At 38.7% G+C, this 461,622-nt stretch overlaps 5 protein-coding genes across 7 annotated transcripts; 2 read left to right on the top strand and 3 right to left on the bottom strand.

Annotated features, from left to right (window-relative positions):
- Positions 1 to 4,532: 4,532 nt before the first annotated feature.
- LOC132817496 (interferon-inducible double-stranded RNA-dependent protein kinase activator A homolog A-like) lies at positions 4,533 to 27,649 on the bottom strand. The gene is made up of 8 exons (XM_060827956.1): positions 27,513 to 27,649; positions 22,758 to 22,927; positions 16,620 to 16,722; positions 16,344 to 16,419; positions 14,847 to 14,964; positions 9,277 to 9,398; positions 7,320 to 7,512; positions 4,533 to 6,725 (listed from the first exon to the last, which is right to left on the bottom strand). The coding sequence occupies exons 1-8, from the start codon at positions 27,563 to 27,565 to the stop codon at positions 6,568 to 6,570; spliced, it is 993 nt and encodes a 330-aa protein (XP_060683939.1). The 5' UTR covers positions 27,566 to 27,649; the 3' UTR covers positions 4,533 to 6,567.
- Positions 27,650 to 40,357: 12,708 nt separating this feature from the next.
- pjvk (pejvakin) lies at positions 40,358 to 56,069 on the top strand. Of its 2 annotated transcripts, XM_060827957.1 has the most exons (6): positions 40,358 to 40,568; positions 42,085 to 42,280; positions 44,189 to 44,330; positions 50,464 to 50,581; positions 52,115 to 52,243; positions 55,768 to 56,069. In XM_060827957.1, exons 1-6 carry the CDS (start codon positions 40,358 to 40,360, stop codon positions 56,067 to 56,069), a joined length of 1,098 nt encoding a protein of 365 aa, XP_060683940.1. The 2 variants fall into 2 exon arrangements, with proteins under 2 accessions (XP_060683940.1, XP_060683941.1); XM_060827958.1 differs by lacking the exon at positions 52,115 to 52,243.
- A 4,187-nt stretch (positions 56,070 to 60,256) lies between these two features.
- fkbp7 (FKBP prolyl isomerase 7) lies at positions 60,257 to 73,855 on the bottom strand. Its single transcript, XM_060827960.1, has 4 exons — positions 73,541 to 73,855; positions 65,637 to 65,788; positions 62,308 to 62,435; positions 60,257 to 60,648 (listed from the first exon to the last, which is right to left on the bottom strand). The coding sequence occupies exons 1-4, from the start codon at positions 73,738 to 73,740 to the stop codon at positions 60,487 to 60,489; spliced, it is 642 nt and encodes a 213-aa protein (XP_060683943.1). The 5' UTR covers positions 73,741 to 73,855; the 3' UTR covers positions 60,257 to 60,486.
- A 169-nt stretch (positions 73,856 to 74,024) lies between these two features.
- On the top strand, positions 74,025 to 86,933 carry plekha3 (pleckstrin homology domain containing, family A (phosphoinositide binding specific) member 3). 2 transcript variants are annotated; one of them, XM_060827331.1, is made up of 8 exons: positions 74,025 to 74,331; positions 75,633 to 75,749; positions 76,059 to 76,214; positions 76,705 to 76,838; positions 79,304 to 79,474; positions 79,649 to 79,692; positions 81,187 to 81,314; positions 84,865 to 86,933. In XM_060827331.1, exons 1-8 carry the CDS (start codon positions 74,292 to 74,294, stop codon positions 85,002 to 85,004), a joined length of 930 nt encoding a protein of 309 aa, XP_060683314.1. In that variant the 5' UTR covers positions 74,025 to 74,291; the 3' UTR covers positions 85,005 to 86,933. The 2 variants fall into 2 exon arrangements, with proteins under 2 accessions (XP_060683314.1, XP_060683315.1); XM_060827332.1 differs by having other exon boundaries at positions 81,190 to 81,314.
- An 11,264-nt stretch (positions 86,934 to 98,197) lies between these two features.
- Positions 98,198 to 448,808, bottom strand: LOC132817615 (titin-like). The gene is made up of 280 exons (XM_060828118.1): positions 448,652 to 448,808; positions 447,145 to 447,248; positions 446,464 to 446,667; positions 441,826 to 442,113; positions 441,639 to 441,727; positions 441,330 to 441,547; positions 435,673 to 436,525; positions 435,183 to 435,341; positions 434,212 to 434,502; positions 433,948 to 434,058; positions 430,828 to 431,104; positions 430,143 to 430,198; positions 429,777 to 430,035; positions 429,579 to 429,677; positions 429,174 to 429,360; positions 428,184 to 428,326; positions 425,860 to 426,056; positions 420,861 to 421,091; positions 420,416 to 420,660; positions 420,085 to 420,281; positions 419,822 to 419,986; positions 417,847 to 418,015; positions 416,057 to 417,750; positions 415,683 to 415,964; positions 413,558 to 413,824; positions 413,118 to 413,390; positions 412,735 to 412,998; positions 412,378 to 412,638; positions 410,471 to 410,731; positions 408,506 to 408,769; positions 407,701 to 407,961; positions 407,302 to 407,562; positions 406,879 to 407,139; positions 406,637 to 406,778; positions 406,359 to 406,527; positions 405,984 to 406,215; positions 402,507 to 402,791; positions 401,944 to 402,069; positions 386,818 to 387,006; positions 383,070 to 383,126; positions 363,412 to 367,170; positions 362,163 to 362,441; positions 360,534 to 361,097; positions 356,360 to 356,641; positions 355,974 to 356,252; positions 355,563 to 355,841; positions 355,176 to 355,454; positions 354,787 to 355,074; positions 353,716 to 353,994; positions 353,214 to 353,495; positions 352,803 to 353,081; positions 352,390 to 352,668; positions 350,226 to 350,504; positions 349,829 to 350,116; positions 349,306 to 349,584; positions 342,944 to 343,225; positions 342,581 to 342,859; positions 342,136 to 342,414; positions 341,717 to 341,995; positions 340,935 to 341,222; positions 339,455 to 339,733; positions 337,942 to 338,223; positions 335,624 to 335,902; positions 335,169 to 335,447; positions 333,614 to 333,892; positions 333,198 to 333,485; positions 332,681 to 332,959; positions 331,748 to 332,029; positions 331,351 to 331,629; positions 330,894 to 331,172; positions 330,485 to 330,763; positions 329,861 to 330,148; positions 329,452 to 329,730; positions 328,891 to 329,172; positions 327,571 to 327,849; positions 327,011 to 327,289; positions 325,929 to 326,207; positions 325,521 to 325,808; positions 324,986 to 325,264; positions 324,036 to 324,317; positions 323,641 to 323,919; positions 323,200 to 323,478; positions 322,780 to 323,058; positions 322,366 to 322,653; positions 321,167 to 321,448; positions 320,795 to 321,073; positions 320,412 to 320,690; positions 320,003 to 320,281; positions 319,615 to 319,902; positions 314,495 to 314,773; positions 314,127 to 314,405; positions 313,729 to 314,007; positions 301,840 to 302,127; positions 301,377 to 301,664; positions 300,663 to 300,953; positions 299,581 to 299,868; positions 298,091 to 298,180; positions 295,723 to 296,005; positions 295,194 to 295,380; positions 294,977 to 295,063; positions 294,608 to 294,875; positions 294,257 to 294,517; positions 293,952 to 294,161; positions 292,249 to 292,326; positions 292,123 to 292,149; positions 291,331 to 291,354; positions 287,299 to 287,373; positions 286,940 to 287,005; positions 285,861 to 285,956; positions 284,802 to 284,876; positions 282,788 to 282,862; positions 281,462 to 281,524; positions 278,972 to 279,079; positions 278,611 to 278,694; positions 276,435 to 276,518; positions 271,928 to 272,011; positions 270,227 to 270,310; positions 268,504 to 268,587; positions 267,765 to 267,845; positions 265,269 to 265,352; positions 263,534 to 263,617; positions 262,106 to 262,189; positions 261,175 to 261,255; positions 260,672 to 260,746; positions 260,128 to 260,211; positions 255,871 to 255,942; positions 253,202 to 253,273; positions 251,837 to 251,908; positions 250,335 to 250,400; positions 249,918 to 249,983; positions 248,308 to 248,373; positions 244,075 to 244,140; positions 240,806 to 240,874; positions 236,817 to 236,882; positions 235,305 to 235,370; positions 233,793 to 233,858; positions 230,841 to 230,912; positions 229,771 to 229,854; positions 225,743 to 225,826; positions 224,956 to 225,405; positions 223,208 to 223,282; positions 220,521 to 222,800; positions 219,845 to 219,898; positions 218,471 to 218,869; positions 217,554 to 217,823; positions 217,187 to 217,462; positions 216,507 to 216,643; positions 216,271 to 216,397; positions 215,879 to 216,145; positions 215,135 to 215,401; positions 213,189 to 213,452; positions 212,950 to 213,089; positions 212,612 to 212,738; positions 212,138 to 212,404; positions 211,770 to 212,036; positions 211,388 to 211,654; positions 211,070 to 211,209; positions 210,840 to 210,966; positions 209,776 to 209,918; positions 208,687 to 208,810; positions 208,314 to 208,580; positions 208,095 to 208,192; positions 203,151 to 203,319; positions 202,788 to 203,054; positions 202,434 to 202,700; positions 201,481 to 201,759; positions 200,978 to 201,386; positions 200,754 to 200,878; positions 200,399 to 200,665; positions 200,001 to 200,288; positions 199,591 to 199,890; positions 199,188 to 199,490; positions 198,910 to 199,097; positions 197,861 to 197,975; positions 197,461 to 197,745; positions 197,039 to 197,190; positions 195,945 to 196,092; positions 194,768 to 194,945; positions 194,567 to 194,688; positions 193,829 to 194,116; positions 193,448 to 193,744; positions 193,149 to 193,335; positions 187,981 to 188,096; positions 187,473 to 187,772; positions 187,060 to 187,359; positions 186,854 to 186,959; positions 186,557 to 186,753; positions 186,153 to 186,458; positions 185,769 to 186,047; positions 185,365 to 185,664; positions 184,958 to 185,260; positions 184,412 to 184,786; positions 181,218 to 181,520; positions 180,719 to 181,018; positions 180,318 to 180,614; positions 179,943 to 180,227; positions 179,553 to 179,846; positions 179,168 to 179,467; positions 178,724 to 179,032; positions 178,416 to 178,606; positions 177,882 to 178,311; positions 177,300 to 177,608; positions 177,064 to 177,212; positions 176,181 to 176,213; positions 175,937 to 176,066; positions 175,547 to 175,846; positions 175,126 to 175,443; positions 174,732 to 175,028; positions 174,306 to 174,605; positions 173,635 to 173,949; positions 173,137 to 173,285; positions 170,359 to 170,509; positions 169,986 to 170,267; positions 169,598 to 169,900; positions 169,191 to 169,493; positions 168,828 to 169,109; positions 168,439 to 168,738; positions 167,831 to 168,133; positions 167,418 to 167,726; positions 167,021 to 167,302; positions 166,621 to 166,920; positions 166,227 to 166,520; positions 163,152 to 166,118; positions 162,725 to 163,045; positions 162,322 to 162,606; positions 157,159 to 157,458; positions 156,704 to 157,006; positions 155,236 to 155,511; positions 153,995 to 154,294; positions 153,601 to 153,903; positions 153,168 to 153,467; positions 152,760 to 153,047; positions 152,224 to 152,520; positions 151,824 to 152,126; positions 151,422 to 151,727; positions 150,238 to 150,525; positions 149,829 to 150,119; positions 149,450 to 149,737; positions 146,245 to 146,832; positions 146,048 to 146,152; positions 145,766 to 145,963; positions 145,375 to 145,671; positions 144,692 to 145,279; positions 144,299 to 144,601; positions 127,063 to 144,168; positions 126,258 to 126,554; positions 125,519 to 126,106; positions 125,105 to 125,407; positions 124,686 to 124,982; positions 124,301 to 124,588; positions 123,907 to 124,206; positions 123,516 to 123,818; positions 123,107 to 123,412; positions 121,242 to 123,008; positions 120,841 to 121,134; positions 120,449 to 120,736; positions 120,023 to 120,322; positions 117,822 to 119,888; positions 117,410 to 117,712; positions 116,993 to 117,298; positions 116,599 to 116,889; positions 116,189 to 116,488; positions 115,776 to 116,081; positions 115,379 to 115,684; positions 114,848 to 115,129; positions 114,147 to 114,740; positions 113,706 to 113,993; positions 113,237 to 113,536; positions 111,522 to 111,824; positions 110,703 to 111,005; positions 109,253 to 109,837; positions 108,836 to 109,141; positions 108,413 to 108,712; positions 107,748 to 108,323; positions 107,356 to 107,661; positions 106,676 to 107,269; positions 100,506 to 106,345; positions 100,256 to 100,409; positions 99,645 to 99,914; positions 98,198 to 99,526 (listed from the first exon to the last, which is right to left on the bottom strand). Exons 2-280 carry the CDS (start codon positions 447,233 to 447,235, stop codon positions 99,228 to 99,230), a joined length of 102,933 nt encoding a protein of 34,310 aa, XP_060684101.1. The 5' UTR covers positions 447,236 to 447,248; positions 448,652 to 448,808; the 3' UTR covers positions 98,198 to 99,227.
- Positions 448,809 to 461,622: the final 12,814 nt, after the last annotated feature.

Raw genomic sequence — 461,622 nt, forward strand, 5'->3', positions numbered from 1 at the left:
CTGTCTGTATGGAGTTTGCACATTCTCCCTGCGTCTGCATAGGTTTCTTCACACAGCCCAAAGATGTGCAGTTTAGGTGGACTGACCTTGCTAAATTGTCCAGTGTCCAGGGATGTGCAGGCTAGGTGGATTAGCCATGGGAAATGTAGGGTTACAGTATCAGGATAGGGGTGTGTCTCTGGATGGGATGCTGTTTGGAAGGACTTGATGAACAATCTAGTGATTCTACAATTTACCAGTAAGGTTTATATACTGATGTGAAATGTTTCACATACTTTATCAGTCTTACAGGTACAAATAAAATGTTATGCTAACAAGCAAGATTTTTAACACCATAGACCAGTGCATTCCAAACTTTTCCCACTGTGGCCCATTTCAAGTCTTAAACTGCTGTTCATGGAGGGGTCACAGCAGGATTGGGTCAGCCATTGCTGTCGCAAATCATGACCCCAAAATACTGTAAGTACCTTTAGACGTGTATGATATAATGCAACAGCAACCTGTTCTGAGGAAGGGTCACCAAATCAGAAATGTTAACTCTGATTTCTCTCCACAGATACTGCCAGGTTTGTTTTTGTTTCTGCTTTCCAGCATCCACAGTTCTGTTTTTAAACAGAAATGTGTTATTGGAACTTAATGATAACGGAAATTGAAAAAGGGAAGATATAGAAAGCAGCCAAGCCATTCCCTGTTAGTTTACTCATTAGAAAACAATTAATTGAATTAACAGTGCACCACTGAATGCACAGATTGTTCAAAATAGTAGTATTTAAATTTTAGGACAATTATACTCAAGCTGAATGTATTCTTCCAACCACAAGCATTTTCATTTTGTTTAAATGGGTTCTGATTTTTATTTATTTGTTTGTGGTTTGGCCATTATCGAGTTAAATTCTCAATCCCCATCATACTGGAGTCTAAATGCCTTCAGTCAATCATAGCAAGCTGTAACATGTATCAAAATATGTAAAATAGACATTTTATAGCTCAGCTGCCCACAAAACAAGTTTTCTATTGCATTACGTAAAAAATTTATGAACATGGGCCTATCAATTTTAAAATGCACCAAAATTGCACAAGATGATACTTTTGTATTTGACTCAGTAATGAACAATACATTTAATCTAAATATGGCAGGATAATACAAATTCATACTGTAAGCATATGTTTAGATTCTAGAAAAAAACACTATTCCTGAAGAAAAATGTTGACAAAAGGAATAAAGATTGGTGCAAACACAAGCACTTTCAGTTAATGTATTAGATTGTATATCTAAACTGGTTAAGTGCAATTTATTGCAATTCAATAAGTAATGCTCCTAGCTTTATTTTACAGCCATTTGGAAGAGATACCTTGGTCTCAAAAGTTTCATGATTAGTTAATTCTACACTATTTTGTACTTTACCATTTTTTCCCACTTAGCAACAATTAATAATTGAAACCATTCGTTATTTTTAAAACAAAGTTAGAATGAGGCATTTAGACAATTTTGTGTGCGCTCAGTTTTTGGCTCTTTGATTCTTTACCATTTTAAAAGAATGCTGAATGAATGGAAGTCTTAATTCTTTGTAGTTTAGTTATGCATGTGTAATTGTTACCATATTCATTTAATTAAAAAACACTGAAAATCACACTTTACTGATGTGAACAGCTGGGTTCAGAGATTGATAACTAAAAAGAATCAGAAAACCTTGAAGTGCATTTGAAGAAAAATACTGGTTAAAATTTCTAAAGTTTCCTGTCACAAAACAAGAAAGACATTGCACTAAACGTTAATTGTTTACTTTATCATATCTGTATATATTTCAGTAGATCATGTAGATGTATTAAGATAAATGCATCTTGTCGTAAGTAGATGTGTAATTAAAAATGTAAATATGAGGTTTTACTGATATACTTCCATAGTAAGACTTTTTAATATTCTGAAAACTAGCATTAAACAGTAAGGTAAATTGATTATTAATATTACTGTTGTGTTGAAATTATCCAACATTCTCAGTGTTTAATTGTACCATCTGTTAAGCTTTTTTAATATGTTGCCATTAAAATTATTTAAATCATTAATCTGTCAAAAGATTGTATCAGTTGTAAACATTTAACACATTAATTACTCTAGCAGATCCATTGTTTCTGTTTCTTTCGTGACTATTAATATCTTTGATCAGTACTTCTACTCGAGTGCCTTAAGGTCCAAATTGCTGAAAAATTAAATCTATTCAAACAGTATCCTTAGGCCAAAATTAGAGAGATCAATTTACTGTATTGAATTTTAAGAATTGCTGTTTTCTTATTTAGAAACTATTTTTCATTAAGTAGATTTTCTAAAGATCTCATTTCAAAAGGCAAAATCCCCTTTTAACTTGAAGTAGTCTTTGCCACAAAACAGCTGCGTAACAATGTCTGAAAGAATGCATTTCCTTGAGAAGAAAACTGCAATTCACTAGATTTGGCTATCTGTATAAGGAGATGGATGCCTAAGGTGATCACTGCATATCCATACTTCTGTATACTAATGTGGTGTATTTAGATTTTCCACACACACTTATTCCATCTTTCCCATTATTCAATCAATTTGTGTTCTCCCTCATTGAGAGTTGAAAAACATCTTTCGTACTGAAGCACTGGGCTTTGCAGAACAAAGTAACTGCTTTGTACCTGTATTATATATTTCAACAGGTGTCTACTTTTCTGTATTTTCAGGCTGTGCCTGACTTAAATAGATAATAGATTTTAATATATGTTTGTTTAGAGAGAAAGCCACTGCAGTGTATGTTGCAATGTAAATTAAGTCGCATGTGCAAGTTTAAATTAGCCTGCCAATGAATGTTACAAATGCCTTACCAAAAGGTCTGTAGTGTCATGGAAGACTGAATGAACTGACTGATGCTAAACCTGGCAGTGATGCTTCAATAGGTTACTGAAGTGCATTTTCCAAAAGGGTCCTGAAGAAGTGCAATTGTTAATTAATGCGTATACATACCGATTCTGTACACTGCTGCTATCTGTGCTTGTTCTAATAAAACTGTATGGCACCACTGGATTGCTTTTACTTAAAAAGGTAAATTTTTACTTCATCTAACCAAAAAGGTTTTTTAAAAAGTATATCAGTTCCTGTAACCATATCTCTTAAAAAGTTCTTAAATTTTGCATGCGCTAAGGCCAGAACAAATTTGATCCTTCAAGATGAAATCATATGATTTAGGCTTGCTTAGGTCGTTGTCCCTTCAGGTTCTTTTTGAATCATAAGTTAGTTTCTTCATTGACATGAGTAATAGTATATATACTAAGTTAATTATTTAATGAAATACAATTATAAAGGTACTTCCAATTCTGAATTTAATATTCTCCATTCCCAATTATTAACAATCAACCTGCATGTAAATGTATTCTATTCATTGGTTTCTGGTGCTATAACTAGTAAAAGCAACTCAATTTTATTATATAAAACAAACATTTGCCAAGATTAGCTCTCCAAAACTAGGTTGTCATAGCTAAAATTCCAGTTTTTAAATCATCTGATTTCCATTTTCAATTATATTCTAACTTCTAATCTGTGACTCCTGACCCACAGCAATGTGGGTTGACTTTTAACTGCCTCCTGGACAATTAGAAATGGACAAGAAGTGCTGCCGAGCCACTGATGCCCTCATTCTATGAATGAATTTTGAAAAATTCTAAACCATTATAACAAGGCTCAAATGATGCGGAGAAAACTCTGTATTAATGTGCAAGCTTTAAATTTGTATCAGTATCTATTATCTGCTACATGGAATAAACATTGTAATATTACAATGTTAAAGCTTTATTTGACATCAGAGTTGTCAAACTGATATTAAACTTCCAATCTCATTGTACAGTAAATGATTGAAATTTTGAAGTGCTTATAGATTTTTTTTACTACTTCAGTGCATATGATGTAAAATCCAGTGAAAGCAAAAAGATAATTGTCTATTTACTCTTTAGCTCTCCTTTCCATAAATTACAAATCTGCAAGCCAACAGGTTATGCAGAGTTTTTATATGAAAGGCAATGTAAATTTTCCGATACATGTATGAAATAAACCTCTAAATCTACTTACTATACTTTGCTATTTAACTATACCAAGTAAATAATAAACAATTTCAATATACTCAACATCAATACATTATAATATCTTGTATAAATTGATGGCCATATTGCCTCATCCCAGGCTAAGTTATAAAGTCCACTTACATATGGTCAAGATGTTAAAATGTTTAAGAATAATTTCAAGTGATCTGCAACATATCAGTACATTTGGAAACATTCAATAGTGGTGATGTTTGCGATTATTTGTTATTGGTAATGCCTTTCTACCAGTTCACACCAAATTGCACTATGCAAGTTTAGCATGCAACAAGGGAACTGCTTAGGGTTCAAAAATCAAGTCAGGTCCTGCAAGGAATTTAGCAACTTGCCTATACAATAAGGCAGACAGTACGTTTTTTTTTTAACCTACTGATAGACACTGGCCAAATGTTTGGACTGTGGTTTACAAGTAAAATGAAGACAGGTTTTTACACAATACCTTTATTCAGCTCTTCAGTTTTCCTAGAAAGTTAAACCACTTGATCACACAGCTAAGAATTACTGAAATATAAGTTACAGAAAAAAATAAATGCCACATTTAAATCAGATGATGGAAGGCTTGAAACACAAGATTTATGCTGGAGACAAATTTCCTGAGGCTACCAAACAAACTCTCGAACTAATCAGATATAAAATTATGTAAGTGATTCATTTTTCAGGAAGTCTACAGATGGATTTATGTAAAACTTTATTGGTAAAGAATAACTATTTACAAAACATGCTTGCAAGCACACAGTCTAAAGTCAATCACTGGTGATTGGTTTTCCAGGGATGTTAAAAGGGATTATTTTGCTTGCACACAAACTATCATAAGTGAATATGGATTCTGTGCAAGAGGAATTAAGAGCATCCAAATGCTTTCTAGAGCATAGAGACCACAGCGGTTTGCTTTTTATCATACGTATAGTCTGGTTAATAAAACTTGATAGCCAGTATTACTTTTAATAAATAACAAGGGATATTCCAATTGCTGCTTGGTTCCCCAATTATACAGTGATTTATGATATCAAGCTATTGGTAGAATTGTACAAATGCATTTATTGATTGCCAATGTTAAAACTTGAGAAGTTCCCTTAAAAACCATCTAATGGAAAACTCAATATAAATTAATTTGGTATACTCAACATTAGCATACACTACTCAGCTTATGCAACTATGAAAAATGTGCTTTTATATTCCTATTTCTAAAAAAGTATGTTGATTTTTGTTTGAAAATGGTTTGCATAAGTAGCAGAAAGTACCAGTTTATAATGAAAATTTACATATGAATAATGTCACTGTGATGATACTATGGCTTTAAGAGGTGTATCTGTCCTTTATTTTAAAATTAAGAAAGGTTGAGACAAAGGTATTGAGCACTCTGCTCACTGCCAATGAAGTAAAAAGCTCGTGAAATCTTGAGGTTTTTTTTAATAAAAGTTGGAACAATAGAAACAGCCTGAATGCACTGGGGTTCTCTTGCTGCTGCTAGACTTGCATTTGAGACCATCTATTTTACTGAATTTGTCTTTGCCACGGGTGTGTTTATGGGATATTATTATACTGGAACAGTTAATTAGCAGTTTATATAGTTAAGCCAATTTTAAAATTTTATCTATTTTAACTGTAGCATGAAAATAAAGTGTGTTTTGTCTAGAGTAGTTGGACCAATCGAATTGCATCTAGAACATAATGTCTTACTTTTTCTGATTTTAAAGGTAAGTGTAAGGGTCTAGGCTATCTTCGCAATATATTTAAGGGGGTTTGGTCTGATCCATAACAGTCTCCTTCTATAACACTTGTTAAATCGTAAATTCATTCTTTATCAACACAGTGTTTGACAAAATTACTTTGGTAAATGATCAAACTGAGGAAGCTGATATTCAAAATGTCATTCAGAAATATGACAATAAACTTACAAGCTAGATTATGAAGTGTACAGAAATTTGCCTGATCCCACTGTCCGTTCCAATCTGAACCACAGCAAAGAAAACAGGCAGCTGCAGAATTAAGAGGTGGATATGTTTAAAACTATTTTTAAACTAGTGCTTTTTTTTAGCTTTGAGTCAATAAAATCCTGCTGAATGTTTCAATGTTATTTCGAATTATTTGATATCATTCATCTTCAAGCATTTCACTGAACAAATTTGACAGCTAGATTTGCTGGATCATTTTATTTTATAGAAAGTAAATTCTAGAAAAACCTCAATTTATCACATGGGGATAAAATGGTCAAAATCCATTCTTAATATATCGCTTGTCAGGGACTAATTTTTTTTTAAAAATCACACTTTTCAGGTTTTTCTGAAAATCAGGTTTTTCAGACTTAACAGTAAGGAAACACTCAGGGCAAATGATTGTGTACATGCACATACATCCTATTCTTTAAAATGCAGCTTAAAAGGCTGTGTTTCAATCAAATAATTTAAAAAAATAATTATTTTTTTTTAATAGTGCCACCTGGGTTAAACTTGAACCTGTTTAATTTCTTCCAGCAATAATCTTCAAATACTGCAGTGCATTGTGGGCAGCATCATTGTGAGCGTTACCACGAGAAATTCCCGTTCCATGGCATACAGTAACTGGCCGAGTTGAGAGTTCAGCCAAACATTGATACTGCCCATTCACAGTCAGCTCATCTGTAACAAAGAAAATGTAACAGTTTTTTTTATTGCTCCTCTAAGTTAGATACAGGCTAAACAATAACAATTGTTTGCATTTGCAGAAACACGTCCTCACTTTAATCATTCATGAGCTGTATCTTTGAAACATATTCTCTCTCAAAATCATTATCATAAGTAAGAGGCCCAGGTAAAATGAATACTTTTCACCATTGGTACAGATACACGGCATTAAAAAGATATCATCTGCAGTGCCAAGACAAAAACTCAAATGGAGATGCTTCTAGTAAACACCTTTGAACATCTAGCCCATTTCAAAAATTGAATTGGATAGAAAAGTAGAATGGAATTATATGAGCTTAATTGCATAAAAAGTGAACATATGATATAGATTAGTTATTGTTGGGAAGAAATGCAAGATTTCAACAACATGACAGCATTAGGTTTAGTGCTGTATTACTGTTTTTACTGAATATAACAAGTATAAATTAAGTAGACTATTACTTTTTGAATATTACTAGTTTACCCAGTATTCTGACTGGGTATTCTATTTAAATAGCTAATTTTTATTTCTCAAGGCTGACTAATTTACATTGTTATATATGTATATACCTATATCCAGGTAAGAGATATCAAATCCTTGCTCATCCATCACTTCTCCCAACATCTGAGTGTAATCAGTGTTGGGAATGCTGAGTGGACTCTTTTTCAGTTGGTTAATTTTTTCTCCAGATGAATTCCTTAGCAGGTCGCAGCTAATTACTGGTATCTTTCCCCTTGGACCATTCCATTCATCTCCAGGTATCTGAAGCACATACAATATTAAATTTGAGGTTTACATTTAATAGAATCAACTGATCTCACTTTACTGTACAAAATTAAGGTAACATACAGAAACAAACCTACTTAATTTTTTGAAACTAATATTTTTGGGACTTTTTAAAAAGTAGGTTTTCTAACTTTGAGGGTTTCAGGTATCCAACTATGTTTAAAAGGTATACTTGCTGCTTGACCTATTTTGGATTCCCAAACAGCCCATGAATCAAGATTGCAATTCCATTTACAGTTAATATTTCATGTTCCACTGGTTTCTATTGTCTGAATTGGAGTGTGTTATTGTAGGAAAAATGATTTAAAATTACTTGATTCACAGATAAGTGTCACATAACTGAAGACAAGAGGGTAGGAGAAGTGGAATGTGTAGATTGCAATCAAATCACTTAACATTAGACAAGCTATAGTGAAGTGCAGAATAGGAAAAAAGAGAATCATACTAAGCACACAAAGGGACATCATAATTGGAATATGTGCAAATGCTAGGAACCACCAGAATCTAGTGAAGGGCTAGAGAGGTTGGGGGAAATCCCTCTGCAACATAAAGAGAATAGGGACCCTAGTGGTACAGTAGACGTAAAAGGAATCATTTAAATTGAGGACAAGATGAATGCCTTGGCCACTTAGGGCGAGGTGCTGTCAGAAACAAATGCCACTGATGAGGAATGCACACCAGAGGCTCCAATAACAGGACAAAGGAACCCAGCACTGAGTAATAACACACTGGGTTACAATCCACTAATCAGTGGTGTGCAATATATACTGTCTTTATGATGCATAAGAAACCTACATAACCAATGAGACAGGAAGATGCATAAATGTGATTCAAATTATGGTTGGGGAAGTAGTATCTTGGAGTGCCACTTTCCTTGTGTACACGCCAATCAACATGTTGCCTTTAAACCAATTGCCACTTTTGAAGTACCATTTTAGAATATGTCAGAGAACCTGAAAGGTTTGGAAACCTATTCCTAGCACTGCTTTCACATTGTTGGCTGATATCTAAATTCCATTCATTTCTATGCCTGTCAGTGGTTTATCAAAACCAAAGTGATCGATACTAAATTTTTAGGTGACTTTTGAGAATCCATGCTATACATGCAAATGGACCACAATGACAGATGGGCCCTGTGATATATTTTGAGATTGGATATTTTGTAAATTAAGTAATCATCTGTGGTTCTATATGGATTCTGTTTACCCTTCTTGCTGACAGTATCCATATGACTCAGCCAGAACTCTCAGCTATTGTTGTCCCTTTATTAGCTGGTGTTCTCGATTGTCAAGATCCCCCCAATATTATGTCACAACTCAAAGGAACATGCTCATAAATTTCATTCCAATCTCCATTTTAATTTTACTAAACACAGTAATATTCTGGGAAAAGCAAAGCTGTCCAAAGGACTACACTGCAGATGCACCTCAGATTATCAAAAAAATGTAGCTGTCTGGTTTTAATCTGTTAGAAGCAAAGCAGGATTTGAACAACTTGTAGAAGCACCAGCAGCAATCAGTTATCTGAAAGCAGGACTAGAAGTGAACAATAACAGTGAAGAACTGCTAAACTGAATGCAGATAATTTATTTTAATCTTTCTAATTTCAATGGTAACAATGACAAAAACGTGTACTTCCAAATCCCAAATAATTTTGGAGATGGAAATCTGCTGCAATTTTGTCCAGGTGCAAATCTTTTATTGCATACCTCAAACTTGCCTGTTTTGAATGTACTCTTACCAATGAAACATCATCATTATTGTATTCGCCTTCCTGTTTCCAGCCTGCAGGAAAACTCTGTAGTTTGGTAATCATCTTTTCTGCAGCATTGCGTTTTGCCAATTTTTTTGAAGTACCACAACCTGTATATAAGAAGTAAAAGTTCATTGTTCACTGCCCATTTTGTGCTCAAGTATATTTAATAATTTTAGTTTATAACTTCCAATTTTGATACAGCATTGCAATTTTTAAAAAAAATCTGCAAGAGAAGTAATTGTTTTGCCTAACAAAAACGTGCATTTATATACTACCTTTAAAGTTTTCCTTCTGGAGTCTAGAACTCAATGTCGCAACTGTTTCTGGGTCCTGACCCCATTCTCATAGCCACAACTTGTAATCTCTGTGGCAGTGGGTTGAGTGGACATTAGCATCATTAGTGCAGAACAGAGGAAGGACTCAAAGCGCAACCTCCTTTAAAGTGACTGTGGTGATCATTAACATGGCTGCTGTTCAAAAAATGCATGCAAGACAATACAGCTGCTTGGTTCTCCAATGCTAACCCTTGAAATCTTCTTGGAGTTTGAGGGAGGGTCTGCTTTTTGCAGAATGGAAGGCAGCCACCAAGCCAAAGAACACTACAGCATCTACGACAGCAGGACCTGGGTCGAGTGCTGTAATTGAATGACTATGACAATGCAAGTGCATTAAGAGACTGAAGACAGTTTCTGGGTGTTCAACTTCCAGCAGAGAAACCAGCTGAGATGCCTGAAGGTGCATGCTGCTTCTGAATGAAAGGAATGTCTACATAGTGCTTACTGATTCCTCAAATAGGCTCATAGCCACAGTGCTGCTGCACACATGTCCACATTGTTTCATGTATCAAGCTGCTAAGCATTGGAAAAACACACCAGCAATGCCTCCATATAGCTTAAAAGAGCGTACAGTGCCAGAGAGAGGGTTCTGACGAGAAGAAAAGGGTCTCATTTCCACATTAACACTGCCATAAAGACAGCCATGGAAGTCACCACAGGAGGTCTCATAGGAGCAAGTCAGCAAAAATGAGATAGGGCCTAAATAATAAAGGCAAAAGGGGAGTGTACTTCTCCCAAATGATCACTTTTTAAAGCTTTATGATCTGACAACTTGCCGAAGATTTAACTGCATTAGGATACTTCAAGCATTTCAGGATGTACTATTACAGTCTATGATGTTCCTAGCATCTTCTACAGATTCTGACAGAGGATAAACCAATAATGCAAAACGAGCACATCCTCCACTCGCACAAAGAGGAGACAATGGCATAGTAATATTGTCACCAAACTAGTAATCTAGAGACCCAGGTTAATGCTCTGAGACATGGGTTCACATCTTAAACAACAGATGGGGAACTTCAATTCATAAACATGAATCAATAGCTAGTCTGATAATGAAACCATCTGGTTCCTTACTTTCAAACTAAACCATACTACTTGGTATTGTCCAGGACACTGGAAACAACAGCAGCACTCAAAGCCTTTGCAGAGTCCTCCTTTCCAACAAAGTTGGCAGAGGGTGTCCTACAGATGATATCAATGTTTGACAAATCTAATTAGGGATGATTCCGTGACATTAATTATTCCTGCGCACATCTTGTCCCTGGATAAATCCATCAGAGGTAATGGTCTATTATCATGGAATTAGCCAGAAACCTTAACATTGACTCTGGCTACACGAAGTCTCATGGCATCAACTCAAACATGGGTAAGGAAACCTGCTGCTGATTATGATCTACCACCATCTCTCAGTTGATGAATCCATTCTCTTCCACATTGAACACCCATAAGCAGAAGTATCCCATTCCTAAACAACACAGCTGGCAGACTGGACCTGCAACAGGTTGTGAAGGAAATACATACTGGACCTCACCCGTACCAATCTACCTGCAGCAGATACTTCTGTCCATTGGAGTAACCATTGTACAGCCATTATGAAGCTGAAATTTCCTAACCCAGCCAATCGTATATCATTACCACTCTGTAGAATGGGATAGATGCGAGATCCAGCAACATAAGACTGGGTGCCCAAGTAGAGTTATGGGCCATCAGTAGCCGAATGTTTTTCGATTACAATCTGTAGCATATCCCCACTCTACCATTACCATTAAGTCAGAGATGGTAACTGGTTCAATGCAGCATGTAGGAGGGCATGCTAGGAATAGCATCAGACATAACTAAAAATGAGGAAGCTTCAATAGAGGAAGTACTTGCACATCAAGCAGTATAAGCAACTTGCAATACATACTCTAAGCAATCTCACAACCATCAGATCAGATTTAAGATCTGCATTTTTTTTAAACAAGAGGAATTGAGCATAACAATGTTATGCTTCAATTACGTGGGGAAATTAGCAAGACCACATCTCAAGTACAATATAGAGTTTGATCTCCTTATTAAAAAAGGGAAGTAAATTCTTTGGAGACAGTTCAGAGGTGGTAGTGGACTGATATCTGAAATGAGTGGTTTGGACAGACTGGGCTTATTTCTCCTGGAATTCAGAAGAGTGATGGGTAATTTACTTGCAACATACAAGATCCTGATGATCCTGACAACGGATGCATCTTAAGGAGAAGTCCAGAAATGTTTAAGAAAAAAATATATTAGGACAGAGATGAGATTAAAACACTTAGGTACTATATCTCAAAGGGCAGCAGAGCAGAGTCATTGAATATTTTAAGGCAGTGGCAAATTGATTCTCTTGCCTCACAGGAATCAAAGTTTATTTGGAGCAGGTTGGAATGTGAAATTCAGCCATGATTTTATTTAATGGAAAAGCAGGCTTGAGGGTCTACTTTTGCTGTTAATTCATACATCCACATGTCCTACCATACATATCCAGTCATGAACAGTGGTGGACAACTAAACTCGATGGAGGGGGCAGCAGCTCCTCAAATATCCCTACGTCAGTATAAAGATGTCCCGCATATCAATGATAAAGACAAAGCTGAAGTACTCCCATCCAACTTAGATTCGATTTGTGATCAATACACCTCAGCCTCCTACAGAGCACCTCAACATCACAGATGACAACCCTCAGCTAATTTGATCCACTCAGCAAGACATCAAGAAATGCTGAAAACACTGAATACTGCAACCGTTACGTGCATTGACAACATTCCAACAATAGTACAGGGGAACCTCAATTATTCAGCATTCAATTATCCTGCAAGAGCACAAGGTCCCAATGCTTGGCTAAACTACATTATCAGATTATCCGGAATTCGATTAACCGAACAAAATATGCCTCATCACGCCTTCGGATAATTATGGTTCCTCTGTACTGAACACCCGTGCTCCAGAACTAGCTATGCCTCTAGCAAAGTTCTTAAGGACAGTTACGACGCTGTCATCTAATCAACAATATGGAAAATTATCCAGGTATATTCTGTGCTCAAAAAAGAACAATTCATACCCAGCCAACTGTCCAACCAGTCTTTTCTCAATCATTAGCAAAATGACATTTGACAGCTACTGGAAAGGTATAGTGAGCAGTGTTGCCAGATGTGAGGCTGTCCCTACAAGGGTACAAATCTCAGTGACCATTCTAGATAGGCAAAGTCACCCACCGTTCCTATTATCCAATATTGAAAAGTTGCTCTGTTTATTGGCAATATAGCCTGTGCTGAGAATATAGCCTTCTTAGACTTCCTGTCCCTCATCCATTTCTTCTGCTGCTTAGGATATTGATCCTCATTGCCATTTGACACAAAACTGGAGTATTGTACTTCCGTTACCAGCTGCTACCTTAATTCCCCTCAGCTACGCTCTGGACCTCTCATCCCCCTCATGATGCTCACAACAACCTCCGCTACCACAGTGCATACAGCCTAGTATCTCCTCTAAATACCCAACTGCACCCATGTAACAGTTGAGCAATCCTCTTGGTAGTGTTCCCTTTTTATGGGCCCCTCTAACTTCGTGGCAATGACAAAGATTGGATCAGTTGTGCTGTCACCTCCACACATCTGATCTGTCCCCCACCAAAACACTAAAATGGCCCTTAACAAACTGACAATGAGTTCAATGAAACGATTAATTAGTCTCGTTCTGAAATAGACATGTCAAAAAACCTGCCTTCTCCAATCACAAGGATAATCATTGGCAGTAAGAATGGCGATGTAAACTGGTATAGCAGTGGCAGCACTGAATCTAGTGCCTTTTCTCCCACCTACAAAGTTTACTCAATTAAAAGAAATGAACACCAAAGCAGAGAATAGCAAATGTAACCAGAAAAAAAAAGAATCAGAAGTCAATTTTAGGTTGGAAGAAGCATGAGGGGGACGTCTTGAAGGTTACAAGTTGTGTGCACTACTTCCGCCCTCTGGTTTTCTGAGATTCTTCAACTTGGCTGGTCTTGGTATGAGATTTTACAATGGCGCTAAACTGCCATTATCCCCCAAATATCTCTTAACCACTCATGCTTTGGCCCTTTCTAATCCCAAGGCCTCTTCGAACAAGACCTCAACCAAGCTGTTCAGAACTAGGTTTATTCATACATTATGTGATCAAGAGAGTTCCCCATCAGCCCACATTCTATGCAGAAAGCCTTGCTGCAAGTTACAAGGCCATTGGTATGTTAGGCATTTCCCCAGCAAGATCATTTGATAAGATTAGAAAGACTGAAAATTTGTGTATTGGCTCAGTGCTGTCACTACAGTTGACAACTATAATTTAAACCAGCCATTCTGAATGGGGACATTTGAAGGGGACCACAGACAGAAAACAGAAAGAGGAGCCCCACGGGTTTATGGATCTATTGCCTTTCCCTCAACATATTTGGTTGACAGCAGATTCTGCAAGATAGTTTCCTTGACAAAATCCAGGAACAGAATTGATATTGCAATAAGAGGTGACCTCCAACTCTGACTATCTAATTTGAAGCCCGATATCATGAAACTTGCAGAAAAGGACCAAACTCCAGGATCGCATTAGGCCTGAGAGATGTTTAATTTCATACAGTCTTTTTTTTAAAGTTTTGTCCAGTATGTCAGAATGTTTGAATGTTCTTGGTGTTCAATAATAAATGATTTTCTGTCTACCTGTTCATGTTGTATCCCTGTTTGAAAAAGGGGGCCCTGGAACCTGAGAAAACGGTTGAGAATCACTGATTTAACCAATGGGTTTACAAAGAGAAATTGCAATGGAGGTTACTTAATAGAACTAACTGACATCAAGGATATGTGAAATCACTGTACTCAGAATTACACTATTTCAAGGTGAATCAAGATAAAGTGGTCAGGAAAGTGCTCTGCATGCTCATATCATGATTCTCTTTCTGAACTGTAGAGACGCTTGCACACAGATTGCAGAAGTTAAGAAGGCAGCTCCTCACCTTAAAGGTAACAAATGCTGATCCAACACCAACACCCATGTCCCAGGAAGTAAAATAGTAAATGAAAATATACCAAAGAAATTTGATGTAGGATTGTATCTGTACCCTTTGATTAATTCATGCATGATTTTAATAACTCTTAAAAACATATTAAACTACAAATACTACCCCATTTAGAACTATGACAAAGTCTCAACTTGGACCCTAATACTTATGATTCTTACCTGTTTCAACAAATTTTTCTACTGTGCAAATCATTGTAAATTCTTTTTTGTGAGCAGGACCGGATTCTTCAGCAACAGTGTAATCTGGAAGTCTCCATCCTTTACGCACAACCAATTCCTAGTAAATAACGTTAGCAGCTTTACTGTACAATTCTCAGAAACCTAACAAAGCTGCTAGTATAATGAGCTACTGGAGATATAAAATATAAACATTTAAGAAATAGGGAGAGGGAATCATTCAAACCTTCAAGCCTGTACCACCATGGCTCATCTCAATTCCACTTTCCCTCATTATCACCATATCCCTCAATTGTTTTAGTTTCCAAAAATCTGTTAACATCTGCCTCAAATATGTTCAATGACAGAAGATCCTAAAAGCTTACTAAGCATAAAGTTCCAAAACCTTTGAGTAAAGAAATTTCTGTCTTAAATGACTGATCCTTTATTCCAATATTGATCTCTAGTGCTTGTACCCCAGGTCAGTGGAAGATCCTTCTGGCATCTATCTTCTCAAATCTTAAGTATTTTCTGTTTCAGTGATATTTCTTCTCATTCCTTCTAAAATTCAGGAACTATACCTCCAGTCTATTGAATCTTTCTTCAGGATAATCCTCTCATTCCAGGAATTAAGTTTGTTGCATTTCTTCCATGCACAAAAGGTAATTACAGCAAGACTCCTTCAGTCTTGTGTGCTAATTTTTCTCTGTGGAGGTGGTGAGAAGTTAGAGTCAGAAAAATTCCTAACCTGTCAGACCCATTTCTTTTTTAAAAAGGGCACCTGCCCAGAATACTTTTGTTCTGGGGAGATCAGAATGGGATATAGTTGGGCCTTCTGTTTCAGGAGACATATCAGAGGTGCACAATTGCTGAGATGGGCTGCTTAGACATGCTGCTGTTCCCTGGGACTTTGGGCCAGTTGTATTAAAAGGTTATTAGATCCCCTAGCCTGAATATCAGATACCCTTCCTGATGTTTTCTCATAACCCCCATACAAAGTTTCATATGCTTCCTTATTGTTCCCTCTAGTGGCATTGAACCTTTAAAACTCAGCTGGCAAAAAAAAATTCTATTTCTCAGACAATAGCACCTGTTAAATTTGTAAAAACAATGATTGTGAATCAATGCACTGTAACAGCTGGTGTTTTTGAAGAGAGTTGGTGAATTTCTTTTCAATTAAAAGATTCTAGACATTTAAATCAATCCAAATCATTACACACACAGGTTTATTCAGTTGTGAGTGCAAAAAGGGCTTTTCTCCCATTGAAAAAGCACTCTAATGCGTATACAATATCAGCATAATGGTCAACCTATCACTATTATTGGAAGTTTAGTCTCTGCTATCTATATGAAAATTAAAGTCACCTCTGATCACTGATTCATTCTTTGCTGACACTAAAACTGCTATAATAAATCCAAGTGAAAAATGTCAATACAAACAAACAATTACAACTAGAACTGCAGAGAAAAATGAAAGATAGAGGACTATCCTCATCTCACCTGAAGTGTACCAATAGGGTTGGGAGGATTGTGTGGCTGCTTTGAGGTAATGGGTTCAGATTTTGGCAAAGATTGGCTGAAAAGAGAGCAACTGATATATGTATTTCATACAACATCCAGTCCAACAATAAAGCAATTTTTTTCTCAAACATTTTGATCACTTATACAGTTAATAGCAAGAACACTTACAAAAAAACTCTGTACCATCAGGGGTTATGTAGCAAACCTATGTAAGTCAAACATCAGACCATTTATGAAACACAGCTGCCTTCTCACCTTATTCCATCGCATTCAGGGTCTTCCAGAATTCCTCCATTCAGAATATTGAGTACAGCTGCTGCTGCTTTGTGTTTTGCAGCCTTCTTGCTTTGACCTTGGCCTATAACAGAAGGACCAATTATCTATTTGGAATGGAACCATTTGATTACAGCTTAAAAAATATTGATACAACATATTAGAATTACTCACTAACATAAAGCTACATTCATCTATTCTGAATGCAACAAAAGAAAGCAGATGAAGTCAGGACCTTGCATAAAAATGTGTGCAGCATAAACCAATCTGCATTTAACACATAATACATATACACACATGACTGTGGACCACCCAGAAAAGTGGGTATTAATATTAGAAGTCACTGTTTAATTTGTTGTATAATTGGTTAAATCAGACACCTACATTGCTTCGTCACCAGGTTTGCACAAGTGTCTTGCAAGGGTAGTCACATTTCAATTTCTCTCTTTTGGGAGGGGTCACTGAGAAAGATTTGAGAATGATAAGGTTCCCCATAAAAGCAACTTGAAGCAAGTGAGGACTGCAGATGTGGAAAGTCAAAATCAATAAAATGTGGAGCTGGAAATAGTACAGCAGGAGAAAGTGAGGCCTGCAGATGCTGGAGATCAGAGCTGAAAATGTGTGGCTGGAAAAGCGCAGCAGGTCAGGCAGCATCAAAGGAACAGGAGATTCGACGATTCGGGCATTCCTGAAGAAGGGCTTATGCCCGAAACGTCGGATCTCCTGTTCCTTGGATGCTGCCTGACCTGCTGCACTTTTCCAGCAACACATTTTCTGCAATAGTACAGCAGGTCAAGCAGCATCTGAGGAGCAGGAGAGTCAACATTTCGGGCAGGATCCTTCATCAGCTCCACATTTTACCGACTCTTCCCATAAAAGTAAATGTGAATTTCAAAATAAATTTCCAAAGCAATAAATAGATTATTTAAAATGACTATAATAAAAATGACCATTAAAAAGTGATGAGGTGGCTATTTTACTTTGTTTTTTTTCACCTAATAAGCAGAACTGGAGAGAAACAGACTATGATCCAAGCTCTGGTCATCAGGGAACCCATTAGGTCGGGTTTAATTAACAGTGAAATTGGTTCATTTATGGTGGGTTACATTCTGAGTTGGTCTTGGCGGAAATTATGTAGGAATTGGTTGGGGCAAGAAAACAGGTGCGTGAAAACAGCTATGTCTCCAACTCAGTCCCACTCCCCCATTCCCAGCCAGCACCTCCTGTCACTCACTCAACCAGTCATAATCCATTCCAGTATAGATACAGTACTGACATCTATCTGGCATTGTGGATAATTACATGTCAGTGCAAACTACAACAGCAGGACAAATCCAACCAATCCAATTACAGCCCCAATCTACCCTCGATCTCAGCAGTGTTGGAAGGATGGAAATCCTCACAAGCAGCAAATAGATTGATCATGGATATCAATTTTAGTTCTGTCACAGCCACTCAGCTCCTGTCCATATTACAGCTATGGCATATACAAGAGCTGAACTCCACAGATGAGGTCAGAGTTACTGCATCCCTTACAATGGGATCAGTGCATATCACAGGGCAACATTCTCTGCTTGTAGGAATCATACCTGGCACATAGGAGGATGGCTGCTGACGGATGCAGGTCATCTCAGCTCCAGGACATCTCTACAGAACTGCCTTCGGGTAGTGTCCTAGGCCACTATCCAGAGCTACTTCATCAATGACCTTCCCTTAACACAAGATCAGAAGTGGGGATATTCATTGATGACTGTACAACGTTCAGCACCATTCATAACTCCTTAGATATTGATGCAGTCCAGGTCCAAGTGCAATAAGACCTGGATAATATCCAGGATTGGGCTGAAAAGTGGTAAGTAACATTCATGCCACACCAATGCTCTGCAATTACTATCTCCAACAGGAGACAAATCTTCACCACCCAGTGGCATTCAATAGTCTTACATGACTGAATTCCCCTACTATCAACATCCGAGAGGTTACCATTGACCAGCAATTCAACTGGACCGACAACATGTCTAGTGGCTACAAGTGCAGGTCAGAGGCTAGGAACACTACAGCAAGTAACTCACCTTCTGACTCTCCAAAGTCTGTCCACTATCTACAAGAGAGAAATAAGGATTGTAATGGAATACTCTCCACTTGCCCAGATAGGTACAGCTCCAACAACACTCAAAGCTTGACACCATCCAGGACAAAGCAACCCACTTGATTAACACCACATCTACAAACATTCATCTTGCTACTACTGACACTCAGTAGCAAAAAGACTACAGAAATTCACCAAAGATCCTTAGCCAGCATCTTCCATCTAGAAAGACAAGGACAGCAGATATGTAGGGACACCACCACCTGTAAGATTCCCTCCAAACCACTCACCACCCTGACTTGCAAATATCACCATTCCTTCACCGTCACTGTGTCAAAATTCTGGAATTCACATTATGGGTCCACCTACGGCACACATGGAGATGGCAGTAGTTTTGGACGGCAATTTACTATCACCTTTTCAAGGGAATTAGGGATGGACACTGAATGTTGACTAGTCAGTGACGCCCACATTCCACAAAAGAGTAAAAAGAACTGTATGAAGTGTGGCATCAAGGAGCCCTAGGGAACAAACTCTTTTGTTTAGTGATATTGGAGCACAAGGGAATATCATATGGCTGTTGGAGGTCAATTATCTCAGCTCTGCCAAATGTCCAGTTCTAACATCTACCACCTCTCAAACCAGACTGACATACATCTCCCTTCTATCCCACCAACTCAAACACCCCTTTCATCTTGGCCTGGCTTCCAATGCCTGACCAACACAGGACTCCCAGACCATTCCCAAAGTCAAACCCCCATCCACTGCAACCAAAACTCCCCTTTTCCACCAACCACATTTCTGATATCCATATCCCCGTGTCCACCTGCGCTGATGCCCTCCCTTCCACCAACCCAATCTGCACATCACCGACACACCCTGCTGTCAATAGTGCTCCAGTCCCATACCCTCCATGCTCCCTGCTCAGCTCCCTGTCCCAGTGTCCATGTTTTCTGCTTGACTCCCACCCATGCCTTCTGACTAGCACACAGCCTCTTCCTCCGCCTTTTCCCACTCCAAGTATCTCAGACTCTCCCTCCTGCAGGACTCTCCCATACGACTGTCACTCACCCCCTCCTCCCTACAAACTGCCCCACCTCTCCCCTTCTACCTGAGTCCCACGCACCCTTCTCCCCACCCATCTGACTCCCACGTAGCTCCCCCTTGCAAAACTCCCATGCATCCAACTCCCACATACATCCTCCTTCCTCAATGCCCTCTCCCATTTCCCACTCGACCCTTGCCCAAACGAACACATCCCCTTCCGCTCACTCAAATCCAATGTACCCCTATCTTTCTGCCCCACTTCTCATGTGATTCCCATGACCTCTCCCAACTCTCAAATTCCCTGTCTCCCACTTGCCCCCCCCTCCCCTGCTTAGGGTCCACACTGTCTCCCGCACAAGCCCCCCCCCAACACAGCTAAACCTTAGTGCCCGTCTCCAAGCTCATCTTCCTTCTTGCCCATTTCCTGTGCATACCCCATCCCTCATCCAAACCCCACACAAGCCCTGCCCAACACTTGAGCTGCACACACCCCTCTCACTCTCCTGATTCCTACACCATGTTTCACTATACTGTTCTTCACACCAAGGAGTTCCTTGCACCTCACTCACCCAAGTTCCTAATTGTCGACCATTTATTCCCAACTGCCACCTATCTGACCACCTCCCCAACTCCAGGGAATAGCAGCAGGAAAACAATGTAATTGACGCCATAAACTCCACCTAGGCAGCTATGGAAACTAGAAACAAGAGTAAGCCATTTAGCCCTGTGAGGCAACTCTATTGTTCAGTCTGATCACAACTAATCCTCTATCTCAAATCCATATTGCCACATTCTCCCCATACCCTTTGATGCCATTAACATCCATCTCTTTCTTGAATATATTCAATGTTTTTTTTGGGGGGGGGGGGGTATCCACACTTTTTTTATGGTAGAGAATTCCACAGATTCACTAACCTTTGATGAAAATACGTTTCCTCACCTCAGTCCTAAAAGGCCTACTCCATGATCCCTCCACAACCAATGAAAATATCCTCACTGCAACAATGGATTTAGAATTGGGGGTTGGGTACAGATCATAGGTCTATAGATACGTGAGAATTCTGCCTTCTATTGTCCTCAATAAAGTGAATGACGTCATTTTTCCACTTTATATTATATCTGACATGCTCTTACTCATTCACTTATTGTCTCAAAGCCTACTTTCCCCCATAATTTTGTACTGTCAGTAAACATGGATACACTAAATTCACTCCCCTCACCTACGTCATTGATATGAATTATGAATAACTGAGCCCAAGCACAAACCCTGTGATATTCCTGCTAGTTACAGCTTGCAAAACTGAAAATGATTCACTTATTCATATGCTGTTGAGGTTCATTAGCCAATTCTCAATTGATGCTAAAAACAACTCCAAGACTGCAACACATTATAATGTGTCAGGCACACCACTGAATACTTTTCTGATCATCCAAATGTGTTGGACCCACCTTATCCACCTTTTCTTTGCAACCAAGAACAACTTTCAACAGATCTGTCAAATGGGACATCCCTTTCATAAATCTGACAGCATCCTACTACAATGTGTCCAGTGATTGTTTGGCAGTACTATGGGAAGCAGTGGTTTGGAAATAATGTGAAATAGTGGATCCAGAACAATGTGGCCACTTCCCCAGCTGATGTCAAACCCTAAAGAAATGCTGCTTAATAAAACGTAAAGTCACCATAGTCCCAGAGGCCGCTCTCTGAAAGAGATGACTGATAATAAGTTTAATCAGACGGTCACCATGTCTTAGATGAACTTGAGGGGACGGGACTTTCATGCTAAATCGAACTTGCACTGTTCGCATAACTCTGTGACGTAAAGCAGCTGCCCAATTATCTGACCCAGTCATCCAGGACAGAGTAGACGTTGGGAAGATGTTTCCATAGGCTGGAGGGATGAGGACCTGGGAGCACATTCATAACACAAAAGGAAGACCCTTTCGAGCAGAGATTAGGAGAAACGTCTTCAGCCAGAGAGTGGTGAATCTGTGGAATGCATTGCTACAGAAGGCTGTGGAAGCCAGGTCATTTAGTATATTTAAAAATATTGAGTATATTTAAAAAAAAAGATAGATAAGCTCTTGATTGCCAAGAAGATCAAAGGTTATGGGGAGAAAGTTAGAAAATGGGTTTGAAAAACCTATCAGCCATGATTGAGAAGATTCAATGGGCTAAGTGGCCTAATTTCTGCTCTAATGTCTTATGGAGCTAGATGTTGCTTAGATGCTGCTCAGTGTTACTAACTTTTCTTCCTTCCCACTCACCACCTCCGCCTCCTCCTCCTCCTCCCCCCCCCACCTTAAAACCAGTCAAGTCAGAAAACACAGTGACTAGGAAAGGGCTTTTAAGCTAGTTAAAGTATTTCTTTTAAATCAGGGGGTACTTTTGCAATGACATGTTATGCAATCTGTTTCACACTGCTAAATTTGGTTGCTTAATTTATAATGGTATATACAGTAAGAGATTCCACAACAAATAAAAGGGAAAATGCACTGATCAATTCAACAGGGTTGTGTCTTATTGCATCTGATAGTTTAAGACAGTTCAACCAACTGATGGTATTCCTCGATGTTCAAGTACTGAAATATCCCCCATCACATAGAGATGGATGTCAAGAGAACCAGAGAGAGGAGAGATCACATAGGAAGTATCAGCCAAACAAGTGAATCGGATTATATTTTTAAAAATGAAAGCATTTAGAAAGGTATACAACTATGAATAAAAAATGACAACAAGCAACTATTAAACTCACTTGAAGTGAGTTCTACGAGACAAGACAAGAAATTAAATAAACTTAGTTTATACAAGATGTGCATGTGATGCAACTTAGGTCTGCAAGTAAAAGACCACATTATTGTGGAATATCTTTGCAACAAATATCTATGTAGCTTTCAGAATCCGAAGCAATATCTGAGGAAAATTACAGCTTTAAAATACAGAAGGGAGCCATGGGTGGGCATAGCAATAGGATCTGACAAACCTGTGCAGCTCACTTCACCCACTGTTGCTCTGAAGATAAAATTTGGCAGGTGAGATTGACCCTCAGATTTCACAAGTTCATATTGGAGGGATTGACCACTCTTTGTGCAATATTCCTGCAGTTGGCTGATAGGAGTCTTCCCAGGACGTGCAGCAATCACTTGATCCAAACTAGGCATTGAAATACACAGAATTGAAAGATAGAGAAGTATTACCAAAATAAAAGTTATCTCAATCGTAGTGAATTTAAGAATTACTTAAGCACACTTGGTAACTGTTTAAAATTGGTCTCTAAAATATACTAATTAAATTTCCATGAACTCTCACTGTTCTAGAACACAAACAAACCCTCAAACTACGAGACAAAGAAGTGAAGACTGACTTTTTCAAAAAACAAATCTCACCATTTTTCAACAGAGGTGGCCAGTAACACAAAGAAGAAAATAAAATTAAAAAGGGAAAGAGTAGTAAGGTCAAGCCATTGTTCGTAAATAAGATTACATTAAATATATACTTTTGTACAACATATTAATTTAGCAGCTATGGTTGGCTGGGAGCAGCAACTAAACCACCACTGCACTGACAATATCTCTTTCCTGGATTAGTGGTGCTGGAAGAGCACAGCAGTTCAGGCAGCATCTGAGGAGCAGATCTGCTCCTCAGAATCTGGTTTCCAGCATCTGCAGTCATTGTTTATACCTAATATCTCTTTCCTGTGCAGTTTTGGGGATTGAAACTGGGATGCCTATCAACAGAATGCCTGGACACTCCTCATACGCTTAAATCCCAACCTATGCTGAAGTTTCAAATTTCAATAGTGCCACACTTTTCATTGCATGGCTTGGACATCTAGGAGGTACAGTTTCAAGTTACAGACAATGTAAAAACTGGCTGTGTGCCTGATGGTCCGGAAGAGAATATAGACCGCAGGAAGTTCTTAATGGACAGGTCAGGTGGACGGAAAAATGGCAAATGGAATTCAATCCTGAGAAGCGTTGCAATACACTTGGGAGGGTTAAACATCACAACTCTCAGGTACCAGGCTGAAAATCAACCCCTATTATTCCTGGAGTCATCGCAAAAGTTAAAGACTTTAGATGTAAGTACACAAAAATCCCCAATTCAAATCCAAGTTGACAGAAAGTACAGATTGGATTTCTGTACTTTTTATTTATTAGAATTACTATTTATTTCAAATAATTAAACAGTGACTGCAGGTAAACAGTTATAAACCATCAGAATATCACTAATTAAAACAATAATCTCATCAACTACCCTTGTACACAGACAGGCAACAGAAATATAGACAGAGTACAAACACATGGAAAAGGGAAATGAAATTGGAAAGACAGTTTAGTAGTTTGCATCTACAAGGTCTGTTGAGCTGGTTCTTGCTAATCCAAATGTTTTTTCCTGGCTTTCCTTTTGCAAACTAATTTGCAAGAGGAACATGTAGCTGGTTCACTTGTAAAAGTTCTCTGATTTATCAATTAAAAGTCACAATTTCCAGCAAATGCTGAAGAAAAGTTTAACTGGTTTCCTTTGGGTTTAAAGTGAGTTGTGATTGCTGAAAAGAGACCATTTCTGAGCTGGAGGAGATCAAATCCCCTCTCTGTAACTCCATCATAATAATGGCAAATATTCCACAAGCCTTCTCAACCATCTATCTACCTCCCAGTCCTGCTGCCTTTAAGGATCTACAGACATGCACATCACAGTCCTCCTAATCGTCTGTACCACAGAGGTCGTAGCATTCAGCACATTCTCCTTACATTCTTAGTGCTCCTAAAATGCATCACCTCAAATGTTTCAGGATTCAATTCCATTTGTCACTGTTCAGCTTATCTGATCAGCCCTTCCAGATCAACCTGCAGTCTAAGCTCTCCTCCTATTTGCCACACAACTAATTTGTTATTGCAGACTTATTAATAACATTATGCTCATGCAGATCAATAATGTACTCTACATACAGCAAAGGACCCAGCACCAAACCCTTTTCAATCACAAAAACTTCCTTCAACCATCACTTTCTGCTTCCTGCCATGAAGCCAGTTTTAGATCCAATTTACCAAATTGCCCTGGATACCATGGGTAAGCTTCTAAACCAGACTGTCATGTAAGAGCTTCTCAGGGGCTTTACTGAAGTCCACGTAGATTACATAAAGTGCACTACTCTCACCTCCACATCTAGTCACCTGCTCAAAAAATTCAATTACATGTGTTAGACTATGTATTTTCTTTGATTAATCAATACCTCTCCACGTCGAGATGTTTTTCTAATAATTCCATACCACTGACATTAGGCTTGGTGGCCTGCAGCTTGGTTTATCCCTACCAGCCATCTTGAATAATGGTACCATGTTAGCCATCCTCCACTCCGCTGGCCAATGAGGATTTGAAAATTAATGTCAGAGTCCCTTCAATCTCCTCCATTACCTTTCAAAGGAGTCCAGGTTACATCTCACCTGGACTTGGAGATGTATCCCTTTCAAGCCCACTAAAACCTGCTCCCTCTCAATGATAATGATGTGGGCGGCACGGTGGCACAGTGGTTAGCACTGCTGCCTCACAGCGCCTGAGACCCGGGTTCAATTCCCGACTCAGGCGACTGACTGTGTGGAGTTTGCACGTTCTCCCCGTGTCTGCGTGGGTTTCCTCCAGGTACTCTGGTTTCCTCCCACAGTCCAAAGATGTGCGGGTTAGGTGAATTGGCCATGCTAAATTGCCCGTAGTGTTAGGTAAGGGGTAAATGTAGGGGTATGGGTGGGTTGCACTTCGGCGGGTCGGTGTGGACTTGTTGGGCCGAAGGGCCTGCTTCCACACTGTAAGTAATCTAATCATAATCTGTTCAAGTATATCACAATACTCCTCCCAATTTCTATACCGACATCATCTTTCTCTATAATGAATAAATACAAAGTACTATTTAAAACTTCATCTATGTCTTCCAGCTCACCACACCTCTTTGGTCCCCAATGTGTCCTTTCCTTGGTTATTGGCTGATCTTTAAAATACAAAATGCCTTTGGATTTTCCTTAATGTTTATTCATGCCCTCTGTTTACTTGCCCGATTCATTTTTGAAGTAGCTCTGCACCTTCTATGATCTTTAGGGCATGCACTGATATGGGCCCTCTGTATATCTGCCATAAGACCTTAAGATGCAGAAAGATAAGTAAGCCATTCAGTCCCTCAATATCCAAGATTCTCTGGACTCAGTGATTCCAGTTTTTACCTTTGCAGATATGTTTGGTATGCATTCTCACTACTCCTCTTTTGAATGGCTCCTACTGCTCTGATGTGCAAGTGGCTGCTCACATCCCACTTTGGACAGATCTAGTCTTGATTAAAATTGATCCTCCCCCAGATCAGAACCTTATTTCCTAACCATCCTTGACCCTTAAGTATTACCAAACAATGGTAATCATCACTGAAATGTTCCCCACTAACACATCCATCATTTTCCTGCTTCATTCCCTAAAGTCAGGTCAGGAGTAGCACTTGCAGCATTGTGTCTGCTGGCTTAAAAAGCCCTCCAGGGCACATTTTAAGAATTTCAACTGTTCAAGCCTTACACACGATCCCAGCTAATCTTGCAGAAGGGCTTATGCCCGAAACGTCGAATTTCCTATTCTTTGGATGCTGCCTAACCTGCTGTGCTTTAACCAGCAACACATTTTCAACATCCTCTATGATTACTCTAGTGTTTATTACACATCGGAGATTCACCTCCATACCTGTCTTTCTATCCCTCATTACTGTGCTTGGTAGGCACGTTGGATGCTGCCTGAACTGCTGTGCTCTTCCAGCACCACTGATCCAGGATCTATAATATACCACCCATTTTGTTTTTAAATTCTACCCATATGGAATCAATTGAGTAACTTTTGTGCAACAATTGACTCCTTGACCAACAGTGCACACTACCTTTCTATCATAACTCAAATTCCTGCACCCCACATTACTGAGGCGCCAGTCCTGTCCCTCCCTCAACCGTGTCTCTTTGAGAGCAGAATGCTATTACATGCCCCATGAATCAAACAGCACCCTCAACCCATCTCCCTCAGCCGCAGGACCCATGCATTAACGATTAATGCCGTCCAGACGCTCCATACGCCCTTGCGCCTTGGCCATATTTGGAAGCCCTTTCCTGATGAAGGGCTCTTGCCCGAAACGTCCATTTTCCTGGTTCTCTGGTGCTGCCTGACCTGCTGTGCTTTTCCAGCACCACACTCTCGATCCATATTGGGAAGCAACCAAAGCAAAAGCTTCGCGCTGCAGCGATATCAGAGACCAGTAAGGAGTGTGTGTGTGGGGGGGTGTGTGGGAGGGGGTGGGGGTGGGTGTGTGTGGGTGGGGTGGGGTGGGGGTGTGTGTGGGTGGGGTGGGGTGGGGGTGTGTGTGGGTGGGGTGTGGGGGGCAGGGGTGTGGGTGTGTGTGTGGGGGGGGTGGGTGTGGGTGTGGGTGTGGGGTGGGGTGAGGTGGGTGGGGTGGGTGTGTGTGTAGGGGGGGTGGGGGAGTGGTGGTTGGGGGGTGGTGGGGTGGGGGTGGGGGATGCTTCCTGATTGTGGGTTTGAGGTGTGCAGGTTGAAGGCGGGCCAGGTACTGAGTGGGCGTGTGCCCACACACTGCAGTGATAAACAGGTGAGGACAGCACACGGCTCCCTGCTCCTCATCCTCCGCCGCCAACCCGACTCACGCGGATGATAGGCCATGCACACCCCGCCGCTGCCGCCTCTCGCTCGCTCGCTCACTCACCTGGTGCATCCAGAGCTCCTTTTGGACGCGGCTGTAAACCTTTCCTCGGACATGCCGGTCCCGGCGGAGTAGGATTGTAGCCGCGCGGAAAAGGTGCTCTGGAGTCAAACCTCCGCTCCCGGTCCACACGCAAACTACTTCCGGCGGAAGGCAGCCGGTAGCCGCTGCGCACGTCGGGAATTGTAGTCTTTGAACGCAAAGGCCTGGGGTCTCTACGACGTTATCGATCGTCATCACTCGTACAGTCCGCTTGGCGTCACAATGTCCTAGAGAACTCAGCCAGCACGTGGTCCAGGAACCCAGGTTTACAGCACTGCCCAGTTGTGACTGTAAGACTTTGCAGAAACCTTAACTGGACAAATGGACAGCAAGAAGAAGAGAAAATCCCTGGAAAAATCATAAATTGCACTTAGCACACAGCACAGCGCATAGACAGGCCCTTTGGCTCAAACTGGAGCATGCAGACCAAAATGTCCACACTAACCCCGTTTGCCTGCACTTGGCCTATATTCTTCTAATCCTTGCCTCTCAACGTATTTGTCCAAATGCCTTTCAAATGTTAATGTACCCGCCTCAATCACTTCCACTGTCAGCTCATTCCATATGTGTTCCACCCTCTCTGTAAAAACGTTGCCCCTCAGGTTCCATTTTCTTCTTTCAACTTTAACCTTAAACTGATGCTCTCTAATAGTTGATTTCTAAAGCCTGGCATTCACCCCCCGCCCCCATCCATACCTCATGATCTTACACACCTCTGTAAGGAGCCTCCCTCAGTCTTTTACATTCTAAAGAAAAAAGAGCTAGCTTGTTCTACCCTCCCTCTTACTCAGACCATTGAGTCCTGGCAAAATACTTGTAAATTTCTTAAGCACTCTTTCCAGTTTAATAACATATTTCCTATAACAAGGTGACCAACACTGAACACAATATTCCAAGTGCGGCGTCATCAATATTCTGTATAATGCAACATAACTTCCCAACTTCTCTATTCAATGCCTTGACTGATAAAGGCCAGTGCGTCAAACACCTTCATTACCCTGTCTACCTGTCACTCTACTTTCAGAGAACCGTGAACCTGAACTCCAAGTTCCCTTTGTTCCACTACACTCCTTAAGGCCCTACCATTCACCATGAAACTCCTACCTTGATTTGACTTTACAAAACCTCATATGTATCAATGTTAAACTCCATTTGCCATTTCTTGGCCCACTTCATCAGCTGATTAAGGCCCTGCTGCAATTTCTGACAACCTTCCTCACTGTCCACAATGCCACTGATGTTAGTGTTATCAGCAAACGTACTAATCATTCCTTGACATTCTCATCCAAGATGTGGAGATGTGGGTGTTGAACTGAGGTGGACAAAGTTAAAACTCACACGACACAAGGACGACAACAGACTTATTTGGAAGCACAAACTTTCGTAGCGCTGTTCCTTCATCAGATAGCTAGTGGGATAAGTTCATAGGACTCAGAATTTACAGTAAAAGGTCAAAGTCTCATACAACTGATGCAATGTATTGAACAAACCTAGAATGCTGTTAAGTCTTTAATCACTCAGAATGTGGTTGCAGGTTTCAATTCACTATTATGTAAATCCCAGAATTACACAAACATAATCACTTTGGTCCTTGAGGGGTCCGATTCTAACTTTAGTTATTCGTTTTCCTTTAATATAGATTAGATTACTTACAGTGTGGAAACAGGCCCTTCGGCCCAACAAGTCCACACCGACCCGCCGAAGCGAAACCCACCCATACCCCTACATTTACCCCTTACCTAACACTATGGACAATTTAGCATCGCCAATTCACCTGACCCGCACATCTTTGGACTGTGGGAGGAAACCGGAGCACCTGGAGGAAACCCACGCAGACACGGGGAGAACATGCAAACTCCACACAGTCAGTCGCCTGAGTCGGGAATTGAACCCGGGTCTCAGGCGCTGTGAGACAGCAGTGCTAACCACTGTGCCACCGTGCCGCCCACAATATACTTAAAGTGCCTCTTAGGATTCACCCTAATCTTCTCAGCCAAGGCTATCTCATGACCCCTGTTTGCACTCCTGATTTCCTTCTTCGGTAAACTCCTGTATTCATTGTACACCTCTAGGGATTCCCCTGATCCCAGCTGCCTGTATCTGAGTCATGTTTCCTGTTTTCTGGTCAAAACCTCAATATCTCTTGTCATCCAGGGTTCTCTATTCCTGCTTATCTTGCCCTTCTTCCTCACAGGAGCATATAAACCTTGAATTCTAGCTATCTCACTTTTAAAAGCCTCCCACTTGCCAGCGATCCCGTTGTCTGCAAATCAACCTCTGCAAGCTCTGGTCTAATTCCATTAAAATTCACTTTGCCTCAGTTTAGAACTTGAATCTGTGGACCAGATTTGTCCACCTCCGTAACTATTTTAAAATTAATAGAACTATGGTCATTGGTCGCAAAGTGCTCCCCCACTGTCACCGTCGTCACCTGTCAAGCCCTATTTCTCATTTATCTGCCCTTACATAAGGAGCAGATCACATTGAGTGGTGGAGCATGCTTTTAGCAGCGAAAAGCTGACTTTATGTTCGGGTAATGCAGGAAGATGGAACTAAGGCAGGGTATCAGCCACGACTCTATTGAGAGCGAGCTCAAATGGCCAATGACCCATTTCTGCTCCTTAGATTATTTTTCACAACCTTAGAAATGTTTGCAGTATCCTTTGTGGTCCAGTGGTTTTGATTCGGCCTTCACTGCTGCAGCCTGGGTATGCTTCCCATTCAGATAATGACAGTTTATTGATAGTGGCTGCTTGGTTTCATTTTCATTTTCAATTTTTTTGTCTTGGAACTTGTGATGCTAAATTCATTTCAGTTTGAGGACTGTTGCCATTATTTTGTGTAGTTAGCATGCTTTTAATCATGCACTGCTGTTCTTCCTAGTTTCCTTAAAAAAACACATTTAAACTGAGTTCTTGGGTCTTTTCTGACCCCATGATCCACCTCCTAGCAGGTCTGCACCTAATGTGAAACCTTTCTGAGTGAGAGAAGCCATGACTACTTCCTCATCAGTTCTCTGAGACCCAAACTGTATATTGAAGATCAGCTAGTTGCCTTTGTGCAAATTGCCTGCTCATCTTTGGACATGGAGGGATAGAGTAAGATGCTGCTGCTTCCTCCACCTGTTCTTTGCCAGACAAGGGCGGGGTTACATTTGGCCCGGTATATGTAGCTTTCTCACCTTTATTTTATTTCCTCTGACCAGCTCATGTATTAAACAACATAGAATCATAGAAACACTATAGTATGGAAGCAGGCCATTTGGCCCAACAAGTCCACACCGACCCTCTGAAGAGCATCCCACCCTTTGCGTGTAAACCTCCATTTCCCATGGTTAATCAACCTAGCCTGCAGATATGACAAACTCAATTTCATTAATTAAACATAAACTCTGGAGTAAAACTGTTTTGCTTTTCCCATCTTAAAGGTAAACCAATATAATTACATAGTTTGTTTTATGAGCATTGACAGGCTGTTTAATTTTGAGCGAGTCAGAACTTTATAAAACTATATCTGAAAATGCTGAAAAAAATTCAAATCCTTCCTATTAGCATTCCTGCATTCTCTCTCAACAGTCAGCAGGTCACGTGTCACAGTCTTAACATTTCTGGTGTGCAGTGCAGTGAATGCAACGGGTTTCTCAGGGAAAATTCTGTTTTGATCTAGAGTCCTGCAGGCAAATTCTTTCTAAAACTGAATATGTCATTTTGTGAGCTAGACAAAGGCTAATAGAAAACACCAGGTTTCTATTAGTAGATTTCAGCCACAGGTAAACAACCATAAACTATCAATGTATAATTCTACCAGTAGATTAGATTGCAAATGTGTTGCTGGTCAAAGCACAGCAGGCCAGGCAGCATCTCAGGAATAGAGAATTCGACGTTTCGAGCATAAGCCCTTCATCAGGAATAAGAGAGAGTAGCCAAGCAGGCTAAGATAAAAGGTAGGGAGGAGGGACTAGGGGGAGGGGCGATGGAGGTGGGATAGGTGGAAGGAGGTCAAGGTGAGGGTGATAGGCCGGAGTGGGGTGGGGGCGGAGAGGTCAGGAAGAGGATTGCAGGTTAGGAGGGCGGTGCTGAGTTGAGGGAACCGACTGAGACAAGGTGGGGGGAGGGGAAATGAGGAAACTGGAGAAATCTGAATTCATACCTTGTGGTTGGAGGGTTCCCAGGCGGAAGATGAGGCGCTCCTCCTCCAGCCGTCGTGTTGTTATGTTCTGCCGGTGGAGGAGTCCAAGGACCTGCATGTCCTCGGTGGAGTGGGAGGGAGAGTTAAAGTGTTGAGCCACAGGGTGATTGGGTTGGTTGGTTCGGGCGGCCCGGAGGTGTTCTCTGAAGCGTTCCGCAAGTAAGCGGCCTGTCTCACCAATATAGAGGAGGCCACATCGGGTGCAGCGGATGCAATAGATGATGCGTGTGGAGGTACAGGTGAACTTGTGGCGGATATGGAAGGATCCCTTGGGGCCTTGGAGAGAAGTAAGGGGGGAGGTGTGGGCGCAAGTTTTACATTTCCTGCGGTTGCAGGGGAAGGTGCCGGGAGTGGAGGTTGGGTTGGTGGGGTGTGTGGATCTGACGAGGGAGTCACGAAGGGAGTGGTCCTTGCGGAACGCTGATAGGGGAGGGGAGGGAAATATATCCTTGGTGGTGGGGTCCGTTTGGAGGTGGCGGAAATGGCGGCGGATGATACGTTGTATGGGGAGGTTGGTGGGGTGGTAGGTGAGAACCAGTGGGGTTCTGTCTTGGTGGAGGTTGGAGGAGCGGGGCTCAAGGGCGGAGGAGCGGGAAGTGGAGGAGATGCGGTGGAGGGCATCGTCGATCACGTCTGGGGGGAATCTGCGGTCCTTGAAGAAGGAGGCCATCTGGGCTGTGCGGTGTTGGAATTGGTCCTCCTGGGAGCAGATGCGGCGGAGACGAAGGAATTGGGAATATGGGATGGCGTTTTTACAGGGGGCAGGGTGGGAGGAGGTGTAGTCCAGGTAGCTGTGGGAGTCAGTCGGTTTATAATAGATGTCTGTGTTGAGTCGGTCGCCCGAGATAGAGATGGAAAGGTCTAGGAAGGGGAGGGAGGAGTCTGAGACAGTCCAGGTGAATTTCAGGTCGGGATGGAAGGTGTTAGTAAAGTTGATGAACTGTTCAACCTCCTCGTGGGAGCACGAGGCAGCGCCGATACAGTCATCGATGTAGCGGAGATTCCCCCCAGACGTGATCGACGATGCCCTCCACCGCATCTCCTCCACTTCCCGCTCCTCCGCCCTTGAGCCCCGCTCCTCCAACCTGGACTACACCTCCTCCCACCCTGCCCCCTGTAAAAACGCCATCCCATATTCCCAATTCCTTCGTCTCCGCCGCATCTGCTCCCAGGAGGACCAATTCCAACACCGCACAGCCCAGATGGCCTCCTTCTTCAAGGACCGCAGATTCCCCCCAGACGTGATCGACGATGCCCTCCACCACATCTCCTCCACTTCCCGCTCCTCCGCCCTTGAGCCCCGCTCCTCCAACCTCCACCAAGACAGAACCCCACTGGTTCTCACCTACCACCCCACCAACCTCCGCATACAACGTATCATCCGCCGCCATTTCCGCCACCTCCAAACGGACCCCACCACCAAGGATATATTTCCCTCCCCTCCCCTATCAGCGTTCCGCAAGGACCACTCCCTTCGTGACTCCCTCGTCAGATCCACACACCCCACCAACCCAACCTCCACTCCCAGCACCTTCCCCTGCAACCGCAGGAAATGTAAAACTTGCGCCCACACCTCCCCCCTTACTTCTCTCCAAGGCCCCAAGGGATCCTTCCATATCCGCCACAAGTTCACCTGTACCTCCACACGCATCATCTATTGCATCCGCTGCACCCGATGTGGCCTCCTCTATATTGGTGAGACAGGCCGCTTACTTGCGGAACGCTTCAGAGAACACCTCCGGGCCGCCCGAACCAACCAACCCAATCACCCCGTGGCTCAACACTTTAACTCTCCCTCCCACTCCACCGAGGACATGCAGGTCCTTGGACTCCTCCACCGGCAGAACATAACAACACGACGGCTGGAGGAGGAGCGCCTCATCTTCCGCCTGGGAACCCTCCAACCACAAGGTATGAATTCAGATTTCTCCAGTTTCCTCATTTCCCCTCCCCCCACCTTGTCTCAGTCGGTTCCCTCAACTCAGCACCGCTCTCCTAACCTGCAATCCTCTTCCTGACCTCTCCGCCCCCACCCCACTCCGGCCTATCACCCTCACCTTGACCTCCTTCCACCTATCCCACCTTCATCGCCCCTCCCCCTAGTCCCTCCTCCCTACCTTTTATCTTAGCCTGCTTGGCTACTCTCTCTTATTCCTGATGAAGGGCTTATGCTCGAAACGTCGAATTCTCTATTCCTGAGATGCTGCCTGGCCTGCTGTGCTTTGACCAGTAACACATTTGCAGCTGTGATCTCCAGCATCTGCAGACCTCATTTTTTACAGTAGATTAGATTACCTACAGTGTGGAAACAGGTCCTTTGGCCCAACAAGTCCACATCAATCCGCTGAAGTGTAACCCACCTCCCTCTGACTAATGCACCTAACACTATGGGCAATTTAGCATGACCAATTCACCTGACCATCTTTGGACTGTGGGAGGAAACCCACACAGACATGTGGAGAATGTGCAAACTCCACACAGACAGATGCCCAAGGCTGGAATTGAACCTGACCCTGGTGGTGCGAGGCTGCAGTGCTAACCATTGTGCCACCCATTCTATCTTCAGAGTCTCTTCTTTGCAGGAAACACAGGCAATTAGTATACTGACTGCAACATTTTTTAGTTACTAATTAAAGACCAGAGCTTAAAGCAACTGGTGAGTGAAAATTAGCAGGCTTTCTTCGAAGTTTAGGTTTACTATCTGCCCTTACAACAGTCCAAAGCCTTCAGCAAGTATCATTCACATCCACAAGCTGACCAGCTACTCAGGAGCCAATCATATAGTGGTCAGGTAACCCTCTTCGCTGTCCACTACACCACCAATTTTGGTGTCATCTGCAAACTTACTAACTGTATCTCTTATGCTCGCAGCCAAATCATTTATGTAAATGACAAAAACTTCATAGGTCAGTTCAAATGTAAATCAAGTATTTTTTAAACGCAAGGAGTACTTATGCCTCTACCACACTTTCAGACAGTTGGATGAAATTATTACTCCTCTACATACCTCTAATCCTTCTCCCAATTATTTTTAAAATAGTATCCCTGACTAAAGCATCTGAGTTCAAATCTGCTGCACATTGCAAAAGGATACATTTCAGACTTGGAAGCTGACTGCTGGACAGGACACTGGTTAGTGGAACTGTGTCTAAAGATCCATTCAAAACATCATTACAAACATTTGCTCAGCATGGTGAAAACTAGGTGTTAAACCTCTCTGGAACTCAACCCTCAGATTTACTGCACAACTTGATACTATTTGATAGTTTAATCTTTCTTCCTCAAAAGACACAGAAGATGAATGAACATAGCTCCATGATCAGATCGACAAGGTTGTCGCATACTTACCGGGATACTGCAGACAAAATTTAGATGAGGCTTATGTAAACAACTCTCATCTAAAACAGAAACAACTTTCATTGCATGTCTTCTAGCAGTTTCACAGTGACTCAAAGACTGATGTAATATCACAGCTGGCACCAGACTTATGCCATGAAGCACCAGGCATAAATGTTGATTGCACTTGTCTCAAGGCTTTAGAAAATCTCTCATACCATGGTAGAGTACTCTCCATATGTAATATTACTGACGAGGATTCCAATACATACCTCCAGAGATCAAGTTCTTCCTCTGGCTGGCTCCATGATCATGTCTGAGCATAGCATGGCACTAAGCTGATAGCTAAAATCAACTCCAGCAGACCATTGTCCTTTTCACCCTGCTGCATGATGTGGAATCTTGGATTAGTGAAAGATGCCACAGCATATCCCTCGAACACTTGTATTAAAGATACACAAGATCAATGACAAGAATTTGGTGGCAAAACAAAATAACAAGAAGGAAGAAGGGTTAAACCTGAAAAGTTGACTTCTTCACCTTCTGATGCTGCCTGGCTTTCTGTGTTCTTCTGCTTCCCGCTTGTCTACTGTGGATTCCAGCATCTGCAGGATTTTTTTTGTCTCATATCAAAATAACACACAACAAGGCCCTTAATTGTGCTGGGTTGAACAAGGAGGCCCCCTTTCAGAAAACCTAAGGTGAGCAAATCATCTCAAATGATGCAAAGAACGATACAGTCTTTAAGAAAAGCTCTACAAAAATCTGTAGACTATATCTTTTGGCACAACGTTACTGCCAACCAGTCCATATGGAGGCAAGCAGCAATATTTAGTTTAGCATGTTTCAAGGATAAAAATCACACAACACCAGGTTATAGTCCAACAGGTTTAATTGGAAGTACACTAGCTTTCGAAGCAACGCCTGATGAAGGAGCGTCACTCCGAAAGCTCGTGTGCTTCCAATTAAACCTGTTGGACTATAACCTGGTGTTGTGTGAGTTTTAACTTTGTACACCCCAGTCCAACACCAGCATCTTCAAATCATGTTTCAAGGACACAGGGTGGTACATGGAATTAGCTGCCTGAGGAAGTGGTGGAAGCTGGTACAATTGCAACATTTAAAAGGCATCTGGATGGGTTTATGAATAGGAATGGTTTGGTGGGATATAGGCTGGATGCTGGCAGATGGGACTAGATTGGGTTGGGATATCTAGTCGGCATGGACGGGTTGGACCGAAGGGTCTGTTTCCATGCTGTACATCTCTATGACTCTACAAATCTACAGTACTGTCTATAGCAGTGATGCCGAAACCTTTGAAGAAAAGAATCTTGAACACGGTTCACTGGCATTTAGAAAAATGTGTACTATGTAATGAAAATCTGTGTGGATTTTGAAAAGCAAACCATCCATGACTGACAGCCCATTAGATGAAATAACAGGCTTTTGATGAAGATAGTGGGCTTAATGATTTGAAAAGGAGCTCTCTACTTAATATGTACCACATACTAAATGTGTTGGCACCATTAAAGTATTGTTGATCAACCTGTTCAGAGTTGCTACCACACATCTCTGGCGTAGATGGGACTTGAACCCAGATCTCCCAGTCCAGGGACAGGGACACTATCACTGCACCACAAGATGGCCTAAAATATGCATCACTACAATTTTAAACGGCTTTTTATTGTGAAAGACCTTTGGAGACATATATGGAAACATTTTAAACATCAGGGCAATTTGAAAATGCTGTTAAATGGCATATGGAATCCTTAGCTTTGCTAATAGGGAACTAGATGAGTAAAATAAGGAAGCTTCACAAAGCACCATTTTGACCTTAATGGGCATGTTGATTTTAATTCTGGGCTCCATGCTATTGGCTGGACGGAGGATTCAGAAGGGATTTACTGATGTTACTCCAATTAATGAAGTCAGTTATTTGCCAAAACTGGACCTGGGATAGTGTTCAAAGTTATGAGTCAAGAGTCAATAGAATCAAGAGTAGCTTTATTTGTCATTTCTACCATATACAACTGATACAGTAAAAACGAGACAGCGTTCCACCAGAACTAATGTGCTACATGGACAGCACAAACTACACGATCGTGTACAGGGCAACATAAAGTGTATAAGAGGTGCAAAACAGCACAGTAATTCCTGACACATCCAGATAATAGGCACAGTGGTGTACAAATTACAGTGTAATAAAAGAATGATAATTAATAGACATTGTTCTAGCAGCAATTTGAAGTTGTGTCAAGAATTTCAGATGGAATAGAGTCCAATTGTACAGTGTTATGGAGCCTGATGACTTGGGGGAAGAAACTGTTGCACAGACTGGTCATGAGAGACCGAATGTTCTGATATCTTCTACCAGATGGCAGGAGGGAGAAGAGTTTGAGTGAGGGGTGTGTGGGGGCTTCCACAATGCTGTTAGCCTTTTGGATGCAGAGTGTGGTGTAAATGTCTGTAATGGAGGGGAGAGAGACCCCGATGATCTTCTCAGCTGTCCTCACTATCCGTTGTAGGGTCTTATGTTCCGAGATGGTGCAATGCCTGAACAAGGCATTGATGCAGTAGCTTAGATTACTGTCAATTAACCCTCTGTAGAATATGATGAGGATGGGAGTGGGAGGTGGGCTTGTTTAGATAGAATAAACAGAGAAAAATATGTTTCCTGTGATGGAACCACAGATGAATCAAGGGCATACAAATTTCAGATGGACAATAAAATACTCAGCTAGTGGAACTCCTGTACCCACCCTACTGGATGCTGCACCTCTTATTGTGTGGAAGAATGTGTGCAGCCCTCATCCAGTGCCTGTCAGCACTGAGCCTTCTCCGAACTAAGGAACTGTTCTGTTCCTTACATTCGCAACTCAGGCCATTTCTAGCAAGAGTGATAGGTATGCGTTTCATCATAGTGCTAAGAAGGTGAAGGCAGATAGAGGATAAGCCAATGTGACAGCAAGCGTAGGAGTGACAGCAAACCACTACAATGGCAAAGAAGCTCCAGCTCAGGAAGGCGTCACAGCTGCAGGGCCACTCATGGACACATGACAGCCAGAGATTTTTGTCCTCAAAGCCAATTCCTCATGAGGAGTGAGGCACAGTGTCTGTGCAGGCTCTGTGTTTTGCTTGGATGCTGAGATTGAATTGTGTCAGCTGGAGTGGGGACAATGTTCTCTTGGTGAATGTCATGGTGGCAGCTACAATGAACTTCTATGTACCTGTCACCTTCCAGGGAACCACTGGGAACCTGTGTGGAAATCTCGCAGTTATCCAAATGTATCAGATCAGTGATTAATGCCACTTGTCCAACATCATCCTGGTTCATTTCCCCATGACAAAGTCAGTGCTGCAGTCTGGGCAGTGAGCTTCAGCAACATGGCTGGCTACCCCCAGGTACAGGGCACTATCAGCTGAAAGAGCCATATCATAATACAGCAGAGTTCATCAATAGGACAGGTCTCCATTCCATTAACATGATCATTGTTACCACTTCCTGGAGACGTGTGTCCACTACCCTGCAGATAGAACAGAATAGAATAGAAATGTGCTGTCAAGTGTACTTTTACGTGAAAAAGACAGTGAAAAGCTTTATAAGCCGTGCCACCGCAGTGCCTGTACTAATGACAGAAGTCATACATAATAATAAAAATAAATAAAATTAACTCAAAGCTCATCACAGCTCAGTTAACAGTTCCTGGGCTTGCCAAAAGCCAGTTGGGAGCGATGGAAAACCCTGAAGACACAGCTAAAATGAAACCGCCACAGCGGGCTGCAGAAGCCACCTCATCGCTGGGTCAGGGAAGCCTCGTGGTCCTCATTCGATGCTCCTCCAGATGCTGCCACCAATGCGCCATCCATTCCTTTCGCCGATGGTCCCACTCCTTCAGGTGCCCAGGCCTAGCTGTAAATCTCAATTGTCAGCCCCACCTGTACGTCTGGAACGGGGGACTAAGCCCACGGTCTGCTCCTTTCTCAAGAGGATACCCCAGGTGGATCCATGTCCAGCTTGTCTTGGTGTTGCTTCAGCTGCTGCTGGTGGCCTCCTCCTTCATCCGCCATTCTCTAGACTCTAAAGAAAAGAAAACCCAGAAAAAAGAAAAGGAAAGAAAAAGTGCAGAAGTAAAAACAAGAAAAGAAGAGAAAGAAAGCCAACAGGAGTGGTCGAGCTAGGAGTGTACGAGCCCCAGGCTCAGCTGTCACAACTTCTATGGCCTGGAGCACTCTCATGTATCTGCTGCACTTGAGGGTCCAAAAGCATTACAAGGCTTTTTACTGGAGTTTGGAGATACCCACTGTGATCATGGCTCATGAAGCCTTTGTTAAATCCCCTGATTGATGCAATCCATGATTCGATCCCGGCCACGGTGGAGCAGGAGATGGGGCTCCTGATGATGTGGTTCTGCTATTTGGATCAGTTTTGATGAAGAGACCCTGCAATATGGTTCCAGCACGGTATACTGTACCATCGTAGTGTGCTGTGCTTCACACAACTGAAGGTTCAAAATCATTTAAACCTTATTGCAATTCATTTTTTTAAAATTATAGAATATTATGATGAAATTCCAGAGTCTCAAATCCCTGGAAGCTGATATTCTGGCAGCAGTTCAATCCTCAGTTATAGTCAAAAAATTCATCAGTCCTACTTTTGTTTGGCTCCCCATACTTTGTTGTTTGAGCTACATTTTTAAAAATCTCTATGTATTTCCAAATAAAAGTTTCAGAAACCTTGAATAACTTCTTTAGATCAAAGTTTCCAATTCAAAATCCAGGCACTTATTACTTTATTGCAACCATAATGCCAGAAGCTGAAACAAAATATATTTCATTCTGAATTCTAAAGATGTTCCCACACTTTATTAATTCATAAAATAGATTGTATTACTTGTGAATTAAAGATATCCTGTTATATCAGCAATTATCCAGTTAATCACATAAATCTATGCATAATTGAAGTCGCAGTTTTTTTTGGTTTGCTATTTCTGTTGAAATCCTCATTAGATAATTGGAATAAACTTGTGACTGCAAGAGATATTGTCACAAACACCCATATCATGTTAACTGCTTGTTCATTATTCATTAACCTGAGCCCAAGAGAAGAATACTAAAATTTACACACCAGGAGAGGTTTCACTGAAATGGCTGACAACAATTTCAAAGTGATTATAGTTTCAAATATTTTTGATTCCTGGCAATAACTGATTTCAGAATTTCAGAATCTAATCTTTAGTGTGAAATAACTGTAGCAAACCAGATAAGGGTTTTGCTAGTAAAAAATGTTTGCTGCTGCTACAAAGAACTTTGTGAAGCAGGTTGGAGATACAGGCCGACTAAAACCTGTTCCTGGTCTGAGTGAGGCTGACAGATATCAACCACTCAGTCTAGTGACAAAAAGGAAGAAATCGTTCTTTTGGAAAAAGAAGAAATACAGCTCTACACCGTTCACTCTGAAGGACATTCTTGTTGGAGAAAAGGAGGTTTCTGCAGGTAACAAACTTACGTAATGCATGCAAGTTCTAAATGCTTTTTAGGAAACTATATCATCACAACAAAGTGACCTTATGACCAATTAAACTGCTCAAACTCTACTCACAATCCTAACTAAATTTGTGACTTTGCATTATATTTACAAGATTGGTGTGAGGATATTACTCAGAGGGGAAATGACTGTAGTTGTTGGAGGTTAATTATCTTGGAAAGAAGGCAGGAGTTCTTCAGGGTAGTGTTCATTTTCAACTGCTTCATTAATGTTCTTTCCTCCAATATAAGTTGGAAATGAGAATGTTAATTGATGATTGCATATTATTCAGTCCCATTCACAGCTCCTCAGGTATTCAAGTAATCCATGCTTACATGCAGGAAGAATTTAACAACGTTCAATTTGGGCTGATACACTTATCACTTAATTGTCAGCAATAACCATCTCTAACAAGAGACAACCTAACTGTCTTCAACTAATTTCCATTCACCAAGCCTGAGATCCAAGGCTAGAACCATGTTGAGGTGACAGGGGTCTCAGCTACTGGCTGCAGGAGCCCAAAGTGACCCCTACCAGAAGGGATACTGTGCCTTGTGACGCTCTGGCACTCGACAGATTGATGATGGGCTTTCACGGAGATCAAAAACCCTAAAGATGGAAATTGCACCCACTGAAAGCTGCCATCCAATCAGAGGCTGGTTACTTATTGAACGACATCACCACTGGGCCATTAAGGACTGCTTCCACTCAGATGAGGCCTGGGATCATCGCTGCATCCTAACTCATGGGTGAATGATGCCATTCATTGGGCTGGTGTTGCCAGGGAGAAAGTTGGCAGCAAAAGAGTTGTCTTTCAGTGGGTCCCACCCTCATCTCCTTTTTTGAATAAGGGAATCTTCACTCCAGGAGCCTACAAGCATTCACACACAGCTATGGCTGTGCTTAATCCTACATGGCAAGTAATTGGTTCATATGAGCAGCAGCGGGTTGAGTCCCTTTGTTGGGCATTCTTGGCTAAGGACCTCAATTGTGGAGGAACAAGAAGGCCACCCTACCACATAGTTAATCAGTTTGGGTGGGGACCCTACCTCCCACCAACCCTTCCATCTTCCCACCTTATTAAATGAGCCATCCACTAAACCTATCATAGAAGAGGATGGAACATTCCAATCTACATATCTAGCCCCACATGATGTTTGATTCTCTGTTAAAATTACTAAATTAGGTGTACTGTACTATATCTTGAATTTTTAAAAAATCAGAAAATTCTGTAGGTCTGGCAAAGAGAGTCAATGTTCAATTCAGCAATATTCATAAATTGCTATAAAATGTTTTAGCACATTTAAGTATTGTTAATTTAACAGGAGTTATCAGTAATTGAATTCCGAGTTTCATATACTGAGTTGTCGGTAAATTAAAACTTATAAGTGCTCAACTAAATGTGAGTTTCTGTTCTATATATACATATATATGTATACCAGTAAAGATAACAAAAGTAATCAGGCATTGTTTCCCATTTACTAGGTGTCTCTTCATATCAGCTTCTCAATTATGAAGATAAGTCAGATGTTTCCCTGAACGGGAAACTTGGAAATCATATAATTCATGACGTTGGGTTTAACATTGACGGATCAGATTCTGTGGCAGTGAAAGCTTCATTTGGAATTGTGACAAAACATGAGGTAGAGGTTCCAATACTTCTTAGGGAGATCATTAACAGGTAATTCTGCCATTTTCTATTATATTTTATTGATGCCATATGGAAGGTAGTTAATTGCCAAAGCATCATTAAGAAAGCTTAACTGAACACAAATTATAGTAATAATTAAGACAATTATAAACATTGTTGGGGCTTTCCAAATGACATAGGAGCAGAACACAGCCAATCAACTCTTCAAATCAGCTCAGTCATTCAATGGGATCATGGCTGATTTGACCATCTTCAACTGAACTTTCCTCATAACCTTCAATACACTTAACAATTAAAAATATACATCTCTTTTCATAACTAAGACACTTAATGATATAGCCTCAACAGCCCTCCGTGATAAAGAATTTCACAGATTCATTACCCTCTAACAGAAAAAAGGTCTCTTTATCTATGTTTAAATAGTAAGCCCTTAATGAGAACATGCCCTTTAGTCCTAAACTCTCTCTCTTAGAGAAACAAACTCTCAGCACCTGCCCTGTAAAATCCCCTAAGAATCTGAGATATTTTAATAAAGACAACTCTCATTCTTCTACATTCCAGTGTGTACAGGCCCAAACTACACAACCTTTCCTCGTAAGAAAATCCCTCCATGTCTCGTATCAAACCTAATACACCTTCTCTGGACTGCCTCCCATGCAGCATATCTGTCCTTAGATAAGTTTTCCTTTTCGTAAATCTCACTTTGTCCTTGTGTAATCCCTATGGTATTATCTAAGTATCCTATTGCCACATGTTTTATAATAGTATCCAACATTTTTTCCTTTATCTTATTCACATGGTGGTGTTGCTGGCTGGCCAGCACGTATTGTCTATCCCTAGTTACCCTTGGTGAGCTGCTTTCTTGAACCACAACAGTCCACGTATTGTAGGTAGACCTACCCTGCCCTTCAGGAAATGGAACCTCAAGATTTTGGCCTAGTGGTGGTGAAGGAACAGTGATATATTTCCAAATCGGAACAGTGAGTCACTTGAAAGGGAACTTGCAGGTGGTAGTGTTCCTGTCTATTTGCTGTTCTTGTCCTTCTAGGTAGAAGAGCTCATGGATTTGGAAGGTGTGGTCTGGGGATCTTTGGTGAATTTCTGCAGTGTGTCTTCTAGATAGTATACACTGCTGCTACTGAACATTGGTGGTGGAGGAAGTGTATGTTTGTGGATGTGGTGCCAATTAAGCTAGCTGCTTTGACCTGGATAATATTAAGCTTCTTGAGTGTTGATGGAGCTGCGCCCATCCAGGCAAGTGGGGAGTATTCCATCATACTCCTGAATTGTACCTTGTAGACAAAGGACAGATTTTGGGGAGTCAGGAGGTGAGTTACTTGCCACAGTATTCCTAGTCTTTGACCTGCTCTTGTAGCTACTGTGCTCATATGATGAGTCCAGTTGAGTTTCTGGTCAATGGTAAACCCCAGGATATTGATTGTGGGAGATTCAATGATGGTAACACCATTGAATATCAATGGATATGGTTAGATTGTTTCTTACTAGAGATGGTCATTGCCTGGCATTTGTGTGATGCAAATATTACTTGCCACCTGTCAGCTCAACCTATCCTGCCACTGATGATAGACTAAATTAGTTATTCCTTAATTTTGTCCCCTCCCTCCAAGTTAATAGTGTGGTTACATTTATCATGTTCCAAAGCTCCTGGGACTGTAGAGAATTTTGGAAGAAAGGGAAGTGGGTAATTATTTGAAAAGAAAAATTATAGAAAAATTATAGAGTAGCATTGATCTTTTATGAATCATATTGTATTTCTTACATAAATTCAAGATTTGTGGTAAGGCTGAAGGCATGGAATGAAATCAAAGCCAACACAGGCATTCAGAGCAGTATGGCTTCATTGGTGCTGTGAAATTCAATAATTCTGGATTACTAGATCTTTCATGATTTATGAGTAACTTCTTGATATCTCTTTAGAAAAATTGATATGGAACACTGTCTTGTTCGTCAGATGAAAGAAGGTCGGCGAGCTGTATTGTGTGTTGTCATGGAAAGCATCCGCACAACACGGCAATGCTCACTTACTGTGCATGCAGGCATGAGAGGTAAAACGATGAGGGTAAGACTCCTTGTATTTATATGCCATTATAGTTAATGATATAGTTGGTACATAATTCAATTAATTGGTATTACTTCAATTTAAATAATTACTGTTTTATCTAATAATTTAAATTACATTTTGATTTTTAAGCTGTTTTTAATTGGTAGATGAAATGTGTAATAATGAAGAGTATATTTAAGTATCAAGTACTTTTATATGAGGCAGAGTATTCAATATGTAATGTCTTTGTGGGCGCTATTAATTTTTAAAGAGAAATTTGAACTTTTATTGATGAGCTGAAAGCTTACATGACAAGATTTCACACTTTAAGACTTATTCTGTAATAAACAAACTAAAAGTACCAATGACTGAACACTAATTTTGTAAGCTTTACTAGACCATTGGACCATAAGACAAAGGAGCAGAACTAGGCCACTCGGCCCATTAAATCTGCTCTGCCATTCAATCATGGCTGTTATGTTTCACAAACCCATTCTCCTGCATTCTTCCCTTAACCTTTGATTCTCTCACCAATCAAAAACCTCTGTTTAAGAAGAGAGTAAGGCCAACAATGGGAAATTACAGGTTGATTAGACTGACCTCAGTCATTGGTAAGATTTTGGAGTCCATTATGAAAGATGAGATTTCTGAATACTTGGAAGTGCATGGCAAAATAAGGCAAAGTCAGCATGGTTTCATCAAGTGGTGGTCATGCCTGACAAATCTGTTAGAATTTTTTGAGGAGGTAATGATCAGGTTAGAGCCAATATCTGTTATCTACCTGGACTTCCAGAAGGCCTTTGACAAGGTGCCACACAGGAAGCTGCTAAGTAAAATAAGGGTCCATGGTGTTACAGGCAAGATACAAACATGGATAGAAGATTGGCTATCTAGTAGAAAGCAGAGAGTGGGCTTAAAAGGGTTCTTTTCAGGTTGGCAGCCAGTGACTAGTGGTGTTCCACAAGGGTCAGTGTTGGGAGCACAATTTTACACTTTATACACTAATGATCCAGATGAAGAAACTGAGGACACTCTGGCTAAGTTTGCAGAGAATACAAAGATAAGTAGAGGGACAGGCAGCATTGAGAAGTTGGGAGGCTGCAGAAGGATTAAGACAGGTTAGGAGAGTGGACAAAGAAGTGGCAGATGGAATGCTGCATGGGAAAATATGAGGTCATGCACTTTGGTGGAAAGAATAGAGGCATGGACTATTTTCTACATTGGGAGAAAATTCAGAAATCTGAAGTGCAATGGGCCTTGGGAGTTCTGGTCCAGGTTTCTCTTCAGGCAACTTTGCAGGTTGAGTCAGTAGTTAGGAAGACAAATGTAATATTGGCATTTAGTTTGTGAGGACTAGAATATAAAAACAGGGATGTACTTCTGTGGATTTATAAAACTCTGGTCAGATCATATTTAGAGTATTGTGAGCAATTTTGGGCTTCATACACCAGGAAGATTGTACTGGTCCTGGAGTGGGTTCAGAGGAGGTTCAAGAGATTGATCCCAGGAATGAAAGGCTTAACATTTGAGGAATATTTCAGGACTCTAGGTCTTTACATGATGGAGTTTAGAAGGATGAGAAGGGATCTAATTGAAACTTATAGAACACTGAATAGTCTGGACAGAGTAGATGTTGGGAAGATGTTTCCATTGGTAGGAGAGACTAGGACCTGAGGGCACAGCCTTAGAATAAAGGGAAGATGCTTTAGAATAGAGATAAGGAGAAACTTCTGCCAGAGAATGGTGAATCTATGGAATTCATTGCCACAGAAAACTGTGGAGACTAGGTTATTGAGTTTATTTAAGATGGAGATAGATAGGTCCTTGATTGTCAAGGGGATCAAGGGTTACAGGGAGAAAGTGGGAGAATGGGGTTGAAAAACTTATCAGTCATGATTAAATGGTGGAGCAGACTTAATGGTCTGAATGGCCTAATTTCTGCTCCTATGTTTTATGGTCGTAGATTTACTTACTGACATGGCCACCACAGCCCTCTGAGGCAATAAGTTGCACAGACTAACCAGCATCTATCTGAAGAAAATCCCTGTCATCTCAGTTCTAATGGATCATCCCTTCCTTCTGAGGCTATGCCCTCAGGTCTTAGTCTATCCTATTAATGGAAACATCTCCATATCCAACCTCAGCAGTATGTAGGTTTCAATGAGATCTACCCTCATCCTTTAAACTCCACTGAGTATAAATCCTGAGTCCTCAACCACTCCTTATATGACAAGCACTTCATCCACAGGATCATTCTTATAAACATCCTCTGGACCACTTCCAATGCCTGCACATCCTTCCTTAGATATGTGGTCCAAAACTGCTCACAGTATTCCAAATACAGTCTGAGTGGAGCTTTATACAGCCTCATCGGTATATCTCTGCTCTTATATTCTAACCCCTTTGAACTGAATTGCATTTGCTTTCACAAATTTCAATTGAAACTGCATGTTAACCTTAACTCCTGAATTAGTATTCCCAAGTCCTTTTATGTTTCAGATTTCCGAAGCCTTTCCTCACTTATAAAATTATCTATGCTTTTATTCTTCCTACCAAAGTGCAAAATCTCATACTTTCATGGAATGGATTCCATTTGCCATTGCTTTGCCCACTTTCCGAGTGTGTTCAAATCCTTCTGAAGCCTCTCTGCTTCCTTAACACTATCTGTCCCTCACCTACCTTTGTATTGTCTGCAAACTTAACAATGCCTTCAGTTCCTTTAACAGATCATTAATGTTTAAAATGAATAATTGTGGTCCCATCACAGACCCCTGCTAACTCCACTAGACACTGACTGCCATCCTGAAAAAGACCCTTTTATCTCTGCTTTCTGCCAGTGAGCCAATCCATGCCAGTACCTTCCTCTTAACGTCATGACCTCTTTTCTTATTTAGCGTACTGTGCGGTATTTTGTCAAAGGCTTTCTGGAAATCCAGATAGATTACGTCTACTGTGAACTCCTTTGTCTAACTTGCTTGTTAAAACAAATTCTCTCTTTTACTTCTCTCAAAACCAGAAATAAAATAAAAATTTCACAGTATTATATTGTGTTGCTTTGGAAATAGATATTTAATTTTCAAAATGAACCTTAGCCCTAAGAGTTTACTTCTGTTCTTTTCCTTTTCCAACCTAATAATATTTAACGACAGCGCTGTTCATCATGATGAGATTTTTCCTAAATTTCCTCTCATTAGCTGGGCACAGCTTCTAATCTTGTTTAAAGCCTCTAGAGTTTGGAACTTAAAATCCAACTGCAAGTCCTAAAGACAATGTCTCAGACACTACAATTACCAACTTTGGTCTGTACCACTGACAGGACAAACCCATCAGAGGTGACAACATAGTATAGAGCCAGAAAGGAGTGGGAATCTTCAATATTGATTCCAGATCCCATGAAATATCATGGTATCGGGTCACATAGTCAAGAATACTGCTGATTACTGTTAGGTTCCCCATAGTTGGCTGGTCAGTCCTTCTCCATGAATAATAATTGGAAGAAACACATAGTGTGGCAAAGGCAAATAATGTACTTCAATCTGCATAAACAAATTTCAAAATCAGTTACCAAGAGTGACTCAACATACCACTAATGACTGAGTTGGACAAAGCCTGAAGAACAAAGCTTGAAGACTGTGCCAACAGCAGGTGATGGGGAAACCTATTTGGCCCTGTCCTCCCAATTCTACCTTTCAAAACACATTGATCCATAACAACAATGATTTTGATGGGAACAAAAAATGGCTGAAGGCACCTAATATTGCAAAGGTTATTGGCCTTGATAACATTACAGCAATATTACAGAAGAATTATGAATTAGTCATGCCTCTAGACAAGTTGTTCCAGAGCAGGTACAATACTGGTAACAATGCTTCAGTTTGGAAAATTGCACCAGGATATCTTGATTCAAAAGCCACAACAAATCCAACCAAACCAATTAGCATCCTTTGTGGAAACTAAATGCTACTTCACATTTCAGCAAGACTTCCAATATATTTTGTGACACTACTACTGTGCTACACAGACATAATTACCAACTCAAAACTGGGCATCCAGGAGATCATATGGACTACACAGCAACAGAATTGTATTTAGCTTCAATTTGTAATCTCATGGCCCAGCAAATCCTCACTGTACCATTACCATTAAGCGGATGATAAACCTTAGCTCAATGAAGAGAACAGGAGCAGCAGAAGACATACCAAAAAGGTGTCAACATGGTAAAGTCATAATATAGACTACTTGTGTTTCAAACATTGAAAGTAGCATGCGATAGAGCTAAGAGACCTCACAACCAAAGGATCTGATCAAAAATGTGCAGTTCTGCTACATCCAGCTCTGAATGGTAAGCAATTAAACAATTAACAGCTGGAGGAGACGATACAAATATGCCCATCCTCAATGACGGGGAGACCCGCACATCGGTGCAAAAGACAAGGACAAAGCATTTGCAAACACCTTAAGCCCAAAGTACCAAGTGGAGAAATCATCTTGGCCTCCTCCAGTGTACCCTAGCATCACAAGTGCCAGATTTTAGTTACTTTGGTTTTGATGGGATCAAAAAATGGCTGAAGGCACAAATATTGCAAAGGTATTGGCCTTGATAACATTACAGCAATATTACTGAAGAATTCTGAACTAGTCATGCCTCTAGACAAGTTGTTCCAGGACAGGTATGTTACTGGTAACAATACTTCAGTTTGGAAAATTGCACCAGTGTATCTTGATTCAAAAGCCAGAAGTAATCCAACCAAACCAATTAGCATCCTGTCAGTCTGCTTTCAATTATCAACAGTGATAGAGAGCATCATCAGTAGTGCTAACAAGCAGAGGTTACTCAGCAATAACCTGCTTTTGATACTCAGTTTGCATCCTGCAGGGCCTTTCAGCTCCTGATTTCATTGCAGCCTTGCTTCAAACATGGACAAAAGACCTGAATTCAAAATGTAATATTAGGTTGGCTGCATTTGACTGTGTGGCATCAAAGTGCTCATGCAAAACTGAAGTCAATGAGAATCAGTGGAAATCTCTCCACTACCTGGCACAAAGTAGGATGGATGTGGTTGTTGGGGATCAATTATTTTGGTCTCGGGAATCTGCAGGAGTTCCTCTGAGTATTGTCCTCAACCCAATCATTAGTCGTTTCATCGATGACTTTCATTCTGTCATAAAGTCAGAAGTGGTGATGTTCGCTGATGATTGCATAATATTCAGAACTTGAAGCAGTCTGTACCCCTATGCTGCGAGACCTGGACAACATCAAAGCTTAATTTGATAAATGACAATTAATATTCAAAGACTCACACAAGTGCCAGGTAACAATCATTTCCAACAGTAAATAATCTAGCCATCACCTCTTAAGATTTAATAACATATCCATTGCTGAATTCCCAGGGGGTTACCATTGACCAGAAATTGAACTAGACAAGCGATATAAATACTGGGGCTCTATGAGCAGTCTAGAGGTTAGAGTAACTTAGCCGCTGACTGCTAAGCTAGTCTACCATATCTAAGGTGCAAGTTAGGACTGTCATGGAATACTACCTACTTGCCTGGGTGAGAACCAGCAACACACATGAGGCTTGACACCATCTGAGACAAGAGAACCTGTTTATTTTCAGTCCAACGCCATTTTCGACATTTATTCCCTCCACCAATGACACACAGTCATAGCGATGTGTAACATCTGCATGATACATTGCAATAACCCATCAGGTTCCTTCAACAGAACCTTCCAAACTTATGACCTCTACCACCTAGAAGGAACAGGGAAACAGATACAGAAGAACATCACTGCCTGCAAGTTCTCCTTCAAGTCGCACACCATTCTGATTTGGAACTATATTGCTATCATTTCACTGCTGCTGGGCCATTATCCTGGAACTCCTTCCAAACAGAAGGGTAGCTGTACTGCTTAAGAAAGTGATTCACTGTCAACTTCTCTAGGACAATTAAGGAATGGCAAGAAATGCTAACCTAGCCAGTCTTGCTCATATCCCATGAAAGAATAACAATTGATGGGATAACTTTGCATGTCTAGTTTTGAAACTTTGTAAAAGAAAATTCAGATATTTCAGCCACCTTTTTATTATATCTTATTTAATATTGGTTTGTAAAAGTAGAAAACCAGTTTTGATTATGACACCCACTCTAGTTTCAGATTGATGATGGACGAAATCACAAAGGTTGTGACAAAGCCATTGTCATCCCAGCTCATACAACAATTGCGTTTAGTGTATTTGAACTCTATATCCATTTAGATGGGCATTTTGGTAAGTTACATATTGCATATTCCCTTAAAATTTCATTTTATGAATGCTGAATAACTCCTGAATATATTTTCAAATAATTTCTGTCGCCATTAATTATTAGCTTTCATTTACTTAGCTTAAGTATTTCAATATAGAAACACATTAGTTACTGACACTTGCACCCATAAAATATGAACTAAAAACATAATATTAAGAACTTTAAAAAAGTGATTTCCCATTCAAAATGACAAACATTTACATATGGTCATATGATTTAAGAGTAGAAGTAGGTTCTTCAGCCTTTTGAACCTGCTGCAACATTCATTAAGATCACAGCAAACCTCAAAATCCACTTTCCTGCTTATTCTTGATAACCTTTTTCTCAAATCATATCAGAACTCTGTCTAATTAAGAGGAAAAATATTCAAGGACTCACACAACTGCTAGGTAATGTCATTTCCAACAGTAGAGAATCTAACCATCACCTATTGAGATTTAATGACATTTCCATTGCTGAATTCCCCAGGGGTTACCATTGACCAGAAGTGGAACTAGACTAGCGATGTAAAAACTGAGGCTATAAGAGCAGGTCAGAGGTTGGAGCAACTTAGCCCCTGACTCCTAAGCTTGTCCACCATATCTAAGGTGCAAGTTAGAACTGTATTGGAATACTGCCCACTGCCTTTTGAAGAAGAAAATTCCAAAGATTTACTTCCCTCTGTGAAAAAATATTTCTCCTCATCTATGTTTTAAATGGATGACTCCTTTCTGAAAAGTCAAATTGAGATTTAAATTCCCCCAAGTGGAACCATCCTTTCCACATCCATGTTATTATGACCTATCAGGATCCTATGTTTTGAACAGATTTTTGCTCTTAGCCGGTCCAACCTGGAGTGGATACAAGCTTAGCATGTCCAAACTGTAATGGATACAAGCTTAGCCTGTCCAATCTTTCGTGAAAAGACAACGTATCCATTCTAGTTACTAGTTTAGGAGACCTTATCTTAATTGTTTGCAATACATTTATATCCTTCCTTAAATGAGGACAGCAATATTGTACACAGTCCCCCAGATATGGTCTTACCAAATGCACTACATAATTGAAGCATACCTTTCCTATCTTTGTATTAGTTTTCCTCACAAGAACTGATAATATTCTGTTCACTTTCCTAACCACTTTCTGTACCTGCATACTGAAACTTATGAGGGTCAAGCAAGAGGACACTTAGGTCCTTTTGCATCTCAGAGCTCATTTTTCTTTTGTATTCTTCCCAACAAAATGAACTTCATATTTTTCCACAATCTCCATATGCAGATCTTTGACCACACAGTTAACTATCTGTATGCTTGTTGTGTCTTCTTTTATCTTGCTGTGTTATCTATCTTTGTGTTATCAAGAAATTTACCAAGCATTTGTTTGTACTTTTTTAAAGTTATAAATTCTCAAAGTGTGGATTGCCATTTGGAAGCTTTGCAGGCTGATCAGTAGTAAGATTTTAAGTATTTGCAGATGAAGCAACACTCTTAATAAAAGCTATGTTCCTACTCTTTTAGAACTCTGTGTTACATCTGAATCAGAAGGTGGGTTTGAAAAAGAACAAATAACTGAGCAACTGGGAGGTTTAATGAGCCGATTCTCTGTGTGGAAATTGCGACGATGTCTGTCTGATTTCTTTTATGGCAGTCCGTTCAGATCAGGTACATCTTTCCTCATATACTGTAGAGTAATTGTGGTATGTTACACAAGGTAAAATAAAGAAGACAATACACAGAAGTCCTATATATATCTTGCACCTGTTGATGCAGAATATGCACAATACATCTTGTTGATGCTGATTATTATCATGTAATTATGTACTCTTAATTTAACATGATGAAAAGTTTGGGAATGTTTATAATTCACAAGTGAGCTGTCTTTAAAAAAATACAAGCAATAATGTAATTAAAAATGAAACTTTAAATATTACAGATGTCAGAAATCTAAAATCAGAACAGAAACAAAAATTAGCAGGTCGAGCAGTGCCTGTGGGGAAAGGAATAGGTTAACATTTCAGGTTGATATCTAAGCTTGTGGGAAACAAAAGCCTTAGCCTGGTTATTTGCACAAAACCATAATTTTGTATAATTACTGGTGTTATTAGTAAAGCAGTATTCATGCTGCTACATGAGTTTATAAGACCCTCACTGATGCTAGAATACATTTTTTAATAGGTTGTAGGTATCACTGACAAGGCCAGTGTATACAATGTTTTATCCTTTCAATATTATATATTGGTTCTATTCACAATTCCCATGATGAAAATATATAGCAGTAGCTGTTAGTATGGCCACCAGTTGTTAATTAGGATTTTATAATAAAGAGTTCTACATCATTCACTTTACTGAAAAGCATTTCCCACCAATGAAATCCCAGTGATCATATCACAGTTGAAGTAAATGTACATCTGCAATGTTCGTATTTATCAACAAGATTAACTACTATCTTCCAATTGCATCTTTAAGTTTGCTATCTGCATGTAAATGTTTCAGACCTCTTCAGTCCGACCAACAACATAGTAGATTCCACTGGTGCATGCTGATAACTACATTGGGCAGTGCTTGTAAGTGATAGTTTTAATCAAGCTGTTCTGAGATATATGGCACAGCTCTAGACCAACGTTCCCTCTAATTTTCTTTCTGGCTGTGTGAGCCTGTAAGATCTGTACCCAGTGGTAATTTCCATAACTAGAAGTCAATGCTGCAATCGACATGCCAATGCCAATTGCTGTGTGTAGAATCTTGAAGCAGCTGCTAGTGCAGTTTAGAAAGAACGTTGCTCTGTGCCAGGTGGGACTTGAACCTACACTGGCTGGCACAGCGGAATGGACACTACTGCTGCACCAGAGGAGCTCCAGAGCCTGTTAATTACAGTGGAACCTCGATTATCCGAATGAGATGGGCGGGCATTATTTTGTTCGGGTAATCAATTATTTGGTTAATCAATTAAATGCCTTTCCCCTGGGGCTTGGAATTTTTAAAGGCTGCTCCCTGTTCAGGAGACTGCAGCACACCGCGCGTGAGCCCCCGTGTCCAACACCGCCCCCACTCATCCTTCAATCCCATCCAACACCATCCCCACCCCCTCTCCAGGGCAGCCAGATTGGACACCAACAACAAGACTGCTGCTGCTACCACCTTTTGTGGGATAAGTCTCCAAATCTCGACACACACACACACGCACACTCACACACTCTGTGACAGGTTCCACCTCTGCCCTGTACAGGACAATGTTGGTTAGAATATCTGGGGAAGGTTGGGTTGTTTGGGTTTAGGGTACATCCCTCTGTAGAAATCCAGGGAAAGTGTGGGGAGAGAGAGAGGGCGGGAGGTCAGTCATTTGGAGAAGGTGCCTGCTTAATCACTGTAAACAAAAGATGCGATCACTGTTGGAAACACGTCTTTGATGTAATGTTTCTATCGGGACCTAGAGATCTCCTTCGGATTATTCAATTTTTGGATAATTGGTATTCGGATAAACGAGGTTCCTCTGTACTTAATGAAACAGTACATCTATAAAACTGTGTTTTGTTTGATTTGACTAATTATAGCCATGTTTAAATCCTTTCTGAATTTTCCATTTATCAAAAGGATGCCAAATTATACTTTTATTTAGAATTTATCATATATATGATTTACCATATATATTTGAACTTTGTGAAAGTATGCTACAAGATAGATCTAAAAAATATTGAGTGTAAGAGAGACTTTCTGGTGCCATTTTCCAGGTCAAACATGAGGTAAAAACATCTTCCCAAGACCAAACAATTTCAAAGATCCATCTACATTTATATTGGTATGGAAACAATTGATGCTTTCCCAGTGTATGCTACAAGGTGATGCAACATGCTATAAGGGGCCTGACACCAAAAATAGGGCTCATTTGCCCAAATTGAAGCATTGGGCTGTTTGTTCAGGATTTCTAGGTTTATGTGCAGCCTAATCATTGGCCTTAAAGGAACCATGAGAGATATTTATAGCAGTGTGGTGGCTCAGTGGTTAGCATTGCTGCCTCAGAACACCAGGGACCTGGGTTCCGTTCCATCCTCAGACGACTGTGTGAGTGGAGTTTGCACATTCTCCCCATGTTTCTGTGGGTTTCCTCCCACAGTCCAAAGATGTGCGATTTAGGTGGATTGGTCATGCTAAGTTGCCCCATAGTTCCAGGAATGTGCAAGTTAGGTGGATTAGCCATAGGAATTGTAGGATGAGGTTGGTGTGGCTTTGATGGGCTGAATGGCCTGCTTCTTAATGGTAGAGATTCTATGATGTAATAATAAGATACAGTTTAAAAAAAACAAGCTTAACTTAATACAAAGCTAGCAGGAGTATGGATGTCTTATCATGATTAGCTGCTGACCTCAGCTTAGACATCATTAAACTGTCCTTTCGTAACCGAGGGCTACTGTCAGGCTGATCTGCCAAGACAAGCAGTTGGCATTTACAGCTCAACAGCCTTCTTAAAATTTTCCTTAGTCTCTTTCTACCCCATTCTTCCTTGGAGTTAAAATCAAACTTTTATGGAGCTCTTCACAGATCATATTTTTTAATATAAATGCATCATTGATGTTAACTATTCTTGACCATACAATTAATGTTTTAAATTATTTTAAAAATACATAAACATGTGATTTTCAGCAGACCTTTTCTGCTATTTTAATGGTAAACCTGATGTGTTGTATTAATCACATTTTCATCACTGAGAGGCATATACTTGTGTGCTTACCAAGAACACTTAACTCTTTACATGTCATTTTTCCTGTACGTTTTTAAAAAAATTTGTGCATTTTTATCTTCGCAATAATGTTAACAACAATCATCAGCATGGATAGAGTCGTATTGAGAGGTGCTCAGAAGGAAGGAAGTAGCTGTGTTGCTGGAGTTGAACCTATCTGTTTTTGCTTCATCTCCCCTTAAGAGTACAATCAGCAGATGGAGTAGAAATTCATTGAGCTGATCAATACAAATTGCTGGCATAACTCTCTCCACAAACCTAAGGTTGTTCCTTAATAGAAAAAAATTACAAATGGCACATTAGTTTGCTATGCTGTTTTGTTATTACCAGCTGCTGTTTTCCAGTACTATCAGAAGGAAAATTTAACTACAGGCTTCTTGTGACAAATTTATGTTTGCAGTAAGTGCAAACTTTGTGTTATTCTATGTTTGACCAGATGAAAAGGTGTTGGATGATGTCAGAAATTCCACCCTTTATTTGGAGGATCTGATTGCTGACTATTATGAAAAGGCTACAAGCATGACTGACATTTCCACAAACTACCTCAGAGATAATGTACACACACGGGTCAATCTCCTCAATCATAATATCTCTAAAGGACCCTGTACTCTTTGTGGCATGGGAAGCTCCCGAAGAGAGACAGTATATGGATGCCTGGAGTGTTCATTCAATGGGCAGAAATATGTGAGACTGCATGTGGTACCATGCTTTGATCTGTGGCACAAAAGAATAAGATAAAATGCATTTTTATATGGTTTAGAGTCTAAGTAGTGACGGCACAAATTGTGTAGTATTTTTGACTTTTTTTAAGCGAACTTTTGTTTGGTTAAAAAAAATTAATCTCTTTGCAAATTTTTAGTTTTAAAATTGTAATACAATGCTGTGAAGCATTAATTTTTGAGTGTATCTGTTCATGAACATGCTTGTAAAATTATATCAATTCTTTGAACTTCAGACTTTGCAATTTAACCAGTGACAATATACATTTTAGAATCAATTTTGAATAATGTAAATTTTTGAAGTTCTACTTTGCTTTTAGTCTTTTTGTATCATGTTTGATAGTTCTCTTTCCTTATTTTAGTCATCATGCATGTAGGGATTTACGTAAAATCTTCATATTTTGTTTGGATGTCATTAATTGCAATTAATATGAGGAACTGACTTGATGTTTAAAACATTAATGATTCATTAAAGTATCAGATTGCAAACACACAAAGGTTTCTGAGTTGAAGTGTTATGTACCTAACATTTGAAGGGGCTGATTTTCCCTCCCAAAATTGAGCAATCCAACATTGGAAGGACCAAATTAGACATGTGTGGGATTGTTTTGCCTGGGTTGAGAAACATGCTGAGTCTTGACATGATACAGTTTGACATCTAAAATTAAATGGTTTTAACCAGTTACTGATATGGACAATTTATCTGTTAGCTTTAAAATAAAAGATCCACCACAGGTTTGCTTAATAAAAAAAACAAAATGATTGATTTAGTGTGAAATCAAGACTTCAGCAAAGCTAATTAACAGTTTGAAATATGATAGTATAAATATTAAACTTCTATATACCCCAACACATGCACACACACAATATGAAAGGAACAAGACACTACATTTCCATGCAGAAACACACTTTGAAAAGAAAACGTCTTTGGCCAATACAAGTTAGATCTTGAAGACAAATACAATATTCAGATGGTTGTCAGTTTGGCACTGATGCATATGGACAGTTCGCTAGACATGTACACTTAGCTGAGGGATTTTTGCACACAGTCATTTAGGAAATATTATGATAAACTTCCTCAATGTCTTCCAGGTATACTCTGGATTTTGTTTCAGAATCACGTGGGCTGAGCATGGGAAGCATTTTTTCTTCAGCAGGCTGGTCACCAACTCGAACTGCTTCCAAAACATTGTTCACACAGAAACTATGAGCTACATTTTTTCCAGAAATTGGCAATTCCAGACAGCTTCATGTAGGATTTCTCTCCAAACTCTATGGAAATTATTGCCCACAATTCTCCATAACTCACCTCCTTATGGGTGCACCACATCTCAATGGCAGTTTTTGGTTATTGCGCATTGATCAGTGGCAGAAGTAATTGAAACTTTCCAGACCTTCCAGGATTTCTGCTGCCGGTGACATAATTAATTCTCAGCTGTGCAGAAGGTCAATCACTGGCAGCCAGGGGCTGCCATTCACAGTACATGTAGGGGAAGGGAAACAAAACAGAACAAATGTTGAGGGCACATGGATAATTCTTTATTGGAAACAGAAGCTCACATTTGTAAAAATGTGAATACCTTACTTCATTACATGGCTGGTCAACTGTAATTATAATCACAGCTAAAAGAATAAAGTTACACAGACTCCTCATCCTTAGCAATTATACAATGTTAGAATCCTTAAGGAGTGTTACTATTCCTATAATGCCCAGTAATATAAGATCCTGTCATTGGGAGCATCACATATTGAAAGATTTTAAACAATTGAGGCAGATCTCAGTAAAACTTATAAAAAACCCTCACCCTATGCATTATTATAGATTACAAAACAAATCAGGATTGATAAGTTTTAGAAGTCTTTAAAGCAAACATTTAGCTGATGAATGAAATCCTGACAGTCCCATTTTGTGAGTACTTCCGATAACAAGGTCTCATCAAAGTCTGCCGTGAATTCCACTGTTTGTTTGTCTTTCTTTGACCTAACTCTAATTTCCAGAGATGCTTGTAATTTCAGTCAGTCAGCTGTAAAGTTCACTGCTAGTTTTTTTTTGAAGAACTCTGGAGCCTGTCAAACCTCCCACTTTGGCTCTTTCAAAACCCCTGAGTTCTGTCTTTCCTCCCATTTAAAGTACTTTTGTTGGTTTTCTTTTGAAAATTCCAAAAGCAAAGCAAAAACTTATAACAACAGTGATCACTACTGTAAGAAAGAGGGAACCAGCTCCAGCATTGAAAAACCTCAAAAGACAGCAACTCTTACAGCCATGATTCTCTCGCATTCCCCCACTTTGGAATTTCAATACATTGTGTGTTGCAAAAAACTCTAATCTATTTTTGGAAAGGTATTCCGTAAGTAATACGGTATTTCAGTAAGATATTCAGCAAGGTTCTACGTGATAGACACACATTCCTGATGAAGGGCTTTTGCCCGAAACCTCGATTCTCCTGCTCCTTATTTGTCTGACCTGCTGCTTTTCCAGTGCCACATTTTCTGACTCCAAATTCCAGCATCTGCAGAACTCACTTTCTCCTCATGGTAGACTGGTTAGCAAAGTAAGATCATATGGAATTTAGGGAGAACTAGCCATTTGGATTCAAAATTGGCTTGAAGATAGGAGACAGAGGGTGATTGTGGAGTTTGTTTTTTTCAGACTGGAGGCCTGTGGCCAGGAGTGTGCCATGAGGCTGGGAGCTGGATCCACTGCTTTTTGTCATTTATTTAAGTGATTATGTGAATCCAGGAGGGATGTAAATTCTCAGATGACATCAAAATTGGTGTTGTAGTGGACAGTAAAGGTTATTTCAAAAATACAACCAGATCTTTAGCAGATGGGCTGAGGAGTGGCAGATGGGGGTTTCATTTAGATAAATGTGAGGTGTCACATTTTGGTAATGCAAATCAGAGGAGCATTTATATACTTAAAAATAAGGTCCTGGGAGTGTTGCCAAACAAACAGCCCTTGAGGTACAAGTTCATAATTTCTTGATGGTGGAATCATAGGTAGATAGAGTAGTGAACAAGGCATTTGGTGCACTTACTTCGATTAGTCACTTCATTGAATAGAAGAGTTGGGATGTCGTTTTGCAGCAGTACAGACCATTTTTGGAATGGTGTCTTCAATTCTGGCCTCCCTCCTATAGGAAAGATGTTGTTACACTTGAAAGGGTGCAGAAAAGGTTAACAAGGACGTGGCCAGGGTTGGAGGGTTTGAGCTAAAGGTAGAGGCTGTTTTCCCTGAAGCATCATCATAGCAATTTATAAAATCATGAGGGGTGCAAATAGGTGAATAGCCAACTCAGCTAAAGTATTGTGTGCAATTCTGGAATCCACCTTTATAGGAGGGATGTGAATGCACTGGAAAGGTTGCAGAAATTTACCAAGGTGTTGCCATAACTGAAGAGTCTTAGTTATAATGAGAGATTGGCTAGATTGGGATGTTACCCTTAGAGCAGAGGAAATGCCAAGACATACAAGGCTACAAGTGATTGCTAGAAAGAGATTAGAATAGTTAGGCAATTGTTTTTGACCAGTGCAGACATGATGGGCCAAAGGACCTTTTTCTGTGCAGTAGACCTCTTTGACTTTATGACAGTATAAAAGGTTGATCTCTATGTTAAAAAAAGAGAGACCAACTTGTGTCCAAATCCTTTCCGATTCCAACAGAATTATCATTTCCTGAACCTGCTTATTTATGGATCCTCCATGAACCACCTTTATACAGTAGTATTGATGTCAATGACCTCTAGTGGTTTCCTCATCAGTGCAAACACTTATTATTATCCTCACCTGAACCGCCAGTTATGATCACCTGGCTGGGAAGTGTCCGCTCATTCCAGATGTGATTAGTCTTACAAGGGAGTTATTATTTAGAAAGGGTATACACTACGTCATTTAAACATAGTTCTCTTCAAACAGGTAAACTTGAAGGCTGTACTTATAGTATTGGACTTCAGAATCAATTCTATTTCTAATTACAATGAAGACAGAGAAAATGTTTTTTCTAGCTACCTGATTTACAGTGTCTCCTGAAAAAGGACTGACTGAACAGTGAGAAGAATGATTTTATTTTTACCAAGTTTCCTTAGCTCTTGCATCATTTACACATTACCTTGCTTCTTCTAATTTGGTGTATAACTTCAGTACTTTGAAGAATCAGTTAATTAATTGTCAATATCAAACCATGAGGCATAAAAGAAATTGCAAATGTTCATTTTAAAATATTTATTTGAATGGTCATAGTACAGTCCACAATTTCCTGAATACAAATTGGAGTGATTCCAGAATCTCTACTTCGGACTTAAAAATGACTTCAATACATCAAGAAAGAGACTCTGATAAACACAATGTTCTGAAGTAGCAAGAAAAGTTGTTTTAAAAAATAATTAGTGGAATTACTGCATTTTAGTTAGGTACATGCAAGTCTTGGTGCAGAAATGCTACAGTTCATCATGCTGAAGAACATTATACTCTCTGGCAGAAATGTAGCCATCTCCATCTTGATCATTCTTTAGGAAAATATCAGTGAGGACACGATCTTTGTGGGCAGAATCTTTGATCCTACTATCTCTCTTAAACTCGTCCTGCAAATATAACTTTAGCTGAAATAAACAAACAAGAATGAATCTTAAATCAGCTTAGAAGTAAGGCAATTAGAAATATTGTTTAAAAAAAGTTACTCAAATTGATCAAATGTTTCAAAGCAGGACTGAAGAGGGTTGATGCAGCTGCTATGTATAAGATTACGTATCACACAATAGTTTGGCAAAAATAAAATGCCTATGGGATTAAAAAGACAGTATTAGTGTGAATAAGGAGACCTTATAATGAGTATGGTCCATGCTTCCGAGTGAGAAGTTCTGTGTTTGAATCCCAATTTAGAACTAGATAATTAAGGAAGCTGCATTCACAAACCTAACCAAACAAGTTGAGTGCCAAACTGCACATCTTTTCCACTCAATGACAGGTGTCAAGAATTAGACAGTCCATAATCCAGACAACATGCATGCAAATTGTCACAGCAACTCTAACTCAAAAGAATTTAATCACACACAGCAGTGTGGATTAAGGAATAGAAAAAACAGCGAATAGTGGTGAATGATTGTTTTTCGGATGAGAAGAAAATATTAAATGGCATCCCTAAGAGTCCGACTTTGAATACTGCTCTTTTTGATATAAATTAATGACTATTTAGGATATAATTTCAAACTTTGTTCATGGATATGAAGTTTGGAAATGAGATGGTTAGTGACAGCCAACAAGAAGTCCCATGCTGGTAAGATCCACAGATGAAATTTAATACAGAGAAATGTGAAATGATAACATTTTGGGAGGAAGAATGAAACTTAACAGGATTATTTTAGAAGGAACAGTGAAACATAGGGACCTGGAATTGTATTTATACTAATCATTGAAGGTGAGAAATCTGTTAATAAAAATTTTATGGGATCAACTTTATCTTAGGAATTTTTTTTTGAACTATCTAGGTTTGTTTAATATATCACACCAGCTGCATGACACTATGATCTTGTGCTATAAATTCTGGGTCTTATGATCCTGTCCACTATCTACCTGATGAAGGAGTAGCACTCCGAAAGCTAGTTCTTCCAAGCTGTTGATTGTATGCTGGTGTTGTGTAATATTTAACTAAAAAAAAGCAAGTTATGCTAAACCTTTATAATACACTGTTTAGACTTCAGTTTGAATGCATATTCAATTCTTGGCACCACACTTTAGGAAGGATGTTTAAGCCTTTGGAGGTTGAAGAGATTTTCTGAACTTTCAGTGAGATTTAAATTTTAAACGATGGTTGGCAAAAGAACCAGAAGCTACTTAAAAACCTGTTAAAAAAAAGACACAACTAAAAGCTCTGAAATGTTTGTGAAAGTAGATTCAACAATAACATTCCAAAGAGAAATGAATAAGTACTTGGAAGGGAAAATATTTACAGAAACACAGGAAAGGTGGGAAGGCAGATGAACTCCAAAGAGTTGAAACAGGGATAACAGGCTGAATGATTTTAATTAGAAATGAGTTATGTTTATCAGTACCATAAATGGGACGTTATCAAATTTTGGTGTGCAGAAGCATGACAAAGCACTTACCTGCAGCTAGACCACACATTACCACCAATTTAGTTTCCCATGCATATTAGTTCAAAGGTAGTCATGAAAAAAGTCAATTTTCCTTTGAGGAAAAAACTTCAAAATCATTTCGGGTTTGGTATAATCAACTCTTCCAAAATAATTATTCTTGCATACCTCATCCCGGGAAAGTTTTTTATCACCATCCAAATCAATGATCCGAAAAGATTCCACACTTCGTGGTCCTCGTCTCACTGCATAAAGTTCGATTTCGAAAATCAAGATTGAATTCGGGGGTATCTTTTCTAAATAGAAAATCAAATATTATTTCTCTTTGATGCAAAGGTATGCTTGATTTACTTCCACGCTTCATTTCCCCACAAAGATTAAGATTTCTATTGATTTTTCCTTCATTAAAATAGGCAGGGCAATTTTTGCCTTTAATTTTCCAAGGTGAAATGGTATGATCTAATTCACCAACAAGTGTAAAATGCCTGATGCTTTGGATTTTCATTCTCAGATGTCACTGAATACAGGAACCCAACAGACAACAAGCAACCACACTGTTTGAGAAAATCATAGTGCTCAGGAATAGCAAAAGAATGTAACACCCAGGTGTTTAGTTAGAACTACATAAGGGTATAGAAATCAAGAATATTTCAGATTTTGATTTTCAGGTCCCTGTAGGATCTTCAACATATTGTTATGAAGTTGAAGGCATGTACTGTACATTTAACAGAGAGTGAATGCTGTTCTGAACTGAGCGATTACAAGCACCTGTGCATATGACTAGATGGCAGTCCCAGAATTTACTAATATAATTGAAAATATGTAACATTTGGCGGTGAAATGGATACCTGAAGTTTGGTTGCTGTTTTGACAACAATTTGAATTTAACCTGTTTAAATTATGCAACAGTTTCTATCAAAAGTACTTTTTCATGTGAAACATACTTGCAGTCAAAGAAGACGATGACCCAGGGAGATCAGCACCGGGAAAACTGAAGACAACGGAGAAAACAAAGACTGTATGATTTTGAGACTAAACTAATGTAAATTTAATATGTGTCTTATTGGAATAGCATATTGTTATAGAGTTGGAGTCAGAGTGTAAGCAGCTAAGAGAAAGGGGGGGGGGCTTACATTTGTGAATAGTTTTTTTTGTTTAATGTTCACTTGTAGGTTAAGAAAATGAGATGTTAATTTATTTTAATAGTTGATTTTATGAATTCTCTTTAACTCATTTTAACAGATTATGAGGGGAGGGAAGCTTTTCTGGGTATTTGGTTTAATTAACAGAAAAGGTTTGCCTCTGTGTCGTAACAATATTAATATGCAATCCTTCTGGGACTATCCTGCTCTGATATTTAAGGATGTGCACAGGACTGGATTATTGACCTGGCAATATTGTGATGGTAAAACTAATCGAAAGGAGATTTGTTACAATACCAATCCATAGTGTTGTAGGAAAATAAACCAAAAGCAGAGAAGCCTTTTCCACATAATTGCATCATCAGTAGGTCAGTAATCCAGTCCTGTGCACATCCTTAAATATCACAGCAGGATAGTCCCAGAAAGAATGCACATTAATATCCTGAAAATCCCACAGGACCTTGTAAAGATTGTACGCACTGTAAGGATTACCTTTTCAGAGATGCTGTTAAGTGCAGTAACCCAACAAACAACTATTTATGACTCAATGGGGAAAGAAATACACTATTTAGGGATGGCACATGAATTTGGGACAATACTCAGCTGTGACCAATTCTGGACTACCATTATGAATCCCAATTTTTCCATGCTATATCTGAGGTGGGCAGTGCAGAAGAAAGTGTGTGTTCTTGGGCCCTCTTGCAGCTAGTGGTAATTTCCCTATGCCAGGACCAGAAGGCCTGGGTTGAAGTCCCATCTGCTCCACAGGCATGTAATAACACCTCGAAACAGGTTAATAAAAAAATTCAATTTAAGGGGCTTGTTTGTGGTGCAGCGGTGGTAGGCCTCCCGATTCAGGGTAGGGGTATGTTCAAGTTCCAGATGTGTAGACTAACATTTTTAACAGGTTGATTAGAAAAATTGGTTAAACAGGAAAAAAAGAATCTCAATTTAATGACAGATATACAAACCTTGATCTTCGGGTACTAAGTGAGTAAATGATGTAGAAGGACACATGGAAATGCTCTAACAGTAAGATTTCCCACTTACCCTATCTTAATAGAATGTTTGATATGTCAATCTTTCAAGATCACAGCATGTACTGCAAAAGGGCAGACTTACCATTTCTAAATAAAAAGGAATGCCTATGTAAGTATAGGTTGTGGCTTAATCCACCAAAGGAAAATAAAACAAGATTAACTCTTTTTTTTCCTGCTTTTTATCATCAGTCTCCTTACATAATCTATTTTATTATCACATCTTTGTGCACCACTCATTTTTTGGAAACTTGCTTGTACCTACTATAGATTCAACTTTTTAATTCCATGTGCTATTATGCTTACATTAAAACCAATTCTACTGCTTTATCCATCATCTTGTAGTTTTTATTATCGGTGTTTAGCATGATGATTATGTTGGCAAGCTTTCATTCACTGACAATGGTGATGTGGTTGAAACGTACAAGCCTTGTCGTAAATCTTTATTAATTACTTGGAAGTATGTCAATTATTTTTATTAGTATTAGTAAAGTTAGTAACCTCTTTATCGTTGTTTAAAGTACCATGTAGAAATAAATACATGCATTCTATTCCAGCAATATTTGAGGCTCACCTTTTTCAGCATGCATTATTGCTCAAAAGATATCAATGGATTGTATGGATGGAAAAGCATCATCTTAGGAACTGCACAAAATTTTAAACAGTCAATAGTGAGGCATCACCAATTAGTCAAGGCAACATAGAAGTACAACTAAGTATTATATGTGAATGGTAGTAAATACGATCATTACAATTACTTATGCAGCAAATCCATGCCAAAAACACTCCAACATGCCTGAAGCCAAAAGTGTAGGAAGTATTATTGTACATTGCAAAAATTTCAACAGTATTAGTTTCCCATTTATTCAAAGATAACATTAAGAATTTTGGCCAAAATATTTCAGATTGTTAATTCATTAAGTCATCGTTGCTTCACAAATGAAATTCATAGTAATAACATTCATGCTGTTGCTATGTGTTACACATTCAATGTTATGATGTGGAGGTGCCAGTGTTGGACTGGGGTGGACAAAGTTAAAAGTCACAACACTAGGTTATAGTTCAACAGATTTATTTGGATGTATAAGCTTTCAGGTGGTTAGCTACCTGATGAAGGAGCAGTACTTCGAAAGCTAATACTTCCAAATAAACTTGTTGGAATATAACCTGGTGTTGTGTGATTTTTAACATTTAATATTGATCTACACTGCAAAATGGGAAGAATTATCATGCCATTTATATTACATTAATGAAAGTTTCAATAACAGAAATTGAGAGTGTAAAAAGGACAACTTGTGAAATTGCAGTTAGATATTACCTCTAGCAATTGCTCCAAATGCCAGGGAAGGTGGTATAGTTACTTTTCTTTTTTCCCCTTCACACATATCATCCATACCAATGTCTAATCCTTTTATTACTTGCCCAGCACCAAGTACAAACCACTTAGGATGGCCATCATTGCTTGTACGACTGCAGATATAAATGAAATGTTTTCTCAATTAGATACAGGTTCTAAATCTTTCAATAAATCCAAAGTAAAAAGTTACAATTTTTATGAAAACTGTTCAACAGGTAAGCTGAATCCCAAAACAAAATATGAAGTAAAATTAGGCCTTTATTTCCTCACAGAATAAAAATGTTGCTGGGTCAGGGTCCTGGAACTCCTTTCTTAATAGCACTGTGACTCTATCTACATTACTAAGCGCACATTTGTTCTAGAAGGCAGCTCACTACCACCTTCTCAAGGTCAATAAATGCACTCCCAGCCAGTGATGCCCACTTCCAGTCAATGAATAAAACTATATCCAAAGCACACTTCAAGCAAAACAGGACTATCAATAAAACATAGGTAGATACTTATGATTTATATTGATATTGCATCATGTAAGCATTGCATCAAGTACATTCGTTTTCTAAGCTCTGTTGTTAGTTAATATTTTGAGCGCTCTAATTAAATGTCAATAAAACTTTACAAAATAAATTCAGAAAACATTCTAAATTACTGCATGACAAAACATAGAAATGATCTGCAAATATCTCAAACAAAAACAAAAAGCTGGTAAAACTTAGCAGGTTGGCAGCATTTATAGAAAGAGAATAAGTTAACGTTTCAAGTCCAGTATGACTCCTTCTGAGCAAAGATATAGACGTATAGTGAGGTTTGTTTGTTGTTAGAAATTGAGGGGAATAAAATAACCAAGGAACACAAAAGGCAAAGGGAACAATAATGGATACAGCATTGGTCTAGAGTAAGCTTTATGGTGGAAAAGAGGACAGGTCTGATTGAAAGCAAGAACAGACTGACACTTGGCAAAAATAATTAAATTAGGAGGACAGAGTTCATAGTTTGAAGTTGAGTCCAGAAAGCTTTAGAGAGCCTAATCAGAGGATGAAGTGTTCTCAAGCTGAGTTGGGCTTCAATCAAATTTTACAGCAGGTCAAGAACAGAAATGTGAGAATGAGAGCAAGTATTGAACTAAAATGGCAAGTTAAAGGAAGATCAAGGTCATGCTTGCTCACTGAACAGAAGTTAACCAATTTGTTCAGTGTCTTATTGCAATTATAGGTTCTGCATGGTAAGCAGTGAATACAGTATATAAAATTGATAATACAAGGAACTCTGCAAGGGGCCTTGGGCGGTGAGGAAACAGAGGTAAACAAAAAGCTTCTGCGATTGGATGGGAAGATTTTGCAGGAAGGGGATGAGGTTTGGAGGTGATATTATTTTGATTTGTTTCATTATTGCCAAATGGGAAAATCTAGTTTATCCATTTTTTAACAATGATAAAAGCTCCTTATGTGAAAAGTGGTAACTGAACAACTCAAGCTAATGTATGTCAGGTGTCAATACAATGGAAATTAATTTTAACTCCTTTGTGAATGAACAATGGTATATATTAGGCTACAGCTAACTAGACGAGCTTAAAAATTTACTATACTTGAACGGTTTGATTTTGTTTAATAAATTTTGAAAAACATTTAGCAGATTAGTAATTTTATTTTGAAGTTCTCACTTACTGACTTGCTTAAATCATCACAAACCATTTTGCAACTGAGAAAATAGTATGTTAGAGTACACAGTCATTTATATTTCCTCTGAGCAATTTTGTTTTTCTTTTGGAGGATAAACCTTATTAAAAAGGTTACTGATACAATTAGATTTGTGACTAGCTGAGAATGTGTATAAGGTATGAGCAGGTAGGGAAAGAGTTAAGTTGAGTTTTGTGAAACAGAAGGTTCAGCTGAGCATGACTCAGATCAGATAAGAACTTGCAGTTAACAATGGGGTGCTGGAGGCAAGGGTAATGGGTTAACAAGGTGGAAAAGCATTCATTGTGTAAAGCCATTAAACAAGATGAAGAAGCATTCATTATGCAAAAATAATTAAACAAGGTGAAAACCATTCATTATGCAAAACCAGTTAAAAACATTCATTCATTGTGTAATAGCAGAAGGCCTAATCTTTACTATTGACACTTGCTGATTGTAACAAATCGCCCAATTGATATGTATGTTGCCTTATCTGGATGCTCCTCCCTGTAAAATGACTCTTATAATTCATTGAAAAATTGTTGTTTGAGAGAAGACTGAGAACTCATGTCTCTGTGCACATAGGCAATCATTCTCTCTCCCTCCATGACCCAGAATAAAGACGAAGGAGATAAAGTCATATTGTCTCTCTGAGCATTTTGCTTTGACTGATACGGGGATAGGGAAACGGGATGACAATATGGCCACATTTCAATCCAATCTAAGCAAGTGTTAGTTGCTTAACAGACTGAAATTCTAAACTGTTCACAGAAAGCTTCAGTTGCTCAGTATGTATGTAATGGAATATGCAAGTTTGTAATTAAAAGCAAACTCTGGAATGCAGAGTACACTAGTTACTTTCAAGGTGAATAAAAAAATTCTACTCAGTCCTAACAGGAATGAATGAACAACCTGACTGTGATTGCTGCACCTTAAGATATCTGGGCAATTAAAGGGGAAAAAAAAATCCACTGGCAATGCACTACAAGTCCATGAACAAATGGTTAACATTTGAGGTACATACACTTTTCTTAAAAACTGAGGAGTGACAATCTTTGTCAGAATAATCAAAAAGAAACAGAGGGAAGGCAGCCAACATATTTTGCACCTATAAAGTTAATGTAGTGGAAGACCCACAAAAGCAAGTACTTGTTAAATCATGAATATTGCCTGGCTTTACGTTAGTAATGACAGCACAAACGGTCAGCTTTCATCGTCAATACAAACAAAACTGACAGCTTATGTGATCTGAAGTTAAATGTAGAAATTTGAAAGTTGCTACCAGTGATTCCTGCTCTGCCAAAGAAATGTTTTCCTGAAGTTATACGGATGGAGGTATTTTGAAATCACCTGAACTTCAACTTGTACACTACTGGTCTCATTGGGAAAACACAATCTATTATGTTGTGTTGAATGAGTTGGAACTGGGTTTTTAAACAGGTCACCAAGTTCGTTATTACTGAACAAATTGTTTATACTTGAAAAACTAATTTTATATTTATGGAATATCTATTTAAGAAAACAGTCATGGCTCAAAGAAAAGATATATCCCGGAGAGAAAGAAGATTTCTAGGAAAAGGATAAGACCACAAATTAGGCTATTCAGCGCATCGGGCCTGCTCCACCATTCAAACATGGTTGATAGGTTTCTCAATCCCATTCTCCCACTTTCTCCCCCTAATCCTTGATTCCCTTGATACAAAAGAAGCTGTCTCTCTCAATCTTAAATATACTCAATGACCTGGTCTCCCCAGCCTTCTGTGGCAATGAATTCCATAGATTTACCACTCTCTGGCTGAAGAATTTTCTCCTTATCTCCATTCTAAAAGGTCTTCCCTTCACTCTAAAGCTGTGCCCTCAGGTTCAATTGAAACATTTTCCCAACATCTACTCTGTTCAGGCCATTCAGTTTTCTGTAAGTTCCACTTAGATACCTCATCTTTCTAAACTCCATCGAGTACAGACCCAGCATCCTCAAACGCTCCTCATATGTTAAGCCTTTCAGTCCTGGGATCATTTTTGTGAACTTCCTCTGAACCCACTCCAGAGCCAATACATCCTTCCTGAGATAAGGGGACAAAACTGCACACAATACTCCAAATATGGTCTGATCAGAGCTTTATAGAGTCTCGGAAGTACATCCCTGCTTTTATATTCAAGTCCTCTCAAAATAAATGCCATCATTGCATTTGCATTTCTAATGACTGATTCAACTTGCAAGTTTATCTTGACAGAATCCTGGACCAAAACTCCCAAGTCTCTTTGCACTTCAGACTTCTGCATTTTCTCCCCTTTGGAAGGCAAGGCTGACATTGCTGGAATCTGACATTGCCTCAGGCATTCATTGTAAACAGGATCTAGAATTTGAATTTTAAATGACCTTCAAAGAGCTGTCTCAATTTTCTACCTGCAAGATCTATGAATGGAAATGGCTTTTAACACAGTGCCCCCTCTTCCTTGCTGACAAATGAGTCAAGTCAATCATCTTGACATTGACTTTATAAATAGGGAAAAGTAAGAAAGATTGGCAACATCAATACACAATATAAACCTCTGGTGCAGCTGCACCTGGAGTATTACATACAGTTGCGGTCAATGCATTATTGGAAGGATGTGGAAGCTTTGAAAAGGGTTCAGAGGAGATTTACTAGGAAGTTGCCTGGGATGGAGGGAAGGCTGAGGGACTTGATGCTCTTTTCGTTAGAGAGAAAGTTGAGAGCTGACTTAATTAAGACATATAAGATAATTAGAGGGTTGGATAGTTTGGACAGTGAGAGTTTTTTTCCTTGGATGGTGATGGCTAGCATGAGGTAATATAGCTTCAGATTGAGGGGTGATAGATATAGGACAGATGTCAGAGGTAGTTTCTTTACTCAGAGTAGTAGAGGAATGGAACACACTGCCTGCAACAGTAGTGGACTCGCCAACCTTAAGGGCATTTAAGTGGTCATTGGATAGGCATACGGACAAGAATAAAATAGCGTAGGTTAGATGGACTTCAGATTGGGTTCACAGGTCGACGTAATATCGAGGGCCGAAGGGCCTTGACTGCACTGTATATTCTATTTAGAAAATAGTCCATGCCTCTATTCTCCCTACCAAAATGCGTGACCTCACACTTTCCAACGTTTTACTCTATACGCCACTTCTTTTTCTACTCTCCTAACCTGTCCAAATCCTTCTGCAGCCTCCCCTTTCCAAAGCTACCTGTCGCTGTACCTATCTTTGTATTGTCTGCAAACCTAGCCAGAATGCTCTCAGTTCCTTCATTACTGTGTAAAGTGAAAAATTGTGCTTCCAACATTGAGCCTTGCAGAACACCTCTGGTCACCATAAGCCAACTATGGTCAACCAGTGATGTTAGGGATTGCATTAAGTGAAAGCAAAATGATGTGGCAAAGATTAGTGATAAGACAGAAGATTGGAAACATTTTATAAACCAAAATATGACCCAAAAAAAAGGGAAAAGATAAACTTTGGATAATAAACATTCAAGTAATATCAAAATGAACAGCAAAAGTTTGTTGAATTATAAAAAAAGGATGAAAGACACCAAATTTCAGATAGGTGCCTCAGAGAACAAGGCTGTAGAAATAACAAAGGGAGGGCCAGGAAATGTTGGAACAGTTGAATAAGTATTGTGCATCAGTCTTCACAGTAGAAGACACTAATAGCATTCGAAGATTACTAAATAATTAGGGGTAAAAGGAGAAGAGGAATTAGATAAAATAATTACTGGAGAAAAGCGCTAAGGAAACTAAAGGGGCTAAAGAACAATAAATCTCCTAGGCCTGATGGCATGCCACCTAGGAAAGTAAACAACATAGCTACAGAGTTAATGGATGCACTGTTAATAACCTTCCAAGAATCCTCATATTCTAGAATCGTCCTGGGGGGGTTGGAAAACTATCAATGTAACAAAGAGACTAGAGTAGATTAGGATATCTGGACAGCATGGACGGATTGGACCAAAGGGTCTGTTTCCATGCTATACATCTCTAAAAGGAAAAGAAATGAAAAAACAAGTACTGTCAGGCCAGTTAGCTTACTATCTGTTGTTGGGAAAATGTTGTCATCTATTATCATGGATGCAGTAGCAAAGCTTTTAGAAATACATATTATTAAGCAGAGTCAACAAGAAATCACACCTCACAAATTGATTAAAATTCTTTGAGGTTTGAGTCGTATCATAAGAACACAAGTAGAAGCAGGCATAGGCAACTCTGGTCTTAATGTCTACTTGGCCATTTAACAAGATCATGGCTGATCTTACCTTAGCTTCAACTCCACCTTCCTATGCATTCGCCATACCCCTTCAGCACAATAATTAAAAATCTATCTCTTCCTTAAATTTACTCAACATCTCAGCAGCCATTGCACACTGGGATTCATGACCATTTTGAGAGAATTTCTCCTCATCTTTGTTTTAAACATGTTACACTTTATCCTAACTAAAAACAGAAATTGCTGGATATGTTCCACTGGTCTGGCAGCATCTGTGGAGCAAAATCAGAGTTACCTTCTCAGGTTGAGTAACCCTTCCTTCATGTTTCAGATCGAGCCATACAACCTGAAACATTGAGTCTGATTTTGCTCCACGGAGAGAATGGGCCCCTCAAAGATCAGCAGGGCAGCCTATGTATGGAGCCACAGAAAATGGGGGAGATACTAAATGAGTATTTTGTATCAGTGTTTACTGTGGAGAAGAACATGGAAGATATAGAATGTGGAGAAATAGATGGTGACATCTTGAAAAATGTTCATATGACAGAGGAGAAAGTGCTGGATGTCTTGAAACACATAAAATTGGATAAATCCCCATGACCTGATCAGGTGTGCCCTAGAACTCTATGGGAAGCTAGGGAAGTTATTGCTGGAACCCTTGCTGAGCTATTTGTATCATCAATAGTCACAGGTGACGTGTCAGAAGACTGGAAGTCAGCTAATGTGGTGCCACTACTTAAGAAAGATGGTAAGGAAAAGTCAAGGAACTATAGACAGGTGAACTTGACATTGCTGGTGGGCAAGTTGTTGGAGGGAATCCTGAGAGACAGGATTTACATTTATTTGGAAATGCAAAGGTTGATTAGGGATAGTCAACATGGCTTAGTGCGACAGAAATCATGTCTCACAAACTTGGAGCTTTTTGAAGATGTAATAATGAGGATTGATGAGGACAGAGTGGTAGACATGATTTATATGGATTTCAGTAAGGCATTCAACAGGGTTCCTCGTGAGAGACTGGTTGGCGAGGTCAGATCTCATGGAATACAGAGAGAACTAGCCATTTGGATACAGAGCTGGCTCGAATATAGAAGTCAGACAGTGGTGGAGGAGGATTGCTTTTCAGATTGGAGGCTTGTGACCAGTGGTGTGCCACAAGAATTGGTGCTAAGTCCACTACTTTTCTTTATTTATACAAATGATTTGGATGCGAACGTAGGAGCTATAGTTAGTAAGTTTGTAGATGACAGCAAAATTGGAGGTGTAGTGGACAGTGAAGGTTACCTCAGAGTACAATGGGATCTTGATCAGATGGATAATGAGCTGAGGAATTACAGATTAAGATTAATTTAGATAAATGTGAGGTGCTGCATTTTGGAAAAGTAAATCAGAACAGGTCATATAAACTTAGTGGTAAGGTCCTACATGAATAGGAAGGGTTTCGAGGGAGATGACCCAAATGCTGGCAAATGGGACTAGATTAGGTTAGGATACCCGGTTGGCATGGACGAGTTGGACCAAAGGATCGGTTTTCATGCTGTACATTTCTATCATTCTATAAGATGCTCCTAGACCTGCTGAGCTTACCTAGCAACATCTATTTGTTTCTGATTTACAGCATCCACAGTTCTTTCAGTTTTTACCTTTTATCTTAATCTCATTCTAGATTGGCCCACTAGAGGAAACATCCTGTCTGCCTGACTTTGTCAATCCCCTTAAACATCTCATTTACCTCAATTAGACCTTTTATTCGTCTAAACTTCAAACAGTATAGATCAAAACTGCACAAATCTAAAGGGGTTCCCCTCATCTCCGAATCAATCTAACAGTTTGCTTTAAAAAGTTCAGAAGGGAAGTTCGTAGCAAACTTACAAAATAAAATTAAACATGTATGACGAACTTGTTGGCATTTGCACACACTGTTAAACATGAGAAGCGCTGACAAAAACGTTCCGATATACAGCTCACCTGCAATAAATCTGCGTCCCGTCTTCTAAGTAACCATCATAATGAGCATTAAGAGCATCTCCACGTTTGCTCTTCACAGGGCAATTTTCTGGCCGGTACAGAACTTCTATCTTTACTTCTTCAGCTACTTTCGCGGAAATATGATTGAAGACAATAGTGCAAACCAGCGTGTAAAAGAGCAAAGTGCCATAACGGTACATATCGGACAGACACAAGTGGTGGAGTAACGGCCACAAACGAACCCAACACCAACAGCTCGAGCTCTGCTGCCACGTCTCCGTCTTCCCTGTAACCGGGACAACCACCTGCGAGGCTGCCCACCACTGAATCATTGGCCAACCCAACTGTCAATTAGCCTCTTCGCCCGTACCCATTCGTGATGCAATACCGTCCCACCCACTTCCGCGAGCCGCCCGTGGTTCTGCGGCTGCGCATTTTCCGATTGGTGCGATTTCCGAGGTCCGACCCTCCCACCCTACTTTCCCGTGCTGTTGGGGCGGACGCTTTCGATGCAGAGGTGGGAGGTCGGAGGTTAGAGGTTAAAGGAGATCTGCTTGCCCGTTCGAGATGGTGCCGAGCGAGGGGTTTATGTCTGAAGCCAGGGCTCTGGGCGAATCGAGGCCCGCGCAGTAATGAAAGCGAGAGCGCGGGCCGGGCTGGGCCACTCGGGGTTTTGTGCGGACGCGGCCTGAATGTGTGGACGTTCCGGGCGACCTGGTGCAGAAGTGACAGCGAATCGGAAGATGTGAAAATGGAAGGGACCCTGTACAAGTGGACCAATTACCTGACGGGTGAGCGGAGCCAGGCCCAGGGACTTGCCGCTGTCTCAGTGGAAAGAAGTTAGTTCACTGGTACAGGGCCTGGCTGGAAAGAGTCGTGAGGCAGTCCTGTTGGTGAATCTTGAGAAGGAGTCGGCTCAGAGACGATGGGCCGAACGGTTACTTTCTGCACCGTAACCGTTCGGTAGAAGTAGCTGTTCAGGGTTATCGAGGTCTCCTGCCACAATTCTGTGCCCATCGCCAAGTTTCCCCCGGACCACCGCTGCTGCACGTTTCCTCTGGGATCATTCGGATTCCGTTTAGAGTTTAATTGGCAACTGCGTGGACGCAGAGTATAATCACAGTCGTGGCATGGAGTATAGGAGCAAGGAGGCAATGTTGGAGTTGTACGGAGTGTTGGTTAGGTCACAGATGGAGTATGGTGTACAGTTGTGGTCACCTCACTACGGGAGGGATGTGATCGCAGTGAAGTGGGTACAGAGGAGGTTCACAAAGATGTTGCCTGGGATGGAAAAATTGGGCTATAAGGAGAGATTTGAATTCTTTAGAGCAGAGAAGGCTGAGGGGGTTAATGATTGAGTGCTTTAGGTTGAATAATATGGATAAGGTGAGTAGGGAGCAGCTGTTACCCTTGGTTGAGGGATCAGCCATGAAGGGCCGTACTTCTAGGGTAAGGAGAAGAAGGTTCAATTTGAGGAAAAAAAAAATTTCACTCTGAGGGTGATGGAAATCTGGAATGCACTACCCGGGAGGCCTCCTTTTCAAATGTACAAAATGAAGTGAGGTATATAGATCACGTTTCTATTTTAGGGTTCCAGTGCTAGCATCAAATACTCCTAGGTTATGAGGGTAACACATCTTGTTCTGAAGTAATTTTGTTTTTATTTTGCAAAGCAGTATTTACCCTAATTTAAATGCAAAAATGCATTTCCGTTTTTGAGTTTAATTGTGGAGAAACTATGTTTGGTCAACCCACATAGTTTGCATAAGTGTTTACATCTAGTAGAAAAATAGATATACTTAATCTTTCTCTAGATTTGAGCCTGGTCCCAGAGCAGCACTTAGTCCTTTATTAATACATGCTCCACTACTCTGGGATATACACCACATATGCATCAATGATATTTAATGTTTAAATTTTTCTTTTATTTGTGTTATACAGAATTGCAATCAAAGTCTCAACTATTGCATACCAGCTAAAAATATTTGAATAGGGTTAGTTCTAAAAGCATTAAAAGTTAATTAATTCCTGTCTTGTGAACTTTGGTCCTTCAAAATATTTGCCCTAATCAAGATTTTAAACACTCTCCTAGGTTGGCAACCTCGTTGGTTTGTCTTGGATAATGGCATACTTTCCTACTATGATTCTCAGGATGATGTTAACAAAGGAAGCAAAGGAAGTATCAAAATGGCTGTATGTGAAATTAAAGGTAGAGGAAAAAGCTATTTCCAAGTCAAAAAATCATAAATGAAAGATTTTTCATGTTCTTATTCATAAATTACTGCTTCAGTTTTGCTTTTGAAAATTAAGAGTGCGATATTCTAAACATTGGTTTCAAATATACTTGAAGATTGGCTCTTGGAAACAGATCAGTTATCAGATGATACTTTGCATGGAGTTTGCTTTGTTATTGAAATTACATTACTAACATTTTTGATTTAGATATTTATAGAAAATGTATACATATTTTGTTCTTGATACATCACTGGAACATTTCACATTTTTCTTTTTAAATCAGTACATTCAACAGATAGCACACGAATGGAATTAATTATTCCTGGAGAGCAGCATTTCTATGTGAAATCAGTCAATGCTGCTGAAAGGCAGAGATGGTTGGTGGCATTAGGAAGTTCAAAAGCATGTCTCACGGATACCAGGACTAAAAAGGAAAAAGGTAACATTAACTGTAGACAGGATTTGTAAATGACACAGAAAGCTTTCTGTTGTTCATGATTTGCATAACATTTTATCATGAAATCAGTTTAATTTTTCTGTTTCGTTTGCATTATTTCTTGTGTCCATTGTGTTGTGTTTTTTTTTTCAAAAGAAAAGCATAGCTAGATCTTAAAACCATTTGGAAATGTTTATGTACAATTGTTTCCTTAAGTCAAAAAGTTGTTGAGTGAAACTGTGTTATTAAAATGTTAATGAACATAATGACTATAACCTTTGTAAATACATGTTGAAAAATTAATTGCCCTCCAAATTGAACAAATGTAACTTTTTGCAAATTATGTTATTGAGGAGAAAAAAACTAAATGGAGGTATTGACCTTGGCAGTGCACTAATATTCCTTGTCAATCTATTCTATTTGCTCTTGCTGAACAAATTGATAACTTAATCTTTTGGCTTCTCTGTAAATTGTGTACTTCTGAATTATCTAGAAATCAGTGAAACCAATGAGTCTCTCAAAACGAAGATGTCAGAACTTCGGTTGTACTGTGACTTGTTGATGCAGCAAGTTCATACAATACAAGAGTCTGTCAAACAAGACCAGCCAAGTTTGTCCCCTCCTGAGGTATGATATGCCTGAGGTATACTGATATTAATTTTGCTTGTGTAGGTGTATAATCAGATTTCATGCCAGCCAAAATGTCCATCTATGCTAAACCCATTTCCCTGAAATTTTGGTCCATATCCTTCTCAACCTTTCCCTTCCATGTATTTGTCCAAATGCCTTTTAAATGTTGTTAACATACCTGCTTCCAACAACTTCTGCTGACAGCTTGTTCCATATACGTACCATCCTATGTTTTAAAAAAAAAGTTGCTTCTCTGGTTCCCTTTTATTCTGTCCTCTCTAACATTAAACTAATGCCTCCTAGTCCTTGGTTCCCCAACCCTGAGAAAAAGACTGAATGCATTCACCCTGTCAATGCCTCTCATGATCCATACACTTTGAAAAGATCATCCCTCAGTCTCCTACACTCGAAAGAAAAAAAAGTCCTAGTTTATCCAACCTCTCCCTATAATTCAGACCATTGAGGCTTGGCAACAGCCTTGTAAATTTCTTCTGCACTGTTTCCAGTTTAATAACATCCTTCCTGTAGTAAGATGACTAAAGCTGAACACAATACTCCAAGTGCAGCCTCAGCAATGTCCTATACAACTGCAAAATAACTTCCCAACTTCGATCCTCAATGCCCTAACTGATGAAGGCCAGTGTGCCAAAAAACTTCACTGCCCCATCTACCTATGACTCCACTGTCAGAACTATGTACCTGAATTCCAAGATCCCTCTGTTCCATTATACTCAGTAAGGCTCTACTATTAACCATGAAACTCCTACCTTGATTTGACTTTCCTAAATGCAAGACCTCGCACATCAATGTTAAACTCCATTTGCCAATTTCCCGACCCACCTCCGCAGCTGATCAAGGTCTTGCTGCAATTTTTGATAACCTCACTCACTGTCCACGATACTGCCTATTTTACCCGTCTGCAAAATTACCAATTCCTGATGAACGGCTTATGCCTGAAACGTCAGTTCTGCTCCTCAGATGTTGCCTGAACTGCTGTGCTTTTCCAGCACCACACACTTTGTACAAGACATGATTCGTGAGTTTCATTCTCATCCACATCATTGATATAGGTAACAAACAGTAATGGGCCCAGCACTGACCCCTGAGGCACACTGCTAGCCACAGGCCTTCAGTCCTCATCTTTTATCCAAAAACTAGCGTTTTTTAAATATATATGTGTTCATTGTAGGCATTGCTGGCTGGCCAGCATTTATTGCCTGTCCCTAGTTGTCCTTGAAAAGGTGGTGGTGAGTTGCCTTCTTGACCACTGCTGTCCACCTACTGTGGGTTGCCCCACAATGCCATTAGGAAGGGAATTCCAGGATTTTGACCCAGCGACAATAAAGGAATGATGATATATTTCCATCAGAATGGTGAGTGGCTTGAAGGGAAGCTTAAAGATGGTGGTGTTCCCATATATCAGTTGCCCTTCTCCTACTAGATGAAACTGGTCATGGGTTTGAAAGGTGCTGTTTGAGGATCTTTGGTGAAGTTCTGCAGTGCATTGTGTCGATAGTACACACTGCTGCTATTGAGAGTTGGTAGTAGAGGGAGTGGACATTAATGGATGTCACGCCAATTGTCTGAATGGTGCTAAGCCTCTTGTGTTGTTGGAGCTCAACCCATCTAGGCAACTGGGGAATATTCCATCACACTCCTGACTTGTGATGGCAAACAGGCTTTGGGGAGTTAAGAGGTGAATCACTCACTGCAGTATTCCTAGCCTCTCTATTAAACCCCAGGATGTCGATATTGGAGGATTCATGTTTATGCATCCTCTACCCATATCCCTACATCCAGCTATCAAATATAAAGTTGATAGTATGTGCCTGAACTGTTCCCTCTGGAAGTGTATTCTACTGCCACACAACTTCTCTCATCATCATACAAACAATAAATAGCACTCTGTTCTTTTTATGTTGCTATCAGATAAAAATGTTTGGCTAAATTTCTAATACAGCTTTGGGAAATAATGAGCAATTGCCCAACTTAGACCTCCAGAATGAAGAAAAGCTGTGTTTCTTTAAAGTAGTATAAAGAGGGTAAAGGGTTACCCTGTATTTTGGAACTTTTTAAAAGTTTGTGTGGAGTCTATGAATTGTGTAAAACAATGGTGCTTTTAGGTTCTTATGCAGTTTAGGATTGAGATAGCGGGTCTGTTAGCTCAGTTATTTGGATAGCTGATTTGCGATAATACAATATCAATTCCCACACTGGCTGAGCTTACCATGAAGAACTTTCCTTCTCTATCTTTCCCCCTGTCTTAAGGCACCGTGGTCCTCAAGTCAAACCACCAGTCATTCCTTTCTAATGCAAGGGCACCCCTCTCATACAATAGAACTGTGGTGACTTCTGGTATTTGGACAGTTCTGGATAAACAATGATCATTGATAAAGTGCAGCCTGAATTTAAAGCATGTTGTGAAATATGTATATTTAAGTAACACTTTGTTTTTGTTTCAGACCATGAATGAAGCTTCATCCTTGCTCAGTGCCACTTGCAATACCTTCATTTCAACTCTTGATGAGTGTATGAAGATAGCTAATGCCAAGTTTAAGCCAGAAATGTTCCAGTTTTCTCTCGCTGATCCACTTGTCTCTCCTGTATCACCATCACTTGTTCAGATGGTTCGGGTATGAGACTATAAAAACTAAAAAGAAAATACATATAATAATATATATTTGCATTTGTCTACTTTTTTTGGTAAAATGTTGTATTTTCGTGACTGGCTCTTAATGTAAATTGAGATATAATATCAGCTAATTTAGATGATAACTCACATTGTAATTTTCTTTTTGATGTTACAGATAAAACGATCCATTAGTCATCCTGGTACTATTCTTTATGATAGGTAAGGGAAAAGAATTTGGTTGTTGCAAATTATATTTGGCCACAGGTAATTGTGATAATTGATAAAAATGAGACCTTTGCAATGATATTTTTTAGCCCAGTATTCCTACCAGTATTACTTGTTCAATATGAGCATGTTGTTGTAGAATTTGCTGATAATTGGCATTTGCAGTAATGCTACTTTCTTAATTCCACAACATTAGGAATGTCCAACCTATGGCTCGTAGGCCACATATGGCCTGTTGGAGATTTCATGTGGCCTCCTGTCTGCTTTAATTTACAGGTCATCATAGTTTTTACAAGTAGTTGCGTCAGCAATTACACATCCTTTCTGTCCCATATAGGCTCACCTGCAGAACTTCAGCAGCTTATCAGCAGCAAACATGGGAGAGGACAAGTCTGTGCTTGGAGTAGCCTCCAGCAACCTGAGTCCTGTAGCCATGGTACTGAGTCTTTGGGCCAGCTCAAAGTAGGAGGCTTTCTACTTTGATTTCAAATCTGCAGAATTTCACATGCAGAAAAGAGTGGCAACTAGCATTAGGGATGGGGCCTCTCTCCTGGAGCATTCCCATTCCTAGCCACCACCTTGAAGCAAATTGTAGTGGATGGAGTTCTACCAACTCACCTTGCTCTTGTAGAAGGGGAAGTTCTTTGCAATATGGTAGATCGTGCTGAGAGTCAGTTGCTTGCTATTTGGATGGTGATGACAATTGGGGCCAAGCAAGAGTGCAGGCACCAGAGCAGCTTTAGCAGTTCCACTTGGCTGGTCAGGACTGAAAGCCGAAGTGGTGGCAGACAAGGCCTGCTATATATTCACGTAGAATGTCGTGGAGCTGCCGATATAGAGCTGCTGGAACGGGTTGGTGGCTCCCCAGTGGGTAGCAGCCTGGTAGTACCATTTAAAGATTCTTGCATTAGGTTGCCATCTCAGAGACATGTGGTGCTGCCTTAAGATAACTGGATGCACTTTCAACAGCTTTCTGAAGCAGATTTGCTCTTGTGTTGTTCATTTTCCTGAGGTTCTTTTTGGATAAGTGAATATTTGGAGTGCAAAGTCTCATGGATTATTTTCTGGAAGTAAGAGGGGACAGAATAAAACCGACAGTGAGAGAAAGGGTTTAGCAGTTTAGAAACAGGAGAACAAGAAGGAAAGGGGAAAGGGATAAGACTGTGGGAGAGAGGAAAAAATAAGTTGTAACAGGAGGAAATGTAGGATAAAAATCTGTTTCCTTCCGATTCCCATTTTCATGTGAAATCTGGCAAGGCCAACTTTTGAACTGTGACCAATGTAATGTCAGTGTAAGTTAAACTTAATTCCTTTTGCTTGCCTCCTTTTTCTAATGATCATGAATTGTGGCTGATTCCTTTCCTGTGTCTAGTTCTGCTTGTTACTCAAAAAGGCAATATTTGATATTATTAATAATCAATAATTATTTTATTGCTTTAGAATTTTTCTTTCACATTTTTTTGTGTTGAAATTCAATTTTGTCTTCAGTAGGAAACTGAACACAATTTACCAAAAAGAAGCAGTTATTGTGACACCACATGAGGAAGTACCCAAGACAATATCGGGATATTCAGGTGTTGAATCATATAGCGATAGCACTCTGGAATACACACAAAGTAAGCATGTAGTTCTTGCAATAAGCTATTAATGCTATTCCTAGAATAAAATTTGGAATTTTCACTTGCCAACTTAACTCTGGAAACATTTTATATTTCTAATCATTTAAACTGTAAATCTTGAAAAGCATGGTTATTTTGTTCACTGTTTTCAATGTGGAACAGCTCTATGGCAACTATGTGAAGTAGAGCATTATGGAATAAGAGCACTCGGTCACAAATGTCCTTTTTATGTTGAGTATTTTTAACTTTTTTCTTGAAACTAAAGTAAGTTCCACTAAGTGCAATTCATCTGTAAAAATCAGGGATGAATAATTGTTGCCATTTGGTTGATTTCAAACTTTTTCATCTCTGAATTCTGTCCTCTGTTTGACCTAGGGGTAGCAGTCACTCACCTATTCTCTGTAGAATTTGTCATCAATCTCATTGACTGTCTATCTGTGATGAGGGAAAGGACATTGGGTGCTATGGCTTTGGGACAGGGAGACAACCAAATGAGTGGGATAGAAGAGAACCTGAGGATGGTTGGCACTCTCAAGTGGTGGCAGAGTAGGACCCTTCTGAAACACCAGAAGGGAGTTGGGGAATTGCAGCTGCATAAAAAGCCCATAGGCTTTTTCACCAGTCATTAGTGGTAGGAAAGTAATGGAATTGTTACTAAAGGTGAGAAAAGAATAAACTCTAGGAAAAAAAAGTATAATAATGGAATTAATAAGAAAAAAATCTTGTTTGAGTGATTGTATTGATTTTTTTTGTGTAAGTAATGGAGAGAGTAGACAATGATAAAGGTGTAGATGTAATTTATCTGGATTTTCAAAGTGTTTTTGATCCAGTGTCTCATAATAAACTAATGAGTACAGTCTGGAGTTACTGTGGAAAAATGGATTGCTAGCTGGTATCAAGAGGGAAATCATACAGCGAGATTGGCAGGAGGTGGGAAGTGATCTTCAACAAGAATCAGTTTTGGGATCGTTGTGAAAAACAATGTATATTAATGATTTGGACTTTGGAATCAAGAACACAATATCTAATATTTCATATGCCAAATAAGGAGGTGAGCATAGTCAATACTGAAGAGGAGTGAAGCATGTTACAGGCTGGCATGTTTTCAATATGGGCAAATTGGCAAATTATTGAAAATGAAGCTCAACACATAAATATGAGGTAGTAGACCTAGAATAGAGTACAAGTCTAGATAGGGTACAGAGACAAAGGAATCTTGGAATACAACAATCTCTAATAGCTTCCACAAGTTGGCAAAGTGATTTAAAAACCTAGCCCATGGTCTCTTATTTCTAGACAAGGACAATGAAAGAGAATTAAAAATATGCAAGTTATGCTAAACATGCATTGAACCATGCTTAGACTACACTTGTCCAGAACTGCATGCAGTACTTTCTTTATATAATTGTAAGCAAGTAGAGGTAGCAAAGAGAGTGCTGAGAAGATAACCGTAAATGCACGGGTATACGTATCAGAAAAGGATTGACAGGCTGGGTTTTCCTTTTTAGGTTTTAAAAAAAACTGAGTGACTATGCAAAATGTTAAAATAATGAAAGATTTTGATAGAGCAGATACAAAGAGAATGTTTTCATTCAGGCAAAGGAGCATAACTAGAGGCCACACTGCAATCCAATTCAAAAGGAGTATCTTTAACCAAACAGAGAGAATGTGGAACTCACTACTATACCAGAGTGGTTGAAGCGAATAGTTTAGGTATATTTAAGGGGAAGGTAAAGAGGTATGTGAAAATTATTAGAATGGGGTTACAATGCTAGACTTAGGTGGAAAGTGGGAGGAGACTCCAATAAAGCATGAATGCTACCATGGACACATTGGGCCAAATTGACTTTTTTGTGCTGTGTATTCCATGTGATTCTAAATCATCAGCAAAATATCATATGGACAAAGCAGATGTCCTTTCACAATTTGAAGATACCATTAAATGTAGACTTATTTAAGCATTTGTAACTTTACTCTCGGATGCAAAAAGGAAAAGTAGTCAAAGGGATCAGAACTGCTGAGTTTCTCTGGCAATTTCTGTTTTTGTTTTTTTTCCGATCTCCAGTATTTGCTGTAACTTGTTTTAATTTCATGTTTAATTCACTACCACATCTTGTTCAGGTATACAGCTATTTAAAAGTCCTGCTCACCTTAGTAAGCCAAGAAGGAAGTCTGTCTATCTAACAATCCCTTTGTCTGCCTACCCTTTTTTCTCACTCTCACTCTTTCTGTATGTTGACTTTTTCTCCACCTACCTGCTCACTCCTCCCACAATCCTCCGCCCCCCACAATCACCACCAGTCAGTATGAATACTGTTTCTTCCTAGCTGCTTCTACTTCTTTAAAAAAAATCACTGGCCTTGAAACATTAACTGTATTTTTTCTGCATAGATGCTGCAAGACCTGCTGAGTTTCTCCAGCAATTTATACTTTTATGTACGACCCTTTTGGGATTCAATTGCCACTTTATGATACTAACTGAATGTAAAATAAAGCAATGATCTAAAAGTACAGAAGCCATTAGCCAGATTGTTGTTCAGAGCGTTCTGCTGTGGGTTTAAATTGCACCAATGATCGAAACTGTGTTACCAGTTATAAAGGTTGAACTCCGTTAAAACATTGGGTAATATGTGGAGAGAAAGTAGAGTTAATGTTTTGAGTCTAGTGACCCTCTTTCACAAGAGAGCTTGGAAAAGTTGGTATTTGTGCTGAAAGACCTAGAGCAGTTGTGTGTGGCATGGGAAAGGAATGAGTGGATAGCTGGAGATGGAGTCCAGAGACAATGGGATGGATGTACATGTGCTCAGGAGTAAAAACCTAATAGTTGGGAACATGTAGGTGAAAATGGGTTTATGTTCTACTTCCTGGTTAAGGCTCCATACACACCTTCCAGGTGAAGCAGCAATTTACTTGCACCTCTCTCAATCTAGTCCACTGTATCTGTTGCTCACAACATGGTCTCTTCTACACTGGGAAAATGAAATGCAGATTAGGAGATCGCTTTGTGGAACAATTTCATCTTGTTGGCAGAAATACCCCTGAGATTCCAATTCCCTGCCATTTCAACACACCACTGTGTTCCCTGACTAACACTTCCATCTCAGGCCTGCTACAGTGCTCCAACGAGAAGCTGGAAGGATAGCATCTCATTTTACACTTGTGATCCTGCAGGATTCAATATAGATTTGAATAATCTTCGATCCTGAATACATTCTTCCATTTCTTTACGCTTATGCACAGTCTTCAACAAAAAGAACACCTTTACCTAGCTACTGACAGTTCTGAAGAAGAGTCACCGACTGGACTCAATATGCTAACTCTGCTTAATCTTCACAGATGCTGCCAGATGTGCTGTTTCTCTCCAGCAATTGTTTTTGTTTCAGATGTCCAACATCTGCAGTTCTTTGTTTTATTTTGCTGAGTAAGCATGTCTGTGCTTTTAAAACTGTCTCTTCTCAGCTCTGTAAAAGGCAAACTGAAACATTATGGAGATGGAGTGTTTACACTGAACCAAGATTATAAATTTTATTTTTCAACCTTTTTACAGAGACTGCTCAGCTTTCTTGCAATTCCTTACCTACTGCAAATGGTGAATTCCCTCCAGTGGTCATTCCAGAAGAAAATATTGAGAACTCGAGGAATAAATTATCTGAGACAGAGAGTCCTTTTGTTGCACTTTTAAGTTGAAAACACGTGAATTAAGATGGATTGAAAAGGTGGTCACTCCGCTAATATTGCTATGCAGTTATTGCTGGCATTTATATATTCCAATAAGGTGAAGTGGTTCTAAAATTTCCCAGACTTTTTTCTGCACTTTATAATGCATAAAATCAGAAGCTTGACAAGCTTACCTAACCTTATTTCTTTTATATATTTTCAGCAGATGACAACTTTTTTTTTCTACACTATATTGTGTAATCAATTGTTGGTCTGATCCAGAATGTCTCCATACAGTGCATGGCGTCATTAAAAGTTAGTGTAACTTGGTTGGAAAAATACTTGGTTGGGCTGAACACAGCAGTGCTTTTCTGACTGTTGTCAGGACAGGTTTGATGCCAGGAATTAAATCCTTGGGGCTGTACATGTCCATTCTTTGCACCTGTTTGTCCAGAGGGAGTGTGTCTTCTGGAAGAATTGCTATTAAATGTGGATTTTTGTTTTGACCTTTTAGTTTAATTTTGTTGTTTGTACATTTTGAATAGAATCTTTGTTACATGCATCAGTGCTGTACACTGTCTTAGGATGAGGTTTGGATTGTGCTTCATCTTTTCTAGTAGCCGCCAATTAGTACTGGTTATACCAGAACTTGAATTCTTGTAGAAAGAGTTTCTGGAACATAAAGTTATAACTAATGTGTTCTGCACTATTACAAAATCTTTTGTAAAAGATACACAAGTAAATTCTTCCCAATTCAAAGTGTATGCAATTTAGCGGAGTCGATGAACATAGTGTATTTTGTATTCAATAAAAGTAGATAAATGAAAGACAGTGGAGATCCAGAGGCAAAATTTAACTAGCAACAGGGTAGATGTAATCTTTATTTTCAACTGAGGCAAATGGTAAAACTTCTATTTGAAATTGATGTAACTATGATAGCTTATTTATGAGATGGCAGGTAAGTGTTACTAATTGCTGGTCAAAAGGAGTTGTCATTCGTAATTACTTTCCTTGCTACTTTTCCTCCCTTGGCCAGTTATTTCCTGTCTGTTTGCAAAGGTTTAACTGGTTGTGCAATTAAAAGCTTTCAAAGTTCTTGCATTTCTGTCTCTGTCAAGTGGGAAGGACTTAAATATTTTTAGAGGTGCAAAATCTAGCTCTTGCCAAGATGCTGTCCAGACTAAGTGTGTTTCACTTAGAAGAAAAAATAGCTTAAGGGTGCTTTGACCAAATTTCTCCAAGAATGTTTTTTTCTAATTTTAGGATGCCAGTTCATTTACCAACCAATTAGCCAAAAAAAGGGAGTTTAAGAAACCTCTTTGTATATTACTTTGCTTTAAATCAGTTTTGTTTAACAGTGTAGTTTAATCTGGACACCAGTTTCTTCTATGAAAGGGAGACTGGGAGAGAGAAATTGCTTATTTTAGCAAACAGAAGGAAGCAAATAGTGTATATAATCTTTGTTCTGCCACATATTAAACAATGATTAAGATTGATAGCACTCCAAGCTTTTTTAAACTAACAGAATCCTCCTTGCTATAGGTTTAAATTATCAAAATATTTCAAAGTCTGATTTATCTGTTTTATCTGATGATTGACAACCAATTAGGATAATATAATCTTATGAGCAATATGTAAGAGAATTCAACTTCAAGCATGTTAGCACTATTTGAAAGTAATACGTGTATATCTTTGACTTGTAACTCATTGTGCAAAGTAAAGCACTTTAATCTTCCAAACCCTATTACAAAGTCCAAAAATGACCTAATTTTGGTTTATTAAGCAACTCCAGCTTTTAAAGGTTCAGAAAGTATTAAGTAAGTTAAAATGTTAGCATTTATAAGTACCCATAAATGATGGAGTTACTAGAACCAATTTGTCAGGTATGAATGTAAACTGTTAACCATGCCATTTTATTCTGTGTATGTTTTACATGAATATTAAATACTGTGAATATTATGAATTTGTATGGAAAATTCTATTGTTAAATGAACACAATTTTATATCAGTAGTACCTTTGCGAAGGCATCAATTTGGGTATTTATGCCTACATAAATGATTTTGCAGCTTCACCAATAATTAAGTGACTATATCCAATGAAAACAAATTGTCTAAGATTAAGATGCCTGGTTTGTTTTAACTGGTCTGCAGGAGCAATAGGAGGATAGTATGATTGAGCTTGATATCCTGGGGAAAAATTAATCAGTATTTCAACTATTAATTGCTATTGACCTTACCCCTCCTCTTAACATGTATATGTAGATGTGGATGAAGATGTAATTAAACTCACTCCTGATTTCTCTCTGCCATTTCCCAACCATGATTTTTACCCCATACTTTATGGTCCAATGGTCTGTTGACATGGGCTGTTTCAGCTCTCATGTAAATATCGCCACTTGGACTTGATTGGACCCAAAACATGTCTGTAAAAATATTTAACTTCCAAAAAAGAAGGGAAGCAAGTGGATGTTTAAAAAGATCTAACACTAAGTTTTATTAGTGGGATTTTTGAGAAAGAGGAATATTACCACATTTTTTTGAATCTTTATACTTCATTGTAAAATAGTTACTTTAGAATTTTAAAGTTCAGTACATTTGTTTTGGAGAATTAAAGATGAAGCAAACTCAAAAGGAAAGATGTGCATAATGCACTGTAGGGTGGACATTTTGAAGTATTTTAATCCTAATAACTAATGCTGAGCCATTAAGATCGCAACACGATTGATTAGAAATGTTAATGTGTATATTGTTAATTTTGCTTTCCATGAATGTAAAATAGCTTTGGAGGTGGAGAATAATTTTGCCATGTCAGTGTACCCATTTAGGATGTGCTAGTTCAGCATGGGACATAGGTTTTGTTGCAGACTACTATCTGTTATTTTCTAATGACACTTCATATAAAGAAATTAAACTTTTCTGAAAATACTTTCAATCAAGCTTGAAATTTCATTTGTACTGAGAAAATAATGAGGGAAAACATATTCCCTTCCGACAGGAGAACACAATCAAAGTTGTTCTGCTTTTCATTGCTAAGTAGAGGTGACTGAATATTATGGAATTCTGATGAACTGTTGTATGTACCTGCTGTTGTGACAATCAACTATTTAAATTAGGCCTTTACACTTTAATAGAACTTGAAGAGAGTTTATAGGAAGTATAGTGATATTAACTGCTATTCTAATAGTTTGAATAATATTTGAACTCTGAATGTTTATTTTAAACTGGGTGATGTAGGGGAGTGAAATGTTGGCATACTGATTTGCTAATCATTCGTTCCTATTGATAAGATTAGTTTTCAGGTTTATGTAATCTGAATAAATGCAATTCCCATTAACTAACAATTGTGAGCTAATTTGTGTAGCTGTATGAAATATTTTGTGAGCTTTGATAGTAACTGTTTTAAAAAAAAAGTTGGGTAATACAGAGATCAACTATTGCAGGAAAGGAAAGACCATTTTTGTCATAGTTTTCATCTTGTACTCATCAGGACAATTTGCCAGTACACCAATGTAAAGGGGAATGACATTTATATACTTTGTGAAAAGAACATGCTGATTGGTTGGCAAGTGAGCTCTTGTAGAGGCATTGCCATGGAGAATGTACCAATTAAATGGATATTGACTGTCATGTGTCAATCTTTGTTTAAATTTAACTGATCAAGGCATTGTACAGAAGAATGAACCAAAGAATGGCAGTCACACACTCTGTTTAGCTGAAGCAGGCATATTTTGTGTAAATTTCTTTCTATTTGCAAGTAACTGGACCATATATTAATACAAGTATCTTTCAGTACAGTAAGATGTACTACACTATGATCCCCTGACTGACCATCTTAACTTGCTTGTCAGTATAATGGTTAGCACAATCTGGATTATTTAGTAATTGTTATTTGCAGAATCTCATCTAATTTTGGGCAATGTGATTAAGAGTTTTACATGCATGGGCTTGTTGGATGCAGTTCGTAATGTCAGTCATCCTCTAACTAGTGCATTTTCTATAAGTGACGCCTGTTCCATTCAGTCTATCTGCCAACCAATCAGCATGTTAGCACATGGTTTAAAAAGAATCGTGTTCCCCTTTACATTGATATTACTATGAATTGTCTTGAGTGCAAAATGAAAATCTTCAAAACATCTTTTTTTTTCAGTGGCACTTTTTTAAAACTAAATATAAATAGCCAGTTTTCCTTAAAGTAGTTCTCCAGTATAGTCAAGAACATCTAAAAATGAGAATACTTATGTTGATATATTTTCTGCCTAAGCCATCAAAAGACAGCTTTTTCAAAACAAGTTAACACACATTGGTTATACATGGAATAAATTCCATTCATGACATATTTTATCCGCAATCTTCTGCATCTACATGTGACTTATAATTATTTTTGAGCAGTTTTCACAATTTTCCAATTATTCCTGAGCAGATTCTCACCAGTGCCATATCCCACTCAGCAAAGCCAGATTTGATTGTACATATTTTGCAGCATATGTTTCCAGCCTGTTTGTACTCAAGTTTTACATGAAATTATGAAACCTTGGATTGTATTTAACTACTTTGGAAAATACATCTTATGTGCATTTAAATTCCTTTAATTTCCATGCTGATATAAATGTTGGAATACTGGGAACATAATGCGTGAGATAAGATGGTCCTGAAAGTTTGTGATTTAGGAAATCAGTATTTTCAATTATACCAATAATATTTAGAACATAAAAGCTTAAAATGCAGAAGCTTTTTGATTTCTTTAAAATGAATTCTAAATTTGGAGAAAACAATGCCACAAAATTTAAGTATTACTCTTTAATACATTCCTGTTTTGACACAAGGACATTGATCAATGTTACAACATAATAAACCATTCACTCTTTGTTATAAGATATCAAAATATCCTACAACAAATTGCAAAATGGCTTTAAAATTGCCTTTCAAATTGAAAAATTATCATATTGGATGGATATCTTTAAATGCTGCAACTCAATTCAATGACCATCGCATATCTGTGCCAACTAGCTAATGATTTTAACTTTACAAGTGCTAGAATGCTCCCAAGTGTAGTTGTTAAAGGTAAAGCATCTACTGTAGGATTGTAGTTTATTTTTTTTAAAAGTCTGGATGTATGTTGTATTGTTAAATTGTAATTTAGATTTTTTTTGTAGCTCCAGTTTCTTTCTAAACAAAATCCCACAAGTTCTGTTTGTTCAACCAAGTGGACCAAAATATACATTAAGGTGTATTAACTTTTTTAATAACCAATTATATTTTCACTAGTTATGTGTATAGACACTGAGGAAATACTTTAACTGAAGTATCTTTGTATACTTTTAATGAAATTTTAATTATCCACAAAACTGAAAACACGATCTGTATTGTAAGAATAAAAGCTTGCTCTTGCCATTTGTCTACGATTTGTTACCTTCTTCCCTGTCTGAATACTCATTTATCAAACAAAAGGGCAGCATTCCTTCAATTCCAGATCTTACATTGGTGTGTAGAACAGAAACAAAGTTAAAAATCTCACCACACCGGCGTATAATCCATCTGGTTTATTTGAAAGTCCAAGCTTTTGGAGTGCTGCTCCTTCATCAGGTAGCTAGTGGGGCAGGTGCAAATGACAATTTATAAGTAAAAGAGCAAAGTGCCATACAACTGATGTGATGTACTAGACAAACCTAGATAGCTGTAAGTCTGTAATCACTGAGAATGGGGATGCAGGTTTTGATTGATTTAATATGTAATTCCCAGAATTTCACAGCTCCAACATGACAAGGTTTTGTCAATGGTAAAGAAAGATGACATCTCCGCTCAGAGAATACATTAAAGATGTGAGGTTAGTGACTCCAACCCAGAGTCAGACCTTTTATTTCCAAAGTAGAAATTTATAAAAAGTTGCATGGACTGACTGCTTACAAATTGTGTGCTTTTTTGAACAAAATACAATGCATTTGCAGATTTGTATTTGCAGCGGTGGGTGCGAGGGAGAGGGGAATGTGGGTGTGTGCGTGGGAGAGGGGAAATTACTTGTTTGTTGAGCAGTACAGTTACGACACAATGCCAAGCAGATGAGGCAACGGAACTACAACACCTACATGCACACCAAGAACAAGAAACTGGAGAAACATGGCATCACTGCCAGCAGTAGACAAGCCTCCCCTGGCACAGCTACAGGGAAATCCATTGTCAACTTAGCAAACCACACCCTTCAAGTGCATCTTGAAACCCATTGTACAGGGGCTCCCTAGCTTCTGTTGCAACACTACAAATTGCTTACAGAAACTCTACTCGCAGACCAGTTGAACCAGGAACATTGTTCGTCATAATGGATGTTTTGGCACTCTGCACCAGCGTCCACCACAACGATGGCATTGCTGCAACAGCCTCTGTACACAATATCAACTCAATATCAACAATGCCAATCTCCAGGCATCTGCAACTCATCTGCTTCATTCTTGACCACAATGTCTTCACCTTTGACAACAAATTCTCTATTGAGACACATGCATCAGCCATGGGGACCAGATTTGCAACCCAATGTGCCAATGGTTTCATGCACAAGTTCGAGCAAGACCTTGCTACACAGGATGTCCGACCAATGCTGTAAACCAGATATACATGTTGACAACATTTTCATCCCACCATCAGACATACCATGGATAACTCTTTAGAATTAGTCTTGTTTTTGGACACACATCTCCATCAAGGATAGGCACCTCACTACCTCATTCTGCCTCAAGGCTACGGATAACCTCACGATGCTGCAACCCTAAACATTTTAAAACAGCCATCCCCTACAGACAAGCCCTTTCATACACATGCAAGGCATGGTGTATTGGTGAGAAAATGCTGACATCATGACAACGGATGATTGGAACAATTGCCAGTTTTCTCCTAGTCAGGAACACTTCAGCGGTCAAGGACATTCGGCCTCTGATCTTTGGGTGAATGTCCTCCAAGGTGGACTTCGGGTTACGCAGCAGAGTAGCTGAGCAGAGGCTGATAGCCAATTTCAGTACCCGTGAGGATGGCCTCATCTGGGATCATGGGTTCATGTCACACTACAGGTTACTGCACTCCACTGTACACTCTCACACATAAGCACTCACGCAGTCACACAAACCTTCTCACACACACTCACGCATATACCTTCTCACAGGCATTTACTCTATCATACTCGCGTGTGTGCACACACACCCCTTCATTCCTTCTCCTTCACAGTCTCTAATAGGTACACACACACACTTTCTCTCTCCCTCACTCTTGCACCCACCAGCATGCATACACACACATATGTCTATGTGGTGAATATGCATTTGCAGATACTTTATGTTTTGTTCAAAAAGCACACAATCTGTAGGCAGTTAGTCAATGCTACCTGACGAGCAGTGCTGTAAAAGCTTGTACTTTCAAATAAACCTGTTAGTCTATAACTGAGTGTTGTGTGATTTTTAACTTTATTCACCCCAGTCCATCACCGACACCACCATGTAATGGAAACAAAGTACTGATATGCCTAATTTTCTGAGTTTGGAAGTGTCAGTACATGAATTTCAAACATGAGCTTCAACTTTGAGAATACAGTATGAATTTAATAACTAGAGATGTGATAATTTGTTAGCTGTGTAGGTTGAACGAAGACAGGTTTCAGAATCTATGTACACATCCTTTTTACTGCCTTGATATTGTGAACAAAAGAAAGAAGTTGGTGATAACTTCATCTCAAAGCTTTTTTTTTGTTCTCGATACCTGTTTGTGATTCTTGAATCAAGAAAATACTGTCTAATTCAGGATTAATTTAAAATAGTAATATAGTATGCTGTTCTCTAATTGAAGGCAATCACTTAGGTATGTCCAGAATATTCTAAAGCAAACATATTATGAAAAAATGAGTAAAATCCAAATACATTCTGATGCTATGATCCCGGTGCTTGTCAATTCAACAAATGCTTGCGAAAACATATCCATTGGAAAGGAAAACATTTAGATAGAAGAACTGTGCTACAAATCTAATTATGATAGTGAAGGGAGAGGAAGTGAGCAGGGCAATAAAATTGAAATGTATTTGTGTGCTGAATTTCTTTCTCTTTTTAGTAGATAAATCTCATCTGGCTGGCTGGGACTACTCTGCTGCCTCAATTCTTATCCCATATGTTTGTATCACTTGTTACCCTTCTCAGTTTCTGCATCATTACCTATGCTGCATTTCCAAGGATCCATCCCTTGCCTTTCTACTTCATCGACATGCTGCCTAATGGTGATACTGTCTGAAAACACAGAATCAGTTTTCACATCAATTCTAAAGGCTTTCAGCTCCACTTCACCAACACTCTTAGCAACTGTACTGTCTCTACTTCATGAGATTGTTTATTGGATCTAAGTTTCCATTACAAATTCTGTTCTGTCGCTATTAATTCAGTGGTTCTCCTTGGTAATTGTTTGAGTCTAAACCAGATTTTCAAATGTTTGGTACCACATTTGACAATAAATGAGTGTCTGCACAGCCAAAATGATTGTCTCTTTGTATTTCATTAATAGTTTCTGATTTCAACACTGCCTGAGCTCATCTGCTATTCAACCTGTTATCCATGCCTTTGTTGCCACTACACTATAATAAAGTGTAGTGCTGGATAACTGCCTATATGGTTCTTTAAACTTGCTCTACTGTCCATGTCCTGATTCATAATAAGGCCTGACCACATATCAGCTCTGCTGTCTGACCCACTCCTAGGTTCAGCAATGAAATGATTGTAATATGTTTATCCTTGGTTTTTAGTCCCTCCATGCATGTGCTATTCTCTATTGCTTTAAACTCCTCCACCTTCACAGGCCTTAATTCTGGTATTATTAGTTCCATGATTTTAATTACCCCACTAATGGTGGTCATACTTGCAACTGCTTAAACACTTGGTTCAAGAATTCTTCCCTTAAGTCTTGCTGACGAACAATGTTCCTGGTTCAACTGGTTAAATGTAGTCTTTAACAAATGTCTTAAAGGTGCAACCATTTTGATCCAAGCTTTTGACCATCTGCTCTGAAACTATGTGACAGTATTTGACATCAAGCTAAATAACTTCTCTTGGGTCATTTCAGAATGTTGAAAGTGCAAATACATCCAAATTGTTGATTTAAAAGCACTGAGCTATCAGCGATGCTGTCCTTTTGTTGCACTTTGTGCCGTCTGTAGCTTTTTTCCAACCACTTTCAGGTTGAGGAAGGAGCAAGCTTTTCATTAAGGTATATTTCATGAATTAGTCATAATGATATTGGTGACCATGGCCTGAATCTTAATGCATATCAATGTCCATAAGATGCAGAGTAATATTGATGTGTTAAATGAGTGGGCAAACATCTGACAGATAACATACAAAGTGGGAAAGTATGAAGTTCTTTCCTTTGGCAGGGAGCTAAAAATAACAGAGCATTGCTTAAAAGAAGAATGACTGTGAAATTCTGAGATACTGAGGTGGTCTTTGCAAAAGTCACTGCAGGTAGTTTGTAGATTGAATTGAATTGAATTAAATTGACCAGTTTTCTTTCGTGTGAATCCAAGGAAAGTAATGGGACCAAATGGACTACCAGGCCGTGCACTCAGAGCATGCGCAGATCAACTGGCAGAGGTCTTCTCGGGCATCTTCAACCTCTCCCCGCAGTAGGCCACTGTCCCTGCCTGTTTCAAGAGGGCCAACATCATCCCTGTGATGGCTCATGCAGCATGTCTCAATGACTACCGCCCAGTGGCCCTAACTTCAGTGGTCATGAAGTGCTTTGAAAGGCTGGTCATGGCATTAATCAACTCCAGCCTCCCCATTACACATGGCCTACTCCAGTTTGCCTAACGGACCAACAGATCCATGTCAGATGCCATACCACCTGCCCTTCACTCTTCCCTAGAACATCTTGACACCAAGAACAGCTACATAAGAATCCTAATCATTGACTACAGTTCAGCCTTCAACAATATTATCCCCTCGAGATTGATAACTAAACTTGGTGAACTCGGACTAAGCCACACTCTCTGCAACTGGATCTTCAGTTTCCTAACCAAAAGATCACAGTCAGTGAAGACTGGGGACATTCTTTCATTGTCGCTAATATTCAACCCTGGAGCCCCTGGGGTCTGTACTCAGCTCCTTGCTGTACTCACTGTATACCGATGACTGCATCGCCAAATACCAGACTAATGACATGTACAAGGTCGCTGATGACACCACCAAGTTGGTTGAATCTCAGATGGCGATGAAACAGACTACAGACGGGAGGGGGAAGACCTGGAAAAATGATGCACTGAGAACAATCTAGCTCTCAATGTTGGCAAAATCAAGGAACTCATTATTGACTTTCGATGGAAAGTGAAGCAAAGGTCTATATAAAAGTCCTGATGACTCATGTTGGACTTGTAATTTTATCTTTGTTTTTCTCTTCACAAACACTTCCAGAACTGTGAATTGTTCCAGCACTTCCTGATTTTATTAAAATGATATATAGACACTAGAAAAGTGAAAAAATTCAGACAATACAAGAAATGAGACGTATTACAAATTAGGAAAGATTGAACAGACTGGGGTTCATTTCCCTAAAAATGAGCAGGGTGAGGAGTGACCAGATAAAGATTGGGAAGATTATGAAAAAGCTTGATAGGCTTTTAAGTTAGAGCAGATCCTTCTGCTTGGGTCAAGACCAGAACTGGTGGCCAGACATTATTAATGACTATCTTATAGTTAAGGAATTCTGGGGAATCTTCACCTCAAAGAATTGTTGGAATGTGAAAAAAATAGCTATCACAAAAAGTAGTTGGGGGTGGGGGGAAGGACTTGTTTAGGGGAAGTTAGATAAATAGACTAGAGATGGAGGGTGAGAAGGTTACACTTGGGCTCTTTTTATCAAAGTTGCGAGCTCAACATTTCTGGGACAAGATTTCAATTAGAACTCCTTCTGAAATACAACGGCATACTTCCATTCTGACAGTTTTCACATAGTGCAGAACCCGGCCTCCTTTTTACAGGCATAAGCTGCTGATTTCTGAAATTTAAAGGTCCTCCCTGTCATGCTGGCAACTGCTGTCAAGTGATCAGAACGAGGTAACTGTGGGATGAGGGCAGGGTGACAGATGGTCAGGGTTCTGGGGTTAGGGTACCAGATGGGTAGGGAACATGTGCCAGATAGGGAGAGGACAAGATGCCAAGTCAGTAGGATGACAAGTGGGAGGGGGGGATAGGGTTCCAAGGGTGCAAGATGGGAAGGATAGATCAGGATGAGTGGGAGGATGGGGTGATGAGTATTGGATCTGTGGGCAGTTTCAGATCTGATGACAGGGTGGGTTTGGTCAGATCCAGTGGCAAGGGTAGTCGGATCTGGTGATTGTGGGTGGCATGTGCATGTCGGGTGACAGAGTAAGGGGCGGTTGGGCGCAGAATAATGTTGGAGGGAGAAAGGTGGTCAAGTCAGGGGCTGAGGGGTTTAAAGGGTGTTGTGGTGGTAGGTGTAGGATGGGTTGAATATTTAGTCACGAGTTAGACCCAGTATTTAATAGTCTAAATATTCATTTAAGTTCATCTGAATCCCTTTGAATTCTCTGATTTAAATGGACAGTTTCAAAGTGTTCCAGAGAGATTGCCGAGTGGAATTTTAAATTTTTCAGGAATCTCAATTCCTTAAGAATCTGGTACAATGGGGATGCCGCAAGGCTTGAAATTGCCTTTTGAGGGAGCGTTTTAAATCTCTACTACCTTTATTTAATGATGAAATACTCCCTTATCCCAATCTCTGAGAGTAATTTTATCTACCCTGTCAGATCATTTAATTATCTGAAACCCCTTAATTAGACAATTAGATCACCTTTTGCCTTTTAAACTGTTAGAATCCTTTGAATATATATCTATTCTATGAAATCTGTCCTCTTAACTGATCCCTTTTGGTCTGTGTATCATTTCAGTAAAAATGTATACACTGCAAACCACTATGCTTTTTTAAAGCTGTGTTCTAATTAAGCATGTGATATTACTTCCAAATCCTTGTATTTTAGACATTTGTGATAAAGGCTATCATTCCATCCACTTTATAAATTTTTTTTTCAAAAAGCTTTAAGTGATTTCAGAATACATACCCTTAGATTTCTGTGCTCTTCCACACTTCTTACCAGTTGGACAATATTCTATCTTGTCTTTTGTTATATTCAAACTGAGTGACTTCACGCTTCTGCACATCAAATTTCACCTGCCAGTTCTACCCACTCCTAAACATATCACTAGCCCTTTGCTCCCATTTATGTTACCCACTGTGCCACCTAACAATGCCAACAGCAGATTTGGCGGCATTGTTACTAAAATGTTAGTAATTGTATATAAATGGTGAAGCCCCAGTGTGTATCTTTGGAGAATCCATTAGTCATATCCTGCCAACTGAATTATTTCAACTCTGTCAGTAGGGATTGCCTTCAGTTCCATATGTTTCCATTTTTGCTGACAGTAGCTTGTTGGAACCCATTAAATGCATTCTGGAAGTGATATAACTACTTATACGTTTCCCAAATATTGCCACCTTAAACAAAATCTGACACATTGCCAAGCCAAGGAGGATGTGGGTTTGATCGAGAGACCAGAGGGGAGGGAGCACCTGTGAGATACCAAACATTTGGATGACAGAGCACCCAAGGTGGAAAGGAGTTCTTGAAGAAGATGTCCCCACCTTTTGAAACAATTTAAGGATGTGTGCATCGTTGCCTAGTCCAGTGTTTATTACTCATCCCTAATTGCCCAGAGGTCAGAAAAGAGTCAATCACATTGCAATGGGTCTGGCATACATTTGGGACAGACCTGGGATAACCAAAATTGAGGTTTGACAGGAAAAATACCTAAATTGACAATCTAAAAACTCAGTTATGGCAGGAGTGTGCAGACCATCCTGGGCTACATCTGATCATTGTCAAATTATAGAAAAATCAGATACAGACAAGGAGCAGTGGGAGTTTGTTCAGAGATATTTAAACTCCCCTCCCCCTGCCTGCAAATCTGCTAGCAGGGGACTGAAAAAACTCTGCCCTTTTTAAAAATACTTTTTAAGTTCATGTGAACAACATTATTTTGTGAATTCTCTTTTTATCCTGCTTTAAATTTGTGAAGTTACTAAATTTATTAAGTATTTTGTATGCTTTGTGTCTGTTATGTCTTCCATTGATTGAAGTCACAAACAAAAAAAAGAAAGAAAACATTTGTAGGTGCAGAAAGCATGCTTTATTTCACAATCAGAATTAAATTTTACTTTACTAATTCTCAAGGAGGCTCAATAAAATTAAATAAACACTACTTATTTCTCTAAATAAAGTTACTGCATAGGACATTAAAATGTTGGAGCACAAAGATGTTTTTGTCATCATAGTTACTTTCTGTTACTTATGCCCTTAATACAAATAACATGAAATAAAATTCTACAATTATCACACAAAGTCAGTGCACTCCATGGATAATCTGAACCTCCTTGAGTTAGCACTATTTCCACATAGAAGTAATTGGAACAGTTTGGTGAAGTGAGGGTATGGCCAGGTTGATGTTATTTTTCATTCAAACTATCCAAATAGTTACTATGTTGGAAATAGTGCACATTAAAGATGGTGATACAAAGTAATGGCCGCAAGTACTTTGTATTCATAGTTGACCATCTTGTCTTTAATAAAAGGTAATATGACATAGTCGGTTCATTGGCTAAAGTCTTGTGATGTTATTTGCAGGAGGGTATATGTAAATAGCACCACAGACGTCACCTTTTAATTCCATAAATTTGTATCGCACGTATCCAGGTACTGTGCATAGTATCATCTTTTGGGTTCAGGTTGTCTTCAGCAGGGAGCCTCTCTACCTGCTGAGGTATTCTTAGACATCAACATTTTGTTGAGGCACAAATTTTAGTTCCAAGTTGAACAAGGTAGTCGTCCTATTCAAACTTTCCCCTGCCAACAATCTGTTTCAAAAGTTCCATTAAAAATCTCATAAAACAAGAAGTACAAAACTTCCATAACCGTTTAGTTCGGCTATATACAGTATGTACATGTCACAGAAAATGGTTAAAAATTCCTAAATCCAAGTGCAATAATTTCATAATGCACAATCTACCATTTGTTCAGATATTGTCTAGTTTGGTATAAATGCACAATGTCATGTCAGATAAAAAAAATGTAAAATAATATATACAAGTCAGAAATTCAAGTTCATAACAGTTAAGGTATCTATTTTGAAGTTTAATCAATTATACGTTAGTGAATTCAAATCCTTAAATTGATCTAATTTTAATATTTACAGTGGCAGAATCTGATCCAAATTCATTTGTGAGTCTTAGAGTATAGCGTCCTGCATCATTTTCTTTGACATCTGTAATAATGAGTGTCGTTAGATCATCTGTTGTTTCAATGTGAAATCTGCCACCATCCTCATCATCAGAAAGAGGTTTTCCCCCACGTGACCATTTTACTTCAGGCATAGGATCACCAGAGAAAGCACAAGCCACTGTCAGAACCTTTCCCTTCTCAGTGGTGATATCTGATGGTAAAGCTTCAATTTTAGGAGAAGTTCCTGTAAGAAAAAAAAATACAGCAAACAAATTAGTATTTTTTTTCTAGCAAATTGTCATAGATAGAAGCACTTAATAGAATCAGACACTTTAAAATGTTTAATATTGACTTAATGTCACCTTTAGTAAAACCAGTTAGCATTTTGCCAGAACTTGTTTCCATTTGAGTCATACTGGAATGCTCCATAAAAGAACTAGAGCTCATTGATAGCTTTGATTCTTTGAAAGATGACATGCTACTCGAGGACATGCTGCCAAATTTAATTTCACTCATGCTGCTGATGGCCTCTTGTTGGGTCATTTGCATTGTCTTCGAAGAGAAATGTCCCTTCATGCTAGCAGAAGCACCAGTCCCCAGAAGTACCATTTTAGACGGTTCTTCAATTAGAGCTGTGGAGCAGAGCAAACACATATGATGCATAAATAGCCTCACTTTTGACATAACTGGCAAGTTAAATTCTCAAACAAATATCAAAAATGTCAATCCTCTACAGCATTTTACATGTTATTTGCAAGTTGGACAAATAAAGCATGAAAAGGTCTGCATCAATTTTGTACTGCAAAAGTACAAATTTATCAGAACATTATTTAATTAGTCACCAGACTGTCTTTATACATTGTACTGAAGCACGTTAAATTGGGATTTGATAAAATATTACTATAACTTAGCTGTACAGAAATGGAGATAGGCTAATAACAACAACATTAATACATTTCAGGCAATAGCATACCCAGTACAACTAAAGACGCTGTTGCAGAACATTGCCCATGGAAGTTCTTTGCCGTTACAGTGTACTTTCCACTGTCAGAAATTGCAGCACTCAGAATTTCTAGAGTGTACTTGTTTTTCAAACGACTCACTCTTAAATTTCTTGAAATTGCAATCTGAAATATGAAACAAATTCATTATATACCAAAATATATGCTAAAATAATTTGAATTGGAAAACCAGATAAATGAGGAGAAATCCTGAATACTTACAGGTTGGTTGTCTTTCATCCATTCAACCTCTGGAGAAGGATCTCCCGATATTTCACAAGTAAATGCCACATTTTGTCCTTCATTAACATTTTGGGACTTGGGCTGTGTAATGAATGCTGGAGCATTTGATTGTTTGTGCTTAACTGTTAAATCAAATTGACATTTAACTATTCCATGCTCTGTTTTCCCTTCACAGGTGATTGCACCTTCATCTCTGAAACTGATCTTCTTGATGGTTAAGGTGTGGTCATTTCCAGATACACCATATCGATAATCTTCTGAATTGAAAAGCTCCACACCATTTGAAACCCATTTCACATCAGAAACATTTGGTATGTTGGCTTTAAGTACGGCCTTTTGGCCTTCAATTGCAGTCATTTGTACCCTTGTAGCTGTAATTTCAGTGTATGCTGTCTTAAGTTCCTTTTTCACAATTTGTTCCTGAACTACCTCTGTTTTTCCATATGATTTAGCAGCTTTTTTCTGAGCAGCTGCTTTTGATTCTGTTATCTTAGCCACTTTGGCAACAGTGTTTCTGAATACTTGACCAGTGAAAGAAAAAGTGGTTTTGGATACACCACCTTCACCAGTGATTTCACAAGTGTATTCGCCTTCATCACTTGCATTAATTCCATGGATACTGAGATTATAGACTCCATTAGCAGCATATTCCAATTTGTAGTGACTATTCTCTCTTACTTTACGTCCATCTTTGAACCAAGTTAATTCTTTCACATTCAAAACTGTGCTTTCAACAGCACATGTGAGTTTTACTGTACCGTCTTCAGCAACTTCAGTTCTCAATTCTTGAGAAATCTTAGGTGGAGCGCTTGCAGGGATCTCTACTCGTTCTGCAGAAGGTGTTCTGAGAGTTGGAGGTGACTTAACTCTTGGCAAGGTGACTAGTTCTGGAGATTTGACCCTTTTGGGACGAGGTTCAGGAGTCTTTACCTTACCTGCTTCTTTTGCTCCAGCTTTTCGGATAGTCAGAGTAAACTGTGCTTCTTCTTTTCCTTCAGAATTTTCTACCACTATTTTGTAGCTTCCTTCATCAGAAGATTGAACTGATGAAATTGTAAAGGAAGATTTATCCAGTGTTGTCATGATAAATAAGTGTCGAGAGGATGTAATTGTTCTCCCAGCATGCATCCATGTTACAGTGGGTGTTGGCTCACCATCAAAGCTACAAGAAAATCTAACAGACTCTCCCTCTGTTACTGTGACTGACTGTGGTTTTGTTATTATTCTGGCAGCATGCATTCGCTTGGATGCATGAAGTGATGTTTCTTTTGAAGCATACATTTCAGAACTCATTGATTCTCTTACTTCTGACTCTTTTATTTTAGTTTCCCTCATCTCACTGACCTCTTCCATTTCACTTGATTTTTTGAATGTAGAAAATTGGTAAAAATCAGTCTTTGTTAGTTCCGGCACAATTAATTTTGGTTGTTCTTCATCTCTGCGGCGGGATACATAGGTAATGTAGTCACCTCCTGTAATGTCTAGTGTTGCATAATCAGAAGCCTCTCCTTTGTAATTAGAACTAACAACACGATAGGTTCCACTGTCTTCAGGCTGGCAATCCCGAATTTCCAATGTTAGTACACCATTCATATCAGTAAAACGATACTTATCGCTTTCTTGAATTTCCCTACCATTGTGGTACCATCTAATTTCAGCCCTTGGCTTGGATAGAACATTTAGAGTAAATCTGGTATTTTGACCACAAGGGATGCGATGAGAACGCATTCTCAAAGTTATCCGTGGACAATGGTCAAGGCTGAAAGGTTGTTGAGTAAGAACTTCGTACTTTCCTTCTGAAGTCTTCTTTGTCTTTAAAGCAGTTTTCATTGATTCATAGCGTGAAAAGATGTCAAATCTGGCACTCCTTTCAAAGCGTGAAAGTGAGCTCTCTCGAGATACTGGACTTGGGGAACGTGGACGTGTTCTCTCTGGTGTAGGAGATCGTCTCTCTGGGCCCTCACTTTCAAATTCTGCAGGGCGTGGCCGAGTTCTGATTAGTTCAGATACTGGTCGCATCAATTCAATATAAGATGGGGAAAGCGATCTTCTTCTTCTGAGAAACTTCGAGACAGATGGAGATTCTCTGCGAGTGTATTCCTTAACGTCGATGGCTTGTTCTTCTTCTTCTTCTTCTGATTTTGACACGAAAATTGCTCTTTCTCGTCGACTTTGCATTCTTACTTTTTCTTCATATTCCATACGCTCAAGCTCTTTTTGGTAGCCAGACAATTTCTGGACTGTAGCAATTGGTCGAAGCAGCTCTTCATCTTCTTTGTCTTCTATCATTCGTTGCTTTTGTTTCGGTGGTCTATAAACAGCTTTTTCATGGCGTTGCCGGAGATCTATATAACTCGGGCCAGCTTCAGATTTGGATGGTATATGATATCTTTGGTATTTTCTATATTTTTCCTCTTCCTTTACTGTAGCAAACTGTGTCTGTTGAAATTTTTGCTGAAGTGCTGACAACTCAAAACGTGGAGGGCTGCGGCTTGGGGGTGAAGCAGAAAATCCTAATTCAAGTTCCTCCTCGAGCCGTAATCTTTCCTCTTCTACTCTCTTCATTGAAAGGTACTCATCAACAGGACGGAGTAAGTCGTCATCTGACAAATCACAAAGAGACCTCCTTCTTGGTCTGTAGTACATTTCGTAGTCAGGAGATGGTGTGCGCCTTCGAGCTGGCCTAACTGTTTCAAGATCATCTTGTGATATTTTTGGTATGCGCCATTTAGGCTTATACTGATCAGTAAAACGTGGCAAAGGCATAACATAAAATTGCTCCCACCTCGAGAGACGGATTCGCTTTGGTCGTTTTGTTACAATTCTCTCTATGGGCCCAGGCATTTCATAATGGTCTCTCAATTTCCTATACCATTTCATATCAGACAATGGCACAAAATGTTTGATCTCTTGATCTTCTTCAATTGCACTTGGGGCATGTACACGACGTTCTGGAATATCGTAAGGCATGCGAAGCCGTTTTTCTTCCTTTACTTTTTCTACCTTTGCAATTTCATATTCACCTTTCACGTTCTTGGTGCTGACAGCTGGTTTGTACATTATTGCAGCTTCTCGCAGAGCTTCCTTTGCTACTGCTGTCAGTGGAACTGCTTCAACGTTTGCAAGAATTTCAGCCATCCTTATAGTCTTGCTGATTTGTTTCTCAGCATATTGCTGCCGTTCCTCCTCACTCTCATACTGACGCTTGACGTAGGTCATACGCTCAACTTTTAGATATGCCTGGCAGCTTGCAGATCCAGCACTGTTAGTAGCAGTGATTCTGTAAATGCCGGAGTCTTCTGGTAAAGTATCCCTAATGTGCAGAACATAGTAGTCCAAACCTTCATGGACAATTTCAACATTTGGACCTAGTGCCAAATCGTGTCCATCTTTCTCCCACTTCAGAGCAGGAGGTGGTATGCCAGATACCCTGCATTCAAAACGAACACTTTGGCCTTCCATGCACTCTGCATTTGCCAACAAGCGCTTAAACATTGGTCTTAAAGTAGTATCTGGTGCAGGTGGGTGAGGTAATACTGTTAATTTGGCTTTGCAGCTGTCTTCACCAAACTTATTGCGAGCTAGTACTGTGTATTCAGCATCATCATCAGTTGTTACATTGTGAATAATCAGTTGATAAAGACCTTTGTCAGATATAAACGTATATTTTCTGTCATCTTCACCAGGTTTGATCTTCTGTCCAGATTTCAACCATGTTACCCGTGGTTCAGGGTGAACTGTTATAGTAACACCAAATCTGACATCTTCACCAATATATGCAGAGCGCTTGTACAAAGGCAGAGTAAACTCTGGTGGCCTCTCAAGGAGCCTCATAGTATCAACTTTACGTTTTACTTTCTTCACCCTGCGCTCCATGTAGAATTTACGCATTTCTCTGACACCACTTACAAATAGTTCTGCGTAGGAGCTGTCTTCACCATAGTCATTTGCAACTTTGCATCTGTAGGTACCGTCATCTGTCTTGTTTATGTCTTTAACATACATTGTGGCCAAACCATTTTGGTATGTAATTTCATATTTGTCACTAGATTCCAGTTGCCTAACACCGAAATACCAAGTGACTTCAGTAGATTGATCATAATTTTCTATCCTGCAGGTATACCTAACATGGCCACCTTCTTCAGCAAAAGCATGCATAATCTGCCCAGCAATTGGACCAATATCGATTGGAGCTATCTTAACTTTTGCAACTGTAACTCCTCTTTGAACTCTTACAGCTCCACCGGAAGAAATTCGAGCAACTGACACAACAAAGTTCAATTCTTTCTTAACAAGGGTCTGATAGTATCTTCTGTGTCTCAAAGTCTTAATTACTTTGGTACTCATTTTCTCTGTCTTCTGTTTCAACCATGGATGTTCAAGAGCTTCAGCAGCTGTCATCCGAGCCCTCCTTTCTTTGACCAAAAGGCGATCAACGAAGTCTAGAGCTTCAGTGGTAACATCTTGGAAAGCTTCATCCTCAAAGCTGTATTCTGCTTGCGTAATCTTGTCAATAACCTGTTGGTTTGTTTCTGCGATAAATGGATTCAGACCACTAAGAAGTATATACACAAGCACACCCACTGACCACATGTCAGTAGCTGAACTGACCAAGTCATGTTGATGGAGTTCAGGGGCTGCATACTCTGCTGCGGTGAATTGGAGTCTAATATTATCACCAGGTATGAGTTGTCTGGCCTGCCCAAGTTCAACAATCCTAATAACAGAGCTCTTTCTTGTGATGTAGATTATATTATCTGGTCGGATATCAAAATGACCCACATTCTGACTATGTAGAAACTCAAGTGCTTCACAGATTTGGCGGGTATAGGTGATAATTTCTCTTTCATTCAGTTCAAATGTGGTTGTATTAATACGCTCAAAGATATCAAGACCAGAAATGAACTCAAAGACCATGACCAATTCTTCAAGGCTCTCAAATGATTCATATAACCAAAGGATATTCTGGTGCCTAGCAATGTTAAGAATTTCAATTTCTTTCTTCACCAGCACCTGATCAGCACCCTTTATTTTAACAAACTTTGCCATGTATGTTTTCTTACTCGTATTTTCAACACACCGATGGACAATACTGAAGTGTCCACGCCCCAGCTCTTCAGCAATTGTGAATCGACTGTGAAGTTCTTTAATAGTAGAATGGGTAGCTTTGCACTTGGTGATCTCTAGTGATTCGTCAACCTCTTCATCATAGTTCAGGACTCTCGTCTTATCTTCTTTAGTGACTATAGGTTCAGTTGGCTCTGATGGTCGACTCTGGCCAAACTTGTTCTCAGCGATCACACGAAATTGGTAGCTGGTCTTGCCAAAGAGATTCACAACAGTGTAGTGTGTATCACGTGACTGTGCAACACGAATCCACATCTCTGCTGTTGTTGCACATTTCTCAATAACATAGTTAATGACTCTGCTTCCACCATCATTGGCTGGAGGATTCCATGTTAAAACGACAGAATCACGTGTAATGTCACTGACTTGAAGTCCTCTTGGTGGGTCAGGCACATCAGCTACATCCAATTCAACTGTTTGTTGATCAATGCCAAATCTGTTCTTGGCACATACAACATAGAAACCAGCATCTTTTCTGTCAACTCCATTAGGGAACACAAGAGATGTAAATGATCTTGTGACTATTACTTGGTAGTGACCATTATTGTCAATAAGATCTTGACCCTTCTGCCATGTGATTACAGGATCAGGTCTGCCACTGAAAGGAATCTTAATGCTTACTATTTCACCACGGAGAGCGTGAACTGCACCCATGCCCTCCAGATGCTTGGGTAGGTGAATCTTGGCAGGAACTGGGAAAAAAAGGAAACGTCTCAGAAATGAATGTGAATACTGAAAGGCAATGATTTCATACAAAACAATGAACTTAACAGGGGCAAAGCTAGTCTGAGGAGCAAAATGGGCAAGAGTGAACCAACAGTCTGTATTATGCCCATCCGATTTTTTTGTTTCCATTGATTTCAATGAAGAGGTAAATCAATGGAAAAGATAATCAGTGGCTTGCAAAATGAGATGCTGATCCATTTGGACTAACCCAAGACAAATTGCATCCCACGTGTTTATAGAAATATACCTTCTCATTATTACACAGCATGTTTGAGTAATTATTATGTAATACATACCATCAACATCCAAAGAGACGGTTGATGAAATGGAACCTCCTTGATTGACTGCTCGAACTTGATAAACAGAGGCATCATCTCCTGTGGCATTAGTAATTACCAACTGGTGGTAACCTCCTTTGAATTCATGGATCCTTAATTTTTCACCATCAGGCTCAATTTCTTTCCCTTGTTTAAACCATTTCACAACAGGTTTGGGATGACCAGTAATCTTGCAAACAAAAGTGGCAGTGCCCTTATATTTCACACTCAAATTGCGAATTTCTTCTTTGAACTGTGGTGCAGTGATGGGTACATCACTCGTTGGAACAACAGGTTCAGATATTTCACTCCAGTCACTCTCACCACCAAGGTTTTCACACTTGACACGGAACTCATACTCCAAGCCCTCGATAAGACCTTTCACAGAGTAAACGGTTTCATGTATTTCATCAGTTGTTACAGCAATCCATTTATTCTGTTTCTTCTCTCGTTTTTCAAGGTAATAATTTCTGATCTTTGCTCCACCATCACTGGCAGGTGGTTTCCATGAAACCACACAAGAGTTCTTTGTGACTGCAGTTGCAACAGGCTTAGCTGGTATTCCAGGTTTCTCTGCAGGGTGGAATAAAGTCCATATATTACAATTCAAGACACAGGAAGAGAGTGGACATGAAACAACTTAATATGCAGATACTTACCATATGGACTCTTGATGATGACAACAGAGGAAACCTCTAATGGCTTGCTGATGCCAAACTGATTCTGTGCAGAAACACGGAAGTAGTAACCAGCACCATCAATGAGATTTACAATTCTACAAGATGTGCCAGCAATCGAGGATGATACGAGGTTCCATTTTTCACCTTCTTTGGCTTCACATTTTTCCACAATGTAGTTTGTAATCATGGCGCCTCCGTCATCAAGTGGTGGCTTCCAACTGATTGCTGCAGAATTCTTCAGCAAAGCATCAATTACAATTGGTCCTTCAGGCTTATCTGGTTTATCTATATGTAAATTTAGATGGTATTAGACATACTATTTAAGTGAAATTATCTCACAATAATTACGTTATAACTTTACAATACATTACCTTTGATCTCAACATTAAATGTTGCATCAACTGTTCCAAATGCATTGCTAAGTTGCACTTTGTATTTTCCACCATGATTCTTCCGTGTAACATTTCTCACTACAAGATGAGTATAGTGTTCTGTGTTTTCTATTGAAATTGCATCTGAATCTGTCAAGAGTTTGTTTCCATGGAACCAGCGAATAGCAGGCACAGGACGTCCAATGTATGCAACATGAATGCGAAGACTCGTACCAACGCCAATGTGATATTGCTCTTTTAATAGGAATGCAGGGTGGAAATGTGGAGTAGCTTCGAGCAATACTTTACCACTGATCTCAGTTTCTCCAGCATCATTAGTAGCCTTGCATGTATATAAGCCTTCGTCATCCTGATCATCCGTCATAATGGTAATGGAATGATTACGTCCATCTGAACTCATTTTGTATTTGCGGCTTTGTTGCAATTCTTTTCCAAAATGATACCATCTAATTTCAGGAAGTGGTCTACCAATGATCTGGCACGTCAGCTTAGCTGGTTCACCTAGCTTAGCAATTACTTCAGCAATTTCTTGTTTCACACATGGTTCTTCTCCAGCTGTTGGTGAAATAGAAGAAGCCATGAGTCGGAATCATTTCTAACAACACAAAAATAGATAATATTAAAATATGAATAAATGTACATACAAGTCAATTTCGTCTTGATAGCCATAATGGTTCTACGAGGTCTGCTAACACCAGTCTCATTCTCTGCAAAGACCCTGAATTCATATTCTGTGGCTTCCAGAAGACCACCCTGTGTAAACTGTCTGTCTTTTATTCGATCCTTGTTACATTTCTTCCATGCACTGTCACCAGACTGGCGATACTCAACCCAGTAACCAATAATTTCCTTGCCACCATCACATTCAGGACGTTCCCACTCTATAGTGATGCTATCCTTTGTGACAGAAACCACCTCAATCTCTCCGGGTTGGCTTGGTTTATCTGTGAAAAATAATTGTTCAAATTATATTAACTTTAATAATAAGATTGAACAATTGTGCTATAATTGAAATTTATAAACTACATATTCATGCAATGGATTTATATAGAATCAATTAAACATACCAAATGGATCCTTGCAAAGGACAGCGTCAGATGGTGGGCTTGGATCACTAAGACCTACGTCATTCTGTGCCATAATACGGAATTGATATTCAGCATCTGGGACAAGTCCAGTAACTGTATACATTGTTGTGGTAATATGGGTCTTGTTTTGCCGCACCCATTTATCTGTAGTAGACTCTTTGCGATCAATAAAATAGCCAGTGACACGTGATCCACCATCATCTCTAGGCCTTGACCAGGACAGGCTGACGGATGTTTTGGTGACATCTAGTATTTCTGGTGGATTGCTTGGAGGCTCTGGAGGATCTAGAATGGCAGTATTGAATTAGCTAATGTGTGAAAAATTAAGCACTTAAATTCAAGGGTAGGATAACATAACATTTACCTTAAGACTAAAACAAATATTGTTCTACTTACTTAGTGGTGTCTTTGGTACAACTGGCTCTTCTGATTTTAGAGTTTTGCTAATACCAAATTGGTTTTCAGCAGAGACACGGAAGTGGTATTCCACATTTTCCTTCAGGCCCTTAACAAATATGGAATTTTCCTTTACTCTGGAATCAACAGTGTACCAGGCTGTTTTGGGTACCTCACGTCTCTCAACAATGTACCCAATAATATCAGATCCACCATCATCGGCAGGAGGTCTCCAACTGACTCTCACAGAACGAGCTTGAATATCATCAAATTCAAGTGGTCCTTGTGGAGGATCAGGGTTTCCAATAACTTTCACCTTAATGTATGCTGTCTTTTTGCCACATTTGTTTTCAAGAATCAAGTCATATGTGCCTGAATCATCTCTATCTGCTTCCTTTATCACAAGTTCAGTTTCAGTGTCAGAAGTGGCAATCATTGCACGCATGCTAATATCACGGCCTTCCTTTGTCCATTTGCAGATGGGAATAGGTTTGCCTTTTATGGGCACTGTTAGCCTGATTACCCCACCTTGTCTTACAATCAGACCCTCAAGATATTGATGGTCAAGTTCATAATCAGGATATTCTGAAAAGAAAAGAAATCCAACTTTAATAGATAAAAATACAAATCATACATTGTGACTTCTTACAACTCAGTTTAACTATATCATAAATCAAGTCAGTTTAAAGCATGGTATTTCCAATTTAGGTGCCTTTCAGATATGACTTGTGCAGTGCTGCAGTAGTGCATACATGGCTGTAAACATACCGTTCCTCCCCCAACCTTTCCTTTGATCATTATGAGTTCACTTACTGATGATGGGAAATGACATTTGAAAGCATTTTTACTAATGTCCTTGAACATTTAAGATGTCTTCATTTAGTCATTTCAGCAATTGCATTCCCCGATTTCCCAATGTGGAAATACAAGTCATATCACAGCAAGTGGATCAGAGGATAGAAGTTCCCTTTCAGATTATTAGTTGGTAGTTTTGGACTGCTGACAACTCTGAATGTGCATTGCATAAATCAACAGACTTTACTGTTAATTATATTGGGATGGCATGGTGGCTCAGTGGTTAGCACTGCTGCCTCACAGCGCCAGGGACCTGGGTTCGATTCCTGCCTTGGGCAACTGTCTGTGTGGAGTTTGCAAATTCTCCCCATGTCTGCCCGGGTTTGCTCCTGTGTCCTTCCACAATCCAAAGATGTGCAGGTTAGGTGAATTGGCAATGCTAAATTGTCCGTAGTGTTTGGAGCGATAGTCAGGGGTAAATTTAGAGTAATGGGTCTGGGTTGGTGTGGACTTATTGGGCCGAAAGGCTTGTTGCCATGCTGAAGGGAATCTAATCGATATCAATTGATGGGTCAAAACAGAGCCTAAAATTTGACACAGCCAAATAACACAAAACCACCATGATATGAAACATAACAATTTCAGCATTTCTTACCCAGCATTTCAGTGACTTTAACAGTTCCTGGCACATCAGCAGGCTCACCAGGACCACCAGCATTAACAGCCATAACACGGAACCTGTATTCTGCTCCTTGTGGCATATGAGTCAGTGTGTATTCACAGATCTTTGTTGGAGTAGTGTTGCACTTAGTCCATTCATATTGATCAACCTTTTGCATCTCAATAAGGTACCCTGTGACCTTGGAACCTCCTTCATCTTCTGGTGGATTCCAAGCCACGGATACAGATGTTCTTGTTGTGTCTGAAACTCTTGGATTCTGTGGTTTGCCAGGTGGATCTGTGTAATATAACAAATAATCCATTTCTTATTGTAAATAGTATAACCAAATAAACTTATACAAAGTGCTAAACAATATAAAGTTGTGAGCCAGAAATGTTGGGGTTTGTTCTTTGGTTTATGCCACGTTAGTTGATTATAGTTAGGTTTGCAGTGGGGTGATACATTTAGCCTTATCAGCTTTGGAAAATTATTTTAAGCATTCAAAGAACTTTGAATAATTAAGTCAGTTTGCATATAGCCACTGCACTTTTCCATCTTTAACAACAAGGGAAATCAAAGCTATGAGAGTAAAATTATATATTGTGATTGATATAGAATATTCAGTAAAGAGTGCCTTACAATTTTTCTAATATTTAGAATTAATCATTAATACTTTCAAGTCTGGCAATACAGTGCCACAGTAAAGATCAGTATCATCTTTAAGTGTTTTTAAAACAAAACAAATTTCAGTTGTGGAAATAATTTCTAAAAATGAAAATCTGTTGGTTAAACTTTGACATTGTATCACGTTACCTATTGGGTCCATAGCAACTGCAGATTTGGAGGGTCTGCTTGGTTTACTTTCACCTCTTGCATTCACAGCTGTCACACGATGTTCATACTCCAGTCCTTCTATAAGACCAGTGGAACGGTATCTTGTCATAGTCACAAGTACTTTGTTAGTTCTCACCCATCGGTCAGCTTTTAGTTCTTTCCGTTCAATTATGTACCCATTGATCACTGAACCTCCATCTTCAATTGGTGGTTCCCAAGTAATTGTCATACCATCACGAGAGACATCAAATACGTGAGGAGTACCAGGGGGTTTAGGTACATCTATTGAGGAAAGAAGGATGAATGTATTTTATTTTATCTCACATAAAATCATTTTAGTGACCAATGTGGCAACGAAACTCAATGTTATTTTTTAGATGTACAGTGATTCAGATTTTCACGAATTCTATCAGTTCTTTTGAATCAGAAAAGAGTCCTTTTAACAGCGAAGAAACATTTCAGTTACACTAACTCATCATAATGTAAATCAAGGATCAATTTCTTCAAAAGTAAGAAATTCAATATAGAAACCAAGAGTGGCTTTCTTTTAAACAAAAACCAAAATGTATTGACATTGGTTTACAAGGCCCATTAATGGTATATTTAATCTAAAATGGACAACAGATTGTTACAAAATATCTGTTTCTGCATCTGGAATTGCTTTCCAGAAAAAAATTCTTAAAATCCTATTATCTCTACATATATTAATAGAATGATATAGCATATGATACAACATAGAATGATATAGCATATGATAAATTAGTCACATTCCCTCACTTCTCCTCTTAACACTTTTTTTGTTGCCTTTGTATATTTATGTAATTACATGTAAAGGTTACTATTACAGTAGCTTCTATCATTCTTTCAATACAGTATTCCAGATCGTAAATACAATTCATAATACAGGAAGAAACAGAATGATATTCTCATAGTGTTAGCTGTAATAATGTGGGAGGAGATTCACATGAAGCATAAATGGATCAGTTTGTCTAACAACCTATTTCTATATTATACGCTCTGTTCCATTGATGAGGTTTATAGGATTGCTAAGTTTTGGCACTGTACCTTTCAGGTAAAATAAGGGACTCATATGACCTATCCGGAAATCTGTTCGGCAACAAACTTGGGTAGTTTGATTGAGAGAGTAAAGAGAGCCCAAGACTAACTTACTGGGACAGAAAAAGCAATTGCAAGGTTGAGACAATGCTGAAGTGTTAGCAGTTGTGCTTTAAACTGGCTATTTATCTCCAAGGTAAAAGAGAGTTTCAAGAATAGCTAATCAGCATCTCTGGGATATAATGCCCATGTGATTCACGTTGCCATGGTAATAGATTTTGAAATACAGAAGAAATTACTGTGGTGAGCAGCAGCATGCAACAGAGGACACAAACATCACATTCACCTCAATTTTACCCCAAAATACATACAATCTTTAAAACGTGAAGATTTCAGAGCCTCCTGCAAGATCATGAGATGGACTTAATCTTGCATAGAAATTGTATCTCTCATATAAATTCGTGAGAGTTGGCGGGTCTGAATAGTTGTTTAGTTACAGAATCTAATTTCTGTTGTTGAAATCTAATATAATTAACACAATCAAGAGACGGCGATGTCATAGAATGGGATTAAAGATTAAATCATCTACAACTTAATATCATGATATCTTTAATTGATAATAAAATACTTTAACTTACTTATGGCACTCTTGCATTCCACAATGCTAGATTGCAAAAATGATCCAATACCAAAGCGGTTTGTGGCAGCCACACGGAACACATATTCACTGCCTTCATTTAAGTGAGTAAACTTGAATGTATTTCTAGTAACAGACTCAGAAATTGGAAGCCAGCCTGGGCGATGAGCATCACGTTGCTCTACCACGTAACCACTAATGGCAGCACCACCGTCTTTCTCTGGGGGATCCCAACTGATGGTGACAGTGGTGGCATCGATTGCATCAATTCGGATTGAGCCTGCAGGTTGTCCTGGTTTATCTGAAAGTAAATTAATACAGTTATCCAAGACTTGCAAAATGATTATAGTATTACAAACAGTACACTAGTATAGATGACAACCATCTACGACATGAAAAATGATCAAAGCACCAAACATTGGACACTAGCATAATTGTTTTTTAAAAGAGTGGTTGTGACCAATACTTACCTAGAATTATAACTTTGATGGTTTCAGTCACAGTTCCAGCAACATTCTTTGCCTCAAGCATGTAGTCTCCAGTATCATCTATGGTGGTTTCACGTATAGAAAGCTTTACTGCTTTGGCAAGTCTTTCTATTGTAGTGCGGTCAGTTTCCTTCAGTTTCATTCCCTCAAAATACCATGATACAGCAGGAGGTGGACGGCCACTAATTGGAATGGAAAGTTCAATTGGCCTGCCAGCACTTACAATAACTGTCTTTTGAGGTATGCCAGCCAAATCAATCTTTGGTACCACTGTAAGAAGAAAAATAAAATTAAAACTTTCCTTAGTAAAATAGTATTTTTAGTAAAATGGTTTTTAAATTCAAAATACATGATCACATATTAATGCTTGTTATTTTTAATTAGAAAATAGGCATGAAAAAATTATTTTAAACCCACACATACCTCTTTGGTCGTGTACAGTGACAGCAGTTACAAGCTCTCTTGGTTCACTGACACCCTTTTCATTCTGGGCGCTAACTCTGAACAGGTACTGTTCAGACTCATTGAGAGAGAGTATGGTATGTTCAAAAACTGTGTGTTTGAGAGTTGCGACTTTCATCCACCTTTCTGTGCCAGCTTTGCATGCTTCAATAACATAACCAGTCAGTCTGCTGCCTCCATCATGCAGTGGTTTTTCCCAGGCTAGTGTGACTGTAGATTTTGTGACATCAATTACATCCAATTTCTGTGGAACCGTAGGAACTTCCGAGACAAGCACTGCATCAGCAGTTTCACATGGCTCACCGATACCATACATATTTTCAGGCAAGACTCTGAAATAGTACATTGTTCCCTCAGTAAGTCCAGTTATTCTATAAATTGTTTTGCTGCATTTAACTGTCACAGTCTTGAATGCTCTCATTGCAGCTTCACGTCTCTCAATTATGTAATTGTTTACTGGTGCTCCACCGTCAATTGTTGGAACATCCCACGTGATAACGACAGAATCTCTGGAGACTTCCTTCACATTAACAGCAGCAGAGGGGCCAGGTGTATCTGAAAATAGAGCAGATATTTTATTTTGTAGTATTTTGTTTGTATACTTTAAAATGCCTAAGGTGACAACAGGAACAAATGATTTAAAGCATTACATTTCCACATACCATATACTTTGACAACTATGGTTGCTGATTTTTTGCCTGAGGGATTTTCAGCCTCAATAGTGTATTTTCCAGCATCATAGCGATTCACTTTGTCAACTACTAGCAGTGTGTAAGAATCTGTTGTATCAATAATACCCCGATGGCGTAGATCAACACCAGGTTTACTCCAGGTCACCATTGGAGTAGGTCTGCCATTTACTGAAACCATTAAGCGGAGAGAACCACCAGCTCTGACTGTAACAGTCTTTTTGAGATCATCTGCAAGCTCAAGATCTGGAATTTCTAGAAAAGTTAAACATAGAGTGGAAAAGAGTTGAAAAATAAAATCTTTCACAAATAAAACCTATGAAAATCTCACTGATTATATTTCTTAGGATTTTAGATATTTAAGTTTATTTCTTTATATTTACAGTTTAATGCTGATACATTTCCAGTACACACATGCATATTTTATTCCAACATTATAAATCCTCTTGGGGAAATGTAACAATTTGCAAAATCACATGAATTGTCTATATACATGCTACAAACCTATTCTTTCTTCTGGTTCAATTTCAGCAGATGATTCACTGAAATCACTCATTCCATTAATGTTGACAGAAGCAACTCTGAAACAGTACTTTCTGTTAATTGCAAGACCTGTAATGGTATATTCAGTATTTTTTATGTTGGCTGTAGAATGTGCTCTGTACCACTGTTCCATGCCTTCCTCTTTCATTTCAAGAACATAGCCGATGATATCAGAACCACCATCATACATGGGTTTCGTCCATGCGAGGCTAATGCTGTGTTTGGTTGAATCAACAACTCTTGGTATTGAAGGTGGGGCTGGAGTATCTGTATTGAATTTCAATAGACAAACTTGTAAATAATTGTATATTCTCAGTTATCAGGAACCTTACAATATTAATTTAAAATTAATGCTTACATGTTGGTTCTTTGCATAGAATGTAACTTGATGATCCACTTGGCTCACTGCTACCAGCTGCATTTACTGCTACAACACGGAACTGGTACTCACAAGTCTCCATTAGATTTGTAACTTTGAGCCTTGTATCATAGATAGTAAAATCTTTGTTTACTCGAGTCCAACGCACACTTCGTTTTTCACGTTTATCGACAAGATAGGTACTAATTTCAGCTCCGCCATCAGTCTCAGGTTTCAACCACTGGATAATAATATGCTCTTTTCCAACTGCAACAACTTCTGGTATACCGGGTGGTGATGGAATTGCTATTAACAAATTAAAGTGCAATAGATTTATTTAGTAACATATTAATTATGTTAATTTAATAATACTGTTTTCTAAATATAAAACAAATGTATCAAGAAGTACTCACTGAATGCATTTCTGGCTATGGCAGGTTCAGACTCCCGTGGTACACCAGGTCCATACTTATTAACAGCTCTTACTCTAAAAATGTATTCATTGTTCTTTATCAATCTTGTAACAACAGCAGAAAGGGTCTTGCACTCAGCTTCAACAATTACCCAGTTAAGTCTGCTCGTCTCACGCCTCTCAACAATATAGTGTGTAATTGCTGCTCCTCCATCTTCCAATGGCATATTCCATGACAAAGTGCATTTCTCTTCAGTTAATCTGCTAATGGTGAGTGGACCATCACATGGACCAGGTGAATCTAAACAGAATTCGAAACATAACATTAAGGCACAAAATAACCTGTAAACAACTTTTAATTTAAAGTGCATTTCCAAAGGTATTCATAATAGCGTGTTACAGGAAACCTACCAAGCACTTTAACATTTACAGACACAGTCTTAGTTCCACTTGGATTTTTCACAGTCAGTGTATATCTTCCAGTGTCATTTCTGTCACAGAACTTGATAATGGCAACAGCACGTTTGTTACTGTACTGAAGAGAGATCTTCTCACAGAGCTCCAGTTCTTTTTCTCCCTTTGACCAATAGACCTTAGGGTCAGGTTTCCCACCAATGAAAGCATCAAGCACCAAGTCTGACCCAGCTCTTATAGTTATCATGTCACCAAGTAGTCTGCTGTCTAGTTCAGCCTTGGGTGGTACTGTAAATACAAATTTAAAAAGAATTAAGGAATGACTTACTTTACTTCATAAGGAGATCTAAACCACTAATAAGTCTCTCACGTATTTCTAACTCCAGCATACCATATTCATCTTTGCAAGTGACAGGTCCTGTCGATTCAGATGGCATACTAATTACTCCAGTTGCATTCTTAGCTAAAACACGGAATTCATACACTTCGGCGTCACTAAGTCCTGAAATAGTGTAGAAGGTATCCGAGATAGAGGTGTAGTTGCACTTAAGCCAGCGACCATCTCCAGTTTCACTGTATGGTTTACGTTCCACAATGTATCCAACAATTTTACTTCCACCATCAGACACTGGTACAGTCCATTTTATTGAAACTGAGGATCTATTAACATCTGTTACTTCTGGTTGACCTGGAGGATCTTTATAAATTCAAACAAAAAAGGAAGTTAAATTTTAATTTGTAGCTGTTTTCAAGAGAGACAATAATAATTGCAAAACATATAATGTCTGATACTTATGTATGTACTTACCAACAGGATTCTGAGCCATTACTAATCTAGAAGCTTCACTAGCTTTGCTCAAGCCAGCAGCATTCATTGCATAACTTCTGAACTGGTACTCCAAACCTTCTACGAGAGTAGATACTTTGTAATGGCAATCGATGCATGGTATTTTGTTTTCTTTTACCCAGAGAATGCTGTTACGTTCTTTCTTTTCAATCCAGTATCCTGTAACTTTGCTGCCACCATCATGATATGGCTCTTCCCATCGAATAGACATTGCATTGGCAGATACAAAATACACTTCTGGCCTGGTTGGTGGACTTGGTGGAACTACGTTATATACAAAACAAAGACAATTTATAATCTTTTCAGTTTTCATTCTTTTGGCATACGTTTAAACGTATGCATTATAATTTAAGAGTTTACATATTTCACTTACCAAATGGATGCTCAGCAACCACAGGTAACGATTCCAATGGCTTGCTGACACCAAATCTGTTTTCTGAACAGACACGGAAGCTGTATTCCATATACTTTGTTAAGTGGGTAACTTTAATTTGAGTCCGTTTTACACTGGAATTGATGAGTTGCCATACAGTAGTACCAGACTCACGCTTTTCCACAATGTAGTTGGTGATTTCAGTGCCACCATCATCTTCGGGTTCTTTCCAAGACAGGACACACGACTCTGCCGAAACGGATGAGATGGCTATGGGACCAGTAACTGGGCCCGGCCTACCAATGACGTTAACAGTTACAGTAAAGGTCTTGACTCCTGCAGTGTTTTCAAGTGTTAAATAATATTTTCCAGAGTCACCTCTCAATGCATCCTTCGCTGTCAGTGTAGTTCTCTCTTTTGTTGTTTTGATACTAACTCTATCTGTTTCCTTAAGTCTCATCTCCTCCAGCTTCCACATAACCTTAGGAGCTGGACGTCCACTAATAGGCACATCGATAGTAAAGGTACCTCCTGTTTTGCAAGTAATCAATTGATTAGTGATTCCAGATAAATCTGCTTTAGGCTCTATCTGTGGTTCTTTAATAATAACAGAAGAAAATGCCTCTCTTGGTTCACTGTAGCCAGCATCATTCTTTGCTCTGACACGGAACTCATATTCTGTATTTTCAACCAGTCCATCAACTGTGAGAGTAAGATTTTTGGTATGACCATCTTCAACCCAATGATCTGAACCTTTCTGTTTCATCTCTACCAGATAACCGGTAATATTACTGCCACCATCATGCTCTGGTTTCAGCCAGGCCAAGACAGCAAAGGTTCTGCCTGTGTCGACAATATCGAGTCGCTTAGGTGGTGCTGGCTCTTCGGTAGCTACAATGGGTTCTGTCATTTCATATGGCTCACCAAGACCAAATTCATTTACTGCCATCACACGGAAGAAATATGGTACTCCTTCTGCAAGTTCTTGTGCCCTGAAGATCTGCCGAGTGCACTTTCCACTGATTTCTTGCCAGCTACGCCTACTGGCTTCACGTTTCTCCACAACGTAATGATGAATTCGTGAACCTCCATCATGAACAGGAGCATCCCACATTAATGTAATTGAACCTCTTGTAACTTCTTTGAAGGTAATTGGGCCCGGTGGACCAGGAGTGTCTTGCACCTTAACAGTGAAGGTAATGGATTTGCTGCCATTGCTGTTTTCCACAGTCAGGGTATATTTTCCAGCATCATACCTATTGCAATTCTCCACTGTTAACACGCTGCTTGTATCTGTTGTAATGGTGTCAACATGTACCCCAATCGAAGAATCTGCCTTTTTCCAAGTGGCAACAGGAACTGGTCTGCCTCGGAAGACAACATGCAACTGAATTGTACCACCGGCTTTAACAATATGGATTTGTTTGAAACTAGCATCAATATCAATTTCAGGTGAGGTTAACCTATCTGTAGCTTGTACTGGAGCAGCAACTTCACAACTCTCTCCTTTTCCTGCACCATTAACAGCACAGACACGGAATTTATATTCTTCACCAGGCTCCAGGTCAGTGACTATGTACTTGGTATTGACACATGCTTCTACGTTGACCTTACGCCAGTCTTCCAGACCAGCCTTGCACTTTTCGATTATATAGCCAATAATTTCCATGCCACCATCAAACACAGGCTGAGTCCATTCCAAACTAACAGATGTCTTTGTTGTATCTGTGACTCGAACAACTGTAGGTGCACTTGGTGGATTAACTGGCTCTCTGCATTTAATAAGTCTGGAAACAGCACTTGGGGGACCAACTCCAGCATTATTTTCAGCCATTACACGGAATTCATATTCATTCCCTTCTATAAGATTAGGTACTTTGAATCTGGTTTCAGTAATGGGTCTCTTGCTGGTAACTTTGACCCATCGCATACTCTTTTTCTCACGTCGTTCAAGGATGTAGTGGTTAATTTCATTTCCTCCATCTGATATTGGTCTTGACCATGTAAGGGTAATAGTTTCTCCTGTAACATTAGTTGGTTCTGGAGTACCAGGTTCATCAGGTACAGCTGTGAAACAAACATAAAAAGAAGTTCCTAAATTAGGATTGGTTTGACGAATTGTAACTAGTAAATGTTTCACAAAAAAAAAAGTAAAACAAAGTCTTAGCAGCTATAGATCATAAAGACTGAAATATACATACTGTATGGTATCTGTGCAATAACTGGCTCTGAATCTATTGGTCTTCCAGTACCAAACTTGTTGACAGCTGAGATACGGAACTGGTATTCGTTCCCCTTAATTAGTTTGGTGACAGTAAATGAGCAGGCTTCACAGGTATCACTGACCAATGCCCAGGCGAGTCGACTTGTTTCTCGTTTCTCAATAACATAGTGAGTAATGACAGCACAGCCATCATTTTCTGGGGGAATCCACCACAAAGTAAGTTTCTCACCAGTAACATTGCTAAATCGAATAGGTCCAATTGGTGGTCCAGGTGTATCTGAATAAAATCAGAATTGTTAGTGCCGAGCAAATAATTCTATGAGTATTAAAATATTCATCTCCTTAAGAGTAGTATGCAAACACATTGGAAAAAAGTAACTAGTTTATAAGTTCATTCAAATACCTTGAACTCTGATGTGAATATCAGCTGTCTTGGTGCCTGAAGCATTCTTGGCTTCTACAGTGTATATACCACGATGATCTCGACTGCTGTCTCTAACAAAGAGTGAACTAGATCCAATAACATTTGTGATATCTATCATCAATTTCTTGTCAATTTCCTTTCCATCTTTGTACCAGGTCACCTTTGGTATGGGACGACCTTTAATATGCACCTTGAGCCGAATGCTGTCACCAGCTTTTACAGTCAAGCCTTCAAAGTGCTCGGCACCAAATTCAATTGATGGCGGTACTGTGAAAGGAAGTTTTGAGTAATTACAAAATTAATACTTCAATGACATAACAATTATCTACAATGTCATATATTACACAAGTACTTTTTATTTTGGTACGTACTGCTTTCATCTCTTGTCATGATGTGTCCTGATGACTGAGATGGTGGGCTGACTGTTCCAACTGCATTCCTTGCAATAATGCGGAATTCATAACGGTCACCAGGGCTAAGACCCGATACTGTGTATTGGCATTCAGTAATATCAATAAAGTTGCACCGGAGCCAAGGTCCACCTCCTTGTCGTTTTTCAACACTATAGGCCACTATCTTGCTTCCACCATCACGTTGTGGTGGATCCCACTTAAGTGTTACAGTTTCCCTTGTCACATCGATATAGTCTGGGGTGCCAGGTGGATCTGGTAAAACATACAAATCGTCAATACTGGCTTTTATGCTCAGATAGAAGTAGAATAAAGCACAAGTATGACTTCAGTACAATACTTTTCAGGAATAAATTACTTACCAACTGGTGAGACAGCCAAAGTGTATTTACTTGCTTCACTCGCAGGGCTCAATCCAACATTGTTTTCAGAGTATACTCGGAACTGATAGTCCAGGCCCTCAATAAGTCCTGAAATTCTGTAATCTCTGCCAGAGATTGGCATTGTATTGACTTTTTGCCACAATATGCTGTTTCTTTCTTTCTTCTCAACATGATAACCTGTGACCTCGGAACCGCCATCATATACCGGTGCATCCCATGAGATTGTCATACCATCACAAGTAACATTGTATGCAACAGGTCTCCCAGGTGGACCAGGAATCCTGAATTGATGCTTTGCCAAAACAGCCATTGAGGTAAGAGGCTGACTCACTCCATATCTGTTTTCAGCACAAATTCTAAATTGATACTCTAAATCTTTAACCAGTTTGGTAACCTTAAATGTTTTTCTGGCCACACTAGAACAAATCAGTTTCCAACTGGTTTGTGTAGTTTCACGTTTTTCAATACTATAAGATGTTACTTCACTTCCTCCATCATCTTCAGGAGCATCCCATGATATTACAACACTTTCAGATTTGATTTCATCAAATCTAATTGGTCCTTTAGGCTTTGATGGAGGACCCAGTGTGATTATAGTAAAGTTGTATAACTTCCTGGAAATTGCATTATCAAGGATTAAGGTGTACTTCCCACCATTTTCTTTCTTGATGTTTTTAATACTTAAAATAGCTTTGTTTTCTATTTTCTTATACCGAATATGTTCACTTTCTTTCAATGGAATATTATCCTTCAGCCACTTGATAGTTGGTTGTGGTTTACCCTTGTATGGGAGTTCAACATGTACATTGTGTCCAATTCTGACACTGATCTGTCCTCCTAGTATGTCAGATAAATCTGCTTCAGGTGTAATGACATAATCTTTTACAGTGATAGGTCCAATAACAACACCATCACTCAGTCCTTTTTCATTTTTAGCAAAAACCTGGAATTCCATTTCTGCTAACTCCTTTAAATTGGTGATTTCAAATATGCAGGTCTTGCAAATTCCAGCATGTGACCATTCTTGTGCTTCTTTTAATTTCTTTTCAATTACATATTCAGAAATTAAACTACCTCCATCATAGTCAGGTTTGTTCCATTCTAGTGTAACAGAAGACTTTGTTGAGTCGTGCATTGCAAGATCTTTGATTGGTCCTGGTACTTCAGTGGCTTTCACTGCTTCTGATGTCTCACATGGTTCTCCCAATCCATTTTCATTCTCGGCCAATACTCGGAAAAAGAATGCATTCTTTTCTGACAAGTCAGTAATCTTAAAAGTTGTGCTGGAACATTTATTTGTGACATTGGACCAGGCTCTCTTTGTGGCATCTTTCTTTTCAATGACATAATTGGTAACTTCAGCCCCACCATTATTAAGAGGTGGCTCCCAAACTAATGTGACAGTGCTTCTGGTTACATGCTTAATATGCAATTTCTGACAAGGTCCAGGAGTATCAAGGACTTTCACAGTTATGAATGTTGATTTGGGTTGACCAACACCATTTTCAATAGTCAAAACATACTTGCCCGCATCGTCACGCCGGACCTCAGGAATATTGAGAACTGTAGATGATTCGGTATTGTGGATGACATATCTTTCTTCCATACTTATATTTTTCTCACCCTTTCTCCAGGTAACAGTTGGAGGAGGACGTCCTTTGAAAGGTATCAGAATTTGTACATCTTCACCTGATTTTGCTGTTATAGAAGTTTTGAGTACAACATCAAGATCGATCTCCGGCTCTTCTGCAGAAGATAAATGTTTAAATAAACACATATTAGGAAATATCCATGACATGTGCTGTAAAGATAGTTTCAATGAATTTGAAATATTGTACACTTACCAAGTATATCTTTAGCCTGTACAGGTTCTACCATTTCAATTGGTTCTCCATGTCCAGCAACATTTACAGCACTGACACGGAAGTAGTAGTCTACGCCATGTTTTAAATGCGATACAACATATTCTGTGGTTCTGACTTCACCCTTAGAAGTAACTACTGCCCATTGTTCTTCATCAGCTTCTCGCATTTCCACCATATAGCTTGTTATTGCACTTCCTCCATCATAGACAGGTTTAGTCCAGCCAAGAGTAATGGAAGATTTAGTACTGTCCACAATCTTCAGTTTAGTTGGTTGGCCAGGTTGGTCTGAAAATTAAATGAATATTTGAATATATGAATACATAAAACAATGTTGCCTGCTACATAAAGCTCACGTAATTTCAACAAATTTCGCATTACTTCTACGTACCAATTGGATCAGCAGCTTTATAGAAGTCAGAAGGATCAGAAAATGGGCCTGCTCCTGCTGCATTAAGAGCACACACACGGTACTGATAATCATTTCCTTCTGTAAGGCCAGCAACCTTTTGCCTGGTATCTCGGATAGATTCCTTCAAAACTTTAAACCATCTCAGACTCTTTTTCTCACGTTTTTCCAAAATATAGCCACGGATTTCGCTACCACCATCAATCGTGGGTCTCTTCCAATTGACTGTCATTGTCTCTTTTGTTATCATGGTGGCCTCTGGCCTGGATGGCTGCCCAGGTGTAACTATTGAAAAGAGAAGATTCAATGTTATGCTTTATGTATCAATTAAGAAGAGCATTCATGGGGCAAAAAAATAGTGTTGTTGTCTTACCAAATGCATTCTTAGCAATGACAGGATCAGATTCCAATGGATCACCGACACCATATTTATTGACACCCCGAACACGGAAGACATACTCATTGCCTTTAATGATGTTTCGCACCGTAATAATATTATGTTCCAATGTCTCTGAAATAAGAGACCATACAACTCGACTTGTCTCACGTTTTTCAACAATATAGTGGGTGACTGGTGCACCACCATCATCTGTTGGAGCAGACCACATAATTGTGATCTTCTCAGCTGTAACAGTTTTGAATTGGATAGGGCCAACTGGGGATCCAGGTTTGTCTGTAAAGCAGAAGACATATGTCAAGTAATTTGCAAAAAACATCCAGCTGAAGTAAAAACCTTCAACTAATCAGTTCTCAGTCCACCAACATACCAAGTATTAGTAGTCTGATTGTTGCTGATGCTGAGCCCATGGGATTTTTAAGCTTGATTTCATAGTTTCCACTGTTGATCCGAGTAGCATCCTTAATTATTACTGCTGTAGAGTCAGTTGTGCTTTCCAAAAAGACTTGAGAACTTGTCTCAAGTTCTTTATTATTTTTAAACCAGTCAATGGAAGGCACAGGTTTGCCAGAGATTCCAACCTTCAGCTTTACAGCTGAACCAGCCTTAAGTTTGACGACATCTGTATACTCCAATGGTAAGTCAACCTGAGGTGCGCCTACAAATCAAATAATTGACAGTGATATCATTAGACATGCTAACCACAAAGGAAAATCTTCAAATGTGGAGGTATTATTGTCAGAGGAAATAGTTACCAAAGGTATCATGGCATGTTACGGGTCCAACAATTTCGGATGGATTACTTATTGAACCAATTGCATTCTTTGCAAATACACGGAATTCATACTGTGCATCTTGAGTCAAACCTGAGACAGTAAACTGAGTCTCAATGACATTTGTAAAGCTGGCCTTTGTCCATCGCCCATTTGGCAAATCACGCCTTTCAACAATGTAGCCAGAGATCTTGCTTCCACCATCATAAGCTGGTTTTTTCCAACTGAGGCTTACAGAAGTCTTTGAAATATCTGTTACACGTAGATTTGTTGGAATTTCTGAGAAAACAAATTATGTTTAAATGTAATTATTTGGTCAAAAATGCAAATATTTGAGCAGTCTAACAATAAAACAATTCTATATTTGATCAAAATCAATGTCAACTTAATTTAATTCATACCACAAGGATCAATTGCAAGAACTTGATCAGAAGGATGACTGACTTTCCCAACACCTGCAGCATTTTCTGCATATATACGGAATTCATAGATAAGTCCAGCACTGATATTTGTGACCTTCAAGTGTGTTGAACGGACAATGGTCTTGTTAATTTTCTGCCATAAAATGCTGTTTCTGTCTTTCATTTCCACATGATAACCAATGACTTGGTTGCCACCATCAGAAACTGGCTCATTCCAGCACACTGTTATACTCTCTCGGGTGACATTAGTTACCCAAGGAGTTGATGGAGGTCCAGGTGTTGCTGTAAAATATCATAAATATACAGTTAACTGTTTGAATAGATAAAATGAACAATAATCATGATCTTCTGTGCTCTGCTCAATTTCATATTATTGCATAGTAAGTTACTCACTGTATGGCAATTTGACGACAACACATTTGGAGTCAATATGGTCACTGATTCCAAAGCGGTTCTCGGCTTTGATGCGGAATTGGTATTCCTCTCCAGTAGTCAGCTTCATAACTTTGATTGTACTTCTGGCTGCAGTAGCAGACACTTCTGACCAAGCAGCAGTACTTGTTTCTCTTTTCAGGACAATATAATTTGTTACCTGACTGCCACCATCATAAGCTGGTGGTTGCCATCTCAGGGTTACACTACTTTCAGTAACATCACTAATATTTACAGGACCCACTGGAGGTCCAGGCCTGTCAAGCACGACAATAATCACAAAGGATTTTGTTGTTCCACTGGAGTTGGCAGCAGTAATGTCATATCGACCTGCGTCACCTGCAACACTTTCTTTCAGGTTCACAATCATGCTTTCAGCAGTCATTTCAGTATTGAATCTCAGGGTTGACTTCACAGCTATGCCATCTTTGGACCAAGATACTTTTGGTTGTGGCTTTCCTGATATTGGGATTTCAAATTTCAAGTTGGATCCAGCTCTAACATACACAGTATTGTGTGGAAAGTTCTTCATGTTGATTTCAGGTGATTCTGAAAGTAAAAATATCAATTTTGGTTAATGGAATAAATTCTAAATACTATTAAATGAAGAAAGATACACAGATTTAAATTTCCAGTATACACTTAAATTATAATGGCTCATATTACAGAATGACATGACTGTAATATCAATAAAAATTACCAAGTTGTTCTTTAACTGTTACTGGTAGAAGCATTTCCTTTGGATCACTGAGACCAGCTTGGTTTTCAGCAGATACTCTGAAGTAGTACTCAACATTTTCTTTCAAACCATGTATAACATGTTGTGTGGTCTTCACAATGGCACATTTAATCCACTTTTGTTGACCTTTTTCAAGAGCTTCTATAACATAGTTTGTGATCCTACTGCCTCCGTCGTGTTCTGGTTTCGACCAAGCAAGTGAAACACTATTCTTGGTGACACCTGTAACTCCAAGTCGTTCAGGCATACTTGGCTTTTCTGAAAACAAAATAAAATTAAACGTTACTCTTTAGCCTGTCAGTGTCAGATGCATTTTCCCACTGCTTTCACGCAATGCCTCAACTGAGAACCTTACATCATACTTTACACAAAATGTTTTTCCTAATTTTTATTTTATATTTTGCTTCTTTGGTTTTCTTTGTAATTTTCTGAAACCATGAAACAATCTGAGAGCACAAACAGAAAAACAGAATACTTGTATTTTGGTCTCAGATGTTCCTGTAATACAATTCAAAACTGGTTGCCCAAATAAGTGCTTTCCCTCTTGTATTGCAGTGTCGAATCCCTAGCCTTGGACAAGGAGGCCTGGGTTGAAGTGCCATCTGTTCCAGACCATCTCTGATCAAATTAATTAGAAAATAAAATGCAAAGGATTTGTTGTATTAAAAGATGGGGTGAACATTAAGGTTATGCTACATGTTTAGGTGTTACAGTTCAATAACTAATTATGAAAAAGCTTAAGAAGTTGTAAGAAATGGATAATTACCTGTTATTTTAACACCATCCTTGCTCTCAACAGCTACACCAACACCAAACTCATTTTCACCTCGGACACGGAAATAGTAAATGGCACCTTCTTGTAAGTCGCTAAGTTTGTAGGTGAGACGTTGACAGTTGTTCGTTACTGTGACCCATGCCTTCTTACTAGCTTCACGCTTCTCTACGTGATAGTTCTTCACTGGAGCACCACCTTCATTTTCTGGGACATCCCAGGCCAGTGTTACAGATTCCTTAGTAACGTCTCTTATAATAATAGGGCCAGGAGGTCCAGGTGAATCCAGAACCTTGACAGCTAGTGTGAGTGTGGCAGTAGCCAAAATGTTCTGCAATGTTAAAGTATATTTGCCAGCATCATTTCTTGTTGCTTTTTCAATTGTTAGAGAGGTACTTGAATCAGTAGTATCAATACATCCTCTTACACGGAGGTCTACATCTGGTTTGCTCCACATAACATTGGGCACAGGCTTTCCTCTAAAAGTTACAGGCAATGTAAAGGAACTTCCAGCTTTGACAATTAAAGTTTTGCGCATTTCATTATCAATTTCAAATGCAGGTTCCTCTTCTCTTTCTATTGCAAACTGTGGGTCAGATATTTCACTTTGATCACTAACACCAACTTTGTTAATTGATCGTACACAGAAAACATACTCTGCTCCAGATGCAAGTCCGAGCACTGTATATTCTGTGCCTCTCAAATTCTGAATTGCTGTTGTCCATTCAGTGTCTTCAGCCTTCTTATATTCTATATTGTATCCAGTGATTGGTGCTCCACCATCGAACAGAGGCTTTGACCAGCTAACAGTAATACTTGTCTTTGTTGAATCAATAATTTTTGGTTTGGATGGAGGAGAAGGTTTGAAAACTGGATCTTCAGCACGGACAAAGGCTGATGGTTCACTTGGAGGACCTACACCAGCAGCATTTTCTGCATGTACCCGATATTCATAATCAGCACCTTCACGGAGCCCTGTTGCTTTTACTCTTAGATCGTACACAGGTTTCTTAGTAACTCGAACCCAACGTAAACCATTCTTTTCTCGTTTCTCAATTATGTACCCAGCAATTGGATTTCCACCGTCACTGTCAGGTCTTTCCCAGCAGATAGTCATAGAATCTTTTGTGACATTGGTTATTTCTAGAGATTTTGGTGCACTAGGAATTGTGAATGGATCAATAGCTTTGACAGGTTCACTCTCTAAAGCTTCACCAACTCCATACTTGTTCACTCCCATTACTCTGAAAACATACTCATTGCCTTTAAGCAGTTTAGTCACTTTACAAGATGTTGTTGGTAAGTTTTCTGTTACACAAGTCCAAGCAAGACGACTTGTTTCACGCTTTTCGACAATATAGTGATCAATTTCTGCTCCTCCAGTCTCTTGAGGAGGTCCCCATGACAATGAACACTTTTCTGCGGTACGGCCACTTATTTCCAATGGACCAGCAGGTGGGCCTGGTCTATCAAGTACCTTGCAGTTAATAGCTTGAGATCTTGTTCCTGCAACATTTTGTAATGTTATAACATATTGTCCTGAATCTCGTCTAACACAGTCCTTAATGGTAATTGCAGTGTTATTGTTGGTTGATTGGATTTCAACTCTAGCTTGACTTTCGAGCTCTTTGCCATCTTTTGTCCACGATATCACTGGAAGAGGGCGACCTGCAATATCTGCATCAACTTTGATAGTCTCACCTGCTTTGATAACAATCTCTCTAAATCTGACATCCATCATAATTCTTGGGGCTTCCATATCATCCTTAACAGTAATAGGTCCTGTTGATTCAGATGGTTCACTGAATAATCCTGCAGCATTCTTTGCAATAATATGGAACTCATAACGCTGATCTTCCGTTAGACCAGTAACATCAAAATAGGTTTCTTGGACATTAGTAAAATTACACTTAAGCCAGCGTCCATCAGGTAGTTCTCTAGATTCAATAATATAACCAGTTACTTTAGCACCGCCATCATATTCAGGCTTGGTCCATGATAATGAAACAGAGGTTCTAGTAATATATGTTACTTCAGGTTGTCCAGGAGGATCACATGGGTCCCTTGCTGCAGCAGGCTCAGAAACCTTACTGTGCCTACCAATACCAGCAATGTTCTCAGCATACACACGATATTCGTAAACCAGACCTTCTTCAAGGCCAGTTACTTTCATTTTTGTGTCAACTATAGGACCTCGATTCATCTTTGTCCATAAGATACTGCTTCTTTCTTTGCATTCAAGATGGTAGCCAATAATTTTGGAACCTCCATCAACAACTGGTTCATTCCATTTTACAATCATATAACTTTTGGTGGCGTGGGCAACAATAGGAGTTGCAGGAGGACCAGGTGGCTTAAATGGATACTCTGCAACAACAGCAGGGGATTCAATGTAGTGGCTCTTGCCATATCGATTTTCTGCATAGACACGGAACTGGTATTCGCATTTTGCTGTAAGGTGTATGACTTTAATTGATGTTCTTGCAACAGTAGCAGAAACTGTTTCCCATACAGTTGTTGTGGTATCTCTCTTTTCGACAATGTAGTTGTTAATTTGGCAGCCACCATCGTACTCTGGTGCATTCCATGATAGAGTTATAAAATCAGAACTGACTTCATCAATATGAATGGAATGAGGTGGTCCAGGTTTGTCAAGAACAATAACAGTAATTAAGAAAGTTTTTGATCCTATATTATTAGAAAATGTTACTTCATATTTTCCAACATCTTCCTTTATTGCTTCCTTGATGGTAAGCAATGTTGATGTTTTTGATGTCTGAACATTTATTCGTGTTGTCTGTTTCAAAGGCTCACCATTTTTCTTCCATGTCACAGTTGGTAAAGGTCTTCCTCTAAATGGTACATCAATCTTGAGGTCATCACCAGCCTTTACACTAAAACTGTTGAAAAGAAGCTCAGCAGATGGCTCTATTTCGATATCTTTTGCAACCACTGGTACTCCCAACTGTCTTATGTCACTCTTTCCTTTCTCATTCACAGCTATTACGCCAAAGGTGTATTCCTCACCTGAAGTTAGACCTTTCACTGTTGCCTCTAATGTTTTAACTTGGGCACATGAAATCCATTTTTCACTTCCTTTTGTCTGCATTTGAACAATGTAGGAAGTTATTTTACTACCTCCATCATGTTCAGGTTTCTCCCAGGTAAGCGTTGCACTATTGCGTGTTATATCTACCAATGTCACTTTACCAGGAGGTAAGGGTACTTCAGATGCTTTAGTGGGCTCAGTGGTCTCTGCTGGTAAGCCAATTCCATACTCATTAACTGCCATTACACGGAAGAAATATATACCACCTTCTTGAAGTGATTCAATTTTGAAGGTGTTTTTCGTACAATTGTTGGTAACAGCTGCGTAAGCCTTTCTTGTTGACTCACGTTTTTCAACAATGTAATTAGTGATCTTGGCTCCACCATCAATAAGAGGTGGCTCCCATGATACAGTCACTGAATCTTTCTTCACTTCTTTTACGTGCAAGTTCACAGGTGCACTTGGCGAATCAAGTACTCTGACATTAACAAAAGCAGATTTAGTACCACTGTTGTTTTCCAAAGTCAAATTATATTTGCCACTGTGGAATCTGTTGACGTTATCTATGACCAGCATGGTGTAAGAACTTGTAACTTCAATCTGGGCGCGCTCACTTAATGCTCCTTCAGCTTTTTCCCATTTTACTTCAGGCTCTGGTCTGCCTTTAATAGGAACAAATAGCCTCAAAGTACCACCAGCATGTACAGACACAATCTTTCTGAGATTAGCATCCAGTTCAATTTCTGGTGGCTCAAGTTTATCAACTGGAATTACTGTCCCAGAAACATTGGCAGGTTCTCCTACTCCTTCTGAATTAATGGCACAGATACGAATGTTATACTCAGTATTTTCCTTCAAGTTTTCTATTGTGAAATGTGTTACCTGCACACCCATGGGGGGCGTGCATGTGATCCAGTTGTCAGTGTTTGATTCTTTCACTTCTATAGCATATCCCTTAATTTTAGCTCCACCATCATAAATGGGTTTGCCCCAGGTAAGTGCTACTGTAGACCTTGTTGTGTCTACCACCTTTGGATTGCTAGGTGGCCCAGGAACGTATATTACATCATAAGCTTGATAGAAAATGGATGAATCACTTGGGTTACCTATACCAGCAGCATTTTCAGCAGACACACGGAATTCATAGAAATGACCTTCTGTTAAACCGGTAACTCTAAATCTTAAATCAGTCAACCTCTTTTTATTGCACCTGGTCCATCTGATTCCATCTTTGTCGCATTTCTCCAGTATATATCCTTCAATTTCAGTGCCACCATCATCATCAGGACGTCCCCATGTCACAACCATGGAATCTTTAGTAATAGCTGTAACCTCAGGTACTGTTGGTGCACTTGGTGTATGGAATGGGTTTTTAGCCACAACTGGGTCAGATTCCACTGGTTCACCAATTCCATATTTGTTTACTGCCATTACACGGAATATATACTCATTACCTGTTAGAAGTTTGGTTACTTTGTGACTAATAGCTTGCACATCAGATGCTACCTGTGTCCATGAAAGTCGTGATGTTTCTCTCTTTTCTATTATGTAATGAGAAATACTGGCACCACCATCCTGAGAAGGAGGATTCCAAGCCAAGTAGCACTTTTCTGCAGTTACACCAGAAACTGTCAAAACACCATCAGGAGGGCCAGGCCTATCCAGGACCTTAACAGTAATTGGAATAGATTTTGTTCCACCTACATTACTGAGCTTAAGCACATAGTGTCCTCCATCAATTCTTATACAATCCTTGACAGTTAAACTAGTTGTCTGAATGGTAGTTTTAGTTTCCATTCTGGCAACATTTGCTTCAATATCTTTGCCATCTTTTATCCATGTTACATCAGGTACTGGTTTACCATGGATGTCAGCCTCAAGTACAAAGCTGTCTCCTGCATTAACAACAATTACATCTTTGTATTTAGGATCCATGGAAGCTGATGGAGCTTCAATTTCATCTCTTGCTGTAATTGGTCCAGTGCTTTCAGATGGTTCACTGAAAGTACCAGCTGCATTTCTTGCAATTACTCTAAATTCGTATCTTGCATTTTCAGTTAATCCAGTAGCAGTAAATTCAGTGTCGATTACATTAGTAAAACTAGCTTTCATCCAGCGACCTTCAGGAAGTTCTTTCTTTTCTATCACGTATCCTGTAATTTTGCTACCACCATCATATTGAGGTTTTTTCCATTGTAGAGTAACATAATTTCTTGTGATAACAACAGCTTCAGGACGGCCAGGAGGATCACAAGGATCACGGGCTACGTAACATTCAGAAACCTTGCTAGTTTTACCAATGCCAACAATATTCTCTGCATAAACTCTGAACTCATACTCAATACCTTCTTCTAGATTATTACATTTGTAGTGGGTATCTTGAATTATTGTTTTGTTCAGTTTAGTCCACAAAATGCTATTTCTTTCTTTGCGTTCAAGATGATAACCTAAAATTCTACTTCCACCATCAATCACAGGCTCATTCCATTGCACATACATGGAATCCTTTGTAGCAGCTGTCACAAATGGAGTGCCTGGGGGCCCAGGTTGTTTGTATGGGTATTGTGCAATGACTGCTGAAGAATCTAAAGATGAACTCTTCCCATATCTATTTTCAGCAAAGATTTTGAATTGATATTCAGATCCTGTGGTAAGTTTAGTAACTTTAATAGTTGTCCTTGCTACAGTTGCAGACACCAGCTGCCAATCAGTGGTAGTTGTGTCGCGTTTCTGAACAATATAGTTGTTAATTTGACAGCCTCCAGTATATTCTGGTGGATTCCATGACATTACAACAAAATTAGCACTGACTTCATCAAATCGGACTGGTCCAACTGGAGGACCTGGCTTATCAAGCACAATGATGCCAATCTCTTCTGTTACCTTCCCAGCACTGTTTGTAGCACTTACAGAATACTTCCCATGGTCATCTCTTTGACTTTCTTTAATATGAATGACTGTTGCTGTTGCTGCATCTTCCACATTAATTCTTGTTGTCTGTTTTAGTGTCTGGCCATCTTTCATCCATATAATCTTAGGTTTGGGACAACCAATAAATGGAACTTCAACTTTAAGGCTCTCCCCAGCTTGGACACTGTACGTGTTGAACATGAGTTTGAAAGCAGGTGCAATACTTTGATCTTTAGCTATCACTGGTACAGCCAAAGCTCGAGGATCACTTTTTCCTTTCTCATTGAAAGCAATCACACGGAAGAGATACTCGTGTCCTGAACTGAGACCAGAAATTAGTGCATCACATGTTTTGGATTGGGTAATTACACCCCAATGCTCAGATCCTTTAGGTTGCATTTCCACCAAGTATCCCATAATTCTGCTACCTCCATCATGTTCAGGTTTCTCCCAAGTTAGAGACACACTCTTTTGGGTGACATCAACAAGGGTGATTTTTCCTGGTGCTAAAGGTGGCTCTGAAGCCTTTACAGCATCCACCGTCTCAACAGGTATACCAATACCGTATTCATTCTCTGCCATCACACGGAAGTAATAAATTGCTCCTTCAGTGAGATTCTCAACTTTGAAGCTGCACTTGTTACATTTAGCAGTTATATTAGCATACGCTTTTCTGGTTGATTCACGCTTATCGATGACGTAGTTTTTAACTTTTGCACCACCATCAATAAGAGGTGGCTCCCAGTGTAGTGTAACTGATTCTTTCCTTATATCCTTCACAGTTAAGTTTTGTGGAGCTCCAGGAGTGTCAAGAACTTTTACTGTAACAAATGCAGACTTCGTACCACTGCTATTCACCAAAGTCAAAATATACTTTCCAGCATCATTTCTGTCACAGTTGTCTATTGTTAGTTGAGTAAAGCTTAAACTCTTTTCTACTTGACACTTTTCAGTTAGTTCTCCTTCGTCCTTTGACCAGTTGATCTCAGGGGATGGTCTTCCTTTGAATGGTGTAAAGATTCTGGCAGTACAGCCAGCTCTAACTGTGATTCCTTTTCTTAAATCAGCTGAAAGTTCAATTTCAGGTGCTTCAAGTTTATCTTCTGGTTTAACTGTACCAGCTACTGTTGCTGGTTCACCAACTCCAACCTTGTTGATGGCACATACACGCATGTTATATTCCTGATTTTCAGTAAGTTTCCCAATTTCAAAGCGGGTGACCTGTAGACCAGTTTGTGGTGTGCATATTATCCAGTCTTCCTCATCTGCTTTACGAATTTCTACTATATATCCTTGAATGTCACAGCCACCATCATAAATTGGTTTTCCCCAAACAAGCACAACAGAATTTTTTGTAGTATCTACAACGTGTGGATTTGCTGGTGGCCCAGGTTTATAAACAGGATCACATGCTTTGTAGAAATTTGTTGGCTGACTTGGTTCACCAATTCCAGCCACATTTTCAGCTAATACCCTAAATTCATATTCATGCTCTTCTGTGAGTCCTGTGACTCTAAAGCGCAAATCTGTTACTCTGTGCTTGTTGCATTTCGTCCATCTGATGCCAGACCTGTCCCTCTTCTCTACAATGTAACCTGTAATTTCACTACCGCCATTGCTATCTGGTCTACTCCAGCAAACAGTCATTGAGTCTTTTGCAACATTGGCGATTTCCAAAGATTTTGGTGGACCAGGAGGTGTAAATGGACTCTTCATTAACACGGGTACAGACTCCAAGGGTTCCCCAACACCGAACTTGTTCACAGCCATTATACGGAAGATATACTCATTACCTTCTAAAAGTTTTGTAACTTTGTGCACAGTAGCTTGAACTTCTGGTGCCACAACTGTCCAAGCAAGGCGACTAGTTTCTCGTTTCTCAATAATATAGTGTAAGATCGCACTTCCACCATCATGTTCTGGTGGGTTCCAAGATAACGAACACTTCTCAGCAGTGACACCAGTAACTCGGATAGGGCCTAATGGAGGTCCTGGTCTGTCCAAGACTTTTACAGTAATAGGAACAGATTTTGTACCTGCAACATTAGAAGCCTGAAGAATGTACTGACCACCATCCACTCTAATTGCATCCTTAACGAGAAGTAAAGCTTTGAAATCTGTATTTTTAATCTCAAGCCTTGCTGATTCTTCAACTTCTTTGTCACCTTTGAACCACTGGATAATGGGTAGCGGTTTGCCATGAACATCAGCATCTAACTTGAATGTATCACCTGCATTCACCACTATTGTTTCTCTGTATTTTGGATCCATAGCTAGTCTGGGTGGTTCAACTTCATCCTTTGCAACAATTGGTCCAGTGCTGTCAGATGGTTTGCTAATTGTTCCTGCAGCATTCTTAGCAATAACCCGAAACTCATACCTTTCGTCTTCAGTGAGGCCAGTTACAGTGAACTGAGTCTCAATGACATTTGTAAAGCTTGCTTTCATCCAGCGACCCTCAGGTAAGTCACGCTTCTCCACTAAATATCCAGTTACGATACTGCCACCATCATACACAGGCTTTGTCCACTGAAGTGTTATTGAATTTCTGGTTATAATGATGGCTTCTGGACAACCTGGAGGATCACATGGATCTCGTGCAAAGTAGCATTCAGACACCTTGCTTGACTTTCCAATACCAACAATATTTTCAGCATACACTCTGAATTCATATTCAATGCCTTCTTCGAGTCCTGTAGTTTTAAACCTTGTGTCTGGAATAATGGTTCTGTTAACTTTTGTCCAAAGAATGCTGTTTCTTTCTTTGCGCTCAAGATGATATCCTAAGACTTTGCTTCCACCATCATTAATTGGTTCATGCCACTGCACGTCCATGCTGTCTTTAGTTACAGCCGCAACGAATGGTGTACCAGGTGGGCCAGGCTCTTTAAATGGATACTGGGCTATAATTGCCTGAGAATCCAAAGCAAAACTTCTACCATATCTGTTTTCAGCAAATATCCTAAATTGATATTCTGCTCCTGTTTTAAGTTTGGTTATCTTCAGACTTGTTCTTGCAACTGTAGCTGAAACAATTTCCCAGTTTACGGTAGTTGTATCTCTTTTCTCAACTACATAATTAGTTATTTGACAGCCACCAGTAAAGCTTGGCGGATCCCACGAAATTGTAATGCTTTCAGCACTAACTTCATCAAACCGTACAGGGCCTTTTGGTGGTCCTGGTTTATCAAGTGTTATTATTTCAATAGTTGCTGTCTTTTGTCCAACAGCATTTGCCACATTGATACTGTACAATCCGTGATCATCTCTCATTGATTCCTTGATGGTTAGGATTGTAGCACTGCCAGAATCAAACACATTAACTCGAGTTGTCTGCTTGAGTGGTTGACCATCCTTTGTCCAAGTAATAGTTGGTTTAGGACATCCAGCTATCGGGATCTCAATCTTTAAGTCCTGTCCTACCTGTACACTGTAACTACTAAATACTGGTTTGACATCTGGTTCAATCACAAGATCTTTAGCAATTACAGGTACTGCAAGGGTTCTTGGGTCACTCTTTCCTTTTTCATTCACTGCTATAACTCTGAACAGATACTCCTCTCCTTGGGTTAGGTTTTGGATTGTTGCCTCAAGTGTTTTTACATGTGCACATGCCAACCATTTTTCGCTACCTTTACTCTGCATTTCTACAATATACTGGATAATTTTGCTACCACCATCATGTTCTGGTTTCTCCCAGGTAAGGGACACAGACTTTCTTGTCACATCAACCAATGTTATTTTTCCTGGAGGCTGTGGTACCTCAGATACTTTAACTGGGTCAACAGTTTCTGCAGGTACTCCAATTCCATGCTCGTTTTCAGCAGTTACTCTAAAATAATAATTGCAACCTTCCTGGAGTTGTTCTATCTTAAAAGAGGTCTTGTGGCAGTTTGTGATAACAGCTGAGTAGGCTTTTCTTGTAGATTCACGTTTTTCTACAATGAAGTTCTTAATTTTAGCACCACCATCCAAGAGAGGATATTCCCAGGATAAGGTGACACTATCTTTAGTTACATCCCTTACTTTGAGATTAACTGGTGGGCCTGGTGTATCAAGGACTCTCACAGTAACAAATGCAGATTTTGTTCCGCTACTATTTTCCAGAGTTAACATATATTTGCCAGAGTCATTTCTGTTAACATTGTCAATTACAAGCAACGTGTAACTTTCAGAAATTTCAATCTGTGCATTGTCTCTTATTTCACCATCTGCCTTGGTCCATTTCACTTCTGGAGCAGGGCGCCCTCTGATAGGAACAAATAATCTCAAAGAACAACTTGCTCTGACATTAATAACCTTCCTCAAATCAGCATCAAGGTCAAGGTCTGGAGCTTCTAACTTATCTTCCAAAAGAACAGTACCAGGAAAGTCAGCATGTTCACCAACTCCAGCTTTATTGATAGCACAGACGCGGAACTTGTATTCATGCTTTTCCTGCAATTTAGCCACTTCATAGTGGGTCTGCTTAATGCCACTTGCTGCCGTGCACATTATCCATTCATCAGTGCTTATATCACACATCTCCACAAGGTATCCTTGAATTTCACATCCTCCATCATAAATGGGTTTACCCCATGAAAGGAAGACAGAAGATCTTGTAAAGTCAGTTACTTTAGGATTGTTGGGTGGTCCGGGTTTGTAGATGGGGTCAGATGCCATGTAGAAAGTGGAACATGGACTTGGTTCACTGATACCAGCAGCATTTTCAGCAGATACCCTAAATTCATAATTATGGTTTTCTATAAGTCCAGTTGTCCTGTAACGTAGTTCACTGACCAGCCGTTTGTTACACCTTGTCCATCTAATGCCCTCCTTGTCACGTTTTTCCAAAATGTAACCCTGAATTTCACTACCACCATCAGATGCAGGTCTTCCCCACACAACTACCATTGAATCCTTTGTGATCGCAGTAACCTCAGGTGTCTTTGGTGGATCCGGGCGCACAAATGGATTCTTTGCTAATACAGGATCTGATTCAAGTGGCTCACCTACACCATATTTGTTTACACCCATAACACGGAAGATGTATTCATTTCCTTCCAGAAGCTTGGTAACTTTGCAACTTGGAGTTTGCACATTAGCGTCAACTAAAGTCCAGACCAAACGACTAGTTTCTCTCCTTTCAACAATGTAATGTGACACATCACTACCGCCATCATGTTTTGGTGGCTTCCAGGTCAGCGTACATTTCTCAGCAGTTACTCCACTTACAACAATTGGTCCTTCAGGGGGTCCTGGTCTGTCTAGTACCTTCACATTAATAACAGCAGACTTTTCACCAGCTACATTCTTTACCAACAGGGTGTAGTGGCCACTATCTATACGAATAGATTCCTTGACAGTCAAAAGTGTATTAAAATCTGTATTTTTAATTTCAAGCCTAGCTGTATTTTCAAGTTCTTGGTCTCCTTTCATCCATTGGATTGTAGGTATTGGTTTTCCATAAACATCAGCTTCAATTTTGAATGTTTCAGCTGCATGTATGACAATACCCTCCTTATATTGTGGATCCATGCTAATTCGAGGTGGTTCTACTTCATCACGAACAGTAATTGGACCAGTGGATTCAGATGGTTCACTGAATACACCAGCTGCATTTCTAGCAATTACCCTGAACTCATATCGTTGGTCTTCAACTAAGCCAGTGACAGCAAACTGAGTGTCGATGACATTTGTAAAGCTGGCTTTCATCCAACGACCATCAGGAAGTTCTTTCTTTTCAACAATGTAGCCAGTGATTTTGCTGCCTCCGTCATATTCAGGTTTGGTCCATTGTAGTGTCACAGAATTTCTAGTGACAATTATAGCTTCAGGGCGACCTGGAGGATCACAAGGATCTCTAGCTGCGACACATTCAGACACTTTGCTTGGTTTGCCAATGCCAACAATGTTCTCAGCATAAACTCTGTATTCATATTCAATACCTTCTTCAAGATTTGTAGACTTTAATTTTGTATCAGAAATAATTGTCTTGTTCAGTTTCACCCATAAAATGCTATTTCTTTCTTTGCGTTCAAGATGGTAACCTAGAACCCTGCTTCCACCATCATTGACTGGTTCATTCCATTGCACCACCATGCTATCCTTTGTAATATTTGTTATGAAAGGAGTACCAGGTGGGCCAGGTGGCTTATAAGGATATTGTGCCACAACAGATTCAGAAGTCAAGTAACTGCTCTTTCCATACCTATTCTCAGCTGCAATTCTGAACTGATATTCAGTCCCAGTCTTTAAGCGAGCAGCTTTAATTGTTGTTCGGGCAACAGTAGCAGAAACAATCTGCCAGACAGTGGTTGAAGTGTCTCTTTTCTCAACGATATAATTGCTGATTTGACAACCGCCATCATATTCTGGTGGATTCCAGGATATAATGATACTATCTGCAGTAACCTCATCAATTTTAACTGGCCCAATTGGAGGCCCAGGCTTGTCCAAAACAACAATGCTCAGATTTTCAGACGCTTCCCCTGCTGCATTTGTAAGTTTTATGTTGTACTGACCCACATCGTCACGACAGGCCTCCTTGATCATCAGAACAGCTCTACTGTCTTTGGTCTCAGCATTTATCCTTGTTGTTTGTTTTAATGGCTGATTATCTTTCAACCAAGATATAGTTGGTTTTGGGCGTGCAATAAATGGTACATCAACTTTCAAGTCTTCTCCTGCTAGGACGCTGAATGTGGTAAATAGAAGCTTTAAAATAGGAGCAATTACCAGATCTTTTGCAACTACAGGAACCCCGAGCTGTCGGGGATCACTGACACCTTTCTCATTTTGTGCTGATACCCGGAATATATACTCTTCACCTTGTGTCAATCCTGTGATGGTAGCTTCAGTTATTTTCACTGTAGCACATGTTGTCCATTTATCACTGCCTTTAGTTTGCATTTCCACTATGTATCCTAAAATTCTACTGCCTCCGTCATGCTCTGGCTTCTCCCATGACAAAACTGCACTGTTTCTTGTCACATCGACAAGAGTCACTTTGCCTGGTGGTAGTGGTCTTTCTGATACTTTAATTGCATCAGGTGTCTCAACAGGAAGACCTATTCCATACTCATTTTCAGCCAGAACGCGGAAGTAATAGTTGCAACCTTCTTGCAAGTGGTCTATCTTCCAGGTTGTTTTATGACAGTTGGCAATCACTGTAGAGTATGCTTTTCTTGTTGATTCTCTTTTCTCCACAATGTAATTCTTAATTTTGGAGCCACCATCAATGAGTGGGGGTTCCCAAGTGATTGTAACTGATTCTTTAGAAACTTCCTTAACTTTAAGATTCTGTGGTGCTCCTGGGGTATCCAGCACTCTAACATTGACAAAAGCAGATTTGCTGCCCCCACTGTTCTCAACTGTTATGATATATTTACCACTGTCAAATCTATTCACATTTGGAATGATAAGGAGAGAGTATGAGCTTGTATTTTCAATTGAAGCTCTGTCCAAGGGTTCCCCATCTTCCCTTGCCCATTTAATCTCAGGTGTTGGTCTTCCTCTAATTGTGACAAATAATCTCAAAGTGCAACAAGCTCTTATGGATACCACTTTACGCAAGTCTGCATCAAGCTCTATTTCAGGAGGCAATAACCTTTCCTCAGCTTTAGCTGTTCCAGGAATTTGTGCAGGTTCTCCAATACCTTCGGAGTTGATAGCATATATACGAACTTTGTATTCTTGGTTTTCTTTCAGATTAGTGATTGTGAAAGATGTGGCCTGGAGTCCACTCTGTGGTGTTACAACTGTCCATTCATCCTCTTCTGGGAGGCTTGTTTCAACCATGTAACCCGTAATTTCTGAGCCGCCATCATAAATAGGTTTATTCCATGCAATAGTGATTGAAGATCTGCTAGTATCTAGCACTCTAGGGTTACCTGGTGGTCCAGGCTTGAACACAGTGTCCATTGCTTTGTAGTATGGACTAGAAGAACTGGGTTGGCTTACACCAGCAGCATTTTCAGCCATGATTCTGTATTCATATTCATGTCCTTCTGTGAGTTTTCCAACTTTGTATCGTAAGTCAGTGACTATTCTTTTGTTGCATTTAACCCAGCGCATTCCTGTCTTGTCACGCCTCTCAATAATGTAGTTAGTAATTTCACTTCCACCATCAGAATCAGGATGCTCCCAACAAACCACCATTGAATCTTTTGTAATAGCTGTAACTATGGGATTCTTAGGCGGGCTAGGTGGGACAAATGGATTGGCAGCAACAACAGGATCAGACTCTAACGGTTCCCCAACCCCATATTTATTTACTGCCATAACACGGAAAATATATTCATTCCCTTGCAGAAGTTTGGTTATCTTTAATTTGGTTAGTTGAACATCTGTGGCCACATTAGTCCATGCGAGTCTACTGGTTTCACGTTTTTCAACTACATAGTGGTCAATCTTTGCACCACCATCATCTGTTGGCGGCAACCATGATATCACACATTTTTCTGCTGTGACATCTGAAACTACGATTGGTGCTTCAGGAGGTCCAGGTCTATCCAAAATCTTTACGTTAAAAACATGCTTCGCTGTTCCTCCAGGATTGGTTGCAGTAAGCGTATATGCACCACCATCTCTTCTTATGCTGTCTTTGTGAATTAGAACAGTAGAGAAATCTGACATCTTTACTTCTACTTTTCCAGTTTCTTCAAGTTCATTTCCATCTTTTGTCCAGACCATGGTTGGTGGTGGTTGTCCTCTAACATCTGCTTCAAGTTTGAACGTTTCACCTGCTTTCAATAGTACAAGACTCTTGAATTTAGCATCAACCATTATTCTGGGTTCTTCAATGTCATCTCTGCATATGATTGCGTCAGTGGGTTCAGATGGTTTGCTTATTGAACCAGCAGCATTACGAGCTAATACACGGAACTCATACTTGTCACCTTCATTAAGACCACTGACAGTAAAGACAGTCTCCAGAACATTACTAAAGTTTGCCTTAAGCCAGCGGCCACTAGGTAGATCCCTCTTTTCCACCGTGTAACCAGTTATTTTGAAGCCTCCATCAAATTCTGGTTTTGTCCAGGTGAGTGTCACAGAATTTCTTGTAATGTTAAGTGGAACTGGTTTACCAGGTGGATCAATGGGATCCAATGCATACACTGGTTCTGACGGTTTGCTTGGCTTACCTTTGCCAGCCAGGTTTTCTGCGATCACACGGAATTCATATGCAATACCATCTGTGAGTCCGGTTGATTTAAATGTGGTGCCTACAACCAATGCCTTACTTACAGTTTGCCAAAGTATACTATTTCTTTCTTTTCTTTCAATGTGGTATCCAAAAATTGGACTTCCACCATCAGAAACAGGGTCATTCCAGGTGATTGTCATTGAATCCTTACTAACAGCAATAACTTGAGGAGTTCCAGGTGGTCCAGGCACCTTGAATGGGAATGCTGCAACAACAGCCTCTGAAGAAATTGCAGGGCCAACACCATACCTGTTCTGAGCTTTGACTCGGAACTGATATTCAGTTCCAGTTGTAAGGTGAGGTGCTTTAAACGTTGTACGTATTACAGTGGCGGCTAGCTCTACCCATGAAGTACTGTTGGTCTCACGCATTTCTACAATGTAATTGCTTATTGGCACTCCACCATCATTTTCAGGAGGCTCCCATGATAGCAATATGAAATCAGATGAAATTTCATCAAATTTAATTGGTCCTTTGGGGGGTCCTGGAATGTCATGAACTTGAACAGTGATGGTGTCACTAACTTCACCAACTATATTTTTAGCAGTCAGCGTGAACTTGCTACTGTCATTTCTTGTGCATTCATTGATGTTAAGTATAGTTGAATTTGCTGTACTCTCCACATTTATTCTCTGCGTCTGCTTCAAAGCTTGGCCATCTCTCTTCCAAGTGACTGTTGGTTTGGGTCGACCAAGGACAGGGATGTCAATTTTTATATTATCACCTGCCTTTGCAATCACAAGTTTTTGGTAAATGCCACGCAGGTCAAATTCTGGAAGCATAGTTTGTTCTTTCACAATAACCGGTCTGCTTTCTCGTGGATCACTCCTTCCAACAGCATTTACTGCCATTACTCGGAATGTATATTCTTCATTTTCACTAAGATTCTTTGCAACATAATCTAGTGTCTTTACAGTTGCCAAAGACATCCATTTTTCAGAATCTTTCTTCTGTGCCTCAAGTATATATCCTATAATTTTGCTACCACCATCATGTTCTGGTTTTGGCCAAGACAGGCTAACAGTGTGCTTTGTTATATCCATAATGTGTAGGCGTTCAGGAGGTGATGGGGCTTCAGATGCTCTTATAGGATCTGAAGTCTCAGCTGGTTCACCTATGCCGTATTCATTCTCAGCCATTACTCTGAAGTAGTACTCACATCCTTCTGACAAATTGACAACTCTGAGTGAACACTTCTGGCAATTGGTTGTGACAGTAGAGTATGCCTTCCGGGTTGATTCTCGTTTCTCTACAACATAATTGGTTATCCGTGAGCCGCCATCAATCATCGGCATATCCCATTGTATGGTAACACTGTCTTTTGTTACTTCTCTGGCTCTGAGATTGATAGGTGGTCCTGGTGAATCTAAAACCCTCACATTTACAAAACCACTCTTTTTTCCAGCAATATTTTCAAGACACATTGTGTATTTTCCAGCATCATATCGTGTGCAGTCTGGGATGAGCAAGAATGTGTATGAATCTGTGGTTTCTACAGTTGCTCGGCCTTTAACTGGGATGTCTCCTTTCAGCCATGTAACATCAGGCGTTGGACGTCCCTTGATTGGTACAAAGATTCGAATGGTTACTCCAGCTCTGACAACAAGAGTTCTTCTCAGTTCAGCATCCAACTCAAAATCAGGAGCGACTTCACGTTCCTTAATTTCAATAAGACCTTCTACTTGTGCAGGCTCACCAACACCTTCTGCATTGACTGCACTAATTCTGAAGTTGTATTTTTCTCCTGACTGAAGGTTAGCAACAACAAATTCAGTTATTCTGAGCGCAGTGCCTGTTGTGTCTTTTATCCAATTCTCATCGCCTTCTTTCTTATGTTCAACTATATAGCCAATAATGTCAAGGCCACCATCATAATGGGGTTTCCCCCAAGTCAAACTAGCTGTAGTTTTTGTTGTGTCAACCACTCTTGGGTTGGAAGGTGGTCCAGGTACATCTGTGTAAATTGAAAGAAAATAATGTAATGAAATTAGTATTAAGTACTGAAACATTAAGGATGTCTGTTGTCAAAGTATAATTTACATGTAACAAATATGAGAAAGGTGTTTTGTAACTTTAATACTTACATGCTACATCCTTTGTTAATACTGGTTGTGATGGTTCACTTGGAGGTCCAATGCCTGCCTTATTTTCTGCACTGACACGGAATTCATACTCAGTTCCTTCATTCAGTCCTGACACTTTGTGTCGGAGATCAGAAATCGGTTTCTTTGTTGCTCTAACCCATCTGAGACCTTTCCTTTCTTTACGTTCTAAAATGTATCCTGTTATTTCACTACCGCCATCAACAACTGGCCTCTTCCATCCAACAGTAATGGTATTTTTGGTAACATTAGTAATCTCAGGCTTTGAAGGTGGGCCAGGGGGACCTAAGGAAGAAATATCACAAATGAAGTTTGCTATTCTAATAAGGCAAAATTGGAAGTCACATAATGCTCAGTATGAAAACAAATATTTACCAAAACTGTCCACCATTTTAACTGGTTCTGACTGTACTGGATCACCAATGCCATATTGATTTACAGCTGAGACACGGAAGATATATTCATTTCCCTGTATAAGTTTGCTTGCAATAAATCTGCAGCTTGGAACATTTTCAGCAACTAAAGTCCAGAGAAGACGACTTGTTTCTCTCTTTTCAATTGTATAAGATTTGACTGGAGAACCTCCATCTTCAGCTGGAGGTAACCAATTTAATGTAGCCTTCTCAGATGAAACATTGCTTATTTCAATAGGTCCTGGGGGACCAGGAACATCTAACACTTTCACACGTACATGTTCTTCTTTGGTGCCAAATGGATTACTGGCCGTGATAGTATATTCTCCAGAATCTTTTCTTGTAGCATATTTAACATGCAGTGTTGACGAAGTTGGTGTTTTTTCAATTTGAACTATCTCAGAGACCTTGAAATCTTTACCACCCTTAGACCAAACTGATGTTGGTGGAGGTTTGCCAAGAATGCTAGTTGCAGTAATTACAATGGTATCACCAGCCTTTACTGTTAAGCCTTCTTTTACAGTAGGATCAATTACAATTGTTGGTGCCACTGTGAATATATAAGAGAGAAATTAATCAGTACCACGAGATGTCAATTTTTCAGTTTTGTTTTCATCATATGATTAAAAAAAGAAAATTACTTACCAAACTCATCTTGACAGATAATAGTTCCTGTGGTTTCAGATGGTGGACTAATTGCTCCTGCTGCGTTCTTTGCCCTAACACGGAATTCATATTTACAGCCCTCAGTAAGATCAGTAACAGTAAAGGCACACTCCTGAACATTTATATGATTTGCTTTCATCCATGTCTTTGAAGGTAGGTCACGTTTCTCAACAATGTAACCAATTAGTTTGTGACCACCATCATACTTTGGTTCAGTCCAGATTAGAGTTACACTTGTCCGGGTAACATTAATGACTTCAGGTTTACCAGGAGGATCTGAAAGGAAAGCAATGCAATGTCAGCCACTAATTGTAGCATTTATAAGATGTAATAAAAGAAAATGAAAAATGGTGCCAAGGATTTTACTTACCAATTGGATCTAATGTGGTAACAGGATGTGATGGTCCACTAGGTTTGCCTATACCAGCCAAGTTAACTGCCATGACTCTAAATTCATATTCGAGGCCTTCAGTCAAACCCGTTACTCTGAGATCTTTCATTTTCAGTGTGGCCTTATTTGCTCTTTTCCAAAGGAGGCTGTTTCTTTCTTTATATTCAACATGATAACCTGGTGCAAAAAGTAGTTTGAAATAAATGTTGTGTAATTATATAAATGTATTTGCCAGTTGAAAGGATAAATCAAACTGTATACCTGTAATTGGGGAGCCACCAGTTTTCTTTGGATCCTTCCAAATCAGGGAGACTGAATCGTGCCTGACTGCAACTATTTCTGGAGGCAAAGGAGCATCAGGCACATCTTGGAAGAGGGAGAAAGAGAGACATCAATTAGTCTAAAAGTGAGTGCAGCATTGCAATTAAAGTTCAGAGAAAAACTGTGAAGCTGCTTACCAAATGGATGCCTGGCAATGACAGGGTCAGACTTCAGACCTTCTCCCACTCCATATTTATTCTCAGCACTAACTCTAAACACATACTCGGTTCCTTCATGAAGCCTTGTAACTCTGAATGATGTTTTTTGCACAGCAGATGCACAAGTCATCCATTTATTGGTGACGTTATCGCGCTTTTCCAAAATATAATTCGTAATTTCGGCACCACCATCATCCTTAGGGGGCGCCCAGATTAATGTAATCGCATCTGCCGTTATTTCATCAAAACGGAAAGGTGCAGTTGGTATTCCAGGCTTTCCAACTACTTTCATGTATATTGCAGCTTCTTTAGTGCCAGCAACATTCTTCAAATTGATTGTGTATTTTCCAGCATCACTCTTTTGACAATCTCTCACTGCGAGTGTTGTATTAATTGCTGTGGATTCCACAGTTATTCTTCCACTTTCCTGAAGTAAATCTTCACCTTTCTTCCATGTTACTGTTGGTGCGGGTTTGCCACTGATTGGAATCTTTATATGGAAATTGCTTCCCTCCCTGGCAATGTATGTTAGGTCAGGGATGTCTCGTAAGTCGATGTTTGGTGGTACTGTTAATCCAAAAAGAGTGATTTAGTTTAATAAGTTCAGAGTTCAGTTTTGATAAGTATGCTTGAAACCATTCTTAAGTTTTTAAGTGCAGTGTCTTGTTATAGGTAACACCTTAAGAAACTATCCAATATAATTTAATGATTAAGTGAAAACAATTTACTGTAGGTGACGTATTGTGGCTAAGCAATTTCAAAGAGCTTATTATAATAAACAGTTTAATTCTCCCTACAAATTATGCATTTGACTTCTGACAGTATTGATAACATAAGACAAACATAATCCATTAAGACTTGGAATCCTATAATTGAAGGTGGAATTACAAGTCATCGTGCACCCTTGGAGGCAGCACAGTGGCTCAGTGGTTAGCACTGCTGCCTCATAGCGCCAGGGACACAGGTTCAATTCCCACCTTGGGTGACTGTCTGTATGGAGTTTGTACATTCTCCCCGTGTCTGCGTGGTTTTTCTCTGGTTTCCTCCCACAGTCCAAAGATATGCAGGTCAGGTGAATTGCCCATTGTGTTAGGTGCATTAGTCAGGGGGGGAATGGGTCTGGATGGGTTACTCTTTGGAAGGTCAGTGTGGACTTGTTGGGCTGAAGGGCCTGTTTCCACACTGTAAATAATCTAATCTAATCTATAAGAGAGGTAGGGCCAGGCCATTCAGCCACTTGACAATATTGTACCATTTGATTAGGTCTTAGCTGGTATGTACTTCAATGTCTGAAGAAGAAATCCTAGATAAGTTTCCTTTTGAGACAAAATAGTGATGTGGTAATTTGTTTCAGTTATAGTGCCTGACATATTCACTTACATAACACACCAACTAAAATTTAAAAGTAACTTAATAATTGTAAAGCATTTCAGAAGATGCTGAGGGCATGGTAATGTGTCAAAGAGTCTAAATGAGAAAAGCACAGCAGGTCAGGCAGCATCCGAGGAGCAGGAAAATTGACGTTTCGGGCAAAAGCCCTTCATCAGGAATACAGACAGGGAGCCTCCGGGTGGAAAGATAAATGGGAGGGGGTGGGGCTGGGAGAAGGTAGCCAAGAGTACAATAGATGGCTGGGGGTGGGCATGAAGGTGATAGGTCAGAGAGGAGGGTAGAGCGGATAGGTGGGAGGGAAGATAGGCAGGTAGGACAGGTCATGAGGGCAGCGCTGAGCTGGAAGGTTGGAACTGAGGTTAGATGGGGGAAGGGGAAATGAGAAAACTGGTGAAGTCCACATTGATGCCCTTGGGTTGAAGTGCTCCGAGGTGGAAGATGAGGCATTCTTCCTCCAGGCGTCGGGTGGTGAGGGTGTGGCGGTGCATGCCTTCGGCAGAGTGGGAGGGACAGTTGAAATATTGGGCCAAGGAGTGGTGGTGTTGATTGGTGCGGGTGTCCCAGAGATGTTCCCTAAAGCGCTCTACAAGAAGGCATCCGGTCTCCCCAATGTTAAGGAGACCACATCAGGAGCAACGGATAGAATAAATTGCATTGATGGATGTGCAGGTGAAACTTTGCTGGATGTGGAAGGCTCCTTTGGGGCCTTGGATGGAGGTGAGGGGGGAGGTGTGGGCACAGATTTTGCAATTCCTGCAGTGGCAGGGGAAGGTGCCACTATGGGAGGGTGGGTTGTTGGGGATAGGGTGGAAGGTGATGACGGTGATGGGGTGGGTGGGGGGGGGGTAGGAATCTGTCCTTGTTGCGGTTGGAGGGATGGTGTTTGAGGACGTGGATGAGATGCGTTGGAGGGCATCTTTAACCACGGGGGAAGAGAAATTGCGGTCATTAAAGAAGGAGGCCATCTGTTGTGTTCTGTGGTGGAAGTGGTCCTCCTGGGAGCAGATACAGCAGAGGCGGAGGTATTGGGAATATGGAATAGCATTTTTGCAGGAGGTAGGGTGGGAAGAGTGCAATCCAGGTAGCTGTGGGAGTCGGTGGGTTTGTAAAAAAATGCCATTGTCAAGTCGGTCGTCATTGATGGAGATAGATAGGTCCAGGAAGGGGAGGGAGGTGTCAGAGATGGTCCAGGTGAATTTAAGGTTGGGGTGGAATGTGTTGGTGAAGTTGATGAACTGCTCAACCTCCTCACGGGAGCATGAGGCGGCACCAATGCAGTCATCAGTGTAGCGGAGGAAGATGGACTGTTCTATGTAGCTGACAAACAGACAAGCATTGCTGGGGCCCATGTGGGTGCCCATGGCTATCCCTTTCATCTGGAGGAAGTGGGAGGATTCGAAGGAGAAATTGTTAAGGGTGAGGACCAGTTAAGCCAAATGAATGAGTGTGTTAGTGGAAGGGTACTGTTGGGGACATTGGGAGAGGAAGAAGCGGAAGGCTTGGAGGCAGATGGAGGTGTAGAGGGATTGGATGTCCATGATGAAGATGAGGTGTTGGTGGCCAGGGAAATGGATGTCTTGGAGGAGGTGGAAGGCGTGGGTGGTGTCTCGAATATATATGGGGAGTTCCTGGACAAGGGGGGATAGGACAGTATCAAGGTAGTTAATATCAAATATTAGTATTATATTTTCAACAATTCATATTTTGTGTTTGAACTTCTATTTATTACTGAATAAAATGTAAGTGCCAATATCATTTTATTAAAAATGGTTATTGTGAAAAAAATACTTACCGACTTGATCCTTTGCTACCAGTGTGATTTCACGTGGTACACTGTATCCAGCATCATTCTGTGCTATTACTCTGAAAGTGTATTCCTTTCCTTCTTCCAGTTCATTTGTTATAAATTGCAACTTCTTAGCTCTCATCAATTCTTTCCATCTGTCCTCCTGAACCATCATTTCAACAACGTAAGCAGTAATCCGGCTTCCTCCATCACTGATTGGTTTTTTCCATGTCAAAGTGCAAGAAGTTTTGGAGACAGCTGCAGCCTTCAAGTCTATCACAGGCCCAGGTTCCTCTGCATTATACAATACATAATTTTAGTGGAAACAATTAAGACAAACAGAATTTTGGTCTGCATTATACCATTAAAAGTAACCAGGACTTACCTGAAGCTCTCACAGCATCTTTTGTCTCACAAGGTTCACCAATGCCATACTCATTTTCAGCTAGAACTCGGAAGTAGTAATATTTACTTTCTTCCAGATTAATAATCCTGAAACTAGTCTTGGCACATTCAGTTGCTACTGTTGACCATGCCTTTCTTTCAGCATCTCGTTTCTCTACAATGTAATTTTTAACTGGACTGCCGCCATCCACCAGAGGAGGATCCCATGATATAACAGCAAAATCCTTTGCTGTTTCTTTAACAATAAGATTAACTGGAGGACCAGGAGTATCTAATTAAGAAATAAAAATAAAAAGTTAAATCACACTGAATAAAACAATTACAATAAAACTGCTTTACATGAATAAAATTTAACTTAATATGACAAGAAATAATTAGTCACAACATACCAAGAACTTTTACATTAAGTGTGTATGCTTTTGTTCCACTGCTATTTTGTAGAGTTAGAATGTACTTTCCAGCATCATATCGATTCACATTTTCACAGTACAACATAGTGTCATAATCCGAAGTTCTGATTTCAAGCCCTTGCCTTTCCTGGATGTTGGCATCTACTTTAGACCAGGTAATCTTTGGTGGAGGCCGACCCCTCACTGGCACATAGATTCTCATTGTGACACCAGCACGTAGAATAAGCACCTTCCTTAAATCAGCGTCAAGCTCTGCTTCAGGAGCAACTGTTCATGAAAAAAAATATAAATACATTTTCATTATTAAACTTTATACAAATATATCAAAATCACATTGTATGGCATAGAGTTGTTTCCATCAAACAGATCTTTTCAACTATCCAGAGAATATCTTCACTTCAATCTGTCTGTTCAATCAGATCCTAGATCCATGTCCCAGGAACTAATAATGTCCTAGGTCACCCCTTGGATCATTTGGTTCAGTTACAAAATTATCTTCTGTACAACTAGATACCTTTAAATGATTTTTCCATGCAATTAAGACAAAACATTTGCACAAAAATAATCAGAAATGACTCGTAAAATTTCCATCTAATTTTGTGGATGCTTGAATATTTCCTCATTTTTATTAAAAAAATTGATTTCTGTATTCACTTGCCCATTGAAAAAATTGCATCATTGTGCACCATGACTACCCAACCTAAGGAATTTTCCTAAAGACCAGTTGAAAAACATATGAACAATTACAATATGCCAAGATAGGCGTATCTGGTGCTAGTTCCAGCTGGAATACCAGACTCGGTGAAATATGATATATTTGATATATCTGAAATTTCCCTCTATTATTTTATCATAGGATTTAAAATATTTATTTTGAATATGATAGTACTTCCTTATAAATGATGGCAAGAACAAATTCAGAAAAATACTACGAAGGTAAAATACTACAGGCACTGGAAATCAGAAATAAAACCAGAACATTGTGGAAACACTCAGAAAGTCTGGCCGCATTTGTGGATGGAGAAATGGTGTTACCATAGCAGGCCAATGACATTTATCTGAAAGGTACCATCTATCTCTTCACAGATGTTGCCTGACCTACTGAGAAAAATTACGTTTCGCTACAGGACTTAATTTGCTTTACACAAGCAATGAAAACCTACTCAAAATGTCCTTGGCAGTATGTTTCTCCGGCACTTCACTTGGATCACTGTAGCCTATTTTGTTCATGGCGCTTATACGGAAGTTATATTCAGTGCCTTCAGATAATCCTGTAACAATATAGTGTGTATCACGCAGATTCTTTGGTATGTTGCATTTTATCCAGTGTTCTCCATCTGCACGCTTAACTTCAACTAGATATCCCAAGATTGGACTGCCACCATCATATGCTGGTTTAGTCCAAGATAAGCTGATTGTATTGCGAGTTGTATCAATAACTTTTGGGAAGGCAGGTGGTCCTGGAGGATCTGAGTAGAAATAAAATAATTTGCATGAAAATAGTTTAACAAATGTGAATGAATTGTGTCATTGATGTATATGTGTGTAATCACATATCTACTTACATAGAGGATCCAGGGCAAAAGCTGCCTTTGAGGCTTCACTGGGTTTGCCTGGTCCAGCTTTATTCAAGGCAATAACTCGATACTCATACTCAGTGCCTTCTTGAAGCCCTGTAGCTTTAATTGTTCTTTCCAAAACTGGTTTCCGGTTGACCTTTGACCAATTAACAGCCATTGCCTCACGTTTCTCCACTAAATATCCAGTCACAGGAGAGCCACCATCATCTGCTGGTGCTTTCCAGCTAACAGTCATGTGATCTTTGGTGATGTTACTTATTATTGGTGGATCACATGGCCCAGGCACATCTGCAAGTAATACGAATAATGTGCTAAATATTTTTTCATTATTCATCAACTAAAATCAAAAGTTAGCTACCAGAGGGAAAGAAGGTGTTTTACTTACTGTAAGGATTCTTAGCAACAACTGGATGGGTAATGATTGGGTCACCAACACCATATTTGTTTTCTGCACTGACACGGAACTGGTATTCATGTCCCTCTATCAGTTTTTCAATTCCGCACTGTGTAATCTGTAAATTAGCAGTAACTTGAGCCCAATTAGGACGACTTGTCTCACGCTTGTCGACAATATAGTTTGTAATCTCAGCACCTCCATCCTCAAGTGGAGGTTCCCACTTCAGAGTAACGCGATCCGAATAAATATTGTTAACTTTGATAGAAGCTGGTGGACCAGGTTTATCTGACAAATAAACAGAGCATAAGTGTGCGTGAGTATTTGAAAATGAATTACCTAAGGATGAAACTAGCAATTTGTTTTAAAATTTTGCTTTCCATCTTTTCATTTGGTTCTCAAAAATTACACTAATATTTTTTGAAGTTCTTAAAAATATAGCTGGATGTTCACATGCATTTTATTAAGCTAATTTCTAATAAGCAGCAGATTCACACATTCTATGAAACACTTGAAAATATTTTTACCTAATACTTTCAGTTTTATATTAGCTGATTTGGATCCACTTGAATTCTCTGCAACTATAGTGTACTCTCCAGTTTCTTTCCTTTGTACACTATACAATTCGAGCGTGCACAAGTTTCTTGATCTGGCAATTTTAATGCCTTCAGCAGGCAATACTACATTGCCATCTTTCTTCCATGTGATCTTTGGGAAGGGTTTTCCAAAGACATGTGCATCTAGACAAACATTAGATCCAGCCTTTACAGTGATCAGTGCCTTCATGGACACCCCCAGATCAATTCTTGGCGCAACTGTAAATTACACAAAGCATTTTAATATAAATGATATTTCTTAAATTATGTTTAATATTTGATGCCTGAAACATGAAAGTCAGGTAGTAAATAATGCAATGAAGTAAAGCTAATTCATACCTTGCTCTGCCACAATGGTCACTGGATCTGAAGGTTCAGAAGGTTTGCTGATATTAACTGCTGTCTTTGCAATGGCCCTGAATTGATATTGAGCACGTTCTTCAAGATTGGTAACAGTGAATTCTTCATTGGGTACATTTTGGCAACTAGTATTGCATCGTACCCATTTATCACCAGGTAATTTACAGGCTTCAACAAAGTAGCCAATTAGTTTGCTTCCACCATCATGTTTGGGTCTTGTCCAGATTAGAGAAACACTATTGTTCGTGATATCAATAGGTTCCGGTTTGCCAGGTGGATCTGTTATAAAATATAGGTACACATTTCTAAGTTTACACACAAAAATTAAATTAAATTTAAATTATTCCTAAATTTCTTGAAGTTAATTCTAAAAGAACATATTATATTTTAAAAAAACGTTTGGAACACTTACCAATTGGTGTCCTAGCTGTTACAAATTCAGTTGGTTTACTAGGCTTGCTAGATCCTGCTCTGTTCAGTGCACTGACTCTGAAAGTGTATTCCAGCCCTTCAATTAGTCCTGTACATGGGTACTCAGTGGCACGGATAGAAGTGTCATTTGCCTTTACCCAGAGAAGACTATTTCTCTCTTTACGTTCAATGATATATCCTGTGATAGGACTACCACCATCACTTTCTGGTCTGTCCCATGCTACAAATATGCAGTCCTTGTTCACCTTTGTGACGTGCGCATTTCTTGGTTCACTGGGAACATCTGTGATGAAAAACAAATCTATAGTCAGCTCTGAAACCAGACTTTGCATCTTAAGAAAAATGTGCAGCCCAAATATTTTGTAACAGCTTACCAAATTGGTATCTCGCAATCATTCTGTCAGAGGTGAGAGGTTCTGAAATACCAAATCTATTTTCTGCACGAACACGGAACATGTACTCTTGTCCAGGGATAAGCTTTCCAATTCTACAGTTTGTTTTTGTCACAGATGCCACAACGGTAACCCAGTCACCACGGCTTACGTCACATTTTTCTACTACGTAGTTTGTTATGTTGCTGCCACCATCTTCAAACGGAATGTGCCAATTAAGGTTGCATGAATCAGCATCAATTTCTGAAATATCAAACGGTGGTTGTGGTGGTCCAGGAATATCTGAAAAATATCAACCATCAGTAATTAAATAACAGGAGTTTACAATTGGAGCAGTGTGCCATTTGGCCCTTTGAGCCTGTTTCACCATTCATTAAGATCATGGTTAATCATTTGACTCAACAGCCTGTTCCTGCCTCTCCCTCAAACTATTTTTATCCCTTTAACCCCAAGTACTATATCCAACTTCTTCTTGAAGTGCTTTAGCCTTGACTGCTTTCTGCCGTAGCGAATTCTACAGACACACCATTCTTTGGTTGAAGATTTTTCTCATCTCAGTCCTAAATGGTTTACCCATATCCTTAGACTATGACAAAAATTTCTCTCCAAGGATGCTGCCAGACCTGCAATTTCTGCCTTTGTTTCTGATTTCTATCATCCAGAGTTGCTTTGGGTTTTTTTCTTCGACTATGATCCCTGATTCTAATCTGTCCCATCATTGGTAACATGTTGCATCTCCCCTGTCTAGACCTGTTAGATGTTTATAGTTTTCTATGAAATCCTCCCTCATTTGTCTGAAGTCCAGCAAATATAATCGTGACCAATTCAATCATTCATCACATGTCAGACCTTCCATTCCAAGAATTAGTCTGGTAAAACCTTCACTGCACTCCCTCTTTAATAAGAACATCCTTCCTCAGGCAAAGTGACACATAATGTTTCATGTATGTCCTCATGAAAACCTGTTCCTTTACATGAGTCCTTTCACTTTAAAGGCTCATGTGTAATTTGCCTTCCTTCCCACCTGCTGCCCCTGCATGTTCTTTTGTAGAGTCATTGAATCCCTAAAGTTTGGAAACCACAGCTTATGTCACATTTGGCCCATTGAGTCCACACTGACTCTCCAAAGACCATCCCACACAGACACTATTAATATAAAATTGTTTACACAGTTCCAGTTCTTTCAAATATATTCCCTTACACAAGGTAACGAATATACATACCCATTACCACAACTCGAATTTTCTGGGAGGCAACGCCAGAGCTATTTTCTGCAGTAAGTTTGTAGTAGCCACTATCTTTTCTGGTCACATCTTTAATGATGAGCACTGAAGTATCCTTTGTTTTATGCACAACCAGGCGACTAGATGGAATGACATCCTCATCACCTTTCATCCACATGCAAGTTGGTGTAGGCTTTCCAGATATGTGGGCTTCAATTCTAAGCTTCTTCCCAGCTTTGATAGATATTAGTTCAGGCATTATAATCTTTGGTGCAACTGCAAAAAAAAATGTTAATTTATTAAATGTGAAATGTCAATTTTTCAGGTATGTCATACTGAAAATGTGCAAAGTAGCTTCCAGTCTCCCAATAATTATCAGTAATTTGCAAAGTTCCCCAACAGTAGCATTTACTCAGGAAGTCAGGCCTATTATATCAGCATCTTAAATTGCTTAACAAGAAGCTATTTACACATTCTATTATTATCCCACTTTTAGTTCAGTTCCAATTGTAAACTTTTCTCCGTGGTAAAGGATTGAGGAATAATGGTACACTCCAGGATCTGAACAAGATCTAGGGCTTCACTCCAGTGGTGTATTAAGTATTGGATTGTTGGAGATGCCAATTTGATATCATAAGCTGTTAAATTGAGTCATGTTCAAAATATCATTGTATGATTCATTCATGCGGTTTATGAAACCTTGTTAGATGTAAAATGGCCATCATGCTTGTCTAAAACGTTGTGGCTGCTCAACATAAAAAATCATTTAGATGTACTTTTGAGAGATATGATAAAGCATTTCATAAAGGCAACTTATTTCTTTAAAAATACTGGAACCATGCTGCAGAAGTTGCAAGGGTTGCATTTCAACTACCATCATCCGCTAAACCCCTGTAAAGCAGGGAATGAATAATAGAGGTGTGGTTGGGACCTCACCTGTCCATGTGCCAACCAGAAATAACTTTCAGACTATATTGAATGGAAGTTCAGCTAAGACTTCAATTACAACGTCCAAAGAAAGTGACGCAGAATACATAGCATCTGCCAATTCCATTGACCTAGGTGTTAGGAAGCTTAAACAGTGAACTTTAAAGGGACTTTTGGAGTGTACCTCAAAAAGGTATACTCACAGCCCACAAAATTATTTGCTAGGCAATTCTTACACTCCCCCAGAATTTACATCAGAGTCTGAAAAGAAGCAATCTACCAAACCACATGTTGAGCAGCAGTTGGCATCACATTCTTTTATAACAATAGGTACCAACTGGTTACACATGCTTCAGTGGACTTTACATGAAAGGAAAGCAGAGAACTGCACATTAATGAGGCACAAATTTGAAAAGTGTTTGAGCTTCCTGACAGCCTTAATGAAATTGTGTCATACCTAACCTACAAGTATTTCTTGCCTTTTTGTCAAGTTGACTTTAATTTTGCCTTTTATACATGGAAAAAAAAATCATTTACTTACTGAGTTGTTCTTTAATTTCAAAAAGTCCTTCAGTTTCGCGGGGCAAGCTGGTCCCAACAATGTTTCTAGCTGAAACTCTGAATTTGTATTTAATTCCTTCCTTAAGGCCTGTTACAAGAATGGACAGTTCCTTGATTATAGAGTATTTTGTCCACTGTCTCTCAGTTTGACCTTCTACTTGATATTCTACAACATAACCATCAATTTTCGCTCCTCCATCCCTAAGAGGTGGCAACCAAGACAGGGAAGCACTATTCTTCGTTATATCAACGACATCCAATTTCCTGGGTGGATCAGGTTCACCTAAAAATGAAAATTGGAAATTGTTGCTTTGAGATTAATTGATATCAAAATAATAACCAGACAAAGTTAGTAATAACAAAAGGCCATTTGGCCACCCTAGTTACTTTTTTTTTAACCTTTAACAAGAAAAGTGCAAAACATTAACTACTCACTGATTGGATCTCTGGCCAGAATAGGTTTGGCAATGTCTTTGGGAACCCCAGGACCATATTGGTTGACAGCAGTTACTCTGAAATAATATTCTTTTCCGGGTTCTAAGCCAGTCACATTGAAACTCGTTTTCTTCAAGTCTTGTGTCACTGTGCCCCAGGTCTTTCTGTCTGCTTCTCGTTTCTCCACAATATAGTGAGTCACTTGGCTGCCACCATCATTTTCAGGTGGTGACCAAGACAAATGACATGATGTCTTTGTAACATCTGAAGCTTTAAAGTCTGAGACAGGCCCAGGTGTGTCTGAAAACAAAAGAAAAACAACTTTGAAAAAAATCAAGCTTTATCAAGGAATAGTATACAAAGAAGCTCGTCCTTCAGACTGTTAAGTCTCTGCCAGCTCAGCTAAAGAGTAAGCATCTAGTCTCATTGCCCTGCCCATTCCCCACATCACTGCTATTTGTTTCTTCTTTCTTTATCCAAACTCCTTTTGAAATCTAATATGGAATCTATTTCCACTACTCTATCACACAGTGAATTCCAAATCCTAAACATTCAATACATACAAATATTTTTCTCATTGCTTCTGTTTTTTTGCCAGTTACCTGAAATCTTGCACCCTCTGGCTCTCAAATATTCAGTCATTGTGAACTATTTCTCTTTATTTACTCAATATAAACCATTCATGATTTTAAATGCCTTGGCTGAAGTTCTTCTTAATCTTAATCAAGTAACTCTAGCTTCTCCAGTCCATGAGCCATAATAATAATCCCTAAGCTCTGGAACTATTTTAGTAACTTTCTTTCATAGCTCCTCCAAAGCCTTCATGTTTCCACCTAAAACGTAGCACCCAAAATTGGGCATGATACTCATGCTGGGGCCACATTAGTGTTCAATACAGCTTTTGGATAACTTCCTAGTTTTTGCATTCAGTACCTCTATATATAAAGCCCAGGATCACTTTATTAATCACTCCTGCCACTTCCAAAGATTTGTGCCCATCATTCCTGGATCTCTCTGCTCTTGTATCATCTTTAAAATTGTACCATTGGCTTTGATTTCAAAATGTAATACCCTACACCATTTTGTGTTGAATTGCACATGCCGTATGTCCTCCCAGTCTACAAGTCTACACATCCTCCTGAAGTCCACTGATAGCTTCTTCACTGTTGACTATGTTTCCAACTTTTAGATCATTTACAAATTTAAATTGTGCCCAGCACCCCAGAATGTAACTTGTGATAACAGCAGGTCCTTTTGGCAAACCTGAGACTTGTACCATATACTCCTGCCTGGTTCAAAAGACAGCTCTTAACCATAGTTCTATGTTTTTTATCACTGACACAACTTTGTAGCTGTGTTGCTTTTATAACTGCCTTTAGAGCCTACCATGTGATACATTACCAAGTTCTGGATTAGTGGTGCTGGAAAAACACAGCAGTTCAGGCAGCGTCTGAGGAGCAATAAAATCGACATTTCGGGCAAAAGCCCTCCATTCCTGATGAAGGGCTTTTGCCCGAAACGTCGATTTTACTGCTCCTCGGATGCTGCCTGAACTGCTGTGCTTTTCCAGCACCACTAATCCAGAATCTGGTTTCCAGCATCTGCAGTCATTGTTTTTAACATACATTACCAAGTGACTTGAAATTCTAAATAAACAAAATCAACTGAAGAGATAAAATGCACATTCTGTTAGGTCATCAAAAATTTCTATCAAATTAGACCTTAACAAATTTGTGCTGGCTTATTAGTCCATGTTTATCCACATGGTTACTAACACTCTCCCCATTTATTGTTTCAAAATGATTGCCTACTACTGACATTTAACTGGCTGGTCTACACGTAACAGATCTATCCCATTATTTTTGAATAAGGTTCAAATCCTCTGCCATCACTCCTGTAATAAGAGCCAGTGCCTCCAAAACTTCTGGCCTTATTTCAGTCAACATTCCAGGATGCATCTCATCTGTACTAGGTAACCTATCACTTTTATTCCTGTACCTCCTCTTTAGCTATTGTGATCACTCCTGTATTGCAACAAATGTCTCACTTACCATGTGTTTGTCAAAAAGTTTTCTTCTTGTTGAACCTCAGCCAAGCCTTCTGTTTTTACCATTAACTATTTTGGTACATTTTCTTTTATAATTGAGACCTGCATACCTATGATAACCCTCTACTATTAATAAAGCTTTGATGACCTTTGGATTTCCATTTAGGTTAGTTGCTAATTAAATCTCATACTGTTTTCTTTACCCATCCTATTTTCTTTTACACTTCACAATGCTTTTTGTAACCAGTCTGATTGTCCTTTTCATTTTCCTTGGGGGTGCTTTTGCTAACACTGTTGGGAAGGTCTAAACTAATGTGGCAGGGGTTTGGGAACCAAATGAGGTTAGAGGACAGTAAGAAAGTAGTAACTAAAGCCTGTAAGGAACTAGATAAAGAAGTCAGCGTGACAAAGGGGAAGAGGAGGCAGGGAGCAGATGATGAATGCAATGGGACTGGTGGTCTGAGGTACATTTATTTTAATGCAAAAAGTATACTAGGTAAGGAGGATGAACATAGGGCTTGGATTAGTACCTGGGAGCATGATGTTATTGCTGTCACTGAGATTTGTTTGGGAGAAGAGCATGATTGGCAACTAAACATCCCAGGATATCGATACTTCAGGTGGGATAGGGAGGTAAAAGGGGTGGAGGAGTTGCATTACTGGTCAAAGAAAATATCACAGCTGAGCTAAGGATGGCACTATGGAAGATTCGAGCAGTGAGGCAATGTGGGCAGAGCTCAGAAATAGGATGGGTGCTATAACAATGTTGGGGCTGTATTATAGGCCTCCCAACAGCGAACGTGAGGTAGAAGAACAAATATGTAAACAGGTCTTGGAACGATGTAGGAGCAACAGGGTGGTGGTAATAGGAGATTTTAATGTTCCCAACATTGACTGGGATTCAATTAGTGTTAGAGGTCTAGATGGAGCAAAATTTGTAAGGAACATCCAGGAGCGATTTCTAGATCAGTATGTAAATAGTCCGAAGGGGCCACTTTGAACCTGGTGTTGGTAAATGAGCCCGGCCAGGTGGTTGATGTTTCAATAGGAGATTACTTTGGGAATAGTGATCACAATTCCATAGGCTTTAGCATATTCATGGACAAAGATGAGAGTGGTCTTAAAGGAAGAGTGCTAAACTGGGGGAATAAAATGAGGACTGCAAATGCTGGAGATCAGAGCTGAAAAATGTGTTGCTGGAAAAGCGCAGAAGGTCAGGTAGCATCCAAGGAGCAGGAGAATCGATGTTTCGGGCATAAGCCCTTCTTTAGGAATGAGGAAGGTGTGCCAAACAGGTTATGATAAAAGGTAGGGAGGAGGGACTTGGGGGAGGGGCATTGGGAATGTGATAGGTGGAAGGAGGTTAAGTTGAGGGTGATAGGCCGGAGAGGAGGTGGGGGCGGAGAGGTCGGGAAGAAGATTGCAGGTCAAGAAGACGGTGCTGAGTCCAAGGGTTGGGACTGAGATAAGGTGGGGGGAGTGGAAATGAGGAAGCTGGAGAAATCTGCATTCATCTCTTATGGTTGGAGGGTGCCTAGGAGGAAGATGAGGCGCTCTTCCTCCAGGTGGCGTGTTGCCATGGTCTGGCGATGGAGGAGGCCAAGGACCTACATGTCCTTGGCGGAGTGGGAGGGGGAGTTAAAGTGTTCAGCCACGTGGGGTTGTTGGTTTGGTTGGCGCGGGAGTCCCAGAGGTGTTCTCTGAAACGTTTTGCAAGTAGGTGGCCTGTCTCCCCAATATAGAGGAGGCCGCATCGGGTGCAGTGGATGCAGTAAATGATGTGTGTGGAGGTGCAGGTGAATTTGTGACGGATATGGAAGGATCCCTTGGGGCCTTGGAGGGAAGTGAGAGGGGAGGTGTGGACGCAAGTTTTGCATTTCTTGCAGTTGCAGGGGAAGGTGCCGAGATGGAGGTTGGTTTGGTGGGGGGTGTGGACCTGACAAGGGAGTCGCGGAGGGAGTGGTCTTTCCGGAATGCTGATAGGGGAGGGGAGGGAAATGACGAAGGATGATACAATGTATCTGGAGGTTGGGGGAGTGGTAGGTGAGGACCAGTGGGGTTCTGTCCGGGTGGCGATTGGAGGGGCGGGGTTCAAGGGCGGAGGAGTGGGAAGTGGAGGAGATGCGGTGGAGAGCATCGTCAACCGCGTCTGAGGGGAAATTGCGGTCTGTAAAGAAGGAGGCCATCTGGGTTGTTCGGTATGGGAATTGGTCCTCCTGGGAGCAGATGCGGCGGAGGCGAAGGAATTGGGAATATGGATGGCATTTTTATAGGGGGCAGGGTGGGAGGAGGTGTAATCTAGGTAGCTGTGGGAATCGGTCGGTTTATAGTAAGTGTCCGTGTTGAGTTGGCTGCCCGAGATAGAAATGGAGAGGTCTAGGAAGGGGAGGGAGGAGTCTGAGATGGTCCAGGTAAATTTGAAGTCGGGGTGGAAGGTTTTAGTAAAGTAGATGAACACGGACATGGTAGAGGCAGGAACAATAGCATCATTGAAGACAGATACATGAATGGGCAGGGGACAAAGGGATACAGATCTTTAGAGAATAGGTGACAGATTTAGATAGAGGATCTGGATCGGCGCATGCTTGGAGGGCTGAGGGCCTATTCCTGTACTGCAATTTTCTTTGTTCTTCGTTCAAGTTGACATCTGCCAGAGCCCCCCTTTTTCATATTCAATTTATCCTCAAAATCCTTTATCAACCAAACAAGTTCAGCTTTTCCTGTCCTCCCTTTAAGCTAGTGGAATACGCATTGACTGAATCATCTTTTCTGTTCAGGCAGCTCATTACCCTCTGCCTGCCAGTTTGTTTCCAATTTAACCAAGCTTCAATTCGCAGAAGTCAAACTTCATTTCTTAAGTATTTTTATTTCACTTTACTCCTTGTCCTTCTCCATAATTATTTTGACATTATCATGTGATGATCACCATTGCTGAGATATTTCCTCACCGTGATATTTTCCACTTGTCCCATTTCATTTCCCGGAGCACGGGATGCAGCGATTACTCCATTCACATGGGATAGTAAACATTCTGAATAAGGAAACTTCCCCTGAGCATACTTAAGAAATTCCTCTCCAGTTCAGACCAAAAAACATCTAAAATGTATATTACTCACCCAGAACTTTAACGTTCACAAACACTGCCTTTTCGCCCGCTGCATTTACAAGTGTAAGTGAATATTTGCCAGAATCATCACGAGTACTATCAGGAATGACGAGAAAAGCCATTGTGTCGAGTAAGTCTACTTGACCCTTTCTGACAACATTGTCTATTCCCACTCTCTTCCAGGTGACTTTAGGTTCAGGACGTCCTCTGATGGTAGCAAACAACCTGATAGGACATCCTGCTCTGACAGTTACAGCTTTTCTTAGGCTTGCATCTAAATCAATCTCTGGTGGTTCTGAAAAATAAAAATCAATTGTGGATATGAAATCATGTCATAAAGAGATGATACTAGATTTAAACAAAATTGTTTAATTTATACCACAAGAAGGAAAACAGCAAAATGCAGGGCCTACCCAACACTTCCTTTGGTGATACTGCCTCCTTTAGTTGAGCAGGCCGACCAATTCCGATCTGGTTCTGTGCAGAAACCCTGAATTCATATTCTTCTTTCTCATTGAGGCCGATCATGGTGAACTGAGTAACAACAAGCTGGGCTGCAACATTACACCTCTTCCAGCCTTCTTCAGGTAATTTGCTGACACCTTTTGGTCTCATTTCAACAATATAACCAGTGATAGGGGAACCACCATCATACACCGGCTTTGACCAGCCAAGGGTCAAGGAGGTCTTTGTGCTATCGACCACCTTTAGACCAGTTGGAGGACCAGGAGGTTCTGTACACAGAGAAATAGGAAATGAATCAAGTAAAAGTTAAAGAGTGACAAGGAAGCAAACTATTGATGCTTAACAAAATGCACAAAAAGGTTATAAAATAAATACCCATTGGATCCTTTGCTATTGCTGGTTTCGATGGTGGACTTGGGTCTCCTAATCCAACTTCATTTTCGGCTTTGACACGGAACTGGTATTCATGGTCAGGAATCAGATTTGTAACCCTCATTCGTCTCTCTGGGATTGGACTCTTTGTAACTGCTACCCATCTTAAAGATTGTTTCTCTTTCTTTTCTAATATATATCCTGTGATTGATTTTCCCCCATCATCTTCTGGGGCATTCCACACAACAGTCATTTCTTCCTTTGCAACTTTAGTGATTTCTGGTGCATCGGGAGGACCAGGTCTATTAAACTGTGTCTTGGCTACAATTGGCTTTGTTTCTGTTGGTGGACCTGTACCTATTTTGTTTTCTGCACGAACTCTGAAGATATATTCGTTTCCTTCAATAAGACGAGTGACATTTGCATAATCGGTAATTATAGAAGAGGAATACATGGACCAGACCATTCTCTTACTTTCACACTTCTCCAGAACATAGTTTTGAATTTCACAACCACCATCATCTTCTGGTGGGTCCCAGCTGACTGTACACCTATCACTTGCAATGCCAGAGACCTTTAGATTTCTGACTTCACTTGGTATATCCAAAACGTTCACAGTAGCATATGCTGTAAAGCTACCAGCTGGATTAGTTGCAGTGATTACATATTTGCCACTGTTTTCACGTTTAGCTTTAGTTATAGTGAGTTTGGATGTATCAGCGGTTGTTTCTACCTTAGCTCGAGGTGATCTGTTAAGATCAACTGCATCTTTGTCCTTTATCCAAACAACTTCTGGTTGAGGTTTGCCTCTGAGACTTGCTTCAATTTTGATGGGTTCACCTGCTCTTACAGTGAGTACTCCAGCTAGCTTTAGATCCAAGACTGGCTTCTGCATTTCTTGTTTAACAATAACATAATCGGTCTTCACCCAGTTGCTTTCACCGCCTTCATTCTTAGTTTGGACTCTAAACTGATAGGTCTTGTTCTCAATACATCGGTCAGCCATGAAACTAGTATCTTTAATACTTCCTTTATGCATTCTTTCCCATTCATCCGAATCTTTTAATCTTCTTTCAACATGATATGACAGGTTAGGACTACCACCATCATAATCAGGTCTTCTCCATTTAAGCAGAACAAATGTCTTTCCTATATCAGCAACATGGAAATTTTCAGGTTCTCCAGGTCTTTCAACTGGATCTATAGCTAAGATTGGTGTTTTGGTTTCAATAGTTGGACCCAGTCCTACTTTGTTTTCTGCACACACACGGAATAAGTATTCATGATTTGTTGTAAGTGGAACTTTGACCACACGTTTAGTCAAATCAGATGAAATCACAGACCACCCTCTCTGGCTGGGGTGTCGGCTTTCTGCTATGTAGTTAGTAATTTCGGAGCCTCCATTATCATCTGGATTTTCAAAGGCAAGCATACAGGAATCTTTAGTGACATAGCTTACCTTGATATTCTTACAAGGGCCAGGTCTATCAAGAACATTCACAGTGACAGCAGCTTGGGCATGTCCACTACTATTTTTGGCGACAATATGATATTTACCATGGTCAGCTCTGGTTGACTCTCGAACCAACAGCTGTATAACAGGGTAGTCATTATTCATTATTATACGTTTGTCAGGAACAAGTACCCTGCCTTCCTTTGACCATGTAATTTCTGGATCTGGTCTGCCTTTAACACGGCCAGTTATGTTAATAGTTTGTCCCACACGAACCGTGACCAGCTCACGACAAGCAACATCCAGGTCTAGCTCTGGAGGATGAAGAATGTCCTTACAGATTACAGATTCTGGTAGTTCTCTTGGCTCACCTTCACCAACAATATTGGCTGCCTTTATACGGAATCGATATTCATTGCCCTCAATAAGACCAGGTACTCTGAAAGCACACTGCTCAATTAAGCTATCTTTGTTAATTCGATTCCATGTGGTTGTATTTGCTTTCTGACATTCTACAATATATCCTAAAATTGGACTGCCACCATCCTTGATGGGCTTGGTCCAAACTAAATCAACAGTTTCTCTTGTCTTATCTTTTAGTTTAGGATTGATCGGTGGTCCGGGTGGTCTAATGGGACGCTTTGCTGAGACAGGATCAGAGATTGGCGACGGTTTACTTAGACCAGCAATATTTTCTGCAAATATTCTGAATTCATATACATTTCCTTCAAAGAGTCCAACAGTTCTCAGTTTTAAATCTAGTATTGGTGTCTTATTCACTCGTATCCATTTACCAGTTGTTTCTCTGCGTTCCACAAGGTAACCGATGACTGGGCTACCACCATCGTACTTCGGTACACCCCAAGAAACTGTTACTGCGTTTTCTGTGATATCAGAAACAGCTGGCTTAGTAGGTGGACCTGGAACATCAAACATGTACTTGGCAACAGTTGGCATAGACTCCAGTGGTTCACCAATGCCAATTTTGTTTTCTGCACGAACACGCATAACATATTCACATCCTTTCTGAAGACGTGGAATCTTAACTTGGGTGCTTGTGCTTCCAGTGCTAACAACACCCCAGGTTTCTTTTTTAGATTCCCGTTTCTCAACAATGTAATTCATGACAGGACTTCCTCCATCATCCTTAGGTGGACGCCAAGAAATAATCATGTGCTGTGGTGTTACTTCGAGGATATTGATTGGACCAACTGGAGGACCGGGAACGTCCAGGACTGTTAAATGTAGACCCACTGTCTTGCTACCAGCTAGATTGGAAACAGTAAGTAAATATTCACCAGTATGTTTTCTGGTACAATCTTTAATAGTAAGGACTGTTGAATGGCTGTCAGTGACGATTTTGTAATTGCCTTCTGATTTAAGCTCAGTGTTGTCAGTGACCCACTTCGCCGAAGGAGGAGGAATACCTCGCATGAAAGCAGGAAGTACAACCGTGCTGCCAGCTTTCACAACAAGACCTTCAATCAACTTCACATCAATATCCACAGTTGGGGATACTATAAAATAAAAGCATACATGAACAAATGAGTATCATGAAAACATCAATGAAATTCAGATTGAAAGCAGTGCAACACAAAGCAAATGAGTCAATATAATTAACCAACCTAATTTCTCCTGGCATAGGATGGGCACTGTTGTGTCTGGACGACCAAGCCCAGCTGCATTTTGAGCTTTGACACGGAACTTGTATGTCTTTCCTTGTTCTAAACCAGTTACCACACATTCTGGTATGCTAACAGTTTTGAATTTAATCCAGTCTTTTGCTCCTTCTTCCTGGTATTCAACTAAAAATCCTGTGATTTCAGAGCCTCCATCACGATCTGGATAATTCCAAAGAAGAGACACTTCTGTCTTATCCACATCAACATGGTGCAAATTCTTTGGTGGGCCAGGGGGAGCTATAAAAATAAGAGAGCACAATAATTTAGGTGCTGTGGACGGGTGAAGAAGTTGAGTTTGAATAATTGAAATTATTAACTTTAGCAAATAGAATCTTACATATTGGGTCGATTGCCTTTATGGGTTTACTTGATTCAACAAAGCTACTTCTACCGTACTGATTTTCAGCAGCCACACGGAACAAATACTGTGTGCCTTCCATTAAGTACTTAGCCATAATGCTGTGCTTTTTGGTTGTAGATGAGACGGGGATCCATTTAGGAGCTGCAACATCTCGCTTCTCAATTATATAGTTTGAGATCACAGCACCGCCATTATCCTCTGGTTCCTTCCATGTCAGATAGCATGAATCTTTTCTAACCTCACTAATGTTCAAGTTACGAGGTGGACCCGGTTTATCTGAAAATAATTGGCAGATTTTTAATGTGGGGGAAAAAGGCATATAGATCAAGACTGAGTTAAGTGTACATATTGTTTCTTTCTGCTCTTGCTATTTTACCTAGTATTGCAACAGTACATGCAGCACTCTTGCTTCCAGCTTCATTTTCAGCCATGATTGAATAGCACCCACTATCACCTCGAACGGTATTACGGATTTCGAGCTTGCTGCCTACTGGAGTCACTTCAATATCAGCCTTTACCGGCACTTCCATGTCGTTCTTTTTCCATGTGACCTTTGGAAATGGCATTCCCTTTACAGCTGCACTGAGAGTTAAAGTAGTTCCTGCCTTTAGGTTTACACTTCGAGCCATATTGGCATCTACAAACAACTCCGGCGCCTCTGTAGAAGGAAGGAAAATCTTTTGACTGAACAGAATCAGTGACACAAAACAAGATTAATCGTAAAGCTCTTCAATGTGGAAAGACCCACATTGTATTTCTAAAAAAACACTCACCCAGTCTGTCTTTTACTTGCACTGGATCACGGACATAAGCTGGATCTGAGGCACCAGCTTGATTGACTGCAATTACCCGGAATTTGTATGTATCTCCATCAGTAAGACCCGTCACCTTGAAATGAGTGTCAGGGCAGGAATCTGGTGTGTGATTTGCTTTCTTCCATTCTTCCTCACCAATTTTCTGAAACTCCACTAAGTAACCTATTATCTTCCCTCTTCCATCATGGCGTGGAGGTAGCCAAGTTAAGTCAACAGTAGATTTAGTTTTGTCCACTGCTTCAGGATTAATCGGTGGACTTGGTTTGACTGGATAAAAACAGTTAAAAAGATGGCCATCATAAATCTGACAAGAACATTACAAAAGCAATTATTTGAAGGGGAAAAAAAATAAATGAGCACGTTTAATATACCAATTGGATCTTTTGCAAATATGGGTTTAGATGGCGGACTGGGATCACCAACTCCTATTTCATTTTCTGCTGAAACACGGAATTCATATTCACAGCCTTCGAGCAGGTCGGTTACTTTGTATTGAGTGTCTGGGTAAATTGGCTCCATGGATGCTCTGGCCCAGCGATTGGACATGGTTTCTTTCTTCTCCACAATATATCGAGTGATGGGCTTGCCACCATCACGTGGTCTATTCCAAACCACTACTGCAGAATCCTTAGTAACATTCTTTATAATTGGTTGATCTGGTGCTTCAGGAACCCCTTTAGAGAAATGATTTAAAAATGGGAAAAGGAAAAACAAATGAACATTTCTCCATCACATTTATTCGCTATTGAATAATATTACAAAGCTCTTAATCAAATAGGAGAACGTTCACCCTTGTTGTACATACACTTAATAATTAAATTATGTTTAATCCCAAAACTATAAAATGCATGTAATCAAGATTCTATCTTGTTTTAATTGAAAATGATTACGATAAAACGCTAGATTTTAAATTTGCTATTCTAAGTTTTGTTTTGTATTTTTCACAATTAATGCAAGAATTCTAAAGTTTGATACTTACTAAAACGATCTTTGGCTTTCATTTCATCTGAAAGCAATGGATCACTGATTCCGTACATGTTCTCAGCATAGATACGGATAATGTACTCTTTGCCTTCAATTAGTTTTGGAACCTTGCACGCTGTTTTAGTAACTGAAGAAGTAACAGGCATCCAAAGTTCTCGGTGTGTATCTCTTTTCTCAACAATATAATTAGTGATCACACTGCCTCCATCATCAAGTGGGGGTTTCCAAGAAATGGCCATGTGATCTCTGTGAACTTCATTGAACAAAACTGGGCCAACTGGAGGTTGTGGACGATCTGAAAGAAAACAACATGTTTGATTCCTGTTTGCTACTTCAACATTACCACACTTTAAACTAAAAAAAGCATGTGGATAACAAACTTACCGACAACAGTCACATGACAGATACCCTTGCGTACGCCTGTGCTGTTCTCCACCACCACACAATATTTTCCCGAGTCTTCACGAACACCTTTCATAATCGCCAAACTCAGTTTTGTTGGTGTAGTGTTTATCTTGAGGCGTTTAGTTTCTTCAACTGCCTCATCATCTTTAAGCCAAGAAACCTTTGGAGTGGGTTTCCCTTTATATTTTCCTGTCAGGTTGAAAGATTCACCCACGCGCACAATAAACTTTTCGCGGAAATCCAGGTCAATTGTCGGTGGTTCTAAAGATATAAATACATTGTTATTATCTTTCTGGAGAGGAGAAAAACATTTTTCTTAAAAGAATTTGAAGGCAGGCTTACCAAGTTGATCCTTGCATGTTATTGGTTTTGTGCAGAATGATGGTTTGCCTTGTCCAACTTCATTCACCGCACTGACACGGTATTCATAAGTATCACCTTCCCTTAACCCACTGTGTTTGAAAGTCCGATCTAACAATTTTTCTTTGGTAAGTCTGATGAACTTTTCTTTGCCAATAAGACGAGACTCAATAATGTACATTGTGATGTCCGATCCACCATCGTATTTAGGAGGATTCCATTTCAAGCTAACTGATTGCTTTGTGACTTCTGTAACTTCAAGATCTTCAGGGCGTTCAGGGACAGCTACAGGTCAGGAAAATGCATTGAATTTAATGTATTCAGTCATTACAATTGACTTATTTAATACTTAAAGACAGGGAAAATATATACACAGGAGGATCACTTACACATTGGTTCTTTAATTGTGATTTCTTGTGCTGTCTGCACCCATGGACCCATGCCAATGATATTTTCAGCTGCAATTCTAAAGGAATAAACATTTCCTTGAATTAGACCCTGAACGATAGCATTCTGCCTTGTAACTGTGTATGAAACAGGGGACCAGCCTCGACGTTCTGCTTCACGCTTTTCAATGATATAATTGGTAATAGCAGATCCACCATCGTCATCTGGAAGGAACCAAGTTAATTTGCACGAATCACTGGTTAGATTTTCACAGCGGAATGGTTCACCAACTGGCCCAGGAACATCTGTAATTAAAATAACAAATAATTTTATTCAAGTACTTAAGAAAACTATATTGCACTAATTGTAAAATGACAAAATAATATTTACCTAAAACATCAACAATAATTGTCTTTCTTCTTTCACCTCCTGCATTCTTCGCAATGAGATTGTACACACCTTGATGCTTTCTCTGACAATTTTTAATAACAAGAGCAGAACTAATAGCTGTAGTTTCAATTGTAGCTTCTGGTGGTGTTGGTTGATCATCTCTCTTCCATGTGATCTCTGGAGGTGGTTTACCTGACACATATGCCAAGATACGAATGACACCACCAGCATGTACCACAATTCTGTCTCTCACACTGGCATCCAAGTTAATGTCTGGAACAACTAGAATTACAAAAAAAATACATTTTTATTAGTTAAGTATTATTCCCAAAATAATATAAGAGAAATGTCACAGAAGTCTTCCCATTTTTACCTGTTCTATCCTTGACTTCAATGACATCAGTCACCTCTCCTGGTTGGCCAACTCCAGCAGCATTTACTGCTCTTACCCTAAATCTATAGAAACTTCCTTCCTTCAGTCCTGGTACAACAAACTTCATCCCTCGGACTTCTTTGTCTTTTACCTATGAAGACACAGCAGAAAGGACAGAAACATTAGTCAAATCTGAGCAAAAAGGATGGCAGCAAGAAAACTACTTAGTCAAATTGTTATCCCTTTGACATTGCCCTGGAATTGCTACCCTCATAGAATGGTGGAATAAGTCCCTAACTGCAATGCTGTCATGTACATTGCTAAGTGTTCTCATGGAAACGAAGTATGATACATTTCAAGTGGTACAACCTAATTTTTCTGTAATTACTCAGAGGCATGTGGTAGTGCTGGTGGTTGTCATGTTAATGATAATGGGTTAGTAAGGAATTGCTCATCAGGGATTGTTCAACTCCATAGGATAGTTTAGTTAAAACAATAAAACATATTATAAGCTACAAAGAGGCCATTACAGCAATGAACAAATCTTTGTTTGTGCAGCTTACAAGCCCAAAGTGATCACCTACCAGTCAGAGTCACACCATTGCATTAAAACAGCACATGGACTTCTTGAAGACTAAATACATGTACAACATGCCTTTTCCAAAAAGAACTACAACTGTTTACAATAATAAGCAAGCCTATGAATATCTATGAAATAATTGGCAATTTGTTGCTATGTCTTTATCTAGTGGTAGTGACTTGGCCTGGAGATGTTGTCAATTTTCATAATTATTAGTGTGATTGTCTACAGTTATTGTCTGTGTTGTCAATGGACTGCAGTTGCTGTTCCAGAATTTGTATATTGTGACATACAGCAATCAAGTTTTTGTTTAGCCATTGATTGATCTTGATCCTCAAGCTGTTGAAAGTGGTTCAAAACTTCTTGGCATTTTCCGTTTTGTTCCTTAAGAATAATTTTGATTTCTGGATTCTTCTAATTTAATCCAAGTTTTAGTCTTCTGTTGGTCCAATAAATTTTCTCCTCTATAAACAGCTCCAGCCATACCAGATCTACTTTTTCTTTTTGTTTGTTTTGAAGCCTGAACCTATTATATTTGATGCTTTGGTGTTTGTTTGGTTTCCTAGTCATTGTGTCAAATATTGAATTTATTCTTAGGACCTGTAAGCTTTATCAACTTGTGATGATCATTTTGTACTTATTTCTACACTTTGGGTAACTATTCAATGCTATTTACATTGAATTGGTCCATCAAATCTTTCTGGAAATTTTCCATGGGATGGAGGTGACTACTAACTCAACAATTCTGTTTGTTAGCTTCCAGTATGAAAACTTGTATTGGGGAACCCTTTCTCTGTATCCACTGACAAGTTAGTCAATGGATTTCATGTGATTATATCTAAATGGCACGAATCTAGTTAATAACTATGGAAGTTTAATCTAACTCTAAGTTATCTGTCAATGTGACCCATGTAATTTGAGATCTTTCAGCTTTTGGCTATTGGTCCTGATGTGTTAAGTTAAGCAAATCTTAATGACTTGCTTTTCTGTATCAGACACCCTGAACCTAGAAACTATAGTTCTGAATGCTGTTTAAAAATGTTAACTTTTGAAAGGAAGTCTACTGTACTCCCACCTAAAATAGAGTATTTTGTGCACATTTTGACAATCGTCTCTTGTTTACTATTATTCCAGCACAGACTCTGATCAATAGCCTTTCTCAATTGAGTTCAATAGGTCTCTCAATAGGGATTTGGCTGTTATGCAGAATGCTGTGTTTGCAACACTCTCCAGTGACGTAAAGAACAAACTCATCAAAGGCTGTGTCATATAATTAGCATGATTTCAGACTGTTGGCCATGTGTTCTACCCAGGTGAAAGTGAGGACTGCAGATGCTGGAGATTAGAGTCAAGAGTGTGGTGCTAGAAAAGCACAGCTGGTCAGGAAGCATCCGAGGAGCAGGAAGGTTGACATTTCGGGCAAAAGCCATTCATCAGGCATTCCTGATGAAGAGCTTTTGCTCGAAACGTCGATTTTCCTGCTCCTCGGATGTTGCCTGACCTGTAGTGCTTTTCCAGCACCACACTCATGTGCTCTACCTGTAGATTAGCTTGCTTGATGATTGTGCAAGCATTATAGCTCTCATCAATACAATGCTTTCCACTGCTGTTCACCATGTCAAGTTAATGGTAATTGATTAATAAACAATCACACATCAAGGATTGATGAAGTCAATGAATGCATTTACTTGAAACAGTCAAACATATTACAAGCTACGAAGAGGACAGTATTACAGCAACTGACTGATTTTTATGTGCGTGTGACTTGCAAGCCCAAAGCAGACTGATTGAAAGTTCAAGCTAGCGTATTAAATGCACACAGCAGATGGTGCCCACCATGTTACGCTTTTAAATGCAACATGCACATAAATATAGGAGGGTCTGAGAAAGTCATGTGACAAAGTGATGGGAGGTTAAAAAGGGTGGGGCACGTCTGCCTTTGCAGGTCTGAGTGTGGTCTGACTAATTGCAATTGTTTGCTTGCACCTCATTTTATGTCAAAGCGAGGAGCTATAATGAAATGGTACAGAACAATTTAATGACTTTGTCCATCAAAGTTTGCTATTCCAAGGCCAGAACTGCTACACTGGTCTTCAAATTTTCCCAGACAATTCCACAACAAACAAGCGCAGAGAATAGAAACGAGGAAATCGGCTTCTATATTATAATATATATTGATCCACTATTGATAACTTTACCTTCTCCCATTCTTCCTTTCCTTCCTCTTTAAATTCAACAAAATAACCAGTAATTCTGGATCCACCATCTTTCTTTGGTGGAGTCCATTCAAGATCTACAGTCGATTTTGTCCAATCTGTCACTTTAGGGAATGGAGGTCCAGGAGGAGCTGTTAAAACAAAATAATATTTAGGCCAAGCTATCAAAACCAGGCTGTTGAACTGGCTGCAATATAAAGCATGGGTGTTAAAACTGCAATCTTGCAGTCCACGAGTGAATGCAGTCATTATATTTCTGTTTGCTAACTTGATTGCATGCTGTTCCTGATATTTTACACTAGTAAAAATATATTGTCTGCAATACTGCACTGCATTACTCATGGGTAGCTAATAGTACGAGAAGTTAGAATAGTTGGTTCTCAGGAATGTGACAATTACAGCACTAGCATTTCAGGCAATATTTACAGACAACTGACATGTATAGAAGTTTGAGAACCACTACTGGAAATGAATACCAACCTATAGGATCTCTTGCTGTCACTGGGTCAGACGGCGGGCTGGGAGGTCCAACACCTGCTGCATTAATGGCAAACACACGGAATTGATAATCTGAGCCTTCAATGAGGCCAGTTACTTTATAGGATACTCCAAGTGGCATAATCCTAATTGGATCCCGATTTACTCTGTTCCATCTCTTCCCAGAGGTGTCCTTACGTTCTAACCAATAGCCAGTTACTGGAGAGCCACCATCATATTCTGGTTCTTCCCAGTTGACTACCATAGAATCATAGGTCACACTGCTTATAGTTGGTTTGTCACAAGCTCCAGGTACAGCTTTAAAAAAAATACATTTGATTGTTATTTTCCAAATCTACAACAATCAGTATATTCTGACAATAGTTTTGAGAGCATAAGTGGAAAAATCCAAAATATTCATTAACTCAAGCACAAAATTTAAATAATTTTCATTAATGAATGAGATAGCCTGTACAATAACTGGTACAAGTTTTAATTTAAGCAATTTTGTTAATCCATAAACAATCTTGCACTATGAAATAAGAATTTAGCACTTAGAAGAAACAATTTTGTTAGCTATTATTAAATATGTAGATTTGAACTGTATAGATGCATTTGCATGTCAAGAATGTTAGCATTTAGAATTTGTGTAGGAAATTTATTTTAGCACATACTAAACAGGTTTCTTGCTGTCTCTGGTTCACTGTCAAGAGGTTCACCAACACCATATTTGTTCTGAGCCATGATGCGGAATACATATTCATGTCCTTCCAGTAACTTGGGTACTGTGCAGACGCATTCTTTAACATCATTGTTAACCTGAATCCAAGTCCTTCTACTTGCTTCTTTCTTTTCAACAACATAGTTGGTGATCTTGGAGCCACCATCATCTTTAGGAGGTAGCCACGATAAAGTCATCTTTTCAGCACTTATTCCTTCAAACTTAATAGGACCAATTGGAGGACCAGGACGACCTAAGTATTAAATTAAGTCAAAATATTAATATTCTCAATGACACTTAGTACAGCAAATGCAAAGAATGCATGTCATTGGATTGTCAAAGCTAGAAATTAAAAGAGTCAAATTATACAAAAGATTACCCAGAACATTGAGTCTCATTTCTTTAGAATCAGTTCCAAAATTATTTGTTGCAGTGAGTGTGTAAAGACCAGTGTCCTTTCGAAGGGACTGATGAATTAATAGAGTGCAACCATCCTCTGACACAATTTTGTTGACATGTCGATCATATTCTACTTTATTTTTGTCCTCTGGTTTTTGGACAGATGCCTTGTACCACGTCAAGGTTGGGAATGGTGTGCCCTTGACTTTGGCTACAATGTTGATGTCTGTATTTTGTTCTGCCTCTAAAAATTCATTAAGTTCAATTTTAGGTGGACCTAGAGAAGGGAATATTGAGGATACTCCAGTTAGGTTCTGATTCGGTATTTTCAATTGTTAACTTGTGCATTATGATACAGTTCTGTTAGGACTTACATGTTTGATCTTTCACAGTAATAGGTCCAACGGAATTACATGGTTTACTGGCACCAGCTTCATTAACAGCTTTCACACGGAATTCATACTGCCCACCCTCAATGAGATCTTCTACTGTAAACTTGGTTTCTTCCACATCACGTCGATTGCATTGTTTCCAGCCTTCCTTCTTTTCTCCAGTAGGATCTAAGTAAAGACTTTCAATAATGTAGTGTGTTACTGGAGCGCCTCCATCTTTCTTTGGTGGCTTCCAAGTAAGTGAAACGGAATTCTTAGTCACTAAGCCAACTCTCAGTTTTGTTGGAGGCTCAGGAGGGTCTGAAATATCAAAAAGTTATTTGTAAACAAAAAGTATAATCACTAAAAAAAGCATAATCACTCTGAACTGGACAAGTGTATATTTTTCAAATTATTAACTTACGAATTGGATCTCGAGCCTTGGTCCTCTGGATTGTTTCTACTGGTGCACCAACACCAAATCGGTTTTCTGCCCGGACACGGAAGAAGTATTCCTGCCCTTCAACAAGATCTGGCACAAGAAACGATGTGCCTGCACAGGCAGCATTAGCTTTGACCCATGCCTTTCCTTCCACTGTCTTTTTCTCCACAACATAGCTCTTGATTCTATCTCCACCATCATTGTCTGGGGGCTTCCATGAAAGCCTACAAGTACTTCTTGTAATGTCACTTACTTTGAGATCTTTTGGTGGTCCTGGCATATCTGTAATACACAATTTAATAAATTTAATGAACACACTAAACCATTACAAACATTCTCCTTCAAATACATTCTAATAAAAGAATGACATACCAAGAACATTTACTCTGACATGTACTGTCTTTTGCCCAGCTTTGTTCTTTGCAGTAATACTGTAGCGACCAGAGTGGCTTCTATTACAGTTTGGAATAATCACAGCTGTCTTAGTTTCAGTACCTTCAACCTACAAAAAAGAAAAAGACGAATGAATAAACAACAAATACAATGCAAATTCAAGTTTTAAATTTCCAAACTTTCAAATATAATACTTCAAAAGAATTTTGGGCTACATTATTACCTGGGCATCAGCTGGGAGATTATGTACTTCATCCTAAACAAAACATTAAAATATCAAATGTTACTAAATCTGCTAAATCCTTCTTTTTTAGAAAAGACTATGATTATTGCTGAATGATTTGTTCCATGCTTATAAACTGGTTCAATTTAATTTCAATCTATTTTTGGTCTAAACCCAAATTTTAAAAAATTACTTCATGACATATGGGTGTCACTGGCTAGGCCAGCATTTATTACCCATCCTAATTGCCCTATAGGAACTGATAGTGAGCCACCTTCTTGGACAACTGCTAACCACTTGTTGTTGGTACATCCGCAGTAATGTTAAGAAGGGAGTCCTACGATTTTGACCTAGTGACGGTGAAGTCATGGGGATACAGCTCCAAGTCAAGGTAGTGAGCTGCCTAGAAGGAAATTTGCAGGTGTTGGTATTTCTATGTATATACTACCCTGGTCATTCTAGATGGCTTGAGTCACAGGTTTCAGAGATGCTGTTGAAGGAACCTTGTTGAGTTGATGCAGTGTATATTGTAGATGGTACACACTGTTACCATAGTGCATTGGTGAGTGGGAAAATCAATGTAGAAAGTGGTGGATGGGGTACTAATCAAGTGGACCATTTAGACCTGGTTGATGTTGAAATTTTTTGAGTGTTCTTGGAGCTGTATTCAGCTGAGCAATTGGAGACTATTCCAGCACATTCTTGATTTATGGCTTGTAGATGGCAGTTAGGATTTGGAAAATCAGGTGATGAGTTAATCCCACAGAATGCCCAGCCTCTGACCTGCTCGAGAAGCCATGGATATTCTGAATTTGGATGGCATCTAGAATTCCTGCCTTGGAGCTGTCAAGTCATAGCTACATACAATTAAAATATTTCATACCTTCAGCACTGTCTTAGCTTGTCCTTCAAATTCCCAATTAATCTTTGGAGTAGGACGCCCTGTGACAACAGCTGGAATTCTCAAAGGTGAGCCAGCAAGACAATTGAGGAGATCTTGTGCACCGAGCTCCAATGTTATAGTTGGTTCCTCTGCAAATTATGAAGAAAAATATGATAGCTTCAGCTTTCAAAAATTGTGTTCCAACATTCTTTCATTCTAAATTTAGAGGGACATACCTAGAATTTCTTTCATAATTATTTCTGAAGTTGGTAAACTTGGTTCAGATTCTCCTGCAGCATTAACAGCTTTAATGCGGAACCTGTACTTTTTCAGTGCCTGTAGGTTGGGCACCACATATTCACAGTTAGGAATCAGTTTATCTGGATCGGATGCTCTTGTCCAATCAGGTGAACCCTCTTCTTGCATTTCAACAATATAGCCTTGAATTGGGCTATGACCATCTTTTTCTGGGCGTTTCCATTTAAGCGATATTGTATTCTTAGTTTTGTCAGTGACTTCAGGACAGGATGGAGCACTCGGTGGATCTTCAGGGAAAAAAAGTCATTTTTACGTTAATCTACCCTATTTTCTCTAGTATATCTGAAAATGTTCTTTTGATATTTGTTTGCCATTAGTAGAAATATGAAACATCAAAAATATTTTACAATGTTGCAGAATTTATCTTGTCAAAGTTAGTTATAATATTATCATATTTTTCAATGTATATAGATTATTTTAGGATATTTATCGTAGAGTTTTAATCAGTGCTCTTTCTTTAATTGAAATGAATAATGCATATATCCAGAAATTAAACTTACATTTAGGATCACTTGCCAAAGCAGGGTCAGAAGGTTCACTAGGTGGTCCAACTCCAGCTGCATTTTCAGCCATGACTCTGAACTGATACTCAACACCTTCCAGCAAGCGATGAACATTGAAGTTTAGGCCCTTTACAGCTGGCTTTGTCACAGGAGCTCTGTTGACACGTGACCAATACACACCATCAATCTCTCTCTTTTCAATATAGTAACCAGTGATTGGAGAACCACCATTGTCCAACGGTGGTTCCCAAGATACAAGCATAGATGACCTTGTAACATCAGACACTTTTGGTTTACTTGGTGGTCCTGGGAGGCCAAATGGATCTTTGATTGTCACTTTATCAGACATACAGCCATCACTAATTCCATACTTGTTTTCTGCTCTAACTCTAAATTGATATTCTCCATCAGTCGTCAGTTTCCATACCTAAGCAGAAGAAAATTTAGTTACACAAATGAAATTCACTAAATGTATTAAGACAGATTATGAAAACATTGACTTAGTGAAATAATGTGAAAGAGAAACATTACGCCATATCGTCTTTCAATGATATAGTTTGTGATCTCCTCCCATTCAGATTTCTTCTTGCTTGCGTCACGCTTATCAACAATATAGTTAGTTATTTCACTGCCACCATTGTCCACAGGGGCATCCCAGGTTAGATAGCAGGATTCTGCTTTGATGTCAGAAACTTTAAGATTTCTTGGTGGTGAAGGCTTATCTAAAGTTAAAAATTAAAGTTCAACATCAATCAATATTTAAACAAAAACAGTCACTTTTTGAGAGTTTCTAATACAAGCTTCATAATATTGTCTCAAATTCTTTGTTGCTTTCTCACCTAGAACATTAACGTCCACAGATTGGGATGCTGTTCCAAGGCGGTTTGAGGCACTAACAGTGTAAGTATTTGTGTCCTGACGAACAGCAGCAGGAATACTGAACTTAGTGTTTCCAGTTGTTCTTGAAGTGACTTGAGTTTCTATCTTCTGTCGGTCAGTTGGTTTATCTATAACTGTTTCACCTTTACTCCATTCAATTTTGGGGAAAGGAAGGCCTTCCACCTCAGCTGGAATGTCAATTGGTTCACCAGCTTTCACAGCAATAATGCTTTTCTTAACTTTCAGCCGCAGTCTTACAATTGGACGCACTGTTAGGATAATAAACAGTTCAAACAAGAATAAAGACATTGTAAAATTATGGAAGTTTGGAAGAAAAACATATATTTTTAACTTGAAAAGGTAGAAGCACAAAACCAAAAAAAACACTAAATAAGTGCATGTACCTTCATCATCTTGCACTATTACATTAAGAGTAATTGATGGTTCACTTTCTCCAATTTCATTGGCAGCTCTGACACGGAAGTCATACATGTTTAGATCTTCTAGATCCTCAACCACAAAAGTTGTATCTGGACAGATCATTTGGTTAACTCTCTCAAACTTAGGCTGGTCGTGTTTTTTCTTTTCAACAAAGTATCCTAACACAGGGCGACCACCATCATTTCGTGGTGGTTTCCATGTAAGTGTGACTGTTGACTTTGTCCTTTCTGTGTATGTAAATTTCTCAGGCGACGTTGGCGGGCCTATAATGAAAATGCACTTTCAATACAAACATGTAACACACATGCACAGAGATTATTTAGTTCTTCTGTTCACTTCATATCTTACCTAAGGGATCAACTGCAGCTATAGGTCCAAGTGTATCAGCAGGACCACAGCCGTATTTATTTTTAGCACAAATACGGAACATATATTCCTGTCCTTCAAGAAGACCAGTGATGTCACACTTAGATTTTTCTGTCTCCATTGGTTGTCTCCAGGAATGCATTTTTGCATCCTTTCTCTCAATAACATAGCCAATGATATCGCTACCACCATCATCTATTGGTTCAGACCAGTTAAGTAATATCATCTTTCTTGTAACAACTACAGGTTTTAGATCCAGTATAGGTCCAGGCACATCTGGAAGAAAAATGATGTGAAGCATTAGATACAATCAATTTATAGAGGTAGGATAATAACCTATTTTCTACTTATTTAATTAATTATATGTCTTACCTACGACATCCACTCGAGTCCAAGCAGTTTTGCTGCCACTGCTATTTGTAGCAGTGACCAGGTATCTGCCAAAATCGCTTCTTTGTGCATTTTTAATGATTAATTCTGTGTTGGTACCAACTGTTTCAATAACAACCTGCTTTTCATCAAGTTTGCCTTCTTCCTTGGTCCATTTAATTTCTGGAGTTGGTCGACCTGTTACTATGGCAGGAAGTCTGAGTGGTTCTCCAGCTAGTTTTAGAACACCTCCTTTCACACTTTCATGAAACTCTACCGTTGGAGGCTCTAAAAACAAAAGATATGTTTTATATAAAACACAAAGATAAAATTCCAAAATACAAACAAATCATAAGGTATTTTCACAGTCTTCACTACCTCTTGGATCCATGACGGTTACAGCACTAGTAAGACCAGGAGCTCCTTCCCCTGCATTATTGACAGCACTCACGCGAATGATATAATCTGCATCTTCTCTAACCCCAAAGACTGTGTACTTGCGGTCTTTAACTAGTCTTTCTGTGCACCGTGACCATTCCTTTGATCCAACAAGTTGCTTGTCAACATGATAACCATTGATTTCACCACCACCATCATAGACAGGAGGGTCCCAGATTACTTCTATTGATGTTGCAGTTGTATCCAGGACACTAGGTATTGGTGGCCCAGGTGGCACTTAAAAAAGGAAAGGAATGCATTATTAATTGTGAAACAAACAAGATGTGCATTAAAAAAGTTCTGTTTTTTAGTTTGCCAGCTTTTGCTAAGCCAATACTTACAAACTGGATCCCGTGCTGTCTTGGGATCTGAAGGTGGACTGAATTTTCCAGGGCCAGCTGCATTTTCGGCACAGACTCTGAATAAATATGTTAATCCCTCCATGAGACCTTCAGCTTTTACTTCAAGAGCATTTAACAAGTTTTTATTGACACGAGTCCAATGCGTACTGTTAATTTCTCTTCTTTCAATCCAGTAGCCTAAAATAGGACTACCGTTATCTTTTGGTTCTTTCCATGTAACAACCATACTATTTCTAGAAACATCCACCACTTCAGGTTTATCAGGGGCCTCAGGAGGATCTAAATCAGGAAAGACAAGGATTAGTAAATTGCTGTACAAATACCAATAGCTTGATAACAATTATTATTGGCAATACAAGTTGAAAAGTATATTATATCAGCAAAATAATGTTCTTCAACAATGATTGTGACAAGTAAAACTTCAAAATAACTTTAAGCATTGTAATGATAAACTTGGGAAAGAAAAGTTAAAACTTACTAAATGGATCTTTGGCAGTAAACGGTTTTGAGACACAAAATGGGCCATGACCAAATTTATTTTCTGCTGCTACACGGAAAATATAATCTTTTTCTTCAATAAGTTTTGTTACATGATATTTGCAATGTCTAAGAGTTCCTGTTATGGAAATCCAGCTGAGTTCAGCTTTGGAATTATCTTTCTTCTCCAAGATATAGTTGAGAATCTCACTACCACCATCGTCCAAAGGAGGGTCCCATACGCATATGACAGAATTTTTTCTGGGTTCCTCAAACACAAAGTTGACTGGTGGACCAGGTATGTCTAGAATGCCACATAAAAAAAAACCCATAAATTATGGTTATAGCGACAACAGTAAGTGTTTGCATTTTGGCAATATCATATCAAAATACAACTATAGGCCAGATAGTTTGACTTCTGTCATGGTGATTCTTAACTGGTCCCTGGGCAAATTAGAGATGGGCAATGAATACTAGCCTAGCCAATGATGTCCATGTCCTGTGAATGAATAAAACAAAAGATGCCAGGATTAATCATTAAGGAGGCAATGGCACGGCACTTGAAAAAAAAATCAAGAAAAGCCAGCATGGTTCTCTAAAGGGAAATCCCAGTTAGTAAATCTATTGGAGTTCTCCGAAAGATAATGTGCTATGGATAATTGGGAACTTGCTGACTTTTGTAATTTTCTGGAATGCATTTTGACAAGGTACCACATAAAAGGTTATAGCTTAAAGTACATGGCATGGGGATAATGTATTAGCATGCTGACAAAAAAAAAGTATGGATAAATGTGTCTTGGCAGAATGGTTTTGTCCTGGGGCATCATAGAGTCACAGAGGTATAGAGATGTACAGTTCGGAAACCATTTGGTCCAACTCATTCATGCTGACCAGATATCCCAATCCAATCTAGTCCCACCTGTCAGCACCTGGCCCATACCCCTCCAAACCCTTCCTATTCATATACCCATCCAGATGCCTTTTAAATGTTACAATTGCACTAACCTCCACCACTTCCTCTGGCAGCTCATTCCATACATATACTACCCTCTGCGTGAAAATGTTGCCCCTTATGTCTCTTTTATATCTTTCCCTTCTAACCCTAAACTGCTGCCCTCTAGTTCAGGACTCCCCTACCCCAGGGAAAAAAAACTTTGTCTATTTATTCTATCCATGTCCCTCATGATTTAATAACCTCTGTAAGATCACCCCTCAGCCTCCGACACTCCAGGGAAAACAGCCCAACCTATTCAGCCTCTCCCTATAGATCAAATCCTCCACGCTGGCAACATCCTTGTAAATCTTTTCTGAACCCTTTCAAGTTTCACAACATCTTTCAATAGGAAGGAGACCAGAATTGCACGCAATATTCTAACAGTGGCTTAACCAATGTCCTGTACAGCCGTAACATGACCTCCCAACTCCTGTACTTAATACTCTGACCAATAAAGGAAAGAATACCAAATGCCTTCTTCACTATCCTATCTACCTGCGACTCTACTTTCAAGGAGCTATGAACCTGCACTCCAAGGTCTCTTTGTTCAGCAACACCCCTGAGGACCTTACCATTAAGTGTATAAGTCCAGCTAAGAGTTGCTTGCCCAAAATGCAGCACTTCGCAATTATCTAAATTAAACTCCATTTGCCACTTCTCAGCCTATTGGCCCATCTGATCAAGATCCCATTGTAAGCTGAGGTAACTGTCTTCACTGTCCACTACGCCTCCAATTTTGGTGTCATCTGCAAACTTACTAACTGTACCTCTTACGCTCACATCCAAATCATTTACAGAGGAACCTCGATTATCCGCATATCAATTATCCAAATATCAGATGATCCGAAGGGGATCTCAAGGTACCGATAGAAACATTATGTCAAAGAGCTGTTTGAACACTCATCGCATCTTTTGTTTACAGGTACAATGATTAAAAATGAACACAGCTCACTGAAATGCTGCCGAGAACACTCCTGGACAGTCCAGGCATCATATCCAAATGACTTACAACCCGCCCTCTCTCTCTCTCTCCCCACACTTTCCTTGGAGTTCTACATAGGGATGTATCCTATCACCACCCCCTTTCCCAGACAATCTCTCCAACTATTGCCTTTACAGGGCAAAGGTGGAATCTATCAAAAAAGTTGTGTGTGTGTGGGTGTGTGTACATGAGTGCGCAATATTTGGAGACTTATTGCACAAAGGCAGCAGCAGTCTTACTGTTGGTGTACAATTAACCAAATAATCAATTATTCGAACGAAATAATGCCCATCCATTTCTTTTGGATAATTGAGGTTCCTCGTATATAAATGATGAAAAGTAGCGGACCCAGCACCAATCCTTGTGGCACTCCACTGGTCACAGGCCTACAATCTGAAAAGCAACCCTCCTCCTTCCTGGGAGGAAACCAGAGTACCCGGAGGAAACCCATGCAGACACAGAGAGAATGTGCAAACTCCACACAGAAAGGAGGGAATCAAACCCAGGACCCTGGTGTGTGAGACAGCAGTGCTAACCACTGAGCCACCATGCTGACCCGATTATGACAGCAATTGAACAGGAATAAAAATGTTATGCATAGCTGTACAGGACATTGATGAGATCACACCTCGATTACTGGGGGATGATTCAGTCTCATTGTTTAAAATAGGATCTAAATGTAATGAAGGTCGAATATTGGAGATTTACGAAATCGATTCCTGGAATGAAGAGGTTGTTTAAAGAAGCTGGACAGACTGGCCTGTTTGCACTGGAGTTCAGAAGAGTGAGAGGTAAGTTGATAGAAGAATATAAGATTCTGAATAGTCTGAATAGCCTTTACAAGGAGAATACAGAAATGTTATTTTCTCTTTGGATCAGTAGAGAACTTGGGGACTGTTAAAAATTAGGAGCTGCCCTTTTAGGATAGTGATGAGGAGAATGCTTTTCTCTAAAAAGGGTGTGTAACCTTGGGACTCCACTTCAGAAGGCAGACGAAGAGGTATCATCAAGTATCTTTAAGGCAAAAGTAGATAGGTTTTTGCAAGGTAATGGAATCAAAAGTTATTGGGTTTGGGTGGGAATGTGGAATTTGGAAAGATAAGTAAATCATCTACAATGTTATTAAATGGTACAGTGAATTTGAGATCTTTCTGCTCCTTACTTGAATGTTTGTAAAATGATAGTATAACATTTATGAAAAATTTGTATAACATCATACCTAGGACATTAACGTCACAACTGGCACGGGCAACACCATGGTCATTTTCTACTTTGATGGTGAATTTTCCATAGTCTTTTCTGATGGAATCACGAACCATTATTTGGGACTCTCCTCTTCTGCTGTTATCAACAGTTAAACGTTCTGGTAAGCTGAGAGAAAATGGTTCCTCAACTTCAGCTTCCTTCTTTCTAGTTGGTATTATTTTCTGTACTCTCTTTTTGATTTCTTCAGGCCTAATTGTTTCATCATTTCGAAGCCATGTCACAGTTGGATAAGGCGATCCTGAAATATGGGCCAGAAGACTAATTTCATCACCTCTTCTGACATTTAATCCAAACTGAAGGTTTCCAACGAGGAAGACTTTTGGTGGATCTGTACAGAAAAGCAAAATAATTGTTAAAAAAAACTCTCATTGTTCAATTGCTCAGTCTTCAAATGACTACAGAATTCTTTCCTCAGCTGTTTGTTTATGAAATTGAAGCATTTAGGTTATTCCCCATTTAATGACTTTTCTGAACCTCACATGCAGAAAAAAGCACTCACCAATTGGGTCCACTGCTTTGATTCCTGGAGTTATTCTTGAAGGATCACTGATTCCAGCAATATTCTCAGCACGTGCACGGAACTGGTATTCCTTTCCTTCCGTAAGGTTTTTAACAGTGTAAGACAGAACAGGAACCAAGTACTCATTGCATCTCTCCCACTCCTCACTTCCTTTAGCTAATTTTTCTATGATATAGCCCATGATTTTGCAGCCACCATCATAAAGAGGAGGTTTCCATGTGAGTGTTACTGATTTTGAAGTTGGATCATTGGTCTCCAGGTCAATTGGTGGATCAGGGCGTTCTAATGAAAATTACATCCATAAATGAGTATTCAAAGTATTGCAATGATTGTAGGCTATAGAGATATATTTTGTTTAATGACGATTTTTCTCTGAGTGTACTTACGCTTTGGATCCTCTGCAATAACAGGGTTGCGAAGTTCAGTGTATTCACCACCACCAATTTTGTTCACAGCCTTTACTCGGAAATAGTATTCACAATTTGGAATAAGATCTTTTACTGGCCAGCTTAGTTTATTCTCACCAGACATTACTGGTGTATATGTTCTTCTGCCAGCCTCACGGCGTTGAAGAACGTAATGAAGAATTGGGCTGCCACCATCATACTCTGGAGGATCCCAAGTTATTTTGCAAGAACTCTTGGTGATATCATTTGCTCTTATATCCTTACATTTACCAGGCAATCCTTAATTAAAACAAAATGAAAATGTATTATGTTTGTCTAAAAGTAAGCTTCTCAGACAAGGAAATGAACAGTCATGTTTACTTCCATTTCACTTGAATATTTACCTATGACTTTAACGTTGATGGTGCCTGTTGTTGAACCAAGTTTGTTTTCCAAATTAATAGTATATACACCAGCGTCAGCATGAACACTGTTCGTAATCTCAAGGGATGCAAGGGTATAGGCACTCTTCATAGTCACCCTATCATCTGCTTTGAATTCTTTTCCATTCTTATACCATAAAATAATTGGTGTTGGTACAGCTCTAAAGGTTACAGGGATGTTCAATTTCTCACCCTCCACGACAGTTATATCTTGAGTTTGCACATCAATGCTTGGATTACCTACGGAAGGAATTTTTCAAAATTTTAATGCTAAATGTCATTTTATTTATTGAAGAACAATTTAAGCTTAAGAAAGCAACCATTTTAAAAGAAATCAGTTCTTACAGTCAGAATCCTTCGCCACAACATTTTCTGAAATTTCAGATGGATCACTTGCTCCAATGGCATTCACAGCCCTAACCCTGAAGACATATTCCTTGTCAGGGATGACACCTTCTACTGCTTTATACTTCAGGTCCTTGACTGGGCGAGAATTAATTCTCATCCATTTCTCTGTTCCTGGTTCACAAAGCTCAATATGATAGCCAATAATAGGGCTACCGCCATTTTTCTCTGGTGGTTTCCACTCAATAGATATATGATCTCTGCTTGCATCTGTCACATGTAGTTCAAGAGGAGGAGATGGAGGACCTGGATACAACAAAATTATATTAAATATTATCTGCAACTTGTTTTCAAAATTTAAAGTAATTCACGTGATACCGTTTTTAATTTCAGTTTCTACTCACTAGTTGGGTCCTCAATTGTAAGCAAATCAGTTGGTTCACTTGGATGGCCACAGCCAGCTTCATTCTCAGCACGAACTTGGAATTGTACTTCAGTGCCCTCGATTACATCAGTGACTCTAAAATTGCATTCTGGTCCTGGAGTCCTGCCAGCTTTAACCCAGCGAGTTCCTAATTTCTCTTTCTTTTCAATTACATACCTATACAAACATTGCATGGGATTCATTAGTGTACATTATAAAAAAAGAAACTGTGACTTGTTGAAAGTGTGCTGAACAATAAGAAAAAAACTAAAATGACCTCTGTATTGGTCGTCCACCATCATTTTTGGGAGCTTCCCATTTAAGTTCAACATGTCTCTTTGTTACATCCACAACTGTGAGAGCATAAGGTGGCCCAGGAGTTGCTGGAGAGAAATCAAAATATATATGTCAGATGTAAAGAACTCAAACAAGGAAATAATTATATAAAGGGAAAGAGAAATTCATAACCACCGAAAAACTTACTGAAGGTATCTTTTGCAAGTACTGAATCTTCCAATTCACAGTATTCACTCTGTCCAACTGCATTTTCAGCAGCAACCCTGAATACATACAGCGAACCTTCTGAAAGAGGTGTAACTGTGTACTTGATATCTTTTACTGTTGTGTCAACAGTTTGCCAGCCTTTTCGTCTTACATCCCTTTTTTCTACTATGTAGTTTGTTATTGGAGAGCCACCATCCTTTTCCGGAGGTGTCCATTTAAGATCAGCAGTATTTTTTGTGATGTTAACAACTTGTAACCAACGTGGAGGTGAAGGAGGATCTGTGTGGAAGTAAACAATTCTTGTATTTAAAGAAAAAATGAGTTTTTGCATTTTCCAAAGTTATCCAAAGTTGAAATGCAAAAAAAAGGCCTATAAATTGAGTAAAACTTACTTAATCTATCCTTGCACAGCACAGGATCACTGGGTTCACTGGGCTCGCTTTCACCAACTTTGTTAACAGCTCTAACACGGAATGAGTATTCTTGTTTCTCCATCAATCCTTTCAGGAAATATTCAGTGATAGGAATACCTTCAGCTACTCTAACCCAATCCTCTGTTCCACTCTTCAGCAGCTCAACAATATAAGACTCAATCTTTGCTCCTCCATCATGCTCTGGTTTCGTCCAATTCAGGAACGCTGAAGTCTTCATGACATCTTTAACATTAGGTTTTCCAGGAGGCCACGGTGGGTCTATAAATGAATGTACATGAAAATTATTGGTCAATGCTTAGGTAAACATGACATGGTCAATTCTATCATGCCTTGCATGTACTTAAAGAATATTGGAATCTTGCAGAGCAATTTCCAATATTTTCTGGTTGCATTCAAAATCTTAATGCCAAAATGTACTTTAATACATAAAAATATTATGAAACTTGAGTTGAAAATGTGCACTTACCGATTGGATCCTTCACCAGGATTGGATCTGTTTCTTTGCTCGGCTTGCCAGGACCAGCCAAGTTCTCTGCTAGAACACGGAACTTATACTTCTTCTTCGGAGTAAGTCCTTTGACCCTGTTGAAAGCAAAACATGAACACACACGTGTTAATTTGCATGCATTGTATTTATCTAATATTCTGCCGTCTGTAATGATCAGAATGACAAGATTGTTTTTGCTCAGGTGAATTGTTCAACTAGTTGTAGTTATCAAAAATTTTTTTCAAAAGTATTCTGATAGCCACAATTCAGATACATTTGTCACCCTTTTCAATCTTAACAAAACAAAACTAACACATGTTTAGCAAATAAGCAGAAAATCTCTCAAGTGCTTGCAGTTATATAGTGCCTCTGACATAGTAAAATCTCCCCAAAATGCAAATGTTTGACATTGTACTGGTAAAGGAGACATCTTGACAGGCATACTAAAATTAAATCAAGGACATAGATGTTAAAGATCATAGCCTTTCAAGACTACCAGGTATTTGAAAATACTTTACAGCCAACAAAGTACTTTTGAAACATGTTGACTGTTAATTGTTGTAAAAACCCAACTGGTTCACTCATGCTTTGGGGAAGAAATGTGCCATCCTTAAGTGGTCTAACCTACGTGTGACTCCAGATCCACAGTAATGTGGTTGATTATTAATTGGTGGCCTAGCCAGCGATGCCCACAATCCATGAACAAAGGAAGTCACACTTGTCTTTTCTTTTATTTACTTATGGGACACAGACGTTGTGGCTGGCTAGCATTTTTATTATTACCCGTCCCTAGCTGCCTTTGAACTGAGTGGCTTGCTAGGCCAGTTTAGAATGCTGTTATGAGTCAACCATATTGCTGTTGGTCCGGAGTCACGTGCAGGTCAGACCAGATAAGGATAGCAGATTTCCTTCCCTGAAGTGCATTAGTGAGTTAGATGGGTCTTTTTGACAATCGGATAATGGTTTTGTGGTCATCATTAGATTCTTAATTCCAGATTTTGATTTGATATTCAATCAAAATCTATGGAGGAGTCCACTGATGTGGAAATACCATAGAATTCAATGTCATTTTAAAAAAATCATTCACTAAACAAATATGGTGGCAGAACCAACCTACATTGCTTATCCCTAACTATACTTGAGAGGTGGTGATGAATTAGTTTCTTGAACAGACATGAATGAGTTGTAGGTTTGCTGACAGTGCCCATAGTCATCAGCATATATGTGGAAAGATGATGTTGTATTTTCACTGAGGGTTGCATGCCAATAAGAAAAAGAAGGGAGGGGCAACAATAGAGTATTGGGCAAATCCAGAGATAATGAAACAACAGGTTGATGAGAAGCCCACTGGTGATCACTTTCTGGCTGAAATAAAATGGATAAGACTGGAACCCAAGTTAGGGTAGATCCAGAAACACATATAACGGAGGGTATCCAGTGGAGGAGGATGGGTGGACTATTGTGCATAAATCTGCATAGAGATCAAGGAAGACAGATGAAGAGGGCAGGTGACCACATTCATAAAGAACAGCATTTGTATCTTTGATAAGGGCCACTCCAGATGCCATGGAGCAGAAAGGAAGGAGATAATAGTTTTCAAGATTAGATGCATCAAGAAAGGTTTTTAGATGAGAGGAGAGATAGCGCTGGATCTGAAGAGGGTTTGGGATGTTATCTGAGAAGAATGATTTGGAGGTGCTCTACAACCACCTTATGAAGGAGCATCGCTCCGAAAGCTGGTGATTCCAAATAAACATGTTCGACTATAACCTGGTGTTGTGTGATTTTTAAATCTGAGAAGAAGAAACTGTTCATAATTTCAATTAATGGTGGGACTGAGAAAGAGCAGTATTGGTTTGATTTTTAAATAATCAACTGTTGGAGACTCAGTATAGATTTTTACAATCGAAATGTGGAAGTACCATTCAATCTTCAGAGCCTAAATATCTAAATTTCCCCTAACAGACAGTGAGTTGCGATCAGTTTGGTTGGAACAGAATCAAGGGAGCTGGAGGTGGACAAGATTAGGTAGAAGAGCAGAGATGAGATACAATCTAAATAAAAATGTGGCTACAGGGCAGTCAGAAACCTTTGGGAAATTTTACTCAAAGGACAGGGGAAGAGACAAAAGTAGCTGAACAGATGGTCTTGATTTTTGTGACATTAATAACTCTGGATTCCTCACAGTTATGACAAGGAATGAGATTGGAAGAGACAAGCTAGAGTGATTTTATTATTTAAAAAATGCTGATAAGATAGTGAATAAAGCACAATTATCTTTGGATTCTTGAATCATTTTTGATTAGCATTTGTTTTAGTAATGGAAAACAAAGAACTTCATAATACTTCTACATAAACAACCAAAATTGAAAAGTGTTTTCTTTTCCAATCCATATTTTCTTCAGGTACTAAGATAGTTTCTTATTGCTCCTCAGCCAGATCTTTGACTTCATTTACTCCTCATTCAAGAGTCTACTTCTTGTCACTCTCCATAGCTCTTGCTAACAATCCCTGTTCCTTGGGCTAGCATTTATTCTCCAATCCAGGAGCAAGATTTTTCAGTTGATTTTGCTTTAAATATGCAATCCAATTGCACTATTCATTGGAGTTTGAGCAAGAAAGCATCATTAGCTTTTCAATCAAATCAGACCTGCTGGGAGGAGAATATGGACTAGAAGAGAGAAAGGCAGTTAATTAATTACATTCAATTTCAGCTTCCATCTGCACCAGGGGGTGCAGGAAGCTGCTGAATTCTGGCTCCTACCCTGGCATTGGTTGGGTTGTGGATTTGGTCAAGTGACACAGATAATTTATGGTCACGTAAGTTTGAAATTCAGATTACAGTATAACCTCGATTATCTGAATGACACAGGTGTGGACTATTTTGCTCGGATAATTGAATGTTCGGATAATTGAATGTTCAGTTAACTGATCAGATGGCCATGGGGAGCGGCCCCGGCATCGGAACCTTGAGATCTTGTCTGTAATCCGAAAATCGGATAATTGATGTTCGAATAACCGAGGTTATACTGTATAGCTAACACCTCGACACGGTCCTGTCCCCTTTAGTCCAAGAACTCCCCACCTACGTTCGGGACACCACCCACGCCCTCCACCTCCTCCAGGATTTTCGCTTCCCCGGTCCCCAACGCCTTATTTTCACTATGGACATCCAGTCCCTGTACACCTCCATCCCCCATCACGAAGGACTCAAAGCCCTCCGCTTCTTCCTTTCCCGCCGCACCAACTAGTACCCTTCCACTGACACCCTCCTTCGACTGACTGAACTGGTCCTCACCCTGAATAACTTCTCTTTTCAATCCTCCCACTTCCTCCAAACTAAAGGAGTTGCCATGGGCACCCGCATGGGCCCCAGCTATGCCTGCCTCTTCGTAGGATATGTGGAACAGTCCATCTTCCGCAACTACACTGGCACCACCCCCCACCTTTTCCTCCGCTACATCGATGACTGTATCGGCGCTGCCTCATGCTCCCACGAGGAGGTTGAACAGTTCATCAACTTTACTAACACCTTCCATCCCGACCTGAAATTCACCTGGACTGTCTCAGACTCCTCCCTCCCCTTCCTAGATCTTTCCATCTCTATCTCGGGCGACCGACTCAACACAGACATCTACTATAAACCGACTGACTCCCACAGCTACCTGGACTACACCTCCTCCCACCCTGCCCCCTGTAAAAACGCCATCCCATATTCCCAATTCCTTCGTCTCCGCCGCATCTGCTCCCAGGAGGACCAGTTCCAACACCGCACAGCCCAGATGGCCTCCTTCTTCAAGGACCACAGATTCCCCCCAGACGTGATCGACAATGCCCTCCACCGCATCTCCTCCACTTCCTGCTCCTCCGCCCTTGAGCCCCGCTCCTCCAACCGCCACCAAGACAGAACCCCACTGGTTCTCACCTACCACCCCACCAACCTCCGCATACAACGTATCATCCGCCGTCATTTCCGCCACCTCCAAATGGACCCCACCACCAAGGATATATTTCCCTCCCCTCCCCTATCAGCATTCCGCAAGGACCACTCCCTTCGTGACTCCCTCGTCAGATCCACACCCCCCACCAACCCAACCTCCACCCCCGGCACCTTCCCCTGCAACCGCAGGAAATGTAAAACTTGCGCCCACACCTCCACACTCACTTCCCTCCAAGGCCCCAAGGGATCCTTCCATATCCGCCACAAGTTCACCTGTACCTCCACACACATCATCTATTGCATCCGCTGCACCCGATGTGGCCTCCTCTATATTGGGGAGACAGGCCGCTTACTTGCGGAACGCTTCAGAGAACACCTCTGGGCCGCCCGGACCAACCAACCCAACCACCCTGTGGCTCAACACTTTAACTCTCCCTCCCACTCCACCGAGGACATGCAGGTCCTTGGACTCCTCCACCGGCAGAACATAACAACACGACGGCTGGAGGAGGAGCGCCTCATCTTCCGCCTGGGAACCCTCCAACCACAAGGTATGAATTCAGATTTCTCCAGTTTCCTCATTTCCCCTCCCCCCACCTTGTCTCAGTCGGTTCCCTCAACTCAGCACCGCCCTCCTAACCTGCAATCTCCTTGCTGACCTCTCCGCCCCCACCCCACTCCAGCCTATCACCCTCACCTTGACCTCCTTCCACCTATCCCACCTCCATCGCCCCTCCCCCAAGTCCCTCCTCCCTACCTTTTATCTTAGCCTGCTTGGCTACTCTCTCTCACATTCCTGATGAAGGGCTTATGCTCGAAACATCAAATTCCCTATTCCTGAGATGCTGCCTAACCTGCTGTGCTTTAACCAGCAACACATTTTCAGCTGTGATCTCCAGCATCTGCAGACCTCATTTTTTACTAGCTAACCTCTCAGCCCTGGTTTCCCTTGTGAGCTACCAGCTTCAAGATATGAATGGCACGGTATCGGTGTTCCCATTAATTTGGGGTCCATAAACAAACTGATGAGCTTAGAATATGAACTAATCGGAGAGAAGTTTTAGTTTTATACATTTTACCATGAACAATGCCATGGGAGATAAATCATTTCTAGTCAAATCATCAGCACAGACATCTCAGTTATCACAACATATTGCCGAACATTTCAAAATGTGGTTCACTTATAAATTGTCATTGTCATAAGTACCTGAAATTTGTGTCTTTAACAGGTATCTTGTTGCATCTAACCCACTTGTCAGTTTCTGGATCATATCTTTCAACATAATATCCAGTGATTGGGCTACCGCCATCTTCCTCTGGTTCAGCCCAAGTCAATGTCAATGAATCCTTAGTAATATCTGAGCCTTGCAGACGTGTTGGAGGACCAGGTGGATCTAATAAACAAGCATATTTCCAAGGGTTTTTAAAAAATCTAAATAGCATATTATGTAAAAATTAAGTCACAAATTTTAGAATTATGAAGTTAAAAATAATAGTCTTCCTTACCAAAAGCATATTTAGCAATAATTGGAGCATGCTGAGCTGGTTCTCCGATGCCATACATGTTTTCAGCACGAACTCTGAATGTATATTCTTTTAATGGTGTGAGGTGTGTTGCTTTGAATTTTGTTTCTTTGATAGTTGATGAAAGCTTGTTCCATATTTCACTAGTTCCTGCTTTACATTCCACGATATAATTTGTAATGTGTGAACCACCATCGTCTCTAGGTGGATTCCATGTCAAGACACAGCTCTCATTTGTAATATCAGTGATATCAAATGCAGCTGGTGGCCCAGGTTTGTCTGTAAATAAAATAAATAGCATGTGTTTGAGTGAATGTATTTATTGCAAGAATTGGATATGTTTAATAAAAGCATTTTAGCTACCTAGAATATTGACTTCAACAACAGCAGTGGCACGGCCGCTAGTGTTTACTGCCTCGATAATATAGGGACCACTGTCGCTCCTTGTGGTATTTGTGATTGTCACAGTGGAATGACCAGGTTTTGTCTCAATTGTTATCCTGTCATCAGGTTTCAGAACGTAATCAGCTTTTGTCCAAGTAATTCTAGGTTCAGGTTTGCCAGAGATAAAAGCTGGGAGCTCAACCTTTGTTCCGGCTTTCACAGTGATGCCAGCAAGCAGTTTAACATCAAGATGAATCTCTGGAGCCTCTGTTGAGAAAAGAAAAAAACATGTTAATAATTTAGTTCAAACATGATGCATTGCAAAGGGTAATTGCAGGTTTAACTCAGTACAACTTTGCTTTTATTGTGAAACCACATTTGTTCAATAGTTGATTGTAGAATCATGCATGAAAATTGTACAGCTGATTTGTGGCTCTTCCGAGTCCCCAGTTATTAAAATGAATTCATCAGCAAATTGGAATTGACAATAAGATTCTGTGAGGATGCATAATCCACTTGATTTAACAATGCAATTCAGCTCTCTTATTCTGTTTTCTTATAGACTAACTCAACTTGCAAAAGTGACAATGCTTAACATAATGTGCGTATTTGTGAATTAAATCTGATGACACAGCAGAATTGTAATCTATTAATAAAGCTTAACTCTAGCAAAAAAAATGTGTTCTGGAAAAATAATTTATAACAGCAATAATGTACCTTTTGGATCGATTGCTTGTATATCATCTGTGGGTTTACTTGGTTTGCTGGCACCTTGTCTGTTCAAGGCTTTAACACGGTAAGAATACCATTCCCCTTCATTGAGACCTTTCACTTCGAACCTATTCAACAAATAGCCAATTTTAGCATTTCTGATGTACTATTTATAGCAAATATTTGAAAAGGAGGTATGTAACAAACCTCAATTCATTAACTGGATCTCCACATGACTCCCACTTTTCAGCACCACGTTGGCACTTCTCTACTAAATATCCTTTAATTTTTGACCCTCCATCATATTTTGGTGGTTCCCATGTAAGGGTAATTCCTCTGGCAGATGGATTTCTCCATCTAACATTTTCTGGTGGATCTGGAACAGCTACAAAGTACACAATTACAAATTAACATTTTGAGTTCAAAAGTGTCAAAAAATAATTAAAGCGTACTCCTTCGGATATAAATCAATTTATAATTACTAGCAAAATAGATAACTCAATGCAAATTATATTCAATTTTCTGAATAATGATTTGGTGAAATATATAGAAGCTGGAAGATAAAGAGATAATCAGAGAACCCCTAAGTGTGGAAACAGGCCATTTGGCCCATCAAGTCCACACTGACTGTATGAAGAGCATCCCACCCAGAGGATATGGAAACTCCACACAATCAGTTACCCAAGGTTGGGATAAAACCCAGCTCCATGGTGCTGTGAGGCAGCAGTGCAAACCACTGAGCTACTGTGCTGTCCTAACGAAAGGATGGGATTGTCTTTCCAGTATCAGCGCTTTGGTGAGGAATGACTTTTGTTATATCCATCACCACCACGGCATCTCCAAACTAATTTCCTGAATGCAATTGTAGGTTCATGGTGGGAATACTGCCACACTTCAAGGGACAGTTTTAAGTACAGAAGCATTTTGAGGATCAGCCTACTGGCTTCCTGGTAGATGTCTGCAGAGACAGAGTTACAAACAAAGCAAGGGAAGGGATCCAAAATGATAAAATAAGGGCATGCTAGAAGTTCCACTCCAGCATTGAGGAACACAGGGGTCTCCCTGGTACCACCTCACAGAGACAGTACTGATTAAGATCAGAGGGAATTCAATTTAGGGATTACATATAGAGAATAGATAAAGTAATATTTTCAGTATAAATCACTTGATAGCTCTTACATGTAATTGTTTGTTGAATCATTCTCAGAGAGATCTTGACTTGTTCCTCTATTAATTTATTAATAATATATATATATTAGCTTGCACTGTAAAATATTTCAAGAGGACTTGTACTGCATGCATTTAAAATGAAACCAAATTGATCCATTTGACTCCGTTTCCAAACAAAGTATTTTAAGATTCAATACAAATGATGAATACTTACTTGCTGGTGCAGAAACATTCACAGGTTCATCAATATATGCAGGTTCTCCTGGGCCACATTTGTTACAGGCAACAACTTTAAACAGGTAGTCTTTTCCTTGGACGAGGTCTGGGACAGTAAATTCTAAATCTTGGATTTTGTCAATTACCTAAACAGCATAAAATATGATGAGTCATCAGAAACATAACAAACATTAATAGAAATATTGCTATCACTTCTGTTAAACACAGCCAAATCCCACTTTTTCCCTCTGTAGATGATGTACAATAGATTGAAGGGCCACTTTCACTTTCTGGGTAGCTTCATTTAACTACAGACCTAGTACTGATGCGTGGAGGGGTATTGGTATACAGCTTTAGAGAAGTTCCAGATCAATGATTCAATGAAGCACAAGAAAAACCTTTGGTCTTAATTGGTTTGAATTGGTTTGAATTGCTGACACCCCTTTAATTTCAGTGTGGAACACAAGCAGTCTCATCAAGCACCTTTCCATCAGATGGAGAGGAAATTGAAGCAAATGGGATGCTGATAGCCACCTCACTTCAAGATTGACCTGTTTGTAGGCTCAACACTAGCTGAATAAAGAACGTTGGAATGTCTTGATGAAACATAAGAGGACATTGGTCCAACAAGCATCTTTTATATTTTCTCTCTCTGCAATGCCGGGAAAAATTAGTATTTCTAAAGGGCTTTGAAGAGAATTTGACAGTGAAAAGAAACAAAACTGGACTAAAAAAGACAGAAAATTTTGCAATTGACTTTAAATAAAAATGCTTACATCTGCACTGAAATCTTATGGTGCAGAAATGTACTGACATGGGATTGACCTCAATATTGCAATGGATAAAGTTGATAGCAAAAATGGAGCTACCTGTGAACTGACATCTGAATAGATCTATTCTTGCTTGTTTCCATCAATATCTCAGTCTGTGGACTTTTGCCTTCCAATATTATTTTTTTCAGGAGACAGCAATTACTTAGTTTCCAGCCTAAATTCTTTTATTGAAAAAAGCTTACAATTGTTGAATCATTAGTTTGATACATATGCGTTCACCTCAAAGGTAAATTTGTGATTAGCACAATGTCTGACTTACTTTGGTCCAAGTCTTGCGATTAACTTCACGTTTTTCAATCAGATATCCAGTGATTGGGCTTCCACCATCATCATCTGGTAGCTCCCACATCAGATGTACTGAATTTCTACCAATTTCTGACACTTTAAAGTCATTTGGTGCACTTGGGCGCTCTGGAAAGTTATAACAACAAAGTATTAAATACCTTATGAGTTTATCTTTAATGCTCAAATCCTTGTTACTAACTTTTTTCTTTTCTCAGTCCACTTTGAGCTGTATCTCTGCTTCTCTTTTCTATTTTTGAAAACCTCCGCAAACTCATCTCGGATTATATTTGCAGTTACTTTGCTGAACTTAAATGTTAACGATTGTACTGTATGTGGAAACTACTGTAGAATCATCTTGAAATGATTATTGTGTTCTGAAAATATTCAGATACTTACGAATTACGTTTACATTAATTTCTCCCGTGACAGATGACACATCATTTTCCAGTGTCAATTTATACAATCCTTTATCGGGTCGCTCACTGGGAGAAATGACCAGTTGTGTATATGTTGCAGTTGTCTCCATCTTCACACGATCACTGCTTTCAAGACATTTATCGTTGACAGCCCATTTTGCAATGGGTACAGGATAGCCAGAGATAGGTACACGAATCTTCAGTGGTTCTGGAACAATGACTTCAAGCCCATCTTTGAATGCTCTCAAGTCCAAGGTAGGAGCCACTAAAATGGAAAATGTAACCAATCTTAAAATGTTACACAAATTGTCATAACTTAAAAAAGAAACTCAGTTTTGTAGTCTTTAATACATTCTTATTTAGAAAAGAAGATTCATTACCGTGAGGATCATCAGCTGTTAGTGGTCCAAGCGTATCAGCAGGATCAGAAACCCCTGCTGCATTCTCAGCAGATACCCTATAATAATATTTTACTCCTTTCTTCAGACCAGTAACCTGTAATGTCAAAAATTAAAATAGATGGAATATCAAAAAAGTACGAATATCTTAGAAGGTTTTTTTCCAGTCATCACAAGTATAAGGCCTTATATGTTGAAGACTTAAATGTATCTTGCAAAACTCAACTTTAAAACCTATTCTTGACTTTCTTCAACCTTCTCCATCATCTTTATAATTCCATTCACTCTTCAAAAGTTATCAGTATTCAACTTTTTCCCAATCTTGGCATCAAGTCACTTCCACTTGCAGTCTGATTCCCATCTTGTCTTCCTTAACATCCTGCATTACCAATAAAATTGTTGCATGTACTTTCAATACCTCAGGGCCTCAATTCTTCACCAGGCTACTGAAGTCCATGCTTGACAAACCTTCAGTTACTCAAAGTTCTCTGACCTACATCCATCGCAAATTCCCATCCCTAATTAAATGATTTCCTGAATCTGGCCTGAGTCTGGCCTAAATATCACTCTAGTTCTACATCATCTGGTTGTTTCAATATGGTTTTAGCAAATAGGGATGTGCAAAGGAAGTAAGCAATGATGTTGTTCACAACTGAAGATCAATTTATTTTTAAATTCCACCTGTAACTCTGCAAAATTAAACTAAGCAAGTGTTCTCCAGGTTATTTCTTATGTCTAGACATGTTAAAAGAAAGCTTGTTCTTGATTCCAAAACACCCATACGATCCATCAGTTAGGGCAATGCTATGTAGAATGTTGCAGTTACCTCGTGCTTTATAGATCAATGCACAAATGTGTGTCAGAAATCTAGGAAGAAGTGCTGCTGAGGGACCAGTATTCAGCACTTCTGACAGTCTTGATGATGGATTGTGGGTGAACTGTATTCTAAAATTCCACTGGACCAACAGTTACCTTTAGCCCTCAAGTGAATCAACACTGACATGTTTTTAGATTTTAAAAAAGCTAATAACCTTGAATGTTGTTTCAGGAACAAGTCTTATATTACAGGGAGTCCATTTATCTGAGTCTTCTTCACGTCGTTCAATGATGTAGCCCAGTACTGGACTTCCTCCATCTTTAAGAGGAGGTTCCCATTTCAACTGCACAGATTCCTTGGTTTGATTTGATGAGGTAAATTCAATGGGTGGACTTGGCTTGGCTGGAGAAGGAAAATCAGTTAGTAAATGCACTAATATAAAGACTGGAAAGAATTTCTTACAAAAACACATATCTTTGAAAAGAGACTAACATATTGGATCCATAATCTTCACAGGACGTGAAGCTGCGCTGGGTTTTCCTACACCTGCTTTGTTTTCTGCTCTGACACGGAATATATATTCTCTGTTTTCCACTACGTCATTCAGCTGAGCAGTGAGTTCATCAGCTTTGGTGGTCATAGCTGGTTCCCATTTGACAGAGGTTCTGTCACGGAATTCAATAACATAATTAGTGATTTCTGCTCCTCCATCATACTCTGGTGGTTCCCAAGTAATGGTGGCACCAAATTTGTTCACATCTTTCACTTGGACATTCAATGGTGCATCAGGTACATCTGATAGAAAAAACATTTTTTGTTATTTTGTGCACTGATCCACAGAAATAATTTGGAATTAATAATTTAAGCGAGTGAATGTATATGGTTAGGTACTTACTAAACTTGTTCTTAGCTTCAACAGGTGTGTCAGTTTCCACAGGTTCACCTGTACCTATTCTGTTCCTTGCACTGATGCGGAATAGATACTCTACTCCTTTTTGGAGACCAGTCACTGTAAATTCGGTATTGTCAGCATGATCAGTAACTAAAGTCCACGTTTTGCGCAATATGTCACGACGTTCTACAACATAGCCAAGGATTCTGCTGCCACCATCAGTCTCAGGTTCATCCCAAGCAAGACTGACCTCACCATCACTCGTATCTATTACTTTCAAATTCTGGACTGGGCCTGGTACATCTGTAAAATGACAAAAAAAATATTTTAGGAAATATATTTTAGAAGATATTTTATGAAAGCATTTTGTAGCATAATAACTATAGAATGTATGCATAACAAAGAATGCTTACCAATAACATCCAAATTTATAAATGCTTCACCCTTTCCATGTTTATTACGAATAATAATTTTGTATCTTCCTCTGTCAGTTCTCTTTGGATCAAAAAGTCTATAATTAGTGGTATCTGTAGTTGTGTGAATGTTCTGTTTGGGCAGGCTGACATAATCAGAAGTAGCACTGTCTTCCCTGAACCATTCAGCTTCACCTCGTGGGTAAGAATTATATGGAAGAGTCATTGTGAATGGTTTTCCAGCATCAATTACAAGGTTCAGATCTGTCACCTGGATTACTGGCACCGCTATAATGAGAAGATTGAAAGGTCAAATATATGTCAAATCTTTAAAGTGTAAACAGTGATAGAAAAGGAAATATTTCACAAGAATGCTCAAAGTGTTCAAACTAACATACCTGCAAGTTCCAGTTTGGCATTTGCATATTTATCTTTGGCAACAAATCTGTATTCACCCTGATCACGTGGTTTGATGTTGCAAACCTGCAACCGATGGACTTTTCCTTCACTCATCATTTGATGTTTATCACCCTGAACGATTATCATATTATTTCTCAGCCATTTGACTTCAACTTTATCTTTGTTTAATTCAGCTTCAAAAATAACATCTGATTCTGGAGCCTCAAAAATATCTAGTGGAGGTCTGATGATCTCAACTGGGATTTCTAGGAAGAGAAAAATAATAACTAACCTTGCATTTTCTGATTTTTAAAAATTGGTATGGTACACTTGTTTATCTAAATCAGTACTTGCCTTCAACAAAAAGTCTAGCCCTTGAACGTCTCTCTTCAACACCACAGGAATATTCACACTCATCTTCTGGTCGACATTCCATTATAATAAGTCTGTGAAAACTACCATCTTTTTCAAACTTATACCTGTCAATGTAACAAGATTATGAATGATGCATATGTTCTCTATGAAACTTTGATGAATGACAGCTTTTGTTGAAACAAAGAAAATAAACGGAAACATACTTTTTGGTTTCTCTGAGCTCTCTGCCATTCCTGTACCATTTCACTGCAGCCTTTTCTTTAGACAACTGGCATTCAAATGTGGCATCTTCAAACTCAATTACAGTCTGATCTTGAATATGCTGAACGAAATCTGTCGGTGCTTCTGTGATAAGAAGTTCTGCAACTGATTTGTCTTTTCCAGCAATTACAGTGTATTCACCTTCATCTTTGAATGCGCAGTTTCTAATGAGAAGAGAATGCTTTTTCTTGTCAATTTTGTATAGAAATTTCTTGTCCAATGTAATTTCTTCCCCATTTTTCATCCATTTTAGAGTGACATTTTCACGGTTCACTTTGCAGCAGAAGGTGACAGACTTCTTCTCCATTGTTTCACAATCTTCAAGAGGTTCAATGATTTTTAGCTCTTCCTCTGGTTAAATTAGATTAAAAAGAGGATAATGCTTATAGCACTTTACTTGCATTATGTTTGTATAGCTGTCAAAAATTCAAGAAAAAGTATTTACCTTCTACTTGTAACATTGCTGAACATTGTGCATGTTCGCCTCGATGATTTGTTAGTGCAATGGTGTACTTTCCTTGATCAACATTCTGCGAATCTCTGACTCTGAGAGTAAAAACTAAATCTTTCTGGAGCATAATATATTTTGGACTATCGAAGATAGTTTCTTCATTTTTAAACCACTTGGCTCTGGCACCTTCAGTGTTAACTTCACAATTAAATACAATTTCTTGTCCTTCTGTGGCTACTTGGTCTTTGATAGGAGTTATTATCCTAAGACGTTCTGAGAAAAAAAAACAAGTTTACTCAAAATATAAACTAACTTAGTTTCAGTAACTACTTTTGCATGTAGTTATCTACTTGTAAAAAGCAATTATTCCTCCAACATTAACATGAGGGAAGAGTCATACTAATAATTCAACTAATGTTGTTGGCATTATTCTAAACCATATTCTAGCCATCTAACTAATTGAACTAACCAATTCTTATCAGAAATGGTTACTTTTGCCTGTTTTGGACAAATGTCTAGGCAATCCAGCAAGAGACCTGGTGAAGCAATGTCAATCATATCAAACACTATAGTTTTGCAAGATGGTTAGATTGGATAATCATTTGGGCAGCAATAGTATGCAAGGGTATAGGAATAATATCAGGAGATTGGGACTAGGTTAAAGATCCAGTGCAGACATGATGGGCTGAATGGCCAACCTTTGTGTCATATGTGATATGACAGGAGTTAAAACATTCACTTATGTATAAGAGTTTTTTCTTCTTCTGTGATATTCATTGTTTTGGCCAGTTGAAACTTGCTTTTGTCTTGATAGGTGCAAGATGACTGGATTTGACAACTTGTCTCTCTTTTCAGCAAGATTCAATGTAATTTGATGGTGCAAATACAATTTACTGTCAATTTTCATGCTAGCTGTTATACACAAACAATTTATTTATATGACCTACCAATAACTGTCAGTTCTGCTGGTGCTTTTGAGTTACCAATCATGGCAGCATAAGTTCCTTCATCCTTTAGTATGGAGTCCATGATAATGAGCACTCGCTTTTTGCCATCAGATATGATTTGATATTTATCATCTGATTTAAGCTCTTTATCACCACTAAACCATTTCACTTCATAGGCTTCTTTTGATACTGAACAGGTAAACTCTGCTTTGTCTCCTTCTACTACCTCCAGATTTTGTGGTCTAGAAATAAACTCTGGTGCCAGCTCTGCAATAAAATTAATAAATTACAGTGGATAAAATTAAGGCTTGGTTGTAAAAATAAACCCATATCAGAACTGATTATGTTACATACCATGAACTTGAAGTTCACATGAAGTCCGAGCAGTTCGGAGTCTGCAGTTATATTCACCAGCATCATCCGGATTAGTGTTCTGAATTACTAAAATTCGCTTTTTGCCATCTGCAAGCTGTTCATATCGACCAACTTCAGGCAATTCGGTATCTCCCTTGTACCAAGTTACTTCGGCATTTGGTTTAGAAACTTCACAAATCAATTTAATATTGTTTGTTTCAGTAACTTCAGCATTCACAAGGTTCTTTGTAAAGAAAGCATCCTCTTCTGCAAAACCAAACATTGTATGAGTACAGATGTATAAATAACATCTAAAATGTATTTCTGAACATATTTCAATTCTGCATTGGTCTGACTGATTACCTAAAACTGTAAGCAATCCAGATGTTTTAGCTGTTCTTGCATCACATTCATATTCAGCTTCATCATCAAAGCTGCTCTTGTGAATGATGAGCATTCTCTCTGCTCCTTTAGCAACGATGTCATATTTTTTACCTTTTCTTACTTCGACACCATCTTTAAACCAGCGCACCTAAAATAAATGAAAACATATAATGTTTTGCTCAGAATCATTGTGTGAATCTTTTTATAGTACAATGTGTGAAGCAAGTTCAAAATACTAAAGATATTGTCTTCAAATTTACTTAGAAAGAAGTGTTACAAATCTGATAATGAAGGAATTGGAGTCTAGAAGCCAATATAGGTACCATAGCATTCTATGCTGAAAGTGACACTGGTGTAAAAAGCAATACCAATGTTCTTGGAATCTCCTAGATTCCAACAGCAACAGCAATTGTCATTGTAACTTTTAGTTAAGGTCAGATGACATATTTGCAGAGATGAATCAGATCAGGTCCTCATATTTCTAAGTGTATTTGGGAACTTTTTGTGGAACATAATGGGTGGCACGGTGGCACAGTGGTTAGCACTGCTGCCTCACAGCGCCAGGGACCTGGGTTCAATTCCCGCCTCAGGCGACTGACTGTGTGGAGTTTGCACATTCTCCCCGTGTCTGCGTGGGTTTCCTCCGGGTGCTCCGGTTTCCTCCCACAGTCCAAAGATGTGCGGGTCAGGTGAATTGGCCATGCTAAATTGCCCGTAGTGTTAGGTAAGGGGTATATGTAGGGGTATCGGTGGGTTGCGCTTCGGCGGGTCGGTGTGGACTTGTTGGGCCGAAGGGCCTGTTTCCACACTGTAAGTAATCTAATCTAATCTAATAATCATTGTTGATACCAAATTTGACAGCGCAAATTTGACAGCGCAAAGAACTCTCTTTTCTGTTTCATCATAAGTCATGGGAAGCCACACAGCAAAGAATCTGAATAACTTTTTGCAGTTATAGGGAAACTAGGTAAATACATGAGAATGTCAAGAATGGAAGGATCTGAGAAGGTAAATGACAATCAGATGAACCAAATAGAGTGGAAGGAGGTCTGCATAAATGATGAATACCTTGGACAGATTGAGAACATGGTTAATGGAATATACAATAACTTTGATTTTATCAATAGAACAAAACATACAAAAAGCAAGGGTGTATGGTTAAACTTGCATGAAACACTAATTTAATTTGAGCTAGAGTCCAGATCTGAACATCACGCTTTGGGAAGGATGAGAAGGCATTAGAGAGAGTGCAGAATCAATTCACGAAAATGGTTCCAGGGAGGAGGAACTGCAGCTATGCAAACAGATTCGAGAAGTCATGCTGCTTTCCTTGAAGAGGAGAAGGTTGAGAGGGGGTTTGACAGAAGTATTCAAAATTATTCAACAGAGGAGATAGAATAGACAAATCATTGGAGGAAAGATTGAAAACCAGAAGACACAGATTTAAGGTCACTGGCAAAAGAAGCAAGGAGGCATGAGGAAAAACGTATTCATGCAAGAAGTGCTTAAGATTTGGAATGCACTGTCTGATAGAAGTGACTGATAGCAAGGCACTCACGAATGAATTGGATTATTTTCTGGAATTGAAGAATGTACAGGACCATGGGAGGAAGGGATGTGGAACTAATCAGGTCATTCCTTCAAAGGAATTGTCCTATTAATAAAGTACAGGATGCGGTATGATTTATTAACCAGGCCCTCAATCTGTCCAGGCACCTTCGAGGAATTTTGCACAAATACACCTCTACTCTTGCACTTCCATTAAATTTGTACTGTATTTTACTTTGTCTCTCTCCATTCACCCTGCCAAGATGAATAATTTCATACCTTTTTGTTTGGAATTTCCTCTGCCATTTGCCCATCTGTTCCAAAAATCCTTGTATTTTTGAATTTGTACACCATCCTCACAACTTTCTATGTTTCATATTGACTGCAGATTTTGAAATTGTGTTGTACACACCAAGGTATTAGTAATTTATACCAAAGGAGGTGGTGCCCACTGATGGGCCGAATGTCCTCATTCTAACCAGTATAATTGTGTGATTCTGCTCGGAGCACAGATACTGTGATAGGACTGAATGGCCTGTTTCTATGCAGTAGATTCTATGTAATTAGAGGTACTATGTTGATTGTGAACCGTTTGGAAAGCCCTGAGGAAATTACAGGCCACTGTATAATTAAAAGTTAGGACGTGGGCAAGGTTGCATCCTCAGCTAGATTCTGTATTCCTTGTTACCCTCAGAGTTTATTCCAATAATGTTACACCTGTAAGAATACTATTTTTCGGTTGAGGGAAGGCCATAATTGAGATTCAGCAGGAGGTTTCCTTGCCCATTTTTGTCTATGTCATTCAGATCAGAGTCAATATTGATGACTCTTAATGCTGCTTAGTACTGAACATCACTGTGCCATCAGCTCTGATGGTCTATTCTGTTGGTGTGGATAGGGCAAATCTATGGAAGACAATGGAAGAGTTTTGGACATTGGCTGTAAGGCATAATTGTCTGAATATGCCTATATCAGGCTGTTACTTGACAGGCTGTGAAACAGCCCTCCTAATTAGGGAGGAGGATTAGCAAGGTGTACTTTGTAATTTCTGGTGCCAAAGTCAATGCCAAAGTTTAGGCTCCACTTTCTACTTTGGCACTGGGATCACTCAACTCTTGGGGAAATCCAGGGCCATAACTCTAGCCTCTGAGCAGTCCAGTAACATGACAGCTATGCTTCTGTTCCCATAGCCTTAGTCCTGGCTGGTCTTTTCTGTGATAACAATACATACCCAGGAATGGTGACAGAGTAGTCACTATGTGGACTGTAGCTTAGTGACATCTGATACAGTTTTTTGATGCAATCATTGATCCTCTTCCAACTTAGACATCAGTTTGCAGAGGTTGATAGAAATCTTTTTGGTTATGGTGGTTGGTTTGAATTGTCTGATCTCTGGCCTGACCTAATGACTGAATCCAGGTAAATATTTTTCATATTGCTCTCCTTGCTCTGTTTTCAGTGATTGTTTTACAACTGTAGAATTTGCAAGTTCAGAGTCAAAGTGTTTTACATGAGTAGAGTAGGGACTGGTAAGAATTTTACTGATTGTTTATTTTTATTTCTTTATAAATTAAATTAGAGGGAACACCCAATTTGACTGATGCAACCAAGTAAGTTTTAAAGAAATTTGAACATTGGTTTTTTTGGTTAAATACCTGAAACTTGTTTTCCAGGGAAGTTTCCACTTAATGAGTCATAATAACATTTCCAGGAGCATGTAGAATATTGTGTTCCAAAGTTGAATGAGTGTATGTTCATGCTAAAATAGAAGTGTTTTCTGAAAAGTTTGGACTGAATTTGAAATGCAGGCTCAGTTGCCTGAATAGAACAGCTAGGAGACAGGCTGTTCCAAAATAGATAGATGTGACAATTGGCTGTTAAATGGATACTTGAGTTTTGGTTGCTGTTTTGACAACAATTCAAATTTGAAAAACTAATTTAAATCATGACCTGGATAATAAAACCCAATTGAGTTTGAATTTATTGGTTTGACAACATCGGACCAATGAGAGGGTATAATGTTGGGAGGTATAAAAATCGTGAACATTTTGAAAATTGGTCGGAGCAACTGCCACTGAACAGCAGAGCAACTGCCATAGATCCGGCATGCTAACCGTCCATCTAACATCTTGTTCTCAAATTATAAGACACTCTATATGAAAAGGTACTATTTCCTGTAAAACTTACTTGCAGTAAAAAGACAGAAGACCAGGGAGATCAGCAAACAGAGATTGAAGACAGCAGAGAAGACAGATACTGCATGGACTTGAGATTAATGTTTAATAATTGTTTTATTGGAACAGCATGTTAATAGGATTGTGTTCAATTATGGAAAGGAGTATTCAGTTTGTTAATAGTTCTGTTAGGAAAATAAATTGTTATTTTTCTTTAAATAGTGGAAATTAGGAATTGTCTGTCACTCATTCACATTTTAAAAGATTATGAGGTGAGGCGAGCTTTTCTGGGTGTTTAGTTTTAATTGACAGAGAGGTTTGATCTCCGTGTTGTAACAGTTATGAGGCTGTAAACAGAAGAAGTCTAGAGCGGTGTTATTTAACAATTAATAAATAGTTTCCAGAATTGTGTCTTTGCTAGCATTGAGGAACAGGATTCACAATTTTTTGGCCTGGCCCAACACCAAAAAGCCAAATAGGGAAGACAGAATGCAACTGCAGCCTTGAGAATTCTGAAGTTGGGCCATTGGTTATGAATTTTAGAACCTTGTGCTACTCTTGAAAAATACCATGAGGCACATTTGAGTGTGAGTACCTCATGGTCATAGGAACACGATAATGATACCCTGCATTCATGGAGAAGACCTCAAAGTCTGTGGCTATTGTAAAGATAGTGAATCACAACATAACCTGCATACTAACTTTGGGAATACTGGGATTAATGCAGGAACATGGAATGGAGTGGGTAAAGATATCTCAGGCTAGGGAGCTCATTGATGACATTTAGCAGGGTTGTTTGGGCCGAGGACAGTCCTGGCCCTGTAGTGGGATCTTGAATGGATAATTTGGCGCTGATACTCTGCACATGGGCAGAAGAAATGAGAATTAGTGACCTCGTGTATTCATGCAGCCACACCCCTGAAAAAATTGAAATTTTGGAAACTGAGTAAATTTCAGACTTTAAAGTGAGGGAACTACCATCCACCAGAAAGTCTACAGGGAAGTTTACCATAAAGACCCATCAATTGCAATATTACAATGCATGTGAATTGAAAGTGAAAACATATGGATCTCACAGCAAGAAATGTAACATTATCTAATCCATCACTTTTCTTAAGTTAACATCATTGGGATTTAGTTATTAACATACAGGAAAATTAAAAAATAAAAATGAATATTACAATTTAAGCAGAAAGCAAACCTTTGCATTTTCACGTGAAACTTCACACACAAATTTGGCAATTTCCTTTTCTTTCACCTCAAGATCAGTCAGAGGCTTTATAAATTCAACACGAGGAGCTGTGAAAGAAACAAGATCTCACTGGTACAGAAATAGCAACAAATTTATCAGTAATGTGAGAGCAGAATGCTTTTGTTATGAACAGTTTACACCATTGATTTAAGTTCACTAATTACTTACGTTCCACTGTGAGGAAACAGGAAGTCTTGAAGTCTTTGGCATCACATGTATATGTTTTAGCATCTTCAGGTTTGCAATCATGGATAATAAGTTTTCTAACTCTTCCATCAACAATCATTTCATATTTCTTAGTTTTATGAATTTCTTTTCCATCCTTCAGCCATACAACTTTGGCATTCTCTCTGGACACCTCACATTCCAATACAGCAGTGGCTTCTTCTTCAACTGTCTGATCCTCCAGAGGCTTAGTGAACTCAACTGGTGGTTCTGCGTAAGATTTAAATTAAGATTTAATGCATCAATTGTAAAAACGTGGTCAAATATAGTTTTTTTAAAAAACCCTAATATTTAATTAGCATGGCACATCACGCACCTTTAACGATAAGTTTAGCAGATGTTGCAAAATCTTTAGCAGTGAGTTTGACGGCACCAGCCTCTTCTAATTGGACATTTCTGAGGGTGAAGGTGTGCACTCTGCCTTCAGAACGAGTAACAACCTGATCCAAAATAAGAGTTTTAGATCATTAGCAAATTTACTATGCAAATCATATTTAAAATAGTTACAACATAACTAGTTGAAACAACAATTACACTTGGATACTGATTACGCTTTCCTGCTTTCAACCAGTGGGAATATATCAAGAATTTGTAAATATACTACAATGTTTCAACTGTTTCAAAATATCAAGAAATTATATTACAATTCTGTGCATTCTTTAATTTTCTAAATTTCTCATGCTTTATTTGAATTAAAATTTATCTTTGCATTTTTTGCATAAAGTTTGGATAAATGAAAGCAGAATAAGTTTATTGTGTTTTTTTTAGTGATATTTGGTTTTACAAATTCAAGGTTTTGGCAAACACGCATTAATCATTCCATTACTGTATGGATTTTTGAAGCATAAAAACAAAAGTTGCTTAATATTCACAGAGCTCATGAATATTAGCCATGTTTTGCCAATTACAAAGGATGGCAGTCAATAATACTACCAGCTCAGTACCACAGATTGCATCGATTTTAATACATACTTATAAGTGGCTACTTTTCTTAAGGTACCATTAAAATGAATATTACAAGGTCAGATACTGGTGCCCTTGTCAATATTTCAATATTTCCTTGTTCTCATTTCAAACCTCCAGCAACTAAAACATCTTGTTATGCATTTTATCATTTTGTCTAATTCATGCTTTCCACACATAGTGAATATTATGGAGTATACATTATTTAACGCAGAGGTTTGTTTATTTGTAATACCCAATAGTTTAAATTTCATGAGTTAGTCAAAAGCTCATTATTTCTTGAAATAGCATAGATAATTCCCAAAATGGAATCGCAAACCACCAAAAACAATAATGAATAAAATCTCAGAGTAATTGTGCAAGTAAATCATATTAAAACTAAATTTAAATTCTGTGTGAATTTTATGAATTCTGAAACAACACAAAATACTTCTCAACATACTCTTTCACTGGGTTCAAGTAACTTGTCCTTCAAGAACCATTGGACTTCAATTCCTTCATATGATAGTTCACATTCAAAGGTAGCTGAATCTCCAGCAGTAACTGTCACATCCTTGAGAGGTCTAAGTAAACCGATCACTCGAGCTTTGAATACAAAAGAGATTGGTATGCCGTTAGTCTCAAGAAAGTTGCTTTTCAAATTTAAAGATGCATTTCAACATTCACAGGAGACTGTAACTATTTAACTATCCAGATGACCAAGGCTATCTAATAGGGCAAGAAGTGAATTTTAAACCTGTATTTGCATATTTTATTTACTGACAAGTAATATAGTAAACCTGGCCTATATTATTGAGATTGCTTGCAATACTTTTCCCTCTTGCTACTTAAGGAACAATGGGTCCAAAATTATTTTCAGATATGATTGGTTCCACATGGTTGCATCCCAATTCTATTCAGCCTTTCAGCATTTTCTAAAAATGTGGACATAGGGGCTTATTCAACATCCAAACATTAAACAGCAAACAATGTATCCCACTGTTTGATTACTAGGATGGTCAATAATTTTGGAGAACTTCATCAAAATGAAAAATATCATCATAGGATATTTAAAACATTCATGGAAAGATAAGTTTAAAAAGATTCATTCACAGGATGAGTGCCTCACTGGCTAGGCCAGCATTTATTGCCCATCCAGAGTCAACCACATTGTTGTGGGCCAGGAGTCTCATGTAGCCCAGACCAGGTAAAGATGGCAGTTTCCTTCCCTAAAGGACATTAGTGAACCAGACAGGTTTTTCTGACAATTGGCAATGTTTTCATGGTCATCATCACTCTTAATTCCAGATTTGTATTGAATTCAAATTCTATGATCTGCCTTGGTAGGATTTGAACCCACGTCCCAAAAACATTAATCGGGTCTCTGGTTTAACAGTCCAGCAATTACACCACTAGGCTACCACTTCCCTCTCTCCCGATAAAGTATTAATATTTCTTAAAGATTTTATAAGTGCACATTTCTTGACTATGAATATTCTTGATATGCAATATTAAGGAGCTATCTACCTTTGACTCTCAAATGAGCACTGGTTTTGGCATTAGCGGCCTGAAAGTCAACTTCACCAGCTTGATCCATGCGCACATTGTACAGTGAAAGAAAATGTTTTGTGCCTTCTTTTTTAATCTCCACATCCTAAATAGTTATGAAAACAAAAACATGTAAAGCTTTGAAGGAATGAAGATGGTGATAATGATGGAAAATAGAAAGAACAATTCTCTCTCATGTTAAAACTCACAGGAGATTCTTGTAAATTCTCCCCCTTCAGCTTCCAATTGCCATGTACATCATCTTCAGAAATTTCAGTATCAAAATGGGCACTTTCAGTTTCGGTGATTTCAACACTATACAGTGGACGTAGTATTTTAATATCACGTTCTGAAGCAAAATAATGTAAATTGTTACTGTCAAGGAACAACACATCATTATTATTTTTTTAAAAACAAAGGTATCTCAGTTAATAAAAATGCAAGTCTTGTTAAAACAATAAAAAAGGGACAGAGGTAATTGTGTATTGCTAAGTATTATAAATAAGATACCATCTAGTTACTCTTACCCTCAATATTTAGTTTGGCTGATGTGTTGTCAGTGCCGCAGTCACATGAATATTGTCCCTGATCACTCTTCAGCGCCCGTTTGAGGATCAAGATGCGTTTCTTTCCATCTGTTTTAATCTGAAGGTTCTTTGAAGGAATCAGCTCTTTTCCATCCTTAAACCATTTAACTGGAGCAGCAGATTTACTGACCTCACATTGGAAGATAACTTCATCTTTTTCTACAGCTGTATAATCCTGCAACTTGCTGATAAAATATGGATCACCCTCTAGGAAAGTCAGAAAGTAAAGGCAAATTAGAGAGGTCAAATAAGGAAAACAATGTTTCAGTTCAAAGTTTGGTAGCAAAAATAGTTCATGTGTTTCCATATATACTGTATTTACCGAGTACAGTGAGTTTGGCTTCTGAACTTTTATCCATAGCTTCAACTTTGATGAGGGAAGTATCATCAATGGTCACATCTTTGAAGACGATAGAATGGATTTTGCCTTCATCCGTCATAGTCACTAACCTACTCGGATGTTGACGTTGGTCATTTTTGTACCACACAACTGGTATGTTGTCATGAGACAGTTCAGTGACAAATTCTGCTGTTTCACGTTCTTTAACCGTCTGGTCTTCAGGAGGTTTGGTGAATTCAAGGCGTATGCCTATGAATAAAACATTTTTTTTCAAATTAAAGCTACATTAACAAGAGAACGATTTATCTACTAAGGAATTTATATCTTGCTGTTTTAATCCATTCACTTGCCTTGAATAATCAGTTTTCCACTTGTCCTCTTGTCCTCTGCTTCAAACATATATTTTGCCTCATCATCAAATGCAGCTTGTTTAACGAACAACGTATGTTTCGTTCCTTCCGCTAGCATTTCAAATTTATCACTAGGTTTAATCTCCTCAGTTCCTTTCAACCAACGGAATGTTTTGGGCTCTCTGGACACTTCACACTCAAACCTTGCTTCATCTTTCTCATATACTTTCACATCTTCAAGTGGTACAATGAAGTTGAGTGGAATTTCTGAAAGGGAGTGTAGGAAGTTAAGAGATTAGACTAATAACCAACGGGGACGAAAATATATACATTTTCAAATACATGTGTTACAGATGGAAATCACACACTTTGTTTACAGGGACAGAACTAAAATGCTAAATTACTAGCCTGGATTTAAATAATTATATCTTTAGACAAAGACTACAAATTCTTCTAAATGAATTATAAGAATACCTTTGACTTTCAGAGTGGCCATACAAGTAGCATTAGCAGCCTGGAATGAAATTTCTCCAGAATCATTTAGCTTGCAATTGTATAGAGTCAAAATGTGCTTCTTGCCATCCTCGATAATCTCACATTGCTGTCAATACAAAATAATTCGAAATACATTAATATGGAGTTCATTTGTATTAAACTAACTACAACCTTTCTTCTTGAAATTAAAATACAAGCTCTAAAGTTCGGCTGGACATTTATTTGAAGGCAGATTTTATCGTATTGTTTTATTACAATTCTGATGTAAAATTTGTTACTGCCAATGTAAAGGCAGGAGTGTTAAGAGAACAACTTACAGGTGAAGGTTGCAAAGCTTCACCCTTCAGCTTCCATTGAGGGTGCACATCATCTTCTGAAATTTCAACTTCAAATTGTGCTTTTTCACCTTCAAAGATTTCTACATTATGCAATGGACGCAGTATCTTGATGATACGAGCTGTAACCAGTATTAAAAATGTGTTTAGCGACACATCAAGAAAGATTGTCATGTTGTGATTTTTGAAAATCTAAGTATACTCATTGATAAAGTACATACCTTCAATATTCAAAACGGCTTTTGTCTTATCAGTTCCACAGTCACACTCAAATGTACCCTTGTCTTTATTGCTAACTTTTTTGATTGTCAAAATACGGCGTTTGTCAACAGCCTTAATTGAAACTGTCTTTGATGCTATGATTTCCTTGCCATCCTTCAGCCACTTTACTGGTACATCCTTGCTGACTTCACATTCCAGGGTGACTTCATCTTTCTCGACAGCAGTATAATCTTGCAGTTTCACGGTGAAATAAGGATCAGCCTCTGTGGATGAGAGATAAACAGCTGATGTTCTGCTGTGAGAAAGAGAATGTCTCTCACAAAATGATAATTTTACAACTATTCAAGAAATGAATCATCAGGAACACCTCATATCCTTGTGTTTGCTTTAGCTGTACAGTTATGTGAAAAATTGTACACAACAAAGGTCAGAATTCAGTTGTCCTGCTGCAGGCCCAGTGACTGGGGTGTGGAGGTGGGGGTCACTGCTGTTAGTAGCAGGAATAGCTGGCATGATGGAATGTAGTAGCTTGCCAAGAAAGTGATGGAGATGGTGGCATGATCAATTCCGTGGTGGGGGGTAGAAAGCCTCCTATCCTGCTATCAGATAATGAGAACAGAAGTGCAATGCCATCTTTAAATGGAAGTTAGATCTGCCTGTGTTGATTTCTACACAGCATCATCAGTTTTGCTAAAACAAAATGTAATTACAGTCCTGAATACAATCTAGGCTCAACAGTCTCTTCTTCAACAGTACCTCAAACTTAACCTGCCGCTGGAACCTCTTCTTTCATAAATGCATTTCAAATTTATTCTCCACATCTCAAATCTCATCAGCATGTTTCTCTTGATCAGTGACTGGTGTCAGGTAGAGAGCACACAGCTAGAACATGGCTCAGACAGACAAGAGAGGCTGTACAGTTCAGTAATGCCTCCCTGCAGCTTCTCCTCCAGGCTGCCAGGGAACGTAAGAAATCTTTTTCCTGTCAATATATCAGAAAACCCAGCCATCTGACTAAAGTCATCAAACTCAGAAAGGACAATGACAAGCCCGTGGATGGACAGGTAGGTGGCAAATGAGGTTCAATGAACAGAAGTGTGAGGTGATTCACTTTGGTGGGAAGAACTTTGAAAGACTATACAAAATAGTGAGCCCAATTCTAAATGGGATGCAGGAGCAGAGGGACCTGGATGTGAGTATGTACAGAGCATTCAATATTTCAGGACAGGTGGAGGGAGCAGTAAATAAATCAAGCAATGTTCTCAGCTTTATTAATAGGGGAATAGAGTACGGAGCAAGGAAGTGATGTTGAATTAGTACAACACTCTTGCTAGGCCTCTGGACAATTATGTACGCTTATGGGTGCTACATTGTAAGGAAGATGTAAATGCATGGAGAAAGTGAAGCGATTTACAAGAATGCTTTGAGGAATGAGGATTGACTGAAGAAGTTGGGACTGTTCTTCTTGGAGAGAAGAAGGCTGAAAGAAGATTTGATAGAGATTTTCAACATCATGAACAGGCTGGATAGAGTTGATACAGAACTATTTCCACTTGTCAAAGGAACAAGAACAAGGGAAAGTAGATGTAAAGTGTGGCGCAAAAGGAACAAGAATGATAATAGAAATAACTTTTTCATTCAGCTGGTAGTTAGGGTGTGGAATGCACTGTTTGGAATTGTGGTAAAAGTAGGTGCTAGTGAGGCATTCCAGAGGGCATTATATGATTATTCGATTAGAAATATTGTCAAGGGGCACTAGAGTAAGTAGGTGATCAGCACCAAGTAATGATATTTGTTTGAAGAGCTGGTGCAGCCATGATAGGCTGAATGGCTCCTGCTACACTATAAGAGTTCTGTGATTAAGCACTGTGATTATTTTCTGCGCAAAGTGTCTGTCTCATTGCAAAATGGAAATATAAATAATTTCTTTACTTAAAATTCTTACCGATGACATTCAGGAAACCCTTTGTGGATAGATTAGCAACATCTGCTCGTATTTGACATGTATCATCAAGAGTCGTCTCCTTAATTTCTAACATATGCTTCTTCCCATCAGTGGAGATCAGAACTGTTCTGCCTGGGTGAACTTTCTTTTCATTTCGGTACCAAGTTACTGGCAGATTTTCATGTGATAGCTCGAATTCAAAATGCGCCGTGTTACCCTCTTTGACTGTCTGGTCTTGTAGTGGTGTAATGAACTTCAATCTCATACCTGAAATACGAAATAGCAAATGTAGAAATTATTACTATTATTCAAAACCACCTATTTAATAATTCAATTGAAATCTACATGTGTTTTGAAAACTATGCAAACCATAATATAAATACAAGTTCTTCCTTTATTATGGTGTTATTAAGATGTTCAGTAACTCACTGACCTACACAATGAAGCCTGAGTTTAAGTGTAAGGCAAGTCCCATGACCCAAATCACACTCAGGGTTTAATTTAACTTACATGGCATATTCAGCAAGACAAAATTTACATCTTTAATTGGATACATATTTTCAGAAGAATAAATCCAAAATCAGTTATGGACAACACAAACAAAAACATCCCTCAAGTATTTGAATAGCAGTCACAAACACATGCCATGTCACATTACCAAACTATAAGCAAAGTGGAGGAATTGAATTAAATGAGACCCTACGAGATTTAACAATGAAGTGCATTTAAGAAAAAATGACTCACCAGTCACAGTCAGTTTTGCAGTTGACTTCTTGCCCACAATTTCAGCGGTGTAATCTCCCTCATCATCAAAGGCTGAGTTATTGATAACAAGAATGTGCTTCTTTCCATCAACAACTAAATCATATTTATCACCAGCCTTAAGAATGTCGGTACCTTTCGACCACAGAATTTTGGGAACCTCCTTGTTAAGCACACACTCAAATCGTGCTTGACGTTTTTCAGGAACCGTGACATCTTTCAGTGGTGTCGCAAAGTCAAGTTCGATTTCTGGAAAGAACATTAAACTTTAGTGAAAGCAAAATTAATTCCTAAAGCATTTTCTTTAAAATTCCTTATCCTCCTTCATCATAAAGAAAACGACTCTGAATATTTCTTTCAAGAATAAAAGTTACCTTTCACTCTCAGATAAGCAATAGATGTGGTATTCCGTGCCCTGAAAACAACTTCACCAGCTTGATCCAGTTTGACATCATGAAGGATCAAGAAACGTTTTGTGCCTTCTGCTTTCATTTCACACGTCTAAAAATGTTTTTAAAAAATCAGAATTTTAAATTTTTTTCACAAACAGCTTTACAATCTTGATTTTTCTTTTCTTGGCTAAAGATTTCAATTTTGAAGCAAAGCCTACCGGTGATGGGCGGAGGATCTCCCCCTTGAGCTTCCACTCAACTGGAACGTCCTGCGAGATCTCAGTTTCAAAGGTGGCTGTTTCTTTCTCATACACTTCAACGCTTTGTAGTTCTGAAAGTATGTCGATCTCACGTTCTACAGAGAGCACAAAATGTAATTTTCCCATTAGATGAGAATGACGACAGTACACTGTCAGAAGCAAACTTGAAAAATCAACACTGTGTTTCAAATACTTTAAAAAATTCAAAGTTTATAGAGAAAAGGTAGGAAATAGGATTTAGTGAAATTATTCAATGGTTCCCTTATATGATGTAAAACTGTTTAATTCTATAATGGAACAAATGAAAATCATTAGTCACAGCTGTCTATTTCATATTATTAAAAAAAACAAGAAACACTTTATTAAATTAGTGATTTGCCTGTGACATTACCCACATTCAGCATCTAGTTTAAAAACTGAATTGCGACTGATTGCTGCTACCATCCTTGACACCGTGTAGGAAAAGAATGAGAAATACTGACATTAAAATTTACAATGGTGACCAAACATTATGATATTAGGAATTATGATATGTGACTATCAAGTATGCACCCTACCGAAAATTATTAATAACATACAGATGATCAGTGTTGGAAGGACAAAGGAGAATATATTTCTACAAGAATTAGGAAACTTACCATCAACAGTCAGATTGGCTGTTGAAGCCTGCCCCTCAATCTCCACTGTGTATTCACCCATATCTTCTGGTGTTGCATTTTTCACAGTAAGAGTGAGAATTTTGCCAACTTTCTTAATTTCAGTTTTTTCATTGGGTTCCATGGGAATCTCCTCTTCCCCTTTGAACCACTTGATGTTTGGTGTGTCTTTTGCAATCTCACATTCGAAAACAGCAGTTTCTTTTTGTTTGACCCTCTGGTCCCGAACTGGTCTAACAAACCATTTCCTTACAATTTCTGCAATGGAAAAACATATATAATGGAAAAACTAGTCCTCAAATCCCTTCACTGTTGCCTCAATTATGCAAGAATGTGAATATATACTAACCTTGTACATTAACTTTACCCTCACATCTTATGTTAGCAGTCTCAACAGAATACACTCCAGCATCATCGAAGTCCGCACTGGTGATCGTAATGCTACGCTGCAACCCAATAACACTAATCGGGTACCTCTCAGAATCCTCTGGAAGAATTTCACCGTCCTTCTTCCAAATCACTGGTTTGTCTTTAGTCAGTTCACACGTCAAATATAGGGGCTGTCCTTTGAAGACGGTTACTTCCTCTTCCAATGTTTTAAAGAATGCCACCGGTAATTCTAAAATATTTTAGGGATAATATCAATGAACTCTCTGTAATAAGCGAAGTATTCATTTTATAAAAAAATGTTTAAAAGCTTTCCATTATATCTAGTATACTTTGTGTAATTGAGCTGAAAATGTGTTGCTGGAAAAGCGCAGTAGGTCAGGCAGCATCCAAGGAGCAGGAGAATCGACGTTTCGGGCAAAGGTCTTCTTCAGAATAATTTCTGAAGAAGGGCTCATGCCCAGAACATCGATTCTCCTGCTCCTTGGATGCTGCCTGACCTGCTGCGCTTTTCCAGCAATACATTTTCAGCTCTGATCTCCAGCATCTGCAGTCCTCATTTTCTCCTCCCTACTTTGTGTAATTACAGAGGAATCTCGATTACCTGAAGGATACGGGTGGGGAGTATTTCAATCCGTTAGTCGAATGCTGAATAATCCAATGCCAGATAAAATAGTTAGCCAAGAATTGGGACTTTGCGATTTTGTTCGGATAATCCGAAATTCAGTAATCGAATGCTGGATAATCGAGTTCCTCTGTATATGCATGACCATTTGAGCTTAACAATTAAATTCAACAGGATTGAACTATATTAATACATTATGCAAAGCTTGTTCTTGCTTTGTGCTGTGCAATATATCAAACAGCAATGCAAAATACCTTCGACAATTAGTTTTGCTGTAGATGTCTTTTCTTGTTTGCCGAGGCGACCTACACAGCTATATTCACCAGTATCTGAAAGCTGCACGTCAATGATATGCAACTTTCTATCTTTGCCATCAGCGGTAAACTTGTATTTAGGGCCTTCCCTCACAGTGCCTCCATCTTTCATCCAAGATGTTAATGCTGTAGATGGGGAGATCTGACATTCAAATACGGCAGATGACCCTATAGATTCAGCTTCTTCCAACACGATATCTTTAAGCTCTTTCACAAATTTCAGTGGGACTGCTTTGAGCTGGAACCCTGCAAAAGGTGGTTCTTCTGAGGGTGGCCTTCCTGCTCCTGGTTTAAGTGGTTTCCTGTCTCCGTCTCCAGGTGATGGTGTCTTTCTCGCTAAAATTTAGAGTTGAACACAAATACATTGGATTTTATTTGTTGCTTTTTTGTGCATGCTTCTGAAGATGGTTTGATGCGAATCAGACACTGAGATGCCAAGTGCCATTTTCATTTGGTAAAGAAATGATAGCGATGCAAGCAGAACAATGTAATTGACTAAGACCACCAAATGTTGTAAACTTGGTTTTAGTTCTTCGAGGTAAGTTGATGCATTGAAGCCCATCCTTTCATCATGCGATAATGTTTTCAGATGGTAAGGTTTACATGATATACAGCCACTATAACTGCAGCATAATATATTCACTATTCATCAAGGAGTATCAGTGTTTCATAATCACAGTCTTCAGGCAGCGTAAATAGTAACTATTCTGTGCAGTCCACCACACTGGGTTTTGCACACAGTAGAAAAATGCATGCACTAATGTGTTAGAAAGATGATCATGACACATTAACATTGCAAATGTTTCTTCCAGTTAGTTATTTACTCAATCTGCCAAAATCAGTCACAGCAAGTATTCATATGTAGTATACAAATTGATTACTTATGCTTGAGTAAAAAGGATTATACAAATGTCAGTGATTTCATTATAGAGCTGTAAGCTGTAAAGACAGAGCAGTTCTTGCAACATTAAGCAATGCAATATCAATCAAGAGTTTGCTGTCCAGTCTATGCAGCCATCAATCATTTCTCCAATTAGAAGATCATGCAAATGATATGTCAAATAAAATGCCAAAATAATGGAAATGTACCAAAGTATTTAATTGATTAATTCCATTAATGTATGAACAAAGTTTAAATAGCATCATCTTAACAGCAATATAATTCATTAATTAATCTAAATAGATGTGGTACATTGGAAAACTACTGCATGTGTTGGCATCTGAATGTTCACTACTGGTTGTGATACAAAGTGTATTTATGTGTGCAACCATGCATTTGTTCATAGTGGTTACTGTGTGGTTAATGTCCCCTCTCACCTCTCAGTATGCCTCTACCCTTGCCGGCTTCATCAGTTGGTGCCTTAGCATCTGTAGTGAGATAGTAACATAATTATCGGCATGTCATGACTATCCTTCCAAATTACTATATGTAAAAATGATTCTGTAATATCCTTAGAGTGGAAACAATGAGGCGAAGAAAGTGTATTGTATTTAAATGAAAAAAATTTATATATAAATTTCTATAACATAAACACAAAAAAAAATGGCAGTACTGCTTATTTAACATTTGAAACAAAGGCTTACTCATGCGGCCAGAGGAGATTTAAAATGAAAAAATATATTAGTTTCGAATGAAGAAGATGTGAAACTGAACAATTTGGAAGGTTTACTGAAGCATCTGCCTTTAATGGTGCACATGAAAAATGATTTTAATTAACCAAGAATTCTGTTAATAGCAAACAATGTAAATTAAGACATTTTCCCTTGGGAAGCATAGGACTACGTGGACCAAACACAAGCAACAAACATGAATTTTAGAGCAAACATTTTTCATAACTACAGTACATCATGCACATAAACACAAACCGCATTGCCAGGAGAAACAAAGGTGATGGACAAAGATGAACATATACAACAAAGAACACTGATCCATTTTTCAAAGCACAAGATATGAACAATCAGTTTGGTAGATGAGCAGCAGCCATCTCACCTCGTCGTTTGTAAGGCTTTGAAGGAGTCTCAACTATACCCTCAAGCTCTTCAGCATCTTCATGTTCCCAATCAACAGATGAGCCATACTCCTCCTCTTCTTCAGTTAGTTCCCAATCCCAGTCTTCCTTGTCCTGCAGTTCTTCTATTGATACATCTTCTGATTCTACTTCATAGTCCTCTTCTGCTGAGATGCTTTCAGAAGGAACTTTTGTCACTTGTACCATTTCATGTTCTTTCTCACCAACAGCTACAACCCCTTTGCTGGCTTTAAGGTGCGCAACATCTCGAGGTGTCAATACTTTCTTTACAGGTATTTTCTGAGGTTTCTCTTCCACTGCAACCTCTTTTGATGGGATCTTCTTTAACTGTACTTGATCCTTTTCTTCTGCTTCTGGCACCTTTCCCTTTCCAAATTTAAGATGTGCTGTCTCAGGTGTATCTCTGGGTGTCAATATTTTCTTTACAGGCAGTTTCTGTGGCTTTTCTTCTATAACAACTTCTTTTGAAGGAATCTTTGTCAGCTGTACACGATCCTTTTCTTCTTCAGATACAGGTACTTTCCCCTTTCCAATTTTAAGCTGTGTTGTGTCAGATACATCCCGAGGTGTCAATGCCTTCTTTACAGGTATTTTTTGTAGTTTTTCTTCCACTACTATTTCTTTTGATGGAATCTTCTTCACCTGTACTTGACCTTTTTCTTCTGATATTGGCACTTTCCCCTTTCCAACTTTAAGCTGTGTGGTATCAGATGTATCTCTAGGCGTCAATGCCTTCTTTACAGGTATTTTCTGTGGCTTTTCTTCCATTATGATTTCTTTTGAAGGAACTTTTTTCAGCTCTTTAATATCCTTTTGTTCTTCCAATACTGGCTCTTGTCTTTTTCTGATTTTAAGATGTGTTTCGTCAACTTTCTCTATCGGGATCACCAATGGCTTTTCAGGAACTTGCAATATCTTCTGCAATTCACTTTCATCAGGTAGAATTTCTTCAGATGGGTACTTTTCTAATTTCACTGGTTCTTGTTCTTGGGTGGCTAATACGTTTTCTTTATCAATTTTAGTTGGGGTAACTTGTAGCTTTTGCTTATAAACTGCCACATCCTTCTCAGGCACTTTGTGAATCTTCTGTGGTTCTTTTTCTACAAATTTCTCATAAGTCTTTTCCTGGTCTTTTGAGACTGGAACTTTCCCTTTAACAATTTTTAAAGGTGTCACATGAGGTTTTTCTTTAGGCGGCACTGTTTTCTTTTCATATATTTCCTTGGATACAGCAGTAGCCTCTTCTGCTATAACCTTTGGCAGTAATTTTGATACAGACTTTTCTGGAGTAGCTTCTCTGGGTACCTGCTCGATTGGATAAATTTCTATACTCTCAGGTGCTCCTTCTTCAGGAGGTGGTATAACCTTAGGCTTTTCATGAACTATTTTAGGAAGATGTTTGATTTCACCTTCCTGTTCCTTTGGGATTTTAATAGGTTTTTCCAATGGAAGGATTTTCTCTTTCTCCTTCTCTGTGCCAGGAGCTTCATCACGCTTTACAGTTATTTGTTCTCTGTGTGCTACCTCCACAGGAACTGGTTCTGTTATGGTTAGAGGAACAGTCTTTTCTTTATGTTTTTCAGTTTTAGGCGCTTCATCAACTTTTTCCAATATTATTTGCTTTTTCATTTCATCCTCATATGTGGGTAATTTCTTTGACATTATATGTTTTTCTTTCAATGCTTCTTCTTCTATGGAGACTGTATCACGCTTTCTCAGTAGTACCTTTTCTGCATCTTTCACTTGTTTGCGGATCTCAGGTTTCTTAAGTAGTACACCTGGCTCTTTATCCATTTCCTTGGATCGTACTTTACTAACCTTTTCTGTTCGCAACTTGTATATATCATCTTGTTCAGAAACTTTATCTGGTTTTTTTAAGGTTACACTTTCCCCACTACCTTTGTCTATTTTAGGAATTTCATCAACCAACTGTAATATTATTTCTCTTTCTGTTTCTTTCTCTTTTAATATTACTTCTGGTTTCTTGGGCAATTTATATTCTTCATCAGCTTCTGTTTCCTCAGGACCTGGCGTTGATTTTCTAAGTTTTACCTCTAAGACTTTCTCTTCTTTCAGGGAGGTATCAACCTTCATTAGTACAATACCCTTGTCTTCATCTTTCTCATCCTTGTAAACCTTACTAATTTTCTTCAGCACTGGAATTTCTATAGTATCTTCTACTTCCTTTCGAACTTTGACTGTAGTTTTTACTTTCAAAGATGGCTTGAGTTGTTCTGCAGCTATAAAGGTTTCACATTTAATTTAGCAACAAATAAAAAGACTTTTTTGTAATTCCCTAAAAGAACAGTTAACAAAACCAATGTCAAAATCTCCAAATTTACAGCAATGTTCACCAAATTAAAAGACACTGTAAAACGTATCCATAGACAGCAAAATTTACAAATATACACACTAACAAAGAGTATCACAAAAGACAAGATACATCAATTGTAACTTTTTTTATAGACTCAAGAGACAATTTGATACAACCAGTACACAACATTTAGAAACCTGTGGACATAAATTCTATACAATCTTAAGTTTTCTTTTAGTGTTAAATGTTAAGTTGTAAATCACCATATTTTACAGTTAAGTATTTTCACATTTACAATTATAAAGTAAGATCCAAACTTCTGATAAAATGTACCTTTCACAGGTTTCTTGACTGGTCCTGGTGCAGAAATGGGAACTGTAGTGACAGGTACTTCCTCCTCTTCAAACACTTTAAAAACAATGTCAAAACTTTTGTTAGTAATAGAGCCAAATCTCCAAATACATAATTACATGGAATGTTGTCCTTCACAACATGAAAAGTATCTTAAATTCTTAGGTATTTGTCCCATGATTCAGAAACTACCATACCTTATCAATTAGAATTCATCACCAGTTTAATTTGACCATGTTTCCTTTTCTGTTTCCACCTAATGCTGAATTTGCAAGATCACCCAGGTCATCAATTAGAGGGGAGAAAGAAATTGAAGTATTCTTTCCTGCAGCATTCAGGCATGCTTCCTAATTGGCCAATAGTTCAATAATCTTTATATAGAAATCTTAGAAGTGTGAAATTATTGAGAATGGATCTTGAGAATGGATGGTATATATCGAGATTGAACATGAGAATTACACATTTAAAACTGGAAAATTTGCTTACATTAAAATTACATGGCATGTTAAATATTATTAAAAACTAGAGCCTTGCAACAGTAATAATATTCAATAACTAGTTAGGTCAGGGTTGAGTTTCACTTTTCTTAGTTAAATTATATATGTGGCTAACATAGTTTCCTTTCATCAAAAATTCTCTTTCACGAATTAGAGTATACAAATGATACTCAGGGAACAAGGTTTTAAAAAGGGACAGATGAATAAAGGAACAAAATATATTCAAAAGCAAGCATATTCAATAAAGCAATGAAATAATGAATTGCAAGAAAGACAAACTGCAGATGAGAAGATGTGATGAAAATGACGGGTATTAAAATGTAGAATGCTTCATGGATTTGGCACCAGTGACACAAAACAATGAGTGACACTCATTTGTATACCTTCCTCTGGTTCCAAATCTTGTTTCACTGGAGCAGTGACTCCTATAGGTTCAATCTTCTCAACAAATGTAGTCACTTAAAAAAATATTTTGTCGAAATATTTAGTGTGATAATATGACCTAAATCACTGCCAACATTAATTACAATCAAATATATCAAAAGTAAAGGACAGTAAACACGATGTTTTAAATTTGTGAAATAAAGGTTTAAAAAAAAACATTCAAGCATTAATATTCACTATAATGGAATACAACTTGCACAGAACTATAAACTGTAAAGGTAATATAACAAGAAATGGTAGCCTATGAAAGGAGCCTAGAAAATTCTACCAGTGAATGTCCTATCAGGTAGAACAGAATTTGCAGGGTAGAAGTTTTTTTTGGTATATTTTGATTTGATATAGCATAATTACAGCTGATTAGTCTCCAGTCTTGGTTCCTGTAAATAAGCGCTTATTGCTCTACACTGCAATAAATAGGTCATGTCCCTAATGGGCCCTAGTAATGTTCACACAATATGACAAACATTAACTATTGCCTATGTGATTTTTTAACTAGCTAATTCTGCAAAGTTTAAGTTTAGTAAGGAATTTCTAAAAATGTTAGAATTCATAAGCTCTTACATTCTAGAATAAATGTGAAAGCATGCTGTAAATAGAAGACAAGAAACAATAATGTAACTGGAGACTATTTGAAATTTAGATGTCCACATTGGAGACATCAGTATATAACTAAACATAGGATTTCCCAAAGAAGGTATGAGAAAATCAAAATGCCATAAATATTTGCACTGGTTGGTGGGATACTGCAGTTGTTTTAGAATACTCTCTTCTATTAAATCAGGTCTATACCTTGCTCTGTAATAGTTCTCTCTTTTTTTGGACGTGTGATCTCAACGATATCTTCACGTAAAGTTTTCTCTTCAGCCTCAATGATTCGTTGAGGTGAAATAATTTTGTCAAATGGAGCAGTTTCCTCACGTAACGGCATTTCACTGATTTCAATACTTGGCTCATATAAAGTCACCTTGTCAGCTTCAACAATTTCTCGATGCAAAATCTGATCTGCCTCAACAACATCCTCAGGCAAAATGACATTGTCAGCTTCAAAAGTTTCTTCAGGCAAGACCATCTCATCGAACTCAATGCTTTCCTCATATAAAATTTCTTCATCACCCTCAGCAATTTCCTCTTCAAACTGAATCTTTTCTTCATGTAAAACCTCCTCAGAGTCAATAATTTCATCATATGAAATAGGCTTGTCAGTTTCAATAATTTCTTCATGTAAAGTCTTCTTGAAAGCTTCAGAGTTTGAAGAAAAGGTTTTTAGTATTTTAGTTAATGGTTTAGATTTGAAGAGTATAAGATGACATAAATGTTACTACAAAAGATAAAGTAACATCACTACAACACAGTTGTAAAAATAAAGATGTAAAACAAAAGTCAGACAAGATCATCACCAAACCAAATCATTTAAGACAATTAAAAAAACAAGAAAAAAAAAGGTGTAATGATAAAAATGACAACATGAAAATACAACTTATTACTTGTTATTGGATGAAGCTCATGAGACATTAAAGTTACTATTAGTGTTAACTGTGAGAAGACCACAAAAATGAAGGTACTACCACTTCTGTACCTTTTACTGGAGTAATCTCCTTGCTTTCTGCAAATGTGATTGGCACAACTTTTTCAGGCACACGTTTCTTGGCAACCTTAGGCACTTTAAAGACATTATTAAAAATTTTGTAAGTCACATTAAACTTATTTCTTGAAAAGCAAACATGGTCATTAATTTTTTTTAATAACACTGCAATTTCTATGCAGTAAAACTGAATGGAAGTTACAACACTGAAACAAACTGGGGTTTATGCTTCACCTTCTGTCCAGCCTATTTTATTGAATCCTATTTGCATATATTTCTCTACCTTTGTCCTTCAGGTACTTATCCTGCTGCCCCTTTAAAAATCCCCTTTTTTGTCTCAGCTGTTCTCGATGGTGGCAATTTCTGAAAGTGAAGTCACTTTTTTCTTGAGTTCCTTACGGGATTTAATAATGACCATGTCATACTTATGTCCTCTAAGTTTTGGCTGTTCCACAAGTGGAAACATCTCCATTGTACCTATTCCACTAATTCCCTTTATTGTTATAAAGCCTTGTTCTTTCTAGGGAAAATGTTCTGTCCTCTTCAATTTTTCCTGATAGCTACAACCTTTCTGAGCTGGCACCATCCCTTTTTTAACATTCTGCATTATTTTCGTAACTTGGAGACTAGAGTATAGGAGAATATAGTACTCCAAGGACATTTAACCATGATTCTAGGAAAGTTCACCTCTTGGTTAAAAAAAAAGTTTGTAAAGATTTAAGCTCATTTCTGTCTTGACACCATTGGCCATAATTTAAATTTCAGGTCCACATCTTCTGAATTACAAATTCTGCCCAATTCAACCTTCAACTAAATGGTGCACAAATCCCTACATACTCTTTTAGTGGTGTCTGCACTTGTTGGCTCCAAGGATATCTTTATGATCTCCCATTTTCCACCCCCTTTGGCTGTCAATTGCACACCACTATACTGTAAAATCCAGCTTTGACAAATTCTCTACTGAAGTTAAAATATAAGTGACTGAATAGCTTCAGATTTTTCTCTCACTTTGAACCATATGTGTGCCAAAACCTTGCATACATATAAGATTTCAGCCAAAAAAGGCTCTCACAAATGGAAGTAGATGAAGAGAACTCTGAGAAGTTTGAGCTCCCAACATGCTTGCGTTCAATGCTTTCGATAGACTCACCCTGCTTCTTTTTTTTTCAGCATCGTATCCTCCCCATTTAAGTAGCTGAATGCTCTAATTTATTTTGCCTCCCAAAAGCCTGCCAGAATCAGATACTACAGCCACCTAAATTCTAGTGTCTGGAATTCTCTCCATGCACCTCTTCTCTTATGTTTCTTCCTATTAAAAACCCCCTCAAATCTCATCACTTCAACCAGCATTTTGTTCGTTCCCTCCATTCTTCAGTAATTGATTCATTTATTATTTTCCAATTTGAAACGTGCTTTGGAGCATTTTAGATCTTAAAAGATGCCTTAAATGTACTTGTTGTTGTTAAAAATAACTCATTTCAGTTAATGCATAGTACAAACACTTACAAAGAGTCAAGAAACATTTTTAAACACAACACGTCAATAACATAATAACAGACAGGGCAAGACATAAGATACAAAATTATAAGTATGAAAGTCATTTAAGTAGAAGAGCCAGCATGACACTGGAACACAATAAGAATTAAAAGAACAGCAGTCCACAAAGGTAAAGCCTTTTTTTAAAATATACCTTTAAGAGAAGAAATGTTTGATTTTTCTTCATAAGAGATGTCCATAATTTCTTCATAAATGGAACTTTTCATAACGTCAGGGACTTGAACAATAACACACAGCTTTAGACTGTACAGAAGTTACTAGCATAAAACACCACAGATAAACAACATTGCCAGTAAGAACTAATACTTGATACACATAATGGAATTGAGTACAGTCGTTGATACTAACATAAAATATCATAGACAAACAACATTGACAGTTACAGCTAATATATGACAGATATAATGAACATGAAGATAGTTACAAATGTAACCAGCCAGTGATTTTTGCTTCTAGGCATTATTTACATATTGCTTCCCAGCCTCTAGGCTGAACCAGCTACCTGGTTGGTTGGCACAGGCAGGCATTTTCTGTGGCAGGAAGCTTCAGTGAAGACAGATCACAGCATTAGAACAAATTGGGAGGGGAGAGGGCATATAAGTTGAGAAAATGTCCAAGTTCAGGCCCAACACTTTCTTGAGAGATCTAAGAATGAGGAAATCTAGCTACAATGTTAGGTTGGAGAAGGTGGTTTGTTCTCTTTTATGGAATAAGGCTGAGGAAAGATCTGATGGTGGTGTATAAGATTATGAATGCCAGTTGTTCCCACTGACAGATTATACAAGCTTTGGGGGACATAGAGCTAAGGTTTTATGTCAGAAATGAAACTGGAATGCAAGGAAAAACTTGCTTATGCCAGGAGTGGTAATGACCCAGAACCCACTGCCTATGAGGTGGAGACAATGAATGATTTTAAAAGGGAATTGGATAGGGACTTAATTTTAAAAAAAAAGTTTAAAGATTTCTTGGGCAGAAAGAAAGTTTGGGTCGGTCTAGATTGTTCATCAGTGTGGATTCAATACAAGTGGCATGCTTCTGTGCTGTAATGACTCCAAGACTCGGAAACAGAACGAGTATATGACACAATAGCACGTTATTAAATTATATTATAGACATTGAAACAAAAGACATCAACATTACACAAAAAGAATTTTGGTGAACCAGCTGAGCACTGGTAATGTTCAGTAGAGAACTGAATGTTTGTACTTGCACTTTTTTTTTCAAACAGCAAAATGCTTGACTAGTTCTGTACCTTTTCTGTCCTTTTCTGGAGTGATTAAGACTGATCTTGAAACAGGGATGGGTGCTGGTGGAGCCCTCTTGTCAACTTGAAGCACTTCAAATATTGTTTTTAAAATAAATTAAGTATTCAATAAGAAAAGAACAACATAAGACACATAAACATAAGAGAGTAAACAAATAAACATGAAGCTGCATTGTTTTGTACTGGTTAAAATCTAGATGACATTAGGTACAATTGGAAGATTATTCAAACTGATTAAGTATTTTACTTTGAAAGATGCTATGACTACAAAAGGGATGTTTTACAATTTATATTAGAAATTCTGACAAGAAAAGTTGAATGATATAATTCATTACACATTTTCCCTTCACCTTTGTAACCTAGATTCAAACTGAAGCCAGATTGAATAAATGGAAAATTACTGTTGATATGACAGTCCTATACCAAATGATGTTGGATAATTTGAATCCAGTTCTTGTGGAGCATGAGCCCACAGCACAAAAATCTACTTGGTGACATAACATGAGCAATTTACCTTTGAGCGAACAAAGCAATTTTGAGAAATTTTAAGAACTAGTGTAGCACAGTTTTGTTTTGACTAAAGCTTGATGACTAATGTACATTATTTGTGGAATTTTAATAGGATAGTAGATACTAAGTATGGATGCTTGAAATCGGATCATTCCATTCCCTAGCACAAACATTCCTCCCCTTAATGAGCATCATCTACCTTTAGACTTGTCATAAAAAATAAACATGAGAATAAAATTATTATAATCTAAGAAAATAATTCTACATTTATTCTCATGTTCCACATAACAAATATTTTGTATTATTTATGATATTTTCCATCTAGATAATTTGAATGTAAATTTTAGTTGTATATTTTTAACAGGAAACATAACAAGACAAACTGATACTTTGAAAAGTAACAAAAAGACAATCACAATTCAATGTCATAACATATCAATGAACACTTCTATCACTAAACATGAAAGAAGGTAATAGAAACACCCATAAGTTAAAAATAAAGAAACTTTAAAGAAGTAAAAGAACATTTCTTCCAAGAAATGTCGATCTCAAACATAGGGAAGAAATTTAACTTTGGCGGGAGCAACAAAAGTGGACAGCTAATTATTATTACTCTGCCCAATGCATTCATATCCAGGTTGCGTCCCTGCCCTAGTTGCATTTTTCCCCATTGTTCTATTTCTCATTTTACCTTCTTCTGGTGCAGGCTCCTCAACTTTTCTTGGAACAGTAACTGCTTCAGCCTCAGCAACTGGCTTCATAGGAATCTCAGGCACTTTTAAAAACAATTTTTTAAAAAAAGTAGATAACAAAGAATACTTTTACAAGAAGAAATTTACATTGAACACATGCACGACATGGTTAATATACCAAATGCTGAATATTTTAGACATAAAAATGAGTGAGCATTAAAGAAGTTTAACATTGAACTTTCTTATGACCGAACAAATGCTTTAAAAGCTCCTTAATGACAGTTACATTCCATCTTCTCCCTGGTCTGGTGTTAAAATATTGCAAACTATTTGAGTGAGTTATAGCATAAATAATAATTATTTATGTTATAATAATGTGATATGTTCTTAGAAAGAATTAAATCAGTTCATTGTGTGCACTAAAATTGGTTGTCAAACAAAACTGCATGTATTCAATAATACAGCACCTTCGAGAGCTCAACTCACAATGAACTGAACTGCAATGAACATGTTTCAGCACACAATTCAAATAATATAAAGCCAGCAATGAGAGCTAATGATAGTATTGTCACAACACAAAAACAGACTTAGAAATATAGGGTATAAGAGTCTACCTACAATATGACACTTGATATGCTATAACAGCCAATGATCATTGCCCTATCTTATTAGAAATCACAAATGTCATGGAATTTCTATGGTACAGAAATTGGTCACTTGGTCCATATTGACTGTGTCAGCCAATAAATGAACAGTTCAGTCTAATCCCTCTTTAAAGACTTTGATCTGTAGCTCTGCAGGTTACAGCACTTTTGGTGCATATCCACCCACCGCTTCAATGAGTTGAGCTTCTGTTTCGTACCTTTTCAGGTGATGACGTTCAGCACCCAAACAACTTCTGATGGAAAAATAAGCTTACCTCATCTCAACTGTCCTACTAATTATTTTCAATTTATGCCCCATAGTCACTGATTTCTATACCAAGCTAAATAGGCCCCTTGTATCTACTGCATCCAGACTCCTCATACAAGTATTTCCAACATATGGAACAAGAAAAAGAAATGCAGACCTTTCTCAGGAGCCACCATCTCTTTCTTCGGTTTCAATGGTTCAGGAACTGGCTTCTTAGGAACTTCTGGCACTACAGAAACAGCATAATGTTAAGAAGCTTAACATACACTGATTTTATAATTAAAATATCCAAACAAGACACTAAAATCATACAAACATACATAACAGGGGAATTCAATCTGAAGTGACTTTGTCAATCCACATGTACACATACCAGGGGAGAAATTGGTTAATACAAAACAACGACATTTATTCAGCCGCATGGTACCCATTTGACTGAGTGAAGTCCTCTCGTTACCATTTGGGGACCTGTGCCAAAGTTAGGAGAGCTGACCCTTAGCTACTGCATTACACAGTCATTTTCACTGAACAAACCAAACAGCCAAAACCCTCGGCCGAAGCATTGCAACCTTTGGCTATATCCTGTCCCCTCAGCAGGGCAGATTTGGCAGTGACACAGTGATATAGAGTTGGGAAGGAACGGAGCTGGAACATTGACTCCAGTGTCTGTGAGTCCTCATAGAATCAGGCCTACCAAACACCACCTTCCACCTGTGGCCAATAAATCAATACTCCTGCATTTTTACTCTCGTGCAAGGGCAAACAGTGTATTCACTGAATAGGCCTGCTCTGAAGGACATCGCGACTGTTAACTGGACTTGTGTTGCAAGAGATTAGTACCATTCTGAAATGCAGCGATTCAATATAGATTTAGCAGCTGAAAACCCGGTATCCTTGAGGCAATATACACTGCCAATAGCAGCAATATTGTAATCATTTTGCAGTGCGCAATCTCATGACAGAGCACAGACTTCACTCTTGCATTGCCATGAAGCCAGGAAATCAATCCTGGTTCAATAAAGAACAACAAAAGGCAACCCAAAAACAGCACTAAGTCTTTCTAAAAGTGAGGTCTGAATACAGTAAAACTACAACACAGGATGACATGCGTGGCAAACAGTGGAGACAGTACACAGAGTTTAGCAATTCCACAACCAATAGACCAGGTCACAGCTCTGAAGTCTGACATGTTCAGCCAGGAATGATGGTGGAAAATGAAACAACTAGTGGAAATGGGACAGTTCATAAACATCCCCATCCTCAATAACGGCTGAGCCCAACACCTCAGCGCAAAAGATAATCCAGAACTCTTTGATACCATTTTCAGAAAAAGGTGTCATGTGGCCTATCCACCTGAATCTCTTGGTGAGATCCCAGCAGCACAGATGGCTGTCTTCAATCAAGTTGATTCATTCCATGTGCTAGGAAGAAACAGCTGAAGCCACTGGATACAGGGCCTTACAATATCCCGATTGGAGTCGTAAAGCCTTGTGGTCCATAACCAGCCATGACCCTATCCACGTTATTCCATTAAAGTGACAACATCGATGTGTACCTGATAATAGGAATGCAGGAGAAGGCCATTTGGCCTTTCAAATCTGTTCCACTATTGAATACGATTAGTGTTGTAGTTGTGGTCTCAGCTCAATTTTCCTGTCTACATAATCCTAGACAGCCCTGTCTCTCAAAACCTTTCAGACTCTAACTACTCTCCAATAGAAAACCTCTTGATCTCTGCCTTAAAAAGACGACTCTTTAATCTTAACATATGCCCTGCACTTATAGTCTTTCCCACAAAAGGAAAGGTTTTCTGGTATCCACCTTACCTAGTCCCTTCAAGATCTTGAACACTTCACGTAAAACACTACAATCTTCCAAACCCCAGTGGATTTCGGCCCAATCCATTCAACCATTCTTCACAAGTTAACTCCTTCATTCAAAGACTGAGTTGACTAAACCTCTAAGTAGCACAATCAATTGTACCTTTTTTCCCAAATAAAATGAATAAAGCTACATACAGTATTCCAAATATGGGCTTGCAGATGATCAATTTGGCTGTTGCAAAGTTGCCCTACCCTTGTATTCCATTTTTTCCCTGATCTTGATAGTAAGGTACCAGTTGACCAAGTATGATATCAAAGCACCCAAGCAGAATTGGAGTCAACAGGACATAGGATGAGTGTTCTTCCACTGGTTGGAATCATACCTAGCAGAAAGGAAGATGGTTGTTGTTGTTACAGATGAGTCATTTCAGTTGCAGGACATCTCTGTAGAAGTTCCTCAGGGCAGTGTCCTTGGCCCAACCATCTTCTGCTGCTTCATCAATGACCTTCTCTCCAGCGTAAGGTCAGAAGTCAGAATGTTCACAGATGACCGCACAATGCTCTGCATCAGTCACTACTCCTCATATATGGCACAATCCATATCCAAATGCAATATCCAGGCTTGGGTTGACAAGTGGCTGTAACATTTGCACCAGTGGCAAGCACCAAACAGTGATCATCCTGAACAGGACAGGATCTAACTATCACTTTTTCCTGTTCAATGGCATTACTATACCACACTATCAACAACCAGGCCACTTACAAAAGACCAGAAATTGAATTTGATTGGCCACATAAGTACTGTGAATTGAAGGGCAGGTCAGAAGCTAGGAATACTGCAGCAAGTAACTCACCTCCTGATTCCCCAAAGGCTGTCCATCATCTACAAGTTGCCGCACTGTGTGCCATCTAAAACAGACACTGTTCTAACTCACCAACCTTCCATCAAAAACATTTTCCAAACTGCAACCTCCACAATCATGAAGGACAAGTGCAGCAGATGCATCAAACATCATCATCTGCATGGTCCTCTCCAAGTCTCACACCATCCTGACTTGGAAATATACTGCAAGGCTAAAAACCTGACATGCCCTTTCTAACAGCACCGTGGCTACACCGAACCCCAAAAAATGCATCAGATTAAGAAGATAGCTTTTCATTAGCTTCACCAGGGTAATTAGAGACTGAAAATCAATGTTGGGCAGCCAGTATGCATAGATTCCAACTATTAGTTAAAAAAATGTTACCTGCTATTATTTCCATGATCTATAAAAAATTAAATATACCTTTTTCTGGAATCTCTTTCTTTGGTTTCAATGGTTCAGGAACTGGCTTCTTAGGAACTTCTGGCACTACAGAAACAGTATAATGTTAAGTTTAATATACAAGGATTTTATAATTAAGATATCAAAACAAGAAGTTAAAAATCACACAAACATACTGAACAGAGGAGTTCAATCCAAAGTGACTTTGTCAATTTGCATACCGGGGGAGAAATTGGTTAAAACAAAACAATGACAATGATAAAGCCGCACTGCACATGTTTGACCAAGTGAAGTCCTCTCATTCCCATCTGGGGACCTGTGCCAAAATGCTACCTTATCCTTACATTCCATTTTCCGCTGATGTTGATAGTAAGGTACCAGTTGACTGGCTATGATATCAAAGCACCCAAGCAAAATTGAGGTCAATTAGAGAGGATGAATGCTCTTCCACCAGTTTGAATCATACCTAGCAGAAAGGAGGATGGTTGTCATTGATGGAGGAGAAAGTGAGGACTGCAGATACTGGATATCAGAGCTGAAAATGTGTTGCTGGAAAAGCACAGCAGGTCGGGCAGCATCCAAGGAGCAGGAGAATCGACGTTTCGGGCATGAGCCCTTCTTCAGGAATCATTGATGGAGTTCAGTCACCTGTAAAGATGTTCCTTAGGGATGTGTCCTTAGTTTCACCACTTTAGCTGCTTCATCAATGACCTTCTCTCCAACATAAGGGCAGAAGTTTGATGTTTGCAGATGACTCTACAATGCTTTGCATCAATCACCACTCCTCATAAATGGCACAGTCCATATCCAAATGCAGCAAGACATAGACAATATCCAGGCTTGGGCTGACAAGTGGCTGCAACATTTGCACTAGGGGCCAGTGCCAAACAATGATCATTCTGAACAGGACAGATTCTAATGATCACTTTTTCCTGTTCAATGGCATTACCATCCTACACTATCAATAACCAGGCCACTTACAACAGACCAGAAATTGAACTGAACTGGCCACATAAGTACTGTGTCTACAAGAGCAGTTCAGAAACTAGGAATACTGCAGTGAGTAATTCACCTCCTGATGCCCCAAAGCCTGTCCCTCATCTACAAGGTTGAGAGTGTATTGCTGGAAAAGCACAGCAGGTCAGGCAGCATCCGAGGTGCAGGAAAATCGACATTTCGGATCAGAGCCCTTCATCAGGAATACTTCCCACTTGCCTGGATGGGTGAAGCTTCAAAAAACACTCAAGACATTTGGCAGCATCCAGCACACAGCAAACCACCTGATCCGCTACCCATCTGCCATCTTCAGCAAGTACTCCCTTCACCACTGACACACAGTTGCCACAGTGTATGCATTCTAAAAGGCATACTGCTATAACTCACCAACCGTCCATCAAGAACACTTTCCAAACTGCAACCTCTATGACCATGAAGGACAAGAGCAGCAGATACATCAAACATCACCACCTGCACGGTCCTGCTATTATTAGTTACTTGCTATTATTTCCATGATCTATAAAAAATTAAATGTACCTTTTTCTGGAACCTCTTTCTTTGGTTTCAATGGTTCAGGAACTGGCTTCTTAGGAACTTCTGGCACTACAGAAACAGTATAATGTTAAGTTTAATATACAAGGATTTTATAATTAAGATATCAAAACAAGAAGTTAAAAATCACACAAACATACTTAACAGAGGAGTTCAATCCAAAGTGACTTTGTCAATTTGCATACCGGGGGAGAAATTGGTTAAAACAAAACAATGACAATGATAAAGCCGCACTGCACATGTTTGACCGCGTGAAGTCCTCTCATTTCCATCTGGGGACCCCTGCCAAAATGCTACCTTATCCTTACATTCCATTTTCCGCTGATGTTGATAGTAAGGTACCAGTTGACTGGCTATGATATCAAAGCACCCAAGCAAAATTGAGGTCAATTAGAGAGGATGAATGCTCTTCCACCAGTTTGAATCATACCTAGCAGAAAGGAGGATGGTTGTCATTGATGGAGGAGAAAGTGAGGACTGCAGATACTGGATATCAGAGCTGAAAATGTGTTGCTGGAAAAGCACAGCAGGTCGGGCAGCATCCAAGGAGCAGGAGAATCGACGTTTCGGGCATGAGCCCTTCTTCAGGAATCATTGATGGAGTTCAGTCACCTGTAAAGATGTTCCTTAGGGATGTGTCCTTAGTTTCACCACTTTAGCTGCTTCATCAATGACCTTCTCTCCAACATAAGGGCAGAAGTTTGATGTTTGCAGATGACTCTACAATGCTTTGCATCAATCACCACTCCTCATAAATGGCACAGTCCATATCCAAATGCAGCAAGACATGGACAATATCCAGGCTTGGGCTGACAAGTGGCTGCAACATTTGCACTAGGGGCCAGTGCCAAACAATGATCATTCTGAACAGGACAGATTCTAATGATCACTTTTTCCTGTTCAATGGCATTACCATCCCACACTATCAATAACCAGGCCACTTACAACAGACCAGAAATTGAACTGAACTGGCCACATAAGTACTGTGTCTACAAGAGCAGTTCAGAAACTAGGAATACTGCAGTGAGTAATTCACCTCCTGATGCCCCAAAGCCTGTCCCTCATCTACAAGGTTGAGAGTGTATTGCTGGAAAAGCACAGCAGGTCAGGCAGCATCCGAGGTGCAGGAAAATCGACATTTCGGATCAGAGCCCTTCATCAGGAATACTTCCCACTTGCCTGGATGGGTGAAGCTTCAGAAAACACTCAAGACATTTGGCAGCATCCAGCACACAGCAAACCACCTGATCCGCTACCCATCTGCCATCTTCAGCAAGTACTCCCTTCACCACTGACACACAGTTGCCACAGTGTATCCATTCTAAAAGGCATACTGCTATAACTCACCAACCGTCCATCAAGAACACTTTCCAAACTGCAACCTCTATGACCGTGAAGGACAAGAGCAGCAGATACATCAAACATCACCACCTGCACGGTCCTGCTATTATTAGTTACTTGCTATTATTTCCATGATCTATAAAAAATTAAATGTACCTTTTTCTGGAACCTCTTTCTTTGGTTTCAATGGTTCAGGAACTGGCTTCTTAGGAACTTCTGGCACTACAGAAACAGCATAATTTTAAGTTTAATGTACAATGATTTTATAATTAAGATATCAAAATAAGAAGTTAAAATCTCACAAACATACTTAACAGAGGAATTCAATCCAGAGTGACTTTGTCAATTTGCATACCGGGGGAGAAATTGGTTAAAACAAAACACTGACAATGATAAAGCCGCACTGCACATGTTTGACCGCGTGAAGTCCTCTCATTCCCATCTGGGGACCTGTTCCAAATTTAGGAGAGCTGACCTTTAGTTACTGAATAAAACAGTCATTTTCACTGAAACAAACCATGCAGCCAAAGCCCGAGGCAAGAGCATCGCAATCTCTGGTTGTGTCCTGTCCCCTCAGCTGGACAGATTTGGAGAGACAGAGTGGGGAAAGGGCAATCCAAAGAGCTGAACATTGACTTCAGTGTCTCTGAGTTTCCTTATGGAATCCAGCCAAAGCTGGCTAAGGAAACACCCTATTCACTTCCACCTACCAAGCAACCACATCCACCAGCATCTGATAAATCAATAGTCCTGCATGTTCACACTCCTGTAAGAGCACATTGTGTATTCACTGAACAGGTCTCCTTTGAAGAACATCATGACTGCAACTGGGCTTGTGCTACAAGACAATTACTACTATGTTAACATGCATACATTCAATACAGATTTAGCAACTTAAAATTGGCCATCTTTGAGGCAATGTGCACTGTCAATAGCAGCAATATTGTAATCATCTGCAATGTGCAACCTCATGACAGACCACAGACGTCACTCCTGTATTACCATGAATCCTGGAGATCATCCTGGTTCAATGCAGAAGGCCAAACCAAAAACAGCACCAAACCTGCCTGAAAGTGAAGTCTCAACACAGTAAAACTACAACACAGGATGGAATGCATGGTAAACAGTGGAGACAGTGCATAGGGTTAAGCAATTCCACAACCAATAGATCAGGTTACAGCTCTGCAGTCTACACATTCAGCCAGCCATGATGGTGGAAAATGAAACAACCAGTGTAAAGGGTGACAATTCACGGACATCCTCGTCCTTAATAACGGCTGAGCCCAATACCTTCATGCAAGAAATAATTTTGAACTATTAATCTAATGAACCAACGCAATAGATAATCTTGAACTATTTGATACAATCTCCAGCATGTCATGTGCCTATCCACCTCAGCCTCTTGTTGAGTTCCCAGAAGCACAGACAGCCGTCTTCAGTCAAGTTGATTAATTCCATGTAATATGCAAAAAAAAAATCTGAAGCTACTGGATAGAGGGCCTTACAATATCCTCATTGGAGTCGTAAAGCCTCGCGATCCAAATCTAGCCATGACCATGTCCACGTTGTTCCATTATAGTGACAACATTGATTTCTACCTGATAGTAGGAATGCAGGAGACAGACATTTGGCCCTTAAAGTCTGCGCCACCATTCAGTATGATGATTGTTGTGGTTGTAGTCCAGCTCAATTTCCCTCACTACATAACCCATGACAGTCTTGTCTATCAAAAATTTTAAAACTTCTGAGGAAGAAAATGTCAGATTCTAACTACCATCTGAAAAGAAAAAAAACCTCTCAGTTTGTGTCCCAAAAGGAAGACACTTTATTCTCAAACTGTGCCCTACAATTATAGACTTCCCCACATGACGCAAGGCTTCCATCTTATGCAGTTCCATCAAAATCTTGTATGTTTCAATGAGAATGTCACATTTTACCAAACCCCAGTGGATTGAGGTCTAAGTCATTTAAACACTTGTCACAAGTGAAATCCTTCATTCAAAGAATGAGTTGAGTAAACCTTCTCCAAACAGCATCAGCAATCATCCCTTTTTTCAAATAATATGACCAAAACCGCTCACAGTACTCCAAATATGGCCTCACAAACGTTCACTTCAACTGCGGTAAAGTTGTCTTACTCTTATATTCCATTCTCCTTGAACTTTGCATTAACTATAGAATTACAAATGAGTATGTGATATCATCGCTGCACTCGATTAAGTGAGACATTAATGAACACGAGTCAAACTGAGATGATGGCAATCAGGGGCAAAGTCGCCACTGGTTGGAGTCATACTTGGCAGAAGGGAAGATGATTCTGGTTTTTGGGGATGGTAGGGATGGCAAAAACACTTAAGAAAATATGAAACAACATTAATTTAAAACATTAATATTTATGGGGAGATGGATGCATAATTTTAATATTCCTAGAGGAGAACTAATCCCAAGAGCCAGTCTCCAGGGGATTGGGATCAAATCTCATCATGGCTGCTGCTGGAATTTAAATTCAGCTGATGAAAATTTTGGAATTGAAAACTCTAATCTCAGTTAGGCCAGCCATGAAATTATCACTGCTTATTGTAAAAACTTATTTGGTTCACTAGAGCTGTTTTAGGAATGAAAATCTGCTGTCCCTACCTGGTTTGGCCCACACGTGACTTCAGACCAACAGCAATGTTGGTAATCCTTAAATGCCCTCTGAACTGTGCTAGTAAGCCACTCAATTCATGGGCAATCGGGGATAGGCAACAAACACTGGTCTTGTCAGCAACACACACATCCCAGGAAAGAACAAAACAATTAAACAGCAACAGTTCTACACTCAATCTACTCTTGATCATCAGTAAGATGATGGAAGGGATCTTTCACAGCGCTATCAAGCAGCATTTACTCAACAATTACCTGCTCAGTGACACTCATGTTGGGTTCTAGGCAGGCTCATCCAATTCCTGGTTTTATTACAGTCATTGTCCAAACATGCATGGAAGAGGCAAGGTGAACTGGGAGTGACTGACCTGGAGAGAAGTTACCAGTTGACCTAGCAAAACTGGAGTCAATAGAAATATGGATGAATGCTCTCCACCAATTGGATTCAGACCTACCACAAAGGAAGATGGTTGTCATTGGTAGGAGGTCAGTCAGTTCAGTCACAGGATATCTCTGTAGACGTTCCTCACGGCGCAGTCCTTGGCTCAACCATCTTCAACTGCTTCATCAACGACCTTCTCTCAACATATGGTCAGAACTTTGATGTTTACAGATGACTGTGCAATGCTTTGCATCAGTCATCATTCTTCATAAATGGCACAGTCCATATTCAAATGCAGCAAGACAGGGACAATATCCAGGCTTGGGCTGACAAGTGGTTGCAACATTTGCACCAGAGGCCAGTGCCAAACAATGATCATTCTGAACGGGATAGGTTCTAACTATCAATATTTCCTGTTCAATGGCATTACCATCCCACACTAACACTTACAAAAGACCAGATATTGAACTGAACTGGCCACATAAGTACTGTGTCTACAAGAGCGGGTCAGAAGCTAGGAATACTGCAGTAGTACCTCGTCTCCTGACTCCCCAAAGCCTGTCCCTCATCTACAAGGCACAAGATAGGATGGTATGACATTCCTCCCAATTGCCTGGCTGACTGTAGCTCCAAAAACACTCAAGAAGCTTGCCAGCATCCAGCACACAACAAACTGCTTGATCCGCTACCCATCCACCATCTTCAGCAAGCACTCCTTTCACCAGACACACAGTGGGCTATCTAAAAGATGTTCTGCTGTAACTCACCAACTTTCCATCAAAAACACTTTCCAAAGGACAAGCACAGCAGATGTATGGGAACATTACCACCCGCACATCTCTGTTCAAGTCACACGTGATCTTGACTCGGAAATAAAATACTGATCCGTCAAGGTCACTGGGTTTAAAACGTTACACTCCCTTTCTAACAGCACTATGGCTGTAATGACCGCCCTCAAGGAATGCATCGGATCAAGAAGATAGCTTTCTATCAGCTTCAGCAGGGCAATTCGGGACTAAAAATCAATACTGTGCCGACCAGTATGCATAGACTTCAACTATTAGCTAAAAGAAGGTACCTGCTATTATTTCCATGATGTATAAAAAATTAAATGTACCTTTTTCTGGAACTTCTTTCTTTGGTTTCAATGGTTCAGGAACCTCTGGTTTCTTGGGAACCTCTGGCACTATGGACACAGTATAATGTTAAGTTTAATATACAATGATTTTATAATTAAGATATCAAAACTAGAAGTGAAAATCACACAAACATACTTAACAGAGGAATTCAATCCAAAGTGACTTTGTCAATTTGCATACTGGGGAGAAACTGGTTAAAACAAAACAGCGACAATGATAAAGCCACATTGTCACCATTTGACCAAGTGAAGTCCTCTCATTCCCATCTGGGGACCTGTGCCAAACTTAGGACAGCTGTCCTTTATGAACTGCATAACACAATCATATTCACTGAAACAAATTATACAGCCAAAGCCCTAGGCAGAAGCATCACAATCTCTGGTTGTGTCCTGTCCCTTCAGAAGGATAGATTTGACAGAGACAGAGGGGTACAGAGTTGGGAGAGGGCAATCCAAAGAGCTGAACATTGACTTCAGTCCGTATGGAATCAAGTCAAAGCTAGTCAAGGAAATATCCTATTCACTCCCACATACCAAGCACCTACTTCCCCCAGCAGCCAATAAATCAATAGTCCTACACTTGCTCACTCTTGCAAGAGCACATTGTGTATTCACTGAACAGGCCTGCTCTGAAGAACATGGTGACTGCAACTGGGCTTGTGCTGCAAGGCATTTACCACTGTGTTAACATGCATACAATTCAATACAGATTTAGCAACTTAAAATTGGCCATCTTTGAGGAAATGTGCACTGTCAATAGCAGCAATATTGTAATCATCTGCAATGTGCAATCTCATGACAGAGCACAGACTTCACTCCTATATTACCATGAATTCAGGGGATTAATCCTGGTTCAAGGAAGAAGGGTAAGCCAGAAACAGCACCAGGTGTGAACACAATAAAATTACAACACAGGATGGCATGGCAAACAGTGGAGACAGTGCACAGAGTTAAGCAATGCCACAACCAATAGATCAGGTCACAGCTCTGCAGTCCTACACATTCCCTTCAAGATCTTGTATGTTTGAATGAGAACACGACATTCTTCCAAACCAAACTGGATTTATGGCCAAGCCATTCAACCATTCTTCACAAGTTAAGTCTTTCATTCAAAGAATGAGTTGAGTAAACCTTCTCCAAACAGCATCAGCAATCATTCCTTTTTTCAAATAAAATGACCAAATCCGCTCACAGTACTCCAAATATGGCCTCAAAAATGTTCACTTCGACTGCGGTAAAGTTGTCTGCTCTTATATTCCATTCTCCTTGAACTTTGCATTAACTACAGAATTACAAATGAGTGTGTGATATCATCGCAGCATTCGATTAAGTGAGACATTAACGAACACGAGTCAAATTGAGACGATGGCAATCAGGAGCAAAGTCTCCACTGGTTGGAGTCATACCTGGTAGAAGGGAAGATGATTGTTGTTGTTGGGGATGGCAGGAATGGCAAAAACACTTAACAAAATATGAAACAACATTAATTTAAAACATTAATATTTATGGGGAAATGGATGCATAATTTTAATATTCCCGCAAGAGAACTAATCCCGAGAGCCCGTTGCCAGGGGATTGGGATCAAATCTCATCATGGCTGCTGCTGGAATTTAAATTCAGCTGATGATAAATCTGGAATGGAAAGCTCTAGTCTCAGTAATGCTAGCTATGAAATTATCACTGCTTGCTGTAAAAACTCATTTAGTTCACTAGAGCTGTTTTAGGAAAGAAAATCTGCTGTCCCTACCTGGTTTGGCCCACACGTGACTTCAGACCAACAGCAATGTTGGTAATCCTTAAATGCCCTCTGAACTGTGCTAGTAAGCCACTCAATTCATGGGCAATTGGGGATAGGCAACAATTACTGGTCTTGTCAGCAACACTCACATCCCAGGAAAGAACAAAACAATTAAACAGCAACAGTTCTACACTCAATCTACTCTTAATCATCCTTCACAGCGCCATCAAGCATCATTTACTCAACAATTACCTGCTCACTAACACTCACGTTGGGTTCTAGGTAGGCTCATCCAATTCCTGATTTCATTACAGTCATTGTCCAAACATGCATGGAAGAGGCAAGGTGAACTGGGAGTGACTGACCTGGAGAGTAAGGTACTAGTTGACCGAGAAAAACTGGAGTCAATAAAAATAAGGATGAATGCTCTCCACCATTTGGGGTCAGACCTACCACAAAGGAAGATGGTTGTTGTTGATAGAGGTCAGTCAGTTCAGTCACAGGATATCTCTGTAGACGTTCCTCACGGCAGTGTCCTTGGCTCAACCATCTTCAGCTGCTTCATCAATGACCTTCTCTCCAACATACGGTCAGAAGTCTGATGTTTGCAGATGACTCTACAATGCTTTGCATCGGTCATTACTTCTCAGAAATGGCACAGTCCATATTCAAATGCAGCAAGACAGGGACAATATCCAGGCTTGGGCTGACAAGTGGCTGCAACATTTGCACTAGGGGCCAGTGCCAAACACTGATCATCCTAAATAGGACAGATTCTAATTATCACTTTTTCCTGTTCAATGGCATTACCATCCCACACTAACAACAACCAGGCCACCTACAACAGACCAGAAATTGAACTGAACTGGCCACATAAGTAATGTGTCTACAAGAGCAGGTCAGAAGCTAGGAATACTGCAGTGAGTAATTCACCTCCTGATTCCCCAAAGCCTGTCCCTCATCTACAAGGCACAAGTCAGGATGGTGATGATAATCCTCCCACTTGCCTGGCTGGCTGTAGCTCCAAAAACACCCAAGAAGCTTGCCAGCATCCAGCACACAACAAACTGCTTGATCCGCTACCCATCCATCATCTTCAGCAAGAACTCCCTTCACCACTGACACACAGTGGGCTATCTAAAAGAGTTTCTGCTGTAACTCACCAACCTTCCATCAAAAACACTTTCCAAAGGACAAGCGCAGCAGATGTATGGGAACATTACCACCCGTACGTCCCTGTTCAAGTCACATGTGATCCTGACTCAGAAATATACTGCTGCTCCTTCCAGGTCGCTGGGTTAAAACCTCACATTCCCTTTCTAACAGCACCATGGCTGTACTGACCCCGCAAAGAATGCATCAGATCAAGAAGATAGCTTGCCATCAGCTTCTCCAGGACAATTAGGGACTGAAAATCAATGCTGGGCCAGCCAGCATGCATTGATTCCAACTATTCGTTAAAAAAAAGTTACCTACTATTATTTTCATGATCTATAAAAATTAAATGTACCTTTTTCTGGAACCTCTTTCTTTGGTTTCAATGGTTCTGGAACTGGCTTCTTAGGAACTTCTGGCACTGCAGAGACAGTATAATTTTAAGTTTAATATACAATGATTTTATAATTAATATATCAAAACAAGAAGTTAAAATCACACAAGTATACTTAACAGAGGAGTTCAATCCAAAGTGACTTTGTCAATTTGCATACTGAGGGAGAAATTGATTAAAACAAAACAACGACAATGATAAAGCCACACTGCACATGTTTGAGCAAGTGAAGTCCTCTCATTCCCAGCTGGGTACCTGTTCCAAAATTAGGAGAGCTGACCTTTAGTTACTGTATAACACTGCCATATTCACTGAATCAAGCCAAACAGCCAAAGCCCTAGAACAGAGCATCGCAATCTTTGGTTGTGTCCTGTCCCCTCAGCAGGACAGGTTCAGCAGGAACAGTGGTACAGAGATGGGAAAGAGCAACCCAGTCTGCCTGAACATTGACTTCAGTGTCTCCTAGTTTTTATGCAATCAAGCCATAGCTGGCAAGGAAATGCCCTATTCTCTCCCACGTACTAAGCAACCATATTCCCCCAGCATCCGATAAATCAATAATCCTGCACTTTCACACTCCTGCAAGAGCACACTGTCTATTCACTGAGCAGGCCTTCTCTGAAGGATATCATTACTGCAACTGGGCTTGTGTTGCAAGGTATTTACCACCATGTTATCATGCATACATTCAATACAAATTTAGCAGCTTAAAACTGGCCGTCTTTGAGGCAAACTGCATTGTCAATAGCAGCAATATTGTAATCATCTGCAATATGCAACTTCATGACAGGGCGCAGACTTCATTCCTGTATTATCATGAAACCAGGGGATTAATCCTGTTTCAATGAAGAAGGGCAAGCCAGAAAAAGAACCAAACCTGCCTAAAATTGAGGTCTGAACACAGTAAAACTACAACACAGAAGGCATGCAGGGCAAACAGCAGAGACAGTGCACAGAGTTATGCAATTCAACAACCAATAGATCTAGTCCGAGCTCTACAATCCTACACATTCAGCCAGGAATGAAGGTGGAAAATGTTTTAAAGCTGCCGGTGTTGGACTGGGTGGAAGGAGCATTGCTCTGAAAGCTACTGCATCCAAATAAACCTGTTGGACAAGAACCTGGTATTGTGTGATTTTTAACAATGGAAAATAAAATAACCAGTGGAAGGGGGACAGGCGATGAAAATCTCCATCCTTAATAACAGCAGAGCCCAACACCTCAGCACAAAAGATCATCTTAAACTATTTGATACAATCTCCAGCAAGAAGTGTCATGTGCCCTATCCACCTCAGCCTCTTGTTGAGTTCCCAGAAGCACAGATGGCTGTCTTCAGTGAAGTTGATTTATTCCATGTAATATGCAAAAAAACAGCTGAAACCATTGGATACAGGGCCTTACAACATTCTGATTGGAGTCATAAAGCCTCGCGATTCAGATCTAGCCATGACCATGTCCACATTGTTCCATTATAGTGACAACATTGATGTCTACCTAATAAGAAGAATGCAGGAGAAGGCCATTCAGCACTTCAGGTCTGCGCCACCATTCAGTACGATGATTGTTGTGGTTGTGATCCCAGCTCAATTCCCTCACTACATTACCCATGACAGTCTTGTCTATCAAAAACTTTAAAACTTCTGAGGAAGAAAATTTCAGACTCTAACTGCCCTCCAAAAGGAAAAAACAACTCTCGGTTTCTGTCTTAAAAGGAAGACTCGTTATTCTCAAAATGCCCTGCAGCTATAGACTTCCCTACATGACGAAAGGCTTCCTGGTGTCCACCTTATGCAGTCCCTTCAAGATCTTGTATGTTTCAAAGAGGACATCACATTCTTCCAAACCCCAGTGGATTGAGGCCTAAGCCATTTAAACACTTGTCACAAGTGAAATCCTTCATTCAAAGAATGAGTTGAGTAAACCTTCTCCAAACAGCATCAGCAATCATGCCTTTTTTCAAATAAAATGACCAAAACTGCACACGGTACTCCAAATATGCCCTCACAAATGTTCACTTCGACTGCAGTAAAGTTATCCTACTCTTACATTCCATTCACCTTGAATTTGCATTTCCTATGGTAGTACAAATGAGTGTGTGAAATCATCGGAGCCATTGATAAAGTGAGACATTAACGAGCACGAGTCAAATTGAGTTGATGAGAATCAGGGGCAATGTCTCTACTGGTTGGAGTCATACTTACAAGAAAGGAAGATGATTGGTGTTTTGGAGATGGCAGTAATGGCAAAAACACTTAGCAAAATATGCAAAAACATTAATATAAAACAATAATATTTATGGGGAGATGGGAGCATAATTTTAATATTCCCGGAGGAGAACTAATTTCGAGAGCCAGTCTCCAGGGGAATGGGTTTAAATCTCATCATGGCTGCTGCTGGAATTTAAATTCAGCTGATGATAAATCTGGAATTGAAAGCTCGAATCTCAGTAATATGAAATTATCACTGATTGTTGTAAAAGCTCATTTCCGGTTTTAGGACAGGAAATCTGCTGACCCCACCTGGTTTGGCCCACACATGACTTTAGACACACAGCAATGTTGGTAATCTTTAACTGCCCTCTGAACAGTCCTAGTAAACCACTCAATTCATGGGCAATTAGGGATAGATAATAAATACTGGTCTGATCAGCAACACACACATCCCAGGAAAGAAAAAAACAATTTACAGCAACAGATCTACATTCAATTCTTGATCATCAGTAAGATGATGGAAGGGATCTTTCACAGCGCTATCAAGCAGCATTTACTCAACAATTACCTGCTCAGTGACACTCACGTTGGGTTCTAGGCAGGCTCATCCAATTCCTGATTTCATTACAGTCATTGTCCAAACATGCATGGAAGAGGCAAGGTGAACTGGGAGTGACTGACCTGGAGAGTAAGGTACTAGTTGACCGAGAAAAACTGGAGTCAATAGGAATAAGGATGAATGCTCTCCAGCATTTGGGGTCAGACCTACCACAAAGGAAGATGGTTGTCGTTGATAGAGGTCAGTCAGTTCAGTCACAGGATATCTCTGTAGACGTTCCTCACGGCAGTGTCCTTGGCTCAACCATCTTCAGCTGCTTCATCAATGACCTTCTCTCCAACATACGGTCAGAAGTCTGATGTTTGCAGATGACTCTACAATGCTTTGCATCGGTCATTACTTCTCAGAAATGGCACAGTCCATATTCAAATGCAGCAAGACAGGGACAATATCCAGGCTTGGGCTGACAAGTGGCTGCAACATTTGCACTAGGGGCCAGTGCCAGACAATGATCATTCTGAACGGGACAGATTCTAATTATCACTTTTTCCTGTTCAATGGCATTACCATCCCACACTATCACTTACAACAGGCCAGAAATTGAACTGAACTGGCCACATAAGTACTGCGTCTACAAGAGCAGGTCAGAAGCTAGGAATACTGCAGTGAATAACTCACCTCCTGACTCCCCAAAGCTTGTCCACCATCTACAAGGCACAAGTCAGGATGGTGATGAAATATGTCCCACTTGTCTGGTTGGCTGAAGCTCCAAAAACACTCAAGAAGCATCTAGCACACAGCAAACTGCTTGATCCGCTACCCATCCACCATCTTCAGCAAGCACTATCTTCACCACTGACACACATTTGCCACAGTGTGTATTATCTAAAAGACACATGCTGTAACTCACCAACCTTCTAACAAAACCTCTTTCCAAACTGCAACCTCTACGATCGTGAAGGACAAGGGCAGCAGATACATCAAACGTCACCATAGGCACATCCCTGTCCAAGTTCACACATGGTCCTGACTTGGAAATATACTACTGCTCCCTCAAGGTCACTGGGTTAAAAACTTCAAACGTTCCTGAAGAAAGGCTTATGCCCGAAACGTCGATGCTCCTGCTCCTCGGATGCTGCCTGGCCTGCTGTGTTTTTCCAGCATCACATTTTTCAGCTCTGATCTCCAGCATTTGCAGTCCTCACTTTCTCCCTAAAAACTTCACACTACTTTTCTAACAGCACCGTGGCTGTACCGAACCCCCAAGGAATGCATCAGATCAGGAAGACAGTGTTCCATTAGCTTCACCAGGCCAATTAGGGATTGAAAATCAATGCTGGGCCAGCCAGTATGCTTTGATTCTAATTATTAGTTAAAATAAGTTACTTACTATTATTTCTATGATGTATTAAACATTATATGTACCTTTTTCTGGAACCTCTTTCTTTGGTTTCAATGGTTCAGGAACTGGCTTCTTAGGAACTTCTGGCACTACAGAAACAGCATAATGTTAAGTTTAATATACAAGGATTTTATAATTAAGATATCAAAACAAGAAGTTAAAATCATACAAACGTACTTAACAGAGGAATTCAATCCTAAGTGACTATGTCAATTTGCATACTGGGGAGAAATTAATAAAAACAAACAGCAACAATGATAAAGGTGCATTCTGATTGTGTGCAGTCCTCTCATTCCATCTGGGAATTTGTGCCAAAGTTAGGAGCTCTGTCACTTAGCTACTGCACGGCACAGTCATATTCACTGAATCAAATCAAAGCCCTAGGCCGATGCATCATCATGTCTGGTGTGTCCTGTCCCCTCAACAGGACAGATTTGACACGGACACATTATTTTGAGGTGGGAAAGAGCAATCCAGGGAGCATGAACATTGACTTCAGTGTCTGTGAGTCCTTACGGAATCAAGCCAAAACTGGCCAAGGAAACAACCTATTCACTCCCACCTACCAAGTACCTGCTATCCGCAGCAGCCAATAAATCAACAGTCCTACACTTTCACACTCCTGCAAAAGCACACTGTGTGTTCACTGAACAGGCTTCACTGAACACTGAACTCTAAAGGAAATTGAGACTGCCAACTGGGCTTGTGTTGCATGGCATTAGCACTATGTTACAATGCATAGATTCAATTCAGATTTTGTAGCTGAAAACAGGGCATCCTTGAGGCAATGTGCACTGTCAATAGCAACAATATTGTAATCATCTGCAATGTGCAACCTCATGACAGAGCACCGACTTCATTCTTCTATTACCAGGAAGCCAGAGAATCAATCCTTGATTAAATGCAGAAGGCAACCCAGAAACAGCATCAAACCTACTTAAAAGTGAGGTCTGAACACAGTAAAACTACAACGTAAGAAGACATGCGTGACAAATGTGGAGACAGTGCACAGAGTTAATCCCACAACCAATAGATCAGGTCACAGCTCTGCACATTCAGCCAGGAATGATGGTATAAAATGAAAGAACCAGTCGAAGGAGGACAGGCCACAGACATCTCCATCCTCAATAATGCCAGAGCCCAACACTTCAGCACAAAAGATCATCCTAAACTACTTAACACAACCTCCAGCGAGAAATGTCATGTGGCCTATCCATCTCAGCCTCTTGAGATCCCAGCAGCACAGATGTCTGCCTTCAGTCAAGTTCATTTATTCCATGTGATAGGAAGCAACACCTGGATATGGGGCATACAAGATCCTGATTGGAGTCGTAAAGTCTTACGGTCCAGACCTAGCTATGACCTGTCCAACATGTACCTGATTATAGGAATGCAGGAGAAGGCCATTTGGCCTTTCAAATCTGTTCCACCATTGAATAAAATGATTGATGATTGTGATCTCAGCTCAATTTCCATGTCTATGTAAACCTCCATAACCCCTGACTGCCTTGTCTCTCAATAAATTTAAAACTTCTGAGGAAGAAAATTTCTGGCTCAAACGAAAGAAAAAAGCTCTTAATCTCTGCTTTAAAAGGAACAATTCTGTATTCTTAATCTAAAAAATTAAATGTACCTTTTTCTGGAACCTCTTTCTTTGGTTTCAAAGGCTCGGGAACTGGCTTCTTAGGAACCTCTGGAACTTTAAGAAACAGCATAGCATTAAGATGGTTATGACAATCTGCTTTATTGTTGAGATGTAAAGGCAACTACCTGACACAAACATACTTGGAAAGAAATTGAACCCAATGATATAACCTATCCAAATATACATATACTCAGGAAGAATCTAGTTAAAATGAAACTGGATAAATCATCAAGCATAAATCACCTAAAATACAAGAAACAATAAAGGCACGTTCACCTGACTACTAAGGTTCACTAGACTAATATACTAAGAGATATATTAAAGCATGGAATATATATAAAAGAAACTATATATGTTTAAACAGTATTATGGCATTTTCCAATATCTAAGAAAGCAAAATAACACCTTTTTCTGGAACCTCTTTCTTTGGTTTCGGCGGTTCAGGAACTGGTTTCTTAGGAACCTCTGGAACTTTTAACAAAAAACAGCATAATGTTAAAATGTTCTGGATGCAATGTTTCTATAATTCATGTATCAAATCTAAGCAACAGATACAACAGAGATGATGGCAGAAACATTCAACACAGGACAACACTATCTATTGTCATTTATACCTTCCAGGGAAGAAATTGATTAAAATAAAACTAGGCAGATTACCTGGCACTGATCTGAACATAAGAAACAATGAAGTCACATCTAGCTGAGTTGATGCTACAGATCTTTCTTCATGAACATTCGGAGAGTTATTCCAAGATTCAGAGTGCTGTCTCATGGACTGGTTAAGCCACAGTCTGACATAGTCATATAGACCAAATCATAACCAACAGCTAATGTCCCCAACTCCTGCAACACTATCAAGGATACGTCTTATCCCACCGGCAGGATAGACACAGTAGTTTTGGGATTGGAATGACACTAGGAGCACACAACATTGACTTCAGATGCCGGAAACCTCCTGTGAATTAACACTCACTGCCATCCCTCAGCTGATGAATTACTATTTCAATTTGGAAGAAACATTTTGAGTGGCAAGGGCACAGAATATAAGAGACAGATTTCAACATCTGACACTGGTCAGCTCAGTATTATCAGTCTTGAAAGATATAGCTGCTGCCCAAAAGGGGCGGGGGAGTGATAGTGGGGGTGGGGGGGGGGGGTGGAAGAGAGAGAGAGATAGAGAGAGAATGTGTGTGTGCCATGCTATGGATAGATGGCAATGGTTCATGAAGGCAGCTCACCATCACCTTCTCAAGGGAATTTAAGGATAGGTAATAAATGATGACCTAGTCAGTGATACACATCTCCCATGAATGAAAACATAATATGCAGAATTAGCCACTGTCTGTAGTGTGTGATGCTACAAACATTGATGTTGAAACATACAGAGCATTAACAAGCATTCAGAAAATAGGTGCAGATGTGCATTTTGATCTTGAGGATGTTGAAAGTAACACTGAGAAGCATAGACGTAGAGAATGATGCATTGAAATTGTAACAGTCACAATTGCAAATTTATGGAAAGTAACATCAAACCAAATGAAACAAATGAATGTAAGTTTATTGTGAAAGTAACTTCTTTAAAGTTATAATTATTGTACTCAAAAGAATGCACAAATTTAGGATGTTGTGATTCCTATTTTTGTAATAAAAAAGAGAACTTAAAATAATTACATGAACGAAAGTAATTCTGAATTGTATGAAATTAAATGGATATTCACATAGGATTCACATCTCAGCTTATTAGTTCATAAACATTTTCTGGCTCTTAGAGTTAAAATATTACTTTTAACTTTTGTATCTTTATTTCTTAATGTTGGACATAGCCCAGCCTCTTAATATTTAAATAGCCACAAGCTGTTTGCTTTTTGCAAGTAATTCCAGCATCTGAAATAATCAAAATAAGCTACCTTTCTCAGGGACGACTGCCTCTTTCTTTGGTTTCAAGGGTTCAGGAACTGGCTTCTTTGGAACTTCTGGCACTTAAAAAAACAGGACAATGTTAAGATGCTTAAGATGCAATGTTCTTGTCACTGGTATATCTAGGCAACATGTTAAAATAGTACAGAAGCTGTATCAAAAGCGACATTATTCTGCTGAACAAATGCTGAGGGTGAAATCAGTTAAAGTAAGACAAGACTAGCATTCATGAAATACTGGAAACAAAAAAAAAACACCCCCCCCAGTTGACATTTCCTTGGCAATACCTGGGGTGTTGTGTCAAAATTGGGAAGGCTCTTCAATTGACGAGTACTATGATAGACTATTCAAGCAACAGCCTCATGAGTTTGTACTCACCAAATGATACTTTACAGTCAAGATACCCGACTGCTGCATCACTATCTCTGGATTGTGTCCTGTACCACAAGCAGGACAGAGTCATGGGAAGTGACTATATTGTAGATCCTGGAAACCCTCTACACGAAACCTTATGGAATTGGATTTAATGCAATTGACTTGAATTCAGCCCACCAGATGGAGAATGATTTGGAAACGCATGTTAGATGTGAAGTGGAGGCCTGAATTGATTAAGCACCCGTAAAGCTCATACATGACCAGCATCCCACCTACCCAGGGATCCAGGACCTTAGGTTTTGATATTCTGCCCATTGAGAGCTGCTGACTAATCTTGAAGTCCATTTCAGGCAATACCACCAGGATGGTAGCCAAGAACCCTAGGCCACAGTGAGTGAGGCAGGGATGGGGTTGGTGGCAAGGTGGCAGGGGAGTGGGGGAGCAGGTGGCTGCTCAGAGACAAGGACATGGTGCTCATTTTCAGCATCAGAAAAAAATCCAAACCTGCCAGTAAATGCCCCACCAACACTCTCAAACAACGGCATAACTATGGAAGGTGCAGGTGACAGGGTTATCAATTTAAACAGTTCGCTGATGCTCAGTTTGAGCTCTGCTCACCAACTAACTTTAGCTTTGTTTGTAACATGAAGAAAAGACATGAACTCTAGAGGTGAAGTGAGAGTAACTGTTTTGAGATCAAGAGTGCATTTGATTAGGTAAGGCACTAAAGCAAAACTGAAGGAGTATGGTAGCGAAAGCAAAATTGAAGTTAATGGGGAGTGGGGGAAAACACTTCACTGTTTGGAATCACCTGTAGCACCAAGGAAGCTAGTTGCATGACTTGGAGTTAGTAGCAATAATACAAGTACTTAAACATTTAAGACACAAACTAAAAAACAAAATATGAATATTTAAGCATTAATGTACTATTTATTCCAATAAGTATTTCCAGCATCTATAAATAACAAAAGGAAAAGTACCTTCCTCAGGAACCACCACCTCCCTTTTCGGTTTCAATGGTTCAGGAACTGGTTTCTTAGGAACTTCTGGCACTTTAAAAATAAGAACAATTTAATGTTAGGATGCCTTAGGTTCAATGTTTTTATGATTATGATATCTAGCAACATTGTGAAATAACACAAGTATATTTGAAAGAGATGGTCTTTCATCATTTGCATAAACTAGGAGAAAAGATTGTTAAACTGAAATAAGAGTGACAACCCAGCACTGACTTGGGCATGGACAGTAAAGAATAGTAAAGACATAGCCTGCCGGGTTGACACGGCAAAGTGTTCCTCAGTAACAACTGGGAATTTGCGCCAAAATTGGAAGATTCACAAAGTACAACAGCAACAGTCTGATATAAACACACACACACACAAACACACACACACACACACACACACACACACACACACACACACACACACAAAGTTAGGTTGTAGAGCCAGACTGACATCATTATCCCTGACTAGGTGCTGTCCCACACAGGACAGATACACCAAAGGTGGAGATGTCATGGTACATAACTTTGACACAGTGAACCTTGGAGCCCACAACATTGACTTCACACTCCCTGAAATCTTATGGCATAAGGTCAAAAAAACGAGAGAAACATCAGCTGATTCTCACCTACTAACCTACCTCAGCCTAAGAATTAGTAATCTTGCATGTTCATCACCATTTGAAAAAGTCATGGAGGACGGAAACTGCAAAGAATACATTTTAGGAGGGGGATATTTTGTGAATATTATCAATGGTGGAATCTTCTGCTTTCATCAGGTGTCTTACTCGTTTGCTCAAGATGATATGGTACCCACTCTGATTCTTTCGCTAGTCACACAATTTCAAGGACAGCATTAGGCCCTTCTCTGAAATCAAGCCCACTGGGGCAGAAACACCACTCAGCAAGAGGTTTCAGCCAAGGAGAGGCTGACAGCTGCCATACTCTGTGAGTCACCAATAAGGTGGTATACAGCAACACTGTGAGAACAAAGGAGTCAAGTAAATGTTGTTTGAGGTGGGGGCTGGGTGTGGTGTCTTGGGTTGGGGTCCATAGGGGAGGGAAACTAAGGGCTGCCTCTAGCAACTGTTGACCTGCCCTATGTCATCTACAAATCACATAGATGAAGGGACCCTTCGATACCTCTGAGTTTGCAATAGTTTACCAGTCAGGCGCATTGCATCTTAGCTGTCTCATCTGGAATTCAGGCATGAATAGGCCTTTAACTGGTTATTAATTAACCACTTATGGGCCTCTACCAGCAGCGGTATGGGAAGGTTACATATCTGCCTTCTGCACAGAACCTGATTTGGGCAGAGGAACAAAAGCAATCAGGTCCTGATGTACCATGACCTCACCTACCTAAGTTGCCTTTCCACCTGAAGGACTGGAGGTTTCCGCCCTGATTATAGTTCAGTAACATCAACACTGACCGATCTGACTGAGAACTAAAGTTGTAGTTGTTGCCAAACTGAATCTGTCAGCACGGTCGGAAACACTACAACATGCCACATATGATAGACTCTGAACAGTATTATCATCAATCACAATCTGCAGCCTCACGGCACACACCAGACCTCATTCTATCATGATCATCAAACCAAGGGATTTATCCTGAGTCAATAAGGAATATAGGAGACCATGCCAACAACGTAACCTAAAAATGAGGGGCCAACACAGTGAAAGTATCACTCAGGGCCATATATTTACTAAGCGGTGGAAGCAGCATGCTATGGACAGACTTGGCAATTTAATAATCAATGGATCTGGTCAACACTCTGCAATCCTGCCACATGAAGCCACAAGTGGTGGTAGCCATTGAAACAATTACCAGGTGAAGGAAGCTCAATGAATATGCTGATCTACACTGATGACACTGCAAGAGAAAGAGGTGAAGCATTCACAGCCTTAAGGCAATTGAGGATAGGCAATAAATGCTGATCTAGGCAGCTATGCTCACATCTCATAAACAAATGCAAACATTTTCAGTCAGAAATCCTAAGTGGATAATCCATCTCAGCCTCCTCCTGAGGCCATAGCAGCTGGTTTAATCGATGTGATTCACTTCATGTGATGTCATGAAATTTCTGAAGCAAAGGCTATGGGTTGTAGTTTGTAGTACATACGCTGCGTTCCAGCTAATTTGTTCCAGTGCTGATATAATACTGGCATCAACATAAAAATTTCAAAAAGGCCACAAGAAGCAGGAAAACTCCATAATGACGAATTAACATCCCGAACATCTACCCTCGACCAAACAAAAATAATATGGTGTAGGTGACATTGCTACTAAATTCAGTGCAGCTAATCTGTCAGGACCACTCTGCTCCTAGCTTAACTCAAATATGGATACAGAGCTGAATTCAAAAACTGAGGTGAACTTGACTGCTCTTGACATCGAGGTTTTAAATGCCTGAGTGTTGCATGAAGGAAACCTAGCAAAACTGGAATTAACAGAGAAAAACATTCCACTGGTTGAACTCAACTCAGCACAAAGGAGGGCAGTTGTGGTTATTGGAATTTGTAGCAATAATACCAAATATATATATGAAACCTGAATGAAATAGAATATTAGTGTTCAAAAAGCAACATGGTATTTAGCCAAACAAGTATTTCCAACATCCAAAGTAACAAAATGAAATATACCCTTTTCTGGAATAACTGCATCTTCCTTTGGTTTCAATGGTTCAGGAGCTGGCTTCTTAGGAACCTCTGGCACTTTAAGAAACAGTATAATGTTAAAATGTTAATAATCAATATATCTATGTCTAAGAAATAGGTTAAAAGAACACCAAATTTATTTGGCAGAAAAATTCAATGTCAGGCAATATTATCTATTTTCTCATGTAGTACTCGTGTACTACATCCATACTAAAAGGTTGCAGCAGCTTGCAAGAGACAAAAGATTAAGCAGTTGCACAACTAATTGATTACATCAAAGTCTGTTGTCCTGACACATTCACTTATGAATAGTGATGAAAAATGAAACAATTAAGGGTGGGAGGTGACTCTGTGAACTTCTCCATCTTCACTGATGGGGAAGCACAGCACACAGATGGAACTGAAGAACTTGCAACCTTCAATTGCAGCAGGAAATGTCAAATGCATGATCCATCTTGGCTTTTGCCTGAGGTCTCAGCATATCAAATACCAGTCTTTAGCATATTCAATTCACTCTATCTCTTTTAAGTGAAGGATCAAAGGCACTGGTTACTGCAATGATTATGAATTCTAGCAACAGTCTGACTGTAATTCTCAAACCTCTTGTGCTCTGAAAGTAATTGCATTCTAGCCAACCTCTTCGCAACAGCTATAACATGGCCTCTACTTGTCAATATGCAAGAATGCTCAGGTACGTCCTGTGCGCAAAAAGCAGGAAAAAAATCAAAGTTGCTGAATTAACAGTCCTCCAGTCTTCTCTTTAGCACCATTAACAGCTTCTCAGATAGAAAGGTACCCTTACGCCGACATGCATCAAGACTTGGGCAACATTCCGACGTGTTAACTGGCAGCTAAATCTTGTGGCACAAGTGTGAGGAAAAGACCAGTCCCAACAGGGAAAAATTAATTATCTCTCTTTATCATTCTTCAACCTTGTGATTGTTGAATTCCCTGCCAATAACATACTAGGAGTTACCTTGACCAGAAACTTAAAAGCTGTCGAAATACTGTAGCTGTAACAGGCTGATTGGGAATTTTATGGTGAACCAAAGCCTGTCCAGCTTCTCCCAGTTACATTTCAGGAAGGGATGAAATATTCTCCACTTGCTTGACATTCAAGACATTTGACACCATCTTGTACAAAGCAGCTCACTTGATTAACAACACATCTATCATCGTAAACATTCATTTCATGCATCATGGATAGAAGCTGGCTACAATGTGCACTAACAACAAGCGGCAGTGCAGCAATCAGAAATACCGCTTTGGCAAAACATTTTGAACTCAATCACGACCTCTACTACCTAGAAGGACAACAGCACTGCCTCCAAGTTCCTCTCCCAGTCACATACCATCCTGGCTAGCCACACTACATAGACGTCCGATGAGAACTTCGATGGTCTAGGCTTTTGAATAACATTGACTGCAAAAGCTCAGTGTGCTGTTAAATGTGCATTTAGTATCAAGCAGCAGGGAGATGTCCAGCAGAGACTGGCACTGTGTTTTTTGCACAGACTTTGGAACCACTTTTTCAACCAAGGACTTCTTCACTGCACTTGTAAAACCCACTGTGATGCCCTGTCTGTGATGCCCTGACAACTACAATTGCAGCTGACATGAGAGATTTGAGTGCTGCAATGGAAGCTCCATTATATTTTTGACACAAGTAATCAACTTGAGGCCCTTAGAGTGACAGCAGCTTTTTTCTTTGTCCAACAGGTAAGTAGCTGCCATTGATCAGCAGTGGTCTTCTAACAGTGGCAGTGAAACCTGTCTCAGGATGAGGCAAGCACTTGCAGGAAATACAAGGGTGTCAGGTCATTTTATATAGCTTCCTCATGATTACATTTCTAAAATTGTATTAGAATGTGCATTTTCTAATGGTTTTTACATTTTTGGTGTCGGAAAGAAGATCAACATTGTAGTCTGATAAGGAGTTTGGACTCTTGATGATTGGGGAAGTGTGATTGAGGTGCTGCAAGTAAGCACAAATAATTTCATCAGATTGGACTGGACAGAAAGGGCTCCCTTTCAAAGGATCCTGCATTACAAAAGAAATTATGAAGCAAGCTCTGCAAAATGAAACATACCTGCAGAAACTTTAATACCTGCTAAATTGAATGTCACATGGCTTCTCCAGACTGATTTGGGCTGCAGCATACTATATACTATTACTTCTGATGGTGTAATTTTCAATGTAGATATGCTGTGCTTTCTCTTGTGGGTCTGGTATCAGTTAAAAATTCAGGTCCCGCTAATGTTCAAGTAGGCTCAAATGCAAAGCATTGTATGATTATGCTCATTGGACTTCTATTTAAGAGTTGAGTTCCGCTAGGTGTCTTGTGGCAAAACATCTTTGAACCAAAAGGCCTGGGTTCAAGTGCCACTCACTTCAGAACCAGTCCATGAAAAACGTAAAGAGCTAAGCTTGCCCCAGTGAGCTGCTGGCCTGGATAAGGAGCCTGAAGGGAAAGGTGGAAACTGAAGCTTGATCTAAACTATAGATTTATAATAAATCCCTTATACATGTTGGAAAATATTTTGCTGCTTAATTAAACATATGAATATTAATATATGAAGCATATGTGAATAACCTAGTAGTCAGCCTATGTCTCATGGTGATGATTCAAAAATGATGGCAAAATGAACTACTGCCAGGAAGGCAGACATTCATAAAGATGATCCACAACAAACAGAGCACAAAGAGTCCCTTCCAGTTAATGAAAATTGCTTAGTTCACGTGAAGTTCAAGCAAAGCACTGTGCCGCTAATTCTTGGAACCTTGAACCATAAGAAAGTGTGCATGCCACACACACCCCCATGCTGCTTGTCTCTAGCAAGAATGAATGAGAGGAATCTGTCTCTCTGTGTGCAGAGAGCCTCAGCAGTGTACTCCAAACTGGAACAAGTTACTTATACCTGCATCAACAACCTGCTAGGAATCAGGTACAGAAACGTTAAGAGTTACATTGTTTTTACAGACACAGCCAGTATTGTCTTTGTCCTACTTCGAAGTCACTGCAACAGATTTTTATCATGATCTCCTTTGTAAAGAGAAGAGATCTCAAACATTGGTCTGTGGTGAAGTTAAGAAAATTGTTCCCTAAAGGTCATCTTTGATAAAGCCTTCTGCTGACAGTACCTCTGCACCCCTTCTTCCTTTCGCAGCTAGTACTGCTCTTGATGCCTCTTTTTGTCCCCCTAGTTCTGTTCAATTCAACAGGCAAAACAAAAATCTGCCAGGAAGCCTGAATTTTGATACAATTTGTTGTACCACAAGACTTTAAATTAACATTGTACCTTAACAACCGTCAGGCCATTCTGTGTATTGTATTTAAAGCTTAAGCATGTATCTCAAAGTTCTAAAACAACAATCAGAAGAAATAATCAGCCACTAACTTGTGAGTAGTTCATGATTATTTTGATGCTGGTGAGGTTAAGGCTGGAAGAAAGTGAGGACTGCAGATGCTGGAGACCAGAGTCGAGAGAGTGGTGCTAGAAAAGCACAGCAAGTCAGGCAGCATCTGAGGAGCAGGACAATCGATATTTCAGGCATAAGCCTTTCATCAGGAATCCCAATGAAGGGTTTACGTCTGAAACGTCGATTCTCCTACTCCTCAGATGCTGCCTGACCTGCTGTGCTTTACCAGCACCACACTCTCGAGGTTAAGACAGGGTCAAAATTGAAGGATGGAATTTGGAAATGTCAATATTAACATCAAATTAATGTTGCATCAATAAGGCATCTAGCATACTCGATGCTGGAACTGAACAAGCGCATCTCAAACTATATTTTTGTATTTTTAAAATGGTCAACACAGAAATCAGTTAAGAGGAATATTTATACCTTTCTGAAGGCATTACTCCGTGGAATTTATCCATTGGTAAAGTAAGATTTTTTTTATATATAGCAGACTTGTGTTCAAATATGAACATCTGCAAAATTCTCATTTTCAAGTTTTGATTGTACTCTCCAAAGAGAAAAATATGGAATTTACCATTAATATAGACAACATGAATATGACAAGGAGACATAGTACATTAATTCACACTTCACAACATAAAAAGAAGAAAACAGCAATGAAAAAACAACAATTCAACTTGCTTAATTGTGTCTTTCGTGAAGTTTTAGTTAAATTAATGAAATATATTTATGTAAAAGACAATGTTATAATATAATGGCCTGAATCCTATGCTCCATGAATATGAGGTTTGCTTGAAACCCTTTCCTGTCTTTTATACCTTTCTTTGGAAGAACCTCCGCTTTTCCTGGAATAGCAGTCGGTTTCTCCACTTCAATAACAGGCTCTCTTGGAAGCTCGGGCACTTTAAAGAACATTATTATAATTTTAGGTTGATTTTATGTTACAGTGCAATTATTTTAAGAAAATATTTAAAGACATTAAGATGCTTAAGCTCAAAATGACATAACAGACAAAAACTAACAGAATAGGACATAACAATTTATAATAAAACAAGTATTAAATGAATGCGGAAACTATTGCAATGGGTATTGCAATTTTTGCATACAGTAGTAAAAATATCTGACACAAATTTAAAACAAAAACTTCATTAACTATTACATTGCAAAAGAACAGCATAGCAGACAGAGTGATTAAACACTGAAAAATGGAAGCTATGCTGGAACAAAAATACCATACTTAACATCTGGTCATGATTTATGGACACAAAAAGAAATGTGCATTTTTGCAACAATGTAAAGAATAGAGTGGCAAAGTGCATAAGAATAAGATTTGGATGGAAACTCTTCTGTGTTCTTTTGTACCTTTAGTTGGTGCAACATCTTCCCTTGAAATAATAACACGTTCTTCATCCAATGTTTTCTTTGGGACATCTCGCACTTTAAAAAACATCATTCATTTAAGAGGAGGTTCATTTAAGATTGATTCAGACAACACTAAAGTTGACTCATCAAATCCAGACACGTAAGAAAACATATAATGTTCAAAATTAATACATAATGTAATGGTCTTTTACTAATACAGGACAACTTATTAAAATCAAAATAATGAAATCCTCTACACTACAGGACAGAGTAGTAAAATACCAGTATTTACATATCGCTGCATTGGTGAATTATATTTGAGAAATAACATATTCTAAGAAACACTATCTTCACTACCTTTAGTTAAAAAAGACTTCACTTTAGATTTTCACTATAGTAAAGTACTAAAACTTTGAATATGATTGTGACTGCGAAATTGTTCACTTGATAGTGACAAGAAAAGATGTAGAAATAATATTTACATGATTTTTTTAAAAATATACCTTTTATAGGAGTAACCTTTTCTCTTGAAATTTCAATTGGTTGGACTTGTTCAGCAACTGGTTTCTTTGGCACCTCCAACACTTTAAAGAATATTATTGTTTAATGTAACTTTATTGGGCACATATACACTATGCTAAGGTTATGTATATCAATTATTATAACATGTAACACACAGAACAGACAAAGTTAACACAGAATAACAACTTTCTTTTAAAACAACATAGTTATTAAATATTTTGAATATTTTAAGGATACTTGATTAGGAAATAGTTACTGACTTACTTTTGAGTAACTTACTATCCTAACTTACAGGATAGCACCTTTCCCACAATAATTAAAAGACACAGGATCTTTATCCATGATATTTAATTACAGAGTTAAAGAAGAGGAAGTGGTGGAGGCAGGTAACATCTGGATGTGTATATGGAGAGGAGAGATATGAGATAAAAGCAGGCAAATGGGACCAGGTCAGATTGGTGCGGACTATGACTCCATATGTACATTGTTTTGCGATTTTTAATTTATTTTTATTTCACAAATGATCAAAATCAGCCAGTAATTTATTTTATTTTTCAATAGCTATATATTCCTTGGGTTTTTGTCACTGATATAGTTATATTAATTTAGCAGAAACTCAAAATACTAAAAAGATATATTTACTTGACAGCACTGAATACAAATATTTCTTTCTTTCTCTAAGGTTAGAGGTACATTCATGACAATATTTACAACACTAACAGGCGTAACATACATTCATTAACATAATAGATGAACAGAAATACACACACATTGATGATAAATATGGTGAAAGCTAATTACTTTTGAAGATAAAATGTAAAACTGTGAATAAGATTTGCACGATAATCTAGAAAAACATAAATTACTTCTGTAATATCATATAGTTTGCCTGAAATCCTGAATGTATTGTACCTTTTACTGGAGCAACAAACTCTCTTCTTTCAACATCATCTTGATAGAACTCTTCAGTAATGGTCTTCTTGTAAACTTCACTCACTTTGAAGAACATGATTGTTTTAAGATGTATTGTTTAAGAAAGTCAAAACTTTTTGAAATTATTTAAAACATGCAAAGCCAATTCCAATGAAACACATAACAATGCAAACTAACAAAAAGATGACACCTGAAATCCAGAGGCCAGAAATTCAATTTCCTATGCAGGCACAGCATTGGTAGGCAATGACCTGGTAGAGTTATTACTCGGCTATTAACCAAGAGACCCATGCAATGTTCTAGGGAATCAGGTTTGAATCTCGCTATGGGAGATGGTGGAATTTGAATTCAATAAAAATCTACAATTGAGAGTCTAATGATGATCACAAACCATTGTCAATTGTTGGGAAAAACCCATCTGGTTCACTAATGTCTTCAGGAAAGGAAGCTGCCATCCTTAACTAATCTGCCCTACACATGATTCCAGGCCCACAGCAATGTGGCTGACACTTATCCCATCACAAATAAAAACTCAGCAAGATCATCTTCCTTTGACTAAATTAAAAGTGATCAAATTGGCAAATTTATCCATGCTTTTGAATGACGGGCTCATCGCTACAATATGTAATAATACAGAAACATTTAAGACGCTCGCCTTGCATAAAAGTATTGTGCATTCAGTCAGGAAATAAATGCGAACTTTTCCCCTCTACTAGACCTTTTACAAAGGTGCCCACAAAAATTCTAAACCAAATTTTGCTAGTTTTTATGGGGTACAGGTTGCAGTCTTATAGCCATCTTTAGATTGACCAATATATTGATCTCTAGGTCTTACTGGTCCCAACTAACATTCTTATTTTGAGGATTCAAAACCTCTTGACATAGAGGTGGGGTTCTAACTATATTCTGGCTTTCTGATGACTAAGACTTGGGAAGAAATCCTATATTAATAAGACCATCTTAAAAACGTTTATTTCCAGGTCAAGATCTAGATTACTTTCTGTCTGTTCTAATTACAGTATAAGCACACTACTGTTTCAAAATAATATTATTTTAATTTAAATGGTACTTCTCTGTCACTTATAGTACTGTGCTCAGTATAATGATTGAAAAATCAGTTTCTTTGTGTTCAAGGAAGTACATCCATTATTAAATCTTCAACCCTGCCATTTCAATTGATTTGTGTGACTGCATCCACCCCCCCAAACAATACAAACAATGGAAACAGATGCAAAACAGAAACACCACCGTGCAACAAAACAAAGTGCACTAATGGCTGCACACGGAGAAGACAAATGTTACTAAAAGATCAGGAAGCAGGGTCTTGTTATCATGTAAAGTAGAAATTGTTGACATAATGCACTATGTTGGATGAAGCTTAAGGAACCTTTCCTTCCATTTTTATACCTTCCACTGTAATGATCTCTTCTTGTCTTGGAACAGCAGCTGGTTTAAATTCTTCTACAACTGACTTCTTAGGAACCTCTGGCACTTCAAAAGACATAATTGTTTCAGGATAAGATTGTATTTTTTTAAAAAACTAAAATAACTAACAATTTAGGACAACATGAAGCACAAAAGACAAATTAAGCTAACATATGACTATGTCACAGTATGTAAACTTACCAAGACAATAAAAAGACTTTGTCTAGCTAAGTTAACAAAAAAGATGCTTTTCAAAAAAACAGGTGGATTCTTCTCCTCGTCCCCCCCCCCCCCCTCCCCACTAGCCAATATTTTTCCCTCAACCATAACAAAAAAGAAAGACTTGTGATTATTTATTTCATTGCTGTTGGTGGGTCTTGGCTAAGTGAAAATTGACTAGCTTTGTGACAAGGAACAATGCAGCAGAACATTTCCTTGACTGGGGAGCCTATAAAGTTCTAACAAGACTAGGACAGGTTAGATGCGCAAAGGATGTTTCTGATGGTACAGGAGCTCAGAACCAGGAGTCACAGCATAAGGATAAGGGGTAAATGTTTTAGGACTGAGATAAGGAGAAACTTCTTCTCCCAGAGTATGGTGAGCATGTGGAATTCATTACCACAGAAAGTGGTTGAGGTCAAATTATTAATAATTTTCAAGGAGGTAAATATGTTGTGGCTAAAGTGATCAGGGACATGGGGAAGGGTAGGATGAAGGTGTTGAACTCCATGTACAAAATCATATTGGATAACGGAGCAGGCTTGAGGGGTCAAATGGCCTAGCCCTGCTCCTGTCTTCTATGTTTCTATCTAGGTCCTTTGGGATTTCCCAAACTAATGCAAAGTCTTTCTTTCCTTTCTTGATATTGACTCAACTTCATTGTACGTACTGAATGCTGCTAAGATTTAATTCAACTTTAATTTGCAATACAGAAGGAGCTTTTATTCAGTCGTTCCTTTCTCCTACAATTTACAGGAGTTAAGTACAAACTTGAGTTAGAAATTTACAAGGCAGCTGTCTACTTCTAACACTCTAAGGGCACTCGGTGGCTGGCTGGCAGATTTGGGAGAGGCCTGGCCCAAAGATATACTGCAGCTAGGCAAAACCTCCACAGTGGGACTCCCCAGTGCCGGCAGGTCCCTAACTCTGATTAGCCAGTACCTCCAGCCTTTAACAAGCTCAGTTGACTCTTAATTATTTATAGCAGACAGGCCGATGATTTCGGTGTTTAAACTCCTCCCATTTTCCCACTCTTGAACCCCTAACCATTCTAGTGTTGTGGGGATCTGCTCAGGGTGGGTAGGAAGTTGATTGTCTGGGTTCCCATCCTATTCTATGTGCCCTTCTATTGAAAACAAACCCTTCAAGAGCCCGTAAAATCCAGCCCTGGAATCAGTTTCTCATTATTTTATGATTACTGCATCACATTTCCTATTCTCCTCACTTCAACAATGGTGGTGCCCTGTACTACATAACTTGCCACATGTGTACATATGACAGTTTAAAAAAAGAATAATGTTCTTCTAAAAGTAAAACTCCATCCTATGACATTACAGTACATACAGAACAGACTAACAAGAGAGCTTACACAGAATACAAATTAATATTTGAGAAACCAAATAGTACGCAAACAAATAACACTGGCATGATTAAGGCAAGAAATGGTAAAAACAAAATTCAATGATATTTCAGAATACTTTTTCATGTATTTTTCTACCTGTCACTGTGATGATCTCTTCTTCTCTTAGTGTAGTAACTGGTTGAGCTTCAATGTCAACTGGCTTCTTGGGTATCTCCGAAACTTTAAAGAATGTTATTGTTTAAGAATGAGATTTACTGAAGATAGCATGTAAAATCTTGAAGAGATTTTTACAAGAAAATACAACATAAAACACACAGACAGATAAATCTAACACAAAAATATCAAGATTATTATATCCAAAAACATCAGTGATATTTTAAGTCATTTAGAACTAATCTACTTATTTAGAATTAACATTATGCCCACTGATGAAATAAACCATTATCACTGAAGTATTTATTCAGAAAAGGATCTTTCTTATTTTAGCATGGTCTGAATATCAAAATTCTAACCATTATGTTAGCACTCTTTTCAATATTAAAGAAAACTTTGTACATATGTTTTTAACAAATGGTTATTTCTAGGAGTCAAAATCAGAAGTCATGCAACACCAAGTTATATACCAATAAGGGTGGGTGGGTGGTATTTAAAATCACAAGCTTTTGGAGGGCTGCTCCTTTGTCAGGTAAAGAATTCACCTGACAAAGAAGCAGCATTGCAAAAGCTTGTGATTTTAAATAAATCTATTGGACTATAATCTGGCACTGTTTGACTTCTGACTGTCCACCTCAGACCAACACAGGCAACTCCACATCATATTTCTAGAGGAACAGTCCAGTTTATTTAAATATTATGGATAAAACCTCAAATCAAATTTTCAAGGCAAGATATTAGTAATTAATTAATACTATGCTATTTAACTATTTATTTTCATAATGTTAATTAAAAAAAATACATTTACCAATTATCTCCTATTCTCTTCGGCTAATGATGGTATCCTAACCACTTATTCATTTTACTACAAATCAAACCTCATCTTATTATAATACAAATACAAACAAAATTTGAGATGTTAAGTAACACATAAAAATGAGCAACATATGCATAGTATCAACAAGATTTACATAAAAACCATGGAAACAAATTCACAAATAAAAGAAAGACAAATTTGAACAATATAAAAGATGTGCCAAAGTGCAGTTTGGCTTTACTAACCAAGAATAACATGACAAACAGACAATAACTTATTTGATAACACAGCAAGAAAGCTACGAAGTGCAAATATAAGATTATGTGCAATGTCGAAGTGTACATTTGTACCTTTTGTTGAGATGACACCCCTTTCTCTTGAAATGGCAACTGACTTAATTTCTTCTGATATTTCTGGCTTCTTGGGAATTTCTGACACTTTTAAGGAACATTGTGTTTTAAAATGTGGTCCATTAAAATAAATGTAACGTTATTAAAGATTATCAAATTTATTAACTTTAAATGTAATACTACATAAAACATGCATTATGACAAACTCAAAATGATGCCTTTCTTATGAGAATACAAATTTTAATTGCAAGATAAATTATGTATGAGTGTATTGTTACTAAACATCTGCTCAGTGACTAATAAGTAATAAGCATATTAACAAACGAGGAGAGTGCAAATTTGTTAATATAACTTCTGAAATGTGTTAAAATTGTGGATTTTTTATTTACGATAATAAATAGGCTTTTTTGAATACAATAATTCACATAATCGACTAAAATGTCTTGACTGTTGCTGTTCATTAATAGCTTACATTTCTGTATTAAAAAAATACTATAAACTGCTCTGATTTAATTGGTTGTATTACAGACTTGGTAGTAAAAATGAACAGATTGGAGTTTTTTCTTAGAGAAGGGAAAATGGAGAGGTGGCTTTATCAATGTCTTTACATTATGAAAGGCTTTGATTACATGTTATTAAAGATTATCAAATTTTACTCAGAGAGTAGCAAGGGTATGAAATGCTTTGCCTGCAACGGTAGTAGATTCGCCAACTTTAAGTACGTTTAAGTCGTCATTGGATAAGCATATAGACATACATGGAATAGTGTAAGTTAGATGGGCTTCAGATTGGTATGACAGGTCAGTGCAACATCGAGGACCGAAGGACCTGAACTGTGCTGTAATGTTCTATGTTCTATGTTTCCAATTGTGAGGAACTCAAAACTGGGACCATAAATATAAAACCACAAAGATAATGTTGAAAGCTTGCTAATTTATGAAACTATTGAGTTGATTAGAATAAATCCTATTAAGCAAATGCTTTATAAAGGAGAAAGGAGAAATGAAGAATATTGATAAGACAGATGAAATGAGGTGGCACAGAGGCTCAAATAGAGCTCAAGCAAGAGAATGCAGCTGTAGGCTGTTTCTGCACTGCAAAATTATATGCACTTCTGCATACATTACAGCTACTACAGATAAAACACAAACAATAGCATCACAACATTATAATGAATCCCAGTGAAACAATAAGAAGGACCAGAAACAAAGTTCTGAATAAGAATGTTGCGTGCCACGAAAAGTTCTAACTTTCCATTCTAATTGTGTAAGCATGTCATGGCATTGTAAGACTATTATTGCATTTTTGTACCTTTAGCTGGTGCTACTTTATCTCTTGGAACAGTGGTTGGTTTTTCTTCCGGTTTTATTGGCTTCTTAGGAACCTCTGGCACTTTAAATAACATAATGTTTTTCAGATAAGATTCACTCCACAAACATACATAAAAATTGAAGAAATATAAATAAGAAAAGAAAACATGGCAAATATGACAAACTAGCTCAAATCAGACTTTACTTATGACTCGACGTAACATCTCCAGAAAATGATCTTTGCGCAATGATTGAATATGTATTTTTTTAAAAATCACATTTTATTGCTTTTACTAAATATCAGCATTTTGTCCAAATATTTCTAAATAAAATGATTGAATTTGCATGAAAACATACACTTGGCAATGCCTTTGAGCTAACAAATATTGCTGGAAGATTTTTACATTAATTGAAAATCTACTGTCAATAGGCTGACTTCAGAAATCTTCGTCCACATTGTGAAAAATTTAATATCTCAGATCATTTTCCAACTTGACAGCAAATTAACACAAAAATCACAATAGAGTCATTACTACATGAACAAAACATACAGAACACCATATCAAAACAAAACAAACAGATTGACAAATAAGTATGGCAATGATCAACTCCATTTTCTGGATAAGGTTTGAAAGGGTTTCAGGCATAACTACAGAAATTAGAATCAATCAAATAGTATGAAGACATTTCCACACTATTTAGAAACAAAATGATTGTAAATAATTCAATTGCAATTATACCTTTAGTTTGAGGGGCTTCCTCTTTTCTTGGAGGAGTAATTAGTTTAATTTCTTCAACAGGGGCCTTCTTAGGAACATCTGGCACTTCAAAGAACATTATTTTTTTATTAGCTCAAGTAAATAAGCATCCCTCTCATATTATATTAACTGAAAACAGACATAACAACATAACAGACTGAAACACCAGAATGAATATATTTCCTGGAATGGGAACAATCAAACACCTAAATGAGACAGCTCGAGTGTCCATATGCATAGCTTTTGTAGCATTTGCACAGTAGAGTGAAACTAGTGAAATCTGATAATCCGAAACAACAGTAGTGGTTAAGCTGTCAGCCATCACATGGCAGAATAGGAAATCCAATATCAGGATGCCTATGATAAGTCCAAATTCCAGATGCCAACTCCAGATTAGTCAAATTTGTGCACATTTGTGATAATATCCTGCCAATCAATCAGAGCGGAGTCAGGCCACACTAAAACATTTCACATTTCCTGACCAATCATGGACAAGCTTGGAGGTTTGGCCGCAAAATAGTCTCATCCATGTCCTGAATGAGAATGCACCAAGAGATATTTATAATGCAGATCAAACTGGACCATTTTATTGAGTTTTACCAGATCGCGCTTCAATATTTAAAGATGAACTGTGCAATAGTGCAAAGTGAAGCAAGGAGTGCATCATGGATATTACCACTGTCAACATAGATGCCACTAAAATGTTAGCAAACCTTAGGAAAGTCCAAGAAGTCATGTTACTTTGCAAATGTCAAGACATTACCAATACAGTATAAGGTTAACAAAACCACTTGGATGACCTCCAGAATTTTTGAGGCGTGGGTCAGGAAAATGTATCAACAAATGAAAAGGTAGGTTATCGTCCTGATGACTCTGAGTGTCTGATGAATGTCTGCCTGCTTACTCGTTTGTTTCCCTAGCTTAACCTGGAATGACCTTAGAGATACTCTGAGATTTAGCACTGCACCATAAAAGCATGGAAAACATATTTGACTGCATTGACAACATGGCAGCCTTGTCCAAAGACAAGAATTTCTTTTTGTTTAGTACGCTACTTTTTTCTGAGCCAACACAAAATGTTTCACAATTTCCTTTATTGTCCAATGGCAGGACATTGTAAATTGTGGAGAAATTAAAGAGAAGGCTTTTTTCACAGATTTTCTGTGTTACTTTGTTTCCATTTGGTTTTATTTTGTTATACATCACATTTATAGTCAAATTTGGTTACTTAGCAGCTTCCTTGGCTACCTTAAAACTCAGATGAACAATTTTGATAATGGTGCCCAATGTTAGTTGCCTTTTTTGTGATTTTAATATAACTGGTTGTAACAGGAATATCTTTGTGTTGCTAGACTGGCTACTTTGCTAACATTCTCAATAAAATAAAATTTTACTTTACAAATTAGTTAATTTCAATTTTCAAATTAGTTCACATTCTCAATTAAATTTATCAAAGTCAATGTTAAATCACTGGTCAAATAAAAGTTTCAAGTTGCACAAAGTTAAATAGTACTAATATCTGTAAAAACACAAGTGTTTGAGGTGAAACTATTTAGATATCATTGCACTTTAAATTAGTTTAAATACTTGTTTTGCTTTAATCTCAAAAACTACTTTATGATAACCAACAAATACAAAAAGATAATGACAAAACACACAAACATAACACACAATGTTTAGGAATGTTTTTGTATTAATTTTATACCTTTGACTGGTGTTACTGGTTCTTTTCCTGGAAGAGGAGCTGGTTTCATTTCTTCAGCCAGAGGCTTCTTAGGAACCTTTGGCACTTTAAAGAATAATGATGGATGAAGAGCAAATTAGCATGATAAGCAATGAACATAACTCTGAAGATGTTCAACAATAGACAACATAAAACACAAATTATAACAGATACTAATATAGAACTTAATTCACATTTGCAGCTGCATAACTTTTAAATTATTAGGAATCTATTCTTGTCTGAAAGTATTATTTTGAGGTAACTGAACATCATCGTGATTAAAAAAAATGCTTGGAAATAATAGGGCATACTTTCATTTTTATAAGGTTAAAAATGATCTGTACTGTATTGGCATCAGTTTATAGCTAGAGATTACAGTTGGAATTTACTCCCTGGGAGGGTAGTTGAAGTAAAAATCTCACGGTGTTTAAATAGTACTTGGATAAGTATGTCCTAACCTTCAAGGCTATGGGCCAAATGCTGGAAAATGGGACTTGTGCATATTGGTAGTCTTTGTTGGTGCAGACAGACCAAAGGGTCTCTTCTGTACTGAATGCTTGTGTGATTAATAGACTTGTGGGTGTAACTGTATTAATCTTCCCTCACCACTTATCTACTGTTCCATTAGCAAAGGCTGCCACCACTTTCTCCCCAGCAATATTACACTGCAGAAGGTCTTAACAAGTAGAGAATGGGCTTCCTGCCACTCACCAGAAAGAAGACTACGCTCAACAGCTAAGGTGTGGGCACAGCTAGAATTGCAATATTCTCCATGAAGAAGATTAATGGCGACTGGGCCCAGGTAAGTCCTGGGCCTTTTGGTCAGAGACGGAATGGGAATCCTAAGGAAATGGATAGACATTTGAGGCCTGGCAGTGAGGTGAAAAGCATGAGTCCAACTTTACTTGGATTGCCCTGTGAGCATTAGGGACATCCCCAAAAGAAGATACTTTCTTTCTTTCCTACCATTTCACTAACTTTAATGAAATATGACCCTTCCAGTTTCAGCTTTTCTTGCATTAGAGGTGGACTGAAAGGCCTAAATAGCCTAAAGGACTGGTGTGGCTCTTGGGTGCATTACCTATTGCCACAACATGAGAACTTGCAGGGGTGGGCGAGGAGGTGATGTGCTATCTACCTTTCACACTAGGTGATGCCCAGACCCATGCTGAAAACATGCCAGGTAGATGAATGCCAAATCCTGTCTTATATATTTTCCTTTAACTCAACCGACGAAGAAAAATATTATTTTTGCCGAAAGGGTAGCATTAAAGGACGTGTTGCAGGCACTGGTTAATGGAAAACTGTATTTAAACTTTACAAAAGGAATGCTGTATTTTGCAATGTAACACTTATCCATCAAAGAAGAACTTTTTCTACAACTTAAAATTTATTGGAGGCAGTAGTTTCTGCATAAATATTTAATTTTAATTTTCTTTTTAATTCATTCAAAACTTTTTTGTATATGGTTGTTATGCAGCACAAAGTATGAATATACAGCACTTGAGAGAACATTATACTCTCACAAAAACAGGAAGACAGTCTATACCTACATACCAAAGCAAGATGGCAATTCAAGGGATGACTCCAAAAAGCGGAAATTGTAATCATCATGATTGCAAGAACACATTGCTATATTATATAAGAAATAACATGGACAAAATGTCCTGTTCATAGTTCTACCTTTAGCTGGAGTAATCTCTTCTTTTTCTGGAATAATGACTGGTTTTACTTCTTCCACAACTGGTTTCTCACGAATCTCTGGTACTTTAAAGGACAATTGTTTAAGATCAGATTCATTCAAGAAGATATAATAGATAACAATGAAGATGCATAAAAAAAAGAAAACACAAAACATATGACAGATTAAACTAACACAAAACATCTCTTTTACTCAAAAGGCAATGATTTTATCAAAATTGCTGTCATGTATGTATTATCTGCCAAATAATTAAACAGTATCCAGTAGCAATGGATTGGATGACAAAACATATTTGACACCATAATAATGCTGTTAATGACATAAAGTCACGTTTTCACCACTTTATGTCAAGGCAAATAATAAAATTATGATATATAAGGTATTAAACTTCATATTTATTTCTATGTTTGAATTCAGTACAATCACAATATTCACGTTCACAGACCAAAGTCCACATTGCACAAATATTTTTTGTCTGTTAAAATCACTGTTTTAGACAAATGCACACAGATTATGAACATGAACAATAGTGCTACAGAGTATACCGTAGCAGATTAGCACACATTCATAAATATGAAGGAAATAGTTTCCCTTCGTAAACCAAGAGGCATGATAATTTTGTAACTATTAGAAGACAGTGAAAGCTAACATTGAACATGGCTGAAGATAGTACATAATATTGCACAAGTTGATGAAAAAAAAGCTTTTTATACCTTTATGTGGTATAATATCTTTTTTTGGAACAGTAACTGGTTTAACTTCTTCAGGAATTGTCTTCTGAATGAATTCTGGCATTTTAAAGAATATCATTAGTTTAAGATGAAACACATTCAAAAATATACACTAGACCAACATTTAAAAAGATCAACATAACATAGAACTTGCAAGAGACAACTTATGACAACATGAAATGTACAAGATACAGAAATAAAACACCTTTCTTATCATAACAATTTAATTAAATAAAGGGTATCACTGTGAATGTAAAATAAATATAAATATGTTGAGATCACAAAGCAAATGGTGAAGTAGGTTAGGTACAATCTTTTGCCCTGGATGTGGGTTAAAATTCAGAGCAGGCTAATGGGATGTTGCCGACTATAAAGGTTGTATGTGGTATCAATTCAGATGGTCTTAATGTGTTTCATATTGTATCAGGCCAAAAGCAAAAAGTGTCTCCAAATTGGCAGTGAACTGTAAGTCTCAATCAAGGACTGGATTGCTGGTGTAAAAGACAGAAGATGCTCAATGAAGGTAATAGCGATGAAGGTTTACTGAGTGGAGTAGAAGGATTTGACTATTTTACCACTTGCTATATCAGAGAATTGAGGGCTGTGAGGAGCTGGCAGAAAGAAAGGTATTGAGGCCTGGGATGAATAAGCCATGATTTTACCAGAGGGAGGGCTAGGGTTGAGGAGCTGCATGGGCTACTCCTGCTCTTATATCTGACGTTCTTATAAGTTCTGAATTTGAAGCCAGTGACTTCGATCTATTTATTTTTGAATGAGTGTTTTAAATCAGTCAATTACCCAGGTGTCATTTGAAGTCCAACATACTTGGATCTGGATCCATATACTTTATGATTTTCCTTTTGCGAAATTAATAAATATCCTTTGTTCTAATTTACTCCCCCACTAAATTTTTACCATCTCAGCCAGAAAAGATTAGATTACTTACAGTGTGGAAACAGGCCCTTCGGCCCAACAAGTCCACACCGACCCGCCGAAGCGCAACCCACCCATACCCCTACATATACCCCTTACCTAACACTACGGACAATTCAGCATGACCAATTCACCTGACCCGCACATCTTTGGACTGTGGGAGGAAACCGGAGCACCCAGAGGAAACCCACACAGACACGGGGAGAACGTGCAAACTCCACACAGTCAGTCGCCTGAGGTGGGAATTGAACCCAGGTCCCTGGCGCTGTGAGGCAGCAGTGCTAACCACTGTGCCACCGTGCCGCCCCCACGGGGATTAAATATATTTGTAGCCTCCAAGTTAGTGAGGTACAATGGTGAAATATTTTACAAAATGTATCTCTTTTGCAAAAAAATTACCAAGTACATTAAAAATGATCCTATTTATTCATCTCCAATTGTGTTGTCAGGAGTCTATTATCACTGATAATTCACTCATACTTTTTGTAATTGAATTAAATAACATGAACCCCAACGTATTTTAAGTGTGAATACTCAAAATTAATATTTGTCATGTTATCACATAAAAGTTACTCTTTTTTGTATTTTACAACATTTGTTAGAACATAATGACAATATGACAGAACATCACAATTTTGTTTAAAGCAAGAACGCAAATCATACTTTAATAAGCAGCAATAAAAGCCAGATTTTAGAAAGCCTTTATATGATGACTATAAAAAGTCAGAATAATTTCTAATGAAAAGAATAGATTTCTTCTCGTACAAGAATAAATTCAATGGACATCTTCTTGATTTTATACCTGGAGGTGGAACAATCTCTTCTCTCCTTGTGGTCGTAATCACTTCCACTTCTTCAACAAATGTCTTCTCCGAGATCTCCAGAACTTGAAAGACCATTATAATTTTTTATAATCATGATTCAACCAAGAATATTTAAACACCACTGACAATTGTTAAAACAACAGATAACATGAAACAAACACAACAAAAGTAACTAACATACATGAGATGGTAAACAGTTTGTTTTAACAATCATTCTATTAATACTGAGCTCTGTACTCAAATAAATAGTATTATATTAAATAGTTTTATGATAGTGAAGATTCATGATCAAATGCACATTTACTTAATAGACTGCCATAAAAGTATACTTTCGGTATATTTAGCCACTGCTATGAGCAATGAAGAAACATGTAAGGCAAAAATGTTGCTGGAACAAGTGGTGAATTTCCAGGTATTTTGTAAATTCAGATAAAAAAGACATAAATTACAAATTGCCACAACTTGCTGTGTTTTTAAAAAAAAAAATGCTCTTCCAATATTTGCCTCACATAAACTAAAATTTGCCCTTGATATTTTAAAAACTTACCAGAATTTGCACATTGATCTTGAAATAAGCTTGGCACAGAATGTTAAGCATTGATAATTAACAGAGTAAGTACTCTCTTAATGTTGATTGTAAATGTAATATCTATTTTCAAGGAAATAGAATCACTAAAGTCTCAGATGTTCCAATATATTAATCATTATGTTATCAGTTTGTATTTTCAGCAACTTATCGGCCGAAAATTTCAAGTTCGAGATTTTAGGACAAATTGTATTGTTGCGCAACACAAAATGTCCTAATTCAGCAAGATTTTGGGACAATTCATGTGGTTACAACAGACTAACTGGACAGCACAAAGACACAATCATGGAGAATACATGTAACATTTAAATAAGAAATAGGATTTGAAAATGGCCACAATGGTGAGAACAAGAGGTGATATGACAGATGAAAAATATTGATATAAATTCTTCTGTGCATTCATTTTACCTTTAGTTGGAATAATCTCTTCTCTTTGCATTGTGATGATTTCCTCGTGAATTGATTTCTTAGGGACTTCTGGTACTTGAAAAAATTTAAGCACTGAATTATGACATGAAACATACAGTGGACATACAGAATTAAAGTGACATTTTTCATTGCAATAACAAACACAAAATCACAAAGAAAACTTCTGCAAGTTTACTACATCAAGTTCTGTGTAAGAAAACACTTAGTGAGTCAAGGGTCAATATGAAGAGCCACATTACCTATTAACAACACAGATGAAACAACATCTAAGCAAGCAATATTCTAACATGTTTTTTAGTAAACTTGCCTAAAAACACTACTACCTTACAAGCCTAACATTAAATTTAGCTCTTCTTCCAAAATACCTTTTATGAAAAAACAGTCAAAATTCCTGACCTAAGAGTGGTTTAAAAAATCATTTCTGCTAATAATTGTGATTATAGTATTATGTCCTTACTATTGTCGGATACTGATTAGGAATGATCAGCCATGATCATATTGAATGGCAGTGCAGGCTCGAAGGGCTGAATGGCCTACTCCTGCACCTATTGTCTTTTGTCTATTGTCCTTACTATTTTCAGAAACTGAACAATTTTTTCACATCAAATTGTCCATGTTCTAAGATAATCGATTGTTAAAATTACTTAAAATATGGGACTTGCTTTCAAATAGTTAATATTGACTTTTGCATTAATCTCATTCAATATAACATTTTAATCCAAGTATTACAATAAAATAGTCATTTGTTTAAGTCAAAAGGCATGAGTAACTCAAACAATAAAATACAGGTGCTATGCTTCACTATAATGCAACAGAATAATATAGATCTATGAATACAGAAAAAGAACTGCACTGGTCTAAACCTGAAAAAGGCTGTTTTGATTCTGCCTGAAAAAATAGCTGTCATTTTCATTGTAAGGGAAACAGCAAAATGCTGCTTAATGTAAAGATAATGCTGGGACTGGGATCCTGAGTAATCTAATACCTTTTGCTGGAGCAACTTTTTCTTTTCTTGGCACAAAAGTTGGTTTTACTTCTTCAACAGCTGGCTTCTTAGTAATCTCTGTCACTTTTTAAAAACAAAACACGGTTTTAAAAACAAATACATTACTTTCTGATTTATCATAAAGCCATCATTCAGTGAAGTAATGAAACTGAATTTTGAAACACTGTTCAACTGTACTCAACTACTGGAGACAAGACAGTCAAACTTGGTCTCATCGTAAGATGTGTACATGATGAAAACCACAGGCATTTCAAAGTCCTGATCGTCTTTAAATTGCACAAGTGAGTCGTGCTAACATTAAATGCGGTCACCATGTTGTTTGGAAAGTGAGATCTCAAATGTTACATCAGATTCTTAAAGGCTTGCACCAAAGACTCCTTTCCTGTTTGGCCAAAGCAAGGAAGCAATACTGTGGAGCTGCAAGAAGGGCTCAAATAGAATCGAGATTTTCAGTAACAATTATAAATGGCTGGTGGATGTTGAGGACATTCTGTTTCCCTTTGATGGCAGGCACATACTGAGGCATGACAGTGAATAATCATGGTAAAAGTGGTACAATATGTGAATGTTTTAAGCATTATTATCAGGACTTAGTTGCTATGCATTAGTAAATTTAATGATTGCATTTGGGTTTCCTCGGTAAGAATCCATTTCACATTGAATGTTTTGGTACAATTCAGCTAAACCTTATTTACCTCAGTATAAAACAATCCTTCTCTACTTGCTACAAGAATCCATAAATCTGTAGGGAAAACATAACTTCTCACCTTGACTTTTTTTTGTATCATTTACCCTCAATTTCTATTCTTGCCCTTACAACTATTTGTCCTTCTTGGCCAGATTTGCTATTTCTTTCGTAATCAGGCACATGATAGTCAGTTTGTTCAGAGTACATATTAAATTACTTACAGGACTTTTTGGAATACAAAAAAATTGGAATATAACTGGTACACAGATAACATGATGGGATATCCACCACACATAACAGTAATCTTTTTGGAAGACACAGTGAACAACATCACACAAAGACAGCACTGTCAGCACAAGGGATGACAGGCTGATAGCTTGGGTTTTTGGCATGTTCCTTAATTCATCTCTTTCTATCTGATACTTTCAGTTAAGTAGTTCCCTAAGACTCTGAACATTACAAACTGATACTGTGTTTTATTGTCAGTTATCTGCTTGGGGCTGTCCATACAATTATGTCATGACCCTTCATCAATCAGGATATTTAGTGATTTGCACCTATTGACTTTTAAAATCTTAGTGATAATGTAGTTTCATTTGCTCTTATCCTGCCAAACACAACACAGAAATTTCTACTAACTTTCAACAATTCATTCTTTAAGTCTTTGTCCTCAAGTAACAGCTTAGTCAGAAAATTACATGTGCTTGAGGCCATTATTGTTCATTTGGATTCCAAAATATAGTCAGGAAATGCCCTGCCTTTCCTAAATTGCGTTTATTAAAAGGAATTGTGACACTGTTTTTCAACCTCAACCTCACAAAATCACCTGACTAATCTTAGATCTGAAATTGGTTCTTTTGGATCACTAAATCCAATCCAATAGGAGTTGCCATTTTGTTTGAGTTTAGCTCATAGCATTTTATTTGCTGGAACAAGATATTCCTCACACAAATTATTAACTTTGACAACTGATAACTACAAATGAATGAAGCAAAATAACTTGTGGGAAACAGCAAACATGTATATTAATCTAATACAGAATTAAGGTTTGCTTTCTTTAATAACTGCCAATTTTTTCACAAAACTTAGAATCCTGCTCTGATAATTGCCCATTTTCAATAGAAAACCATGGAACTTTAAATAAAAGCCTGAATTATTTTCTAAAGGGATGTTTAACAAATTTCACTGTTCCAAATTAAATCACCACTTTATTATTTTGAGGCAAAAATAATGCTTAAAGCCACACAGAAATGATCAATACACACAAACAAAACAAGTAAGTAATTATCCCACATCACAACAGGACATTTCGCAACAAAAATACAATCAAAACTAAAAGCATCATCAACAAAAAAAGACACAAGATCATCATGAAGAAAAACCATGCTTGTATTATAAAGTGATGAAGTTGATATTAAATGATAGATGAATGAAGATGGCATGAAATTCTTCGAGGCAACATTATACCTTCTGGTGCAGAAACTTCCTTTTTTCTTGAAATAATAACTGTTTTTACTTCTTCAACAACTTCTTTTTTAGAAATCTCTGGCACTTTGAAAGAACATTATTTGTTTTAAAAGCTTAAATAATTGAAGATGATATACAGAATACATCTTCAACACCAAACTGGACAATATTATGGAATTGTTAATGCTATCACAATATTTATAATCTATGTATATGCAACAAAAACAATGAGTCACAACATTGTAACACATTGACAACAAATTGTCGAGAATGACTATTTTCTGCAACATTGTCACATTAATGGTGACAATAAATGACTATACCAAGTAAGAAAATAGTTGCATACATTTTGCACTTGTACCTTTCACTGTTGTGATTTCCTCTTTCCTTTGAACCGGAACTGGTTCTTCAGGAGTAGGCTTCTCAGCAACATCTAGCATTGTAAAATATGTTTCATATTTAGCAAAAGCTTATCAAAAACAAAAATGAAATTTATTTAAAGATTTACAGTCATGGAATCATAGAGTTATACAGCATGGAAACAGACCCGTTGGTCCAACTTGTCCATGCTGACTAAGTTTCTAAACTAAACCTGTCCCACTTGCCTCTGTTTGACCCATATCTCTTTAAACCTTTCCTATTCATGTACCTGTTCAAACATCTTATAAGTTTTGTAATTATACCTGTTTCTATCACTTCCTCTAACCCAAGCCTTGATGTTGCCGTGATCATGCTGCACATGAGCATGTACTGTTTAGGTATCATGGGAATCATGAATGGTGCTGAACATTGTGCAGTCATCAGCAATATCCCTATGCTGATCTTATGATGGAGGAAAGGTTATTAATGAAATAGCTAAAGATAGTTGGGCCTCCTGAGGAACTCCTGCAGTGATGTCCACGACTGAGAAAACTAAATGTGAATAACCACAAACACCTTCCTTTGTGTTTCCAACATTATCTTTCAGTGATTCTAGTTTTGTTTGGGCTCCTTGATGCCACTGAATGAAAGCTATTCAATGTAGGCAACAGGTAACAGACAACTATTAGGTAGCATCCTAATGTATCTTTCCTTGCAGTACATAGGTCGTAAATCTAATCATCATGCTGTTTCTCACTAACAGCATTTGATAACACTTTAGATTCCACATATATTAACAACACACAGCTCTCATTTCTCAATCTCCCCATTACATGAGATTTGCTTTTACTCTTCATCAATATTTGGTACCAACTGAGCAGAAATTGCCTTTAATTAAATATTGGGATGAGACTTGATTCCAGTCTTAAAGTTAGCCCCCATTGACTGATTCCATTCCCCACATTACCTGAGGTTGATCCTGACTGTTCAGAATCTGAGCAATCTACTTCACTTTGGTCTGAGGTTTTGATCCCATACCTTCTTCATCATCATCTTTCTTACATCTATAATATTGCCTGCTACCATATACCCCTTAGTCTGTTCATGCATTTGTTGTTGACAGGCTCAACTATTCTATTACACTCCTTGTGAATTAATTTCCACCCTTTATAACCTTGAGCTCATCTAAAACCTGTCTACTGGTGTCCAAACTTACAAGTCCCATTTCCCCATAACGCCAGAGCTTACTGACCTACATGGGCACCTGATATAGCAGCGTGTATCGTCTACAAAATGCACTGCAAAGTTCTTTCAACAGTACTTTCTCAACCTGTGGCCTCTATAACCTAGAAAGCCAAGAGCAGGAAGGCCATCAGCTTTAGCCATTGCTTATTGCACACTACCCAATGTCTCTGCTACCAACAATCTCTGCCAATTACACCTAATTGTTCACATTCATTGACTCACCTGACTTGCATATATTTAACACTGTTACAAACCTCCCACCCTTTACCAGTTAGTCAAACCTGCCATCCTGTCTGATCCTGCAGTTATGATGACAATAAGTGGTGGATTTCAATGAGGACGGTCTCAGTAAAACAAAGACATTTAACATATTGTTTGTCCTCAAGATTCCTCCCAGTCTTGCTAAAAGCCTTTCTCCTGCTCTTCATGTTCCTTCTTACAGTAATTTGCTTTGCTTTGAGATATCTCTGTTCACCCTCCCTGCAATGGTCTGTTCAAAGGGAGGAAACCTACTGCATTCATGTTTTTGACCAGGTTGTTTATGCATAATTCCTGAAGTCCAGACAAAGTCCTTCAATCTGGAACTCTCCTCCCAAAATTGCTTCTGCACAGCACAGGCAGTGGAAATCAGTCAGCAACTAACCTCAAAACAATTGCTGATCCCTTAACATGGTGCTGGAGGGAACACTCCTGCTTGCTGCTGAATGCTTGCTCAGTTTCATGATCGTAAAAAAGGCTAGCTTTTGGTCAATGTGTCCCAAAGCAAATTCGCAAATCAATATTACAGGCTGATGGATGTCACGATTGACCTAATCTCTATACTTCTGGAAGACATTCAGTGCATGTGATTCAGTGCTCAACAAAAATAGCAGCAACATTGCTAGCAACAGAGGTGAGAGCATGTCACAGATACCATGTCAGAAGAGTGACTGCACTCATACAGCACATAAACCAAGCACAATGTGTCTAAACTTTTCAGTCCCTGTGTTCTAAAGTTTACCTAAGCAGAAACAACTGTATCAAAATTAATTCTTGCTTCTGCAAAGAACAACGCAATACGGAAGAAGAATGGTACAAACACATAAGCAAACAGTTTAACATACTGTAAAATAAGACTAGCTAGTAGCAGAGCACTGGCAAATTGAAACTTCTAAGAAAGAGCAATACTTTACAAGATAATGGTAAGATGGGGACACTGTTTATCAAACGAATAATACACATTTATGACAAACAGCTTCTTTTGTACCTTTAGCTGGAGGAACCTTCTCTTTCCGTACAATTGGTTTCTTTTCTTCAGGAACCTCAGCCACTTTAAGGAGTTTAATTTAGGACAAAGAATATGAAAGACGTGCTCAGAACATTTCATCACAGAAATACACATAACATTAAACACAAACGAGCCAATTAATACATTTGATAGCGTGCTATCTTGTTCCAGTCACACAATAATTTCTCATTTGGCATCATGGCTCTACTATATATAAACTTATTCTCAACTAGCCAACAAGATTTTATTTGTAAATTTCCAAATGATCTATGTTTACCAGTAGCACCATGATTATTGGAAGCAGAAAAACATATCTCTCAACAACACTTCACATTCTTTGTGAAAACAGATGTTGTTTCAAATTTAATGTGCAGCATAGGGATGGACACTTTCAGCTTTGATCTCCAGAGGATGAAGTTTCAACCTCTAATGATTTCCTGTTGGCAATTAAGTTGTTTGTTACAATTCCCAATTCCTTTCAAAAATGTTGTAAATTAAGAGATTCTAACATGATGGGATTATGAAGTTACCCCCTGTCCCAATCCCTAGGCTCCCTGGTCTTGGGTAAGAGAGACCATTGATCAGGAAAGTGCCTGAGTGGTAAAGATGTGGCAGGACTTCCCTAAAAGAAAGGTCATGGGCTGCTGTGTTTTCTTCCAATTGGGTGTGTCTCATTCAATGTGTCCACTAATCTCACAAACACATTTATAAAGTACAAGATGCAAGCAGCCACACTGCAAACAGACATGCACAGACACCTCACTGATACAGGCTCCACATTGCCTTATTTCAAGAAGACCTCAGAATTATATGCCATCAAGGACTCAATTGGGCATTGGTGGGTCTTCCCCAGGGTGAAGGACTTTGGGGCTACAGATACTGCCCCTTAGAGCTGCTAGCCACAGGAAGGCTCAACAGTGCCATATGGATTTGTGGCTGCAGCCAGCATTACACCCATCAGAAGCCAGGCCCAGGAAATGTGTGATTTATAGCAGGATGGGGTATCACAGATTAGGGGGAAGAGGGTAGCTGCAAGGGCAGAAGGAGATTCATTCCGGCAGACCTCCATCATTCTTCATGCAGTGTCCCTTAATTAAGCACTACGCCTTGGAATGGGATACAGAAGAATGGTACAAACACATCAGCAAACAGTTTAACATACTGTAAAATAAGACTAGCTAGTAGCAGAGCACTGGCAAATTGAAACTTCTAAGAAAGAGCAATACTTTACAAGATAATGGTAAGATGGGGACAACATTTATCAAACGAATAATACACATTTATAACAAACAGCTTCTTTTGTACCTTTAGCTGGAGGAACCTTCTCTTTCCGTACAATTGGTTTCTTTTCTTCAGGAGGAGGCTCAGGAACCTTGGCCACTTTAATGAGTTTAATTTTGGATAAAGAATATGAAAGACATGCGCTCAGAACATTTCATCACAGAAATACACATAACATTAAACACAAACGAGCCGATTAAAACATTTGACAGCGTACTATCTAGTTCCAGTCACACAATAATTTCTAATTTTGCATCATGGCTCTACTGTATATAAATTTATTCTCAACTAGCCGACAAGATTTTATTTGTAAATCTCCAAACGATCTATCATTACCAGTAGCACCATGAATATGACTTTTAATTAACAACTTTCATTCATCGTATGCAGCATATTTATGTTTTTGATTAGACATGTCAGTAACTAATAAACTACCATGCTGGGAAGCAGAAAAACATATTTCTTTCGATGACTCTATAACAAATGTGTTTTGAGCTTCATGTGCAGAAAAAGGATGGGCACTCTCAGCCTTGATCTCCAGATCTGAAGATATCCTGTTGGCAACTAAGTTGCTTGTTACAATTCCCAATCCCTTTCAAAAATGTTGTAAATTAAGAGATTCAAACATGATGGGATTATGAAGTCACCTCTTACCCCAACCCTTCCATGGTCTTGGCTAAAACAGACCATTGATCAGGAAAGTACCTGAGTGATTAGATTAGATTCCCTACTGTATGGAAACAGGCCCTTCAGCCAACAAGTCCACACCGACCCTCCGAAGAGTAACCCACCCAGACCCATTCCTTTACTCCATATTTATCCCTGACTAATACACCTAACAGTATGGGCAATTTAGCATGGCCAATTCACCTGACCTGCACATCTTTGTTAATGTGGGAGGAAACCCACACAGTCACAGGGAGAATGTGCAAACTTCACACAGATAGTTGGCCAAATTTAACCCTCGTCCCTGGCGCTGTGAGGTAGCATTGCTAACCACTGAGCCACCATGCTGCCCAAGTGGAACAGGTGTGACAGGACTTCCCTGAAGGAAGGGAATGAGCTGCTGCATCTTCTTCCAATGGGGTGTGTCACATTCAATGAGTCCATTAATCTCACAAGCAAACAAAATTATAAAGTACAAGATGTGGCAGCCACATTGCAGACAGACATACACAGACACCTTATTTATGCAGGCTCCACATTGCCTTATTTCAGGAAGACCTACAGAATTGTGTGCCAATCAGGGATTCACCTGGGCAGTGCCGGGTCTTCCCCAGGGTGAAGGTCTCTGGGGCTACAGGTGTGACCCTATGGAGCTGCGAGCCACAGAAAGGCTCAACAGTGCCATCTGGAGTGGTGGCTGCAGCCAGTATTACACCCATTAGAGGCCAGGCCCAGGAAATGTGTGATTGATAGCAGGATGGGGTTTGGAGGATGGTGTCACAGACTAGGGAGAAGAAGGGTAGATGCAAATGCAGAGGGAAATTAATTCTGGCAAGCCTCCACCCTTCTTCTTGCAGTGCCCCTCAATCAAGCACCAAGCCTTTGAAAGAGAGATTTCCCCTCCCCACCACCGCTGCAACCCCAAAGCAAGCTACAAAAGGTTTTGTGTTCCTGTAGATATATATAAAACAATCTGTTCAAAGATGCTATTACACAGCTCTGGAGCAGGTAGGATTTCAACCTGGGGCTCCTGGCTCAGAAGTATAGACAATACCATTGCACTACTTTTGGTTCCTGCAAGGCAAGACCCCTGCCCACTGCTGGATGAATACCAGCAGCAGGGGATGGGACATAAATCACACATAAACATCTCATTGGTGGCAGTGTGGGAAAATTATTAAAATGCCTTCCTGCCATATACCTAATAGGAGCAGAGGCAGGAAGCTGACAGGGTCCCTACATGCCCGATTAAATAGTCCCCTGCCAACTAACTCAAGGGGGGAGCGGCCCAATAGAGACAAATACCATTGGCACCTGGCTCTTGCATGACTTAAAATATCATTTTAAAAATATGCTATGAATATTCCCATACCTTTCTCTGGAGGAACTATTTCCTTTCTTGAAATTGTAACTTGTTCAACTTCCTCAACAACACGCTTTGGAGGCTCTTTAAAGAATATGTTCAATTTTAGATGAAGCACATTTAAGAAACATAACTTAAATATTTTAAAAAGGAAGCAAAACATATGGACCATGAGCATACATTACAAACAATTAGACCACAACGTACAGATATGTGATACAAAATTATACTAAGAAGTGATAGATGTATAACAATAATGACCAATCTATGAGTTGAAAGTCCAATACAAATACATATGCTTGAAAATTCATTAGTTATTGTTAATATGTTTGGAATGGGATTGATGAAATGTGACATTGCACAAAATGTTGTTGGATGTGCATCAGGTCCTCTGAATAGTTCCAGCAAAAATATAGCCACAGGAAATCAAATCTAAATATTGGATCTGTTCATTCTGTCAGTTTTCAAAACAAATGAAAATGTTACAGTCATGGTAGCAGGTAGCAAAAGTACAACTGAAGAGCCTACAATGGAAATAATTTCAGGGCTGGCTTTAGATTGTCATACCTATGGAACTGGCTCCATTCATCAAAGAACATTTATAGAAGAGGTTGGAAACAAAGTTTTTGAATTGCTACCTTCTTGACAGTCTATGCAATGTAAAGATTATTACTGAAGATTATTAGTGAGGATTATTAATGAAGTTTATTAGTGATTATTATTAGTCCTGATTAAGAGCAAATCCAAACTACCTCACTCGCACAAAATAATTAAAAACTGTGCATTATTAAATTAGTTTGAATAAGTATAAACAAGGTTTGACAATTTTCAAATTTTAAACATATCATTAAAAAACCCTAATAGTTTTATACACAAATAAGAACAATTATGAAGAATTACAACAGCTTTGATCAACTGTATCAACTCAAAAAAACATTTTACAAAAATAAAGAATAAGCAAAACTAAATACAGCAAGGTGGTATTTGTTGTGAGTAAACACAATGAAGACAGATAAGATCCACAGGACACACAGGATACTTTGTGAACAAAATGCAAGCTCTTTGTACCTTTCTGTGGAACTGCTTCCTGTTCAATAGAAATCCAGGTGGGAGCAGCTGGTTCAGGTACTTTCTCAGATACAGATATTTTGCCAACTCCAGACACTTCAAAGACATTATTGTTATTGTAGACCACAACAATTAACAAAAGACATTTACATATACTTAACAAACTTTATTAACAAAGGTTCCGTGGTCTCACATCTGCAAACACTACCATATTTTACAAGAAATTGCACATCAGTTGGATATTGGCAAGGCAGGTAACAAATTATGAAATAATTATATTTTTGAGTTCAAACTATTTTCAAATGGTTCCTTCACATTTCCAAGCTGCACTACGTTTATTCTGCATTTGGTGTATACTAAGTAGATGAAATATATTTAGTGTTTTAAAAAAAACGTGTGCGGCTAATGTTAATGTTTCATTTTGGCTACAGTGTGAGCAGGAAAGGCACAAGGAAAAGTTCAAAGGAAGAACAGGAAAACCTACTCAACATATTAAAAAAAAGGCTTGACCATGACCTGGGCCCAGAACAAACAAATACTAACAAAAGATGTTCAAAGAAAATGCGAGACTGGACCACTTGCTCAACAGATATATGTTAGTACGACAGAAAATTTGACAACACAACTCAAGTTTTGAAAACTCATACGCTTGCCAGTTAAAAAGGGTCTTGGCTAATTAGTGTCAATATCAAAATTAAACTAATTTAAACAGAAAGACATTTTAATCTCTTTTGAAAATCTTAAACAAAATGTGATTTACCAAGTAAGATTTTCCTGAATTTTTACTCAAATTTTGAAACACTAAAACACAAGTTAACTGACTAGAATCAGACTTCTACAAGTAAATCAAAGTTTGCTCTATAACATTGAGTCCAAGACAAACACATACATACAAAAAGGGCTGGAATTTATGCCACAGTTAAGCAAAGATCTGAATTCGAAAATATGGTGAAGTGCATTTTAGCATTACAAAATAAAAGAACAATTACATGCAAGAAGCTTTTTAAAAGAAGAGATGTTTACAGATAAATTGATAGTAGCACAAAACGCTCACTAGTTCAGAAACACAAAATTTGTACCTTCTTGCAAGTAAACTTCCTCTTCAACTTCAATGTATTCAGTAATCTCCTCAGGAGCTGTGGGAACTTTAAAAAAAAAGATGTTACACCATTTCTGCTTTGGTTAAAAAAAAGCACATTTAAGAAATCCGAATGAAGGCCTATAATGTGTTGATCCTGTTTCGGTAAACATGATCACAAAAAAAGCACCAAATTTGGGTAAATGTATATTTCCTTCTTAAAGTGTGGGTAATGTTGTATGCAATTCTTTGAATGCCAGTTGCTTTCAGAGATCTCACCTGAATATTTATGTTTTCTAAAAGCTTAGATAACAATTTTTGGCTAGGTATTTAATTGAGATAACATAATTCTGTCTGTACCTTTCCAGTGCGTGGATTCATCTTCCTCCAATATTGTGTACGAAATGTCTTCACTGATCTCATATCTTTCAGCAACTTTAAAAGATTGATTTTATATTAGGTTACAATCAATAATTTTCATATATAATATTTGAGACAGAACTGTATATTTTTAAAACATAAAACAAGAAAATTCTAAATTTATTGAAGTAATTTCAACAAAAATACTAATGTGCTCCACTTTTCTATTTGTGCTTTTTTTTGACAATACATTGTTCAATATGTGCACTGATTTCTTAATTGAGCAACTGACTTAAGGGAGCATGACAATGAAATTAAACAATGTTAACACTGATGAAGATACAGATATAGTCACAAGCCAGTGTCACACAGTCATTTTCAACATCTCTTCAAAGTTAGTTTGCTTAATAACATTAAGATCCCGTTTAAAGTATTCCCAAAATAAACTAACATAAATAGTTAAAAAAAGGGCTTAATCACTTGGATATGAAAAATTTACACAACTGATTAATTATCTTAACTGTCAGAAAATGGATATCAGACTTTACTGCTATCACAGTAAATTGTACTCTGATTGGAATTTATTATTAGTGAGCTAGTATGAGATTTCATCTGAGTAACACTGTGTTACCATTCTAAAAGAAATTAACTGATCCAAATTTAACAGGCTGATGAGCAATACAATCAGTCAAAAGATTACAAGCAGAAAGGCAGAAATCAGTGCATGCTATCTTCAACTTCTAGTTAAAATATGAAAGATGTGTCACCAGTATCTGGGTGATTCTTCATGGAAAAGCAGCTATTGGAAACAGGCTGGGGTGCCTTGGATATTGCAATCAATGAATTAATAAAAACCCCAACGTTCTGCTCAGTTTTGAAAGGTTTAAAGTGGCCTTGCCAGCAGTCCTTAAAAGTGCCAGTGATAGCATTTGAAGAAAAGGTCTGATGGTTCTTTACTGGAAAGAAATTGCAAGCTGAAAATAAATTGAAGCCTGTAGAATTTTCCCAGCTTTGATCTTTGAGCTGCACAAGGAGGCTTATTGGGTGTAGCAGCTGACTGGTTTTAAGCAGATGAGACCTAGGGCCTAAAGTCAGGCAAGCTACAGGCCTTCATTATCAGGATGCCAGTTTAGCTGCCATATTTTCTAGCATTGCATTTTCCCCTTAACAGGTTCAAAATCAGACTTTCAATAAATGAGTGGCAAAGAAAATTGTCTTATATAAAATAAATATTACAGTGTGATCTTGGATAGAAAGATACATAATTTAAATAACAAAAATATCAGTGAGAACCGAGGAAGTAAAAATAATTGGGAGAAAGGAAGACAATGGTACAGAGGAGGTGTAATGTTGAAAACGTTTAAATTTTGTGATGATGCAATGATGCTTGCAAGCCACGAGGTTGATTTTTAATGTCTAAACAGTGGTGGAAAATCCACATTTGTAGATTTGTCACTGGTTATTTGATTTTTAATATTCCCTTCTTTTCCTTTAAAGCCGATGAGAAGGAAAACTGAGCATGATGTAAAATAGGTAGCCAATATATTACCTCCAGTTTTCCATCACACACAAAAGGGAAGGATGCAAGAATAGTTATTGCAAATATTTCTACAACAGCATATCCTTTATACAAACATTCTTTCTGTTTAAACATTATGCTCTAAATATTACTATGCATTTTGATAGAGGGTAACCATGCTTCCTAATGATACAAGAGAAATTTTGCAGATGGTTTCATTGCAATGGTACAACATGATAAAATTATATGGCCATAACACGTTTCAATTATATTGAAAACAAAAATGGTGGAAGTACACAGCCGATCTGACAGTATCTGTTTCTGAATCCTGCCAGCCAGCTGAAAGGTGATCAGAAGCTTGGAAGTGTGTGGTGCAGCCAATTAATGCCAGAAAGTGGGGTTGCCACACCGCCCCGTGGCCCAACATTTCAACTCCCCCTCCCGTTCTGCCGAGGACATGGAGGTCCTGGGCCTCCTTCACCGCCGCTCCCTCACCACCAGATGCCTGGAGGAAGAACGCCTCATCTTCCGCCTCGGAACACTTCAACCCCACGGCATCAATGTGGACTTCAACAGCTTCCTCATTTCCCCTTCCCCCACCTCATCCTAGTTTCAAACTTCCAGCTCAGCACTGTCACCATGACTTGTCTGGACTGGTCCAACCTGCCTATCTTCTTTTCCACCTATCCACTCCACCCTCTCCTCCCTGACCTATCACCTTCCTCTCCTCCCCCACTCACCCATTGTACTGTATGCTACTCTCTCTCCCCACCCCACCCCCCTCTAGCTTATCTCTCCATGCTTCCAGCTCACTGCCTTTATTCCTGATGAAGGGCTTTTGCCCGAAACGTCGATTTCGCTGCTCGTTGGATGCTGCCTGAACTGCTGTGCTCTTCCAGCACCACTGATCCAGTATCTGGTTTCCAGCATCTCCAGTCATTGTTTTTACCTTGTCACCCAATTAAGGCTAGTGAATCGGCTACCAAAGCTGGAAGGCCTCTCAGAAGTCTTCTAGCTTGCTACTCTGCACAGGGCAGTGCACAGCCAGTATACCACCAAGGGTTTATTCTGTCTGTAACCACTGGCTTCAAGCAATCTCCTGCAATTAAACTGGCCCCACTATCCATGAGATACTGGAGGTCAATGGGAAAATTCCACTGTGTAGACGTACAGTCCTGCTGTTGATGATTATTCAGTGACTACAAAATAGCGCTGATGCAGGACAACGCCAGTGAATTGGCCAGCACAGGTATTTTCAATATCCCACCACTGCCTCCACTCCCAGCTGACTGGCAGGCGATTGTTAACATCTTGGAAGCCAGATCAGCAAAAGTACACAGTCTCTGAAGAAATGCTATGAACACAATTCTCCCAACTGGGTATTTTTGAATCTCATAAGTTACATTGTTCATAAAGGATTCAATATACCAGCGTATATTGAAAAAGCAAACCCTTCCACATACACAATGTCCTAGTACTGGGAGCTGCTGACAAGTAGGAAAATATTTGTGTTGGCTGCGAAAGCCAGTATGCCAGTTAAGACAGCATATAGCTACTTACATAAATGTGACAATTAATTACCTGTCAGCTTTATGGGCGGCACGGTAGCTCAGTGGTTAGCACTACTGCCTCACAGCATCAGGGTCCCAGGTCCAATTCCAGCCTTGGGCAACTGTCTGTGTGGAGTTTACACATTCTCCCCGTGCCTGTGTGGGTTTGCTCCGGTTTCCTCCCACAGTCCAAAGATACACAGGTCAGGTGAATTGGCCATGCTAAATTGCCCATGGCTTTAGGTGCATTAGTCAGAGGGAAATGAGTCTGGGTGGGGCACTCTTCAGAGGGTCAGTGTGGACTTGTTGGGCCGAAGGGCCTGGTCCTACACTGTAGGGAAGCTAATCCAAGAGATCCCTACTCACTTGTAAACGTTTTATTTTATTCATTCATGGGATGAGGGCGTCGCTAGCTTTGTCAGCATTTATTGCCCACTCTAATTGCGCAAAGGGAAATTATGAGTCAACCACATTGCTGTGGGCCTGGAGTCACGTATAGGACAGACCATGTAAGGATTAGTGAACCAGGTGGGTTTTTACAACAATCAACAATGGATTCATGGTCATCTTTAGACTCTTAATTCCCAATATTTATTGAATTCAAATTCTACTATCTGTCATGGCAGGATTCGAACCTGGGTCCCTTGGACATTACTTGGGTCTCTTGATTAACAGTCCAGTGAAATTCCACCAGGCCAATGCCTCCCCATATACAAAAACAGATTGGATAATGTTAGAATTTCCAACCTGGTGTCACCTTTGCAGGTTTTAACTCCCTTCTGAAACCTATGCTTTCCATTGTCTATTGAGAATCGACCCATAAATTCTGTTTCTCTCCTCACAGATACTGCCAGATCCAGCATACTTTCAGATTTCCACCATCACAATATGTTGTATGTGCAAGTTTCAATTACTTTCAGAATGCTGAAGTATCTAAAATTTAGCTCTTATAAAAAGAAATACCTATTTCTTCTGCCCATTCTTTTTCTGAAATATAGAAAGAATAAAAAAATGTAAATAACAAAATAATTCCAAGAATTCAAGTAAAATGTGTTTTTTATAGCTTACTGAACAGATCAAAAAGAGAGACAAAGGACACAAAGGAACTTCAAAACTTCAGCTGAAAATTTTACACAAGAATCCAAAATGTCATTTTGACAAATAAACAATAATTGATTAAACCTTTACTTTGGAAGGAAAATTTCATGCATTCTTCAATTAAACCAAGACTTCTTTGATAATACATTCTTAAATTGCTCTTATCTCTAAATGATTGCATTTTGATGCAGGAATTCTAATGTCAATGACATCTAAACAATACAAAAAAGTGCTAATTAATTTTTTATCTTTCACTCCTCTTGTGCTACTATTGGATTGAATAATTTAATACAAGAAATGAAATGAAATCTGTAACTGGTATTTTAGGTTTAAATATTTGACCTTTATTTTGAAAAAAAATTGAACAATAATATTAACACAGCATTGACCAACTGTCATGCTAGGAGCACGTTTTAAATTATTGATCACAGGCTATCTTATATGCACTGTTTTAAAGTCCAAGTTAAAGAAATACAAATAAATGCTTGTTTTAAAAATACTTGTAATTAAAGGTATTTGCCATTGTTAATTTTTGTTAAATTATGATTTTTTTTATTTACTGAAGATAAAAACATTTAGATCTGCTTATATATTATGATAGTATTAAGGAAAATCTAAGAACTAGAATATTAGATTATTTAAAAACAGATTACCCACCAGGTTTCCTGGGTTTCAAGGTGATTTCTGTAAAGAACAGATTTTACCATGAGTGAAAATGAATAAAGTCATGAATTGAATGTTTTAGTTTTATTTAAAAGCTGCATTAAGCTATATTGCACCTACCTTGGCTTGAAACATAAAGTTCCGCTGTACTTTTAGCTTCACCTCTTGGCTCAAGTTGAGCAATTACTGAGTAAACCCCTGGAAAATATAATTGTATACTCCTGTTTTTGCCTATGTTTTATTTGAAATTTGCATAACATACTTTTCACAGTACAGTTTGTCCCTCCATGATCTGACAGCCTCAGGAAGGGCCGTGACTGGACCACAGAATTTGCTGGACCACATTAGGGTTAGGACGGGAGGCTTTTTTCTTAAAATATGCTTAAAAAGTGGCATTTGGCATAAAGTGAGTTGAAAAGCGCTTATTTTAGAGAATGTTGACAATCTCTTTACCAACTAATGCAATTGTGCAAACTGGAAGATTTGCGGGTTCTGCAGAAAGATGGAAATACTGCAGCATTTGTGGCGGAAGACTCTGTCAGACCACAGAGTTTGTCAGACCAGAGATTAGGAAGGTACAACTTGTACTCACAGCACAGAATCAGGCCAATCAGGGCAGAAGATATTTGCCAGTGTCTATGTTCCAGATGAGGCTCCTCTCACTCTGCATTATTTCATTTTATCAATATACCTTTCAGTTTTTATCACCCTCCCATTTATTTACTATATTTATAATATTTATCTCAAATATTTCTCTGGAGCAAGTTAAATAATTTAACTATGCTGAATAAAGATATTTCTCCAAAACTACTTATTAGTGATTATATTGCACTTACGGTCCCTGGATTTGTCTACCCCATAATTGAAACATTTTATTTTAATCTATTCAATATAATGCTCACATTTTTAAAGACTTCTACCACATCAGCTTTCAGCTTTTTCCATTGCTAGCACACTTTTTGTCCTACACTGATAAGCTATAAATTCATGTTGGGAAATTTTCTGTGCCCTTCCCTAGTGCTCCTCTATCCTTATTCATAAATTAGGGCTGAATTTTAAAAGCAGGGAAGAGGATTGGGGTCCCTGAACCCCGCATAAGAGTTGGGGATTAAATCCTCTCCAGCTTGGCAAATGTATCCTGCAACTACTTAATGGGTGCTAAATGACTTGAGGTGGGCCTTCCACTCCCATCAAGAAGCTAGTCTCACATGAGAAAACTGCTGGGATCTTAAATGGTTGGCAACCCTCTTCCCAGCAGCGAAACTAAGAACAATGGCCATTGTTGGGATTGCTGCAAGTCCCAGATAGAAGTGGATTATGGAGCTGGACTTTAAGCTAAATTCAAGGGCTGAATGGGGTTAGCCTGGCATATCCAGGATGGATTGGGCAGTGAGAAGCTGAAATGAAATGGAATGAGAGTAGCGGGACCCTTGCGGGGAGTTGAGCACACAGGGGCTCTCAAAGGAAGTTTAATCCCTCCATACACTTGTCAGCCACCAATCCCAGCAATGGAGAGAGAAGGCCATTAAATTTGCTGCTGAAGGCCCTCATTTGGCTCACAAATGATTAGACTGCACAACACCTTCCCTATTGCAGCTAAAATCCTAGTGGGGAAGGCAGGAGTCAGTGAGAGGCAGGTGTGATTCTGTTACCATGCTGCAATGAACAAACACTTAAGTGTAACCAAACCAAGATTCCATATCAATGTAACTTCCCTGCTTCTCCCCTCAAAATGAACTCAAGTGACAAATTTGCATACAGATAATTGATGTAGATATCTATGATAATAAAAATGACACATTTAATCACTAGACTGTATGTACCTTCATCTTCTGTTGTGACGTTATGGATCGTCATAAAGTGTCGCCGCCCTTCACTTCTGAAGCTGTATTTTGGACTTTCTTTCAACACCATTGTATCTTTAAACCAGGTTACAATGGCATCATCAAAAGACACTTCACATTCAAATACAGCCGACTCATGTTCTTTCACCACTATATCCTGGATTGTCTTTGTGAATTCAATTGGTTGCGCTAAAACATACAAAAGCAGAAACAATTCGATATTTGAACAAACCAATGAGCACTGAAGTACAATTCAGTAGGTTTTTTTTGGTAAAGCTACAAACCTTCAACATATAGATCAGCAGATGTTTCAAGATCTTCATACTTGCAAGTAAATCGGCCTTGATCCTCTGGTCTCAAGTCATTAATAGTGACCTTCTGCAACTTATCTGCAACGTCAATGGAGTATCTGCCTTGTCCCTCAATCCTTCTACCATTTCTATACCACTCAGCTTTCAGGTTGGGTAAGGAAAACTGGCAAACCATGATGCAAATATGGCCTTCCTTACCAGAAAGATTTTCAAGATGCTGTTCAACTATGGGCTCTGGACAACATAAACCAATGCAATGAAGTTAGGTGAGATAAAAGAAAGGAAAACACATTCAGAATTTAGAAAAATATGAACATTGCTTACCGACAACAGTCAGCTTAGCGCTAGAAATATGTGGGCCACAGACAATGCGGAAGTTGCCCTGATCTTGCAGTGCACAATTTTTGATCTTTAAGCGATGAATGTCACCATCAATGCTGATTTTGTACTTGTCATTAGATTCTAATTTTTCAGTTCCTTTGTACCAAGACAGTTTGATTTCAGGATAGTTTATCTTTATCACACATTCAAACACAGCATCTGCATTTGTACGTACAAGTTGGTCTTCAATGTCCTTGATTAATTCAATAGGCTGCAGAGAACACATTTTAGAAAAAATATTCATTTCAAAGAAAATGCACCAAAATACAATACTGAGCAAAACATGAGATCATATTATATTGCAGATCCTACCTCAACCTTTTCTATTCTTTGCTGGATGTACTGGATCAGTTCATTAAACTCCTCTTCTTCAGGACCTTGTTCACGTTTTTCCAACTCCTGAGAAAGCAACAACAAATTAGAAGTTATAACAAAATTAAAATTATCATGCAAGATTTTTATTCGGTATGAAAAAGATGGTATGCTCCACAATATTAATGCTCAGATAAATGATTGGAAATTAACTCACAAATCTGTGAGTTTCTTCTTCTGTTTTGCTGGCTTTCAGTTGTTCAATAGCTTGAAGAAGACCACGGAAATCAGTAATTCCATACATGCGGGCATACTTTTCATATTCTTTAGGATCAACATTCCTTAGCAGTTCCACAATGTCAATATCCTTGTCTGCTTCTTCTTCTTTTTGTTTGGAAGGTGTCCTTTATAAAATAAATGGTAAATATTAATGCATTATTATTGCATTTGAAATTAAACTTTTTAAAATCAAATACATAAAATTGATGGACCAAACATAAATATTACACACTATGGAAAATGTATTTATTTGATCATTCCATAAAAAGGAAAAAATAATCAAAGAAAATACAGCTGTTACCCCCAAAAAAGAGATTGTATTAAATTAAGTTTTATAAATATTCACTATGCTTTTTGATAAAAAGGAGAATTAATCTTAAAATGACCAACACTAATTTTGAGTATGATCGCTTAATTCTGATTATGAATCAGAACTTTAACAATCCCACCAAATATATCACACTTACTTCTTCAGTTTAGCTCTGAGGTCAGTTTCAACAATAATTTCTTTCTTCTCCTCAATTTCCAAAGTAACACTACTTTCAATTTCGCCAAATTTGTTGGATGCCACACATCTGTACTGTCCAGAGTCAGTTTTTAATGTGTCTTTGATTTCCAATTTGGCTTCTTGTCCTTTTTGCTGTACAAGTATTCGGCCCCCATGGTTTATTTGCCTCCATTTTCCTTTCATCCATTTAATATTTGGGATTGGGTCACCACCTACCTTTGCAGTGAAAGTTGCAATACTCTCTGAAATGTACAAAGTAATTAAAATCAGTGCTAATGTCTTCAAAATTTGTGCTTTCAATTTTTCCCACCAAACATTTATGAACAAATTCTTTAGAACCACAGAAATGATACAGAACAGAACGGAGCCATTCAGCCCATCTTGTTCATGTCAACCTAAAGTGACTCAGATGACCTTTTTAATCCCATTGTCCTGCACATGGCCCATAACTCTGCAGCTTGCAGCACTTGAGGTGCAAATCTAGATAGTTTTTAAAAGAGTTCTGGGTCTCTGCCTCCAACATCAGGTCAGGCAGCTAATTCCAGACACCCACTATCGTCTGCATAAAAAAAGGCTTTACCTCATCTCCATTTATACCTTCTGCCACTTAGTTTGAATCAAAAAACCTTGGCTTTGCAGCTCTCTGTCAAGAGAAATAATTCCTTCTGTCTACTCTATCTCAACCTCTTACAATTTTGTATACCTCAATCACACATACAATTCTGGTCACCTTTCTATAGGAAAGATGCTGTTAAACTTGAGAGGGTGAAAAAAAGATTTACAAGGATGTTGCCAGGGTTGGAGGGTTTGAGCTTCAGGAAAAGGCTGAGTAGGATGGTGCTTTTTTTTCCTAGGAACATCAGAGGCTGAGGGGTGACCTTACAGAGGTCTATAAAATCGTGAGGGGTGTGGATAGGGTAAATAGACAAGTCTTTTTCCTCAGGTGGGTGAGTTCAAAACTAGAGTGCATAGGTTTAAGTTGAGAGGAGAAAGATTCAAAAAGGACATCTTTTTGATGGGATAACTTCTTCATCAGAGGATGGTGCATCTATGGACTGAGATGCCAGAGGAAGTGGTGGAGGTGGGTACAATTACAACCTTTAAAAGGCACTGGATAGATATATAAATAGTTGGGGTTTAGAGGGATATTGACCAAATGCTGAAATGGGACTAGGTCAGATTAGGATACTTGGTCAATGAGGATACATTGGGCTGAAGGGTCTGTTCCCATGCTGTACGACTCTATGTTAACCCTTAGCCTTCTCTGTTCCAGAAAACCAATCCCAAATTCACCAATATCTCCTCATTGCTCCAATACACTAGCTTGGGCATTGTTTCCCTATGTAATTAAGAAATTACATCCACTGCACCTAATGTACGAGGTGGTGAGAAGCTGAGACAACTTAAGTAGCTGAATTTTGCAGACCTCCTCCAGTATGTCTCTTTGATGCAAGGAGGTATGGGGTGCAGTGGTATGGCCACATGACCTGAAGCTTAAGGGAAGGATGCCCTTACCCTGCCCAAACAAGCAGCCCTCAGAGGCATTAATATACCAGTAGTGCCCTAAAAAACTGAACAGTGGCAGACAGTCCAGAATTTAAAGACCATTTTACAAAGGGCTACTTTGAAGTGGCCGTAAGAAACTTGGGAGCATCTTAATCTTGGAGCTGTCCTATGCACAAATGGGACAACCCACTCCAGTATGTCATCCACAAGATGTCACCCCTTCTACCTGCTGAAGGCAGACACTTTACCCAAAGCAGGCTTAGCCTGCCCCCTGCATGCTATTGCTGTGAGGTGGAAGGCTTTAAACATTCCATTTGCGAGACAGAAACATAGAAACTGGGAGCAGAAGTAGGCCATTTACCCCATGGAGTCTGCTCTGAGACTGGTCCTGAATCTCAACATCTTATTCCCACTCTCAAAATCAGTGTCTAGAAATAAATTTATTTCTTCAATATATTCAGGGACTTGGCCTCCAAAATTTCATGTGGTCATGAATTCCATAGATTTCACCTCCTCTGAGTGAAGATGTTCTCTTCATCTCAGTCTGGAGACTATCACTCCCCCCCACACCTTGCTCACGACCCCTTCTGGCAGAGGTGCCCTGATCAAAAAAACAGGTATGATTATATTTTTTCTCTCTTGAATGAAAATGAAATTTACTATCAGACTAAAATTTAAACTTTAACATCTTCTAGCTAACAGTCCGTATTTTGGTGTTGTAATTATTTAGTAATATTTACTTTGTCAATTTTTACATTGTCCGGAAATGTTTCTTCTTAATAATTAGAATATGTGAGAAGAAATATCAATGCTGCACTCACTTTCTGTTACTTTCACACTTTGTGGTTTCTCAATGAAGAAGATCTTGTCTGTCTTTGGTGCAGAAACCACTTTCTTGGGTACAGCTTTTTCTAAACCAGAGCAAGTTAAAAGGAAGTTACATTGTAGCTTTGGTTTTTAATGCCAACATTCTTACTAAGAAACAAGCTGAACGTACAAGTGAGTAAACAATGGGTACATAATTGGATTTTTAAAAATCAACACCTAAAGTAACTACAATCACAAAGATTATTTTATATTCTGGCCAGGCACTTTAGGATACATGACAGTAGAAACCTGACCTTACCTCAATGCAGTTTCAATTTTGTGCACTGTACATCTGGAAATTGAGTCTGACCTGAGCCTGCAGAGGAGCAGGGAGACACAATTCCTTCCATTTAACTCAGCAGTCAGGACAGGTTTGAGTCTGAATTTAGATGTAGGATTCTATATTACACCAATGCCATTAGTGTTAAAAAGTGGTAGTGTTTGAACACAAGACTACATTGAAAACTTTGTAATTTAATGCAGTACCAAATAATTGTCATTAATTCAGCAATCACGACGACGCAAAGTTTGTGCGGAGTGTGATGCATTTGGTACAGTGTTCCTTTGATATTCCCAAAATTTGCAAAACATAGAGGTTGTGAGGTGTTTGACTTTATATTTCATCTAATTCAACACCAATTAGTGGATGACCTAGCCACATGCAGATGAAATGTTTTTATTTTATTTGTTCTTCTAGGGATGGCCAAGATATAAGTGAGGTTTTTTGAGTAAACCTTCATTATGTGCTAACAAATATGCATATACCATAAGATATTTCTCTGGCAATATGGAAACTACTCTGATATATCCCATGCACAGTACTACGAAAAGCTTACAAACATCCTCCAGCACATGGCACATGTTCAAATTACATCTCAATCGATATATTATTATACGATCATCTGTTTAAGAATGAGTTAACTTTTGTACCACATGTATGAACCTAAATCAGCACAAACAGTATTTAACATTGTGGTCAAAGATATTTTAAATAAAATAGAAGCATTTGAAACACCATAGTGACAATAAATATAATGGCAACAAAGAAGAGTTTAATTATATTTTCATTCTGGGAAAATTACAGTTAATTCAATCTGAAACTGCAGGTGCTAAAACATGAACCAGAATATTCCTTGTCTAGCTCAGCAAGAATGTCCTGATTCAAGAGGTTGCAAGATCTTTAGAATTTTTGACCAGCAAACAATTACTATTCACAGTGTGCGCATGTATGACCAATGCAAGAGCCTGGTTTTGACACTATTAATATGGCTGAGTGGATCACATCATTGCTTCAATACTTTAAATAAAAGAAGTAAAAACTGCATGAATGTTTATTTCATGCTGTGAGACTAAGGAAGTTGGATACATTTACAAAATATGATTAGTAAGAGCTTTTTGCCTTAATATGTTAACAATGACAACCTATTTCACTCCAATCCCATACCTTGGACTGTTATCTTGGCTTTGCAAGAAACAGTTCCAGCTTCATTTGTAGCTTTACATAGGTAGTCACCACTATCTGTTTTAGTGCACGTTTTACATTCTAGGGTAGCTGTACCATCCTTAAAGGTGAAATTCAGTCTTTCAGATGGCATCATTTCTTTCCTGTCTTTAAACCATTGGATATTAATTGGCTTAGATCCATGGACGTGACAGCTAAGCTGCAATGACTCTCCTTCGGATAGTGTCATTGGTTTAAGTGGTATGTCCCAGACAGGAGGCTTTAAAAGCTCTAAGACAACAAAATGCATATCAGTATCTAAAATAGAAAACGTGTCTGCATCAAACATAACATCAAAGATTGTTTGAACTATTTATTTTACCCAGTGCATAGCCCCTCCCCCTTTGAGGTTACCCACTGTTGTCTCCCATCATCACATTTCGTCTTTCACCTGGGAGTTTAGCAGTTTGTGCCACAGACTACTTCACAGACATTATGAATGGCACCTTATCATTTGCCAACAACATAAGCTTTAATGTTGGGCAATATTTTTTCTGGAGGTGTTTAGCACCTTCATACAACATAATGTTTCATCCAGTGACCTGTCTAAGAAAAGGAAAAATTTGTGCAAAGGCAGGAAAGAAGAGAATGAATTACTTTCAAGTAAGATTTGAACTCATACCACTTTAGTTAGAGTTCAACATTATCAGCAGCAGGTAGGATAAAATGTGGCAAATCCTCCAAACCAAAACTTGCAACCTCAGAACATAGCAAAATGCTAGAAATATTCAAAGCAGCTTGCATTTAATTTTTACTTAAAATTTAACAGCGTTAATGTATCTTTCATAAGAAAGCATTGCTAGGAAGATAAGATCTAAATGAAATGTTGATGAAAAACTGACAACTGGTCAGGTTTTACAATGTTGACTAGACATAAGAAGAGTAAAAAAATGTCAAATCAAGTCAAGTCTTAAAGAGTGAACAATATACTTCACTAAATAGGCAATAGCAATATTTGCCAACATTAGTTTCTGCATGCAGTTACCAAGCACTGTTAAATAAACAAAACGGGCTTCATCACTAACCTGTGATCAGTAAAGACACAGTAAACATTGCAGTTCCTGCTTCATTGGATGCTTTACATGTATAAACAGCAGAATCAGTGAGATGTGCTTTCTTAATGTTTAGTACCACTACGTTATTTTTAAATGATAATTCATAATTTTCCGTTTGTAGAATCTCCTGATCATTTTTGAACCAGGTTACAGACATTGGTTGTGAACCAGATAGTCGACCTTCAAGTTTTAGAGCTTTTCCTTCTGTATCCTGTATTTTTTCAAGAGGTTTTTTAGTAAAGCTTGGTGGAATTTTACGATCTGTAAACAGGCACAACAAAACAAATCAACATTACAAACATCAGATATATGTTTTCACTACTTCAGTGAAGTTACACTTCAGCAAGCAGAATCTATTTAAAACTGAAAACCTCAAAATAATTTTGAAGGTTGATGATGGGTGGTTGAAGTTTGCAAAAAGTAAGAGCCATTAATATGGATGGAAAATATTTTCATCACGTTCAATGTTACTTTTCACAGTTTTGATTTGTTTTCTAAGTAATTGCCTGTAAGAGAACAATCTCAGATGGCTAGTATAATTAAAACTGAGCAAATCATTAGAAAAAGATAATCACAAAGAAGAAATAAAATGAACAAGAGCAATATTCTTCCTCCAAATGAATAAAGCCTAGCCTGGATTACTGGGCTAAGAGAAACAGAGCAATGACTGATATTAAGGAATACCTTTTACAGTTACTTGTGTTTGTGTTGAGTCCTTTCCAAGATCATTGCTAGCCTCACAAATATACTGACAGGAGTCTCCCTTGTCTGCTTTTAGAATTGTCAGGTGAGGTGTATTTTCCACAAAGGATATCTTGTAATTGATACTTGAACGAATCTCTTTGCCATCCTTCAGCCAAATAACCTTAATTGGGGAAGAGCCTGTGACATGGCATTCAAGTTCTACACTTTGCCCAGTGATAACTTCCATGGGTTCTAGTTTTTGGTCAAACACAGGGGCTATTCTTGCCTCTAAAAATATAAGAAGAAATAATTATTTTCTGTCATCATATTATTAAATGTGAAGTAATTGCGTCGAGTAGTGATAGTTCAAAGAAGTAGACATTAATGTTTAAATACTACAAAATTAGGATATAAGATAAGGACAAAAAGTAGAAGATAATTAGTAATATGTTACTTAACAAACCTTTCAGAGTTAGTGTTGCACTACATGAAGCATCTCCAACCATGTTGGAGGCTTTGCAAGTGTATTCACCGGCGTGATGCATCTCAGCATTAAGAATTTTAAGAGTTGCTACATTCCCTATGAAGGACATAATTAGATTTTCTTCACTGGTTAGTTTAACACCATCTTTAAACCAAGAAGTTTCAATAGGTGCTGAACCAGATATGTGACATTCAAATGTCACTGGAAGGTGAAGAGTTTCTTTCATTCCCTGAATTTTCTTTGTGAAAGAAGGTGCAATTTTACGTTCTGTAAAACAGACAATTACAGGCTGCATTAATCACACAGCGATCATACAGGATCTTTTATTTTAACAACATAACATATTTAAGATATTCAAACAGAAAATTTATAAGATGCAAATATGTTCTGGATCAGTGGTGCTAGAAGAGCACAGCAGTTCAGGCAGCATCCAACGAGCAGCGAAATCGATGTTTCAGCCAAAAGCCCTTCATCAGGAATAAAAGCTTCATCAGCTTTTGCCTGAAACGTCGATTTCGCTGCTCGTTGGATGCTGCCTGAACTGCTGTGCTCTTCCAGCACCACTGATCCAGAATCTGGTTTCCAGCATCTGCAGTCATTGTTTTTCCCTCGATGCAAATATATGTCAATCTGCCAAGAACAGATATCAAATGAATCCATTAAGTAACATCACCTTGGATGGTAAGCGTGGCCTTTGATGAGCAAGCACCTAGTTTATTTTCAGCTTTGCATATAAATTCCCCACAGTCACTCAAAGTTGTTTTCTTCAGTTCCAGTCTTGCAACGTTCTTCACAAAGTCCATTTTACAATCAGGGGAGGCTCTCAGTTTTGTATCTCCTTTATACCAAGACACTTTAATTTCTGGTGTTCCAACTAGTCTGCACTGAAAAAATCCTGGATCTCCTAATGTTATTTCCAAAGGTTCTAAATGTTGGACAAATGTTGGTGGTTCTAAGATAAAAGCAAGATGTCAGCAATGAAAGATTATGCATATTATATATATAGGAAAGAAAGTAACAAAATACTGATGTAAAGTCGGTGACTAATAGAAATTGGTGAGTTTAACAAACCTAATACTTTCACTTCAGCATGACAAATATCCATTCCAGCATCATTTTCTACCTCACAAGAGTATTTTGCATCATCGTCTCTAGTACAGTTGAGAATCTCCAAAATACAAGATGTTTCAGTAGTAGTTAAAATGTGCTTGTCTGACTGGAATATAACTAATCCGTTTTTCTTCCAGCTGACTTTGATTTCTGGGGTACCAATGTACGTGCAATCTAGACAAACTGACTTCCCCAGTACAACACTACAATCTTTCAACTTCTTCTGGAATACTGCTGGTTCTGGTAAAGACAAAGAAGAAAACAGTTCTCAAAAAGGCATACAGAAGCAAAATGTTGAATTTATTTCTTTAAATTTGTGTTTCACAAACCTTTTACAAACAATTTTGTTGTACAAGAAACTTTGCCAGCTTCATTACTGACTTGGCAGATATAGTCTCCACTCTGGGAAGATTCCACATTTAGTAGCTCCAATATTGCTGTTGATTCACTGAAAGAAATGTAACATTGCCTTCCTGCAACCAGTTCAGTGGTACCTTTAAACCAGGATACTTTTAATGGAGCTGTTCCTGTAACAATGCTTGTAAATTTCACATTTGAACCAGGTAAAACTTCCTGAGGATCAGGTTTGTGAATGAATGAGGGTGGTTCTAAAGAGTTCAAAGAAAAATAGTAAAATATGACATTAAGCAATAAATTTATCAAAAATGTAAATGTAAAGACAATAATATTTTTGTTACAAAACAAAATTGTTTTTCTCTTTGCTCACATTTTTTATCCCTCTGCCATTTTCTTTCCTGACAGCAATAGTCCGTGCTAATCTCTACATAATGGCAACTATCTAGTCCCTCAATCAAGAGATCATTCTTCACACAGCATCCAGAAAGGTAGTCACCAGCAATTTGATCATTTGTTCAAGGCAATAATCAAGACTTGACCTTTTTCTGACCTAACATCTAAACTGATGCCTCTCAGAAGTGACAGCAAGTGTTCTGGTTAATTTCTGTCCATTTTCTGTCTAAGATCAAGACGTCAATATCAGTGTCTCTGCCCCTCTAGAAGAAGCCTGGAAAATTCATAGATCAAGTTATAGGAATATTGAAATAAGAGCCTGATCTGTCATTCAACTAGAACTTAGCTGTTCTTTCACCCCGCTGTAATTTTCCTGCACTATTCACATATCCCTTGATACCTTTCCTTTCCACACATCTATTGATTATGGTTTTGACTATATCTAATGACTGAACTTTCACAGACATCCGGGTAGAGAATTTTGAATATTTGTCATCCTCTGAGTGATGAAATTCTTTCGCAGTTAATTCTAAATGGCCGATCTTTAATTCAAAACTTTATGTCCACTAGTTCTAGATCCCTGTCCCCTCACTCTGTTTGTTCTGTAAGAATTTTGCGTGCTTTAATCAGATCACCTTTCATTCTTCTCAACATTGGTGAATATAGGCCCTGTATCCTCAAACAAATATCCCACTCTTCCAATGATCAACCTGATGAATCATATCAATTACCTTCACCATTGTAGAAGTTAGCTTTCAGTGGCTTATGAACTAAGACTCCAAGGTTTCTTTGAATATTGACACTTTTCATAAATTGTGTTTGTTCTACCAAAATGTGAAAGTATATAGTTTTTGACATTTTACTCCATTGGTGATACTTTATCCCAGGCCATTAACTATCCAAATACTCTTTACGTCTCTTTCATCCTCCTCACAACTCTCATTCCCACCTAAGCTTTGTGTTATCAGCAAACTTGGAGATATTATATCTGGTCTCCACATCTAAATCATTGACATAGATTGTGAATAACTGGCCACCCAGCCTGTAACGTTGTGGTTCCTTAGCAGTTACAATCTGAGAATGGCCAATTTATTTCCTTTTTGTTTGCTAAACGGTTCTCAATCAGTGCAAGTATGTAATGCTGAATACAAATCCACAAACACAGAAAAAAATTAGAGATGAAACTAGAACAAAGCGTAGGGTCAGAAACAAAGTTCAGAACACGAGTGATAAAAATTACATTGGAAGTACCACAGTAGCCGAGAGCACTGTTGTAAAGGACAAAAGGCAAACCAACTCACATGTGCATACATTCATTTTGGTATTTGAATCCTCTGAAAGTTTGGGAAGTTGCTGAATTAAATATTAAGTCAAGAGTATAAAGGCAGTAAGAGTAGTATACTTAAGAGAGAAATCAGGAGGGCAAAAAGGGGACATGAGACAGTCAGTGCTGGAGGATTTGAACTATAGGGAGAGGTTAAATGGGCTAGAGCTGTTTTCCTTGGAATGTCAGAGGCTGAGGGGTGACTTTAGAGAGGTTTATAAAATCATGAGGGTCATTGATAGGATAAATAGACAAAGTCATTTCCCTGGAGTCGGGGAGTCCAGAACTAGATGGCATAGGATTAGGGTGAGAGGGGAACAAAATAAAAGAGACTTAAGGAGCAACGTTTTCATTCAGAGGGTGGTACATGTATGGAATGAGCTGCCAGAGGAAGTGGTGGAAGCTAGTACAATTGCCTCTGGATGGGTATACGAATAGGAAGGGTTTGGAGGGATATGGGCAGGTGCTGGCAGGTGGGACTTGATTGGGTTGGGACATCTGGTCGGCATGGACGGGTTAAACCAAAAAGTTTGTTTCCATAGTATACATTTCTATGACTCTAATAATGTGTATGAAGCATACTGAGCAAAACTACATTAACTGGATGTAGATTAAAGAACAGGAAACTAAACTAAAAAGGAGAATTTGAGGGATTACACAGATTGTAGGCTGCTGCAGAATGTCTTTAGGTTTGCCTGGTTTCATGAGAGTTTATCACTCCTCAGATTTTAATTAAATTGAAAGACATTTGAAGAAAAATGAAGTGGGATAAGTGACATAATCGATTTCTTTTGTTTTCCTTCTTTTAAAAAATGTGCCATTCTCTCCTGTGCGCATACTGGATTACTTTTGGTGCATGAAATTTGTGTTAAATTGTAACTATATCATTTGGTTTAAAGGGGAAATGTGCTTTATTTTAAAAGTTTTGCAAAATTATAGTGAACTCAGTGTTGGAATTGATAGATCCTGGCATTAGAAATGTGCTGCAAAGTTGTCTGGATGAGGAATCTGGTTCCTGGCACAGTTCTTAAAAGACTAGAGGGGGGTTTGGATGTTACTAATTATGATGTGGAAACAAACATTTATAGATGATTTAAGCTAAAAGGTAAGGCAACTGAAAAGTTTGGAGATGCTGTATGATTAATCTAAAATCCTGTAAAAGAAGGTACAGGGCTAGGTAAAATAACCTAGATTTAAAGATTCATGTTACGAGATAAGAATGACAGTGCGAATTCAAAATCACTTCCATGCTGGTCAGAACCAGAGATAGAACAAATGTACAACTGATTGCAGTGACAGTGAATAACAACTTGCATCAAGTGTTCCTGCAGATACCAGTTCCCAACTTTGGAAGGTGGTGCAGCTCTGTAACAGAGATGGCACTGGAATCAGGTCAGGATTGGACATTCTGAGTATGAAATTGTAACTATGTGCACCTGACAGGTGGACTGCAAGGAGAATGGTGAGGAGAGGGTGACTATTGAATTCATTGGGTTCAAATGGCAGGGTGAGGACGGGAATGAGAAAGGAGAGCTTCTAGTCACCCGACCACAATGGAACATCAAACCAGACCACCTGCCACTACCCCAGGAAAGGTAGTACAGACATTTGCTCTGTACAGACAAAGAGTCCTCAGAAGGGATTTCTGCTGATGAAGGCAGCTATGACTATGTATAATAATGCACACCATGAGTACACCATTTGTGATTGTGTTGAACATTACAGACATAGCAATACCATTCAGATGCTCATAAAAGAGATCTCCTTCCCACCTAGCGAACTATTTTAGTGAAATAAATGGAACACTCTGATGGGAGTAGGGTACACTAGCACCCTCCAACTGAGGAGGGAAATTGTGGCAACTGCAGTGTGGAGGCAAAACCAGTCAACATGAAACAAACCCAGAAGTCTATGTGGTTAAAGGCTGGTATGAGCCACCACATCCCAGAAGTTTTGAAAGACATTTGGAAAATCACAGGGGAAGATTGAGTTGGTGGATATACATCGATCAGAAACAATCAATCAATCTTAATCTAAAAAAATTTGAGATGAGCTTGAGCAGTACATAAACCAGTTCACGTATCCAACATGGCCACTATATCTTTTCATTACTTCAGTTATACTTCAGCAAGCAGAATCTATTAAAAACTGAAAATCTCAAAATAATATGTTACTTAACAAACCTTTCAGAGTTAGTGTTGCACTACATGAAGCATCTCCAACCATGTTGGAGGCTTTGCAAGTGTATTCACCAGCGTGATGCATCTCAGCATTAAGAATTTTAAGAGTTGCTACATTCCCTATGAAGGACATAATTAGATTTTCTTCGCTGGTTAGTTTTACACCATCTTTAAACCAAGAAGTTTCAATAGGTGCTGAACCAGATATGTGACATTCAAATGTCACTGGAAGGTGAAGAGTTCCTTTCATTCCCTGAATTTTCTTTATGAAAGAAGGTGCAATTTTACGTTCTGTAAAACAGACAATTACAGGCTGCATTAATCACACAGCGATCATACAGGATCTTTTATTTTAACAACATAACATATTTAAGATATTCAAACAGAAAATTTATAAGATGCAAATATGTTCTGGATCAGTGGTGCTAGAAGAGCACAGCAGTTCAGGCAGCATCCAACGAGCAGCGAAATCGACGTTTCAGGCAAAAGCCCTTCATCAGGAATAAAAGCTTCATCAGCTTTTGCCTGAAACGTCGATTTCGCTGCTCCTTGGATGCTGCCTGAACTGCTGTGCACTTCCAGCACCACTGATCCAGAATCTGGTTTCCAGCATCTGTAGTCATTGTTTTTACCTAGATGCAAATATATGTCAATCTGCCAAGAACAGATATCAAATGAATCCATTAAGTAACATCACCTTGGATGGTAAGCGTGGCCTTTGATGAGCAAGCACCTAGTTTATTTTCAGCTTTGCATATAAATTCCCCACAGTCACTCAAAGTTGTTTTCTTCAGTTCCAGTCTTGCAACGTTGTTCACAAAGTCCATTTTACAATTAGGGGTGGCTCTCAGTTTTGTATCTCCTTTATACCAAGACACTTTAATTTCTGGTGTTCCAACTAGTTTGCAGTGAAAAAATCCTGGATCTCCTAATGTTATTTCCAAAGGTTCTAAATGTTGGACAAATGTTGGTGGTTCTAAGATAAAAGCAAGATGTCAGCAATGAAAGATTATGCATATTATATATATAGGAAAGAAAGTAACAAAATACTGATGTAAAGTCGGTGACTAATAGAAATTGGTGAGTTTAACAAACCTAATACTTTCACTTCAGCATGACAAATATCCATTCCAGCATCATTTTCTACCTCACAAGAGTATTTTGCATCATCGTCTCTAGTACAGTTGAGAATCTCCAAAATACAAGATGTTTCAGTAGTAGTTAAAATGTGCTTGTCTGACTGGAATATAACTAATCCGTTTTTCTTCCAGCTGACTTTGATTTCTGGGGTACCAATGTACGTGCAATCTAGACAAACTGACTTCCCCAGTACAACACTACAATCTTTCAACTTCTTCTGGAATACTGCTGGTTCTGGTAGAGACAAAGAAGAAAACAGTTCTCAAAAAGGCATACAGAAGCAAAATGTTGAATTTGTTTCTTTAAATTTGTGTTTCACAAACCTTTTACAAACAATTTTGTTGTACAAGAAACTTTGCCAACTTCATTACTGACTTGGCAGATATAGTCTCCACTCTGGGAAGATTCCACATTTAGTAGCTCCAATATTGCTGTTGATTCACTTAAAGAAATGTAACATTGCCTTCCTGCAACCAGTTCAGTGGTACCTTTAAACCAGGATACTTTTAGTGGAGCTGTTCCTGTAACAATGCTTGTAAATTTCACATTTGAACCAGGTAAAACTTCCTGAGGATCAGGTTTGTGAATGAATGAGGGTGGTTCTAAAGAGTTCAAAGAAAAATAGTAAAATATGACATTAAGCAATAAATTTATCAAAAATGTAAATGTAAAGACAATAATATTTTTGTTACAAAACAAAATTGTTTTCCTCTTTGCTCACATTTTTTATCCCTCTGCCATTTTCTTTCCTGACAGCAATAGTCCGTGCTAATCTCTACATAATGGCAACTATCTAGTCCCTCAATCAAGAGATCATTCTTCACACAGCATCCAGAAAGGTAGTCACCAGCAATTTGATCATTTGTTCAAGGCAATAATCAAGACTTGACCTTTTTCTGACCTTTACATCTAAACTGATGCCTCTCAGAAGTGACAGCAAGTGTTCTGGTTAATTTCTGTCCATTTTCTGTCTAAGATCAAGACTTCAATATCAGTGTCTCCGCCCCTCTAGAAGAAGCCTGGAAAATTCATAGATCAAGTTATAGGAATATTGAAATAAGAGCCTGATCTGTCATTCAACTAGAACTTAGCTGTTCTTTCACCCCACTGTAATTTTCCTGCACTATTCACATATCCCTTGATACCTTCCCTTTCCACACATCTATTGATTATGGTTTTGACTATATCTAATGACTGAACTTTCACAGACATCTGGGTAGAGAATTTTGAATATTTGTCATCCTCTGAGTGATGAAATTCTTTCGCAGTTAATTCTAAATGGCCGACCTTTAATTCAAAACTTTATGTCCACTAGTTCTAGATCCCTGTCCCCTCACTCTGTTTGTTCTGTAAGAATTTTGCGTGCTTTAATCAGATCACCTTTCATTCTTCTCAACATTGGTGAATATAGGCCCGGTATCCTCAAACAAATATCCCACTCTTCCAATGATCAACCTGATGAATCATATCAATTACCTTCACCATTGCAGAAGTTAGCTTTCAGTGGCTTATGAACTAAGACTCCAAGGTTTCTTTGAATATTGACACTTTTCATAAATTGTGTTTGTTCTACCAAAATGTGAAAGTATATAGTTTTTGACATTTTACTCCATTGGTGATACTTTCATCCTCCTCACAACCCTCATTCCCACCTAAGCTTTGTGTTATCAGCAAACTTGGAGATATTATATCTGGTCTCCACATCTAAATCATTGACATAGATTGTGAATAACTGGCCACCCAGCCTGTAACGTTGTGGTTCCTTAGCAGTTACAATCTGAGAATGGCCAATTTATTTCCTTTTTGTTTGCTAAACGGTTCTCAATCAGTGCAAGTGTGTAATGCTGAATACAAATCCACAAACACAGAAAAAAATTAGAGATGAAACTAGAAGAAAGCGTAGGGTCAGAAACAAAGTTCAGAACACGAGTGATAAAAATTACATTGGAAGTACCACAGTAGCCGAGAGCACTGTTGTAAAGGACAAAAGGCAAACCAACTCACATGTGCATACATTCATTTTGGTATTTGAATCCTCTGAAAGTTTGGGAAGTTGCTGAATTAAATATTAAGTCAAGAGTATAAAGGCAGTAAGAATAGTATACTTAAGAGAGAAATCAGGGGGGCAAAAAGGGGACATGAGACAGTCAGTGCTGGAGGATTTGAACTATAGGGAGAGGTTAAATGGGCTAGAGCTGTTTTCCTTGGAATGTCAGAGGCTGAGGGGTGACTTTAGAGAGGTTTATAAAATCATGAGGGTCATTGATAGGATAAATAGACAAAAATCATTTCCCTGGAGTCGGGGAGTCCAGAACTAGATGGCATAGGATTAGGGTGAGAGGGGAACAAAATAAAAGAGACTTAAGGAGCAACGTTTTCATTCAGAGGGTGGTACATGTATGGAATGAGCTGCCAGAGGAAGTGGTGGAAGCTAGTACAATTGCCTCTGGATGGGTATATGAATAGGAAGGGTTTGGAGGGATATGGGCAGGTGCTGGCAGGTGGGACTTGATTGGGTTGGGACATCTGGTCGGCATGGACGGGTTAAACCAAAAAGTTTGTTTCCATAATATATATTTCTATGACTCTAATAATGTGTATGAAGCATACCTGAGCAAAACTACATTAACTGGATGTAGATTAAAGAACAGGAAACTAAACTAAAAAGGAGAATTTGAGGGATTACACAGATTGTAGGCTGCTGCAGAATGTCTTCAGGTTTGCCTGGTTTCATGAGAGTTTATCACTCCTCAGATTTTAATTAAATTGAAAGACATTTGAAGAAAAATGAAGTGGGATAAGTGACATAATCGATTTCTTTTGTTTTCCTTCTTTTAAAAAATGTGCTATTCTCTCCTGTGCGCATACTGATTACTGTTGGTGCATGAAATTTGTGTTAAATTGTAACTATATAATTTGGTTTAAAGGGGAAATGTGCTTTATTTTAAAAGTTTCGCAAAATTATAGTGAACTCAGTGTTGGAATTGATAGATCCTGGCATTAGAAATGTGCTGCAAAGTTGTCTGGATTTGAGGAATCTGGTTCCTGGCTCAGTTCTTAAAAGACTAGAGGGGGGTTTGGATGTTACTAATTATGATGTGGAAACAAACATTTATAGATGATTTAAGCTAAAAAGTAAGGCAACTGAAAAGTTTGGAGATGCTGTATGATTAATCTAAAATCCTGTAAAAGAAGGTACAGGGCTAGGTAAAATAACCTAGATTTAAAGATTCATGTTACGAGATAAGAATGACAGTGCGAATTCAAAATCACTTCCATGCTGGTCAGAACCAGAGATAGAACAAATGTACAACTGATTGCAGTGACAGTGAATAACAACTTGCATCAAGTGTTCCTGCAGATACCAGTTCCCAACTTTGGAAGGTGGTGCAGCTCTGTAACAGAGATGGCACTGGAATCAGGTCAGGATTGGACATTCTGAGTATGAAATTGTAACTATGTGCACCTGACAGGTGGACTGCAAGGAGGATGGTGAGGAGAGGGTGACTATTGAATTCATTGGGTTCAAATGGCAGGGTGAGGACGGGAATGAGAAAGGAGAGCTTCTAGTCACCCGACCACAATGGAACATCAAATCAGACCACCTGCCACTACCCCAGGAAAGGTAGTACAGACATTTGCTCTGTACAGACAAAGAGTCCTCAGAAGGGATTTCTGCTGATGAAGGCAGCTATGACTATGTATAATAATGCACACCATGAGTACACCATTTGTGATTGTGTTGAACGTTACAGACATAGCAATACCACTCAGGTGCTCATAAAAGAGATCTCCTTCCCACCTAGAGAACTATTTTAGTGAAATAAATGGAACACTCTGATGGGAGTAGGGTACACTAGCACCCTCCAACTGAGGAGGGAAATTGTGGCATCTGCAGTGTGGAGGCAAAACCAGTCAACATGAAACAAACCCAGAAGTCTATGTGGTTAAAGGCTGGTATGAGCCACCACATCCCAGAAGTTTTGAAAGACATTTGGAAAATCGCAGGGGAAGATTGAGTTGGTGGATATACATCGATCAGAAACAATCAATCAATCTTAATCTAAAAAAATTTGAGATGAGCTTGAGCAGTACGTAAACCAGTTCACGTATCCAACATGGCCACTATATCTTTTCATTACTTCAGTTATACTTCAGCAAGCAGAATCTATTTAAAACTGAAAACCTCAAAATAATTTTGAAGGTCGATGATGGGTGGTTGAAGTTTGCAAAAAGTAAGAGCCATTAATATGGATGGAAAATATTTTCATCACGTTCAATGTTACTTTTCACAGTTTTGATTTGTTTTCTAAGTAATTGCCTGTAAGAGAACAATCTCAGATGGCTAGTATAATTAAAACTGAGCAAATCATTAGAAAAAGATAATCACAATACCGAAATGGATTACTGGGCTAAGAGAAACAGAACAATGACTGATATTAAGGAATACCTTTTACAGTTACTCGTGTTTGTGTTGAGTCCTGTCCAAGATCATTGCTAGCCTCACAAATATACTGACAGGAGTCTTCCTTGTCTGCTTTTAGAATTGTCAGGTGAGGTGTATTTTCCACAAAGGATATCTTGTAATTGATACTTGACTGAATCTCTTTGCCATCCTTCAGCCAAATAACTTTAATTGGGGAAGAGCCTGTGACATGGCATTCAAGTTCTACACTTTGTCCAGTGATAACTTTCATGGGTTTTAGTTTTTTGTCAAACATGGGGGCATTTCTTGCCTCTAAAAATATAAGAAGAAATAATTATTTTCTGTCATCATATTACTAAATGTGAAGTAATTGTGTCTAGCAATGTTAGTTAAAAGAAGTAGACATTAACATTAAAATACTACAAAATTAGGATATAAGGACAAAAAGTAGAAGATAATTAGTAATATTTTACTTAACAAACCTTTCAGAGTTAGTGTTGCACTACATGAAGCATCTCCAACTATGTTGGAGGCTTTGCAAGTGTATTCACCAGCGTGATGCATCTCAGCATTAAGAATTTTAAGAGTTGCTACATTCCCTATGAAGGACATAATTAGATTTTCTTCGCTGGTTAGTTTTACACCATCCTTAAACCAAGAAGTTTCAATAGGTGCTGAACCAGATATGTGACATTCAAATGTCACTGGAAGGTGAAGAGTTCCTTTCATTCCCTGAATTTTCTTTATGAAAGAAGGTGCAATTTTACGTTCTGTAAAACAGACAATTACAGGCTGCATTAATCACACAGCGATCATACAGGATCTTTTATTTTAACAACATAATATATTTAAGATATTCAAACAGAAAATTTATAAGATGCAAATATATGTCAATCTGCCAAGAACAGATATCAAATGAATCCATTAAGTAACATCACCTTGGATGGTAAGCATGGCCTTTGATGAGCAAGCCCCTATTTTATTTTCAGCTTTGCATATAAATTCCCCACAGTCACTCAAAGTTGTTTTCTTCAGTTCCAGTCTTGCAACATTGTTCACAAAGTCCATTTTACAATTAGGGGTGGCTCTCAGTTTTGTATCTCCTTTATACCAAGACACTTTAATTTCTGGTGTTCCAACTAGTCTGCACTGAAAAAATCCTGGATCTCCTAATGTTATTTCCAAAGGTTCTAAATGTTGGACAAATGTTGGTGGTTCTAAGATAAAAGCAAGATGTCAGCAATGAAAGATTATGCATATTATATATATAGGAAAGAAAGTAACAAAATACTGATGTAAAGTCGGTGACTAATAGAAATTGGTGAGTTTAACAAACCTAATACTTTCACTTCAGCATGACAAATGTCCATTCCAGCATCATTTTCTACCTCACAAGAGTATTTTGCATCATCGTCTCTAGTACAGTTGAGAATCTCCAAAATACAAGATGTTTCAGTAGTAGTTAAAATGTGCTTGTCTGACTGGAATATAACTAATCCGTTTTTCTTCCAGCTGACTTTGATTTCTGGGGTACCAATGTACGTGCAATCTAGACAAACTGACTTCCCCAGTACAACACTACAATCTTTCAACTTCTTCTGGAATACTGCTGGTTCTGGTAAAGACAAAGAAGAAAACAGTTCTCAAAAAGGCATACAGAAGCAAAATGTTGAATTTGTTTCTTTAAATTTGCGTTTCACAAACCTTTTACAAGCAATTTTGTTGTACAAGAAACTTTGCCAGCTTCATTACTGACTTGGCAGATATAGTCTCCACTCTGGGAAGATTTCACATTTAGTAGCTCCAATATTGCTGTTGAGTCACTTAAAGAAATGTAACATTGCCTTCCTGCAACTAGTTCAGTGGTACCTTTAAACCAGGATACTTTTAATGGAGCTGTTCCTGTAACAACGCTTGTAAATTTCACATTTGAACCAGGTAAAACTTCCTGAGGATCAGGTTTGTGAATGAATGAGGGTGGTTCTAAAGAGTTCAAAGAAAAATAGTAAAATATGACATTAAGCAATAAATTTATCAAAAATGTAAATGTAAAGACAATAATATTTTTGTTACAAAACAAAATTGTTTTTCTCTTTGCTCACATTTTTTATCCCTCTGCTATCTTCTTTCCTGATAGCAATAGTCCGTGCTAATCTCTACATAATGGCAACTATCTAGTCCCTCAATCAAGAGATCATTCTTCACACAGCATCCAGAAAGGTAGTCACCAGCAATTTGATCATTTGTTCAAGGCAATAATCAAGACTTGACCTTTTTCTGGCCTAACATCTAAACTGATGCCTCTCAGAAGTGACAGCAAGTGTTCTGGTTAATTTCTTTCCATTTTCTGTCTAAGATCAAGACATCAATATCAGTGTCTCTGCCCCTCTAGAAGAAGCCTGGAAAATTCATAGATCAAGTTATAGGAATATTGAAATAAGAGCCTGATCTGTCATTCAACTAGAACTTAGCCGTTCTTTCACCCCACTGTAATTTTCCTGCACTATTCACATATCCCTTGATACCTTCCCCTTTCCACACATCTATTGATTATGGTTTTGACTATATCTAATGATTGAACTTTCACAGACATCAGGGTAGAAAATTTTGAATATTTGTCATCCTCTGAGTGATGAAATTCTTTCGCAGTTAATTCTAAATGGCCGATCTTTAATTCTAAACTTTATGTGCACTAGTTCTAGATCCCTGTCCCCTCACTCTGTTTGTTCTGTAAGAATTTTGCGTGCTTTAACCAGATCACCTTTCATTCTTCTCAACATTGGTGAATATAGGCCCTGTATCCTCAAACAAATATCCCACTCTTCCAATGATCAACCTGATGAATCATATCAATTACTTTCACCATTGCAGAAGTTAGCTTTCAGTGGCTTATGAACTAAGACTCCAAGGTTTCTTTGAATATTGACACTTTTCATAAATTGTGTTTGTTCTACCAAAATGTGAAAGTATAAAGTTTTTGACATTTTACTCCATTGGTGATGCTTAGACCCAGGCCATTAACTATCCAAATACTCTTCATGTCTCTTTCATCCTCCTCACAACTCTCATTCCCACCTAAGCTTTGTGTTATCAGCAAACTTGGAGATATTATATTTGGTCTCCACATCTAAATCATTGACATAGATTGTGAATAACTGGCCACCCAGCCTGTAACGTTGTGGTTCCTTAGCAGTTACAATCTGAGAATGGCCAATTTATTTCCTTTTTGTTTGCTAAACGGTTCTCAATCAGTGCAAGTGTGTAATGCTGAATACAAATCCACAAACACAGAAAAAAATTAGAGATGAAACTAGAAGAAAGCGTAGGGTCAGAAACAAAGTTCAGAACACGAGTGATAAAAATTACATTGGAAGTACCACAGTAGCCGAGAGCACTGTTGTAAAGGACAAAAGGCAAACCAAATCACATGTGCATACATTCATTTTGGTATTTGAATCCTCTGAAAGTTTGGGGAGTTGCTGAATTAAATATTAATTCAAGAGTATAAAGGCAGTAAGAGTAGTATACTTAAGAGAGAAATCAGGAAGGCAAAAAGGGGACATGAGACAGTCAGTGCTGGAGGATTTGAGCTATAGGGAGAGTTTAAATGGGCTAGGGCTGTTTTCCCTGGACCGTCAGAGGCTGAGGGGTGACCTTAGAGAGGTTTATAAAATCATGAGGGGCATGGATAGGATAAATAGACAAAGTCTTTTCCCGGCGTTCGGGGAATCCAGAACTACACGGCATAGGATTAGGGTGAGAGGGGAACGATATAAAAGAGACTTGAGGGGCAGCTTTTTCACTCAGAGGGTGGTACATGTATGGAATGAGCTGCCAGAGGAAGTGGTGGAGACTAGTACAATTGCAACATTTAAAATGTATCTGGATGGGTATATGAATAGGTAGGGTTTGAAGGGATTTGGGCAGATGCTGGCAGGTGCAACTAGACTGGGTTAGGATATCTGGTCGGCATGGACGAGTTAAACCAAAAAGTTTGTTTCCATACTGTACATCTCTATGACTCTAATAATGTGTATGAAGCATACTGAGCAAAACTACATTAAATGGATGTAGATTAAAGAACAGGAAACTAAACTAAAAAGGAGAATTTGAGGGATTACACGGATTGTAGGCTGCTGCAGAATGTCTTCAGGTTTGCCTGGCTTCATGAGAATTTATCACTCCTCAGATTTTAATTAAAGTTGAAAGACATTTGAAGAAAAATGAAGTGGGATAAGTGACATAATCGATTTCTTTTGTTTTCCTTCTTTTAAAAAATGTGCTACTCTTTCCTGTGTGCATACTGGATTACTTTTGGTGCATGAAATTTGTGTTAAATTGTAACTATATAATTTGGTTTAAAGGGGAAATGTGCTGTATTTTAAATGTTTCGCAAAATTATAGTGAACACAGTGTTGGAATTGATAGATCCTGGCATTAGAAATGTGCTGCAAAGTTGTCTGGATTTGAGGAATCTGGTTCCTGGCACAGTTCTTAAAAGACTAGAGGGGGGTTTGGATGTTACTAATTATGATGTGGAGACAAACATTTATAGATGATTTAAGCTAAAAAATAAGGCAACTGAAAAGTTTGGAGATGCTGTATGATTAATCTAAAATCCTGTAAAAGAAGGTACAGGGCTACATAAAATAACATAGATTTAAAGATTCACGTTACGAGATAAGAATGACAATGCGACTTCAAAATCACTTCCAAGCTGGTCAGAACCAGACATAGAGCAAATGTACAACTGATTGCAGTGACAGTGAATAACAACTTGCATCAAATGTTCCTGCAGATACCAGTTCCCGGCTTTGGAAGGTGGTGCAGCTCTGTAACAGAGATGGCACCGGAATCAGGTCAGGATTGGACATTCTGAGTATGAAATTGTAACTATGTGCACCTGACAGGTGGACTGCAAGGAGGATGGTGAGGAGAGGGTGACTGTTGAATTCATTGGGTTCAAATGGCAGGGTGAGGATGGGAATGAGAAGGGAGAGCTTCTAGTCACCCAACCACAAATGGAACATCAAACCAGACCACCTGCCACTACCCCAGGAAAGGTAGTACAGACATTTGCTCTGTACAAAGAGTCCTCAGAAGGGATTTCTGCTGATGAAGGCAGCTATGACTCTGTATAATAATGTACACCATGAGTACACCATTTGTGATTGTGTTGAACATTACAGACATAGCAATACCACTCAGGTGCTCATAAAAGACACCTCCTTCCCACCCAGAGCACTATTTTAGTGAAATAAATGGAACACTCTGACGGGAGTAGGGTACACTGGTAGCTCCACAAAAATGTCCTCCCACCCTCCAACTGAGGAGGGAAATTGTGGATTTAATATCACAAGCAACTGCAGTATGGAGGCAAAACCAGTCACATGAAATCAAATCAGAAGTCTATGTGGTTAAAGGCTGGTACGAGCCACCACATCCCACAAGTTTTGAAAGACATTTGGAAAATCGCAGGGGAAGATTGCGTTGGTGGATATACACTGATCAGAAACAATCAATCTTTATGCTACAAAAAAAATTTGAGATGAGCTTGAGCAGTACATTAACCAATCTGCATATCCAACATGCCCACTACCCATTTCAATAACATCAATGCAGGGCTAGATAACCCACAGGGCCTGTTACACTCTCCATCAGGAAATGGGGCGCATCAAGGATCAGGTCAAGGAAATCCAAGACACAACTTGATGGGAGGAATCTAGAACTGGGACTGAAATCTACAAAGCTACCTCAGATCATACTATTGTCCATGATTTGGTGGTGCAGTCAAAAGTGGCGATGAACATGATTTGCCTTCCGTGCAAAATTTGAAGGTAAAAGAGGAGTAAGGACTTGGCTGAAATTGTAAAGAAAGCTGAAACAGCATCCCTAAGGAATGTTCCAACTAATTGGGAGAAACTAGTGTGAGACCTCAAAATAATGCAGGAATAGTTTGGTTTATTTTGCATCAGTTGCTAACAGTTCCAGTCCTACCAGAAGCAAATAGTTCCAATTTATGGTCATCAGAGGCAGAAGGCTTTAGTAGAATCTGAATCTTAGGGACCTTGGAGGCTCCTGTGTCAACCACAGACAGCAGTTTGGAAGGTATGGATTTCTTGAGCCAAACATTAGCCAAGGACCACACAGGGAGGATTGTCTGGGGAGACTGATGAATGGGCATAAAAGGGTAATGGTGTAAAGAGCTAAGCTGACAGAAGTTTGTCTGTGAGAGACAGAGAATCACATGAAATAGTTTATCAAGGGAAGACATGGTCGACAGGGTGGAGTCAAGAAAAGCAAAGATTTTAAAGGCAATGTGATTAAAGAAAGGTGGGAGAGACTGAAAGAGAGAAAGCATGTTTTAGATGTAAAGTTCTAGAGTTAACTAATATTAGAAGCAAGAGTGTTCTGACCTGAATTGGCCAGCCTTAAGATATGGAGATGTCTATGTTTATTGGGGAGTCCTCAAAGGCTAGACAGGTTTAAAATATTTGAAGACATAACCTTGTTGCAACTGAACAGAAAGCTGAGGATATCTCGGCCTGAGTACATCCATGGAGCACAGAAAAGAATATGATTTAAGATACTGGCTTAGATTAAAAGTTCTTTATCCTTTTAGTACCTTTTAAATAACTGACTGTTTAAAATGGAGAGCATTAATTAGTATTCACGTCATTTGATTTCAAATTTACTCTCGTGGCTACATGCTTAATACCTAGGTTTTCAGACTCTTAAAAATAAATATTGCTCTGTACTGAGATAATAACAATACAAAGAGTGAGGAAAATACCAAAAGCTTCATTGAGAAAACAAAAACTGACCTTTCACAGTCAAGACACCACTGCATTCATCAGTTCCTGCAGCATTTGTTGCTTTACATGTATAATTACCAGCATCTGACAGTTCCAAAGTACTTATTTTCAAACCACATGTATTATCTCCGAATGTGAGTTGATATTTTGCACCATGTGTGATCTCCTGTTTGTCTTTGAACCAGGCCAAAGTAATAGGAGGTGATCCAGACACTTTGCAATCCATCTGGATGGGAGAGGCCAAGATTCCATCCACTTTCTTTAATTTTCTTGTAAATTTTGGAGGAATAATTCGATCTGTTTGAGTTACACAAAAACCATAATTAGAAAAAGATTTATTCACAAGCAGTTAAGAAATCCTGAAAAAATATGAAATAGAAAAAGGACTAAACCAGACCTAGTACGCTGACTGATGCTTTGCAGCTGCTACTACCAACATTATTCTGGACTTCAAACGTGTATTGGCCACTGTCAGCCTTCTCTGCAGACAGAATCTTTAGGTTGGAAATTCCATTTATAAAACTGATCTGATACTTTCTACCAGATGCTAACTCATGACCATCTTTCAGCCATTTCACTCTTAGTTCAGGTGTGCCTCTAACAATGCATTCCAAAGTTGCTGGATCTCCAGCACTCACACTGACAGATTCCGCTTTTTCCACTATTGTGGCAGGTTCTAAATTGAAAGAAAGTCTTTTTACAAAAAAGCACTCGACATACAGAAAAAAATAAAATTATATCGAGCAATGCTCTTAAGTATGAACCAAATTCTAGAAATAACAAAAAAACTGACATCAGGCACTAACCCAGAAGTGACACTAGAGCAGTGCATTCTTGCGTTCCAGCATCATTTTTAATTTGACAAACATACTTTCCAGCATGAACTGCTTCCATTTTTGCAATATGCAAAGTTACAGTATTTTGTTCATAGCTAGTTGTCATATACTCATCGACTTTCACTTCTTCCTTCTCCTTGATCCATGTTACATGAATTGGTTCTGAGCCTTTAATAGTAGCTTGTAAAGTTATAGATTCTCCAAGCACAGAAGAAATGTTTGAAAGTCTCTTCACAAATACTGGTGGTTCTGGAGAATTAAATAGATGTTCTTTACTTGTGAGGCACAAACTGAAAAATTCTTTTCCAAAAATTGTCACAGTAGGAATAGTCAAGTTTGGAAAATTTACAAACCTTTTAGATTTAATGTGCCAATGCAAGTGTCACCTCCCACATCGTTCTTGACGACGCACATGTATTCGCCTATATCTGGTGTTTCAACTTTCAGAATATGAATACTTGCTACATGGTTTTCATATGTAACTTTGTACTTATTACTTGCTCGGATTTGCCTTTTGTCTTTGTACCAGGTAATTTCAAAAGGAGGCGTACCGCTGATTTCGCACTGCTGTATGACATCAGAGCCTTTTACGACATTAACTGTCTCAAGTGTTTTAATGAAAACTGGAGGCTCTGTAGGAAGATTATAATTTGTCTCACTTATGCATTCATGATGAAAAGATACTCTTCGGAATAATTTTTAAGCACTACATGAAAGCTACCTACCTTTGACAGTAAAAGCGACATTGCAACTTGCACTGCCAGCTGCATTTTGAGCTTCACAAATGTAATCACCACTATCTTCCAGATCAGCATGTATGATTTCAAGGACTGCAACAGACTTATCGAAACGCATTTTGTATTTGTTATCAGCACTAATTTCAAGGTCATTCTTGAACCATGAAACCTTGATTTCAGGTGTGCCTGTCACTTTGCACTCAAAGTGTGCTGATTCACCCTTCTTCAGTACTTTGGATGGTTCTGGCTTCTGAATGAAGGATGGGGGCTCTAGGGTACCAAAACAGAGGACATTTAGTGGTAAGCCTACAAGAATAATACCACTTGGAATATTTGGAAATGTGAAACATTTGAAAAGAAATAGAACATTGAACAAAGATCAGCAAGAGCATGTTTACAAAAGCAAATATGAATCAAAGATAATTTTAGTGTAACATGTAATGAAAACATTCAATAGGATTGGTTCAATGAAGAGAATAAGACAAAACATTCTTGAAATCATGAAGAGTATAAGAAGTTAATGTAAAATGGATGTGATAAAGAGTGCAAGATTATCGCATATGTTTGATATCTGAAGAACACAAGATGCTTACAGTGCAAAGTACAAGAAAGAAGACCTGCATATGCTGAAAATATTCAGCAACTTAAAGACATTAACAAGTGAAATTCAAATAAGATACTGCTATTATATACCGACACCACAAAAAAAATTGCACACCTGTAACGAATAACTTTGCTGTGCAAGTATTTGTGCCAACATCATTCATGACATGGCAAGTATAATATCCTGTACTGGAATGTTTTACTGAATACAGTTGTAGAGAACTGGATGAACCTTCTGCTGTAATACAACACGTAGCATCAGAGATTAACTCCTTGTCATCCTTAAACCATTTGAAAGACAGAGGTGGTGTTCCTTTCACATCACTCTTGAAATGCACTGCAGAATTGGGGGGAACCTCCAGTGACTTTGGTTTTACTATAAATCTTGGTGGCTCTAAAATTCATTGAAGAAGAAAAAAATATTTGTTGCAAGGAAGAGCACATAAAGATTCATCAACTTTTGCATTATAAAATATGCAACTAGAAAGCTTTCTCAGCAAAAGTCTGTTAAGATTAAAGTATAATACAAGTGATGTTCTTCATATTAAGAAATGAAGAGAAAACACAAAGACTTTATTTCAAACCTTTCACAACAAGTGTGGCACTGCACTCATCACTTCCTGCTACATTTGTTACTCTGCAAGTATAAATTCCACCATCTGCGATTTCTAGTTGATTCATCTCCAAAGCTGAGGAATTATCTTGCTGTGATATCTTATATTTGTTGCTATCTGATATCTCCTTTCCATCTTTATACCAATGAATGCTCATCGGAAGAGAGCCAGATACTTTGCACTCCATGGACATGGAAGACCCTAATGCCATGCCCATATCCTTTAACTTTTTCGTAAATGTTGGAGCAATTTGTTGATCTGTACAATATAGAGCACAACCTGTAAGCACAACTGTGAAAGTAGCCTAGAATTCCAAGACTAATTTCATGCTTTAACTGCATTTCTACTCACATCCATATCTGTTAACACAGTATAAATACTGACCTAATACAGTCAAGAAAGCTTTGCAGCTATCGACTCCATATTCATTCTGGACCTCAAAGGTATATTCACCACTGCTCGACTTCTCTACTGACAGAATCGTCATACAGGCTACATTTTTCTCAAAACTCAATTTGCAATTTCTGCTGGATATAACCTCCTTTCCGCCTTTGAACCATTTAACTTTTAGATTTGGTGTACCAGCTACAGTACATTCCAAATTTGCTGGATCTTTCACAGTCACACTGTGTGACTTTGCTCGCTCGACAATTTTTGCAGGTTCTGTTAAGAAAAAATAGTGGCCTGAGTAACATTCAATTGTTTTATGCATTTTTGAATTGCACAAAAAGTAATAAATTTAAACTTAGCAGCAACTGACTTCAATATGTTAGTTAATCATATTTACAAATGCTTCCTACCAACCTGTGACTGCCAAGGTAGCAAAACATTTCTCAATTCCTGCATCATTTTTAGCCTGACACTTGTATTTCCCACCATGCTTTGCTTCACCAGCTTTAATTTGCAGAGTGGCAATATTGTTTTCAAAAGAAATTGCTAGATTATCATCTTCTTTGATATCTTCATTATCTTTCATCCAGCTTATAGATAAAGGATGTGATCCTTTTACATGACATTGAAATGTAGCAGGATTTCCAGCCACTACTATAATATTTTCAATCTTCTTTATAAATGAAGGGGGCTCTGGTTTAAAATAAATACAGGCAGAAAAATATGAATTACTTCCTGTTTTCTCCCATGAAGGTAAAAAAGCAATGTGTAATAGCAAATGTTTTTTGAAATGTTTTGGAACTAACTATGTCAACATTACAATTAAAAGTACTTTTCAATCGCAATGTAACTAACCTTTCAAGCTGACATCACAACTGCAGGAGCAGCTTCCCACATCATTAGTTACAGTGCATTTATATTCACCAACAAATGAAGGACCAATCTTCAACATATGAAGACTAATTAGATAGTTCTCAGTGACCATCTTATATTTTTCACTAGATCGAATCTGTTTATTGTCCTTGTACCACATAACTTTAAAGGGAGCAGAACCGGCCACTTCACATTCAAGGGTGACACCACTGTTTCTTACTACCTCAGCAGATTGAAGTTTCCGCCTAAAACTGGGAGGCTCTATAAAGTAATCACAATAAAGTCCAAATCAACCAAAGCATAGAAATAATAGAAGCTTTAATCAAGAAAATTAAAGTATGTATTATGCTGCCAAATTACAAAGACAATTTACAGACCTTTAACTTCAACCTCAGTGCTGCTGCTGTCACTACCAGCTTCATTCCTCGCTTCACAGATGTAGCATGTACTGTCCTCCAAACTAACATTAATAATTTCAAGAACTGCCACAGAGCCATCAAATGACATTGTACATTTATCACTGGCTATAAGTTCATGACCACCTTTGTACCAAGTAACTTTGATTTTTGGTGTGCCAGTTATAATGCACTCAAAGCGTGCTGTGTCTCCTTTCTTTATTATTGTTGATGGATTTAGCTTTTTAATGAAGCTTGGAGGTTCTAGAAATCAAAATGTTATAAGTGTCAGCATAAATCTAAAAGGATAACTAAAAGCAATTCAAACTAACAGTCAAATATAAATAATGATCAATAATGCATTTACAATCAAAATTTGCCAACTTAATGAAACTGGTTCATACTCAATTGCAGCTCTGTTAATGGTAAAGAAAACAATTTCCTTTTTCATATGCTATCAGCATTTTTTTAATTGTCTCTGTTATAATGGCTATTTTTCATTCTTTGGAATTGGATATCACTAGACTATGCAAGTTCTCAAAATCGTCACTTTTATCATTTTATCACATAAATCAATTTGAATTGAGTTTATTTTTTTGCCGGTCTTCAAGCTGAGAATACATTCTCCACCACTCCACATACATCACCTAACAGTGACTATCAGAACATAGTCTACTCCAAACTATAGAGTTTCAAAAGAGGGAATACTAAGTCTGACTCGCAGTCCAGATTTACTATGCTGTAAAACTAATGCTGGATAATTGGTATTGCTCCCTGTCCATGACTGGCAATGTAAATCCTACCACCACAGCTGATCAATTTCTAAAAAAATAAGTCAAAAGTGCTGAACTTTTCAACTAGCTAGGATCGCAAAGCAATCTTACGTGAAGTAGAGTTGTAAAAACTGTAAAACAATATACAAAAATGCACACCTTTCACAAACAATTCTGCAGAACAGGCAACTGTCCCGACATCGTTGCTGACTTGGCAGGTGTAACTGCCTGCATCAGATATTTTAGCTGAGACCAACTCTAGCAAGTATGTTGAGCCTTCATTCCAAATAGAATATGCCACACCATGCATCAATTCCCTGTCCCCTTTGAGCCATTTTGTAGATAACGGTGTGGTTCCTTTCACAACACTCCTAAACTGTACAGTAGAACCAAGTACAACATCCCGCGATGTTACTTTTTCGACAAAGCTTGGAGGCTCTAAAATTCACACAGGAAAAAAACACATTTAATTAACTCATGTACAGAGAAACTATAAGACATGATGAGGTTGAAGAGAATGTTGTAGAGGAATGCTAATATGATCTTCAAAATCAATGAATTAACAAATCAAAGATAATGGTGTTTGATGAGTACGTTTAGTTACTTCACTAGTGTCGTGAAGAGAAAGAAACTGCTTGGGTAAAGAAATTAATATTCACACTGAGAAGAAAATATAACAAGATAATGTTCAAACCTTTTACACTTAAGAAAGCACTGCATTCGTCCATTCCTGCTGAATTTGCAGCTCTACAAGAGTAAATTCCACCATCTGAAACGTCTAACTCAAAGACCTCCAAAGACAGCATGTTGTCTTGAGATAACATCTTGTATTTGATACTGGCTGATATTTCATTGCCATCTTTATACCAAGAAATGTCCATTGGAATTGAACCAGAAACTTTACAATCCATTCGCACAAAAGCTCCTAAAGTACTGCTCATTTCCTTTAATTTTCTCGTAAACAATGGAGCAATTATTTGTTCTGTCCAGTGCAAGAGTAAAACAAAAGTCAATAAAAATATGCCCACTATTTTCAAGTTTCTGACAATTTTAATGTTTTTTTCAAGAAAATTAAAGCCATCAACACAAATTAATCACTGACCTAACACTGTCAAAGAAATACTGCAGCTGTCAGCTCCAAACTCATTCTGGACTTCGAAAGTATAGTCAGCACTGTCATCCATTTCCACAGACTGAATTTTTAGACTTGCCACTTGATGTGCAAAACTTGTTTTAAATTTTCTATCTGATTCCAGTTTCTTTCCATTTTTGAACCATGCAACACTTAGTTCTGGTGTACCGGCTACAGTACACTCCAAAATTGCTGGTTCTCCTGCAGTCACCGTGAGTGGCTCAGACTTATCTTTGATATTCGCAGGTTCTGTGGGAATAAGTAGATATCTGCATGAGGAGAACTATGCAATAAATTTGCTACTTGCCGTCATTTCATATGGATAGAGCTGGCTGTAGATCTTTTTTGTATCAACACATTCAGATGTATTATGACAAATTTCTGGAGCAGGTGGTTTTGGGTTTGGGTTGGGGTCTTCTGGCTCAGAGGTAGGTGTACTACCACTGTGTCACAATAGCGCTGCCAGCATTAGGTCTGATTACTCATTAGCTTGGTGTCAAATTTAATGAATACTGCTGCAGTAAAAATGTCAGTCTGCTTGATTGCTGTATGAGTTCCATTTGAAGGTAGTTCGGAGTGCCCTAAATCAACTCAGAGTAGGAGACTCTTGTGGTGCAATGGTAGTGTCCCTACTGTGGACCAGGAGACCCGGATGCAAGGCCAGCCTGCTGCAGCGGTGTATAATAATATCTCTGAACAGCTTGATTAGGAAAAACTAGATTAAAAAATCTTCATGTTTGCTTTCATGTCTCAAATTATGTTAAAAATCATGCTTCAAGAGCTCATAAAACACGAGGTACTGGCAGTGAGCAGAAATCAAATGAAAAGAGTGCTTCTACAAATTTGTTAGAGGAATTTATTTGATCTTGAGTAGAGAAACTATTGTGTTGCAGACAAGGCTGTTGGATATGGAAAATGTCCCCATTGCCAATTATAACAGTCCTCATTTTGGTGATCACAAAACATTAAAGTTATTCTACTTGGGAAGGTAAATACTATGAAACTGAAATCAATGACTTTCAGACAATATGCATTTATTACTTGCTACTAACCCAATATGGCCAATGTAGCAAAGCATTTTGCAGTTCCTGCGTCATTCTTTGCCTGACAAATGTACTGTCCACTGTGACTTTCTTCAACCTTAATAATCTGTAATGTGGCAACATTGTTTTCAAAGGACATTTTTATATTTTCATCTTCTTTGATATGTTTGCCATCTTTTTTCCAGCTTGTCGTTATTGGAACTGAGCCCTTTACAAGACATTGAAATTCAGCAGAATTTCCAGAAAATACTGTTGCATTTTCTATTGTTTGTACGAAGGTTGGTCTCTCTAGTTTAAAGCAAAGAGAATATATAACCTGTTATAGTTTATAATGACACAACCCAACACTTCATTTAACAAGCACTGTGATTCACGAGCTGCGCCAGCACACGCCGCGGCCGGCTGAACGGACCAGGAATTGGCTCGGCAGCGTCACAGACGCGTGCACGTGGTGGAGAGTTCGCGAGGAGCCGGGGTGACAGGGACTACCAAACAGGAACATGACAACAAAGCACAGAGCACACAACATCCAGGGTAAAAGCACTAAGGAGAACTGGATTGTGACTGACCTTTCAAACTGACTGTAGAACTGCAGGAGCAACTCCCAACATCATTTTTGACTGTACACTTGTATTCACCAACATCAGAACTATCAGATTTTAGAATGCAAAGACTGGCTAAAGAAATGTCAGTGATTATTTTGTACTTTTTACTGTGTCGAATTTGTTTATTGTCTTTATACCACATAACTTCAAAAGGACTTGAACCGGCCACCTCACATTCAAGAGTGACATCAGTAGATTTTACTACCTCAACTGGTTCAAGCTTCTTCGTAAATGTGGGAGGTTCTAAAGAGCAAAGATGACAGCATAGTTTATAAATCTCGCATTTAGCAAGTTGAGTCCCAATATTACCAACCATATTAAAAAACTATAATGGTTAATGACGTGAGACAAATTAATAGCCAGACACGTTTAACTTCAGTTATTATTGAAGGCAAATAGTTCGAATATTTTAAGAAACACACTTTATGCTTATTTTGTACATATACTCAAATTTCAATGCCATTAGTGATCCTCGCATTTTATAATTTTGCCCAGATGTACATAATTAGCAAATAAAATTCTCTGATCAACAAAGAAGAAAAAATATAAAGAGAAGTTAAAATAGTGCATTTTATTTCCCGCTGTCACTTTATTATCATTTGATTTGAGACGGAGAAGTGTCCTTTCGACCACAATAGGACCTACACTGATAATTGAAGATTAGGTCCTACTATATGTATGTTATCCAAAGGAGTTCTGATTTTCAATTTGAGCATAATACTGAATGCTCATGTAAAATGGATAGAAAGGTAGCAAAGTCTTTGAAATAAACTAAACTAGGAATGATACAGAGGTTTTGGAGAGGGTGCAAAGAAGGTTTACCAAGATGCTGGCTGGACTGGAGGGCTTGCCTTATGAAGAAAGGTTGAATAAGCTCGGACGATTCTCTCTGGAGAGAAGGAGGAAGAGAGGAGACCTGATCGAGGTGTATAAAATAATGAGAGGAATAGATAGAATCAATCACCAGAGACTTTTCCCCAGGGCAGGATTGACTGGCACGAGAAGTCATAGTTTGAAGTTATTAGGAGGAAAGTATAAAGGAGACGTTAGAGGTAGGTTCTTTACGCAGAGAGTTGTGAATGCATGGAATGCGTTGCCAGCTGTGGTGGTGGTTGCTTCCAGCATGTGAGTAGTTTCCAATCCACAATCAAAAAGAAGCCATAAAATGAGACCACTTAAGCCAAGGTGCCCAAATATTCCACAATTATGCAAGAAGGATTTGCAACACTTTCAGAAAGACCAAGTTACTTCCGATGGAAAATGTAACTAGGAATTTTTACAGACCTTTAACTGTAACTTTAATCTCGCAAGATTCACCGCCAGCTTCATTTTGTGCTTTGCAAGAGTAATTCCCACTGTCATCCAGGCTTACATCGACAATTGCCAAGATTGCCATAGAATCAACGAATGACATTCTGTATTTTTGACTGGCACTAATCTCCCGATAATCCCTGAACCAAGAGACTTTTATTTCAGGTGTGCCAGTTACTTTGCACTCAAAAACTGCTGTCTCTCCTTTCTTAAAAATTGCTGCAGGCTCTAACTTCTTAATAAAATATGGAGGTTCTAGAGAAGAAAATGTAGTAAACTTCATTACAAATGTTAAATGCAGGAACAAACAAATACAACATAAAATGGAACAATGAAACACCTATGACTATAAGAAGGAATAAAAGAAGACAACACATAACACACTAGTAACATTAAAAACAACAAACTAGAGAAAAAAATGGTAACACATCAGAAAAAAGTAACTTTGCAAAGTAGTATGATTTGCAAACTGGGAAAAGACAGAAGATTTCAATACTTTTGCACAATAGTTCATAATGAACTGAAAATACACACCTTTGACAAATAGTCTTGCTGTACAAGTGGCAGTGCCAACCTTGTTGCTGACTTCACATGTGTAGTCACCCAAATCAGAGACTTTAGCTGAAAGCAGCTCAAGTAAACTTGTTGAACCTTCACTTAAAATGAAACAGTCTGCGCCAGACATCAGCTCCCTGCCGTCCTTCAGCCATTTTATAGACAGTGGACCAGTTCCTTTCACAACACTTCTAAACTGCACTGTGGATCCAGGCAGAGCTTCCTGAGCTACAGGCTTTTCCACAAAACTTGGTGGCTCTGTAATTCATGTGAGGAAAAAGAATCCCTTTAGTACTCCTATTGCTGGGAAAACAAGTGAACATCAGAAAAAGCTATAAATGCAAAAGCTGTGAAACAAACTGAAATAAAGGAAGTTCATATTTCAAACCTGTTACTTTTAAGATACCACTGCATTCATCACTTCCTGCTGAATTGGTTGCTTTACAAATGTAGGTTCCATGATCAGAAAAATCTAGTTCATTAACTTCAAGCGTCGTTGCATTATCTTGACATAATATTTTGTGTTTTTCATCAGATGTTATTACTGTGAAATCTTTATACCATGTAAAACTCATTGGAAGAGAACCAGAAGCTTTGCACTCCATATGGACGAAAGATCCCAAAACAGCATCCAATTCCCGTAATTTTCTTGTAAATATTGGGGGTATAATTTGATCTGTCCAAGACAAAGGCAGCCACTCAATAACAAATATTTGGAAGTGGTTGAAATGAATAGGAACAACTCTGATTGTTTACATTAAGAGAGAATGACTTAAATGATGGAATTTTCAGATTGATTGGGAATACGTCCTCCATGATCACTCAAATCAAATCTAACTTTCAAGCTGTCAACATGGCTATTCTACTTAGTTCCATGATGACTGGATCTCAACAAGTAAAAGTATCACAATAAAACACTTTAAATATGTCTAAGATCAACAGTTTTGCATGCTATGTTTTTCAATGCCACTGGATATTTAAACTAATATTTTAAATGCAAGGAAAAACTAACCTAATACAGTCAATGTTACTTTGCAGATGCTGGTTCCAAATTCATTCTTAACCTCAAATGTATACTCAGCCGTATCCTCATTAGAAACAGAGGGAATCTTTAGGCTGATCACGTTATTCTCAAAGCTGAGTTTGTGTGTCCTGCTTGGTACCATTTCATTGCCATCCTTAAAACATTTAACTCTTAATTCTGGGGTACCAGTTACAGTACATTCCAAGTTTGCTGGATTTCCTGCGGTCACACTGAGCGGCTGTGCCGGTTCTATGATTTTTGCTGGTTCTATGGAGGAAAAAAAATCCATTCAATATCTTACAGCTATGAATCTCATTTCAGTTGGTGCACAACAAAGAATCTGAATCAGCTTGCAAAAATTTGAAGTGGAGGGTTGTGAAGTTAATGTCCCACCAACCTGCTACCAGCAATGTGGCATAACACTTGTCAGTTCCTGCATCATTCTTGATATGACATGTATATTTCCCAGCATGATTTTCTCCAACAGTATTTATTTGAAGAGTAGCGACATTATTCTCAAAAGACAGTGAGATATTACCATCTTCTTTGATATAATCTTTGTCTTTCATCCAAGTTACATAAATGGGCTTTGAGCCTTTGACTAGACATTGGAATGCAACAGAATTTCCTGACAATGTTGTTACATTTTCAATCTTCTTCACAAATCCTGGGGGTTCTAGTGTAAAGTAAATGGTAATGTAAATAATTATTAGTTGTCCTAATTATGTTTTAATGCAATTTGGAAAGCTTCTTCAGGTATCTAAGCAATTAATTTTGCAGTGGAGAATAAAACAATAAAGTTGGCACTATTAACAATGGAAGACAAATATTTTTGACAATGTATTTCAACTGACCTTTCAAACTGACTGTGGAACTGCAGGAACAACCCCCCACATCATTTTTGACTGTGCATGTGTATTCGCCAACGTCAGGGGTATCAAATGTTAGAATGCAGAGACTGGCTAAATAATTGTCAGAGATCATTTTGTATTTTTTGCTGCTCCGAATTTGTTTATTGTCCTTATACCACACAACTTCAAATGGAGCAGTACCGGTCACCTCACATTCCAGTGTGATATCATTGGTTTTAACTGTTTCAGCAGATTGAAGTTTCCGCTTAAAACTGGGAGGTTCTATAAAGTAATCACAATAAAGTCCAAACTCAACAAAAGCACTGAAAATAAGAGTAGCTTTGCTCAAGAAAATTAAAATATGTATTATGCTACCAAATTACAAAGACAATTTACAGACCTTTAACTTCAACCTCAGTGCTGCTGCTGTCACTACCAGCTTCATTCCTCGCTTCACAGATGTAGTTTGTACTGTCCTCCAAACTAACACTAATAATCTCAAGAACTGCCACAGAACCATCAAACGACATCATACATTTGTCACTGGCTATAAGTTCATGACCACCTTTGTACCAAGTAACTTTGATTTTTGGTGTGCCAGTTATAATGCATTCAAAACGTGCTGTATCTCCTTTCTTTATTATCGTTGATGGATTCAGCTTTTTAATGAAGCTAGGAGGTTCTAGAAGTCAAAATGTTAGAAATGTCAGTATAAATTTAAAGGATAGCCAACAGCTATTCAAACTCACAATAAAATATAAGTAATTATCAATAATGCATTTACAGTCAAAATTTGCCACCTTAATAAATCTGATCCATACTCAACTGTGGCTTTATTAATAGTAAAGAAAACATAATCTCTTTTTCACATGATCTCAGTATTTCTTATTGCTACCTCTGTTATAATAACTATTATTTAGGGTTGGGGCAGACTAAACTATGAAAGTTCTTAAAGTTGTCCCCTTTACTATTTATCACACAAATCAATTTGAATTGAGAGGTTTTATTTCAGGACTTTGAACTGAGAACAAATTCTCCACCACTCCACAACACTTCACCTAACAGTGACTATCTGAATACAGTCCACTTTTGAGTAAAATGTAGAGTTTCAAAATAGGGACTATTAAGTCTGATTCTCAGCCCAGATTTACTGTGCTGTATAATTGGTATTGCTCCTTGTCCATGACGGGCAATGTAAATCCTACCACTACAGCTGATCAATTGCTAAGAAAATAAATCAGTTGTGCTGAACCTTTCATCTAGCTAGACTTGCAAAGCAATCTTATGTGAAATAGAGTTGTAAAACTGTAAAATAATATACAAAAATGCACACCTTTCACAAACAATTCTGCAGAACAGGCAACTGTCCCAACATCGTTGCTGACTTGGCAGGTGTAACTGCCTGCATCAGATATTTTAGCTGAGACCAACTCTAGCAAATATGTTGAGCCTTCATTCCAAATAGAATATGCCACACCATGCATCAATTCCCTGTCCTCTTTGAGCCATTTTGTAGATAACGGTGTGGTTCCTTTCACAACAGTCCTAAACTGTACAGTAGAACCAAGTACAACATCCCGTGATGTTACTTTTTCGACAAAGCTTGGAGGCTCTAAAATTCACACAGGAAAAGAAACACATTTAATTAACTCATGTACAGAGAAACTGTAAGACATGATCAGGTTGAAGAGAATGTTGTTGAGAAATGCTAACATGTTCTTCAAAAATCTATGAAGTAACAAAATTAAGATAGTGATATTTGAAAACTATATTTAGTCTAGTGTAGGAAGAATTTAAAAATTACTTGGCTAAGCAAATACATGGGAAAGAAATACAATAAACGCTCACACCTTTTACACTTAAGAAAGCACTGCATTCGTCCTTTCCTGCTGAATTTGTTGCTCTACAAGAGTAAATTCCACCATCTGAAACGTCTAACTCATTGACCTCCAAAGACAGCATGTTGTCTTGAAATAACATATTGTATTTGTTACTGGCTGATATTTCATTGCCATCTTTATACCAAGAGATGTCCATCGGAATAGAACCAGAAATTTTGCATTCCATTTGTACAAAAGATCCTAAAGTACTGCTTGATTCCTTTAATTTTCTCGTAAAAAATGGAGCAATTATTTGTTCTGTCCAGGGCAAGGGAGAAAAGATATCAATTCAAAAATTAATTATTTTAAAATTTGTGACAATATTTGTTATGTTTTAAATATTGCTTTAAGCAAATTAAAGCCATCAACACAAATTAATCACTGACCTAACACTGTCAAAGAAATACTGCAGCTGTCAGCTCCAAATTCATTCTGGACGTTGAAAGTATAGTCAGCACTGTCATCCTTTTCAACAGACCGAATTTTTAGACTTGCCACTTTATTTGCAAAACTCATTTTATATTTTCCAACTGACTCCAGTTTCTCTCCATTTTTGAACCACGCAACACTTAATTCTGGTGTACCAGCTACAGTACACTCCAAAATTGCTGGATTTCCTGAAGTCACTGTGAATTGCTCAGTTTTTTCTATGATTTTTGCAGGTTCTGTGGGAATAATGAGATCAGTTACATCAGGAGAACTGTATAATTTTGATTATTATTTTATCATTTATTTTGTAGTGCAAGCTTGATGCCTCAGAATTTGGTTCAATTCTAGTCACAACTTCTATAACAAACATTTCTACCATCAACTTTCCATAATGCTCCATGTGCAATAACTTGTGACAGTCTCAATTCAGCTCACAAAGAGTTGGTGTTCATATTGTAAAACCTGAGCATTATGTAAGCAATCTCATTCAGAAATGCCATAAAATGGATGGTGATAGAAAGTGAAAGACCTCACGTGGATAGAGTGGAAACCTCATCTGACAATTTATCAGAGATGTATTTTAAAACACAATTGAGAAATTGTATCCTGCAGTAAACAGAGTCATTCTTGCAATTACTAACAATGACTGCTCCACATGGAAAATGATCTATCACTGGAGCTTAAAAGAATGTGGGCAGACTTTCATAGAAAACCATAAAATTCAAACTGGACCAGACAGGGTAAATGCAGGAAATATGTTCCCAATGACCAGGCAGTCCAGAACCATGGGCTCACAGTCTGACAATATAAGAATGGACATTTAGTACTGAGACAGGGAGAAATGTCCTCACTGAGAGTGGTGAGCCCATTGAATTATTTGCAACAGAAAGTAGTTGAGGCCAAAGCATTCAATGTTTTCAAGAAGGAGTTAGAATAGAATAGAATCCTTACAGTGTGGAAGCAGTCCATTTGGCCCATCGAGTCCACACCGACCATCTGAAGATCCAGCCCCATCCTATGGTTAATCCACCTAGCCTGCACACGATGGGCTATTTAGCATTGCCAATCCACCTAATCTGCACATCTTTGGACTGTGAGAGGAAATCCACACAGACACAGGAAGAATGTGCAGACTGCACACTGACAGTTGCTTGAGATTGGAATTGAACCCAGGTCTCTGGGGCTGTGAGGCAGTAGTGCTAACTGTTGAGTCACTGTTGTTCTTATGACTGAAGGGGTCAAAGGGTGTGGGGTAAAGTAGGAACATCGTAGTAAATTGGATGATCAGCCATGATTACACTGAATGGCAGAACAGGCTTGAAGGGCTGAATGGCTGACTTCTGCTCCTATTTTCTATGTTTCTATGTTTATATCCCCTTAACAGTTTTAAATTTCCTAATTTTGATGATCATAGAATTAATTTTTTAAAAATGAAAACTACATTATGTGAAAACGTAAATGTCATGGAATTCTGACTTTTGGACAATGTTGTGCTTATTATTTGGTACTAACCCATTACAACCAATGCAGCCGCGCATTTTGCAGTTCCTGCATCATTCTTTGCCTGACAAACGTAATTTCCACTGTGATTTTCTTCAACGTTAATAATCTGTAATGTGACAACATTATCTTCAAAGGACATTTTTACGTTATCATCTTCTTTGATATTTTTGCCATCTTTTTTCCAGCTTGTCGTTATTGGAACTGAGCCTTTTACAAGACATTGAAACACAGCAGAATTTCCAGAAAATACTGTTGCATTTTCTATCGTTTGTATGAAGGTTGGTCTCTCTAGTTTAAAGCAAAGAGAATATATAACCTGTTATAGTTTATATTACATAGTCACTGTTTAAATTTTTAAAATATTGTGATTTGAGATGTTGATTAATAACATACAGGAATATAATAATGAAGAGATACTACACAACATCCAGGTAAGTACTTGGGAGAACTGGATTATAACTGACCTTTCAAACTGACTGTAGAACTGCAGGAGCAACTCCCAACATCATTTTTGACCGTACATGTGTATTCGCCAATGTCTGAGCTATCGGATGTTAGAATGCAAAGACTGACTAAAGAAATATCTGAGATCATTTTGTACTTCTTACTGCGTCGTATTTGTTTATTGTCTTTATACCACATAACTTCAAAGGGACCTGAACCGGCCACCTCACATTCAAGAGTGACATCAGTAGATTTTACGACCTCAACTGGCTCAAGCTTCTTTGTAAATGTGGGAGGTTCTAAAGAATAAACACATAACTTGGTTAATAGGTCATTGCCTCAAACGTTTGTGACGCTGAACAATACTCACTGATATTAGAAATGTTCAAGTGATCTTCATTTCAATTTTTGATTATAACTTCAGAGAGACAAACCAACACAGAAATAGTCATAGACTTGTACAGCACTGAAAAAAAACCCTTCATTCCAACTCATCCATGCTGACCAGATATCCAAATTAATCTAGTCCCATTTGCCAGCATTTTGCCCACGTCCCTCTAAATCCTTCCAATCATGTACTCATCCAGATGCTTTTTAAATGTTGTGATTGTACCTGCCTCAAATGCTTCCTCTGGTAGCTCATTCCATACAAACGCCACCCTCTGCCTGAAAAGGTTGCCCCTTAGATCCCTTTCAAATCTTTCCCATCTCACCTTAAACCTATGACCTCTAGTTTTTGGACTCCCTTACACTGGGAAAAAGACCTTGTCTTTTTACCCTATCATGCCCCTCATGATTTCATAAACCTCTATGAGGTTATCCCTCAGCCTTCAACGCTCCAGAGAAAACAGCCACAGCCTATTCAGCCTCTCCCTAGCGATTAAACCCTCCAACCACAGCAACATCCTTGGAAATCTTTCTGAACCCTTTCAAGTTTAACATCTTTCCTCGAGCAGTATGCCGAAAGTGGCCTAACCAATGTCCTGTACAGCCACAACATGACCTCCCAACTCCTGTACTCAACGCACTGACCAACAAAGGATAAGGTCGACTCCATGCGAGCTCCTGCGTGCAAATCTAAGTTCCCTATTTCTTACAATCATGACCTATTATTTACTTACCTTTGCTATTTAACTATGTGATCTGCTTGTATTGCTCGCAAAACAAAGCTTTTCACTGTACCTTGGTATATGTGATAATAAATTAATTCAATTCAGTTCAATTCAAAGGCAACTGTACCAAACGCCTTCTTCACTACCCTGTCTACTGCGATTCCACTTTCAAGGAAATATGAATCTGTGCCACAAGGTAACACTCTCCAGGACACGACCATTACGTGTATTTGTCCTGCTCTGATTTGGCTTACCAAAATGCAATACTACACATTTATATAAATTAACCTCCATCTGCCACGCCTTGGTCCATCGCCCCATTTGATCAAGGTCCTGTTGCACTCTGAGATAACCTTATTCACTGTCCACTACATCTCCAATTTTGGTGTCACCTGCGAACTTACTAACCATCTCTCCTATATTCACATCCAAATCAATTATATAAATGACAAAAAGCAGTGGATGCCAGCACCGATCCATACAGCACGCCACTGATCACAGGCCTCTAATTTGAAAATTAACCTCCAACACTACCCTCTGTCTCCTATCTTCAAGCCAATTTTGTATCCAAATGGCGAGCTCGCCCTGGATTCCATGTGATCTGTCCTTGTTATTCAATTTGCTATGCTGAACCTTGTTGAACGACTTGCTATTATGTGGATACGACAGAAAACTCAATAAATTTACGCCATATGTATTTTTACTTTATTACAACCTTTTAGGGTACCATCAGTCCTCAACCACTATCCAGATATACATGAGGCTAATATATCAAAAAAAAACTTGGAAGGGATAATTTAACAATTCCCCATCACGTTGCAGGGAGGACTTTCATTAAATGCTTTATTCCTGATGTTTGCCCATCTCAATACCATTGAACCCAGCAATGGGTCAGCCATCCATTGAATCTCAGCAAGAACTGTATATCAATAAATGTATATCAATGTATTGCCTGAGGTATAGTGCAACTGAGGAGCTGCATTTAAATCACATCCAACAGCTACATTTCCTGAAGTTTCCAGTGAAAATGTCTGCAAGGTTTGCATCTGCCAGCTTTCCAAGTGGAATTAATTTTTATTCCACAAACAAAAGCAAGCCACAAGCTAGACCTTGTAAGTGATGGTTTGCAGAAGGATTTTATAATTACACAAAAAGATCTTGCAACAAAAGATCTCAGAAAGGTCAATCAACAACTAATAGAGAAGTAACTAGAAATATTCACAGACCTTTAACTGTAACCTTCATCTCGCACGATTCACTGCCAGCTTCATTCTGTGCTTTACAAGAATAATTGCCACTGTCTTCGAGGCTTATATTAGCAATTTCAAGGTTTGCCACGGAATCAACAAATGACATTCTGTATTTCTGGTTGGCACTAATCTCCCGATAATTCTTGAACCAAGAAATTTTGATTTCAGGTGTTCCAGTTACTTTGCACTCAAAATTTGCTGTCTCTCCCTTTTTAAATACTGTGGCAGGAGCTAACTTCTTAATAAAGTATGGAGGTTCTGGAGAATAAAACAAAGTAAACTTCATTACAAATAGGAGAAAAAAATACACCACCATAGTGGGCCCGGCTGCTACTGAAAAGGCAGTGGAGACCTCACTGCACACTCTTCTCACTCTTCCCCCTGATCTGCTTTGGTGCTGCTCAGATACTCGGATGCTTGTAGTTGGAGTCCTGATCATCCTTAGAAGGAATTTCTGACCCGCAAGAGCTGTCAACCAATCAGCGGATGGCTGTTCATCAGTACTGGCCAATCCACTGGGAGCAGTGGCCTCTGCTCGTGCTGTGGGAGGCCAAGGCAGAGGATGATGGATAGAGTTCCAGGGACAAGGTAGAATTAGAATTAGGTTTACTGTCATGTGTATTCAAGCACAGAGGTACAGGAGTACCATGAAAATTGCCATCATTCCTGGCACCATCTTAGGTACAAAGATACCTGAGTATAAAATCTTAGGTACAAAATAGAAAAGTAAAGAAATAAGTTAAAAGTTTGATGTTATGTGCAGAAGGTTCACTGTGGCCTCTCTGTCTCAATTAAGCTGAGACAGTTGTTATTATCTAGCCTAGACATGAGTCTTATTTTTGGCGAGACCTTTGAAGGATAGTATCTTTCTTGGGACACCCTCACCCTGACCCCAGACTCTCAACAAACCAAAGGATACCTTTCGGGATTTACAGTCTAAGATTATTACATTTTATGGTATCTGCCTGTTGCTGGTTGTACACCATTGGTGGCAGATTGGGGCCCTTTGGTCAATTAAGGGCCTCAATTGGTTTGCAAGCAGAAATGTTGTTCTCTGGCCTTTTCACCCAAGGTAATTATGATAAGAAGCACAGCCAACTGCATCTCCAGCACTTTCCTGATCAGTCAAACAGGCATTTCAACCTCCCAGACAGCTGCTGAGCTGTTTGTGGGGGGATCAAATTCTTTCCAAGGTTACACAATCAAGATATAAAAAGGCAAAGACAGACAAGCCAAAGCAAAATAGTTCTAGAGAAGAAAATGGGGTAAATGTTGTTATATGTATGAAATGCTGGAACAAACACATAGAACACAGAAAGGAGCAATGAAACACCCAGTAATATGAAGGAATGAAAGAAAACAACACATTACTGACATGAAAAATAACCAGAGAAAAATAGCTTTGCAAACTTGTAAAGTTTTCAAACTTAAGACAGAATCTTGCAAGAGTGCTTAATAATGATTTAACAAATGAACTAAAAATACACACCTTTGACAAATAGTCTTGCTGTACAAGTGGCAGTGCCAACCTTGTTGCTGACTTCACATGTGTAGTCACCCAAATCAGAATTTTTAGTTGAAAACAGCTCAAGTAAACTTGTTGAACCTTCACTTAAAATGGAACAGTCAGCACCAGACATCAGCTCCCTGCCGTCCTTCAGCCATTTTATAGACAGTGGAGCAGTTCCTTTCACAACACTTCTAAACTGCACTGTGGATCCAGGCAAAGCTTCCTGAGCTATAGGCTTTTCCACAAAACTTGGTGGCTCTATAATTCACGTGAGGAAAGAGAACAATACAATTGGAACGCTAATAAAAATAAAATGGCAGATTCTAATTTTCCATGAACTGCAAAACAAATTTTAACTACTTGTTTTGGGCTGGATCTTCTCCCTTGGGCAGAAAAAAAAGTCATGACTGTTTCCAGGTTCCAAACCCTCCCCCTTTCTAAGGACACAATCACTCACTGGGATATTCACTGGGACTTCACCATAACTGGCCTAGAGAAAGTCAGGACAGTGGGCAGGCTCTGGAGGTGGACAGGCCATTCACGGGTGTTCCAGCTTCAACAGAGGTAGCCAACTCCATCAGATAGCAAGTAATTGAAGTACACTGCAGCCTGAGGGCACATTATTACCAGTTGTGCTTAAATGTTTCAATGAAAGGCAATACAGCTGCCAGATGACCATAATAGGAGAGGTGGGGCAGACATTTCTCTGCCGAGGAACTTTTGGTTGTGTCATTGGAACATTGGGAGGGCCTCCAGATTTGCCTAGAACCTCTGGCTTGCTGCTGGATGCCAGTTTCTAAGTAGTTAAGCCCAATTAAAATCAAAAGCCCAGCTATTCCCCTTTGAGTATGCTTAGCAAGGTTATTAACAACTCTTACGGAGTACCGTCTTCACAGGGCCTGTCTCAAATTTGTCAAAATGGCCAGCATCATAAACAGGACCAGGAAACTGGCCTTCCACATAGGCACTCAGATCCCATTCATTTTCAACCAAAGAAAAGCCCAAGAATTCCGTCCTTTTATTTTGTTTATTCTTTTGAGGGATATGGACACCTCTTATTCTGCCAGTATTGGTTTCCCATCCCTAAATGGCATTGAACTAGGTAGCCCATTTCTGAAGGAAGTTAGGAATCTACCACATTGCTGTGGGTCTGGAATCTCATGTAGACCAGACCAGGTAACAATGGCAAATTTCCTGCTCTAAAGGCCTTAGTCAACCAAATGGATTTTTGTAACAATAAATGAGAGTTATCATGTTCGTCACAAAGGCTAGTTTTATGATTCCAGATTGCATTAATTGAACTTGAATGAATTCCCAGAGCATTAGCCTAGACCACTGGATTATTAATACAATAACAGTACCACCCTTATAGGGCATCATGCAAACCTTTGAAATTTAATTAATGGTGATGCAGAAGCTATAAAAGAAACTTTAAATAAAATAAGTTTATCTTTCACACCTGTTATTTTTAGAATACCACTGCATTCAGTACTTCCTGCTGAATTGGTTGCTTTGCAAATGTAGTTTCCGTGATCAGAAAACTCTAGTTTATTAACTTCCAAAGTTGCTGCATTATCTTGAGATAATATGTTGTATTTTGCATCAGATGTTATTACTTTGAAATCTTTATACCAAGTAAAACTCATTGGAAGTGAACCAGAAGCTTTGCATTCCATTTGTGCAAAAGATCCCAAAACAGCATCAATTTTCCGTAACTTTTTAGTAAATGTTGGAGGTATTTGTTGATCTGTTCAAGATAAAGTGATGAATAAACAACTAGTCAACTTACAAAAACTATTTCTAAATGAATAAAATCCATTGTTCATAAGATGCGTTGGCTTAAACAGAAAAGGTTCAGATTTAATGGGAAATACACTCCCTAAGACATTCAAGATAAAACTATTTTTAAACATTGCTGAAAAGGAATTAAAGTTTTCATTTTGCTCTCACTGGATAAGTGCAAAATGATGAGCTTTAATTGTATTTAGTTTTAGCAATGTTTATATCTTCTGTGCAACTAGGTCAACTATTCTCATGTTTCAGAAAAAAAGGAGCTATAAAGCCTATTTTAAAAGTCTCAACATGGATTTGCCTACTCTCATTAAGACTGGAAAAGTTATAATAATAAGATCCTTCATATACATTTATGGTTGTGACCAGGATTCCTTACTTTGTGAGCAAAGTTTTCAAATGACACGGACGATTTATATAAGTGAATTCTAAATGCAAATAAACACTAACCTAATACAGTCAATGTTGCTTTGCAGATGCTGGTTCCAAATTCATTCTTAACCTCAAATGTATACTCAGCCGTATCCTCATTAGAAACAGAGGGAATCTTTAGGCTGATCACGTTATTCTCAAAGCTGAGTTTGTGTCTCCTGCTTGGTACCATTTCATTGCCATCCTGAAAACATTTAACTCTTAATTCTGGGGTACCAGTTACAGTACATTCCAGGTTTGCTGGATTTCCTGCGGTCACGCTGAGCGACTGTGCTTGTTCTATGATTTTTGCTGGTTCTATGGAGGAAAAAGAAATCCATTCAATATCTACAGCTATGAATCTCATTTCAGTTGGTGCATCACAAAAAATTTGAATTGACGTGTAATTGGCAATGATCTTGAAGCGGATGGTACTATTGAGTTAATGTCCCACTGACCTGCTACCAACAATGTAGCAGAACACTTCTCAGTTCCTGCCTCATTCTTGATATGACATGTATATTTCCCAGCATGATTTTCTCCAACAGTATTTATTTGAAGAGTAGCAATATTATTCTCAAAAGACAATGAGATATTACCATCTTCTTTGACATCAACTTTGTCTTTCATCCAAGTTACATAAATAGGCTTTGAGCCTTTGACTAGACTTTGGAATACAACAGAATTCCCTGACAACGTTGTTACACTTTCAATCTTCTTTACAAATCCTGGGGGTTCTAGTTTAAAACAAATGGTGACATGAATATATTTCACAGCTTTTAGTTGTCATCTTAAAAATGCTTCAATATAAAAGATCTTTTCACTAAAGAGTTGAGCATTGCATTCTGCAATAAATAATTGATGTGCTGCTATAAAGAATTCTTACATTATGTCATAACTGACCTTTCAAACTGACTGTAGAACTGCAGGAGCTACTGCCAACATCATTTTTTATTGTACATGTATATTCACCAATGTCAGAGGTATCAGATTTTAGAATGGTAAGACTGGCTAAACCATTTTCAAAGATTATTTTGTATTTTTTGCCACGTCGAATTGGTTTATTATCCTTATACCATGTAACTTCAAAGGGAGCTGTACCAGTCACCTCACATTCAAGAGTTACATCATCGTTTTTAACTACATCAACAGGTTCAAGTTTCTTTATAAATGTGGGAGGTTCTGAGGAGGAAAGTGAACAATGTGGTTTAGGAAACAATCAAAAGCCAACAAGTTAAATCTCCTTTAGGGTATTACAATACACACCTTTAACTTGAACCAAAAAGTTGCAGCTATTACCACCAACTTCATTCTGTGCTTCACAGGAATATTCCCCACTATCTTCCAAACTTGCATCAGCAATCTCAAGCACAGCCACGGTGTTTTGAAATGACATCCTGTATTTGTCACTGGTTGTAATCTCTGTGTTATTTTTGTACCACGTCACTGTAATTTCAGGTGTACCAGTTATTTTGCACTCAAAACGTGCAAATTCTCCTTGCTTCAGGGCTGCTGAAGGAGCTGGCTTCTTAACAAAACTTGGAGGCTCTGAGAAATTTAAATAAAATGAAGCTGAATTTTGGAATTTCTAAGTAAATTTATGATTGTTATACCATAGATTAACAGATAAGAGAAAATGATCTTCAGATAAAATTTACTCTGATTTGTTGAGGAAGAAAATTAGGCAAGGAAGATTATGCTGTTAATGATATTTTCTAATACTTAATTTCCAGCAAGATTGACAAGAATTGCAAACCTTTGATGAAAACTTCTGCAGTGCTTGTGACTGAACCAGCTTCATTGCTGAGATGGCAGCTATAAACACCAGCATCGGAAATTTTAGCTGAGCTTAGCTCAAAGTAGTATGTTGTTTCTTCATTCCAAATGGAACATCTTGCACCAGGCCTCAGTTCCCTATTATCTTTGAACCACTTGACAAACAGTGGAAGAGTTCCTTTCACAGCACTGTTAAACTGCAGTGTGGAACCAAGTACAATTGCTTGGGATTTTGGTTCTCGGACAAAGCTTGGTGGCTCTAGAAGTTGTTAAAGAAAATGTCATTTAGTCAGACAAAACTAAAAGTTCTAAAATTAGATTACATCATCCTGCCATTAAGTACTGATCATCCTATGTTAAAATATTTTAAATAGTGGAAATACAGCTAATTTATTTAGATATTTTATCACTGCAGAAGAAAAGAAGGAGATGATGCTACAGCTGGAAAACCAGCTTTTCATGCATCGTAACATAACGCTGTTTGGGATAACAGGATCTTCCAACCTTTTACTGTTAAGAATCCACTGCATTCACTGACTCCTGCAGTATTTGTTGCTTTGCACGAATAATTTCCACCATCTGAGAGTTCAAGTTCTTTGATCTCCAAAAGTGCTGTATTTTCTTCAAATGATATTTTATATTTGTGGCCAGTAAATATCTCTTTGTAATCTTTATACCAAGCAATGTCGATTGGTAGAGAACCAGATACTTTGCACTCCATGTGCATTAATGTCCCCAAGATGCTATCCATTTTCTTTAAACTTCTTGTAAATGATGGAGCAATTATTCGATCTGTCCAACAGAGAATAATAAAAAAGATTGTCAGTCAAAATATCAAAGTGATATTTTAACTACTTCACCTGATAGAAATTACATGATAATGGAGTCCATGTTGAGGCAGTGGACCACATGCACTGTTCCATCTCCAGCACCAATCTTTGCATGGCCTTCTGCAGAGTGCACATCCGAATCAAGTATGCAAACCAAGAATGTATGCATTTTGTGATGTTATGATTTTTTAGAAATCTAATTCAATTTTATGGGCTATTGTACTGAATGTGCACTGTGCATACACTGCTCTATTTCAGCTCATGGTCCAGCAGATAACTCTTGAAAATTAGTGCAAAGCTTTTTTTGCACAATCAGGAGTGCTCTTCTAGACTCTGCAAGAACAATATGTGACATTACAAACTTGGGTTCTCCACCACCCATCCTCATTACCTCCTTGCCTTACCAAGTGGATCTGTCAGTAGCCCTCTCAAAATTGTGCTGGCCTTCAGCCAGCAGGGTGGAGAAGGACAATGTTCAGGCATGCAGTCTGTCAATTCCGATGGACCACTGACATGCCTGAGCAATCAGACAGACCACTGACACCATCATTAGATCTCCCATTAGTTAAAACTTACCTTTAAAATTTTGGCATATTTTGCTTAACAGACAGTATTAGTCAACTAGTTGCTGAAGGCATGAAGAAAATTATTATAAAATCTGAAAATAATATGAAGATGTCACTAAGTTGCTGTCTTTTACCAAATGCATACATTTAGAAGACAACAGGAAGACACAAAAGCATATAGAAGAAGAAGAATCCCTACAGTGTGGAAACAGGCCCTTTGGCCCAAAAGTCCACACTGACCCTCCGAGGAGTCAAACCCAGACCCACTTCTTTACCCTATATGTTTCCCTGATTGATGCACCTAACCTACATATCCCTGAACACTATGGGCAATTTAGCGTGGCCAATTTACCAAACCTGCACTTGCTTGGACTGTGGGAAGAAACTGGAGGAAACCCAGGCAGACACTGGGTGAATGTGCAAACTCCACATAGACAGTTCCCCAAGGCTGGAATCGTATCCGGGTCCCTGGTTCTGTGAGGCAGCAGTACTAACCACTGAGTCACTGTACCACCTCAATGTTTTCAGTGCTTCTGAAATATAATTTCCTCAGTTCAGTTCTTCCATCTCGGCTTCATTTTTGAGATATGCATCAAAACGTTTCAACACAAGAATAAAAACACCAACCTAGTACAGACAATGTAGTTTTGCAGCTGCTTTGTCCAAATTCATTTTGAACTTCAAAAACATATTCGCCACTGTCTTCTTTAGTAACGGACAGAACCCTTAGGATTGCCACCTTGTTCACAAAAGTTATTTTGTATTTCCTGCTGGATGTCAATTCAGTTTCATTCTTGAACCATCTTACTCTCAGTTCTGGAGTACCAGCAACAACACATTCTAAGATGGCTGCAGTTCCTGAAGTGACATTTAATGGCTGTGGCTTCTCTATGATTTGTGCAGGTTCTGCAAGAAAAACCATTCCTCCTCAATCAATGAAGTGAAAAATCTTGTTGGCATATTCGACACTTCATGGAAATTCACAAACATCATTGGCGTATACTAACCTGTTACTGACAAAGTAGCAAAACACTTGTCTGTTCCTGCATCATTTATGGCCTGGCATGTATACTTCCCACTGTCACTTGCTCCAACAGAAGCAATTTGCAGTGTGGCAATATTGTTCTTGAAAGATATTTTAATGTGGTCATCTTCTCTAATTTCATCTTTGTCCTTCATCCATGTAACAAGTATTGGAGAAGATCCTTGTATTTGGCAGGTAAAACTGGCTGCACTTTGCGACAATATTGTAATGTTTTCAATCTTTTTCACAAAGGAAGGAGGTTCTGATTTAAAGTTAAGAGTTTTATGAATTAGATATAAAATCAGACACTCAGTGTTTATTCAAGCTAAAACAATCGTGCAAAGAATGAACTGCAAAATGGAATTATTGAAAATGTCTAAAGAATAAATAATTTCATTGGATAACTGACCTTTTAATCTAACTCCAGTAACACAAGAACAACTTCCCACATCATTTGTTACTTCACATTTGTATTCACCAACATCTGAGTTATCAGCTTTTTGAACAGAAAGAGTAAATAAAGATTTTCCAATGAACATCTTGAACTTTATACTTGGTCGAATCTGCTTATTGTCCTTATACCAAGTGACATCAAATGGGCCAGTACCATCCACCTCACATTCAAGATTGATATCATTGCCTTTTACTATCTCAACAGGTTCAAGTTTCTTTCTAAATGAAGGAGGCTCTAAAAGAAAAACAAATAAATCAAAACAATTCAGAAATTCATCACACTTGAAAGATTTGTGAAAGCAAATTATCAAATTTGATTCAAATGTGCTTTATGGCTACACACCTTTAATTGCAACTATAACACTGCAATCATCAAAACCAGCTTCATTCTCTGCTCTGCAAGTGTAATGTCCACTGTCTTCCACACTGGCATCAATCAATTCAAAGACTGACACTGAATCAACAAATGACATCTTGATTTTGTCACTTGGATGAACTTTACTCTCTTTCTTATACCAGGTAATTTTGATTTCAGGTGTGCCAGTTACTGTACACTCAAGACGTACTGAACCTCCTTTTTCTAATGACATGGTCCGCTCTGGTTTCTTAATGAACTGTGGAGGCTCTATAAAATGAAAACATACTGAACTGAATAAAAGGGAAAACTAAAAGGTTTTAAGTGCACACAATGAAGATAATGGATGTGATAAATAAGAACTCATGATGACCAGCGTGATTTCCAATTAATCACAAATTTGCCATAATAAAAATGATCTGCTTTTGATTTCTAACTGATATTTTAAAGAGCATAAGATGCAATTTTTAAAACGTCTATAACTTTCCTGAAAAGATCACATAATTTCAACCCGTAACTAACAATAATATTATGCACTATTGACATCTTGGAGAAGCACCTGGAAATTCATGTTCATTCAAATATGTGGTCAGCTTTTTTTTTAAATATAGCAAAGACTAACCCAAATGCTCTAACTTAAATGAGTTCCATTTAAAAATAAAGTAAGCCTATTAAGTTACAATTTATATGTTCTTCATTTCATTTAAATTGAAGGTAGATGCTGGAGATGTAGTCAAACTGGCACTTGTGTGTACCGCCTATTTGCAGAACAGTTCTGAAGAAGAGTCAAACTGGATTTGAAACATTAACTGTTTTTCTCTTCACAGATGCTGCTGGACCTCCCGAGTGTCTCCAGCATTCTCTGTGTTTGTTTCTAACTGAAATTAGCTAAAATAGTCTAAATATTGCTCTGTAATCCTTACTTTTAATATATTGTCTCGTAACTACATTATATAGATCCCTTCAACATTCAGTATTGTTCAGCTATTGTTTAACCATGTAGCCCATTCACCACTTGGAATTGTGGATCATGAAGTCTGATTCCACTTAAGAAATCCTATTTTAGTAAAGCAAGCCCTACTTTTCATTTTTGAAAAGGATTTGTTTGGCATGAGCAATGCTAACCAGGGCAACATTTATTATCTTTCCGCAATTGCCTTTGAAAAGGTGAGCTGTCTTCTTAAACTGCTGCAGTCCGAGTTGTTGGGATATCCTCAGTGCTGTTGGGGAGGGAGTTCCAGGATTTTGACCCAGTGACAATAGACTAACAGTAGATTCAAGTCAGCACTGTGTATGGCTTCAAGAGTAACTTGCAAATGGCAGTGCCCCATGCATCTTCCATCTTTGTCCTTCTAGGAGGGACAGGTTGTGACTTCCTTGTTTGTGGAGCTTTGGTGAATTTCTGCAATGCACCTTGTAGATGTACCACACTGTAGCTACTGACCATTGGGAGTGAAGCAAGTGAATGCTGAAAATTGCAGATGGCATGCCAATCAAGGGAGCTGCTTTTCCTGTGGAACTTTTGAGTGTTGTTGACATGTGTTTTATAGATGATTAATAGGTACTGCAGAGCCAGAAATTGAGTTGCTTGCCACAAAATTTATAGCCTCTGATCTGCTCCTGAAGCCTCAGTATTCATATGGACGGTCCAGTTCAGTGTCTGGTCAATGATCAGATTCTCTACTGTTAGTGATGATCATTGCCTGGCACTTGTATGAAATGAATGTTACTTGCTGCTCATCAGCCCAAGTCTGCATATTGTCCAGGTCATGTTGCAGATGAACATGTGCTGCGTCAGTATCTGAGAAGTTAAGAATGGTACTGAATATTATGCAATAAACAATGAACATCCCCAATTCTGAGGCTATGGCAGATGGCAGGTCATTAATGAAGCAGCTGAAGATGTTTGACTCTAGGACAATACGCTGAGGAACTCCTGCAGAGATGTCCTGTAGCTGAGGTGACTGATGTCTGTCAACCACAAATGTTTTCCTTTATGCTAGATATGACATCAACCAATGGAAAGCTTTCCCTTTAATTCTCTTTGAAATCTGTATTTGCAGCCACAATATTTTAATATTTAGGGGGAAAGTACATTGAAGATACATGTTAACTTTAATTAAAATTTGGATATGTTTTAAACTACTAACAAGCAAATCAAATTTATGATTCATCCACCAATAAGGGAATAGCAAAGATAATCTTTTTAAAACCTGATGACCTGTGGAATTGAAACAGGGGGAACCAGCTGGAAAAGGAGCTGCAAATGGAAATTGACTCCATGGATTTCACACATTCTGTATGGCTCACTTGTCTTCAGGGGGCTGCAATAATCCTGAGATAATTCCCAATTAAAACAAAATATTGTAGCCAACTGTCACATCTTGACATAAAAGCATCTTTCGAAACATTTCTAATTGCATTAAGAGAAATAAGATAAATGTAGTAGTAATAGTGTTGAAGGAAGATTCAGATTTTCAATGGGGAAAAGTAATGAAATAAAAGTGTAAAGATAAATTTACAAACATAAAGCTAAAAGAGTACAGAAGCCATCAAAGAAAGATAGTGTAAAATAAAGCTCAGCATGCAATGTTTCATGGAAGTGTTATCAAGAAAATCCCCACCTTTGACAAAAAGGGTAGCAGAACATGATTCTGTGCCAACTTCATTTCTGACTTGACAAGTGTATTCACCAGTATCAGATACTTTTGCTGAATGTAGTTGTAGCAAACTTGATGAGCCTTCTTTTGAAATGTAACATGCATTACTAGATGTCAACTCCCTACTGTCCTTGAACCATTTTATTGTCATTGGAGGTGTTCCACTCATAACACTTCTAAATTGCACTTTGGAACCAGGCACAACATCCTGGGACAATGGTTTCACAGTGAAAGATGGAGGCTCTGAAATTATCAAAGGAAAATTGCGATTGGTATGGGAAGAACATAAAAAAGAGAAATAGAGTCTTTGAAAAGATATGGCAAGATAACAGTTCAACAATAATTCTTAAGTATAACTTATGATATTCTCAGCATGTTTGTCAATATAACAAATTAAGATGGATAAAATTAATGCTTGTGATAGCTAAAAAGCTAGAGCAACTGGTTAATTAACATAAACAATTGAGATATTTAAGACATTTCCAACCTTTCACCGTCAAGACACCACTACTTTGATCAGATCCTGCCGAATTTGTAGCTTTGCAAACGTAAGTTCCACCATCTGTCATCTCCAGTTGATGAATCTCCAACTGTGCGGTGTTATCATAATAAGAGAATTTGTATTTTTCATTAGCTGTTATCTCTTTATTATCCTTATACCATAACACAGTCATTGGAAGAGAGCCAGCAATCTTGCATTCCATCTTAACAAAAGATGTTTTCATGCCATCCATATTTTTCAAGTTTCTTTTAAATGACGGTGGCACTATGCGATCTGTCCAACACATAGTAGAAAAGCAAAAGCTATAACCTTGTCCAAGATATTAGCAATTTATTTTAAATATTGCAGTAAATGCAATAAATGGAAGAACAAGTGTACCAACCCAAAACTGTAATAGAAGCTTTGCAACTGTTGCTTCCAACATCATTCGCAACCTCACAAGTATATTCACCACTATCCTCCTTCTCAGTAGTCCGGATCTTTAAGCTTGTAACTTTATTAGTAATGCTGATTTTATATTTTCTACCAGTCACCAGCTCTGTGCCATTCTTAAACCATCTTGCTTTAATTTCTGGTGTTCCTGTAAAAGTGCAGTCCAGTGTTGCTGGCTCTCCTACAGTAACACTAATAGACTCTGCTTTCTCAATAATATTTGCAGGTTCTATGACAGAAAAAGAATGTTAGAACAGAAGAAGGACATGAAAAATAAGAACAGGCCATTTCGGCCCTTGTAGTTTTCTTTCGCTATGCCAAACTATTGAATCTATCGCACAAATTTACAGATAACTACACAACGACATCTTCCAAAAACTATACTAATTGTAAATACAATTTTCAACTCCTGGAAAATTCCAGCTGGACAACTGTTTAATTTCACACTAATCACATTTCATGTTAAACTTAAAATTGCATTAATTGTAATTTTTCATTCTAAGTTCATTCAGATAAAAGCAAAATAATATGGATGTTGGAAATCTGAAACAAACACAGAAAATACTACAGACACTCAGCCGGTCTGGCAGCATCTATAGAGGGAACAATTCTGAAGAAATGTCATATTTGGCTTAAAATGTTAACTGTTTCTCGTTCCACAGAGGCTGCTAGATCTGCTGAGTTTCTCCAGCAATTTTGTTGATCTCAATTCCATCAGCTACATTTTTTTTTGGTCCCAGTTCTGGATCAACTTTTTCAACTCCATATTAATTTGCTTACTATTCTCAAGAATTCAAGTATTCTTATATAACATTCCTATTCAATTTTCTCTGTTCTACGGAGAATGATCCTGAAATTGCTGGCATGACACAACTTGGAACAAAAGTTTTTCTTTTTACATAGCTTGGTGTCATCCTGATTTAGGAGGGACATTATTAAACTGGATAGGGTATAAAAAGGATTTACAAGGATGTTACCCAAATTGGAAGCTTGCAGTTATAAGGAGAGGCTGGTTGGGCTGGGACTTTTTTCCATGGTGGGTACGAAGTTGAGGGGTGACTTTATGGAGGTTTATAAAATCATGAGCAGCATAGGTAAGGTGAATAGTCAAGGATTTTTCCCCACGGAAGGGGGGTCCAAAACTAGAGGACATAGTTTTAAGATGAGAGGGGAAAGATTTGAAAGGGACCTGAGGGGCAACATCTTTACACAAAGGATGGTGTATTTATGGAACAAACTGCCAAAGGAAATGGTAACTGTACTCACATGTACAGCATTTAAAAGACACTTGGATAGATACATGGTATCTGGTAGCTAGTGTATGATGTGAAATTGGAAGAGATTTAAAAAATGCAGAATATTACTTGCATAGGGAACGACTACAAAATTCCAAGGTGTAGAGGCATTCAACAACTCTGGTGAATGAGTCACAAAAAATAGAATTCAGAAAGTAATCAAGGTGGCTAATGGGATGCTTTCCTTTTTTGCAAGAGTGATTGAACATAAAAGTAAGATACTGATGTGTTGGTTATACAGAGCATTGGTGAGACCACATTTCAAATACTGTGTAGCGCTTTGGTCTCTTTATTTAAGGAATGATGAAAATACATTGGAGGTGGTCCAGAGGAGTGATGATTTTTGTCTTTTGGATGGTTGTGTGATTTTGGAACTGTTGGTCTCGGGGGCTGTGGAGGTGGAGTCAGTGAATATTTTTCAGGCAGAAGTGGATAAATTCTTGTAAGGCAATGGAATCAGAATCAATTGCTATTGCAGGTAGAGGGGAACATGGAATTTGAAAGACAAGCTTTAATCTTATTGAATGGCAGAGCAGGCTTGAAGAGGCAAATGTTCTACTGCTGTTCCTATTTTGTATACTTGTACATCGTAACCTGGGTTTTAAAGACACTAATGATGGCAGGTGCATCAATTTTGCTATAATAGTTCCAATTATTTCTGAACCCTAACTTTTTAAGACGTTAAGGTCTGAATATTTCAGCATGTGTTGTGCGTAATTTGATTCAACTGCTATAAAGCAGCATTAAATTAAAGTATAAGAAAATAAATAAATAAAGTTTTAAAAATAATTGAAGTCTTAATATATTTTTCAAACCAACCTTTGACTATCAAATTCGCCATACATTTTGTGATTCCTGCGTCATTCTTTGCCTGACAAAGGAACTTCCCAGCGTGACTATTTTTAACAGAAGCAATTTGTAGTGTAGCTATATCATTCTCAAAGGATAATTTAATGTCATCATCTTCTGTGACATCATCCTTATCTTTTTGCCAGGTTATGGAAATTGGGCTTGCACCTATCACAGTGCATTGAAACACGGCAGGAGTTCCCAAAAGCACAGTAACATTTTCAATCTTCTTAATAAATATTGGAGGCTCTGTTTAGGAAATGAAACATTATAAATATTGGATTTCAATGACCAGTCACTGCAAAATCACCTGATAATTAGTCAGAAAAAATATTTATAATGCAATTTAATGGAAAAGAAACATTTGCTCTGTCTTTACTAACCTTTCAAAGTAACTGTAGAGCTGCAGGAACAGTCTCCTATTTCATTTGATACCTTGCATTGATATTCACCAACGTCTATGGCATCAAATTTAAGGACATGTAAACTAATTCGTGAGTTTTGACAGATTGCCTTGTATTTTTTGCTAGGTCTAATTGGCTTATTGTCCTTGTACCAATAAACATCATATGGGGGTGTACCAGCCACTTCACACTCAAGAATAATGTCAGAGGTTTTGAGCACGTTAAGAGATTCAAGTTCTTTTCTGAAAGATGGTGGTTCTATAAACGAATGAACAGAAAATGAAATCTATAATATATCACATTATACTGAGACGCAAAACTTTAAATGTCAGAAATTTATTGTAAATATAGCCTAAATTCATAAGAGTAGGAGTTAGATTTTTCACGGACCTTTAATTGTTACAGAAACACTGCAACTCTCACTAGCAACTTCATTCTTAGCTTCGCAACTGTATTCTCCACTGTCTTCCACATCACCATCAAGAATTTCAAGAGTGGCCACAGAGTTAACAAATGATGTTCTATATTTCTGACTGGGGTGAATTTGCTTGTCTCCCCTATACCAGGTAATTTTAATTTCAGGTGTGCCAGTCACTTCACATTCAAACCGAGCTGAATCACCTCTTTTCAGTAACTTTGATAGCTCTGGTTTCCTTATAAACACTGGTGGTTCTATAAAATCAAGATATTACAAAGATTGAATTAAAAAAGATTCATAAATGAAGAAGATAAAGGCAATGCATGGCACTTCACAGTGACCATCACTTCAAATCCTAGTGTTAACCAAAGAGTGTTACCTCTACAATTTTAGTGATATTTTCATCAAAAGAGCAGAGAAAGTGTTAAACATATTGAATGTAACTGAACAGACCATACATTAAAAAAAAATCACCTTTTACAAAAAGGTTTGTGGTACAGGAAATTACTCCAGCATCATTGCTAATTTCACAAATGTAATCTCCCTTGTCAGAAGACTTAGCTGAAAAAATCTCAAGACAAGTTGTAGAAATATCCTTCATAATAAAACAGCTGCCACCAGTCACAAGTTCTGTGTTATCCTTGAACCACTTCATTGACATTGGAGGTGTTCCATTTACCACAGCCTTAAATTTCACAGTTGAACCTGGCAGAACACGTTCAGATGCAGGCTTCATGATAAAGCTTGGAGGCTCTAAAAGACATTCAGACATAAAGCATAAGAATTATGCGTCATGAATGAATATAATTATAGAACAAGTAAACTTTCACACTATTTCTTTCTTCCATTTCAATTTGCATTGACCAATGTTGGAGGATAATGTTAGGGTCCTGATGTAGCTAACTGAGATCAGCAACTCAAAGAATTCTAGCAATTAACTTTCAGATATTCCACAGGCCCCCATGAAAGCTCAGTAAGTAAGCAGAGACCAGAAACAAACAATGTTCAACTCCTAATTTGTGTTGAATTAGCAGTTTCATAGCCGCAGTAATTCAGTTAATTACAATTAATCTGAGCACCGTCATTAGCAAGGCAAAATTACATAAAATTCTCTTCTCCAATCTCCAGGTATAAATGTGTGTGCATGGGAATTTAGCAAAGGAAAGATGTAGATCTACAAAAATGATTCCTATAGTGAGTACCCCATCAAAATTCTCTTCTAAGCTTCACACATAAGTATTGGGGAGTTGGACAAAGTGTACAAATGTAATAGAATTACGCCTTGATAAGAAACTGACAATTTCAAGGGCGAAAGACAGCAAAAACAGAAGCCCCAGAAATCTTGGAAAAGCTTACATGTGTAAGTTAATATTTGAGCATTTATTACGATTACACATCTAATCATCAGAGTAACTTGCAAACAAATGCAACAAAAAAGCTGGCCAAACTTGAGCAATTTTAAATGAAGAATATGCTTTGAATGCAATTTGAAATAGCAAGAGACAAAATATTATGCAAAAGCAGAATTCAATTGTTTGTTCAAACCTTTTATACTTAAGACTCCACTGCATTCATCACTTCCTGCTGAATTAGTAACTTTGCAGAAGTAAGTTCCACCATCTGCAATCTCTAACTGATCAATCGTCAAAGTAGCTGTAGTATCTTGACAAAACATTCTGTACTTATCACTGGCTGTTAACTCTTTGTCATCTTTATACCAATAAACGTTGACGGGCATTGAACCAGAAAATTTGCATTCCATGTGAAAAGTAGCACCCAAGATGCTGGTCATCTTTCGTAACTTTTTAGTGAAGGAGGGTGCAATCATACGATCTGTCCAAGACAGAACAACAAATCAATAAGGCACCAAAATAAAATTAAAATTACCCTTAACTTTTCAATGAGCAAGGGGAAAATAAAATTAGTATACTAACCCAGTACATTAATAAATGTATTGCAAGTGCAACTGCCCACATCATTTTTGACCTCAAAAGAGTATTCACCACTATCCTCATTTTCTGCAGAAATAATCCTTAGGCTGGCGACATTTTTTGAAAAAGTTGTTTTATGTTTTCTACTGGATATCAGTTCTTTGCCATTCCTGAACCATTTAATTTTTAGTTCCGGTGTGCCAGTTACAGTGAATTCCAATGTTGCTGGGTCCCCTGCAGTCACACTAATTGGTTCTGCTTTCTCTAAGATATTTGCAGGCTCTGTGGCAAAATGAAATAGTTGGTTACCATTAACAAAACTCATAACTCATCATTGTTTTATAACGTTTGAAGATTGCATGCAATGAGCCAACACATTCTCAAACTAACCTTTTGCAACTAATGTTGCCAGACATTTTTGACTTCCTGCTTCATTTTCTGCAATACAGGTGTACTTTCCACCATTGTTCATTTCAACAGCAGCAATTTGAAGAGTACCAACATTATTCTCATAAGTCATTTTGATGTTATTACTCTCTGTGACAATATCTTTATCTTTCAGCCAAGTTAAAGTGATGGGAGGTGAGCCTTTGATGCTGCACTGAAATACAGCTGAACTTCCTAGAAGTGCAGTAGTATTTTCAATCTTCTTCACAAATGATGGTGGTTCTAATTTAAAGTGAACACACAGGATATGCATCTTATAGTCCATCCAACAAACAATCTTTGTTAATATTTAAAGATCTGTTTAAGACTGCAATTATGAACATGTTTTTCTCACTTTTTGAGAGTATTACTAACCTTTCAATTTTACCGTTGCACCACAGAGACATTTTCCTAATTCATTGGAAACAGTGCATTGATAATCACCAACATCTGAAGACTCAAAGAAGCTAATATGGAGCGAAACATGAGCATCTTGGGAAACCATCTTGTACTTCCTGCTAGTTCGAATTGGCTTCCTGTCTTTATGCCAAAGAACTTCAAATGGAGCTGTGCCAGCCAGCTCACATTCAAGAGTGCAACCAAATCCTTTTACCACTTCAGTAGGTTCAAATGCTTTGATAAAAGAAGGAGGTTCTACAAAGGAACACAAAAATCTCATGCTACAATTAAATTCTGATAATTTTTATGGGAAAGGTAAAAGAAGAAAGGTGGTATGAAACCAATAGCAACATCATACAGACCTTTGATTGTGACGACAGAGCTGCAAGTATCAGTACCAGCATCATTTTGTGCTTCACACACATAGTCCCCGCTGTCTTCCACATTTGGATGATTAATCTCAAGGACAGTTATTGAATCAACAAATGACATCTTGAATTTTTCTGAAGAATGGAGAATCTTATTGTCCTTATACCAGGTAACAATGATTTCAGGTGATCCTTTCACTTGGCACTTCAAGTGTGCTGAATCACCTTGTTTCAACAACAATGTTGGTTGTAGCTTCTTAAGGAATGAAGGTGGTTCTGAAGGAAGGTTTGAAGCAACATTTTAAGAGATGCCAAATGATAGGCATTTACAAAACGAGAATATTACTAAGAACTTTTATAAAGGTGTAACATGTAAGATATCAATCAACGTTAATTAAGATATTATGGGTAATTGAAAAAATGTTGAATTCTTTAATTTTTCAACATACTTCAAGAAAGGTAAAGACAAAATATTATTTAGTTTTATATATATATATATATATATAAAATTGCTAAATTGACAACTGAAATTCACTTTTTTGGGTCAGATGCGCATTGTTTCTAAAATCTATGCAATCAACAGAATCCTTCACACTATAGCTGCTTAGCACTTCACTTTCAGATATTCTTTTTGAAAAATACAATTTTCATTGTCACATTCAATTAAATCAACAGAGATAAGCAAAAGATAAAAGAAATATGAAGAGCAGAATTTAATTTCTCCAAACCTCAGGATTTGTAGTTGGGGGAGAGGGCATTGGACTGATGTTTACTGATTCCATTCTTGATTAAATCCAGAGTGGTGAAAGATAGTTTTCTCACCCTTTGGCCATTGTGGTTAATTTAGAGCAGTGAGTGCGTCATGTGTTTGTCTACCGTGGTTAGAGCACAACAGACCATCCTGAGCTATCATGCCTGTGCAGGCTGTTTGAGGAAGCAATTCACTGCATGCTTTTCCCTCGCAGCCCTGCAAAGTTGTCCTTTACAACTAAAGATCTAATTCCCAGTTGAGACCAAACTAATTTTTAAAATACAGATTTAATCCCTACTTAACAATTGTAAATCCAAGGATGGTTAGGCTTTCTTTTAAAAGTACTTTCTCAACCTGTTCTGTTACATTCAATAACCTATGCATATATACATCTCTCAGCTCTTTTACTCCTTTAGAATTGGGCCCTTTAGTTTGTACTCATCTGTATTCCTCCAATGAAAATTATTACTTAAACATTACATGCAATTTCATCTCCCAATTATCTACTAATTCCATCAAAGTATGTCTTTTTGAAGGTCTACACTATCCTCCTCACAATTCACAATGGTTCCATGTTTTGCATAATATGTAAATTTTCAAATTGTGCTGTGTACATCAAGATGTAGGTCAGGATGTCACAAAGTGTAGAGTTCACACACATCCCTCGATGACTGTTCTACAAAAATTCTTGCAGTCTGAAAAACAGCTATTTTCCTCTACTCTTTGTAGTCAGTCCACTAAATTCATAAGAATGTTGCCAGAGTCAATGTCATTCCAAAAACTTTAACTTTACTCTCAAGTGTATCGATTGGCGATTTATCAAAAGCCTTTTGGAAGTCCACTATATCAAAAGCATTGCCTTCATCAACACTCTCTCCCAATTCATCAATACCTCAAGGAAGTTGATTAAATTAAATTCCTCTCTGAACCTTCTACATTTAACACTCTGCTTCATCTTAATCTCTACCTCTCCCTTTGCTTAAGGAGTTGTAGATTTGTTAGTTTACCTTACACCTGCATGAAGTGTACTTGCCCACACAAGAACTTTCTTATTAAGCAGGAAAATCAATGTTTTGGGCAAAAGTCCTTCACCAGGAACAGACGCAGGGAGCCTCTGGGTGGTGGTGGTGGTGGTGGTGGTGGTGGGGGGGGGGGGGGGGGGAGGGAGGTGGTGGGGCTGGGGAGAAAGTAGCAAAGAGTACAGTAGGTGGATGGGGTGGGGATGAGGTGATAGGTCAGAGGGGAGGGTGGAGCAGATAGGTAGGAAGGGAGATTGGCAGGTAGGACAGTGCTGAGCTGGAAGGTTGGAACTGAGGTAAGGTGGTTGGAAGGGAAATGAGGAAACTGGCAAAGTCCATATTGATGCCCTGGGGTTGAAGTGTTCCGAGGTGGAAGATGAGGCGTTCTTCTTCCAGGCGTCGGGTGGTGACGGAGCGGCAGTGGAGGAGGTCTAGGACCTGCATGTTTTTGGCAGAGTGGGAGGGGGAGTTGAAATGTTGGGCAACGGGGTGGTGGGGTTGATTGGTACGGGTGTCCTGGAGATGTTCCCTGAAGCACTCTGCGAGGAGGCGTCCAGTCTCCCCAATGTAGAGGAGACCACGTCGGGAGCAACGGATACAATAAATGACATTGGCAGATGTGCAGTGAAATTTTGATGGATGTGGAAGGCTCCTTTGGGACCTTGAATGGAGGTGAGGGAGAAGGTTTTGCAATTCCTGCGGTGGCAGTGGAGGGTGCCAGGACAGGACGGTGGTTTGTTGGGGGGGCATGGACCTGACCAGGTAGTCATGGAGGGAACTCCCTCCCCTCTGACCTATCATCTCCATTCCCACCCCCATTCACCAATTGTACTCTTTGCTACCTTTTCCCCAGCCCCACCCCGCTATTTATCTCTCCACCCTGGAGGCTTCCTGCCTCTATTCCTGATGAAGGGCTTTTGCCTGAAATGTCGATTTTCCTGCTCCTCGGATGCCACCTGACCTGCTGTGCTTTTCCAGTACCACTCTGATATAAACTCTGGTTTTCAGCATCTGCAGTCCTCACTTTTGCCTAACTTTCTTATTGAGCCCATTGTTCAGGTATATTTGTAACCTCTAAACCTTACTTATTTGGGCCAGATCTATTCTTAATCTCATTGAAGTACTTCTGCCTTCTCCCCCCCCCCATTAGTTATTCTTACACAGGCTTTCTGTCCTTTCCCAGAGCCAACCCAAACTTCATAATGGAATAATACTGGCCCCTACAAACTACTTTATTGATATTTGATCCAATTGGCCCCCTTCATTTCCAAGAAGCAGGTCGAGCAACACATCCTCTGCCTTTGGACTAGAAAGATACTGTTGTAGAAATTTTTCAAGAACACATTCTTCAAACTCCTGTCCGTCTCTGCCCTTCAGTCTTTCAATGGGTAATTAAAGGCCCACATGAAAACTTTTTTTTTTCGCTTGACATCTTTCCAAATATTAAAGGCTTATTAACCTGCACCAAACAATGTGTTTACATATTTATTTTAGTTCCTTAGCTTTAGCCAAATAGATAGTGCTTTTGGTCTCACTGGTACATCTTCTCATTCCAACATTGAAATGCTTCTCCTTCATCAATACTGTATTCCCTTTTCTCTTCCTATCTTTTCCGAACTCTTTGTACCCAGGAGAACTTAATAACCAGCCCTTCCCTTCTTTGAGTCAGATCTCTGTTCCTGCTGCATAGCATTTTCCCATGAGGCCATCTACATCTGCTCACTCCAATTAGTGTTACATGTGGACTTAAATCCAATCCTAATTGCACAATAATATTCTAATTAACCTGACTGTATTCCACGTATTTAGTTACTAACAGATCCTCTTTTCATTCAACAGTTTTCATCACATTTAACCCCAGATCAAGATTATTTCTGGACAAGTTTAAAGCCATGTGGTTTTGTAAAACAGAGAATATTTACAATCAACACCCATTTAATTAAATAAAAAGGGCAGCTGTGATTGGAATATATCCATGTATATTTTCACTTAAGAGAAAACCATAATATATACCTATGATACATTAATTAATATATATTAAACATAAGAATTGTATTACCTCTAATCTCACTATATAGAAATTATCCTGAAGGAAAGATATATTTGAATAGAGTTCAAATAATGACCAAAAGCAGAAAATAGTGCTAAGAATCGGCTGCATTACAAAACAGCCTTTAATCAAGATGTATTAATGAAAGTATTATGCAGAAGTGTGATCGCACAAATGTAAGATATAAAAACCAAAACTAAGAACCAACTAGAAATAGTGTTACTAGTTTAACTTGCAGCAAGAAACACTGCCTCCCAGAAAAATTTTAAAAACCATAATTAATTTTATACGAAGCAATCATGAATTTTTTTTTCTTGCCAGAGGTTTACAATCCATAACTTTCCTTACCTTTTACTGTTAATGCTGCTGAACAGGAATCACTTCCAGCTTCATTTGAAGCTGTACATACATAATTTCCTGCATCCTTCACTTTGGTTTTCAGGATTTCTAAAACTGCTATCTTGTCTTCAAATGTAATTTTATAATCTTTGCCAGTGTGAAGTTCTATTCCATCTTTTTTCCATGATATCTTAACTGCTCTGTCTTCATCCACTTGGCATTCAAGAAGTGTGCTGCAGTTAAGTATAGTCTGAGCAGGTCCAAGAGTCTTAATGAAATGTGGTTTGTCAAGTACAATTAGATCAGCACTGCAAATATCAGTACCACAGTCATTGGTCACTTTGCAGGAATAAGTTCCTTTGTTCTGAACCTTTAAGTCATGAATTTCTAAAACACGCTTATTGTCCTTGACTGATATTTTGCAGTTCTCTTCATCAATAATATCAACACCATTCTTCTGCCACGTGGTATGGATCACGGGTGATCCAGCCACTGTGCACTGAAGATTTGCTGTCTTACCCACAAAAGTTGTAACTGATTGCAGTCTAGTTATGAAGCTTGGTGGGGTAAGTTCTACAAAAGAAACACCTTGGTTAGGACTTTCACTTTTAAATGAATTAGGCTTTCAGCCAGCACTTAGTGGTATATTGTCACAATTTATTTGAAATGAAGTAGGAAAGGCAACAAAAAAAAGAGACACTAATACTCATTGCAGAATTTGTTGTGAAATTCATATAGTTCATCATTTAACAAATTCAAGACAATCTTATTTGATTTGGGTATCTTCGCACCATATTGTGTTACTTTATGATAACGGAAGCAACACATGAATTCAGAGTGAAATATTTTTCATCCAAAGATGAAGCAATATATATGGAAAGGCAGAATTTGTTTTCTAGCAGAATTTATGAGTTAAATACATATTGGGATAAATTCAGGGAAGCCAGGCCACTATTGTGATCTTCCAGACAACAGTCAGGGCATTCACTGAGGTCAAAGCCCACAATTAACTGGAAATGACCTTTCGGCTGTCAGCCATTCTGTTGAGGAGTATCACCCTGATGGCCTGATAAGTGTAGCCCTGAGAAATTTTTAACATTTTACAATTTTGCAGAGAGCACTTCAGTTTTAGGGAGAACCCTGATAGTCTGCTCATCTTACCATTGCCCAACACTCCAGTGGAACCACTGGTGAATAATGCTGCACATCTTCCCATGGGCTTGTCATTTCACTGGACCGTTTGCCACATGCAGGTGAATTGGCTGCTTCTGGGAAGATCATGAGTGATAGCCCATCTATTGGGCTATCTGGGTTCTCAACCTGGATTGTCAGAATCACAATCCAAATGGGAAGATTCAACCCATTCTCTCTCACAAATGAAGAGAGACTTTTTTTGGTATCACACAACACAGCAATGGTTTTCTAAAATCTAAAAGATGATGGCCAAAACACTTAAATACCTTTTAAAGAAGTTATCAAACTACATAAAAATCAAGGCGTGTTGTTACTGCTGGAAGCAAGTGATAATTTGTGACATACGTAAAGTAAATATCGATGCCAGACCACACGAACTGTCAGAACAATCAAGCTGAAAATGAATTGCTAAAGTGAAAGACAGTTTTACCATAAATGACTTACCAGTCACAATCAGTTTAGCTGTGCTGCTTACACTGCCACACTGGTTTGATGCTCTGCACGTATAGTCACCACAGTCAATTAGCTGGGGTTTCAGAAGTTTCAAGATGGAAGTATATTTCTCAGTCACAATGCTGTACTTTTCACTGTCACGAAGTTCAGCTCTTGCTCGGAACCACTGGAACCTGACATCAGGAATGGGGTCAACCTCACATTCAAACTGGGTAGCCTGTCCAACTATAACCTCCAGTGTTTCGATCTTCCTCTTGAAAGATGGAGGCACTAAGATTTAAAATGTAAGAAAAAAACTGTGATAAGAGAGCAATAGTGAACCATATTTCTTTAGCATAGGGTCTAGATGTGGCCCTCAGAAACTCAAGGATGGTGCAGGGAGGGTAACAGAAACTAACAATCCAAAGAGTGACTGTGGAGAAGAAATGATTGTTAACAGATGTTAGCTGACCAGTAGTTGTGCTCAACATAATAAATGATAAGAACTCAATGAGTGAAATTCACAATATATTGGCATGTGTGGTGTCCAGAAGCATGCAAATAATTGGTACAACTATGAAATGTTTTTTTCCCTAGAAAAAAAGTAGATGGTAAAAAAGTGATATTAAGGTTTAGGAAGAAATGCAATGTTCAGTTGACTTTTCGTTATGACGAAAGTGGTGACAATGATAAAAATTCAGCAACTCTTCAAATGTGGATATGGGGATGAAAACAATATACGCCAGTTAGTAGAAAGTTAAAATATCATGGCTGATGCAAATTAATAGCTAATGTTAAAGTGCAGACGGTAATAAAGAATAATATATTCACAGTAAGCTTTAAACATAGCACTAAGCTTCCAAAGTTACTCATTGTCAGCAGTGAAAGCATGAGAAGATTGCATCAAGTTGGAATGGAATTTTCACTTAAATTAATACAAAATCAGCTGAATTTTTTTCTAAAGTAATGATGCTAATTTTTAACATTTTTTTGTTAAATATTCATGGAATAAACTGATATGATCTTTTCAGGCTTTGACTGCACAGTAGATAGAGGACGTTAATCAACCATTCTTTTACTTTGAAAGTAAGTAAGGAAGGAAAGAAGGAAGACAGAAAGGAAGGGAAGGGGCAAAAGGAAGTATTTAGTCATGTTAATTTATTAGAGTAAACTAATTTGGGTTTTGAGAAATTACTATGAAGTTAGTTTATATTAGCTTTTGAAGTTCGTATTAACAAAGATTTTATCCCCATAATCCAACCTCTGATCATAACTGTGAGTTTTGCAGAAGTAGTTGCTTTTCCAGCTTCATTCAGTGCCTCACAGACATATTCTCCTTGATGTTCCTCTTTCTGTACTTTGTTGATTATAAGTGAGTAAGTGTCACGTTCTTGCAAACATTTGAACTCATTTTTTGATGTAATTCGTTTCCCATTGATATACCAATTGACATTGCTAACTTTAGTTATGACTGTGCTCAATTTAACTTCACTATCTTCATCTACAGTGATGTCTGTAAGACCTTCAACAATTATTGGTTTGTCTTTGGGGGGTATTATTGATGTTTCACCTGGCTTTCTTGGTTTAGAACTATGAATAATTCTAATTTCTTCCATTTCCTTCTCTTTTTTGAGAATTTCTGTTGGCTGTTCCACTAGAACAGATGCTGAAGGAGCATCTGTAGTAATTATTGTACCACCAACATCTCTTATGTGAGTCACTACTGTCACTTCTTCAACAGTTTCCACAGATTTAAAATCCTGAATAAAACCCTCTGATTCAGTGGTTGCCTTCTTTGAGGTGCTTTCAGAAATGGTGACAGCCTCAAGTGAGATAATCTCTTTGGCAGGAGTAATGCTGATGTGCAATTTTTCTAAATGGATTGTATCCAGTCGCTCAGCTAGAAAAGCATGCTGTTGTTCATGAGTAATAGCATGGAAAGCAGCTGCCAATTCTTTTCTTAAATCAGCTTTCTGAGGATATTCTCCTTCAAATGACAGAATTAGGTCGATTGGAGGATTGACATTAGTAATTTGGTATGTATATAAAATGCATTTGGGTTCTTTTTGAACTTTTAATTCCTTAATCTCCATCTCTTCGATGCTACCCCTTGAAAGAGATGAAAGAACACATTGCTCACTTGCCAAAGCAGATTGCAATGCTTTTCTAATCTGTATACCAACATCTAAGGTCACTGCTTGGGGAGCTTCAACATAAAGAGCTTTTTCTTTTTGGAGTACCTCACTTCCTTGTATTACATGAGTGAGTAGTTTCTCTTTTGGCTGTTTTTCTACCTTTAGAACTTCCTGCTCCGATCTTGTGATTGCTGAAGAATGTTCTTCTTCAATTAGGTGTTTTTCTTGAAGTAACAATGGAAATCTTACTGACTGTCCATGTTGGATTCTTGCTGCAAAATCCTTTTCTGCAGCCTCTAACATTCTGGTGCTTTCAATAGCTATTGCCTTTTCTTTAACCTGAACAGAAATTGAAGGGAGTTTTGATTCATATTTATCTTCACAGCTTGCTGTACGTGAGCCTTCAAACAGGGCAAGAGAACCATCTTGCACCACCTTGTTCTCGGTTATAGTGCTGAACTGTTTGACTGTGTCATCCAATTTATTTATGACTGCATGCTGTTCTTCATCTTCAATGGTAAGCATTTTCTCCTTTGCTATGTGCATTGGTACAGTTACAGATGGAAGAAACTCTTGTGGCAGAAGCTCAGTTTTGGCTTCAGCCTTTGAATTTTTAATTTCCATTTTAAGCGTTTTAGTTTGTTCAGCTGACAATTCTGGTATCTCTTCAAAAACAGCGGCATAGCTATATGCTTTCTCAAGTTTGTGTCCTGCAATATGAGTAGCTGGCTTCTCATAAGGTAGAATACCTTCCTTGTGAAGAATGCATTCAGTCATCACAGAATGAGGACATAAAATAGGCACATATTCTTTCGTAGGTTTAATTATTGTGGCATCTTTTGCCTCAGTTAATGGAGTTGTATGGTCTTGTGGAATAAGATGGTGCTCTTCCGATAGTAAGGAATGTAGCAATGTTGGGCTTCTTCTCGTGTCAGCTTTTTCTTCTGTAGGTACCTCAAAAGTAAAAGTTGTTTCTTTGGGCAGAGTGTCTTGACTTTGCACAATCTGTAAATGCAAAGGTTTCTTTTCTTCTTTTTTTGACGTTATTGAGATGGCACTATCTAAACCAATTATTATTTCAGCATGTTCACCCATGAGCTGTTGCTTTTCTTCGGCAGTTAAAGCAGTTCTAACAAGCTTATCTTTCATCAACGAAGCTTGCAATATATCACCTTTGTGCACTTCAAACAGAGATTCCTTTGGTAATGATTTCTGGCTTTCAGTAACAGATGTCAAGAGTGCTTTTGGCAATTCTTTTGACAACTTTGCCTCTCTTGATGCATCTAATGTCTGTATGTCTTTTGTCATTTCATGTCTTACTGCTTTCTTCTCTGTTGCTATGACTGCGTGAACCTCCATTTTTCTTTCTTTTAGTATTTCACATTTCTGTAACTCGGGAGTTTCAAAAGTGAACAAAGCTTCTTTGGGTGGTTCTCGCTGTCCCTCAATCTTGTAACTGTGTATAGAGTACGCCGGCTCTGTTTTTGTTATTCCTTTTTCTACAATGTTAAGGGTTGAAGTCCTGAAGCTAGGAATTTGATGCTTTTCCTCAGATAAGATGCTTGTGTCTTTTGTTTTTGTTTTAGCTGTTACACTAGGTGAATCTCTGATACGTAAGTTACTTTCCTTTGGAATGACAGTTTGCTCCTCAACTGTGGGCAAGCGAAGGGTAGTGTCTAACTGTACTTCAGTGCTTGATAATTCAAGTATTGGTGGACTTTTAATAGGTTCATAATGCTGCTCCATATAGCCTAGACTCTCTTGAGTAGTTTGTGAATGCATTACTACCTGCCTCTTTCCAGCAATTGTTGCTTCAGCAGCAGAGAATGTCACCTCACGCAACATGCCTGTCTGTTCACTGTGAACAGAATGTTTATCTTCAGAAGCTATCGTATAGACCAGTTGATCTCTGTCTTGTAACTCAGCCCAAGCATCACCAGGCAATGTTACCGTGAACAAACGTGACTCTGTGGCATGGTCACTTACAGACTTTTTATATGTCTGAGTATTGTGCTTTTGAACAACTTCCTGTTTTGTATCTTCAACGGTAGCAAACGTACCATTGAACACAATTAACTCTGCAGTGCAAATTGCTTCACCAAATTGATTAAATGCTTTGCAGGAATACAAACCACTGTCATCTTTCTGTGCTTTATTAATAGTCAATGAGCCAGAGCCATCAGGGTTAGAACTAAGGCAGCAATGCAAACTCTGATGAATTTGGTTGTTTTCTTTGTACCAAAGTATTTCTGGCATTGGTTCGCCAATCACTACATACTCAAATGTGGCAGGCAGGCCTTCTGAGCACTGCAAAGATTTAAGTTCCTGGAAAAAATGTGGTGGTTGACCCCTAGGTGGATGTATGATTCCTGCTGGCATCATTGGCATTTTCTTATCTGCTAATTTTGCAATTGGGGGTTTTGCAGAGGATTTCCTGAACCCTTCCTTTGGTTTGATCTTCAGGTATGCACTACATGAAGTCTCTCCAAGTGCATTAGTAGCACAGCAGGTATATTGTCCCTCATCTGTAAATTTTGCATAAGGTATGATTAGACTATATTCATCCCTATCATAAACAAACTTGTAGTTTGATGAAGGAGTCAATTTTTTACTGTTATAAAACCACTGAATAGAGGGTTTTGGTAATCTGGTGACAGTAACTGAGAATTTAGCTACATCTTCCACAACTACCTCTATACTAGAAATGCGCTTAACAAATACTGGCACTGTTTGTAGAGGCTTAGCATCAGTGGTAATGTCCAAACCGCTAGAAAGGGCTGCAGTTTCAGGCTTGAGTTCAAATGTTTTGTCTGACACATGAAGTTCACTGCTGTAGGAATCTTCCCTTTCATCTTCAGCAGCGATGGTAACAGAGCTAGAAAATTCTGTATAAAAAATAAGATGCTTAACTTTAGAAAGCATGTTGATTGTGAGTAATACTGGAAACTGGAAGAAAATTACAAATATTAATGGTAGATGTTTGCATAACAAACTCAAGTTGCTTCAAAATAATACAAATACAGTTTCTATAGTAGTCTGGGATGCTGTGTAGAAAGTCAGAAAAGGTGGATGAATGTTTTTCGACCACTTTGAATATCTCATTACATGAAGAAAAACTTGCTGTCATGATTCAAATTAAAATTGAACTATTTAAGTTAAACTTTATTGAGATTTGTTGATCCTAAATGTGTGACTTCTGAAAAAAAATCATTTATAGATAATTTTAATGTCAAATCTATATTCTCCATTTCCTAATCAAGGTGAGTAATAAGGAGCTCTGTAGTTTGTTGTATGCTGGTGGTGGAGATACATCCTGCCATGACAACATTCCAGGATAGTCATTGACACTATTTATTACTGCACAAAAATGCATTGCATGTTACAAATTTTCTAAAGGCCCAAATAATTTCTAATATAAACTTTATTCCATCACTGAAATACATACTTTTCAATCACAAAAATTGTCTTTGTATCATAACCAAGCTAAAAGAAAAATGTATTCCTACCTTTACTTTATTAATAACTCTAACAAAATAATAAGTTTCGTAGTCTGCTAAGTTTTTAAGCTGAAAAATAACCCAGGTATCATTTGTAAACCTTGTTAATCTTCTGGTAACCCAATGTTGTCAAACCAGGAGACAACCTTGTTTAAAAGCAAGCCAGGACTCGTCCAATGGTTTGGACGTTAGATGTAGCACCCATTCCACTCAGAACCTGATTCCTGCAAATCTCCTCTTAGTAGCAATAAAATCCTGATATTGGCTTTAACATCTTCTGACCATCGCAAAAGAAAATCAGGAGTTCCTGTTCGTGATTGGTGTCCAGCAATCCATATGGAACATAAGGCTGAATTTTACAGTTGCCTTTGAGACCCCAAATTCAGGGTGAGACCCACTCGCAAAGGTGGGACTGGTTCAGTGATTTTTACTGATGGAAATCAATTAATTGACTGTACTTGAAAGTCCATTATCCAATTATGAATAATGGGTGAAAGTTTCCTGATGCTACCAGACTGCTGGATTGGCAGTCCTGAGGTCCTAGCAATAACTGAGAGAGGCCACAGCTGCTGAGGGACAATGAGACCCTGCAAGGAAAATCTAAAATTCAGGATGGCCAAGGGAGATAGGCCACATCAACGAAAGAGAAAACTCCTCAATGGATCATTAGGGGTGTGGAAGTTGTCTTTCAAAGCTTTCTCGGACATTGACCCTCTGGCTGTGATACATCAGCATCACCACAATGTTAATTTAGTACAGCTGGTGGACCAATAAAGGAGGCAAAATACATGCTGACAGATCCATAAATTGGGTCCATAAATTGGGTTCTTACTTGAACCCTCAAATTATGTCACTGACTATCTTCCTCCATGGAGTAGATAGTAACCCACACTGCAGCCCACCAAAGGAAAACTTTCCTATCTGCAAAACAATCAGAGAAAATCACACTAACACAGTTCCCTCCTAATTAACCAGTTAACCTCACCCACTTTCTCATCCCTTGTCATCACTCAGGGTCTTGTAAATTCAGCCTAGCTTTTGTGGACATCACTTAAGTGCAGAATAACATTCATCATGTTGATTCTACATTCAAATGATTTACCAATGTTCACAGACCACTGTGAAATGGCCCACATCTCTGCATTAGCTCCAGTTTTTAAGGGACCAGAGATAAGTGGAAGAAAACATGCATTATGTATCAATTGCATTATCACTTGAAAATAACACCAGAGGTACTATCATTCACTACTCTATGCAGCATCAGAACATGGTATATTCACAATATACAGCAACAGAAACCTGTACAAGGAATGAATGATGCCTGTGTTAAGCAACTTCTCAGAAAAAATGGAAGTCTTGCATTTTTTCAAACATCATGTCTTAAATCATGTCAAATGGGGCAGGTAAATCATGGAAGACAACTTGTGCTTTCATACAACCAGATGGTTGTACTTATCAGAACATAACTGACAAACATAGTGACCAAAGTATTAATTTATGCTTATAGCACAAACAATATAACTTTGAAAAAAGAATTGGCATTTATAGCATTCAACCCATTAAAGCCTATTATTCATTACCAAATAATTTACACATGTTGGACAAATATTAAACATTGATTTCAATGGAAAATATACATTTTAAATGTATAATTAACAAATTAGAAAATAAATATCAAAATGATAGTGACAATCAAAGAAATGATCCACATATAATATGATTATTTGCAAACTCACCACAGAACTCAATTTCATTTGTAGCTTTACAATAACTCTGAAATCATCCATATTATGTCATTGAGGTAATTTTTGGACACAATGAATGTAAGTGTTTACTGCTTTATTGTCATAATTATGGAAACTGCTCAAAAGATTTAATTGACAGATTGGATAATCTTTCTCAGCACACATTAAGATCTCTTGTGGCACACAGCTTACTTCATCCAAAAATAACTGTGGTAACACACATCAGTATGTTCTGCCTGGCTGTCAAATATACTCTTAATTCTGGAACTGATCAATCTCTCAAGCCCTTCTGGCCTCCAAGCAATGCCATTAAAATTAACAGTAGAATAACAAACAACACTAAACTGGCCAAATTTTGAATGCCTAGCTGTGTAGTGATGTAGCACATAGGTGCTCCAATGTCACAGCTGGTATGATGTGGTTTCTATATGGGAATTCCCAATACAGGTTTTTGTTTTTAAGCACTGTCAAAAAGATAACACAAGGTGATTTAGGAATGCCAAGGACATTCTTACTTACAAGATAGGACATTTATGAAAAGAGTTTAATGAGATTTGTGTACTTTCTAGTTAAAAAGCTCTGGGGCCAGATATTTCTCCTCTACATTTGCTGGAAAATAGTAAATACAAGAGGGATCTAAAAATAAATAGGCAAAGAATGAATAAAACACGTATTATAAATGAAGTCAACTTACAAAAAAAAACTTCTGAATTACAATGATCAGAACTATCATGTCATGTCTACTGCAATAGTTTTTGTCCTGATATATCCATTCAAGAACTATGACTCATAATCGTGAAAATATCCATCCTAGTCCTTCATATGACAATTGGCCTCACTTTCAACTCCCTTAATCACAATCCCTCAGCCTGGCCTTCCTTCCAAAGTATTAAGCAGTTTCCAAAGATGACAACTTCACAAAGCTCAAAATTATCAGGCACTATTTTGATAACAGTAAAATATTAGACAAGAAATTGATGTTTGCGATGTTAGCAAATAATTGTTTAAAGTATTTATCTGACTTTGCTCAGTGGATTTTAATTATGGTGTTGCAGCATTAAACAATTGAGATTAGTGATCCTAATAAAAAAAGTGGTCAGGGGAATACCATATGAGCATGTTTAGTGAATTTACTCTAGGATCACTCACATGAATTTCTAGCCTAAATTAAAATACTTTCTAAATTACACTTTTGTCCAAATCTGTAATGATACCAAGAGGAAACAAACAGGCAAAAGACAACTCTAAGTATTGCAGCTATTTTGTTTTGTAACTCAACAACTTGAGTTATTTATGTAAGCTTGGCTTGAGTGTCAATTAGTCAAATGGACTTTGCGTCAAACAGGACTCTGGAATATGCTGGGAACTATTGTCAAACTATACATTTACTTCTGTAAATTAAAAAGTAAAATCTGGGAAACATTTTTTGACCCTGAATTTCCTCTTAGTTAAATTTTCCAGCCAACATGCACTAAGAAATAATTGCACAGTGGAGAATTATAGTATTCATAGGGTTAACCATAAATCAATTTTTGTATATCAGTTCACATCTTCAATTAGGTTAAATGTTAACAAGATATATGTGTACCAAATATAATGAATATTCTCCTTAAAGCATTTCAACATCTTGATCTATCTTTCAAATGAAAAACCTGCATGCATTATGAAGTAAATATCTCCAAAAAGCATATCGCCAGTACCTATCCGTGAAGAATCTATGTTTGAATGCAAACCTCTGATGAGATTAGTACCTGGGCCTCTGCATGTAGTTAATTGTGGAACTCAATTGAGTTGTCAGACACAGCTTCATGCAGAAGCAAGGTATTGGGGTAAAATAAAGGAATTCAGAATGACAGAATTTTCCTGTATCACTACAGCAATTTTAGAAAGCAGATAATACAATTACCTGGAGAAAGTCATAATTAAAAGGTGACATACTTGAAAAAAAATGGCAAAATATTAATTACAAGTAGTTCGAGGATCTTGATGAAGTTTACGTCAAAGTTACTGTGCTAATTCAACAGGACTGGTGTTTCGTGTAATCATATGCATACATAGGACATTATGTTTTTCAGTATAAATATGCCTTTCAAATCAGTCATGGTTAACCTGCTTGATATAAAACCCCTCAAAATATCAATATTTATTATTATCCTATGTTTGACGTGGCCAGGCCATTTAAAATTCCTACTCCAAAACAATCACTATTTTTGCAATAGTTGCTTTTCAGCTAATATCTTAATCATTACAAAATCAAAGCTCCACTGCTGAGAAACCACTGCAGGGTAAAATTGCTTTAAATCAACACACACTCACTATATACGAACCATCTTTTCAGCAACATCAAATAAGAAGATATAAATGTTCTGTGTGGTAAGACCAATTTAATTTTCATGTTTGAAATGAGCAAATTCATAAACGAACCATAAATCTAAAACAAAAATCAGTTCTTATTATTCAAACTATGTCACAAGACATTTGATAAGTACTATTTTACAGATGAAGTACTTTTAAAACTGCTTCTGAAACTGCTTCCCCAGCTTTGTTAACAGCTTTGCACTTATATACTCCAGCATCACTTTCTGTAATATTTGCAATGTTCAAATAATGATGGCCACAGTCTTTTTCCTCAATGATGTGTTTGTCACCTTCAAGTATTTGGTCATTCATATACCACATTATATTGGGTTTCGGAGTACCAGTCACAAAACACTGAAAAGATGCCATACTTCCAATACTGGTGATACAGTCAAGGAGGGATACTACAAATCTTGGGGGAGTTTCTGTCACTTGAAATTCAAATGAACAGTTCTCAGATGCCTCTCCCTTAAACTGAATAGTCTCATCCTTGGCAGGCTCAGCAAATACATCAAAACTAATGTTCACACATTTCTCTCCTTTTTCTTCTTTTCCATTCTCTGTCACTGCTATGAGCTTCACCGATTTCTGAGAATCATCTTTACTTTGTTCAATATCAAACTCAACTTCAATTTCAGAATCCTGGTTGCTCTGCAGTAAAGAATTACCAATATTAACATCTAATTCCTGGAGACTTTCCTGAGCACTAGCTAATGACACAGCAGCAACAGCTCTACCACCTGCTTTTGTAAGTGCCATACATGAATTTGTTACTGTAAGATAGCCTCTACATGTTGTTTCTCCAACACTATTCACTGCTTTGCAAGTGTATGTGCCACTATCAGAAGGACGAACATTGGTTATTTTAAGACTATGATGAGTGGTATCTGTTCTAATATATTTTTTGCCATCAAATATTATAAGTGAATCATTTTTGAACCACATTACCTCAGGCTTGGGGATACCTGTCACTGAGCATTCAAAGACTGCATCAGTGTTTTCTGGAATCTCAAAATCAAATATATGGCTGACAAATCGTGGGGGCATTTCTGTGACTTCAAAGTCAATTTTCACGTCTTCATTATCTTTTGTTAAAAAGTCAACATTATGTTCATCAGACATCATCAAAGGGAGGACATCCAGGGAGACAATCATATTTTTGTTGTCAGGAGTGAATTCAGGAATTGTAATAATTTTTATCTGTTTTTCAAATTCCTTCACTTCATGTTCATCAAGTTCGACTTCCAGAAGAATTTCTTGAGGTGAAGGAGACCTTGATGTCTGGCCTTGCTGCACATCAAACTCTATAACGTGTTGATGAGTCACTGGGGGTGGCAATGCAATTGACCTTCCATCCTGTGGTAAAACATCTACCTGAGTAACACTTTTGGCTTCCCCTATGATGTTTACAGCACTGCAAATGTATTCTCCTTCATCCTCTCTCTGAATACTATTAATTACCAATATACACAAACCTCCCTCTCTTTCAAGTCTAGTTCTATGGTTTGGTTCTAATAATGACTTTTTTCTATACCACTTAACATTTGGAGTTGGGCAACCAATTACCTCAATGATAAATGTGAGTGTTCCTCCTTCATGAATACTCTTTCTGACAAGAGGTTTGATAAATGCAGGTGGCGTTTCATTTCCTTTTGCCTCAGTTTGTTGTGGAGGTGTGGAAAATAACTCGGATCTTTGCTCTTCAGTAGCAAGACTTACACATTCAAGAGGAGTTGTTTCAATACCCTCATCTATTGGAGTTCTGAAAAATTCTGGTGGTGTATAAAACCTCTCAAGGAAAGCACCAGAAGATCGACCCACATTAAGTGAAGGCAACATTTCTGGAGGAGTGGCATAGCCAGGAGACTGCGGTGGGGTGTGGAATGATTCTGCGGATACAGCAGATCGATAGTTTTCAAATGCCAAGGGTGGTGTATAAAATCTTTCATTCTCTGAAATGTCATCACTAATTGTACTGCTAATTTCAATTGACATTTCAGATTCCGGAGAAAGGGACCGTGTCCACTCTTCATTTTGATTATAGTAGTCATAAACAGCAGCAAATGTTACTTCCTCAACCTCCATAGAAGTTATTCCAGATTCATCGTAGCCAAATGCCTCATTATTTGCCTCTTCGTGAGTCACTGCTTCTTCCTGTCTTGCAGAAATGAGATATTGTGCAACTGAAATCCCCTCATTTTCACCTCTCTCATCTTTCTTAGAGATTGTTTCCACTGAATCTATGTTAACATCATAGTCAATTTTAGGAGACGCTAAGTTATCACTTAACTCCATCTCTGACACATTTTCTGTTGTTTCTACACTATTAGTTTTAATAACTTGCTTAATTACACTATCTGGAAATATGCTATCCTCATACATTTCACCTTCAGAGGCACATTTGTCCCGGTTTGGTACTATTTCCTCTCCCGTTTTCCAATCTTTAGATAACTTCTTGTTGGTATTGAGAGACCGTAAGTATTCACTGATAGAATATGTTTCTTCTCCTGTTTTATCTGGCATTTTTTGATCCATCAATTCTAAGTCTGTGGCAATGTTATTACTAGCCTTCACTGAAGATGAGCATTTGCTTGAACATTCACCAAAAGACATTGCTGAACCTATGACATTTTTATCGCTCTCCTCCCTTAAAGATGAAACTTCATCAGAAAGGGAAGTCCAAGAGCTCAGAACTGCTTTATTGTCCTTTTCCCTTAAAGTTGAAATTTCATTTGTAAATTCATCGCCAGTGGAAGTTACAGAACCTTCAGTTTCAGGAATAAAATTAAGTGGCTGTTCCTTAATACTAAATAAAGGAGAAGTATCTCTATGCCCTTCCTGCACTGTTAATTGTTCTTGCTGTTCAATGTCTTCAATCTGTCCTATTTTACTTAGATTAAGCAGAAAACGGCTAACTGATGAGTCTGCTTCCTCATCAGATGACTCAGTATCCTTCAGATGGCAAATAAAACTATGCACTACAGGCTGAACAGTAAGACTCGATATGCTCTGTACTTCTCCCGATTTATTTTTAGCAACACACTTATAACTCCCCATATCAGATGCTAAAACATTTTCAATATATAATCTATATATGCCACTATTCTCTTCAAATCGGTACTTGTTATTATCACCAGTTAAAACTCTGTCATTTTGGATCCATGTAACATCAGGAGTTGGCTCTCCAGAAATTAAACATTCAAACATTACGGATTCTCCTTCCGCACAACAAATCCTATCCAGTTCTTTCACAACCTGTGGCGGTTCAGAAATTACGTCAAAAGAGAAAGTAAATTTATGCTTTGCAGTCTGTGAGAATGGTTCTTGAGATGAATCCTTGGAATCAAATTTATCTTCTTGCACTAACTGTTTATGCTCCTCATCTTGCTCTGGTGTTGGGGTTGGAGCAGTTATTTTAATTTCAACAGGAGAAGAAAGTAAAGAAAAACCTCTTGGACAAGGTTTGGGCACTGAAGCTTTTGGTAATTGTAAGGTAGATCCTGTTTTAGCAAATTCTGGAAAATATGATTCCATTTCATTTTCAATCAGCTGATCAACATTATCTTCTTCAGTCTTGTTCTCTGGTGCCTCAGTCACATGTATATCAAACCTTTGCAAAGATTCTTCGAACAACTTTGCTTCTGGTTCTGGAAAATAAATGTTATTTTACCTTAATTGAAAATCCTAATTCATAAATATCTAATTACAACATATTTTAATTTTTTAAAAAGTTCATCAGTAAAGAATGGTGAATCTTACCTTGTATTGTAAGGGTCGCAAATGTGGATGCAGTTCCATATTGGTTGAATATTACACATGCATATACTCCTTCATGTTCTTTGCAAGTGCACCCAATACTCATTGTAGATCTGTTTTCTGTGGAGTGAATATTATAGTCCCTATTTCGAGAAATTGGGCATTCACCCTTATACCAAACTACAGTAGGTTGTGGGTGCCCATAAAACTGGCATTCAAGCTCACATGATTCTCCTTGCTTAATTTCAGAAGATGCAATATGATGGAAAAATGCAGGTGGGCAATGGTTGACTGCAGAAGTCTCTTGTTTTAGAGGTCCTTCTGTCACTACAAATTCAGATTGGCTGCTTGGTACTTCTGTTGATGTCTCTTCCATGAATGAACTGATGAAACCTGATGTTTTGTTATCCTCTGTTGAGCAAGGCATTTTTCCTGTTTGGATTTTACTTTTGACTTTCCATTTTTGTTGTGATTCTTTCTGACTAATTTCAGATGTGCTAACCATTGCTGTTTCTCCATCTGTTGATTGATCAGTTGTTCCATGGCCATGTGCTTGGTTTTCTATCAGAAAGTCTTTGTGCATTCTGGTAACACTGTCAAAAGCTGTCTCATGGCCTTCCCTAAATTCTGTTTTGTCAGGTGATCCTATTTTGCCAATTGGAGATGGCTTTTTCAATGCACTAACATAGGTTAAAGTTTCCATTTCCTCTGATAAAGGAGAAGTTTTTATCATCCAGGGTGGACTCACAATCTTTGCCTCATATTGTGGCTCTTTCTGTTTGATTTTAGCTACACCTATCATTTCAATGCGATTTTCTGCTGATTTGGATTGCTCATGTACATCATGACCTTCTTCAGGCTTCCCTGATTGCACATCCTCTTGTACATGGTCAAAACCTGCAATCTGTTGGTCAAAAGCTGTTTCATGGTCTTCCATAAGTTCAAATCCATATCCAGGTTCTTTTGCATCAATCGCTGTTTTTTTTATCGATGAACTGAAAGAGGTTGGCTCAAGTTTGCTATCTGGCAAAGAAGGATGGAGTATTTGAATAGTGTTTCTTGCCATACCTGCAGGTTGTAACTCTTTATGGGAGACTTTAGAAAAGATGGTTGTCTCTATTTGTTTTACCACTGGTTTTGACCTGTTGGATGCAGGATGGGCATCTTTAGATATTTCTGCTACAAAATCTCTGTCAGGTACAGTAAAGACATCAGCAGATATTTCTGTTATAAAATCTGTGATAGGTATTCCATGGACATCGTCAGGTCTTTCTACGACAAAATCTCTGTCAGCTACAGGATGGGCATCTGCAGATATTTCTGTTACAAAATCTCTGTCAGGTATAGTATGGACATCTTTACATATTTCTGTTAAAAAATCTCTATTGGGTACGATAGGGGCATCTTTAGTTATTTCTGTTACAACATCTCTGTCAGACACAGAATAGACACCTTCAGATATTTCTGTTATGACATTTCTGTCAGGTACGATGTGGACATCTTTAGATATTTCTGTTACAACATCTCTGACAGGTACAGAATGGACATCTTTAGATACTTCTGTTACAACATCTCTGTCGCGTGCAGAATAGACATCTTTAGATATTTCTGTTACAACATCTGTGTCGTGTACAGAATGGACATCTTTAGATATTTCTGTTACAACATCTCTGTCAGGTACGAAATGGATATCTTTAGATATTTCTGTTACAACATCTGTGTCGCATACAGAATGGACATCAGCAGATATTTCTGTTACAACATCTCTGTCGGGTACGATATGGACATCTTTAGATATTTCTGTTACAACATCTCTGTCAGGTATGAAATGAACATCTTTAGATATTTCTGTTACAACATCTCTGTCAGGTACGAAATGGATATCTTTAGATATTTCTGTTACAACATCTGTGTCGCATACAGAATGGACATCTTTTGATATTTCTGTCACAACATCTCTGTCAGGTACGAAATGGACATCAGCAGATATTTCTGTTACAACATCTCTGTTGGGTACGAAATGAACATCTTTAGATATTTCTGTTACAACATCTCTGTCGGGTACGAAATGAACATCTTTAGGTATTTCTGTTACAACATCTCTGTCGGGTACGAAATGGACATCTTTAGATATATCTGTTACAACATCTCTGTCGCGTACTGAATAGACATCTTTAGATATTTCTGTTACAAAATCTGTGTCGCATACAAAATGGACATCAGCAGATATTTCTGTTACATCTCTGTTGGGTACGATATGGACATCTTTTGATATTTCTGTTACAACATCTCTGTCGGGTACGAAATGGACATCTTTAGATATTTCTGTTACAACATCTCTGTCGGGTACGAAATGGACATCTTTTGATATTTCTGTTGCAACATCTCTGTCGGGTACGAAATGAACATCTTTAGATATTTCTGTTACAACATCTCTGTCGGGTACGAAATGGATATCTTTAGATATATCTGTTACAACATCTCTGTCGCGTACTGAATAGACATCTTTAGATATTTCTGTTACAAAATCTGTGTCGCATACAAAATGGACATCAGCAGATATTTCTGTTACATCTCTGTTGGGTACGAAATGGACATCTTTAGATATTTCTGTTACAACATCTGTGTCGCGTACAAAATGGACATCTTTAGATATTTCTGTTACAACATCTCTGTCGGGTACGAAATGGACATCTTTTGATATTTCTGTTGCAACATCTCTGTCGGGTACGAAATGGACATCTTTAGATATATCTGTTACAACATCTCTGTCGCGTACTGAATAGACATCTTTAGATATTTCTGTTACAAAATCTGTGTCGCATACAAAATGGACATCAGCAGATATTTCTGTTACATCTCTGTTGGGTACGAAATGGACATCTTTAGATATTTCTGTTACAATATCTCTGTCGGGTACGAAATGGACATCTTTAGGTATTTCTGGTACAACATCTCTGTTGGCTATGAAATGGACATCTTTTGATATTTCTGTTATAACATCTCTGTCGGGTACGAAATGGACATCTTTAGATATTTCTGTTACAACATCAGTGTCGGGTACGAAATGGACATCTTTAGATATTTCTGTTACAATATCTGTGTCGCGTACAAAATGGTCATCTTTAGATATTTCTGTTACAACATCTCTGTTGGGTACAGATTGGACACGTTGAGGTATTTCTGTTACAACATCTCTGTCAGCTACAAGATGGGCATCTTTAGATATTTCTGCCAGAAAATCTTTGTTGAGTGCAGTATGGGTATCTGTAGATATTTCTGTCACAAAATCCCTAGTAGCTATTCCATGGACTCCTTCAGAACTTTCTGTTACAAAATCTCTGTTGGCTGCAGGATGGGCAGCTGGACATATCTCTTTTACAAACTCCCTCATAGTGCTATCAAAATCTTCAACAAATATTTCTGGAGGTTTCGTGCCAATCTCCTCAACATTGGATTTATAAAGAAATTCTTTTGCTTCTACTATTGTTTCACTTGCTGTTGAACTGACAAATGTTGCATTTTCTGTTTTGTTGAATTTACAAGAGGTTAGTGCTGAAGTGAAGTCTTTAACCTTCACTCCATACTGTTCTTTTTGGCTGAGTTTTGATGCACTAATCACCTCTGTGTGCTTTACTGCTGATCTGAACTGATCAGGTATTTGGTTTGCATGGATATTTTCAGATGTTACTGCTGGAGTGTCCTTCTCTGCATGAAAGATACTTCCAAGATTTTTATCAGAAATTGACTCAGATTCTTCTTGAACATCAAATTCATTTGGAAAGTCTTTTGTTTCCATTGGGATTTGTTTTACCACTGTTCTGGCAAAAGTTGCTGTCCCTCTAGTTTTTGCTGTCAAGGGAGAATGTCTTAAAGCATGAATGGAAAATGTAAACGGTGTTTCATCTTGTGTTTCATTTTGCCTGTTTTGGGGTGTTCTAATTACCTCTGCCTGGCTAACTGCTGGTGCAGATTGAGCAGATATTCTATGACAATTCTCAGGTTTCTGAGTTGGTAAATCTCTCTGTACATGAATGAATCTCTCAGGTTGTTGTCCCAGAGGAGTCTCATGGTCTACCTTACTAGATTTATGTGCAGTATCTTTTACTTCTTTTGGTAGTTCTCTCATAAAAGAACTGACAAAACCTGAGGTTTCTTGCTCTCGTAAAATAGAGAATGTCATCAGTGGAGTAGAATCTTTAATTTGATCTTCATATTGTATGGCTTCATGATTGACTTTAGAGATGCTTGGCACATTTTCCTTCGATACTGGTTTTGTTTGATCAGTGATTAAATGGTCAAATCCAGACACCGGTTTTACTGAGACATTCCTAGCCCACTGGTCATGAATTGCATTTGGATCTTCTTTGTCTTCAACTTGACACGTTTTGTTCTTTCCTATCATGTTAGCTTCTAATGATGTTCTGAAAATGGTTGAGATTTCTTCTTCCTCTAAGGAAGAAGGTTTCGGTTTTTGTGTACGTTCTCTCATTATCTCAGCTTTTTCATCAAAACTGGATACATTGACTTCAGTTGTTTTGGAACCATTAAACATTGACTGGCTATTTTCAATTTCCTTTGCTAGTGAGTTCTGCGTACTTATTAAACTTTCAGACTGCTTATCAGAAAGTAAGCCATGGTCTCCCTTCAAGTCGGACTTACTTGGATAGTCTTTTAATTCCACTGGAATTTGCTTTATCAGTGTTCTGGTGAATGTTGGGAAATCTGTCTTCCACAACATTTCCATATACTCACTGTCTTCAGGCTGTGGTATTTCTTTAATTAACTTTGTTTCTTCAGCTGCTGGTGTGGAAGGTTTCAGAAAAATTCCCTCCTCTTTAGTTAGTAAATACCTTTGCATATCATTAGTGGATCCAAACCATTGGTCAGAAAGTGCCTGTGGTTCTTCACAACATTCACTTTCTAGTTCTTCTCTTGTATCATATTCCTTTTGAAAATACCATTCATCAGTTTTCTGCTCTTCCAATCTATGCTGACTTTTCTGTGAGCATTCTGTCTCTTGAATCAAATTATCTTTCAGAACTTGCTCTCTGAGTGAATGTGTGTCTTTCATTCTGCAAGACTGCTTAATAATATTTTCTTCAGGAGCTCTCTGTGGTCCTACTTCATGTGAAGGAAGACCTAATATCCACTCCATTCGATATTTAAATTCAGGACATTCTCTCTGCAAATATTTACCAGATGATAATTCCTGTTCTTGCACAAAATTTGACTTATAACTATCAAAATCCATGCGATCAAGGTCCCCCACACTTCTGCTGCGCCCTCTGTCCAAATCAGCATAATTGTATTTCAGATTGCCTTCAGTTGATGCTGTCTCCAAGTCAAATGATGCTTCAGAAAATGCAAGAGAAAACCTTTTTCTCCTTTTAGCTTCTCGTAAAAGCTGTAATTTAATTTTAGTGTCTTCATCAATCAAGCTATCCATGCTGCGAATCCTCCTAAAAAACCTAGATGACTGTATTTCTGCAGAATCATCATTAAACAAATCATGTTTTATTGGCATTCTTTCAAAATACATTGTACGCATCAGTTTGCTTTTAGAATTTGACTGCTTATGCAAAATTCCTGGAATCTGATATTTCTTATCAAAAGGAGATCCAACATGTCGGAGATCAACTCTAAGTCTTGCATTCCTTTTTTTAACTAAAGAGTCTATGCTCTTGTGAGCTATTTCTGATCTTTTCACAAAACTGATATAGTTTGCATTTTGCTCTTCTTTAAGGGCAACAAGTAAAGATGCAGTTGCTTCTGCTGAACCCTCAGAATTTATTGCAAATATTCTGTAACTCCCTGAATCTTTCTCTTCTACATTATTGATTTCCAAACTTGAGTTGTGAATATGCATCATGCTTTCTATTTTAATAATCCTTCTTGAATCTTTATGTATAGGTCTGTTGTTATGAAACCATGCAACTGTTGGTGCTGGACTAGCAACCAGTTTGCATTTAAAAATAGCTTGCTCTCCTTCCATTACAGATTTGAATTTTAGCTTTTCAGTAAAAGATGGCCTGAAATTTTCAGACCAGGAACTTATAGAAGATGTTCTGCTTGCACAACGATCAGCAGAAACAAGTTCCTGATCTAAATAATCTTCAGCATCAGAAAAAGCTTCCCGCATGTTTTCTCTGTTCTCCAAATGTTCTCTCCCGTCACCAAAAAATAATTCTGCAAAAAAAGCATGAAGTTTCAGTTCAAACATTTTAAGAATTAAGTTTAGTACAAATCTGTAATACAGTGAAATGATGAATGTAATACATAAGCTTTTCCACAAATACTATAAAAATTCACTCACCATATTTGTTCGAATAAACGCAAGACCATTTTCTGTTTTAATGATTCTGAGCAGGAAAATCGCTCGTTCTTTGTTCCTTCTTCAGACTGTCGTAATTTCTTCTCAAAAATCATTAGAGCGTATGTTTTCAAAAAAACATAAAGTGATCTCATGACAGAATTTTGTTTTTGTTTTGTAATGTAAAATCTGTCCCTATAATGATTGGGGGATAGTTAGGTTATTACAAGATCTTACCTGACTTGCAGACAGCAGAATAAACGCCCTTTCTGATCTTGCAGCATAGATAAATTGTACAGCCAGTTTGGTAAACAAAGTTTTAAAATTTTAATAAATAGAAGGAAATAAATTTATCTGTAACAGTAATCCTTCTAATTTGCATGAGAAGGCGTTTATTCGAACTAATATAGTTGCTAGATTCACAATGTTACGCAAAACTGCCAGCGTACATGAACACATACTGCTATCTGCAAGCCAGTGTAAATACATGAAGATAGACTGATGTCATGTAAATGGAAAAACTAGACACAAAAATGAAAAATACCCTAACCAAGTTGCTTTAGCAAAATGTACCCTCCAGTCCTCCTAAATACCAGATGCAATTATTATTGTAAAACTTAATGGAAACTCAGAAATAAATGAGACAAACAAAAGTACTGATTCAAGTAATCACAATATAAACACATACTTCTGGCATTGAATCATTAACTGACAAATAATTGACATTTGAATTAAATGCCTCATTATATACCTTATAATAGAACCCGACATGCATCTCAATATATTCCTGCTGCAGCATATTAATTATGATAATAAGCAATTCGAAATTGAAATTTAGCTGAATTATGAGGAACTAATAATAAAGTAAAGTTGCCTGTAATATAAATATTGAGGTTAAAGGATTATTTTATTTACATCAATATGAAAATGATGTTAACAAACCAGACTTGTAAACAAATCAGATAGAAACAGATAACATGTGATTTTGATATTTTGCAATGCAACACAAGTTATTATGATGGCAAAATATCAATGCATACAGGGCAGTAAACATTAGAACCTAAAATTGTTATAAAATTAAAGAAATTTTTATCAAATAATGATAAAAGTATTACCTCTCACTTCCATTTCTATTTGCTGTTCAATTTTGTCTTGAATCTTTTCCTTGACAGCTGCATGAAAATGAATAATATTAAATATCATAGCAAGTATGTAACACCCCTTTTCCATTCCTACATTAAAAAAAATGCAAAACAAGAAAATAAAACTAAGAATACATGGACTATGCAAAGACATCCGAAACATACATGCAAAATTGTTACAGTATAGTTGCTAATTAGGGTTTCCAGAAGGCTTTACCAGGCAACTGGTTGATTCACAAAGCGAATTCAGACAATTCAGGATTTTACAAAAAAAAGTTCATTCTCCATTTTGTTCTGTACCAAAACATCAAACATGCCTCAACATGCCTATTCTGATTTCAGGAAAAAAAGAAATGCAATAATCCACAGGTCAAAAGATGACTTTCTGCAAAGAATCTTTCTATGAGATGTGCTGAGATGCATGATAGAGTCACATTGGGAAGGACCAAAGCATGCAATTGCCAACCTGTCACTCTAAGTAGTGTGTTGCACGCTGTTTCTCCAGCAGAGTTAACCGCTTTGCATGAATAAGTGCCACTGTGGCTTTGGCTGACTTTCTGTAACTTTAAACTGCATAGCAACCCATCATGTTTAATGGAACACAATGAAGACTCTTCAACTATGCGTTGGTTGTACAGCCAAAGTACACAAGGTGATGGTACACCTTTTACAAGGCAAAACAGTAAAACATCTTCTCCATTTTGTGCAATGACTTCTGGTGGCAACTTTTCTAAGAACATCGGTGCTATGGCTCCAGTGTCTATCAGTTCATCGAAGGGCACTACGTCAGGATAATAGTCGTGACTTCTTGGCTTCTCTCTTCCAATTGGCCTTTTGGTTGAAGATGGTGGTGGGCTTGATGGCTTCTTTAATACTTCTGGTTTGCTATCAGATGTAATGTGTGGCCTTTGTTCAGTTTTAGTGCTATCTGAATTGCTATCAGTGGGAATTTTTGCACCTGTTTTGGGTTGTGATTCTTCAGCTATGCAAGAATAAAATCAGGATAAATGTTAACTGTCTTATCAATTTCAGCAAAGTAAATATTTGTACAATTTTATAACAGCAAGACTCAGTGTTTGCAATAATACATGCATATTGGTGTGATGAAATGTCTAGTGTTAAGTTTTATATAAATCACTAACTAAACATTTTTAATTAAAATTAAAAGGTAAATTTAGAATTTTCTTAACACGATACTAGACTTATTTGGGAAATGAAACAATGAAGTGGATGGATCTGGATTTTGTTTGTAAATAAAATTATAAACAACCACCTTCAACTATTAGTACAGCAGTAGTCTTCATTTCACCACCTTCATTTCTTGCAGTACAGCTGTACTGTCCCTGATCTTCTAAGTGCACATTAAGGATTGTGAGTGACATGACATTTCCAATCTGAGAAATCTTCAGTCTTTCTGATTCTTCCAGTCTTTTGCTTCTGTGACTCCAAATTACCTCTGAGAAAGGTTCCCCACTAAAAGAACAGATGAATTGTGCCACCTGACCAGCTTTCACCCTCAGATCACTAAGTTCAAGCAGAATCATAGGCATCTCAAGGGCAGGTTTAGCTGCAGTAACAGTTATTTCAGCTTCACATTTAACCTCACCATAAAGATTTATAGCTTTACATCTATAGGTCCCTGTGTCTTTTTCTTGAACTTCTTGTATAATTAATTCAGATGATGTCAAGACTTCATCCTCTGTTATAGTGATAATTTTCAATCCCTTAACTTCCGTAAGTTCTTGATCTTTTCTGTACCATTTTATTTCTGCTCTTGGGAATGCCAGGATTTGACATTTTAGAGATGCAGTTTCACCTAACAAAACTGTAACGCTATTCATATCTTGCAGGATTTTTGGTGAACTTTGGCAGCCACTTCTGACTGCTTCTGTCTTCGCAATTTTTTGGTGTTCTTCCCATCTTTCAGAAGAAACTGTTGTGCTCGATGAACTCATGGAAACACTTTCAAACATCTGAACATTGTAAGTATGTTCTTGCTGTGAACTGATTTCTTTTGCATAGTTCTTTGTATGCGTTATGGTCACAGGGGACTCCACATGCATTTCTGATACTTCAAAAGTCTTTGAAACGATGGATTCCTCTACAGCTTTTCCAGAAGTTGTTATGCTCTGACTATCTATGCTTTGCACTTTGTAATCTGAGTAACAAAAGACAAAATATTAATCATGATATTAAATCATGACTGACAAAATAACAAAAGCAACAGCTCATGTTGTCCAAAGGGCAACCCAGCATGCTAGCCACATGCTCAAGAAGTGCAATTCACTTGATTGAGGAAAACTCCCATGTCCTTTTCCTCAATGTCATCTGCTACATTCTATTGGAGAAAACAGCATTCATGGAACAAAGATGAAGATTTAGTTCTTCTCTTGCAAATACTCAAGATGAAGATGAATGCATCTAAATATATGAAGATGAAAGGTTTTCCAAATAGTGTAAAAAGTGATCAGATTTTAGAAACATGAGGTGGTAGGAAGAATGAAACCAAAGCATAGTAGAAAAAAAGTCAGTGATAAAATATGCTCTCAAAAATAGCACAGAAAATCACATTTGTAGGATAAATTGTTTGAACTTCAATTACTGTACATTTAGTACCACTAGATTTTTCAGCAGCACCATTTATTTTGTTTGCATGTATATTGCCCGACATGAGCTGTACTTTGCTGAAATTGCTGAATAAGTTAACACTATCCTCATTTTATTCTTGCATCAAAGAAGGGTGGCATTGTTCTCAGAATTATCAAAATTAAGTACCAGGACTTTTCTAGGCTTCATTAACTGTCCAATATGCAATCCTTAAGTTTCTGATTTGGGGACACCAGAAACTATTGCATAAAATTTGATTGCTGCCCCACACTTGCCTACTTAAAATGCTGTTAATAAAAGTAGGCAATTGTTTATGTTGCTCCTTCAGAAGAACCAAACGAGGACATACATAAGCTACTAAGTCATTGATGTAATCAATCTTTTTATATCCTGGAAAGGAAATCAGGGTTTGAACTGTATGACTGGCATTATGAATGAAAAGCCAAAGCACAGACTTGTAACATTAAAAAAACAATATGTCTTTGTATGATTGAATTACTTAGGTGCAACTGATAAAAACTTTCATCTTACTTTATAATTCTCTGGAAAAATCTAAAAATTGAAACCACTGCAAGAGAAGACCTAACCTTAATCAAAAAATCCAAACAAATGATTAAATTAAAAACTTTATTCCTTATTAAATTTACAGTTGTAACACGTTCTTTAAACAAAAGAGATTTATTTAATGATAAAGGATGATCATGTTATGGTGGAATCCCACAGTGCACAGCAGATGGCCTCTGTTGTTTACTTCAGAGGTGGATGAGAGAACTGGCCATTAGATACTATAGATGTGAAAAGAAATGTAGACTAGGTGAGTTGCTTGATGAGGTCTAAAGCTGATGAAAATGCTTCAACAAATGGGAGGTACAAAGGTAAGGTGGAATGGTGTTCAGCAGTACAAGCACAAAATGCACATGCTGTCCCGAGAAGTGAACACAGTTGCTGGCCGAATTGTGATGATGTTTAGAAAAGAATGATGCAGGCAATGTCAAACAATGAGAACAACCACAGGCAGAAAAATGCTTCAAAGTTCATATCAGGAAAACAGAGATATAAAAATAATGAAAGATGTAGCAATGTAAAGCCAAAAATAATGATTAAATTAGTTTACCTTCCAGTTTTAAGTTTGCAGTACATGACACCTCTCCAGCAGAGTTGGATGCCACACATTTATAGATTCCTTCATCCTCTGGGTAGACTTCAGCAATTTCCAGCTGATAAGTATCTTCAAACTGAACCATCTTGAAGAATCGTGATTGTTTGATCTCCTTCTGCTTACTGTACCATGTAACCTTGAGATCTGAAGATATTTTTAAAATAAATGCATTTTCATCAAAACACATTGCCCCAAGTTGATCTTGGCAACAAATCCTAACTTTATGAACTATGAGCCTAAATATGTCATAATTAAATTCACTATAATAGTACAGTATTTATAATTTGAAATATTGCAGCTGAAATATGAAAGAAGTAGGAGCATCCCAAAGATCTGTCGTGCATGTAAAGGAAGCAAGGGCAGAAAGTAGCATCCCATAAAAACAATGGGAATCTGAGCAGCAAAGAAAAATGTGGGGCATGAAGAAGCACACTATAAAAAGAAATCTGCTGCTTAAATGTTAAATAACAGAAGAAAGAACATAAAATTGACATCATAGTCAGCACAGAATGGTATGCATTCGAGCCTTAGAATTACTGTTTGGTGTTTCCTGTGTTTTAGTTGTCTTAAACAATACAATTTAGGTTTTAAAAGAAGACAGATCAAATAGCCTTAATCAAGGATTTTTCATTTGACTCTTTCATTGGCATGTGGGTGTTGCCGGCAAGACTGACATTTGTTTAAGTGTAAACCACATCTCTGAGGGTCTGCAGTCATATGTAGGCCAGATCACAGAGGACAGATTCCCGCCCTAAAGGACATTAGTGAACCAGATGGGTTTTATGACAGTTGATGCAGTCACATCAGTCCAGCCTTTAGCTCCACACTTTTATTGAATTTAATTTTCACCACCTGTCAAGGTGGGTTTGAACCCATGTTTCCAGAGTATTAGCCTAAAACCTCTAGATTAGTCAGCCAGTGACATTACCACAATGCCACCACCTCCACTAAGTAAATTAGGTGTAACGCAACCAATATTACCAATATCCAATTTTCACTGAATAAATGGCTGGCACATTTATATAATCCATAAACATATGCTTAATTAAAATAAATAATTAACAAAATTGAAGTCGAATTGAATGCATCAACTGATTATAATCCAAACATCAGTTAATGCAATTCACAGTAAACACAAACCACTGCTGACCATAATGAATAAAGATTGTTGCAGCATAGACTGCATGTTGAAACTGCAGAATATGGGAACTTGTGGACACTAAGATTAGGAAATGTAGGATGTAGGAAACGATGTAGGAAGTGTATCCATCATGAGATGTCCCAGGTCAGTTTCCACGAGCATGACTGTAAAGTTCAGTCTGAAACACAGAGAGGGATAGAAACTTCTGGATGGAGCCCAGACACAGCTCCAAGGAAATTACACATGTAGAAGAACAACCGTATCATTTTCAGTCAGCATGGAAGGAGGAATGTAGGGGAAAAGTGGGGAAGTGCTCTGAAAATAGTGGCATTCGACATTGCAACATATCTGCTATTTGTGGGAGTAAAGATGAAGGCAGCAGTCACAAATGTCAGAATGCTAACTGGACTATCATGGAGCAGGAAATTTCAAAAGGTAGGGAGTAAAAAAGGAAGAGAAAAGTCATCATCAGGGGCTACATGATAAGTAGGAAACAGTAGAATCTTTCATGGTCATAACAGAGCATCAAAAAGAATGTGTTGTCTGTGTCATAAAGGTTTTCTTCATGAACAACTGCAAAAGAAAATGCAGCAGAAATATTTTTTTCTTTCCACGTCACACCAATGTCATTGGCAAGGTCACTGAGCGGACCCTGCTTAATTAGTATCAGAGGTTAAGCTAAAAAGCAAAACTTCACTGATGCAAATTTCAGGATTGCGATCTGAGGTTGAATTGACCGGATCAGGAAGGTACATGAATGGCTGGAGAGTGGTGTGGGGAAGAAAGGGCCTCATTTAAATGGTACACTGCCAACAACAACCCATTTTTTATTTTTCACAGTTTGTGAATTGCACATCCCTAACTGCACTTGAGCAGGTGGGTGAAGGTGAGAGTAAAAGGCAGATCAAGGAAAGTAGTAAGGATTACATAAATGGTCAGGAACAGATAAAGTTACAGATTTTAAAATGTAAGTATAAATTATATCAGTATAAAATAAATTGAAATTAGAGCAAGAGGGCAAGAAAGCAAATTAAAACTGTGAGTTAAACATATATAGTATCCAACACAAAACTAGGAATCTAGAGACAATTCATTGAGTGGAACTAGATATAAGAGGAATAAATGAAACATAACTGCATTATGAACAGGAATGACACTGTCAGCCTCATCCCCTTTCTTAGTAATAGTCTGAAGGTGCCCCAGTCTGTTGCAACCTTAGTGTTGGTAGCTTTCAATCACATAACCACCTCATGAAGGATGCTTATATAGCCATAAGATATAGGAGACATAAGACTTTCCCTCCACACCCTTCCGTGGCAATGAGTTCCATTGAATCAACCATCTCTGGCTGAAGAAGTTTCTTCTTATCTCCATTCTAAAGGATCTTCCTTTTACTCTAAAGCAATGCCCTCAAGTTCTAGCCTCTCCTGCTAATTCCCAACATCCACACCATCCAGGCCAATCGGTATTCTGTAAGTTTCAATTAGATCCCCTCTCATCCTTCTAAACTCCATCGAGTATAGACCAGAGTCCTTAAATGTTCTTCATTTGTTAAGCCTTTCATTCCTGGGATCATTCTTATGAACCTCCTCTGGATCCGCTCCAAGGCCAGTACATCCTTCCTGGGGTATTGGGCCCAAAATTGCTCACAATACTCTAAATGTGATCTCAGCAGAGCTTTATATAGCCTCAGAAGTACATCCCGGTTTTTAATATTCTCGTCCTTTCAAAATTGTATTTGCTTTCCTAACTACCAACTCAATCTGCAAGTTAACCTTAAGAGAATCCTGGACTAGGACTCCCAAGTCTCTTTGCACTTCATACTCCTGAATTTTCTCCCCATTTAGAAAATAGTCCATGCCTCTCTTCTTCATACCAAGGTGCACAATCTCACACTTTCCCATGTTGTACTCCATCTGCCATCTCTTTGCCGAGTTTACTAACCTGTCCAAATTTTTTCACAGCCTCCTTATCTCCTCAATACTATCGGTCTCTCTACCTATCTTTGTATGATCTGTAAACTTAGCCAGAATGCCCTCAGTTCCTTCATCTAATCATTAAGTACAATGTGAAAAGTTGTCCCAACACTGAGCCTTGTGAAACACCACTAGTGACTGGTTTCCATCCCCACTCTCTGCTTTCTGCCAGATTGCCAAGTTTCTATCCACCTTGCCTCTGACACCATGGCCCCTTATCTTACTCAGCAGCCTCCTGTGTGGTACCTTGTCAAATGTCTTCTGGAAGTCCAAGTAGATAACATCCATTGGCTCTCCTTGGTCTAAACTGCTCATTACCTCCTCAAAAGATTCTAACAGATTTGTCAGGTATGACATCCCCTTGTTGAAACCATGCTGACTTTGCCCTATTTTATCATAAACTTTCAAGTAATCAGAAATCTCATCCTTCACAACAGACTCCAAAATCTTACCAATGACCAAGGTCAGGCTTATTGACCTGTAATTTCTTTTCTTTTGCTTCACTCCTTTCTTAGATGGGGGGGGGCGGATTACATGAGTGATTTTCTGATAAGAAGAGGGATGGTAAATACAGAACTGAAGATGTTGTATCTAAACACACACAGTATATAACATAAGGTAAATATCTCTGGGATCTTCCCTGAAAGATCACTACCGTGCCTCCACTATCTCTTCAGCTATCTCCTTCAGGTGAGGTGTAGCCCATCTGGTCCAGGTGATTTATCCATCTTCAGACCTTTCAGTTTTTCTAGCATCTTCTCCTTGGTGATGGTCACCATCCTCACCACTGCACCACACACCTCCACTCCCCCCCCCGCCAATTCTGTTGAATTTTTGGGATATTACTCGTGTCTTCCACAAGCTGCTCCAAAAAGCCATCTCGTAGATATTACACAAATACCTTTTCTTGTGATCCATTGCCCAGCTAATTTTCCGAGTCCACCTGCATATTGAAATCCCCCATGACCACTTGCTTCTCTTACACACCTTTTCTATCTCCTGGTATTTCCTGTGCCCAACATCCTGTCGACTGTTTGAAGGCCTGTATATAACTCCCATTATGGGTTTTTTTTACCTTTGTGTTCCTCAACTCTACCCAAACAGATTCTACATCATCTGACCCTATATTTCTTGCTATTGATTCAATTTCTTTTTTTTAACTAATAAAGCAACCCCAAACCCCTCTGCCCACCTGCCTGTCTTTTCGATAGGATATTTAGCTCCAAATCCTGATCACTTGCAGCCATGTCTCCGTGATGCCCACCACATCGTACCTGCCAAATTCGATCTGTGTCACAAGCTCATTTACCTTATGTTGTATACTCTGTGCACTGAGATACAACACCTTGAGTCCTGTATTTACCATCCCTCTTCTCATTGTCATCCCTTTATCCAGTGTGCTTGAAATTTGATTCCTAACCCTTTCCAAGCACACTGTCCTATTTTGGGTTTTGAAGACTTTAATAACATCTCCTGAGTTTTCCTTTCTTTTCATTTTTTTCACTCGTTTCCATGCAGTCAAATCCACTCACACAGATGTTAACCTGTTGCTTTGTTTCCTATTTACCAATATATTTCATGGAGTTTTACCCTTCCTTTCCCCACACTTATCAATTTAAAGTCCTGTTGACCACCCTATTTTCCCTCTCTGCTAGAACATTGGTCCCAGCTCGGTTCAGGTAGAGACAGTCTCAATGGTACAGACCCTTTCTGTTCCAATACTGATGCCAGCTGTCCTTGACAGCACTCAACACTCTGGCCCGGTGCAGTGGTCTCCCCATGTGGTGGTCTTGTCCAGGCATGGAGATTTCGACCCCGTGTGGAGGTCTTCTTCAGCGTCACCTTGCAGGTATTCCAACGGCCTGCTGGGTGGTCTCGGCCCAGAGTGGTCGTCTTCTTCTGTGGAGGCTTCCGCCCCAATATTCTAGTGGCCAAGTGTGGTGGTCTCGTTCTGGCTGTGTCTTCCAGGTACTCCATTGCTGCTTAATTTGCTTTCCTCAAGGAAAGCCAGTTCCACCTTTAACAGAACTGTGATGATGTTTGTCGTAATTTCTTTTTTCTTATTACGTATGACTTCTGTCATTAATATAGACATCATGGTAGGGTGACTTGTAAAGTGATTCACTGTATTTTTTGTATAAAAGTACACAGGACAATAAATTTCTATTCTATTCTACCACTGCCTTAGCTCACTTGCTGTGGAAAAATTCATTTATTCATTCTCTTGTTATTTCTAGCTCAGTACTTCGCAAACACTTTCCTTCTGAGACTCAATTTCAACACTTGATGATTGCTGTAAGCCCTCACTGAGAACAGTGAGCGTGAAATTAGAGAGAGACAAGAGAGAAGTGGGACTGGGAGGAATGGACGTGTAACCAACTGCTATAATGTGATTAGAACTCCCATGGCAGCCATTAGTGCCTTTGAGTCCATGACCCCAAAATTCTCCAAAGCCCACTATGGGAAGCTCTTCTGTAGACTTTACCATGCCAATGCACTCCTGACCATCCTTCCACAAATCTCCATAAACATTCATCCAATTTTCTACTGTCCCTGTCCTAACTCACTCCTGCACTTACTAACCTACTATGTCTCCTTGTTGAGTTACATTTTGATCTTTAAATGCTATTATCAAATCCATTTATGGTTTTGCTCCACCGATACCTCTCCAGTCCTACGATCCTCTGAAATATCTGCGATCCTTTAAGTCAGACTTTTTGAGCATTCCAAGTTTCAATGCTTTACCCATCGGTGATGGTGCCTTCTGCTTCCAGGGACATAAGCTCTGAAATTCCCTCACTTTGTCTGTTTGCGTGGAGTTTGCATATTCTCCCCGTGCCTGCGTGGGTTTCCTCCGGGTGCTCCAGTTTCCTCCCACAGTCCAAGGATGTGCAGGTCAGGTGAATTGGTCATGCTAAATTGCCTGTAATGTTAGGGGCACTAGTCGGGTGAATGTAGAGGATGGGTCTAGGTGGGTCGCTCTGCAGAGAGTCGGTGTGGACTTGTTGGGCCGAAGGGCCTGTTTCCGCATTGTAGGGAATCTAATCTAATCTAATCTAATCTAATCATCTTTGTTTTCTTAAACATCACTTTGGCAATAGGTCATTGTTCCAATATATATTTTAAGGTGGTTTAGTGTGTTTTCTTATCATACTCCTGTTAAGTGCCTTGGCAGATTTTGCTGTGTTACAAACACAGTATAAATAAACTTTTGTCATTTAAATATTGCAGGTTATAATGTACATAGAAAGAAAAGAAACATTGGACCAGCTGTACTAAGTAGTGGTTAGAAAATGGCATTAGAGAAATAAAACATAACTGCAGAAACAACCGGCAGTTAGAGTGGAATACCCTGGACACTGGCTGCAGGGATCATGATCTAAATGTTTATCCTGTAACCAATGAAAGCAATACAGGGAGTAGGCAAATTTCACACTGTAATATTAAAGTTTGGGGGCATGCAGTCCAGTGCTAAACGCACTGTTGAGGGGCTATATGTCTCAGTAGAGGCTATGATTTAAACCTAATCTGCAGTATTTTGACTACAGCAGGGGCTTGAACTGGTTAAAGACAGTCAAAGATTAAGCAGAATCTATATAGTACAACAGGCCAACGCTCTCAGATACCATGCTGAAGGTCTTGATTTTGGAGTTCACATTCAAACAAATTGCAAAGTCAGCGAGAACAACCTAGCCTTGAGCATTTGGATGCAGTGTCAAAATAAATCTAATATTCTCACATGTGAACAGTCAGGTTTGGAAACTTCAGCTTCAAATGTCATTTCCTAAGTGCCATCAGTCTCACACAATGTTCCTTTTACCACATTTCCTTCACTTGCCTACCAACAATCATGATCAACTAAAACTCATACCTCACGTTCACAATTGTAGCTCACCCTCATACCCTCTGAAGTCCTGTAAACCCCAAACTTACACGCTGCAGCTTGCACACACTGTCAGTTCTGTAATCTGCACCACATTCAAATAGTTTGTGCCACATTCACAATCACAGCTTCCACTCTTTGCAGGACATGGTGGCCTCTAATAGATAAGAAAGCAACTCAGTGAAGGCTGTGTGCAATGATGCATCTGCTCATCCCATAGAGGAGACAGTGCTTTCCACTACTGCAGTAGTGATCACTGAGGCAGTAACCAGCAGCAGGGCTAAAACCACTGAGGCTGACAGTAAATTCCAACTTAGTACCTTCTAAATTCATACTTCACCCTCCACCAAAAAGGTTGAAGGTCACGCAGATAAAAATTCTTCATCCATGAGCACTGCCACACTCCCATTACTAATGGCAAGAAACATGAAGAGGTCGGATTCCAGATGGACTTTCCAGCAGAGTTTGCATTATATTTTTTCCAAAGGGGAAGTGGCAGCAAATCTGTGGACCCAACCATGAACCGTGTCTGAGACATCTTTGTTTCCATGGCAGCACAAGAAGGCTACACCCAGCATATCATATCACCAAATCTCAGTTTTCATGATGAAGGTTCAGAAAGTTGCCATCACGGCTCCAGATACCAATACAGATACTGAAAGGGTTTTGCAGAGTCTCTCGATCCAACAATCCACCTTACAGCAGAGCCAGAGGATTGCCAAGGCACCAGCCCGAGGGAGTAGCATTGGACTGTGCAGCGCAAACCTGCTGTGCTTCCTCTGGATGTCAGCGTTCGTGCTCCAACCACTGCCATTCTGCCAGTGGCCCTGTTGCTTTTTCAGCCAGCCAGCTCAGTTTATCACTGAGCATGCTGAGGTGTGAAGCCAGGCTTTCAAATCCCAGTGCTGCTCCAGATTGCCCTGCAAGGCATTTGCAAAGAGCCATTCTTCCATCAATTACTGTGCTGTCACTGAGGTAGAAATAAATAGTTGCACTAGGGCAGACCAAAGCACTTAGAAGATAGGCCCTAAGGAAATGCGCAAGGATGATTAATTCAAGTATTTGGATGCTATGTTGAACAAAGTTGTTGTAAGATGGTTACTTCCTGGTGGCTTTTATTTTAGGATTGAAGAAATTCTGATGATCCAGTAAAAACGGATGGAAGGCATGGGTTTTCTAAACAACGGAGATTAATTGTTTGATTCATGAGAAACAAAGTCAAATGATGCACTTGAACAAAGCCCAGCTGGTACATTGGTGGGGCTGGCTTCTTGCTCCCTTTCTTCCATCTGCTTACTCCTTCTTCTGAGGTCCCTGCCATAACCCTGGTGGTAATTAAAGGCTGTGTCTTTATCATGACTAGGTTTTAAAGGAAGGAACAGATCAAACCAAGGTGGCTTCTTGCTCTGGCCAGTACAAAGGCTCCTGCAGAATGATCTCGACAGGGTAATCATTGTTTTAGCACTCTACTATCTGCATGATGATGGTCCACATTGCAACATGTTGACCTTGTGTGGTTGGTTTGCCAGGGGGTGTTATTAACAATGTAAAACTCATTGTCCTTGATTCCTGTCTCTGTTTTGGCTAAATGATTGTTGCAACTGAAGACTGACATAGAATAAATGCCTCATGACTACACCCAGGATAGAAGCCATTCACTAGGATGATGTGTTGAATATGGTTACATAAGAAATCCGTATTGAATGAGTGGAAAACATAATGCTTTCAGTACGCATCATCACTGGGGTGCAGAGTTCACAAAGCCAGAACGGTGTGGTCGACTGAACCTGCATTATCCTGCAAAAAGCTATATGCATACTCCTCCTGTCTCCCTCAATTCGGAGGAATATGTTGAAGACAGAACCTCTGTCTTTTCTCTGATGCAGTACTGAATGACAAACTGGGAAATGTTAGCCATGTTCCCATGCTAGCCTGGAAGGATCTAGACCTGAACAAAGTGAATGCTATGGTCACCTTCATAGTCACTGAAAACCCTGGCCTCACCCTGATTGCAGGTTGCAGATCTGAATCCAAGCTGTCACATACTTCTGTGATGATCTCTCTGGCGAACTGCAGGTGCCTCTTCCTGGCCTAGTTGCAGACAGGACAAATGCTGCCGTGTGATCATAACTGTTAAGAGCTCCTTTTGAGAGCCTGTTCCCTATTCTCTCCTCAACGTTGCTACTCCACTGCTGTTGCATCTACACCATCTCCCTCTCACCCAGCAGTGCAGGGAAACGTCCCACAATTGGGAGAAAGTGGTGCTTAGGACCTCTGTGGACACATGTAATGCCTGACCCATATGCAGCACTCACTCTACGGATTTTATCAACTCTTCCAAATGCTCAGCACTTCCAAAAATTTAAACAAGGTCAGTGTAATATGTTCATGACCTGTTTTAATAGCATTGTTGAGAATGCCTGACTTGCCACTGAGTATAATTTTGCCTGAGAATCTTGAATAAAATGCATTGAGGAGATGGTGATGTTGTCGTAATGGCACTGGAATCACAATCCAGTGGCCCCAAGCTAATGTTCTGGGGATGGAAACAAAAAATGCTGGAGAAGCTCATTAGGTCTTGAAGTAGAGAGACAAACATAGATAATGTTTTGAGTCTGATATGACTTCTTCGGACCATAGCTGGCAGTTGGTATAATTTAAATTTCATTCATAAAACTCTGAAAATGCAAGCTAGTGCCACTAACGATTACCATCACATGTCATAAAAACCCATCTGATTCAATAATGTCCTTTAAAGAAGAAATTCTGTTGTCCTTACCTGGTCTTGTTCACATGTAAGTCTGGACCTACAGCAACGACTCTTAATGGCCCTCTGAAGTGACATATCAAACCATTTAGTTCAAGAGCAAGTAGGGAAGTGCAAAAAATGCTGGAATTATTAGTGATACCCAAAAAGAATGAAGAGGGAAATACAGCAGCAAGATTCAAAATGACATTGTTGGCATCAAGTCAGTGTTGTATGCAGAGAAACATTATGGTCTACCTTCTATCTATATGTCTATTACACATATGAACATCCCACACTATCATATTCATATGTACATGTGCTCAACTGCCATGGATGTAGTAAAGGTCAAAGCACAGTGAATGTTGGAAATCTGAAATAAACACAGAGACTGCTGAATATCAAACTCAGCAGGTCTGGCAGTATCTATAGAGGGATAGAGCTATGAAAAGATTAATCCTGTTTCTCCCTCACAGATGTGCCAGGGCTGCTGAGTTTCTCCGGCATTCTCTGTGTTTTGTCATGGAAAGAGTCTTGTCACTAAACCAGTATTCTCATGCTAAAATTACTGGTGCTATGTAGTCAAATTTTACATACCCTGCAGTGAATTTTATGTTATAAATATATGAACATCCAATCCAAAAACAAGAATAGATGACTCAGCCCTTTAAGCCTGCTCCACCATTTAAGAAGGTCAAGGCTAATCTGATTTTTACCTCCACTGTACATGCCTGCATATCCAGAAGGCACTGCAGAGGAATACCAGCAAATAAAAGTTGACACCAAATTCTGTACATCACAAGGGCCAGACAGAGAAGAAGGAATCATGGATTAGGATACATGGTAGGCCATTTCAAACTGAGATGAGGAAAAATGCCTTCACTTGGAGGCATTGGGACCTTGGGAATTCTCTACCACACAATGATGTGGAGGTGAAGTCACCAAATATATTTAAGAAAGAAGTAGAAAGATGTGCAAGAACTCAAGGTGCCAACGGATATGGAGAGAGAAGAGGAATGTGACATTGAGGTAGAGTGTCAGCCATGACTATGTTGAATGGGCTTGATGTGCTGTATGGTTTTATCCTAATCCTCCTTTCTTTTTGCTACATTTCCAGATGGTACTAAGTAAAGAAAAGATGGAAATTGTGGAGGCACTGGCCACAAGCCTTCTGAAATGAGAGGCAATGCCAGAGAATTGGAGAATTACCGTGCTGGAAAGGTTTCTTAGAGATGATAATCCAGCACAAAGTTAACAGTCACTTGGAAAAGAGTTTATCAATAAAAAACATGGAATATAAAGACAAAAAGATGCATATAAATCCACTGGCTTGGCCTCAGTAGGAGTATTGCAGTCAATTCTGGGCACCATATTTCAGGAAGGATTCAAATTAGAATGGCATTGGGTAGATTATCAGGGCTGTGGGACTTTAGTAATGAAAGTAAATATGCAACAATAACAATGGCTCTCCTTGGACATAGAAGATCAAGAAGTGATTAAGTTACAGTTTTCAAGATAATGAAAGCATTAGAGAAAGCAAAGTTCTTCCTTCTGAGAAGTGAATCAATCACTAGAGCTGATGGTTCTAAACTCACTGGCAAAAGATCTAGAGGGAAGATGGGGAGAATGGTTTTCACTCACAGTTGTCAAAATCTGGAACTTTTTGACAGTACTAGAAGCTGATTCCATAAGCATGTCTAAAAGGATTTGAGAATTGGAAGATTGGAATTTACAGGGCTATTGGCAAATGTGCTACTGGACTAAGCATAACTGGTCTATAAATGAGGAAGCCCAGGCACAGCATCAGAAATAACCTCATTCGGTGCCATAATATATAAATGATTTGAGCACTCTGAAATAACAGACAATGTTGTGTTACCTTTTTGATTACTAAATACACTTTTGCATTTGTAATTTGTGTACATGGAAGCCTAAATTTCACCATTAAAATAGATTCTAATTTGTCTTTCTCATATCAAAATATCTCACACTGAATATCACAGCTTTGACCACTCACACAGTGCCTGCCCCTTTTTAATGTGCTCTACTCTACATAACTCAATGTGCCTCTCAACTTGCTGTTATGTGTAAACTCAAATATTTATAATTCTCATCTATGTCATTAATATACAGTGAAAAGGTGAGGAGCCAAGAAAAAATTTCTGGAATGTCATTGACACATCATAAATTTGAAAATGTTTCTTTATCCCTCTCTCTGACACTAATCACCCAACCAACTACCAAACTATATTATATATGCTAAATTCACAAAATAAAGCACAAACCTATTCATAAATGAGGCTCCAGTAATATCGCACATTCATTTCCAGAAATTACATCATAGATCCATTAGCATCTAAACATCTCAGATGCTTGATAGTCACTTGCTTTCACATGTTTATGTTCCAGTAACCTGCCAAAGGTTGCTGTCCGTATTCATAAGTTTGGCAAACTCCCCCTTTGTAAAACAGTAGGAGTTGCTTGTATTTGTGAACTGTGTTCCAGTGGAAAGAACTCAAGATTTTTAGCAGGGATAAGGAGAAAATTAGCATGAAAGCTCATTTTTAAGAAATGAGAGAAATGTTCAGACAAGACATAAGAAATGGGAGGAGTAGGCCTTTCAGCCCAGCTTAGGAAGGAGAAAAACAACCAGGGATCCGTTGGTTTCAATCGCTAGTGATGTCTGTTGACTATCACTATTACACTAAGCTCCTTGCTGCAGCCATGAATAAATTCTACAAATTTATACAAAACATTGATCATGTGGAAAAGGGTTTGGAGAAAGCTGTCAATGGATCTGTTGGTCAATTGGAACTCAATTTGGAGAAGAAGTCAAGGTAATTGAGGAAGACCAATTAAGTAAGGGAATACAATTCTGAAAAATGCAGAGAAACAGAATGACTTGGACAGTATGTAACACGTTCCTGAAAGAAATAGTACAGGTAAATAAGGTGATCAGGAAGGTATACTTCCCTTTATTGGCTGAGGTCAGAGTAAAGCCATAAGAGGTTTAACAGCTTTATAAAAAATTTGAATTAAGTTGCAGCTAAAGTATTGCTTACAATTCTGCTATGGGAGGAAGTGATTATACTACAAAGGCTAGAGAAGAGAGTTATCAGGAATTTGGCAGGAATTAAGAATTTTAGCCATGAGGAAAACTTGGATAAGTTAAGTTTGATTTCTTTCAGATCAGAGAATGCCAGATGGAAGTTGTTTTCTTTTTATTTATTCATTAAATGTGGGCATCACTGGCAGGGTCAACATGTTCTTATGAAAAGGACAGACTAGAACTCCAGAAGGACATACAGCACATAGACAAGTTGGTGGAGTAGATAGATAGGAGGCGGATGAGTTTCAATGCGAAGAAGTAATGCAGCAGGAGAGAGGCAATGCATTTTGGAAGGAAGAACATTGAAAGTATAAAATAGGCAGTAAAATTCTGAGGTACAGAAGCAGGAGCATCTGGATATCTATGTGCACAGATCATTGAAAATGCAGGACCGGTGGAGAGTGTTCTTGGCCTTATATGAATAGGGGTGTGGAGTACAAGAGCAAGGAAGTGAATTTGAACTTGTATAAAATATTTTTTTTAGACCTCAGCTAGAGTGCTGTGTAAAGTTCTGGTATCACATTATATGAAAGGTGTGAAAACATTGAAGACAGTGCAGAAGAAGTATATTTGTTTGATACCAGGGATGAGAAACTTCAGTTATAAAGATAGATTGAAGAAGTTGGGACTGTTCTCCTTAGAGACAAGAAGACTGAGAGACGCTCTGATAGAGACTTTCAAAACTATGTGTGAGTTGGATAGAGTAAATAGGGAGAAATTGCCACCACCTTGCAAAAAAAGCAAGCATAACAGGGCATAGATTTAAAGCGATGAGCAGAAGAAGCAAGGTTGAAGTGAGAATTTTCTCTTCATTCAGTCGTAGTTAGGGAGTGTGGTGGAGGCAAGTTTAATTGAAGTATTCAATAGGGCACTGGGTTAAAAACAATGTGAAAGGGTATGGGGAGAAAGCAGGAATGAGCATGATACAGCCAGAATGGGCTGAATGGTCTCCTTCAGTTCAATAACACTTCTATGATTCTGTTAAATAGATTCTTGTTTACCAAGGTAATGAAAGGTTATCAGGATATGTAAGAATATAGAATTTGAGGTTAAAATCAGATCAGTCGTGACCTTATTGAATAGTGGAGCAGGCTCAAAAGGGACAAGTGGTCTAATGCTGTTCCTTGTTCATATGTTCAAACAATGCTGCCAGATCTGCTGATTATCTCCAGAACGTGCTGTTTTTATTTCACATTTCCAGCATTTTGCTTTTAAGCCACCTTTCCATGTTCCTTGCACAACATTTACAAATCTCATGCATTTTATTTAAAAAGCTGCTTCTTTATTCGTATTACCAAAATGAGTATCTCACACTTGTCCACTTCATATTTATCCACCTTGTTACGTACTCAAGCTCTCTATACCTCTTCACATATTTTACATTCTCATAAAGCTTTTCATTGTTACCAAACCTGGATACATTATTCTTGATTTCTTTATCTAAATAATCAACATAGATAGCTAAGACTGCAGCAATGATCCTTGCAGCATTCTACTAGTCATAGACTGCCAATTTTAAAATTTGATCCCTCCTCTCTGTTTCTTGTTGATTAACCAAACATCCAGCCATGTTAATGTATTATCCCCAGCTCCATGAGTCCAATTGTAATTTAACTGAATTAAGTATTATTGAACCTCTATCAATTTTTCCAAACAGAATTCTCATTCACAATATCAGATTGATTCTGTTTGCTTGTACTCTTATTTTCTAAGTGCAATATTGAGATTTCCTGAGAAATAGATTCCAGTATTTGTCTGATGATTTACACCAGGTTAACCGTCCTGTAGATTCTTGTTCTCTCTTGCTTCTTTTTTGAATTGCAGTAACGTTAGCTAGCTTTCAATTCACTGTTTCAGAATCTAGGGGCTTGTTTTTAAGAGTCATAACCAACATTGTGATGTCTCTGTTGAGATCTCTTTTAGAATGCCAGGATATAGGCCATCAGGTCTTCAGGATTTGTTGGCAGTTAGTCCTTAACATTCCATAACACTTTTTCCTCCTTCTGAATCATTGGTCTTTTCATGTTCCCACTGTATAAATGTTAAGTGACACTCTCTATGGCACAATATCTGAGTTCATACATATAAAATGGCTGAATGGGAGAAGTGCAGGAACACTGTAGATAACATCAGGACCCTAACTTGCTAAACACCAGCTCCTTCTAGTGGAAAGAGAAAACTGAAGCAAAAACAAGGATGTCCCTGAAATATAAACATGGAACATACCTGTCCCAGTAACACGGCACTGAAATTGAGCAGATTTTCCCTCAGTAGTAGAAGTGTCCTGTATTGGACTTAAGATGGTAGGTGGATAAACAGGTGCTTCAACCTCAGGAGAGACAATTTCTGGAACTGTAAACCATAAATAAATTCACAACATGGATCTCACATCTCAGTTTATCAAAAGCATCATTTGAAACTTATATGAAGTAGAAGTAAATCTATTGATACACATTTACATTTAATAAAAAATGTTAATGGATGATTAAGACTTGTTGAAAAGCAAAATTATGAACTTCAAGTTGTTATTGACAGAAAGTTCCCAGCATTAAATATCTGCAGTCATACAAAAAGAGTGTTAAGAAAATAAGGAACATTTACAATAGGTGCAATTTTCTTCTCTGTTGCTTTCAAACAGGTTAATGATTCACCACTGGTCATATCACATCATAGCAATGAGCAACTTTAGCTCTCCCATTCCTATATATAACTAAAAATAGACAGTATTCACCATTAGGACATTACGTATATTAAAGTACATGCAAATAAATAAATTACTTCAAGTATACCTTCAACATTAAGCGAAGCACCACTAGTAGCTAAACCAACTTCATTTCTTGCTTCGCAAGTGTAGATGCCTTCATCTTCAGGGAATGCCTCAATCAGTAGCAAAGTGTACTGATTCTCATCATGAAGTAACTTGCGTTTGAATCCTGATGAGAGCTTTTGGCCATCCTTGAACCAAGATACTTCTAGTTTTGGTGTGCCAACTATTATCGCACAGAATCGAGCAGGTTCACCAGCTTTCACAACGCAAGGTTCCAACTCCAACTTAAAAGAAGGTGGTTCAAGAACTAAAATAACAACAGAGAAGAATGTAGAAACATTGGTTTTCTGATTTCCACATACTAATTACTTCTGCTGTCTACAATCCAGTTGCCATACATACTTTTTCTTCACATCACGAGAGAGTAGTCTAACCAACAGCATGAAATACAGATCATTCTGCTATAGCGCGTGTTTCATTAATGTGAATTCGCTGAAACACTGTTGATGAATTGTGGACATTGTTTCTGAAGCGCAGGCTTTTAAGATGTGTTTTGGTTGTAATGTGATTACATCCCCAACATGTTAAGCGTCATTTCTGAAGTGAGATGTTTCTATAATGCAGGGTTACACAAGAACACAACCATCGCGTTATAGAAGAACTACCTGTACATTAAAAATATCCGAGGAAAAGAAACAATTAGGGACTTTTTGAACAAAAGCTCAAAAATGTAACTTCCTTGGAAAGATTCCAATTGCCAAAGACTGAACATTATCACTGACTAGCTGGCAGAAAAGAATTAAGATCTTCTTAGATACAATTAGTCATTGGATACAGTAAACTGAAATTCAAATTTAACGGTGGAGTTTGAAACATGTTTGGTGTATAGATTGGAGGTAGGCAGACAAGCAATTTGATGCCACTGACCACTGCCATGAACCTAAATCTGTCTCATTACTGATCATGCTGCCATTGGGAACAAATCACTCCTGTGCTGCTCAATGGAGGCCAATTATTGTTAATCATAGGGCCTATAATGTGAGGACTCCAAAAAACTAGATCAACAACAGCTGCAGGCCATAGCCAATCTCCAGTTTCATGGTTCACTAGCTATAATCTCTGAAAATTTTAAAATAAACTTCCCTTTACATATCCTCACAGTCTTCATTTTCAGATCAACAACTCTCAACTCAGTTTGTGCAGCTACCAATCCCTGATGGTATCTTCACTCTCCTTCCTCCATTAGAAGGTGCTTGCTCTCTACAGCCAACCTAAGGCCAAAGGCCATAACATATTGGGGCAGATTTAGGCCATTCAACCCATCATGTCTGCTCCTCCATTCAATCATAGCTGAAGTGTATCTCAACTCTCTTTTCCTGCCTTCACCCCATAATCTTTGATCCCCTTACTAATCAAGAATCTATCTATCGTTATTTAAATACTCTCAATGTACACTCCACAGCCTTCAATGGCAATGTGTTTCACTGATTCTTCATCCTCTGGTTGAAGAAATAACTCCTCGTCCCAGTTTTAAAGGGTCATCTTTTCACTCTGAGGCTGTCCCCACAAGTTCTACACTCTCCTACTAGTGGAAACATCTTCTCCATGTCCACTCTATCCAGGCCTCTCAGCATTCTGTAAGGTTCAATGAGGACCCCCCTCATCCTTCTATACTCCATCGAGTCCAGACCAAGAATCCTCAACAGTTCCTCATACGACAAGCCTTTCACCTCTGGGTTCAATCTTGCAAACCTCCTCTGGACACCCTCCAAGGCCAGCACATCCTTCCTTAGATATGGGGCCCAAAACTGCTCACAATATTCAAAATGCAGTCTGACCAGAGCATTATATTGTCTCAGTAGTACAAAACTGCTCTTGTATTCTAACTCTCTTGAAATAAATGCTAACATTGCATTTGCCTTCCTAACTGCCAACTGAACCTGCATGTTAAACTTAAGAGGATTCTGAATTAGGACTTCTGAATCCTCTGTCCTTCAGATTTCTGAAGCCTTTCCCATTTAGAAAAAAGTCTATGTCTCTATTCTTCCTACCAAAATGCATAATCACATACTTTCCCAGAGTGTATTCCATCTACCATTTCTTTTGCCCACTCTCCAGTTCTGTTTAAATCCTTTTGCAGTCTCCTGCTACCTCAACACTACCTATTCCTCCCCTAATCTTTGTGTCATCTGTAAACCACAACAATGTCCTCAGTTCCTTCATCCAGATAGCTTATGTATAATGTCAAAAGTTGTGATCCCAACACTGATCCTACAGAACTAATCAGCCATTGGCTGCCAACTTGAAAAAGACTCCTTTACTTCCACTGTCTCCCTTCTGCCAGTCAGTCAATTCTCTATCTATGCCAGTACCTTGTCCCTATCACCATGGGCTCATATTTTGTTTTGACAACTTCCTGTGCAGCTTGTCACAGGCCTTCCTGAAATCCCAAAAATAGAATCATAGAATCCCTACAGTGTGAAAACAGGCCCTTTGGCCCAACAAGTCCTCACTGACCCTCCAAAGAGTAACTCACCTGGACCCATTCTGCTACCCTATTATCCTATATTTAACCCTGACCTAGCCCACACATTCCTGGACACTATGGGTAATTTAGCATGGCCAAATCACCTAACCTGTACATGTTTGGATTGTTGGAGGAAACCCAAAAACCCAGAGGAAACCCACGTAGACACTGGGAGAATGTGCAAACTGCACACAGATAGTCACCCAAGGCCTGATTCAAACCCGGGTCCCTGGCGCTATGAGGCAGCGGTGCTAACCACTGAACCAACATGCTACCATGTCCACTGGCTCTCCTCTAAATTGCTCATTACCTCCTCAAAGAATTCAAGCAGATTTGTCAGGCATGACCTCCCCTGACTCAGCCCTACTTCACCATGCACATCCAAGTACTCCCCAATATCACTCTTAATAAATTAGTTGCACCTCTAGTTTCTTGCAAAAATATCTTCCTACCTTTCCACCCTCAACCTCCTCATCTGTTGATTCTTCTCCTGATTTCATGGTGCTGTCAACCTCCGCTTCACATCAGCTCCCTTAACCTCACAATCTATTCCTAGCTTTATGCTCCCATTTGATTATGATCAACCATTTTCTTGTATCCCCACCACACACATTCGTCTATCAACTTCCATCCACGTATGCCCGGGTAAAGATGTCTGCCAAGCTACTTCTAATTACACTTGCACCACAGCTGGCTGATGTCTAAACTTGAACTCACTGTGCCATTTCTTTTAATAGCTGTAGTTTTAGCCCCAAGTTCTACAATATTCTTCCAACATCACTGCCTCACTATTTTTTTCTCCTTTTAGACATTCATTAACACCCAACTTCTAACAAAATTGTTGCTCAACTCTCCTGGTATCTCCTGCTTTGGGCCAGCATCCACGCTTGTCAGATTTCACCTTGAGAAGTGCTATTTATTTGTATCATAAAGGCATTTTGTGACAGCAAGTAATTGTTGCTTTGTATGTACCGTTAACAAGGAGATTCATAGAACTCCGATTCCTGCCAGCCACAAAGGTGTATTCGCCAGAATCAGAAACTCTGGTATCAGTGATGGTCATTCGATGTACGCGTCTTTGGATTATATATCTGTATCTTTGTTCAACTTCAAAGTTGATCTCAGTTCCATTCTTGAGCCATTGAGCTTCAACATCATCTTCATCAACTTCAAATTCAAATATGGCTTTCTTTTTCTCAACGACCTGATTACAGAAAATTAGGTTTTGTTAAGATAATGTAGGAAAGTATAAAACTCAGTGATTTTCTTCTGTTTTCAATTTCTACACTGTTCCTCATGATAACTGTAAAAACTGTTATTTTAAATAAAAAAGCAAATACATTATACCTGGATATCTGCATGAACAGGTTTTGAAATGACAATGTGTCTTGCTTCCACGTACAATTTAGCAGTGGAAATATTTCCACCTGCAATTGCTGAATACTGGCCAGCATCAGACATTTTTGTAACAGGAATGGTGAGGCGATGAATAAATTTCTCACTGTGCATCTTAATTCTGTTAAAAAATAAGCAAAGAAAATAATTAAAATCAAACATTAAGCTTTTTGTAACACAGTTAGTGAACAAAATTGATTTATCAAATATTGTGCACATCTAACACCTACCTTTCCGAAACCTGGAGTTCCACACCATCCTTCATCCACTGTAATTCAATATTTGGTTCTGAAACTTCACACTCAAAGGTGGCTTTCTCCTTCTCGGTGACTTTGATATCCTTGATGTGCTTCCGGAATTCAATGTGCCGAGCTATAGAAGGACATGCACTGATTATACACTGCATTGCATATATTAAACATCCAATTTTACAGTTAACTGTGCTATATAAACAAAACCACAAATAAATTACCTTCCACATATAAAGTTGCTGCAGACGATGCTGATCCAGCAACAAAACTGTACTCTGCTGCATCACCAAAGTGAATATTTCGGATTGAAAGTGTGTGTGTCAATTGCTTGGTTTTTACTTGTGTTCTCTCAGTTGATTTGATTTCTTTGCCATTCTTGAGCCATTTGTAAGTAATACCTTCATAATTCACTGTTACTTCAAAGGTAATTGTATCTTTCTCTTGTGCATTCATATCCTTTAGCATGGATGTTATTAAAATTGCTAACAAAGGAAAACAATAATTTAGTTGCGGAAGAATATGATTGTCAATATACACATTCCAATTAATATTAACGATTAGGTGCTTAGTTTGTCATCTGTAATTATGCAAGGTTAACTTAAACTTATGGATATATGGTACAGAAATGGATGAAGAAATCTTACGGTTTACTGTCAGAGTAGCCGACACTTTATTATTTCCACAGATAAAGGTGTATTCTGCAGAGTCCTCATGGCTTGTGTTCATTATAGTCAGCTGGTGGAGTTTGCCTTGCACAACTACTTTGAACTTATCGCTCATTTCTATTTCCACACCATTCTTTAACCAGGTCGATGGTACATTGAAATGAGACACTTCGCACTGAAACATTGCATTTTTTGTCTCAGGAACTTCAATATTCTTCATAGTCTTGGTGATGTGCACAGCTTAAAAAATACATTTTGAAATATTAGAATGCTGAAAATAGATACTATCTTTTGGGATGATGTATTATTTCAATTTTACATTAAAGTGCTGTGTTGTAATATATTATCACCAGAGGAATATATAATAAATGCACTCACATTCAACATAAAGTTTTGCTTTGCATTCAAGTTGTCCAATAATGGCTGAATACTCCCCAGTTTGCGCTGGGGTGACATTCTCCAATACTAGTTTGTGAACTTTCCTCTGTGAAATAACTTTGCACTTGTCACTCGTCTTAAGCTCCACATTGTTGAACATCCATTTTACTGGCACATTATCATGTGATACACTTAGTTCAAAAGTAGCAGTGGCATTTTCCATAGCTGTGATGTCCTTGGGTTTCTTAATTACTTTGATAACTAATGATATAAAATAAAATATTGTGTAAGTTCAGAAAATTCAAATAAACATTTTCATGACCCCACAATAATTACTAAAAGCTGAAGAAGGTATATTTTTATTATAATAATTTAAGCTACAAAATGTAATTAGAAATGTGCAACTTAATTTACAATTAGCAAATATGAAAATAATTCATGGAAAATCAATATTGTGTTGTTAACACATCACTTGTTATCCACTAATTTATACAGTTATTCACATTATGTTGCATGTGTTAAGCTAATGCTCAAACTACATTGAGTTTTGTCATTGGGTTGAGCTGGACGCCAAAAGTGCACATTTTTAGGTGAATGAGCCAAGATATTGAAACTTGCTTGGCAATTCTGCAAGTCTGCATAGTGTTCCGATAAAAATATTTAATATGTATACTACAAGATTGTTTAGTACTTATTAGCAAGGTTAAAATAGTTTCAAAATCTTTAAAGAAATTACTATCTACAGTAATGTGCTTTTAATAATTTGTATTATTAAGTGATATGAGATATAAATTCCAGCTCTTACCTTCCACATGAAGTCTAGCATTAGCTGACAATCTGCCAAGTTTGAAGCTGTACACAGATTCATCTGAAAGTACACAATTCTTAATTCTTAGAGTATGTGTGACACCATCTACAGTAATCTCAAACTTGTCACTAGGTTTGATTTCTTCTCCATTTTTAATCCACTGGCCTCCAGTCACATCAGGATGTGTAAGGTCCAAGGTAAAGACTGCATCATGTGTTTCTGTGACAGTCTGATTCTTCAATGTCTTCTTTATCTTGACAGCTGAGTTCAGAGAACAATTTTATTGGAGTTATTTATTTATAATGCAATCTCATTTATCCATTGACTTACTGTTCACCTTATTAATTACCTGAAGGAAGGGGAAAGTATGATTTCTCAGTTGTATTGCAGTCTTTTATAAGATTGAGTGAGACTGTGCAGTCTAATGCATCCCACAATCTGCCTGATTGCTTCTTTGTGCTGAGTCACAGGCTTCTAATCAAGTACTTTAATATTGTAAGGGTGATGATTTGATCTGGTACCCAAAAATGCATGGACAGTTCAATGACGTGTTCTTAGATATGAGCATGCAAGGAGAAGTTCTAGCCATGAGAATGGTCATAGGCCCTATGACCTGAAATTATTGTTTTTACTGTTTATTTCTTCTATATTTGGCCTACTCTGCAATTTCATATCTTTATTGTAATAGAATATCCTTATTCTTTTGATTACAAGTTTCAGTGCAAAACTATATAATTTAGTACATTTTACAATGGGAGAAAGTTAATACTGAGCAGAACTATGTTCAACCTATTGTTGGTTTGGCCCTCCAACACAACTCAGGTTTCTCATGTGGCCCCTTGGAAGAATTAATTGCCCACCCCTGTCGTCGGGGTTCTACCAGGAAAATGTTTTTACAATCAATTTACACTCTTATAAAAAGTTCACTTGACTAACTGCCTTGACTTTGAATAGACCTTTCCACCTTATTCCCCAATCACAATTTTCCTTACTCATATTGTTAAATAATTCTGCATCTCATCCTCCTCCCTAATCTTGTATCCTCTTAATTGTATTGGACCATTCATTAGTCTCCCGTAACAATTGTCAGAAATTGTAAAGCTCCCTTGGAACATGACAGCTCTTCCACCTTACACCTTAGCTGATGTCAAATTTATAACTTTCACCTTGGTGTAGAGTAATAGGACTAATTAGTTATGTTGATGCCATAATTTATAAAACACAGTATTCTTCCAATGAAATTGTTAAATGAATTTGATTTTAATAGTCAGAGATATGCAGTCAACTCTAGAGAGATGTATCTTATATAACCCAATGGAAAGTATTAAACTTCTGTCTATGCTTCCAATAATCTTCATTAAAAAAGCAACAGCATTTTAACTTTCTAGAATGTATTTATACCAGTTCTTTGGGGAGCAGTAAAACAATCAGCTTTCCCATATGTGGATGATTCTATAACACAGAAGCAAAACTCCTTCAAATGGAAGTACTAAACAGCTGTTCTACTTTTTCACAGGTATACTGTTATTGTACTATTTTGTCAGTAATTTTCCTTAAAAGTCAAACTTTGCCAATTAAAATTATGAACTGAGAATAAAGGACAGTTAATTTGTTTACTTATATGTTTCTAACAGTTTCAAATTATTAAATTTTCCTTAATCATTGAACTAGCTGGCAATTCAACAGTTCATTTTTGTAATGCATAAATGTTAAGATTCTCTTAATATTGCATATTAAATTCCAATATCACTCTTCTATCAAATCAGAAGTTCACTTTCATGTGCTTATAATATTGGAAAAGGTATTTATCTATTATTAATGGTTAAATAATATCAATTACACTCTACAATTTCTACTTATACGACATTATTATTTTTCTGTGAAACTATATTTGTTGCAATCTAATTCTTCAGCTTTGTGTCTAAACATAAATATATTTCATTTTTTGACTGTGATACCGACCTTCAACCTTCAGCTTAGCTGATGTCTTGGAGTTTGCAACTTGGTATGAGTATTCAGCTGCATCTTCTGATTTAGTGATATCAATTATGAGACGCCGGGTAACTCCATCTACTTCACTTCGGACAATATTACTGAAGGTTATTGGCTTGCCATCCTTTGACCATATTCCCTCAGAGTCTGCATTAGCCACCAGACATTCAAAGACGGTTGGTTGTGATTCTGGAACTGTCTGATCCTTGAGAGGTTTGCTGATAGCACCACCTGAGGATTTATAAAAATACTGGAATAAACCAAAGCAAAAAAAGACCAACACAAACTACATATGTCTTCATGCACACCGATGCTATGGCATCTAGTTGGAGTAACTTTAACAGTGTCTCTAAGCCTGATTAAATCTCTAATTTAGTTAGATGAAGATCTTAAAATGTAACTAAATTGCTCAATGAAAATGAACATATGTAAAAGTTTCTGTATTATTATTTAATAGTTTTAGTCTTTTGCTTAAGCTACAAACCCGGTCTCTTGAATTGATCATTCACAGAGTCTGGCACTGGTTATTAAAAAAAGTCTGGCTAGGACTAATTGAAGTCAGTTTTGAGGGTCTTTGAAGGTTTTAATTTTATTGTGCTGTGAATATAGAAGTAGGAATTTGATTCAGCTGTTTGTCTCCATGTTGTAACAAAACAATATCAGAGAATGGCAGCTGTTTAATGTTCAATTGTAGGAGATCATATGTTGGTTCACCCTTGCACAATGGTGAGATCAAGAAACCAATGGCTAACAGATACATTGAGAAATAAAAGTGTTTTTAAATTTTCAAATCAAAATCAATATAATTGAAATCATAATCAATTGATGAGATGTATGGTTGCAAGAAGGAAGACTGATAAGCTGTCAGCATGGGCATGGAAATTACAATATCCTGTCTTAGAAGACGCTGAGGTTTCTGAAGTAAATATCAACAACAATTAAGTTTGAGTTAGGAAAATAATTGTAAAAGGTGTCATCTTTAATTTTCTATGCTTGAAGCTTCTTTTTAAGTGCTGGATATATGACAGCGTAAGAAAGAAAAATAACAAATGAATGTTTTTTTTTAATTTGAGCGATCCAGTTAATTCTCACAATCACAGAATTATGATTTATTTTGTTTAACAAGACACTTGCCAGACCTCAGCTGGAGTATTGTGTCCAGTTGTGATTATCATGTTATGATGTGAATGCATTGCAAAGATTACAGAAGTAATTTATTAGAATGGTTCCAGAAGTGAGAAACTTCAATTATGAGGGATAGACTGAAGAAGTTGGACTGTAATCCTTGGAGAGTAGAAGATGCAGAGGAGATTTGATGGACTGTTTCAAATCATAAGAGTACTAGTTACGTAGGAAGAGGCTGCTCCCACTCATAAAAGATAAAAGCACAAGAAGGTACAGGTTTAAAATGATGTACAAAAAAAAGGCAAAGATGATGTGAGAAAAAAAAACTCTTCCATAAAGTGATTGGTTAGAGTATGAAATGGACTGCCTGGAAATGTGATGGAGGCAGGTTAAATGAGGCATTCAAGTGGTCATTGAATGCTTATTTAGATGGAGATGGTGTGCAGAGATACAGGGAAAAGAGGCAACAGACCCAGTGAGGCACAATGGACCAAATGGCCTCCTTCTGCACCATAATACCTCTATGATTTCAACCATTTCAAACTTGTGCATAAAATAGCATTGACATGTGTTTACATCATTTTACAGTAAAAGTTTTAAAACATGCGTTACAGATAATTTACACTATTCACTTAGATATAAGCTTGCTATCTATTTTTATAAACAGCTACATTGATTTTTACTGCAAACAAATATTGGACAAGACTCTATTTAAGTTTGTTTATTCAGAGCAGCATTTAATTTCTTCATACCTGAAACTGTCAGATTTGCCTTTGATGTCTTTTCACCAGCGGTAAATGTATACTCTCCTTCTTCATCTTTCATTATGTTCAGTACAGTCAATCTGTAAATTTTGCCCTTGGTCTCTATCTTGTATTTGGGGCCTGCTTTGAGCTCTTGCTTCCCAAATACCCAGCCTACATCAATTCCACTATGAGACAACTCTGCTTCAAAAGTAATACTCTGTGTCTCTGTGCATGTCACATCTTTAAGTCCTCTAATAATTTGAATTCCTGTAAGGCAAGGCATAAACCCAAGCTTCAGAAAACAAAACATCCAATAAACAAAATACAATTTCTTAAATCAGTTCATAGTATTTGGTCACGTACGTTCAATCGATAGATTGCAGCTTGTTTCAGTTTTACCAATGACAAGTTTATAGCAACCTTCATCTGAGGCAAATGTCTTGCTGATTACCAAACGCTGTTTAGCTCCCTTTGCAACAGCCTGTATCCTGTCACCAAGTTGAACTGGTTGATCATTTAAGTACCATTTCACAGAAGTGATATGTGCAACTGAGACTTTGCACTCTAAAACTGCCTTTGTTCCCTCAATAACTGTAACGTCTTTAAGAGGGATCACAATATCAATAGCTGGAAAATAAAAAAAACATGGTTGTCAGTTGGAAGTCTCTGAATAGGTTAGATGATGCCTATAACAGCACGAAACTCTATAAAATTGAAATGTTAGAAATTAAAATATTTACACCTACATTGTACAATTAAACGTCCAGAAGTTACGAGATCGAAATCAATGGCACGGAATGAATATCTGCCAGCATCTTTTTTAGTTGCATCTTCAATCAGCAACATATGTGATGTTTTGTCTATAACAATGTGAACACGTTCATTCGCCTCGATTTCTTGACCATCCTTCATCCAGACACCTTCAACATTTTCCTGAGAAAATTTTACTTCAAGCTGGGCAATATCTCCTTCACAAACGGTCTGGTCTTCAAGATCCTGAAGGATTGTCACAGCACGTGCTACAAAAAAGCAAGGATAACCATGGTCAATAAACCCCTTAGAACATCTTTAAATCTGTTAAATGCAGACACTGATTGCATTGACTCAAATGCTTTGTTAAAAGTATTAATTAGAAAACAGAAGGCGAGTTAATCAATGTTGTTTTTCATTAAAAAAATTAACTTACGTTTCATCTTCAGATTACAACTTGTCTTTTTCCCTTCAATAACAAAACTGTATCTGCCCTGATCTTCCCTGATAACATCCTTGACTGTTAGAGTGTGCCGGCCACGACGAGAAGAAATATAGTATTTGCCACTGGGTTGGATCTCTACATCTCCTTTGTACCAGTTTCCCTCAGCATCTTCACTCGAAACAAAACATTCTAATTCACCTGAGAATAATTCTGGTACTTCTATATCCGTAAGCTCTTTGATGAATTCAATAAGAGTACCTATACAGACATTGGAAAAAAGTTACAATTTAAATGACCACATCTTGACTATTTCATATCTTGATTTACATAATCCAATTAAGAAGTAAATTCATCAATCCTGTGCCTCAAATGAAAGCATGCTTGAAGAAACAAGGGCTAGAGATAGAGCTACACCCTCATGGTATAAATTATTCAACCCATTTGCATTTCAAATAGATTCTCTGCATGAATGCTGCATCAGTCTGCTTATCTATAAGTCAACGATATTATGCACTTAAATAGTATCATTAAAGTAGCTAAATGTCATAGGGTACTTTATAGGGGGATTAGCAGGAAAAAAATGCGACACAAATCACATAAGACAATACTTGGAGAGATGAACAACACTTTAAGGAGCATTTTAAAGGTGATTACAAAGTTAGGCTAATTTAGGGGGAAAATGTTAAGATTTAGATTCTGGCAGCTGAAAACAGGGATACCAATGGAGGAATAAAGGAAATCAGAGTTGCACAAGTCGCTAGACTTGGAGTAATATCGAGCCCTTGGAGGGTTTAGAGATGGAGGATGTTAGAGAGATTGAAAGGTTGAGGACATGAAAAGATTTGAGAACCACTATGAAATGTTAAAATCAGAAGTGTTGCTTGACAAGAATAACAGGAGAATTAAACTTTCTGCAAGGATACGGGCAACAGAGTTTTGAATATGCTAAATTTTACACTGATTGGATGTAAGTGACTCCATGGGGAGTATTTATCTGAGTCTTAATATGTGCTTTAGCAGGATGTGGATGGAGATGAGAATGAAGAAGAGTGCAATTTATAAAACTGGAAGCAGGTGGCCTTGATGATGGAAAATGATGTGGAATCAGAACTAGGGTCATGGTTAAGTAGAATGTTGAAATGATGATTGTCTGATTCAGGCTCAGACAACGATCTGGGAGGGATGGAATTGGATGCTGGGGAATGAAGATTTTGGAATTGGAGAAAATTTCTGCTGTGCTAAGACTGGTCATGGGGCAATCAGTGTGACCAATCACATGCAACAGAGTGGCAAAGAGACTTAGTGTTTAGGAGTAACTGGGTATCATCATTCTGAACATGAAACTTGGCATTGCATTTCATTCTTTTTCAACACTCATGTAGGAAAGGTTGAACAGGTTGAGCTGAGATTCATTGATTTAATAGAATGAGAGGTGATATTACTGAAACGCATAAGAATCTGAGGGATCTTGACAAGGTAGATGCTGTTTCTTCTGATAAGGAAATTTAGAACAAGGGCAGAGTTTATAAATATGGCACCTCTCATTTAAAACAGATAAGGAAGAATTTATTTTCTAAGAGTTACTCGTTTTCAAAGCTGTGGAGGTGGGGTCATCAAGCCTATTTAAGATTGCATTAGACAGAGTTTTGACCAATAAAGGAGTTAAGAGACACGGGGATAGACAGGAGAATGGAGTTAAGGCCACAATTAGGTTTATTGAATGGGGATAAATGAAATCTCAAAGGGTTGAATGACCTCCTCCTGCTTCATTTTCTTATAATCTATGAATATCAATGCTTTCATGTGTAGCAGGCAAAAGAAAAATGTTCTTGTTATTGTCGGATAATCTTTTACTATGTGATAAATTATTTTGAAAGTAGATCTAAAAATATAATGTTAATATCGTTAATGTGCATTACGTATCGAATATCCATTATTTCTTGCTTGGTAACATAATCGATAGATGTTATGGAGAGAGGAGCAGCAAAATTCATCATAACTTGGCAGGAACAATCTTTGTACAAAATCAGGATCTCTAATTTCAATTACAGTTTGCATCTGTCTATTGTGATACAGTCATTTCGTTATTGCTTTGCTGCTCAAGAACTTTTCTTACCTTCAACAATAAGCTTAGCTGTTGATCTTATAGAAGGATCGTCAACAAGAGCACAAGTGTATTCTGCAGCATCATCCATACTAATTGTCAATACAGACATAAAGTGAACTTTTCGGTCAGAATGCATTCGGTATTTGTCACCAGAGAAAATCTGCACATCGTTCTTAAACCATTCTACTTTTATAAATGGTTCTGACAGTTCACATTCAAAAGTTGCCATGGTGTCTTTCTCTTTTGCCCTGACATCATGCAATTCCTCAGAAAACGTAATCACTTGCTTGGCTGAAAATAAAAAAAAACACAAAACTGTAAGTACCAGATGAAAAGTTATTTTAAAAACATGCCCCAACCAATTAGTGAACAAAGTTAAATACCTTGTACAAGCAGGAAAGCATGGCTTGAGATTTCGCCAACCACATTGATAGCTTTCACCATTATGCTGGCAGAATCTTCAGGTACAACATCTCGAATTACAAGTTCGCAAACATTGTCTTCAGGCCAATACCAGTAAATTCGGTCAGATTTTTCAAGTTTCACCCCATTCTTAAACCATTGGCATTCAGGGTCTGGTTTGCCTACCACTCTAACACGGAAATGACTCTCATCTCCACGAGCCACTGTCTGACTCTGAATACGTTCCAAAATTTTGGGGGCTTCCATACTTGGCGATAACTGAATCTTGTCTGGTTTAAAAGTTGGAATGGTGACAGTGCCTTGAGGAGGAAGTGGTTTCTTCTCCTCCTCAGGTACTTCTTTGGTCCAATGGAGAAGTTCTTCCTTTCTTTTTCTCAGCATTTCTTCATAAGCTTCATCCTTTCTACGTGATTTGAGTTCGACTGCTGTAATAGCTTCATAATAACCTTCCTCTTGTCTACGTTTAAACTTGCTACGCAGTTCTTCAGTCTCCTCTGTTTGTTTCTCATGAACAATTCTTTCAGCTTTTTTAAGTTTCACCACTTCTTTGGTTGCAGCATCTGCTGGTTTTTCTACCTTAACGACTTCAAAAAATGGCTTGGCTGGTTCTGATGGGCCAATGTCAACTTTCTGTTCGGGGGCTCGTCGCAAAATCGACCTAAAATCTTCTCGTTCAGTTATTTCTAGTTTCACTGTATGTTCCACAACCCCTTCAGGATTTTCTGCTGTAACTTTGACATTACCTGAATCATATGATTTGCAGTCAACAATTTCTAGGTAATAAATACCATCATACCTCAGCCTAAAGCGCTTGCTCTTACGAATAAGTTGTCCATTAAGATACCAGTTGACTTTTGGTTGAGGGTAGCCTATGACACGACACCGGTAGCGTGCTATTTCACCTTCCATCACTCTTGCTGGTTCTGGGAACAAAACTATTTCAGGCTTTGTCTTCTCTTTTATCAGTTCTTCCGAAACACCTGTCAGTGCACCTTCATGGGCTAGTTTTTCAAGTTCTTCAATTCGCTGCATCCCTCTTCGGCCTTCAGGCAATTGAGATTCTTCAACAAGACTCTTTTCATCTTTTACGATGAGAGTTGCTGATGTCTGATCAGTACCATACTTGTTTGTAGCTCTACAGGTGATGATGCCACTATCCCGGGGATATGCTACTTCAAAGTCCAGACTGCAATATCCAAATTCATTGATCATGCGTAGTCTGTTTGCTGCAGCAAGAGGCTTACTATCAAGTAACCACTCAACAACCATTGTTGGATCACCAATTGGTGTGAGTCTGCATTCAAAATGTGCTGGCCCAAAACATTTAAGCCTCACAGAACTGGTTTTCTTCTTGAAATGTGGTTTCTGTTGTTTTTCTTTATCATACAAATCACCTTCCTCCCACTGTTCCTGGCCATAACGTAAATGGAGCGGTTCTAGCTCTGGAGCTGATATCTCCTTCGCTTTATATGTTCCCTTTGGAATGATTAGCTTTCTTTCTGGTTCAGGTTCAGCAAATTCAAGTTCAACATTTACTTTACATCTTGTTGTGTCACGACCTGCTTTATTGATGGCAGTTGCAGTATACCAGGCAGCATCATAAATTGCCGCAGAAGCAATTTTAAGTGCTCCTTCCCCTTTAATACCCTCAATCCTAAAATACAAATAAGTAGAAATTATGATATAGCAAATAATATAAATGCATACATGCACATTGCAATTAATATTCATTAAGTTGTAATGCACTTACTTGATATGAGGATACTTGTGCTGGACAATTATATCACTATTTTTCAGCCATACAATATCAGGATTTGGGTTTCCAACAGCTTTCACTGCCATTGCAACAGGAGCACCCTCTTTAACACTGAGGTTTTTCAATTTCTCCACAAACTGTGGTCTCAACAAATGTTCTTTAGCTGTAAAGAAAATAATTAATTTTAAAACTGCTGCTCAAAAATATGAATATGCAACTACATACATAAACTCAAACTGTACTTAAAAATTGCATTTTGCCAATTTAATTGGTCAATAGGAGCACGATATTGATGTTCAATTTTCTGTTGGGTGAGGGCTACTGTATCACATTTTCGGTCCCCAACGTTACCATGCATAGCAAAAGCACAGACTGCAGCCAAAATGTTTGCTCAAAAAAGGAGAAACTCTTGTTGTCTCACTCTTGCATCTTGGGAGTTATCAATTTTAAGTTATCAATGTCAAAACCTTGAAACCCCAGATCACTGTGCATCGTCTCCGCCTCAAAATGCAATGTAAAGACAGACAAATTTTATAAAAAGTTACAATTTCTCGATAAAATGTACAAAATAAGTTTTATAATATAATGTCAAATCTGCTATCTTGGCTTGTGACATACACTGGCTCTTGCTATATATAAGTATGGAAGTCTGAAGCTTATTGTATAATCCACTTGGAGCAAAGACAAGGAGTTGGATCACAAATCAGCTATGATCCTATTGAAAGGTGCATCAGACATAACAGAACCTCGCTATCTTTCAAGCTCCATCTGAATAAAGGTCTGAGCAAAAAGGCATTAACTTGACATTCCCATCCCACCACTAATTCAGGCCTTGAATAGTCAGTCAATTAATGACCACTTATGGCCTATTCCCACCTTAGCTGCAAATAGTTTGGGTGGTTCCCCTGAGCTGCACTAACCTGAAGAATTGAGAGACTCAATACAGGGCAGGAGGATATTGAAAGTTACTGCTTGACCTTTCCTTCTGAAGCCAAGGATCCTGCTCCCCATGACTCGCAATTCCTGATATCTAACAACCATCCCAAACAATAGTCATTTGATTCGTGGTCAGTCCTCCACCTGGGAGGATGGGGTAGGGGAGTTTGTACAGGCAGCTGTCAAAGCCATATCATTGGCACTGCGGAGTATGAGAACTGCTGGCCTGTATTCAGTAAACAGCGTTTGAAAGCCAGGACATCCTTGATCAGGCTCCCATTACCATGAGAAAAGACCTTCAGTTGGGCTTTCACATCTTAACATGGCACAGGATTCTCTCTGCTAATGTCTCTGACTTTTGGGTTAAGTCTGAAAACAAAACGATTATACCTGTAGTTTCTATGATTCTCTATATGGCCAGCTAGCTCAAATGCACATTGAGTTTTCAGGCACAGTGACACAACAGTCAGCAAGGCCATTTTAGTAAAATGTAGCTAACTTTGCAGTCATCCAGCTGTTGATTCACTTGCTCAGCACTTCATTCATGCATTACATGCTGCAAGGGAATTATATGACACTGGAAGGGAAGATCTGACAAAAGCAAACATTTTTTCAAGTTTGGGTAATCTGATACACCAGCAGAAAGACCCTCAATATGTCTTGCTCAGTATGTTGCCTTAAAAGACCCATTATAATCACATGCAATTCTCTTTCAACACTTGTTTATTCTAGTTGTTAGGCACTGGAAATCCTATTTCTATAGCTTAGTATGCTCTAAGAAATACACATGGAGCAAAGTATGAATTGTAATGAACTAGATGTTTATATTTTGAAGCACACTCAGCTTATTCTTGGGCAGCTGCACAAAATACTGGAGCAGCATTCCTGATGCTGCTCATTATTCATCTCTATGAATATAATTCATCTCTTACAACAAACACAGAACCAATAAACAAAAGTCTTGCAGCACATTTGCCTCAAATAATTACTTTTGAATTTTTATTAATTGACAAGACAGTCAAATATTGTGTACCTTCAACAGATAGTGTCATAGATACTGAGGTTTTGCCAGCTCTGTTTTGTGCCACAACAGTCCATTCACCAGAATCATTTGGCAGAGCAGGAACAATGATCAGGGACTGAATCCCATCTTCTTTCACTACTATTTTGTGTGTGTAATCATTTACAATCTGACGGCCTGTAACAGAAGTGGATATTGAATTAGCTACCTCATTTCCCATATTATTTGCAGACAACAATGCAGAATATTACGACATGGCAAAACATTATTCTTACCATTGTGGAACCATAATGTCTCAGGCATGGGTCGACCAACAACTTTAAGGTCAAATCTAGCCGTCTGTCCCTCAGAACATTTAAATGATGTAGGTTTCAGAACAAAAACGGGTTTGTACAGTCTCTCTAGTTGAGTCTCATCTGTATCCTCTAATCGACGAGCTGGTGAACGACTTGGAGACCGAGGAGACACGGAACTGCAAAAGGGGAAAAATAATTTAACATTATTTGAGATCACTAGCTAATCAATATTGACATTTTCTGAATTGTACAGAATGTAAGCACACCATATGAAATGAACACAAAGTAAATAGTGGTTAATAAATAGTACCGCATTCTCCTCATTATTTCTGTTGTCGGCAAATACACATGGCCTGTGGGAGCACCAATAGGTTCAATAAACAGCTTTCCAGAGCTAATAGCATTCCCCTTGGCATTGCTGGCAAACACTGTATAGATGCCTTCATCTTCTGGCAAAACTGTAGCAATACGCAGATTAGCTCTGCCATCCTGAGAAATATCCATCTGGTAGTGCTGTCCATGTTTCAAGCGCTTACCATCTTTGAACCATACAACCTATAAGAATATAAAATGCACATCATCAAGATGATCATTTTAAAAGATATATTCCCCAAAAGTAAAGTTTATACAGGCATTTTAAATTGTAAATACATGTCTTCATCCTTTCATTATCAACCATCATATCTTATTAGAAACAAATTTCATCTTAAATGTTCGTCATGGGAAATGTGGCTTCTGGTGAAAAGATTGTTTACCTTGGGCAATGGATAACCAGACACTTTACAATGGAAAGTCACACCACTGCCATCAAGAGCTCTAAAACTTTTCAAAGTTGAATCAAATCCTGGTGCGATAGTTTCTTCTGCAGGAATATCCAACACCATTTCTTCACCATCCTCTTCAAGAAGTTCTTCCAAAGTAATCCTGATGATTCGCAACTCAATTTCTTTGATAAGTCGCTCTTCAAATGAAGAAATGTGGTATTCCTAAAAAAGAGAATTGCTTTCTGGTTGGTGATGAGCAATAGATTAAAATATTCGTAAACAATGCACAAAATAAGATTGGTCTCATCAACTACCTTTATAAAATGGTCACAGCACATAAACATAATTATGTAAAATTATAAAGATGATGTAAAATAACAAAGATGGAGGTGCAGAATTAACTTGATAAGGGAGTAGAGAAACGGAGGCCTGGGGATTCAGTTGATATAATTCCTGAAATGTAAAAATCCAGGTAGAAATTTTAACATGTACAAATACAACATAATGAAAACCAAGAACTGTTCAGATAATACACGTTGCTGAACAGAGTACGAGAACAACAAAATCATTAATTGATACAAAAAAAATCTATTAGACCACAGTTACAGAGCTGTCTGCAGTATTTGGAGTGTTATTATGGGAAGTCTTAAAGAATGTTTAGCTTATATAATCACCAGTAAGAGTCCAAGAACTGGAAACCATATAAATGAATGGAGACTTAAGATAATGAGAACAATCCAACTGAAGGAGGGAAAGCGAAGAGAACGTTTAAGGAATTTTTTAAACGTGTTCATGCAGGAAATAGCATAACACAATTTGCTCTTCCAAGGTGTGCTCTAGCAATTTTTGGAACTTTCACCTCTGAATGCATTGCCCTTTTCCCACAATCAATGCTTCCATAAAAATTCTTCTACTCACATTCATGGTCATTTTCTAAACATAATTATAACCCATAGCTTTTAAATTGGCAATGTCTCAATCATTTCCAACTACTCATCTGCTTCTCACCATCATCATCTTCCTCCATTATAAATCTATTTATTAATCGAGGGAAAAGGACACCATCCACAAGTCCATTTTCAAACACCCAACCCCTGAGTGGATGAAATATTATAGTTGAACTTCTAAAGAAGGCCTGCTGGTCATGATCTTTATTAATGAGCAAGGTTTTGGTGTACAGTGCACAATGACAAAGTATTGGATTGTGAAGAATGAGGAGGACAGTGTGGAAGTTCAAAATGTTACAGAACAGTTGATGGAATGACAAGTCATAGAGTCATAGAGATGTACAGCATGGAAACAGACCCTTCAGTCCAACCTGTTCATGCCGACCAGATTTCCCATCCCAATCTAGTCCCACTGCCAGCATCCCTCCAAACCCTTCCTACTCATATACCCATCCAAATGCCTCTTAGATGTTGCAATTGTACCAGCCTCCACCACATCCTCTGGCAGCTCATTCCATACACGTACCACCCTCTGCGTGAAAAAGTTGCCCCTTAGGTCTCTTTTATATCTTTCCCCTCTCACCCTAAACCTATGCCCTCTAGTTCTGGACTCCCCGACCCCAGGGAAAAGATTTTGCCTATTTATCCTATCCATGCCCCTCTATAAGGTCACCCCTCGGCCTCCGACTCTCCAGGGAAAACAGCCCCAGCCTGTTCAGCCTCTCCCTATAGCTCAAACCCTCCAACCCTGGCAACATCCTTGTAAATCGTTTCTGAACCCTTTCAAAATTCACAACATCTTTCCGATAGGAAGGAGACCACAATTACATGCAATATTCCAACAGTGGCCTAACCAATGTCTTGTACAGTTGCAACATGACCTCCCAATTCCTGTACTCAATACTCTGACCAATAAAGGAAAGCATACCAAGCCTTCTTCACTATCCTACCTACCTGCTACTCCATTTTCAAGGAGCAATGAACCTGCACTCCAAGGTCTCTTTGTTCAGCAACACTCCCTAGGGCCTTACCATTAAGTGTATAAGTCCTGCTAAGATTTGCTTTCCCAAAATGCAGCACCTCGCATTTATCTGAATTAAACTCCATCTGCCACTTCTCAGCCCATTGGCCCATCTGGTCCAGATCCTGTTGTAATCTGAGGTAACCCTCTTCACTGTCCACTACACCTCCAATTTTGAAAACTTACTAACTGTACCTCTTATGCTCACATCCAAATCATTCATGTAAATGACAAAAAGTAGACGATCCAGCACCGATCGTTGTGGTACTCCACTGGTCACAGGCCTCCAGTCTGAAAAACAACCCTTCACCACCACCCTCTGTCTTCTACTTTTGAGACAGTTCTGTATCCAAATGGCTAGTTCTCCCTGTATTCCATGAAATCGAACCTTGCTAATCAGTCTCCCATGGGGAACCTTGTCGAACGCTTTACTGAAGTCCATATAGATCACATCTACTGCTCTGCCTTCATCAATCTTCTTTGTTACTAATATTTAATAAATTAAAGATGAAGTTCAGTTTAATGCAGAAAACTAATTGATCTTTGGATGAAAAATGTGAGGATGAATATAAAAGGTATAATTCTCAAGGCAGTGCTAGATTAGAGGAAAAGGGGATATATGTACACAATCACAGGAGATGGCAGGGGAGGCTGCGAGTGAAATTTAGGCCTTGAGTTTTATAAATAGAAACAGTGTTGAAAAGTAAACAAGTTATGATGAATCTGGATAAAACTGGATAAATAAATACTGGGCCTGTTCTCAGGAACACATTTTAGGAAGGAGGTGACAGCATTCAAGAGCATGCAGAAAAGGTTCACAATGGCTCTAGGGATAAGGAAATCAATTATATACATAGATTGGAAAATTTGAGGTCTTCTCTTTTAAGAGAAGGTAGAGAGAATATTTGATAAGGATATTCAAAATCATGGTGGGTAGAGCCGATACGGAGAAACTGCTCTGCAAGGTAGAGGGATAATTGGCCATTCAGCCCATCAAGTGTGCCTCAGCATTCAATTAAGTCATGTTGATCTGAAAGTCCTCAGGCTCGTTTTCCTGTATTTTTCCCATAACTGTTGAATCCCTTGCTGATTAAAAATCTGTCTTTCACTGTTTTGGATATAATTAACAGATAGCCTCAACAGCCCTCTGCAGTAAGGAATTGCACAAATTCACTACTCTCCAAAAAGAAATTCCTGCTTATTTCTGCCTTTGAGTGGAAACCTTATTCTGAGATTATGGCCTCTAAGCCTAGACTCCCTTCAGTTGGTAGCATGACTCAGCATAGGAAAACCACAGAGGAGGGTGGAAGAGTGGCTCAGTGGTTAGCAATGCTGCCTCACAGCTTCAGGGATCTGGACTCAATTCCTCCCTCAAGTGACTGTGTGTGTGGAGTTTGCACATTCTCCCTATGACTGCATTAGCTTCTTCCGGGTGCTCTGGTTTCCTCCCAAAGGTGTGCAGGTTAGGTGGATTGGCCATGCTAAATTGCTCATAGTGTCCAGGGATGTGCAGGCTAGGTTGGTTAGCCATGGGAAATGCAGGGATGGGGTGAGTCCAGGTGGGACCATTTCAGAGGGTTGGTGTGAACTCAATGGGCTGAATGGCCTGCTTCCATACTGTGGGAATTCTATGAATACTGATGTAAGATGATTAGCCAAAAAAGGCAATAGAGACATTAGGAAATATGTTTTTTTTTAAACAGGAAGTAGTTTGGATCTGAAGTGTGTGACTTTAAAATGGTAACTCAATTATGACTGCTCACCTGATTCAATTATCGCTCACTTTTTAATTCCACCTCACCTGAACACTCCACATAATTTTGACAATTTAATTTCCACAGCTGTAACACCATTAGCGTAGCTTTTCAAAAGTATAAAATCAATTTATGAAAGAGCTCCCAAACTGATGCATATATCAGGCTGCTTTATAATCACGCACTATTCTCTTCTGGTTGAGGTACATATTTAGAAAATAACTAAACGTATGTTTGTTCTATACACTCAACCAGACACAATCCCCATTCATGAAAACTGTAAAAGTGTAAGTGATACCCAGTTTTTAAAAAATTGTTGATAACTGCATAAATATTAAATTATACCATCTCTTCATCCATTGAACCATTTATCCGTACACCCCAATTGAAGAAGAATGCAAAAGCTTTTGAGAGATTACAGATTACATTTATGAGAACAGTTTCAGCCACGAAGGATTTCAGTTATTACAAAGATAATTTAGAGAAGCCGGTGTAGTTCTCCTTAGAGAATGTTGGGAGGAGTCTTGATTGAAGTATTCAAATATATGAAAGATCTAGCTGGAACAGATAGAGGGAAACTATTATCTGTGGCATAAGTGTCAAGTTCCAACCATCATAGATTTAGGTCACCGGCAAAGAAACCAGAAGTAATAGAAATAAAGGTGACCCATCATATGGTCAGGACCGGGAATACATTGTCTGTAAGGGTGATGAGGCAGATTCAATAGTGATTTTCACATGGAATTTAGGAAACACCTAAAGAAGTTTTAAAAAGTATAGGGTTCTGGGGCAAAGGCTGAGGTGTGAGACAGGCTGAATTATTCTTGCTGAGGATGATGTGAACTTGATCGGCCAAATACTTTCTTTCTATAGATAGATTCTATGATTCCATGAGGATACTCCTGAGTACATTCCTCTTGGAACTAATATCATTTTATTTGGCCTGATATTATATTTGGTTCTATAATGTACCAGTGAAGTATATTTTGCTACATTAAAGACACTTTGTAAACGTCAGTTGTCATCGTATTAGTCCATTCATTGTGCACATCAGCAAAGTTGAAAAAATTGAGGTAGAACATTGGTTGCTAAGACGAATTTATCCAAAGTTAAACAATAATAACGTAAGCTGTGTTCTCCTGTCATTTGAGAATGACTTAATTTAACCACAGCAATGAGGAAACAAGTCACCACTCAGCATTACAAATCAAATGTGATAACTTCACGCTGCAGTTCTAAATGTAAACTATTTCTAAGATGGATCTCACCTGTTCTTCTGTCATGGTTTTCATCATGGCTGCACTTTTGCCCATTTTCTTCCTGATCAGTGCTTGCTCTTTTTCGTATTCGGTCATGAAAATTGTTGGTGCTACTTCTGCAACTTTGGGCTCTTGAACATACTCTGTTACTAATTCTACCCGCTCAGTTATCTCCTCATGTTCCTTCATGTAAAGCTCGTAATCAGCTAAAAGTAAATTGCATAAGAATTAGAACAACATGGAAGTTATAAAAGCTCAAGCCATCAAATGGCAAATGAATACAGAGGTAAAAATGGTATGCTAATTATTTTCACAGTCGGTGGGATACAAACATTAAATACAAACTGAAGAAGCCGGAAAACTGAGTAGGTCTGGCAACATCTGTGGAGAAACAGGAATAACCTTTGAGCCCAATATGACTTCTTCAGAATATTCTGATGAAGAGTCATTTCAGACTCAAAATATTAACTCTGTTTCTCCTTCCAGATGGTGCCAGACCTGCTGATTTTCTTCAGCATTCTTATATTTTTATTGAATATTTCCAACATCCGCAGTATTTTGCTTTTATTTGGGACATAAACAGGGGGTGCCCTGAAATCAGTATCAATATTGTCTGGCATGCTAGCAAATGTGGGTAAGGGGTTTCCCCTGGCTGGTGAATCTGAAACCAGGGGACATAATCTCAGGGTAAGAGGTAAGTAATTTAAGACTGAGATGAGGAGGAAGTTCTTCATTCTGAGTATGCTGAATTTTTGGAATTCTCTACCTCAAACGGCAATGGAAGCTCAGGCATTGAGCATTTCAAGATGGGAATCAATGGATTTCTGGAGACTGATGACATCATGGAATATGGAGATTGAACAGGAGAGTTGCTATGAGGTGGGTGAGCAACCAGGATGAATTGAATTGACAAGCAGGCTAGATAGGCCAAATAACCTAGCCCTATTTCTATGACTTGGAAGAAAGAGGAGTCCACAACTGTTTTTCTCTCTCCAGAGGACAACACTCACCCTCCCACTACTGGTGCTCCACCAGAACCCTAGCTATTTTGTGTCACCAAGCCAGCCAGCACAACTGTGATGGTGCTGCCTGCAGCTGGGCAAGTTGTCAAGGTCATCCTTCATGACTAGGCGTAATTTCTGACATTGAATTTCAACAGCAGAGGGTAACACTGCACAGGAGCACCAAGAGACGCAAAGGCTCAAGAAGAAACTCTAGCAAGGAATGTACACGAATAATTGTTGACCTCTACAAACAAATGGAATAAGGTGAATTGTAAATTTTGTCTGAAGTATTTATTTTTTGATGGTTTTTATTTCTACATTGAAGCCAGGTGGATGCTATCATAGTTACAGAGTGAAGAGAAAATGTAGACGGTTGGTGAATGGGGAATTGGGGTCATATCTATTGATATTGCACTCTGATGGCTTCTGCCTGGTCTGTCCATTAACAAAGTAGATTCTGAGGTTGACTCCTTTGTTCTTCCTGAGCTGCAAGTCAGATAGTTAATGAAAAGGAGTTGTCCTCTCATGATGGCAATAGTGTGCAGCATGCAGTGGATCATGACGATTCTTGACACTCACTCAATCTGTTATGGTAGGGTTCTTCCATACTGGCTCAGGTAGCATAGTAGTATGGACATGTGTAGCACACATGTAAGTGGGTAGCACACCAGTGATTTCAGCCATGTGGTCAGTTATGGCCCTTGTGATCTAGTAGTGACCCTTTGTTGGTGTCAATGCAGCTGACATAGCAACCAAAATGGAAATAAGTTATAAGAATGACTACCATGGTAATGGGCTCCGACCTGCATGATTCTCTGCTAATGCTGGAGGCTATGGACTTAAAATCTTTCATTTGCAGTTTAGAGCAATGTCAACGTAAGATGCACACAAAGTATTTATGTCTTAGCTGGAGTGTTGAGCTGTCTAACTTTCAGAAAGAATTCACTGAACATTTTGTTTATGCCCCCCACTGAAACGGTATCTAGTACAACTCATCCTAAAAATATTCAATCATGTCTAGAGTGCACAAGGAAGTGACTCAGAAGATAAGCCTTGCAGATAATCAGCACATACATGATGGGATGCACGCCTTCCTTTTGTGCTGTAAAACTTTATGAATCTATGTACCCAGGAAATTACAAACATAACAGGTATATTTGTTCAATATTAAAGCTAATTTAATTAAACTAAATGATTTTGTTATGACCTAAGTAATGTTTTAATCTCAAGAATAATTTGATCACCATAATTAAATATCACCACAGTGAAGCAGATTTAGTTATTGTCAAAAATTAGGTTCTTTTCATTATCATCTTTATGGTTACAAACCTTCCTCCAATAGCTGAGTTGATGCAGAAATTTCGCCGTGTTTATTCCGAACAACAATGGAATATTCGCCTGCATCATCGGCAAAAGTCATGGAAATCTCAAGTTTGCATTCTCCCATTTCCCTGTTGTAACTTACTTTGTACCTAGAAGGAGGATAAAATACTTTAACAATAAATCTCAAGAATCAGAAAAAAGAAAAATCTTGATCAATATCTGTCCATTATTAAGATAGATTTCTGGCTTGATTCCTTTGTTTCTCCTGTGCTGCATGTCATACAGTTAATGAAACAGAGATTATGATGATGATAGAGTGCACCATACAATGGATCATGTCGATTTTTGGCACTCACTCAGTCTGTTATGGTAGGGTTCTTCCATATTGGCCTAATACACTATCCTTCCATACAGAACACAATGCTGTATCACAGATTATACCCAGCCCATTTAATTGCTAGCTTCAAAGAAGAGTCGTGTTGGACTTGAAACATTTTTCTCTCACCACAGTTGCTGCCTGACCCATTGATTTCCTCCAGCACTTTCTGATTTATTTCAGATCTCCAGCATCTGTAGTGCATTGCTTTCATTGAGTCACCTGGTTCTGCATTAATCATCCATTGACATTATCTTTCATTGCCCCATCCCTTAAATTTGCCAAATTGCAATTTTAAGCATGATCAGAGAACTGGGTGACAATATTGCAGCTCTAACTCCAAGTAGCATTTCTCCAACTACAGATGGTCACTCTGTGTTTGAGCAGTTAATTTTAAATATAAAAGTAAACATTTAGTTACATTTAGAGACAATCAGTTCAAGGAATACTGGGGATGCTGGCAATGGCCACATCCTACAGAGGAATTTTATTAAAAATCCTTTTTATTTGGACTCCATTAATATTGCAATGAGTAGTGAAAAATTAATTTATTTGGCACTCTATGGGTTTAAATTGAATGACCATGAAGATTCAAATGCCATTTAAACAGAATATTATACCTGTATCCAGTTGTTAATGGAATTCCAGCTTTTTTCCAGTAGACATGTGGTATAGGGGTACCTCCAACCTGACAATCAAAAACAACACTTCCACCTTCAATGAGCTTCTGTATTATTGGTTTTCTAATAAAGAATGGAGCGACTCCGGCACCTTCTTCTACTGATTCAGGTGTAATACTGGCTCCTGATAGAGTTTCAACTTTCATTTCAACGCTGAGAATAAACAAATAACGAATTTAGATTGTGATTTGGTGAACCATAATGAATGACTTGGTTACTAGCATGTGTTTACATATATCTTTATACTGTTCATTAATTTCGGTTAAATGCACAGAACAACAGGTCCAAAGACATGAAGAAAGTATCAGAAACAAACAAAAATCAATAAGTAAGATTAATCCTTTTTGACAGTGATATCTAAAGATGGTAAGTACCGTTTCCTTTCAGAGACAGCTGGCTCTGATACTGCAAAGGTTTCTTCTCTGCCCTCAATCTCTTCTGACACTGCAAAAGTACAAACAATAGGACATTTCAGTTATGCCTTGGACAGAATGGTGTTTGTCAAATTTCAATCACTTTTATTATTGCTACCAAAATGCATACCTTGAACAAGAAGGTAACATGAACTGCTAGCAGTACCAGCATCATTGGTGGCAGTACATGTGAAGCGGCCGCTGTCCTCTGCAAAGGCTTCCCTAATTGTTATGCTAGCGATACCTTTTTCAAAGGTTATGTGAAAATCAATGGAACTTTCAATGTGATAATCTTCCCTGAACCACATCACGGTTGGGGCAGGGTGTCCTGTGATTTCACATGACAGGGTTACAGATTCACCTTCAATGACTGTCATGCTTTTCAAGCCCTGCAAAAATGTGATACAATTAATCATTGTTAAAAAGACAAATATAAAGAATACAACATGCAAACTGGACCACTTAACACACATTGTAGTGTGAATTAATTACTTACAGAAACAAAACTTGGGGCAGTAAGAGGAATTGCTGCTGGAACTGGCACAGGGGCAGGTTCCATGATCTGAAAAGCAGAAAATAAATGAGAGAGTAAGAAAAGAAATTCAATTTTGCAATCTGTATTTACAAATTTATGAGAACCTGCTTTTGTTTATGTCATTTAATCTCTCCTGGATTACCCCATCCATTACTGATTCTACTATTTTGTCCTTCCTCTCACTCCTTTCCCTTATCTCTATAATTAATTAATATCTTACATTTCTAGTGTTTTTTCATTCTGTCTGAAAGTTATTAATCTGAAACATTAGTTCTGCTTCTCATCCTACAGAGACTGCCTGATCTGCTGTGTATTTCCACCATTTTATGCTGATATCTCATATTTCCGGCATCCGCAGCATTTTGCTTTTTCGTTACATTTCAGAGAACGTCACACATTAATTAGGAAGGTCAGAAAGATCATCCTGCAGAGGACTCATGTTGTGAGTCCTTTTTGATTATAATAGCGAGAACAGAGTTAATATGTGATAAAGGTTTTTCGATGAGGGGGGGCAAGATGTAAATGTTGTTAGCTGTGTTCTTGGTCAGGAAAAAAACTTTTTGCATGAATTGTTGTTGTTAATTTGTAGGGAACACACAAAGTTAGCATATTTAGGGCACACTACTGGGTAATTAACAAACCTGTTCTTCTTCTGCTTCATATTCTTCCTCATGTTCAACATCAAAATCAGCTTCAAGTGAGCCTGTAATACTTAAGCCTAGACGTTTGTGCATCTCAGTATCAAAACGTGTCTCATACACATCAGTTCTTTCTCTAAATCGAGGGTGGAGAGAGACTCTCTCCTCTGTCACAACTTTGGCCTCTTTTAACACAGGACGTTTCACTGGCTTGGTAACCTTCACAGCAGAAGACGCAGCCAACTCTTTTTCCAGATTAACAATGGCAGTTCCTGCTATAGAAACCTAACCAAGCCAAGAAGAATAAAGTTACATGATTTAGAAATTGTTTAAAGTTTTTTTTTAAATTAATGGTCACACAATGGGATGGTATGGATTATTAGGTTAGCTAAATTAGATGGTCTTTTTAGAAAATGTTGTGAGAGATGAACAGGATCAATAGAATGATCAATACGGATACAGGAAACTTGTGGTTTAGAAAACATTGAGAGAGTAATATGAGGTACTCCAACTTGCTACCAATATGAAATGTTAGATGGCAGGAACTTGTAACTGTTAAAAATTAATCTATTAGTATAAATTATGGAGATAAAAATACAACTATGGAAATATAAAAATAACAAAGATAGCAAAAACACAATATAATGGCCCAGGAGTTGCTGTGTCTTGTACATTGCATATTTTTCCTCACCGCCTCAGCGCAAATAGTATTTTGTTCTCCGTATTATCGAAATTATGAAGTAATAACATTGGGCAATGTCAATGTGACATCTTGGAGCTTAGTATGAATCTCAAGAACAGGCTATTTCCTCAACCAATGCAAGAAAGAAACAATGTTAATGGTGGAAAAGGAAATAGATGACATCACCACAAACCCCAGGAACCCCATCCAGGAGAAATTTATAAATAGAAAGCAGGAGACAACAACTTCGCTTCACTTGGAGGTTGCCACTGATGATGTTACCTAGCCAGGTAGTGAAACGTCTGGATATCAAACCTACAGCTCAGCGAGCAAACCCACACCCTAAGGAAATAGATTGCATTGGAGTGAAATTAGATAGAGAAAGAAAATCAAAAATGAATTAAATCAAAACAAAAAGGGAAAGGCAAAATAAGAATATCTTAAAATGCTAACTTTTAAATTTTAAAACCTCCAGAAGCAATACCTGGAGAAATAAGATTCTGAAGTTTCAATTGGTCCCTATCTAACCTGGAATGGTTGAGTGGCAATACAGAAAATTAAATGATGAATGAAAAGTGGTCTATTATTAAGTGTCAGCATTAATGTGCTGCAGACAACTTAATGCATTTTAATCATACAAAAGTAGCAATTTCTTGAAACTGGTGAGAATTTAATGAGTAGGTCCCATTTTCACAAGGTCCATGACAAAGCAATGCAAATTGTTCAACAATTTCAGTGATCCACAATTCAAAATTAATCTTCCTCATTACTAATCACATGCTTAACTAATAACTATGTATGCATTAAAATTGCCAGTATTTTCCAAACAAATTCTGGGCCAGTATATTAAAAAAAAATTCTATTCATTCATCCATTAAAAATAATGATTATGCTGTACGGCAGGGAAACTATTACTTCTAATGTGAGCTGTTAAGGATTTTCAAGAATAGCTTTAAGTATGATATCTGCCATCAGAGTAAAATTAGACAGTGGTGTCTGTAACTGATTTCTAAAATATTTCAAATGATTGGTTCATAGAAATGTTTTCTTGATATTTAATGAAGCGTTTTCTATAATGTAAATGACAAGAATCTATGATTTCTGTTTTGGTAATATGTTTTAAGATGACAAATAATTTAGGTAATCCAGCTTCAAAACTAAAAGATTTAGAACTGTCAAATGAGATCAAAATCCAAGTGCAAGAAACACATCCTGAATCCAAAATCTGCAACATCTATACCATAACATTTGCTTGGACTTTAATAACTATCCAAGTAATATAAGGAATTTAATATCTGGTTTGTGATGATCTAGAAAATTGTGTCAAGCCAAAATTGCTCCACACTGACATTTGAGATTTTCAAATAAAAATGTACAATTACTTTCTGCGGAGCTTGGCCAAGAACGATAATTTTCGGGTGGCACGGTGGCACAGTGGTTAGCACTGTTGCCTTACAGTGCAAGTATATAAGGAATTTATTATCTGGTTTGTGATGGTCTAGAAAATTGTGTCAAGCCAAGCTTGCTCCACACTGACATTTGGCGGCCAACAAAAATAAGATTTTCAAATAAAAATGTGCAATTACTTTCTGCGGAGCTTAGCCAAGAACGATAATTTTCGGGTGGCACGGTGGCACAGTGGTTAGCACTGCTGCCTTACAGTGCAAGTGACCCGGGTTCAATTCCTGCCTCAGGCAACTATCTGTGCGGAGTTTGCACATTTCTCTCTGTGTCTGCGTGGGTTTCCTCCGGGTTCTCCGGTTTCCTCCCACAATCCAAAAATGTATGCATTAGGTGAATTGGCCACGCAAAATTGCCCATAGTGTTAAGTGAAGGGGTAAATGTAGGGGAATGGGTCTGGGTGGGTTGCTCTTCGGAGGGTCGGTGTGGACTTGTTGGGCCGAAGGGCCTGTTTCCACACTGTAAGTATTCTAATCTAATCTAATTCTGTCTCCATCGTATATGCAATCATGGCCCCTCCTCTGTTGCCACACTAACTAGCCCTCTTTTCCCACCAACCTCCCTCCACCACATTATACAATATTTTAAAAATAAGCTATCTGTGGAGATAAGCCACGAATTGCCTAAATGACCTTACTAATTTTAAAGATTTAGTCTGGGTCTCAATGCTGAAGTTGAATCTGATGTAGTTTCAATCTAAGGGACTCTAACGTGTGTGTCAATCATGATCAATGTCAATCACCAATGTCATTTGTACTTAATTATACGACTGTCTCTAACAGAATCTATCTACAGGCCTTTGTTTATCTGGTGAGAATTATGAGCAGTGTTCAAGAGTATTTCCCCTAAACTGATTAAACTAAAGATTAAACAAAGTGTATGGATTTTCTTTCCCAATTTAGGCAGCTCACTTTATAGTCCTGTCTGTTTACGATTAATTTTTTTTGTTGTTTATTTGCCTGCCATGCACAATTTGCACCCTTACCTCTTGGGTTGTTTCTGGTTTGGCTACAGTTATTTTTGAAACAGTGAAGTGAGGAATTGTACTGGCAACTTTGTGGTCCAGACGGATGGCAGATTCAGCTGCTCTTTCAATCTATAGTAATTAACAAAATCTTTATTATTATGTTTAATTCAGCATGTACTGATTAAAACATAGTTCTGGTAAGATGGTCTTCATAGTTACTATGAATAGCAGAATCTTTGTTAGTGTTAACTTTGTTGTTTTATACATTAAATGATGTCTAACCTGTAAAATGCGTTTTTCATCTTGCACGCCATAGGAAATGTGTGTTTCAGTTGGCACAATAACTGTCCCTTTTCTGACAGTTGTGGTGACAACACGTTGTTCAGCTGGAACTGTTCGCTTTTCAGCAGAAAACTCAGTGGTAGTTTGAGATACACCCCGCTGTGCATATTCATACTCCATTGATGCCTCTTCTGAATGCACTCCTTCAGCATACAGAGGATGTCTAGTACGTGCTTGATCCACAGCAGCCAACACCGTAGCCACAGCTTCAGCCTTTTTGCCAACTTCAATCTGCAGACAACAAGGGCTAAGTCTGCCAGAGCACTCATAGTCTAATCTTAAATTTCACAAGATTAACTATGACCTTCAAAAGCAATACCACATTAAAAGGGCTTGATTGATGCATCACTTCAAGGTCTGAGAATTTAATATTGTTTACAACTTTCTGGAAGTTCATCTTCTTTTACAGACACCAATCCTTTTAAAGTTTGAGTATCTGTCAATCACCAAAACACTAGCTAAGAAATTTTAAAACTAAGAACTTTTTGGTTTCCATCCCTAACTGTCAATGAGTAAAGATTTATTATGAAATAAATTGGTATTGCTTTTGACAGCAAAGATGCACACTACACATTAATGCATTTATAATCAGTACAAATTTTAAGCAAATCATCTAAAATTACATGACATATACATGCAATTTACAAAAGAGTTGTGATGAAACTAAAATATGTCAAAATGAGAGTGTAGGGAGGTAACTAAGGGACAAGTGAGAAGTGACAAACCTGAGGGAAGGAAGTACAAGGAATACTACTGAAACTAAGTGATACCACAACAGGGGAGAAGTGGCAAAATTAGGATGTATATAAAGATGTTTAATTGTTAAATGACAATTTATTATGAGAGCAAAAGGTTATATGTTTGCAGCAAAAATTGAATTAGGAATTATTGTTCATTGTGATTCAAACTACCTGATCCTCAACCAGTTGTGCTTGTACTGTAAACACATGTTTCTCTGAAGTGCTTCTTTCTGTGGTAGTGGTTACAGTAACTGGTTGACGTACTCTCGCTTGGTCAACAGCAGCTACTACAGTAGCAACAGCTGCTGTTTTTTCTATGTCATGCTCTGTCTGAGTTTGTTGTAGCAAAAAAAAATGGATTTTGTTATGTATGCCATATAATAAATTTTAAAAGTGCAGTTACATATATACACACACATCTGAAAAATATTTACTCTACAAGTTTTGATTACTAAATTTTTACAGGTAAAATATTTTTCGCATGCAACCAAGCAGGATTTTTTTTATTTTACACAGATCTATTTTAATCCCTTTGTACTCTGAATTTAAATTTTATTGAATATAATGTGTTAATTTCTGCTAGCATAAAAGAACCTGAATTATTAATGATGCTTTTCTTTGTAACTTGATCACACTGAATGAAAATGCAAAGGTGCCTTACCTCTTTGCCAGCAGCAACACTGGTCACTCCGATAGCTGCAGCACCTCCTTCAACCGTAGCAACTCCAGCAGCACCAGCAGCTCCTTCCATTGTGGTTACTCTAGTCACTCGTTCAACTGTGGTAACTCTCGGGGCACCAGCAACTTGTTCAAGTGTAGTTATTCTAGTAACACCAGCAGCACCGACATCGCGTTCAACTGTTGTCATTCTAGCAGCACTAACACCTCCTTCAATTGTGGTTATTCCAACAGCTCCAGCAGCACCAGCAGCAGCAGCAGCTCGTTCAGCTGCGGTCATTCTTACAGCTCCAGCAGCTTCAGCAGCACCAGCAGCTCGTTCAACTGCGGTCATTCTTAAAGCTCCAGCAGCTTCAGCAGCACCAGCAGCTCGTTCAACTGCGGTCATTCTTACAGCTCCAGCAGCTTCAGCAGCACCAGCAGCTCGTTCAACTGCGGTCATTCTTACAGCTCCAGCAGCTTCAGCAGCACCAGCAGCTCGTTCAACTGCGGTCATTCTTACAGCTCCAGCACCACCAGCAGCAGCAGCTCGTTCAACTGCGGTCATTCGCGCAGCTCCAGCAGCTTCAGCAGCACCAGCAGCTCCACTGATTGTTATCTGTCCATGGACTCCAATTCGCCGTTCCCATTTTTCTTCTCTGTGATCTTGTGTAGTACTTGCAATTAATTTGCTTTCTCTCTTTTGTGCTTCAGTTGCTGAAACATAGCCTGGTTGCTTCCAAGGAGGTATAACTTCAGAAGTAACAACCGTGGTTGTCTGAAATTTACGAGTAAGAACTGGAGATTTGACAGATCTGATCGGTGATGTGGACAGTCTCCCAGCTGGGGATACAGATCTATACATAAACACAAAACAAAGCATTTAAGCATAATCATGCCTTTGTAATGTCAGATGCAGAGATGCAGAGATCGTAGAATTCCCATTTTCCAAGTAGCAAACCTGCCTTTGATCAGAGCATATGCAAGTATTTATTTTAACCTTGAAAAGCAAGATTTTGTTGTGTATAGAACAAAAGCTCAATGAGTAATAATGAACTTTGCATGGAAGTTGGTGTATGCTATCATATGTACAATACTATGTAAGGAAAAATTATCCGTAACACAGTATGACCAGCGCATATGTATAGACATAGCCAGTGATGTTACCTGGTGTGATAGAACAGACGGCAGTGACATAATCATGTTACAGGTATCGTGACATCGCATGCTGCTGACCAGGCCTTTGGGGAGTGAGGCTGAAGTTGGAGTCTCAGTGGGATCAAACAAAGCTTGGGAGTGGTGGGAGAGGGGGCTGAGAGAGGCGATGAAGGAGGGGTGTAAGTCAAATGTAGTCTCTATGGGAATTTAAGTTGTAGAAGATACTTTCTGGAATCCTGCATTGAGTAAGCATGACTCTGTCTCTGACTCAGTGTGTACCTGCGAACATACAACATTGACCAGTACACCACAAGGACATGCCTTTCGGCCCTTTCCGGATGTTGTGCCGAACATGACACCAAATCAAACTAAGGCCTTGGCTCATATCTCTCCATTCTTTGCATATTCGTGTGCTGACCTAAAAGTCCCTTAAACTTCCCTATCACACCTGCCTCCATCACCACCCTTGGCAGCGGGATCCACACTTCTCCCATTCTCTATGTAAAAAGTTTTCCCCCTCACATCCCCTTTGAACTTCTCGCCCTCTCACCTTAAATATGTGCTCTCTAGTATTAGAAATTCCAACTCTGGGACAAAAGCACTGGCACAGTGGCTCAGTGGTGAGCACTGCTGCCTCACTGCGCCAGGGACCTGGGTTTGATTCCTGCCTTGGGTGACTGTGAGTCTGCACATTCTCCCCGTATCTGCGTGGATTTCCTCTGGGTCCTCTGGTTTCCTCCCACAATCCAATAATGTGCAGGTTAGGTGAATTGGTCATGCAAAATTGCCCACAGTGTTCAGGAATGTGTGGGTTAGGTGCATTAGTAAAGGGTAAATGTAGAGTAACAGGGAGGGAAAATTGGTCTGGGTGGCTTACTCTTACAGCACGGAAACAGACCCTTCGGTCCAACTCGTCCATGCCGACCAGATATCCCAACCCAATCTAGTCCCACCTGCCAACACCTGGCCCATATCCCTCCAAACCCTTCCTATTCATATTCCCATCCAAATGCCTTTTAAATGTTGCAATTGCACTAGCCTTCACCACTTCCTCTGGCAGCTCATTCCACACACGTACCACTCTCTGCATGAAAACTTTGCCCCTTGGGTCTCTTTTATATCTTTCCCCTCTCACCCTAAACCTATGCCCTCTAGTTCTGGACTCCCCCACGCCAGGGAAAAGATTTTGTCTATTTACCCTATCCATGCCCCTCATGATTTTATAAACCACTACAAGGTTACCTCTCAGCCTTTGACACTTCAGAGAAAACAGCCCTTGCCTATTCACCCTCTCCCTGTAGCTCAAATCTTCCAACCCTGGCAACATTCTTGTAAATCTTTTCTGAACCCTTTCAAGATTCACAACATCCTTGTGATAGGAAGGAGATCAGAATTGCATGCAATATTCCAACAGTGGCCTAACCAATGTCCTGTACAGCTGCAACATGACCTCCCAACTCCTGTACTCAGTACTCTGACCAGTGAAGGAAAGCATACCATCTGCAATGCCTCAGCCCATTGGCTCATCTGATCAAGATCCCATTGTAATCTGAGGTAACCTTCTTCGCTGTCCACTACACTTCCAATTTTGGTGACATCTGCAAACTTACTAACTATACCTCTTATGCTCACATCCAAATCATTTATATAAATGATGAAAAGTAATGGACACAGCACTAGTCCTTGTGGTACTCCACAGGTCATGGGCCTCCAATCTGAAAAACAACCCTCCACCACCACTCTCTGTCTTCTACCTTTGAGCCAGTCTTGTATCCAGATGGCTCGTTCTCCCTGTATTCCATGAGATCTAACCTTGCTAACCAGTCTCCCATTCGGAATCTTGTTGAATGCCTTACTGGTCCATTTAAATCATGTCTACCACTCTGCCCTCATCAATCCTCGTTATTACTTCTCCAAAAAACCTCAATCAAGTTTGTGAGATATAATTTCCCACTCACAAAGCCATGTTGACTATCCCTAATCAGTCCTTGCCTTATGTATATCCTGTCCCTCATGATTCCCTCTCACCACTGATATCAGACTCACTGGTCAATAGTTCCCTGGCTTGTCCTTACCACCTTTCTTAAATAGTGGCGCCATGTTAGCCTATCTCCAGTCTTCCAGCACCTCACCTGTGATTATCGATGATACAAATATCTAAGCAAGAGGCCCAGCAATCCCTTCCCTAGTTTCCCACAGAGTTCTAGGGTACACCTGATCAGGTCCTGGGGATTTATCCACTTTTATGTGTTTCAAGACAGTTAGCACTTCCTCCTCTGTAATACGGACACTTTTCAAGATGTCACCATCTATGTCCCTACATTCCATATCTTCCATGTCCTTTTCCACAGTAAACATCGATGCAAAATACTCAATTACTATCTCCCCCATCTCCTACGGCTCCACACAAAGACCAACTTGCTGATCTTTGAGTGGCCCTATTCTCTCCATAGTTACCCTTTTGTCCTTAATGCATTTGTAAAAACCCTTTGGATTCTCCTTAACTCTATTTGCCAAAGCTATCTGATGTCCCCTTTTTGCCCTCCTTATTTCTCTCTTAAAGTATACTCCTACTCCCTTTATACTCTTCTAAGGATTCATTCCATCTATTCTGTCTATACCTGACATATGTTTCCTTCATTCTTTAACTAAACTGACTTGTTGGGCCAAATGTCCTGTTTTCACACTGTAGGGATTCTATGATTTTATTCTATGATTCTGACCGTCAACCCTATCTATGTTTCTCATAATTTTATAGACTCCAACAAATCTCTCCTCAGCCTCCGCTACTCTGGAGAAAACAACCTTAGTTTTTCTAGCCTCTCCTTGTAGTTCATACCCTCTAATCCAGGCACCACCCTGGTAAGTGGACAGTAAGGTCTGCAACATAGATGAGGAGAGGAGGCGAGGCTACTGCTGCTCCATTGCCATAGTAATCTCCCACCAGCGCCCACCCTGCATTGCATTCCCTCTCCCAGAGGTAGGGCACCATACTGCTGATGCTGTGTCCCTGGACAAGGAACTGGGTGCAAAAGTAGATCCAGAAAGGCAGCATGATGCCTGGAGAGGGTCAGGTGATTAGATTTTGATTATTGAAGGGAAGATCTCAAGTTTCATTCACCGTTCTGCTGCTCTGTGTCAGCCCAGTCACCCTCAGTCCCTATAGTACTTCCGGCTAGAACGTCCAACCCTGCCTTCTTTGAGACTGCCTCTTCCCCCACTGCTGCTCCATAGTTAGGGAGTGAGTGTTCTCACATGTGCATATTCTTGTGAAAACCTACAGGTAGCATTTACGGCCTTCTTTTCATAATACTACGCAGGCTTTGAAGAGAGCTCTGAAGAAGGATCATGCCGACTCAAAACATTTACTCTGTTTCTCTCTCCACAGATATTGCCAGACCTGCTGAGATTCTTCTGTATTCTGTGTTTCAGGTTTCCAACATTTGCAGTATTTTGTCTTTGCAATCAGTTCTCCTATAATGCGATGGTTGCTTTCTTGTGCAACCAAGGGTTATAGAAAAATTGTGCTTTAGAAACAGCACTTCAAGTGTTGGTGATGTAATCGGGTTACAGCCTACACACAATTTAAATGAACGCGTTTAGAGACAGCATCCCCAATTCGTCAATCATATTAAGGAAATTTGTGTTGAAGAAACATGTGGAACAGCCTGTATTTGAAAGCAGTGTGGTGGAGGAAAGCTACACACATTAAGAATTATGCATTTAAATCAAAGATAAATTTGAGGCAGACATTTACACTATTACTGTAAAACTAATTGAAGAAAGGAGTCTTTGTGGGGGAGGGACTGCATTGATATATTCAAAACTTTAAGGAGCATAATTATTGAACTGTTTATACTGAAATGGGTTCTTGCTAACATCATTATTCACTACAGTCATGAGCTGAAAACCAAAAGACAAATGGTAAAATGTTACTTCAGCTTATTCACTCTACACAGACGACATTATTATTCCAGGAATGCAATATTACCTAAAACCTCAACAAGCAATTGGATTGATTCTTGACAGATGAACTGAGTGAGAGAAAATATGTGATTGAAATGTGAAATCGAATAATATCTTATAGTTTTGAAACTTGGTCCTGGCCAGATAATATTACTGGCAATATCTTTGTGTGAACCTAATAATCTCTACATTCATCTATTATTCTCCCAAGCAGCTGTCATTTTAATACTTTGCAAATTGAAATAAAACTTATTATATTTGAAATTAAATTCAAATGAATTAAGTTAGGAATGTTTTGCATCTAAGAAACCATAGAAATTCAATCTAAATTGCCTAAATAGTAATGTAAACTTTTAATTTCTGTCTAGCAGACAGATTTCAACTTTCATTGGAACACAAAGATCTAATTCATGGATTTTGCCTTTCATTCAGAGAAACTTTGATTTTTACACTATTATAAATGTGAATTATGATTTATTAAGATGTATTAAGAAAAATATTTTGAATTTCAGTTATTAGCATTTAAATGCCCCTTACCGAACAGGCGAAGGCGCTGGGGCCCTGACATGACGGACGGGAGATGGGGATTGTTGGCGAGTCACTTTAGCCCCAGTAGGTGGTGGAGTTGGGGACCTGCTCATTGGTTTTGGTGGGATGCGTGGCGGTGTCTTATGATGCAAATGCTGCACTACTGTTCTGCCATCAACAATCATTTCAGCTGTTGAAGATCTGGTCTCATATTGAGCTTCCATTTTCTAGAATATAAACAAGAAATTTGCAATTGTCAGTTGTGACAAATAAAGTATAGTAAAAATTATCTCAGAATGAGGGTTAAGAACAAGATACCTTTTCAATTTGGACTTGTTTTGCCTGGGAAATGTCAGTGGAAGTAATAATTGTTTTTGTCTTTTTAGCAGGTACCACTTCATCATCAGCTGTAAAAAAAAATACATGATAATGAAAATGAGACAATTAATTTTGGAATTGTACAAGGTATTGTTTCCATTTGTGCAAAATATCAACTAAGAGATACCTTGGATGCGGAGCTCGGCTGTGGAGGTGGCTCGTCCAACACTGTTAGTGGCGGTCACTGAGAAGGTTCCAGAATCCTCTGCATAAGCTTCAGCAATTATTAAACTGTATAAATCACCATCTTGTACAATCTGGAAGTCGAGAGAACTCTGGATTTCTGCTCCTTCCCTGTAGAACTTCACCACAGGTGTAGGGATTCCAGTCACACGAACGTCCAGTCTAACTTTGGATCCTTGTTTCGCAGTCATACTTTGTAGTCTCTGTATAAAATTGGGAGGTGCAGTCTCTGCTGCAATAGGTAAAAAAAATCCGAAAGTTAAATTTATTGCTGTGGATGGTCTTGTCATACAACAAGCTATACAATTAAAAGTATTTCATATACCACACCTTCAATGTACCACTACCACAACAACTGAGCTTTTCTGATTCAACTCTTTTGCCTTCTGTACCTAAATAATGTATTTACTATTTTTCTATCTCTCCAATCTGCCCCCTACATGCTTCACAGGACTCCAATTCACACAGTGTACACTGTTGTTCATCCATAACCAAAGTGTCAGAAAATTACTACAAGCAATAACTGTCCCTTGCAGATATGGGCAGTAAAATAGCACTGGATGATTTCTATTTGTTACAGTACTTGTCAAACTTTAATTTCTATATAGAAGTTAAATCAGACAACTTCTAGTTCAGGCCAACTATCTTTGCTGTCAATCACACAAATGATGAAGGTAAAATTTATTTCCAAATCTCCAGTTTGTGAAGAGCATAACAGAAGAGTAACTTGTTCAGTTTTATTTCTATACTTTTTTTTAACAGTTTTCGAACAATGTTCGATCTCAGATATTGATTTAGGCAAAAAGGGCAAGTTGAATGGTGTTTGAGCTAGCAAAAGAAGAATTTCATTTCACAAATACTCTAAGCAGAAAATGTCATCTACTGAGGACTCATAATGTGATGATAGTTCCAGTGGTGTTACATTGATTCATTCTGATGCAACACCTCAATTAATGCATTGGTTATGATTTTCCAAAGTGATTTTGGAAATATTCTCAGCATATTGAAACTTAGAAAATGCAATATTACTATTCAAGAAGGTAAGAGAAAACAAGGAACTACCAGCAGACAGCTCTCCAGAAATCAGTCATCATGAAAATGCTGGAACTACTGGAGTGCCTTGAGAATCAATGTTTGATCTCAGATATTGGTTTAGGCAAAAAGGGCAATGATGGATCCAATTGAATATTATATTGAATATTAGTCATGAATTAAGATGCTATTTCTCACTGTTTCAGCCCAAGTCATGACCTCATAAGAAAGCGCTGAAAATTGGTGAGAATATAACCAATGAAAAGGACACAAATGTTACAGAGATGTATACTGGTGAAATGAATAGCCATCAAGATGGCAAATAAAATACCACATTAGAAGTGTGAGGTCACTCACATTGTTATTAAGAATAGAAAATCAAAATATTTTTAAAAATTTGGAATACAGAGTTGCTTTGAAGGGAAATAACGAAGTGAGGTAGATTCCCCAGTGAAAACAACCCCATTAAATTTTGGAAGGGAGAGCACAGTATTTGCCCATCTAGTTCCTTGATAATATTAAGCTTATAACATAAAGAAAGCACATCCAGAGGAACTGTAAGTCTTATTTTTTTTTGTACTGGACCCACTTAATAATTGCATTTATATTCTGCCTTATTATGATATACCCAAAATGTTTTGAAGTGCTTCAAATGGAATGCAATGCAGTCCTATTGTTATTCAGATGAATGCAACAGTCATTTTGGATGCAGCAATAAAATGCATAACAATTTAATTTACATTTGCTGACAGAGAAAGGAATATTCTGTAGATCTTCATTTTTTGTGACCATCTGGAACAGATCTCATTTTACTGCATTGTCAAAAAAAGGATATTTCTAAAATTCCATAGTTCACACTGACATGTGCTAAATATCAACTGAGCTTTTTTTTTCAAATCAGCCTATAATAATTTTCAATCAGTTCTTGTACCTGTTTTTATTCACAATCAATTACTTTCTGCTCATAGTGGATTTTAAACATAAAAAGGAATTTTGTACATAATTAGAAGCATTTAATGCGAAAGATGGCATTATTCTACTGAATGGTATGAAGGCTTTGCGAATTAAGATACTAGTTTGGCTCAGTGGTTAGCACTGCTGCCTTACAGCATCAGGATCCCAGGTTTTATTCAGGCCTTGGGCAATTGTCTGTGTGGAGTTTGCACATTCTCCACGTGTCTGCGTGGGTTTCCTCTGGTTTCCTCCCACAGTCCAAAGAAGTGCAGGTCAGGTGAATTGGCCATGTTAAATTGCCCAGAGTGTTAGGTGCATTAGTCAGAGGAAAATGGGTCTGGGTGGGTTACTCTTCGGAGGGTTGGTGTGGACTTGTTGGGCCGAAGGGCCTGTTTCCACACTGTAGGAAGTCTAATCTAATTTCCATTTAGTTTCAATCACATGATCTCTCAAACTCAGTTTCTTTTTATTGTTCTCTTACCTGTGTGCATCCACAGGTAAACTTATTTTATTGAGTCTGCAACCTGAAATGACATGTTCTGGGATGACATAAATGCATGAGCTTTGGGGTGATATATCACGTGTTGCCAAATTTTGTGGTTTACCAGAGACAAAGAATCTGTCGATAGGCTTAGACAATCAGCTATGGTGAACAAATATGAGCATCTGAGGTGGAGAAGGGGCTCATAGCCCATGGATCGCTCACACAAAGAGCCAGTGAAACCCCTGGAACTGAGCAGTCAGATATCACTCCACGATGCTCAAGAGTGTTGGGGAATGGGGACAAGAGACAAAAGGTAACAGAGAGATATTCCTGCACACAGAACCCATCCACTGTCCCCTACTCATAGAGGAGAGGCTGAAGGAAGGAACTTATTGAGTTTTTTGAGACAGACCCTCCTCCCCCGAAATTGCTGACAGCATGTCTGATGGCTGGGTATACCACTTTTCCGGAAGGGGGAGGCTGATCTCTCCACCCCTGACAACTAATCTTACGTACATCAATGTCCTTGGTGTGCAGGATGTCAAAATTGAAATTACACCTCATTATACCCCAGTGGAGCACTAATAAAGCATTTGTAACATGTTCTTACCAGTTTGAGATTAAATGAGCCAGGAATGAAATGTATATATTAACCATGAACTTTTTATTAGTTTATGTTTCTTTAAAAAAGCAATTTGCAATTTATATACTAAATCTCTTATATTTTCAAGAGTTCCTACTATGAGTCAATGAGACTGGCATTCCTGAATACATCTGGGGCAGTATTTTTTGGGTACAATTCTGGTCTCCCTCCTATCAGAAGGATGTTGTGAAACTTGAAAGGGTTCAGAAAAGATTTTCAAGGATGTTGTCAGGGTTGGAGGAAGCTACAGGGTAGGCTGAATAGGCTAGGGCTTTTTTTCCCCTGGATCATTGGAGGCTGAGGGCTGACATTATAGAGGTTAATAAAATCATGAGGGACATGGATAGGGTAAATAGACAAGATCTTTCCCTGGGATGGGGGAGTCCTGAACTAAAGGGCATATGTTTAGGGTGAGAGGAGAAAACTTTAAAAGGGACCTAAGGGCAATTTTTTCACACAAAAGGTGGTGCATGTATGGAATGAGCTGCCAGATGAAGTGGTGGAAGCTGGTACAATTACAAAATTTAAAAGGCACCCGGATGGATATATAAATAGAAAGGGTTTACAGGGATATGGAACAAGTGCTGGCAAATGGGACTAGATTAGGTTAGAATACCTGGTCAGCATGGACAACTTGTACCAAGGGATCTGTTTCTGTGTTGTACATCTCTAAGACTCCATGCCAAGGTCAGGAACAGAGGAGGCCAGGACCATTAAAGACTAGCAATTGCCAGTTTGCCAATTTGCCGATTCCAGTCCTGGCATGAGCAATTTTGGAGGAGGTGGGTTCAGGGTTTGGCAGGGTTACTTGCCCCCATGGGGTGGTGGTAAATTTGACTTTGTGAGAGTCTTTTTTTTGGAGGGCCTTGGAAGGAGGCAAACTAAGATTTTGCAGTAATCTTCCAGTTTCCCCGACATGGTGAGGGTCAGTCGCTGAGGTAGGCACCTGGTAGGAGGTCTGGTGGCAATGCTCCAGGTAGGCTTATGGGCCCTGTCTTGACTGCCTTAGGTACAGGTGTAGGCAAAGGCTGCCCTGCAAAGAGGATTCCTATAATTTTACCCTGTTTCCCTGTCCACAATGGACGGGGTGGGAGGGGAAGATTCCCAGTCAAAAAAGTAACATTTGGAAATGAATGTACTGGCACTACTGGAGCTCTATTTTGTGGAATACAAGAAGAGTCCCATAAACTTGTGTCTTTGCAAGTCTTACTGCATTTTTTTCTGGTCCACGTGGCCTGGCTGCTTTATTTATTTTTGATTTTATTTTTTCAGAGGTGTGAGAGACTGACGTCCATGATGAAGCGTCCTCCCAGTAACAGTCATCTGTGTTAATAATCATATCCCCCTACAGTCATATCTAGATTTGCTTTTCATTCAGTTTATTGAAATGGGAAGCTGAGCAGGATATATAGATGGGAGCCTCCCCTTTGCTCCCCAGGTGCCAGTCGGTAGTGGCTGTGGACAGTTACCTGTCACCAGCAGTTCGGCGGTACTAGTCGCTTGTCCTGATCCATTGGTGGCTCGTACAGAGTATCTGCCGCTGTGTGAGGGCGACAGGCGGGAAATGATCAGCTTGGCGCGGCCGTCGCTGAAGGAAATCTCTGCGCCCGGGAGAGCAGCAGCTGAAAGAACCTGGCCATCTCTGAACCAGCTCACCTCAGGAACTGGTAAACCTGCCAAACACACAACAGCAGAGCTCCAGAAACCATCCACACACAGAGAGAGAATGCAAACCCACGCAACGGGGGGGGAATAAGCTTTTGGATAAACAGGAAATCAAACACGAGCAACATTAAAATAGAGACAGAATTGAGTTTCTAATTTGACTAGCTAATACTCGTTTGCTGGTGAAGGTCTTTATTTACAGTAAATAAAGCAATGTCGTGATACATTTTTTTCCAGCATTCAATACGGAACAACATGTGGCGAGCAAGAATTTTATTGATTTATGAAATGTACAAAATAAAAGCAAGCACGTGTAGTTAGTTATACTGAACCACAAAGGGGAGTTCCCCCGAATGATTAACCCATTTCGTTTCTCCCCGTGTTGAACAGATTCTGACAGCCGTGATTTTAATCTCCAGGGTTTTGTGAGGTCTAACATCGAACAGTTTGAGTTGACTGACGCCTGGAGAGAGAAAAAAACTTACCACTAATGTGCGCCTCAAAGGCAGCGGCACTACCCTCCAGTGCCACTATGCTTTGAAGCGGGTGTAAAAATGTTGGAGCTTGTGTTGCCATTGTTATAGGCACCCTGGAACAGAGATAAATGGATAATCAATAGCGGAAGCGTTTCCTTGTCAATTATACAGTCACTTTTTAAAAAAAATCCGTTGCTATATTCACAGCCTCGGGCGAGAGTCAATTTGTTTTAGGTCGCTGGCGCTACTCTACAGCAGCCATTCGTTTGAAAATGAATTTACTTTTATATATGCAAATCACTTGTTGTACTTAGTCTGCCTTCACAGAACTTTATTTTATTATAATTGTCTGTATCATGTTATGCTGATTCAGCAATTATAGCAATGAAATATATTTGGAGCCGCAGATTCTGGGCATAAAATGTGAAATATAAATAGAAAGTGCCTCCAAAGTGTCATGATAGACCCGAAAAGTTAACCCTGTTTCTACCCACAGATGGTACCAGACTTGTTGAGCTTTTCCAGGACTTTGTTTGTCTTAAATATATTTAGACTATGAGTCAAGTTAGGGTTTGAATTACCACCACTATTAATCCGCTCGTGACATTTCTGGTACTGACTATGGAATGAGCTGAAAATGTGTTGCTGGAAAAGCGCAGCAGGTCAGGCAGCATCCAAGGAGCAGGAAATTCGACGTTTCGGGCATAAGCCCTTCATCAGGAATGAGTAACACAAGCAGGTGTTACTGACTATGGAATGCCTTAAAAGACTGACTGAAGAGTTGAACACCATTCTGTATTAAAACGCCATGTAAAAGTGTAAAATAATTATTTCCCATCTGCTGTCGATTAGTAAATGAAATTACCCTTGGAATAAAATGGACAGATAAATACTTTTGTGAATTATGTTTCAATTACCGAAAATATTTTTCAATTACTGAAAAATACTTGAACCACTTTTTATTTAGAGCGAAGAAAATTAATTTTCAATATCTTACAAGTATGATCCTAGGATTCTTTAAATAAGGGCTGTTTAATTGCTGACAGAAAAGTTTGTTCTAAATTTAACTAAATGACTTTGATTGACAGTAGACATGTGTGACATAGCTTCTCAGCTGTCCCATTAGCTGAGTGCCTATTCCCTTAAAAAGACATTGCTGTCCAGAAGATACCACATACATGTGATCAGGTACTATTCTTAGGAGTTCTTCATTTATCTGTCAATAGCATAACCTTGAAAACTTTTACTCTACAGACCAAACATTTTAAATTATTTCAGTTATAAAACCACTGAATTCAATTTGTCTTTATACATTAGATACTGTTCAACAAATTCATTTCACACTTAGATTCAGCATCACTGACTAGACTTACAGCGATTTAATAAGGAACTGATAAATATCTTAAGTTGATTTTCTCAAACCTTTACTAGAAAAAAAATTATCACTCAATATACAAAATACGTTTAATACCATGAAAACAAAATACTGTTTTATAATAAACACTGATTTACCAACCTGAATTTTCAAGAGTGCCTACAGCTATAGGGCAAAGCCCACAGGTTTTAAAGCTTTGGAAACCACCTCCGTATCCAGAATTTTGCCAACTATCCACTGAAAGAATTGGACTTTCCTCTTACGAAAAGGAAACAAAACTACCCGGAGGTTCCATGCAATCCCTACACCCGAGGCAAGGCTGGGAATGCCTGAACCGCTCAGAAGTGCTAACATGGTGGTTTTACTTTATATACCCCAACTCTGTTGAAAGTATGCAACATCATTTTTTTAGACACTTCTGATTGGCTAATACAGCAAGGAATCATGGGATAATGAACCCTTTTTAGGCAACGCAATGGTGCCTGTCACTTTGCTTTTATGCAGACTGCTAATTTTGGCACATTAGTTCTGAGTTGTCACTGTTAATCAGTACCCAAGGACACAATGAGTATGCTCATTTCAAATAATAACCATCACTTTTATTTTTCTTTATCTCTACCTTTTGTATATTTCAATTATCAGTAAAATAAGGAAAGAATCAAAGCCTAAGCAGCAGTACAAGTCTGAAAGCATCAATCATTGATGATACTAACAACTGCTTCTGTCAATCACTGAATGAGATTAACAAACATTTCAAAACAAGTGATCAAGAGTATTCTTTTAAATACCACATTGATACATTATGATCTTCCTGACACAGAAGTTCCCACTTTATTATAGAATTTCATATTTGCTTCCTGTTGGAAGTACTAATACCAAAGATAAAGTGAAAGCTGTTGAGTAGCAATCGGTTCAAAACGCATGAGGATGTGTAATTCAATCTGCTCATAAAATAAGGACTGAATCTAGTTTGTGTTATCTGCTGCAATAGGCTTTTATACAAAGTATATTGTAGTAATTACAAATACTGTGACATACAAATTCCCTGATTAATGCTTACACAAGTTTCTTCCTGTATAATTTGATAATAACTTTTAAAACTTTCACATCGGAACACAATAAATGTCTGATTTTTCAGAATATCAAATAGAGAAGTACTGTCGTCAAATTTTATCATCATGCATTGTGCAGTGATATAGTTGGATACTGTTGCAGAAACAAAGCATTTGGATTTTTGAACATTTTACAGAAATACTCTTTGACATACATCTACAATGCACATTTTGAGTTGGGAAATTAATAAGAAAATGTACGGTGCTAATAAAAGTAAACCTTTCAGATTATAAGAGAAGCTAATATTGGATTTAAGAATATAAAGCAGTTTGGAGTGAGACAATGTTGTTTGATGCAATGAACCTGGCACTTTTTAAAACCTTTTTTAAAAAAATGTATGCAATAATTTAAAGAACTAGTGGACAAATTCTAAACAATGTATCCCTTATGCCCAATAACATATCAACAAAATGTCAAAATATTTAATGATTTTATGACTTCCAAAATTCAAAATTCCCCATGGTCTCGCCAAATTAGAAAACTATGGCTTCTTTGTCGTAAAGTCAGTGCAATTGTCAACTTTCACCATCATTATGTCTCAGTATCTGACAGCAACTGTTGTATTTTGGCATAGATTCCAAACCAAATTGGCCTATAACTTTTCTACAGTTACATATGATATATCAAATATACAGTCATGATTTGGAGATGCCAGTGTTGGACTGAGGTGTACAAAGTTAAAAATCACACAACACCAGGTTATAGTCCAACAGGTTTAATTGGAAGCACACCAGATTTCGGAGCGACGCTTCTTCATCAGGTGGTAGTGGAGGGCTCAATCCTAACCCACAGAATGTATAGCAAAAATTTACAGTGTGATGTAACTGAAATTATACATTGAAAAATTAACTGTCTGTTAAGCCTTTCATCTGTTAGAATACAGTGATAGTTTCACTTCTTTCATGTGTAAATCACAAAATCTTTTTTTTAAAACATTGCATTCTCGGGTTAGCTGTTAACAATGGTGATAGCTAGACAATATGTTGAAGGTGTTGGCCCCCTGTGTTCTCTGCCTATGCCATGATATTTAGATTGATTCTAATCTAAAAAGTGAGATAACAGAGTTTGACATAAATTCATGCAGTTTTTGAGCTCAGAATTCTACATGAATGCATGCAGTTTTTGAGCAAAGTACAGTGTAACCCTGCAATTTACCTCACAAAATATATGTGTGCATGTGGATGTTTGTCTGTCTGTGTGTGTGTGCGTCTGTATGGGTTGGGAGCTGTGAGTGTGAGAATGTGTATGTGTGTGTGCGTAGTGAGTGCAGAGTGTCTTAACTCTGTGAGGGGGTGCATGTGGGAGTGTGTGTGTCTGTAAGGGTATGTGGGGCTTTCTGTGTGCGCGTCTGTGTGTATGTGTGTCCGTGTAAGTGTGTATGTATAGGAATGACTGTGTGTGTGTGTGTGTGTGTGTGTGAGAGAGTGTGTGTGTGTGTGTGTGTGTGTAGATAGTGCAATGGTGGTCACCTGTAATGTGACATGAACCCAAGGTTCCCGTTGAGGCCCTCCCTATGGGTACCAAACTTAGCTATCAGCCTCTGCTCAGCCACTTTTCTCTGCTGCCTGTCCCAAAGTCCACCTTGGAGGATGGTCACCTGAAGGTCCGAGGCTGAATGTTCTGGACAGGGCTGTCTCATTTTCAGTTGTTCTGTGCAACGGAGCCAGTTTAGAGTGTTCAGTCAGTCAGTTTTTTTGTTTGTAATCTATAGTATCAGCAAACACGCATTTACAAGTGTATAAATTTGTGGTATTGTAGTCATGTCAATAGTTAATGTTGAAAATAAACTTCTAGATATCATAACATAACAAAAGGGTTTGTTTAGGATAAAAAAAACTCAGAAATTGCTGGAAATTTTAGGATACTTCAAGATCTAATATCTATTTCCTATCTTTATTTCATTGTCTATAAAAATATATAAAAAGTGAAGGATAATAAATTACTTTTGCTTTCTGCCTTTGTGATTGTGAGAATATTTCCAAGTGTTTGGTTGCTTATCTGCTTAGTGACATCTCCATTGCTAGTTACCGAGAGGATGCTTTTCACTTAGTGTCAGATTTAAATACATATCAAGAAAAATGAACCAGTATTTTATAACAGTTCAGCATATTTATGTCAATGGTTTGTGCACATATTCCTCAAGCCTTTATGCTCTTGCAATTAACAATTATTGCACTGTATTTGGATTTCAATGAGACATTTGAAAAGGCTCAATGTAAAAGAAATGGACAAAGTAGGAGCTCATGATGTAAGGGATAACATGTTAGCATGGTCAGAGGATTGGCTGGCTGGCAGAAAACAGAGAATATATTTAAATGGGCCTTTTTTATGATTGACAGGATGTGACAAGTTGGAGTCCCTCAGCAGTCTATGCTGGACCAACTTTTTACATTTATATCAATAGCTTAAATGACTGTCAAAGGCATGTGACTAAATTTGCAACTGACACACAGACAGGTAGGCAAATATGTTTTGAAGAGTAAATAACAAGGATGCAGAGTAATATTGATATGTTAAATGAGTAGGCAAAAATCTGACAGATAACACAATCTGGGGAAGTGTCAAGTTTTTTACTTTGGCAGGGAGCTAAAAGTAACAGAGTATTGCTTAAAAGAAGGCTGACTGTGCAATCCTGGTTTAAAGGTGGTTCGGAGTCCGTGTGGGATGAGTTGGTTATGGAGGCAGGCACTGAGGAAGCAAATGTGGCTGTGGTAGTGAGTTTGTTTCACGACATGGTTGAAGAGCATCAGGGCAGAGGAAATGACCTGGGAGTTGTAGTGGGAGAGGGACTCCCTGAGATTCTTGTAGCGAGAGGAGGAAAACTTCTTCAAGGCAGGCATCCTTGCAAGAGGATTCGCAGTAGGGTTAAAATCAACAACGTAAAAACAATGACTGCAGATGCTGAAAACCAGATTCTGGATCAGTGGTGCTGGAAGAGCACAGCAGTTCAGGCAGCATACAACGAGCAGCAAAATCGACGTTTCGGGCAAAAGCCCTTCATCAGGAATAAAGGCAGAGAGACTGAAGCGTAGAGAGATAAGTTTGGGGGGGGCGGTGGGGAGAGAGTAGCATAGAGTACAATGGGTGAGTGGGGGAGGAGATGAAGGTGATAGGTCAGGGAGGAGAGGGTGGAGTGGATATGTGGAAAAGGAGCTAGACAGGTCGGACAAGTCATGGGGACAGTGCTGAGCTGGAAGTTTGAAACTAGGATGAGGTGGGGAAGGGGAAATGAGGAAGCTGTTGAAGTCCACATTGATGCCCTGGGGTCGAAGTGTTCTGAGGTGGAAGATGAAGCGTTCTTCCTCCAGGCGTCTGGTGGTGAGGGAGCGGCTGTGAAGGAGGCCCAGGACCTCCATGTCCTCGGCAGAGTGGGAGGGGAAGTTGAAATGTTGGGCCACGGGGCAGTGTGGTTGATTGGTGTGGGTGTCTCGGAGATGTTCCCTAAAGCACTCTGCTAGAAGGCGTCCAGTCTCCCCAATGTAGAGACCGCATTGGGAGCAACGGATGCAATAAATGATATTAGTGGTAAAACTTTGCTGGATGTGGAAGGCTCCTTTAGGGCCTTGGATGGAGGTGAGGGAGGAGGTGTGGGTACAGGTTTTACAATTCCTGTGGTGGCAGGGGAAAGTGCCAGGATGGTTGGGTGGGTTGTAGGGGGGCGTGGACCTGACCAGGTAGTCACAGAGGGAACGGTCTTTGCGGAAGGAGGATAGGGGTGGGGAGGGAAATATATCCCTGGTGGTGGGGTCTTTTTGGAGGTGGCGGAAATGTCGGCGGATGATTTGGTTTATGCGAAGGTTTGTAGGGTGGAAGGTGAACACCAGGGGCGTTCTGTCCTTGTTACGGTTGGAGGGGTGGGGTCTGAGGCGGAGGTGCAGGATGTGGACGAGATGCGTTGGAAGGAATCTTTAACCATGTGGGAAGGGAAATTGCGGTCTCTAAAGAAGGAGGCCATCTGGTGTGTTCTATGGTGGAACTGGTCCTCCTGGGAGCAGATACAGCGGAGGAATTGGGAATACGGGATGGCATTTTTGCAAGAGATAGGGTAGGAAGAGGTGTAATACAGGTAGCTGTGGGAGTCGGTGCGTTTGTAAAAAATGTCAGTGTCAAGATCGGTCTTCATTAATGGAGATGGAGAGGTCCAGGAAGGGGAGGGAGGTGTCAGAGATGGTCCAGGTAAATTTAAGGTCAGGGTGGAATGTGCTGATGAAGTTGATGAATTACTCAACCTCTTCGCGGGAGCACGAGGTGGCACCAATACAGTCATCAATGTAGCAGAGGAAGAGGTGGGGAGTGGTGCCGGTGTAATTACGGAAGATCAACTGTTCTACGTAGCCAACAAAGAGACAGGCATAGCTGGGGCCCATTCGGGTGCCCATGGCTACCCCTTTGGTCTGGAGGAAGTGGGAGGATTCATAGGAGAAATTGTTAAGGGTGAGGACCAGTTCGGCCACACGAAGGAGAGTGTCGGTGAAAGGGTACTGATGGGGACATCTGGAGAGGAAAAAGCGGAGGGCTTGGAGGCCTGGTCATGGCGGACAGAGGTGTAGAGGGATTGGATATCCATGGTGAAGATGAGGCATTGGGGGGCCAGGGAAACGGAAGTCTTGGAGGAGGTGGAGGGCGTGGGTGGTGTCTCGAACGTATGTGGGGAGTTCCTGGACTAGGGGGGATAAGACAGTGTCAAGGTAGGTATAGATGAGTTCAGTGGGGGAGGAGCATGCTGAGACAATGGGTCGGCCAGGGTGGTCAGGCTTGTGGATCTTGGGAAGGAGGTAGAACCGGGCAGTGCGGGGTTCAAGGACTATGAGGTTGGAAGCTGTGGGTGGGAGATTTCCTGAGGTGATGAGGTTCTGTATGGCCTGGGAGATGATGGTTTGGTGATGGGAGGTGGGGTCATGGTGGAGGGGGCAGTAGGAAGAGGTGTCCTCGAGTTGGCGTTTGGCCTCAGTGGTGTAGAGGTCAGTACGCCAGACTACCACTGCACCCCCTTTATCCGCTGGCTTAATGGTGAGGTTGGGATTGGAGCAGAGGGATTGGAGGGCTGCGCGTTGTGAGGGTGAGAGGTTAGAGTGGGGGAGGGGGGTAGACAGGTTGAGGCGGTTAATGTCCCGGCGGCAGTTGGAAATGAAGAGGTCGAGGGCGGGTAATAGGCCAGCGCGGGGTGTCCAGGTGGATGCAGTGTGTTGGAGGTGGGCGAAGGTGTCCTCAGTAGGTGGGCGGGAGTCCTGATTGTGAAAGTAAGTTCGGAGGTGGAAGCGACAGAAGAATTGTTCGACATCACGGCGTGTATTAAATTCATTGATGCATGGATGGAGGGGGATAAAGGTGAGTCTTTTGCTGAGGACTGATCGTTCGTCCTCAGTGAGGGGGAGGTTTGGGGAGATGGTGAAAACTCGGCAGGGCTGGGAGCTGGGATCTGGTGTGGGTGTGGAGCTGGGAGTGGGGTCAGAACCTGTAACTGGAGTGGGTGTGGTGGTGGGGGTAATGGGGGTGGAGTCATGAGTAGGGGTTGTGTTCCCCTCAGGTTTCTGCGGGGTGGGCATAGTGACAGTGGGGTCTGTGGGGGGCGTATCAGCAGAATGCAGGTGAGTGGCGCTGGTGGGGGCGGAAGTGGTGGCAGACACGGCAGTAGTGGTGGCGGAAGTCACTGAGCATGTGGCATCAGCGATGATGTGAGGGGCAATGTGATGTCACGTGTGATGTATGAGGAATTGTGAGGGGCAGAAGTGGCTGTGGGAGTGGCTAGGATGGGGGCAAAATGACACCATCAATCAGCGTGGGAGTGGAAGCTGCATCAGCCGCATGGCTAATGGCGTTTCCGAGGCCAGGGGAATCTTCTGGAATGTTTGAGTATGGCTGGTTATGGAGGTGGGTGGATAAAAGTTTGTTGTACTTACAGTTTTTAATGTTTGAGATGGAATTGAAATACTGTTTGTTGAGAGTATGAATTCTCCTGTGGATGTAGTACAGAGTGGGTCCTTTGCAATTCTGAGAGAGTGCGGCCCTCAGCTGAGGCAGGGCTGACTGTAGAGAGGTTAGGTGCCGGCGCATTGCTGCGAGCGTGGAGCAAAGGATCTTGAAGGAGAACTGTTGCTAGTGTTTTTGAATCTGTAGTCTGTACTGTTTGTCCTGTTCGGGTCCAAACTCTGCTGGTTTAAAGATGGTTTGGAGTCCGTGTGGGATGAGTTGGTTATGGAGGCAGGCACTGAGGAATCAAATGTGGCTGTGGTAGTGAGTTTGTTTCATGACATGGTTGAAGAGCTTCAGGGCAGAGGAAAGACCTGGGAGTTGCAGTGGGAGAGGGACTCCCTGAGATTCTTGTAGAGAGAGGAGGAAAACTTCTTCAAGGCACCCTGATATTCTTGCACGTTCTCCCCGTGTCTGCGTGGGTTTCCTCCGGGTGCTCCGGTTTCCTCCCACAGTCCAAAGATGTGCGGGTCAGGTGAATTGGCCAAGCTAAATTGCCCGTAGTGTTAGGTAAGGGGTAAAATGTAAGGGTATGGGTGGGTTGCGCTTCGGCGTGTCGGTGTGGACTTGTTGGGCCGAAGGGCCTGTTTCCACACTGTAAGTCTAAAAAAAAACTTCCCCTGAGATTCGAGAGGTATGTCTGTTGCAACCGTGTGGGTGGCACAGTGGTTAGCACTGCTGCCTCACAGTGCCTGAGACCCGGGTTCATTTCCCGCCTCAGGCAAGTGTCTGTGTGGAGTTTGCACATTCTCCCCGTGTCTGTGTGGGTTTCCTCCCACAGTCCAAAAATGTGCAGGTTAGGTGAATTGGCCATGCTAAATTGCTTGTAGTGTTAGGTGAAGGGAGAATGGGTTTGGGTGGGTTGCTCTTCGGAGGGTTGGTGTGGACTTGTTGGGCCGAAGGGCCTGTTTCCATACTGTAAGCAATCTAATTTTAAAAAGTCACTGCAGGTAGTTTGTAGATGCAGCATGTGATCAAGAAGGCAAATGGGATGCTTTCCTTTAATATGAGAGAAATTGACCATAAAAGTAAGGATGTTATACTTTAGTTTTACAGATGAGACCACATCTTGAATACTATGCTGTTTTGGTTTCCTCACTTAGAGAAGATGGAACAATATTAGAGATGGTATTCAGATTTACTAAATTGATACCTAGAATGAGCAGTTTCTTTTTGAGGAAAGATTGGACAGACTGGGCATATTTCCACCAGAATTCAGAACAGCAAGGGGTGGTTAAATTGGAGTGCATGGGGATTTATTAGCTCAGATGGCTGGACAGCTGGTCTGTAATGCAGAATGATGCCAACAGCATGGGTTCAATTCCTGCACTGGCTGAGGTCACTAGGAGGGACCCTCCTTCTCAACCTCTCCCCTCACCTAAGGTGTGATGACCTTCAGGTTAAGCCATCACTGGCCATCTCTTTCTAATAAGAGAGCAGTCTTATGGTCTGGTAGGACTATGGCAACTGTCCCTCTACAAGATCCTGAACAGTCTTGAAAGGTGGATGTGGAAAGAATGTTTACTTTTGTTGATGCACCCAGAACTAACGTCACTGGTCTAAAACTAAAAATTTCCCATTTAGGACAGAGAGAGGGACATTTTTTTTCTCGGACAATTGTGTGACTTTGGAGCTCTCTGCCATAGAAGGTGCTGAGATGAGGTCATTAAATCTGTTCAGGATAAGGTAAAGATGGTTAGATTCTATTGGGCAGTGGAATCAAAGATAATTGTGGATGAATTTGGAACACAAACAAATCAGTTTGTGCAGGCTTGAATGGCTGAATGACCTACTTCTCCTTCATTTCTTCATATACATGTTTGTAGCCTTCATTTTTATCACCTCATCTTATTCGTCTGACCAAAATATATCCCTGCACACTCTTCTGCATTGAATTCCATCTGTTACAATAAAGTCCATGTTTCACCAAAGCCCATTATATTCTCCTCATGGTTCACAACAGTTCTTAGTTTTGTGATATCCACAAAATTTGAAATTAGATGCTATATATCCAAATCTGGAACATTCATATAGATTTAAAAAAGCAACGGACCTGACTTGTTTCAAGCACCACTCTTTTGCATGGTTTATGTCAAGAAGAACAGTTCATGATGGGACATCATCTGAAGGTTCATCAACAGCATAGGTACTATGTCTGCCTTCATAATCACTTTTAAGATTAATGTTCGTGGGCCCCCTACCTGGGTATGTTAGATGTGACCGGTTTTGTGTGCCTTCAGTTCAAAGCAGTGTTTTCCATATCTTGCTGACTATGTCAATGACTAGAATATCTCTTGCTATTTCTATGGAGGCCATGGTGCATTTAGTTTCAACACTAAAGAATCCTTCAGCTCACGACATGATACATTTGCCATGGAGGCCATCTTAACTTCATTCTCAAATCCAGCAAGTGACACGTGCTATTTTTGCCAATCCTCTTCCACAGAAAAAGAATCTACTAACTGCATAGCTTAAAGATTTAGCGTCATAGTCATGGAGATGTACAGCATGGAAACAGACCCTTCGGTCCAACATGTCCATGCCGACCATATATCCTAACCCAATTTAGTCCCACCTGCCAGCACCCGGCCCATATCTCTCCAAACCCTTCCTCTTAAATGTTGCAATTGTACCTGCCTCCACCACTTCCTCTGGCAGCTCATTCCACACACGTATCATCCTCTGTGTGAAAAAGTTGCCCCGTAGGTCTCTTCAGGAGCATCAAGGATGGCATTAATGTGGGCAACACAAGGATGAAGTGTTTTCATTTTTATAATGTGCAGGTGGTTTTCACCCACAACAGTGCTATCTTATATATTAATGTCTGCCATCCAGGGAGCTTCCAGCAGTTTACATTAAACAACAAGTGTTCACCAAATAGCCAGATCCCAGATGTTCTTATGACAACAATGGATCTCAACCCTAACCAACACAACAGAAGAGTGATTTCCAAAACTGTTTGCATGCCACAATCTTAGTACATGTGGATCTCCATGTAGAATTTTTTTTAGCAATAGTTACACTGCTTAACAGTTCAGCCATGAGTACCAATATCTGCTGCAGGCTAAACAGCTATATCATAGAAGGGGAGTAAGCATGCTGGAGGATTGGGAAAGAATGAACAGCAGATCACATGAAAAGATTAATCAAAAATAGGAATCAGAGATGTTTGTAACAAAACAAATTAATTCAGAAGAATCTTCAGACACACGTTCTCCACCCTCCTAATTTTCATCCAACTCCAATCTACATTACTTTAACTCTTCCAAGAATATTATATTTGCCAGTCTGTTGATGAGGATTAGATTACTTACAGTAGTGGAAACAGGCCCTTCGGCCCAACCAGTCCACACCGACCCACCCCCCTCTGACTAATGCACCTAACACTATGGGCAATTTAGCATGGCCAATTCACCTGACCAGCAGGTCTTTGGACTGTGGGAGGAAACCGGAGCACCAGGTGGAACCCCACGCAGATGCAGGGAGAATGTGCAAACTCTACACAGAGAGAGCCGATGCTGGAATCGAACCTGGGACCCTGGCGCTTTGAGGCAGCAGTGCTAACCACTGAGCCACCATGCTGCCCCTATCTTCAACATTCCTTCCGAAACAATTCTAAAATCCAACTAACGCCCACATGAAACAATTCTAGCCTTGCTCCTGCCCACCCTTCCCATAAAGAAATCTTAGGATTCACTGACTCTAGCTTGTGTTAAAAAATGTTGCCTTAAATGTCTGTCAGCTGTGAGCTAGGGTATTGCTTTGGGGCTGCAAGACTCATGGAACACTTGGACAAGTTGAGTGAATGGGCAAATGTACAGCAGATGCAGTATAATGTGAAATAATGTGAAGTATCCATTTTGGTAACAAAAACAGGAAGGCTGATTGTGTGCATGTCCATAAGTTGAGAGATGGGAAGGTACAGAGAGACCTTTGTGTGCTTGTACACTAATCACTAAAAGTATGTATTCAGGTGCAGTAGGTGGTGAAGAAGGCAAATGGCCTGTTGGCTTTCATAGTGAAAGGACTCAAGTGCAGGAGTAGAGATGTCTTGCTGCAATTGTAAAGGGCCTTGGTGAAACCATACCTAGAATATTGTTTAAAATTTTGGTCTACTTATCTGATAAAGGACATTCTTGCTATAGGGGGAGTACAGTGAACATTTACCAGATTGACTCCTGGAATAGTGGGACTGATGTATGAGGAGACGTTGAATCCATTGGGATTATATTCCCTGGGCTTCGGAAGAGAGAGGTTCTTTTAGAAATGTATAAAATTCTAACAGGAGTAGACAGGGTGGATGCAGGAAAGATTTTCCTGATGGTGGGGAGCCCAAAACCAGGGATCATAGGCTAAGGATACAAGGTAGGCCATTTTGGACTGAGGAAAGGAGAAATTCCTTCGCCATGAGAATGGTGAGCCTGTGGAATTCATTACTACAGAAAGAAGTCAAGGTCAAATATGGTAAGATATCAAGAAGAAGTTGCGTATAGCATCTGGGACTGAAGGGTTTACGGGATAAGGGGAAAAGTGGGAACAGGCTATTCTGATGGAAAGGTCAACCATGACCATAATGAATGGCAGAGCAGGCTTGAAGGGTCAAATGGCCTACTACTCCTCCCATTTTCTATGCTTCTATGTTTCTTGTGACAACCATCTACAGGACTAAATCAAAACTCAAATGTACTCACAATCGCTACCTTATTTTTCAGTGGGAACTACATATTGTTATGACCAGGTCACAGTTCATTAGACTTTCAGGCAGGATTCCCCTAACAATTAACTTCCTGAGTGAGGAGGGATGAATTGGCTCCCCTTCTTTATTCACCCAGCCCCTCAGTTGATTGCAACAAGATTGATTGAAAAGGAATCTCTTCCATTGAGAGTACCTTTCTCCCAGATCTGAATGTTGATAATATTATTGATAAGGAGCAAGTGTAGCCAGACTTTCTTGAATTAGCAAGTAGACTGAGTTTATTAATTACTACACATGAGAATAAATCATAATATAATACGCACACATAGAGTAGAAATAAGAGGTGAGTCCCAAAAGATAAAAGTAAGAAAAAAGGTTATACAAATCAGTTTCTGAATTGTTCATGAAGATCAGACAAGATGATGTTGCAGCAATATGAGGTTGCACTAGTAGTGTTGACTTTGGCATTTGAATAGGGTACAAAGTGAGGTCTGCAGATGCTGGAGATCACAGTTGAAAATGTGTTGCTGGTTAAAGCACAGCAGGTTAGGCAGCATCCAAGGAATAGGAAATTCGACGTTTCGGGCATAAGCCCTTCATCAGGAATGGGGCTTATGCCCGAAACGTCGAATTTCCTATTCCTTGGATGCTGCCTAACCTGCTGTGCTTTAACCAGCAACACATTTTCAACTTTGGCATTTGAATAGTCAATTTTCAAGATTCTTTAGTTTGTAGGCTGATTGAAATTCCTATGTCTTAACGCCTTTTTTGACAGGTTTACAGTGCATGGATTGAGGGACATCTGCCTATTGTGCAAGGGTGCTGACCTGTTGTTCTCAAACTCTGGCTTCCACAGCATGGTGGACACACTCTAGTTCACAACAACTTAATGATAAGACATAGGTTAATATTGAAGCTCTCTTTTGTGTATTCCTGGAAGGGGAAAGCACATAAATGACTGCAATAGGTGGGTCTCTGCTGAGAATGGAATGGGATAGTCAGTCCCCTCATTACCTCAAGTAATTCTCTCTATTTAAGGTTTCTTTGACACTTTTAAGTGTTACATTGTCACATTCCATCTATCCCAAACAAAACCTTTTAGCCTCCAGCCACTAATTGACATCAGCAGTTATTTTGTCTCTGCAGTAGTCCTCTTTTATTAAAAAAACATTTTGGAAATAAAGAATAAAAACACCAGTGGTGTTTTGGGGTTTCTACCTATCACTATGACAACATGCTATCTTCAAGAAATAAATGCTTTATCGTCTTTTTCTGAAAACACTGCTTTGGGTGGTGGTGGGGTCAGCAGGCGATTATGAGTTAAAAGGATATC

The sequence above is a fragment of the Hemiscyllium ocellatum genome, chromosome 7 (assembly GCF_020745735.1).
Source record: "Hemiscyllium ocellatum isolate sHemOce1 chromosome 7, sHemOce1.pat.X.cur, whole genome shotgun sequence".
Lineage (NCBI taxonomy): Eukaryota > Metazoa > Chordata > Chondrichthyes > Orectolobiformes > Hemiscylliidae > Hemiscyllium > Hemiscyllium ocellatum.

What these genes read in the sequence shown, in the direction of transcription:
- LOC132817496 (XM_060827956.1), bottom strand. Translation starts at nt 27,565, where the DNA reads ATGTCCGAGGAAAGGTTTACAGCCGCGTCCAAAAGGAGCTCTGGATGC. An exon ending in CCTGAATGCGATGGAATAAG is followed by an intron (nt 16,420 to 16,619) that starts GTGAGAAGGCAG and finishes CTCTCTTTTCAG; the next exon opens with CCAATCTTTGCCAAAATCTG. An exon ending in TATCTCTTACCTGGATATAG is followed by an intron (nt 6,726 to 7,319) that starts GTATATACATAT and finishes TCTTTGTTACAG; the next exon opens with ATGAGCTGACTGTGAATGGG.
- pjvk (XM_060827957.1), top strand. Translation starts at nt 40,358, where the DNA reads ATGTTTGCTGCTGCTACAAAGAACTTTGTGAAGCAGGTTGGAGATACA. An exon ending in AGAAAAGGAGGTTTCTGCAG is followed by an intron (nt 40,569 to 42,084) that starts GTAACAAACTTA and finishes CCCATTTACTAG; the next exon opens with GTGTCTCTTCATATCAGCTT. An exon ending in CCATTTAGATGGGCATTTTG is followed by an intron (nt 50,582 to 52,114) that starts GTAAGTTACATA and finishes CTACTCTTTTAG; the next exon opens with AACTCTGTGTTACATCTGAA.
- fkbp7 (XM_060827960.1), bottom strand. Translation starts at nt 73,740, where the DNA reads ATGTACCGTTATGGCACTTTGCTCTTTTACACGCTGGTTTGCACTATT. An exon ending in GGGACGCAGATTTATTGCAG is followed by an intron (nt 65,789 to 73,540) that starts GTGAGCTGTATA and finishes TTATATCTGCAG; the next exon opens with TCGTACAAGCAATGATGGCC. An exon ending in AAAAACTTTCCCGGGATGAG is followed by an intron (nt 60,649 to 62,307) that starts GTATGCAAGAAT and finishes TGTTTATTTCAG; the next exon opens with CTAAAGTTATATTTGCAGGA.
- plekha3 (XM_060827331.1), top strand. Translation starts at nt 74,292, where the DNA reads ATGGAAGGGACCCTGTACAAGTGGACCAATTACCTGACGG. An exon ending in GTGGACCAATTACCTGACGG is followed by an intron (nt 74,332 to 75,632) that starts GTGAGCGGAGCC and finishes ACACTCTCCTAG; the next exon opens with GTTGGCAACCTCGTTGGTTT. An exon ending in GGTACTATTCTTTATGATAG is followed by an intron (nt 79,693 to 81,186) that starts GTAAGGGAAAAG and finishes TTTTGTCTTCAG; the next exon opens with TAGGAAACTGAACACAATTT.
- LOC132817615 (XM_060828118.1), bottom strand. Translation starts at nt 447,235, where the DNA reads ATGGCAACACAAGCTCCAACATTTTTACACCCGCTTCAAAGCATAGTG. An exon ending in TGCTACCTTGGCAGTCACAG is followed by an intron (nt 323,059 to 323,199) that starts GTTGGTAGGAAG and finishes TTTTCTTAACAG; the next exon opens with AACCTGCAAAAATTGTCGAG. An exon ending in CTCAGAGCTAAACTGAAGAA is followed by an intron (nt 295,381 to 295,722) that starts GTAAGTGTGATA and finishes TATTTTATAAAG; the next exon opens with GACACCTTCCAAACAAAAAG.